The 576,716-nt window shown below is 45.1% G+C and overlaps 2 protein-coding genes across 3 annotated transcripts; one reads left to right on the forward strand and one right to left on the reverse strand.

Moving 5' to 3' along the window:
- Nucleotides 1-20,526: 20,526 nt before the first annotated feature.
- Nucleotides 20,527-329,081, reverse strand: LOC138565871 (uncharacterized). Of its 2 annotated transcripts, XM_069643024.1 has the most exons (9): nt 328,926-329,081; nt 298,407-298,575; nt 250,912-250,948; nt 174,383-174,533; nt 119,514-120,553; nt 115,725-115,824; nt 103,720-104,444; nt 97,421-97,529; nt 20,527-20,863 (listed from the first exon to the last, which is right to left on the reverse strand). In XM_069643024.1, exons 1-9 carry the CDS (start codon nt 328,945-328,947, stop codon nt 20,826-20,828), a joined length of 2,391 nt encoding a protein of 796 aa, XP_069499125.1. In that variant the 5' UTR covers nt 328,948-329,081; the 3' UTR covers nt 20,527-20,825. The 2 variants fall into 2 exon arrangements, with proteins under 2 accessions (XP_069499125.1, XP_069499126.1); XM_069643025.1 differs by lacking the exon at nt 97,421-97,529 and having other exon boundaries at nt 328,926-329,028.
- A 145,621-nt stretch (nt 329,082-474,702) lies between these two features.
- LOC138565873 (large ribosomal subunit protein eL21-like) lies at nt 474,703-475,219 on the forward strand. Its single transcript, XM_069643026.1, has one exon. It carries the CDS (start codon nt 474,737-474,739, stop codon nt 475,217-475,219), a length of 483 nt encoding a protein of 160 aa, XP_069499127.1. The 5' UTR covers nt 474,703-474,736.
- Nucleotides 475,220-576,716: the final 101,497 nt, after the last annotated feature.

Genomic DNA, 576,716 nt, shown 5'->3' on the forward strand with positions numbered 1-576,716 from the left:
AATGAGTAATATTAATGAAGATCGGCTGGCGAGACCAATTATAATTTTTTTGTTTTCATAACAGGTATTTGCTCCCCTCTGCTACTTTCATCAGTTTGAGACACCAGCAGATGGCTTTTACAGTAGACACCTGCAGCTTCGTGTGAACAACTGGAGCACACTGACAATTTTATGGGACGATCGCCAAGGGCCCACATGCCCTTACGTTGTACTAGTGGCTAGAAGCAACATATCAACCTTTACGATGGACTAGTGCCTAGTTGATGGAACAGCCTTTTTAACGAAAAGCAACACCCTGTGTACCATGGCGGATACAGATAAAAGAAAATAAATGGTTTTTGGAGTTCATATGGCAATTGCTGAATATTCTCTAAACATTTAATGTCAAATAAATGTACTTTCCCAAATGTACCATTTTGCTGTTTGATTTTAAAGTACAGTTTCATATTCCGAATTGTGGCGAGCTGTGTTGTGAGATGGTCTGTGTTGGTTTCCGGGTTCTGTGTGGAGTCGCGTAGAAGACGACCGGGCGCGTTTGCCTACGCAGCACAGTAACGTCACAGAGAGAGGCGGGGAATATGAATGTTTGGATAATGTCAGGCTCAGGGGCGATGGGAATTGATTTAGTGCCGCAGAAGCAGGTCAGCCAGGGCGATGTGGCAAGTGATAGGATTATCACAAAATGGCGGCTCCCTGGTGCCTGTTTTCGCGTGCGTTTAATGGACGAAAACTCGGGTAAGGTCCATAGGAAACTTTTCTAAAATCGAGACACTTAGGCTTAAAAAAACATGGCCGACCCGTGGGGACAATAACTTTTTTTACTAGACCATGCCTTTAAAATTACAAATCTATAGGTTTTCAGGCCTCAAACTGTGCACTGGCTCATTACCATTTTTGCGTCGAATTATTTTATGCCAGGCTGGTAGCTTCTGGAGCAAAATACCCAAGGCGAGAATCCATTAGCCAAGTCCTTTCGTTTTAGCTTTCTGTTATGCCACAGCCTTCTTTATGATGTTGAGGCTTAAGTCCAAACAATTCCCTGTAAATCCCAGGAAGATCCAGAGCCATAATCAAATGAGGCTAAAAAGAATGCCTAAGTACAAGGTGAATTGGCAGTTTCAGATTGCAGAATCGTGCATAGACGAAATCTCGATACAAATGGTAGAAGCTTTTTTGTAGAAATATTATAACCACAAAATAACGGCAGTGTGCCTTGCCAAAACACCCCAAAAAGCAGTAAAACAAGTAAGGAACAGGGCAGAGTTACACCGCCATCTATCTCTGCTTGTCCAATACATAAATGTAAAGCAGGCAATCTCATGACTCTAACATCTCCAACCTGCTCATAAAGCTTGGAATCTGAACCAATAAAACATAGCATGAACTTAGAATCTAATGTCATAGAAGACAGGGACGTCACTTCGCCAAAATGGCAGGGGTAGCAGAAGTGACATCCCTTGACCTTTGATGACATCGCAGGCAGTGAAGTCATTTGACCTGCGCCCCCCCCCTCCAGATAGGGGTCAGGAATCATTGTCTCAGTCCTGTTTGGTGACTCTCACGCACTGGTAGAGACATCTCGGATGTCTTTAAGTGACTGCAGTTTAACAATGGTCAGCATTGCAGTCAGTTGCCGCTGGAGGAACTACTGGTTTGAAAATGTCCTTTAAAGGCGGACATCACTAGATGCTCATCGAGGCATTTCTCCCAGCTTCTTCAATGGGCTTGTGTCATCCTTTAAGGGGGTAGGCCCAAAGTTGAGGAGTGTTGCAGGTAGCTGCCTTGTCCTTGGTTTTAGTTTCAGAGATCTATCCCGGGAGCTTGCTGCAGAGCCTAGCAGGACACCCTTTGTGCTCGCTGGGTACCAGCTCTGTAGCAGCTGGAGGGTCCTCAGTTCTTTATCTACCTCTGTTCCCTGGGTGATGTTTAGAGGAGGGATCTTGCTTCCCTCTTTGGAAATCCTGGGTTTTCTTGACTGGCGGAAGATGTAAGGCAGACTGTACCCTTAGCCAGGGTCCAAGGTGGAGTTCTTTACTACTGGTGAAGTTGTCAGATGGCCTACCAAAAGAGGGCTGGGGTCGACCTTGGCTGAATGTATACCGTATAAAGAGAACAGGCATTGTGTGAGAGAAATGAAAAGAAGGGCATTTTATGCTCAAGACTCAGTCAAGTATTCTGTGGCACTGTACCCTCTGGGCAAGTATGCAAAGTAAATGTGGACAGGCACTATGCACATACAAACCGCAGTACAGGTATTATGGCACAATAACTACTAGGTATGCATTGTGTTGCACAGGAAACAGTAAACTGTAGCACAACAACTGAATGGCCGGACAGGTGCATGTACAGTAGATAGTGGCTTAAATAACGACCTAAGCCATAACTTAATATGCATCAGTTTACTTGCAAAATATCTAATGAGGCCATAGGAGAAAGCCTCAAGCCCCGACAGACAACTTATCCTGTGGTCCTTCCGAGGTTGATACATTGAGTATGGTTACATTTGGCGAGAATAGCTATGAAAGCACCTAGACGCGAGAGTGTGCTACATAAAACAGTGATAATAAAAGGCACATTAAATGATCAGTAATGTATTCACACAGTAACCAACTAGGTTTCTCTAGCCCATGAACTGGTTGGCATGCAGGCATGTTAAAACAAAATGATGGTCCCATATTAGGGAGTAAAGCAGCACATAGCCTTAAGCCTACTTCTGCAGCCACCCTTACCCACAGGGACTTTAAACATCTTTATTTTGGGGTTTTGCCCTCTTTAGCCTTCTCCCAAGCCCCATTCCTGAACCTCATCTCCCCCACCTCCCATCACACCCACTCCCCTGCCGGATTGGTTGGTGTCTGCTGCACATGTCTGGAAGGACTTCAGTCAACCTCCCTGGGCAGCCAACTAAGGGCCAGAGGCAAAGGGCAGCTACCCACCAAGCAGCCCCAACCCGTGTCTGCCCGTGCTCATCCAGGACGCCCGATAGACAACCCACAGGGACTGATGAGGCAAGCGTGGTGTGTGTGCGTGAGGAGCACATTCACCATTGCACTCCAGCAAAATCCCACCACCTAATATCTCACATATACCTACACCTAGCCTAAACATGTAACCGGCTTTCATTACACTGTCAAGGCGGATTCCAAGTGTTTCTTCTCTACATTTCCAAAGCTGAATCTAGGTGGATTTTCATTACAGTTGATAACACTTTTATAACAGTTGATTTTCTGCATCACCCCTTTGGACGGTCAGTTAGATGCATTGAGAGTTCGGTGTACTGCACTTGGTGGTATTCTGGGAATGGGAAACGTGTTGCGCTTGGATAGATTTGGGGGTCAGAATGCAGTTGCTCTTGGAGGGGTGGTTCAGGTAGGAAATATGTTGCACTTGGAGGGATTGGTGGGGGTACTTGGCTAACCATATGCTTAGGTTAGCCATTGTAACAGTAGTTCTAGGCAGGTATCCATGAAATCACACTTTGTAGACTCCTTTGGTTAGCGTTTGCAGAATTTGGAAGATATGTAGCAAGACTATGAAGGTAACCAGTCTAGTGCACTTAGGCTACTGTAGAAACTAGGCTTCTGGGATTCTCTGTCTGTCCCACCTAGAAGATGTTCTAGGACAGCCAGTCTATTGCACTTGGTAGACTTGAGGGCAGCCTGTCCATGGTGCCTACAAGAGTCTATGAAGGTAGCTTGCTGCCCCCCCCCCCCCCCCAGAAGATTGGACACATTGACAAAGATGACCTCCACCTGTGCTGAAGGTATGTATAAACGCACCACTTTGGCGGGCATCTGCCGCCTGCACGGCTACCCATCCACATACTTTAGAATGCAGCCAAGACGACGACGCTGCAGGAGGGCGAGAGGCCTCCATAAATACATAACAGATACTGCTTAGGGTCACTGCCGTCTACTTCACCTCCCCCTCTCTTGCCAATTCTTTCCACTTCATCCTCTTCTCATGTTTCACCCACCTCCCTTGCGCTCCTATGGTCCCTTTCTCCATCCATTCACCCTTCCTGCGCCTACCTTCTCCTCGATACCTGTGTAAGCGCTTATGCGCATGTACGCAAATAATTGTGCCTGTACAAAAGCCCATGCTATTGGCTTTGTCCAAGTTTGCTCTTCGATAGATTGACTTCCTGGGTCGGTTTGCTAAACCCGAGGCTTAAATAGCATGGGAGATTTGCAATTGCTTTAAGCATTGCGATTTCTCGGCATCATATCCCATTTATATTATTGTAGGGTCAGTATAACAACAGTGCCACCTGCCGTCTTTTGATTGTAAATGTCGGCCGTCAATGTTAAACGTGACAGAAAATAAAATCTCGGTGCTTCTAACCCAGTCAACAAAAACGCAGTCCTCAGTCTGAAGGCGGTGGTGCGCAGGGGTCAAGTCCTAGAAATGTAATTGAGGGGACACATTAACACAATGGGATGTTACGTCGCCAGAAATTGGCATAACAATGTGAAATAGTCGTATTTCATTATAACCACCCAAATTGCACACGGCAAATGGCATTTGACTTTCATAAAATCAATACAAACAAAAGCAAGAGAGGATATTTTCTTTTAATAGTGTTTGTTTTTGAAATGGTTAAAAGGTGTGCACATTTCAAGAACCAATACAAAATGTTTTCCCTGGAACTTGGCAGTACCGAAATGGGACATTTCGCCCTTGGGTGTTTATTTAGCATCAGGTTATATAGTGCAGTGGTGAAGTGTCCAGCCTGTAAATATGAATAACTTTCAAAGTTTCAAAATTTATCTTGGGGGAGGGGGGGGGTTGGACGAGTCCACCCTCTGAAAAAAGTGGGTGTACTCCGTCCACCCGCGTGCGCCCCAGACTTGAGTCCTGGGTGCGTATTGTGGGACTCCTTTTCCCTGCACCAAAACGTGACTTTCTACATATGTTCGAGGTATATACATGCTATTTTGTCTAAACGTCAGATGTGGCTGATCCCCATTACAGGCCTCTTAACGCAACGTTAGCCAGTGCAGCCTCACTAGTGTAAGGATACTGGAAATTTCGAGAACATTTCCATCATACTGGCTATTTCCTGGAAGCTGCGGCACAGATAAGCCGTCATGAAATGCTAGCACCGAAGTGAAGGACTGTATGCTGTCCACACCACAGTGCTTAATTTGTAACAAAATAAAGGGCCAGTTGGTGGGGCTTTGGCCCCTGTTCATTCTTCTGGGTGGCCCGACCACCCCAGGGCTTACGCTGTTTCCAATGTTTTTGGGAGGCACCCCCTGCCCATGTGGGGTACCGTCCTTCACTGCCCTTCAGAATTTGAGGGTGGGCGTTCAAATCACTGTTGCACCACCATGTCTACCACAGCCACGTCCCCATTAGCGGGGGGGGGGGGGGTGCGAAGTCACTCACTGCTGCACACTGGTGTCATTTTAGGGTCAGGCAGCGTCCCCATAGCAATGGGAACACTGCTGTGTTCACCGCTGTGCCTGCTGCTGGATGCTCTTCCTGGCTGACCCCCTAAGCATTACGTTGCTGCGATCCACGGAGGAGGAGGGGGGGGGGGGGGGGGGGTCGCCATTGGCACCTCACCTGGGTTGCCTCCTCGCGGCAGCCAGGGGTTTTTCTTCACCCGATTATTCTTGGAGTCCTGGGTTTAGGATTTTTCTCTTCCCTCCATCCGCTGATAGGGGCAGAATCTAGCTAGATAACAGTTCTTCTGGGCAATGCTGCAGGGCCTTCCAAAGCGAGGCAGGGTAACTGCTGTTACCATTAGCAGCCTGGGAGAGGGGCACCCCCAACCTTTTCTCAGCCATGCTCCTCTCCTCCCCCCAGCTTGAGAGACACGCAGTCTCGGCAGCACAAAGCCAAGAAAGGGTGAGGTGTGAACAGTCACCTCACCCTTCCTCCAAACAGCAAGGTGCTAAGCACCAAAAGGAAACCAACAGTCAGGCAGGGCCCAGGTTCAAAGACCTGCCCCCATCACGGGGCCAGACAGTCAGCTATCCAGCCAGGTGCTGTGACAACAGCAGCCCCCACTACTTGCATAACAGACTCAGGGCCTCCCCGGGTCTTATAAAAAAGAGCAGCATGCTCTGAGTAAACACAATCTGTTTGTGGACCCTGAACGGGGACCCAAACAAACAGGAGATTCACTGTTTACTCAGTGTCTTCCAACCTTTTAGCATCTTTAGCAAACCTTTAAAAGTTTGTTGTATACCGCAGCGTTTTTTTCCCATTGAACATTGTTACTGTTCAAATCATTCAAGCCGGGTAAGCGAGTGGCGAACGCTGGAGAAACAAGATGATAAATCTCCAGGGACGCGTGCCGTGCGGAAGCAGTTTCCAGCCCAGCACGAACGTAGGGGGGAAGAGGACAACTGAACAGCTCGGCTGGAGGGTGTCAATTACAGCTACAGCTTTCAGGTGAGCCGCCACGCCGAGACTACAAGAGGGGGGAAAAGACAACTGCTACTGTTATTTCAACAAGTGCAATAACATCGCAATTGTTAGGAGCCAGAGGCAGCCTCTGATAAATTACGCACGGGTCATTTCAAGGAAAATGTTGCGAGCTGAGCCTCTGGGCCATGAAGCAGAGGTCGCTTGATAAACCACGCTTTTTGTTTTTTTCAGTCAATGACAGAAAGGAACTTTGCATGTTAGTAACCAGGCCGCGAGGACGCCTTGCTTGAAACTGGCGCAACAACAATATACAAAAATAAGCTTAGGGCCAAGCCAATCCCAGCAAGAACTAGTTCTTGGCCCATAACCAGTTTGTTTACAGGCTAGTAGCACACAGACACGAAGATTTTTTTTATCAGCAAATCAGGGACAACAACAGAAAGACAGAGCCAAGCCAATGCCGGGGGGTAAAGGCAGTTGGCTAAGCATAAGCCGGAAAATTGTGGGGCACCAGTTACCAGTTGCCCAGCATGGGCAAGAAATTTAGGAAGCCAATTACAATAGCCAGCCAAAATCGCTGTTAAAACTTTCTTTCCTTTTCACACCAGCACAAAAACCCAAATCACTGCACCCGTCAGCAGCCATCGAAGCAGCTGAGCACTACGGATGGGCATGGGTTAGGGAGAACATGTACAGCCTGCCCAAGGAAGGAATACCCAGGCCACCCAGCCAAGAGGAGGGCACAGTACCATCAAAAAGGAGAAAATTAACAGAAGGCGCCAAAAAAGGTAACAAGAAAATTGACAAAACTATGCCAAAATATAACTGAATTACAGCAATTAATGCTCGAAATAAAGGGGAAACTACCCCCCCGCCCCCACAAGGGAACCTGGGGTCCTGAATCCTCCCATACCGCTAGAACCTGCGGCAACGGTAGTTGACACCCCAGCAACACCGGTCCCGGCAACAGCACCTCCACAGGTGCCAGTAACATCCGCAGCAGCCACCGCAATGGCACCAACAGCAACAGACCCAGCAGGTGCTCTAAAGGCGTGGGCAACCCCCACCACTGACACCATGGGCCAGACAGGGACAATCAGCAAAACCGCAACAGACATAGTAATGATCTGCAATGCCCAGTTAGACTTAAAAATGAAATCCTCCTTGACTGAAATATTAAATATACACAAAATATGCCTAGCATGGAACATTGACATCACAATCAAAGAAGCCATATGGGCTAAAGAATTCATAGAAATCTTTTCACTGATAGAAGCCCAACGCAAAGGGAAAGATGCTTTCAGGGAACCCAAAAAGATTGAGAAAGCCATAGCCAGAAATGCCCAGGTAGAACTACAAGCTTTTGCCATCTTGGCAACAATATACGAAGAACAACTCCCCAATGATTGTAGAAAACTATGGGCGTATATGGATAAAATAAGAAGTGAAAGTCAACCAGAGAGGGAAGACATGGCTAGCATATGATATTAGATTCAGGAGAAGCATGTCAGAGGCCAGCCATTGAGTGGGACGAGGTCCAGAATGACGTACACTCTCAACGCCGAGCCTCCATCGGAGGAAGAGGCCCCGCAAACATCCTGCAAAAATAACAAAAATGTGCAGGGTACCAGACTCAATGATAAACTCAAAAAAGGGGGGGCAGCCCTTTCGGAGGAACCAGCCATGGGCGGCTAAAACTAATACCCACAGGCAGAACAAAAGCCACTCTGCTAAATCCAACATTCCATGTAGGAATTTTGGGAGAAACCAGTGCACATGGGGCAAAGAATTTTGGTACAAACACCTGCACAAACTGCAACAGTGACCATGCAGCAAGCAACTGCACCAGACTGCCAGCCAAAAAAAGAATAGCACCCCGATTTTAGCACCAGTAAGAACTCCCATCAACCCAGGCAATTTTAGAGAAGCACTCAACTACCCAGACAAGGAAACCAGCAAGGCAATATGGCAGGGTTTCACCGAAGGTTTCATCATCCCTTTCAAGGGCACAGGGTCACAAAACGTCTCAATGAACCTGAAGACAGCAGGGACAACCCCCCCGATGGTGGAGAGCAAAATCAAGAAAGAACTGCTACTAGGCAGGATAGCAGGTCCCTGGGATCACATGCCTCTAAATAACTACATAATATCTCCACTAGGCTTGGTCCCCAAAAAAGAACCTGGGAAAATGAGGCTAATCCATCACCTTTACTACCCCAAAGGCCAATCACTAAACAACGACATCCCACACACGGATTCCGCCGTATCCTACACACACTTCCAAGAGGCGGTAAGACTCATACAGGAATGTGGCAGGAACGCCCTGATGGCCAAGCTGGACATCGAATCCGCTTTCAGACTCTTGGCAGTCCACCCAGATTCACAGCAATGGCTAGGGTTCACTTTTAATAACAAATTCTATGTCGACAGATGCCTCCCAATGGGGTGCGCAGTATCCTGTGCACTATTCTAGCAATTCAGCTCGTTTTTCCAATGGGCTTTTCAAAAACAGAGACCAGGGACCAAAATAGTACATTACCTTGATGATTTCATGGTAATGGGACCACCGAATTCTGGAGAATGCGGCATGGCCCTAACAAAACTAGAACAGATAGCCACACAGTGGGGAATCCCCCTGGCAAGAGAAAAAACCACCAAACCAGACACCACCATAATTTTCCTGGGGATTGAAATAGACTCGGCAAGGGGCCTTTGCAGAATCCCTAAAACAAAAATAACCGAACCCTTGGAAAAAATACAAGGCCTGACAACAAAAGACAAGGGGACAGTAAAGGAAATACAGTCTTTACTCAACTTCGCATCCAGAAGAATACCCCAAGGGAGGATATTCTCTAGAAGCCTGGAGCTAAAAATCAAATCCTTCACCAAACCCCACCTACATATCCGGCTAGGCGCAGAGGTGAAACAGGACCTGGAAACATGGGTGAATTTCCTTAGAAATTTCAACGGGACCTCACTTTGGTGAACACCTTTGACCACTTGGACAAACAGGGTCATATTCACTGATGCAGCCGGGAGCAAGGGTTTTGGAGCCATACTAGACTCAGAATGGGTGGCAGGCCACTGGCCCAACTCATGGCAAACGGCAGGGTGGACAAAAAACTTCGCCCTCCTAGAAATATTTCCCATCTGGCTAACCTTACACATCTGGGGCAGGCAGCTAGCTAACACAGAACTATTGGTCTGGTGCGATAATATGGCAGTAGTTGGCTCCATAAACAGAAGGTCTACCAAATGCTCTTTAGTACTGAAAGTCCTACAAGCCATTACAGCAGTCACACTACAAGAAAACATTGTGGTCAAAGCAAAGCACATTTCGGGGGCTGATGATAACATTGCCGATGCTTTATCTCGCTTTCAGTGGCCAAGATTCCGAGAGATAGCGCCACACGGCCAAGAACAGATGACGCCGATACCAGCAGAATGCTGGGCAATAATGGGAAACCAAGAAGAACGGCATCAACGCCAGCAAGCCCAGGCCATTATGCCCTACATGAACCAGGCACCTCTAAAACAGGTGCAACACCACATCGGCATCAACGTCAGCGCCAGAGAGCCCAGGCCGGGATGCCCAACAAGAACCAGGCACATCAAAAACGGGTGCCAACAACCTTTCAGGGTTCCTAACGGAGATGGCAGAGAGCATTGGCAAGCACTACCGCAGCACAGTAAGTGCTTACAAACAGCATTTAGAATCACAGGTTTAAAGCATGTAGAATTAATAACGATTAAAGACATAGAAGTATTTTTAAAATGGGCATGGGAGCAGGGCTTTAATAGAGTTTGGGCTAAAAGACACCTAATAGCAATCTCATAATTTTCAAAAATACGGGGCGATTCAGACCCTACCCAGAACGCCCTCATCTCCTACACAATGAAAGGATGGGGCAGAATAGAGGGCCCCAAGTGGACACCCGATGACTGCCATGATGCCTACCCCCAGGCATCCGGACCAAGCCCATCAGCCCTGGGAGCAGGCATCTAGACATTTAGTAAAGCCTCAGCAGCCCCGGCTAGGGGCTATCTGAGTTCAGTCCTGGCGCCTCAGGCGCCAGGCTCATAGTAGGAATCAGTCCTGTCGCCTCAGGCGCCAGGCTCAGTGATTACTTACCTCAGGCAGACCATGCTGCAAATGACTCCAATCCAACATGAAGCCTGAAAGGGACTATTTTTCTGCAGGGACTATTTTTTACTTCGGTGTGGTTCTAGGGACTTCTTACCTGGGACTACTTTTGAGGCTATTTAAACCACACCTGACCAGCAACACATGCTTCGTCTTATTCTGCATCCAGCAGCGTAACACTCACCGTGCCTGCATCCAGTCTTCTTCTACACCCGCCTTGAATCCGGAGCTCCTAAAACAAAGAGGAAAGAAAGGGACAGGGTTAGAAAACAAACTTATTTCTATTCCACACCCGATTCTGGATCCATCTTGTCTCCGGACCTGTAAAGAACATCATTTCTGCATGCGCCACACCTCCAGCTGCAGCGCCGCGCCATACTCACCAGTCTTCACAGCATCCTTGTGGTCAGCGCTGCCTCCATCATTTCGTCGCCGAACTTCAGCAGCTAGGAGACGAAAGAAAACCACAAGGTGAGCCGAGGGAACCAACAAATATAATTCTTACCACCATAGACTTACCTGATTTATCACCGGAGGCATCCTTTTATGACTCCATATTTTCACATGCCGCATCTGTAAAGAGACAAAACAGGTTTTCCTCGTGCAACATTTACCGGACAGCGCCGGGTAATACAGACTCTTACCCGAGCGCCACCAGCTGCCACAAGAGCATCTTTTCACGAGCCAGCTGCAAGACAAGAAAGGAAGTGGGGGAACAAGAGTGAACATCGGACACATTGAACTCTATGAACTTAATACTTACTGGTCCTCACCAGGAACCTCAGTTAATACTCTCCGGAACTCTACCGAGCCTTCAAACCAGTGCAGTAACTGGAATGGACGTGCCCTGCAAATCCACGCAGGATGGAGAGCTCATCTTTCAAGAATATAAGGTGAGATTGCTGTGGGGTGCATTTCGGAGGTGATTAGTTGGGGAGGACTGTGGGTGTTCCATCACTTGAATCCACAAGTGGCTAAATCCATCTCTCCACTTGCAGGAGAATATTTCTACGGGTTAAGCAGACAAGATTAGGAGGGCAGATCCACTCAGTCATCGCTGCACTACACATTACGTGGGTGGATACCGCAGCTATCCGGGTCCGACCGACGCCCCTGTGGGAGCCAGGTGAGCGCAACACTGACCCCTTGATTTCAACAAGCTAGCCCAGATAGCAAGCCAGCTGAAAGCCATATGCTGGCATCCATACGAGATATTGTTCAAAACAGCATTTTTTTCTAGCCTACTTTAGGGCTTTCCGGGTAGAACGGATCGCTTCCAGCACCAAGGCGGCAAACGGCTTGGGTGTCATGGAGGTCAGGGTAAGACAAGAGCGCTTTAGCATAGAAATTCAACAGTCAAAAACGGGGGCCAAAAGAACCATCAACATTTGCTGCATTGATGAAGCAACAAACTGTCCGGTTTGTATCACCAACCTCTATTACACAAAGACCCGCGGTGGGGGGAGGTTCCTAATCCACAAGGACTCATCGGCGCTAAGCCGCTACCAATTTAAAGGGGTGCTGATGAAAGCAATCAGCAAAGCAGGGTGGGACCCCAAGGGTTTCGGCACTCACTCTTTCAGGATAGGTGCCGCCACCTCAGCATGGCAAGGAGGCCTAGCACCTCAACAGCTAAAAAACATTGGGGGATGGAAGTCGGATTGCTACAAAAGATATATCAGACCACAGCTGATGTAGCCACCTCCCTTATTTTCTCTTTCTCCTCCCACCCCCCTGCAGAAACAACAGGTGAAGGGAGGACCACATTCCGATCAGCGTGGATAGTTGGCCACTCCTTTTTCTTCAGTTCTTCAGGACAGGCAGATGGGCAGAAGAGACCAAAGAAGGGCCACCCTTCAGAAAAACCATTGCTTCATGGTGGGGATACAGAGGCCTACAGTGGGCCGACATCCACGAAACGCTAGCTGAGCTGGTCGCATACAGAGACCCGCCAGAATTTCTGATCATCCATCTATGGGGAAACGACCTGGTCTCCATTGGTAAGAGAATTTCATTCGAGGATATCTGCTCCTCCCTCGCGGGAATTTCACACAATTGGAGGGGTACAGAAATATAGATCTCGGCCATCATACCCAGAAAGAAATGGCTAGGGGCCAACTGCTACAAATCTGTAGACATTTCTAGAAGAAAACTCAACAGGGGACTTGAGAAATTCTGTACAGCAAGAGGGCTGGGCTTCATAAAGCACCCAGCGGTTACCAGTCAAATGGTCGAAAACATTTGGTCGACAATTTGGTCGACACCATTTGGTCGAATGCCAAATGGTCGAATTTCTTTTTTTTTTACCCATTTTTTGGTTTTTTTTGGGGGGGTCCCCCCCCCCAACCCCCTTTTTTCCTTTTTTATTTTTTTTCCCCCACACGAAAACCCACAAAGCACATATATTAAAAAAAAAATTCGACCATTTGGCATTCGACCAAATGGTGTCGACCAAATTGCAGTCGACCAGTTGACTGGACACCGCACCCAGCCATTACACTAGGCAACCCAGATCTTTTTCTCCATGACGGCACCCATTTATCTAACCAGGGCATGGAGCATTTCTTTCGAGAAATCACAGCCACAATCTCCTCCAGGGGTTGTCTTTAGGGGATACTTCTGGGGGAACCCGGCCAGCCGCCAACCTGCCTGCGTGTGGCGGCATGGGCCAGAGGGGGTATCCTCAGGACCCGGTGCCCAAAAGTATGATACTATAAGGATATGTGATTGTTATTGCCATAACCACAACTGTACAATAAAATCCTACAGCCTTTTATTGCCAACACTTGACATAAGTTATGAGCCTATTATTACGGGGAGGGTTTGGGGGGTCGGCCAATACTAATACATGCATATGGGTTCAGCAGTTATGGGCAATGCTGCAGGGCCTCCCAAAGCAAGGCAGGGTAACTGCTGTTACCATTAGCAGCCTGGGAGAGGGGCACCCCAACCTTCTCAGCCATACTCCTCTCCTCCCCCCAGCTGCAGAGACACGCAGTCTCGGCAGCACAAAGCCAAGGAAGGGTGAGGTATGAACAGTCACCTCACTCTTCCTCCAAACAGCAAGGTGCTAAGCACCAAAAGGAAACCAACAGACAGGGCCCAGGTTCAAAGACCTGCCCCCATCAGGGGGCCAGACAGTCGGCTCTCCGCCGGGGGCTGTGACAGAAGCAGCCCCCACTACTTACATAAAAAAGACTCAGGGCCTCCCTGGGTCTTATATTTAAGAGCAGCATGCTCCGAGTAAACACAATCTGTTTGTGGACCCTGAACGGGGACCCAAACAAACAGGAGGTTCACTGTTTACTCAGTGTCTTCCAACCTTTTTGCTACTTTACCACAGAACCGTCCCACCCTACAAAAGAAGGGAATAGAACAAATGGGGAAGTAGTAAAAGGCACTGTACGGTGCCCACAAACAAGTCGTGGGACTCAAGGCGGGCACGGGCCAGAGGGGGTAACCTCAGGACCCGGTGCCCAAAAGTAGGATACTATTATATGCGATTATTGTTATTGCCATAATCACAACTGTACAATAAAATCATATGGCCTTTTATTACCAACACTTGACATGAGTTGTGAGCCTATTATTACGGGTGAGGGTTTGGGGTCAGCCAATACTAATGCATGCATATGGGTTCAGCAGTTATGTCAGGAATAGGATTATACTAGCTCCGGAAATGGGCTGGATCATAGCTCACCTCGATCCTCTTGGAGGGGAGGTCCTACCCCCACCCCCCAAAGGACTGATCATAAGCCATCTCCAAACAATAATTACAAAACTATGAAAGTGTTGCAGATTGCTGGAAAGGCCTAGCCTTGAAGCAAGATGAAAACAGCCCACTTTCTGGAAAGATTTAAAGCTATTCATCTTGTAACATTTACCTTAAAAGAGTTAACTAAAGAGAACTGCAGAATATCCACTATAGTGGGATCACAAGAATCTAACCAGTGGGACCGTTTGGCTTGCTTGTTGATTTTTGGTTCATATTCGTTATGATATTTGATAAATGGGTAAAAGTACTGTGATCTTTGTTACAGGTGAAAGGTTATTGACCTGTAATAGTCTTAGATTCTGAATTGGGAACACAAGCAGAGAATCTGCTGCCTCAAGAGGGCTCTAATCCAGCAGGCGAGTGATACGATATGTTATTTACAGGGGTTTCAAAGCGCAGACCCGGGGATCGAACCTGTGTTACTCTGTCTTGCTTCCAAGGCGAGCATGTTGCTCCTGAGCGATCCTCCTGAGACGAGTGGAAAGCAGTGGCACATCTACCAAAGTGGGGCAGAAGAACATAGGCGGCAGAGCATCAACTAAGCATGAAAAGTGGGCCACATACTTTAAAGTGAGCTAGAGGAAGTCCCGCCCCCACCTCTTGCTATATTGTGCCAGTAACCATTTAGCGGTGCCATTAGGGTCAGAGGCTGAAATGGTAAACAGTATGTGCATCATGTGTTTAATTGCAATCCTCATCACAAGTATTAATATGCTAAGGATTTCAAAAGCTTGAATCATCATTGCCTCACCAACACCTCAGTATCATTGTTCCTTCAGCACCAAAGCTATTAGTATCCGTGTAACACCACAGGCTAAACCCCTCTGCCCCCCACTAAGAATCCAATGAGTTTTAATATACCCTAGACTGAACATCTGCCCCAATAGAGTGAGTAATGCCACAGCCATTTTATGATTATATACAAATCCTATGGCAGACTGAACTAGTATTATAGGCGTTAATGTTAGAATGTGTGCTGGGAAAAAATGAAGTGAACACTCATGCCCAGTTTGCATTATGTACTTTGTGATTCAAGCATAAAGGTCTTATCCCAAACGTTTATCAAAAAATAGGTCATTTAGATTTCCCATAAAACGGTGATTTTATGCAAAACAAGCTAGAACCCTCACTGGTGCCATTTGTCCACACCCGCTTTCTGAGTCATTTCTAAATGTCCAATATGTGTAACAGATTGCCGTTCTTGGAATGACAACTTGGTTGTATGTCAGAAGTGAATTGTCATGATCTCTGCTTCCAAAAGGTCAGGGTTTTCCCAACTCCCTTGGAAGCAGATCCATAACCCAGGTTCCGAGTGCCAACCAATCCCAATTGGGACCTTTTGGACCCAGTCGTGGCACCAGGCTCCTAAATATGCCCAGTCCCAGCGCTGGAAGCGCCGGGCTCATAATGCTTGGGTGGACTTACCTGCAGCAGACCATGCTGCTTACTTGCCTGCCAGTTGAGCCTCTGATCCTCTTCTGTTTGGAACTACTTTTCCTGTTGGGTGGGGCAGGAGCCACTCCCTAGATTCAGAACACTGGAACTCTTCTGGAAAGCAGGAACTCTTTTCTTACCTAGGTGTGGCTGTGGAAGGAGACACCTAAGCACTAGAGCTTTGCATTATTCTGCAACCTCTGCAGCAGAACGCTCATCGTGTCTTCTGCATCTGATCCTGGGCCTAAGGAAAAAAGGCTTACCATCCTGAATCCAGTCTTCAGCAACACCTATAAAGACAAGAAAGAACAGGTTAGCATTACGGTCTTCAGTGACAGCTCTTCACTTACCTGGTCCATCGGCTGTCACCAACGCTTCACACTGCATTCCGGCATCTGAAAGACAAAAGCTTACCAACTCTTCGCACGATCCGGAGGCCTTCGCCGCTGCATCCCGCATCTGAAAGACAAAACAAGGTGCGTTTAAAGACATTGGGGAACTTTAATACTCACGTGTCATTACTCCTTTCCACATCTAACCCAGTGGGTATTCCGGCACCCTGCAGCCGCTCCGAACTTGTACCTGCAAAATAAAAAGACAGTTAGAGCGCATCGTGAAGCAGGCAACAAGCGCTTACTTACGTGCTTCCAGGCGCTTCTATTCATCACACGGGCTCCATCTTCAACTCACTTCAGCCCGTCATCCGCCATCGCCGGAACCCTGCAAAACAAGAAACATCATTACTAAAGACTTTAAAGACATTAGAATTACTCGAAACTTACCGTTCGTGCAGTAAACGACGGACAGCAGTCCTCTGAAGTCAAGAGGCCTGCTCCCCTTATCCAGTGAAGAAACTGGTTACAGCACCCTGCCCTGAGGCAGATGGAGAGCACGGCGTTCACTTACCTAAGGTGAGAGCGTTAACCTTTGGGGTTCTACAGGAGAAGAGAAAGGGAAGAAGAGAGAGACATTCAATAACCCAGTTCCTTAATCCCATATTTTCTATCTGCAGACATCTTACCCTTCGAGTCAGACATACAGTGCACAGAGGTCCAGCCCAAAGAGCCAGCCGTGTGTTACACATCACCTTTGAAGATACGGTATACGCCCAGTCAAGACCGGCGCCTCTACGGGAATCAGGTGAGCGTTACATGAATATCTTACTAATATTTTAGGACGTCATCAATAAGTGCAATGTGGTCTTTTCTCTGCATTCGATTGATTATTGATGGCGACAATGTGCACCTCACTTCTTTCACACTTCAGTGAGTGCGGTCCGGTGATTTGGATTCACACATTTTATTTTGATTTTCTGACTGCAAGCCAGATAACCTATAGTGAAATACTTAAATGGTTATGTTAGGTTCTGATAATGTACATTACTCATGGACTAATGTTCTTATTTCTAAAATATATAATGGAAGCAGTGCACAATAAATGTAACATTTTATAATGTGGTTTACGTCAGTATAATAGCAGTTTTTTGTTTTAAGGAAAACCATATAGTCCCTCTCACTCAGATCTATTGGTTACTCTGGAAGAGCAACTGTCAAAGGCTGTGGTGGCTCAAGCAAAGGCGCACTCGACTGCATGACTACCACAGAGAAAGCTAGAATGCTGTAGGATATGCTGGGTACATATAGTGTCTAGATTAGGGCTTCAACCTGTGGCAGTATTACAAATAAATACCAGACTTACTTCTGGTAATGAATGACAGTGCACGATAGTTTCCCAGTATTTCACAGTGATTTTGCAGCCCTAAACTGTGTTTCACACTTGTTAGCAAAGAACGAAGTGGATTGTATTGCCGAACGAAGGAGGAGCTAAACTGTAAACCCTGCCCGCCCGTGAAAATGTGCGACATCAAAGCGCACTTGAGTGGAGCAGTTGCGCGAGGCAAGGGTGCAGGCTGTAGGTCCCCAGAAATACCACCAGAGACTTTGCCTGCCAGCGAGGGAATTCTAAGATTTTCGGCTGCAGGAAGAACAGTGAGTGATTTCCTCCCCATTTCCTACTGTTAACATGAATCTGCGAAGCCACGGAAAAGGAGGTTTTGTTGACATTGCGAGTTCACTGCCGCCTACGGATTCCGGATTATGAGCTAATTTAAAGGGAGTGAAAATATGATACAAATGTCACAAATTTGGAATGAGAGCATCATTTCACTTTAACAAAGCTCCTCAAACGGCTAGCACAATCTCTTTGGAACTCTGAGGGAGTGAGGTCCCGGTAGAGATTCACAGCACTCGAGACTCATTGTCCAACACCCTTGATCTACTTAATAGCCCTGCCTTTGAAGATGCACCTGATCCAAATAAGTAATTTATTTGATCAACTTTGACAGAATATTCAAATCCCATGCGGGCAGACCTCGCACCTCAAACATTGGAGGCCCAGGGCGAATATTCTACAAATACTGGAACCGAGAATCCCATATTGATTTTATTATCACTTCAGAAAATGTATGATTAAACCACAAAAATGTTAAAATAGTTCCCAGTGATATGAGATTAGAAGTGACGCTACCCCTTCCAGAACTATTCCCACAGAAGGACAATATGGGAATTGTCTCCTCAGCTAAAAGCTTGATTTGGGATCCAAGAGATATATTAAAATATAATCATATTAAGGGAGAACTATTTGAGGATTACGGGAAGGCGGACTGGTGGATCTGTACATTATCTGGTGGATCTGTACATTATCTCATCTACCGAGCTTTCTAGCCCTTAGGAAATTACCTCACATTTGTGCCATATAATAGACATACAACACTGCAAGCGTACGTACAGGAGTGATGTTAAGACTCCAGCATCAAGGAAGAGGTAATTCAAACATGGGTTGAGATAAAACATTAAACATTTTGAGCACCTTCTATTTTGGGGACAAAGATACACTGGCTGACTTATGCGGACAACGGATCGCAACATTTAATCAACAGATTTAATGAAAGTTGTGAAAACAATACCGGTTCATAAACACATGCAAAACTCAGATGTTAGTACTGTCAACTGGACGGAACCTAAATAAGAAGAAACTGGTGACTTGAAGGTAGAAAAATTGAGGGCGGATAGTTTTAAATATTTAGGTTTTAAACTATTATCTAACCCCAGAAACAAGCAGTTTTAGCAGGTTTTTATGTGAAGGCTCATTCATTTGACAACCAAATGAAGAATTGTAATTTTAGATATGGCAAACTATTACGCCGCTTTTGAGATTTTAGAAAGCCATTCCGTTACTGACATATGGAGTGCACTTCTAGGCCACAAAAGTGGTAAAGCACCAAGGCCAAACACTTGCTCATCAAATTCTTGGAGATAACCATATGGCCCCCCCATTATTAACAACAATGTTTATTTGCATTAACATGGAAGGTGAGCCCCCCCATTCTCCTGGAGGTATGCAATAATCATACCATCTTTAAAAAGGGTTATCGCAGCGATCCCTCAAACTATAGACCGGTTTCCCCCATTGATACACTGTGCAAGCTAATAGCAAAATCCTATGAACTGCTGAAAACCTGGGTTCAGGATGATATCTTGACTCACGCCCAAGTGGGCTTCATAAAAGGACTAGGGACCACTGACCAGGCATTCAGACTAGCTCTGTTACTTGGGAAATATATCGCTTACGGTGAATCCCTTTATATCCTTTCCGTGGACCTTACGTCAGCCATCAACAAGATCATCCATAGTAAATGCCGCCAACCATGGGTGAATTAAGGATGTGTCCTGAGATTTTAAGAGCCATTGCACACTATAAAAGCGAACACCGCAGCCATTAGTTGGGGCCTAAATTGTGAATGCACCAAATTATACAAGCTTGATCAATGGGTGCAACAAGGGTGTGTTCTCGTCCCACTAATATTAGCCCAGTCTCAATGATCTGGCATTAAAATGGAGTACTGCTTTGGTAGATGCTCCACAACTTAATGGTGAGAAGTTACCCTTACTATGCTACACAGAATGCGCCCATCTCGAAGACACCCATAGACCTAAAAAAGGCATTTGCAATTTTCTCAGCCAGTTGTGAGGAGAAAGGCCTCACCCATCAGAATATTAAAACCAAAGTCATGCCCTAAGAGTTAAAGGAATGAAATGATGGTGCGGAAGTCTGGTCATGCTAATGTCAAAACTAACCACTGGCGAAAATATATTTTTGAAACAGCTTCTGACATTGCCCAACAGCGCTTATCCATGAAACTGCACCTAGGCATACTCCCTGTAGCAAACTAAACTAAGAACTGGAGAGCAAACTAACACAGAATGCAAATTATGCCAATATTCAATCGAAGACATGAGGCGCATTTCAGTTGTGTCCCGAGCATCGGCAAATCCATGAAGAAGCTTGCTGTCGCCCATAATCAACATCAACACCACGAAAGAGGAATAGGAGCTGTGAAAAGATAAAAATGGATGTAGCCCACCATCTTGATATAACATTAACATTAGATTAGTATACAATTAACTAGGTTTCTCATACCAACTTCCTAAAGGGAAAAAAGAGCTCTATAATTAAGAATTTCCAATTATCACACTTACGAGATGAGATGCATAAATCTAAGTAACGTAGGGCTTTGCATATAGACCTTATAGTTAATGAAATTTACGTTTGGACTGCAGTTTAAGCTTTTATGTCCTACGTATGCTGCATTCGATTTACAATTTGCATCACTGAATGTTATTTTTACCTTGTCGCATTTATGGATTTTTATCAAAACGTGTTAAAATAAACAATTAAATCACAAATTGTCAATATGCAACTTTATCATAACAAATTCAATGAACATAGGCCAAAACGTTATATATTTTATTAAATTAATTTCAAACAATCAAAATTCATTGATCTGTACACACAAATATCCAAGTGCAGAAATAGCAAATGGACCATGGTCGATATATACATCGACAAGTTAGCAACATAAACACCAGTGTCTTCAAATTGTGGACTTTTGCACATAAATTACTCCATCAATAAATTATGTAATTCATGGTCTCTTGAATAAGTGCTTAAATACTAAAGACGGTCAGCCATCACCCACATTCCTTTCCCGGTTTAACATTACATGCAGGAAAGCAATACATAATTTAGACGTTAATCTTCCCAGTCTCGGCCATCTTCATGCTCGTCACCTGGGAGAAGAAATTGAGAATTACTGGAAGTGGTCATTTACTGTGCCAAGTGATTTGAAGCTAGTTTAAAAATAAAAAAGGCTAAAGCATGGTAATCACATCATTTAATTATCAGACTACAGTCTACAAGGATCATGACCAACATACCCCCAATTCCATGGATCTTACCCCAAGAACAAAATAAATAGCAACAAGCATTTGCAGTGCAAAGTTGAAGTGGACTACCACTGCTATGCGTCAATTTCAGGACATCAAAGTGATTCTGTGTATATCAAATACATGAACAGAGTTGCAAGACCTACTGAACTTGGTGGCCAATGTGCTGCCCTAAACCTAGACAAGCCAACCTCAGTGAAAGACATTTCTTTAGGGGATCACACAGAGTAAAACATTGATTTTAGTGAATTAAATTGACCGCTTCACTGGTTTGGTCATAAACGACTTTGCATTTAGGTTCCTACTCTGACAAACCTCACTTATGATTCAATACATTGTTACATTGAGTTCTCCACTACTTAGATTTTTTAAGACCTGGGTGGAAGACTTGAAGACCAATATTAGAGGCTGTGGTAAAAAAGGAGTGCATGGAGGTGAAAAGGTATGTTCTAGTAGTGTGAAAACAAAGAAATTGATATGAGGCTGGGAAGCCCAAAGGAAACACACCAACACAGGTTACAAAGAACAAAGTGCTTTATTTAAAAGCTACAACAGTTACCAAAAAGTCAATTGACAAACGGATAGCTATTCGGCTCTCAGAGTAACGTAACGAACTTCAACAAAGGTTCGATGCATTAGTAGAGAGAGCGTACATTGGAATACTTGGGCTTTTATATTCTTTATCCAGCCCTGGCCAGCCCCCTCGCGGGTTAACCATTCTTGGGACCAGGCCTAGGGTCGCTTGCCAGGTCAATCCCATAATGTATGCATTTTGATCAGTTCCGCTGATACAGTTGTTCATTTACACATAGGTCAGGGATAGGACAAGGTCTCAGTTTGCGACCCCAACAAGTGGCCTGCAGGCATATTACTTATTCATGTGTGCGGAGGTCACAACGGCCAGAGTCTCACTCAGAATGTCATTCGGCCTCCATTTTGATGTTCTGGGTGACTTCCACATTACAAGAGAACCTAAAATGGCGGCTAAATCCAAGATGGCGACTTACACAATTTTTCGTTAAGGTCAAGACCTTACCGCGGAGTCTATTTACATGATATTTTAGACAACTTGGCGTAGGCCAACACACATTCAAATACTGCGATAGGAGGCATAATATTTCAATTCCAACAGACCCTCCTTTTGGCCTATGCCAAGTGCTAACATCATTTCTAATACTTTTGCAAATAACTCCATGTGTTGTCATCCATACATCCCGAATCATTGTAATATCTATAGCCATTAGGTCGTTCATCAGAACCTCTTGTAACACGAACTCTTTAGATGCTGTATCTGGGGCATATATTCTATGCCCTATTGTGCTCACTGCTTGGGCACAACATCCCCCTAGCATTCCACATATACTCGGAAGACATTGAAAACAGCAACAAAGGAATAGCAGGATCCCCAAAATAACCAGAACAGAAAGCACCTTCCAACCCCAAGATTGTAAAGAATCCCAGAACCAGGTGCTAAGATTCCAATCTCCTACAGGGATATGTACTTCAGAACTAAGAGTATGCAAGTTCTGTATTGCTTTAAAAATTGTCGGCGAGGAATCTGGTACGAAAACACAGCAAGCGGACCCCACTAATTTGCATACTCCACACGTTCTGCCAAAATGACATCTAATGCCATCCGATTTTGGAGTGCTACCAATCTTATTGCTTTTTGTTCTAAGGTCATATTGTAGAGTATGTCCGTGATCCGGTTGATCGTTCTCTCCAGTACCCTTGCTAATCCCCTAATGTTCTCAGTTTGTTATTTGTCCCCAAAAGGGCACAACTGATTGCTATATCTCCCAATACTTGCCCAGGGGTATCTCCGTTCTTGTCCCGCCGTGGGCAATCCTTAGAAACCTCCAATGTACTGGCTACAATACCCCGGGTAACAGTATTCCTAAATAACAGGTTCCCTGCCAATCCTTGGGCAACCAGGGAAATGCTAAACTACCACATACAAAATAAACCGGCCCCCCTACATACAGAGGCCTGTTTTCTCCAGTCAAATTTACAATGTTCTTACAACCTTCGAAATCTCCCATTGGCCGAATGCCATTTCTTTGTACACAAAAGGGGACTGAGTTAGGGCTATGATTTATAGAATAAGGAGGTACAGCGTCCTTATTGCCCATCGGAGCCATTTTAAAGGAAATTAGAGTTTGAAAAGGAAGAGATAGTTTATCAGACGGCCTAATAGAAGCAACATTGGGTTTACTTCTATTTGCAAAAAGCGAGCATCCCAGGGGCGTTAATTCACGTTTCCCGAAATCATTTAAATTAGTTCCATCAAAGTTCCCTGAGATGCTATCATTCCAACGGCCAAAGAATAGTGCTCTAAGAGAGGCATAGCAAGCAGTCGTTAAAGGTAAGGGATGAATATACCATCCCAGTCCCTTGTTCCCATGTTGCGGTAAATGAGTACAAATCCAACAACTGCTCTTATTAAAAATGGCATGAGTTGCAATTCATTACTATCATTAGAGTGTTATTATGATACTTTGGTCTATGTTGGGAGTCTCTAGGGGACAGAGTGTGAAGGTGTACAGAGGGAGTCAAAGCAGTTGGTACAATCTCGGTCGGTAGTAAAGGTTTTGGAGGATAGATTTCTTCAAAGTACCAAAGTCCTACAGCAGTAGTTGCAAAAATAACAATTATCAAAACTCAGCAGTACGTTTTCGGGGCCCAGGCACATTGTTCATTGTCCAAGTTGGTCACCCCCTTATTTACAAGTCCAGTGCGGGAGCAGCAGTGGAGGTGGCAGGCATTGTATTTCCTCAATCAACGACCCCAATGTTTGTTGCTGGCGACGCTACGGTCGCACGATTTCCTAGTCCTTCCCAACCCTAGCCAGCAGAATCTTTTTGTTCAACAGTACTTTCTTATACACAAGAAAACTTCCAATCACTTCCTTTTTCCAGATGCACGAAAAACCCGTGCCGTAGTTCCATTTTCTTCGCCGAAGGTTGTACCTGGTGGTACCCAAGATTGTTTGGTCCGAAAATAAAGTGTTGTCACTTCCTGAGGGAAGCGACGTATCGGAGGCGACGGAAGCCGCAGAGCTTGAAACAGTATTTTCCGGAAGTGATTTTTTAAGAGAGTGCGGAGACGAAATGGACTGTTCCCCAAGCTCCTCGGGCTCAGAGAAATTCTCCGACGCACTCGCAGCGCTGTTTGCTACTCCAAGATCAGAGATTGTAGCATCAGCAAGGGGTTCTGCTTCTTCTGGAACGTGTGGTGACGGGTGAGGAAGTTTCTTGACATGCGTCGCGTGGATCCAGTGCTTCTTTCCAGCCACCCGCACTGCTGTCCGGGTGACCAACAGCACCTGGTAGGGTCCCCGCCAGCGAGGCGCGAGACAGGAAGACCTTTCGTAGGCCTTCACGAGGACCCAACTTCCATGCTGTATATCATGTCCTGGGCCCGTGAACCGTACAGGTAAAGCTGAGTGCACCTGGTGATAAATGAAATACAGGTTTTTAGTTAACTGGTTACAGTAGTCTACAAGCAATACATTTTCCACCTCTCAGAGCTTTAGGTTTTCGGAGACCCCAAATGTTAGCAGGTCTCCCCATCACTACCTCAAATGGAGAAAGCCCAGTCTTGGTTTGAGGTGTAGTACGCATAGCCAATAATACAATAGGCAAGGCATCCGGCCATTTCAGTTTGGTATCGGCACATGTTTTCGCAAGCTTATTCTTTAAGATACCATTGTGTCTTTCCACCAACCCAGCATTTTGAGGATGTCTAGCTGAGTGAAATCGTTTCTCAATACGCAAGGCTGTGCATATCTGCAAAATTACTGCTGCAACAAAATGAGGACCATTATCCGACCAAATTACCCTCGGAGGAGCCCAAATCGAGGAAAAAAATTCTTTTACCATAATCTTTGCAGTGGTCATGGCGGTAGCATCTTTAACGGGGAAAGCCTCGACCCATTTACTGAAGGCACAAATAATTACAAGAACATATTTCAAATTGTTACACCGTTCCATCTCAATAAAATCAAAGTGAATGACCTCGAAGGGAACAGATGGGGGCCCAAAGCTTCCCCTTGGAGTGACTGTCCCCTTACCCACATTGTGCTGTAAGCAGATCATACAATTTCGGACATGATATCTGGCAGTCTCCGGAATCTTGTTATTCACCCAAACTTGTAACATTCTCGTGATCTGCTGAGCACACACATGTGTAGGACCATGTGCCATCGTAACCATTGCCAGTACGTATGAATCAGGGAGCAGCCATTTTCCTTCAGATGTATCCACTCAACACCCATCATCATCTAGTTTCCCCATTCCTTCAGCCCACTTTTTAGTTTCTTCTACTGTGGCATCAGTTTGAATATCTCGCACAGACCCAATACCTTCATCCATTATATAAGCATCTCTCATTTCCCTCAAAGCATACATGTCCGTGCTAAGGTCTGTGGCCGTTAGTCTGGCTATCAGGTCCGCAAAAGCATTCCCTTTGCCCACATCATCTATGACCTTACGATGTGCTGCACATTTCATGAACGCTAACTGTTTAGGGAGTGAGAGTGCCGAGAGTAATTGCACTATCAAGGGGCTATGCTGGATCTTGGTCCCATGTGAGGTCAGGAACCCTCTTTCCGACCAAAGCCTCGCAAAGTTGTGAGCCACCCCAAATGCGTACTGGCTATCAGTATATATATTTACTATACGCCCTTGGGAGAGTTCACAAGCTCGGGTCAACGCTATAATCTCTGCGGCCTGCGCGGAGTTATGCGAAATTCTCTTGGTTTCAACAACTTTACTCAATGTGGTAATTGCATAAGCAGCTGTAGATGTACCATCTGAAAGTTTGAAGCAGGAGCCATCACAAAACAGCTCCCCTTCTGCATTGTCCAAAGGAGTATCTGAGATCTATCCTGCCCTTCGTTTCTTGTTCAGTGGTATATAGGCAATCATGCAATTCTTAGTCACCGCAAACAGTGTTTTGCGGGAAAGGTAAGAGTTCAGCCGGATTAAGAACACAACACCTCTTGATTTGAATGTGAGGGGCAAACAATTAATTCATACCTTGTTAACCGCGCAGAGGTGGTGTTGCGTTTGGGTTTTGTTCAATAGGATATCAACAGAGTGAGGTACCATCAAAATCAAATCGTGGCCTAGGAACATTCCCTCACTCTGTTTTACAGACGCGGCAGCAGCAGCGACAGCTCGCAAACATCTTGGCAAAGCGCATGCGACAGGATCAAGGGCGGAGGAGTAGTAGCCGCACGGCCTATTCTTCCCTCCGTGTTCCTGTGCTAACACAGCCAAAGCACATCCATCACATTCATGCACAAACACCACAAAGGCCTTGTCATAATTTGGAGTACCCAGAACCGGTGCAGAGCATAACACGGTTTTGAGAAGCTCAAATGATCGTTGATGTTCCGAGTTCCATGGCAGTGGCAGAGAAATGCCCTTCTTCGTCAAAGCCAACATCGGTTTTATCACTAGCGAAAAGTTCGGGATCCACAACCTACAGTAAGAAGCCATACCTATTAAGGCTCTGACTTCCTTCTGTGTATTTGGAACAGACATGCCAGAAATGTGTTTTATTCTTTCAGGTGTCAATCTTCTCCCCTCCTTTGACAGGAGGTAGCCTAAATAGGCGGCGACCTGACAATATTGAAATTTTTTGAGCGAAGCTTTATGACCATTTTTAGCTAAATGAACAAGCAACAGTACAGTGCCTTCTTTACAAGCACTCTCAGTCTGCAGCCAAAAGCAAATCATCAACATATTGAAGCAGCGTACAAGTAGGTGGCAATTCAAGGGTGTCGAGCTGCTCTTTCAAAGCTCTACTATAAATGCTTGGACTTTCAGTATACCCTTGAGGTGCCCTGGTAAATGTAAATGAGCGTCCCCCCAAGGTGAACGCAAACAAATATCTACTTTCCTTATGTATAGGAATACTAAAGAAAGCGTTTAAATCCACAACGCTGAAGTGCGTAGCCGTAGCAGGGATCATTGTCAATATCTTCGTCACATCAGGCACAATTGGAAATTGTGGGGCGACAACTCTGTTAATAGCACGAAGATCAATTATGAACCGGTATGGAATTGCATTGTCGCCTTTCTTATATACAGGCAAGAGCGGACTGTTACACAGACTACCTGTAATTTCCTCGATCACCCCACGATGCACAAAATCGGAGACAATGCATTTCAAAGCACGCTCGCCCTCAACTGATATTTTACACTGCGGAATGCGTGGTAGTTTCACTCCATGTTTCAAAACTATTTTAACGGGCTCAATCTGTAATACCCCGACATCATTGTCGTCAACCGCCCATAAACATTCCGGGACAATGCTAAACTCAGGAGGTAAAGGTCGAATCAGGAACTGAGAATTAGGAAGTTGCTGTGGTGAAACCGTCAGCCGTACTCCATCAGAAGAACAATGAATTACTGCGTTCAATTTCTTTAACAAATTCAACCCCAGCAAATTCTCTCCACAGTTCGAAGTGAGAAGAAAAGGGCAATGGTCTGTAAAGGGACCCCAAAGAAACAGACACCGGTGAAGAAACCGGACAGACAATTGGTATACCAGAAAACCCTATGGAAACATTTGTTTGCCCTGACAGTGGAATGTTTGAAACCCGGGAATGATCAATGGAGCACTTCTGTGCTCCAGTGTATCAAAAACTGGTGTTTCCTATTCCCTACTAATAATTCAACGTAGGGGCCTTTCTGATTAACGGGAATAGGTGAAGGTTCCAAACCCTGCTTCGGGCAGTCCTAATGAAATAGAGTATCTTCAGAAGGAAGCTCTTCAGAAAGGTAGGCAGCAGAAGGGTGATCAAATATGTTCCTCGAGTCCACACTCGAGGTCTGATTTTCCAGTGAAAAAGGTTGCTGAGGATCTTGTAAAAACTGACCTCTACCAGGGCCCCCTGCTCCAGGGCAGCCCCTGGGTCATCTACCCATACTCCCAAACGCACTGTTTGACCTTTGTCGAAGGACGGGGCACTGTGCTCGCCAATGACCTTCCTGGCGGCAATAAGCACATTGATTAATATTCACAGGACCCAAAGGAGAATTTCCCTTTGGGATATACCGACCTCTGGTCTGTGTTGTGCCTCCTCTGGGGTTTCTAACAATTTTTTGTAATAATACTTTGGTTTTCAAATCTCCTTTTTAATTTTTTCCTTCCCATTATTAACACGTTTCTCATAATACTGAGCCATGTGCAAAACCTCAGATTGAGATTTTGCCTGCCAAGCGCTCTCAGAGGACATAATCTGTGACTGGATGTCAGGCAACAATCCACGTACAAATTTGTCCACAAACAACCTTTTCCCAGACTCTGTACCCAAATCCTGTCCACTGAAGTCAGAAAATACCTGCTCGAATCTGTTAAAGAATTCGGTGGCGCCTTCAGTTTTCCCTTGAACACAGGCCGTAAGCTTGTCCCAAATAATTCTTTTCTCTGGAATTATAGTTTTTAATTTTGCGACAATTCTATCAGGCAAAGTAAGTATTACCTGTGGTGGTTTCTCACCTGCTGGTCTTTCCCCATCATTCCTAATCATATTAGCTCACGTATCTCCCAACCCTGGCACATCGTCTATTGTCCGAACCTGTTTCCATACATCTACGGGTAGGAGTACAGGAAATAGCAAGTCAATATCACTTAAGGTGAACACAGAGGACTGCAAAACGGACTCCATTTCTTTGTAAAACCCCGTCAGGTTTTTCCTGATATCGGGAACTGATTTTCTAATAGTGTTCACTTCCTGTCGTGAAAACGGGACGTGAACGAATTGTGATACATAATGTGCAGGGATATCCACAGCGGGGGCACCAGTCCCAACGTCGGCGGGGATCTCAACTTTTGGGACAAAGGTCGGAGGAACCTCTCTCATAGGCAACTGAGATATAGGTACCTCCGGCCGCTTACTAAGCAACAGAGCCAGGTCGAGCGCTAAGGCAGCTGAAGAAGTGTCGGGCGTAAAAGCCCTTTTACAAATCCCCAACAATTCTATGGGGCAACTAACCTTTCTGACACATTCTTCTTGCAGGTACTGTACCATTACCTGAATTACCTCTTTGCATTTCTACTGTATACTGACTATACGTGTCATACTTCATCTGGCGGAATCGATGAATCCGAGATCCATCGAATCGCATCTTTGGTACAAATTCGTATTTCCTCAGGTGCCGATCTTCGACACGGAAGGAACCGTTTCTGTACATATATTCTATCGTCTTCGTCATCTTCATCTCGTGACTTTTCAAAGTCTTTCCTATACTCAAACAATTTTTCAACATGCCCATATACTTTCTGCTCTGTGTCCCTCGAAAGTGCCAAAGCATTTAGATCTCTTACCCCTTGCGGAAGATCCGAATTTTGTAATCTACCCCACATCACACATAAATGAGTCCCCAAACATTCGATAAAAATATTTTTCTCGGGAAAACTATTCAAATTAGATAATGTGGAAAAAACATTAACTTGATCACCTTTCTCCATACAGTGCTTAGCCCATGCAAACAATTCCTGTTTCTTACCTGCAGAAACAGTATTACGAGTGACGATCTTTGATCCTGCACCTGGATCAACTTCAGTCAATACGGGACCACTCGGGAGCAGAGGTGCAGGTAAATTTAATAAAGGTGCAACTATCGGTGCAGAAGGAAGGGGCGGTGCAATAGGTGGAGGAACAACAACTAGAGGATAGGAACAATAGGTTGTACAGGGGGAACAGGAATAACAGCAGGAACAGCAGGAATGGGCAGAGCGCCCAAAATAGGAACATACGGAGGTGGCGCAGAGGCACCAGGCCTGGGTTCGTTTAACAATTTCTCAATAAATTCTTCGGAAACATGGAAATCTTTAGAGGGGTAAATCTTCTGGATGCCAAGTGAAAAAGCCCTATCCATATTTTTAACTGATTCTGAATGTTTTTCTTTATCATAACAAAGCTTTTTCGGCGTTTGTTTTATGACGGCGTGCATAAAACAAAGTCCCTACTTTTAAGCTGCTGTAACGCTTCTTTTTTCCAATTCTGTAGAACATCAAAGTCTGCAGGTCTAGCCTTTTTTAGCAAGACTGATTCTAGGTATTCAATACGGGGGATCTCAAAACTGCCATTGATTGGCCACTGAAATTCGGAGGCATGTCTGGTCTGTCTGTGCCAAATATCATTAAATACTATACTACCAATGCCATACTTACAGTACATAGTACATGCCGGCGACCCCTCCTGTGGTGCCGGACGGCTAAATTTCAAAGATTGTCGATCGCTGCGGAACAGAGCCCTAAAGCAGCTAGACAATTTCCCAGGCATTTCACAAAAAATTGGTGTTACCTGGTCAATAATTGTGTCTGCAGATACAATACGCCAAATTCAAATTGTCAGGGTTAAATTAAGAGCTGGGTCACGACTGCACCTGACCAAACCTAAGGAGGACCGTACGGTTTATCAAAGAACTTACCCAACAAATTTTACCTTGTGTTTGGTGGTTTCGACAAATCTGCCCGCCTCAAAAATGGACCCTCGTCAAAATGCCGTGTCAGACCACACGACTATCGTCCAAGGATCGGATCGTGCAGTGCTGCCGAGGTATCGCGTCTCGTTCGGTCGGGCCCGCAGAATCACACCGTCCGATCCCGGTTCGATAGTCTGCGTCAACCTTCAATGATCTGGCATCAATCTTGAGGGTCCCTATTCGGGCGCCAACTGTGAAAACAAAGAAATTGATATGAGGCTGGGAAGCCCAAAGGAAACACACCAACACAGGTTACAAAGGACATACAAAGTGCTTTATTTAAAAGCTACAACAGTTACCAAAAAGTCAATTGACAAACTGATAGCTATTCGGCTCTCAGAGTAACGTAACAAACTTCAACGAAGGTTCGATGCATTAGTAGAGAGCATACATTGGAATACTTGGGCTTTTATATTCTTTATCCAGCCCTGGCCAACCCCTTCGCGGGTTAACCATTCTTGGGACCAGGCCTAGGGTCCCTTGCCAGGTCAATCCCATAATGTATGCATTTTGATCAGTTCCGCTGATACAGTTGTTCATTTACACATAGGTCAGGGATAGGACAAGGTCTCAGTTTGCGACCCCACCAAGTGGCCTGCAGGCATATTACTTATTCATGTGTGCGGAGATCACAACGGCCAGAGTCTCACTCAGAATGTCATTCGGCCTCCATTTTGATGTTCAGGGTGACTTCCACATTACAAGAAAACCTAAAATGGCGGCTAAATCCAAGATGGCGACTTACACAATTTTTCGTTAAGGTGAAGACCTTACCGCGGAGTCTATTTACATGATATTCTAGACAACTTGGCGTAGGACAACACACATTCAAATACTGTGATAGGAGGCATAATATTTCAATTCCAACAGTAGTATCCAATTTGCAGATAAAGTCAACCAGTTACACTTAAAAGCTTGTGTTTGTTCTGCCTAATGCAATGTGTTCTCCAGCTGATTCTGTTCATCTTTGTTGTGATTGTTAGTAAGGTCTATGGTTGCCACTCTGTAGTTAAAGTATGTGGCCATGAATGATTAGGAGCCTCCCACAAACCTTTCTGAACCCCAATCCATCATGTGCACCACACAAGCACGAACAAATGTTACCTTGGTACATGGTGGCAACACATTCCAGCCACATGTGCATCAGACAATCAGGCATATGTATTGCAGTAGTGTGGCTGTAAGTAGCTCTTGTAGCATGACTTGCTCGTTTTGTACTCAGCAAGAACACCTGTACAGTATGCAATTCAAAGTTAATGCAACAAGGCCAGGACCCTGGTCTTGTCAGGATTGGATGGTAACTCCTTCAGCCAGGGGTTGGAGGTCTACCGGGGAGAAATCACAAGCCATTCCTACCACCAAGGACAGAGGAGGCCATTGAGGGGGGCCTAAATTGCAGTCTCCCAACCTTGGTGCCAGCATGCATTTGAGCAGTGCCCATGTGTCTCACACCATGCCTCCAAAACAAAAACACTTGCCTTTTTTGATTTGTTCCAGAGAACAGTGAAGACCTGGGTGACAACTGGCAGAGGGTAGCTCACCAGCGTCCCTACACAATCAGCAGTGACAGATCAGAGACCCGAACCCGACTGCAGGGAATCAATGCTCCAGTGTGCCACGCTGCACGATGAGAACCAGCAGAACGGTAGGGACCATTTCACACCCTAAAACAGCTGCAGGAGAAACTGCACCGTGCTGCCAGACACAGCAAAACATATTTTGAAAAAGAATCACTGAGGACACCTTGAGTAGTCGTGGTGTGAGAGGAAAAGGGCCATGCAAGCACCATTTTCAATGCAGCTCACGAGCAATAACCTTCATTTATGTCCCTTTTGTTAAAATGCCCTGAACGCAGACTTTGGGACTCCTGGACACATCGTTTTTATTTTAAAAGCACTTGGTTGTGAAGTAAAAGTGCCTTGCTTAAAGTTTACAACATCAGAGATATTACTCTGCCAATGACGTTCTCTGGACGAATGTGTGCATTACTGCATGCATGGCTGCAAGGAAACGTTACCTTTTTTGTAAAGCCTGCAAAATGTGGAGGCCATCCTGCCTTGCGTCTTGCCAATGTTCATGGCCTCATTGCTTGATGAAGGAGCAATATCTGACCAGTCTACCCCAGCCCCAGCCTGGCTGGGAGTGCCCTACGGTTGGTGCTTTGCATTAAACACGTAAAGACAAAGAGCTCCTGGAAGACCAGACTAAGCTCTGCCCTCCTCAAGCTCATGCGGGGATTGACAACGTATCAGCAAGTTGGAAATTCAGTGCCCTGTGTGAGGCCATATTCTGGTTACGCACTCTAATGTGTTGGCTCCACGTTGACAGAAACCAGAGAATGACACGTGCAACTTTGCCGACCAACTGCAGAGTTTACAAATATGCCATTCAGTAGTCTTGAGGTGTCTAGGGTGGGGTCCGCCACACAGGCATTGTCGAACCCATCAACACAAAATATCCACTAGAGCTCTGAACCTCTTGGTGCAAACCAATAGGGAATGTGCTTGCTTACAAAGATACTATGGCCCAATGGGGATGGCCAACATTGGAATATTCTTTTAGGGTTGGTTCCCCACCACATGATTCTCAAAGTGCGTTGGGTGTGGCACAGTCCAAAAACCTGCACCACAGGTCAGCAATTCCATTCCTCTTCTGGATACAGCTCTAAAGGATAACTTTTTCAGGAGCGTGTTACCTTTTTTCCTTCAGCCAGCCGGCTCATTGTGTTTGGGCAGAATTACCGAGCAACATTTTAGGTGGACTAGGCGGTGTGAGAGACAAGTATGTAGCTTCCTAGTTCCAGGATTTACCGTCTAGTAGTATTGACCATTGCCTTGTTCGGAGTAGGACTAGTGTTGTGGATTCCCTTGATTGTAAAGTGATCCACTGATTACTGCTACTTTATTGGCTCAGTATTTTCCACATGTTTGTTACCAAGATAGAGGGCATAGATCATATGCTTTTGAGATAGTGTGAAGTGGCGTGTCAGTCATTTAGAGTTCATGTGCTCGTTAACATCTTAACCCGGAAAGTGGTCATGGATGTCTACATTCCTCTCACAGGCAAAGATTGACCATACTACCATGCTTAGCCCCTGGGTGCGAAGGTTCAATATCCATTTGCAAGGATCACTTACTGTAAGAGCTAATATCCAATAGTGTCACCATGCCCATTTTGTAGTAGTAGTGATGGTCCAGCGCATTTACAACAGTGACCCTCCAAAGAACTGCTTAGAAGATTGGGTTTCTGGAGCACACCTTGGAAATATGGCAACTGGTGCAGGTCTTTGATGAATACCATAAGTAGTATTTACGGTCATTTAAGCTTTTGTAAGATCCACAATGTGATTCAATAGAGCACTTTGTTTTTGATGCAATATACATGTTCCTGATCAGTATCCAGGCTCAGATGTGGAGAGTACTGCTGGGCTAGGTTTAGCCTAGGCGTGTGTGAGAGGTGTTGCATGTATGCCCGTGGGTATTACCAGTGTGCGCTTCCCATCATGCCTGGGTGCATGTGTTCTGCCACCGGTGGCAGATGGTTTGAAGGGCCACAGTAAAAGGAACGTGTTGGCTTCTGGGATACTCCTAGGGTGACACTATGGGAGTTTAGGTTTCTGCTTGCTTGGAGGCGGGTGCTCCGGTCTTGTGGAAAGTGACAGTGTGCAGCCCAGGGCAACCACAGTTGGTGTGTCAACAGTTGTGGAGGCCCAACATGGGTGCCAATGGTTGGTGGTTCATGCCAATGTAATGATGAGTGATGAATGAGGTTGCTCCTTTGCCGTGGCAGCCCTAATCCCCTTGTGTTAGGAGCAGAACCCAGAAATAGGTTGTTGTGAAAGTGAGGAGTTCTAGGAGGTTCCTCACCTGCTGTACCTCTCTGTGGATGGTGGGGAGGAGAGGCTGCACATGTCCCTTCATTCTCCTCCCTCCTTTTGCAGAGATAGTCCCTGTAGGTCTTGTTAGTGAATGTTACAGGTCACATTCATGGAGGTGCCTTTGGCATAGTTCTCGGGTTGTGGACTCATGTCTCATCTTGTGTTCCTTGGAAGTTTGTGACCGTTGATGGGAAGCAGCCCATCTGGTTTGGTTGTGTGTGAAGACTGAATATGCAACTGGCAGCTGCTGTGACTGCATGCATGCGCGCAAGAGCACTGTCGAAAATGCAAATATGCAAGTTCCTGCTTGTACAATGCAGATCGTAAATTGTAAGGAATTTTTAAATCAAGCGCAAAGTGTATGTGGATTCAAGAAAGACTAGACTATTACTGTTTGTTTGAAATGTGATGTCGTTGAGACGTATTAAAAGTTTTATTAACTGTTTAATATTTTTATAAGAAAAGAAAGACTAGGCCTATATATTCAATATGAGGCCTAATGTTGCTGTGGAACGGAATCCAGTTTTAAATTGGTCAAAAAAGAAAAGCGTCTAACAGGCATAAGGAGAAAAGAAACTTCACAACTCATTTGTATCCTGCGGTCTTCAAATTCAGAAACCTGCTTACAGCGCCAAAAGTTATAGTCCACTGATGGTTACTTCTAATGAATGAAGACTTTACTGTAACAGTCCTACACATGCGCATTGGTTATCCGGAATTATCCTCGATTGGCATCGCCAGAAATCTGGATAATGACCTTGGCTGGCTGGTGTATTTGGCTCCACAGTCAGTTGTGGTGTTAATAGGGGAGAGCGATATCCTCAGTGAGGTCACCACATCTTCCACTCCTATTGAAGTCACTATTGAAAAGTCCCACCATCCTAGAGTTCCAGGTCTGCTTACTGCAGCAGTGTGATTGGGGAAGGAGTCTGGGGTGAATGGCTGCGTTATGCAGCAGCCCGTGTTCTGGTTGGGCAGTTCTGCAACACTTGTAATGTTGGTGCGATGCATGCACAGCTCAGCGAACGTTGGGCGAGTGCCAAATGAATGTTCCCTGTTCTTGGTTTGCTCTCAGATTCACGCTTCTCTGTGCCTGCTCCCCACTCCCTGTGCAATCTCAAGTGCTTGTACATGCATCACCCACAAGCAGTCTCTGCTTTTGATTCCATACCCCTCCCCCCTCTTTCAATTAGCATGCTTGGAGGTCCACAATCTCCTTAACCCTCAAAACCCCTCAACCTTTGTGTCCCCCGTCTGGACCGTGCAGTTCCGTACGTTTTTTCCAATTCAGAAGTAGAGCCCTCACCCTCCCTCAGGTCTCCTTGTTCAACTATTTCGCATCTCCTTTGTACTCGACACTGGTTCTGGTTTGGGCCGACACTTCCATACCATCCATGTGAATAACCTGCTTTACGCTTTCCTTTCGCCCCTCACCTGCTTAGCGTCCATCCCTCAATTGCCGCTCTTTTGTAAGGTGCAACTTTTTACCATCATTTCATAATGCAATGAGAGCAATTACCTTTTGGAATCCAAGTGCAACGTCTACTTCCTGATGTAGACTTTGAAGAAAAGGATAGATTCCCAGGCACAGCACTGCCATCCTTTTGCTAAAGGGCTTCACTTCCATCCATTAACTTTGGCAGTGGGTCATTATTACCCAGTAAACCACACCATTCCCATTACGGCCGAATTACGAACTGGCAGAGGATATGAAATCGGGTAGCATGGATTGCAGGCATGACCTGCAGGTACACATGCCTGGCTGGCTGATTAGCATTAGACTCTGACCACGCCTTCCCTCTCACACCCCCAACTCTAGCCCTCTTTGTGCCCCTCACCTAGCCCCCTCCATTCACAGCACCTGCCATGGCCGTGCCCTACAATTACCTTTCAGCTCTGCTGTCATCAGCTAACCTTCACACCCAAAGTCTGAATAATGATGGATGACCAGGCTCACCAGGGGTGGGGGGGGGGGCAATTCCATTATTGGAGCAATAAAGGATAAGTGGTTTACTAATCACCTCACACATGGGCAGTTAACTCACACAAATAGGCTTTACCATCCTGCATATCGTACCATCCTGCATATCGTTCTGGCCTGCTAATCACCATAATGGAGTTGAGGCCTGCGCCATGTGGTAGGATGCCACCAGACTCAAAGGGCCTTATGCACTCCGGCCGATTATCCTGTGTAACATGCCATTACCAGCCATTACAGCACTCCAAATTCCCCCATTATGGCTCAATTGGAACATGTAGTGTTGATTGGTCATTGACTAAGACTGAAAAGTATGCAAGAGTCACACGGAGCGCTGCCCAATCCCTCCCAACATTGATATGATATGGCATTTATAACGCACCTATACACAAGTGTTTCAAGGCGCAATGCAACAAGGCAAGGGAGGGGAAACGGAGGGAAGACAGACAACGATCTTACTAGGCCAAGTGACATTGAGATCGTGCAAGTGCAGGGGAAGAGGGAAGGAGAGAAGTGCAGGGGAGGGGGGCAGGGCAGTACACAAGATAACAGTAAATAAATAAAGACAATAAATAAGAGTGCGGCCAGGTCAAGTGCAAGGGTAAGTGCAGACTTCAGGTGTCAATTGCAAGTAGGGACTGTAGGGCTACAGAAACAGTCCCGGAGTGCAAGGGTTGCCGGGTGGGGGGCTAGTGCGGGTGTGCAACTGGAGGAGAGGAGACCTGGGCCTGAGATCAGAGCATAGCCAGGTAACCAGTGCAGTTTGATTCAGCAAGGAGATCCGCAGGGGAGAGGAGGAGAGAAAGCAGATGCAAAGATGGTCTTGAGGTGCTTCCGGAACCGGAGATGGTTCTCCTCCAGTTTCAGAGAGGCAGGGAGGCCGTTCCAGAGGGAGGCCCTAGCAGAAGAAAGATCTACCACCAACTCACTGCTTGGAGAAGCGACTAACCCTGAGGGAGTTAGAGGCAGATGAGCTAAGAGCTCGCAAAGAAAGATAATTAGGAAGAGAGAGTTGAAGGTATTGAGGCCCCAGGGCCCAAAAGGCCCTGTGGACACTGCAAAGGGTTTGGAACATAATCCTCGCTGTCACTGGAAGCCAGTCCAGCGATTGCAGTCCTGGAGAGATACAATGCCTGGGCTTGAGGCCAAGGACAAGTCTCGCAGACCTGTTTTGGATGAGTTGCAGACAGGGGGTGTGGGGGGGAGAAGAGTAGAGGCAGCAGATTTAGAAAGAGGCTGATGCAGTAGTCGAGCCTAGAGAGAACCAGAGCTCTGGAGACAGTGAGCTTCTGGGGGGGAAGGGAAGGAAAGGAAGAATAGCTCGGAGGAGGTGCAGCTGCTAGTGTGACTTCTTAGAGACGTCCAAGATATGAGGAGAGAAGGAAAGTGTGGAGTCGAAGATGACCCTCAGGCTTTTAGCCTCACAGGTGGGAGCAGGAAGAGGACCAAGAGAGGCCGGCCAGAGTGACAGGAAAGGAGGGAGCAGGTCTCCCTTAAACATGCCACCTTCATAGCCAATTTCAACTTCCCAAGCATCTTCCCCAACTGGCACTACTCTGCCGACCTGGGTCAACCTTTGTGATCCTGCAATATTATAATGGTGTTGAAGTCCAGGGGGAGGGCTGTAAAATGGGTTCATTTCTTAAGAGCGGTTATTTCGTCTGCGGCCTAGATCACTACAGGGAATTACATCTTTTCATGCTTCATAGGTTTTAAAAGGCTTGTAGTAGCACGGAGTTTGGGTAACACCACAGTGGAGCAGTGCTCAGTGGGAGTAATGCGGAGTGCCACACCAACCGTGATAAACGAGAGCCAACAGGCAAACCCAATGTTGAGCATTCTCAAACCCACAAGTAAACCTGCAATGCCCATCATCCCTCCTCACTGAAAACCTATTAGTTAATTTCCAAATATCAGCAGCAAGGTTGCATTTCATGGGTCAGAACCACAGGGGGCAAAATACGGCCCATAATTGGGTTAAAGTTACCGATTCTGTGCCTATGGAGTCGCACATCCGCCCACCGAAAAGCCATAGGCAAGGTCAGTAGGAGAAAGGCTTGATGACACTCGAGGTTTTCAAGCCCAACAGGAGATCTTAAAATCCATACTGTGGCATAATGATGTAGGATGTTGATCCCATTGCAGTACGACGATGCCATGCCTGGGTGAATGTCACCATAACACATGCCAAGTCTGGTTATTGTAATCTCAGATCATATTAATGCATACATGGGTCCACCCACATCATGTACTGAAAGGGTCCAGTGAAATATAAAGCACAGGAGAAATTGCAAGGTTTTTAAAGGGTTGCCTAAATGAAGCCACAATGGATATTCTGGGCTGGAGCCATAGTGGGGATTGATGTTCCCCACCTGGCATGAAATTCATGTTTTAGAGTGCGGCAGTATCATTGTTGCGCTTCCTTACATTCTTGAGAGGGACATTACGGATAAAGGCGTGTGGCGCATGCAAACACTTAGTGAAACTGGATTCCTCCCGTGAAATATCTAAAAACACCCGCCATTTATCCCATCCAGACCACAACTCTTCGGCAAGCTTAACACAATAACCTCTTAGTGTGTCATTTCGTGGAATTAACTGGGAGACAGCGACGCCTTTACTACCCGCACCAGGCAGTGAAAAGATAAACTACAGACGTTTTTTCACAAGCGCCATCTTGGAACAGAAGCACAATCCTGACAAGATTCCATTCAGTGTGTAGGCTCGTGTGTGCGGCACCTTTCAGTAGAAGCACGTAATGACACATTGACAAACTGTGCATTACAAAACATTTTCTCTTTGAATAGTTTCGCAAGATTTTTAAATAGTGCGTTTCAAGTGCAATCCGGTGGTGCATAACATTTGGCTGCGTGCTATTCAAGCCTTACGAGTTTCTCAATGAGGTGTGTTCTGCTCCTTGGCTTGGTGTCCAAACAGGTTTGTCTCCCCAGGCCGACAGAGCATTAACTCTCCACGACCCAGGCCGCCTCCTCCACCAAAGGGATGCAAACACTGTACGCCAGCCCAGGAACTTCTCGCTTTCTAAAATGCTGTGCACTCCAAACTCGGTTGCAGCCAGTCTATGCAATGGTGAATGCCAGTCACCCAAAGATAAAAATCATACCACTCAACTTGTACTTTAAGCAGAGTGGGGGGTCTTGGAATTAATGTGCTCACCTGCCAAGCAACCTACCCATCCATTAATTTCAATGGGCTCTCACACCCGGCCAAGACAACCTACTTTTTCACACACCCGCGGGAATTAAAAGGTGGAGAGGTATGTTAAAAGACATGTTTATGGGCCAACACAGGCAGAAATCGATACTCGAATGCCGGAATCCAAATTATAGATCCAGTGGCTTTTTCAGAAGACAATTTGGTAACCATCAACCTGTATATTTCCAAATACATTGGCAGCATACTGGATCAAAACACCCCCTTGAATAGTATTCCGTCCGCAATGAATTGTAATGTGGCATACCTTTTCATTGGAGCCCAGATAGATTTTATGCCCCAGTCTGCCATGTGTGCCCATAATCTGGGTCAAATTCCCTAATTTTATAAAGTGTGGTGTGATGAATCCTGTGACGACATCACTGAACCCCTGCCTAAAGTCTCCTCCCATCTGGCCAGGGGACAGCAGACGCTACCTGATCCCGACCCCGACGAGATTATGAGGGAGGATCACATGGGAGGAGATGGCCGTCGGGGAGATGCAATGACCCCCATTGGGAGGGACGCAGTATTCCTTCATTCATTTTGAAGATGGCCCAATACTACCTACATTCCTGATGGTATTTTGTCATACCAATCCTTCCAGAGGTAAAATCCCCAAATAACTCTCATTAAACACCCTAGGCAGGATAGCACTCACTTCATATGTTCATAAGGCTCACTTAACATCTCCTGTTAATGTTAGTTTTCATGTGAACGAAAACCTAAAGCAAAAGCTTTAAAAAAGGTCCAAAACTCTGGATTCCAACTCCCATAAAACCTTCAGTAATGGGACAAAGGAGAAAAGGGAATTAATGTGGAGCTGAAGAAACCTCAATGTATAGACTAGTTGTTGTAACCCCCCCCCCCCACATCATCGGGCCGGGATATTTAAAAATGGAGTGCCTTTTCATGAGGGCAGTGAAGGAGGTGACAAGAGCTGCAAAGCGGGGCAGCAGGTAGCAGACACACGTGAACTGGTTTTCCCAGTCCTTTAAGATGAGTAGCAATACCCTGGAGATGCAGATTTTATTCATACATCAATAACCAAAACGACTCAGGTAGTTTGGCAAAAGGGGAGTCTGTTTCATTAACACGCATATAAAACGGGGAATACTATATCAGCATTCGTTCAGTCCTCTTACTCGACTCATTATAGTAGAAACTGAGGTTATATTGCATAAAATCGTCATCAGTGACGTATTGACCTGTGTCACTAACTACATGGAAATCTTCAAAGTCTATTGGAGGGAGTGATTGCCTCCAAGTGAATATCTAGTAGAACTTCTATCAGTATAGAACCATGAAGAGTGATAAAGTACTTATCAGGTAGGTCAACTAAGCCCTCCCCTCAAAATGGCCACTATGAACATCACTAAATACACAACGTTCCATTGGCTACACAAACTATAGGATCATAGATTACACGGTCCTCTACAATTGGTTGGCTTCTAACCCCCGTCAGTACTTTGCCACCTACTTCTAGCAGCACGCAGACGGAACATCCAGGTGCTAGTGGGCATTTCTAAACACTAGCTCCCCACCAATTAATATATTAATCCATCATCACCTCAATGGTTCAGTGTCAATTGGTGCTTTGAAGTTTGGCCTGGAGTTTGTACTGTGCTCTGAGAATTTTTAAGGGTTGTAGGCACAGCCTGCCCTTGTGCGTAGGTGTGACCGCCTCAAATCTTCCAATTTCTTCCTTCCGCGTGACTGGACACCATAAAATCGAGCCTGTATTTCATATTTTTTTAATAGTCCTCCGTTTTGCTCAAGCCTGCTTAACTGGAGCCTCTTGTTCCTTCACACAATTTGTATCCAATTTCAGCCAATTCCTGTTTCATAAGACTTTGGCTTCTTGGCTCATCCAACTCCTGCTGAGATTCATTTGTAATTAAAATTGCTTTCAATTGCGACACACTAAAGTGAGGCCTTCTTGTTAATGTTCAGCACTGCTTTATAATGCGTAGTGCAAACATCCATCTTTCATTTGTGGATATATATTTGCCACAATCTATTTACTATAAAGCTTGAAGCTAGCTTTCAAGATGACTTTACTGCTTGTGTTTGTGACATCTGTACACGTATAAACTAGCTTAATGTCTTAATCTGTGTCATAAGTTTCTTCACCTTGATCCCAAGATGTCACTTATCTTTGGTACTTTGATGCCTTTATAGAATAGCTGCATTCTCTGGTCTCTGCATCTCTTCTGTGCGTCATCTCATTCTGTGTGACGTCACCATTCATCCTTGCCTTTCATCTGCTCTGCTTCTTCAGAAATCTCATTCAAACGGCCATCATATTGTCTGGCATGCAGGTACTGTTTTCTCAATGGGTACCTTGCCTCCAAGATTCTCTTAGGTACTGGTACTCTTATGGGTACTGCACAGAGTCCACGCTCTGCTCTTTGCTGGTTCAACTGTTCCGTATACGTCGCATACTTTGGTTCCCACGCTATAGGTAATAAGGGCGGGGCAGTAGGGGGTGTACTTGGATCCTCCACTACACTCCCCATTCTGGGCGATTCATCGACCACTTTCTCATCCTCCTTCACCTCTAGACACCTTGGTATGAAGAAATGTTTCTTGGGGATCTATATCTTTATGACTCCATTCAGCCAACCTGCTGATTTCACATGTTCCTCCTTGTTCCATGTTATGAACATGCACTGTCCACTTGGACTGCAATAGATCCCTCTTCCCACATATTTTATGGTTCTTTGGGTACAGGAGCTTTGTTCCCTCAGGTGCATGGATAATGGCCTTCAAAATGTCTGATATCTTAATCCGTCAGATATTTGGAATTCCATCCTGATTCAACATCATAATCTTCATCCCTATAGCTTTCTTTGCTGTCTTCTTGCACTGCGAGATTATCATCCTGATCACAAGAAATCCAAGCAATATCAACACGATCAGGGCTCCAAGAAACATGATCATATTTGCCTCCCATTGTGGAACCCATGAGAAGAGCGATCCAAACCAGCTGTCATCAGCAATGTCTTCTACTTAGTCTATCATCTGGCCATGGAGTTTCGTCAGCATGTCTGTGGTCTCTGTCAAGGTTCCTTTCTCGTCATCATGAGAAGGTATGAATGTACATCATGGTTCTCCAATTTTTGCACAAACACCTCCATCCATAGCTGTGATCATGCCCAAGACGTATCTGTTCTGGAGGGTCATCAGTCTTATGGCTCTCATCTCTCTGATTGCATTGAATCCCTTTATAGTACTGTTAATCGTTTGCAGCAAATCCCATCTGATTATCTGAAGCCACTTGGTATTTGCTCCAACTTGGATTCTTGGTATAAAGAAACGTGAACACTGAAGAAGTTTGGGTGAACAGTCTGTTCATATAGGATGAGTCAAAAGCTTTATTGACTTGGCTGAGAAATAGTTCTCTATCCTCCTTATCAGCGCCACTCTTCTTCCTCAGGTGAGCATCTGCTTTTGGGAAACTCAAGATTCAGGTCACTCTTTGGAATCACTAATGCTGGAACATGGACATTCACCAATGTGCATATTCCTCCTCAGTCTTTAGGTAGCCTTATATAGGTCTTGGATCCACAAGTCCAATAATGGTCCACGATTAATGCTGTTCCATGCACCATCTCTGATGTATCAAAGATACGATCGCACTTCTGATATTCTCCAACATTTCTTGTACCATTCCAGCTGAAATACAGCTTTGCACTCTCCAAAGGCACTATTTGCAGGGGTCCTCCTCCGTCTTCCACCCATGTCAGTAGTTTAGAATGTCTTGGCCACAATGGTTTGCACACTGCTTGCACATTCAAAATAGTGGATTCAGGATGATTAGTTACAATCCAGTCTCTGCAGATCACCACTCCTTTTCCGCATCCATCTGGTGATAACACCGATTCCCAGGATCTGCATCTGACCTCTGTTTTTCCAAATTCGAATATTGTCTGCAGATTTTCCTGCTGTCCTTTTTTTATTCACCTCGGATTTCAGCTCCTTTTACTCCAGGTTTTTCATATCTAATCACAATACTCCTTGTCTTTGCATTGTTTCTTGAATGTAATAGTTTTCATCTGGCTCTGTCCCTTCAGTTGCCCATTTGAGAGAAGCATCACTACCCATGAACTGGCCTCTGGTCATGCAAAGTGCTATGTGTGAAAGACAATGTGCTGTGTGAACATCTATTTCAACAGCTATGAAGATCTTCGACTTCCCCATGCTGTATGGCAGGAGTGCATATACGAAGCATTCCTCCTTTGAAGTTCTTCTCCCAAGTTCCTTCATGTGTTGGTACCATATGTTATTTCCCAAGTGTGCCGTGCTGTCCAGGTAATAATTTAATTCATAATTCTTTTCCTGTGTGCTTCTTTTAGGTCTCATTCTTTTCATATGAGCTTACATAATCATATCATGAAGTGTACCAACATAGCTTCTTCTGACTGAATTATTCACAGGAACATCCGTCAGAGTTCCCTGTGTAGGAGAAAGTTCAGCAATACTTATTCTCTCAAGTTCTTTAGGTATGAAAATGTCTCACATAATCTCTATTTGGGATCTTTTTGAAACTGTTTTTGGGTCTATTGTCACTGGACCAGGTGTATTTGCATGTATTACTTGTGTAGGCTCACCTTTAAATCAACCCTTTGCCTTCCCTGCTTCGCCGAGCCGGTCTCTGGCGTCCAGAAACAGTCCAAGACACATTTTGCATGCGTTTTATTTCCAATAACATCGATCTCAAGCTCAGGCAATTTGCCATCCTTTGGAACAGGAATGACTACATAGGGTCTAGGCTGCCTAGTATGCCACACATACAGTTTCCGTCTGCTCAGAAACATGCACAGGAGTGTTAGCTCCATGTGCACCAATATAGAACGCGGTTCGCATAGTCAATGAAAGCAGTATGATTATGAACACAATGCAAGTGTAGATGATAGTGATATGTTAGCCTACAACATTTAATTCTTGGACAACTTGAGCGTCTGTCTTCATGCGGTAATAACATTACTGCTTAAATTTCCCATCTTGACTACCCAAGGAAGGAAAAACTTAAAACTTTAAAACATCAGCATTGTGAACTGCTTCTTGAAGCCGATATCTTGACTCAGCAACTTATCCTTGATCAATTGTCTGCTTACTGGATGACAAAAACAACTTTGTGTCTCTGGAATCAGTCTTTCACAAGTCGAAATGTAGACGCCTCTTTAGTATGAAGAAAAACAACCTCAGTATTTCTAAACAAGCTAAATGACAGATTATCTCCCAATCTATGCCTCGAATATGCCTCAGCCCAGACTACATGTCGAATTTAATTATAGCTCCCATATCGGACGTGTCCAGATACAGTACTCCAAGCGCTTTCCAGACTGCCGCTCTACAGTTATTGAACGATGCTCCATAATGAGCAGTGCTGACTAGTCACACCAAGGTACCCTGCCCTTGTCCACACGTCATCAGCTCCAAGTATGGTGATTAAAAGACCTTTAATGTCCCCTATAGCCAACGTGTTTCCTCCTGTCATTTTCTCCAATTCATGTATCCATTTGCCAGTGCCAGAAGTTAAAAATCAGGAGTTTACACCTTAAATGATCCTTGTCCATCTGGGGCGAAGGTATATACTGTGGTCTGAGACTTCCTTTTTCTAACAAAGGAAACTGATACGTCCCAAACTCATTCTCATCATTTGTCCACTGCAGGGACAATATGTTTAAATCCAACCATCTTATTTCCTTCTCCATAGAAAGACATCCTTCAGAACCACATGCGTGATCTCTTTCTTCCCCATTGAAGGCTTCCCTTTCTTCGTCTGACATTTCTTGTCCCCAACTCGTGCAACTTCTCTCGTCATCTCTATTCAGAGTCCGTCTAAAGAGAGCTCCTCATGTCTCGCACTACATGAGGCTTCCCCCTTGTCATACAACTGAGTGCACTCGAGACATTAATTTTTTCCCTTCCCCCTTGGCTCTTTCTGAGCTCTCATTTCATGGTTTATTTTATTGATCGCTTCCCCAATGCTCTGAGTCAAACTCGTCTCTAGATTTGCTCTGGACAGGCCTGGTAATGAATCGTATTCTGGGAAGAATTCCTCTATGTTCCCATGCTACTTTTGGATCAGGATTTCTTATTTCCTTTTCTATGTAATCGAGATTGCGTGCTGTCTTTTACGTTCCATATAATCGTCCAATTCTCTTTGCTTTCTAGCTTCTGCTCCCATTCTGTTTTACACTCTTTTTCATATACCTCGTTATGGAGAATTCTCATAAATGTGCTACCTCCCTTCACCTTAGAGACCTCCAGCAACTTTGCTGGATTTTGAGGATTTGATTTTTTACCTGGAAAAAGTGAGCCTTTTTTCCCCACACATGTATTTTGTATGCGTTTCTCGTGTTCTTCAATTGTGGAGTTTTAGAAAACTCCATAGGCCTCATCTTTTCATTTGTGTCACACAGCACCCTTAGTGCAGTGACACAGGGGAGGCCTTTTAGGCTGTCCCAAGGTTTAAATATATTCTCTGGGATAAACTACTGTTTCTCAAAGAAAGTAAAGTGAAATTGACTTTACTAGTCTTTTCAAATTCCTAGACCCAGCACACCCTGTCTTACAATAGAGTGCTGGAGGGGTTACTTAGTAGCCCCTATGTCTAGATACTCATGTAGCAGTTAAATACTACCCTTCCCTCTCACTCTCAAAATGGCTGGTGGCAGTGGTTTTACCACAAACTACCATGATTTTTACTGACCGCGAACACCGGTAGAGTTAAATCACGGGAGCCATGTTTTTCAAGATGGCGTCTGAGCCCCCTTTGTTTAAACAGGGCCCAGTCTTTTTTCACCATTTCTTTTTGGAACAGTCCTAGAGTTTGTCTCTGAGCACCAAACCATGTTTGGTCCCTTTGTTTCTGTACCTTTGACAGGCTTCATGACTGAAAACTGCCTCTGGCGCCCGAGTGTCTGGGGTGAGCAGTAAGTGAGGTAGGTGCCTGAAACTCCCTGTGCTCCTAGGAGACCCAAATGCACTCTGGCAGGACTAGCTGACTGTCCAGCAAAGACAGCCACCCTGCTGGTTGAGTAGCAGCTAGGCTGGAATGAATGGGAGAAAACTGTATAAAAGGCAAGTCTCTTGGCTTGGAAGGCAGAGTCGACCACTGGAACGAAAGAACCGAAGACTAGTTTGGAGAGGACGGCTGCTGCAACTCCTGGACTGTTGGTTTTCCGGGTGAAGCCCTGCTGCAGGTCCGAATCACCAGTTCACCTCGACAGAGAAGCCCTTCAAGGACAACTTCTCGCTTTGAGTTGGTGGGACCAATCAACTCGAACCTTAAGCCACCTGGATACTATTCTTGGAGCTGGTTGTATTTTCCTCAGAGTGCTGCAGGAAACCGAATAACCAGGGAGAGAGCCACCAGTTTGTGTGCTTGTCTACAACTATCGGAATTGAACATTTGCTGTTGCCAGCTTTTTGACCAGTCCCAGTGCAGGAGACCCTCGACGTCCTCCCTCTTGTCCCCACGACTGAGGATCAGCGAGATCTGCAGGAACTGCCAGGAACAGACGTTTTCAGCTGCATCTTTTTCTTCATTGTAAGGTACTGTGAAAACCCGACCGAGAGAACTTGCCTCTCACTGTGAAAGTGCTTGAAACTTTGGCAACTTGCAGGTCTAGTCAGCTTGTGACCCAACATATGAATCTCTTTTTTACAAACTACTTCTAAGTACTTTGGCAAAAATAATTCTGTTTGTCTACCAGAACTGCCTATCCTATACAAGACATTAGCCCATTGACTTTGGCCTAACCTATTGCATTGAAGTGACTCCTCTGGTGGACTCAAACTATTGGCACTGTCTAAGAGTAGCTGCACTATTCTTTTTATTAACTTATGCCTTTTTGCTCCTACTTAAAATACTCAATGCCACTTTGCTCCGCCTTCAAAGTAGTTTAAATGCCTCAGAAACTGATAGTGTGAAGTCCTGAAGCATATTTTTGTGCGATATAAAACATTCACTTGAAGGAGGCAATCTATAACTGACTGATAAATTAATAAGTGTTTTACCAAGAAACCTTGAGGAAAAAGTCGATTTGAATTCTTGGTTTTACTAATTGATGTCTAATTAACTTCCTTGATTGATCTAGTTCTTTGTGCCGTGCGACCCACCACTTCCTCCTTGCTTACTAGACCTCCATGTAATATTACAGCTCAAATTCCACTCTTGAGATAAGCCTGGCTGCTCAGCTCTGCTACCAGAAACTGTGTAATACAGACTCGTACCAAAGATTGGTTTTGATTACACCTGTAGTCCTAGTTGTGTGTAGTGGTCCCAAAGGGTACCGCATACCAACATCCCTTCTTTCATTTGCCCTTTGTATATCCTCATCCCTTCATCTTTACATTCTTTTTTCTCGTAACTACTGCCCTTCCTCTTCCGTTCTTTTTCTTTCTAGCCTCTCTTGCTCATCAGCTGTTTTGTCTATTGTAACGTTTTCTTTGCTCTTCTGCTGTTTTTTAGCCTGCTCGTCTTGATAGAACTGCTCTAGTCACCATCTCTCTTTTCTTTTCGCTCCTTCATCTTTCAATTGTTCTTCCTTTTTGTCTTTATCTTGATTTTACCATAACATTTAAGCAAAATCTGACCTCCCATCCATTAGTTCTGTAAGAGCGCTATCAGTTTTATCTTTTTCTCCCTTCGATCTCTAGGTCTCTTACTATATCTAGAGATGTACTTGGTCGATCGCTCCTTTCATTATCGGTCTCTCCTTGTCCCATGGGACTTATGAGATAACATCTCAATATTCTTCTCTGGGCCTTTGTCACTAATTTGCGTCGGCGACTCAAACCGGGTTGCTATAACCTGCCACTGCTTTAAATTCCCTTAATGGGTATAACCCATCGTCTTTCTTACTCTCGTCTTCCATTTCACACAGGGCGGGTAGAGCAGCGGGCTCTTCACACCCCTCCTTGCATACATTAAGTATCCAATCTAAAAGGAGGCTCCTCATCTCTCTGGTTGGTACATTTTCCAAAGCTCTAAGTTCACTAGGCGCTTGTCTAGCTTCTTCCCAGTATTTGCTGCATGCAAATATGTGTTCATATGCTGCAAGACTTCCTTCGATACTGATTCGCCTTGTGGCCACGGCATAAACATTTCGTCTGCGGTTCCTTTAACCCATTCAGCACTGTACTGTCTAAGTTTAGGTGCAGGTTTTTGGCAACTGCTTGCAGAGATCCACTAATGGAGTAACATCCTCCATTCTCAATTTGTCTATTAAATTATTTAACGCTCGTTTGCTTTTGATCATAGGTTTAAAGCACGTCAAGGGAATAATACTATATGAGCGAGCACCAATCGTCGCAAGCTCCAATCCAGTTTAATCAGTTTTATTTAAATCTTGCTAAAAACCAAATACAATTAAAATAATCACTTTCTTTTCTTCAACTTCACACTTCTCCTATGTATCATTTTTTTCTTTAGCTAGGACATCATGCTTTCCAAACCACATAAAACAGACAAACTTGACCGGGCACATCAAATTTCCTACTATTCTTTTCTTTAAGACTCGTCTTACCCTCTAAAATATGCTCCTCACGGAACTTCAATCTCTCTTTAGGTCGGTCTTAAATCGGACCCGTTTTCCGAGTCATCCACAAATGGATTTATAGATTAAGATTTCTTATAACGTTCTTTAAAACGTAGGTATAGGGCGTATCCTCTTTATCGTGGCCTCTCACATGGTGTTACTTATATTGCTCGGTGACACTCCAATATATTTTTTTTAACACTTACATTATGTTTATTTCACCTCCCTCCGTTACTCTTATTTTACTACGCATTCATCAATTTGCCACACTACTCGGTTTCTACTCGCCATGCGCATATTTTCTTCTTCCGACCCTCGGGATCGCCTCCTCCATTACCACCTCTTCAAACTGTTTTCCGTTCAGCTCTTCATAGAAGTGAGAGGGGATTTTTATACAAGCTAAGGAGACCCATCACACCCTCCTTGCATAGGAGTTGTCATTTATACTAACCACTCTCTACGGGGAGCTTCACATCCTGTCAGCCAAATGGCAAAGTTCATGCTATATTACTGAGACTCTAAAGTTTACTTATGTCGATGGACTTTTTAAAGTACCATCCTCTGCTAACAGGTGAACTGGGTTTCCCAGCCCTTCAAGATTAGTAGCAATACCCTGGAGATGAATGGGGATGCAGATTTTATTCATACATCAATCAAAACAAATCAGGTAGTTTGGCAAAAGGGGAGTCCATTTTATTAACAAGTATATAAAACAAAATTCAGCATTCGTTCCGTCCTCTTACTTGACCAATTTTAGTAAAAACTGAGGTTATACTGCATAAAATCGTCAGTGACTTATTGTCCTGCGTCAATACCTACGTGACAAACTACTAAACCTATTGGAGTTATTGGCTCTAAGTGAATATCTAGTACAAGTTCCATATCAGTATAGAACCATGAAGGAGAGTGATGAAGTACTTATCAGGTGGGGCACTAAGCCCTCCCCTCAAAATGGCCACAATGAACATCACTAAATACACAACGTTCCATTAGCTACACAAACTATAGGACCCTAGATTACACGGTCCTCGGTCATGATTCCTGCCCCTCATGTCCCCAGCCCTCCAAGATGTCAGGCTGAAGCCAGGCCACGATCACCTACATCGCCCTCAACGGCCTCTCCATCCCTCCAAAGACCCACTTGGAGTCAGACTTGGCGCTTGTGGCACCAGACTCACTCACATAGGATAACATTGGGGATTGGACTTGTAGTGCATTGATGGGGACAAGATGGATGCCCCCACATATTTCGGTTCCCTGAACTGCATGTGCAGTCCACTCTTTTGGGTGTGGTTCAGCCCAGACACCTGGGATACCCAGAGACTATTTAAGCCATGCCCAGGCTGAGAAACACGCTTTGTGTTTTCTGCACTTGCAGCGTGACACTCGCAGTGTTCGGCTCGGTCTCCAGTAGGCCTGCATCTTTCATCTGCGCTCAGCTCCTGCAAGAACAAGACACCATTAGGAACAACCTTACCTTGCGGCGCTTCTGCCCATCATTCATCGCTCCTTCTGTTCTGCGGGCATCTTCGGCGGTGTAATTCCCATCCCGGCACGCCGTTTCCTAAGGAAAAGGAACAGAAAAAAGGCACTAGTAAGCATTCAGCAAATCTTTGCTTATTTTTAAATACTGTACAAGCTTCAAACGCTTATCTGAATCCCAGCCGCTCTGAGGGAACTCTGTCTCCGGAACTTCTCATCCATCTGCAAGAGGGAAAAGACACTCCAGGTTAGCGTGTAAACATCTAGAGGCGCCGCTGCATACCGCGCTTACTCACTGCATTTCTTCTTCATAACCAGCATCCACGCTGAAAACGTTGCAGCACCTAAGACACAGAAAAAGAACTCAGTTCAATACAAATATGAAAGAGTCGCATCGCGCTTTCACTCCCCTTCAGCGCTACTCATCTCAGCAGCACGTCGCCATCCCCGGACGCCGGCCATCATCTAAGGAAGGAAAGGAACGAAGTTAGAGAACTGTTCAAAAGACTCATTATACTTACCTGTCGGATTCTTGCCAGTGAAGTAACTAGGCAGCAATGAGCCCACAGCAATCAACGCGCCCCTGCGCTGAAAGCAGGATGGAGAGCACACTTTCCAAGAAAACCAGGTGAGCTGTGGATCAAAGGGAAGGGTTAGAACCCGGGAAAGAAGGGGTTCAAGCACACAGACAATAGGGAGTTAAACTCTACCAATCCTGTGTTTCAGGCCCAGTCTCCAGTCGAGTAGACTCCAGGGAAGGGTTCGAGGTCGTAAGTGGTCAGAACAGGCTGAGTGACGTCCCCATGGATACCAGGTGAGCGTTACACCTCTACAATTGGTTGGATTCTAACTCCAGTCAGTACTTTTCCACCTACGTCTAGCAGCACGCAGACTGAACATCCAGGTGCTAGTGGGCATATCTAAACACTAGCTTCCCACCAATTAATATATCAATCATCACCTCAATGGTCAGTGTCAATTAGTGCTTTGAAGTTCGGCCTTCAATTTGTACGGTGCTCTGAGAATTTTTATGGAGTGAAGGCACAGCCTGCCCTCATGCGTGGGTGTGACCATCTCGATCGTCCATTTTCTTCCTTTCACGTAACTGGACACCATGGAATCGAGCCTTTTTGTGTATTTAATATTTAATAGTCCAACGTCTTGTTTTCTCAAGACTTCTGAACAGGAGCCTCTTGTTCCTTAACACAAATTGTATCCCCATGTCAGCCAATTCCTGTTTGATAAGACTTTGGCTTCTTGGCTCATCCAACTCATTCTGCTGAAATACATTAGTAATTAAAATTGCTTTCAACTTTGACACACTGAAGTGAGGCCTTCTTGTTCATGTTCAGTACTGCTTTATAAAGAATAGTGAAAACTATATATGTTAACGTTCCCTACGTGCACAATATTCTTTGCACTTTATTTTGATGGCTTTTTAACTTGTTTGTGCTGTTTGCAAGGCACTAATAAAAACTTTATTTTAACTCGAGTGAAGTGTGCCATTCATCCTGCCTGATTCAGTGTGAAAAAAAATATATATATAGCCCTTTAATCCAAAGCGCTTTACAGAGCACATATTTACATACAATATCATCCAACCGAAGTTGGTACTCATTTATCATTGACTTCGGAAGGATGAAAGTCTGAGTTGGCCTTTCCGGGATTCGAACCTGGTACCTATAATCACACTCGTATCGCAGTAATGAGCGCTCAACCCACTGAACTCTTTTACCGGATAGATCGAATATGAATATATATATTACATTCAGTAAAAAAAAAAAAACTTTGTTAAAGGGACGTTATGGTTCAAAGTAAAACCGAAAAACCCCTGAAATTCGGCAGTTATGGTAAGATAAGCAACCATAACTCGCGTCACCGTGCACTGCTAACACTAACACCCAGGACATCAAAGATGACATCACAAATGTCATTGATGACATCACTGACAACATCACATGTGCATTTACTTTTCATGAAAACGTAGGAGGGATTCTTATAATGTTGACCAAAAAGTGTCAAGGATCATTTGAATAAATATCATGAGCTAATTAGTGCATTAAGCAATGCATTGATATAAATAGCATTTTATTATGAAGTTCTATCCAGTATACTAAGCAATTCATGCAGAAACTTAGGCAGTGTGTGCTGTATACATGATGAAGGTGCAATATTCATAATCTTGCCATTTAGAATAATGAAACAACCGCTTTAGAGTTTTGCGTACTGTGAAACATGTAATAAGTAGCTAATAAAACCCACTTAATACATAATTACACTTAATACAGACAAAACACAAAGAGACAACACATACACAGGGACAGAGAAGTAAGCAAAAAAGCAGAAGTAGTAGCAGAACGAGTTCATAACCTAACTGATTATCTTTATGCAGAGAAATGATTGCTCTGTTTCAAAGCTGCTCCTTGCTGTATGTATGTGTATCAAATGATGTCAGTGAACCCTAAGGAAAGGAGTGAGAGTACAATGTATACAAATAGGAGCATATACAGGGAAGGTATAGTAATAAAAATAAAACTGAGAAAATGCTGATAACTCTAATGATTATCTTCATGCACAGAAAGGATTGCTCTCTTTCAAGCCTGTGTCTTCCGCTCTATATATGTTTCATATGATATGACTTGAACCCAAGTCTACAAATATAGTACCTTTTCAATTTTTACTTCGACTGTTACTGAAGAAAACTATGTGGCTTAGATATGTCAGTAAAGGAAAAAAAGGGAGAGCCAGCCATGTGATGTCAGTGATGTCATCAATGACATTTGTGATGTCATCTTTGATGTCCTGGGTGTTAGTGTCAGCAGTGCACGGTGGCGCGAGTTATGGTCGCTTATCTTACCACAACTGCCGAATTTCAGGGGTTTTTCGGTTTTACTTTGAACCATAACGTCCCTTTAACAAAGTTATTTTACTGAATTGGCACAGACAGTCCTATTTAGGGACTGCATTACGCGTAGACAATGGAAAATGCCAATATAATGTAAGTAACCCTTTAAATTATTTTATACCGGAATATAACAACAATAGCGTGGCGTTAAAGCCCGGTTAAGTTGTACTTGTTCGTTCAATGTGGCATATTGTTTTGTACCGCCCACTATCACTGCCGAAGTGGTCCGCTGGGGCGCTCAGACGGCTCTGAAAAAGGCAGAGGAGAGAGGGTGGGTTAGTGGGAATAAGTTAACATACTCCGTTGCACTATCCTCGCTAGCAAATAGTTTCACGCCATAATAAATAAAATGAATATTTTTAATGAAGATCAGCTCGTGAGACTAATTTATGTTTTTAAAACAGGTACATCCTTCCCTACTGTCAATGCCACGATTTTCAGACCCTGGCCGACGCATTTTTAAACTGCCAGGTGCAGCTCCTAGTAAACAACTTCATGACCCTCACCATTTTATGGGACAATCGCCAAGGACCAATATGCCCTTACGCGGTACTAGCGACTAGAAGCAACATACCAACCGTTATGGTGGTCTAATGCCTCGTTGGTGGAACAGCCTTCTGATTATCAGTGCGACCACAGTCCTTTTATCATAAACCAACACCCTGTGTAACGCAAAGGAACAGTGCGTGACTCAAGATGAACTTTTGCAGATCGACAGCAAAGACAAATGCAAATCGCTGAATATTCTCTAAACATTTGATGTCAAATAAATGTACTTTACGAAATGTACAATCTTGCTGTTTGCTTTTAAATCACAGTTTCATATTCCGAATTGTGGCGCGCTGTGTTGAGAGGTGTGTTTTCCGGGTTCTGTGTAAAGTCGTGTAGGACTGGAGACGACTGGGCACGTTTGGCTACGCAGACTAAGGTCACGGAGAGAGACGGGGAATATGAATGCTTTGATAATGTCAGGCTTAGGGGCGGGAGATGTGATTTAGTGTCGCAAAAACAGGTCAGCCAGGTCGATGGGGCAAGTGATAGGATTATCACATAATGTCGGCGCACAGCAGCCTGATTTATCGTTTGTTTAGTGGACAAAAAGTCGGGTAAGGTCCATAGGAAATTGTAATGTCAGCGGACATAAGGAGGGTTCTTAGAACACTTTCAACCTGACAACGAACAATACAAACAGCGTTCTCAGAACACCCCCATTTTGTTTAATTGCTAACATTTCAGCACCGCGAGTGTTCTTAGAACACACATTCAACTTGCCAGAGTACAATACAGACAGCGTCCTAAGGACACCCCCATTTTGTTTATGTACCAACATTTAAGGACAGCGCAAGTCTTCTTAGCTCAATTTTAGCTTGCTTACGACAAAATGGACATACTCAGTCCTCGGAACACCCCACCATTTAGTTTCTATAGAAAATTTCAGAACAGCCGTGTTGTCCACAGACAAATCGAACACAACAAAAGCATCTAGCACATAAAAAAAAACAGAACACTGAACCTATCTCATACTCCCCCACCCTCCCCAAACACTCTTACACACCAACACACTCCACTAAATACAATTTTTAATCCAAGTACCACCTCGCTGTCCGCGGTCGTCGGCGAATGCAAGATGGCGGGCGCCACAAAAAAAATCTGACGCGCTTCACGCACCACGCCGTCCAATCAGGGAACACGTCGCATGTCTGCGGACATCACGCAAGCCGCTTGGCCAATCAGGGCGCTGTCCGCGGAGCGAACAGGGAAGTCCGTCCACAGAGCGAACGGAGATATCACAAATTTTTTTGCCTTACATTTTGGTCATCTTAAAAAAAAAAAAAAAACTACTGGATGGATTTACACCAAATTTGCAAAAGCACGTTCTGGACCAAGCCCCCGCTCCTGCCGCAAATTTGGTGTAAATCCGTCCAGCGGTTTGGGCTGTAGGCGTGCGCAAAGTTTTTTCCCATTATGTCTATGGGAAAAAACAAATGTTTTGGGACCCCCCCTATAACTTTGCCCCCCCTGGACCAAAGCTCTCCAGTCTTTGCAAATAAATTCAGAGTGGGCCATATAATTATTTTGCAAAGTTTGTTGATGATTCGTCCAGAGAGAGCGAAGTTATAAGCCACCCAAAAAATGTTCTTCCTATGGAAACACCAACTTAACCATAACTACATGGACGCTACTGCATCCATGTAATTAATATATATAATTAATTTTTTTTAAAGAAAGGGAAAGTAATTGCACTTCTCCACACGGGGCCAGCACTCCATGCGGTCAAGACGCCTGTATAAAACTCCAAAAAAGTAAGTCAATCCACCATTCGCCAGAGTTCTTATGCCATATCCAGTTTTATTCAAGGCATTACAACCTATGACGCATTTTGCAACTCTCCCGTTGCTTGCTGACATAAAACATAATGAGACTGTAAAGTGTTTTTAAGTACAGAAGGGCTCGATCTCTATGATTCTGCCCTACACATTTTGTCCTTCTCTTTCAGCTCTTGCAATACCCCATAAGCATTCTTTGTTGAATGCATGCGGCCATTTTAAGATGTATTGATTCTCATGCTTAGTGCATTTTTTAGAGATATCACAATCATTTTTTTGTGCCGTTCAGTGTGCAGTGACAGGTTTTCACTTTCGTTTATGCGACAATTTTAAAAATATGTTGTCACTCTAATAGTTATATATATAGAAATCTGAAAATGGTGGGAAGAACACTCCCTCAAAAATTATATCAATGTGGGCAAAATACAACAAGGTTTTAGAATCCTCACTATTCCTTCGTTGGAAGAACAAGACCCATTTATGCTAAAGGAATGGAGTGATGCAACAAGAGGGTGCTCTAAAATCTTTATGCAATTGCTGATTAAATATGCTGAGAGTGATCGCACAAAAATATTGGAAAAGATAAACGAGGTGGAAGACCAATTCAAACTAATTTCGGAAACCGAAGATAGAAAGAAACTCTAGCAAAGCATTGAAAAAAATATGTCTGATGAGGAAGAGATCAAACAGAGGAGGCAATGAAAATTCCTACGAGATAAGGACTATGAAAGAGGAATGGTATATACCTTTGCTCGCAGATTTGACCAACCCAGACAAGTGGCATAGAGTAACTAACTCCAACTACAGAATAGAAGCAAGTACTGGTGAAAGGTCATCACTTTCAGAGTCAAATGCAACAGGGAGTGATACAGAATAAAATCATGTTTGCTTACATTTTTTTTTTTTTTAGACGAAATGCGTTTGCTGTGCCAAGATGCAGAAAAAACAAACAGGCAAGAGGTGGAAATCAAAGTCAAGGCAGAGGTGGCCAAAAAAAATGAGGTGGGTGCAGAGGAGCAGGAAATGCAGCGAGCAGTACCCCAGGCACATCTCTGCACTCTGGCAAGTAAATAGGACAGGTGAAGAAGAGGATGGCAGTTTCAAGCTTATAAATCTATCCAAACACATACTGGCTGCCAATCAACACAAAATTCTGAGCCTGGGGCTCAATTTTTGTCCCAATGCGAGCAGCGACTGTCCAAACAAGAAGAGACTTTGATCAATTCATCCACAAGACATGTCTGAGGAAATTCTTTGTGACCAATATTCAAGGAAAATGCAGAAGAGAAGAAAAACAGGAAAAACTGAAAACATAATAAAAGATTTGAGCGTCCTATCTGATTTGAGGGAACTTGAGAAAGGCACCAATGGGGGTATGGAAGACGAATTTGACCTGGCAGAACTTGGCATTAGAACAGATTGGATGGCTACAAGTAAATTAAAACAAAAATCTAAGTTCAATCCCATTACTCATGTAGGGCGTAATCTTGAGGCATTTCAAAGCCTAGTGACCGAGGATTTAAAAGAATATGCGGAGATGTGGTAAAAAACATTTAAGGATAATAGGACAGTTAAGGACAGGCAATCACTGAAGGAGCTTCATGAGTTGAAGAATTGTATCAAGCCCTCCGACAAGGGACGTAATATAGTATTACAAAACAGAACAGATTACACAAAGGAGGCATACAACTCAATGACCAGAAATGCTATAAAAGAATAAGCACCAACCCTGTCAAACAACTAGAAAGTACAGTAAAATTATTTCTGATGAAATGGGAAGAAAAAGGCACATTAACGGAAGAGACTTGCAAATTTCTGCTAACAACTAACTCGATCACACCGACAATTTATTTTCTTCCGAAAGTGCACAAGAATACAAAAAGGCCACCAGGGAGACCCATTGTATGCCCAATAGGCTCAGCGCTGGAAAACATGTCCAAATACATCTATGAAGTGCTCTTCCCTTTTGTCTCCATACTTCTATAATATGTCAGAGATACCAGATTTTTTATCTCACATACAAAACATACCATGAGAAAAGGAGTACTTAATGGCAACCATGGATGTGGTATCGTTATACACTTCAATCCAACATGAGCATGGAAAACAGGCATGTCAGCACCATCTTAATTCAAAATCTTTGAATTATTTGGAACACAAAAATTGTGTTTGACATGGATCTCTGCCCGACTAATGTTTTTTCTATTCAATGGTGAGTATTTCAAACAGGCGCAGGGCACCGCTATGTGGACGACTTTCGGCCCTTCATATGCAAATCTCATGATGGGTGCCTGGGAGGAATGGGAGGTATGGACTGACAGTAATTTAGAACAAACGCAAAATGTGGTGCTGTGGCTAAGATATATTGATGACTTGTTCATTATATGAAAGGGTAGTGAAAAAGGTTGGCAGGACTTTGTCAAATATTTGAACCTGAATACAAAGAATTTGAAATTCACTGAGACACATAGCCGGACTTTGATTACCTTTTTGGACGTTAACATAAGAATCGTAAATTCAAACACACCGCTACACGCGACCAGCGGCAACCGCAGAAACTTAATTTGGAGTGTTCCATATGGAAAATTCATAAGATTACAACGCAATAACACAACAGTAGGGACCTATGATGTGGAGAGTAAAAGAACGGCAATGGGTTTTAAGAAAGATGTGCCCAAAAAGAGTAATTGAAAGAGCGTATATCAAGGCAGGACAACTGGATAGACAGTCTCTTGGCAGAATCCCGCAAAAAAGAAAAATCAGATGGTGAAAAGGAAAGTACACGCTTGATTCTCACCTTCAATAGCCAAGCAACTAAAATCAGACACATTTTGCAAACACACTGGAAAATCTTATTGGCAGACTCGGATTTATCCACCAACCTAAAGCCCAACCCTGAGATAAGTTTTAGAAGGAACAGATCTCTGAAGGACACCTTAGTCCAAAGTTTTATGGTTAAAGAAGAGGATAATAACACAACAGGTTGGGCCTCACAACTCAAAAGGAGGGCTTTTACAAGTGCACAAGATGCAATATCTGCAAATATGCTGTAAACTGTGGAACATTCCGAGATCCCATAACAGGACAGACTATTCCCATAATGGACAAAAAATCACTTGCGAGATAGAGTATGTGAAATACATCCTTACATGTGCCTGTCACAAATGGTACATAGGCAGCACTAAGTGCAAACTGAAAATCTGCATCCAACACATGAAAGCCATCTTACACAGTGACGTCAACTACCCCATGGCCAAACACTTTGCTGAATACCATAATAATGACATGAAAAGTTTTGGTTTCTTTGGGATTCACAGAAGTGAAACTGGTCCTACGGGAGGGAACATTGAACGCATGTTGCGGCAAAGAGACTAGATGCATCCTTGATTTTGATAGTAAGCAGCCGAATGGCCAATATAGACAGAGAGCTCTATACATGTTTGAGTTACTAAGAATCATTTTCTGGCTGGAACACAGACGTACCCCAATTTATGTAAACCACCACAAGGGCCACTATCCCCTGGATTTAGAGTACAGGTTTTTTTGTTTTTGAATGCTTCTTTCAGTGATCAATGCCCCTTTCCATGTGACAAGTTTTTAACCTTCAGCGTATGTTTTCATCACCAATACTATTACTGAGCTGATGTGGAGTGTCCATTTTATCCCTTAATTTTATCAGTAGAAGATTTTATGTACATTTTAAAAAAACTGGGTTGTTTCTTCTGCACCTTGGACAATGATGCAAATTGCACAAGTTCTCTATGAAATATTTAGCCTGGTCAAGGGTGGAACAATGGTCCGAAGTGTGTAAAAGCTATTATGGATATACCAAGTAATGTTCAAATCATATGATTATTAATGACCAACCATGTGGTGACAGTAAAGAATGCAGTAGGTATTTTATGGTAAACCATACAGTTTAACACTTATGATGAGCACAGCAAACCAAAGATAAGACTTGTCATCTAATTTTGAAAACCAGATTAATGGACCATGGACAGGATCTATTATAGACACAAGGTATTAGTCAAGAGGGATTAAGCACATTAGAGCAAATGAGGAGATCAAATATTTAGATTAAACATATGCTGCTATGCACTAAGCACTTTAGACAAAGGTCAGCATGCTGCTTTTTGCACATTGGTATAGTCAATACCGGTCTTTGAAAACACTATGCACTTTATAGTCAACCTCATAATAGGATGATGCTATTGCATGTGGCACTTTGACAACCTGAATATATGTGGTTACATATGACCAGTTGCACTAAGCACTTTACAGCCAGCCAACCCAACAGCCGCCAAGATGCTGCTATAGCACCTTGCATTTAGCAGCTGAAACGGTTACTTTGGACACCGATAACAGTGCCATGTTTCCAATGGATGCTGCTATACTGACAGCAATCCGTTGTTTTGCGAGCGAGTATATCGCACGCAGATGCAGTGAAAAGGGAAACCATGTTGTCCGTTTTTGTACCTTTAAATTCATCTTCCCGAGTCAGAGTTTCTGTATTAACACAAAAACACTAGCACAGAGTAATTATGGCATTGAACATTGGTGGTAGAACCAAGTAACAGTACATTGTGCATCAATTGTAAACAAAACCGTACAAAGAAGCAACTGCATAAATGAGCACAGTTCATTATGAATGGATATCATTGAGGTTCGAACAAAATGATCCATTGTTTGGAAATGTGAATAATCAGGTGAAGATGTCTGACGGAATACAGATGCACCACTATGTTTTGTACGCAAGTCCTTTGTTCATGTCCATTCTGACCAGAGACTAATTGCTTTTAAATGTGCACGGGTGATAGAGGCATTTTGTTGTGAACAAGCGGCGAGTAAAGCCGCGAAACGCGTAGACGCCTGAAGCAAGCTTTTTTACTGTATTATGGGAGGCTCCAAATCTGATGATCTTTTTATGAAATATAATAAAAGGAAGAAATGTTTTGCTAAATGGACCAAGTATCCGGGTTTCTTATTAAGGACCGTTATGGAGAGTGCTGCTCAATCCGTGTGATGTAAGAAATCACCCAACTTTGAACTAATATATATATACATACATATACACACACACACTTGCTTCCATCTATTTACTATAAAGCTTGAAGCTAGCTTTCAAGATTACTTTACTGCTTGCGTTTGTGGCATCTGTACATGTATAAACTAGCTTAATGTCTTTGTCTGTGGCATACGTTTCTTCACCTTGATCCCGTCACTTATCCTTGGTATTTTCTTGATGCCTTTATAGAGTATCTGCATTCTCTGGTCTCTGCATTTCTTCTGTGTGCGTCATCTCTTTCAGTGTGACATCACCATTCATCCTTGCCTTTCATCTGCTCTGCTTCTTCAGGAATCTCACTCAAATGGCCATCATACTGTCTGGCATGCAGGTATGGTTTTCTCAATGGGTACCTTGCCTCCCAGATTCTCTTAGGTACTGGTACTCTTATGGGTACTGCACAGAGTCCACACTCTGCTCTTTGCTGGTTCAACTGTTCTGCATAAATCACATACTTTGGTTCCCACTCTGTAGGCAATAAGGGAGGGGCAGTTGGAGGGGGAATACTTGGCTCCTCTACACACGCAAGCATACTGTGGAGGAAAGCTGTGGAGGAAAGCATGCGCTTCACACCGGGGCCGGGAAAAGTACAGCAAGTGCCACAGAAGAACCATTCACATGCCAGCAGCAGTGGTGCGGATGTCAAGGATGCAGTCACAGTGAAAGACAGCATTTCCACTGGCAGATAACAGAATCAAACGAAGAACTGCAAGAGGGTCTGCAAATTATGGAATGCTTCCGAGGGACAAAGATCGCTGCAGCCGCACACTACAGGTCAGACAAGCCAGCAGATACTGGTGAGTCTACAAGACCATTTGGAGCACCGGGGCATGCCGATAGGCTTGCAGACCATGGGGCAATTACTTTAAATATCAGATGATTGAAATAGAAAGACTGAATTCACACTAATCTCCATAAATGAGAGGTTGATTTGGAGAAAGTTAGAGTAAATGTCATGAACAAATTAACTACAATGAAGCAATTGAAAGGCAAGATCTATAGCAATCTTCACATATGAAAGGTCAATACAGGGACGATTGGAACAAGTATCGTCACACCAATGAGTGCCATCAATGAAGATAATCAAAGCTTGAACAAGTCCCCATATAAGGGATGCCAATATGGGGAAGTTGGAAAAAGTGAGACCTGGAGCCAATAGAGTAAACACAGTGAAGGGATAGACTGTTATACTCCTGGCAGGAGAGTGTACCAGGGGGATCTACAAAGCCAAAAGGGGGATATATGGCAGGGGAGTATACCAGAAAATCCAACTAGAGTTTGTGAAGAGAAAAGACATAGTGAAAAGGGTGCCTGCCAGGAGAGTATACCGGGAGACCTTTATTAAAGTGCTGAGCAGAAGAGACATTTGCCATTCTTATAAAAGTCATCAATACTTTGAAAAGATACTCTTATTCTTAAGTTGTTGTGCAAAGGAGACTACTCTTGGGGAGCCATTGTTTGGAAAAGAAGGTTCGCCTCATCCTCAAGAAAATGCCAAAAACATGATTTCCTAAATTACCAAGAGATACTTTGCCATCCTTAAAACACCATTGTCTGGAAAAAGACACTTCATCTTAAGGAAGTGTTATGTGAAGGACATTTCTACCTCTCCTAAAGAACCATTGTTTGAACTGAACACTCAATATGCTTTTTTGAAACAGTTCAGGGGATGGTTTTGTTGGATTTACATATTTGGTTGTTGCACACTTTACTGAATTTAAGGCAGAGACATTTACCTTGCATATTTTGTTCATTTTTAGTGGGAGGGTCATATTGGACACAAGGACAGTTTGCCTACTTTTTATGAGACACAGCCTGATCTTTAGTTTTGGTTAGATTCATTTATTTTTGTATTTATTCACAGCGCACATAACCTGTAGGTATCTAGGTGCTAGTTTCATTGTGGAAGGCAGGTTATTTATAACACTCGTTTCTTCCCCCCACCCCCAATTTTTTTAAGTGTGGGTCCAGGATTCATACCCGGGTTTGCTCAGCGTTTTCTTGCAGCCAAGGCCCGCACGTTGCCACAGAGCTATCCTCCCATCCCATGATTGGTAGGGAAATTCTTTAGGAAAGGGACAAAGGCCTTTATCCAAAACTTTATTTTATTAAAATGTCTAATGTTGAAAACATTACAACCTTGTGTCCGTCTCTCATTTCTGACCCCCTCACAGTAGGAAGTAGCTAGATGTGGCTCAGTGTATTGGTAATCATCTGCATTTTAAGAAATAAAAACCATCCTCTGAAGCCCAGGTCCTCTGAATTGTTTGTGAGGTTTAGTCTATGGGATAGCACCGACCCAACTGACAGACTAAAGATCCTGTACTAGGGGCCTTCAGTTGAGCACTTGGTTCTTGGATTGGGGCATTCGCTCCTTAAATGGCTGTGTTGGCTTGGACTGTCCAGGGGAACTCGCATATCATGGCACCCAGGGGACCTCTATAATAGATTACTTTTGTATCTAGGCAAAGGACTGGTCACACGTTGTGGAGTTTCAGATCCTAGAAAATCTGCATAGTGACCATTACCCCTTGAGGCTGGTATTAAAGGTTGGTCATCCTGTGGTGTCACACCCAAGATTACTGTATCTGGACCACTGAAATTAACCCCCTCTGCAAGCGCAGAGTGAAGCGCGTCAAAATGGAACCAATGGACACTCAGACCAAGGTGGTCAACGCAAACATGGAATCAATCGCCTCCATACTCTCCCAGGAAGTGGATCCTAGGGTCGTCATCATCCCAGCCTCCCAAAAAATCTGGAATCTCGAGAGACCTCTTCCATATAGACTTTAGAACAGGGAGAAATAACATCCAAAGCTGGCTTGATGAATCCTGCCGTGAAGCCCAGCATAATCTAAAGGAGCTTTTACGGGCAAGGGATAGCACCAGGGGAGAGATAATCGGTGCCTGTGCACGTTCTAAAACTACTCTCGCAAAAAGGAAAACTTATCTAGAAGAATGTGCATGGGAAGAGCTCCTCCAGGCGGTATCGAACGGGGACACCAAAACATTTTGGGAGTTCATGGCAGATGGGCCTACCTACAAAAGAGCCATGACACAGACTAATGGGAGTGAGAAAGCCTGGTCTGACCACTTCAGCGCTCCATATAAAACAGGCATTTATGGGGCTTAATAGGGTCCGTGGTAGCACCTCACGTCTAACCGTGAAGGAGGTCCAGGTGGCTGTGAATAAACAATCATGCACTGGTCCGGATGCAATTCCAGCTGACCTCTTCAGGGGTGAACCAGACATGTGGGCCCCTTTGCTGACCAGATGTTTCAACGCCTTCCTTGAACTTGGTGAATTTCCACCTTCTTGGCGTCAGGCAATAGTTTACCCCTTTTTTAAAAAAGGGGACTCAGGAAGCCCACTTTCATACAGGCTGATCTAATTGTAAGACACCTCATTTAAAGTGTTTGGCCGGGCGGTTCTGGATCTCAGATAGTAAGGTGCTTGCGGATATACAGTATGGTTTCCGCTCAGGACTGGGGACTCTGGGCCAGGCCTTAAATCTGTATTTGGTGGGTGCAACAACCAGGTTTTTTGTTAGGGGCGAACCACTCTACCTGGCGTTCATGGACCGGAGCACAGAATTCAACAAGGGGGACAGGGTGCTGCTCTGGGGTGTGCTCAGGTCCATGGGATGCCCGGAGGAGTTCGTGAAGGTGTTGCAGATTATACATGAAAACACTCGGCCTGTGTTAGATTTGGGGGAACAAGGTCAGTGCACAGACTATTTTGGAGTTGCCCTGGGTGTCCGACAAGGGTGCGTGGTTGCACCGGTGCTATTTGCTCTTTATAGCAATGGAGTCTATCGGGCGCTGGTGGAAAGTCATGCCGACTACATCATCGAGGGTGGTCTAGCGCTCCCTGTATTGGGTTACGCGGATGATATGGTTTTAATTACCCAGACCCCTATAGCCTTACAACAATTGCTGAACACTTATACTCGGTTCATGTCAAGTCTTAAGCCATCAGTGAACTCCAAGAAATCTGCAGTAAAGGCTTGCTCGGGTAGAGGTAGTACATTTCTAAAGATGCATACAATTTGGAGTGGTGGCGAACCAATACCCAGGGCTGAAAGCTTTGATTATCAAGGAGTGACCTTTAGTGAAAATTGTCAGGTGTCCAGCCACAGAGAAATAGTGCCTGAGAATGAGGAAGGCTCTCAGGGCCTGTTGCGATTCCAGAATGTGCTCAGGAGAACCAATAAAGATGGTCTTGGAAGTGTCCAGAGCCCAAACAAAGGCATCCACCAACTATGAGGCTGCCCTGTGGGGCATGGAGGTGGTCACCCAAATTTAATCTGTTGTAAACACCCTTCTTAAAAAAATGGTTAGGCTTACAGAGTTCCGTACAAATTTTTTCCACACACATGGAACTTGGCAGCCATCCCATTGGTGATGAGTGACAGATGGCCCCCATGTCTCATTGTTTGGCAGTGTGGGCGAACCCAAAAGTAGCCCTAACACAATCATAAAAGCTGATGTCCAGTCCCTTTAAATTCAAATTGCTGTGGTTATTGTACATATCCAAATCTTCTCTGTTGAATGCCCAACATTTGCCATGTCCTCTTACTTTGTTGTCACCAAGCGCAGAGAAACCATGCTGCTCAAGGTCAAGCCAAATAGAAAGCACATGCTCATCTCAGCTGCAGAAGGTGTTCAGTTATATGTGTTGCACAGTCAGACCCTCTGACCGCTGGGCATGGATGCGAGCACACTAGTTATGGCTGAGGTCTCACACGCAGAGCTGCTTAAGAACGTATCAGTGCCCAGCCTGCCCGCTTTGTATCTGTAATGTTTTGTCCGGCTTACCATATCATCAGAAAAAGGACTATTGCACCTCTGCTCAGAACCGCAGGCTTCATTCAGGTAAGACCTGCCCTGATATACTTGCTCCGAGGTGAGACCACTCCTATGGCTTGGCACTGTATAGAGTTTCTAAGAAAAGCCTGGCGCCAGGCAGAACAAACTGACTTCAATTTGATTTGAACACATACATTTTTTAGTCTGTTTTTAATGTTCTTTTATTGTATTGCATGAATTTAGATTTATGAGGAATTGTCTTTAGCATTATTAAGTGTTATGTTTTTTATGCAATGTCTGTAATATGCTTATGGATTTACTTCTGAATAAACTTTGATGATGAATTGTATGTGACAACTTTGGTCTAAAGTAGATGGACGATAAATGAAGATGTTAGCTTGCAAATAAGGAAGACATTGTGAAACTCATCAATTTGTGATTCAATGGGCAAAAGCACCATCAGGACAGCAGTGACTTCTAGTACACATAGGTAAAGTGTGAGATTTAGGATTAGCAATTATGTATGAGTGGAGATTGAAGAGTAGGATAACCTATGACTAATACTTAAATCACATTAATGTTTAGGTTCTTTTCATATATGTTGCTCAAACAAGCATGCTGTTAACTATAGAAAATACATTTATTGTAGATTTTACAAAAAGGTTCTTTGGTTGAGAATTACATTTCACTTAATTCTCCGATACTGTACTTTAACAAACTCTTGGGAATAGTGTTCGGATATGGTGTTCTGGCTTTAGTGTCTGCTAGCATTTTTAGCAAAAGTCGATCTATCTCCATTGACTGCAACAAAATGCATCAGCAGGCATGCTGCAGTATCTTGGCCGCAGGCATTATCCAAGGCTTGCATTCAGTGGACTAATTAACGGTGAATCAGCGTGTAATTTTCAAATACCTTTCGAAGAATGCATCCTACATTTGTTTAGATAAAAACGTTCAGTTAAACAGACTTATTAATTTCCTTCTGAGGCTCAAGAGGTTCGTAGTCCAAGCTTTCAGTCCAGTCCCAAACTCTGTAGCACACCTGACCACCTAAAATGCAAGCCAGCCACAATTGCTTAGCTTTTCAAGGTGCAGTTCAAGGCTCATCTGTACCAGAGAATCCACAATACACCAATGTGTTCGGATTCTGTGCTCTTTAGCACCATGAAGCCTTCCTAACAATACAGTTTATCACTTTGAGGATCACACCCAAATCATTTTTTGAACTCGATAATTGGGAAACAAAAGGCGACAATGCAACCGATTCATAAAAGTGCACAACTGGATGGAACAAAAACTGAAATTCACTGCAAAAAACACGGTAATCTGCTGTACCAAGGCATCAATCTGGAACTATCCCATGGGCAGGGAAAATAGAATAGGGGTATCAGGGAATAATGTTGCCATGAAAAAAGTCATCAGGTTAGCGACTTAAAAAAAATACATTAATGATGCACCCCTCCAGGCTATCAAGCACTTTCCTCAAATGTTCTAGGACTGGAGGCAATATATAATTATACCCCTCCTAGATTATTTGGGGAAAGAATTTTGGTAGCCAGGAAAACGTCACCAGAACCCAACGACTTTCACATTTCACAGCAACACTGTACGTGTTGACATAAAGAGTACAATCTGAGGTTACGACCTTGCAAAAGAACTGAAAAACCATAAGTACGTTCTTCTACTTGAAATTATTCAGGTGTAGAATAGCCTTCCTGAGCTCAAAGGGGACAAGCTATCTCCATGGTCTGAATGCTGTCTGGACTTGGCAAACTAAAGACATCAGAAATTCAGGAGTGCTAGGTAGATGCACAGTGCAAAATACCATTGCAAGAATACTGGTTTGACTGGATAAGAACACACAGATCCAGCACTGAGCACTACACTCATTACAAGAGAATGCCTTTCAATGAAGAAAAAAAATATAAATAAAATTAAAAAAACACCAAGCAGTACAAATCTTGGGTGACACTACAGTCTGTCACCTTGCAAAACTGAAAGTAAGTTCATCTGTAAGTAAGTTTACAGCGGCTAAACTACCTCTGCAACCATATTTCCCACCTTAAAGTGTTCCATCACCTTATTCAGAGTAGCCACATCTGTCCAAACTATTTTTGTTAGTTGTTCTTTCTTTAGTTATGCATCTAGTTCCTGGAGCGAGCTTTTCTTTAATTTGATCTCTCCGGTCTTTCTTCATTGCGACTTCAGCAAGTCTTCCAACCCGCTCCCCCACCTCTCCAATCTAATCCCATTTGTGCTTGCTTATCCGAATGCTATAGTAGAGATGCACTTCCCTCGCCAGATTTCATGCTCCATCACTACCTGATGACCTCCGATTATTGCAGCGCCCTGCCTCTGCTGGTGACCTTCGATTACACATTTTGTGCTCTCCATGAGGGAGCACAGACAGCTTACATCTCTTCCTGACTCTAGAATTTCCAAAATGGGTCCTTCCCTGTGTGCACAATGGGATCAGGGAATTCCAAGCAAAGATTTGCACTGGTAAATAGCACATGTGGAAAATGAATGGCACCAAGTCGAGCACATTTATAGATTAATAACACTATTGCAAGCCCGATAACTATGCACTGGTTACTTGCTCCCGTGGTTCCTTGGCTAGTACACGAGAGTGGCGAGGGAATGACAAGTGTAGGCTTTAACATAATCACAATTGGGGTTTGTTGTAATACAATGAAAGCAAATCTTTCGCCTTTATAAAAGTAAACTCCCTTTGTTAAACATGTGCAACTGTAACAAATGTGTGGTTCCACTCAAAAAACAAAAATTGCCAATTTTACAATAAAAGGCAATGTCTGGCCTTTTAATAAATATTTTACTCGTTTTTCTTTTTCAGCTTTTTCCATGCTGGTTTTACAGCTGAAATGAAAGGAAAACCTTCCACGAAAAAGTAACAAAAAGGAAAAGAATAGAAAACATTAGCAAACAGCAAGTTGAAAAAATAATTTCTTCTCAACACAATATTACAACTGTACCAACTATTGGTAATGTTACAGAGAACTAGTGGAAGTATATAAATAGAACATCTTGTTAATACAGAAAAACTGCTCATTGAACCAATTTGCCTTTCCTTCAGTAGCCACAAGTCCTTTGAAAAGATTTAAAGCAAACTGAAAACACCAATACACTTCAATACTCTAAATCACCATGCCAAACACCTAAAATTAACAAATTAATATTTAATAAAAAGCCAAAATCTGATTTTTTTTCTTTACAGTACAAACTTCTATTGAACGTGAACAACCTTCCATTGCCCATTACCAGTTCCACGATGGTTTCCATAATCGAAAGTGCTGGTACACCAAATAAAAAAAAATTAAAATCAACTAAAGCTAGTAGAATTCCAACGATCAATACATTCCCTAGTGCCATTCAAAAGTGCAAACTTCTATTATATGGAGGCTCCAAAAACGTTTTAATGTACTACCAACAGTACCATTTTAAATGTGCAACGTATTTTCATTTAGCCCCCACAAAAAAATGCATCCTTCAACTACTTTTATTTCAAATGTTAATATTTCTTTAAAGTATTAAAGATGCTGTGGTCCATAAGAGACATTTCTTGTACTGCTGCTTCTTCAAATTCACATCTGAAAGTTCACCAACTGAGGAAACATTAGAATGACAAGTCCCTACTCTTGACATTCATACAATCATTTCAAGTGGTGTTAGTGGCAAAACAAAGGCAATATAAGTAGCTCTGGAAGAATTCCATTTAGCAACTTAAGATTTTGGGCTTGGGACTACTTTCAAACTACTCACAAAGATGTGCAAAACAATACTCAAGTAATATGCATCATCTGGAAATCAAATTTAAAAAAGGGGTAACCCTCAAAAATAGGATGAGGCAATTCTGCCATGTCCTCACATGTGAAATAAACATGAGCAAATATATTTTTAAAAGGTTTATAGAAATAGAACAAACAGTTGCACAATAGCACAAGTAAAAAATATAGTACCAACAGAAAAACATGAAAACATGAGAAACTGGCTTCAAACTGGACTGCTAACAGAAGTTTAAAACCATTTCCTGCAAAAACCATAGCCAATAATGGCAACAATATATATAATTCCAGAAATTCAAAGGAAATTGCACTCCTTCCCACCATGCAGACCCATCATCAACGGTATTGGCTTATTGGCAATTTCTCAATACAGTGACCTTCACCTACAACCTTTAGCATCAGGCCTAGCATCGTACATCCAGGATACGAAACATGCATTTCAACAATTGCAACACATCACCTGGGAACAGAACTACAGACTAGTAACTCTGGATTTACAGTCTTTGTATACAAGTATCCTACACGATAAAGGAATTGAAACAATTTCCTGAAATCCAGATCAGTGTCATACCACTCCCAAAATATGATGCCACTCAACATTCACTTACAATTAAATCTATAGCCAAAAACAGGCGACCGCTATGGGAGCAACATTTTCTCAAAATCTATTCAAATTTATACATGGGCCATTTTGAGTTCGAATTTGCATGGCAACACTCTGCCTTCACGACCAATAATCAAATAGCACAAATTGGAATCCAGATTTTCATTAATATAACCCACTTGAAAAGTACATTAACCTTTACCTTCAAAATGCCCAGAAAAATATCAAATTGTTGATGGTCACTGCCAACTTTACCAAATATTGATAGAGTATGCCCATTCTTTTTTGGGCTGCTTACAATTTGGAATAATAATTGCAGTAGCAAAAAACAAAATGCTACTAGCCTGCAAAAATTAAGTATCAATAAAGACATTCTTTAAACAGCAAATATATAAAATACTATATGCATATAAATATTTTAAAAAAGTTGGACATAGCTTAACTAGTGCATTACAATATTTTATCACTTACAAAATAAATTATACATTTAAATGTAGCGATAAAATATATTACCAAAATGTCAAACGTGTGTTTTATAGTAACTTCTAATAGATAATTCAAAAGATGTTAATTTATACAATTATATACGTAATGTACATTTAAATACAATACATACAAGTAAAACCTTTTTCAATAAATTTTAACAGGATACAAGTAAAAAACAATTGTTTGTACAGATTTATTTATTTTCGCATTTTGCGCAACTCACTGAACCCTTGGGTATCCAGGCGTTAGTTCCATTGTAAGACAAAAAGAACATACACTAAATGCATAGAGTGGAGACGAAAGATACAGAGTAGAGAAAACAGGAAACAAAATGCAGAACACAACAGGGTAAGAGGGGTGTCATGGTGTGAGTATTGGTTTGAGGCGCAGGGGGATGGGGAGGAGTGGTATCCAAAAGTCTTAATCTGTTAGCTCAGAGTGCTTTTAGGCAAAAAGCCAAGTTTAAGTCCAATATGAGGTTTTCTTTCTCGGGACGATGGGGAGCTTGAGAGTTTGGGGGCCATGAGAAGGAAAGCTGTCCTGTGGTCTTTCTAGAGAAGGTGGGTAACTCTGAGGTGGTGGCTATTCATGGATCTTGGTGGGTGTGGGGAGGGTGTATATTACTCCACTCGGCGTGAAAGGTAAGCCGGGACAGTGCTCCTGGTGCACGGGTGTGTTATGAGGAGTCTTGAATTGAATCTATTCCCGGATCGGGAGCCAGTTGACGCCTTTCCTGGCTTTTGTGATGTGGTCGTGTTTGGACAAAACTAGGGCTGATCGGAGAGCATAGTTTTAGATGCTTGGTGGGGTGACAAGCCCTGGTTTGGGGTGGGCGCTGGCAGGATCAGTGTGTCCAAATACAGCAGTAGGGCTATCTTTTGTCATCTAATAATGGTCCAGTCTTTAGGTTTGTAGACAGTGTTTATTGGTGTATACTAACAAAACCATTTGTTTACTAGTTCAAATGTTGCAGACTGACCTAGCATTAGGAGCAGGGCGGGTTTGCCCGAGTCTTTGATGTCTAACAGTTTTTTTTTATGATTTATCATTTGTTAATGTACAGTAGGGTGGTTTCATTTCTGTACCTTGGTCAGAAGCCCGATTGGCGGATGCCAAGGATGTGGTTGTTCTAGGAGGTATTGTTGGACCTGGATATAGGATGTATGGTCGAGGATTTTTAGGATGAAGGGTACGGTGGTGATGGGGCAGTAGTTGGTGGGTTCAAGGGAGGGTTTCTTTAGAAGCAGGAGGATTCAGGCTTCTTTCAGGGCAATTGGCACAGAGGAGTTGATGAGCGTAGTCTTTGATAATGGGGTCCGGACAAGCATCTCCTTTGCATCAGGCGGCGTTCAGGTCATCTTTGATTATTTGTGACCGAGTTCCGATAACGGGAAGATGTCAACTTTGGAGATGGTCGGAGGATGGGCGAGTGAGGGGTGTGGAGGTGGCTGGTGGTGTTTTGGTGAGAATGGCTAGTTGCTTGGTGCAGACTTTCGTCTGGAGGGAGGCAATTTACCCTGTGAAGGCTTCTTGTATCGAAGAGCACCAGGTGTCATCTATGATGAGGTCTGAAGGAGGAAAGACTGGTGACTGGAGTTCATGTAAGCTCATGAAGAGTTTGCGGGTGTTGGATTGTGCGTTCTTTATTCTGGCATTGTAGCTGCTGGGTTTGGTGGCGTGAATTGCTCTTTTGTAGTCTTTGGCTAGTGAGGTGTACTGTGCTTTGGAAGCTGTGGATGGGCCTTTTCTCCATGCCGTTTCAGCAGCACTCTTGGTGACAAGGAGGTACTCTGGAGGCAAGGAGCTCAGGGGTGAACCAGGCATTCTTTTTCAAATCCTGCTCGGCACTTTTTAAGCAGGCTAGAGTGTCGACAGCTAGGACAATGGTAACATTGTAAAGTTGGACAAAGGACTCAGAATTTGTGTTGGGTGGGATAGTGAGAGCTAAGGGGTGTGGGTGGTCCTTGTTCAGGTTTTTGATGCAGCAGGCTAAAGCTTCAGGTTTCATTGAATGACAGGGGCTGGGACTCCTGTTGTTGGGGAGGTCGAATGTGATGGTGTGGTGGTCAGACTACAGGCCAGTTGTGGTGGTGAGGCTGGCCAGGTTGTAGTTAAGACCGGCAATCCAATTGAGGGTGCGCCCTGGATGTGGGTAGGTTCAGTGACTCGCTAAACAAAACTGGTGTGGTGGAGGGCTGTGGCTAGGCTTTTTGCGGGTGGATCTGTGGGGTCATTGAGGCCAAGGTGGAGGTCTCCCAGGATTAGGATTTTTGAGATGGGTTTAGTGGTGGGCTTGATGAGCAAGGTCATCCTCGAAGGATGAGTTAGGGCTGAGTTTGTTGGACAGCATTTCGCAGTTTGAGATAGGACTGGAGTTGGTGGCCCTGATGGTTAAGGTGTTTTTGTAGAGAAGAGTGACTGTTGCCTCTGCTGTGGGATCTACTGTTGCACATGATGAGTATCCTGGGGGGAAAACAATGGATAAGGTGGAGCCATGTTTTGGATATGGTAAGCAGATAAAGACCATTGGAAGTGATGAGGTTGTGAAATGCGGAGATGTGCACAGGGACTGATCTGGCGCTCATCAGGGTGCATTTGAGGGGTTTGTTGGGAGAGGTCGCTGTGGGGAGGTGTGGGTGTGCGCAGATGCAATATTGTGGGTTCTGAGGGGGTAGAGGGCCGGGGAATTGGTTTCTGGCTTGGATGGGGGGTGGAGCTGGGTGGGGGTGGCGTGGGCGGATTGTGGGGTCTTCTGATGCAGAGCTGGAGGTGCTGATTCCTGATAGATATTGGCAGAGGTAGGCAGGTGGGGCACATGGCATCTGCAGATTTAGAGGGGTGTTTTGTAGTGCGTAGTGGGCTTGGGTGGGGCACATCTCGGGGATGTGGGGGGAGTAGGGGCACAGCTCGGGGTATAAGATGCAATGCGTATATGCAAGTGGCGCGATTACACTTGCCTAGCGCAGTGGGTAACGGGCCTGGACGGGAATTGGGGCACAGTTTGGGGTACAAGATGCAGGGCCTAGATGCATGCGCCGCAATTGCGCTTGCCTAGTGCAGTTGCTAACTCACATTTACTAAAAATAAAAACTTCACAGTAAATAAAAAATATGGTCCAAACAATCCAAAATGCGCACCTCCAATAGAAGAGTAAAATTTTCATTTATAGATTCAAAATTAGATATGTAATCTAAATATACCCAAATATGTTCATTTACTTTTTATGCTGTAGAAAAGAACACTAACTTCATATGAATCAAAAAAATAAATCCATTAAAAATGCGTACACGGTATGTTTTATGTAACAAAACTATACTAAACAGGTTTGAATTAATAAAAATAAACACCAACATAACAAATGCTTACATTCATTAAAATGTATGGCTCTCTTAAAATCAAAAAGCAATATTCAAAATGCATACATAAATGCACCCTGTATATGTATATGCACAATTTAAGTACTAAAGAAGGCATACAAAAATATAACCATACTACAACAATTTAACAAATCAAGACAAGTACAAGAAAAAATATGACCTTCAAAATAAATTTAAAAGTAATACATAATTATAGGTTTTCGGAAAATTAAACAAATCTTAATCCATCCAATACAAAAAAAATAATGTTATATATAATATTAACATGCACGTCATTTACATACTTCCTCAATTTCTGGTGATTTTGGTAATGCTACCCAGAAGAAATTGAACCAAGGGATGATGTGGAGGCAGTCAAAATTAAAATGTAACAAATCTTTATATTTCACAGAAATACATAAAAAAATCTATTCAACAATATAGTTACATGAAATAAATTACATTACAAATGTAATATTACTAAAATAGTGTACGTTCAAAATGTTTACTAAAGAGCTCAGGTTAAACAAACAAAAACATCTACAAACATTAACATACAATGTATAAAAATATTAAAACAAAACATCATGGTAACCTTAACTCACCCAAACAAAATCATTACAATGATTCCATACGAATGAATGATTTTCTAAAATGTAAAAGTATTAAAAGTTAAATTACCACTAATGGATCTTAAACAAACCATAGCTTATTTTTATAATTAAAAAATACTAATTATAAAGACAGTTTGAACACATTAAAAATCAAACACATTTCAAATAAAAATAAAACCTCCAACTAAAAATTAAAAAACATTTCAATTTGATGATTTATATAAAAAATAAATCAATTACATTTTAAATTTAAAAATATAGTAAACTACACAAAATACAACAGAGTACACAAACACATTATGCACTAAATGAAAATGACAATATAAACACGTATTAACATTGAAATTACAATAAAACATACATCCATACAAATAGTTTCACTTTCAGGAAACCTTCATAAACCAAATTACATCATCTTCACTGTAAAACATTTTACAACAAGTTAAATGTTACAAAAAAAACCGGATGGGTTAAGGTTGCAATATTGGATTTTAATATAATATTTTTATAAATATATTTATAATTTTTTAGGTCACCTTAATGTTATTATGTCTAATGTTTATAGACTAAAGTTTTGTTTGTTTAACCTGAACATGTGTAAAAAGAAAAGTCTTCAAAAATGTATTTTATATACATATCTTAATTGGACATTCCTTTATTTTGGCCTGTTGTGTTTTGTTTGGGTTACTAAAATACTGCAAACCATTTGGAAACTGAATAAATTAACATCCTGTCCGTGCTCCTTGCCCTCAAAGATTCCAGCCACAATTTCACCAGGTGCTTCCTACACCACATCAGTTACCTTCCAATTCTCAACCAGCACCTCCTCCGTCCTCTGTTGGGCAGCCAGAGGGTCCAACATTTCTCTTTGAACTCCTCTAGAACCATCTGTTCCATTTGTTCTATTGCTCTGGAGAAACGTTCCATGTCCTGCAGATACTGGTGCATCATGCTCTTCACAAAAACTCAGAATTATTCTATGCTCCAAACACCTTAGCATTGCTAATCCTGTGGTCATCTCTAGTAATCCCAACCACCACAATGTTTCTATAACTCTTACGCCTAGGTCTCTCACTGATCCACATTAATTTAATTTGAGTCTTAAAACTGCCCGTTATCTACTTGGCATTGACCAGCTTCTCAAATTGAACCGCATATTCTCCTGTTCAAAGACAAGCGTCTCTACTGAGGTGCTAGCTGACCACTCCAGAAATTCTCTGTCTCCAAGACAAAGCTCTCACCACCTCTCATTTGTTGACTTCCTTGCGAAAGTGCCCCCACATTTATGGTCAACTCATGTCAAAGTGCTCGAGGTCTTTTCAACAAGGCCTGCATGCCTCAAGAGTTGCCCAATATCCATTGCTAGGAAAAGTGTGTAATGCACTAAACTAATAATTTGGTGCCTCCTACAGCAGGGTATTATTGTCCACGCTAAGACCACATACATTTTCCTGCTTAAGAAACCTGGCAAAGATACCTACAACTTTGTGCAACTTTTAAATGTAGCCAATACCAATTTTCTAAGTGCCCCCCAACCCCACCACCATTCCCAATCTGCGATGCATTCCAGTGTTGTCAATGTGCATTCTGCTTTTAGTAGGACCATTCAACCAGACTGCCAGTTTCGATTAAACCTTTTCTATTGCAGTCAACAAATGACATGTACTAGAACTGCCATCGGATACATAAATCCCCACCCTTTCTCCCTAATTCTTAAGGCTCTGGACACCATTACCTTAAAGCAGATTTAACACTCAATACTTGGATATTTTCTCTTGAAAACTGCAAAAAACTCTTTGCCACAAATTTAATAAAGACTGATTGCAACACTGCCAAAAATGTGCATTATGTTTGACACACACTATTCAACACCACCTCGCCTCATTTCCATATCCTCTATCCTACAGATGCCTAAAATTCACACCAAGAAAAAAAATGCATGGTTTTCCCAGAATGGATGGTTACTGCATTCGATGGATACTAGGTTACTCCACCATTACCAGTCCACTGCGAGACCTTATTGATACCTCCCTGGATCCCCCCTCCTATGGACCAGATGTTGAATCTGCATTTTGAAATTAGCTTCTGCACCAGTTATTTAGTCTTCCAAATTAGAAGCCCTTCACGCTCCACTGTAATGTACCTCTTGCACTTTAGGTATGGTCTCAATTACATTGCGAGCTCCATATACCCGAGAATTTAGGTTCCTAACTTGATCCAGTGTCAGTCTTCCCTCCCGGTTTACATCCCGTGGCTGGCGCTATATTGGTTGAAAGAGCGAAATAACCCAAGTCTTGGGCAACTCATTTTGTTGCTGCTCTACTGTTGAAGGGCAAAAACGCGGCAGGTCAAAAGATTCTCATCCAGTAAAAAAGCCTTTTGGCTACACCGAATAAATGTATTGCTCACTGCTTGGTGGTTAATCCTGCATCCCTTCTCCGATTTGCCAAAGGCGGCTGATCTCCAAGCTAAACTTCATATGATCTGGAAAACAATGCCACTCTAAGACCTTGATTCTGTTCATTGGGTTGCTCCTTGGAGGTTACGTTTGCATACTACTCTGTTGTGGAGGCCTATCACTTGCCGCACGTTCACTCAGCACAAGTAGCCAGATTAGTTGCCCTTACCCATGAATGCATTTTATCAGAAGGCATATGTGTAAGAATCTATACCAATTCCAGATAGGTCTTTGGGGCCGACCTTACAGGAGATTGCCATTTTTAAATGGTCCTTATGTAAAGGCCTTCGACTAAATGCACCATTACTTCTTTCTGCCATGTGTTGTCAAATGTAAAGCCCACCAGAAAGATTTTGAGCAGGGCACTGTCTGGCAGATCCTTTCCCCCAGACAAGCAGCTCCAACTGCACCCTCAGCTTCTGACGGTTCCGATTTCGATGATCGCTTTAGTTTTTCCCCCCTCCAACTGGTGCATGCCAAAGATGTTGCTGCAGAAAAAAAAAAACAAGGACTGTAAAATGGTCCGATCATTTGTGGTGTGGTGGTCGGTGGCTAAATTGTTGTGCCTCAAAGGATCCTAATCTACGATAGTCTCTTTCTCAGCTCCAAAAGAGGGATGCCCTCTGAAAAGAATTTGCTCCGAATTTTGTCAATTGCCCAACAGTACCGTTCCATCTGTTTTACTGGCTTCCAACACAACATTTAAAAAGAGAAAGGGGAACCCACAAAAAAACCATGGGCCCTCAATTCCAGATGTACTTTTTTTTATGCATTCTTGTATGGATGGCGGTTTATGTTGGTGCTGAGGCCTACATTTGCCAACATGCAGATTCTGCAACTGCTTATGTAAGGAATCAGAGGGCGTCATCACTTTTCCCCAATCTATCCTCCTCCCAGGTAGCCAGGGAAAGCCGTCTCTTTCGGATCCTGACTCTGGCAGTGGATATGCGTGGGAGGATCACCTGGGTGGAGGAGACTTTGGGAGTGAGGATGAGGCACCCTTGGGTGAGACCGTCTCGCCCCCTCTAAAAGCCCCCCACCTGCCCCCATTTCCATTTTATAAGGAGTCATGTCCCCCAGGCTTTTATAGGGTATTACTAAGCTCTTCCCATTTCTCCAGAAAACACTTTCCCAATACACACCGGTCAGGTACTGAGACGAGGAAGAGAACCCAGAGTCAAAATAATAATAAAAATAATAATTTGGCATTTATATAGCGCTACGAACCCTCGGGTATCCGAGCGCTGCTTATTATTACCCACGGTGTGTGGTGCTCATTTATCGACCTCGGAAGGGCTGAGTTTGGCCCTGCCGGGATTCGAACCTGTGTTAGCAAGCTCTGCACGGATGTCAAAGCGAGTGCTCTACTCGCTGTGCCACTTGACCGATTTAATACATCCTCTTTATTAAATCAGACATTCACAAACACCACTCTGCATCCCTCGTCCTCTTCCCAGTACCAGAGTACCAAGACTTATGCAGTAAAGGACCATTGCCTGCACCCGAGGCCCAGGAGGTGGTATAAATGGCCCGTTCAGGTGAGGCTAATGAGGACGACTCTGCAACGCTTGCAGGAGAAGCCGGAGGTGAGACCAGGGAGATGCATGCCAGAAACACCTAGGAGAGAAGAGTCATTGCAGCTGAAGCAGATTGTGGTGGCAGCATTCGAAAAGGCCTTTGGTAGCAGAGCTGGTCTGCGCACCTCCTGGAGTAAGGGAGACTCCCTCTCCGTATAACCCAAGTGGCAGAGATCCTGGATAAGAGGCGCGCCAAGCTGGTAGCAGTGAGCCACAGAGAAATTGCCGACGTGGAGAAGAGTACCTGGAGACAGCGTACCCTGTGAGTCAAAGGAGCCTGAATGACTCTGGGATGCTGTGGGGTGAACCGCGTGGTTGCTGAAGGTCAGATCACTCGTAAGTGAGGTAGGGACCATTTAGGCAATCTGAATGCCACTCCGGTTTGAAATAAAGACCTGCCTGTACGATAACTGGAGGCTGAGAAAACAGTGTTTTGTGAATACAGACTGAATAAGATGAAATTGATAAGGGGCAGGGAAACAAGTGTTTTTGTACTTGTGAAAACGCCAATGAAGAGGGTGCAAGTGCCCAGCCGGAGAGTAAACTGGGAATTTGATGCTGCTTTATTCAATCTGGCGGAATGGAAGGAAATGAAAACTTTTGTTTTCAATACTGAACCGAAAGAAAGCAAGTGTGATTGAAAACCAATTGGATTGAAAGCAGTTGGTGAACTTTCCTGTTGTAACGAACAGTGAATTGTGTAAACTGAAGACAACAAGGGTTGGCTTTAAGAATAGAAGGAACTGTGTAAATAAAGGATAAGCAGTGGCAAAATCTGAGAATATTTGAAAGTATAACAAGTGGATGGTGGCAAAACAAGTATTGCGAAAGCTCCAAGAGGATAAGTCCAATACCACTGTTAGGCTCAAGCAGTAACAGTAACTAAGGAAGAAGCAAGTAAGGTGGTCTGTTGAGTGACCTGTAATGGGTGGATCGTGTGGTCTGACAACTGCGCCTAGACCGATTACACCCAACTAAAGGAAAAGCCACTTAACTCATAAGCTTGTGATTGAAGATCAAGAAAATGTGTGTGCGATTTAATATTATACTGAACTCTGATATCGATTTAATTGGTGAAAGGGAACACCGCCATAAAATCTGGTAAGTATCCCAAGGAACTGTGTGTTTGGAACATTCAGAGCCTTGAAAGCTTGGGGAAGGGAACCGCTCTTTGACAAAGTGAACTATCCTGCATCTTGAGGAAGGGAAAACCCTTTTTCCAACCATCAGCTGGAAGAAGCTCTGAACTTTTATTTAACACTTCTCATTTTGATGCGGTCATCCCTACACAATATTCAAGTAGATGCGAGGGCAAGTATAGGTTTTGGACGCAGCCAGACATTTGCATTGAACTTCCTGGCACAGACTATTAGTTTCAGTTAGGTAGGGAAATCCCACCTTAGCATACGGCAAGTTAGGCTTTTTCCAACCTTTTTTATTATAAATAAAAGTTAGTAACCCAAGGTTTACTCAGTTGTTTGGGTCTACTTCCTGATGCCTTCACACTACCAAGAAAAAGCTCCAGGAAATGATCCCCAAATCTGGACTACCTCGAACCTGGCAGTGATAGGGACCCATTTTGTGGCTAAGATTGCTGAATTTTTGCAGGTCATTGAACCTTCAAGAAATTGCATTGCAAGAATTCAGATTTCAAGAGAAAAATATTTAAAATAAGTCTGGAAACAGGATGGCAGGTGCCTTTCCCATCACTCTCCTTCACGTTGGGGATACTGCCAACCATAAACCTGTACTTTCCCCAGAACCCTTAATGGGAGACGTACAAGAACACCCTCTCCATTTTCCATTGCTCCCACCATACTAGACTTGCACCTGAATGAGGACAGTTCTGAAATATTGCAAGCAACTAACGGATGCCACATCTCTCCATGCACAAGCCTTAGGAAGTGTTCGAAGAACCATCACCAAACACTGATTCTTTTGTAAAAAGTAACAGACATACATTCAACATAGAATTATTTGTAAAACTACAAATTTGATTCTTTGGCACCTGGGATAAAAACACAAAGAAAAAGGGGAGAGCATTGCTCAAAGCCTCAGAACATGTCCTCACTGTCAGGCATCAGACCTTAAAACATTGCTTAAAGGATACAATACATAAGTATGTAGCGTTAGGCACATGAAATTAAGGTTAAAACAGCAGGGAAAAATCAAACACTAGGCAGAGGAGAGCTTTGCTCGCAACCTTTTTCTTACAATTCATCATAAATGTGTTACAAAACATGGGAACATAGAATAAAGCACTCAAATTCCAAGTCTATTTCAGAGCCCTAATTGTCTGCAGCCAGGCCGTGTGTAGATAACGCACTGTCGCAAAAAAACACAGGTAGACTGTCTGAGGAACCATACTGTTTCCACTTCGGCGCAAACTCCTGCAGCCCCCAGATTCCTTAGAAAGTTTGTACGATGGCAAAATAATATAAAGTTGGTCAGCGTTTCAGAGGTTGTCCCACACATGGGACATTCTGCCCCCCCACACCTCCAACCCTCTGCATTCTTCCATTATTTTGTAAATTTGGCTATTGGATGTATTCCCAGCCTCATCCAGAAATACAAAGATCTCAAATGCTGGGATGACAAACCTAAATAGCTCCGGAATCCCTGCTCCAGGCCCAATTCAATGCATTATCTACCAGTCTTAAGAATCTGGGCTTTCGCTACTAAGTTGGGCCCTTGATCTGAATTTCTCAGGTTTCTCTCAAATCCCTAACAGATCGATTGGAACAGACTGCGATTTTCCCAAAGCTCGCCCACATCACGTGCATACAATGTGTTCTTAACAAAGAAAGCCCAACCCAGCTTTTTTCCTCCCTCCAGTGCCATTTAATATATCAGCACTTCACGGTAGCTCCCCAGGCCCTTAATTTTGGCATAGTTTTAGCCAATAGAGGACAGATATGAGAGCCAACAGGGTCGATACTGGTTTAACAGTTCTAAATATAGCAACACCGCTGGGACTCGAGAAACGGGAGCCATTTTTCAGAAATTTGCATTCGCAAATATCCAGTTTGCCTAGATGGAGACTCGGGACTAATAATGCTGTTGTATCCATCATCTACGTTTGATACCCCAGGTCATCTCACCTTACTTAATTGCATTAAGGGAGCTGTGCTTGCATCTGATCAAGCTACAAAAGGACTATCCTCCATTACCAATAAACATTGGCCAAAATCAATCACAGGTTGAAATAGAATGTGGTGGCCCACCGGGGTCACGTCCTAATGCAGGCACTGGGATAGATGGACAGAACTTCATTTGAGATCTGAATATAAAAGTATAAATAGAATACAGAAAAGAGAAACTGTTCAGGACCAATTGAGCGCCCTTTATAATGCCCTTGAGAGCGGGGATAATATAAAATTTATGAGGCTGGTTACTGACAGGGAGTTGAAGGGGGAGAGCACCCCAGCCAGCTGCGAGTCTGCAGCACAAGTGGGACGAGTGCCTCCAAAGCTCTTCCAAACAGCAACCGCTTGGCACTTTCTCAGAGGCTGGGGAAGAAGTGCCAACGCACTTGTGTTGATTCACCTGGAGTAGCCCCACCTGTCTACATTGCATTTTTTCAGGGGGCCCATAATGCCAATATTATGCCCATGTTAATGCCACAGAAGGAGCCAAGGAGTGAAAAGCCAAAGACTCAAAGGCCCACTTGTTATGCAACAGATGCCATAAACACACACATACACCATACCAGCAAAGACGCGCTACACCTTACAGTAAACCCTTAATATTTCCCTGCTTCTCCGGAGCACTCTGTTCCTGACTGGAGTGGAACCAATGGCACCTACAGTCCCTTGCACACAGGGACAATTCAAGGCATAATCATTGGTTGAACAGTTCCAGTGTTAATGTTTCCAACTGTTGGGTCTGCGATTGCGCAGCACATCATCTGGGCTACAATTTAGAGTTGCTCAAAACCAAAATCTTCCTGTACACTTGGTACTGCTGCTTTGAGGTACAGGCCCTCATGGTGTGCCATTGTGACATGGTTCTCAATTACACCCTGGATTGAGATCAAATAAGCGCACCTTACAGTGAGTGTAGGCCAATGACAAGAAAGGGCGTTTCTGGACACGGCCTAAAGAATGAGCGCCCCTTTAAACCTGCTGTCGTACTCGTGTCACTTTAACAAAGTACATTCCAGTCCCCCACATTACAGAGTGTCACTTTGTGGTATACCTTGGCTTGACCTGCCTAGAACGTCAATGTTAGAGGCAGGTTTCTGCAATTTAGTAACGAGCCGAGATATTCACTATTTTTTTTCCCCAAAAACCGCATTTTTCAATTTCTCATTCATTTAGAAAAGAAAAAGAAATAACTGCCAGTACAAGGACATGGGCACATCGTGCGACTTTCCGGTATGTGTGCCGCCACGCTGGCAATGAAGAGGCGGCTAGGTTGCCTGGTCCCCTCTCAGCCCCTGTACAGGAACTGGGCTAAAAAGGAAACCGGCCTGTGTGTGGTTAAAGAATGTTTCTTGAAACTAAGAAGCTTCTATTAGCATACTGAAATGCTAATGACAAAATATTCTAAAAGTTGAATAGATACAAATTTATGATTTTAATGGCTGCAGCACTAACGACAGGACCTTACCCGAGTTGCAAAAAAAAATGTGGGGGAGGGAGGGTTGAAAGCAAATTATTCAAGAGTCAATAGAATTGCAATAAAGCAAACAATTCATCCAGTTGGTCATTGGTATTGCAGCTCTGATTACAATTTGTCACAGCAAATACATGCCAGTTTAGTATTTTAAGATGGTAGGTGAAAAAATGCATTCAGCACCACAGGCCCGAGTGGCAAAGACAGAACTCTTAAAATGGCAACTTTTAGTCTAAGCCCTATACTTTCTACACAGCTAGCAGTTTATGGCCTCCATTTTGAATGTGATCACTGAGATTGTAGTGCCGAGTTATATGTGTGGTGACAGCACGTGAGAATGTAACATTCTGCACGTGCTGCAAACCCAAATGCAGTGTCTTTATTTCTAGTAAAATCCATGACCTGAGGATTTAAGTAACCCCCTCCCCTCCAGCACCCAATGTTCTGCTAATTTTGTAGGCTCTGTCCAACAGTGAAAGCAAGACCGTGAGTGCCATAAAAACGAGAGGTAAATCTTCGCTCTATTGTATAATTTGCTTTTTATCCACAGCACCCCCTCCCCCAAAACGTTGTCTCTAACTCAGGTGGACGGAGCACCCTCATTTTGTGCTGTTTAGCCACGGGCATGGTTTGGCGTGGCTAGTTCGCCTCCGCGGCCGTTTTGGCGCGCCAATCTTGGCGCAGGAGCCTTTCTAGCAAGGGCGATTTGGCGCAAGGGACGCTTGGACGTGGCTGACATTGCAGCCACGTCTAAACATTCTCAGGCCAAATTCAAAATCAATTCTTTTCAAATGCAGCACCATGACAGGTACTGTTCTTCTTAATTATCGGAGGCGTGGGCGGACCCACGCATGCGCTTCCCCATCCTATAGGATGTGCACCGTACCCACTAATTATTTGGCTCCATTTAAGCTCACAACTCCTCCCACCTCCCCATCTGCCTCACAAAATCCAACATCACACTACTCCTCCTGCCTCTCTCCCCATCACCTCCCAGTATAGTCCTCCCACTCAGCTCAGCCACACCCAACACAGTCAACCGAACCCTCATCAATTCTCTCTCTGCAACATGTCTTTCACACCTAATCAAAAAATGTCCCACCGTTTCAGGCACCCCACACACCGCACAGTCTCTTGATTCACGCTTCCCTATTCGAAATAGACAGTCATTCAGCCCCACATGACCTATCCCCAACCGATTCAGCATCACCTCCTCCCCCCTCCTCCATTCTGAACTCCCTGCATCCACCTTCACCGACACTTTCCCACGAACACCGAACATCCACCTGCCCTTCACCCCATTCACCGACCTCTCCTGCCACTCATCCAGGACCCGTCTCACCATCACAGCCTTCACCTCATCCACACTCAAAGGCAACCTCACATCAATTGCTCCCCTCCTCATACCCTCACCCGCCGCCAGATCCACCAACTCATTTCCCAAAATGCCACTGTGACTGGGAACCCACGCCAACTCCAAATCCATACCCCCGGGCACACACCGATCAATCTTCATCCTAATGTCCAAAATCACATCCTTCCCATCACCATCCCCATCCCCTGCCACAATCGCCTGTAACCCACTCAATGAATCTGAGATCACCACTTTCAACAGGTACTGTTAACGTGTTGGATTTGATAAGAATTGTGGGTGTGGTATGGTTTAAACGGCGGCGCCAAAAGAGGCTGTACCGTTCTTTCTCCCCTTTATCACCAATGCGTCCAGCTCCGCATACTATCATGCACCTATGCTGAAAATGCGGTAATGCAAGGTTGCCACCTTGTGCCACATTCTGAAATAACGTTGTTTGCCCATTTCTCTGCTGTAATACTAATTACGCACGTATATGCAACAAACACATTGACTCCAATTAAACCCAATAGCCCTAAATGTAATGCCAGTTTCGATGACTGTCCTGCCTTTAAATAGCCAATACTTCGGCGGAAGCGGCATTTTCTTTAAGTGGGACCCATTTGGGAGCTGGTGGCAGGTACACACAGCGCTCCCATGCCATGGTGAGCCCCACAATGCGTAGATTCATATAGCCGCTGTCTGCTTTGTATAATAAGCTATGTGGCCCTCTATATACGTATGTGTCACAGGCGGAGAGAGCAACAGATTGGAAGACAGATTTCAAGTTCTAGGAGCCTTTATTATAACAGAAATCGAAGGGCGGAGATTTGGCTAAGATTAAAGGGAACGAAGCAGGATAAATCGAACCCCCTTTCTCGGACCGTCATGCTCAGTCCTCCCCTCGCCCTAATGGCAGTGAACAAAAAGTCACTCGCATTATTTTTGGGTTTTAATAATGCCATGGCCCAAGACGATACTGAAAAGTATCTTAAAATATCAGACTGCTGGCCCCCTGTATTGGCACGAAAGCCCCCGCGCCAGCTATCAGGTGGTTTCATCAGCTCCTGGAGCACCGTTCTGTGGCAACACCATCGGCGAGTAGTCTATTTCTTTGTGCACTACCTCGCATTTCAGTTAACCAACTTGCATTTTTATTTAGTTTTTTGTTTCAAACACCCTATTCGTTGGTATTCTTTTCATTATTCGTTATCCCACTTTCCTTGGAAAAGGCATTTGGATTAGGGGACCAAGTGTCCCGCTTCAACAAAGTAACTGATAATGTTTTGCATCATCCAGCCAGCATGATACGATATCTGCTAAGCGTGTAATAAATAACCTAATACCCACAGATTTCTAAGCGCGGTCGCGGGAATCGAACCTGTGTTGCTCTGTGTCGCTGAGCTAGACTCCCGAGAGACTCCCTCGCGCCAAAAGATCCCTGCGGCGAAACGTCCCACGCCGATCTGGCCACGCCGCTACGTCCTGCTCAGCACAGGCGGAAGCATCGACACTGGCGTTGCATCCCACAAATCATACACATTGTGTGCAAATACAACCTTAATACCTTCTTTTTTATTAGAACATGGACTGTTGCGGTCTTGCTCAAGTTATCTTTTAATTCAGGCTCTAAAAAGGACAGAGCAACACGTTTGGTGTGAATAACGTGTGTGAACAACGAATAAAAAACGTCCAACATTTTTTGATTGGGTTGTTGTAACTTGTATCGCTGAAAACTAACCAAAAAAAAATCACTAGAAAAGCGCATTTAAAACTTCCCTCATTAAACCAATCAAAATAAAACCCACTTACTGCCTGATTGAATACATGGTTCTGTCATATCGACAGGCATTTTTACATGTGTTTTTACATGTGTTTTTACAAACACATTGCCGAACAAAGTAATCAACCCCCCCCACCTAACCCTTTTTGTCCACCTATTTTTAACTGTTCCCGACCCCCAAACCCTTATCTGCCCTTTCCCACCCCTGCCCAAAATATCGATGATTTTTTTCAGCAAAGTGTTTTCGTAAAGACACCGTCGAAAAAACAACGTTGCACCGAATTAATGCACCTATTTGGATATTTCAAGCCATGCACACCGATCCCATCCTACATCAAAGAGGAAAAGGAACACTAAGAATTCGGTTTCAACCCAGCATGGGGTTCCAGCGGCTCTTTTTGGTACTTAATGGAAACTTTGCATCAAAGGTAACCAAGGCGATCGCGATTGGGAATAAGGGCCCTATTGGAAGTGCCAAAATACAACTAATTAATATGCACCAACCTGGAGAAACAGGCGCAGGCACTGTGTCCTTTCTTTAATGGCAAACACTGCCTCACCGCTAAACAATGCGAACTCCATTAGTTTTGTTTGATATCCCACACAAGATGCATCAATGAACCAAAACTAAGGCTAGTGGCAGAAGGCGTGTTGTCCCCAGGGCATTTTTAAGACGTTCAAGTGGCCAACAACTGCCACGAGCAAAGAAACATCCAAGATGAAAAAGCACATTACACCAGCACACGTGTTCAGTGGTGCGCTGGCCACCTGCACATGTGTTCGGTGGTGCGCCGGCCACCTGCAGATGAGTTCAGTGGTGCGCCAGCCATCTAAAAGAAGTACATTCCACCTGTAGATGTGTTCAGTGGTGCGCCGGCCATCTAAAAGAAGTACATTCCACCTGCAGATGTGTTCAGTGGTGCGCCGGCCATCTAAAAGAAGTACATTCCACCTGCAGATGTGTTCAGTGGTGCGCTGGCCACCAGCACATGTGTTCAGTGGTGCGCCGGCCACCTGCAGATGGGTTCAGTGGTGCGCCGGCCATCTAAAAGAAGTACATTCCACCTGCAGATGTGTTCAGTGGTGCGGCGGCCATCTAAAAGAAGTACATTCCACCTGCAGATGTGTTCAGTGGTGTGCCAGCCATCTAAAAGAAGCACATTCCACCTGCACATGCGTTCAGTGGTGTGCCGGCCATCTCAAAGAAGCACATTCCACCTGGAGTCACGTGACCCTTCTTTGACCACACCTACAGGAAGAACTATAAGAGCTGCACGCAGCGGCCCTTGCGGCGTGAAGCCCGCAGTGGAGTAAAGGGCGCGGCTGTTGTTGGCTGTGCGGCTGTGTGCGGTAAGTACTCGCTCCTAATAATATATCTGGCTAAGACACTATCCTACTGTTATCCTCCCCATCGAGTGATATAACCCTTCAAATGGAGCCCATCAAACCACGAACTCGCCTCCAAGGCAAATTGGATGAAACGCTATCCTTGGCAAATAATGGTCCTACTAAAATAAATACAAAAGGACAACGAACCCTGAAATGATCTTCCCCTCCGCATGTAGATTTGGCGTTTGATTCACAGCAAGCAGATCACCAGGCCTCGCATTTAACAGCAATTCATCACTCTTCTGGAAATGCAATGCCAGTAATACAGTTAATCCAGAATACCGAGCCGGATCCTGTCTTGCCGCCACTTCCGCTCTTCCAACCTGCGCAAGTGGAAAGTAATTCTATATTTGACGACCCCAGCTATTCACAAACCCTTAGGGATCGAGCGAAACTTGCAAAACAACAATGGCAATCTTCTTATTTATTAAACAAAACGACTGTCAATGACAATCCAGAACCACTCCCAGCTCGTACTGCACGGTTATCGCTTGATATGACTGAAATCAATGCAATCATGGATTCCCAACAAAAAAGAGAAGACATTATCGGAGCTAATCAGAATTTAACAATAGCTCCAAAAATAAACACATCGACCCCAATTGTCTCTAAGGGTCTCTATGCACATATCAAAACCTCTCCAAAGACTATTCAAGATAATATAGAGCATGACTCGTTCTTACCTCCTAAGATGTCTGAAGTAACAGACGACTTTCAAGACCAACCAAACAGACTACCTACGACGATGTTGGAGCTACAAAACTCGCTAGTCGCTGTACTTTCTGTAGCTATGATTCCTTTTTTAAAATTACAAGAAGCAATGGTAGATTCTACCAAAGATCAAGCCACTCTACTGGCAATGATTATGACTAAGCAAACGTATTTAGAAAGTTTTATTGGAACTATCCATGAACGTTTAAATCATGAGGCGGAAACATCGAGGATATGGCAAAGCCGACTCGCCGAAGTCGCAAGATCAGATCGTGCCGAGAAACAAAATTTAATGGAGACTGTTTCCTCCATCACAAAAAGAATGCTAGATGAAAAAATAAAGAAACAATCGCTAGTGCTGCCCTCTCCTGCAAGTCTAGCAAAACAATCTCAAACTATTGACAGCACTGTACAAACTGACGTTCCAAAAACAGAACAACGACACGATTTTGAAGTACAACCAATCAATAGCGGTACACTAGATCCAAATCATATGATGCCTACTCCTAACTCTGAACCGCCGGCATGTATTCCTTTTGACATCTTTGATTTGACTAAACGAGGCTCAGTGGGAATATCACCTCTTCCAAAAACAAACAAAAAGAAACCCACAAAAAAAATACAAACGGGGTCACGGGCCTTTTTAAGAAAAATGCAAATTGTACAAAAGTCCGTGCAAGAAAACACAATCAATACCGGAAGGGAAAAACAAAAAAAGTTTAAATCTAGCAGCCTGTCAGCTGTTGCTGCCTCTACGTCAAGTGATACTGGACCAACCTCATCCAATAAAGATGTGGACAAATTGCAATCGGAACCACTAGATGCACTACTGGCCGTTATAAATCAAGACGCCCCTAATAAAATCATTGCATCAGTAATCGATGGCGAGAATAACTCTGATGACGTTACAACTCTTGAAGTTGTGACACATAAGACGTTCAGCTCTATAGATCCACAAGATGAGATCTTTCTTGTGCTGGACGAATGTAAAGAATCTTCCTTTGATTCTGTGGACTCGAGTTACACCTCTAGGCACTCCTCTATTATTTCTTTAGAATACTCAGAAGTGTCCGAGGATGACTCAGGGTCACAGTCAGAAGTGAACCAGAAATCAAGTGACAACATGTCTCGTTCAGCTCAACCGGACCCTCCACTGATTAGACCGACCTTTCTTAATTGGAAAACAAGGTCTCTTGCTTTCAGAATTTCTCTAGCTTCCTGCGCAGCAAGTAATGATGAGGCTGTAATATTGAATAGAGCAAATGTATTACGCCTCCTAAATGCTATTCCACAAACGGCGGATATTAAATCCCGAGATATAGAAGTAATTCTATTTCCTAATAAAAACAAAATGGATTCTGTACAGATAGATTTTTATTCCGAAAAACTTATGAATCGTGTATTGTCTACTACAAAACAATTGGAAATCCTGGGATTTGAAGTTAAAAAAATTACTGTATCAAGCCTTTTGGCTTTGAACAAATACACTCACAAACTTGCGATAATGGACTCCTATCGTCATAATAAAACAATTGTGTACAACAAAACCACAAAATATAATGAGGAAAATTCATTATTTGATCGAAATGAATTTACAAAGAAACGCGGGATAGGGAGAGATCTAGAACGGTCCCTCGACACAAATGTACTATATAACGATCATCGGTCCACGACCAAGAAAACATACTTATAACAATCAACAAGAAATCCAACACAACTGAGCGTGATTTCACTATGCTCGTGGAACACTCGAGGCCATAAACATCTTTTTAATGAAGGATCATCTGTGCTTTCTGAAACTGAGATAATATGTTTACAAGAAACCTGGCTGAAAGAGGAGGTAGTCTGCGAAGGGTTCATTACATTATCAAACCTTGCAATCTCCTCTCAACTTGGACGTCCAGCCTCAGGTATGATGATCCTAGTGAAAATCAATCCATTTTGGAAAATTATAATGAGAAAGAACATCCATCCTTGGGCTCAGTTTGTGACCATTCTTATTTCAACTTTATTTACAGACCAAGATCAATGTAAGGATAATAACTATATCACTATATTTAACATATACTGGAATCCGTCAGCAATGAACGACCATAAATTCCTGGAATCCATACTGGACGAAATTGATAATATTGTCTTACTCAATCATAGAACGGTCTTTTTAATTGTAGGGGATTTCAATTTCCACTTATTTGACAAACAAGGCCAAAAACTGGACAGAAATGCATTATCAGAGAGAGCAAAAAAATGGGTAAAAGAATTATCGATCCGTAACATCACATTAATCGACCCTGCTGTGGACAACAAAGGAATCCCGATTCCAACATGGTCCCGTAACAACACAAATTCTATTATTGACTACATTTTTTCATCAGAAGGTTTGAAAACTCTAATAACTTCGATTGAAAATCTTCCTCAACCTTCCAGCGATCACCAACAAATAAGAATCACTTGGGATTCAGCAACATTAAAATATCCACGAATAATTTTGCCACCTCTCGAGATTAATAATGCTCTTAATAGAATTCGTATTAAAAATCATCAAATACCTGAGTTACTGTCAACTTTTAAAGATTCTACACTTCATGATCATGCAAAACTTAACTATAGTTGGATTCTCGAGAAATACCATCATCCATCACACTAAAAAAACCATCCTATTGTCTGTCATAAGCATCAATTCAATCTTGAAATTGCCCAGAAGAAAAAGAAGCTTCAAAAACAAATTAGACAATTAAAAAAATTGAAAGAACCTGACTTTGAGACCAAAATAAAAAAAGAAAAACAAAAATATTCTAATTCAATTAAAACAATTAAAGCTCTAACTAAACAGAATGACGCTGAAGCAATTTTAGCGGCTCTAAAAGACAAAAACTCAAGGAACTTTTGGACTCTGCTGAATCCTGCTTCTAAAGTAACCGCTATGACCCAAGAAGTCGAAGCTCAAGAATGGATAAAGCATTTTACATCCTTGTATAACACCTATCCAAATGCGTCTCTAATTAATGAAATGCAAAACAAAGAACCTTGGAATCTCAACTGGGATGTGGAGGATATAAGAATTACCATCATGGAGTTGAATCCTTCCAGAGCACCGGGACCCGACGGTCTATCTAATGCTACCCTTAAAGCAAACCCGCATGAATGGGCATCCTTCTTTTTTCTTCTCCTCCAACTGATAGAAAAAACGAAACAAATTCCGCAAAGTTGGACGTTTGCCGTTTTGATTCCCATCTACAAAAATGGAGACCGCAAATCCCCTGCAAATTATAGACCCATAGCCCTGTTAGATCCCTTGGGCAAATTATTCGCAGGATACCTTGTTAATAAACTCACCAATTGGGCAATGGAAAATGACAAACGAGACCAAAGACAAACTGGCTTTATCAAGAAAGTTGGAACAAATGTGAACTTATTACTCCTGAACCTGATTAAACATGAGGCGATACAAAAAAAACATCAAATATATGTAATCTTCATAGATTTAAAAATGGCCTTTGATTCGGTGAACAGGTCAAAGCTATGGTCCAAACTGACAGCCTGGGGTTGCCCAGACTCTATCTTGCACCCCATCATGCAACTCTATTCAAATACTTCTGTTAGAGTTCGCTTAACGAACGACGGTACAGTTACTTCTCCTATTCAAACCTCCAATGGCCTGAAACAAGGATGCCCTTTGGCTGCCTGCTTGTATAATTTGTATACATTTGACTTTAGCAAACAAATCCAAAACTCGGTAGCAAATCCTCCTAAAATCAACAACGAAACTGTTCAGACTTTAATTTATGCTGATGACATCATCATTCTGGATAAGACTATAGCGGGCTTACAAAAATCTCTAGATAAAACCCAAGAATTCATGCAGGAGAACGATCTAGTGATTAATTGCAACAAAACAAGGACGATGAGACTCGCCCCGCAGAAAACCGATAAACCCAGCCTAAAAATATTCTTAGATGGGAATGAGATCGCCATGACAACCTCGATGAAATACTTGGGCGCGATGATCAACTCCTCTGCAAATGAACAGGAATGGAAAAATTACTTAGAGGACAAAGCCAGATCTCTGGCCAGACAAGGCTGCTTCTTCCATAGGAAGTACGGCACATATTCTTTTAAACCAATAATAGCCTTCTACAAACAAAAAGTAATTCCTGTTCTATCGTATGCTTCTGAATCCCTCATCAACTATGAATCCATTAATTGGACTAGATATGAAGCACTGTTTTGGAGAAAAACCTTATCCCTTCCAAGATCTTTTCCTATGGCTAGAATACGATTCGAACTAGCTCTCCAATCCATTAAATCCATCGTTCTATGGAAGCAAATGGACCTTCTTAGAAAAATAATCACAAAAGATAAGATCCCGTCATTGGAAATATTGAGAGAAAAAAAAAACCGCTTTCCACATCACAGCACTTACAAAATGGAGCTCTAAAATTAAAATGGAAATGCAAGCTGGCGATATATCTGAGGAAATGTTAATTAATAGACCTCAATATGCCAAACGCAAAATTCAGACGAACGACTGGATCCAAACCATCGGTGATCAAGACCAATACAAAAGACATCTAAAATGCCAAATAGAATCAAGAGCCTTACACGAATTACCTGCTTATCTAAACATCTTTCCGGATTGCTATATCCGTGACCTGTTCTTCCGATTTAGGCTGAATATCCTACCAACACAAGAGTATCAAGCTATGATTGATAAAACAAACAGAATAACACCATACTGCCGTTTTTGCAAAATTGCAACCAACAAAGAAACTTTATTTCATTTGGTTATGGTCTGCACGGCCTTGATAGACCAAAGATCACTACACAGAGACTATTTTGGTATATCAAATAAACAACTAACAACCAGTGAAAGATGGGACAATCTGCTAAGAGGTCAAGATCAAAAGTTAATTTTAACAATTATTAAATTCTGGATAGCTATTAACAAATGACATTTGAAACGCACGAAGGAAGCAGAAACAAGGATTATATGAGATTCCTATTTTATAATGTCACTTTGTCTAGTTTCTTTTGTTGTATTTTATTTTTTATGAAGAAATGAAAAGTTTGTAAAATCAAACAAAACATTTTAATAAAAAAAAAAAAAAAAAAAAAAAAAACATTCCACCTGCACATGCGTTCAGTGGTGTGCCAGCCATCTCAAAGAAGCACATTCCACCTGCACATGCGTTCAGTGGTGCGCCAGCCATCTCAAAGAAGTACATTCCACCTGCAGATGTGTTCAGTGGTGCGCCGGCCATCTAAAAGAAGTACATTCCACCTGCAGATGTGTTCAGTGGTGCGCCGGCCACCTACACATTTTCAGTGGTGTGCCAGCCATCTAAAAGAAGCACATTCCACCTGCACATGCGTTCAGCGGTGCGCTGGCCATCTAAAAAAAGATCATTCCACCTGCAGATGTGTTCAGGGTTGCGCCGGCCACCTGCACGTGTTCAGTGGTGCGCCAGCCACCTAAAAGCACATTCTGCAGATGTGTTCAGTGGTGCGCCGGCCACCTGCACATGCGTTCAGTGGTGCGCCGGCCATCTAAAAGAAGCACATTCCATCTGCATACGTGTTCAGTGGTGCGCCGGCCATCTAAAAGAAGCACATTCCATCTGCATACGTGTTCAGTGGTGCGCCGGCCACTTGCACATGCGTTCAGTGGTGCGCTGGCCATCTTAAAGAAGCACATTCCACCTGCACATGCGTTCAGTGGTGTGCCAGCCATCTAAAAGAAGCACATTCCACCTGCACATGCGTTCAGTGGTGCGCTGGCCATCTAAAAGAAGCACATTCCACCTGCACATGCGTTCAGTGGTGTGCCAGCCATCTAAAAGAAGCACATTCCACCTGCACATGCGTTCAGTGGTGCGCTGGCCATCTAAAAAAAGATCATTCCACCTGCAGATGTGTTCAGGGTTGCGCCGGCCACCTGCACGTGTTCAGTGGTGCGCCGGCCACCTGCACATGCGTTCAGTGGTGCGCTGGCCATCTAAAAGAAGCACCTTCCACCTGCAGATGTGTTCAGTGGTGCGGCGGCCACCTACACATTTTCAGTGGTGTGCCAGCCATCTAAAAGAAGCACATTCCACCTGCACATGCGTTCAGTGGTGCGCCGGCCACCTACAAGGGTTCAGTGGTGCGCCAGCCATCAAAAAGCACATTCCACCTGCAGATGCGTTCAGTGGTGCGCCGGCCATCTAAGAAACATTGACAACAACCCCAATAGGCCTGGGTTCACAAACGGGCTTTGCCAATGTTAGTTTTGATAAATGGGCACGACATTGGGCAACGCACCACACCACTCAGCTAAAGGCTGCTCGTCAACAGATCAGCCATCGGTATCCCACTTTGGAAACTTAATACAGCACTTTTTGTTCCAGGAAACCCCGCTATTAGAAGTTCACACATTTTCTTCCTGTCTATCTTAAATGTAATCGACGTAGGGCTTATGCAGGGGTTCAGCCAGGATAACTCCTCCCCACACTTTCCGGTGTGTGTGGGTGGGTGGGGGGGGGGGGTTGGGGGGACTACACTTGCCAGTTTGTGTCCCAGTGGGTGTGCGTCTCCTAGGCCCTTGCGATGCGGATATCATTTCTTCAGTCCATTGAACACGTGTGTATAGAAACACGTGTTGAATGAGTCACATTTTCTGATTTAAGACCCAAGTGTGTAGTAACCATTTACGTGCAGAAATGGTACCACGATAGATGTGTGATGTAACGAGGACAAACGGCATATGCTGCACCCAACATATAGTATAGTACATATACATTGAACACATCTTCTGTTTAAATTGCAACCAAGCAAAGAGTTATCACACAACACTCCACAATAAAGTGTCAATTTAATATGTTATGAGAAAAACAAAAAACATTCCAACCGCTACATACGCGATCTCAATGTCACTAGGCCTACTAAGATCGTTGTCTTGTCCTCCCTTTGTTGTCCCCCCCCCCTTGCCTCGTCGCGCCTTGAAACACTTGTGTATAGGCGCGTCATAAATGTAATGGCATGGTAACAAATAGAATAATTGTGCATGCATTGGCAAACACACATGCGTGTGCTTTCCAAACCTTAAACAGCAACACAAAAATGCCAGCAATTCCACAACTGGTCAAGTAATAACATTGCAACCAAGCTGCTGCACAAGCCTGTGACAAAAACTGAAGCACAGAGTCACAGCCAGAGGGTTCCTTGAGTCAAACAGACCAGGGGCAGCCGTTTCCTCTGGATGCACGCCTCAATCTGCAGAGTGCCCACCTATTAACAGCTTCTGGCAGTGCTCGCTCACACAGCCAATGATGGACCCACAGTACACAATGCTGCCCATTAGCCGCGGCCTACCAGCGGTTAACTGCTGGTGCAAAACCCTTTTACATTTGAAGTAACACATTTACAGCCCTATCTTTCAGGTGAGCAAACGTGGCAATGGGAGCTTGTCTGCTGGTACACTTGCATGGGACTGAACAATGCCCCCGTTTAACCACTTGCAGTAATCTGATGGAGTAGGCATGTGTCATTGTCAGATTGCACAGCACCACCAATCACCGGCCTATCGTTACACAACCATACCTGTGGTTTGGCGCCCAACACTGCATATTAAAACCTTTGATAGAGGACGCCTGCAAACCGATTGCTGGTGCTGGTCTCCACAGAGCTGCACAATGCCATGGTACATAGATTAAAATGGCGTCTTCCCCGCATGCATTCCCTAGGCCCGCCTCACCAAATGTTTGTCAGTGTTTAGCCAAGCACTATGGAGCAGCCTGCTCCCTTTACAGAACCGGAAGAATAAATAGGAGTGCAGCACCCTGGTAGAATAAAATAGCACGGCACTGAAAACGCTGGTGAAAAATAAAGCACAGCTTCATAGCCATGTTTTCCTCCTTGACCAAAGTGACACGAGGGAAGTGTGGCTACAGTTACTTGTGGCAGACTACTCTTCACCGCCTAGTAACCATGTGTGATGGCCCTTACAAAATGGCCACAGCAATAACAATGCGATTGGGGAAGCCATGACACCACAGCCCTTCACTTGGAGTCAGGCAGCCAGCATAAGTTGCGCCAAGCAGACAAAAAGGAGAAGGAACTGCATTTAATAAAGAACACTGCTGCAATTTTCCCAAATCCGTTCCATGGAAGAAAATTGCAGCAATGCCAAAGCTCCATTGAACAGAAGTCAGTCTCCAAAATACCAACAGCCAAATCTCTCATTTTAGCAGAGCTTTAAACTTTTAAAGATGGAACATGAATAAGCCACATTCACAAGACTGGAACATCATGCCAGTAGCCTGACTTTAACCTTATGTCAAGGCTGGCTGCTAATTTTTTTTAAGTTCCCACGACTAGGTGCAATACATCAGATACAAGTACCAGCTAGACTAGGGCCAGGCTGTTAGGCCAATACAAGCCAACAGAACAAACCGCATTCAGTAGCGTTAAGCAGCTTATTACAGCCTCCGTTTCAATTTAATGTAACAGCATAATTACGTTACCTACTCAGTTTTCCCAGTTCGGGATAATTATAACCTCCCCTCCCTGCAGTGCTCTTTTAATACCCACTTAGCCAGGTCAAATAACTTGTGGGAAAGTGTCATTTGTGTGCCTTCTGCCACACAAATTGCCACGAGCCAATAGAAAGGAGTCCCCACAAAGATTGGTCGTGGGTCAAATCACATGAAATGTGACACTAGGAAAATATGTAAATAAGCCGCTCTGGGGTGCATTGTGGGTGAGGGGACTCACAAGCTAACCAAGCATTCAAAAGGCTCATCTCTTGAGAGCAAACTGCCATTGTTCTAGTTCTGTTTTATCCTGCAAACAAGACGTTGCATAGTGATTTGAACGATATAAAACAAACACCACCAAAAGATGTACGTAATCAGTGTGGACTGTGCATGCTTTGAGAAAAAAAAAAACGTATGATTACATACACGAGGACTGTAATGCTTTATGCCTCTTCTGGAGCGCATCCCTAAGCACTGTACCAAGTGCTTTATCTTCAGATGTGGGATTGGGCCCTGGAACAGCAACTTCCGGGACCTGTGGGGAAAAAGTCACTGGAGTTTAGACTTCAGCACCACACTGCAGAACATGAACATGCAGACAGCACATCTAACGAGCCTGGCTAATGAGTCAAGACGTTGGAAAACCCGACGGGTACGCTTCAATGCCATTTGGCACCCTTCTACAAATGGAGCCTTGAAAATGGACAGGGCCAGTCTTTAATAATCAGTTTGAATCTAGGCTGGGCAGAATCTGCTCTTAACCCATCCCAGGCTTGAAAATGGAGCCAAGAAATGCCAAAAAAAAACCCTTGTTTCACCTCTCAGAGCCAGCATGGAGGGAGTACCAGGTGTAGGATTAGCTCTTAGCTCCTTGCTGCAAGTAGGTATTCTAGCAGGGTCATTGAAAGCAGATGGTAGGAGGAGAAGCTTGGCTGGATAGTCTTGCAAAAGAGGCACTAGGTTAAAAGCTCTGAGCAGTTATCCTCCTCCTGGCAAGCAATGCCACTAAAGCATCTATACCAAGACCAACCAAAGGCGTGCGGCAGGAAAGGGACCCACAGGCAAGTCTACATTATTTGTGATATAGCCTATCCATGGCATTTTGATGAAATTGCTGAATTCAGTTAGGAGACAGCACATACCTTTGAAATATTGAGATTGATGATAAAGGAAGTGACGCGGTGCAAAGACTACAGACAAGTAACATTGAAGTGAAAAGGACACCGTGCAAGATGAACCCAAGCGAGTAAAGCAGTTTAGTTGACATCTATATATTGACCAGGGTGAAACACTACAACATGACAAGGAAATGTAGCATGGAAAGGATGCAGGACTACTATGATGCAAGTTATCAATCAGTAGTAATATGTCTCCTGGCACTCATGGTAAAGGTTATGGCCGTGAACTAGAAAGACTAACAGACGGCTATTTTAGACTTGGAAATTTGAAGTCCTATAAAAACAATGCAGACTAAAAGGTTATTGCTGTCAGATGAACACACTGCACAATATCTCATGGAGGGAGTGCCGATCGGCCTCAAATAAGATGCTAGACCCAGAAAAATAGAAGACCAATCAAAACCATTCGATCAATTTCTCTGTACCAAGGAAATCGATGCCAAGCGCACAAATTCCTCAATCTAAAGAGACAATTAAGGGAAATGTTAAGGTAGAAAGGTGGAGAGGGGTGAAGGGCGGGAGGGTGCAGCACCTTGAAATGCTGTAAGCTTATCCGCAGTGCCTGGAAGGTTGCAGTTTCATCTGGAAGAGGTCTCCATTGGACTCATTTTTGATGGTTTACTGATTGTAAAGTGTGCAAGACAATTCCCCAACATCAGCTGTTCCAAGTCGGCAAGATCAAAAACTCAACTACCATGAAATTGCATCACTTCCTCTCACTAAAAACCCTCAGACTTTACACAAAACTGGAGGGGAAAAAAGGGAAAACACCTAAAAAAAAAAATCTGAGCACACATTCTGGGGCAAAGAAAAAGGGAATAGTGGGTGAACTGCACCTATGACTTACTATCCGGAGTAGTTCCTAAATGCACGGTTAGAGTAGTTTGGGAAAGTAAACCACATTACCCTTCCATCTATACACGCACTGTCTTTTTCCAGGCTCTCAAGTTAGACAACTAGTCTAGGCAGCTGCTCGCCCGTCCATTGTGTTAAGACTTACTCTTGCATAAATAATCACTAGCTGGAGCCACAGAACCTATCGGCCACTTAAGTGCTTTGCATTTAAACAGCACCTTTCGAACTGTCAAGGGACAGCTATCAACTGACTTTCAGGATCTCCATTTTATTCCTAACCTTGTTCTAGACGCCCTTTACTTTGACATAACCAGTGGCCCGGGTCTCCAAGACTGCCGCCACAAGACCAGCAGCTGTCAAATAGGCAAGCTTTTGTTTTCGCTCAAAGGTACAGTACGATGTAACCTCTGTTGAAACCATCATACTTTCAAGTCTCCAGATCTTCATTCGTAACAGCACATTGTCTTTCACTGTCAACTAGCTCAGCTCCCAGCTGTTGGAGCCATGAGAACCTTTATGGGGTCTAGAGGGGATTCTTTTTTAATGAGGTTCAGGTCATACAACCATCCAACTGAAGTTCAACTCACAGATGCTTTTCATCCTGTGTCTGGTAGTGTGGCCCGAGCCTCTTGGAGCAAAACTACCATTGTGGCCCATTGCACAAGGTCTTGACATGAACGCTCAGGAGAGGAGACATTACCAGCAATGTCCTCAGAACTTCAAAGTTAAATGGAGGTTCCAACACCCGAAGATGTATTATAAACAGAACGGCCTACTAACCTAGCAACCACTTTATTTTTGTTCTCCTCAGTTTGAATTGAGGGTTAACCAGCAACAGACATTTGACCCTAGTCAGAGGTTCATTCAGTGACAGCCACAGTACAAGTTTTGGCATTTGTTTATTGAATATCATCCAAGGCCATCTCATTGTTTAGCCTCTCCAATCAGGGACGTCATTTCATCAAAATGACAGTGGTAGCGGAAGTGACACCACATGACCCTTGACCTATGACATCACAGGAAGTGAGGTCATTTGACTCCACCCTAAAGTGACATCACAGGAAGTGATGGAACACGACCTTTCACCCCTTGACAAAACAGGAAGTGGCATCACATAGCATTCTTTCTTAGAACACTTTAAAAATATATGGTTACAATATCACTGTTTAGTGATATACATTTATATAAGGATGGATCACCAAATGTATCATTAATATCAGCGCATCATTACCAAATTACAGTCAATGCAAGCAGACGTCCAAGGCCAAATGATGTTTTATTATGTAGCACTTACGCTTAAGCGCTTCATATAGAACAAATATACATAATATCACCACACCTGTGTTGGCACTAATTTATCAACCTCAGCAGGATAAAATGCTGAGTTGACCTTGCTGGGAGTCGAACCTGCAACCTGCAGATCACACACATTGCAACAGCGAGCACTCAACCCACAGCCATTTTACCAGCTATAGCTATCTGAAATCCAGCCACTCTAGAAACAAAAAAACACATGCTGCTGGCCACAGCCCAGGAGCCTCAGATTAACCCTTTTTTCCTTTTCTTTAAAAAAAGATTACTTTTCTTAAATAAATGTTTTCATTTATTTGTATGGGGTAGCAGGGGAGACCACAGGGGTAGCATTGGAGACCTCGGGGACCCCTAAATGACGTCCCTGTCTCCAATGAGCTCCAATTTGGTACTTCCCCATCATTCTGCTCTCAATTGGCTGCCTGTATTTCCTCACAGTTGTCGTACAGCTTTCATTAAGGTAACTTCAATTCACCCTCCTTTAGCATGTGCATCCTCTGCTATGACCTTGTCGAGCACCTGCCTGTACCCCAGACAAACATGTCACGCAGGTCATTTCAGGCTTTTCCAGTAGTGGCCAGTGATGACACACAATGAGCAGTCTGTTCAGAGTTGGATTATCCGAATTCTCAGCAAGTCAATCCCCAAGACCTTGAAGTTCACCAATGACCACTTCATTGACCAACTCGCCAGGTTGACTTGTAAACCACCATTTAAAAGTGGCAATACTTTTGACTCTGGTTAACTTTGAGGCTGGACTGGTGACAGTAATCAAAGTAGACATTCATTTTGTGATGTCTCTAGATGGGAGGCTAGTAACAAAGTTAACTGCATAATGTATTTACTGTTTTCCACCAAGGAGGATTCTCCCCCCTCCCCAGCCCCAAATCATCTCCCTAAAGATACTTTGGCCAGGTGCTCGAGAAAATAAAAACAGGGGCAATAGTTGGTATCGTTGTTGGGTGGCCAGTTCCATTAAGAAAGGTCATTACACCCAGTTAGCCATCAAAGGCTTCTGCCATCTTGCACAGTGGTTTAACCAAACTGGGTCAGAATGATGCAAAAGCTTCCCAGCTCATGTGGTCAAACCCTTTCTAAGCAGAGATGGAAAAACGAATGAGTGCCACTAACACGGATGGTGACCTTAGAGGAGTGGAAGGAGGCGAGGCCGGCATCCCAATGGGTGCGAACATTAATGGGAGAAGAGGAGAGAGCACAGAGACCATATGTAGTGTCCATAGGTCTGGGAAGGGGACGACAAAGAGGATGTCCGTTAAAGTCTGCCTGTAGGAGGCACTGGTATAGGTGTCAGCGATAGGGAGGCCCGAGTTGGAGACCAGGCTGTCCTTTATAAACTTCTTCCTTCCAGATTTAGTGAGGAGAGCAGGATTGTTGATGGAGAAGCAGTTGAAAAAAGTAGGAGAGAGCACCCTAGAGTAGACGAGGAGAGTGGAAAGAGGGCAGGGGAGAGCACTATTTGGGGGGTGGGACACAGGGCAAGGTGCAAGCAGGCAAGACAGTGAGAAGGGAGACGGTTGAGCAGTTGGACAAGACGATAACGCTCACCTAAGTTTGAGAATCCTGAATAGTGGGAGAAAGGCCTAGGTTTCAGAATGCAATGTTAAATGCTGAACAATGCAAATGTTTAAAACAGGAGGAGAAACACACCCAAGTTTGAGAGTCTTCTAGTAGGACAGGGGTATGCAGGGGAGCCTGCGGGACTAACCAGGATGTTGACTGGCAACTGGCGTCCCCTTCGGAGACGTCTAGACACAAACAGGAGCCGCCAATGAGGGAGCCATCAATGAGGGAGCCATTCTTTGCCTAGGGGCCCTTAGCCACAGGGCTGCCGGACAGGGGGCTGGCCAGGGAAGGTCGGTGATAAAGAAGGAAAAGCCAATCAGGGGGGTTGGGAGGAGGGCGGGAGAGAAGTGGAGAGAGCGGAAGGAGGGCCAGAACAGTGGACATGGGCCGCGACAGGGAGAAGAGGGACATCACTATGCAGCTGATAAATTTCAAATTGCCCAGAGGGCACTCACCAGTGGATTCAACGGCGCTGCAATCACCCGCTCAGCCTAGAAGGAGCAGCCATTGTTCAAGTACCAAATAATTCAGTTTGTGGCGTACTTGGGAAATTTCAAATCTAATTCTGTAAGGCTATTTGTGCGTTGAGAACTGCGCATGTGCAAATTCATCCTTGCCCAGATGCAGCTGGAAATGCGCCCAGGGACAGTCTTTGTACATCAATGGAGTGATACCACCTCACAGCTATCCTTGCATAGAAGCCCTAGAGCCGTCTGTAACAGACCATCATTTGCTGCTTCAAACATTTTAATGTTCTGGTGAGTGTTGCAAAAAAAAGGAACTTGGCACCAAACCCAGTGTGCATTATGTACTTCGTGATTCACATATACACAAGCCTTTGACATTTGTGAAATGTGAATATCTGTGGTCACCTCTGGTGCAAACATGCTCTTTGCTTTAATGAAAAGCAGGCTGGAAAATTCACTGGTAGGCTTGCTCCCTTCTCCCTCAGAGGTATTTGGAAAGTACAAAGCACGTGTAGCATAGAGTCCATTTGACATAACATTATCAGAATGTAATGTGTATGTATATGGTTATTCTAGGTTTTGATAATGACCAGTGCAACATTCTTATTAGGACTACAATGTATACTAGCCGTGATCATTCGAAGAGAGCATTGTAAAAAACTACTGAACAGTGCTAGTACAATCACATTTACTTTAATACCTTCATGTGTCCTTCCTACTCTGCAAGGGTCATGTCAGATTAAAAGCTAGATCCCATTTCTTGCATAAACACCAATGCAATGTTTAATTGTGTGATCCCCATTCAACCGTGTGCTACAGTGTGCGCAAACACGAACTAAACAGAAATGAAAAGCTGTAGACCCTGATAGTTGGGAGAGATGACGTTCCTCAAAGTACACGAGTATGTAAACGTTGGTACACAGTATTAATATATACATTATGCAATTCATGTTTCGATGGCCCCAGCGACACAAAACAAGCTTTGGCAGATTGATTTTGATTTGCATTAAAACCAGTATGAAAAATATTTGGTATTCTAGTCACTTATGACCATTAGGATACACAAAGGTGTAATGTTATGGTACTTGACGTGTATACAGGAAATTGTTTTTCGTTGTTCGCTTTATAGATGCCCTAGCCTAGAAGATGGACATGACCATGTGGTAAAACTAAACTAATCCATAGCGGCAGAAAGCCATCCATCTGAAAAAGTATTTTATTTTTAGGATCCAACATTATCCACCTTGCATCTCAACAATGAAAAACTGCAGTGCCCCCTGCACCACAACCCCCCCCGACCCACCCCCCCCAGACACACACAAATATGTACCTTCAATTTCATAACCGTAGATTTTAGATGAATTCCTTTTCTGATTTCGTCCATCAGGTTGGGTTGCTCCTTGGGCGGCGTCTGCTTTTCAATGTTCGTTTCTCTGGAATTCATTAAGCTTCCAACCGAGCGAGGTTTATTTGGTCTTGCCGGTTTGGTTGGGATTGGTGCTGCAGGAGGTAGCATGGAATTAGGTGCAAGGGAATTAGGGATAGGCAGTGCTGACGGAACTAGAACGGGAGGGTGAGTTGGCAGAGTGGATTGCGACGCGTTTACATTGCAAGGAAGTTGCGGTGGCACAAGCATACCGGTATTCGAACTATTGTTACATTTTGGTAAAGGGGGGACTGCATTTGAATCAGTCAAAAGATTACAGTCATACATGGGGGGAGGAACAAGTGAACGGTTGGTTTTGAAAGATGGCGGCAGTGGTGGTGCAGGAGGTGGCAGCGGCAAAGCAACAGAATTTACTGACCTACAATTGAGAGGCGGTGGGAGAGTTACAGGGGCAGAAACAATTGCAGTCTTTAGGAACGACGGCAGTGGTGGTGGAGGAGGGATAGGAACAGAAACTGCGGCACAACCATCAGAAGGAAGTAATGGTGGGGGCACAGAGGAGCAATTATTTGAAGGGGGAGCTTGGTGAATGGGCGTCCCTATTGGGTGGTCCAAAATAGAATTGTTTTCCAGCGTAGAACCGTTCGGATTTAACCCAGCTGATGCATCTGTACAAAAAAAGAAAATCCATCAGAAATGTGGAATAGCTCATAAGCAACTCAAATGAAAGATTTACTTTAAAATCCTTATATTAAAACAATGAATTTGGTCGTAATGGTGACGACATGTTCTCCTTGAGTTTCTAAAACCAATCTGTGCTACTTGAAAAACACGCCGACCGCCTCTCACTTTATCTCTAAAACCCAGGACATCTTGTCCACCCTCTCCTCCACTCACCTTCATCTCCCCTCTTCTTGCTGACCCACCTTCAGCTATCCCCCTCACTCTTTCTCCTGCTTTCCTCTTTTCTCCCCTGATGAGGTTGCTAGACAAGTGTGATCTATGAAAGCCTCATCAAAACGGGTCTGTCCCAGTTCCTCAAAAACCATTAAGGACCACATCGATGCCCTCACACCGGCCCTTGCAGATTTCTGCAACCTCTCCTTTGCCTCTGGATCTTTCCCCTCCCCTCTTGTGCATACTCCCCTCAAGAAAGCCACAGCTGATCCTTCTTGTCCGGATAACTATCGCCCAATCTCCATTACACTTTTGGATAAGCTCCTGGAAAAGCTTGCCATCTTTTAGCTTAACCTTCATTCCGATTCTGTTGGCTCCATCCATGACCATCAATCTGGCTTCAGAGCTGCCAGAAGCACAGAAACTGCTCTCCTGAATATCCGTGAAGACCTGCTCTCCAACCTTGACGAACATTCCCTCTGTCCTTATCCTACTCTCTCGACTCTGCTTTCGACATGGTCAACCATAGCATCCTGCTCAACAACCTGGGTGTCACCTATCAGGCTCTGGCCTGGCTGACCCCTTTCCTCTCTGATCGACACTACCAGGTAGAACTTCTCTTCCATCTCCCTCTCTACCTTTGGTGTTCCTAAGAGGTCAAACCTCTCGCCCTGGTTTTTCAACCAATACCTGGCAACTCTGGACTATTGCATTTCCTTTTTCTGCTCAAATTTCCAATGCTATGCTGATGGCACCCAACTTATTTTCAGGCTTCCTTCAGCCACCTCCTCTCCTTCTCCCATTTCTGACTGCCTAATTGCCATTCAAAATTGGTGTCCCGCCAATTACCTTTGTTTAAATGCCAACAAGACTGAGATCCTCCTCATTGGTACACCTTCACCATCCTTTCCTCACTCACTGGCCGGCCTCTTGGCCCTCCTCCTGCTCCTACCTGCGAGGCCAAGAACCTTGGGGTCATCTTTGACTCCGCACACATCTCGGACATCTCTAAAAAGTCAAACTTCTTACTTTGACTCCTTAGAGGTCTTCTGCCTTTCCTTCCCTCAGAAGTTTAGTGTTTCCCAAGCTCCGATTACCTCTAGGTTGGACTACTGTAACCGCCTCTTTCTAAATCTACCTGCCTCCACTCTTTACAACTAATCCAGAACAGAACTGCAAGATTTGTCCTTGGCTTAAAGCCCTGGGATTGTATCTCTCCAGCTCTGAAATCCCTTAATTGGCTCCCAATGGACGCAAGCATTACATTTAAAACCCTCTGCATTGTCCATAAGGTTTTGTGGGGCCTGGGCCCAAAATACCTTTAACTAGCCCTACCGTAAATACCTCCCCTCTCGGGCCTTTCGCTCCTCTACTGCCAACTCCCTCAGGGTCAGTCGTTTTTCAAAGAAAAGAGCTGGCGGTAGATCTCCATCTTCGGCTGGGGCCTCCCTTTGGAACAGCCTCCCTGTCACCTTGAAACTGGAGAACCATCTACAGTTCCGAATGCACCTCAGGACCTTCCTCTTTGCTTCTGCCTTTGCTCCTCTTCTCCCATGCTGACTTGCTTTCTCTCTCGGCACTGTGCACCTGGTCACACTTTGTCCTTCAGGTCAAGGTACCCGTCACCCTGCCACCCCCCTGCACTGCCTCCTGGCCACCCCATGCACTGGGGCCTGTACCTGTACCCATACAGCCCCCCACCTATGCTTTTTCTGCACTTATCAGATACACCCTTTCTGACTTACCTAGCAGTTTGCCACTTTCCGGCTTCACTACTGTGCATCACCTTTCTTTTTTATTGGACTTATTTTTTTTCCTCTATCCTATGTTCCACACAATCCATTTTCTCCCACCTTCAATGCACTTCCCCTTTTTTCCCTTCCCCATGCACTTGCGCGTTCTCAATGTCACTGGGCCTAGTAAGATCGTTCTTTGCTTCTCCCCTGTCCCCCTCCCTTCGCCTGGTCGCGCTCTGAAACACTGGTGTACAAGCGCGATATAAATAAAAAATGATATCATATCACTGCAGATCTGATTTCATAGTGATTTCTGAACCCAGTACAGCCCCGACCTGCTACCACACGCCATAGCTTTCTAACACTTGTGCAACAGACAGCAGGGTAGTACCATCCAGTCTGAAAAAAAGCATTATTGAAAGCATGGCATGTTACCACCCCGTTACAAATAGTCCCCAGTCATCATTGAAGTGAATCATGACCTAACAGATGAAGGAATACATAAAGTAAGTTTCCCCATCTTCTATATGTGCACAAAGTACCATGTGCTTTTGAGGCCATACATGGCCCAGTATGAGGTCAGGCAAAACGATCATACAAGTCGCTACAAGTCGCTGAATATTGTGCAAATAATGGCACATTTCAATCCTAAAAACTAGATCAAAAACACCAGAGCATAGTTTGGCCCTTCCTTACATATTCATTGATAAGTGCACAATCACAAATCTTGCCTATACAACATATTTAGCACAGACCTTTGGGACTTACTTTTCCAGCATCCAGTGTTATGTGGGCTGTTACATCTCTCACTGCCCACAGAACAGATATGCAGCGCCAGTTGGGGATGTCCATCCATGCGAACTCCCATACCGCCATATAACCGGCTACTCGCATGAGGTGTTTAAGTAAACAGGATAGTTTTAGAAATATTGACTTGTTATCGGTGGAACTATGTTGCCAGGTTTCTGAGGCAAATGGCAACCAACACAGCAAGGTGGACTCCTAGCTCCAACAGAACCTAACTGACAAGACTGCACAATTACATTAGACTACACCGAGTAACACAAAGTTGAATGCAGTCGGGAGACTGCTTCATAGAGATGAGGCAAACAGACTAACCCACTGCCCATACCTTTGAGGTATTATGGGAAGAGTGAAAATAGATTGGAGTAGAATCAACATTGCACAAACCCGAGTCTGGAGCTTTACCGGCAGGGAGTTAAGGGGCATAGTGGTCTCCACAAAGGGCTCCCGAGCCGGTTCCCTGCCAGGGTTCTCACAATGCCCTGCCCCCTCAGAGTTGCAGTGGGGGAAATGAAGTGACCAGCACCCCAGCCCTTAAAGGCTATAGGGAGAATGGGCAAGGGCCCAACGTTCACCAGTCAAGTTGTGAGGAAATTGGCTGCCAAGAAATTGAAGCAATGCACAGAAGCGGATAAAGGAGGGGTTCAGGGCATGATGTGACAGAAATTGAAGGGGCGAGTAGCAGAGATTGGAGGGGACCTTAGGAGATCAGGTGGTTGCATGGCAGGTTCAGGAGCCGCCACGGGGATACCAGAATACTGCACCATGGCAAGCTAATACCAAACCTGTAAGTGAACCAGGAGGACAGCATAGGAGAGGCAGTGTAAAGTCTGAATGAAAGGGGGGTGGCATGGTCACGTTGTAGAACTTTGGGGAATGCCAACTGGAAGAGGGGCTGCATGAGAGAAGCTAGCATTCCATGAGATGGAAAAGTAATGAGCAATAACAGGAAGCTTATACAGTAGCAGTTTCCTGGAATCCAGAGTCAACAAGGGTCTGAAGGAGGAAGTCATTCAAATTATCAAAGGCAGAAGATAGGTCCAGTATGGTTACAATGACTGATAGTTTGCATATTTGAGCAGGGGTTACAAAATGCGGGCGAGTGATGACCGCTTCGAAATAAAGATTAAAAGTATCTCCTCCTACCTGGACTTCGCTCCAGAACCACCTTTAACGAAATGATTCATGGGTTTTTGAAAAGTGACAGAGGAGAGAAACAGGATAGTTGGCAGCAATGTGAATAAGCAGAGGGATTTCTAGGACAGTTCAACTTTGAAGCAGGCTGGAAGACTGAAAAGTTTGAGGGAGGCGATTAGAACAGGCGTGGGGTTCTAGCTCAATGACCACTAGTAGGGCGCACTTGTCCATGAGAACTCACGAGATGTTGGCTGTTTCTAGGTTGGGTGCCACCTCATCAGAAATTGAGTAATGGGCATAAAGCTAGGTGGAAGGGGAAAGAAGCTGGGATGAGGACAAAGGATTTTTTAATCAATTTTATTAGTGCGAAAAGTCATTAGCAAAGATGGCACTTTGGTGAGCAAGAGCCAACATACCTGTAGTGTGTGGGTGGGAGCAGAGGAGCAAGTAGATTGAAGTAGGCGGGTTTGGGATGGCCAGAGTGAAGGAGTGGGTGTTCATCATGAGAAGAGGGCGTTGTATTTACACCACCTATGGATGCTGCGCTCAACCATTTTCAGGATGCAGACCTGGAATGACCTATGGCTAGTGCAAGGAGTAAAATGGCTCAAGATAGAAGAGTGATAAAAGTCAAAGGGTGAACATAAAGGAAAGCTATATCTAGAGATGCCCTGAACAGAGGCCTGGGGAGGAGCGAGATAGCAGGGAAAATCCGATGTCTGTCTGATGAAGGGGCCAGGTAGTCTGGCGTGAATGTGCTTGGTGATCCCAGGGATGGAGCGAACAAACGAGGGCAACCATGCTTAAGTGGGGACTAGTGGTCTGAAGGGGAGTGATAGTTAACATTGAAGTGGGGAGAGAATAGAAAGCCGAGCATCAAGGTAGTTGCCTATGGAACAAGGGACGATTGTGAAGGGAAGTGAGTGTTCATATAGGAGAGAGTACAAGTTATTGGGTTCGAGAGATTCAGGGAAAGTTGAAGAATTTTGCAATTACAGTGGAAAGTTACCTGAAGAGTGCTAGACTAGAAAAGCAGTTGATGGCCCGGGGGTCAACAGCTTAGGCTGGCAACATGGTTGGTGGCAGTGAATGCAAAGGAGTAGTTTAAAGTCACAGGGTGCACCTTGTTGACGGCTATGGCAAACAAAACGCTTCTTTTGGACGAGCAGTACGAGTGAGAAAAGTTAGATTCAGATTGTAGGGCTACATGGAAGCAGAGTGAAGGAGTGAGGAGTCAGATCCCCTAAAGCGGGACAGGATGGTTTATGAGAGGGATTTACAATTCTGAATCAAAAACTTAATCAAATACCTTATACAAGAGTATTGGGTGAAGGTGGATGGCAGAGGCATTATTCGAGAGTAGGGTAGCAGTGATTTGAGAACGTGGGTTAAGATTTGAGAACGTTGATTGGCCAGGTCGCCTTTTGTGAGTGGAGCAGAGGACAGAACACAGTAGAACGAGATGGAGAATATGGAGAGATACATGGGCTAGGTAAGGTGTCAAGATGCCATAGGGATCGGAAAAAATAGAAGGCAGAGCAGCAGTAAGGGTGTGAGGAATGCATTTTAGGGCAAATGGTAAAGAGCATTACGACAGGAAGTGGATTGCGTCAGGAGTAGTAACTGGATGTGGAGTGGTGAGTATTACTAGCTCTTGTTAAGAGGAACCAAAGAAAAGCATCTGGATACATTAAGGATCCAAAGAAAATACATCAGAAACAGTATTTCCAATAGCTGTAAAAGCTACAACCACAAAGGGAGGTAATCCAAGGGTCCTGAGGAGCATCAAAGATGGAAAGGGAGATCAGAATTTGGGGAACTCAAAGCGCAAAATCTTCCAAATAAGAGAAAATTATTTGAAATGTTGCTATCCAGATGGAAACAAGCAAAGAAGAGCTTCCTAAATTAAAACCCCTTTGTAAGAAATACAGTACTTCAAATGCTAGAAGTTTTCCTTCAGTCAAAAAGGTTCAACCACTGGAGTGGGAGTGACATGATCCGACATTTGTCTACATTTGAAGCCCTTCAGCCTTCGTTCAATAATAAGTGCTGTTTATTGATAATCTTTCAATCTTCTACAGGAGAGACTGAATGTTGAGGGTCAAAAAAGCTATATTCTGGAATATCAATAGGGAAAACCAGGATTCCTTCTAAAGCAAAATCCACAAATTGTCTCCGGAGGATAGCTCAGGGGCAACGTGCTCACCTTGGAAGCAGGACAACACGGAGCAACACAGGTTCGAACCCCGGGTCTGCGCTTAGAAACCACTGGGTGTTAAGTGTGTCATAAATAACCTATCATATCATATATACCATGGAATTTCAAACTTTCAGAATTTAGGCCATTACCCTGGTTATCAAGGAGAAAACAAGGGCATGGAAAACAGATAACCCTGCATCCTGAATAGGATATTCTGATGGCGGTGAAGGGTAGTGATCTAGAGGGACAAATGTCCATGAGATATGACCCAAGCACATTGCATATGTATTGAGAAACGTGTGTCAATGACAGGTCAGCGGATGATCAGCCTCTAAATTGCACACCCGAGGACAGAAGTCGGTAAGGACAGAAGCTTGTTCCCCGCCTACAGAAACTAGTGTAATATGATAGTTTTTTTATATAGCGCCTATGCACAATGTGTTTCAAAGCACTTCAAGGCAAGGGAGGGAACAAGGGAAAATACAATTACATTCTTACAGGCCATGAACAGCAAGGATGTGAAATTAACTATCCTACTCGGCCTGACGACATTTCAGTGCAAGAGCTAAGACATAGATAAGGAAGGGAGGGGGAGAGTGGGAAGGAAATGGAAACCGGCGACTACCATATTAGGCCTGAAGTAGGCTGAGGGGCGGGGGGAGCAGGGTAGAAAAATCAAGCAAAACGGGCAAAAACTGTGCGAGAAGACGGGGGCACAAGGGAACATCACGGGGGGAATAGAGGGGGTGGTGATGACCTCTGGGAAGAGAGGGAGTAAACACATGTTGGTGCATGCTTACCTGCTGTCTGAGCAGGGGGGTCGGGCCCTGGGCCCTCCTGGTCCGAACACGTGCAAACAGGAATAGCCCTTCTCTTGGTCTGCCCTACAGGTCCAAACAGGATTCTTTTTCACTGACAATTTACTTAAATCTTGGCAACCAGATGGCCCCTTCGGATGAGAAGAGTTTACGATTGGCGTGACTGGCCAGTGCTGCATTCTTTACAAATGGACAACTCCCTCCAACTCCGAATTTGGCCAACTGATGTTACCAAATCACCTGGGTTCATGGCATGGACCAGGACTACAATAGAAATGGGAGGACCAGCTCTAGTCCCTCTTGAAAGGGGACCCTGCACCAACCAGAAGGGTGACACTGTTACTCGAGAGGTCAGATGAGACTAGGGACCAATAATCGAGAAGGGTTTCAGTGATTTTGGATGCATTCTGACGCAGGACCACATCCAAAACCTCAAAACCTGAAGGCTCCTGAGGCAAGTCCAAAGTTAACTGCCAATTTTATTTATTTATTGGGCATTTGTATGACGCCTATACACAAGTGTTTCCAGGTGCCACAAAACAAAATAGTGGGTCAGGGGGGGGGGGGGGGGACACATAGGAAAAAGAAACAACAATGACTGTTATATTGGCCTTGTGCCAATCCTACCGTGCAAGTGCAAAGACAAAGGTAATAAGTGCAGGGGAGAGATGAGTAGGGAGCAGGAGGGCAGGGGGTGAAGTAGTAGTGGGGGGCCTAAAGTGGGGTGAGCAAGTACTGAGGGTGGCAGCGAGGGAAAGTGCCAGGGGATGGTGCGATTTACAAGGTGGACCAGATTTGGGAAGGGTGCCCGAGGGCAAGTGCTGGTATGGGACGCTGGGGGAGGCTGGTCAGGGGAGGTCTGGCCCCTCTATGACTCAGAAGGGACCAGGCACTAGTCGTAGTGGCAGAGGGGCATTTTAGCACAGGAGGGGGGAGAGGGAAGGACGAGGAGAAAAGGAAAGTCTTGAGAAGTTTCCAGAATTTAAGAAGCTCCGGCTCAAGTCTGAGGGGGGCAGGGAGGCTGTTCCAGAGCGAGGAAGGGAGCTACCTCCCTCTCTGCTTGGAGAAATGTCTTGACCTGCAGAGAGTCGGAGCTAGAGGACCAAAGAACTCCAGCAGGGAGATATTTAGGGAGAGAAAGCTGAATGTAGAGATGTCCCAGCCCCCAGACAGCCTTGTGGATGATGCAGAGGGTCTTGAATTTGATCCTTGCGGTCAGCAGGAGCCAGCAGAGATTTTAGGGCTGGAGAGAGGTGGGGCCTGAGGCCAATGATAAGTCTCACAGCCCTATTCTAGATTAGTTGAAGGGGGCGAAGGGAGAAAAGAGGCAGATTGAGGAAGAGACTGTTGCAGTAGTCCAGCCTCTGGAGATGTTGAGATTCTGGGGGAAGTGAGGAAAGGGATACCAAGGCAAACCATTTCACTTTATTTGGTCTAGTAACAACCTACTTGCCAGAGCAGTGTCGAAACCAATACCTAGGAAACCAGAAGTATTTCCGGACTTTGACCAGGGCTTCCAAAATTCCTCAAGTTTCCTGGGGGCCCCTTCAATGCTCAAGATAGAGCAGCGAATTAAGCAATCATTCAGATAGGAGCAATCTTTATAGCACAAAGGAGACCCTTTAAAGGATGCCATAAGCTAACCTGTGGGTAGACACTGGTCACCTATTTTAAGCAGAAAGGCAGGCCTCTTAAATTAAACAGATTTGCATGCATGGGAAGGCACCAGCTCAAGACCGTGATTTGTAATTGCGTCATATGAATGAGAAGAATTCTGATTTAGCAAAGGGAACAACATCCCAAAGGACTAATGGAAGAGAGATCTTTAATTGAATAGATCTCATAGGAAGGTTTACTCTTTCCCTAATAGAGTGAATTGTCCAAATGTTTCTGTGGCAAGGGGAAATAAGAAAATAAACATGTCCTCGCCTAATTTTTCCTTGGAAAAATAAATTGCATTCAGTAATTGATGAATCCCAAGGGACTGCCTTTGATCTTGATTGGATTCATTTTTATGAAAAATACCCAACAGCATCTTAGAACCAATGATGAATTAGGATCCAGATATTCAGGAAAGGACAGTTTACTGTATCCTAACCCAACACCAAGGTTTTTAAATGTTTTGTAAAGCTCGAAAGACTATATTTCCCTCAAGGTTAAAGGCAATATGTTCTAAAGGCGAGGAACTGACGGTGAGCATGCCGTCAATTATTTCCAACAAAAGGTGGGAGTATGCAGCAAAAAAAATGAGCACAATTTTCCAGCTTTTCTTGCATAAATATGGCACTCTTCCCAGAGAACACTATACATAATACATACAACCTTAACGAGGTTCATTAAGTAGAAGCCATTTCAACCAACAACCAATACAGGTGAATTGATGCCTGTAACCTCTCCCAAAGTACCCTTGATTGATTTTGTACGATCTGGAGCCACTTAATATATGCAGAAAGTCTCACGTAGAGAAACTTATAGTCCAATATGGAGGATAGCCCAGTAGACACCACGGCTGTCAGGCCAGCTGCAGGATAAAAAGGGAGGATTTCCCGCACCGTAGGAGCGAAGAAACGGCTAATACGATGTATAGGATGTGCAATGGGCAAACAACTGCAAGTAGAACTCTAGAAATTTCACAACAGTTGAAAGTGGGGGGGATACCCACATGCAGGCATGCAGGATGCTGGATTGCAAACTCTCACCATCAACAATTTGTCATTCATTGCTCTACCACGAAAATACATTTTCCAACGCACAGGGTAATTGTTGCTAATCTCCTCCCAGCAGTAACAGTCAGCATGTCATCCGCATAAGAGGAACCTATAAACCCATGCTGTGTGCAAGAAACAGACAAACATTAAAAAGGTGAAGATTAAAACCATGTGGTACTCCACAAGAACTATAGCACTGATCAGACAACGGCCCATGGCAATGCTCAGATCGGTGGGTAATAATGGGTGGCAACCAACTAAAGACCCAGTCTTCAATGGCAGCTTAGTTCGGCCAGGAGGATGTTATGAGCTACAGTATTGAATGCAGTTAATCCTAGTGCTGCAACTTTGCCCGCATTGACCACTATCACAATAATCCAATACTGAAAAGAAAAAGTTGTGCAATTTGAGCAGGTTGGAAACGAGTGCTGATCACTCAGTAGATTCAATGAACATCACATTCCATAGAGAAATCTGTCTAACAATGTCCGCTATACAAGCACATGAAAGAACCCCACTTCCCTGGGGCAAAGGAGTGGATTTTGCTACCCATCAGAGAACTTGTGTTATCCAGGACATAAGTGTGCAATCAGGACTGCTGCTGGGGAGAGCAGAGTGGCTCCTGGTATGCTTAGAGTATCAGATACCAGGATATGTGAGAGAAGGAGCTCGGTGCATGGGTAGAATACTCAGTGACCTAGACCAAGACTGAGAACTCTTGTAAGGTTGCACAGTCACCAAGCTTGGAATACTCAGCCGCTTTACAAGTTCCCGCACGTCCCCCAGCAATACCCAAGACATGTGTTCTGTAAGACTTCAAAGATTTCCAGTACACGAGCCATTAACGTCTCCTGGTAGCCAGTGTTAACCATAGCAGTACCTGGGACATAAGATATCAGATGCAGTTTTTCACAGGATGATGCATTCAGGGCCCTAATCTAGTGCTACCATTGGGCCCATGACTGCCTAATGGCTACCTCAGCATGCAGAACAAACGATTTGGCAGAAGGATCCTTTTTTTTTAGGGAAGTTTCACCGTGTATAATGATCGAAGGAACAACGCTTCAGAGGACACAGCTAGGTGAGGGCAGTGAAACTGAGGAAGCCACCAACAGCAGTAGGAATTAATCCTAAAAATCTATGGCCGGATATTTACAGAATAGAACGAAAAAAGGTTCCTTCAAAAGGCAGCTTTGAATATTTTATTAGAGTGGAAGATCGGCTACAGGGCAAGGCAGCCATCTGCTCTAGGTGCAGGTTTGGCCATAACCATCAGGATGGCAAAACTGCAGAATTGCTTACCTACTGATTTGGTGTTAATACTCCTTTCCATTCCATCTAGCCGAACAACTTCTACGGTATGGATTTAGAACTTCACACACCCCGCCACCTTCAAATCTGGTCTGTTCTTCCCATAGTACACTGGCAAGACATTTTCTTGATACTGAAATGAAACCTGAACTCTTAAGCCTATATATTTAAAATGGCAGCGACCATTTCTTCAGAATAAAACAATGGACTGGTCTACAAGTCTTACTTTCTGCAACTAAAAACAAACCGTGTTTTTTTGTAATTCATGGGAGATAAAATCTACAAGCAACCCGTTAATATGCGTATAGTACATTGTATAACTCTTTGCAATACATACATGAGTTCCTTAAAGCTTTAGGTCCATGTCGAACTGCCTCCTCCAGAGCTGCACCAAATCCTTTATTTTTAGATATAGGTTCCGACACTGAATCAGCTACCTGTGAAAAGAAATAGGCAAGCAACTTTATAGTTCAGCGACGAACACAGCATTGCGTAGAAATCTAACAGAATGAGCGGGACTAGTGAATGATCAAAATGGGCCACTTGATAGGGTGTGGCTACTGTTCCCATAGCAGAGCTCTCAATATTTCCATGTTCATGCGTGAAAAGGCTATCCATCCTGGGCTTTACCCCCTTTCGATTTTGGAACTTTATTTCCCCATTTAAATTTAGGAAACCCTAGAAGTCTCAGAATTAGAAGCAAAAACAGGACTGGATTGCATTCTCACTCATGGGTAAGGGGAAACTGGTAGCCCCGATAGTTAAGTAAATTAAGTTCTTCTTAGACACGTGCAAGCCTGCAGTTATAGGTTAAAACCCTGTAAGGGCATGGCAGTGTTCTTTAATCTTCTGAGGTTGCAAAAATAATCACTGTTATATTAGTTACCAAAATAGGATATCTTGCAGGGGCAGCCAGTAAATCATTCAGACCCTCCTCTTCGCCACGCAAACCAAGCTGTTCACACCACAATCAAAGGCATATGGCATCACGGGAAGGCACAGGTAAACGCAACTATGTTGGGACACAGCCCTGGCCATATCAGCAACAATCCAGTAATAGTGGCACGGCCACACAGATTACTTCACAAGCAACACTACATGACCTCTGAAAATAGACAGCTTTGCAGGGGATCCTGTGTAAATCTTGCATGGTTGACATTTCAAGAATCCAAATCAGTATCTAGAGCTTCAGTAGGTGGTCCCCTACTTCATCTGCTCCAAGACTCAAGGGAAAACAAAATATCCTAATCGATAAACACAGGTTGCAGGAAACTCCATTGGGTGCGTTAGCACAAGGAGTCTATACTTCATGTGGAAGAAGAGCAGCTCTTATTTGTATCAGGTATTTAGACTAACTGGTTTTATTTTCTCCCATAAACATGCGTTAAGTGGAGGCAATATTATGCCCGTCCACAAACTAAACTTTGCACGAACATAGACCAACACTGACCTGCAAGCGATTCCTTCTCCTTTCCCCACAGAAAGTCAGAAAATTGAGCAGACTGCTCCCCCCCCCAAATACATTGCGCCCACTGTGCTGAAGACTCCGCCCACGGAACACTCACAATATTTCCCTTTCAAATGTAAGGCCAAATCTTTCTACTTGGGGCATCCGCCAAACTTTGGGCAGTGTCTCGTATTTTACCATTACCCCAAACCTGAACACTCACGCCTCCTGACTGGGTTTTTGTCTGCTTCCCCCTAGGGTCTGGTTCTTATTGCCCTGAATAATTCTATACTACCTGCCAAGCAGTTGGCACGATGCCAAAACATGTACAAGTGCCCTACGAATATGTAGGGGCACCTCAGTGGAGTCATGGTGTACATACACGTAGGCCGACCTACACATGGATATCTACTTACCATGTTACTGTTTAGAGGCACTTCAAATAGTTAAAAGCATTAATGACTTAAATTGGGATTTGTTTACTTCCTATTTCGATCCGTTTCCCGTCTTCCCCTCTTCCACCAACTATACCTTTTTCAAATGATTTAGGTTTTGTCTTATTAAATCATCATCATTTTACGCCTTTAACACTTTCACTATTAGTGTTTTTTTCAAACAATTTAAGAAAAACGATCTGAATTGGCGTGACTGTATTCAGGGGATACCACAATGTGATATCATGATGGATTCACGTATCTGATGTAAATAACCATTAACTTAATGAGGAATCACTCTAGTTGCAGCATATAACCACTTTTGAATTACTCTCCACCTAAACATTAAACTGTATACAGATGTGGGAATGGATGCTACTGGGTTCCATTGGGCACATTACCCTGCTTTAAGCCTTTAAAGGACCTGGTCCCATTGTGTACTGCCACCTTTCCTGGAATCTAGTAAACTTCCTGCAAGCTCTGAAATAGTCGCTCAAACCCCTAGCACCTGCTGATATTCTTATATGTACAGATGCTAGTTATCTAAACCGATAACACTACAGCTAGAGCTATAGTATGGACTGTAACGTAAAGTCAAACCTAAAAGGGTGAATACTCTAAATTGAGGAAACAAAATACACAAAGGATTCCTCAACTATTATTTTGGGGTTACAGCCCATCTCAAACATTCCCATTAAAATTCCCAACCCATACAATGGCCATCGTTAAAGGCTTCAAGAGCCTCTTAAGAGCCATGCATCGAGGAGTGGGACTTTTCCCCTCCATTGTTCAGTAGGATCAAACACTACTCTCTAAAGAACCTGCCCACAGGAGATGCAAGAGCTAGAGGTTTCTGCCTTTCTGGGGTCGATGCATGCTGTATACTACAGAGATGTGGCCATTAGGTGGACTAGCTTGTTTTAATTTCAGACTCCATGCGTAAAAAGGGCATTTTTGAAAATGGACCCATCACAGAACCTACTACATAGTCCGTCATGGTGACCACATTTATTCAGTGCAGAGATGTAGTCTTCTGCTTAATTTCGTCAACTCTGCAATCCTTCAGTTGGAGGTGCATGGGCGGTGCCACACAAAGAAAGACGATGCACTTGGTTCAGCACAGACTAATACAATGTGGGAATGACATGCCTAACCCCAACATGAGAAGTTTGACTGATCTTGTGAAGATGCAATCACCCAAATGTATAGCCTGACTCAGACATCATTGTTATACAGCTGATTTCTCAAAGGTCTTTACGGAGCAGTCAGGATTTGATAATTAAACTAGTGGAGCACAAAGAGGTAATGGATGACTGTAGAGGCCAATACGCTGCCAATGATTCCACAGGAACTGTAGGCACATGGGTCGGAGGGAGTGCCAAGGGTGACCAGTAATCAGCAGAACTCTGGCAAGCTCAGCTAGCTCCCTACCAAGCTTGCCAGGACCAGACACTAGTTCTGCAAATTAATAGCATGACCCAGGTCTAATTTTCTGGTGCACATACATGCTGCTGTAGCACAATAGGTGTTACTACCTCCAAAGTATAGATCTTGACGTTCATCACCCCGAGAATGGAAATGCTAAGCATGCAATATGAAGGCAGATTTCTGTAATACGTGCTTGACATACCCATCTACCTCCAAAACCATCTGCATCCATTCCAAATTTGACCCGATCAAAGATTTCCCAAAGATAGATTAAACAGCGAAATACGTTGTACTATGGTGAACACAACTGTATCTACTAAATTATGCAGCATGCATTAGAGTATTAACTGCCCTTACCTACCTCTGTGGCCTCTGATGCAGTGTTTCAATGGGAACTATATGTAGTAGGTCTTCCCTAAAAATCTACCCTTTGTTCTACATGCTGAATAGCTACTATGCAGGTGTGGACCTAATGATAACTTTTCAACACTGCTTATGACTGACATTTTCCTACCTCCACTATGATCTGGGGGACCTCAGGGTAGAGGCACAATACACCAAATTGCAGACCGGCCTCTGCAACTCAATCTGCTTGAACTACAATGTTATGTTGGCACTATACCAAATGAGCACCATAGGGGTTTCAATACACTATGGTCCAGGGCTACACTCCAGTGGCAGACATTTCTAGGTCTAGATCTCAAAATGACTGAAGATAACACTTTGCAGTGTTTCCAGGTCTCTCCTCACTCAACGCACATACATTGATCCTTCCATACTTAACCAAGAATTTAAATATAACAGGCAATATATTTACCATTAAATCCACATGTGCAGATTTTAGCCGAATGCCTTTTCTGATTTCATCTAGTAAGCTCGGCTGCTCCATAAATGCTATTCGCTTTCCATTGCCCATTTCGCTCGAACTATCCAGGTTTCCAACCTGTTGATGCTTAGTGAGTCTTTCTTGTTTGGGTGGGTGTAATGGTCCAGGTGGCACTTTGGAGTCATGCGCAAGGACATTGCCAGTAGGTAGTGGGGATGAAATAAGTGGAACAGGACTTTTAGTTGGCAGTGGGGATTGTAAGGTGTTAAAATTGGATGGAGGATGCAGTTGAACAGTCTGAAAACTGGAATTGGAAGGTGGGACTGCACAAGGATCAATTTGTACAACACTCTGGACCTGAGAAGCTTGTAGAGGAACAGATGCAACTGCCATATGGCTATTAAAAGGCAGGAGTAGTGGGGAGGGCAGTATAGATACAGCATCCATTCCAAAACAATTAGGAGGTTGTTCTGGTACAGGGACGGAAATAATTGATTTTTTAAGGAATGGCGGCAACGGTGGTGGAGGTGGACTAATGACAGAATCAACAGACATACAATTACTCAAAGGAGGTGGCATGCATGTTTGAGCAGAAAGACCTGAAGTCTGAATTCTTGAAAACTGCACTCTTGGTGGCGGACGGGGGAGATGATCAGTAGAATCATACGCACTGTATTTCAGATGAGATGGCAATGGTACAGGGGCAGCAACAACTGATGTGTGTAGAAAAGCAGGAAGTGGAGGGGGAGGAGGAATATGGAGTGAATCGACTAAAGTGCAATGAATCAAAGGAGGTGGGAGACCTTTAGTAGTATTTCGTGAAAATGGCCGCAGTCGCCTTTGAGGCCGAATAGGACCAAAACCAGCTTCAGCAAAATTACCAGGAGGCGGCAGTGATGGGAGCACAGTGTCATTGGAAGTGCCTTTATTTGAAATCAGGGTGGATACCGATGTTTCCATGGGTTGCTCTGAAATTTCAGCAGACAGTTTTTGTAGAGCAGAACAAATTGAACTTGATTCAGCGGGTACATCTGTGAAAAAAGGTGACAAAAAGTATTGAACATTTGGATTAACATAAGCCACTCAAATCTAGTATTTACTGTAAGCCTTTAGAAGATCAAGGTGTACTGGGTCAAAAAGGACAACCACTCACTCCTGAGCTGCTAAATAAACTCATGCTGCAGAAGAACAAGTTACTTACCCTGTAACGTTCTTTCGACTGGATGTTCCTCCAACGTATTCCTCATCTTTGACTTGTAGTGTCCACAGCTCGGCTGATTCAAAACATTTTCGGCAGAGGGCGCTCTGCGTCGATGGCGTCTGGTTAATGTCCCGCGGAGGCCTCCGTCTAGGGTGACGTCATCGGATGTTATAAGTAGCACGCACGGCACCCGTAGCCCCAGTTCTTGTTTTTTCCCCCTCTCCTCGTGTAACAGCAGTGTCCACAAATCGGGCCTGACCGTACTCTGCCTTGTTGGAAAAAAAACTAATAGCATGGAAAATTCTACAGAGGGTTAGGATGGGAGGGCGATGAGGACTACGTTGGAGGAACATCCAGCCGAAAGAACGTTACCAGGGACAAGTAACTTGTTCTTTGAATGGATTGTGTCCTTGAACGTTTTCATCTTTGACGGACTCCCAAAGCAGCATCTGTTATTGGAGGAGGGTGAATAATTTAGCAAGATTGGAAATTAAAGGGCAGAATAAAGGATTGACCTACCAAACGACACATCCTGAGCATGGGAAGTATCCAGGAAATAATGCCTGGTAAACATGTGTATGGAAAACCACGTTGCAGCATAACAAATTTTGCAGGGCTGTTGACGTAGCCACGCCTCTGGTGGAATTAGCACGCAAGTACTGAGGAGGGACCTTGCCCGCCAAAGTACAGCATTCAGAAATAGCAAGGATGCTACACCTAGACAAGGTCTGTTTGGACACAGCCTGGCCTAGTTTGTGCCCGGAATACCCTACAAAGAGCTGGTCATCCACTCTCACCTTGGTCATTCTGGAAATATAAAAGCTCAAAGCTCTCCTAGGGTCCACCTATGAAGCCCTTCCTCTTCCTTACTAGGATGCGGAGGAGGATAGAAGGCAGGTAGTACAATTTTCTGACTCAAATGAAAGTCCGAAACTACCTTAGGCAGAAAGGAGGGTCTGACTCAAACCACCCAGTCCATATCAAATACAGTAAAGGGTGGCTTGGAAGAAAGTGCCTGCAACTCACTCACTCTGCGGGCAGACTTAAGAGCAACCAACAGAACAGTCTTAAAGGTTGTTAACCCCAACGGGCATGAGTGCAATGGTTCAAATCGAGCACCCATCAGAAATATTTTGACCAAGTTAAGGTCCCAAGCCGGAACCTGAAACAGTGACAGCAGGAACACATTTGTGAGCCCTTTCAGAAATGAGTAACCAAAGGATTCTTAAAATAAGAGCATTCCTTGGACGGGCGCTTAAAGATAGAGAGCGCTGCTAGATAACCTTTAATGGTCCCCACCTGAAGCCTCTTATGAGCTAAAGAAAGCAAAAAAAAAAGGCTAGAACATTTGGGGTTGAACACTCAACAGGATCAACATTTTTCCCCGCAGCAGTCGCAGAGCTTATTCCAACGACAGACTTAGTTGCCTGCCACCTGGCTGAAAGAAAGCCATCCATTACGTCATCCGGAAGGTCCCAATCCTTGTATCTCAACCTTTCAGAAACCAAGTGTGAAGGTTGAGACACTCAACCTCTGGATAGTGAACCCGACCTTCCTCTTGCGAGAGAAGATCCTCTCTTTGGGGAAGACGCATCGGCGAACAGATGGACATTTCCAGAAGATCCGGGTACCACGTTCTCCTGGCCCAATCCGGGGCAACTATGATTGTGCAGGACCCGAATCGTCTTAACCTCCTGAGAACTGAGGAATGACAGGGACTGAATGAAGCATGTACAGTAGCAGGAATTCCCAACCCACCACGAACATGTCTCCTATAGCTCCTCAGGAAATTCCCTTGAGCAGTACTGCTCACACTTCAGGTTGGTCCCGGTCACAAACAAATCCACCTGATGGGTTTCCCAAGGGCAAAGATCTCTTTAAGGACTTCCTGAGACATTTCCCACTCGACAGACTGCCCTCTTCCTGCTCAGAGCATCCGCCACCGTGTTCTACTCTCCGGCCAGATGAACTGCCGCTAGGGAGATTCCCTCTTGAATTGCCCAGAACCAGAGCTGCATTGCCTCTCTGCACAGAGACTGTGACCCTGTGCCTACTCTCGTGTGGAGGTAATGCATGGCCAGTGCGTTGTCCATCATTATCGGGACATTCTTCCCTCAAACAGGCAGCAGGCAAGACTTCAGTGCTGGCCTGATTGCTCTCGGCTCCAAAAGATTGATGTGCAGTTTGGACTCGGATTGAGAACCAACGACTGCTGATGGTCAGATCATTGGCATGAGATCCCCACCCTGTGAGGGAAGCGTCCGTCACTACAGTGACCTCCGGCAATGCCTGCCAAAAAGGTTCTCCGTTCGTGAAGTTTTCCTCGCAGGCCCACCACAGAAGATCATACGAGACCCTGACCGGAACCTGAAGGCGATCCGACATCCTGCCTGAGAATTGAGACCATTGAGAATGAGGTCCCTTCAATAGGCGCTCAGGACTCAGACAGGCCTCTGGCACCAGAAAAATGCTGTATGCCATGAGGCCGAGCAACCTTAAGAAGTCAAGGGCCAGAAGACACTAGGCATTCCAACATTTTTTACCATATGGAGAATGTTCTGAGTCCTCACCTTGGACGGATTCACACATTGCTTCCTTGCAGTCCTTAATAGCTAGGAATCCCTCCCCTTCATCCCCTTTGGGAATATGCTCAGCTGCCATGGAGATGCAATCCCACAGAGTATGCAAAAATCTTGCCAAGGCACAAGAGGAGTTGGCCGCCTTCAGTGTCATAAACCCAGGCAAAAATACCTTGCGTGCCCATCCTTCCACGTGCTTATCATCCCTATACTAAGGGAAGGTAGGGTACACTACCTGCTTCACGGTAGCCATGGCTGCCTGGACCAACAGAATCTCTGGAGTGGGGTGAGAGGACAGATGCCGGGGGCACTACTGGAGGGGTGGTATTTTTGTGTCAAAGAGTTCACCACAGGATTAGTCTTCGGGGTTCCCCAATTCTTAGACACCCGGATCTGCAGAGCCACATTAAATGGCAATATGGGATCTGTATGAGGACCCTGATCCAAAATGTCCATAAGATCATCCTGATCATAGTGGGTAGTAGGCCTGGCCCAGCCCATACTCCACCACTCTAGACATAAGGTGTCGGTAAGAGGAGTTGGCATGCTCACCAGGGTCAGGCCTGCTGAACTCCAGCTCAGGAGAAGTGTCAATACCACTAGCATGATGCAAGGTATCACAAAGATCCTGCATACGACTCTCCTCCTCCGAGGAGGAGGCATTCTGACACATTAGCGGTCCCAAATGGGGACCAAAAGGAGCCTTCCCCTCATCAGATTGTTCCTCCTCCTCAAAAATGGAGGTGAGTGACTTAGTCTTTCTTCGGCAGTGGGATACACCTCTTCTCGGCAACCACAGCCAGAGGCTTTAGAGTCGACTTGGCCTTAACCAGCGCATTAGGGGGTTCCACCAGTGCCAGGGGCTGAACTGGTAACGTTGGCAACGGCTCCGAAGGCATCGAGGGCCTGATCGGGGTGGAGGACCCCGACAGGCAGTATAGGCTGCTGTGGCGCCAAAGCCATTGACAGCTTTGAAGGAATTGATTTTGACGGTTTCGATGGCGACAAAGACTGACCTTGTATCACGTCTTGAGTGATCCTTATGCACCTTAAGGCTTTGAAGGCTCCCGATGAGGATCGTGCCGTTTACCCGGGCTCGAGGGCGAGTGAGTATCTGGCCGAGAATGTTCACTGCAGGCTTCACCAAAAGGCCCAGACGGGGTTTTGCCCAGTTTGTCAAAAATGTTAGTATTTTCACCCGGAAAGGTTCCCACTCTGAGGGCGTTGAATGTTTGGACAGGTAACTCACCCTCTCGGGGTGCCACCCGAAGAGGACGAGGACGACAACTGGCTGGGCCTTCTCCTAGAGCACTTCGATGTGGAAGACTAGTGGCGGGAACCACTCCTGGACCTTGGCCTCTCGACTCATCGGTCGAAGGCCCAGCAGGTCAGGACTTATGGTGCTTGGACACCTAGCATTTCCCCTTTCGTTCTCACAAGGCCTTTCCAGACACGATGCAGATCTGTGATGGACATCTTGTACCAGAAGTCCTGGCATTTCTTGAACTCGGACCGAGGTGTCATCGGAGTTGAAGACATAGAAGAAAGTTTTCATAGCAACAGAAGTACGAGGCGCTCCAAGTTTCACAAAGCAAACAAGTTTGTGGAAAAAACAGAACTGAGGCTACGAGTGCCTTGCGTGCTACTTATAACATCTGATGACAGGGGCCTCCGAGGGACATTGACCTGACACCATTGACGCAAGGTGCCCTCTGATAAATTTCCGAAGCAGCGGAGCTTTGGACACTAAATATCACAGATGAGGAATACGTTGGAGGACAATCCATTAGAAACAAAATTTTATAGATCCCCTTTGCACACATTTATGGATAATTTATAACCACCCTGCCCCCTCCAAAAGCACCTGCCAGAGATGTCGCACTGAAATTCTTATTCTATGAACAGGTGCACCAGACAGTAGTGCAATAAAAAGGTTACCGCCATGACCCACATTTATTCAGTCATATTTAGAAGGCATTAAGCATGCTGAATTCCTTGAATATTTGTCTTCATTTTGTGCGTTTTATTAACATATAACCCTTTCACAATACTTAAAATTGCATCGACAATGCATCGGAGCAAGTTGTGAGGTGAAATTTGTAATCCATGCAACACTAGACCAAAATTCCTTATTAGGAAAAAATAATTCTATACAAACTTGAGAGTAGAAAATACTCCTCCATTGAGTTCTCGTAAATGCTTTTATTTCATTCTGGGCTGAATCATAAATGGAATTCAGGATGTTGCATTTATTCAAAAAACGAATATAAAAAGTCCGTCTTCAAGCACATTTTTATTAAGATGCCACTCCAGATACTTTGTGAATAGTTTTTCCTGGTCACTACATCTGTGCACAACATCCCCATTTGGGTTTGCAACTACACATGTGCTAATGTAGTTCATATCTAAAGATTGCCATGCACATTTACAGCCATTTAGTACCAATCCCTGAAGAGATCAGGAATAGAGAAGACATCAGGAATCGAATCCCAAAATGTGTGATGCAGATTAGTTCAGTATGGCACTCAAAAAGGTTGCATACTTCAGATGTACTTCACCTAATTTGTTTTGTGCTTTTGCATTTTACGAGGTAAAACCAATGTTATCGGTTGCAAACTTTACATGTTCCATGTGCCAGATTCTGCTATTTTCCAACCAATATTACATTGGTTAAGTCAATACTTGATGTCAGCTCATTCTACTAATCTGTCCCTTGCACATATTAACACGGTTTGAATTTGGTTATTTATTTATAGACCACTTAAGCCTGGGCAAACTATGTAGTCAAAGAAACTCTTCTGGAGCATGTTTGTACACCCAAAGGTGGAACCTAGCTTTCCTACCACCAACTCTGGGGAGACGCGACAATTACTTAAAGTGAAATTGTTAGAGCGATTTGCCACTCCGAAAAACTAAGGGACTCGAGTCGCCAGCAGTAGACCGGTCTAAGGGAAAGCAATCTAATGTTTTCCTTATGTAGTCAAAGAAACACACATTTGTTGATGAGATTCAGATCAACAGTGGTGCAGGAAAATGGGAGGTTTGCAAACAAAGTATTTTATGAAAAGACACGCATGACTTAATTTGGGTCAGTATTGTTAAGCAAAAGCAGGTTTTTGCTGGTGCAGTTTAGGAATAGGCTTTAGTAATGAGGTGAAAAATTGATATAGTCTAGGCATTTGTACTATTTTTACTACATCTTAGTAACCACCTTGCATGGCTAACGCACAGGACATTAGTCAATGACACCACCACCACTGTGGTTGTTGGAACCAGGAGATTTAAATAGCAGTAAATCTATCAGTGCCCAGCCAATAGACGTGCAACAAGCGGGGAATGAAATCTCCAAACTTGTGGCATTGGAGAAGCGCATTTTGAGTGGCAAGTGGTCTATAGTACCTAAGTGCTTTGAGGCGTACATGTACAGAAGTATGAGCCCACGGTCTGTCACTTTTGCAGGAGGGGCAGGAGGAGTTAGATGCCATCTCCAGATGCACTTGAACTGCCACCAGATGTGGGATGTGCCAGATCTCCCATCACCCACGACCCTTACTTTGAGTCAGCGAATGATTATGCCAAAAGTAAAAGGTGATGAACCCAAAAGAGTGAATGCCCCCGCATGGGAAAAATGGGAAACCTGTGAAAGGATGACACAGTTAGAGCTAGGAGGGAAATAAAGCGGCACTTCCACCTTTGTACAGTGTCTTTCAAAAACAGCCCGTCCGATCAAAAAAGGGCACAATATCAGCATGTGGCAGCCACATTGCCATATTCATCCCAACCTCTGTGGCAGAATTTATGACACGTCCTCTTGCCCCAACAAGAAAGTCCAAATGTGTGGCTGGTGATACTAAACAAGTGGAAGCATCTTTTCACCTGCGGACAGTTCAATGAAGCGGTGGAGGAACAGTAGATCCAGTTGGAGGGGTCCTGTAGTGACCGAGCCCCAAGGGGACCCTCGCGTATGGAAACAAGGCACAATCACCACACACAAACTGATACGCCAGACACGAGGTTCAATTCCCAAAATCTAGGGTTCATTGCAAAGCAAATAGTCTCAGTCAGCCGACTGGGTCTCACGTTCCGCAACGTGTGTCACACAGACCTCGTGGGATGCAAGAGAGCGAGCATTCTACATCAGTTAAGAATATACAAAATGATCATCTTATTATCAGTAGTGACACATTCAAAACCGCCCATAAGGTAACTTTCTTTGCAATGGTTTCGATGATTGACAATTATGATGAATATGACACCCTTCAGACATTTATTCAGCAACAATTTGCGAAGTCGCAGACACCATTCTTTGTTTTAGGGAACATATGCTCTTGTTCTTACAAGCAAGCTGCGTGCAGGGGAGAGACACATTCCAGGCCTCACTATCTTCTAGTTTCTATTTGTGTGCTAGAGGCCAGCTCCATCTAAAGGGACTCAGTCAAGGGGGGCCGTAAAAGAGCATAATTCAAGCCATTAATTGTTCATTTCTACCATTTCTGCTGCACCAGCGAGACTAGCTGGCACCTGCGCAGTGATTAAATGCCTTGTTGCTTACTTCCAAGGACTTGTGAGGGAGGACACTGGGGCATTGCCGTCTGGGTTGCCTGGGCTGCGTTTCAACATGTACTTTGTGGCCTTGCTCTATGCATGAGCAACAGCAAAGCAGTTTGAACAGAAAGCAAAAAGTGAAAATTAGTCAAAATGGCAAATTCTATTCCTACAAAATGGACGCTCTCTGGTTATGCTCATAAGTCTGTACTAATAATGCTGAACATATGATGCAGTTGGTTTTCGGCCAACAAAATATATCGCCTATGCTATGGGAAGGTAATTGCTAGACTCATAGTAGTGATAGATTAGGAGACCACCCTTAACATGGGGACTCCCTCCCCCCCCCCCCAATTAAGGTGACGCACAACACATCTTTCTTATTAATACATTTGTCAAACAAATCTATTTTGATTTTGTTCAAGCCAGCCCTGTCTAACTCAGAGCCATGTAGATCCCTTCTCCTGTGCCACCAATGAACCAAGAACCGGGGTACAGAAAGAATATATATTAAATAGGTTCCTTAAGTATTTGCACAAAAGAGGATTACACACCCCCTTCTCTGTGGCACTAAACAAAACTTCAATACAAAACTCAATGTTTCCTTTGAATTTTACTGCGGTCTCAGAAACACTGAACACAAGCCAAATAAACAGTTCAAACCTCAACTTTATTTCCATTCAGCACCCTCCTGCTTAAAGGCTAGGTCTCATGAATAGTGACAATTAGGAATTTCGTTTTTGGACAAAGACACCCCTTTCCTTTAGGGAAGTTTGGTTTGACAAGAAAAATAGGTGTACACAATTACTTTAAAGAACTATAACTTGAATTAGTGCAAGGAAAAAGGGCAGAGGTTTTAAGCTCCCCTTTGTCAATCTATACGAGAGTTAATTCAATTATTATTCAGTAATATATGCCAAGGGTCTACTCAGTTTGCCCATCTCCACTATTAAGGGGAAGATATTAGGTCAAGCAGATACCCCACATGGTGGGCTCTATTGGACAAGATAGTTGGATTGGAAATCTGTTTTTGGTGACCAGGGACAGGACAGGGACTTCAGAATCCACCATCACTCTGGGATATTCTCCAGTCTCAATCACTCTATTCAGCCTCTGTCCCCCCCCTCTCCTGGTGTGGGTCCTTCAGTATTTCCCAATTGTTGTCTTCCCAGCAAAGTTAATCCAGCAATTTGTAGCCCTTCCACCCGGATAGTATTTAGGCAGTTCTCAGGATGGACCCAGATGTTTTTTTTACGCAAGTCTTCTTGAAGATATTTAGGCAGCTCACCCTGTTCCATGTGTGGCCTTTTTAAGCCACACCTCCAAAATATTAAGAAATTCAAGGTGCCAGTCTATTGGTTCTGAATTTTCCTTGGAGATTTATCTTCCTTCTCCCCCTCTCAACTTTGTAAAACGCATATCTTATGTAGGACTTTTTCAGTGTAAAACAAATCGACATACCAGGTTTGTGTGTTATGCCGGTCTTAAGATGACTGGTCTTGGAAGGATGTTGCACGTGCATCTATCATTTTTTCACACTTTACTCAAATGATAAAAGTTAGCATCACCAGATTTTACAGTTAAACGATTCCCTAAATGAGCACCTCCCTAAATTTCAGTCTTAGGACATTCTGAGATGCTACCATCACACATTTGATTGTAACAAGTTACGAAATTCTGATTTTGATGAAATATGTGGCAATAGAACCCGCTTGGAATTAGCTTTAGAATGAACCCCGAATGGCCTCTGTGTGATTTATTGTTGCTGAGAAAAGTCCCTAAAGTATGATTCAGCATACACTCATATTGGCCTCAATTATATGCATATTTTTCCAGTTCCTTTGTCCTCTAGGTTTAATTTCTCTTGAAACATGTGTCCCAGGCGCCTCTGCTCTCTGCTCATTTTATACCAGTGTAATGTCAACAATCATTCTTGTGAAGTCAAAAGCCGTGCTAATGAACACTGAAGACATTTTATCAAATCCCTCTGCATCAAGCATAAGGCTGTCTGGGGAGAGGGCGCTAGAGAGCCGTCCACGATAGCGGCCTCCCTGTGAGCTCGGTGAAGCTCCCACGAAAGACTCGCTGTGGCGTGTGAATCACTTGCTGATGCCTCTCAATCGTAGCTCAGGCGATTCCACGCAGAACGCCGTACTTCATACATCTGTACCGAGACAACTTGTCGCGGTTTCCCTGCGGCACGGTGCCGCCCTCCCTCCCCCTGCTGAAGCGAGGTGCGGCCTCCGGGAGAAGCGTGGAAGATCCCGTTCGGGAGGAGTGGCCGGCGAAGAGGTAGGACAGTGCCTGCAGAGATCGCCCAGGGAGTGCCAGCTACATCGCGCCAGAGCCCAGAACCGCAGAGAGACCAGCTGCCGCGAGGCTGTGACGATGGCGTGGGAAATGCAGAGCCTCGGCGAACCAGCGCAGGAGGGCGAGACAGCACCAGACGCCTTAGCCGGGGGCTCTGGCTAGACAGGTACGAGCACCCTGCGCACCCCCTCAAATCCTGCAGACACCGCGGGTCCCGCCCGAGTCCCCGGTGCTCCCGAGTGACATTAAATTAATCAGTGGCCGCCAGAGCTCTGGGTGATCCCATGCTCGAGGCTGCTCACGCGGTGGGGGCAGAGACGGACCCGCATTGCTCAAAGAGCACCCCCGAGGAATTGCAAACAGCGAGGCTGGGGGCCGAAAAGAGCAGGGCTCACCTACAGTTAACCAGGGTCGGCACATACAGCAACAGAGTGATCTGATGCCCACCTCATCACGCCAGGCAGGGTGCCCGCGAGGTAGCCGGGGAAAAGAAGCAGTGTAACACCAGGCCGGCGCAGAAATAAAAAAAAAAAATGGCAGTCAGACCAGACGACCTCGGGGCATCGGATTGAAGCAGAGCCACACCACTTCACTAAATCCAAAGGAAGCATTCCGAACCTCCTCACAAGGCCCAGTAACTGACGCATAACCTGGGAGGGATCGTGCCACCATTCTACCCGGGAAGCAAGCAGCAGATGCACACCTCCTGAGAATCACTCCACCAGCAGCCGATCAATCAGCCCCCCACGCTGCAAAGACACCCAAGCAAAATGCCGGCACCTTCAACAGTGCTCCCGCTCTCACCTAACGCAAAGCAGTGTTTGGACCAAGACTTTCCCGATCATCCAGTCGAGGGTCCCTGACCTGCCCCACGTAACCTCTCTGGTGCATCAGCGTCTATATCTGCGTCAATCATGGGGAAAACTGACAGGTTGCAACAAAAGCTTAACTTTGAAAGCAGCTCCTCGGCAAAATCGCCCGCCACTAACAGCAGATCTCAGTCCCCCAATCAAGGAGTAAACCAAGATGAGGATGAGGTACAAGACTTTGACAGAGAAATTCTGCTCGACCTGAAAGCTGGTATAGGCAGCCTTGGGAGTAAACTCTACACCCTCTCCTCCAAAGTTGACCAGCTCCAACACAGGCTGGACAAACACGCAGACAGGCTGGACACGGTTGAACAAAGGGTATCTGACCTCGACGACAGTGCAGCAACCCTAACTTCCAAAGTATCCTCACTGGAAGCACAAATGAAAGCAGTGTGCACCAAGAACGAGGACTTGGCCGGTCGCTCTCGGTGAAACAATATCAGGATAGTCGGCGTCAGAGAGCATCAACTTGCCACCAAAATGGAAGAGCACTTAGAAAAGATATGCTTAGACCTATTCGGAACTGAGATCCTCTCCAAGCTGTTTGTCGTCGAGAGAGCCCACAGAGTTCCCAACACGAGACCAATTCCAGGGGCGAACCCTTGCCAATCATAGCAAAATTGCTGAACTACAAGGATCGGGATGCAATTCTAAGAGTCGCCAGGGAAAAAGGAGATATCCAGTATGAAGGGGACAAGATCCAATTCTTCCCAGACTTCTCCCAAGCAGTTCAAGCTGTTAAGTGACTTCAATTCAGTACTCCAACTAAGTCAGTGCCTAGTCTGGGATGCCCAAGGGAAGCCCTTATTTATATATTTCTATGACAAGTTCATAGATCTGGATGATAAACCCTTATACAACGCCCCTCTTTGAATCCCCCTGACCTCACTGAGCCAAGAAGTAGGTTTGTTTTGCAAATTAAAATATTTATTGAAAAATTAAACAAGATATATATCACTTTTATAAATTAATATTTGATAGCACACTTATGAACATGACAGTGATCAACAATGGATAATATTACACTAGCACACTTTTTAAAAATTACTTAGGAGTTGGTATAGAGAGGATAAAGTAGCTGAGAATGCTTTTATGGGTTCAAGGAAATGCAATGATGGAAAAGAATGCAGCACAGAAATAACTGAGATGGTCTCCACAAGAGATATGATCACTTTTTCTTTTGACAATTCACCCCCCCCCCCTATGCAATATAAGGAGATGGAAGGAGCGCATACAATTTTCAGGAATACAATCAAATGCAATACCAATTCAGTTCCCCCATATCAAGCTTAGAGCAACAGGGATGATTTTAAAACACAGGCAAAAATACTTTAAATCTGATTTGCAAAGAAGTGAAAATATGCTAAAAATGATTTGAATTCCCTATAGGAGATTCAGGTTAGATGACAGCTACTTTGAATTAGTTCAGGTCAACACTAGAAATGATTCATGAGGGATCAGGTTGAACAAGAATTTCAGCAATGGAAGCAAAACACAGCTATTTGACAGGTGGAAGAGAGTCAAATTGCAATTCGCGGCACTTTTTCTGAGTGCGTAAAGCACGATTACAGAAAAACTATAAGGAGTAGTCGGTTTTAGGCTTATTGGAAAGCTGAGGATTTTAGCTTTAAAATGAAAGTTAAATCTCTTTCCTAGCACACGCGGTTCAAAAGATACGGACGATTTTGTGGAGGTAGATTTTCAGAAATAAAGTAAGATTCAAATGGCAAATGACACTTTCCCAGGTTTGAAATCATAGAATGGACACAATTTCCATGCAGTTCTAAATAGGCTGAAATGGTTTGAATTAGATTTTAAACTAAGAGATTGGTTTGCACATCTCTGGCTGGATACACACTCCTAATTTTGGAAGGAATGGGCCTCGCCACAGATCTGGTCAACAGGTTTAGCTGCGGTTCTCTCTGCTCTGCTGGTCTAGATCTGTTTCTGGCAAAAGTTCTTGCACTGCACAGCGGTCTGGTCTGGGTCTGGTCTTCTATCGGCACTGCCCGGCGGTCTGGATACAGCTCTGCTTTCTGGGTGCTGGCACAGGGTTCTAGCCAAAATCAAACAGCTCGCCCGCTTGTTGAATAGTTTGGTTAGGTGTCTGGATTCTGAGGCCTGCTGAGAAGGATTCAGCTTTTGGTTCAGGCGCCTCTGCTTCATGTTCTGGAGTCTATGGTTCTTCCGGATATTGTCTGGTCCGGCAAAATGCTTCGCAAGAAAGTGGAAAGAGCAGTCCCTACCAGGGTTTCAGTGGGTCTTATGTCTTTTGAAAGTGGGTGGGAAGGCTGACTTTCTATGCCCAACCCTCTGAGGATCCTGATAGGCTATAGGATTCTCTGTCGCCTGACTGGGGAACTGAATTGTGAGTCATCTAGCATCCTTTTTATGGCATACAGAAAGAACACTCCCCTTGTCACTTTGCACACAAATCTAAGTGTGATCCAAATGCATATTTATCTATGTACAATATTTCTAATATTATATGTCCAGTTAACATTTTTTCTGTAGCGCCAAACCATCCGATCCCAGTCTTTGTAAGATGTCGTGTCCACTTCTGACAGAATCCTGCCCTTTTCATCCAGAACACAACCTCTAAACTTTAGAATTTACACAAATGTGCGCAAAAATATGGGCATCAGATGATGAAGTTTCAGATTTTTAACATGCATACATTTGGAGTAATACCCTATTTTCTGCTACTACCCACCAGAACATACCATAGAGTCCTAACACCTCTTAAAATGTGCACAGAAAAATCACCGGAATCATATTGATATATTGACAATTATGTACTATGAATTAACCATCTTTTTTAAAATTATGCTCTGGCCCAGATGGGTGCACTTTAGGTCCCAAAGCACATGGGGAATTCCTTGTTTGTCCCCGCCTCCAAGCTCAGCTGGCTCACAGAGGCAGTGCCCCTCCCATTTCCTTCCAAGAGGAAGCCATTTACGACCCCCTGATTTAACATTCACCTGAGCCAAGGAAAGTTCATTGTTCTGTTTCCTGCAGTCCCAGGCACCCCTCCCCTGATTCAGAGAGGTGTGATCTCCTTTTGGTGGGGCAGCAGAAGGGAGGCAAGGCCTGTGAATACAGTTGCTGGGCAAGTTTCAACTCCTGTCGGGGGTAGTTGCCGGGCAGACTTCAGTCCCTTTAAGCCAGGCTTCATCCAAATGTCACTTTTGTTCCCATTTTTCTTCATTCAAATCAAACTTACCATTTTGACAATGCAGCTAGAACGCTTATTCTAAGTTCAAAACTATGACATTTAAACAGTTGCAACCTATGTGACACTCCAAAGTAAATCACTCATTTTAAACATTTCAATTTTAGTGGCTTTAAATCCAATTTCACTTAAATTGCTGACATCCACAGCTCAGCCAGTTTTGTTATGAACATTATTTTAGGCTCTTAATCTTTCCAGATTTGGTATGCGCACAAGACTTCATTCTAACAGACGTCTGCTGGTGTACAATAAGATTTTTGAATATCTTGCAATGTTTGAAATAGGCATTTTGAGCTTGCATTCCGAGAAACAAAGGTGATTTTTAAAGCGCTTTTTGAGCTAACAGGCACTGCTGTTTTTCCTTTGGCACCACATTTCACTCATGGTGCTTCTGGCCCATCATGCTCGCACTGGTGGGTGGCAGGTCAGGCGACCATTTTGGTGTGCGCAAAACTGTGCGGTTTTCCTGGATTCTGGCGCAAATATGGGCTTTTCAGCCATCTTGGATTTTCTAAGCCCACAGCACCAAATGTTGTAGCATAATTCAAATGTGGGTCAAGACACCTAACAAAGCGCAAAGATCGTTCACAACAGTGAAACGCAGACTACAAGAAAACCAAATCCAATACTCAATGCTCTTCCCGGCCAAGCTGCGCATCCAACACAATGGCAGGACCCAATTCTTTAACACACCAGAACAAACAAGCGACTACCTGGATCGCTCTGGATGCAGACCCACCGCAAACAACGGCAGGCCACAGAGGGGCGACAGACCAAGGAGAGATCCGCCGTAAAACTCACCCGACAGGTAATCTAAACAGAGGCAGAAAGACATCCTCGACGACTCTGAACCACCACCACAGAACAACTGTACCAGAGGTGGGGAGCCAGCCCCCTCTTGGAGGGCCACCAGTGGCCCAAGCACAACAACGTTGGCTGTATTGTTAACAAGGGACTGTTTAATATGGGCTAGTTGGGGGTTGCCCATGCAAGGGAGGGTTTTCAGTTCTATAAAGCCACCTCACATCCTCATTCCTCGACGACCATACAACAATTCGCCAATCAGGTAGAAGCCAACACCTCCGATCTCCTTCACATCTCAAGACTCCAGTATGACCCACGTGTCTCAGCCCGACACTATCGTAACATTCCTCCTAAATGACAACGATAATGTTTAAGACCGCCAACTGGAACATTCGTGGTGGTAATCAACCTGCGAAAACAAGAAGGATCCTCCAATATCTTCGGAGACACAAAATCAACATTGCCATTTTACAAGAAACTCATCTTCTACCTTCATCTGAACCCCACTGGGCCAAATCATGGGGCTATCACCGATCTTTCTCATCCTACTCGTCGTACGCCAGGGGAGTCGCAATCCTAATTGATAGAACTAATTTCAGCCTTATCGACTGAAAAAAGTACTCTGAGGGGAGAGCCCTACTGGTGAGAGGGATAATCGCAGAAAAGGTGGTGATAGTAAACTCATATGCTCCAAACACTGATGGACCAGACAACTTTAACTGGGTGATGACCCATCTAGGAGATCTATGCGACGACCATTATATGGGGAGCGGACCTTAACACCCCACTTGACCCTATGCTCGACAAATCACATAACACGTCGGGACCTCCCTCCAAAGCTAGCGCCCAAGTTCGAGATTTGTCACACATTCCACCTATCCGATACGTGGAGAAGACATAACCGAGACACCAGAGACTATACATTTTATTCAGCTGTTCACAACTCCAGCTCCCGGATTGACTACATTCTGGCATCAACTCACAGTCCGTTCAACTGGGGCATAAGTCAAATTATGCTAAGATCCCTTTCAGATCACTCTATGGTCACACTAGAGGCCACCCTAGCGGGCTCCGCATTACCTGGACTCTATTGGAGATTTAAACCTGGTTCACTCACAGACGCCATATTCGCAGCAGAACTGCGTCAAGGAATAACCTCTTTCTTAGAAAAAAAATCAGGACTCAGTCGACTCAGCCAGTACCGTCTGGGAATCGCTCAAGTGCTACGTGAGGAATATGCCTAGCAAAAGAAAACCGCATATTAAAACTGATCCGTGGACAACTAACCAACAGCGAGCTCCGCCTGAATGACCTAGAGCTCAAATCCTCCACATCCCCAGACCCGCACATCCAAGCAGAACTAAAAGTGGAACTCATGAACTTCAGAGAAACAGCCGAACGAGAATTAAGATTTCTGGGCTGCAGACACCAGATCAGACAATGTGGATGGGGACAAAAACCGGGAGCACTGCCGCCCCGTATCGAGTACAAAGATGCACAAGGACAACTGGTATATACAGAAGAATAAGTCTCCAACTTGTTCTGTGAATTCTACCGGAACTTGTACAGCTCCAAAGGCGCCTCGGACCCCGAATCAATACAAGAGTTCCTCAACGACACCGAACTATACTCAGTCAGCTCGTATCTACGCGAACCTCTGAACGCTCCGATTACACTGGAAGAGATTCAGCAAGCAATAAAAACCCTGCTAAACACCAAAGCAACGGGGCCCGACGGGCTGAACGGAGACTTCTACAAAGCGCACGTAACAATTGTAGCACCTCTTCTACTTCAGGTCTACGAGGAATCGGTGGAGCGAGGAACACTCCCGCCCACAATGCGTGAAGCCAACGTAATGGTGTTGCACAAAGCCGGCAAACCCGCAGAAAACTGCATCGTACAGGCCGATCTCCTTAATCAATTTGGACAACAAAATCCTAGCCAAAATTCTGGCAGCAAGGTTGCTCCCCCTGATGCCGGCTCTGGTGCTCGGTGACCAGGCCGGTTTCATTCTGGGGCGCAGTACAACCTACGGCATCAGGAGGTTATTCAGAGTTATTGAGGCCCTAGACCCGACACAGCAGGCAATAGCAGTCCTGCTAGACGCTGCGAAAGCGTTCGATTCAGTAGAATGGCCCTTCATGTTCACAACACTCAGGCACATGGGTCTGGGCAGTTAGTGTCCTTGTTGTACAACGAGCCACGCTCATACATTACGCTGGGAAACACCAGATCCTCATGCATCAGACTAGAGCGCGGGACAAGTCAAGGATGCCCACTCTCAGCCCTCATTTTCGCCCTGGTGATGGAACCCCTGGCCTCGAGACTACGAGCTGACCAACGACACCGAGGGTTGAAACTGGGACCCCATAGATGAACTGTCTCCCTCTATGCCGACGATGTCATGCTGTTTGTCGGAGACCCCTAAGAAAATCTTAACCCTCTAATGAGGGAAGTAATAAAATTTGGTCAAATGTCAGGCCTCAAAATCAATCACTCGAAATCTATGGTGTTCCCCTTGACCCCTGACACGGTTGAATTCAAAGATGACCATGGGTTTAAATGGGAAAACTCCAAAGTGCGTTATCTGGGTATCTACATGTCCCGTAATCATCATGAGGTATTCAGAGATAACTATCAAACTACACTCCATTCCCTGCAGGAACGGATCCAGAGATGGAAGTGTCTGCCATTGACGCTCTGGGGCAGAACCTCCCCGACAAAGATGGTTATCCTTCCTAAACTGCTCTACCTCTTCACAAATATTCCGATACTCGTCCCCAAATCGTTTCTCCAAAAAGTCAAGAGTCTGATTCTAGAGCTGCTATGGGCAGGGAAACCGGCACGAGTGGCTTACAGTACTCTAACACTACCGATGACAAACGGCAGCCTGGCACTCCCAGACAATGAAAAATACTATTGGGCGGCCCATGCACAATTTCTGCGCCACTGGTACTCAACCCACTATATCCGACCACATGTACAAGTGGAGAGAGCCTTAGTCTCCCACAAACTGTTGAGCGCTGTCATCAGTCATAGCCCAGTCCAGCACAAAATGCTAAATAGTCCTATCCACATATGCAATATGGAAAAAGATTGCCAAAGCATATGGAGTGACTCTACGATTCTCCCCCGTTACCTATTAAATGTATACCCGGAATATCCCTTACGAATGAAAAAGTGTTCCTTATCTGGGTAGACAAAATAGGAATCCAGTCCCTTGGGGACCTCTTTCCGGATGGTACCTTCCTGACCCCACAAATGGCCAAAGACAGGAGGAAACACTTCCATAGACATATTCCTTTATTTTAGATTAAGCCACACCCTTCAAGGGATGTTCCCCACATTCCCTAAGCAACCTCCTACGTGGGCTCCATTACACAACATTATCCTGGCGCAGGGAGAAGGCAGATTGGTGTCAATTCTGTACAAATCTCTCATAAGGGACACTCGAAAACTCAACCCCAAAGTACAGCAAGTGTGGGAATCGGCTATCCAGGAAACTATACCCGCAGACGACTGGTCTTATATTCTTCGTCAAACTCAAAAAGTCGCATTAAACACTAGGTATAAATTAATTCACTTTAATTTTGTTCATCAAGCTTACTATACCCCAGTCAAGAAAAACAAACCACCCAGAAACATCGGCCCAGTGTGAACGATGTGCATCGGATAATGCAGGCTTTCTCCACCTAGCCTGGAGTTGTCCGGGTGTTCACCACTTATGGTCCTCCGTTATACAAATAACCGAGATCATAGGTGAACAAGTGACCCCTCTCCCATTGGCAGCTCTCCTTGGCCTCACCAAATACCTGGAGGCCGCGTCACGCAAATTGGCAGCGCTTCTCATGGTCCTGGCCTGGAGAAGAATAGCAATGTCATGGGGCCGTGGTCCACTCCCAAAGATTGAGGACTGGAAAAAAGATATCACATACTGTCAAGACATGGACACCGGGTTCATTAGAACGCTACCATTACATGCGCGTCGCCCCCCGATATCTGGGGACCATACATAACATTTATCTTCTGATTCGGAAGCTCCCGATTCTTAAATGGAATGGACCAAAGAGACAATGTTACGTGGCAGGAACTCAGGAGTCTGTCCACCAAACTCCGTCAAATTGAGGTGTATGAATGCATTATAGGGGATACGAGGGGTGGAGGGCGGCGGGGCAAAGGGGGTTTGTGCTTGGTATTGCTAAATGTGCACCCTGTTGGTGCAATGTTTTTCGATGTATGAAAATTCAAAAATAAAGTTTAAAAAAAAAAAAAGGCCGTCTGTGGCCGGGACCCACTCTATCTACAACTTGCTATCACTAAATACTCCCGCTCCAGATCTTTATGTTCCTTATGCGCTTCGCTAAACAGCGAGCTGGTGGCTTATCTCTCTCAGCAGCTACCTCCTATGGACTGGCCTCCTCCTTCCTCTTCATCTAGAGGCGGAACTCCTAAATTTCCAGAAGCTCCTCATGACCCTCCTTTTCACATCCATACCTTCCACCCACCTCTGCTAAATCCCACAGTTGCGGAGATTGGTGGCCAGGGCCCTATGTGTCCTCCCGGATCCTGGCCTCCAACACCTACATGCTCTAGGCCCCCCAGCACTTTGCCCTGGCATCTACTGATCCATATCATCACAGGCCTGCACTAATTTGTGGCTGACCACGCCACCTAGGCAATTACAGCTGCTCACTCCCTAGCTCTTGATACACCAAGCACTTACCCCCCCCACTCACTCATCCCCTTCTCTCTCTGCACTTTCACGTTCCAAACACTCACAAGGCCTAGTAGGTCCGCCTCCATCTTCACTGTTGTATTTGTTCTTCATCCCCATGTCCCTTCCCTGTTGCCCATGGGCACTGCGAAACAATTTACTTTCCGTATAAGCACCTTACAAATGCACAAATAAAAATTAATATCTCTGGCTAGATGGTCTCTGGCCTCACCCGACAAGCTTGATTTGGCCCCACATCAGTCCAGGGATGGTCCACAAAATATCCTGAATTATGGGGACTTTGAGTTCAACCCATTTCATAGCAGTCTATTTATCCACCACACCAATAAATGGCTTTGTCACGCATGAACGCAGCTCCTCTCAGGCCCTGAAACTTCAGTAATTGTCTTTCAGATGGAGAGGCTAAATAGATCGTGATGGGGGCAAGGGCGGCGGTGCCAATGTCCTATGAGCTGACCACCTTCCTTTCCCATGCACAGAAGACATGCACTTTGACTTACATTTATTTTTACAAATGAGGCCCATTTACTTTTAATAAATTGCATCCCGCCATCACTGTTCAAGGCCCTTCTCATGATTTGCTCATTTTGGCAAGTCAAAATGTTTCCATGTATTTATTTCCAGCGTCAAAATGCACACACTTTTAGACAGAGTTCGTCTTGGCCAATTTCCATGTAGAAACAGCCTTTACTTTTTTTGCCCTTGAATTTCGTGTGCAACGCCCATTTTGTGATTTATTTTGCAAGTCCACTAGGCACCTTAACAGTGTAGAAGTTGAGGTAGGATTTTCCATCTGCCAGAGTGCCATTTCATGAAAAGAATGTATTGCACCACATTTAGGCCTAACATGGCCTTTTTATGTTAATTTGATCCTGGGGCTGCCATCAAACCCCACAGTTCATTAGTCTAGAATCTGGGAATGTAGATTTTATTTTTAAACGCTTCAGTTTCCACGCTAGAGTGAGCTTCTATGAGACCTTGGAACTCAAATACTCAATCTTGTACCAGCTCAGAGTCTTATTTAATGGTCATTTGCCAGTTAGTGATCCAGATCACAGTGGTACAACTATTTAGGGAAAGCACTTGCAAGATGGATTTTCTAATCTGGCATCTTTTGTTCAATGTTTGATCAAGTTTGATAACTTGGAGAAACCGATAACTAAAATTGAGATCAGGAATTAGGATAGGATTTTCAAGGTTGGATTGCATGGAGAAATCCGAGTTGCCATGAGGACTGGCCACTACGTGCATCAATGCCTCCATTCTTGTTCAAGGTCCATTTACCGATGCCAATACAGAGAGCAGAGGCAGTGACAAATGGTTATGGGCACATTAAAATTGTCTCCAGCATGTACTCCGTATTAGGTAATAAATGTTCCTAGCCTCAGTAATAGTACAGACATTGAAGCAAACGTATCTTTTGCAAAATAGCCTATATTAGATGACTTGTAATGGGCCGGCTGGCCATTAACCAATGCTACATTTTATGGCAAGATTCTGACTTGGGTAGGACCAACAAAAAAATCCCAGGTGGTGCTCATCTTCAGAGCACCTCATACTGTGGCAAAAAAATAAAGGAACATTCAATCTGCATTTTTCCTTTAGGCTATTTTAATCCCTTTGTGGAGACCATTATATGAAAATTATTGCGGGGGGGCCAGGTGGTCTATAGTGTATCAAAAGTCTTAAATGTGTGATACAACTGGCCTACTGTATGAATAGGTGTATGCCATTGGAGAGGGACTATGGATGAGATTGTGCCCCTATGTCAGAGATAAAGAGGGGCCACATTGCCGTACTTTGTTCCTGGGCTTTCCAACATGGCCACTGGGATACTTCCTCCCAACAAACCACAACAGGCCCGGGGAGCTGGCAAAACCCCTGCAAGGGCCTCCATCGAAGGGCAGTGTCTTACCCGGTCTGGCCCTGCCTGGGCTTGGGAGTGCTCCCCTCTCCATCCTCATCGGCCGGGGCTTCAATCTACTTATCGCCTGCCGACATCTGGCCAAGCCCTATGCTCTTCCATGTTACTGTGATGCCAGACCACCCCCGTGGCCATGTGACTTTCCTCCCATGAGGCAGTACCACCCCTCCCAAACCTACCTGGGGCAACCACAGTAGCCGATTCCCCACGGCACTGCCACCTGAACACTACTTTGTATTGATGAGACTTCGTTTATGCTCCCCAAATGTGACCCAGTCCCATCACCTGGGTGAATTACCATTGTTTTCACACTTTGATCAAAGCACCCGGGTACTTGAAATGTTTTCCAACCCATGCAGCCCTTTGCCCTCTCGACTTTGCTGCATCGTGTCCTTGCCTACCTAAAGTGCACCTACAGACGGTCATGAACGTCCCCCTTGGCATGCCGATTAGCTGCATCAAACTCTGCCTTATGGTACTTAAACCTACCATATGTAATCTGCCTGCAAACTTCTGCTGCCTCTCACCTCTATTGAATACTTTCCTGCTTGCTCCAAAGTTTATCTTTAAAGTTGCATTTCAAATCTGGGTGTTTTCAATAATCTGTTGCCTGCATCCGATTTTCTGCATTTTGCCTGGCTTGGAACGCCATCTCCTGTCTATTCTAACTGCTACTCTATTACCTATCCTCCCTCTCTCTCTCAAAACCTGGAAGGAAAAGGTTTAAGAAGGATCTCCTGGTGTCAAACCCAGGTCAGCCTATTGCCGGCACCTACGACAATGCTCTTTCCAAGCAGACTATTACCGACATTCTCTTGGCCGTTCCCTCTCTGGACCTTTGGGACCACCCATATGGTTTCAATCCTCTGCCCTGTCCCTTCTTTACCCATTAAGGGTGGCACTGGATGGGAAGTGCTCTTGGCACACTACCCTTCATCCATCAATATCTACTTAAATGGCACCATCATGGCCCAGGGCTCTCATACCAACCTCCTTAACAGATGCCTTCCATCTCTCATTAGCTTCCTCCCTCCCTCCCCCTATACAACCCCTCCTTCCTCTTCACCCCCTCCAGCAGTGGTAACTCATCCCTGCACCTCCCCCCCTCAGAAAACCTTTAAAAGGTGGCAACCAGCTTCACTTAGCTACTCTCAATTCTCGCTCTGCTGTCAAACACTCCTGACATCTGTCGACTCATTGAAAACATTGATCTAGATGTCCTCGCTCTCTCAGAGACGTGGTTCAATGCTGGCTCTGTCACGGCTTTTGACACTGAGGGCTATAAGATCCTTGCCAACTGCAGGCCTAACCAGTCTGGAGGCGGAGTGGCCCTTGTCTTCCCTGAATGTATCCCTGCCTCCATCATACCCATCCAAACATACTCCTCCTTTGAATATCTTGCCTGCAAACTGTGCATCTGTTTTACCCTTTCATTCACTCTCGCTACTATGTACATGACCCCTGGGCCAGTCTCCCGCTTCCTATTGGAGTGGGCCGACCTCACCTCTTCACTACTGACTTCTACCTCCAAGTTTCTCCTAAGATTTCAATATTATTCTGGACTTTCCCCGATGCGGCCTTACCCTTCGGCAACCTTTGCGACTCACTCAGACGGTCACACTCTGGATGCACTCATCTCAGTGGACCTCTGTACACCTCCCTTTGTATGACCATTCTCTCCTCTGAAGTTCCTGGGCATCCCACCTAAGCCTCTGCCCACACTGCTCCTTCTGTCATACGACTAAGTAAGTGAGTGTCAGTAGCCGCCTGTCACCTGCGCCAAAGGCATTATAGACACTCAATCCAGCCCAAGAAGCAGACCTATATTGAAGCCTGCATCTATGACAACCACACCCGAACTAGTCCTCTAGGAATGTCTCCTCCAAATAGGTGCTTCCCTGGACCAATCAAGGACAATATTGACACCTTCGCTACCTCCCTGGCTGAGGCCTGCAATCACTCCTTTGCAACTGGCTCCTTCACATTATCTCAAACACTCCCTTGTGCACCACCTCTTTTAAAATAAAAAAAAAAAAACAGGTTGCAGACCCTTCCTGTCGAGCTAGCTACCACCCCGATCTCCAGCACCCACTTCCTGGGCAAACCTTTGGAGAAGCTGGCCATTGCCCAACTAATCTAGCACACTGAATCTGTTGGCTGTCTCCACGACCACCAATCTGGCTTCAGAGCGGCCAGAGGCAAGGAAACTGCTCTACTGAATACCTGTGAAGAGCCACTTTCGAACCTCGAGGTCAACTCGACTCCTGTTCTCATACTCCTTGATCTTTCCTCTGCCTTGGAAACGGTCAGTCATGCCATCCGCATATTCTGGGCTTCATGGACCAGGCACTGGCTTGGCTAACCTCTTTCCTTTCAAATCATCCCATCCAGGTTCAAATGGGCTCTTCTCTGCTCTAACTCTCCCTCGACTTGTGGCATCCCTCAGGGCTCTATCCTCTCACTGTGGCGTTTTAACATTTACCTTGTGCCACTTGCACACCCAATTTCAACCTTCTATCCTCACCTCCAGTGTCATGCAGATGACACTCCACTCTCCTTTAAGCTTCCCTCTTTTGCCTCATTCCAGATTGTCTGACTATTATTCAGGCATGGTGCGCTGCCAACCATCTTGGTCTTGCTGCCAGTAAGACAGAGATCCTGCTCATTTTAACTCTGCCCCTTCCCCACCCCCACCCTCACCCCCACTGCTTGGAGAAAAGTCAGACCTGCAGAGAGTTTGAGATAGAGGAACGACTGATTCTTGCAGGGAGGCTTTTACGGAGTGAAAGTTGGTTGTAGAGCGGTCCCAGGCCCCAGAAAGCCTTGTGGATGATGCAGAGGGTCTTGGATTTGATCCTTCAAGCCACTGGGAGGAGCCTCATTCTGGAATCGCCTCTCAGATTTGAGCCGGATCTCCTTAAGGACCGGAAGCTTCTCAAGACTTTCCTTTTCTCCTCCTCCTTCCTTGCTAACTCCCCCTGCTGCTGCAACATGCTGCCTGGTCCCTTCCGAGGGATACAGAGGCAAGCCCCCCCCCCCACCCCCCCCAACAGGCTGCCCCAGCAACCCCTTACCAGCACTTGCCACAAGGAACCATCCCGGACTAGACAACAGATTCTGGTCCACCCCCACTCTTTGCACTTGTCCCAACTCCCTCCACAGTGTATTTGCCCTCTGGGCTCCCCTTAGTACTCTCCTCATCCAACTCCTTCCTTCTCCCCCCCCTCCCCCCAGGACCCCTCCGTCCTTATCCCTTGGTCTCCAAGGACTATCCCACTCCTCGCGTGGACTTCCCGTTTGCTGCCCTTGCGCAATACAACCGTCATAAGGGACAGTAGGACAGTTCATTGTTTTCTCTTTTGTTCTCCCCTCCCCCTTAGTCTTGTGGCGCCTGGAAACACTTTCTGCTGTATAGGCGCCTTATAAATCTGCAATAAATAAAATGAAGAAAATAGGATTTGGGCCAGCATTGTGTTTTTGGTAATATGCAGTCTTGAGTAAAAGTGGGAAGTATAATTACAAGTGAATAGCTAAGCGAAGTGATCGTGGTGAAAGCAAACAAGGTGAAGGACTGTAGGGGGAGCTTTAGGAAATTGGGAATGGGAAAAAGGGGGCTCCTTTGGTTTTAAATGTTGTGCTCAGGTACTTCCTAGGTATAAGGTGAAGATTTTGAAATACCATCGAGAATGGCTGCAGGAAACTAAGTAAAATGCTTAATTCTTGGCCTAATGAGGGGAACAATGATCAGGGCAATGTTGGAAACCCTGTATACCTTCTTAGTCACTAGACAAAGGATCAAAGTAAGCGTTTACATATTTTAGAATTGTGGGGAATGTACAAGAAGGGCGGAAAAGGCCCACAATATTAAAATTGCAGAGGAAGGTCTGAGAAAAGTGTGCAGAGATTCCTTCAGCACCACCCCCATATGGGTGCTACCCTTTATCGCCCGCAGGATATACCAACCTTGAGTTTGAACCTCAATTTTCTCCAGCGGCCACTGCAGTGGTTTTGAGACGGACACGAGTAATACCTCAGTCAGCTATGATTTCTAAAAGATGGGATGCAGAGGAAAGTGGAACAGTAACTCTTTCAATGGTCAGGACCATAGAAAGATTGAGAACTGAGGGCAGAAAAGGAATAACTCAGACAGCTAGGAAAACAGAGAAGGGTGGAGGAGCATGTGAGACCGGTAACTGAAAAATTAGATGAATGGCCGAGTATGGGTGGAAAAGAGAAAACCATGCCTCCTACCGTCAGAAGAGGATAGGTTGCAGATGGCAGTGGAAAAGCAAGTGTGGAAAAAAACGGAAGCATTGAGGCTAGCGGAGGAAGAGGTAGAGTTACGACAGCAGAGAAGTGAAGAGCAGGAAGAAGAGCATAGGCAGGTAAAGGATTAAGAAGGAAGGTGGAGGCATGGACAAATCCTCGTTAGTCCTCAGAGGTCAATGTAGACCTTGAAGGAGAAAGTGTTATGGGTACAGCACTTGAGCAAGGCGAATGGGAACCAGCATACTATGCTAGTGCAGAGTATGCTTCCGTACACATAAGGCCAGAGGATGGGGTGGCAGGAGGAATGGATATCAGATGTTGATCAGTGTGTAGCACCCCACCTCCTGCTCCAACAGCAATTATAGAGATCACACTATGGGGTCTTAGGACATGCCGTGGTGCTCATATGGTTAATGTGAGAAGCAAGGGAAAGACTGGGAGAGCCCCAGTTAAAGCGACAGACTAATTTCTGTTGCTCCAGAAGGGGCAGGGAAAGGCGCATTATGCCCTATGGTCACACATGGACTGGAAATAATGAAGACACTCCCTTTGCTCTCTTCGGGGGCAGGGAATTGGATTAATGCATTGGAAAAACAGACTGCTGATGTCATGTTGGTCATAGGGGACATGAAAAGCCTTTTCACAGGGGAACGGTCCAGCGAGCTTTGGAGACAATCAGGGCATCTGGGAGTTAATTTGAATACCAACACCCACGATGGAGCAACCTTCAATAATTACAGGGTACAGTTATGGGGGCACTGAGGGTTCTGTATCCAGCCCCTCCTGCAAAGGACGTCGCCCGCCGTAGCAGAAAGGAGGATTTAGTTTAGTTTTCCACCCACCCATCCTACAGGAAGGACAGCTACGGCAAGGCCTGGTCGTTGATGTTGCAGGACGGCAAGGCAGTGTGGCAGTGTTTTGGCAACCAGTGACAAGACAGACTCCAAATGAGCCATGGGAAAGCCGGAAGGGTCTTCGCTCTTCTCTGACCAGTGCCTCTTGGGAGCCTAACCAGCAGGGGTGTCTGGTGGAAACAATGAGAGGCTCAGCTTCCCCCCAACAAACGGCGCTCTCCCAGCCGAGGAACACCTGCAGGGACAGGCGGTTCTCAGGCATGAAGGGTTGAGGGAGTTGTGCCTACTATGGACTGTGTTGGGAAAAGGGGGAAGCAAGTTTTTGGACAGCAGTCGCTGAAACTTCGGAGCTATGGTCACAAATGTTGGCTGTGTTTTATTATCTCGGGAGGATAGCTCAGTGGCAACCTGCTTGCCTTGGAAGCAAGCCCACACGAAGCAACAAGGTTCAATCCCCGGGTCCGCGCTTAGAAACCTCTGGGTATTTAAGCACATTATAAATAAGCAACTAAGACAACAACAAAAAAAGAAATCCAACAGCGCCTCGATGCCCCCAGACTGAGCGCTTTAAAAATTCAAATAAATATCCTGATACACCAGACAAATTAGATACTGGCCAAGACAAGAAATCGGATGATTGACCTGCCACACATACCCAATTAATTCAGGTGATGTGGACGGCAGAGACGGGCAAGACAAGGGATAAGAATGTGTATTTTCTATCATATGCTAAAAAGGGGACTCTCAAAGATGTCCGGCATGATCTGGATAGGGTAGTGGGAATGGAGGCAAAGGATTGGCTAGAAATTCAGGCGCACACATTTTTGTAAGAGGTGGTCAGAGAGGGTAAGAGGGAAAAGGAGAGCACGGAGCAGGCACAGGCCAAGCTTGTTCAGAAAAAAACTAGGAAAGATTTGTTTAGAAGGAGTGGTGATTACCAGCAGGGGCATATTGAATCAGGTATGGCAAAAGGTTGGACGGGTATGCTCCCAGTCAAATACAAATGGGGGTTTCGGAGGGAGGATTTACACGAGGAAGGGGGTCCTTTGGCAGGTTAGGAGGAATGGACCCCTGGTTTAATGGGCCGATGGGAGGATTGTATGGATTGTATGGGGCTGCAGCAATGGTTGTGTGGAAGAATGGGACACTTGGCCTGAAATTGTCGAAGCAGGCCACAGTATTTCAACGTAGGTGCCCAGCAAATGCAGACCCCCAGACTCTGGCATATGCACCAGGCTCTGTGCAATCAAAGCAGGTACGGGTTGAACAAAACATGAGTCTGCACAGAACTATAGGTTTCAGCCAACCAAGCCAGCAAAGTCACTGGTACAGGTAGTCATGGGAAAAAATCCTTTGCCCCAAGGCACAATCACTGGTGCAAGTGTTTTTTGGAGGAAATATTTTCCCACTCCCAGGTGCTAGCATGTAACCGGATTAGAGCAGCCCACAGGGATCTCTGATGTGTCCAGTCCTGTGTTACTGCCAATCTGAAAGAGGGACCCCCAGATAGGTGTAAAGGTATGCGTGTTAGGCGGAAACCTGTGCAGTTCCCTCTGGGACCACTGCAAAAGATTTAGGACTACAGGCGTTGGCGGTGAACCCACTTGGTAGCACTCTGCACCACACAGATTCACGTGGTAGCTGTGGCTGAGCAGTCAGACTTCTCTCAAGAAAAGTTGAGCAGTATGTGGAGTATACAAAATAGGGCAATTCTTCACAGCAAGAAAAGCAAACACGCAACGAGGCTTAGTGTAAAGATATTAAGGTATTTATTTATAACAAAACGTCTATGAAAAACACTAAGGCAAATCACGGCAAACAAATCAAACACAATTACTCTACGAGTAGACGATCAATCCCTCTAGCAATATCGACAACTCTAGGTTCTACTGGTACCACTTATTTTCAGACAGAGGTGTATACCTCAACCCAGATGACTCGAATATTAGTTAGGACGGGAGAGAAAAAGGTTACGAAATCAACACAGTTCGATCCTATCGGATAAAATGCAAGGCAGGAAGGCAAGAATCACAATAGATCGTAAAGTTCAGAGGCCAGGCCCACTCGGAGAGAGGAAAGGCGCGATGTCCCAAAGAGTCTCTAGTGGAGATGCATTCAAGTCTGTATTGCAAATTGTTATCGGTGGATTGAACAAGTTCAGAACAAAGAATTAGAAAAGCTTGGAGGCGACCCAACGGAACGGAGAGGATTAAGACACCTCACTCGAACCGATCGAAAGGGAAGCCAGGCGGACACGGTACCTTGTTGTGGAGGGCAGCTCCGGCAGGGGCAGTTCGTGGTGGTGGATGCACGTTGGTTCTTTGCCAAGAGTAGAGATGATCTCGTCGAAGAAAATGAAGTTCGGTGGACCACCAGGGAAGAGACCAGCCGCGGAGTACTCCGTCACAAGGCACCACCTTTTGGTCGCGGGTGAGGGGTAGTGGCTATCCGGTTGCCGCGGTGCTTCTGCATGGGCAATTCGACCACCGCGTCCTGAGGCGAATAAAAAGCAAAGGGGACTGGTTGTTCCCACCAGTCAGGGGAAGAGACTCTCCGGCAGGGAGATCTCCTCTGTCGTCGGGAAGTGGTGAGTCGGTTCCGCAGGGCTCCACCGGAGGTGTCGTCGTGCAGGTCGGCTCAGCGTTACCCTCGTCGGATTCTTAGGTCCTGTGGCGACTTGTGAAGATCCAGTCCCAAAAGTCCTGCTTTTATGCAGAAGACCCCCATTCATTCAGCCTAGCTGTCAATCAACACATGCTAAGTGGTGAGCGGGAACGCTCACCACTTGGGCCAATAACTCCAGAGAGCGACCCGAGTTGGCAAGGCAACTCGGTCCAGGGTGCCTAAACCCCCTCCCACACACCTGTGGTAACCCAGACAGAATGGCACCACTTTGGAGGGTCTCTGTACAGAGCCCGCCAAAAGTGGAACAAAGGGCTCGACCTTTGGTTTAGGAGTCACAGAGACGAACACAGACGCCATTTTACAAACCGAGTTCTGGCAGAAAATACCACTCGATAAACCTATTTAAGATAAGTAGATCGGTGGTACGTCAGAGATTAATGAGAAAAAGTATCAATCTCCAACAATGGGACGAGTCCCATACGGTTATGTTCGGGGACGAACATAACAAGTAGTTTCCACTGCCACCAGCCAAAACTCGACGAGGGGGGATGGGACAGTGCCCCCTTGAGTAACAGATCTAGGAGTAATCAAATTACCCCCACTAGTACGTCCACAATAAGGTGGTTTGTACTAGTCCCGTTAATAAATTTAGATAGACTACCTTACTCTGTCCAATTTGGCATTTGCTTGCCTTTATGGTCAGATTGGCTCGTCCAAGAGCCTGCAAAACATCTCAGGTGGGTTACATGTTGTTCCCAGGAATTGCTGAACACTGCGATGTCATCCAAGTATGCCATGCAGAAGTCCTCCATCCATTTAGAACCTGGTTTACCATCCGTTGAAACGTAGCAGGTGCATTCTTCAGTCGAAAGGCATTACCTTAAACTGGTATAAGCCAACGGGGTAGAAAATGCAGTTTTCTCCTTGGCATGGTCTGTCAGGGCTATTTGCCAATAGCCTGACGTCAAGTCAAATGTGCTGAGGAACTTGGCGGCGCCAAGTTTATCCACCAACTCATCTGTTCTTGGCAAAGGGTGGGCATCAGTCTTGGTGACTGCATTAAGAGCTTTATAGTCCACGCAGAATCTAAGCTCTTTAGATCCGGCCTTTGGTACTAACACAACTGGGCTAGACCATGGACTAGTAGAGGGCTCCATTACCCCGAGATCGAGCATCTTGCTGACCTCACCTTTGATGTGGGTTTGTACGTTTTCTGACATGCGGTATCCTCTGCTTTTGACTGGCAGACAGTCACCAGTGAGTATGTCGTGCTGGCCCCAAGGGGTCAAGCCTGGTGAAAGCGAGAACAGGGAGGCAAACTGATTCAACATAGACTTGCACTCTTCTTGTTGCTCTGGTGTCAGATTGGAGGAGAGATTCACTCCTTCAATTTTTTCATCTAAAGGTAAGCCTCTGAGGAGATCCGGAAGAGCTTCACTCTTCTTCCTCGGATGACGCTAGAAGCAACGCTCCTACATCAGGTCGCAAGACATACGCTTTAAGTCGGTTGGTGTGAAAGACTGTCGGAGCCTCCTTGGGATTGCCCAAGTCCACCAGATAGTTAACCTCTCCGAGTTTACCCACTACTCGGAAGGGTCCCATCCACTTATCCTGCAAGGCCCTCTGCCTTGTTGGGATCATAACGAGAACAAGCTGGTCTTGAGCGAACTCAACCATGTTAGCCTTTTGATCGTGCCAGTGCTTGACCAATGCTTGTCCAGCTTTCAAGTTATCGCTTGCTTCCGTCATCATGTGCGACATTCTCCTCCGGAGACCTATCACGTAGTCAGTCACTCTGACTGGCTTGGGGGAAGGAGCACTCTCCAACCTCTCCTTAATCAGGGCCAATGGACCTCTGACGGGATGACCATAGAGTAGTTTGAAGGGAGAGTTACCTACTCCCTCCTGAGGGACTTCCCTATAAGCAAAGAGAAGGCATGGCAGTAGAAGGTCCCATTTACGCTTAAGGGGTTCCTCTAAAGCACCCATCATGCTCTTCATGGTTCGGTTGAACCGTTCTACCAACCCATTGGTTTGTGGGTGGTAAGCTGTTGAGAACTTGTAAGTAACTCCACAGGTTTTCCACATGGCTTTCATGTAGTGGGACATAAAGTTTGACCCCCTGTCAGAGAGATTACTTCCTTAGGAAACCCGACCCTAGTAAAAATACCAAGGAGGGCCTTAGCCACAGCCAGAGCTGTAACAGTCCTCATAGGAATTGCCTCAGGATACCTAGTAGCATGGTCTACTACAACAAGTATAAACCTGTTGCCTGAGGAGGTTGGAGGATCAAGGGGACCAACAATGTCAATCCCTACTCTCTCCAATGGGACTCCCACAACTGGGAGAGGCACTAACGGTGCCACATTCTTGGATCCAACCTTACCAGAGATCTGGCAGGTGTGGCAGCTCCTGCAGTGTTTTTCTACTTCGGCCCCCATCTTTGGCCAATAGAAGTAGAGCGAGAGCCTTTCCTTAGTCTTCTTGAAACTCAAGTGACCAGCCAAAGGAATCTCGTGGGCTAACTGCAAGAACTGTGGTCTGTTCTCTTGGGGTACTACAAGTCGTTTGTAGTCTCCAGGTGCAGACTTGGTCGGTTCACTGTAGAAGAGGCCATCTTCCCAGTGCAACCTGTATTTCCCAGGCTCTTGCCCTTCAGCCTGAGCTTCTGCCTGGTGGCGAAGACCTTCCAGAGTTGGACATTCTCTCTGTCCCTTACTGAAGTCTGCCCTGTTGGGTCCACCTTCTGCCAGTAAAGACTGCAGCTCAGGATGGTCAACAGGATCCAGATCTCCAATGAGTTCCTGGCCTTCCATTAGCTCTTCCTCAGAGTCTAATTCTACCACACAGGATTGTACCTCCCTCTCAGCCTCGGCTGGAGGTGGAGTTAAGGGTGTAACTTTGGACAACCGAGGGGAAGTCCGTGTTGGCTGCACTGGAATGCTGGCTGCTGGTTTTGGGATAGAAGTCTTAGGTTTCCCTTTCGCTTCTGATTTCTTGGAGACAGCGGTCGACAATTCCAGTGGAGCAGGAGTGATATCTTTCTTCATCATCTCCTGGAGAGTTCCGCACATGGTCCTCTCTTGCGGGTCTGGTTAGCTCCTGTAACCGTTTACTAGGAGGTCTGGGAGTATGCGATACAACTCCGAGAGTTTTCAAATCGTTACCCAACAGTACGCGTCCTGGTACCTCACTCTGTATGCTGACAGGTATCTTCACAGTCATGTCGTTACACTGGATGAGAACTGGTAATTGGGGAAGCATCTGCACAGGCCCTCCAGCTAACTTGGTGAGGCGTTTGGGTGCCTTAGCAACATCCTCGGCCTGAAAAAACGATTTATCCACCACAGTTATGCTGGCCCCAGTGTCCCTAATGGCAGGAGTCTCCTGACCATTCACCTGGACACTTTCCTTATAATACTCTTTAGTATTATCGGGGATAGAATTATAGACATCTAAATTCTGTTGTTCCCACAACCCCAGAGATACTAAAGAAACGCTGGCTGAGACTCCAATGGGTTCGTCAGCTAGCAGTAGAAAGTTTCCACTTGCCATTTGGACTTCCTCCTCTGGAGCGAAGGCTAAGGAGACAAGCTGGACCCCTGAAGGTTTACCCTTACATCTGGGATCTCCTTTCACGTGATCAGTCGAGCCACAAACAAAGCATTTACCGAATGCTTTCTGGAATGATGGCTTGTTCTGACCTCCTTCCGGTTTGGCACCAGAAGACACTATTCTGCTGTGGTTTTCCCGGTGGCTTACCCTTCTGGTTTTGTTTGGGGCCCTCTTTGGAATGTGAGTTATTCGAATTCTCTTTTGAGTCTTTTTTAGGCTGCTTTCCCTCATCCTTTTTCTGAGTTGCCCCAGAATCCTTATGAGTAGCCCTGTTGGCAACCCATAAATCAGCGGCCTTAGCTAGCTCCCTGGAATCCAATTCCTTCGAATCAGCCAAGTGCTGTCTGAGCTCAGGAGAACAGGCATCATAAATAGACTCCAACATAAAAAGATTTCTCATACCCTCATAAGTGTTCACTTTGTAACCCTTAATCCATCCCTCTAAGTTTTTCAACCCTTCACTCACCCAGGTAGCCCAAGGGGTACCATCATGCTTTTTGAGGGTTCTAAACCTCTTAAGATACTGGGAAGGGGTCTTCCCAAATCTAGCTATTAAAGCTAGTTTCACACTTTCGTAATCCGTCTTATCCGCCTCCCCAAACTCCATTACCACATCAGTCGCAACAGGAGGGAGCCTAGAGAACAACCAGGGGAGCAACACATTCCCCGTGATGTCCTGGAGCCCATGATTGTACTCAAACAGTTTCAACCAATCCAACACATCCAATCTCGGTTCATACATACCCACTAATTCCTTCAGCATCCGTGGTCTTTTGGGACTGGAGCTCCTAGAGGAACCAGAGGAGAAAGAAGCATTTTCCATAGACAACTTTTTCATCTCTAACTCGTGATTAAGTTCTATTTCTCTGAGTCTTAACTCAGCTTGCTTCTGCTCAGCCTGGGCATTCATCCGTCTGAACTCGAGCTCTTGGTTTCGTTCAGATTGAGCCAAGAACCGTTTATATTCTAGTTCGAGCTTCATTTTTTCAAGTTCAAAATAAGCAGGGTTACTTGTGGGACCTGGTATGGGCCCCGTAGGCACAGCTGGTAAGGCAGGTAGAGGAGCAGGGGAGACAGTTTTGTTAGCCTCTCCATCCTCGTCAGCCTCTTCATCGCTATCATCAGAATCACGATTCAGATCAACACCATTACTGTTTTCTACAGTTGCTGGAGAGATTGGTTCCTCTGAACCAGTACCCAGACTTTGGTTCGCCAGCAACCTCTCGATTAGTTCTAACCTCTTGCCTCTTACAGGAAGATTTTCTTGCCTACAGAGAGCTCGCAGACTCTCAGTATTTTCACTTTACAAAGACTCTTGACTGTAAGTTTCCATCGTAGACATGTTTTTTGAAAGTTGCTTTTTGTGCAAAGTTTTGTGGTTAGTTATCCTACAGTGTCGAAAAGCACTCTAAACTGTATACTCGATACAAATCCCACCGCTGTACACCAGTGTTAGGCGGAAACCTGTGCAGTTCCCTCTGGGACCACTGCAAAAGATTTAGGACTACAGGCGTTGGCGGTGAACCCACTTGGTAGCAGTCTGCACCACACAGATTCACGTGGTATCTGTGGCTGAGCAGTCAGACTTCTCTCAAGAAAAGTTGAGCAGTATGTGGAGTATACAAAATAGGGCAATTCTTCACAGCAAGACAAGCAAACACGCAACGAGGCTTAGTGTAAAGATATTAAGGTATTTATTTATAACAAAACGTCTATGAAAAACACTAAGGCAAATCACGGCAAACAAATCAAACACAATTACTCTACGGAGTAGACGATCAATCCCTCTAGCAATATCGACAACTCTAGGTTCTACTGGTACCACTTATTTTCAGACAGAGGTGTATACCTCAACCCAGATGACACTCGAGTATTAGTTAGGACGGGAGAGAAAGAGATAGGATCGAACTGTGTTGATTTCGTAACCTGCCTATCGGATAAAATGCAAGGCAGGAAGGCAAGAATCACAAAAGATCGTAAAGTTCAGAGGCCAGGCCCACTCGGAGAGAGGCAAGGCGCGATGTCCAAAAAAGTCTCTAGTGGAGATGCATTCAAGTCTGTATTGCAAATTGTTATCGGTGGATTGAACCAGTTCAGAACAAAGAATGAGAAAAGCTTGGAGGCGACCCAACGGAACGGAGAGGATTAAGACACCTCACTCGAACCAATCGAAAGGGAAGCCAGGCGGACATGGTACCTTGTTGTGGAGGGCAGCTCCGGCGGGGGCAGTTGTTCCTGGTGGTGGATGTATGTTGGTTCTTTGCCAAGAGTAGAGATGATCTCGAAGAAAATGAAGTCCAGTGCACCACCAGGGAAGAGACCAGCCGCGGAGTACTCCGTCACAAGGCACCACCTTTTGGTCGCGGTTCAGGGGTAGTGGCTATCTGGTTGCCGAGGTGCTTCTGCACGGGCAATTCGACCACCGCGTCCTGAGGCGAATAAGAAGCAAAGGGGACTGGTTGTTCCCACCAGTCAGGGGAAGAGACTCTCCGGCAGGGAGATCTCCTCTGTCGTCGGGAAGTGGTGAGTCGGTTCCGCAGGGCTCCACCGGAGGTGTCGTCGTGCAGGTCGGCTCAGCGTTACCCTCGTCGGATTCTTAGGTCCTGTGGCGACTTCTGAAGATCCAGTCCTAAAAGTCCTGCTTTTATGCAGAAGACCCCCATTCATTCAGCCTAGCTGTCAATCAACACATGCTAAGTGGTGAGCGGGAACGCTCACCACTTGGGCCAATCACTCCAGAGTGCGACCTGAGTTGGCAAGGCAACTCGGTCCAGGGTGCCTAAACCCCCTCCCACACCCCTGTGGTAACCCAGACAGAATGGCACCACTTTGGAGGGTCTCTGTACAGAGCCCGCCAAAAGTGGAACAAAGGGCTCGACCTTTGGTTTAGGAGTCACAGAGACGAACACAGACGCCATTTTACAAACCGAGTTCTGGCAGAAAATACCACTCGATAAACCTATTTAAGATAAGTAGATCGGTGGTACGTCAGAGATTAATGAGAAAAAGTATCAATCTCCAACAATGGGACGAGTCCCATACGGTTATGTTCGGGGACGAACATAACAAGTAGTTTCCACTGCCACCAGCCAAAACTCGACGAGGGGGGACGGGACAGTGCCCCCTCGAGTAACAGATCTAGGAGTAATCGAATTACCCCTACTAGTACGTCCACAATAAGGTGTTTGTACTAGTCCTGTTAATCAATTTAGGTCTAGTAAAGCCAATAGTGACTTTACATGCCCGGGGAGACAGTAGTCAGTCCCCGGGTATGGAGTCTATGGTGGGGGACCCGCTAGGGCACCCCCGTGTTACAGCACGTAGGGTGCGATGTAACACACATAGAAAAACATATGAGACCCTATGGAGTAAAAGACCCCATAGCCCATCGAACACATTGACATTTCAAAAGGAATTACACATACATGTCCAAGAGTGGGAGAAAAGAGTCTCACTCTTGGCAGGATGGAAAAAAAACAAACTCCAGAAATCCAGCAAAGCTGCTGGGGGACTCACTAGGTTAGGAAATTCAGCCTAAACAGAGAATTCTCCCTAACAATGCGATTGATCATTCATGATTGATCCAGGTGTGACACAATCTTGCATCAAGGAAGGAGCGTTCCCCTTGACAGGCAAATCGATCATTCTCTACAGCTATCCTGTTGGTCCCTTACACAGAGGAACCAAGTATTAAGGCAGGTACCCAAAATTATCTGCTCACTTGTTGTATTGCACAGATACTTCGGCGAATCACATGGGCAGCAATCTCTTCAGTAACTCTACATGACGATCACCTTCACAGAGGAAGGTGTAGTATATTGAACTCCAGGTTTGCATCAGGGTCAAAGAAGCAGCACTTTTGCATGCATGTTACAATGACAGCATAAGTGGTGTGCCTGTACAGCTTTTTCCTTTATGGAGTAATGGGTGTGTCCTGGGAATCAGATTAGACATGGAGGATACTGATAGAATTTTTCTTTCGGCCTGCTGAGTCACAACACCAGGCAACATGGTCATGTTTCTCATAGAAGCAGTGGTCATCAAGGAAAGGGTGGTTCTCTAGGGCACCAACGAGGACGCCTCAGAGTGGTGCACTGTCTTTTGTGTCGATCCGCCCTGACTGTTAAGGGAGGTGTCAGATGGACAATTGTTCGAGGATGCCGAAGACAGAGTTTTTTATTTTAGATTGGGGTCCCTTGCCAGATAACGATAGAACGAAAAGGGAAGTTCCACAGACCATGGTCATCATTAAAAATACATCGCCATATTTGAAAGGATTTTGAGACGGTGCCAGACCATTTATGGACCAGCAACCCTCATGTGGGGATGTTAAAGCACGTTTGAGCCGTCCAGGTACAATGGAAACCTGGTGGGATATTGCCACGTGTCATGCTGTACCCCATGTATAGAGATGCTGATGAAGGGATTTATAAGACCATTATGGCACAGTTGAAGCAAGGCTTAATATAACCTTCCATGTCTCCATGCAACACAACCACCTTCCCTGTGAAGAAATCAAAGGGGTCCAGTTTGAGAATGATGCAGGATTTGTGCCCTCTGGATGACATTGTTGAGGCAGAGTTTCCGGTGGTACCAAATCCTGCTACCATTCTCCAACATCCTTACTTCACAGAGTTCGATTTAAAAAATGCATTCTCGATTTCCTCACACAGATTCCCAGTACCTCACAGCATTTATGTATCGTGATCAGATTCAAGCACACAAGGTTGCCCCGGGGGCTCTGTGAATCAGTGTTTTCAATAGGGTGGTTCAAATGGAATTCGGGAATTTACATGTGTCCAGTACAGTAATCCAGAATGTCAATTTACTAGTCTCTAGCACTTCAGAAGAGCAGTGTCGAGGAGATTCAATAACCATCCTTCCCCAGCTTGAGGACAAAGCATACAAAGAAGACAAAGAAAAATTGCAATACTGCCAGATGGAAGTAATAGATTTGTGGCAAGTGTTATTGCCCACAAAAAGAAAAGTAATGCTTGAGAGCCATCACAGTTCAGAATACCCCCCAGCCAGTTACTGCAAAACAAATGTAGATCATGGATCTTTGACTAATCTAGTTACACAATGCCTTTGCTGAAAGGATTTAAGAGTGTAGAAGGAGAAGGGTCTGATTGAATGGTACAATTAGATGGTGTCTTGCTTTCGGAGCTCAAAGGGGCGATCTGCAATGCTCATCTTGGCGACCCTGGATATTTAAAAGCCATTTTATCTATTGTCACATTCAGACGGCAAAGTGATGAGTGGCCCTGGCTCAAAAAACAACTATGCCATAAGCCCTTGGCTTATTACAGCAGACTCCTAGACCTAGTTATGAAAGGCTAGTTCCCGTGTGACCAAGCTCTAGCATCAGTGGCTTTTGCAATTCAAAAAAGTCTTTGACCAGGACTATGTGCTGCCCGGTGAGATGGTATTTGGAGAATGGGGTTTTGCAATTTGAGAGTGTTTCTGGGTATCAAGTGATTCTATGAAAATGCTACCATACATCCTGTAGAATCTCACCTAATCAATCCTGTGACATTTGTAGCAGAATCATTGAAGACTGGTGACATCGTCCATGACTGTGCGATAGAGAGAAGAGGAAGAGGGGGAATTTTAAGGAGGGAGGGAATGTACTCTGTTGATGGTTCCTTGACAATCAGGAAACCGGTGAGAGGCATATGGTGCAGCCATTGTGGGCCTTGTGGATTGGAAAAGGATGAACAAACAGTGACTTTCACATTACTCTGTGCAAGCGGTGGAACTAGTGGCACTCCGAGGTGCTCAAATTGAGTAAAGGGAAGTCAGTCACCATTTATTCTGACTCTGCATATGTAATCTCCACTGTACATTGAGGCTTGTCACGATCGGAGAGGGTTTAGGAGATCCGACAGGACCCCTTGTCCAGAATGCTGTGCTGGCATCAAAGCATTAATATGGTACACAGTGGTAGGATTAGTTAAGGGTGCTGCATATACCAACTGTACGGACCCAATAGGTCTTAGAAACTATCCTGTGGACAGAGCAAAAGTCGTTGCATATTTGCCATTTACAGATTCCAAGAAAATGGAAACCATGTCCGAGCAGGTACAGTTGCCAGCCATGTACACTCTTGTCCCATTGCTTCAGATTGTGAAAATAAAGGAAAGAGCACAACGATGAAAAGGCGCTCTGGGCAAAGAGTGATGTTCCCTCTCGTCCACAGATTTGCTGTAGAGATAGAAGTTTACGGGAATGGTAGTGTCTATAGAGCAAGTACAGTACAAGTCACACTTCTTGGCCAAACCTCCATGAACAGGCGAGTACATTTGTAGGGAACTGTAGTTGGTTGGCAACGAAATCCTGGAAATACCATGAAGACGTTAAGAGTTTTGCCCCGGCCTTCAGTGCCTTTTTTCGGGGGCTCCATATTGATTTGTCAGATATGATACAGGGATATCATTTGATACCTCATTGTAGTTTGTCCATTTTCCTGATGGCTTAAGGTTGGTCGCCCATGTGGCTTGAGGTTGGTCGCCATGTACACCATGATGCTAAGTCTGCAGCAATCCTTTTGGCGAGGGAGGCATTTCCACAGTAGAGAATTTGTGAGGTCCTAAAGTCTGACAATGGGACCCACTTCCTTAATGCCTTGTTTTCAGAAATCACTTCACTCATGGGGATAAAGCACAAGTTGTGTTGAAGGCATCGTTGGTTGGGGCGAGTCTCTCTCGCTGGCTCTGAGGCATCTGGCTTATTTGTTATTGTAAAGCGCATTTATCGGCACCCGCTCCCCCTCTTTCCCTGTGCACACCTCCTTGTTCCTCTCCCCTCCTCCCTCCACACTCCCATTGGATAACAGGGCTCGGTCATCCTTCCTAGTCAGCCCTTGCAGTGAAGGACCCAGAGGCAAAGGACAGGTCCACAGGTTTCTGCCTGTGTCGGCAGAGGAAGAAATACACTTGCAGCCGTCAACCTGCTGCGACTGCTAAATTAAGTGCGGTGGGTCAGGGGGGCAGAAATCCCTGCACCTCACTAAACTGCCCACCCCTCTGACTACAAAGTCTTTTTAGCTTCACTCAAGCATTTCAGTGCACTGTATTGCCTGGCCATCACTCGCATCTCTCTAGGAAAGTCGTTTTAGTTTGCATTACTTTGTGTTGAAACTAGGCCTTTTCCTGCTCATTAGGAAAGTCAAAACTAGGTGTATTTCAGTGTGCTGTGCCCCAGTCTTCCGTCCACACTGCTGCCTGCTTGTTGCCTGTTTGAACCCTCCCCCTATGGTGCGTCCTGTGTTGCTCAGCTGTGGGCGGTGCTTCTTGCCTCCCTCACTCTACTTTCTTGCCTCCTCACACCATCTATGGTGCTCTCAATTGCTCCCATCTTCTCAAATTGCTACTTTATCTCCTCTCCTATCCCTCTGACTAAGTCTGAAAGGAGAAAGTGCAAGCAGGATATCCTGGTCTCCAATCCAGGCGTCCCCATCACTGAAACCCACATCAGCACTTCGCCAGACTAACCAACATCTTTTGTCGTTCCTTCTCCAGACCTATGGACCCCCCATATGGTCTGTTCACTACCCCCACCCTTCACTCCCCCCACCTCACCTGCCCCCCCCCCTCAAGTTCTCCATCTCTCCTGTCCTATGACTGGTCACCATCTACAGGCCACCTAGCCACGTCTCCCTTTTTCTCTTAGAATGGGCTGACCACCAGACATTCCCTCCTTGCCTTGAGCTCAACTTCTCCTCAGAGACCTCAACATCCACCTGGATGCTTCCAATCCCTCTGGGCACTTCTGCAACCTATGCGACTCTCACTTTCCATTTTTCCCCGTGGTCCGACACTCTGCCAGACACCTTGTATGCTCTCATCTCCTTAGACATCCCCCTCTCTACCTCCCCTCATTTGGTCTGACACTTTCTGCTCCCTTACCTGAAACTACTTGCCACTCAAGCAAAGCTTACCCCGGCACTGCCACATTCATTCTCGTGAAATTTACCCATAAAGCAAGAGTCAGCGGATGCCTTTGCCTCCACTTTCTCTACTTCTACTACTCCTGCTGCTGACTTGCACTCGGACAGAGCCCTCTCTAACCTGCATGTTTCTGTTTCCAACACTCTGGACATCCTTGCCCCTGCCATGAGAATCCATCTGAAGCCTAACTCCAAGTGCAACTTTTGGTGCAACTCCTGGTACAACTGACCTTGCCACCCGGAAATGGGTGGCTGAGAGGAAGTGGAGGGCTTCAGGTGCTCCAAAGGCAATACAGACTGTCCTCGCCAAGAGGGTCCATATCCAGGCCTGTGTCTCTGCAGCCAACACGGCTTAACTATTTAAAATCTACCAGGTGGCTGGCCAATCCTACTGCTGTCTCCACCTCTCCCGTTCCCTCCCAGGTCCTCTGTATGGCTCTGGCTTCTCATTTCACCACTAAAAATCAGGACATTCTGCCCTCACTTTCCTCTCCTTCTCCCAGGCCCCCTTTGGCTGCCTCTCCCTCTTGTCTTCCTTTGCTCAGACTACATCGGACAATGTCTCTAGACAAGTCTGATCTATGAAGGTTTCGTCCAAACAGGTGCTCCCTTGCTCCTCCAGAACCATCAAGGACCACATTGCCACCCTCGCTCCAGCCTTGGCCAGTTTCTGCAGTAACTCTTTCACCACTGGATCTTTCCCCTCAAGCTCTCCCTTGTGCACCCCCTCCTAAAACAAAAAAAAGTCTTTTGCTGATTTTATATGTCTGGCAAACTATCGCCCGATCTCTATCACTCCTTTCCTGGGCAAACTCCAGGTAAAGCTGCCATTCTCCCAGCTTACCATCCGCACCAAATCAGTTGGCTGCCTCCATGACCATCAGTCAGGCTTCAGAGCAGCGAGAGGCACTGGAACTGTTCTCCCGAACACCTGTGAAGATCTGCTCTCCAACCTAGACTCCAGCTCTCCCTCAGTCTTCATCCTCCCGGATCTTCAATCACACCACCCTGATCAACAGGTTCAATGTCAAAATGGGCATTTTGGATCAGGCCCTGTTGTGGCTGGCCATCCCGCCGAGGTCCACCTTGGGTCCTTTCTATCCACCAACTCTCTCCACATGTGGTGTCCCCCAGGGCTCCATCCTCTCACCCTGGCTCTTCAATTTCTATCTGGTCCCTTTGGCCCACTTGGTCTCCACCTTCTCTTCTAACTGTTATGCTGATGACCCTTCCCCCTCTTTGAGGCTTCCCTCAGCCTCCTCTCCTCCCTCGCTCGGGCCTGTATCTGCAATTCCAGATTGGTGCACCTCCAACAATCTCTGCCTTAATGCCAGTAAGACTGAGATCCTTCTCATTGGGACCCCTGATCCTGCTGTACCCCTTTGGTCGCCTGCTTGGGCCCTCTACCCTCACTTTCCTGCGTGGCAAAAAACCTTGGAGTCCTCTTCTATTCCACCCTTTCCTCATCACAGACCTTGCCAAAAAGGCGCACTTCCAGCTGTACCTCCTCAAAGGTATTCTACCATTCCTCAACTTCCCCCAGAAGCTCAGTCGCTTCTTTCTCAATTTGCCTACCTCTACTCTTTGTCCCCCTGCAAATAATCCAGTACAGGACTGCAAGACTTCTCCTTGGAGTCAAGCACAGGGCCCACATCTCTTCAGCCCTGAAATCCACCCACTGGCGCCCAGTGGCTCCAAGGATACAAGTTCAAGACCCTCTGCATCGTGCACAGGGCTTTCTGGGACCGGAGCCACACTACATCCAACTATCTCTTCTGAAATACCTTCCTTCGAGAGCCCTTCGCTCAGCTACCGCCAACTCTGAGGGACAGACGCTTCTCCAGACAGTAAGTGGGGGGGGGGGGTTAGAACTCTCCTCTGCAGGTGCCTCCCCCTGCAATGGCCTTCCTGCCCCTCTCAGACTTGAGCCAGACCACCTGGAGTTCCAGGAGCAGCTCAAGACCCTCCTTTTCCCCCATTGACTTCTCTCTTGCTCTCTTGTTAACTTACCAGTCTGCTGCACCGACTTGTTACTTGGTTCCCTCCGAGTCCCACTGGGTACCAGGCTCCTCCACGTCCAGTCTTCCTTGCACTGCCTCCTGGCCTACCATGCGCTTATGGCTGCAACTGTAACCCCTACAGTCCACCCGACTTCTGCACTGCCTAGAGATGCACTGCGTAGAGATGCGCTGCCCTGGCTGCACTTCGAGCCATGCTGCTCTATCCTCACATCGCCTTTTCCTCTCCCTTTTACTTCCTCCTCCCCTCCACCTTACACTTCTGTTATCGCACTTGCAAGATCTGAATGACCAGGCCTAGCAAGATCGTTTGGCTTGTCCTCTCTATGCTTCCCCCCCGTCTTGTGGCACCAAGAACCACTTGGTACAGGCGGGCTATAAATGCCATAGCATATCACCCCAAGCCAACAGATTGTGGAGCATTAGAATGGAGCTCTTAAAGTTAGTTAATATTGTGTAGGGATTTAAATTAGAACTGGCTTCACTGCTTGCCGTTGGCCCCATTTTATTTGAGGAATCAGCCACGAAAGGAGCGCCACCTAAGTCTTGATAAGAAAACAGGGTGCAGATTACACATGCTATAACATGCACGCACAGCATCAGATGCACACAAGTCAGCCGAGATTCTCGGTGAGGTTTGTTAGGAAAGATTTCCCATAGGTGCAATTTTCCCTCCAGTTATGGACCCCCACCCCAAACATTTTGCTTTGGTTAGGCCAACCTAAGCCGACTTTACTTTTTCCAGTGGCGCACAGTCTTCAGCTACACTCCTCTGGGCTTTTGCTCATCAGTTATGGGGAAACTTATACGTCCTTCAGGCTGTCAATACTAGGAAACTATGTTTCGCTTAGTCCTTGACTATGTTGCCATATCTTGGTAACTTTTTATCTATGTGCCAAGTACCTTACGGTACTGCACATATGGTCCTTGCGTTTTATGGCCCTAGCAACCCTCTAAGGATTTTTTGGTGGTTGTACAAGTGTGCCTAGGATGAAATGGTGGCAGCAGTATACTTTTAAAGTATTTTTACTTCATTGTAATGACTCAAAATGCATTTACCGCGTTTGGCTGAAGACTGGCCAGTGCCGAAAAGGGCCTCTCAACAAGGTCTTTTGTTCTGTCCTTTGGGCATTTTGTCCCTTTGACTCCCCCCCCGCCCCCTAGGTCGAGTGACCCAGGTATTGTTCATTTGGGCATGCAGCCTCCTGTGAAAACTGCATCTTACGCAGGCTCCTGCAGGTTACTTGTGCTAGTGCCCAGGAAGAGGGTTGGGACTGTCTGGTCCCAATCCACACTACTCGTGCCAGTATGTCTGGTATGCCTGGATAACTAACCACTGTGGGCTGCGATTGGCCCACGCCTGGTGTGAATGCAAGAGCAGATCTTCCATTGGCTTTCCCAGATTAGAGCACAAAACGAATCTTGGATAAGAGAAGGGGCTCTGCATCCATTCCAGGTCAATCAACTGAAGTTTACTCCAAACTACAGAAGGAGCTAAGTATCCTGAAACTAAAGCAGACGCGTGAAACTGCCAGAGGCGTGCTGGAAGGTTTGGCACCCTGACCCCGCTGTTGTCCCATCTGACCCCTGCTTTTGTATCGATCCTTTGGAGTAGTGGAACAAACTACTCAGCACCTCCTGCTTACACTCGAAAAGAGCATCTTCGGATAGGTTCCTGAACCATCCAGCAAACTGAACTCCTCGAACATGGGGTATTGTCTAGGAGTGCCGCCATCCTTAGTTAACACTTGAGACTTTGGGAATCACTAACCTGTGGTCCTGGGCCCTCTGCCGGCAAAACTCATTCTCCTAGCTCCTCTGGGTCACGATGTATGAGTGCCACGCTGCAAGCATTTGCAGTCCCTGTGTTGCCCCTCTGTGATGACGATCATTGTAGGAGCCTTGCATACCTGCCCCCGTGCCATGAGAGGTGCTACACAGGAACGGTCTTCCTATCAAGAGCTGAGACAAGGCTACTGTCCCGCCATGGACGATCGTCCCAACCCGCTGCCGCTGAGATCCAGAGTGACTTGCAACTGCAGGGGTAAACCAACAAGCAACCTGGACTAGACTGGAGCCAGACTGGCTAAGTTTGGCCCAGACTGTTGATAGTCGGTGAGTACTTGCATCACTTACCAGTGGTCCCCTGGCACCGCTATTCTTTGCGCACAAGAATCCCTGAAAAGATACTCATCTTAGCAACGATAGCCTGCACTCCCTAGCTATTCCCAAAACTCAAAAGTTGCTCTACCTGCAAGGGTAGACCCTCCTCGAATAGGACACTGTTCTTCATCCCCTCAAGCCCCTTCGTGAACTGCTACAGCTGCCTGAAGAGGACTCGCTTTCACTTTTATGCACAACCATGTGTTAACACACTGCTGTACTTTTGAGCACAAGTCACCCCACTTTTTAAGGCTGGACTGCATAAGTTAGGGATCGAGACTGGAGAACTGCCTGATGCGTTTACTTACCTCTTCTGTTGTGGTTGTGTTCTCCTGCTTATCCGCATTAGGCAAATAACATTTGTATGCATGTTAAATAGTTTAAGGCATGTGTGTTAACTGTTTGATTATTACTGGGGTTTATTTGTTTCTAGTTAGGCCTAAAATGAATTTCTTTTTTGATATACACTTGTCTAAGTATTCTGCTGAGTTTCTGTGTATGCTCATTGTGGGATTCCAATCACACTCGCCCCTCCTGAGACTTAATGTCGACTGCCTGCAAATCTACTGTAGATTGGTCTGTTTTGTCCAGAAGGTTACCCTGTTCCACTAAACTAGGGTGGTCTCCTTAACTTCTGCCCACCAGGTCGGAATTTAGAAATACATCTTACACCAGCCACAGTTCTTCCCCCCCCTCTCTCCCCCAATAGGACCTGGTTTATGTCAGTTCCTTCATACGACACTGGACCGAGCAGCGTTTCCATGGGCTACACCCAGTGACTGCTGTGGAGAGCTGGATTCACATCAGTGACATGTGAAGGGATATTGGCGCCCCTCCAATGGCACAGGATTATGAGCAGGCTCAAAGTATGCCCCAAGGATTCACAGTACATTCCAGTACAAAAGGGGTGAGCGAACAGAAACCAGAGACTGTAGGTGTAAATACAAAGAAACTTGGATTTAAAACAAGTACTAGGATGTTTGCTTATAAGTTTATTCCTCGGGTTGGTCATTTGGTTCAGGGGTGCCAGACAATATGAAAGCAAATATTTTGTATTTAGGATTTCATTAACTGTTATTTAGGAGACAAAAGTATTGATTGACACATCATGAGTGATTATGACCATGTAAATTCAGATCCAATAGTGGATGCAAATAGCTATGCAGCAGATCATGTCTGGTACAAACATAGGAGGAGGGTGGGGAGAGAGATCTGCAAGATCTTGCTACTTTTGTCTTCTCTCCCATGCTTCTGGTGTCCCTAGACAGTTTATTTCCAGATGAGATGGTAATGTAAAAACAGAAACAACTTCAAAAATATACTGTCAGGGGAGAGCAGCAATGGGGATTATCAGATATACCTGGCCTTGCCTGGGATAAAGAGTAGCCAAATTTGGCACATGGTTTTCCACTGGTAAAGAAATACTTAAGACGTGGCTAAATTATTCTGTATTATTCAATACATAGGCATAAATGTACACACTTATGCATCATTAGAACAGTCACTGAAAACCTCAGTATACAAAATGTTGTGGGTCTCTCCTGTAGTTCCTAAACAAAAAGATTACCTCAGCTTGCCTGGCCCTTGTCTTGATTGACATTGATCTTGTGTGTCCTGCTGTCATTTTGTAGCATGCCTAATCAAGCAGTTGTCTGGCTTGCCTTTGTTTTAGGGTCTCCTCCCGTCTTCCTGCAGCATGCCTGGCTGCATCAGCCCGTTGCCGGCTTGTTTCATGGGTGGCGTGATCAAGTACAGGTTTCGTATCAGTCGGGATGCGTAATTCTTGAGTGTCTATGAGCCCATTTTCTTGTAACAATGTCTCAAATGATATGTACTGTGGCACATTATTAACTTTTAGGATGGTTGTTGAACATAAGCAGTAGTTCCATCACCACTTTAGAAACTTTAAACCACACAATTATATTCCTTGTAAAAAAGGTACCCCGGTGAGATCCCCTTCAGAGCCCCTAGATAAACCCCTTTTCATAGCGAAGAGACAGACACTAAAAAATATATAGATTTACATTTCTGCCAGCAATCATAAAAGGGCTCCTATTTTTACTATTGAAAAGAGGAAACCCTTCAAGATAAGGGAATAACTTCTGATTTGATGGCCAAACACAAGATTGGAAGGAACATGCAGTTGTGTGATTGATTAGAGTGGGCAAGTGTTTGAAAATAAGTGCTGTAATTCAACATGTGTCAGTTCATCAATTTATAAAACTGAATAGATCAATACATTTCCCCAACAATAACAGATTGAACCCGGATGCCACATGTGGTTTATAGCACGGATTAACTTAACACCCTCCCCACCCCCAACTCCCCTCCTCCAATGTGACCCTTTGAATTCTGTGGCACACTAACCCAACTGTTATGACCTGTGAAATTCCACAGGTCACTTTGTGGGGTGGGGGGCATATAACCCATCCCCTAGACCACCACACTAACCATGGCCTCCCTTCTGACTCCATATCAGCCCAAATATATTTGCACCATTTTTCTATTTCTTGCTCTACAAAGGTTTATCAATGTCAAAATCAATCCATGGAGCAGTCAGGCCCCATCAGGCCAATGGTCCAGGATGGAGCTCTTTGGGGTAGGGTTCTAGCCTGCCCTGTGACGAAATTACTACCAGCCTGCAGGAGTACATCTATAAGTGACAAAATCACCTGCTCAACTGAGCTACTAAACCAGCAGCGATCCAATCAAAGGTGGGACGAGGCAAAGAAAATGGTGTACTTTGACCCTTAGGCTACAGGGGGCTATACTTTCCAGTAGTGATGCAAGCAGGCAACAAAACATCCACTGTCGTACAAAAGCAAAGAGTGTCTTTTAAAAAAAGCAAACTAAAAAGGCACAACTAATATAAATCACCAATAATCATACCTGTAAAGGAAAACCACATTTATACATAAAAAGTAAGTGGCATGCCGAGGTTGAAGACTGCACAGTCAGCAAGAATTTTAGCAGTAAACGCAAGTCCATTCAAAATGTCATATGAAAGGTAGAGCAATGGGTCTTACAATCACAAGGGCCCTTTAATACAGTCCTAAGGGAGAGGGCAGGGGTGGACTGGGCACCTTCACCTACTTTTAGGGTTTGCTCTGGGGGCTCATAGAGCCAAGGGTCTAGGAGCTTTCCGAAGCAGTGATTTGAAGTCTGGTTGAGACCTGGTTGACTGGCTACACATCTTGATGCAGTCAAGTAGCAACTGCACGTTCCATGAAGATGCTTGGGACAAGGAGACAGTGTCCAGGTCTGTAGCTCCTAAGTGGTTCAAGGTAGGAAACAGAGGCCCGGATGGCAGACTTCTGAGTTACTTGGAGACCCAGGCCAGTGGCAAGAGGAGTCCAGTGATAACTACCTCCAGTCCAGAGAGCAGCTGCAGGAATCTGTCACTTCCACCAAGCAGGCTTTGTTCCAGTGTTCAAGCTACAGAGGGTCTTGCCCACACTGCACCCATCCCAAATATGCTCCAATGGTTGTGGACAAGAACTTACCTCTTTGAAGTCTCTGGTCTTTATGGCAATGGACTTTGTAGAACTGTACCGGGTGATTTCATTTATGTTGCAGTCCAAAGATTAATCCCCCAAGGCTACTCTATTTGTATTTATTTGAAGAACAGGAATGTTGATTAAGAAATTACGAAATAAAATGTTTACAGATGGAGGTATTCCAAAGAAGGGTGGGTGGACAATAGAGCAAGATGAGAAGTGGTGAACCAGTTTGGGTGCAATAAATTGGGACATACCTGAAAAACTGAAAAAACAGAATATAACATAAAAGATGCGATTTACAAATGACCTTTGACCCAGAGTACCTTGGAAGCAGGGAGGAGGGACAGACGTTTGGGAGCCTAAGAAAACAGGATGCGAGACCCTCTGTAGTCCGAGCCTTTCTCCTCAGGACTAGAACCCTGCCACCATACCGAGTCTGCCTACGGGGGGGAAATCGGGAATGAAACAGATGTATTATTTTGACCATAAACCTTTATTAACAAAAGAAAGGGAGTTGGGAAATACTTTCTCAAACAAAACTAAGGGTCTATCAATATCAGAATGTCCAAAGCAAAAACGTCCTGTGTACAAAGTACTATTTTGGCCATCATATTCTAAAAATCAACTCTAAGGTGAAAAGGGAAAATGCCTTCAGTAGTGTACAAATGTAAAAAAAACAAATGCATAATTCCAACAATTTCCTGAACGACAGTTCCTTGTTCCAGAGGGTAGTTATCTTCCCCTGGATTTCTCTTCACCATCAGTTGCTTAAGTTTCTCTTGATCAACAACACAGCTGGTATACAAAATATCGGCCGTTAGTCTGCCTGGTTAGGATACCTTGTGTGCTCTCCGGCCGGGTTTTCTCTCCTCTAAAAGGTCTCCACAGCCTTTTGCTATTCCTGATGTATCCTCATCAGGACTTCCTTGGGTACTATTACACACTGTTCAACATGACAATGCCTGGTGTGCTTTCCTGCCAGGGCCCTCTCACATTTACTTTGCCAGGATGGGAGGATCTGCCTTTTCAACCTTAGCCCCTACTCTGTGGAACTCTCCCTGCTCATATGCAACACACCGACAACTACATGGCTTTTCGCAATGTTCTAAAAACCTGGCTCTTTCCATAATGCCAAGTATGACCATCTAAGACTGCTGAAACCTTACTACCTGATGACAAATGTTCAGAAATCTTGAGCAATAATGCCACTGAAGACCGCTAATAAATTACGAATATGTTAACTCTGAACATGGCAAACGCGGACCTTAATTCTGGAACAGCCAGACCGCTAGATCAAACCCTCCTCCCATACACTCACCTCTTATATCGCTGCACACTCTTCTCTAGCAGCTACACCCTCGATCAATTTCAGCCTAGCTGCTCACATATGAACATTACCTCCTGAACACCTCAACATTCTGATAAAATGCAGCTATACCCCTGGAATTCGACCTAGCAGCACACAACACAAGATTCCTAAACAGGCCTAACGCAGCCAGAACACAGTCCTGGTGACCATTGGCCCTGACTGCACACATTCTACTGATATCAAATACCACCACACCTAATTCTAGTATGCAGCCACCATCGCGCAGTTGCTTCAGCTGTACACATAATCTGTGCACCCATGCACCCTATGCCACCTTACTCTCTCAACTGACCTGGACCATGGTCCCTGAGGGTGTTCAACCTAACAGTGCTTTGAGGTCATACCAATGATATATAGAGCACTATATAAATTCCAAATAACATAACATGAACATACTTACAACTTGCATTTGTCTGGTATACTCTCCTGCCAGGACTTCTCTTACAGGTGTACCGTATAATCAAACTTGACAGTGAAGAAACATTCACTGGTTTGTTGATTCACGTTACTTTGGTGTTGGCAGGAGTGCCCATACGCCCCGTGTCTCCTGTTCCCTCAGGCAGACTCACCAGCTCTTGCTGGCTTAGGTTGGTCCTCCTGTGCAAGCCTGTGGCAGTCGGTGTTCTGCTCCCTATTGCTTCTCTTTACCTCTTGCGGTTCCCAATCAGCTGTTCTGTGTCTGTGGCATGGAGGTCACTTTCCCGTACCTGCGAATGCCCAGAAGCCTCCCATTTGCTACTACTTAGCACTACTTAGCTAAAGTACTTAGTTCTGGTGTCTTAACATAATGCAGTCTAGAACCAATCGTTTCAAGGTTTCACGAATGGACAGGATGTCACACAATCTGCACTGAGTCTCCACCTCAGATTTCCAGGTTCCTATCTGCTTCAAGGTAGGGAGTTGTTTAAGACTAAAGTGTATGAAGGTCAGTATTTTGTTACTGGGAAACAAGAAATTTTGAAAGATTCTCCCTTTTTCTGTGGAATTTTGAATATTCTGTTTAAGTAAGTCTTTTAATGAGAAACCGTAGCAGACTGCCTAGACGTGAATTCCTCCCGAGGAGTTAATAACCTCCAGAATGTCCCTACAGATGGCTTTAAACCCATTTATTGATTGTATGGACTGGTTTATTAGCAGTTCACCCAGATCCTCATATAAAGAATGGTCAGGTGGAGAAATTGTTTTTTTAGGTAGTTATTGAATAATGGCTCAAAGGGAAATCAGACCCAGCTCATGCTAGATTATTCCGTTTCGGACAAAACTAGGAGCAGAAGATCTCTTACCATACCACTCCCTGAATGGTATTTAGTTAGAATCCCAGATCGAGGGTGGTCAAGTCTAGCCCATACAGAATTGATGGCTCCACGTAATAATTAAAGACTGGAAGGAAGGAGGGAGAACTTCCAAAGATGTAAAATCAATATTCTCATCTGGCAGATCAGGGGCCTAGATTTTTCGCGGGCCAGTGAATGAGTGTTGGTAAATTCATAGCCTAGATAGCGGATCAAAGCTACCCTCTCCATGATCAGGGGTGGACTGGGCTATAAGGAACTCTGGAGATTTCCCGGTGGGCCTCTGCACCCTGGGCCTCTTGTGTGGCATTTCCAAATTCTCATAGGAAAATCATTGGACTTGCTGAAAATGTGTCATATGTGGCCACTTTGAACATTATTTCCAGGGCCTCTTTTGGTCCCCAGTAATTATTTCCAGGGCCTCTTTTAGTTCCCAGTCCACCCCTGTCCATGATATGTTCTCCCACCTTCCACATTGTCGGTCTTTGATGGAAAAAAAATGACTGATTGCTCTTCATTAATCATAAGGTTATTTCTAATGGAAGAGGTGAAAAGTAAATGTAGTTTTCTTTGAAGGCCTCAAGGAGTTTTATCAAAGAAAACCAGATTGTCAGCAAACGTTAAACTGTTTAACTTCACATGCCCCAGATTAACTGGGAATGTAATTGCCTCTGTCCAAAAGGTTTTCTAAGTCACTAATGTAAGTGTTAAAGAGGATAGGTGCCAAGACACAACCTTGTCTGAGGCCCACAAGGTCTCAACTGGGCCCCGACACTGCACCCTCTTTTGTCAACCTTAGCCTAACAGATGCATTTCTGTGATGACTAGCCATTAGTTGCACTTACTTCAACCAGACCGATCATTCCAGCAATTTATTCCACAGACGAGATTGGTGTAATCTGTCAATTGCACTGCTCATATCCAGGGAGGCCCTATATATGGTACCCATGGCCCCCTTTTTCGCCGATTCCAACAGGTGTCTCATAACAGTAGCGTTAAGTGTGGTGACCATACCTGGTCTGAAACCCACCTGGAAATGGGTTTAGCACACCCAGATAAGACAGCGAACCATTCAGATCTTGTAAAAAAGAGAAAAGAATGTGGCTGGCTGCATCAAGGAATGCAATTGGCCTGTAATTGTTTGGATCACTGGCCAAACTTTTTTTGACAATGGATATAATCTATTCGTGTCAGGAGTGAGGAAAACATAGTTAGTAAATCTGGAGGAAAATACACCTAAAGGACCCACGCAGGGCTGTGGGTCGCTCTTGAGTAAAACAGGTTGCAGACCGTCAGGACCAGGAGCCCTAGAAGCCTTAGCCTTTGCAATTACCAATAAGCCCCCCCCCCCCACCCTCCCAAATCTCCAATGATAAACTCTAGGTTCCAAAGAACCCCTCCATTCCGAATCTTCCAAAACCTCATTCGATGCAGTGAACTTGGCAGAATAGTCGTTGATCCAGGTGGATTCAGTAATAAAGCATATCAAGGTAGATTTAGCTTGGCCGAACCTGGACCCCACTGTCGCCCAGAATTCAGCAGTATTGCAATGTGTCAGCTGTTCAAGAATGGTTTGGTTGTCTTTAATATTAACATCATTCTTGTACCTCTGTAGTATGCAGGCTTTCCCAGTGTATAAGCTTCAGTCGACCCATCTTAGTTACAGTGCTTTCATTTTTAGGGCAATAGTAGTCCATTTGATAACTTCTATGCAGAGTCTGAAAAAGTGTTTTCAGGAGTCTTGAAAGGCAAGTCAGATTTTAAGGCAGGGAGGTATGACAATATGCCATTATGGCATGCAGAATGGTGTGTGTATCCTCATAAGGAAAAGGGAAATGCCATGACTCGGCCGATAAGGTCATGACGCCGTCCCGAGGGCTGACCCCCCCACCCCTCCCATGTGATCCTCCCTCATATAGCCACACACCCAGGATCAGGTAGTGGTTGCTGTCCCCTGGCCACATGGGGAGAGATCATTACCGGGAAAGAAGTGATGACACAAATCGGATTCATCACACATGTAATTTTCTGGCAGGGGCCCCAGTTCCACGCTAATGCCCGAGTGCAGACTTCCTGTACATTACAGAAGATGCCAAACCTTAAGGGGAAGCAAAATGAAGGCTTCTGGCCACACACCAAATCGTAATGTTTGGAACTGGTCCTGACAAACTGGATACACACTGACAGTAATGAAGTCTGTAAAGCTGACAATGCAACATCCAATTGCTTGTGGCTGTATAATTGTACAAGCCCAGCAGTCAATGTCAAAAACTAAAACCTGGCCTATTTTGTTTAATTATAAACTACCACCAGATGGCTGGGGTCTTACAAGTATGTCACTTTAAGCTGCTTGTTCTCTTTCAAAGATATTACAATTTTAATGCAAATAAAGGCAATCTGAACATTATGACTGGAATTCTATACATGCCAGCTAGCACTCCTTAGGCGGGCATTTTGCAGAGACATTTATGATCGATACCCCAAATTGTAGACTTCCACCACTTGTAGCAGATTCAGCAAAGAAATTAAGATAAAATCACTGAACAAAATTAACTCGACACTCTAAATGCAGAGCCCCATTGCAGCTACATATTCTGCTGGCACGCCAACTATACACGCAACGCCCACTGGCCAGCAAGCCCATGGAGTATAGAACACCAACACCAGTTAGAAAAATAGCGCAGTGCGAAAGGGATATGGTTTGGCAGATCTGACTCATTGTAGAATCCATTTTTTAGAGCTCCTGAATTTGCCAAAATCAGATCAGATTCCCATTGGCAGATTGAATCAGTCACAGGTCCTTTCACGCAAGGCACTTTAACCCTTAGTTGAAATCAAACTGCTCGGTACGATCCTCAAGAAGTTCTAAAAGATGTAGGTCTTAATAATCACACCACCATTTTGGAGTAGCAATTTACACAATCTCATCCATCCCCAACAACTACAGATTGAGCAATTGAAATAAACTGCCCAACATACAACCATAGGTTGCAAAATAAAAGGCTTACCTATACCAATGGCCTCCTCTCGCACAGCTTTCATTCCTCCTTTTCTTTCTATTATTTCAAATATCTTTTTGGAGGTTCTTCGATCTTTCAAATGCTCCTCTCCAATACCAGCTTTCCTGAATATGAGTTGCAGATCTGAATTTACAGTACACTGTTAGAAAAGAAAAACCCATCACTGAGGAATTCTGGGTCGCTTGATAACCTGCTCCGAGTGAGCAAAATTTCCAGTAAGGTATAACTTTATTTTATTAAAGGTTGTTTTTAGTTTATACAAGATTAAAACAAAAAAAAGTTACACTTTAACATAAAAATCACATTTTTACCATTGACACTTTTTTAAACCATACATATACAAACGTTTTTTCTCTTCATTTTGTTCGTAGTTTGAAGTAGACATTTACAAAATGCCATCATAAATTTAATAAATTTAACAAAATTTCTTTAGATCCCATAATCAACCATAATACCATACAGTAATCCTTTTTTGGTCTATTAGCAAGACTTATGTATTCCAAGGGAAACAAGGTTTTATAGGTGCATCATGATCCCACCACATACCCTGTCACTTTTCATATAACTTCATCAAGGTATTACTACCGATTTATGCTATAGTATACAGATCATTTTTCACACAAATGGGCAAACCAGGCACAAGTCGGGAGTGGGGTAAGGACCCATCAAGCAGGGACGTTTGCTTCATTCTTTGCACAGTTTTCATACATGATCGGGTACTGTTTTTTAACTTCAAGTCTTTTAGGGGGTTGTTCATAACCTCCAAGAATCATGTTGAGTGTATTTGAAAAGGCAGACATGACAGTGTTTATTCTGGGTCTCGACTTGGCGGTAGTGAAATGTCCATAGGAGGTTACGACTGTTCTGAGACGGTCAGTCAGGAGTTGCCTGGCTAAGGGATGGGTGCTCTGTTCTTTCGTCAGAGTAAATTATAACATGGTAATTTACTTCGACAACATTACTTCAATGGGGGATATATAGGTGTACAAGGGAAAAGGGTATATTGTCGGCGGGCAACAACCCCATTAATACATTTCATTAGCACCAAAAAAGCGAGGTACATTTTCTAAGTAAATGACCATGCTGTAATTTATTGCAGTAAAAAACATGAACAAGGGACATTTGGTTTGACAACCATTCTGCCTCAGGGCCTACAGGTTATGTACCACAGGCTCACGATTAATTTACACTGTCTCGAACGGATATATATATCCATCACACTTGGTACACGTGATACTTTACTGAATCTTGCTCCACCAGACACGGTGTTACCTATGGGTATTTCCCATTCTTCCATGGTAAATTCTACTACCTCTCCGGCCCGTTATTTTAAACGGTTTTCTTATCAATGCTCATTCCTTAGTTGCACATTTGGCACCATACCAGGATTTGATTGACAATTTTTTTACCAGATATTCCATGTATATCAGAAACCTGGTTTACTGATTCAACTGGTCCAGAGATGGTATATGTGTTACCTGATAATTATTAAAATTGTCCATCTTAATTTAGCCGCTTCCTCATACTGTTGAAGCTCAAATTTAGACGTTTTCTCCCAATCTTCCGGTATCACAAATTCAGGCGTTTCATCACATTAAGACGTTCTCCATCACTGCTCAGGTATCACAAAGTCAGGCACGTCTGCATGTACTGTTGATTTTCTAGGCGTTACATGTACTGTGCAATCTCAAATGTAGATGTTTTTCCCACTGCTCAAGTGTATCAGATCTGGATTGTTCGCCATTTGCTGCAGTGAATCATGTTGCGGTGTGCTGCCATTGACTGCTTTGTCTCGGCTTGGGCATTTCTCCTGCTGCTCCAATTTCTTCGTCCTGGGGATGGGGGAGATGTATGGGGTATCCATTGGCTAGGTCTTGTACTTGGGTGTTCTTCCACTTGCAGCTGTGCCTCAGACTTGGGAGTCTCTCCCACAGCTTAGGTTCTCAAATCTAGGGAGTTCTTAGTTTGCAAGACCGGCCAATCACCTTGGACCTAGGAAAGCGACACTGAAGATTTACTCCATGAGAGTCCAAGATATGTATACATCTTGCCACCTATGTGGACAAATGCCCCAGGCTCCCTATCCATGCACTCTAAAATGCAGCTATGACAAATCCAGTCTAGCAGCAGGCATAGCTATCTGCACTGAAACCCCCTACATGCCTCAACACCTTTGCCATCAGTATGAAGTAACAACCTACGATACATTTCGGTCTAGCTGGGCACAAATCGAGTCTCCTGCACCAGTACTCCACCAACAGCACCCATTCATGTGCCTGACCTTACTGGAGCATAGGCAGCACTCCTAAATCCTAATCCTGGCAGACTGCACACACGCATCTTAAAAAATTTCCCATACTTGGACTTCGGTTCCTGAGGGGGATTGCAATCACAAAGTGCAATGAGGCCATACAAATGGGGAAATGGCACTATATAAATGACAATACAATTAATCTGATATCTTTCCAACATGGTGGATGAATTGCAGTGATCTAGAACTTCCAATTTAAGCTTTCATCTCTTCCACTTGCAATCAAAATGGAAGCTTTATTGGTTTGTTCATGTTTTACTTCAATGGTGCTAGGCAACTAGAATTTGTATCGCCTGCAACATTGATTCTTTTACTGGGCCTTTATTTACGGCTCTGGTGGCGGACCTTCATGTCAAGTTCATGACTATGGTAATTGTTCCTGATTTTAGTTTTAGATTCAACTCACAGCTGATGTGGCTTTGGCCCCATTTTCAGCATGGGGGATGTTTGTGTTTTAATCGGCTCACGAGTTGGGTAATACCCTTGATCTGATTCTCAGAGTTTGTGGTGGTTTTTCCTGCTTTTCACGTCATGTTCAGATCAGTTTGAAGTTTTTTTCTATTAGTTCTCAGGCAGTTCGGCCAATTGACGTTCCTGTGGAGGTTCTTAAACTTAATTGGTATTAGGTGAACGAGAAAGATTATATCTCGCCGATCAAGAACTGGCAGTGTCCAAACAACTGATCCATCTACTTTAATCTACTTTAATGGAGGCATTGACCACACATGCAGATACTCTTAATCCCTTCATCTGGTCAGAACCCACAAATGCCCAACTCAACCCTGGTTTTCTGATGTTCTCAAAGCCCTGTGCTTAGTTTAAAGTGTAGGCAAGCAGAGTGTAAATGGCATGTTACCATCAGACTTACAGGTTGGCCTTTCAACAAGCTACCGGCCTTTACCATAGTTCCACCCGCAATGCTAAATGCACCTTTTTCCAGGGGAAAGTTGTTAACGCATTAAAATCAACCCAAGGAATTATTTTCCCTGGTACGTTCACTTTCATCCAATACCAAGCTCCCAGTCAGCACAGATTCCTCACAACCTCTATGCGATTCCCTCTACTTTTTCTATACAAAAATATGGAGATCTCACACAAATGTCTGCTTCTGGGTTAGCAGCAGGGGTTTCTCTTTTGGAATCCCCGACGTTGTGCCCTCCTCACTCTTTCAACTCTTTCATCTTTCTCGGTTGAAGACATTTTGAATGCCACTGCTAAATGAAAATTTGCTTCTCCTTTAGACCCGGTCTCAGTGTTTTGAAGAAAGCTGTTCCCGAGACTGCCCCATGGATTACCCAGGAATTTAACTGCTCTTGTACATCTGGAATGATTCCTGTGCAATTAAAGCAGGCTTTGGTTATGTTAGTTAATTTCTAAAGCGCAGCGTTCACCCGAAGGTATCTTGGCGCTAACGTAGACAGGGAGGTACAGCAGCAAGAACTAGAACAGATAGGTCTTAAGTCACGTCGGAAGAACAAATGGTTTTTGTTGGCACTGATCTGAAAGGGGAGGCTGTTCCACTCTTAAAAACCTTCACTCGATCCTGTTCTTGCAAATGTCCACCCCATCTCTCTTCTCATGAAAAGGTCACCTTTGCGGTGTCATTTTCTGAAGGATTCTTTTTTTATGCCTTTGTCTGATTTTCATCCTGGTCATGGGACAGAGTGTCCTTGTGTCAGCTATGGAGTTTCTGGTGCAGCTGTCTGATGAGGGTGGGGTGGGGGTTGCTGATTTTGTTACATCCTTCAGCTGCCTTTCATACGGTAGGCCACTCCATGTTGGCCCACCTCACCTTAGCTGGTCCCAGTACCATCTTTGTTTTCTTTACTTTCGGACAGGCCCCTCCCACCCCATTTCATTTCGTTATGATACTGTTATTTCTTGTGGTGTTCCCCATGGTTCTGCCCGGTTGCCAATTCCGTTTATTGTATATATGCAATGGCTGGTGAGCCTCATCCACTCCGTTTTTGTTGCTACTCCTATGCAGATTACATCTTAGAGGTTTATTTAGGCTTTCTGCTGCCCTAGGGCCAATTAAATGCATGCACCACTCTACTTTACACAACCCTTCTCCCCAGACTCCATCCCCCTTGCTGCTGCCAACACAAACAATGAATCCCTTTCCATTTTTGGTTTTCGCCACTGTCTTTTGAACGTTTTGCTGTTTAATTCAGATTACTCTAAATTATGATCTCCTAAATTGGACAGTCGACCAAGATAGAATTGCAGGCACACAAATCTGTTGCATTAGCATATGGTGATATCCCATGCGAGTAGGAATGCCACATAAAAGCTTCATCCCCATGTTAGTTGGCATTTACATATATTTTAAATCTCTTCACCCAGAGTCCCCCACCATTTGCACTGCCCTCTATCTGTCCCAATTCTTCTTGACCTCGCCTCTGTCTGACACGGTAAACCACAACATCCTGATCGTACATGTCCGTGACACCCTGTGAATCACAGGTCAGGCTCTGGCATGGCCATCTTCCTTCCTTTTCAACCGCCCATCCCAGGTTCTATCCCCTGGTTCTTCAATGTCTACATGGCTGCCCTCGCACGTGTGAATGCCACTTATCTAACTTCATACAACTCTGCTTCAGGCTACCCTCAGCGACCTCTACCTCGCTCATAACTGACTGTCCGCAATTCAGTCATGATGTGCTGTAAACGACCTCTGCCTCAACGCCAGCAAGACTGAGACCGTTCACATTGGAACTCCCGCTTTCCCACTCTCTGGCCGTCCTCCCTTGGCACTGTGCCCACACCCACCTGTGAGGCAAAAACCTTGGGGTCATCTTAGACTCCACTCACATTTCAGACATCTCTAAAAAGTCGAGCTGCTCCTCCGAGATACTTTTTTTCCTCACCTTCCCCCAGTGGCTCACTGGCTCCAGAGCCCTGGTTCTCTCAATGCTGGACTACTGCAACAGCCTCTTTCTCAACCTCCCCGCCTCCGCTTTGTGCCCTCTGCAATTCATTCAGAACAGAACCGCAAGACTTATCCTTGGCCTCAAGCCCAGGGACTGCATCTCTGCAGCGCTGAAATCCCTCCATTGCCTACCTATGGCTGCAAGGATCAAGTTGAAGACCATCTGCATAGTCCACAAGGCTTTCTGGGGCCTTGGACCTTCCCATCTAATGCCTACCTAAATACTGTCCTTTCCGAGCCCTCTAATCATCTGCCTCCAACCTTCTGTGTGTGAACCAGTTCTCCTAACAGATTTGGAAGGGAGATCTTTATTCTCAGCAGGGGCCTCCCTCTGGAATAGCCTCCCTGCCGTCCCCCATCTTGAGCCTGTTAAGTCCCTCTCCCCGTCCGTCCATCCGTCCGTCCCTCCCTCCCTCTCGCCGTCCGTCCCCCCCGTCCGTTCATCTGTCCCTCTCCCCCCCGTTCCCCTCCCCCATCCGTCCCCCTCCCGTCCCCCTCTCTCGTTGGCAGCATTGCACCATTAACATGTAACATATTTCTATGTTTAGAAAAGATGGCTAGCAAAGTACACAAACCATAGTAAGGTACGCACACAGATCCAACATGTATATATTTGTTTGCATACCGTACGGTTTGCTTAGTTTTCAGGCCATCTTTTTAAACATGGCTTTGAAAGTACACAATTCAAGCCATCTATTATAAACCTCGAAAAATGTCGAGAAATCTCCAGGTTCGCCGAGTGTTAAACACCTCGGTGACCAGGGGAAACAAAGGGACAGTAACTGCCTCTGGTGATCCCGCCCCCTCCCCCCTCACCACCCTCCCCTTCACGAGAGGGGTCACCAGAGGCAGTTACTATGACTGATGAAGTGGCATCCAGGCACAGCATCGCTGTGGTTGGCTGCCACTTCTGTCAGCTAGCCTGACTTCATGGCAGGGGCATCTGTCATGGCTGCAATGGGATAATGCATCCCTGCAATGTTGCAGTGGGACCGGGGCCCCCAGCTAAGCCCAACCTCAGACTCCCGGGGCCCAGCCGCGGCAGGCCCCAGCCCACTTAAAGCACCGATAGTATTGATAGCAAGTTGAAAGAATTACTTTCTTCATAGAATCTCGTTGGGCTCATGTCCCAGGGCACACCCGACATGAGATTACAAATGCAAAGATAAGCCGGCACGTAAATCATGCTATGTTGTTTCAGGGCAATTGCCCAAACGGTTGCAAGTGCAATGATGTTCAGTTATTGGGCAAAGGAATACACTGAAGCTGTGTTTCACACGAACCAAAAGGGTGTAACAAACGCAATTGCGGCCAGTGGCATATAAACTGCAACATCCTGCAGTTCCAATTGCATTTTTGTAAAATTCTGTAATTGAAATGCCTCATCTGCTTTTCATTTTTGGCGAGTATAGATGAATTTGTGGTTTGTTGTGGTCACCCGTCAGGATTGCAGGGGACCGAAACAAAAGGCAGGCAGGATGCCCGGGAACAGTTGCAGCACAGGGGGTAATACTGCGCTCCGCTCTCCGTGCATGCGCTTTCTTTCACCAACCCCAGTCTCTGCTGCAAGTGCTTCTTCTACCTGCCGATCGCTTTTCTGCGCCACATGGCGACCAAAGGGAGTGTGCAATTAGCACGTGCAGGCTGGAGGTTCCTCACGAAATAGTACGACGTCACACGCGTTAACGCCACTGGTCACGTGGCACATGCATTACCACACATTAGATTGACATCGGCATTTTCACAGCAAGCAGCCGCCTTACAATAGGATCATCGTTCAAAGAATGAAATGCATCAATCAAAAAGGAGTTCAGAAATAGCTAGGAAAATGTGCCCGCTGCTTTGGATTTTGCCAAGGCCAGGGCCTACTCGGCCTTCTTGAGAATACGTCACCAATCTTAGTCCAACTTAATCTTCTGCAAACAGATACTTCGTCTCAGTTTAGAAGTTGCGCGCAGGCCTGTGGGGCAGTGGAAGACCATCTGGCTTAGTTTAAACGAGGACAAGACGGAGGTTCTTGTGGCTGGTCCTCTTTCTGCTACGGCCATGTGGACCCCTTCCTTCTAGCCTTACACTTTAGACCCTTGTCGGATTTGGGTCTGAAGCCGTCCTCTTTGGTCTGAATGGAGGCCCAATTTGGTGTGTATTGCAAAGTAGGGCATCTTCAGTTGAATGTTCTGTAAGTGACTTCAATTCAGCACTCCAACTACGTCAATGCCTAGTCTGGGATGCCCAATGGAAGCCCTTATTTATATATTTTTATGACAAGTTCATAAATCTGGATGATGAACCCTTATATAACGCCCGTCTTTGAATCCCCCTGACCTCACTGAGCCAAGAAGTAGGTTTGTTTTGCAAATTAAAAGATTTATTTGAAAAATTAAATATATATCACACTTATGAATTAATATTTGATAGCACACTTATGAAGATAAGTGATCAACAATGGATAATATTACACTAGCACAATTCTTTAATTACTTAGGAGTTGGTTTAGAAAGGATAAAGTATCAGAATACTTTTATGGTTTCAAGTAGAAGCAATGATGGAAGAATGCAGCACAGAAATAAACCAATATGGTTTCAACAATAGATAAGATCACTTTTCTTTATGACAACTCACTCCCCCCCACCCTATGAAATATGAAGAGATGGAAATGAGGGCACGCACGTTTTCAGGAATACAATCAAAAGCAGTTCAGTTCCCCCCCTAGCAAGCTCAGAGCAACCGGTATGCTTTTAAACAGTCAAAAATACTTTTACATGTGATTTACAATGAAGTGAAAAATATGCTAAAAATGATTTTAATTTCCTGTAGGAGATTCAGGGTAGGTGATAGCTACTTTGAATTAGTTCAGGTCAACACTAGCAATGATTCAGGAATGATTATCAGAGTGAAAATGAATTTCAGCAGTGGAAAGCAAGAAGCAGCTATTTTTACAAGTGGTGAAATTTAGCCAGTTTGCAATTCGCTGCACTTTTTCCGAGCGAGTCGATCCCGATTACGGAAAAACTATAATGAAAGTTAAATCTTGCTTCTAGGACATACGGTTCAGAAGATAGACGTTTTTGTGGAGGTAGATTTTCAGAAATGAATTAAAGATTCAGAATGACAAATGACACTTTTATAGCTTTGAAATCACAGAATGGACACACGATTTCTATGCAGTTCTGGACAAGTGGATATTCACTCCTAATTTTGGACTGGAACAGGCCGCCACTGGTTCTGCTCAAAGCATGGCCTCTGGTCTGGGTCTGGCACTGCACAGCGGTCTGGTCTTGGTCTCTGATTCCGGCAAAGGTTCTTGGCAAAGAAGCAGAAACAGCACAGCCCAGCTGTTTTATTCTGGTGTGCCCCTTGGAAGTCTGGGGTAAAATCAGTTTGCAAGATTGGAAGGCCAGCTGAGAAGAGTTCAGCTTGCAGTAGGCCCTCTGCTTCAAAGTTCTGGAATCTGGTTTTCTTGTGCAGAGCGTCACACCAATGTTCAGGTGATGAGTGAATCTGGAAGTCCCCCCCCCCACTAAGGCTTGCCATCCTTACTTATAGCAGAAATTGCATCACCAAAATGGGTGTGCGTGGGCATAACTAAGCCTGCCCCTCACAACTGATCATTGGTCAAATTATCCCCTCTCCCTTGATTGGGGGAGGGAAATTGAGTGTCATCGTGATTAGGTATGTTTATGGGTCAGAGAATCCTCCCCATGTCACTTTGCACACATCTATTTTTGATTCAAATGCATATTTATCCATGTACAATTTTTTATTATATGTCCAGTTAACATATTTTCTGTAGCGCCAAACCATCCGATCCCTGTCTTTGTAAGATGTTGTGTCCACTTCTGACAGAATTCTGCCCTTTTTATCCAGAACACAATATCTACATTTTTCCATAATTTACACAAATGTGCACAAGGAATATGGGCATCAGATGACGAAGAGTCAGATTTCTAAAATAGACATTTGGAGTAATACCCTATTTTCCACTACTAACCCCCAAGAACATACCACAGAGTGCTAGCACCTCTTAAAATGTGCACAGAAAAATCACAGGAATAATGATATTTATATAATTTTGACAATTTTGTACTATGAATTATCCATCTTTTTAAAATGTATGCTCTGGCCCAGGTGGGTGTGGTTAAGTCCCAAAGCATATGGGGGAATTTCTGGTTTGTCCACTTCCTACAAGCTCAGCTGGCTCACAGAGGCAGTGCCCCTCCCAGTTCCTTCCAAGAGGAAGCTATTTACGACCTCCTGATTTAGCAATTGCTCTGAGCCAAGGGAAGTTCATGGTTCTGTTTCTCTGCAGTCCCAGGTACCCCTCCCCTGATTCAGAGAGGTGTATTCTCCTTTTGGTGGAGGCAGCAGAAGGCAGGCCAGGCCTGTGAATGCAGTTGCTGGGCAAGTTTCAACTCCTGTCTGGGGTAGTTGCCGGACAGAACTCAATCCCTTTAAGCCAGGCTTCAGCCAAATGTCACTTTTGTTCCAATTTTTCTTCATTCAACTCAAACTTACAATTTTTACACATGCAGCTAGAACCCTGATGCTAAGTTCAAAACTATGACATTTAAACAGTTGCAACCTATGTGACACTCAAAAGTAGGTCACTCATTTATTTTAAACCTTTCGATTTTAGTGGCTTTAAATCCAATTTCACTTAAGCTGCTGACATCCACAGCTCAGCCAGTTTTGTTATGAACATTATTTTAGGCTCTTCATCTTTCCAGATTTTGTATGCACACAAGAATTCATTCTACCAGACGTCTGCTGGTGTTAAGTAAGATTTTTTATTATCTTGCAATGTTTGAAATAGGCATTTTGAGCTCGCATTCAGAGAAACAAAGGTGATTTCAAAGCGCTTTTTGAGCTAACAGGCATGCTGTTTTTCCTTTGGCACCACGTTTCACTCATGGCGCTTCTGGCCCATCACGCTCGCACTGGTGGGTGGCAGGTCAGGCGAGCATTTTGGTGTGCACAAAAACTGTGCGGTTTTCCTGGATTCTGGTGCAAATGTGGGCTTTTCGGCCATCTTGGATTTTCTAAACCCACAGCACCAAATGTTGCAGCATAATAACTCGAACAGGGGTCAATACACCTGACAGTTCTTCGGAAGGTTTTACCTCTCCTCCCAGCGTTAATTGTATGCTCTCATTGTGGCGTCATGAGCCGCATGGATTGTAATGCTCTTTACTTGGCACAGCCTATATCTCAGCGACCACTTACAAATTCTGGCTGCCAGAGTGGTCACTGGTACGCCCTTGTGGCTCATGTTCGCCCACCTTATTTAATCTCCACTGTCTCCTTTTCACTGGCTGCCACTAAACTCTGGAATTGCCTGCAGCGGTCATTTCTAGAGACTGAAAATCATCTTGTTTTCAGGCGCTCTCTGAATACACTTTTAGTTACGGGTTGCTTAGTCAGTTGCTGTTGGTTTCAAGCGCCATGATGCCTTTGTATGTTATGTTAGCACATTTATAAAGCGCTCATTCACCAAAGTCTATCCAACAAAGGGAGCATACAAGACTTTGCAGAAGGCGAGGCCGATATTTAAATACCTTTGGTTGTGCTGGCTTTAAAAATACTGGCTGGCTTTCCAGATCATCCCTTAGTTAACCAGTATGTGGAATTTCAAATCCTCAATTGGAAAATATTTTGAAAAACAGAAATTACTTTATCACTTAAATGGATTTTAATGTATTTTCTTGATCAAAACGGGCAAATTACAGACGCACACGAGGAGGTAAACTCGCTATCCAGTACCAATATCAAGAACCATAGTGATGTGGAAAGTTTATGGTACGTTTCAAAAGGAAGTTATCTTTTCCTCCAGCCAGTTGCCGTTCAGCTCAGCTCAAAACGATTTTGCACTGTAAAGATGTAAGAAAGGCTTCACTGTGTATAGCGAGGTTGCCAGGTAGACCATGCCAGCTGGGGCAATTGCACTACAAATAAAAGAACATAGTTCTTGCCAACTCTAATGTGACGCCATTCGAGGATAAAAGCCCACATGGTAAAATACAAACGCCCTACAGACAGGACTCTGCGCCGAACCCAAGGCCGTTACATCGACAGCCATCAGCATACACCAACATCAGGCATTGAATTGTGAATCTGTTTTCGGACTCATTAAGATGTCCTTGTAAATCCTCAGCAGATTTACTCATCTTGGGTCAATTGTTTCCAGATAGGGAATACGGAGACGGGATATCTACAGATCCTCAATAGACGTGCATGAAGACATGCAAGGGATGTGTCCCATTAAGGGTCAACCAACAAATGTCCAAAATTTAATGAATTGACAAAGAAATCCGTTTAACACACCCCTTTGTAACTATACCACATATATGTCTATGTTTAGGTCAGTTTTAAAGACCACAGAACCCTCCAAGAGGGACCTCAAGTGACCCATCAGTCCTGATGAAGGCTACCCAAAGCAGAGCACGTTACATCTGATCCCAATACCGAAACACCAGTTTGTCGACAGACTAAGAAGAAGACTAGTGTTACAAATACTACCACGCTAATCCATGCAAGAGTATAGATTTAGCCAACCCAATCCGAAAAGATGGGAGGGGGGGCGCAGTTGAGCAGACTAAAATGGGCGCTTAGCTTTGAGCTCTGTGTATGCTCAACAAGAATCTGATAAACGGCAGTTGCTTCTTACATCCCACCACAAATCCTGGTGTAGTGTGTAGCTGATATTTTCAGGAGTACCTGCCTTCAAACCCGAAGGAAATCAGAGCTTGGGTGCCCGGATACAGACGCCCGCCACCCTGCTTGAGGGTTGTCCTTGTCGGCAGCTAATTCGGGCCGTGAGGTGGAGGACGGTGGGCAGCCTGTGTGGAGTCTGGGCCTGACCCGCTGTCTGCAGCTGCTCTGCGCCGCATGTGATACGGTGCACTCCTAGCACCCAGTGACTGCTACCAGCGGTGGCCGCTGGTGCAATCACTGGTTGTCTCCCCAGACCAGAGCCACAGTCGTGCTGGGCCCCACCCGAGCCCTGACCGCTGTGAGGCTGCACTGTGCTGCGCTTCTACTGCCCTCCTAACTGGGAATGAATTCCGGACCAGATCCCCACCGGCGCACGCTGCGCCACCGGGCCCAGTGCCTGGTGTTGAGTGAGGTGGTGCTCTGCAGCGTTGGCCCCAAAGATCCCCCCCTGACCCCCTGTCCCTGCACACATCCGCAGCCTGCACCGCTCTTCCGGCACCAGCTTGTGGTAGTGGACCGCTGACATTTCTTGGATCCCAGATTCGAACGGGGCGCCCCCTGATGCAGGTGAGGAGCGGGTGGTGGTCTGCACATGGGGGCATTAGACGCCGGGTGGTGCCGGGCTTCAGGCGACTGCTCTCCATCCCCACCGCTTTCTGGACCCCCCCCGGACACTCTTACCCACCGTACCATGTGGGACTTGTTCCAGGCGCCTGAACTTGGTGTGCGCCATTGCCAACTGCTACCATTCTCATACCTCAGCAAATACCTGTGAGGTCGCCTGGCACAAGCGTATGATCCTCCCCTTAGACTGGGGCTTCGCGTCATAGCCGGCATCTCCGCTCCATCACAACATTTGCACTGAAGTGCCTGTGCCTTACAATTTCGCTGCACGTCACACTTCATGCCCTCATCAAGGCCCAGTCTGGTGCCCATCTGCCTCAGTGATTAGCACCGTGAGTTGACAGTACTTACAGCATGAAAACACACCCTCCGTTTGCCACCACAATCTGCTCTACTTGCACCAGGTGTGCTGCTCCATTCCCATCTCCACTGCTTTACATTTGCTCACTGTCTTAGCCACACCACCACATCGAAGCTCTTGTGGGCACATTGACTGCCTCAAGAATCCACGGAACCCTTGTCCTGCTGGGCCTCTACCCCTGCCCTCCCGATCCTCTACGGTGATACCTAGCAGCCAGGCCCCAACTACTAAACTGAGCCCCATGACCAGGCACCATATATTCAGACAACAGTGACCCATTGGCTATATAGTGATGTCGAACAGATCTCGTGGTGCCAACAAAGTGGGAACCAGGGACAAATTTGCCAAGGTTGCACCTCGTCCAGAGGTGGGACACATCCTCTAACAAGGAAGAACCTGATCCATGCCCCGACACGCCGCCCTCGCTGCAATGATGGAATCCTGGTTAAAAACCTCTTTCCATGAAAAGCTAGATGATATCAATGTCCGGTCACTCGTCTCAAATTGACCAGGCTGGCACCAGGATTACCAACGCGGAGTCCAGGATTGGCGTCAATGAAGATGGCCTGTGTACCCTCCAGCACACGGTTGCATCACTTACTCGCGACATGAAGACCGTCAGGGCAAAATGTGATGACTTAGAATCAAGATCACGTAGAAACAACGTTCGGATCATCGGGGTCCCCGAAAATGCCCTCAAAGGCTGCATGAAACTGGCAGTTTAAAATCTGCTTCGAGAGCTGCTGGATGGCCCAGATTGCTTTCCCTTCTTCACTGTCGAACGTGCCCATTGCGCCCTTTCACCATTTCCTAAACCTGGAAACTTCCCCAGGCCAGTCATAGCCAGGATTCTCAACTACAGGGACAGGGATCTCATCCTTCACCTGTCACAAGAAAAGGGTGAGCTACGCTTCATCTCCCAAGGCATCAGGGTCTTCCCTGACTTCTCTGTTGGGATACAGCAGGAGGCGCGTCAATTTCTGGGAGTTAAAAAAATTGTTGACCGTAACATTCCCTACACCATACTGTTTCCAGCTCAACTCAAGTTCACCTTCCGGCAGACACTACTTTTTACTGTCCCAGATGAAGCAGAGAAGTTCATTGAGTCCCAGATACCTCTTCTTAACCCAGCTGAAGACCTCATGGACAATGACTGAACCATGGCCTCATTGTCCCCACATTGCCTATGTTTTAGTAATGTTATCCGTCAGCCCTTGGGTCAATAGAAGCCTGCCACACTAGCCCCCCACTGCTGGTCTGTTTTGCCCAGCATGTCGTGGGGCACTTCACTACCTTGAGTTGTGGTCGACCGCCTTTTGACTAGTGTCCATCTGCTTTGCTGTATCGCCAATTGTAGATTCTATTTGCGACTACACATGGGCTATTGATGGTATCCGTTATTGTGGGCCCCGGTTTTTCTAATACATTAAGGCCGCTCTCTACTATCACCTACACCAGTGAAATGACCCATGTAATAGTTATGCACACTGCCGAGCCACGCAGCAGCCTTGGCACTTCACTGCTCCCGTTTAGTTGAATGCATGGCAACAGCACACCCCACTGCAGATGCAATGGTCGTTTGAGAGTTCGCTGGGTGCTGGCCCCTGTTGGGCCAACAGTGGGCCTAGTGCATGTTGGGACTGGCCCACTGTCACCCGTTCTGGTAGTTTTGTTGGGTACTGGGGGAAGTTGAAGGGGGAGGAGGGGACACTAAACCGTAAGGGGGCAGGGTCTTTGTGGAAGTTACATTGAAAATGGCTGGGGTGTTGCAGCATTTTACGACATGTCGGAGGGCCACCATAGTAAGGCTCCTCCTCATGGACACACTCTGGGTTACACTAGTTGGGATGTGCCCTAAGGTGATGGAATGTCCATAAAAATGTATGTCCTGGAATGTCTGGGGCCTGAGCAATTATACCAAAGCCCGCAAAGTCACGGCCTACGCCCAGAGAGATGGGGTGAAGGTATTACTGTTACAGGAAATGCACTCCCTGTGGCCACCTGGTAACGAGCATCACGCCCACCTGGGGCCCTCACAGATTCTATACCACTTACTCCACACAAGCCAGAGGCGTGCTTACACTAATTCATAAATCCATCAAATTCACACTCCACAAAAGCCATATATATCCCGAAGGTAGATACATCGTCTTGCATTGTACGATGGTTAATAGGGAACACCTACTCGTGAACACTTACAGCCCAAATGTCAATACCGCAGATTTTGTTGATACCGTTGCCTCTATACCACTGGGTTAGGTAGGGATCCAAATCATCTGGGGAGGTGATATGAATTTGATACTCGTGCCAGCTTAGACAGAACTGGGACTGCCCCCCAGGGCACCATCACACATGGCATGTAGACTACATATGCAATGCACAGCACTCGGCATTCATGATGCTTGGAGGACTCTCCATCCCCCAGCTGTGAGAGTATACTTATTACTCATCCGTTCATGACAGCTCCTCCAGAATTGATCTATTCCTAGTATCTAGCAACTTAATGGGGAAGGTAGACTGGGCCCAGATACTCACCCGCACATTCTCCAACCATGCCAGAGTACTATCAGTGGATCTCAGAATGCCTATACCCACATGCAGCACGTGGCGGTTCAAATCCGCTGCCCTACTCGACATCTTATTCAAAGCCGACATACTGGTGGATATCGAGACCTTCTTTGTATGTAACCTCTTACTGGACACCACAGTTGATGTTCACTGGGACGCCATTTAAAGTGTACATTAGAGGGATGTCATCTCGAGGGAGGCGGGAGTGCTGAGAAGCGTAAGAAACGACCTCAGTTGGTCCGAATCTAAGCTAAAGGAGCTGGAACGCGACTGCACGTCAGCAGCCGATCCAGCCAAACTTGCACAGATCAGCAAAGAACTTAAGGTCTTCGAGATGCATGCTGTGAGGGAGGTTCGATTCTTTATTCGTCCACAAGCTGCATGGAAATATGGGAGGGTGAGAGACCAGGCAGGACACTGGCAAAATTAACCAGAGCAGAATGGGGCCAGGCCCAGATCACGTCCATCAAAGATCTACAAGGGATCCCACAATGGTCGGACTAGGAAATACTGAAAATCTTTAGAGTTTTACACAGATCTGTACGCTTTGCCCCCAGAACATAGTGAACATCATATGAGAGACCTCCCAAATCAAATCCCCACAACAGGCATCGTCTCCTCCTCGACCAGCGACCAATTGGATTGATTCGCCTAGACAAAATTGTTGGAGCCATATCGGATCTTCCGAAGGGTAGGGCACCCAGCCCCGATGGTCTCACCCCTGAATTCTACTAGGAGCAGGTCGCCATCCTCGCTCCCAAACTACTGGAGCTCGGGGATACTCTCAGCCTCGCACAGGGACCGAGGGAGGACAGAGTTACTGTTATCACAGTGCTGCTTAAGCCCGACAAACCTGGTGATGAATGCGGCTGGTACAGGCCCCTCTCCCTCATGAATAACGACACCAAGATTTTTGCCAAGGTGATCTCCTACAGATTCCTTCCATTTATGACACCTAGTTCATGAGGACCAAGGGGGATTTGTACCCGGGAGATCCACGTCTCGCAATATCTGGCGCTGTGATGGCTAGAATTGACCAGGATGCGAGCGCGGTTGCAGTCACACTGGACACTCAAAAAGCGTTTGATGTGGTCTCCTGGAAGTACATGTGGCTAGTTTTAGAAACAATGGGGATAGGTCCGAATATGATTGGGTACATTAAATTGCTATACACTGGCCCAGTTGCGAGGGTTCGGGTCAACTCCCCAACATCTACACTATATGCTTTTTAGAGGTACTCGACAAGGTTGCTTGTTCTCACCAATACTGTGCACTGGTAATAGAGCCCATGCCTGAGTATGTCAGAGCGCACCATACCCATAGAGGGATACACCTAAAGACACCCCGATAGTATCCCTTTACGCTGATGTACTATTATACATCAGGGACCCCGCCACCCATCTCAACCATATTTTGCGGGACATCATAGGTGGGCACCTCCTCAGGGTTCACGATCAACTACTCCAAGTCTGAGAGTTGTCCACTCACCAATGCCACTCCACAACCAACCTCAGAGTATCCGTCCGCTGGTCCCCTTGCGGTATTAGTTACTTGGGAGCCCATGTGTCCCTGTCCAAGCACATCCTGCTAGCTGATAACTACATGGCGGTAGCTCAACTTGCCGAGTCGAAGATGACATGGTGGCCACTTGCTGGGAAGCTCCCTCATCAAGATGGTTCTGGTTCCCAAATTGATCTACGTCTTTAGTAATGTGCCCATCTGGCCTGGGAAGCAATACTTTGCGACACTACATAAAGCATGCACGCAGTTCTTATGGCATTCTGGGGCAGTTTGCAATAAATGGTCAGACATGACGCTTCCATATGAAAGGGGGGGGGGGTTCACGGCTCCAGACCTTATGCTGTACTGGATGGCCGCTCAGGCTCAATACGCTACACATTGGTACCCGAGTTCTCTCAATCGCCCTCATGTCAAGCTGGAAACCTTGGCGGCGATAGTTATGACCCCGATTTTCCATCGTCACTATGTGCCAGACTCCCTCTCAACCCCTCCCCCCCCCCGATCCTGTAGCTACCACCCTGCTTGCTTAGGGCCACCTCCTGCGCATAGCTCTGGAATCATGCCCCTACTATAAATGGCTCCCCAGACTGGAGCCTACACATGATATAGCCTTGGCCAGACACTGGGGCGCTCTGGATTATCAGGCATTGACCGATTTCTTTCCCAATGGGAAGCTCATTGATCCACAGACATGGAAGCCTGGACACTGGGTCTGCACTTGAGATGCTGCAGTATTATAGGCTTGGTGATGCCTTCCGCGCCAGGTGGCGCACGTTCCCCGAGGAACCCTCCGATACCCCAGAAGTCGCTTACATTGCTAACTCGAGTGGCTATTAGCAGGGACCCCCTTCCCTGCCTTCCAAAGCATGTACCGAATGGGCAGATGAGCTGGGCCTCGAGCTCCCCGATCACCTAAGGGGGATAATGTGCTCCCACACCAACACGGTATCCTTCGACTCCCGCCATAGAGTCATACAGTTCAAATTACTGAATAGATTATACTAAAGCCCCTTAAAATATCTACGTTTGCTCACACATACCTGCGCTCGCTGTAAGGCTGAAGGTGCAGATCACCTGCACATGCTCTGGACGTGCCATGTGCTTGGGCGGGGGGTTCTGGGAGAGGATTTTGAGGGCCCTCACCGATATCACTGGTACAGCAATTGACCATGACCCGCTGGTATTCTTGTTCGGGGTGTGGAAAACTGACAAAACTAGGCGGATTGCTAAATTCCTAAATATTAGCTTCATGATAGCCAAGAAATGTGTGCTCCGGGCTTGGAAGAGTCCCTCCCCTCCAACTCACCAGAAATGGCTCGCTTACTCGCCTGGTCCCGGGCTTGTGAAGAAGAATCTTACTATGCTCCCTTCCTGCTCTCGTCCCAAGAACATCTGGTCTGCCTTTAATAGTTACCTATCAATTTGACGATGCATCTGGAAGTGACTCTCCCCATGTCCCACAGAATTAGTTTCTAATGCTGTATTACTATGCTATCGATTGCTTTTCCTCATCGTTGGTGTCTCCACCCTCTTGTCTATGTGGCCCATGAGTGTATTGGTTGTATACTATGCTCTGACATGTATGTATGTTGTAAACTTCTGCCAACAAAAATACAATTTTTAAACAAAACAAGAAAAGTTAGGTTAGGCTGGAGAAATTATATATTGCACTCCTGTTTTTTTAATTCACAAATATACATGTAATGCATGTTATACGCGCCTGCGTTAGTAGGTCTATGCATTTTGCACTGTATATGACAACTGTTGGACAAATATGAATGTGTAGTATAAACAGTATGGTTGAAAAATAAATGGAATACAAATCTAGAAAGGATGTGCTGTATCCACGGAATCGCCCTGTCCACTTGTGTTATTATCTTGAATCCTGGAATGGACGAGGACTAGTCAGGTGCCCCTCTTTTTGACATATCAAGGTTAATCACCAAAAGTCCCTGCAAGTAGTTTGGGAGCAAACAGGGACCTTCATTGTACCGATCCATTGGAACAAAGCTAAACCATGGGCAACGCTTGGCAGCAAACTACGACCTAAAATGGAATGCTGGTTTACATCCGAAGAGACCATGTTTTACAAATTATGCTAGAGATACCAATTCATTCCAAAGTATATAGTTTATTAAGCTGAATTCACATTTCCTTAGCAACTGAAGAGTCCTGCAAACTTAACTTAAGCTTTTAAAATGCTAACTGTTCGTCAATTGGCTGGCAGAAGGACCTACATCATGTCAAGGCACTGGAAAGATCTGGGTCCTTCTGGATTCCATCAATAAACGTCACTTTAAATATGTGAACATACACTGGATGTGTGGTTTTAGCACAGTTAATCTCGTTTCTGGGTGCTGTGCAGTGAAGTAATGCTGAATGTTATCTAATTATTAAGGCCTGCGGCAGTATTAAGTAGATTGGCAACATTTAAGATCAGAAAGCTGGCATCTACTTGGCATCTGAAAGCCATTAAGACATTAGCTTTCGGTGAAGATAACTTTTACATGCCAAAAACTCATTCAACCTGCCATTAAACATTCAAACTACTGGCAAGCTGTACAATCATCTGAACTTCGGATCACCCAGCTTGTGCCCACCGTGACGAAATATCCAAGGGTGTTCATTTCAAAATGGTAAGAAGTGGCTCCAAGGGATCCCCCTCCCATCCCATCCCCCCCCCACGTCTACATCTCCTGTGGGTTACTAACTCCCCAACCCACGGCTACCTAGATCGAGGCATCTACCATCTAGTTCGAACTGTGAGGAAGTCCTACAAGCAAAGGCTGCATCCAGCTACTCTGGACATCTTCTGGAGGTGCTGTGACCCGGCATTTCCCCAGGTTTCTTCATGGGAGTGGATTCATGTGTCAGACACCCTGGTGTACTCCGTTCTCGTGCCTTCTCTTCTGTCCCCTCTCGAGGTTCCCAGCATCACCCAGTCTATGCTCTGCTAAACCCCATTTCCTACCTAGGGATATGGTGGCCTGCCAATCCCGGCTATGTCCCAACCTTTCTGCCCAGCTCTTTCAAATAACTCCACCACCCCCTTCCTTCTGCGGTACTACACGATCATTGCTCCTACTACCCCTTTGCACTCTCACACTACATCACATACAAGTGCAATCAATACCTCACATATACTCTGCTCCAACATTGCAAAGAGCTCTGTACTCTGCTCCAACATTGCAAAGAGCTCTTCAGCACCACTCCGTGTCCTCCCCCTGGTGATCTCGGCACAGCTCCCGACCTCCCCCTTGTAACTATTTTGGACTCATTAGGACACAGTTTGTACTGAGAAACAGCTGGTGCAGGCCCGCCTTTTCTATTGGTTCCAAAGCTCAGCTAATTACCAATCTGCACCTAGCTTTTCTTCCAGGGCAGATTCACAACTGAGGCTTTAAAAAAAAATAAAAAATAAATAAAAACCACCTTACTAGCACCCTCTTTTCTGTGTTAAAAAGGTACCAACCAGGTTTTCAGGCTGGCTTTTCTCGTGTGCCGAGATTTGTTTTCAATGCGGTTTGGGGTGCGTTTATGAGTCTACAGCTCACCTGCAGCCCCTACTCAGTTCGTTTTTTGTTGCCCCACCATTAGCTTTGGGTTGGTCTAGATTTGGGTATCGAGTTTCAGCTCTGTTGGGGCCAAGAGAAATGAAATTCCATTCCATTCTAGTTTCACTCTACTACATTACCAAGGTTCTGGTCTGGGTTTTCATAGTGGCACCCATGTGTACGTTGTAATTGGTTATTTATCATGCGCTTAATACCGACAGTTTCTAAGCGCGGACCCGGGATTCGAACCTGTGTTGCTCTGCATCATCTTGCTTCCCAGCGAGCACATTGCCCTCGAGCTATCTTCCCAGCCCTGGAGTTGTTGCCTCAAAGACAAGCAGACAATGTCCAGAAAGAGAACTGGGAACTATGTGATAGTGGCCGGTACCAACAGTCATGGCAGTTGTGGGTTTCAGGGACTGTCGCACCCTCCCCCACCCCAATTCCCTCACTATGCTTCCTGGGACCGGTAAGGATGAGGCTCAGTCTTCTAGGTCCCTGTTCCAGGTAGGATGGGTTCTTGGAAAATCTGGTAGTTTGAGAAACAAATAAGGTAAGACATGCAGCGGGTAACATGCATTTCTAAAGGGTAACTAATCCCCAGTTGACGCTAGAAAATGTTTTTTGGAATGGTAAGATTTACATGTACATGGGTCCAACCAACTATACATACATACAAAGTAAAGTTTAAAATCTTTGCTTTTTTGGAACTCCAGAGTTACTATTTTCAACAGTTTACATCTCAAATATAATTTTGCAAATGGTAGGAGGTTTGCAAATCACACTTATTGAATACATATACTATGGCAAAAATGTCATTTTAGGAAGTCACTGGAAGTTCGTTTTCAAACGGGAGTAAAGAAATGAGCAAGCAACCTTAATTAGCGACGGAGGGTCTTAAATACCTACCATAGGAATGCTCTATGCCACGGGTTCGGGTGAAGGATTGTCTAAATGGGCCAATCAATGTTTTACCAATGGAATTATCTCGCATCAGATGTCATAGGAGTGAGCAGGAAGAAATCATTAAAAACCACTTCCTCACCCCCCCTCAAACAAAAGATGTCGGGCAAGGTATGCCACACCAACTTACAATGTATATTTCAGTCAGTGAAAAGTAGGAGCTATGGATACGAGAAACCACTTCCTTTAATGAAGACTCAACCAAGTTGGACAGCAGATGGGAACAGAGTGTAGGCCTCAATTTCCAAGACTGGGACTGGATATTGATCCTGGTTTCCAGCTGATTTGAAACCTTGCTGAGTTCCAGACAAAGCAAGAAAGTCAAACTGAGGAAGTCTCGCCAACCTGGACTGCCAGCTCTTTACCTAAAAGCTTTACAAAAGTATGCAAAATGCAGTGTTCTATTGAACTAGTGCACTTTATCAGTGTTTACAGTGAAACAGGTGGACAATTCTCTCAGTATCTTTGATTGCCACTACCAGTGGGGTTTAACCAGACGCCAAATACTGTTTAGCCGATAGTATTGCAGTTAGGTAAAATCAATATAATGTCTTGCAATACTACAGGTTTACAGAACAACATCCCAGATAGCGAATGAGCCCACAGAGATCTGGACCGGTTTCTACAAGAAACCGGAGCTGTGAAGGCGATCCTCATGAAGGTGCATTTTCACTTTTGTACCAGCTGATAAAGGCATGAAAATGCGACATACTAGCTGTTAAATCTGGATAAATGTTTTCATTACAGACAGGAGAGGAGGGTTGTCTGCCAATGTACCATCCAAGTGGATCTTTCTTTAAATACACGAGTAACATCTATAATGCACCCGGAATGCCTGAATACGGTGCACTAACTGGAAGGCATACTGTAAGAATTGGTCACACGGCCCAACGGAATTCACCAATTCAAAATTGTTGACGGTTTTTAACTTCAATTTGAGCTCATATCAATTTTGTCTTTAGGCATAAACTGGCAAGCTGGTGAATTCCAGTGACCAGTGCAATTAAGCTCTGTAAACAATTTGTATTTGAATTTCAGTTACTAAAAAAAGTACATGTAATGGCAGATTGTCGTTTTTTCTGCCAGAGAATAATGTACAATTGAGAAAATTGAGGTACAATACATTCTATATTTTTTTGGTTTGTGAACAAACCCTACAACGTACGTTTCATAAAAAGCAATTATGAACAAAACAAAACATTTACATTGTTTAAAAACATCAGTGTAACACTCCATATAAAGAAATGAGAAAACAAATAAGCAATCATGTCAAAACATTCCCAACCAAACAATTTGAATCATAACTCACAAATACAGGATAATTCTTAAGCTCTTCACATTCATAAGCGGCAAACACTTTCCAAATAAGTGGATAGTCCTACAATCATACAAAATATACTCAAAATGTCCATCTTTTCCTTTACGAGATTAATAAGATACCCTCTTTTCCCAGCTCACCAATACAGAGTCTTTTACCGTTTAGCACAAAGATCCAAAGACCTTTCCCCAGGCCCCTACTCTTCAGGAATAAGGACATTATTACATTTATTTAGCGCGCAGGCAGCCCAGGGGCATTGTGGCACTGTTACTTGTAGGGTAACTTAGGTACAGGTACAGGTTGTGCCATGGGTTACACTAAGGCAAGATCCTGTGTTAAGCGAGAAGGAGTATCACCCACCATAATACATCATGCACCATAGTACATCATACATGTTAGTCATGAAGGTTTAAACATGTGGGGTTGATTAGGTGAACAAGGTAGTTTTCATGGCTTTACGGAAGGCAATTAATGAGGGTTCAGCTCGCAGAGAGGTGGGAAGGGTGTTCCAATGTAAAGCAGCGAGATAGGGGAAGCTGGCGCCACCTGCTCTAGCTTTTTACCCTGGGTACGGAGAGCATATTGGCATAGGGTGTCCTGGTAGGTCTTGTGGAGCGGCCGGGTGGATTCTCTGGGATAGGTACGCTGGGGCTGAGAGGTGGATGCATTTGTGGGTGATGCTTAACGCTTTGAATAAAATCCTTTCCTTTGGGACGCTTTTCTGGCAGCAGTGATGTGCTCTCTTGGCAATGCCTTGTGCAGCACGCAGGGCGCTGTTCTGGATTAATTGCAGCTTCGAGGTTTTTGTTAGAGGTCCCTAGAAAGAGAACATTACAGTAGTCTAGCCGGGAACCAGTTATGGCTCTGGCTATGTTGGTGCAAGTGTCTTTGGACAGAAACGGCCTGATTGCGTTGAGGAGTTTTGCATGGTAAGCCGCAGAGGAGGCGATTGCATTTACTTGTCTGGTCATGGACAAGTTGGAGTCAAGATAGACCCGTAGTGTTTTTACTGTGTCCAGTACTGGAATTCTGATTGAGTCAATGGTAAAGTGACTAAACTGGGCGTCAAGTTTCTTGAGGGTGTCAGGGGAACCTACGAGTAGGAGCTCAGTTTTGTCGGAGTTAAGGCAAAGGCCGTTGATGGCCATCCACATTTGGATTGTGTTATATATGTTGTTGAGAGTTGCGCAGTCAGTGTCATAGTCACCTGTTAATGTGAGAAGGATCTGAGTGTCGTCGGCGTAGTTGGTGTATGAGATGCCCATGGTGTCGAGGATAAGGAAGAGGGGGCGGGTAAAGATGTTGTGTAGGGTAGGGGAAAGGCAGGAGCCTTGGGGCACACCACATAGCATGATGGTGGGTGACGCAGTGGCTAGGTCACAGAAGACCTGCATGGTCCTGCCTTGGAGGAAGGAGGTGATCCATGTGGTAGCTTCTTGGGAGAAGTTGGCTGTGGAGGTGAGGTGATGGCAAAGGATGTCGTGATGTACAAGATCGAAAGCTGAAGAGAGGTCGAGGAGGAGCAGGACAGGTTTGCTTTGGTCCCTTGCGTCATCCATTTGGTTTTTGAGGTCGAGTAGGGCGGTTTCTGTCCCGTGCCTAGGACTAAAGCCAGATTGTCTTAGTCCTAGGAGATTATGCTCTTCGAGGAAGTGCTGGACCTGCAGGTAGGCTGCCTTGTCTAGAATCTTGAGGAGGAATGGGACTGGTTATGGGGCGGTAGTTGTTAGGGGAGGTGGGGTCAAGTGTCGGTTTTTTTTATGAGAGGTCGGACCCATGCTTCCTTCAGGCATGAGGGGACTTTCCCCGTGGTGAAGGAGGCATTGACGAAGGCTGTTAGGAAAGGGGCAAGGGTGTCTGCGCAGTCTTTGAAGATGGAGGCGGGGCAGGGGTCTCCTTTGCAATTGGATGGTTTGATATTTTTCATGATGTTGATCATGTCTTTCTCCTGAATGGTTTGAATGAGAAGGTAGGGGGGCCTCTGTGGCTGAGGAGAGGGGTGGTTGGTGGGGGGGGTAAGGGGGTAGGGAGCGCTAGTTTGGTGTTCAGAATTTTGGTTTGGAGAGAGCTGATCTTGTTTTGCATGGCTGTTTGGATGTCATCGCACCATGCTTGATCTTTGTTGAAGTTTTGGGGGGTGGGTGTAGGGGTCTCAAGTTCCCTGAATATGGCGAACATTTCCTTGGAGTTTGATTTGGCCTCAGAGATTCTATCTTCAAATGATCTGGCTTTGGCTTTGATGATGGCTTTCTTATAATCATTTGCAAGGGATTTGAAGTTGAGTTTGTCTTTATCATCACGGGATGATTGCCATTGGGCTAATGCTGCTCATTTGTCAGTGCGCAATTTGAGAAGATCTTGGGTGAACCAAGCATTGGTGTGGCTGGTAGGTTTGGTTTTGCGCGGTTTAAGTGGGGCGATAGCATTGATTGCTGCCGAGATAGCAGAGTCGTAATTCTTGGCAAGAGTTTCTGGGTCGTTGGAGAAGGGGGGTCTAAAGGCAGGTCCCTGTAGGAAGGGTAAGAGTCTTTCTTTGGTTAGTTGGCGGCCACTTCTTGTGAGGGCTGGTGGTAAGGGTGGGGGGGATGGGGTGGCGGTGGGGATGTTGAAGGTGATGGTCGGACCACAGGTGGGGGTATTGCCTGTGACTGAGGGGGCAGTTGTGATGGGCTATCCGGTCTAATGATCTGCCTAGGGCACGAGTGGGGTCTGTGATGGTGTTGGCGAATCCTGTTGGAGTGATGGAGTGGCTAGAGCTGCGTCAAGTGATTTGGCAGCAGGGTCTTTGGTGTCATTTAAGCCTAGGTTGATGTCACCGAGGAGAATGGCTTTGGATGACTTTTTTAGTTTGTCAGCCAGGAGGTGGGTGAGGGAGGCCTGAAAGTCTCCCAAGGGGCCTGGTGGCCGATAGATGAGGTGTAAGGTGATGGTGCAGTGGTGTGATATAGTGAGTTTCAATTGAAGGTAGTCGCTGTTATTGTTGATAGTTTTGTCTACTTTTCTGATGGTGTTCGAGTCTTTGGCTATGACAGTGACACCGCCTCCTGTGGTCAGGCGATCTTGTCTCGTGATGGCATAGCCTTGTGGGAGAGCGAGGGATAGAGCGGGGCCTGAGGCTTCATGTTGTCCAGGTCTCAGTGACCATTAGAAGATCTAGGGTGGTGATGAGGTCGTGGTTGTCTAAGGCATGAGCATTGATGGATCGGGCGTTGATGAGGGCACATTTGAGGTGGGGTTCAGGGGTGGCATTGGTGGTAGTGGATCGCATGGTTGTGGTAGAGGAATTGCACATTGCGGTATTCACATTCAAAGTAGTGGGGGGAACATTTTCTGGGGTCCTAGACACAGGTAAAGTAGCATTTGCATCAGTGGGTAGCATGGTTGTGGTAGAAGAATTGCACATTGCGGTATTCACATTCAGTAGTGGGGGGCACATTTTCTGGGGTCCTAGACACAGGTAAAGTAGCATTTGCATCAGTGGGTAGCATGGTTGTGGTAGAAGAATTGCACATTGCGGTATTTACATTCAAATTAGTGGGGGGCACATTTTACGATAGTCTTAGCCATTGTTCCAGTTGCATTATGGTCAGGACCTTGCATACTGTGTGGGCACGGGGTCATGGTGTGGCGCAGCCTATGGGATTTATGAGTTGCTGAGGGAGGAACATTGTCCTTTTCAGGCGGCAAAATACCACATACTCGTGACAAGAAAGGCCAACTGCCAATTTAAGGGATATCCCTATTCCGTGCATCATTTCCCACCACTATATCGACACATTCAAGATTCTGGACAGATTTTCCAAAGATCTCAATACGTTCTGCCAATAGAGGCTTACAATTTAACAGGAGATGTCTCAACGATTCCTTTTCTGTGGGATGATAAAATCTACACAAAAAGGACCTTCTAAGGTCTGCCAATTAAATTTTCGAAGCTCTTATTTTCAATATTTCTCCAGTTTAACAAACGTTTAAACAAAATCTCATGTTTACACATCTTTTTATTTGGAAATTGTTAGCTATGGCTCAGGTTGACCCAAATGTTTGTTGTAGGTCACCAATTGAGTAAAAAGCTTAGTTGACACTAATTTGTCCATGGTAGACAACCAATCCACATATTCTAACAGTTTAACACGAAGCAGTTGCTTACCAAATCAGTAGCTGCCAAACCTAGATTTTCTAGAGTCTCCAGACATAACTTCTGCAACTTCAGTAGTACTTCAATTTCAGATTTCTCCTCTTTTATACCACTCCCCAAAACCTGTCTCCAGTATACTGATAACTTACGCCACATAACCCAGTAATTCAAAGATAGTAAACCCAATTCATAGCGAATGGCTCCAAAAAGGAACCAATTTAGGGAGCCAATACATTATGGTTTTCCACAGTTTCACTTCCAGATTTGGAAGTTCTGCTATTATGGCATCTGAAAAGATTTCCAGACCATACACTATTTTAGGAAATACTTTCGTAATGTAATAGCGAAGTAATGGCTGAATAAAAAATGTACCAAACTTATTGGCAACCTTTCTCATTTGTTCACTCTGAAGAATTATCTTTTCTGCATGCACTCCCGATAGTGTTGTTTTGTATGTTGATCAAAGATTGGGAAGCCCAAATATTTGATCATGGTTTTCACTTCAAGCTTTACCTTATTGATGAAACACATTTCCCTTTCTAGTTTGTGTGGGAGAGCATCATGATGACTGTTTTAGAGGCATTGATACATAGACAATTAAGTTCAATATAATAATTGAAGGCAGTTCTCATGTGCTGGAGTCCCTTTGATGACTGGTCAATTAATAAGAAATCATCGGCGTATGCACACCAGGCTACCCTATGGCCTTCTATTTTAGGGGTAATTAATGCATTCTCATCCAAGCACTGCCCTTCATCAGAAACGTAGATAAGTGGGGGCAAATATGCACCCCTGCCTTAGCCCAGTCGTATTAATAGGCGAGGACAATAAGCCGTCCATATTTAACCTCACCTGCAAATTCTGATGGAGCTGGACAAGAAATAAGATTCCCAGGCATTTCAATTTGCCCCAAAAAATGTGTCTATCCACCAAGTCAAAGGCCATCGTTAAATCAATAGCTGCTAAATAGATGGGGGGGGGGGGTTGCACCAGCCTTCCAGGCCCCTTGTTGAAGTATTGTTAATAGTAAGCGGCTCACTTCAGTGCCCAAAGATTTTCTAGAGCCATACTGTTGTGGTGACAAAATTGAATTCAATTCTACCCAGTTATTTATTTTTGTTAGTATTAGAGACCAGCAATGATTTTTGAATCTGTATCGAAGATGGGATTTTTAGGTAGTTTTCCGTCACCTTTTTTATAAATGGGTACGATATATGATAAATGCCAAGATATTGGGATAGGTTTTGTTCTAAAGAGGTTTTCAAATAGAAAGAATAGTATCTTTGTACAAAGCCCAGGATCTCCCTTAAGGCGAGCATTAGATAGAGAATTAGGACCAGCGGCTCGAGAATAGCTAGAATGTTTTATTTGATTCTCAATACCCTATATAGGAAAGGTCATATCCCATGCTGCTGACGTGATGTTCGATCGTGGTCTTCTAGATCAGTCCAAAGTGACCACCCCATACACCCTCACTGATAAGATTTATCTGGGCAGTGTTTTGCTTGGACTCTAATCGAATAGTTGCCAGAAGCAGTCATTAATTGCAAGCAGCATGGCTTCATTGTCAGGTTGATTGATTGATATTCTATGGCTATTTAACCAATTGTTCCGTTTCACTTTCTTTATACTTATCTTGAGTCTTTCAGGGCTTAAGTAAGAGTTCTTCAAACGCCTGATCTCTATACAACATGCATTTTTCTTTTGTCTAACTAAGTTGTCGTACACATGTTTATGTCTGGCTTCCTTATGTACGAGTTCTATTAAATAGGTCTAACTTTTCGCCTGTATGTTGGGCAAAGATTTCATGACTATACAGGATGCGTTTTTCATGTACAGTTGTTTCTGTAACCTCCTTTAGAAATAAGATTTACTTTACAGATATTTCCTGCATGCCATTTAAGTCAAGTTTGAGAGATTTACATCCAGATGTTTTAACCACCTGGGTTGTGCTAGTTTGAGTCGCCAGGTCCCAGGTTACTTCCAACATACAATGATCACTATACTTAGTCTTGGGGACTTTAAATGTTAATACAGTCTGAAACAGATATTGGGACGCGAATATATAATCAATAGTGGATGCATTCATTCCATCCTTCATGTTGGTACAGACCCCTACCCCACCCCCATATCAATATTCCTTGCTGAGATCAAGCCCCAGTTCTGAAACAAGAATGGCCATTGGTTTCCTTGTTTTAGGGAGAATTCTCTAGAATGGCTAATGTCCCTTACCTACCGAGTCCCTCAGCAGCTTTGCTGGATTTCTAGGATTTATTTTTTTCATCTGGTAAGAGTGAGCTTTTTCCCATCCTTACATGTGTTTTACATTTGTGTGTTCATAAACTGTGGAGTCTCACCTACTTCATGGGCATCTTTTTACTGTGCGTCACACAGCACCTTTAGTGCAGTGACACATGGTTGTCTTTTTCAGACTTACTATTTTAAACTCCATTTTCTGGGACTGACTATTGTCTCCCAGAACATTCAAAGTTGCCATTGAATATTAGTTTTTACTGGGTCTGTGAATTTAAAAAGACTATCTTCCATGGAGTACTGGAAAGGGTTAATATTTCTCCCTTTTTGTCCGTCTCTCATGGAACATTATTTCGTTCCCCTTTCTTTAAGATTTGGCTGGTGGCAGTGGTATCTACCATTTCTTTCCTACCACAGACTATGAAAATAGCCTGCACAGAAGCCCTTAGGCGCCTGAGTGTTTGGCTGGACAGGATGTGAGGGATGGGTTTTAGGCCCCCTGCACAGGGTCTCCTTGGAGACCCAAGTGGCACTCTTGTTTGATTGGCTAGGTGGCTGTCCTGCCAGGACAGACATCCTGCCAGGACAGCCACCCTGCTGTGTGATTGACAGCCAGGCTGTGGGAATGGGGGAAAACTGCATAAAAGCAGGTCTCTCAGACTTGGAAGGCAGAGACGCCACTGGATCAAGAGAACCAAAGAGAAGCTGTAGGAAGAGGACTACTGCAACTACTGAACCTCCCAGTGAAACCCAGCTGCGGGTCCGAATCTCCTGAAGATCGATGACAGAAGATCTGCAAGGAATCTTCTTCACTTGAGCTGGTGGGACCAACCAGTTCGCCACACACCAAGCAAGGCCTCCCTCCCCTGGTCGAATTTGCTGTGCATCATTGCAGTGAACCGGATAGCCAGGAGGATTAGACCCCGTTTGGGTTTTAAGGAGCGCACCTTTTATTCGTCGCTTTGCTCTGCTGCTGGTTTCTTCCCTGGGCAGTGCAGGACCCTCCAGTCTTCCTCCTCGTCAGTCTGACAGTCGCTTCAGGAACCGTGAGCCTGCAGGACCTGCCAGGAACTCTGCCTCAGCTACAGCATTCTTCTTCTACTAAGGTACCTTTCAAATCCAGTCGTTCATTCCGTCCGACCGCAGTGAAAGTGTTTGAAATCTTTCGCTAATCCTCTTTCAAATAACCTTTCTTCCGACCAACTTCTTTTCAAACTTTTGGCAAAGACTTAACCGCGAACTATTCAGAACTGTGTGATCCTCTGCAAACACTCTGAACCATTAACATTGGCCCAGGCCTATTGATTTGAATCCTAGTTGTAGTAAGCCTTTTCTAGATTGCCCTGCCTACCTACTTGTTGGTGCTGCTCGATTTTGAATAACCTTGTCTTTCGCTCCCTTTTTAAATTGCTGGAGTGCCATTTTGCTCACACTTCATTTTGAGCTTAACTTGTCCAGAATTCATTGGGTGTGTGTAGTGCATTACGATTGTGATTTTCTGCTGCTTTATATTAGTGAACTGTTTAATAACTGATGGTGTAAATAAATGTACATTCTTTTAACTCCAAATCCTTGAGTCAATGTTCGTTTGAACCATAGCAATTGCTGTGCAACTTCTGATACTGCTCACTTTACTCTTGATATAAGTCTGGCTGCTCAGCCATCGCTACCACTTTACTGTGTAGTACAGGCTTGTACCAAAGGTGAATTTGTCCTTGCACGTCTTAATTGTATGTCCCAAAGGGTGCCACATATGATGCTGCCCAACACCTTGCAACCTCTTTCTAGACCCCTCTATAGGCATTACCAAGAGGTATATCATAACCGCTGTGCTGCATCTAAAGTAGAGCCATTTGCTTTAAAGAGGGGGTAAATTACTTCGACATCCTGTAAAATCTCTGCATTTAGATCTCCCACAACAAAAACTTGTAGACTGGAGAACTTCTCATTTCATCAGATGTGAGATCATTGATTCTCAAATGCATCATCCAGATTATTTTTGGGCAACCAATACACATTTATCAATAAAAGATTGATTCCAGCAGCATAAGAAAATTCTAGCAATAGTGATAAGATACTTTGCGTCATTACCCTAGAATTCGTAACATTGAAGATCCCATTCATTACCCTAGAATTCGTAACATTGAAGACCCCATTCGTCTCAACGCCTATAGGAAGACCCCACGACAGGTGACTTAAGTTGCAAGTTCCTGGTAACAATCAGCCATCTAATACACATCCGTCAGTCATCCAGGTTTCTTTTGGTGAGTTAAAAAGATGGAAATGACCCCTAAAGTTCCAAGATACTATCGAAAAAGTACCTAGTATTAAAGCCTTCATGTCTTTGAGCTGAGATATTGAGTCCCTAAGGGTCATTGCTAACCACATTTCTAACCACATCCAACTGGTTTCATCTTCAGCGACACCTGAGCTCTTGATAGGCGGCTGGTTTAAGCCTGCATTTTTTGCTCCAAGTTGTCCAGATTAGTGTTTACTGCCGACAAACCAGGTGAAAAAAGGACAAAAACATACCCCATTTTATTAAACATTTCAGCTTGCTGTAGAATAGCTTCAATGTTGATCTTCAATGCAATACCAAACAGACGTGGTCTAAATGTTCTTGGTGGATGAAGTAGACTAATTTAATGTCTGCCGATAACAGCACCCTCAAGGCTGGAATTTCATTCAACAGGGCCAAAATATGCTCTGTCGTGACTCCAGACCCCCCCATGGTCGAATAGGTAGTAAAGCAATATGCTAGGATTAACTGGGTGTCATGGTTTCCTCCATGGAAACTGATTTAGGTAACTTTGTTGTACAGGTTTGGTGGAATCTAATCGATGCCCAGGCAATATTTTTATCCGCCTGCTGCAGATCATGATGACTGGAGCTACCCATGGTTTCTGCTGCAAGCAATTCTAATTCAGAGTATTCGTATTCCATACTTTTTGGAGGCACTGCTGTATTCGGCTTTGCTCGTATTTGTGTTGTGTTATATCCCCAGGGCCCACCAATGGTTGTGAAGGTAACTCTTCGGCGCAGAAACAGTATATGAATTAGATTGTTCTTCCGTCATTAGTTTCATTACCCTCCTTACAATATGTCCGGTCTCGCAATCCTTGCCCTCTTATTTCCTAACCCCAATTCCATTTGTCATTCACAAAAGTAATTGGGGGATGGGTCTTTAGAAGTTTTTCGACCCCTGGTCCATTGTATTGTATCATAGTTCTGTCCCTCTGTGGCCGAGACCATCACTGGGGGAAAGCCTCCAAAGTCGAAGTACTTCGTTTGAGGGGTGACCTTAATCCCTCCCAATTCATTCTTCACTGTGTCCCCTGATTAATAAGGCAATCTGATTTTTCCTTCATCTTTGCAGTATGTCACCATGCTGTTTATATTAAGCCATAACTAAGGTACTATAGACACAGAAGGGTTTACTAATAAATCAGACACCCCCTTTTCTTTATCCAAAAAAAGACATCCATTCCAGTCATCACAGTATCATTAACGATATTAGTAGAAGAATCAACCTTCAGAAGTTTTTTTGCGTCTGGTCCATTAGATCGAATACAGTTTGTCTCCAGATTTCCAGGAGTGCCACTCTGGGGAAGAGCTACTGTAATCTGCCCGATTCTTGATCCCTTCCATTTTGATGTCCAAGGAGTGACCTAATACAGTGGTTGATGCAACATTTCCCAGTTCTTTGTACTGTGTCTCGTTGCAGTCTTTTTTTATTTGTCCCCAACAGCAATACATTTGAACCTATAGGGTTCACCGTTCGGTCGGTCAGTTTTTTTTAAAAAGAGAAATTAAGGAGACTACCTTTTATAGAATTAGGAGTCTGAACCAACTGTATTACTTTCGATGTCACCATTTGATTTTTTGCTTTACCCTTTGTCTTTTTTTAATTTGATTTAATTTTAATACCATTTTTTACAAAGCCAACTTGACTACATATCCATTTTCAATTTGTCCAATGTCTTAGTGCTGCGCAGTGTCCAATGGGCTGTAGTCGTAATCCGGTGCAACTTACTACCTTCTTGGTCTCTAATACGAGGCCTATTTGTTTGAAGAGTAGAACCACTGCCACAGCCCAGGTAGATTTTACCACTCAAACGTCTCCACCACTCCTCTTCGTCCACTGTGCTTGATTTGCTCAGAAATGTCATTAAGTATTTTTCCCGAGCTCCTTGTGTACCACTACAAACAAACAGCAGATGTCGGATTGATTCGACATGTTTAGAGTTGCAGAATCGACATTCGACAGCGATTCTCCTCCCATAGCCAAAATCTCATTGGTCCTTAGTAAATTAATCTCATTGGTCCTTAGTAAATTCAATCCGATTCTCAAAACGGAAGACCCAGTTGCTTGTCCGGAACTTTTTTCGGATAACTTCTCACCTCGTGGATTTTCATTGGCTGGCTAGAAGCATTGTTAGATAGTTTGGATTAGAACGCAAGAAAAAGCAGCGTCTCTCAATCAAGTTCCATCAGCTTTTTCACCACTTTCACAGGGCTTCGTATTAGTGTTTCCCTCGTCAACGCTAATTCGTCGAGGAGGTTTACACAGCCTTCAGCCCAAGTTGCCAGTATTTTTTTTGCCACTGGACATTTCATTGTTTAGGAAAGATTTTTGCTATGGGTTCCATGATGATTTTTCTAAAAAGAATCATGGTGTTCCTTGTCACGATCCCCTTCAAGGCAGTGAGGCATAGTTCTTGCCCAATTAAGCAGATCAGAGTTGATTGTCGGAGCCCAAGCACTTTCCTTCAAAATGCTCCTTCAAGTTTGCCCCAAAGCAGGCTCAGGATTTGTGACATAGCTTCAGTTCCATATGTTATACATGGGACCACCTTAGCCTTGAAGCAAGGCAGCACCGGGATCAGCGAATACCTTCCAAACTTCTTGTCAACCACCTTAGCTTGACACGCCAAGATCTTTATTATGGCTGTTAGGGACTTCTGCATTGGGAGTTCAACGCTGCCGTTACTGAACATAAACCCCCCCCAGTATTTAAAGCTCTTCACGTTTTCCATTTGATCGTCCTCCACATACCATTTCCCTTTATTGGCAGTCCTAGTTGTTGTTTCAAGCACCATGATCTTGGTTTTGTTTTTATTTAGTTCAAGGTTATTCTTCTCCAGATATTCTAGCTGGCTGTTCAGTTGTCGCTGGTTAGATCTAACAAAATGATGTCATCCGCATACATAATTCTCTGTACCTTGGCCCCGCCTAGAGTGGGTGGGAAGCATCTGATGTTGTCGGTCTCCTCTTAAAGATCTGCTATGTATGCGTTATATAGGGCTGGGGCTAGAGGACAGCCTTGCATCACTCCTCAAGTGGTGCAAATTTGCTTTGATAGAACTCCATCCCCAATCAAACTCTCATTGAGGTATCCTCAGTACAATGCCCCGATTGGCACCAATCTTTTGTCTGGGCATCCTTTGCGTATTAATTATCTGGCATTTTTTATATATATTGTAATGAGTTGATAAATTGTTAAATAGATGTTATCGTGTAATTTTGTAAGGGTTCTTTGAACTATATACAAATAAAAATAAAAAAAGAATTGGTAATTTGGTCCACAATCGGTCCTACGCTTTTAAGGAGGTCTACAAATGGCATAAATATTCTGGGGCTGCCTTGTTGAACTTTGGCCTTAATGGAACATAAAAGGATATTTGCTGTTGTGCCGATGTTTGACAAAGCCTATCTGTAACTGGTCCATGTATACCGCTTTCAACCAGCGCTGCAGGCCGTCCAAAGCGCATGAACCAAAAAACCTTTCCAATGACGTCCAGGAGCGCTATTGGTCGGTAGTGCCTCGCATCTTTACCTCCTTTTTAAAAAATGGGGACCACATTTGCCGTCTTCCATGATGGGACGATTTTATTTGAATTACAATTCTAGAAGATCTGCCCGATAAAGGGAGCCCAAATATCCACAATGGTCTTAAGGTCGATATTGGTAATTCCGTCAGGGCCCGGAGCCCTAGAATTTAGCTATTTAATTTTAAATTCAATGGACTCCGTGTCACATGATATTTCCCATACTGTAGCTCTTTTCAGTGGGGCGACGACAGTTGAACCTTCATGGCATTTGTACAGGTTCTCAAAGAAATCCACCCACGTCTCTTCGCTCACATTATTCTGTAAGTCGTTATTGGCCTTTGAAGACGTTTAATTAATTTGTGACCAAAAGCCTTTACTGCTCTTAGTACCAATCATACGCAACCTCTGTTCCGCATCTTGCTGAAGCATTCTTGCACAATGTCTTACCCAATTTTTATACTGTGGTTGTGCTAGATGTAAGCTTGTTTTCAAGGCAGTTGAGTTTGAATATTTCGCCATTCATTGGAGTTTGCTCAGGGTCGCTCTCCGGACAACCAACTCCCTGTTTTAACAGGATTATGCAGTTGGGACTAGACACCCCTTGTGGCCTCGCTGCCCAATATGCTTCTAAGAGTGGCACACAATCAACAGTCATGAGGTCACTTGCTTTTCCTATGGGCTTCTTGTCGTTGTACGCCCATGCGATATCACGTATACTTTGGGCCGTTAATTTTAAGCGGTTCCCTCTGGGTCCTGCTTCCAAACCGTTTATTACGCGCTTTTGCAAATGTCGTGGGTACCATGTTGTGACCAATAAGCTGTGGTCACTGTTTTTCTTCCACTTTGAAAGTTAAACTTAGGAGGTCCCTGGAAACAAGGCTGTGGTCGATGTTCCCTTTTTCATAGTCTCTTTGCCATGTAGGTATCGACTTGTTCCTCATTCTCAGCCAGTGGAGATTGTGCATGTCCCATATTTCCATGAGGTTTAAGCCCCCACCCCCCTCGCCCCCATCTCTGCCCTCTCTCCCAGGCAGCCGATGTGCTAGAATTCGTTGGTTTCTCACTATCCGTACATATGCAGTTTAAATCACCATTTATTATGATGTAGTTTGTTTGGTGTGTAACACGCTCTTCTTCCAGCAGGTTGTCGAGGTCATTTAGATATTGATCTGTTGCAATCTTAGCTGGGTTCCAATCCATGTTCATCAGAATGTTCTGCTGGGTTTCTTTATCCTGCATTCCTCTATCGATAAGCCACCTAATTTGTGTGGCGTGGACGAGGGATGACAAGTGGATTTCTGCTTGGAGTTCTAAGCCACTTCCTGATCTCATAGTTGTTAAGAGGTCAGCCCTCGGCCGCCCTACACTTCCCTTCTGTGCTGGAGTCAAGGTCATTACGTAGCCATCTAGGTACGGTTTCAACACAAACCACGTCTCCTGTAAACACAGGATATCAAATTTTCCCAGGTTCACGTCTCTTCTTTCCTTCAAGTGGATAAACCCTTGGGTATTCCATGATCAGGTGATCAGGTGAATTTGCTCCTGCATCTGGCTCAACAGGGTACTCCTGACCACTGGTTTCTAGAACTTTCTTGGGTTAGTTAAAGCTTTGGAAATCCAAGTCCACTTTTGCTGTATAGCTTGACTTCCTACCCTTTGTCTTCAGATGAGGTAATGGAGTCAGTAGCAAGGACAACCCCATCCCGTGTACATATGGTCTCTTCCTCTCCTAAGATGTTTTGATTAGGCACAGTTTTACTCTTAAGTAAATCAGCTTTAGTTACTGTAGTAAGTGGGTTCACTTAACTCGAGTGCCATTTTACTGTCCTCATCCAACTGATGCAAGTCAAAAGCCCCATCTTCCTGCAGTAAAACAACTGTCCTTTGAATGGAAGATTGTTTAATATTTTTTTGCCCCCCCCCCTTGGTGAGTTGGGGACAGTCTTCGATTTCTTTTCTTTAGAGCTGTGAAGTACATCCTTTTCTCCCGACAGGATAAAAAATGTCTGGATGTAATTTCTACCGATTTTTAATGGTCATCTTGTTCTTTAGTGCAATCGTCGACATCTTCGGTCTCTTGATCTGTAATGTCAGTTAGAGCTGAGGGACTGTCTGGGTTTTCTCCAGATTGCAGTACCCCTACCTCCACTGAAGGTTTCTATTAATTGGTCTAAATTCAAGTTCATTTGAATAGAGTAAACTATGGATTCTAGTTGATTGGGCAGAATTTTGGCTAATCAACTTCCTCATTTGTACTATTTCGTATCATTTTCATCCAGACTTTTAAAGGGAGAATTTGATGTAGTGCATAGGTTCTTTCCAAAGAATTTGGAATATTACTAGATGTTATTGTTTGCGAGTATCCGTCTTTAGTATTATTAGGAGTTGGAGTAGTTTTCGTGGCATCTTTACCAACATTAGGGACATCTGCCTTTAGATTTTTGAACATTTCCTGCGCTCATACAAACCCTTCCAGCTCATTTACTTTTAATATGTCCACTAATCGATTTAGTTCTTTCATTTCATAATGTGTTTGCTCATGCCTTTATCTAGGAGGTTCAGACTGCGTGATAGCACTGGGAATGTCCCCTCTGCTAATTGCAAGTCCTGCATGGAAGTGTACAGCTGGGGTTCTTCTTGAGAGGGAGGGGAAAATGTGGTTGCAACGGGCTAGATGAATGAGGAACATTGGGAAGTACAGGACTGTTAGAAGTGTCTGTGCCTAGTGAGACGATCCCAGGCTTCCCCTTTGGGTCATCAGATTGCTGAATAGGGAGATCCATTTTGGAGATCATGGCAGTATTTCCATATTTAAACTTCTATACCCCCTCTTGTTGAAATTGGAGTTGAAGGGCCTAATGAAAGGCAACCTCGTTTATCCAGTTTGGCCATGATTGCCGGAGCCAGCATAGACATATCAGAAAGTGGTTTAAATATCGTGTCTCGATCAGAAACTATTGGGCTGGAGGAATGATCTTTTGTTGAACACTCAAAAAGCTCTGCTGTATCGACCGATCAGGATCGTAAGCCTCTTTAAGGGGAAAAGAAAACCTATCCCCCAGCCCTTTTTGGGAGGCGTACACCTGCACATACATAAGGGCAAACACAGCATAGTCTATCATTTTCAAGATGATTATCCAAGTCGATCTCACAGGGGAAACATTTTAGTAGAGCATTCCTACCCACATTTACATGCGTCACAAAAGAGCTGTTCAATGCAAAAGTGTGATTGAAACCAGCTGTACTTTTATTGTTGAGTGGTTATAATGCAATTCAGTTGGCCCTCTATGAGAACATGTGTTTTGGCATAAACTTTGCCTTTGTCAAATCACGACAAGTCTAACAACAAAAATATTCCAAATTCTGTCACGTATTGTCCTCTATTCTTAATATTGGAATTGCTGCATCATGGGTTAAATCCCTCCTACAAAGTTCTGTGCCCCTCACGTCCTTTTCTTCATGTGTGACGAAACGGACGTGAGGGGCACAGAACTTAGTCTCCTGCGCTCCCCACTTCTGTGGGATATCATCGCTTTATATACTGCTCACTATCTACCAAACACCCGACACTAGCTTCCACCTAACTACCAAGAGAGTCCTACATAACTTGATCTCCGCATTTACAACTATCCCCTCCACCATGGATCGACCATACCCCAACCGAACTAGCGGACCTTCAAGCATTCCATGCAGCATACCCACTAGGCATTCCAGACTTGGAGCGAGACTCACGACACTCCATGAGCCTCTAACAAGATGCCTCCCTGCCACCAACAAAAGAACCAATAGCCAAAAAGTATATGCCGCCAACTGCAAAATACAGAAACCACAACCCTCTGTCACCAAAACTAAACCCACGATAGCTCCCCCCCTCAAAGGCAGACTAATAAACGCCAGATCCTTGACTGCACATGCCACAGACATCTGAACTCATACTGACCAATATGCTGGACTTCCTCACCATCACAGAGTCCTGGCTGCACGATGCAGCAGGACATCTATTGTCTCTAGCAATCCCAGATGGTTATACCATTCTGAGACAAGCTTATTAGTAACACGCGAGGTGGCGGCGGCATTGGCATCATGGCCAAAATCAGCCTAGAAGTGCTGGCAATCAAACTTCCTCTCCACAACTCCCAGAAATTGACTATCTACCTCATCTACAGACCCCATGGCCCTGTGGGGACATTCGAGGAAGATTTTAGTCTATCCAATCTCAAAATAACAACACAACTGCTCATTCTGGGGGATTTTAATCTGGGTTATAATGACCCATTAGACAAATACGCCAACTCTGTGGCCAACACCCTAACTGAACTAGGTCTAACTAAAACAATTCTAGACCCTACCCATAGCAAAGGGAGAATCCTTGACTGGTTAGCGGATTACAACTGTACCACCACCATTACTTCCATCTCCCCGCAATTGTGGACAGACCACTACCTTGTGACCTTTGAACTATCCACCACCAGACCACTCCTGCCAGTCTCTAATATGGCCCCACCATGTCCAACTAGGAACAAAAAGAGCATCAAAGGATAAAGGCTATTCCTGCCAGCCTACCCACTCTAAATCAACTTGAGGAATACCTAGACCCGGAATTGCTTATGGAAGAGTACAACAAAATCATGCTAACCACTCCAGACAGCATTGCCCCTTTAAAACAGACCAAGTAAACCTAAATCCCACCTCAATAAATGGTTCACTCCTGAACTAAAGGATCAGTTGCAAATCCATTTGGAGGCTAACCCCATCCAAAGACCATAAAAACAAACTTACAGAAATCTCCTCGTGCTACAAAAAGGAAATCCTCCTTGCCAAACTCAATTCCTATAACAAGCGCATCTCTATGGCTAACTCGAGTATGAGGGGAACTGTTTTCCATCCTTAAGGAATTAGGGTTGCCTACTCCCATTCCAGATACGTGCACAAAAGACAAAATGTGATGTACAGAGATACAACAAGCGCTAGCCAACAAAGTAGCCATGCTCCAAAAGAAAATAGCTACTGAGAAAGCATCACTAATCACCCCAAGCCAATACTAACCCACTTCCCAAGGATCAAAACGAAGCTATTCAATTCAGATTCGCCAAAACATCCATCTTGGAGGTTGAGAAAGTCATCGTATCTCTTAAGCCCTCCAACTGTCAAGGCGACTTGTGCCCTGCACAACTCAAAAAATGCTTCTAGAGAACTCTTCCCCTTTCATATTCAAACTCGTCAATGCCTCATTCGCCTCAGGCTCTGTGCCGGCCAACTTGAAACAATCATGGGTACTGCCACTGCTGAAAAACAAACCTTAGACCCCCTCATCCCTATCAACTACTGACCCATAACGACAGTCCCATGTCTGTTAAAAATCCTTGATAAGATTGCATACACCCAAATCCAAAAATGTTTGGACCACCATAAGCTTTGGGAGTACGGCAATCGGGCTTCCACCCCCAACACGGCACTGAGACCGCCCTCATCGATTTGAAGGTTCAAATAGATGAGCTACGGGACAAAGGTCAAACAGCCCTCCTCCTACTATTGGATCTTTCGGCCGCATTCAACCTCGATCACAAAATCCTTTGCAGCCACCTCAATTCCGTTGTACACTTCCCAAAGACGCTATAACATGGGTCGAATCCTTCCTCAGTGACAGGACTATGAGGGTCTTTTCCCCGTCAGATGCAGCAGACCCGATCCCCATTTAGTGCAGTGTTCTCTGGGGCTCCTGCGTATCCCCCACCCTATACAACATATTAACTAAACCTCTTTTTGATGATTTGGACCTTCTTGGTATCACCTACACTAATTATGCAGATACCCAGCTTCTCCTCCCACTTTCAGGGAATTAAAACAAGGATTTGGCCTTTGTAAATAGGGCGCATCTCATCATCCAGGCATGGATAGCAACTCATGGTCTATGCCTGAATGATAAAATGGAATTAATCATTCGGGGCACAAAGTCCAATCTCAGAAAACTAGGCCAGGACTACTCTTCTTTCGAGATCGATGGGAACACTATCAAAGTAGCCAAGGAGGTGAAGACACTTGGCTTTTATTTGGATGCCACCCTCTCCTTCAACAAACAGGTGAACTCATTAGCATCAGCCACAGCTTACACATGTAAGTTCAGAGCTGGTAAACACTATCTCAGACGTCAATTGCATTATCTTAGCTAGAGCCCTTATTTTATCTAGGCTCAATTATTGCAATGCTTTATATATTGGTATATTAAATCTATCACACATAGAATCCAAATTTTACAAAATGATGCCTTGAGAGCAGCTCTCGGTATATCTAAAAGATCACATATCAAAGATAAGGCGTAATAACTGGTTGTCGACCCAAGACAAAAACCAGTTGCATCCCTCCCGCATAAAGCTTTGAATAATGCTGCACCTCAATATCTTACAGATTTGTAGAGAAAAGCTCCTCCAGAATCTCCAATGTTAATAGCCTCATCATTCCAAGATTTAAATTGACCACTGCCAGGGGTGCCAGCTTCCCCGTCCGAGCGGCTCAAGTATGGAACTCTTTGCCCCATCCTTTATGCATCGAGCAATCCCATCATAAATTTAGATTCAGCTATATCAACCAGCTGAAGTCTACCAACTAGCCTTTGCTTCCCACCTCCTCCCACCACCTGTATATACTCCCGACCTTTATCTGGATATTTCCACTCCTGTTTATCTGTGTTATTGCACTGCCTGTATATTATAACCTTTATTTTATTATCTGTATTACTGCCTGTATATTCTATCTGTATATTATTATCTGTATTATTGCTACCGCCTGTATATTATTATCTGAAATCATGTAACCTAAGCTACGCATATTCAATACTGCTGCGCACTATTACCCTCAGGTCTGGTGTGCATTATAAATGAATAAAACAAACTATGCCCTCAGGCTGTACTGGGAGTTATGGGCCCCGAACACCTCAAACACCATTGATGTGCTCGAGTCATTATCTTGGTTTTAAGGGCCCATAACTCCAGATACGGCCTTTGGGCTAGGTCTAGAAAGCTTAGAGACACCATATGGATAAAAAACTAGTACCATCTAGCTTGCTGCAGTATTTCTTTTCCCTATTTTATTGGCAATTGTACAAGCTCAGTTGTGAAAGTTTATAAAAAGCAAGCACGCCCTGCTGCACTTCACTAAAATCTGGAGATTTATTCCAAAAATCTAGATAGTGCAAACTATGTATTTTAAAGATTTTGAGTAAGCCAACGAATAACCAATCTTTAGGTCCCATGTATTGAATTAAAATTGCATTTAAGCCCTTCACATTGGATCCTCTGGGCTACCAAGAGGATTTCACTTTAGGGGCACTAAAGGCATGTTCGTTTGTGTTAATTGGAATGGGCAGTCCTGTACTCCATTTCCCTGAACTCTTCCTTTTAAAAAGATGCTTTTACTTTTTTGCTATACTCCGTTCATTGCCACATCGCACAATTTGTCCACATTTTGTAGTACCTTTGATTCGTTTCTGCATACATTTTATTTTGTGCACGTGCCAAGCTGGGTATACTTCAATGTTCAGTTGAAGTGAAAATCCAGATGTAGTTCAATGCAATTTTCCAAAGGATTGAGAAATTATACAAATTGTAATTATTTATACAATACACAGTTTTTCGCCGTCCCATTCCCTGCCCCTAGACATGCTATCCATATGGCTAATACCACCCATTCCTACCCATCTCGGAACTCTCCTTTTGTCTGAGCTCTTCCATGGAGGCAGCCATCTTGGATGACTGTCTGCAAGGAAGCTCTCTCGAAACAAGCCAAACCTAGTGGCCATCTTTGAATGGGAAAGATACCATACACCTTCCAAATCAAATTGCATTTTGGGAGCTCGTTTTGATTTGCAATGAAATTAGGGCTAGATTAGGGCAAGGCCAGTAAAAAAGCTGAAAAGAAATAAATTTGCATTTACATTCAAGAGGATCTCACAATACAGTTGCTTGTTTTAGATGCAGCCCGGTGAAGTGTCCATAGAGTCAAACATAGGCTGGGGAATGTGCTGCGCTCGGGGATAGATGAGCATAGAGACGTCATTCAGTGTTGCATGCGCTGGGTTCCCCAGCTATCTTTGTGCCATGCCAATTCGCATGTCATTGTCAGGCATTTTGAGACAGGATTTCCTATGGTGACGTGTACGCCGTTTCACTTTAAGAAGGATGCATTTTACATTCTAAATTAGCAGTGCTGTGGGTGGGCAGAGAAGCTAGCAGTGACTTTCACATACTGCTTTCCCATGTGCTTGCACCTTCATTGCTGTGGTTCACGCATGTGGGTGGGCTGCCGCTCTTTAAAATGGTATATGGTACATATTTGGTGGTGGTGGCACACATGCTGTATTCCGTGGGTAGTATCAGGGTTACTTTTGCATAATTATTGGCACTTGTGTAGTGAGCGCTTGTCTCTTGTTGCTGGTGCATGGATTTAACCCTTCGTTATCAGCATGCAGCAATAATTCCTTCATCTAAACCCTGTGGTAATCCAACACTTTAACATATAAATGAGGTAAACTATATTCAATAGATTAAAACAATAAAGGTCACATAAGAACAGAAGCACCCACTCCGTCATGGGGGTACAACCCAATGTCAGATGCAAGATCAATGTAACTGTTGCAGCAGGTCTCTTTTAGGGTCAGACTGGGACAAGAAATAGGCCCAGTCACCCAAAAAAAGTGGCCCACCCCTCGCCTCATGACTCTTGACCTCTGATGACATCCCCGGAAGTGATGTCATTTGACCCTACCCCAAAGTGACATCCTGGGAAGCGATGAAACACGACTTTTCACCCCTTGACAAAACAGGAAGTGTCATCAAATAGCATTGTTCCAAAGTACACTAAATTACTATGAATCCAAGTAGACGTCCAAGGTCAAATGATATGTTTTTGTATAGCACTTCCGCTTAAGCTCTTTTATAGAACAAATATGCATACAATATCACCCAACCTGTGTTGCTACTCATTTATTGACCTAAGAAGGATAAAGGGCTTTTTGAACAGGACGATTTCGGCCAGGCCACGGGCCGAAAGGCAGAGGGGCCAATCCGACCCTGATAATTTTCCCTTCTTGATTGATGTTGCCCTTTAGTTTCCATCACACGCTGACATACGTGCAAATAGGTAATGACAGTTGCTGGGAGAGCACGCAAGCAGAGCCAGAGTGCATACAATACGAAGAGTCACTTTATCCTTCAATTGACATGGAAAGATGGCTTGTCCAGGAGTGCTGGTGCGTCATCGCCTATTTTGTCCGAGTAATAACTCGCCAGGAAGCGGAACAAACGTTTTTGACATGTTCTACAAGGATTGAATACAGAGCAGGGCACACACCCTTATCAGCATTGAGAAAAAACACCTGGATACTGAACCCCCTAGTGCAGCTCAGGCCTTGATCTCCCAGAAAGACGGCCAAATGCAAGCAGTATTTAGCTAAGTACCATTCAAGTACTGCTTTGCCGCTGGACTCCTTGCCTCTTCAAAGGAATTACTAATTTCGTGAGCTTTTGTGAACTACCATATCCAGGAGGCATTGCTTCTCAAAGTTCGCCTTGTAAGGACCTCCCCTTCTAAAGGCGTTACTATATATAGAGAGCGCACGCACCAAGCCAAGTACCATTCAAGTACTGCTTTGCTTTCGACGAGGTGATACTATACTCGTTTGTCTAGTAGCTAGTCTTGTAATTAGCTTTACTGTAAAGAGGAGCATTAATCCCCATATTCCATTATTTTTACATTTATTTGCCCTTGTTCCCCTTTAATATGCAACAAGGTATATGCCTCCCCAGGTTTTATTGGACACTAAGGTGGATGCAAATCACGTAGCAGGAACGGATCAAACCAAAAAATGGACATGTTCCATGCTGCTAAATAGGAACAAATGCAAGATGGAGGACAGTTCAACTTCGTCCGTGCATGGGGATATTTGGACGTTTTGTAAAGGAATCAACAATGCAGGCATGCCAGTGGCTGGCGTTAGAACACCCGTTGTATGTATGCCCCTTCAAAAATCCAGATTCTTACTTACCGTTCCGGTCACACACAGACTCTGCTGTACTGGGCATTCCCTCAGCGAATGAGAATATGAGTAAAGAACCGTCATCACAGGTAGCTGGTAAGACGGCTGTAAATGTGACTGTTGAAAAATCAATTAATTGTACATGATGTCTCCTTATCTGACAGTGTTTCGTTATTGAGCGCCAGGGGACCACTCCGGTGGTGATAGTGCACGGTACAAATGTCTTATAACATTAACATGTAATGCCCCTAGGGGTTCTACAGCTCCTGATCACCCTAAGCCTGATAATAGATTGGCAGAAGCTGTGGTTGATATAAATTTAAATAACTCATGTTTTTCTACACACGATTTGTCAGAAAATGTATCACGCTCCCCGGACCTTTTTTTAAAATCATGGTCGAGCATTTAAAAAACACTTCCAATGACATAGAACCAGCCAATAAGTTATTAGAAATTGCTTTGACCTCGATGAATCCAACTATGCAAACTATGGCTAGGCTTTTTGGAACATTGGATGACTAATTGAATGCACAAACATGCCAAATTGAACAAATACTAAAATGGCAGAATAGCTTCATTGAAACCCTTTGCCAACAGGAAAGGGAACAGGGTAAACACATTTAAATAATTGTAAAACCCCAGAGATATGCAGAACGAATATGATCTCGTGTGTAACTCAAATGGTGTCAGAAACAAAATATGGAAAGAATGCATATAGATATGGCAACTCAAATCAACATGGAGGGCGCTCCATCAATACCTTTCGGTGATATGTGAGCAGGATCCAAGGATTGATGTGATGAGTGTGGGAGAGCATGTAATTTTTGATCAAATAAATCCAGTCAAAGATATGGTCAACCCAATATATATTTACCATTTTCACCAACACTGGGATTGATAATAAAATGAAAGATTTTTAAAAAAGTGAAAAATGCTAAACGAGTACCCTTTTTACAAAGCAATTTATTAAAACTGCAACGAACAAATACAACAATACAGGCCTAAAGGGCAATTTCAAAAAAATATCTTCCGCAGTCGTCGAATAAAAAAAACCCTATGGATCAGATCTATAAGCGCCTAGATGGTCTAGTAGAAGTACCAACCGCAGTAGGGAATCAAGAAAGTATTGATAAAACCCCTATAGAGAATTTCCCTAAAGGGACTGTCAAATTGGGATGTCGCAGAACAAACACCGAGATGCCCATCGGAAGGAAATCAGATGTGTTGTTGAGTATATGGCCGCACAACTGGTTCAAACCACTTTAAAATACCAACCATTGATTCAATATACCCAGAAAAGACAATCTGGCACTGTACCAACGGATGGGGAACGTTCTAATTTGACATCAACCCATCAAGTGTCATCTAAGATCTCACAAATAGAAGTGGTCAAAAAATACCATCACCTTCAAAAATACCTTCTGTAACTGGGAATAGATGGTCTAATGCCAATAGCTCTAATATAAAGACACCTCATGTTGATATCATGCAAATAATAAATACGGCTGTGAGTCAAGCCATACAGGTCCGACAACAGGAATTGGGTTTGTTGAATAAATTAAAATCGCAAACCCCCAAGGTGAAAAACACAGACCAATGCAAAAAGCAAGAGACTAGCTGTCCGTTCTTTAATGATAGCATGTAGTCCATTACCAGCAACACAATATAATTTGAACCATAAGTGTGTTGATAATTTTTTCTGATATCCCTGCTCTGGATGATATTTCCTCTGTGGACATAGAATTAGTTGAACTTTACTGTAATAGCAGGAAGCAAACATCAGCAAATCTATGGATTAACTCACAAGTGGTCCTAATACAATATGTGCAGCAAAGTCCCAACTGTATGACTTGGGCTTCAATATTTTCACAGAATCAACAACTGAGGATATAGTGCGAGATGTTTGAACCATCCAAAGTATGAACCAGCAATGGGACTTAATATCAATGGCGGTCAATGTAACCCAAATTATAAACAAAATTAACTAGAGAGTAGAATATTTACAACTTACTCTTTGGTAATCTGGGACACAAGGGGCCATGCACAACTATTTAATAATATATCCTTGGGTATTGAACATTTTGATGTTGTAGTTTCACAGGAACAATGGTTAACTGCTATACACATGTGGGACAATGATGATGTACACTTGGTCCCAGCAATTAAGCCAACTCGTGGACGACCCTTGTCAGGTTTACTACTAGCGATCAAACAAAGCTCTGCATTACCGTCAGAAAGTTGGATCTCTCCTAATTCGTATATGCAATTAATCAAGATATATGATGCAAAAAAACTATGCTTTGATTAACCTATACTGAAGGGTTAACTAATGAAGAATTTATAAGCAGCATGGGTAGTCTATTAGATGCAATTGCTGGAGATCAAAAAGTACAATACACAATTATAGCTCTCTGAACAAGAACGTTTGGCCAGCTGGTTACATATGGCCAAACCTCGGAATTTGAATGTATTGAATGGTTCTTTTGCCTCGGATATTCCACCAGTTTACACTTGGCATAGGCAAAATAATGTGTGTCATCATTGATTATATCTATGTTGATGTATCATTACTGTCACAAGTGTCTACCTTTTATGTACAACAGACTACACCAAGTGGTCATAACTTGTTAATAATGCAATGGGAAACAGAGAAACCTATAGTTGAACAGGAGATAATTCATACAGTTGGTATAATCACAGTTAATCCAGGCTGTAATAAGGTGCAATGGTCCAAGAAAAAGGTTTAAAGAGCAATTTCTAAGAGAAAGTGATGGAAGGATCGCTGGTATACCCTGAAATAATGCAGCGGTTTCAAGCAACTTCCAACATCCATAGGAAAAAACAAACATCAAAACTGCATTGTTATGATCAGGATGTACATTTAATGAAAACTATGGTACAAACTTTAAAGAGACAAGCAATGAAATTACCCCTGTTACAGAGTGTCCCCATTTTAGTTAGGATCAAGACCAAGTATGAAAATTGGATTCAACACCAAAAATCAACATTATATCATAATGGTGTATAAATGTTGAAGAACTATACAACATGAATACCTCCCAAATATGGCAAGTAATAAATCAAACAGCTGGCCAGCAGGTTGCTCTACAATTTAATCCTATAAAAGAGAAAGTGGATTGAATACTATTCAAAGATATATTCTGTGGATAACGATCACAATAACCAACAAACTAAGGAAACCATTGACTACTTCCATTAAAAAAAATTGATAAGGAAGATATACTGTATTATATTAACAAAATCAGTAGGTCAAGAGCAGCCAGTCCAGACTGATTATCAAATTTAATACTTAATAAGCATCCCAAAGTCTGGACCAAAATTTTATGGAATAGGTTTGAAAACATTAATAAAACTCAAACCCTACCGCAATCATGGAAAAAATCCATAGTAATAACAGTATATAAAAAGGTGATCGCTGTAATCCATCAGGCTACAGACTAACACTACTCTTGGATGCCTCAGGCAAAATATTGAAAGAACGGAATGATTGGTCTCAAACAATGCATAAGAGACCCGTTTCAATCTGGATTAGTAGTAGGGATAGGTACAAATCCAAATATCATCATCTTGAATATGCTGAAGTGACAAAGTGCCATCCAGAAACAGCCATTATATATGGCATTTGTGGATTTCTGGATGGCCTTTGATTCCATTGACCGAAGAGTATTGTATGATAAACTCCTACGATATGGATGTCGGGGGGGGGGGGGGGAATTCTGCCGGGGTCGGCCGGGCCGTCCGCAGACCTTCGGGCAGGGAGGCCCCAACCCCTCCCGTATATCCCAGATGAGATAGAGTATGAGACACATGCAAGAAGCAAGGTGACTATTAAACAAAAACGGCAGGGATGGGTCAAGGAGCGTACGCGTCCGTCCTGACACACACAATCATGGGCTCGCAGGCCCTTTTTACCTTAGTATGACGCGCTACTTGCGTCACCGTAGAAAGTTTAACAAAAAACCTATTGCCACTCTTAATTGGTTGCTCGAGTGGTAGGGTTAGTATAGCATACGTATAGAGAACAATATTAGTGGACAAGGGTGAGTCAGGTGATATATCTGGGTTGTCCCTACAATTAGATACATGAGAATTGTTACATGAAGACTACTGATGATTGGTCAATGTTAATGGCGTCAGTGATAGGAGCCCCATGTTCTGATTGGTGCGCCCGTGAGCTTCTCAGCTTGGGACCATCGCTGTTCCCAGCTCTCGGTGTACTTGTCATTTGCAACAATGTTTCACTATGAGTACGTGCAGACAATGTGAGGACTCATTCATGAGCTGGAAGGCCGACTACTCCCACTGTCGCAGATGTCCATTGAGCCTTTTAAGTGTGTCTGCCTGTGTCTTGTACCGAGGGATCCAGACGCCTTCTTTCTCCTGGACTTGGCATCCTGTCAGGTTCGGCTTGGTCACCTGAGGTGGGACCGTGTTTGAGGCAGACTTTGCACAATTAATATTGTTTTTCTACTGTGCGCCTGGTTTAATTTTGCAGGTGGGACTTTAACATTGGTGCGCGGCGTGCGAGGTTGCAACATCGTGCCCTTGATGGTCTGCTTTCGGAATGTGGGTTTGCAACATTACGACCTTGGCTGTCTGCTCTCGCCGGGCTCATTCTGCAGGATCAGAAACCTGACTTGTTCTTTTAACGTCCATGGGAGCTCTTGCTTGCGGCCTACTTAGGCCTGGTGTATAGGTGGAACCGTTTGGTGCACAGGCGCTTTAGGTTATAGTAACATATTGTCTTATGACCAGTATCATGTCTTCGTTATATTTCTCATTATGGCACCTGGGTTTAGGAGAAGTGTAAGCAAGCTCTTTAGATGAGTTCATGATGCGTCTTGCGTTTCTGCATTTTGAGAGCCTATGTGGAAAATAATAAAGATGCACGTCCGTGAGTATGTCTGTCGCCTACGTCATAGCACTGAGTATATTCTTCGTGTAGATTGGTGCAGGAGTGTCCAGTGTGTATATTTGCACATGTGTGCTGACCGTTGGCTAGGTCGTCATGGCATCTCTAATGACGTGTTGGTTTTAGTCTAGTTGATCCATGCCGCAGGTGTCAGCATGGGCAGGGCGTGCTGTTGGGCAGGCAGATGGACACATCCGTATGTTCCTGTACCAGGGTATTTGGTCGTCTGGTAGATGGGCAAACTCTTCTCGTGGCGGGTGCCTGGGCCGTGATCCTTTAGGCCAGGCGCGAGAGGGTAAGGACGGGAGCCTGTTTTTCCATTCTCCCACTTCTGTCCCCCCCTCTGGTCGACTTGTCGACCACAAACATATCTTTTTCGTTATCACCTCTTACTCTCCATATTTTAGTTATTCCTCCTAGATGTCCATAGTGGTTAACATGATCTTCAAATGACCAATACATATATTCACAGGTTCCTCCAGGAGTACAGTATACCCATTTCCCTATGTAACTCCTGGGGTTTCTCGGGTTCTCGATCTTCACTGAGGGTGGGTCCAGATGGTTGGTGATGATCTGGTTTCGCAGCTTCTCCCTCTCTTGTATTATTATGCCTGCGTGTTGGCCGTCATCTGCTGGCATCAAGGGGTGCATACCGACCATTTCAAGCAACTCGTCGGTGGTGCGTGCCTTCCGGGCCTTCCAAAATCTTATTATGATCAGTGTAGCTCCAGCCAAAATAGTACAACCAACTATAATTTTTAGTCCATCTGACAGCCAAGATGGCATCCATGACCATAATAGTGAAAACCAGCTCTCATCCTTTTTTACACCTTTGCTTCCATCCATCATTTTGGAGTGCATCTGGGCCAATTGTGAAACTGCTTCTGTCAGTGTACCGTTGTCAGCATCGTTGGCAGGAATGAACGTGCAGCATGATTGTCCTATCTTTGCGCATACTCCTCCTTCCATGGCTGTGAGGAGGTCCAATACATATCTGTTCTGGAGTGCTACCATCCTTACAGCTCGCAGCTCCTCTTTTATTGCATTGAATCCATTTACTGTAGAATTGATGGTCATCATTAGTTCCCATCTAGTTATGTGGAGCCACTTTGCGTTTGCGTAAGCCTGCAGTCCTGGATGGATTATTGAAGAGAAGAACATTGCTGCTCTGCTGAATAGTCTGTGTTCTGGCGGAATTGAAGTGAGGGCCGTTTCCGACCTTCCCCATAGGTAATTTCCAGTCAGAGGTTCTCCTTGTCTTTTCCTTCTATTTAGGACGGTCTTAGTACCGTTGGTCCTGTTCCCTCGCTCCTCCTGAGGTGGTGCAGATCTCTTCTTTCTCTTGTCCCCTTCATCCATTTTGGGAAAGCTTGCCACATTCACATGCTTCTTGGGTACCACTAGTGACGGTACATTGACGTGCACCATCGTGCATACACCATTCCACAGAGGGGGCAGGGTGTGGTATGCCTTTTCTCCACAGGCCCAGTAATGGTCCATTATTACTGCTGTTCCTGCTCCCCCCTCAGGTAACTCCATCACGCTGGCACAATTGGTGTTGTATCCTACGTCCACTTCTCCTTTATGTTGGTAGCATACCTTAGGCGCAGTCAGCAGCAGTATTGTTATTGGGTCTTCATCCGTCTCTATCCATGTGAGCATTGGTACGTACTTGATCCAAGTCGTCCAATATCTGTGGTTGTGTGCCTCGATAGTTGAGATAGTTTCCTTCGTCACCATGTTGCTTCCAATCACTCCTATCTCCCAATTGTTATCCAAGTACACCTTCCCTGTTATCGTCACCAGTGGCCTCTCCCAGCATCCTAGTTTACCAGGAACTTCAGTGGCATACCAATCACATGGCAAATACTGCAATGTTACTTTCTTTGTTTCCCCTTTTGCAGGACCACTTGTTATGTATCTGAATGCTTCAGCATGTAAACTGCTCTTGTGGTAACTCAAATAGGTCTTGAGGAAGTTGTTTTCGTATGGGTATGAATCTCGTGTTTTCCACACCATATGCACCACTGTCCCTTGAAACCTTCCTTTCGTTTGGAACAGTGCCAAGTATATTATGCATCGTGCTGTCTTTTCATCTATTTCTGTGGCAACAAATATTCGGGAAGCGCTCATGGCGTATGGTATTAATGAGCAAACGTAGCAGCTGTCTTCTGTTGTCTGCTTACCAATGCGGGTCATGTGTTGATACCATATGTTGTTTGTTTGAGACGTGTGCTGAATCTTGGATATAATTATCAATACCTTTATTATCTGAGTATGTGCTGCGTTGAACTCTATTTTGCTTGTGTATAATTTTACTAGTATCACCTGACGTAACACCTGTTGCAGCTGGGGATGGGGATGGGGGTGTATTAGGTTTGGGTACAGCAGTAATATTGATAGCACAGCTGTACTGCCATACAGAGGCAGCCAAGAACCCGGTGATCATCAAAATCCCTATTTTTATTACATATGCTAATTTCACCGGCATTTTTGCTCTTACCTTGCTGCGGTCCGGCAGCCTATTCTTGCGACGTTAAAGTTGCCCGCCTGAAAATTCTCAATATGCTGGTTATTAAATGTTAGTTGTTGTTGTTTAAGCTCTCCCTATCAGGTAGTCACTCAGTGCCCAGGCGAAGAGCTGTTCCCACGCCAATCTAAGCGACCGCTCTCTTAGGGCAGGCAAGTATGGGTGGAGGTGGGGCATTGAGTGTTCTATGGCCAAGAGGAATGCTGTGTAGTACACGTACCCTTCTCTTTTTCAGGTACGTTGGCCTTTTTATTTCATATACAAATTGGTGCGACAATTCTTCTGGGTAGCAATCGTCTGGGGGTACCATCTACTCCTGGGCAATGAATTTGTTAGTTCTCTATTTTCTTAGCAGTACAATAATACGCAGTTCCTGCATGTGCGAGAGAAAAGAAAGCATTCACGCGTTTACATGTGTACTCGTGCAATACAATGTCCTTTAGTACAGTTATTACTCGTAGTGGGGGTAGGGGTCAATGGGCAGGGGGTTTGGGCTCAACTGGCGGAAGTATTTTTACTCTTTGAGCGTGTGACCATGGGGTGGGCAGTATGGGGATCACCCTTTTCTTCTTTAGTTACTGTCTCTGGGGAATCTGGGGAGTGACAGGGTATGGGAACACTTGGGTCGTTGGCTGTGATAGAACTCTCTTCCTCCGTCGGCGATGTTGTTGTGGTTCTTCCAACGGACCTGTCGGTGGCGCTGGGGCGGGTCTGGAGTTTGTAGATCTTTACATCGTGTAGGTGATTCCAGGCGCGCTTATCCTGTAGCTTTACTGCTCTCGTTGATACCTCCTCTACTAGATGGGGGCCAGTAAATCGCGGACTGTTCCACTTCCTATTGAAATTGCGAAGTAGTACGTGGTCACCTTTAGCAACTTTACACAGTCTTTCTTTTTCCAATTCTTTATCCGCGTCTTCTTGTTGATTGCTGTTAGACCCGCCCCGTGCGCGCTCGAGCTGTTGAGACACAAACACTACACTAGTAATCAAAGAAAAGACATATTGGTACATTTCATCACCAAAAACACTCGCTGTGCTTTCGTTGTCGGTAAATGCTCTTGATGTTGGCATTAGGGGAAGGCGCATTTGACGTCCGGTAACCACCTCGTGTGGGGTGAGGTGGTGGTCGGACCCTGGTCTATTCCTTAGCTCGAATAGGGCTAATGGAAGGCAATATAACCAACTCTTCTTTGTTGCTTGCTGTATCTTTGCAATTGCCTCCTTTAATAGGCCATTCAGGCGTTCACATACACCGTTGGCCTGTGGGTGGTATGCACATGCAAATTTATGCTTTATGTTCAGCAAGGATGTAATGTGCTGGAACATTTAGTTTGCGAAATGTGGGCCATTGTCTGACCTTAACACCTCGCACACTCCCCATCTTGGGAAGACCTCCCTCACTAGGAATTTAGCTGCTCTAAATGCATCTGGGTGTGAACAGGGCCCTGCTTCAATCCACCTAGAGAATGGACATACTACTACGATCATATACCTATTTCCTTGAGATATATTGATCATATCAACATAATCAATATGGAGATGCCGGAAAGGTCCCTCTGGCCGGGGTATAGTACCTCTTACCACCTTTAGAGTATGGCCGGCCGTAAACTGTTGACATGTGAGACAATTACTGATAAAGTTTGACACATGAGAATTTAGCTCGGGGCAGAACCAGTCTTCCCTAATTCGTGCTGCAATTACTTCCTTGCCTGTGTGGGCTGGATGATGTAGTTGGCTCAGAGCAGTGTCCAAAAGTGCCAATGGTATTACAACTTTTCCAGTGCCACCCTGGCGCCATAGTGCGTCAGTTGGTGACATTGTGCATCCTCTTTTTACCCATATTTCTTTTTTTTTGTAGCTCCATAATCTGCGTGGCTGGGAGATGGGTGTACCCTTCTCTTATCAACATCTCCTTAGCTATTCCCCTCCCTCTGACTCTGGGGGGTTCCATATCTCACCAAAGTATGCAGCATACTTCGCATGTGCGTCTGCTGCTGCATTCCCCTTCGAGACGTGGTCTTCACCATTGGTGTGTGCGGTGCATTTTACTAAAGCTAATTCTTGGGGGTCATTTATTACTTCAATTAGTTCAGCCAATAAGAGAGAATGTTGTACTGGAGTGCCATCAGCTCTCCTAAACCCTCTTCTCCATTTCGACAGCCCTGAGTGGACAGTGGATGTAACATATGCGCTGTCTGAGTATATGGTCACTCGTTTGTCAAAGCTTTCCTTCAACGCCAAGATCAGTGCAACTAGCTCCGCTGCTTGAGCGGAGAAATGCTGTGGTAATCGTACACATTTTATTGCCACACACACCGGTACCTCCATCATTTTTACCACTGCTGCCCCAGTTCTCCTTATACCATCCCCTTGATCGATAGTTGATGACCCATCAATAAATAAGAGCTCACCACCCTCCAGTGCGTTTTCTTCAACCTTTCTAGTACATGAGTACATTTCAGCTATTTCCGTACAGTCATGGGCATAATCTCCCTCCTCAATTACTTCTGCTATGAACCTTGCAGGGTTGACCGTGCTACATCTAACAATTGATAGTTCAGCTCTTGATAAAATGATCTCATAACCTGATGCTCTTTGCGTGGATAGGGTGGACTTAGGTTTATTCAATATCGCAAATAGTGCATGCTCGACAAACAGGGTAGTTGGGCACCCCATGGTGATTGCTGATGCCTTTTCCACTGCAAAAGCAGCTGCGGCGAGACCTTGTTCGCAAGGGAAGTGACCTAACATCACAGGATCTAAGTGGCCGCTGTAAAATGCTACTGGTTTGTAGCCCATGCTTGTTTTTTGAGCCAACACTGCTTTCATTACTGCTGAGTCGCAGTGTGAGAATATAAAAAAATTGTCTCTCATAGTCTGGGGATGCCAGCACTGAAGAAGTTTATATCGCATCTTTCAATTCACCAAAAGCCTCTTTCATTTCCATCGTCCACCCCAGCTTTTTCTCCCCTTTATTAGCTTCCCTCAATGCCTCAAGCAGGGGTCCTATGTACGAGCTGTAATCAAACACCCATGCTCTACAGTAGTTGCACAGCCCCAGGAACTGCTGCAGTTACCTCACAGTTTGTGGCATTGGAGTGTTTAAAATGGCCTGTGCTCTTTGTGGTGCAATCTTTCTACCATGTTGGGATATAAATTGACCAATGTAAAGTACCTGTTCTTGACAGTACTGTATCTTTTCCATGTCTACCTTGTAACCTTTTTCAGCCAATATTGTCAACATCTTTAAGGAGTCCTCTCTGCATGTTCTTTCGTTCGTGCTGCAAATTATTATGTCATCCACATACTGCAACACTGTGCTTTCCACTTCAATGTTACCCAAATCCATCTGTATCACTCTATTGAAAATTGAGGGCGATTCGCAATACCCTTGTGGCAATCTAGTGTGTTTCCACTTTGTGTTTCCTTAAGTAAAGCTCGTCAGATCTTGTGAGTCTGGGTGTAATGGTATTGAGAAAAAAGCATTTTTAAGGTCGATCACTGTAAATCGTGATGCCTCTGCTGGAATGCCACACAATATCGTGGCCGGGTTTGCTGCTACGGGATATTCCGCTTCTACTATGTTGTTCAAGGGCCTGAGGTCCTGTATGAAGCGCCAAGACTCCCCCCTTTAGCCTTGCGCACTGGGTACACAGCCGTGTTGCAAGGTGATTCCGAGGGGACCAATATGCCATTATTTATAAGGGCCGTTATGGTTTCATATATACCCTCAGCTGCCTCTTTTGATAGTGGGTACTGTTTTACTCTGGGGAGTATTGCACCTTTTTTCAATTTTATCCTTACTCCCCCTATACTTTTTATGCACCCCACGTCACAGGGGCCAGTAGTCCACAATGATTTGGGTACCTTTGACATATCCTCCTTAAAGAAGGGGACTGGGGTGCATGCGGGTGCCTCAAGTGCCATTGCAATTTTCTGTGCTACTTGTTTGTACGCCACTCTTAGCCATATTTCCACACTCATCAAACACCATTTCACCTTCTTCCTTTTCATCTGAGAACAGCTCCTCATCTGACACCTGGGTGAGCCTACATCCTTCTGCTAATGCTATCACGGCCCTCCATGCTCTTCCTTCTTTGTCTTGGGCATGTACAGCAATGTAGTCAGCTGTTGCAATAATGCTCTCAATGTCCATTAAGATCACCTTTCCTTCTAGTTCATTAACAGGTGTTTCTGGTCTGAACAGATAGGTTGCTGGCCTCCTCCATATTTTCCCTTCTATCCCTGGCATCCATGACAATTGCCATATCTGTTCCATACTGGAATAGTTCGCCATCTACTGGCTCCGCCCTAATCGCTGTCTGTCCGCAGTATGCTTGCATAATCTGTCGTGCTGCGAGCATGCTAATCCCTGGAGTATAGCAATTTATGCCGTCCTCAGTAAAGGAGATCGTCATATTCAACCTGTTCATTATGTCTCTCCCCAGTATATTTACTGGTGAGGCACTACAATATAAAAGTGGAACTGACAGATCATAATCTCCAATAGATAAGGGAATGTTAGCAGTAAAGGGAACCAACCCTCTAGCCCCAGAGAATCCTTAGGTGTTCATGGCTTCGCCTGACATCTTAAATTTACCTTCCCTTATGCAAGACCGGGTTGCCCCGGTATCAACAAGGAATGATAATTTTTTGTCACCTATCGTTACCTCTATGCGTGGCTCCTCCGCACTATTAGGTGTTACTGACAGGATGGGACACACCAAGGCCGTCTGTGGGCTGTCCTATTGAGGGTACAATGATTGGCCATTTCCTGTGTAAGGGTTGTGTCCCAAGACCGTCACCCTACCCAGTTGTGTTTGTTGTGCTTGGGGTTGCTGTGTCATCGCTACCTGTTGTGGCAGCGAATAAGTCTGTGGCTGTTGTGTTAATTGTTGTTGTTCATTTCCCTGTTGCAACGTCTGCTGTTGCTGTAGGCCCTGTTGTTCCTGTGAGGGCCTTGGTTGTCCCCGTTCACTCCATGATGGTATACCTGGTCTAACTCTACACGTGCGTGACATGTGTCCTAATAGTCCACAACTCCAACACACCGGCGGTTCCCTACTTTGCCATGGAAAGCTCCCTGTGTTGTCCTGGTATACTGGTTGCCCTGTGGGGTAGGGGTTTCTAAATCCTCCCACCTGTTGGGTGTTATATCCGTATCCTCTCCCTCTCATAAATCCTCCTCTCCCCCTGTTATAATTATAATACCCAGCTCCTGCCATCGTATGTCCACCTCCCATGTTGGTCATGTATGGTTGTATTGGCGGCGCCTGTTGTGTTACAGTCTGTGAAGGTGGTATTTGGGCAGAATCTTGTGCAGCCACTACTTGTGTGGGGCTTTGGGTCATTGTTGTGGGCGTAGTTATTAGTGCCCCTTCCATTGTGTATTTAGTAAGTTTTTTCTGTACTAGTTTAGCCTCTTCCGTTTTCCTGTCCTCTTCCTTTTGTTTCATTTTACCTTGCCATGTCCTACAATGATGCACTATAGTAAGTTGTATTTCTGGCCATGGTTTTGCTTCCATTCCCACTACCTTCTTTAGTTGTTTCTGAACTCCTTCTGGGAGCCCTTGTACTAGTATATGATAGAATATTGCTGGTGTTTTATCCCATTGCCCTCTCGTTTCCATGCGCCACTTCTCTTGCCTCTCCTGGATATAATCAACAGGATCTTCATTCTCACGCATCTTGCGAGAGGTAATTGCTCCTATGTCTGATGTGTCTGGGTACTGTACCCTCAGTGCCTGCCATAGTGCATGTCTGCAGTTTGCGAATGGTGCCCCATCGTGCGATGTGTTTGTTATTGTTACCCCATGGAATCCCGCTCTCTTCCAAATGTCATCCGCTCTATCCCCTAATATTGATATTAACAGGCCCTTTACATCTCCTACTGCTAGTTTCTGTCCTGCGGTGTGTTTTTCCATTTCATATATCCACTTACCCGCACCTCCACTCAATGATGGGAGCCTGCATTTTATATTTTCTTTATCGGTATGCTTCCAAGGGACATACTGCGGTCTAACCCCTCCTCTCTCTAAAAGTGGCATCAAGTTATGTCTCGTTTCACCCATTGTGTTCCATAATACCGAGTCCTCACACCCTTCCTCCTCTTCCCTTTCTTTTACATCTTCAATTTCGTCCGTATTTCCCCTGCTCGTAACTTTTTCTTCTTCATCTTTTCCTGTGTTTAATGTGGGCATGTTTATTCGTCTTTCCTGCCTGCGACTAGGGAGGTTTCTAAGCCGATATGCATAGGGTGTCAATTCTTCTGTGAAGGGCGCGAGTTTTATTTTGCGTAACGAGCGTGAGGTGGTTGAGCATGTAGGGTGCAATGGGGGAGGGCGGGATGGGGATGGTGCGGCTTCATGTGTTTGTCTTTCCACTATTCCTCGCTCTCCCTCCTCACTTCTCTCCAGTTCATCCATTCTCCTACTGATCCATGGTGAGTCTGTGTTGGTTCGGGTGATGTATAGTTTATCTAGACTTTCCCTTTCACTGTTACTTCCTTCTTTCTCCACTCCTTCCTCACTGCAAAAGTCAGTCATAAACGGCAACCCCCACTCGGTCTTTTTCCCCTTGATCGTTACTGTTTGTAAATCTATTAGGTCCAGTTCTCTTGTTTCTCCTTTATCAACCACTCCCCTTTGTGCTGATGTTGTGGCTACTTCTGTGTTTCTATATACATTCCCCCATTCTCCACTCTACCTACTCCTATCTTCTCTTTCTCCTTCATTTCTCTCCTCCATCTCCCTACTATTTTCCTCCCTTTTCTATTTTAATTCCTCCATCACTTCACTTCTCATCTTTTCTAATATTCTTTCATCCTCCTTCCTTTCCCATGTCACCCTTTCTCTTTCTACTATACTCTCTATCACCCTCCCTTCTTCGTATTTCTTAGTTGTTTCTGATAGTAATCTCCTCTTCCACATTGCCATTGCCATTTCTTTTTCTTCTTCCCTTTTCTTTTCTCACAGTACTACTCTTGATACCCTTTCTGCTGCTGCTTTTACCCTTTCGGCTTCTCTCCTTTGCTCCTCCGTTCGTTCCCGTATTTTTTCCAATTCGTTCTTACCTTCTTTCCTTTTCCTCGCTCTCTCTTTCTCCTCCCTTTCAAGCTGCTTGATCAATTCATTCTGCTCATCCCTTAATTTTGCTAGTCGTTCCTCCAAAATCTCTTCCTGTTGTCGTAACAGCTCTTCTCCCCTCATTTCACTATCCCTGGCATTATCCTCATCTGTTTTCTTTACTACCTTCTTCTCTTCTCCTGTTAATGAACCCCGTAATTTTAATAATATCTGTGCAGCTACCCACTCATCGTTTCCTATTTCCACAGTCTGGTTTTCTCCAGTCCTCCCCTCCCCTGCTGGCATCTTCCTATGAGCCACATATGGTGGAGGGCTGTATGCCGGGTTCGAGTATCCCTCAGCCGCCCTTAACTGTCCTCTTTCTATTTCTCCTAGTTCTCTTAAAGGGTACAACCCCCCTCCCTCTGTTTTCACCCCCTTTGCTATGGGTATCTCGTTGCTCTGTTCCTTTTTATCTCATCTGTTTTATTATTCTTTTCTCCTCCCTCTCCTCGGTTCCCCGTGTTCTTTGGGTCCTCACTCCCCTTTTTCCCATCCTCTCCTCCTTCCTTAATCTCTTTCTTCCGGTATTTCCCCCATAGTGAACATTCCATTTCGTCCTGGTCGGGACCCCTGGAACATCCTCCATAAGTTAAACACCTCCACATGGTTTGCCAACTTCTTCCCTTTATATGTATTGTGCAGATGGTTTAATAATGAATGTTGGACATATGGATCGAAGCTACCATTAGGCGGCCACGGTGTTAGCATCTTGTTATCCGTCCCCTGGGTCCATTCTATGCTATATTTAATCAGTTTCTCCCTATGGGGTGGCAGTGTTGTGCAGATGTGTTGTATTGGGGTAGTGAGTGTGTTCCCCCACCCTCCTGATCCTGCCCCGTATGACATAGTAGCGCTCCACTTGTTACCCTTCCCCTATCTGGTAGCAGTTTATCTCACTAGCAGTTTACAATGTACAGCCTTATATCGTTTACCTGGCCCCGTAAGTTTGGGGACTTACGATAGTCCGCTAAGAAAAATTATAGAAAATATGGTATGTTACATTTGTATATTTCCTTCTGTCTTTCTTTTTTTTTATACAACACCCTTACGGCCCCCTGCGGCCGAGGCGCACGTAGCCCCCTGCGGCTGCGTACCCCTTATGACGTTCTTATACAGTCGTCCTATTTTCACGTGCTCCTCCCCCTTCTACACTGGCCGTGGCCGGCGTTCTTCATGCGCAGCCACGTTCCCCGTTTTCGCCTTTCCCCGATCAACTCATTGCCGTTTATCTCCGTTTCCACTTCCTTACCACAGTTCTCTTCCCCACCAATCTCAGGATGGCGGATGCCTTGTGCTCGGGATATCCTATGAAAGCCCTACTGGTGACGTCACTGATCTCTTCGAGCTACTGATAAGTTCTTCATATATTCTTTAAGTTCAAAATGCACTTTCAATCTACCCCCGTTAACCCTACAGCTGTCTTCCTGTCACTCCTGGAACAAGGTAATCAAATCAATAATATAATCGGACTGCGCACGCTGTGTCGCCTCGCGTGTGATACGCCCTTCGACAGGAGGGCTTAACCAGCCAATTATCTTCCGTATTGGGCAACTACCTAGCTACCGCCTACAGGGAAACGTCATCTACCCATCGAGTTTCTTGCTCGAACAATAGGGATCCTCATCTACTCATTGATCAATAAATGCCAAATCGTAGGAAACCATGTACACCCACACACCCTTACACGTAGTCGCGACCTAGGCCAATCAGTGTCTACGAGCGGCCGCATGTGATGTTTTCGTGCTCCGCCTCCTCCCTTCGCGTAACGTAGCCGACTGCCCTCGCACTTGTTCGGCTACCATTCATTCCATTTCCAACACTAAATTATCAAACCTTCGCTGCGCACCTGTGTAACACCTCCCGCCTCCCTTATTTAACTCCTCCCCCTCCCTCACAATTTCACATTGCTTGTTGTGCGTGGCATGCTCACCAAGTTCTCTTGATGCGGGGCCGCTCGACTGCGTGCACCCCTCCAAGCGGCTCGTCACCTCCCCTCGTCTGGACCACATCTGGACACTCGCCAACCGCGGGCGGGATACTTCTCAACCGGCTCCCGAGAGCCAATATCCGGATTGCGCTGTCCGGTCTTCTCGCAGCTCCGCGATGGTCCTGTAGTCCTCAGAAGGGGGCGACGGCAGAGGGGGCCGCGCCGCCGGGCCTCCTCGCAACCGGAGTGCCTGGAAAAAGTAAAAAAATTAAAAAAGGCGGATCTTAAACAGATCTCAGCAGTGCCTCCAACTTGTCGGGGGGAATTCAGCCGGGCCGTCCGCAGACCTCCAGGCAGGGAGGCCCCAACCCCTCCCGTATATCCCAGATGAGAGAGTATGAGACACACGCAAGAAGCAAGGTGACTCTGCTGTTTATTAAACAAAAACGGCAGGGATGGGTCAAGGAGCGTACGCGTCCGTCCTGACACACACAATCATGGGCTCGCAGGCCCTTTTTACCTTAGTATGACGCGCTACTTGCGTCACCGTAGAAAGTTTAAAAAAAAAACCTATTGCCACTCTTAATTGGTTGCTCGAGTGGTAGGGTTAGTATAGCATACGTATAGAGAACAATATTAGTGGACAAGGGTGAGTCAGGTGATATATCTGGGTTGTCCCTACAATTAGATACATGAGAATTGTTACATGAAGACTACTGATGATTGGTCAATGTTAATGGCGTCAGTGATAAGAGCCCCATGTTCTGATTGGTGCGCCCGTGAGCTTCCCAGCTTGGGACCATCGCTGTTCCCAGCTCTCAGTGAAACATTTTTGCAAATGACAGGTACACCATGAGTACGTGCAGACAATGTGAGGACTCATTCATGAGCTGGAAGGCCGACTACTCCCACTGTCGCAGATGTCCATTGAGCCTTTTAAGTGTGTCTGCCTGTGTCTTGTACCGAGGGATCCAGACGCCTTCTTTCTCCTGGACTTGGCATCCTGTCAGGTTCGGCTTGGTCACGTGAGGTGGAACCGTGTTTGAGGCAGACTTTGCACAATTAATATTGTTTTTCTACTGTGCGCCTGGTTTAATTTTGCAGGTGTGACTAACATTGGTGCGCGGCGTGCGAGGTTGCAACATCGTGCCCTTGATGGTCTGCTTTCGGAATGTAGGTTTGCAACATTACGACCTTGGCTGTCTGCTCTCGCCGGGCTCATTCTGCAGGATCTGCAACCTGACTCTTGTTCTTTTAACATCCATGGGACCTCTTGCTTGCGGCCTACTTAGGCCTGGTGTATAGGTGGAACCGTTTGGTGCACAGGCGCTTTAGGTTATAGTAACATATTGTCTTATGACCAGTATCATGTCTTCGTTATATTTCTCATTATGGCACCTGGGTTTAGGAGAAGTGTAAGCAAGCTCTTTAGATGAGTTCATGATGGGTCTTGCGTTTCTGCATTTTGAGAGCCTATGTGGAAAATAATAAAGATGCACGTCCGTGAGTATGTCTGTCGCCTACGTCATAGCACTGAGTATATTCTTCGTGTAGATTGGTGCGGGAGTGTCCAGTGGGTATATTTGCACAGGTGTGCTGACCGTTGGCTAGGTCGTCATGGCATCTCTAACGACGTGTTGGTTTTAGTCTAGTTGATCCGTGCCGCAGGTGTCAGCATGGGCAGGGCGTGCTGTTGGGCAGGCAGATGGACACATCCGTTTGTTCCTGTACCAGGGTATTTGGTAGTCTGGTAGATGGGCAAACTCTTCTCGTGGCGGGTGCCTGGGCCGTGATCCTTTAGGCCAGGCGCGAGAGGGTAAGGACGGGAGCCTGTTTTTCCATTCTCCCACTTAATGGACGTCCAGCTTCATTAATAGCCCTTATACAAGATTTGCATACGAGTACATCTATGCAAGTAAGACTTACAATGAAGTGCTTACTTTCTGCCTCAATTTCTATGAGGAGAGGTTTGAAACAAGGCTGCATACTAGCCTCTATTCTATTTATTTTGGATATGGGCGTATCATTCATGTTGGATCTGAATGATGCCCCCAAGTTGAATGGTCAGCGTATAGCTTGGTTACTATACTGGTTACTATACGCTGACAATCTTATTCTTTTTTCTAACACCGTAGGTTTGCAGACCTGTTGAATGGTCTAGAAAAATATGTGAAAGATAAACCTATTGTCAACACTGAAAAAAAACCTCAAATACTCAGATGTATGGGTCCAGGTAGAACCCAACCTAAAAAAATGTAAATGACTGCAAAACACAGAACTGCTCATTACACCCGAGTATAAATATTAGGTATGTATGTGCATAACACTGTCAGATACTGTGTATGAACAGAATCTAAATCTACATAATAAAATAACTTTAATATCACAAGCCAAGATATTGCTTTATAGATATGGGAAATTTTGTTGTAAACATGTGTTATCAACAAAATGTTATACCAATCTTAACATATGGTGTTGAAGCAACATTGTATAACTCAGCATATGAGTGGGATATACTGGAAGGACGATTTTGGAAAGGCATTTTCAATCTGCCAAAATGGACTCCTTTGACCATCCTCTGCTTCAAACTTGGCTTGTCGTCATTGACAGACCATATAATGTGGAAGATGTGTAATCTCTTCTGAAAATGCCTGCTTAGTTTAAATCAACCAAATGTGCTCAGTATAATGGCTCATTACTTAGTTTCATCTGAGCATGAATTTCCAAGGAAATGGCAAAACCATACATTGAATAACTTGGCAGATGCAAACATAACTATAGACTTGCTATTGGAAAATCCCAATAGAGCAAAATTGAAATTGGATCCAAAATAGACGTAAATGTGTGGTGCTCAAAGATTTTGACAGCAATCTCTTTGGCCACAAGAAAATTAGATGTATGTCAGTTTATTTAGAAAAGTGTCCATCTCCTAAAATAAGGTGGTCATATTTACGTTTTAGATTAAACTTGTGGCATACTAGAGACATTCTTGGCAGAAGAGGTTTAATAACTAAAGAATCCAATGTCTGGCGCACCAGAAAGAAACCTTGAAACACATGATTGTCGACTGTCCCAGCTTAATACAACAAAGGAACACATACTTTCGGTGGAACACTTAATTTAAATTGGTCAACCAAATTTGGCAAAAACTGTTCTCCAGCAGGCAATTAGCAGTGAGGATTGTCATAGTACATTTTCTTGAATGCGTAATTCTAAAAGAGGGTAAAGAAAAAAAAAAATAAGTCGCAGTCCATATAGGACAATGTTGACTTCTGGTAAACATTTGAAAAGATATGATGAAGAATATACTATAATCGAACAATGTTTTAATGTTGGTTTTTATTGTATGTAAAATGTTTATGTTTGGTTTAATGTTGAAATTTGCACGTAAATATGAAAGGTTAATTAGCCAACCAAATTTTTTTTTTCAAAGGGCATTATTTACTCCAAAACTCGGCCTCAAGTGGAACAATGTGCATTCGAAATTGGGTGTTAAGGTAGCTAAGCTCGTCTGGCGCATTGATTACGTGCCAGTGATCACCTGCTCGCACTTTGAGGTGGGGAGACAACCATAATCACTCAGAAAGATGTACCAGGTCAAAGTAAATCAGAATTAGCCTAGTACAAGACTGTTCACAGAGTTAAAATGGTAACGGACAATCCAAAATGCACTGTATAGTAATTTGCAGGGCATACAGCGTAACACATGCAAAGTTATAAACTGGTAACTTTCACAACTTGAGAGCCCTTCTAGACCCCAATTCCCCTCGCCCCAGCACACCCCCCCACTTTTTCGTTTGAGGAGTAAAGCATCCGTTCTGTATTATTTAAACCCATTGGCGGCTCGGCCCCCCTCTACAGGCTAATTCATTATCGGTTTTATGCTGCTCTGAGATCATATTAATTAGATATGCACCAGTAAGGAAGATCTGCGGATCAAGTGATTTCTCCCAAAATAATAGACCGTTGGTGGGGGTACCCAAGACTCATGTCCCATCAGGTTTCCCCAAATTAAGGATTACAAGGACTGGACAAAACATGTACAACCATAATACGGGTGCCGTTTAGAGTATCTGCCAAAGGCTAACAGTTTCAAAGCGCTTTCTCATACCAACACAATAGTATCCATTTCATCGTCCTCGCATGGATGAAATGCTGAGCAGGCCCTGCTAGCTCTGAAAAGGGGAGCATAGATTGTTGTGTTTTGTGTATAGTCAGAGTGTTAAGGGGTTTAAGAAACTTTGCAAATATATGGTTACAGAGAACCCGGCGGGATGACTCCACATTACATCCTTTTCAAGCGCTTATTACATTAGTACATTGGGTGCTGATAACGTCTTCACTTGTACTGCTACGAAACGGCAAACGTCTATGGGTCAGCCTAATAGAAAAGGCACCAAATCGGGATTCCTTTCTGCAGCTCATACCGAAACCCACCAAGCGATCTTACTTTCTATTTAGCGATCTGGCCAAGGAGAGCGGATTCAACGAGGCTGGGACTTGTGCCAACAGATCGCTACGATGGTCGCTTCAACAGGAGGCCGTCAAAGGGTGTTTAAATGCTGCCTTATTGCGCATGGCAGGTGGCTCAAGTAATGTAATGTTAACCCTAGGCTATTTGTACAGCACTTGTCCGGACTGGTTTTCAGCCTCATGTACCAGAGTGCAAGGGTTGCGAGAGGTGGAACTTGTGCACAAGAACTGCAAAGATGCGGATTTATTTAAATAAGAGGCGCTTTTGTCCGCAGTGCGTGTGTAGAGCCATACCACAACAAGTGCTTATTCCTCAGAGGAAAGCATCAGCGATTTACAATGAAGTATTTCAGAAATCTCAAGACTCACGCTGTGGGATTGAGGGGCACGGTTTGGCCATAACAGCGACCTTTTTGAGCTTGCTTCAAATTAAAAACGTACCATTAAACTTTGCACTCTAAGTGCCCGTAGCTTTTTTCTTAAACCAATCTTTTGAGAGTTAATGAATTAATTGGAGTTGTAAATGCTCCATTGGTCCAATAAAATTCTCTTAACCAGGCAGGTGCCTATCCACTCGATTTATAAGAACTGTCTCCTTCACTGAAGTCCTGGTAAAAATAAGCATTGGCGAAACCAGCTGTTTTTGGCTTGTGTACAAGTATTAGGAATTCGCCAGGCACTGCGGCTAGATGCCCCGGTACTCCCCTTTGCAGACAAAAGCCAAAACTGTTGGCATTACCAATGCTCGTCAATCATAGGATTCTTATTTTGTTTTAGTGCACATTTGGACGAGAAGAAACTTTGAAATGAGCAAAGTCTATGTAGTTTCTTTTATATGTGTGGCATGCCTTTATACCTGAATTTCAAATGACCCTAGGCTTTGGGCCTAAACCGATACATTTCAACACTAGCAGGCTACAGAACAGGGCCATGTGTAAAAGCCAAGGGAAAGTCATACTATCACTGTGCCTAGAAGTGGGAGAAAAGACAATGTTCAGACCAGGGAAGGTCTCGCCAATGCCTGAACCCCCAAGGTTCAGCACCTCAAGAAAGGCTGGGGAGCACAGAGAAAAGCATCAAAGACGGCAGGCAAAAACCTCAGGCTGGGAAAGTGCAGTACAGAGGTCTTAAATGAGGAAATGCTAAAAATGACAAACCTTAAAAACCAGTTTGGTGCAGAGCACTCCCTGCTCCAACAGGGGGACCAGGCCACCCTAAGGCCACTGCCTGGCCCTCTAGAACGAAGTCCTTCACAGTGGTGTTAAACCAGTGGTGTAGGGAGGGGGGGGGGCAAGGGGAATTTCACTCTAAACATGCTGCAGAAATTTCAGAGCAATTGGCCATGGTTTGATTATTTGACCTGGGTAGTGATGTATGCTCCACAGCCATGATAGCACAAATTACCATGGAGCTGAAGGACCATTTACCTGTAAGTGAAGTAGCATACTTGCTCAAGTAGGCTTCCTACAACTATCTAGCAAGATCCGGTGTTGCGTTTGTTTTTATTATTTGGAATGCGCATCTAACCTGTAGGTAACAGGGCGCGGGAGCAACAAGAGGATTGTATAGCTTAGGTTACATATAACACTGTGGAGTCCAACTATGGTTACAGTGCAAGACAACAGCAGAGTTGAGAATAAGTACAATTGGTCGATAATTACATGAAGAATACAATATTCATAGTTTACAAATGTATTACATGGAAGGACAATAAGTGCCAATACATTAGATATCATGTTCCTTGATCCAATGAATGGGGTTCGCTCTGAATTGCAAGTATGGCAAATCTTCCCTTAGAGATGGAGGTAGCGAGTTCCACTGTTAAGCTGCTTTGACAGAAGCTGCTTCCCCGAGTGGTAGTACGTTCAAATCTGGGCACCAGTAGGAGGTTGGAGTTCGCCTTTCTGGAAGGGCGGCAAGATACTGGGTCTAGTGAATCTTGTTATTAGGTATTGGGGGGGCAGAGTGGTGGAGACATTTGTGGGTCAGTGAGAAAGATTTGAGGAGGATCTTGTTTTTCGTGGAGAGCCAGTTGACGGATCTTCTGGTCTCAGAAATATGGGCTTTCTTCGGGAGGCATAGGGCTGCTCTTAGTGCATTGTTTTGCAAGATTTGAAACTTATCCGTGATGTACTTCATGCTACCTACATAAAGAGCATTGCAATAGTCCAGTATGGACATGATCAAGGCTCTTGCTAAGGAGATGCAGTTTTTGGAGGAAAGGAAAGGTTTGGTTTGCAGGTGTATGAAGTGGCGGAAGCCATGGCATTTACCTGTTTTTTAAATGTTAGTGTGGAATCTAGATAAAAGCCCAGGGTTTTGACCTCCTTGGCAACAGCAATAGTGTTATTGTCGATTATAAACGAAGAGTAGGTATGGCCAAGTTTGTTGAGATTAGCTGAAGTGCCCAGGATGAGGAGTTCAGTTTTGTCATCATTCAGGCATAAACCGTGGGAGGCCATCCATGCCTGGATGATGAGGTACACTCTGTTCACAAAGGCCAAATCCTTGTCATAACCCCCAGTCAGCGGGATGAGGATCCGAGTATCATCGTCATAATTCGTGTAGGCGATACCCAGACCATCAAGATCATCGAAAAGGGGCTTTGTGAAAATGTTGTACAGAGTGGGAGAGACACACGAGCCCTGTGGCACACCACAGGTAATAGGCATTGGTTCTATTAGCGGCTGCTAACGGGGAAGCATTGATCTCTTATTGAGAAAAGACTGAATCCAGTCGATAGCCTCTTGGGAGAAGTGGGCTGCCGATTTGAGATGGTTGCAGAGGATCTCATGGTCAACCAGATCAAATGCAGCTGAGAGATCGAGGAGCAGCAGTAGTGCGGTCTTGCCCTCGTCTCTCACCTCATCTATTTGAGCCTTAAGGTCTACAAGTGCAGTCTCGGTGCCGTTTGGGGTCTGAAGCCTGACTGACTCTCGAGGAAGTGTTGGATTTGTAAATATGCTACTTTATCGAGGATTTTAAGTAAGAAAGGGGCAGTGGTAATGGGGCGATAGTGGGGATGGATGGGTCAAGGTTCTGTTTTTTTGAGAAGAGGGAGTACCCAGGATTGTTTTAAGTTATTGAGTATGGTACTGGTCGAGAAGGATGTATTTATGAGTTTTGTAATAGGGGAACTTTCACAAGCTGCATCTTTTATAAGTTGTGCAGGGCATAGGTCACCATGGCAATTCGAGGGTTTGAGTGTAAGGATGACTTTCAACCTTTAGTGGATACTTTGCGAAAGTTAAAGTGGGGGGTGGCTACAGGTGGTAGTGTAAAGCTAGATCGTGGCGCTGTCACGTTAGGAATGCTAGGTTTAGAGAAAGTAAGAAGCATATTTTTTTTTGTTGCTAATTTTAGTTTGCAGAGTTGTAATTTTGTTAGCCAGAGCATTTTGTATGCCGGAGCATTTTAACCTTGAGGCAGGACTCTGGATATGGATAGGGGATTCCATCTCTTAGTATAGCGAAAAGCTCTTTCATATTAGATTTAGCTTGGGAGATTCGGAGGTAGGAGGTTTGTTAGCAAGGATGATATTTTTGTAGAGGGATGCTAGTTTGTTCAGGTTGTTAATCTGAGGGGTCTAGTCGCCATATTATTTTCATATCGGCATTTCTCCTGTCTAATTGCTTTTAAGTGAGGAGAGAACCAGATATTCACATGTTTACGTGGTTTGCTCTTTTGCATTTTCAATGAGGCTATGACGTCAAGGGATGAAAGCATCACTTTGTTATATATTTCTACCATATTGAAGGTGTCTGTATGGTCTGGGATGGAGTTGAGGGTAGGTAGTTTCAGGGGCATAAGGTTTTTGGGAGTAATGTTTCTTTTGTTCCTGGTGGGGCAGCTGGGGCTATACTGTCAGTATGCGCAGGAGGTGGGGCCTCTATTGAGAACATGATCAGATGGTGGTCGGACCAAGACTGAGGTATTATGTACGTGACTAATTGGGCAGTTATGCTCAGCAATCCAGTCAAGGGTTCTACCTTTAGTGTGGGTAGGACCTGAGATCTTTTGGGTAAAGCTTAGTTCCTCTAAGGAATTGTTGATTTGAGTGCCGTTAGCATCTAGGGGGTCATTGAAGCCAAGGTTAAAGTCTCCTAGTACGATACTCTAGGAAGAGTTTTTAAGATTGTTGGACAGGATGTTTGTTAAGTCTTCTTCAAAGGAGCCTAGGGGGCCTGGCGGTCGGTATATCAGGTGGATAGAAATGGACTGCATGTTAGATATAGTTAACTTGGCCATTAAGGATACACATGACTTTGAATTATGAGGTGATGAGTCTCAGTAGAAGGTTATTTTTTGCGATTATGGCAAGACCTCCACCTCGGGAGGAGGTGCAATCTAAGGAGAGTATAATCTTCTGGGATGGCTAGCATAATTGCTGGTCCAGCTGCAGGGTGGAGCCAGGATTCAGTAATTGCTAAGAGATCTAGGTTTTCATTTAATAGAAGGTCTGCAATATCGGTTGCGTGGGCAATCATAGATCAGGCGTTTATGAGGGCACCCTTTATCCCAGACTGAGCTGGTTGGGGCGGTGATGGCAATGTCTTAACATTGCATTTCAAGGTAAGGGTAGGCTCTCAGAAGAGTCTGGTATTCAGTTGGAGAGGGTATAGATGGATACTAATTTTGCAAGGACCATAGGTGACGTTGCTTGACTTTTTTTAATTAGAGGGTCGTGCAGTCGAGAGTCTCGCTCGTAATTTGAGGTTCCTCTGTGCTAATGGGTAGGGTCCGGTGATCATGTCACCCTGCCTAGGGGGAGGTGGCATACTAAAATCTTGTAGGGAAGTTGTAAAGAGGATTGACCTTAATAGGACCGTGTAGATTATTGGGAGATACATATCGTAGGCCTAGAACTAGTTGTAGGGCGGACCGTAGATTGGGATAGAGTAGAGGTTGCTATCGGGCTTGTGTCAGAGCGGATCATAAGTCTATAATTTGGTAGCTAAACATATGGCACCCATTGGTGTAATGAAGGATAAAGCTACCATCTAATTGCAGGCAGGCAGAGTGAGTAACAATATAGCATGGCAAGTGGCTCTGTCAATCTAACATTGCAAATGACTAACAATCTAGCATGGCAACTAACAGGTTAGTATGGCAAATGACTAGCAAACTAGCATGGCATAAGGTTCTATCAATCTAGCATGGTAAATGCCTAACAAGCTAGCATGGCCAATGGCTCTGTCAATCTAGCATGGCAGATGAAACTAATAGTCCAGCATGACAACGATAGTTTGATAAACACATGAGGATCAAGTAACTAACTGTACTATTCCTCTTACCTACATTCCCAACATTTCAGTTACACGGTAGCTATATTCTCAAACCTAAAAATCACAAGTGGATTCCTGTAATTTAAAGGTTTTTTTGTGGGTATATAAACAGTTATTCCCATCATGCTTAATACAATGACTAACTAACAAACAATACATGGCAGGTGATGTTTCTTCCAGGTGATGTTTCCTGCACACAGGAGAGAATGGTAAAATCAAAGTAAGAGATGCAAAGCTTTGAATTAAACATTACCATTGTCATTGCTCTGGGAGGCCTTCCATGCATAAGTCTCTACCATTATAAAAGGGGACAAGCTATTCGCAAATGAGCCTTGGTCCCGCCACCAAAAGGTACAATTCAACCTCAACTGCTAGAGCAGGTCTCAGCTGCCCTGGAACACAAGAAAAAGCAGGCATTTTTAGGCCTTGTGGTTTAGCAGTTTGGGCAGAGCTGTTCCCATTACTGGCGAGGCAAAGGCTGATTTGCAAACGATGTCCTGGAAGACTGACCAAAGCAAACCCAGTGGTTAGGATTGATTGAGACTTTCATCCATACTTTTCTTTAGTTTTGGCTGTTGGGTTCAAGCCAGAGCTCTTGCATTGGAACAAAGATGGGAGAGAGATAGGATTTGAGGTGGAACAAGCATCCTATGGGTGGGGTTGGTCATTTACAAACTCATTGAATAACCATTGCCATGTTAATCCCTATGGCATTCCCACTAACTACCTGCCCCTCCCTGGTGAAACATAATACCCTAATAATACCCTGGGAATTCTTGAGTAAAATCTATCAAAGTAACACCAATGCGTCTACGGGATTTTGAGCTCCTGGTGTAATAAAAATCTCCTAGAAAATGTTTCTGTAACATGTTCATTTATAAGCAATACCTGTGTCGTGCATCTGTTGCTTGCACTGGAGTACAAGCAATCACAAAGCCAAATGTTTTGGCTTGTATAAAAGTATTGGACAGATAATTTGCCAGGCAATATCATATGCCCAGGTACTTGCACCAGCCGTTCCCATCTCATGGCCAGGTGGTACCCTAGTGGCAGTGCCTGGCAAAGACACTATCCCATGCCTACTGAAAAGCCCAAGCTGTTGACTTTGCCAATGTGTGTTTTCAGGAAGTGAATGTGTATATGGCCAGATCTGGGTGTTTATTTTAATTAGAGCAAGTCTTGAAACCAGCCATGTCAGGAGAAGGGGTTTTCATTCAATGCATCGAGATTTTATGTCCAAGAGTAATAAGAAAAGGACAGGTTAATTTGGTATTCAATTCCGTATCAAAGAGCCCTAACGTATCCAATCAGTGAGGGTGGCAGCAAGAAGTTTAATAAAATCAATTAACTATTGCATTCTAAAAAGGCATACACCCGAGCACAATGCCATTACATACATCTGGAATCTGCAGGCTTCCATGACGTACAACCTGTGCCCATACATATTGAATCCTACTTTATAACCCGGCCATGTGTTTCAGATTAAAGCACATCCGACCATTGTTCTTTTTCATCCTATGGTAAGAGTTCCATTTATGCAGAGCTTACTCTCCATGTTGCAGTGCAGTCTTGGAAGCAAGATCACAGAGAAGCAGATTTGAATCCCAGTCCAGCGCTTTGAGGCTGGTGTCCTATTTAGTGCTTTATATAAGATTAAGATAGTACTGCAATAGAAGATACGTAGGCATCTTGTGAAAGAAAGGTCTCCAGGGCTGTAAACTCTTGCCAATAAATGTCACCACAACTATCCCTTCCTCCGAATTCTACAAAGACCACAGCACACCGTAAAAGAAATATTTGGAGATTGCAATATACTAGGGAATTACCAATTATTTCTCCACACACGGTCAGTGACCGGCAGAGTATACAATGATATAGCTGTATCTGGAACATTATTGATCCAAGAGAAGGAGAAAATCAATGTTTCACAGCATTTACATGTGGGAGGCCTGTGCAACTAAATACACCGACATCCAGCACAGCAAAATCCCCCTGCACATAATCTCTAGCACGGCTCCCACCCCCCGACACATCTGCCCCAGGACAGATAGACATTCTCTTACTTACTCCTAAATAAAATGTTTTTGATCGTAAGATGATCACCACCTGAAATAAGATTTACCTGCCAACATTTACCTACAGCGGAGTAGCTTTCCAACAATAAGGTATGGCGTTCCATTGTATCTACTCAAGTCGCTCTATGCACATGGAAAAGGGTGCAGGGTAAGGCACATACTTCACTGAAAGCCATCTCCACGGTAATTTATTTTCTGGTTGGAGGCTCTTGGGATCTCATTTTCCATGGTTTATGCCCTGCTCCAACGCCATGAGCAACTATTCAGACTTACTCCAGTTAATAGTTACACCTGCATGTGCACACAATGTAGTGGTCACGCCTAATTGTAGACGTTTGGGTTCAGTAACATAACACCATCGTCTGTGCATAGAGATTAGGCTAACATAATCTGGTCAGTACAAATAAAGCCTCTCGCGATTGCTCCATCACTATATCAAATAGGGGCATTAAAGGGCACGCTGGACTGGGGCAGAATGAGACCAATTAAGGGGATACATCAACATTAGTCTATACTCCTATAGGTTGGATAGGTCTGCTATATCACACTACTATAAATACCTTACCGAAGGCCAATCACTAAAATTTCACAAATAAGGCCCCGCTGATGCTTTTTAGTATGTGAAAGGGGCGCAGTGTTGGCGATCGCAATGCCACGGTAGCAAACAGTAACTGTGGAATTAGTGGAGTAGATGGTCCAGGAAAAATGCTGATTGGTCCAGATAGATTAAATGTGCAATACAGGTCTGTAAGAGATGCACATTAATTTAGGCGAATATTTGCCTTCACCCTTAACAGACAGTTGCCTGTATGAACTGCAGACACTTCTATGACTCTGGTTTTAAAATAACAATCGTAGCCTCACAGGTAATGCCTCCTACCCCAAAGGTAATGGGCAACAAAATACCTACATAAGCCATTTAAAAATCTGTGGTAAGGTCAGCTCACACCCAGGCGATTTTCCACATGCTAATCCAGCATTGGCCTTCTGTAACCCTCCCAAATCTACAAAGGCCTCGAGTGTAGCAACAATGTGCTGTGTTAGACAAAGAAACTGAAGGAGACCCCAAAGGTTACTTCAGGATTGTAGGAGGTATGAAGAGTTCAGAGCAAGTTTACAGAAAGCACATTTATTCACAAGCAATATAATATTCCTGTGCAAAATTCATGTAGGGGTTCCTGAATTCTAGTATTGAAAGATTCTAGATTCAAACCCCAGCTCCTCAGATCTACGCCTAGCAAACAGTCAGAGTAGTGGATTGAGCAATGTGATATTACTTCACTAGATCTGCAATGCTAGCCCATAACCCTCCCCTTCAAGGGTGGAGTCCATATAGTTTCTAGTCTGAGCAACTCTTCCTCCAGCATATTTAATCAACCACAGATCTTGCCAAGAATCCCGCTTCCCATTGAAAGGCACCAACGTCAAATGCACACATTAATACAATGTCAGAGCATTGACAAGCTGGATACTGAATCATCACGGACTAAAACATTCTAGAATACCTCGACCTTTTGAACAGAATCAAGTAAAGCTTCGCCAACTGATATATGTGAAATCTATAAAAGAACAAAGGACCAATCTGTTAGGACAGAGATCCGACGAGGTGGAGCAAAAAACATCCATCCACTTAACAAGCTGGAATCAGGAGACTGACAAGGAGGCATGATGGGAGGACTGATCCTTTCCTAATACTAGAAATCAAGCTCTACTCCTAGTAAAAGGGGTACTTGTCAGGATGTCTAAACATAAATGAAGCCCTCAGACCGGAATCCTAACCTAGTGCTTCCCTGCCTCTCAAAAGAAAGACAAAAGATCCAGTTGTGGGAACTAGGCACTAAGGGGAAAGCTGCCTTCCGACCTTCCCTCCTCCCCCTAACCCTATGCTTCCATCAGAAGCCCGGACCCATGCATACAGTTTGTATAGTGCTGAAGTGCAATTCCAGGAGTCCAGTCTCCAGTCTAGGTTGCTCAGTCGTTGTCCCCCCTCTAGGAGATTTTCATCTTTCTTGTCCCCCACTACCTGGTCCAAGTCTCTTACCCACTCAGCACTCTAGTGTTCTTTCCCCCTTTCCCCACTTTTCAGGCATTCCTGCTCAGCCCCCACTCTGGGGTTGTCCTCATTCTCCACTGTGGGGTTTGCTCCTCTCTGGGGCTGCTCCGCCCACTCATATGCTGTGCCTCACTGCACTCCAACCAATTAGACCCCCCCCCCAAAAACGTTGAGGGACGTGCAGATTTTTCTACCGATTGCTTCTTCTAGGGACATACCTCTAGCAGGTTGGTTTACTAATCTCCAGAGCCTGGGCATAGGACGCGTCAGAAGCAGAGCAACATCATTAAAAAGGGCTATACAGTTATACAACCTAGCCCCTACAGATCCCATAAAGGAATTTCTGTCTGGGGAAGGGAATAGTTTCTTACCTGTAACTCCATTTGTCCAGCATTGGCATCTTTCATTGATTCACATGCTTAGAATATTCCCAGTCTGACGATGGGGAATATTCTAAGCATGTGAATCCATGAAAAATCCAATGCTGGAGAGAGATGAACGCTCTAGGGTTTTCCTGTTACTTAAGGGGGTGGAGAGGTGGGGGGGGGGGGGAAGAGTCCCCTGTAAAGGATTCCTGATAAAACTGCTCCCTAAGGTGCATAGTGGGCTCACCTCTTTAGTCCAAAGGGGGATGGATGGCTCCCCCTTGGGTACGAGGAGACTAGCTCCTTGGATTCTCCACAGACAATGACAAAAATGCTCGAAAAGTTCATGAATGCAGATCGTGCGGTCAAAACATTGCAGCAAGGGGAGTGTACGTCACGATAAGAATATAAGATTTAATGGAGCTCCATTTCAGTGGCTGAATCCAATGACAACTAGCCAGCTTCCATGCATCACAAATCCGATTCATATTTAGAGTGCGCTGCGCTGCTGCAGTTTTTCAATCCATCTGGAGAAAAGCCCACCCCGGCACCATGACCCATATTTACCACTTTCCAGCTTCCTGATTTTTAAGAAGTGGGAGAAAAAGTATTAATAAATATCTTTGAAAGTACTTACATTAAAACGAGAGTTCCACCCAATGTGAGCCACATGCCTGAAAGAAAAAATAAACAATCAGGTACAGCAAGCTGGAATATCAACAGCTTATCTTTCATAGGTACATACTAACAAAATACAAGTGCATAGATTATAGCGGTGCCCATTCAGGATGGTTGCCAGTACCTAAGATTCTCCAGCTAGGTACAGAGGAAGCACAGCAATGACGGATCTGGTTTCCTATGCTACTCCAGATGAATGCATCACAGTTAAAGCAGTTGGCTCGGAGGAGGCAGCCAGCCTGCTCTTCACAGCAGGAACCAGGGCAATAAGAGTACCACCACCAAAGGGGGGTAATTACAGTACTTTACGTGTTAAATAGTAAACAAGCCAGACCTATCGCCAGTGCCCAAGTGTGCTAGGTGTACGGTATAAAAAGGGTGTATTGGTGGAGATTGGATGGATAAGGGTGACGAGTACGATGCGTACTGTGACAAATCTAGTGATTGTGTCACTGCTTCCCTGGAGGGAACCATGCCTTATGTGGCCAGGGAAAGGCAGAAGCTACCCGACAGACCCTAGTGGTGGCTATATGAGCGAAGACCACATGAGGCCAGTGAACTCTTGGGTGGGCCACAGGAGATGGGGTGGAGGCTTAGTCTCTGGTAGCACCCACATTCTCCCCCCCCTTCATTTCTGTATGGCATACTGTAGTGTGGGTGTAGAATCTCCAGTCATGACCAATCACCATTGTATTTACATTCCCTTTGCTTGGTAACACCGAGAGGAGGAAGAGGGCTGGAGTAATGAAGATTAAGATCACTAGAACTGGAACGCAAACGCCTTCTAGTTCTTGGAAAAGGTTAACAAGTGGCGGGAAATTAAATGCACAACACCTGGAGAGAAGGATAGACTCACATTGGTCGGGACACTGGAGGAGAGCAGGTTGCAGTGTGGAGCCGAGAAGCTGCTGAAGTGCCGTCCATGGATGTCTGAAAGCGGATGTTGTGCTGCGCTTGTGCCACAGACAGCAGGAGCTGTCAGGTAAAGGAGGCAAAGTGGGAACCGGGGAGCAGAAGGTACACTCCCAACCGGCAAGCAAGCAGCAGCAATGGTAAGACCCAAAGGATGCTGAAGCCACCGTTTGAGACCGGTGAGCACAGAGTGAGGGTGGGACCCCGGGGCACTTCATGCCAGATGCCCCCTACCATTGATGTACTTCATAAGTCCAAATGGGGAAGCTGGGAAACCGTGGCGATTGAGAAAGACCAGGACAACTGAAGAGAGGTCAGTGACAATATATGAAATGTATAATTAAACTATCTTGGAACTATATCTAAAAGAAGTCTATTACTGATGAGAAGTGAGTCTGGTATCCACACTCAAATAGTGAACCAAATAAAGTCATGGCAAGAGAGTGAACCAGGCATACAGCTAGTCTGGAACGCACACCCAATCAAATCTGTTGTACTTGGGGCGCGGGAAGGGGAAAGCAGTACCCCAAATATGTGGAATCTAGCGCAAGGTAGTCTCCCTTTCCATTTGCTGTGAAGTCAGTAAATTGTGAAAAGGTCAGGAGAAGCATATCCCTTAGCATGTTAATTGTGACATCTAAACATTGTCGAGGAGCTAAGAAAATTGTGAGTTGTAAAATGTGGAGAAGCCAAGGAAATTCAGGGTAGGAAGCATAACTTTGGACACTGCATTGTGGCAGTGTGAAATCTGTGAATTGTGAAAAAGCTAAGAAAGCTCAGGGGCAGAGGCATACAGCTTGAGCCTGTGAATTGTGGAACTGTGAAAACCGCAAAGGGAAGACTCATACCCATTTAGATTGTAAAAAGGTAACTCAAAAGGCGGTCAAGAGAGATCATACATATTGAGTTAACTGTAAAACAGGGGAAGAGTATTCCCCTTGAGATTGTGGAGTATGTTCATGTGAAAGTGAGGAACATAGTAAAGATGGAGCAATCCAGGGGAAGGGAAGACCCCCTTGTACAGGTGGAATTTGTATTTATTTTTCTTTCACACTTTAGAACTTTATTTGGAGAGAAGCTGTAGGTGAACAGCTATAATATTTTCCCCTTCACCTTATATTGAGTTTACTGTGTGAGGGACAGGTTAGGAATTTGGACACAGGCCAGATAACCTTTTGTTTTGGACTCTGACAGACATTCGTTAGTTTTGTTGAAACCCCTCCTACAGTTTTGCTTGGATGCATGAAGTTACTGAATGTTTGAAGGTTCCGAGTGATTGTTAAATCCTTCCGGCAGTGTTGAGGGGAATCCCTTGGGCTCAGACGACTCGCTAGTCCTCTTTCTTTGCCCTTGGGCTCAGCCTCCGCCTCCCGCCTCGCTTTCATCCCGCATCAGGCACTTCTGTGCTGGATCGGCGGCCCGCGCAGCGGGCGGGCGCAGCGGGTGCGCCGCCGGCGTGCTTAAGGCAAGCCCGTCTGTGCCCGGACGTGCTGGAAGGGATACTTAGATAGAAATCTCTTAACTTCTTTGGCGCATCCCAACACCAGGTGGCCAATTGGCTGGAACCACAACACAGCCTCACCCACCTCCTCCCCCACTAGAAGTACTCATAGCATTGAGCCCACGCTGGATACCCCCACTCTGTGCCTGCTCAACACAAGGTCCCTTCCAGCTCACACGGGTGAGATCTGGGACCTGTTAACAAATAGGCAACCAGCCCTCTTATGCTTAACCGAAACTTGGCCGACACCGAGCTCGGCGCCTACGGTAGTGCAAGCCCTCCCCCCCAATTACCGCATCACCCACTATGATCGCCTGCCCCCCAAGCGCGGTGGAGGCATTGCAGTTATTTTTAGAGACAAGTACACGGTTAGCCAGATACCTTGCTCACATACACTTAATATGGAAGCCCTCCTCTGTCGATGCGAGTTGTCAACATCTTGTGTCACCCACCTCCTGCTTGTCTACCGCCCCCCGGGCCCTATAGGAACTTTTGGGAAGGGCTTAGCTGACCTTATTGCTGCCCTAAACCTGCAGTATACCAATCTCGTGGTATTAGGTGATTTAAATCTGCATTTTAACCCTCCAAGATCAGTTGAACTCAACTTGCTTTTGGATAGCCTCTCTGATCTTGATTTCTGTCCTTTGATCCAAGCACCCACTCACCTGCATGGAAATACTCTGGACATGGTATTTGCCAATGATATTCTACTCGGCCCAGGCCTTATTGAGCCAGTGACCTGGTCTGATCACTATCTGATTTCATGCCCGTTCATTCTAGCCACTCCTGTTTGTAAAGTTCTCCCCCCAAGACGCTACTTCGCTCCTGGCGATCAGTTGATCCCAAGGCACTTGGTGCCTGTGTCATCTCCAAGTGCACCTCTTTGGGACCTGTATCTTTATCTACGCTCTCAATATTGCTGCTGTCCGCCGCCAATGTTTTTGCTCCACCTAAACTTAACCAGAGTCAGAGATTACTCTCTCAGCCCTGGTTTACTGATCAGCTTAAAAGCGCCCGCCTACTACTCAGACAAGCTGAACGCAAATGGCGGACTAGTTATGACCCTTTACTTAAAGACTTGTACAAGCTTAGTCTTTCTACCTACTTAGCCAATGTCAAACTGGCCAAAGCCACTTTTTTTGCTCAAAAAATTGAAAGTGCTCTATGTAAACCTAAAACACTATTCTCTATTGTCCAATCACTCTCCTCCTCTGAACCCCTTACTTCTACGGTTAAACCATCGCAAAAGCTATGCAATGACCTGGCATTGTTTTTTATCACGAAAATCGATGTGATACGATCTAACATCGCCAAATCTCCCGCTATGCATTCTTCCGGCACTACCAGCTTTGTGCCACTCACCCTCACTGACCCCCCCCTGCCAGCTGGTCTACCTTTCCTCTATTCACTGAGGCAGAGGTTCTAGCAGCGATCCTTAAAATTAAATCCTCCTCTCCAGAGGATGCTATTCCGGCAAGTATGATGAAGACAATTGCCCCAGACATTCTGTTAGACGTCACAGTGGCTATAAATAACTCCTGCCAGTGTGGTTTGGTTCCGCCGGAACTCAAATCTGCTAGGGTTATTCCCCTGCTTAAGAAGCCGTCTCTTGATCCCACTATCCCTTCTAATTTTCGCCCCATATCCCTGCTCCCGTTCTTGTCTAAACTCTTGGAATCTTTGGTCACGCCCCTTCTGTCCTCCTTTCTGGAATCTTCTAAGATCTTCAACCCTGCCCAGGCAGGCTTTAGGCCAGGAAGAGGGACGAAGAGTGTGCTTGTCTCAGTGCAAGACGATATGTCCAGACTTGCGGACGCAGGTGGAGTTGGAGCTTTGATCTTGCTGGATCTGTCCGCCACATTTGATACGGTGGACCATCCTATCCTCCTCTCACGTCTAGCACAGATCGGGATTTCTGGATCAGTCCTGGCTTGGTTTACCTCTTTTCTTGCAGACCGCACTCAGACCCTTGCTATGCCCCCTTTCCTCTCTGTCCCTTGTGCCCTCACCTGTGGTGTCCCCCAGGGATCCTCTCTTTCCCCCATCTTATTCAATATTTATATATGGGCACTGGTCTGCCTTATCCGCTTGTATGGACTTAATTGTTATTCCTACGCGGATGATACTCAAATCCTGATCCGAAAGCCTGATCCGTTTGGATCAGGATCATACCAAGGTCTCAGCTTCTCTTCATGACTGTCTGACATCAGTCGGTGTCTGGATGGACCAAAATTGGCTCAAGCTCAATGGCGATAAAACTGAGGTGATGCTGGTGGGTTGTCCTCCCAGCCCATCATTATGGACCCCTGCTTTTTGGCCTACTTCACTAGGCCCCCTGCCCTGCCCAGTGGACAAAGTAAAGAACTTAGGGGTCATTCTTTCCACCTCCCTGTCCATGACAAATCAGGTCTCAACGGTCTGCCAATCCGCCCACCAACAGATTAGGGTACTTAAGAGGGTCCCCCCTATGATCCCAGAGGCTATGCACCCTCCTGTGGTGGCTGCATTAGTCCTCTCACGGTTGGACTATTGTAACTCCCTATACCTCGCTCAGCCGGCAGGCCTTCTCCAACGTCTCCAACGCATGCAGAACCTGGCAGCCAGACTGGCCACAGGTTCTCCCTATGGAGCACATATCTCGCCAGTGCTTCGCCAACTCCACTGGCTCCCAGTGGCCCAGCGAGTTAAGTTCAAGTCACTGTGTATGGTCCACCGAGCAATCCAGGGCCTAGGTGCCGAGTTTCTTCAAACCAAATTTGTCCGTTATATCCCGGAACGCAATCTTCGTTCCCTGAACACCAACCTCTTGGTGGTTCCTAGGTATAACCGGGAAAGACTCGGTGGCAGAGCCTTTTCCATTGCTGCGGCCAGGCTGTGGAACACTCTCCCACTACCACTCAAGTCTACCTCTAACCATTTGGCTTTCAGGAAAGCTCTGAAAACTACTTTATTTTAGCTTTTTGACTATTACTGTTCTTCCTGTTTGGTAGCTTCCTCAACCAGCGCCATGATGCCCTTGGGCGACCGTGCGCTCTACAAGTTCAGGTAACATAACAGTTAAGGATACGTAGGCTTTCCCCAAACCTCCCTTTTATTTGATTAATGAAAGTAACTATCACCATAAGTGCCACTGTGAGTCTTACTCTTGATCCCTCGTAGTACACATGTGGTTGTACAAGTGGATGTATGCATTATTGTAGTGATGTACACAGGGAAGAAACAGTCATCAATACTTGAACTGCAAGCTTCAATCTCTTATCCTTGTGCGCACATTTCCCTCTTTTCACATCAGCTGTCAGAGATAAACTGTACAACATGAGGTTTGAGAATACAAGTCAATGTAACCGTATCCTTTGGGCTCAAATTGTATCCATTATGAGAACATCCGTTGGTTGCCAGATTCAATTTAGCCTCCAATCTCCATTTTGCCTGAACCTTTTCGCTCCTCTGCAAGAAACACCCTAATTAAAGCTTTTTGGGCATTACACTACAATAAACGTCCTATTCTACAAATAAAGACACTTCCAATGACAGCCGTTATATGGGGAGCGAACATGGGAAAACTCTGCAGAGGAGAGTTTTTTTGCGCATCCTCATTCAATGGCCTTTCCTGCTAAACAGAATACAGGGGAATACAAGTCAATGTACCTGTATCCCTTGGGCTCAAATCATACCCATTGGAAGGACATTGGTTTTCTAGATTAACTCTAGCCTCATATTGTATTTAATATGAACGTTTAAACTCCTCTTCTAGAGTCACTGCAGTGAATAATTTTGGGCATTTAACTACTGTTATCTGGGGGGTTGAGGGCATACTGTTGATTGTTCTGCCCCCCTACCATGGCTGAGGAAGTAAGGAGACACTGGATGCGTAGGACTATGGACGGTACACCTATGAGCTGCACCGCATCTGCTCAGGCACCGCTTCAACTCCACCACCCTGCCACTCGCCCCAACTGCCAAGGAATTGGATTTGAACCCCACACTGCTTGGTATGACGCAGTGAGGCGGACAGCCAGCAGGTGAGGAGGAGACGCTCTAGATACGGCTTGATCCCGCTACACACCTTCCCCCTTACTCGAACTAAGCACAAAATCTGAAATTTGTTAGAGCTCAATGCAGGCATATTTCTAGTCCATCCTTCCCTCCAATTGTTCCTCCCGTCATTAGACGGACCTCCCATCACTTCACTATCCAATACCCTCAGTTCAACATTCATTACACGTGACTACCTGAATCCTCCTTTTCACCTAAATTGCCTCGTGTAGACAATGCTACTCCAGAACTCCATCTCTTGACATGTCTCTAGTTGCTTCAATAGTCACATCGCCCAACAATCCATCACAATCCATCTCAACCATCCTATTCCCTTCATTTGTATTCCATTCTGCTTCATGACATTTTACGAATTGCCTCAGACTTGATTTAGTTCCCTTGCTTAATTGCAAACGTTATAATTATTTTCTAACTCTTTTGGGGGTGGAGGTGACAAATAAGGCACCCTTTTCCTCTCCCATGCATTTCTTATGCAATCTGTGTTGGCTCCACACAAACATGCATCTTCTATTCGAACCATCTTGTGTTACTTTTGACATACCCCCCTATTGATCAATTCATCCCCATTTAATCTAATGGGTGCAGACGTTCCTATCCATTCTGGTGCCATTTAACTCACTGGCCTCCGTTTCAAGGCTATAAATGCAGTGACTCCTGTGGCAGTGTGTGGAATCGCAGTCCGTTTGGACTAGCATGCCCAAAAGCCTGAAGAGGAAACCCCTCTGGGCATTGAACAGTCCACAAGATCTAGCTGGCTTCCACCCAATTTGCCTCTGAGAAACGTAGGGTGCTCTACCAGTCCCTTAATGAGGGCTAAGACAGGGCTAGATGAAAATGTTATTCTGTAGTTCTGAATTGTGATTGTAGGATGTTTAAGGCCCATAAAAATAAATGTTTAGCTTTTCTCCTGTAATCCAATGCCCTCCATTAGCAAGGATTCCAGAAGACCAACTCAGCCAGTAAGTATGGTACACAGTTTCGTTTTACCACGGTTTAGTCTTACCACGAACATACCTAGTGCCTTTTTATTGCCTTCACACCAACTTGCCAAATGATGATCGCCATACATGGAACCTACTGAATATTACGTCTGTGCGAAATCACAAGCGGACACCAATTGGTTTCAGTTACACCGGTATCAGAGGCCACATTAGCTGGACAGCCTATATTAATTGGGAGCACCCATGATCATTTCCCAGACTAGGGATTCCAAACGTGCTCCATTACATCTGCAGCGGTTGCAAAAAGGGAGCCTAGTCACCCTACAAGAACTTCTCTTCCGACCCTCTAGTATTATCCTGGGATGTTAATTGGGTATTAATCATGTGCACTGTTTTTGATCAAAGGACCATTTTGCTAGAAATCTTTCAGAGAGCCCTATATTAAGACTGACAAAACCAGACACGTAGCCTATATTTTCCCCAATAGACTGTCTGCACACAGTGCCAAAGGTTTCCATTTCCGGCATAGACTCTGAAGGGTTCTGATCCAGGAAATCAGGTTATCAGCTAACTTTGGTGTTGCATATTCAAAGCCTTTGCATTTGATGTTCGCTAGGCTATCATTAGATTAGCAGGCATTCAGGAGTAGCACCTACATAGAGCTTCCAGGACAAGCCTGAATCTTCTACTGAACCCAAATGGCTCTAGAACAGTAAAAAAAATAGCCATTCTAGATTGTCAAAGGTTTCCAATGAAGCACTGTAGTACGATATCTCGTATGGGCATGCCTGATCTGTACTTCATGAACTCTGTTGTCTTTTGAAACCAGAAAGTTGTTGGCCATCTTAAAAATGGCATTGGTCAGGATTTTGTTAAATATGGAGGAGAGAAATAAGAGCTGGTTGAGCACTGAGGGGGATATTTCCATGGCTTGTGAACAACTTAAAATGTGTTGCCCATCTGAATCTTATGGGACAATCTCTGGGCAAAAGGACTGGTAAAGTAATTTTCGGAGCCGGTGCTCAGAATGTTTGCTTTTGGGAGACTGCCTATTCTGTAACCCAGGCCTGCAGGGAACATACCCAAATTATCAGCAACTCCCAAACAGGCTTTCCATTAAGGGATGCCAATCACAGTTGCAGACACGTGAGGTCTGACCTCCAACAACCAGCTGATATGATCCCTAAGAGCCAGAGAGCTGTGTTAACATTTGGCCCCGAGCAGCCTAGTTCAAAGCTTGTTCCGACAATGCATGTCATGATAACCTGTTCTGTGTTTTATTCCCCCACTTTGAGAGTCCAGAGCCATCGCTTTTGGCTCCCTGCACCTTTCACAAAGGAGGAATATCAAAACTAAAACCAGTGTCTGGGGTTGCTGTTGGTACTCTTAATCAAAAAGGAGGTTGGTCTGTCATTTTGGTGCTGGACTGCCCTTCTGGGCGGGACAAATACTGATGTGCAAATGGATATTCTTCCTTTGTGAAAAGTACAGTGAGCTAAAGATGAAGGCTGCAGACTCTCAAAGTGGAATAAAGCCACAGAACAGGTTATCATGCCATGTTCTTTCTAGAGAGGGGCACCTGCTACCTTTTTTGTAATTAGTAACTGGAACAATGTTTTAGAAAGTCACAATTGCTTTACATAACATGCCCAACATTACATCACATCAAATGGTAGGGGAACTAGGTTAGAATATTGGAACTGCCCTGTCCAATGTTTACAAAGTGGATGGTTTAGTGTGATGTCACTTTTGGAACACAGTGCAATTACGGACTCAAATAGAGATACGATATGAACCCCTAAAGGGAAGACAAACTATAAAAGTCCAAATACCAGATTTCAGGGAATTTACAGACTGAAGGGGATAGAAAGAAGAATTGACAAAAGGAGAACATAATAGCTGACTGTCCTTTTAAATCATTTTGGATTGCTGCCAGACCACTGTGAGATCCCTATATGCTGTTCAACCTTGGATCTTCCTCAGTGGAAAAGGAAGCAGACAGGCCAAATACATAAGGAGAGAAACGGGTGGCCGCTCACATCTTGCTGACCGATGGCCACCCAAGGGGGAGAAATCGTCCCGTCCTGGAAAGGGTACCCACCTATCTGAGACAGTCAAAGAAAATACATTAAGCACGTACGAAGGGAAGAGATAATTCTGAGGGGCAGGGCATGCTTTCAAAGGGAAAGTGACTCCTAGCCCTTGGTGGGTAGTTAGATTAACTGTACATTTGGGAAATCTGTAATTATTTATTAGTTTAAAAGCTTCTGGAAACATTGGACAGAATTCACCCAAATGGTGAATATGTTGGGAGATCCAATGACAGAGTACGGACTGAGCCAAATTGCTCACTTTGCACATGCCTAGAAAAATATATTTAAATCATTTCCTGGTTATTTCACCCAGCATTTGAAATGGTCCATTGGAAAATGACAATGTGCCCTTCCTAAACATTCATGCAATAGAAACCCCATTGAAGGGAACCTAGCAAATATACATGTTAAAGTGCACATTTGCATGCAGGAATTTCAAGCAGCCAGTCTTTGAATTGAATTTCCAAAACGGTTTGAAAATACATCCCTTTTTTACTCTGTCAGCATTTAAATCAAATAAAATTAGATTTAGATAGGTAGGGATGTGGATTTAATTTAGGTGCAGATGCAGATTTAATTTTCTCATCCATAAAATAAAAGCTGTCCTGAACCATGATTCACACTACAATCCATGTTGAATGTGCGCAGAGGGTAAACCAAAAGTACATTTGGTGACATGTATGCTTTAAAAAAAAAAAAAAAAAAAAAAAAATCGGTCTATATCCAAGTTAAATGCAGCTTTGGCAATTGAAGCAGTGCATTGATCATTCATCATTGTAGTACTTCGGGACATCTGGTTTTCCTAGAGAATGATAAAGATGTACAATTGGTTTATATTTTAAGGTGATTTGCTTTTTTCTTTTAAATAAACCTGAGCAGACCTGTGCGTTTCTTGTCCCAAAAGGGGAGGGTGGCTGGGGAACAGCAATGCTAACCTTAAGTGCCAAGGACAAGCTCTCTCGTCCTTGGCATTACGTTCAATAGCTTATTCTTTTTGGCACTTCATTTCGCAAAAAAAAAAAAATCCTCACTTCCCAGGGGTTGGAATTCTTTCAATTTCACGTTGGCACACTTAATGCGTGCCGACATGAAACAAAGTAATTTTCACTGCAGCAGACGAACCAAAGGAGAGTGTCCACCTTTCTCTCCCATCGTCCTGCAGCACTATTGTGCCGTTCAGATCGAGGTAGGCCTTGTTGGAAAGGGGACACTCTTCCCTTTCCAATACCTTTTTTTTTAAGCTTTGCTGGCCGTGGATTGGGCGCAGAGTGCTCGATCTGCACCCAGCAATGCCACTAGATCACCAGGGATCTGTTTGTAAAGTGCGGGAAAGGGAGCTGCTTACTATGTAAGCGGCCCTCTCCTCCCCCCACCCCCCGCCCCCGTCCCCGTCCCCCAAAGCATGGGGCCACATGTATTGGCCATTCTGGGGGCAGATGGGTGACCTGGGGGGGAATAAATTCTGATTTGGATGGGGGGCCACTAGACCAGGACTTTTCTATAATGAAAGGGGGGTGGCTCTATCACCCCCACCCTAAGTGTATGGGGGCACCTCATGTATACCTCCCTGGGGCAGATATCTGCCCCCATGGAGGGCTACATGAGATGCCCCCCACCCATTTGGGGTGTGGGTGGCAGAAGAGGGCCACCAGAAATCATTGCACAGGGGCCTCCTCTCCCTCCCCCCTCCCCCAAGCATGGGGCAGTATGTTTTGCCTACCCTGAGGGCAGATTGGCACAGTAATGTGGCCATCTGCCTCTATGGTAAGGGCAAAAAAAGAATCTACGGTGTTGGGGGTGGGAGGGCACTCTAAACCACATGCAACTTGTATAATGAAAAGGGAGGTGGCCCTCTCCCCCTCCACCCCAAATGGATGGGGGGGCCCTTGTGTAGCCCTCTCTGAGTGCAGATTGCTAGTTCAATCTTGCAATCTGCCCTTAGGAAGGGGCACATGTGTTAGACCACCAGGGATGGCATGAAAGGGGGGCCGTGATCAGAGTAGTAATTTGTTTTTGCTGGGGGTGACCATAGGTAAATGTTTTTTTCGTTTACAGCTTTTCCTACGCAAGCAGCTGCAAAATTACGAATACTGTTTTTTTATTATTCTACGATTAGGGCCCATTGTTAGTGGGGTGGGTCGCACTGGGGTTGGATTGTTGGTGTGGGCAGAGGTGGGCTGCCTGGGGAGATATTTTGGTGGGTTGGACAAGTGCAACGTCAGGCCACAAATTGCCCCCCATGCAAGCATAACATTGGTGTTTCCCTGGGAGCGGCCGTCTCCCATGTGGGTTAACCGTCTGCAAGCCTAGGCTGCACCTCTGGCTGTACGCATTACAGATGTCACCTCCCGGAAGGAATGGGGATCCTGCCGGGGCTCCTCGGATCAGCTGCTGGACTTGGGGACGGTCGACCCCACATGGGAGACAAGGCACCCAAGGCTGGAGGCATCACCTCCGACCATCCTAGCATAAAATAAAGCATGGCAATCTGGCAAAGAACAAGTAGTTCACACCCCCAAATTGGATTATACCAAGGTTTTATACCTCATCTATGACATCATCCTACGTGGCAAACTGTAAAACCTATTGGAGGGAGGGATTGGTTAAACATACATATGACTACCTATAGCAGGTAGAAGTGTTAATAACATCATTGGCTGCACGCCTCGGGTTGGTCTTTGCAACATTGTATAGCATGCTGCTACATAGACCCTCTGGTTGGCATGCTTTCCCAACCATGGACTTTTGGCTTGTTCACAGCACATAGCAAAATAAAACTCAGGTGCCAAGGGGAACGTCCGACTACTCCCCACTTTCCCAATTAGCCCATGGCTCATCGGTCAGGCCCAAAGCCAAGGCTTCCCCTTTGTAGTGTACTCCAAAGCCTATTTTCTGTTCTGGGACATTCAAGGGAGTGTAGGCACTTGCACGTTCCAAATGTTCACAAGGCCTAGTAGGACAGCCTCAGGATTTTGCTCATTGTTAATTCAGCCCATGGTCTTATTTTGTACCCTCCCCTTTCACATGCGGGTGCTTTGAAACAATTCCTTGATGTATAAGCGCCTTACAAATGCCTGAACTGCAGTCTGAATTCCTGGCATAAATATAAATGCCATTATCATTGCAGTCTTGCTGAATAATGCATGCTCATTGGTATGTCATTAGAGGCTTCTTTTGACTTTGATGAGAAATAGTTCTCCCTCATCAATCGGCGGAGGCTGAGCAACCTCTTCCTTCTCTGGCATTTATTCATTTTTGGAGATGTGTCTATGTTGAAATCACTTTGAGGAATCACTAATGCAGGAACGTATATGACCACAAGGGAGCATACTGCTCCCCAACTTCTAGGCAGCGGCATGTAAGCTCTAGATTCACAGGCCCAATATCGATCCATCAGCACAGCAGTTCCTCCATTCATTCCTGGTACTTCAAGCACCAGCTTACATCCTTTATTTTCTCCACCCAGAAACCCAGAACCAACCCTTCATTCTTGAAACAGGTCACATTTCTGGTGGTATTATAGAGACTGTTCCTGCTTCATTGTCAACCCATGTTAGTAACTTGGAGTACTTGGCCCAAGAGTCTCACACATTTACTCACCATTTGCACCATGCTTACTGGTTCGTTCTTCAGTAAGCGTGCAGGGCAAGATAACATTCCTTCTTCCCATCCTGTGCTGGTAGCAACACGTCCATACACCAATAGCTGAGCTCTCTCCCAGCATCATGGTACGCCTGATCTTTCCATTAGGTCTGAACGATTCATCCTCTTCATGTCAACAACCCTTACGTAATGGTGTAAATCCTCCATCCAGTCAGTCCATCTCGGTCCCTTCGTGGATTGTGGGGTCATGGTGAAAGGCGGGGGTAGCTGTAGTTGAATTGGCTGCGTCGCGCGTCCTTGTTGAGGCGAGCTGGGCCCGGACCCAGAAGGGGAACCCCCTTCTGCTCATGATGGCTGGTGATGGTAGCTCATGGAGGCGTGGGCGGGATCACCAACACGCGGATGCGGGAAAAACCAAGCGGGCTGTCAGGGCCCAACTGCACACTGCCTCGTGCTTCTGCTCTCGCTGGGGCAGGCGGCCTTCTCCAGGTGGAGCGGAGGGAGGACAGTGGTGGCGCGTGAATGCGCGTGACGGCGGCGTGCAACCGTCGCCAGGACAGGAGGAGGCCCGGATGTGGGTGGACGTGCGTGCGGACTGCCGAGCACGAGTGTGGCGGACTGCCAAGGAAGGAGTTCGGAGGCACGGAGGTGGCGGAGTGCCAAGGAGGAGGAGGACTCTGTCGTGCGCACGGGATGGCCTCGTCGCCAGTGTTATCCACTTGGGCGGGCCAATAAGGAGGACGCGCACACGGAGTGGAAACAAACAATTCTTTATTCATCCCGCGTCTAACAGGAACTGGCGCTCTCGCGCCTTACTCAGAACTCCCCTCTTTTCTTCCCGCTCCCCGCTCCCCGCTACAATAACTCCGCCTTCCCAACGGCGGGGGCCTTGCTCATTAAATCTCGAGTGCCTGGCAACAGATTGGAGGATGGATAAATAGGTTTGCTTGTCCAACCTCATCCTTTCTCCAGCCTGTATGTATTCACATTCGTGTCTTTATATGGAAATGTTCCCCTTGATCGCCATCGTATAGTTGCCCATTTTCTTTCAAATTGTCCTCTGGTTATGCACACTGCTAGATGAAGACACTTTGCATCATGGACAGATCCCTTTCCAATAAATGTTCTGCCTGAATTCATGGCATAGGGGATGAGAGAACACATGTAGCAGCTTTCATCGGACATTCTCTCTCCCACCCCCTTCATGTGTTGGTACCATAGGTCATTTTTATGTGGGCTGAATTATCCATACTTGATCCTGCCCAGCATCTGAAAGACGAACAATTTGTTTAGTAAAATTAGGAAGATGCTGCTCCTGCTTTTTTTTTCTTTTTTTAGGGATCATAAAGGATGTTTCATTGTCCCCCACACTATCTGCATTTGTAATCGTGTCTGAATGCCATAACAACAAGAAAGAAAAGACATAAGACAAAATGAATCACAATTATTTCAGAAAAACTACTTAGAGTAGCGAGTCTCATTTTGGAACCTTCCCATTTTGTTTAAATTCAATATGTAATTGTGCCTCTGTAACTCACTTTTATATCAAGAACTGTAAAACAATTGCCACAATTCTAAAAATAGCATTTCTTGGCAATCCAAAAAACCATCCTATGTCCACGTCATCTTTTCAGAGCTGGGCAAGATTGTAATATGCAAGTGAAAACCGCATACAAGAATATTATGATGGTTAGAATAAAAGACAGTGGGTCAGATTCATAGAATTAAGTGCAGGGTAGGCGCACGTGCCGTGCGCAGAGAAGGAGCATGCACCACGCGTGTGCCATCCGTGGTGCAAAAACAATTGCGTGGCACGCGTATTCATGGATTAACCGAGGCAGTGCAAGGAACATCAAGCTGTGCCAGTAATGCCCCCACGTGCAGCAAAAAGCCCAACATGGTGCAAGCCCCTGCGTCATCTCTGGTCCAGCATACAGCCCCCTCCCAGGCAAATTGCATGAAAATCTGTTGCAGACGGGGCACGTGCCTAGTTTCCACGTGACTTGGCTGGCGTGCATCCGGGCTATGCAATGGTCTCCACGCAATTTGGCTGGGCTGCGTCCAGGCGACGCAATGAGTTCCCACGTGATTTGGCTGGGGTGCCGACATGGGACCCAACCACCAATCACCCGTAACCACCCCTGCAGGCAGCTGCCGCCTCAAGTTTCCCCCCCACTAGTGACGGCAACCTGCAGGCAGGCCCTGTCCCATGTACCACCCCCTCACCCGTGACCGCACACCGGCAGGCCCCACCTCATGTCCCCCACCAACACCTGTGACGGCAACTTGCAAGCATGTCACGTCTCATGGGACACCCCCCACCCAACACTTTAGACCAATATACATTAGAACAGCAATACACATTAAAACAGCACATGTGAAATCAAATGCAACCACACACTGCACACTTCGGGTGCACCTCACCCATCCATCCATTCGTCATGCTCCCAGTACATGCCCCATGGAATCGGAATCCTAAAATTACACGTGCGCACACATGAACATTGGTCAACAGCAGGAACACGTAACTGAGTCAAGGAAGAGTGAAACTTGCACTAAACCATCAAGACCAGACACCACTTTGATTTCAACGGGTAAAAATAGATTTTAAAAAAATTCAGTATTAAAGTCATACTCAGTAAAAACATAAAACTAGCATGAATTAAAGAAACAAAAAGGATGTTAAAAACTCAAACATGTGGTCCATGTCCATTAATGCAAGTTCAAATAAAAACAGAAATGAAAAGAAAACCATTCCTCCATGGTGAACTAAAAATGGACCCCGGAAAAATACAACTATTTACAAACAACCAGGATCCATTTTCCCAAAACATGTCTTATAATCCTAAAAAAATACCATTAAAAAAGGAATTATATACAAAATGTGGAGCAAAGACCAGGAACTACAAAAAATGTGAAAAATAAATGAAACCTACACCCAAAGAACTATATACAATGGCAGCGGGCTAGTAGTCCTCACCATGCTCCCTCTCAGTCTCCGCCAGGGCATCATCGAGCACTGCGTCCACTTCCACTAGGCGGGCCTCTGCTTCCCCCGCTTGTAGGGACTCCACCATGCTCCGCTCGAACTCCCTGCAAGTCTCGAGGACCTCTGCCCGACGCAGGGAATTCTCTGCCCTGGCGATTCGTGCCTCCTGTGCCCGCTGCCCCAATCTGCTGGCCCAAACGCTCCAACATGGAAGACATCCTTGTTGCAAGGTCCACGTTTGCCTCCTGCCCGATGGCCGATACCTGCCCCCTCTGTTGTTGAAAGCCCAGAGTCCTGTCGCCTCCTATGAGCCTGCTGCTGCCAATATGCCTGGTGCCTGCACATCAAGGACAGCCTCTGGGATGACAAACCCCGGAGCTGTCGTGCACGTGTCCTACTCCTTGGTGCCTGCTCTTCCTCCATAGCTCCTGTTGCTGTGGTGACCACATCTGCTGACTCCACCTAGACTCCCGACTATGGCAAGGATGTGATCTCCACCAGACCGACCGCCGGGAGTGGGACAGATACACAGGCGGCCCTGGTGGTATCTGGGCCAGAAGACGGCAGGTAGGACGGCTGGCGCACAGAGGAGGGGGGGGGGGTCACATAAGTGGCCAGCCCATGGACCCATCGCAAGACCATGAACTGTGCTAACCAGTTCAAGAGACGACAGACTTCATCGTGATGACGTGCAAGCCCCTGATTGGAAGCCTGCACCTCATCACAGATGTTGCCTGTATGCCTCGTGATACCGGCTAGCAACGGTTCCACCTGGTACCAAATGGCTTCATCCGCAGGTATTGGTCTGTTTGCATGGATACATGCGCCACATCCGGATGGGTACGGCCTGAGGCATACCCGCAGGTGCATACAGATGCAGTTACAGTCCCAGGGACAGGCATTAGCACAGGTACTTCCTCAAGCGCAACAGACATTAACATCCAAGTACAAGGCACTGAGCACTTCAAGATCATGTACCTACCTCACATGCCTCTTTGGGACTTACACATCTCATTCACACACATCACCCAACAGTTATGCAACAGCCCATGCATCACGTCAGAGTGCACATGAGGCTAATTTGGCAGCAGGAGTCAATCACACATTCAAATGCCCATGTGTCAAATATCCATGAGTGTTGGCCAGTCACATTCCCTTCCCTGACACATGCACATGCACACCATGCATGCCCATGATGTTGATGAAAGCACATGCGTAACACCACTCACATGCCCCAGTACAGACACATGCATGCAAACATGTGCATATTGCTACATGATTGTGTGCATCACGCATTGCAACCCAAACACCATTGCTGTCACATGTTTGAATGGACGCACATGCAGCACTGCCTGGGACATGTACACAGACCTCTGTACAAGAGGCATGCCATATATGAGGCCAAGGTGCACACTCCAAACACACCAACATGGTGTATGAGTACACATGGCCACTTACCAGTCGATCCAGACGGAGCTTCAAATCCCAGACCTGGGTGTACAGCGTTGGATAGAACCTCTCCAGGACCCGATAGTTGTCGTTGGTCAACGGTTGTGGGTCCTGGCCTCGAAGTCCACGCAGCACTTGTGGACATGTGTGTAGTCGCGGGGTGCCACCCCCTCAGTGTTGATGGCACCCACGATGTCTGCTCAGATCCTCCTCAGACTTTCCTTGCCGACTTGAGATGGTCTGTGGAAGAGGGCATCATAATGCCCCAGGACTTGCTCCACCAGGATGCCAACTTCCCTGGCTGAGATGCTGACATCCCTCTGCCTCGCTGCTGGGGGGGTTCCCACTTGCCTCAGGTGATGTTGGGTCAGACATGGCAACCCCTGAGGCAGGTGTGGGTGGGCAAGGCGGTCCTGGGGCTGGGGCTGGGCTGTGTATGGCACATCGTCAGGAGTCTTCGGGATCAGCAGATGTGGTCAAAGTGACAGGTGCACTGCCAATGTCAGTACAGCAGGTACCAAATTGCAGGGCATGTGGACAGCAGGCACACAGTGGGCAAGCAGCAGATGGGCACTTTGAGGCCGGAGCGTGGGTCTTACGTGTTACTCATGTGGCCAGCTGGAAACATGACTCTGCACATGCGGAACCAGCACGTTAGTGTGGATTTAGAGGAAAGGACCTATGCGTGTAACTTACATGACACGCTGTACTTTGGGTGTCCGGGTTAAAGATGTGTGTAGGACAACATTGCACTGTACGTGCATTTTGTTGCGGATGGACGTGTGCACTGCTTAGTATTTTGGGGTCCCACACAAATTCTCCAATAGTATGACAGTGCGTAGTACTTGTTTTGGTGGGGAGCTTCCTCAGTGCACATGCACATGTGTTTTTTTTCTACAAGAAAAACGGGTAGTCGTATATGCAATTTTCATACTGTGCTTGCCCCTGTGTCGCGCATACCCCCATTTTTTAGGTCATAGTACCCTACGTGTACCTCAAGCACACATTGTGTGTGTTGCTGGGTGACAGTGTACTGCGTAACGCTTTTACTTCACACATGGGCTACCAAGGGGTTGTGTACACTTTGCTTTTTGGGTGCCTGTGCGTTACGTGACCAGTTATTTTTACCCCAGGGGTTACCTTGAGCACAGTGTTATGCATTGCATGACGTACACTGCCCCACTCACTGAAATTGCCCAGGACAATTAATATTTGTGCCTCCCATTGCATAATTACGTCAGTGCCATGAGTGGGAGGACCAGAAGTGAGAAGGGTGGCAGAGGTGGCGAGGGCCATGCGGGGAGAGCTGCACCCCCCACTCCGCTCCAACAGGGTCAGGGACATGGCGCTCAGGATCCTGGGGCAGCATCGTCATCTGGCCAGGTTGAGGGAGCTGCAGGTGCAGCTGCAGCACCTCGCTCACAGGCCCATGGGCCAACTGCCAGGCTTGTAGAGGTCCTGGCACAGGTCCACAGAGTCCCAAGTGCCATCGTCCCCATCTCCAAGGGGGAAGGACGTGTTGTGAAAGTTGCCAACACCAGCACCAGGGGTCACAGGGCAGCATAGTCATCTGCTGTCCAGACCAGCCACAGCCATGAGAGTGCAGTGGCAGCTGCAGCTACCACCACACAGGCTCAGGGTCAGGGTCAGCCAGCTAGGACTGTGGTGGTCCAGGCACAGGTCCACAGAGACCCATGTGCAAATGTCCTCATCAGTAAGGGGATGCGGTGCAGGTTACTGGCACCAGCAGAGAGGTACAGATACTTGCCAGGGCAGCTACGGTCATGCCATCAGTGGCTGATGCAAAGGCACATTCCACCAGTACTCCAACCCCTACTGACCCAAGTGGCCCCAGCCACTCGCGATCTGCACAACCTTGTAAGAAGCAAAAGCGTGCAGGAGCGGACAGGGCTCAAACCCCAAGCAAGGCACAGTAGACCAACATGTCGAGGAAGAGGAGCTTCTGTCATGAGGAACTAGACATCCTTGTGGAGTACATGTTGGAAAACATGATATGCTTGTGTAGGCAGGGAGCACACATACGCCTGCTCAGCGTATGGCCCACTGGAAGCGTGTCACGGATCGTATAAACGCCTTGTGCTATGAGAGGCACACACTGCATGAGGTGATGAAGCGTTGGAATGACATCCAATGCAGAGCCAATGACAAGCTGGGTTCCGCCTATGCCAATACTCTGGTGACTGGAGGTGGGCCAGCGCAAGAGGACGATCAACTCACTCCACATGAAGTGATCGTCAGTGATATGATCGATGTGGAGCAGTCCAAGGTGTGGGAGACCTACCAAATTATGAGGACATGTCCGGTGAGTGTTTATACATGCAGACAAGTGCATGTCTCTTGGATGTAGTGCGATGATCGTCTGCCAGATGTGCCTATATGTACACGAGTGGCAGGGGTGAGCCATGTGAATGTGGAGTGATCCATGCTTCTTGTTGTGCTGACTGCATACGAACGATGTGCTGCACAACATGACAATCCTCATCACCACACCGGGTCACTGATTGCATGTCACTCCGTGTCAAGCCGCTCTTGGGCCTCTTCCTGCTCCAACCTGTGATGGCAGATGGCCTGTAATGAGCATGCACTCCACAATCACCTTCTCACATCACTACTGTGACATCTCAGGGAGGTCACTCTGCCGGCTGCACTTCCTGAGGTTCACTCCCCTTTCTCGCCTTCCACCAGCAGATCACTGCCTGCAGAGTACAGTTAATTCCTATGGTGGACTACTGCAAAGGCTTCTAGCAGGTTTATGTGCCTCTACTATCTTCAAGTCACCCCAACTGCACTGTGGGGGTAGTCCTGGTCTCCTGGGACCAGGTATCTCACTAGGAATGTGATGTCACTGCATCACAGTGCCTACATAGGTGGATTTCAAATCCCTATGCATTGTCCACATGGCCATATTGTTCCTGGTGCAGCTGTTCGTTGATCTCCATCATCGATTTTTGCTTCCTTCTCATGGTATTTAATCATCCCTTTCCTACTCCCTCAGCACCAGTACCTACTCATTGGCAATTGTTTTGTGGTTCAAGCCCATCTTCATCTGGGTCCTCCCCCTGGTACAGACTCCCTAACTCGATGGAACATGTGGCGTGCCTTCTCCGGGGCTGTAGGCACTTTTGTTGCTTCCTCATATTTTGTGCTTTCTCTAGTCTTTCCTATGACCCACTACCAATGCTTGACCAATGCTTGACACCTGTGTGCACATATCGTTCCACTGGCATTATCCCGCAAAATTACAGTGCAGTTTACGTAGTTATGTCCTTATTTTCGCACGTCCGCATGTGATGCACAGCCCCCTCCCAAATCCAACTCAAAATGCCCACTTATGTAAGGCACTTCATTTGCGTGCCGTCAATGTGACCTGGAATCATAGTATCAGTGTGCCTGGCTTCACTCTATTCAGCCACCATAGCTTCATTGTACATTGTGACACATTTGCGTTTCTGACTAGTGAATTCCATGTCCGGTCAGGTCACAGCTATTGGACATGGGTCTTGGACAGTACTGGCGTTTGTTTCAGGCATGGCCGTGCTACGTGGCATCTGTGTATTTGCACCAGGGATGTTGGTGACTCTACTGTGCAGGTCAGGTGCTTGTGTGCGATGTAGGTGCTAGGCACCATGCACTACATGTGTTTGTGTGGCCTTTAACACTTCTGTGGCTGCTTTCAATATACACTCCCCTTCAATTGAGACTGCATACGTGCGGGAGCATGTGCACTGATTCTGCGTGCAGGTTAAGGTGTTGCGTGACAAAATGGAGATGCCCATGTGCGTGGCCTAGGGTATTTACAGGTGTCTTCATGTATTTTTCTGTCCATGTACAGGTGATGAGGCACTCGATGCAGAGGAGGTACAGGAGACTGAAACGCAACCTGGCACCAGTGGAGGACGTGCGGTGGTAGCCCATGAAAATCCTGTGGTGCTACAGGCCACGAGTCAGTCTGATTGTCTCTGAGGAAGCCTTTGGCTCAGGTGGTGAAACGACATGGATTCTACATTGCTGTCGCAGGTGAGCGAATGTGGGTGCTGTTCATTCCCAAACTTCTGCAGGGGGCGAGGGGAGGAGGGAACCCCTCACAGGGCCAGTTGGTGTTGGAACATTTGTCTGGTGGTTACAGATGCAGGGTCACACTCTACATTGACTCCTAGTCCTGGGGCAGGTGGTCAAGGGAGGGATGCAGTCCTGCAGCTACAGACAGCGGTAGCACCTCAAGGGCCATGTTTCCTTGATCCAAACAGACGTGTGTTCCGCCAACACGGTGACTGTGTGGCAGCAGGCAATACTGTGTGGGAGAAGGTCATGTATTCTGTTGAACAGGGGGCTTCCTATGAAGTGTTAGCTCAGGGCATGAAAGGGTGGCCAATTCCATTATCCCCCCAGACAGGTGCATCTACAGCAGCAGGCATTGCGGTCCACATGCTGCTGACAGAGGCTCCAAATGGTGGGAAGCGACAGGTGCCGATGGGCAGAACCGAGTGCTCTGCGTGCATCCATGGCTGCAGAGGGTTGGCCCACAGAGCTGCCCCGAGGGAGGAGAATAGGTCCCTCCGAACTATACTGGCTGCACTCGAGGCAGCCCACAGTAGACTGTCAAAAAAGCACATTGCGGTGTTGCATGCAGACCTTAGAGCCATCATGTTGGTGATGCGAACATCGGTCCCGCATGGCTGCTGCCATGGAGGATCAGGCCAGGGCCTTGCATGGTGACCCTCGCTTACCACTTGCACCTTCTAATGCTACACCAGAGGGTGGCAACAGCAGAGACAGCTCGCCCCCCCCCCCCATCCCCATGCTAGCCGTTCAGACCATGAACCCATGGAGGGCATTTCTTTTTCTCAACATCACACGTGGTAGTTGAGGTGCCCCCTGCCCATCCAGCCTCCTGGGTGGCCCTCAAACCCCCCCTCCCCGACCATGGCCATTTCTGAATTTTGTATTTTTTTGTTGTCTATTGTGCATTTATGTAGCAGTGTGTTGCTTTGTGGGCATCGGAGGGCATCCACTGTAGGTTCCAGCTGGCCCCATACATGCTTGTCTTGTGCAGTTTTGTGGCTTGAGGTCCATCCAACTCCTGCTTCCCTCTTACATGGGCTTGCAAGGAGTGTAGCATATAAAAGCAACTTACATAGGGGCATTGGGCTTCTACGATATATGTGGCAGTCTGAAGTCCAAGCGGTGTACGTTTAGTCTGTGCATGGTTGACATGCCTTTTTTTTTAACATTGCGGACCATTCTGTTTTTATTGCGATTTCTCTGGTAGTCGCTTGCCTGTTGGTGGCCTTCATGCTGTTTGCACTTGCATGACCACAGTCGGCAGTGTACCATGGGACACGTTGAGGCAACTGTCCTATTCTGATTGCTCGCTATCAGACAGGATCACCGTTACCAGCATTTGTGGCATGTTCTTCGGGGAAATTGATGTTCCAGGGTACATTGTTCTTTTGATTTGTGACAGTGAGATGTTTCAGGAGTAGTTTCGTTTGTCGTTCTATACTTTGTGACAGTAGTGCTATGTGGTGGCCATTTATATTTTTCCATTTTCACATTGCATGATCTGGCAGAGTGCAGGCAAGGAGGTGACAAGGGGATTGAGGGTTTATCTGACATACCGGCATATGGATGTGTACTTTTGCATTGGGTTCGTGGCAAACTATCTTCCATGTGTGCCTTTTGTGCACGCCGGTTTGAGTTGTAAGGGATGCACACAATTCAGCACTTCCAAGGACACATTTTCAGGGTTTTAAGGTTGGGACAGATTGTCCCTTTGTCATCGACTGACCTGGAATGTGCCAGGCCTATGTTAGATTTTAGGTGAAACATTGTGCCACAAGCTGGGTACGGGCAGCCTTGCCATGTGCATTTTCCCCTCACATGCGCAGCCACCGTGTATGTGGTTCGGGATGTGGGTGTACCACCATGTCCACCGGTACGTCACGCCGTGTTGCAATGTTGTGCAGGACACATGCTGCCACAATGATCCTGCACACTACTGGTGGTGCATATAGTAGCTCACCACCAGAGTGGTTGAAGGATCGGAAGCGTGACTTGAGCACTCAAATGTGAGCTTCACTATGGCCCGAGTTGCAATGTGGGCTGCGTTATATCTTACCTGGGGTGGTGGGGTTCCGTATTGGTGTCACGTAGGTGCTCGGAGGGTAGGCACTGTCCCCTGAGGAGGTGACAAGATTTGTCAGTGGTGTGTTTTGGTCTGTGTGAGACATGCATGCATTTGCAGGGCCATTTGTACTCACCAATGATTGGACCCGGGATAATTGGCATACACAGAGGTTACAATTCCCTTGCATCACATACGACCTGCACGTTGATGGAATGCCAGTGCTTGTGATAGATGTGCTCAGTGGTCCTAGCTGGACATAGGGCCACATGTGTGCAATCAATGGCACCAAGCACTTTTGGGAATTGCGCCACGCAATAAAAATCCTGGACCACGGCCTGCTTTTTGGCGAGTGTTCTGGGCATGTATATGTACCTGCGGACTGAGGGGCGAGCAGTCATGATGGCCAACACCTGGTGTAGGCAGCGTGAGTGCGTGGCCTGTGAGATGCCCCCGACAATGGCAGTTGTCTGCTGAAATGACCCAGTGGCCAAAAAAAAGCAGAACATTGAGCACCTTTTCCAAGGAGTGCTGTCATCTTCCCACTCTGACCAGGTCCAATATGAGATGGAAACCTATAACTGGCATAGACCTGGTCATCGGACATTGCAAAAAGTCTGGTCCTGGGCAAAAAGAAAATGCATGCTCTGGCTATCCTCCTCCGGTGTCCCACGATCACTGCTGCGAAAAATGGCACAATAATAGCTGTATATGTGTGTTCGTTTTCACGCTGTCTTTTTATGCATTGTTTTTGGTGCACAGTGACGCTTATGCCTGCCTTCGCATGGCGAACGTGTTTCCGGATTAGCGCGTCTTTTTCTGCACACCGGTGAGCCATGTTCAATTCCATGAATACGTGTTAGCGCATGTGGGCGTTGCGAGCATTTTACTGCGGTACTTCACACAACACCCACATTTTTGCTTGTTCCCCATGCCACATGTGCCACCCCCTTTTTGGGTGACTGCGTAAGACCGTATGCGCCTTCGCTGGGCGTCTCACGCAAGGCGTTTGTGCCATCGCAGTGACGAGCGCGGATCCAGCCCATGTCTCAGGTAAGCCACATACAATGAAATCGGCAAACTGGCACCTTTGTGCGATTTGCAGGCAAGCGCCTGTTTTTCCACGCAATTTTATTCCATGATTCGGGCTCAGTGTCTTTTGGCTCTGGCGCATCAGCGTTTGTTGTACCCCCATCTAAAAAAAGTTCCAGGATAGCTGCAAGTCCATTCATTCCTCATTAGATTTAAGAAATTAATTTTTATTTCAAGGGTGTTTCATGCTGATCTTGTCTGCATGAGTGACCAACTTCTTTTGCTTCATCGTCTGTAGATGCAGGAGGGGGCAAGGTTTCTCCCTTGTATGGTGTGATGTTGTGCGGATGCAGCCAGGCTTGCCGTCCTTGTAGCTTAACAGCTGTGGGAGTAACGGCTTGCACCTCATAGGGTCCCTCGAAACGGGGTTTATTCCAAGTGTGGACACATTTTCCTATTGTTGCATGGTCCCCTGGATATAGGCTTGTTTGCTTTAAAAGGCTATCTGGATCAGTGGGCTGGCTTTCTTATGTAATCCTCTTTGACCCGCCCCTCCCTCCGGCACTTGATCTGTTGAGAAACTATAGCGGTCATAGTTGCCAAATAATGATGCATCTCGTCTTTGCTACACTGTGGGCATCAGTTTCTACTCTAGTTGGAGTATCAACAGGTGCTTTAATTTGGCATCCAGTCACGAACCCATGAGGAGTTAGATGGTGATTTGAGCCAGGCTGATTTTGCAGCACATAGGTCTTAAGCGGTAGGCAGTGTAACCACACCTTTCTTTAAGGGGATTTTAATGTTCTCTATTTAAGTAATCATTTAACTGTTCACAAATTCCACACGCCTGTGGCCGATAGGCAGAAGAGAACCTCTTTTATTGGGATAAAACAGTGACCTGCTCTAATTATTAATTTACAAAATGTGGTCCATTTCAGATCGCAGGACCTAGCACACCCCCCATCTTGGAAATACATCACGCTCGAGAAACTTTAAGCGCATGCATCATCAGGGTGAATATATGACCTGCCTCATTCTGTCTGAAAAAGGGACATACCATGACCAGCATGTACCTATAACCACTGCAGGTCTGCAACATATCCACATAATCTATATGTAGATGCTAAAATTAGCCATTGGGTCTAGGGATTGCTCAGTTCACTGTTAACAATGTGTGACCTGTGGTACATTTCTGGCACACGATGCAATTCACAAACTGCCATATTTTTGGTGAAAACCAATCTTCTTCAATTGTGGCAGCAAGACTCGAGTCGTATGCGAGCGGTAGTGAAGCTGCTCCAGCGCTACCCTCCATGCTAGAGGCATAAGTGCCTTTTCAGTGCTATCCTGCCTCCGGATTGCTTCAGTGGGGGACAAAGGACGCCCCTGCTTTCTCCATAAATCTTGCATTTCAAATAACTGAACAGACAGCACGTTAAAGCCCTCCTTTACCAACTGTTATGCTCACCTGGTCTCTGCGGAGGCGTTGGGGCACGGTTGCAGACCTCCCGGGGGTGAGGTCGCTCTGGTCTGACTTAACCCTCTGCGCTTATGTGGTGACTGGTGGTAATAGGTGATGCTGCTGGGGACTGCTCCTGTGTGGAAAATAGGGGGTGCGAGTATGCCAGCTTGTGCACCTGATCCCCTTCCATACCCCTTCTCCCAAACCGTGGTACTCGGGGGAGGGGGAGGGGCTAGATGCGCTGTCCCTGGAAAGCCCACCTGTTGATTAGTTTTGGCAAGCTCAGTCCTGCTGCTTCTGGCAGGGGCATTTGTATGATCTGGACAGAGTTCCTTCACTGGTCCCTTGCAGGTGGTAGACCAGTCCTGCTGCGACTAAGCCACTATACTTCAAGTAAGTGTTCCTGTTTGCCTTTACCTTTCCTTGTCCGTTTATGTTGTACTGTAAAGTTTGTTGTCTTGCATTTCGGTCCGTTCCGATTTTTGCTCATTTGCTTTCTTCCCTTGCAGGTGATGTTGCCGGCCAGGCAGAAGCTGTGGAGCTCGTGGCGGCAGCCGGAGGGAATGAGGAACGAAGCTGCAGCGGTACAGTAGATGGAAATTGTTAACTAGGGGGCGCACGGGGTTCAAATGCGGTGCGGCCCTAGGACGGATGTTCTAACCTGGTCTTTTTCTTCTTCGCAGTGTCTGAGTTCGTGGATGCGGAGTGCGGTGGTGCTGCTGCTTCGGGTCAAGATCACTGGATGTCAGGAGAGGAGTCTGCAGATGAAATAAAGAACCAGTTTCCTGGAGGTGAGTATGCAGGAGAACGCCTGGTTTCAAAGGTAAGTAAACTGGTCCAAGCGGCGGTGAGCGTCATGTTGTACGCGAGTGCACAGTAACGCGAATCACCGGCCTTAAGGATGGAGCAGCTAATATAGCGGAGCTTCTGAAGCCACGCCCACCAGGTTCAGCCTGCCTGCCACACCCGATGAGTCAGCACATGAGTATGTTCTCTAGAATAAAGGCTTTCAGCTACTGGAAAGTTCTTGTAAAATAAAAGCACTCCTGCACTGAAATAAGTGTTCCTGTTCACATCTCTATATTAGCCTGGCACCAAAGGCGCCAGGACGGAGTCCAGCCAGGGCTCATGTGTTTATGGGTCCCAAAGGGACACAAGTTAGTCAAGTGACCCATCACTAGATATTTGGGAAATGCGCTGCCTTTTTGGCTTCCAAGTCTGCGGCTTCATTTCCATGAGAAATTACATCTCTTCTTTTAGTAAGGGCTACACATTTCATCACTGCGATAGTCAATGGGAGTCTTCATGCCTCAATAAGCATATCCAATAGGGCTGCTGAGTAAGCCCATCCTTTTCCAATGTGACAATCCCACATGTACAGTTGATGTCACATAGGCGGAGTCAGTACACTGTCACTTTCTCATCCTTGTATCTTTGGAGTGTGGCAATAAACGCCACCAATTCTGCAGACTTGAGCAATGCAAAGGCAATCTCACGCTTGCAACTACTTCAAATTCACCCTCTTATTTCAGCTTTACAACTGCTGACCCAGTATGCCTTGCAGTCCTTTGAGCAATTTGTGAAGAACCGTCAATAAAGAGAGTTATGCCCCCCTCCCCCTCCAAGAACATTTTGTCTAACTTGAGGAAGTTATCATAAAATTCAGTATGTGTTGTGCAGTCATGTACATAATCATTGGTCCGATATGAATGTTGCTGGATTCACTGATTTGCATCTAACAATTTTTGCAGGGTTGTCGATAAGTACCTCGTATCTTGATGCCCTTTGTGTGGCCAATGTACTTTTGGGTTTCTTTAGAATGGCAAATGTGCTCAATAAATAATGTTACTGAACTCACCATTGTAATACTTGTAGCTTTTTCAATTGCAAATAGCAGCTAAAGCTTGTTCCGAAGGGTAATGCCCTTTCATAACTGGATCTAAAATCCCACTGTAATAAGCCAATGGTTTATGCCCAGGTCTGAATGTCATTTTCTGTCTGAGAACTGCAGTCATAACGTCATGTGATTGTTGAAGCTTTATTACCGCGCACAGGTGCCACTTGCGTGGTATCTCAGGGCTCTGGCGGTTCTGTGAAATTAAGAAGGGCAGGGGAAGGTTAGTGGGTGGAGTGGGAGAAAGAGCAAGGGAATGTGTTGGCAGCCTCAGTTTATATGTACATTCACTGAGCTTTGGTGTGAGATTTGGGAGGCGGGCGTCATGTGATTTTGTGCAAGGTTGTGCATGCTAGGTCTTGGTGCGGTGCTGTGAAATGTGTGCTGTATGCTCGGCTGAGTTTTGGTTGTTTTCATGCAGTATGTGAGGTGTATGCAAAGAGTAGATTTTCCTAATGAGTGTTAGAAGCCATTCCCCATTCATTAGTGACCAGTGGATCAAGTGTCTGGGACTACAAACTGCCAGAGGGGAAGCCTTTCGGAAGGTTGGAATGGATCGAATATGCCGGATAGCCATCAACTGGGGTGACCAAAATAAGTTGTGCTTGGGCACCACAGCAATACGGAGATTTGGTAAAAGGGACAAAAAAAAAAAAAAAAAAAAAAAAAAAAAAAAAAGATTCATGTGAAGAGGGCAGATCGCCTGCCTCTACAAATGCAGCACCCTCCAGCAGCAATGCTGCAGTGTCAGATAATTCTAAAGTTTGTCACCAGATATCCTCCCAAGTTACCTATGCACCTCTGGGCCAGTCATAACATTCCAACCCGGTCTCCGTCCATTCTCAGCCAGAACCAGCGCTTCCAAACCCTAGTGGTGGTCCTTTATACAATCAGCATAGCCATAGGCCTTTTGTGGCAAGTTGTGGATATGGTACCATCAAGGCATGCAAGGAGAGCCGGAATGAAAAGGCATGCAGGTAAATTTCACCCTTGGGTGAGCTTGATCTGCATGGTACTGGTGGGTGCCATGGAGAGTCGCAAGATCCAGTAACATCCTACCCTTGTGTTGGTGTCTGGGTAGGGCTGTACAATAATTGAAGTGGCTCAGATCCATTATTTAGCCATATAAAAATGGAGGCAGGATAGCTTGAGCGAGTACAGTACTAGCAGTACATGAGTGGCTTCACTTTATATGCATTCAACCACCATTCGGACAACCTCTTTTTCACCACTTAGCAAGCCACGCCCACCTGGTGCCTTCCTGCTTGCTGCTCTGTTTCCCTAGTTAAGAAGCCCTCCAGCTTTTCCTTTTCAGATGGTGAGCAGGTGCAAGTGGATCTAGGTCACCTGGCCTAAGCCCCGTCCACCTGGTGCCTTCCTTCACCATCACCGTCTTGTGGCCAATGCTGGATATGACCTTTATGGACTTCATTCATTCACGGTGTGTCACTCTTTCTCAACTCTCATGCTGGACTTCCTTTGCATCTTGTACTCATGGTGGCCCTGAATCATGCTGTTCCCATCTTCATCTTGTATCCTGGCTTGCAACATTATGTGTTACTACGGACTTCTGAAATTGTATTCACTCTCCACTCTTGCTTCTCCACTCATTTTGACTGCTTACTCTTCTCTCCTCCTTTCCCTTCTCCCTTTTCCTATCTCCTCCCCTTACTTTCTTCTATGCACTTACTCTATCAGAATTGTCCCTGGACCTAAGACGCTAGCAACCTCGTCCGTTTCCTCCATCCTCCCATTACTATTTTTTTCCTCCCCACCATCCCTCCAGCACTATCTGAAATGTCGTCAGGCCTAGTATGATAGTCGCTTGTTTTGTTCCTCCCCTCCCTTTCTGCACCCCTCACCCTCACTGTTTGGTTTTCTCTGTCTCTACCGGAAATGTTGTCAGGCCTAGTACGGTAGTCGCCTGTGTTTCCATTTCCTTCCCACTCTCCCCCTCCCTTCCTTATCTATGTCTTGGCCTGACGACATTTCAGATAGTGCAAGAGCCGAGTACGATAGTTAATTTCACATCCTTACTGTTCTTGGCCTGTAAGAATGTGGTTGTATTTTCCCTTGTTCCCTCCCTTGCCTTGAAGCTCTTTGAAACACTGTATAGGCGCTATATAAATAAACGATCATATCGTATGATAACCCGTTTCTGCCACCTATCCGAACAAATAGCTTGCCTCCACACAGATTCTGGATTTTTAGACTTTCAAGTGATAGGTGGCGTTTTCTCCCACCGCAGTTCTCAGCACGGTGGTCATACATGTTAATGAAAATAAGCTCCTGCGCAAGACATCACCAGTGGCCAAAGACAAGATCGGCAGAAGCACTAAACCCTTCACAGTAACAGTACATGAATTCCACAGCTAAATGAACACGTCCAGATGGACAGTGTGCTTGCTTAGCCAGAATTGCCACGCCTATCCAACAGTCCCAGTTGGCACAGCGACAAGCTAGCCAGCCACTACCCAATATTGAATGGGTCCTCTGGGGGAACCCAATGCATACACCAAGCCAGACAGCTGCTTTATGCCCCACAGATGTATGCCTTCCATTGTGCAAAAGCTTGTGCTGTTCATCCCTGAACTAATGTTACAAGTATGAGAGTAATTGCACTTCTGAAAGATCGCACTGTACTGATTATTCCAACTTTGGCCAATTATATTTAGACTTGGTGTACATGGCAAGCTACTCTTATTGATTAAATATTTCATTGCTTCAATATGTCACAGATCTGTGTCCATTTTCACTAATCTGTGTCCATTATCATTTACACTGATCTATCAGCAAGGGACGTTACTTTGCAATGGATGTCTGCGATTTGCATCTACTACAATATCAAGCTCAATTCTTATCAATTGGTAACAACCTTTCCATCTTAATCTCTAAGACAAATGTAGCTCTTGACTTATCGCCCCACTTGTACGAAGGACTATTCTCGGGAGGTTAGCTCAGGGGCAACGGGCGTGTCTTGGAAACAGGACAACAGGAAGCAACACAGGTATGATCGCTGGGTCCACGTTTAGAAACCTCTGGATATTCAGTGCATTCTAAATAACCAATTATAATAATTCTGTCAGACCACAGGGTGGTGTCTGCTGAATGGCAGCCAATCTGGTCTCCCAACATGAGAGCAGTGCTGTTCTATGCTCCGATCTCTTCTTTCAAGATCTCTGCACACAAGGCAGTCAACCATTTCCAAAATCAAATACATAATGAGGTTATCATGATTTGGCTCTCGATTGTTGAGTTTGGGAGGATTTACAGTGAGATTAATCCCATGCAGTATGGGTGGGGTATTTTGAGAAATTATGGATACAATTGAATGGCAAGGCTGTAGACCAGTGGTCTTCAAACCTTTTTGGCCGGGGCCCCCCGTGCGCAAAATTTGGGCAGGTCGGGAGCCCCCAGAAATGCCAAATGGACAGTATATATTGCATGCCGTCACCTGCTCCCATCAGTCACTGGGCTCCCTCATCCCACTCCTACCCAGTCCCTGGTCTCGCCCCACCCCATCACACACCCTGGGCTCTCCCCACTCTGCTCCCACCACTATCCCATGGTTGCCGCACATTGTGCTCCCACCATAGTTCCTGGGTTCCCCCCATCCCGTTCCCAACACAGTCTGAGGGCCAGTGGTGGCTGGTGATTTTTTTTTTTAAGTTGAAGGGCATCATTTCCCCCAAAAATGCCATAGCGACCGAGCATAGTGAGGGAGCCCGAACCAATAAAAGGAGGTTGGGGAAGGTTCCCCCCTGTGAAGTTTTTTAAAATAATGGGTTAGAATGTTGCATTGCAGAACATACTTTCAACAAAGACCAAACAGTTTTCAATTGGTGCTGGGGGGCCCAGGGATGACATTTTTTACTGGACATCTATGATAGATGTTTCACTGGGCTGGCTGCTTAGCTCCTCCATAATGGGTGAGGGGCCACTGGGTGGGCGCCCCCTCACCATTATGGATGAGCCGCCAGGCTCGGACTGGCCTATTGGGCAATGCATGTACCAAAAGTGTTAAATGCTAGTGTGGGCCAGTCAAAATGGGCCACCATTTTGGCCAATGTGGACCAATTTGATTTTTTTATGCAGTTAGTAATTTTGACCATTGTTGCTGAATATATCACAATTTACTTACATTTTAACACAAAGCATCCCCTTGGGTACTATTGAAACAGTGCCTCATTACAACCCTTGCGTTAGCTGTGCCGGTAAAACCGGCACGGCCGACGCCAGAGTTGCATCCAGGTCCGGCACCCGCGAATGGGCAATTACCGGGTCATGCCGAGTTAAGGCAATTATCAGGTCTTCCTTTCACGGGTGCCGGTAGAGCCCCATTCCCATTTGAGCCCCATAGGGCTCAGTGGGATTGGGTGGCTCGGATGCACCAGCACCATTAATAACGGTGCCGGTGCATCCGACGAGCTGTGCTCGCGGGTGCCGCACGGCCTGCCAGGTCAGACCAGGCAGGCTGTCAGGCACCTGCGAGACAACGCTTACTATGGCGGTACGGTAGCAACGGTGCTGGTAGCTTACCGCCATAGTTGTAATGAGGCCCGTCTGTGACTAAAGGAATGAATATCCATTTACAACTGCGGGCCACTTTTTCATTGTTGCCCGAGACAGTTTCATGCTTCAGCCCGGCCATGTGAGTACCACCCCTGCCCATTTCTTCCAATCTAAAAAAATAAATAAAAAGAAATATATTTTTTTTTTTATATTTCATGCTGAGCTCTCAGGGCACCCCCAGGGGTGCACCCGCAGACCCCTGCGGGGTCAGGCCCCACAGTTTAAATACCGCTGCTGCAGACTGTGTGGGACTTGTTAACCACGAGCACTTCCACTGACTAAATGTTACAAAAAAAATAAAAAGCTCAAGAACCTTAAATGATATACAAGAGACTGGCCAAGGACATCTCTCTTTGGTTACTTAAAACGCAGTGCATCCTCAGTGAACTTTTATACTGCTGTTCGGCATCGAGGTGGTCGGAAACAGAGCGTCAATGCTATTAGACTGATCTAGGCAAAATCATTTTCATTCCTCCTGTTTTCCCTTGCTAATCCACACCACTGTAGCAGCAACTGGCAGCCTGGTCCCTCCTGCATCCAACAGGGTCTAGGCCAGTTGCCACCAGCACCCACATGTGACTGCTGGGCAGCAGACATCCCATCTGCCCCCTTGGATGATCCTTCTGCTGTTGCACTAACCGGTTGCCTCCCTCACAGGCATCTCCAGCACTTCTCCACTTCCCGTTTTTTTCCCAATGCACTTGCACGTTCTTAATGTCACAAGGTCTAGTAGGACCGGTTCTAGTTTGTATTATTTATTCACTGTCATCGTTCTGGTTTTATTTTCTCCCGTGTTGCCTTGTGACGCCTTGCAACATTTTGTTGTATAGGCTCCTTATACATATCCAATAAATTATTACTCTCTAGTTCATAATTATGAGTCCGTTCTAGCAACTTCCAATTTAGTGTCACATCACTGACCGTGTGACCTGTGGAAATACAGCTGCGGTTTGTTCCATATGCTGGGTAGGTTTAGAGACCCAAGAGCATCAGGCTAATGAGAGAAGAATTACCCCACTAGTAGAGAAGCCTTCCATTTCAGACTCGCTTACTGACCAACAACCAGAACTCAGTGATTTGAAAGAAGCATCGGCCTAAGGGAAGCTCGGGAGCTTCCCCCTCTCCCCCACGCCCATTCTGTTCTAGCACAGGCAGGGGTATCCAAACCACGTTCTAATCTGCACTGGGATGGTAACCAGGAAATGCAAGAAACTCAAGTGAGGTTGATGTATAAACATTCAAGTTCAAAGAACAGGTAGTGTGACTGTTCATTAAAACAAGCTAGCAAATTGAGATACTGCAGAGATCAGTCATGCCACCCAGGTTGTGGCACTGTGCAACGCAGGTTCCACAGGTCATTAAACACCTTAAGATGCATTTAAGCACAATCAACATGCAGTGAAGGTCAAAGGTCCCAACTTCTTGCTTATGCCGTCTCCATTAAATGAAATTTGGCTACTAGTACCAAAAACACCGTAGAGCCACTGCAGCAGTATTGCATGCTGTCCTTATTGTAATAAGGATGCACTACTGGGCTAGACATGCACAACCCCTGGGTTTGGCTGGGATGACCAGGCAGTCACCACCGCACAGCAGCCCCATATGTAGATCGGCAAACATCCAAGTCAGCACACACATGCTCATGACCTTAGCCCACACTGATGTGCGGAGCAGGTGAAGAGGCACAAGTCAAAGCAAATGTCTCCAAGTGCTGCTGAAATGGTGTGAACCCCATTTCCCCAACATATATACATAGTAATAGCACTACCATTGTAATCTTCCAACAAGTTATTCCATTTGCTCTGTCTCCAGAACCAATTGCTCTGGTAGTAATTAAGGCCAAGGGCCTACTTGATGGACCCTAAATGGTACTTCAATGTGCCATTGCCTCTAAATACAGGATTAACCTTTCTAGTTTGAGGACATATCTGCTAGGTTGTCAGAGTTAAATGGAGCATTGTGTTGTGAATCTTTAGGACTGATAAACGTTAATGTTCAGATTTACTCTTCAAATCCAGTGGTGGGCTCAGAAGGGGTTTTTGGACTCCGAAAAGAAACGTTATTTTAGCCATTCTGATGACTCTGCCAAGCAGTGAGCAAATAAGCAACAGTGAAGGGCTAAGTTGACATGGTGGATACAGCAGACAAATTGACATTTGGTGCTATCCATCAAATTTTCAATCCGATGCATATCCAAGCCCCTTCATTGTATCAGGCAGATCCAGTTGGGAGTAGGCACATCTGAAACATTCGGAATGTGTCCGAAATCCTTTGATGGTGTTTGGGCTTCTTCCCCAGCAACAGGATCTTATGCAATCTTGGTTTAATGGCTACACTGCTCTGAAATGATCATAACCATTGGCAGTGCCCTCGGAAGCCCTCCAAACTAATCAACCTGCCAATCATTTAAAGAAAGGGAATACCCATGTAAATTGGCACTATTTCCAAGCCAAACTGGGGCAGACCAGCCCAAACTGCTGGGGGGGTCATCTCGTTTGCACCAGAACCAAACAAACCTCCCAGGATGTGGCCTTGAGAAATCAGTGATGTGTAGCCTGTGTTTATAGGCATACTGGCCAAAGGGCACAAGAAGGGCATACCAGTTCAAATCGGGAAGACTGTAGCACAACTGCAGGACAGTTTTGGAATAAATAATTACGATGTCATGCCATTGCCGTCACGGGCCATGTGATGAGACGGCACAGGGAGTTCGAGAGTCAGGTTACCATTATAGATGGAGGGCGTAAACCATCAAAAGTTCGATATATGTGCCAAATGTAAGCTGTGTGGTTGTCTCTTGGTATCCTGTGTCAGCGAGTGAATGAGGCCTGCTGAGTGGGGATATTACACTGGTGGCAAGGGGAAGCCCGTTTGAGTCTTTGTGCTGCTCGAACCCACGCCCCACTGCATCCCAGCCTGCGCACGCCTGATGCTGTCCAGATCATGGCTCCCAAATAAGGCATGAGTCTCCTGCGTGGAGGCATACACCACTGCACTTGCCACGCCAAAACTGCTGTATCGTCAGCCCTGGGTTGCCGACATAGGCTCCTCCACAACTGGCGTGGGCCAGCAATTACCCAAAAGGGTGTACATACGTGAGGAAAACGCCTCCAGGCCCTCAATGATGCAAAAAAGGGTCTAAGTGAAGGAAACGTGCCACTGGAAAATAAAGTGATAAACAGCTAAATTAAATGCAAGGAGGAACGCATAAGTATTACATGGTGAAATTAATACACAGTTCCCCCCCATTGGCCCACACATTGCACTGAGGCGACATCTCAGCTGCAGGACACTGGAAGTGGCAGTCTGCCACTCACATCTATCACAGTGGGGTCCTGAGGAAACTGACAAGCACCGCCAACCGACCAGCACCCAAGAAACACCATCAGCATGGGAGACCAAGATCCGGCCCCAGAAACTATAGCACAACAAGTGAGTGACTCCTTCCCAGTGCCCACACTATTCCCTTTTGACACAACCAATACCATACACCTTGGCCCAACATGGTCCCGATGGAACGATTTAAAACTGGTCGCATTTGGCCCTCAATAAGACAAATGCATAACAGGCTTGCTCACCCTGACAGCAGGCCCCGAAGTCAGACATTACCTGAGCAAATACACATACGCCGACTTGAAACGCATTTTGGGCAAATCCTCGGCAATTCACAAAAATGTGGACTAGGAACGCCATTTGTTCCATACCACCAGGCAACTACCAGGAGAGACTATGGACACATCTGTGGCGTGGCTGAGAGTGAAAGTGAAGCACTGCAAATTCCACTATACTCCACCAAAGAAGCCATCAAGTCACAGGTGATTACAGGATGCAAGTCCATGACCCTCAAGAAATTTCTCCAAACACCACACACCCTAGCTGCAATACTGCCCTTGGCCCAGAGGACCACAGTTTAGAGCTTCAAGTCTCGGCCATGACCAATCTACACATTAGCCCATCAGGTGAGGGGAAGGGGGAGAATAGTTTATGGGAAATGCACTGGTCTTGGAAGCAAGACAATGCAGCACAACAGGTTCAAATCCTGATCCTGCACTTATAATCCAATCTAGTATTAACCGTGTTATAAAACAACAATTATAATGATCATAATGAAGGAAGAGACTGTACAAAAAGTCATAACTCAGCCCGCCACGCCCAAGGACGACTAGAGCCACTGCTTCCGATGGGGATATGAATTCCCAAACAATGGCACGTGCCGAGCTATAGGGCAAGAATGCTGTGTGCGCACAGGGGAAGACCACTTCGCACTCCGACACCCTGCTCAGGGCACAGAACACAAGGCACCACAATATAGGTCTCCCCTCCCATGCACAATGGCAGAAATTACCATACCAGAGAGGCGTGGCACAAGAACCTGCCACTCGCCATCACCAGAGGCAAGGTGCAAAGGAAGGAGGCGCATATACCACCTGCGCAAAGCCTCCCCCTCAACGAGAGAGACAGTCACCATCCAGCTCAGAACGGAGGAGGAGTAACTCTATGCCCTAAGCAATCCCACTACATAAGAACACAGCCTAACGCTGCCACTCACAGTAAGAGGGAACTTCCTAATAGACTCTGGTGTGACCACAAACGTGATGCATGAAGGTGAATTCCAAAGGCTAGCACAGCCACCCCATCTAAAGAAGGCTCAAATAGACCTATACGCATACAGTGCAAAACCACCACTACCCTGTATTGGAGAATTCACAGCCACTTGCACTCAAAGAGAAACAAGACTTCATTACCATCCATGTCATTGAGGCCAAAGCTGCCTGAGGCTGTATCCTCACGTTCCAGGCAGCAATCCAGATGGTGCTCATCCATACCCTCTACAACCTTGTGGCTACCAAATAAAGCTCAGTGGGCCAAAATCGAAGCAGCGTTTACAGGGCTATTAGAAGATGGACCTTCATATTGACACTTCTGTAAATCCGATCGCACAACCCTTCAATATTCAGCTCCAAGTAGAGAAACATCCCCAATCAGGCCATACAATGAGAACGCCACCAATCCCCATGCATCACGGGCATGATGGACCTATTGAATGGAGCCAGAGTCTTTTCCAGACCAGACCTAAAAAATACATTTAAAAAAAAAGGATACCATGAGGTCGAGATCAGCGAGGAGTATCGCTACATCACCACATTCACTACCCACCTCAGACTATTTCGTTATATAAACGACTAAACTTTGGCATATCGTGAGCAGCTGAAATCTTTCAAGAGATCATCCAGAAAGTCATTTACCACATACCACACTGCATCAACTACAATGATATCCGTATCCTCATATTTGGAAGATTACAAGAGTCATGATGCCACACTACTAAAAGTATGCATGGCGCTCAAAGCGAACCTCACGCTCAATAAAGAGAAGTGTGTTAAAACAAATTCTTTGGACGCATCTTTTCAGATAAAAAGCATTGAACCGGATCCAGACACCATTAAAGCCCCGACACAAGCACCACATCCTAACATTGCACATGTCAATTCATTTCTAGGGCTGGCAAGTTATTGTACACACTACCTCCTAGACTTTGCATCTAATAGTTTCCCGCTGTGGACCCTTACCAAGACAGTTCAGATGGAAACAGTCTCATCAAGAGTCATTCGACCGGATCAGGAGAAAAATAGTGTCGGTATGCAGTTCAAGCTTTGACCCCAACTTACAGATGCAAATGGACGCCAGCCCGGTAAGCCTCAGTGACCATGCTCCCAGGAATATCTTATATGCCAGTAAGATTTTAACGACACAGAACAAAGTTATTTGCAAGCAGAAAAGGCGAGTCTTGCCATTGTGTGGGCGTGCAAGCACTTCCACCTGTCGATACGGAACACCATTCACTGTTCTTACAGAACATCAAGCGCTTGTCATATATGGCTGGCCGACCGCCCATAAAACACCTGCATTGCCCGGGGGTGGGGCGGCCTACTTCTACAAGCGTACCAATTCAACATTGTCCAAAAACCAGGGAAGGCGGCCAACCCAGCAGACTTCCTATCCAGAAACCCTCCAACATGCACCCGGCCATCAGTTGACCAAGCAGACTGCTATGCCAACTATGTAGTTACACTACGTAATACCACCAATGATCTCTCTGGCTGAACTGCAGTGTATGACGGCCAAAGACCCAGCACTGGAGCTAGCAGCATCATTTAAAAATAGCTTAGGAATAGAGAACAGCATATCAATTCCACATGCATCTACCAATGACATCAGTTCAAGACATCCCCTCCCCCCTCCACATTTCAATTTAGAGAAATCATCTTTTAAAAGTATTGCCGTGGGTGTGCCTGGCTACAACAGAAATAAGGAATTGACTCCCAACAAAATCCCTTACAGGGACAACATTAATTGCATGTATAGGTTAGGTGGTCCCATTCATGCTAATGACATTTACTGTCTAATGGGTTAGGAATAACGCGATTTTCCACACTCCCTGTCCAGACCCATTTCTACGATTGTTCGTTATAAACAAACTGGAGCAAAGCAGTATTCCCTCAACCATATCAGTTCTGTGAATCATGTCCTTTCACTGCAGTCTGTGCCATGTTACTGGGATGATTTCCTACAATAGAACTACCCTTCCTTATGGAGCATGTTTGCCAATATGACAAAATGAATTTGCAGACAACGTGTATGCAGTAGTTCATTCTGGCTTCCCCTGGACCTCAGCTCAGGGTACATGCCAGTTTGCAAATGTTAATCTCGTGTTTGCAATAGTCTATGTATGATGCCGCTTCAACTAAAGCAGACATTTTAAACCTGCACACTTCAGCTGTCAGCAGCAACATCATCCCTCTTTAAAGAGTTGAATTTATGAAGGTGTGTGCATAGAATGTTTACTCTTCTTTTGTATAAAGATCTTTGCAGCAAGAGTTGATTTTTTTCAGTGCTAGAAATCCAAATTAGTAGGAGCTGCACATTAAGACACCCAAACACAAATTCCTTACTCACTCCCAGCCATTCAATGACAACCTAATCCATCCTCTGCTGGGGGTCTATTGGATCCTTGACTGTATACGGTCAACGTCTGGCATACACAGATGTCTCGCGTTACAGTGTACAAATCGTTCCTCACCAACCAAACTAGGTAAAAAAATAAATAAACAAAAAAAAAAAAACACACCTTTTGCCATTTACAAACTCATCACCTTCGTGTACCACAAAGATCAAGCCTCACTCCGCTTCTCTTCAACATCTACATGACCCCCGGATTCCAACCCGTGAACCGACAGCTTACAACTATGCAGACTACACCGAACTCATCTTCAAAATTACGTCCGACCAAGACCCCAACAAATGACACCCGACATCAATCTCAAGCTAAATCCAAAACAGAACTAGATCACCCCCACTGGTGGACAATGCAACACAGGCATACCTGACCTAGTCATGGAGCATGGGAACCCAACCGGAGACAGAAGGGATGAAACATCTGGGAATTCTCATGGACAACGGCCTCTCTTCGGAACCACGAACCAACACTAATAAAAACAAAATTCTACCTCCTGCGCAAGAGAAATCCTCCCATACCTCAAATTCCCATTGAAAAGCTGCGATCATCTCCCTGGGATTGGCAAGAATAGACTATGCAAATAGTCTCTAGAACGCCTCAAAAAACTACAATGTATCCAAAATTCTACAGCTAGACTACTCCTGAGAATAAACAGAGGAGACCACACCACACTGTCCCTTAGAGGTCTACACTGGCTACCAGTAAAGAAACAACTTCAAAGCACTCTGCATTCCCCCAAAACAAAAAGAATAAATCACTGCATGGACAAGGAGCAGAATTCCTGTAAAGAAAGAAATTAAAACACACCACACATTAACAACCAGGAAGAGACTTCTGGCATTAACCTGCAGGAAATTTGGAGGAACTGCGTTCTCCGATCTGATCGCCAAGCTATGGAACTGACCACCAGTGAAGGAACGAGGGGAGACCACTTAACATTCAAGAGAAGACTAAAAATCTGGCTATTCAACACAAACGATACACCTAGGCCAAAGCAAACACGGGACATTACAGAAAGAACCAGCAATAAAACTACCCCACCCAGAGATCACCGGAAGCCAACAAAGCATGCTACACACCCAGAGGGCTAGTGAAAAAACCCACCAAACACCATACAAACCACGACCCCTCTCTAATCATACCACAAACCGAATACCGACAGACAACAAAACCCAGACACTGGATGCCACCCTTCCGGACACAAGCCCAGTGTACATAAAGCACACCTAGAAACCTCACTCGGACTCTGGTTTGTCCTGGTTCTCCATACATCAAAAGATCACACCCTCTATGCTATCCCTCACTTACAGAGCCACGTGAGCGACTGGGGACCATGCAAAGGGCAGCAGTGCATTGTATAAATACACATAGCATTTAGTAGTCCATCATTTGGCCATTGGCCTATAAACCCAGGCTAGAGTTCAAAGGATTGTTTCAAGAATGGTCAAGGTCTAAATCTGCATAGCCATTGAATTAGCAAATGCAATGTCAAAAAAATGGAATGACTTGTTTAAGTGGGGATTACTTCATACCTTCAGGTTTTCAGTACCAGAGCACAGCATAATGGCGTGCCCGAGCCCCCTCTCCACCAATCCCAGACCAACGAATTCCCAGTTAGTGCCATAACAGAACTCACTGTGGCATCTACAAATCAAAACCAAGTACATTAATTTTAACCAAATATTTTAAGTTGTCCTGCAACTCGTGGTTTTCCAAATGCTTTGGACAGCAACTCTTCGCTTTAGGCAAGACAGTCAATGGTGAGAAATAATGTTGAGTTGTAGTCCAAAACATACGAGGAGCCACATTTTGTGGACCTCTGACCAGTCTAAATCTTTACAGTGCGAGACATCAAACGTCACAATTCGAGTGGGAAAACTCAACCCTTTCAGAAAGCAACTGTACACATTTTTAAAAACAAATGAGTTATTGCTAGAAAACGAAAAATGGTTCCCTAAAATCTACTATACCTTCAATGTTGCTATCCTCATCCGAAGTGGCATTTGAGCTTGATCCAAAGGTTCAGTTTTATGCCACAAGTTCATTATGCCATTAAAAAGTGTATTTGTTAAGTACATTTCTTTTAGGCAGGGACACATCCACATTTCACCCACTAGAGTGCATCAGCGGCCTACAGTTGTTTCCACAAAGTAAATTACAATTTACTTCGTGGAAATTACTTTGAAAAATACTGACATTTATAGGTGTTTGTGGGTTAATGGGGGTGGGGAGAAGTTAAAGGTACTTTGTGGAAATGCATCAGCATCCTGCAAACTAATTTAAAGTCACATCTTTATGCTTGCGCTGTTGACCAGCCTAATCTTAGATGTTGCCAAGGCAGTGTCCCCAGAGACTGCAAGGAAAAGGTATATTATAAGGCGATGGTCACCACCCTATAGTTAAGGTGACTGACTTGAACCATAGGAAATGCGAACAACTTTTAACTTGCAGGATTTATTTACCGTACAAAAAGATTGTCATGGGCACCCCCAGACTGGATATTTGGGAGAATTTGTTAAGAAATTCAAAAGTTATTCAGAAAGCAATAAAATGCCATTTTTCAGCCTACTTCCCTTAAGAGAAAAAGCCCCAATTTTGTCAAGCCAAAGCACAAAAACTGCTGGATGGAATTGGACCAAATGAGAAACAACTTGGGCACGAGGAGTCGAATCAATATCTGGGACAGGTTTGGGGTAAATCCATCTAGGAGTTTGGGGAAGGAGGTGCCCCACTCCCATAAAACAGCCATCTCTTCCAAGGTCTTATTTGCAAATGAGAGCCTTTTCAGAAATGAAAAAAAAAAACAATTTGCCTCAAAAATTCTATTGAATAACCTTTGGCTTGGCTGGATGGATTTTGATACATTTTAAAAACAAACGTTTGTCAAGGACACCCCACTAACTGCAAACTTTATGAACAAAATGTTTATAAAATTAATTAAAGTAAAAATAAAAAACCCACCACAGTTCAGCCTATTAATTTCCCCCATGGAGGAAAAAATGCAGTTTTTGAACAGCGGTAGCATGAAAAGGACTGGTCAGATTTGGACCAAATAAGAACCTTTTATGCACAAAGCATCGACTTGACTGGCTTGTGGTAAATCCATCCAGTAGTTTTAAAAATATTCAGACATGTGGCTGCTCTCCCCGTTGCATATCTGCCGGGTTGGACTTATATGTTGTACTCGTGCACTCACAAACCTCATGCCAACGCACAAAGCAAGTCTTAAATATGCAACATATAAAATTGCTTTCCTTCTGGCCATTATGTCAATAAGGAGAGTGAGCAAATTACAAACCCTTTGAGTGCAATATCCTTTTGTCATTCACAACGGCAAAGTAGTAATACGCACACATGCATGCTTTTCTCCAAAATTCATCTAACTTCATGTAAACCAGTCCATAGACCTTCCCGCTTTCTTCCAAAATCCAAAGAGCACAGCAGAGAAAAGCCTACATAGCTTAGATGTCAGTAGGGCTGTATATGCATTACCTTAAAAATATTAAGGCACTCAGACAAATAGAACTTTTTGGTGCCTCTAGCCGCAGGAAGAGAAGGGTATCTGGTCTCCAAATTGGATTGTCAGATGCATCCAATTTTGTTATTCTCCTGCCAAAAAAACTTTAACTTTCAAGCCCAGAGCACATTCAACTCGCGGCACTGGGGCTACTCTAGCTTTCATTACGAATGTGCACTTCAATGCAATTTGCAAAGCTGCCCCCCCCCCCCCTTAGCTTAGCTTTAGGGAAAGGCAGGAGTTCCCCCAATCCCCCACCCTTTTACTTTCAATAAAAGTATGTGTCAATCAGCATGAGCCCACAGTGTTAGAGTCCTATTTCTACATTCTTACAGGTCACTAATGGTTTTTTAAGTCTTATCTAATGGTGATACGCAGACCTCTCAGCAACTGTACAGTATACAAGATTGTGAAGTTGTACATTGTTTTCCAACACCAATAAAGGTGACAAGCAGGGATGTCAGTAGGTCCCAATGTATTCTTTTGGATGTTGATTCCGATACTTAGGAAAGTTAATACACCCTCCACCTTAAGGGTTAATTTTATAGCATGCTTCCTTATGCAGAAGAGACAGCTATTTTGGACATTCCCCCGCAGGTCTCCAACAGGGCCTGCTAAACCCAATTTACTATTTTGGGAATTACAGTTTGAAAATAAATATAATAAAAACAAAAATGGTGTTCAGGCAAAGGGGGAAACCTTGTAGCTAGTTTTCCAATGAATGGAGAGATGAGGGGGCAGTCTCATTTTAGTTTGAGCAATGCTTGGCACGAGTTACTGGTTGCATAGCTTAACATGACCGGCAAATCTGGTTTTTCGATTTCACCTTGCAACCCCCATGATGTCCATTTCACTAAGTTTTTCAGTGAATAATATATGCACACAATATATACACACACACAATAAACCTAGCCATGCTTGCATCTGCTCTCCCTCTATGGACTGTCGAATGTCATGGGCAACATTGGTGATATTAAAAAGACTCCATGTCGCACCCCTTAAGACGTAACCAATTAATTCATCTTATTTTTTGCTTTGCCTTAATCCATTTCTTGTTTTCCCACAATATACCCACAAGTCCCAATTTGTGTGCAAGTTTCAATGACCTGAATCATCCCTAAATCACGTAGAATCATCTTAAAAAGCTTGTAAAACGTTTCCAGCACAGACCTTGAAATCCCCACACAACGGAAAGGGGACTGACATTCGGATGATGGGAGCATCTTTAGTACCGTAAATGTCCATTCAAGTGAAGAAATTAACTCAAATCTAGTGATCACCCATTTGTATTGAATAAACCCTTTCATTATATTGTATTCATCTCAAGTAAATGTTGCTCCAACAGCTATGTATAGGATTGTAATTTGCTGTAAAAGTTGAACCACTTGTCATCTGCAAAGTAACAGCGCATTGGGAACCCCAAACCCCCTCCCTCCCCTCAAGTGCATGTCTTAGAGAAGAAGGCAGGTCAGTAGTGGCTGATTGCAGAGCTTCAAATTTCAAAACTATTGGCAAAGCCAACCGTTTGGGGTTTTAGATGGGTATGCAGAGATTTTTCTGGCCCTACCATAGTCATACCATCTTGCCATAGGACAGCAACAGCTGGCAAATGTTAGCACCTCAGTATATTATGACAGAGCCTGGCAAATGCCTATACAAGAACCACAATTACTGGCTTTGCCAATGTTGATTAACAGGAATGGAGCGCAGGGAATATTAAATGACAGATTATAAATCAAGTGTCTGTAGACACCCTTGGTTGAGACATTACACCCGGAGCTAATGATTAGCAAATCTGCCACTATTGTGCAGAAGACGGCTTACAAATAACAGACTTGCCCTTAAAAGCAGTGCTCGCTCAAAGAGATCCTGGAGGCAGGGTGTTTTAGATGGGGAGGGACAGGTAGTGGGTGAGAATGGCCAAAAGGTGGTCAATTGGGGGCGGGGGGCAGGGATAGAAATTCAAAAACCCACAAGGTGTGCCCTCACATCCCATTGCTCTCTGCTTCTCTTCCCATGATAATATCTGTGAGCAGGTATGCACATCTATCGGCCAAAACTAAAGCATTTGGAAAACTGGCCGTCCATAGAGGGCCATCGAATCTTGTTTAATCCTTTTGGATTCTGGGGCATGTTCCCCGCCCAGCTCCATTTGAAATTTAGGAAAATTACATGTTAAAGCATTCCAACCCAAAAAAATAAATAAAATAAATTAATATAGTACTTGATGGCCTGGTTAGGCTTGAAAGCTCTGCGATTCAACATTTGAACGTGGGCAGCAATGGTTCCAGCGAGCTCAAACATACTTCAAGGAAGCATTTGGCCATGCCTCATTCTCAAACCAATGGATGGGGTGGAATATTGTGATTCACCCCTACCCACTCTTTCCCTCCACCCTCCTTGCAGTCTCTAAAACAGGTCCAACTGCACAGAAAACAAGGGGCTGTAAACAAATTAGAAAAGGTTATGAAAAATGCAAGGATATGACATGTGGCTACTCAAAAACAAAACCCAAAGAGAAAGGCAAGCCTAGGCTTAGACAAACTAGAAATAGAGCACACAGAAAATAATGAAGGACGTGCAGGTAGGCATTTACCTTTTGGAAGATGCCTCTTTGCAATGTCCCAGTCAGCACAGTAACACTGGTTACTAATGCAAAAGTCAATATCGTGGCTGGTCTTCCAGATTAGTACCAAAGATTCTCATGTAACCAAGGTCATGCATGAATAAGAAAATGTGATATTTCATTGGATACAGCTCGTTTATTGACAGTGATGTCCTCCGAATACATGGTTATGGTTGGCTATAAAGAATACATTCACTCCAAATGTATTGGTGTGAAATGGGCACAGCTATTTAAAAGCTGCTCATAAGCAGCCACAGCATCTTCTTGTACCAGGATGATATGTCTGGATCAGCACATGTTTGGGGAATGTGCCTTATGTAATAGTCAAGTGCAATCCCATTACATACAGCTCTCATATTGACCTGTGTCAGGTGTGTAGTCCAAGAAAGATATTATGCATGTTTTAACTGGACTTCAGTGAAAGGAACAGATACTAATCAAGGTGCTGAAGGTAGACTTAGGAAAGACATTTTAAATGATGCCAAATGCATTTTACAGCTGCAATTAAGTCATTAACTCTTAGCAGAGAGCTAAGAAAGAAAATTGGCAGGCCAAAGTATATTACTGCTCGGAAAAGATAGCTCAGGAGGATGTGCTTTGGGGAGGGAAGGTACTGAGCGGATATGGCCACGGGCAGTATAAGTAGCGCAGAATCGGCACCAACAGCCAAAACTAAAAAGGCTGTAATCAATACAATGTGCACTTACACTACTTTTGGCTTGGGACATGGCAGTTGAATTGCCATTCCAGTAGCATGAATGATTTTATGCACCTTGCAGATTTTCAAACCCACCATTTGAGCCCTTCCCTTCTAGTGGCTGCAGGTATATAGGATATGATATGCATGCGTATTGAGCGCGTTATAAATAGCCTGAGGTTTCTAAGCGCGGACCCAGGGAATCGAACCTGTGTTGCTCCGTGTCGTTTTGCTTCCAAGGCGAGCACGTTGCCCCTGAGCTATCCTCGCGAGACAATATAACACAAAACCTCTTTACACGTCAGGCTCCGAATATTTATTGCTAGTACTTGGTCCAGAGAAGGGAAATTCAATATTTATAGATTGAATTGAACAATGGGCCAACAGAAGCATTCACCTCCGATACAGAAAAGCGTAGACCAGTTTACCTTTTTAAGGGATTGCAGTAAATCTCTGCCACTGTTTGAGATCCTTGTGGTGCACATCAGATCATTCACACCTGCAGTGCAGATTCAAAGATCCTGGGTTGAAAGGATTTAGTAGAGCACCCACACAATAAGAAGAGAAGATGGTCAGGATTGAGTAGAGAGTGAACCCAAGTCACTAAATGTATATGAAGGCAGTTCTGCAGCTAATGTAATGTTTCATCAAACCTAGTCAAAGACCAAGATTAGTCACTACACGTGCTTTAGAATCCAGTTAAGGCTCTGCAGGATTGTATTGGAAGATTAGAAATGAACATAAAAGATTTGACAAAGTAAAACTAGAAATATTTTAAGAATACATCTGTAGAAACTATTTCAATTTAGAGAGAGAACTTCCACTTGATGTGTGCTACACTATTGCATAAAAAGTACCTGCAGACAGTTATGGAGGTGTAACAGATATTGGAAGAAACATCAATAGTAAACTATAAACTAGAGAAATAGTGCAGTAAGATCACTTACTTGAAGTTGCAAGGGGATCCAATATTATCCTTACTGAGTTTAGAGTCACAAGATCGCCCATCAACAGTGAACATTCCAGACAAGAAGCCTTCTTCAGGCTTGGATCCAGGTACTGAGGCACCTTTGCCCCCAGCCATTGGCAGGGGCGAAGGAGTTTGGAAAATGGACCCTAGAACAGAAAAACAAAAAGTTGTAAAAAATGCAGCAAATGACAGTTCTGACACGTTTGTGATGAAACCGGTCTTTGTTAGCCTGCAAATGACATGGCTGCTAATTGGCATAGTGTTCAATTCCTAGCTATTTAGCCAAACCCTCTTCTCATGAAGACTCAAAATATTTGAAGGAAAAAAAAAAACTAACTCCAACAAAGATTTTGCATGCATCGCCATAGCTGAAGGTCTGCACAAAGCCTCAGAAGAATAAACAGGACACTGCTCACCCACGTAGGTGCGGGTTGGTGAGAATGCATGTCGAGCATACAGGAAGAGGGGGGGGGGATACAAATGGGTGGGCACGTGATAGCATACTATCTGCAGGCTATGTGTTCCAACTTACAGATCACCTCGTGCCAATAATTTGCTTCACGAGGGGCACTTCAGCTCCACCTTGTGCCAAGATGCAAGATTTTGACAGTTATCACCAGTGGGGTGGGATACGTGCAGAGTAGGTAGTAGCAGTGGGGTGGGATACGTGGAGAGTAGGCAGTAGCAGTGGGGTGGGATACGTGGAGAGTAGGCAGTAGCAGTGGGGTGGGATACGTGCAGAGTAGGCAGCAGCAGTGGGGTGGGATACGTGCAGAGTAGGCAGCAGCAGTGGGGTGGGATACGTGCAGAGTAGGCAGCAGCAGTGGGGAGGGATACGTGCAGAGTAGGCAGCAGCAGTGGGGAGGGATACGTGCAGAGTAGGCAGCAGCAGTGGGGAGGGATACGTGCAGAGTAGGCAGCAGCAGTGGGGAGGGATACGTGCAGAGTAGGCAGCAGCAGTGGGGTGGGATACGTGCAGAGTAGGCAGCAGCAGTGGGGTGGGATACGTGCAGAGTAGGCAGCAGCAGTGGGGTGGGATACGTGCAGAGTAGGCAGCAGCAGTGGGGTGGGATACGTGCAGAGTAGGCAGCAGCAGTGGGGTGGGATACGTGCAGAGTAGGCAGCAGCAGTGGGGTGGGATACGTGCAGAGTAGGCAGCAACAGTGGGGTGGGATACGTGCAGAGTAGGCAGGAGCAGTGGGGTGGGATACGTGCAGAGTAGGCAGGAGCAGTGGTGTGGGATACGTGCAGAGTAGGCAGGAGCAGTGGTGTGGGATACGTGCAGAGTAGGCAGGAGCAGTGGTGTGGGATACATGCAGAGTAGGTAGTAGCAGTGGGGTGGGATATGTGCAGAGAAGGTAGTAGCAGTGGGGTGGGATCTGTGTATGGGCAAATCAAAGGTTTGGTCTCCCGATTTGTTGGAGCACAGTGGCATACAAGTTTGTGTACTACCATACTTGCCAACATGACCCATTCCAATCTGTGGGTGCTTTTCCAGTCCCACTTTCCCTTTGCATTCTGGGACTTGCAGTTCCACTTTTCCCAATAACTCTGACAACAAGTCCCAGAATACAAAGAAAAAAAAACTGGACTGGATAAGCACCTACCGATTGGAATGGGTCATGCTGGCAAGTATGTACTACGGATATATTCTGCATTTGGTTTAAATTCTGGGATAACTCACGTGTTTGTAGAATTACCACGCGAAGGAGGGAGGCAACTGTATGTAACCGCATACCCACTAGTGCAACCAATAGTACTTTGCATAATGTAATAACTTTCAATTGAGTCGGACAATTCAGGGAAACTGCAAAAACCCTTTCTAAACAATTCATACATTTATAAGTGCTTTACAGACAGAAGAATCTCTTGCAACCACACCACAATTTCACTCCTACCCTTTACAACAAGGAATAATCTATGTGGATTAATTTCAAATAAAAGTAATTACTACAAGGTAGCGCTTGCAGACCAGCAAAATGAACCTTAAACCAATAGGGTCTGCCGCATTTCTATCTTTCTACAAAATAATGTGGGATTCAGTCGGTTACTTAAAACAAAAGGAAACGTTGTAATCAATAGGTCAACATTTATGTGTAATGCCCGATTAACCCTACACTGAAAACATTATTTTACATCAGTTTTTCTAAAATCACTTTCACAAACGGCGAACAATCATGACATTTTACATCTAAAATAGTCAAGGAGTCTACAAGTCACTCCCTTATTGTTATCAGGGCTAAGTCATGAGAACCAATAGCCATGCTGCTACCAATTTCAGTGCAGCTGAAAGGTGTAATTTAAAGTGTTGCATTTCCTATGGAAAAATAATCCAACCCACCTACAGCCTCTCCTTATTGCATCCATACGCAGCCACCCAACCCCACCCACGACCCCCCCCAAACTACCACAAAAGTTATCATGCACCCTCCTCCAGCTCCCCTTCTCTCCTTTCCCACTTAACTGCTGTACCCAGTGGCGTTGCCAGGAATCAAATTTAGGAGGGGCACAGAGGGGGCCAAAGACAAAAGTAGGGGGGCACAGACAAATGTAAGGGGAGAACATGGTCACTGCTGGTCTTAGGTAGGAGGGCACATGGGGGGGCACACGGTTTCACAGGCCCCCCCCCCAGCGACTCCACTGGCTGTACCGAAGCTTAGTGCTCCAGTCCCAACATGCCTTCCAAAACTGAATATAATGGGCCCTTTTTACGAACATCTACAGCCATTTTTACTCAACAGAAATGTAGTTTAAAGTGAATTTTATTTTTAAATAGTGGCTTTTAATGGAATGCGTTTTTGGTAATGAAAATCGAACGAATCAATATTTCAGGGTGAAATGCACCAATTCGCGTGAACACTCAAATGCGATTGCGACATACAACGGTGAGTACAACAAAAAAAGTGGGATTTATTAGTGGAACAGGAAGCATGGCATCAGGTTACATGGCCAAGAAGTCTGCTTAGCTGCAGTCATTCCCGGATCGTGATCCTGAGTTGCGTTATATCGAATGGTTGGTGCTTGCAGGTTACTCCTGTTACGACAAAACAAGCAAACATAGCAACACGTCAGATAACCTATCGGGTAAAAGCTAAACGGGGCTGTGGAGTGGCAGTGCTAGTCATCAAGGTGTAAATGCGATGCAGTCATGTATAGGAGTCATGGGGAGAGACGAGGTGGTAAGGTAATGTGGTTAATGACTCCTGGCATATTAGAGGTATATTATCTTTGAGGAGTTATATTTTTCAGCTCTACGTCATATTTCTGCATTTTAACAAAAAAAGACAGATTTTCTTTTGCCAGTTTGTGTTGACTTTAAAAAGCGGAAATATCAAATACTGCCACCCCCTCAGACCCCAACTCCACCTTATCTCGTTCCCCCATTTCCCCTCCCATCCCCCCATACCCATCTTACACACACCTTCCTCCGGTGACTATGCCGCAGGGCTCACAGAGCCGGTCAGCCTCTGATGTGGACCCGTGAGCAGCAGGGTCCTGACAGTTCAATTTAGAAAGACTGCTCCTTGAGGTCATGTCCTAAACTGGTCTCTCTCCTTTTGGAAAGAAAAAGGTCACTTGACCCAATAACATTTTCATATACCTTCTGATCCTCAGTCATTGCCTGTTTTCAGGGTTGTGTGGAGGCTATTTTCTCAAAACATATTCACATAATACCTTCTCATTATGAACATTGGCCTAAGCACATTCACATTGTACATAAAACCACGTTTAAAATGCCCTGATTCAAATTGACCTTGCGGCCATCTTAGAATCATCTGCCATTTTGATTTTGACTCTTGCTTTGTGTCTTAAAACGGTGGACTGTGTTTTCGGCTACAGCTGAGCCGAATTAACTTTGTGCTATGTCAATATTAAGGCTGCTGAGAGCAGAATGTTTGCTCTGTGCAAAGAAACCTTGTGACTAGTATGAAGTGTAACCTAAGTGTTATCTCCGCCCACAGCCTCATCCAAACAACGAAAACAATTAGAACAAACTCAAACCGTGCGCTTTGGCTGAAACGTATTGTGTCAATTCTTGAAATTTGACTTACCTAGCTGGAGAACCAACATCGCCATTGAATTTTCATGGACAAGCAAATATGTCAAATGTGTTAAATAATATTGTCAGATGAACAGGGCACGGACCCTTGTATGTAAATTAGTTTGGAGAAGGGCTGGACAATGACCGGGCTGGGGTATAAAAGAACGTGTATTGGGATGTCCAGCTCTCCCTCCCCTCACAATGTTTGCTGGTCCACACTGAGGTGTTGGGAGCCAGATAGCCATCTGATTTTGCTTTGAAACTGTACAGAAATAAAGATACTATCTTTCGACCTGTGATTAGTGCATTTCGTTTTGTGGCACTAAGCCTCGATATTTCTTTGGGCCTTCAGATGGCGCCCGAATAGGGACCCTCAAGATTGGTGTCACCTCGCTGAAAAGAAGACACAGGAATCGGACCTGGATCAGAGAGTGAAAGGTGGCCCCTTTTTTGTATGAGACGCAACACTGATGGTAGTGCATGATCCGAACCCTGAACGGTGAGCAAGCAGTTCGAGAGGGCCTCTTGATGAGGGTCCCCATATCGAGGCGGGCTCTTTGCGAAATCGCCAACCACGAGGATCCTTTGTAATCCAATCAGACCTCCTTAGACTTTTGAAATCAGGCGAGTCGTGCCCATATTCCTAAGAATCCTGATATTGGTTGCAGTTTTGTACTCGCGAGTACAAACACCAGGTAACACCAGTAATCTGACATGCCTGGGAAATTGACGGCCTGTTTCAGGGGTTTATTCCACAGAGACAGACAATCTTTGGGATGAGGCCAACCGGCGCCACCCGTTGCGTCACCGGCTTGATTAATGTACTGCAAGTACGGCCTAAACAGTATTGTATTTAACGATATTTGGCATAGACAAACTAGAGATGCTTCTGAATGCAAGTGGCTAGTTCATGGTAGTTTTGAAATTGCCCGTAGAGTATTTAGAGTCTATATTGTTGAAGAAAAAGGCTAGGCCTGCAGCATTTGATGTAATTAAAGATTGGAGAAAGGAAGCTATGCAGCAATTTAAGAGAAAAGAAAAACATGCACGTCGACATGTCCATTACTGAAAAAGCATTGTATGATCAACAGAAACAGTCAGAATCAATTAGAAGTATGGATAGGGCTTTTCAAAGGGCTTTTCAATTACAGAAAATATATATGTCTTGGGATTTGATTTTCATACCTCAGACCAACTGATTAATAAACTATTGAATGAACAACTATCCCCATTGTTTTACCCCCTCCTGCTGTTGCACCTCCTCCCGTTCCCTTTCCTTCAGTTGCTGTTGCTCCTGTTGCTCCTCCTCCTGCTGTTGCTCCTCCTCCTGTCGTTTCCCCTTCGGCATCCTCACCCTTTGACAGTTGCCGTTACCTTAATTCCGTCTCCACTGCCGATTGAGCATGATTTGTCTGAACTCTTTTCCAAGTGGTTCTGCTCCACATAGAGATCGAAGGGGCGGGAGGAGATTTCAAGAATAGTAACTCGTAGCACAGTATCCAAAGCTAGAAAAAGAGATTTGTATACTTGGGCTAAATAATATAGGAGAGGGTGATAAATCAGCTGTTTTAGTTGCGATTTCTGTCCAAGAAAGTATTCCCGAACAGAATATTTTGATAGAGGGGATGGGGCGCAATTGGCTGATATTTGGAGTAATTTGACGGACATGAATGTCCCACAGGGGTTGAGGGATTTGAATGTCTTAGCTCGCTCAAGGGACACTGCAGAGAAAGTACATGAGCATGTTGAGAAGGTATTCAAGTTTGAGGGAGCTAAATCGGTTACAGAATGATGAAATAGATGGTAACAGACTGGAAGCCTCGTATGTGCAGAAACTATTTTTTTCCTTCATTTAAACAAATGAGTGAAGAAACGATTATTTGCACAAAAGGATTTCGGAGGTTTCAATTTCTCCCTTTGAATTGCATGGCGCGTTTAGTCAGTATGCTCCAGCAAAGGAAAGTGTTGCAGGTAATGGTAGAGTATCTACATGATACTAAGAAAAAGGTTTGTTGTCCCGCAGATTCAATGGTCATTTATAAGAGCATTTCCGCCCGATACTGCTTTGACTACTTGTCACTTGATTTAGCTTTGTTGCTTAATGAACGTCCAAAATTGCCTACTTTACAATTGCCAATGAGGGAAGTTCCTCTGACATTTGTTCCTAAAGTAGAAATTCCAGCTAATGCCGCAACAGGTGCAGCAGCCACTACTATTGAAGCACATTATGTCACAGTTTGTGCATGTCTCATTTTCTAGACAGGAAGTGAATACCTTTAAACAATTCCAGATATTAGGAAGAATCCAACAGGATTTTATAAAGAAATTGAATCAGTCTTGCATTTGTCAGTTTTCACGCTGGGTGATCTAGATTTGAAGCTCCCTGTGATCCTACCTGCTGATTTATGGAAACAGATTAGAACTGTAGATGATTAGGCAGGACTGGGTGACACATGGGTAAACCTGATACGGATACATGGAGAAAGAAATGCTGGTGAGAAACTGCCACAGGTGATTGACGTTGCCAGACAGAATAGTAACTAAATTGAAAACTCTGGTTCCAGAGAGAATAATAATTTGGGACAAGTTTACAGTTTGCATCCAGGGGAAGGTTACCAAATGTTTTAATCTGTTCGAACAATTGTTTTCAGTGGTCAGGACAGTACAGAGTCAGGAAAAAGGCAGTTTGTGAACAAATCTTGGATTGTTGCCTGAAATCCAAAAACAAATTATGACTTCCGAAAGCGCTTGGCAAGCAAAATCGCAGTCTGAAGTATTGCATATGGCGAAGTATTATGACAATAGAGTTAATACTGAAAAAGAGAAGGTAGAAAAGAAGGGAGACTTGAAAACAAAAGTATTGTTGCAGCAAATAGTAAGAGGAGCCACAGATGGAAATACAGTTTAGAGGGCAATTTACACCACAGAGTAATGCGCAACTGGGTCCTGTACACATGAATTGTGCCTATTGCAGACAGGAAGTCATTGGCGAGCACAATGCCCGATCTTTCAGCAGTGATCGAAAAGGTATGGTACCATGGGTAGACGATCCAGAGGCTGTCCTGGGATAGGGGGTCCTCGTAGAAGTCAGTTTGCTCAGAATCAACAATCATCTTCACAGGATAGTCAGCAGCATAGCGTTAATAATGGGAACATTTTTGATAATCCCTAGTCTATTTTTCTGAGGATCTTGAATTTGATAATTTACTGTTCTGTTAGGACAGCACAAAGCAGAGTCTGGAACCAGTATCTATTCTTGATCAGAAAGAGATAAAGGTGGTGAATAGGAAGCAGCTATTTTTGATAGATACAAGAGCACAAAAGTGTTTCGTTGATCATTCGCGGGTTCCAGATATTCCACTGTCAGGGCAGAAGAACACTTATGTAGGGTTTTCTGGCACGCCAGTGGTTAGTCCGGTCCTTCAGTCGGTACTGATTTCACTGGGGCCATTTACTGATTCATGTCCATTTCTTTTGATGAATTGTGGTGAGAATTTTTTGGGATTGAATTTGTTGAAAGACTTGAATGCTGTAATTTACTGTTCTCCGGCTGCAGTGCATTTAACGATTTCACCTCAATGATCTTCTGTTTCACAATTCTTGACTAGGCCCTTAGCGACTGAATTGGATAGGATAAGGTTCCGGCATGTTTATGGGCAGTTGGTAACGACGTTGATATTTTACAAATTGAGCCAGTTACAATTGTGTTGAAACCAGGTGTTAAACTACCACGTATTCCACAGTAGAAGATTTCGGTTGATGGTGAACAAGCTTTGAAGAGTATGGTTTCTGATTTTGTACATCGTGGAGTGACTGAGGAAATTGCAGGGAGTATGTGTAATAGTCCGATCCTACTAGTATATAAGGGGATAATGCAATTCCTTTCCATTATTGATTGGCACACCATTAATGAGATTGTCGCTCCACAATTTCCGATTGTGCCTGATGGGACTACAATATTGGCAATGATTCCAGCTTCAGCTACTCATTTTAGTGTTGTGGATTTAAAGAACGCCTTCTTCAGTATTCCTGTACATGTTGAGAGTAGATATTTGTTTGCGTTCACCCTAGGGGGACGCTCATTTACATTTACTCGTGTGCCACAAGGGGCCACTGAGAGTCCAAGCATTTATAGTAGAGTTTTTGATTGATATTTTATTTCTATCACGCTCGTACACAAGTGTTTCGGAGCGCGACAAGGCAAGGGAGGGAAACAGGGGAGAACAAAACAGCGATCTTACTAGGCCCAGTGACATTGAGAACGCTCAAGTGCATGGGAGAGGGGGAGAAGTGGAAAGTGCAAAGCAGAAGAGAAACAGATAAATAATAGAAGCAACAAACAGTTTTAGTGCAGCCAGCAATTTGGAAGTGCTAGGTTTAAGGCAGCAGACAGGAAAAGCTTCTGAATGCTGTGCATTGAAGGAACAGCTTGACACGCTTGAGTTGCCTTCCACCTGTACCTTGTTGCAGTATATCGACGATCTTCTTGTAGCTGCAGATTCTGAAGTTGCTTGCAAGGAGGGCACCATGTTGCTGCTTATCCATCTAGCAGAATAAGTCTTCATTAAAAAAAGTTTCAATATTGTCGACAGGAGGTCGCCTATTTAGGCGATCTCCCGTCAAAGGGGGAGAAGACTGACACCTGAATGGATACAAAGCATCTCTAGCAGGTCTGTCCCAAATACACAGAAAGGAGGTCGGGGCCTTGATAGGTATGGCTTCATACTTTAGACAGTGGATCCCTAACTTTTCATTAATGATAAAACCTATGTTGGCATTGACAAAGAAGGGCATTTCTTTACCATGGAACATTGATTGCCAGAAAGCGTTTGATCTGCTCAAGGCTGCGTTGTGTTCAGTGCCGGTTTTGGGCATACCAAATTATGAAAAGGCCTTCGTACAGTATGTGCATGAATGTGATGATGCGCTTTCTGTGTTGCCACAGGAACATGGGGGAAGAATAGACTGCGGTTATTTTTCCTCCACGCTTGACCCTGTTGCATGCACTTTTACAAAAATGTTTGAGAGCTGTTGCTGCTGCATCTGTAAAACAAACTGAGGGTATGGTTCTGGTTCACTACTTAACCGTGATGGTACCTCACTCTGTAGATGTTCTGAACGCAGAATCTAACATCAGCATGACTAACAAGTTATGAGCTGATCCTATTTGCACCGCATATCCAAATTAAGAGATGTTGCTCATTAAATCCAGCTGAACTATAGCCTCTTCCGCAAGAAATTGATTGCAGTGACCAAATGTCACATGACTGCCTCTATACCGCAGAGCAAGAGACTAAGGGCAGAATTGATCTAAGCGATAGACCCTTAGTTAGGGGAGCTGTTTGGAGATGGCTCCTGCTTTACGCAATCACTACATTAAGCACTATTGTGGAAACAAAGAATTCTGCATAATTCTGCGCAGGCCGCAGAGATTACTGCATTGACCTGAGCTTGTGAACTTTCCGAAGGGCTTAGTGTGAATATTTTCATGAACAGTCAGTATGTCTTTGGGGTGGTTCACAACTTCGGTCAATTATGGACAGAGGTTTCTTGACCTCGCACGGAAGATGCAGCATAGTTCGGCTACTTTCAGCACTTGCGCTTGCGCTTCCTACTCAGTTAGCAATAATGAAGTGCGCAGCACACCACAAAGTAACAGATTATGTGGGAAAAGGAAACGCTTTTGCTGACAGAATAGCCAAACAGACTGCCACCAATTTGCATTCCAAAATGTATGTAACAAAAGAGGTCACTAACACTTGTGTGATAGACGTAGGAATTGGTTGCATAAAAGAAATTCAGGCTGATGCCACTCCAGACGAACAAACAGTGGGCTGAGGGTTCAGAAAGTTTAGATAATGAAGGTTGTTGGGTGGTTAATGAAAAACAAATGGATGCTGCCCAATGCTTATGTCAGCGCTTTGGTTACGATGGCTCATGGTCCAACTCATATGTGCCAAAAAGATTTGTAAATTGTTAGAACCTGTCTGGGTTAATGTAAATATGTCAAACTGCTGAGCGTTTTGTCCAAAATTGAATGGTATGCTTACAGCATAATGTTGGAAAAGGTACATAGACACCGATAGGTAGTTTTGCTGCCCCCTCCCCCTATGCCTTTTTCGGGGTCATACATTAACTATTGAAATTTAGCATTGCCAGAATTATAAATATGTACTGGTAGTCATCTACGCTTTCAGTAAATGGGTTGAAGCTTTTCCTCTAAGATGCCATAGCAATGGCCACGGTGAAAACCATGCTGAAGGAATATTTTCCTAGGTTTGGTTTGCCAAGAGTCATTTGGTCGGACAATAGTCCACATGTTATCGCTGATGTTGTCCTGCAAGTATGCGCAGGATTGCAGATCGATGAACTGTTCCATTCGGCCAGACACACTCAGAGTGCCGGACTTGTAACACCATAACGTTATACTAAAAAATAAGATTGCGAAATTATGTGCAAACAGTTTGAAATGGCCAGATGCCTTACCGAGAGCTTTATAGTCGATGCGGACGACCGCACAAAGACAGGGCTCTCTCCTTATGAAATAATCATGGGGAGACCAGCCAATGTTTGGAATGTACCGAAACCCAAGTTGTGAAAAGCTGTAGAGCATTTGCTTCTTTCCGAGTACTGTGACCAGTTAACTCAAAACTTGTATTTGTTTGATCAACAGGTGTGAGAAGCCCTCCCAGTAACTTACGAGGGCCAGGTCATCGACTCCAACCTGGAGATTGGGTGCTCATAAAGTCATTTGAAAGAGCCTCCTGTCTCACACCTTGCTGGAGAGGACCGCACCAAGACCTCTTGGCCACAGAGACCGCTGTACGAGTGGAAGGGAAGAGACTGGATTCACGCAACACACCAAGAAGATTCCTTTTTCTCTGCCTCACGACAAAGGGGAGGAGAAGGATATTGTTTACTTTGATGCTCACAACAAGCTTGTTTTGTCTACTGAAATCCTTCCTGAGCCCATGGGGCCTGGGGAGACTGCTGCTTTGTCTTCAAGTTCTTCTTTGAATTTTTCTTCACCGTTGAGCAACCTTGCTTCTGCTTCATCACTTCCTTCAGGAAACACTGTTCGCAGATCACACCGTACCTTGAGTCTTGAGGTACGATCTACGACCAAGACAGACTTACAGCGCAGCATTGGCTGAGTCTACAAAAAAACATTGTTGAGCCAGTCGCTTGTCACTCTTCCGTGAGAAATAAATAAGGAGGTGGGGACCAGCAAAGTTACCTTCAAGCAAGATAGGAAACGTGGTCAGGAGTCAGGAGCCACCGACGGATGAACTAAAAGAGCCCAACAGTGAGGCTTCTAAACTGACTGAGAAACAATGTCCATTCCTAAACCCACTCATACCGAGCAAGCTATTGTTATGTTATCTGAATTTATAGAGTGCACGGTCGCCCAGGGGCATCATTGTGCTTGAGGGGGAGACTGCTCATGTAGGAGAGGAAGCCATGGGGAGGAGAGCTAGAAGAGAGCAGTCTTAAGTGTTCTTCTCAAACCAAGGTGGTTGGGCATTGTCCTCAGTCCTGGAAGAAGGCTATTCCAGAGTTTAGCAGCTGCTACGGAAAAAGCCCTACCACCGTCCCTTATGTGATTGAATCTTGGAATGGCAAGAAGATTTGTGGTGGAGGAGAGTAGGTCACGCTGGGGGAAGCTAGCGGGAGATTATATTCTGCAAAAACTCGGTCCCTTGACCATGAATAGCCCGATGGACAATACATGGGGACTTAAGTGAACGCGTTGGCCAATCGGGAGCCAATGAAGTTGGTGAAGCACAGGGGAGATGTGAGCTCCATACAGGGTGCCCGTGGCTAACCTGGCCGCCAGATTTTGAATGCATTGAATCCGCTGTATTAAGCCAATCAGCTGCGACAGGGAGAGAGAGTTACAGTAATCCAAGCGAGAGAGAACGCTGCATGGATTCAGGGATCATGGGTAAAACCCTGATCTGACAGCCGTCACTTTGTTGGACATGGAGAGGGAAGCAGAAAGACCACCACCTAGGTTTTTTACTTTGCTTACTGGGCTGGGCAGAGGACCCATGGAGGCGGGCCAAAAAGCGGCGGTCCAAAGTACCACCACAACCCACCACCAGAACCTCGGTCTTGTCACCGTTAAGCTTGAGCCAGTTATGATCCATCCAATCCCCCACAGCCCTCAAACAATCACAAAGACACAATGACACCTCAGCTCGGTCTTGATCCAACCGAATCAAGATTTGAGTGTTGTCGGCATAAGATTAACAGTTGAGGCCGTGGGCACAGATGAGGCAGACTAGCACCCACATATAGATTTTAAACAGGATCGGGGAATGTGAGGAACCCTGTGGGACACCACAAGTGAGAGGGCAGGACGAAGAGAGAAAAGGGGGCATGATGAGAGTTTGTGTGCGATCTGAAAGGAAAGAGGTGAACCATGCAAGGACTGTGCCGGATATTCCAATCTGAGCCAGGCGTGACGGGAGGATGGGGTGGTCAACCGTGTCAAATGCGTCTGACAGATCTAACAGGACCAAGGACCCAATCCCACCCGAGTCAACTGGCCTGTCCTGCATGGACATGTCCTGCATGGAAACTAGCACACTTTCAGTGCCTCTCCCTGGCCTAAAGCCTGCCTGAACAGGATTAAAGATATTAGAGGATTCCAGGAAAGAGGATGGGAGGCGAGGGGAGTGATAAGGGTTTCCAAGAGTTTGGACAAAAAAAGGGAGCAGAGAAATGGGACGAAAATTAGCCAGGACCGTAGGGTCGAGTGAAGGCTTCTTGAGAAAGGGGATAACCCTAGCTGATTTCAACTCCAAGGGGACCAGTCCCGATTGACAAGAATGGTTTATTGCCAATGTGATTTCCACCAGTAAATCTGGGGCGATCTTCATTGGTCACTTATCCAATGATGAATCTGTTTACTGAGGGTCATGGTCCTTTAGGACCCACTGTTTTCTAGTCACAGTAACAATCTGTTTTATAGTTATATTTACATTTGGGTTCTGGTACATGGAAAAAGTGCATCCGCTTGATATTCTGTTACGCACTGAAATAATCCCCACAGTGTCTCCAATCGTGCATCTGCACACTCTTCCTCCTCAAAACTCCCAACATAGAAAAGGTTACCATAATAACACTCTTAATGATTATGAATGCAACCCATGCGATTCTAACCAAGAATTGCTGGGTCTGTTTTGCCACAACATGGGGAAAAGGGTCTGGGCTGGTATATACAGCATTCTATGCCTCGCTCAGGGCACTATTCTTTGGTCGTTGGAATGATTGTATTTCTGGGAACTTTGACGGGACCAATTTAAATGAATTTGAAAAGCGATTGAACACCTCTGGGATGTTCGCTCTTTGCAAATAGAAGCAAGCTTAATGTTGCTTCTATTAGGCCTTCTGATACACTCTCTAGACCTTTTCAATCATTGATTTTTCAAAATGGCTCCCGTAGGCAACCGGGATGCCATGCCTCCTCCTTATACTATCAATCATAGCCCCAACTCTGTCCCTTTCTGTATACAAAGGGAAGGTTCTCAGCCAATGGGTACATTTTAGGGTTGTACTAACATTGCGAATCTAATCAGTGAGGACAGACCTTTGTACGTAGGAGACCCGGTTTACTTTGTTTGCAGAAATGAGGCCCATCCTTGGTTACCCAGAGATTGGCAGGGTACTTGGGTATCCTGTTGCCAGGAGTATATGTTGCCACCACCATTGAAGTTTCTAGCGCTCATCCAAGGCGGGATGAGAATGGTGATACACCTTTACAAGTTATGGGTGATGTTGCAAAATCCTTTGTGCCATTCTGGGGACAGATAATGAATTTGAGGATATTAGAAGACTAGTAAGGGTACTGGAAAGGACCATCAATCGGACCACCGATATTTTGTACAACATGACTCTGGAGCAAAAGGCAACTAGATTAGTAGCCCTCCAAAATAGGATGGTGTTAGATATCATCCTAGCTGAGCATGGTGGGGTATGCAAATTGGTGGAATCTGCATGTTGTGTTTTTATACCCGACTCCTCCCCTACCATATTGTGAGGCAATTCAAAATCTACATATCTTGAGTACTGAAGTACATGTCCCAGAGGGAAACTGGAATCTTAGTGCTTGGTTCTGGGACTTGTTGCGATCATGGGTTGGAAAATCTTTTCAGTCCTAATGTTTTCGGTATTCTGCCGTTTTGTTGTTGCTGTGTACAATGTCTCCCTGTCATATGTTTGGAGGATATTGTAAGGTACAGATGCCTGAGAAAGCTACTAATGCCTTAGTAATACATATTACCATCAAAAAGCTCATGGCGATTGATATCTCTGAAGAATGTGATTCAGGATGTACGGACATTGATGCGTGGGTTTTTGGATAATATGAATTTATGAGTAATGCTCTTGGTTTAGGCCAAAAGGACGGTTTGTCAAACCATATTACCATTGATACCGTCTGGTTATGAACATTGGCCTAAGCACATTTGCATTGCACAAAAAAAATGCATATAAAATTCCCCGATTCAAATTGAATCTTAGAACCATCCGCCATTTTGATTTTCACTCTTGCTTTGTGTCCTAGAACGGTGACCGTTTTCGGCTACAGCTGAGCCGAATGAACTGAGCTATGTCAATATTAAAGCTGCCAAGCATAATGTTTGCTCTGTGAAAAGAAACCTTGTGACTTGTATTGTCTCCGCCCACAGCCTCATCCTCCTTCAAACAACGAAAACAATGTAGAACCAACTCAAACCGTGTGCTTTCGCTGAAACGTATTGTGTTAATTCTTGAAATTGGACTTCCCTTTAGCTGGAGAACCAACATCGCCATTGAATTTTCATGGACAAGCAAATATGTTAAATGTGTTAAATTATATTGTCATAAACTGGGCACGAACCCTTGTATGTAACTTATTAGTGTGGAGAAGGGCTGGACAATGACCGGTCTGGGGTGTGTATTGGGATGTCCAGCTCTCCCCCTCACAGCGTTTGCTGGTACACACTGCGAGGTGTTGAGCCAGATAGCTGCTATCTGATTTTGCTTTGAAACTGTACAGAACTAAAGATCCTTGTATCTTTCGACCCGTGATTGGCTCATTTCATTTTGTGGTACTAAGCCTCGATATTTCTTTGGTCTTTCAATTGCAGATCCTCAGTTTCAACTTTTGAACCTGGGTGTAGATAAGTTTACCTGTGATGCGCTTAGTCTTGCAGGTACATAGATTTGTTTATGCAAGAGCAATTATAGGGATGATATTGGAGAGTAGCAGTAGATAGTGCTTTATTTTCTTGGACGTGTGGGGCAAGTGTTTTCGAAGCCTAGTGAGATATGGTTCTAGGTCCAAAATACAAGTGTGGTTTGTTTATTTTGGTTAAGTTGCAGTTTTGTGGAGTCCTAGATGGAGGCTGACAATAGTCTAGGCTAAAGGACAACGGTTTGGGTCACCTTAAGTGTGCACCATTTCCAAGAAGGAAACCATATTCATGTGGGGATAAAAAGGCGATTTCAGGGCTAGGAAGTCGACTTGCAGTCGTGTGTTGTGGACAGCTACGTTTCATGTTTTACCAGGGCAATCGGGCGGATGGCATAACCACCCATGAGGGGTGGACATTTGAAACAGTGTTACCAGGGTTTGCATCACAAAGATCATCTGTGTTAGAGGTTTATCATCAATCTAGTGGGTGAGCCATTACATGGAGGTGCCATATGAACGTTAAATCTGGTTATGATGCTTGACGGAGTTGTAGGCAGCTGATAGATCAAAGGGCCGTTGCTGTATTGAATACAGTGTTTGCAGAGTTTCCTTTTTCATGAAAGAGAGACTGGCTTCCAAGTCTCCAGTTACCCTAGGTCACAGAAGAGGCAGACATGTTCTGCTTTAGGAGGAAAGTGAACACGTTTAAGGTTGCTTCAGTGACAAATGTTTGAGGCAAATTTAAATCTGGTTTAAAAGCAGAAATAAGTAAAATGTTGCATTTCAGCATCCTAAGGTACCATTACAAAAGAATGCATGTATACCTTCTGCGACATCATACATTATTAAGATTGGTATTAAATAAGGTGTTTGCAAATGAAATATGAAAAATCAGCAATTTGCAACTGCCAGAGATGGGATACATTGGTAATCAATGGGACTATAAAATAAAAATAAAAAACGTAATTTTATAAAGGTGCAAGAAACACAACCTATATTAAAAAAACGTGACACCCTCAATGTCAAGTGGTGCATTTATAATGTAAAGTTGTGCATTACTCACTCACAACGGAGGCGCCAGACCTTTAACATGCCTCACGGCCGCGTAAACCGTCTCCAGTTACCAGTGCACGGAGGCACTAATCAATGCAAGCATCTACTACTGGCAACATGCCATACCAATTCAATGTACAGGAATAACCACATTTGCTGCCCACTCGTATGTATGTGCCTGAACCTTGCACCCAGCTGCCCCCCCTTGTATGTATGCACCTGTGTGCCTGAACCCAGCTGCCCCCGCCATATGTATGTGCCTGTGTGCCCCCTATGCCCATTTGTCTTCACAGCATCTTTGTGTCGCAGCTGCACTGCAACATGGGGTGAGGCTCCTCGAATGTGCCCACGATTTGACTTTCTGCATCTTTGTGTAGTAGCCGCCATGCAACATGTGGTGAGGCTCCTCGAATGTGCCACCTGTAACTTCTTGTTCATTTTGTCTTGTAACCCGAAGCACTGTAACCAACTCTAAGCCCCTAGATACCTCTGGGTTTGGTGCACTATATAAAAAAAGTTGTACATTCCATTTTTCAGACTGGAGTAAATTCGCAAATGCAATTCAAAAGGGGGTGGAGATTTACAATTTGATGTCATTTTATTTAATAAAATAAATTGAGAACCAATTTGTCTCGTCTCAGCGCGAAGGTGGGATCGCTACTCATTAAACTATTAGACTAGGGTTACCAGATATCAGAAAGTGGAGCGCAAAAGGATTAAAATGTAATTGTGCGCATCTTGTTTGTGGGTACATGGTTGGTTTCTTTTCAAAGGGTGTTTCCAATTTATATAAGTAATTGGACAAGGAACAAGTTCAAGAAGCAGGTGACATCCACACATCCGCATGGTAGGCAAGAGGAGACAAATTCAAGCAAGGTGTGGCAGGTGACGAGCAGAAAGCATAGGCAAACATCCAAAACTCATTTGAAATTTGGTACTCTACAAACACACCACAAACTGTATAACTGGGAAACATCAGCTTGTCTCGGTTTATTATACTGTCACATGCAATTCAGGCATATCCTTCCCCTACAATGAATGTGGCGCACAATAAAAGCACTTTTATATTAGGTCCTTTTTGATAAGGTCTCCAACCAGTCTCACACAACCCCAACAAATACCTGGTGCCACAATGGCCTATGAAACAGGCTGGTGTGTATTAATAAGATATTTTATTAATTTAAGTCAAAATAGAACAAACAGATTACATCAGTCACCACAGCCGTATCAACACAAAAACAAACCGACTTTGGTAAAGTATCCACACAGAACACTAGAAGATGCACTTCCAATGGTTTCTTTTTACATCACCCCCTATACAAGCAAATAACAGTTTAAAGCGCACAATGACAATGAACAGCGTTAACCTTTCTCCCAGCAACTCTCACACTCTCTCCCCCCCCCCCTCACAAACATGCACTAGGCTTGAATCTTGAATGTAAGGCAGTGGCAGGGAGTGGGAACACAAGGGTGAAAAAAAATTGTATACATCGGTTTTTGGGTAGTGCTCACAGAAACAATATGGGAGACAGAAAGGTTAAGGGAAGATCCGCTTTGCAGAGCAGAAAAGTAAAATCAGTTTTGAATCGTTTAGCACAACTGCTATGGGAAAGAATAGAAAAATGGGGATCCTGACCGGAACAAATGGAGCTTTAGGATTATGGTCAGAAACTAATTTTGGGATGTTCACAAATTCAATGTGAGAAAGAAAATGCAAATGGAAATTCGTTTTTTAGCTCACAATGGGAACACAGACAATTTGGTGTTGCGCAGCACAACGGAACACATGGATAACCTTGTTTTGCACTGCAAGATTTGAACACTGGGACAATTTTTTTTTGCCCAGCACATTGGGACCACGTATAAACAGGGCTTTTTTTAAATTAATTCTTTTGGCGAATCTTTATGACCATACCGGCTAACACAACACACTGGGAAAAGATTGTTGGTTTTGAATGCCACCAATACAGATCCCATGAATTCAATGGGGGAATTAATTGATTTACTTTGATAAATATGCTAAGGATCTCCACAGGCAAACAGGGGACAATACTAAAACAATACTTGAAAAATATAGGGCATAAACAATATACGGATTGGGATATTTCTACTTACAGGAGAGGTCTGGACTGGGCATCAGGGAGCGTTGGGGTACACCGCTGGGATATCCAATGGTCCAAATCAGTCCGTCTCCTGGCTGCACTGCAAGGTTAGGCCTCTGTTAGGATGGTCATGCCACATTTCGGCAGCAGTCACCTCTTGGAATTAGTGGGAAAAGTCCAGCTCTGAGGCAAGCTGGCTTAGTTATAGAGCAGAGGACATTACTAACTTCTCATAATTCTCACAAAAGGGATTGGTGGAGTGTCACTACTCCACTCCCACTTGTGTGCTGAAAGGACAAGGGAATAGGGGAGTGCTTTGGGACAACTAAGGGAGGAGAGAACTTATTTCACTAGGACAGGTGGGCTCGGTCTGTTTCGGGGACACATCTCACTACATGACAAGTGACCTTAATCTCCACAATTTGATGAATACATTTTTGAGCACTACATTTTAAGATGCATCAAATGAGACTAGTTTGAGGTCTTCACGTAATTGCTGTGCATTTACTCATGAACTAGTGAAAAATATGGCACTTTACGGGCATCATACTACTCATAATTGGCATGCTTTATCAACTTTTTGCATCAATGGTAAACACAAGGAGGCCCACATCACATTTTCATTAATAACTTTAGTTAGGTTTATCCCACCAAAATAGGTTCAGCATGGTCAGATGGGGTTAACTTTCATCTTTACTAAAATCCGAGCATGACTGCTGTGCGATGTAGGTTGTCAATTTTACACAATAAAAAGCATTTTTTTCTCATTTTAAAAAGCAATAGGCCGCTTCCCTTCTCTGTCCTCTGACTCCCGCCTTCTCTTAAGTTTGTTTCCCTGTTCATGCTTGTGATGTCAAGAGAGGTTTTTGTGTTTAGATTGGCCTGCCCCTTCAAGCGCTAATGACTAAGCTAATGCACTTTATGAGACTTGTGACCTGCAGGTCACAATGGCTGCAGAACAGACCCAAACTTATCTGGTATGCAGTGGAGTAACTTTGCTGAAAATGTTGGGGGAGGACATGACAATTGAAAGAGAGGGGCGGGGTGAAGTGAGGGCGGATGGTGACTGAGGGATCGTTTCGGCCAAATAACCGAATTCGGTCACTACCATTAGATCGAAGCCCAAGATACCGAACAGGAAGAGCAGTGGTTGCAGGGGTGGCCCACTCAGCCCATGTTCGGTATTTTTGGCTTCGGCGGTAATCCCCGCTTCCTCGGTATTGGTGACAGCGTCAGATCTGATCTGCGTTAAAGGGATGGATCTGATGCTGCAGGTTACAGGAGAGGCAGCGGATGGAGAAAAGTTAAGATGGGTTTATGGGTGTACTGGCGGTTTGAGGGGACATGGGTTCGGTACAAAAAACCAAGGTAAAAATGTATTCGCAGCGAAAATGACTACGGTTAATTCTGCCGTGACTTTGTACGTCGGTAAAACAACCCAAATCCCTGAGGGATAACACAAAACTACTACACCACAAGAGTCCCTTGCTGATGCTCTGTTATACCTTTTTGTGGCGTCTCTTTAAAATTCAATTGGGCCCCCACACCTTCAGCTGGCCTGCTATGCACCCAGTGACACAATAACATTCACAAACTTAATTCCACTAGAACATAGAAACAATGCATTATTTATCATTCAATTCAAACACAAATGTCAACACACATGCTTGCACACACTCACACACAAATGCACCCAGCACCTCCACTGACACACACTGTGTGCACACAACATTTATATGTACATGGAAACAGTGGCACAACATCCATTGAGCAGACCAGACTTTATCACCCTATGTTACCTGAAGTTTTGGGCTATGTTGACTTGACCTAGCTGAAGTATAAAGACATGGACGAAAGGACCAGATTCCTGATTTTTCCTTTCATTCATAGGCAGATACCATCGATTAATGCATCGCAGGACCAAGTATAATTGGTATAGATTTTTAAATGCCCATACCTCCAAACTTGGGTTCTGCACAGCACCTTGTATGTGTACATGCGGATGAGATTTTTTTCTACAAGATTATGACTGATTAAAATTAAGGTATGTTTTCCTGTGTTCAAATGGCTCCAAGTAGTGGAGTACCAAGTGGGAGAGTCGCAATGGGGTGGTCAAGCTGACCCCCTGTAGCTCTTTTAAGAGGCAGACTGGGACATTTGTCATTGGAACACCTCTCCCATTCAGCACCTCAAAGAGGGCGCCCAATAGCAAAAGTGTCCCACTGGCAGGAAAATGTGTGCTGAGCAATGGTGTTAGAGTAGCAGGATACAATTTTTGCAAACATGTTGGGCACACGTGATGTCCTATGTAAGCCATACACAACATTTCTAGTTATTTTAGTTGTGCTTCTTTTTTTCTGTATCACACAGATACATTTAACTGTCCAAGCTTGTATAAGTGCACAATGCCAGAGACTAGCCTCTAAGTGCAGTACAGGGATTTGAGACATGTTGCTTTCAAGACAAATATGTTGCCCTGGGCTACCAACCCAAACAAAGCCATTGCCAAACTAGAGGAAATCACTTGTCTACTGTGACCATCATTTAGCTTAAGACTATTATATGTAAATGCTGCCCATTATTTAACTAGGGTCTATCACCTAAATGAAGAAGATACCATAAAATTAGAGAACAGTGCACAATTAATGTGTGCACTGCTGCAATTCTCTAACTTCAGACTATAAACAATCAGTTGTGGTCACCATTTGTATTATGGAGCACCATTAAAGTAGAGACATCTAAACATATACAGTGACAACTGTCTAACTAGACACCATTGTCTATTAACAATGGTCACATTCTAGCAGGTGTGCACTGTAAGAGGATTCAATTCAACACTACAGCTAAGTCAATGCCTAGTCTGGGATACTGAATGGAAACCCTTATTGATATATCTTTATGTCCAGTTCATGCGTTCTGGATGACTACCCCTATATAACACCCCTCTATTGGAATCCCCTGACCCCACTGAGCCAAGAAGTAGTTCTGTTTTGCAAGTTAAAAGTTTATTTGAGAATTTAAACAATGTATATATATATATATATATATATATCACGCTTTATAATAAATTAATAATTGAATATCACACTTAATCTGATCAGTAATCAATAATGGATAGTCTGGCACTAGCACACTTCTTTATAATCAATGATGAGTGGTTATAGGATGGATAAGATCGCAACAATACTTTTATGGTTTCAAATGGATGCAATGTGGAATGAAATGGAGTACAGAAAATAACTTGATATAATTTCAACAAAGCAATGTAATCACTTTTCTCTGGCAATCCCCTCCCCCCCTTTATGCAATGCAAGGAAATGGAAGGAAGGCACACAGTTCTCAGTAATGCAATCAAATGTGATTCAGTTCACCCCAGCAAGCTTACACTACCGAAGTTTGAAACACAGGCCCAAAATGCTTTTATATGTGCTGGCAATGAAGTGAAAAATATGCTAAAATGCTTTTAATTTCCTCTAGGAGGTTCAGGGTGAGTGGTATCAAGTTAATATTAGCCCAGGCTCACTTTAGCAAGGATCTAGGAGTAACTAGCAGGTTAAACGAATTTCTGGCAAATGGAAGGCAAGCAGCAGCAGATTTTTACACGTGAAGAAATTTGCAAATCGCGGTAAAATTCGCGGGTGCGTCGGGCGCGATTACAGAGGAACTACAAGGACTATCACTATCGTTTTGGGGTCCTAGGACAGCCTAGGATCTCAGCTTCCAGATGAAAGTTACTGCAAGTCTCTAGCACAAACGGTTACGGAGATATGAGCGATTAAATAAAGGTCGTTTTTCGGATTTGGAATGTTAAAGTTCAAAAAGACAAGTGCAGCTTGCAACTAGAAAATGACAGGTGACAGCTTTACAAATGACAGGTGACAGTTCTACTTAGATTAAAATAGATTGAATTATATTATTTTAATTAAGAGATTGGTTCTGCACAGTTCTACTAGGTACTCACACTATATTCTTGAATTAAATGGGCTTTGCCACGGATCTGGTCAGGTTTTAGACTGAACTCTGGTCTCTGCACTTCACAGTGATCTGGGTCAGCTCTGCTCTCGCTCTGGTTCTGGAAATTTGATAGATTTGAAGTCTCTATGTCTGCTCTCTGAAGGTTGAGGGAGGTAAAGTATGGATTTTCCCGGCAGAGCTTCCAGCTGCAAATGGATTTGAAGGTCTCTATCTGTCCTGTCTGTCTGCTTTTATCTGTTTTTAAAATGGGTGTGTGTGCAGCATCACTAGGCTCTACCCCTCTCCACTTGTCATTGGCCACTTCATCCGCTTCCACTTGATTGGGGGAATGAAATGAAGTGCCATCATGATGAGGTCTGTTTATGATACAGAGAACCCACCCCTGTCAACTTTACACACAATCTATATTTGCTCAAAAAACATATTTGCACAGGTACACATTTTTTTAAAATTACATGCACCCCTTACATATCACAGGAGGTATCCCCTGTTCAAACCCTGCTCTTCCTGGGGGCTTGCATTCAGAAATGGCACATATTTCACTTTCTCTGATTTTGCAATTTCGGACATTAACCCAAATTTACACACATGTGCGCAAGGAGTATGGACATTAGTTGATGAAGTGTCAGATTTTTCACATGCACACATTTTGAGTAATATCCTCTTTTCCGCTAAAACCCCCCTGAACATACCACTGGGTCCTAACACGTCTTAAAATGTGGGCAGAAAAATCACAAGAATTATGGTATCATTTAAATAATTTTCACAAGTCCGCTCTATGAATGATCCATCTTTTTAGAGTTAGGTTCTGGCCCCAAAGAGGTGTGGTTTCCCCCCAGCACAAGGTTGAATTTCTGGTTTTTCCAGTTCTGCCATGCCAGCTTGCTCTGACAGGCAGTGCTCCTCCCCTGTCCTTCCAGGAGGAAGCTCCATTTACGACTCCCGCCAATAAAACATTTGCCTGAGTCAGGACAGGGCTTTGTTCAGAGCTCCTGTATTCTGTGGGGGCTCCCCTTAATTCAATTATCAGAGAGATGGCATATCCTTAGTGTGGCCAGCAAAAGGCAGATAGGCCTGGGAACACAGCTGTGACTCAAGTTTCACTCCTGATGGGGGTAGTTGGTGGGCAGAATTCAGTTCGTTAAGCCAGGTTTCAGATAAACTGGGTAAATAAAAGTGACATTTTAAGTCAAGACAATGTTTACATATGCAGCTAGAATGCTGATTCTAAGTTTAAAACTATGACATTTAAACAATTGCAACCTATGTGACACTCAAAGTAGGTCACTCATTTCTTTTAAACATTTAGATTTTTAGTGTCTTTCAGTCCAAATTTACTTAAACTGCTGAAATCCACAGCTCAGCCAGTCTTGTTATAAACCTTCAAGTCACTTCAGAATATAACTTTACATTGGATCCACCTCTCAGTAAGTCTTTCTTTGGCTTGCCTTGGGTTCATTTATTCAGTTTTACACAAAAAAAGTAAAATCTGGTGTTTTAAAACGCCGGCTTTTTGATAGTGGTGAGTACTGGTACTGCACCCCTTTTTGGGATTTAAGAAAATGAATTCCCAACAGTTATGGGTTTGCTTTTGGCAATCAGCATTGCCATTCCCAATGGTTTCAGACTACTGTGTGGGTAGTCCAATGGTGGTTTTAGGCAGTGTCCTTCTGTGCCCATAACATCGGCAAAAATGAGTGGCAGCCTATTCTTCATGCGTTTCCCTGTGCATTTTCTGGGAAGCTCTGGCCATCATGATGTTTTCCATGTCAGTACTGCACAGTTCTGAGGTAGGGCTTGGATGCGTGGATAAAAACATCCCACAGCACTGTGGACTGCTGTTTCATGGAAATATCAGTACAGCTCTCCATGGATTTGACATGTTATTTCCACATGTCTTTTGCTTTCTTCATAAAAGGCAATTCCCATCTCTCCACCTTTTGCACATTGAGTTCACAAGGCTTTATGTCGAACTTCATGTTTGTGTATGCCTGTGTAAGTGATTTCAATCCGGCACACACTCAAGTGAACGCCTAGCGTGTAATGCACAACTGAAAACCTTATTTTTGTCTAAAAGTTCTTTATTCTGAACGATAACCCCCCCCCTCCCCTGGTCACACTGAACCAGGAATCAGGCTGGTTTGCGAAGGTAAAATATTTATGTATTTACAATTTAATCACACTTTTAATGGGTATACAATAATCACCAATGGGGTGATAATGTATTTAATATAGTCTTTAATACACAAGGAGTACTAGTGAGAAAAATCAATTAATTCAGCACAGCCATAATACGTGTGTGTGTGCAGATCAGATAGCACTGTGGTTAAGTTTCCCCCTGTACACCCCTCAACCCCCCAATAAGCAATGTAAAGAGATAGGAGGAGAGAGCAGGTATTCAGGAATGGCAGAATTCAAACAAAATAAAAATCCCCTTTTCCCCGCCAAACAAGAGAAATCAGAATATTTACTGTCAAGCTGTCTGAATGGCTTTTAAGTTACCTTGAAAATGGATTGGGCAAACACTAAATATGGTTTAAATTGCTGAAATTGCCATAAATTCTTATGGGAGCCGCTTTGCATGATTGCACACAAACACAAGCAATGATTTAATACCAAGAAACAATTTGAAATGTTAAAATTAAAGTCGGGAGCAATCAACACGTGTCAGAATTTCCCTAAATGAAAATTTGCGGCAAACTTTTCACTGCGCGATAACGGGAGAACCGTATGGATTTGGGATGCGGTTTTAGATGCGATTTAAAGCTGTGGATGTTAGCTACAAGAAGTTGAAGTTTTGTTTCTAGCACGAAAACTGAGGAAGTTATGGACGTTCTAGTGGAGGTCGTTTTTTCGATATACGTGCAAGAATGGAAAACAGGGATGCACTTTTAAAATGACAAATGGGATTTCTAACACTAGAGGATGACTATGAATAAACGAACACCACACAGGAACACAGCCACTTGATCAGGGTGACTGCCTGCCGAGGAGCTTGCCTTCTTCAGTTGAAAAATATCAGCGCAAAGATAGTTTTAGCAATACTAGTAAAGGAGGAAGATAGGAGGGATAGGATAGAGAGTTTAGACAATTCAAAAATACTGCTAACAATGCAGGTTCTGAAGACAAGATAGGATGGATTTAAGATAGGGATTGACTATGGACAGTACATATACTAGTGAAACAGTCCCATCGATAGAAACTCACTAGATATGTTTTTAAACAGAACCGTCAGGATTCTGGTCAGGGAACCGGAGCTGGTTTTAGGACAGTCTGCTGGGCACATCGGATTGGGCAGCGTCAAGGCACTCTGGACACCGCACAGCACTGGACTGGATTGGATCTGCCCTTTTTGGTTCCGATAATTCTTTTAGCAGGCAAGCAGTACAGCGCAGCCTGGCTGTAGTATGCTACTTCCCCGTAGGTTTGTAGGGTTGGTTCTGGAAATTGAGGCCTAGCTGAAAATGGTTCAGCTATGCAATGGGTTCTGCTTTGCCAAGTTTCTGGAGTCTAGCGCAAGGAAGATGGAACGTTCCGCAGCAGAGTGCTCCACCAGCATTCGGATAGGGAGTGAAACTGTGTCTTTTTATGCTATGATAAAGGGTGTGTGTGTGTGTGTGTGTGTGTGTGTGTGTGCTGGTTTAGCCTAAGCTCTCCCCTTTGACAGGGATTGGTCAGAATCTTCCCTCTGCCTTGATAGGAGGAGAAAAACAGTGTCACCTTTATGGTGTGGGTTTATGAGGCTTAGAGTCCACCCCTAGGCTCTTGAACACAATCTACTTTTGTCACAATCCATATTTACACAGGTGTGACCTCTATAAAAACCACTTATCCAGGTTACATATTTTGATATTTTGTGTAGCAGCTACTCCTTGAAACTCTGTCGTTGTGGGATCTTGTGTCTGCTTTTCACAGATTTTTGCCCTTTTCTTCCGGAGCACAATGTCCAATTTACTTCTACGAGTGTACGCGTAGAACATGGGCATAAGTGTATAAAGTTTCATACTTCTAGCAGAAATACATTTGGTGTAAAAACACATTTTCTGCCGTTTCCTTCCAAAATATGTCACACGATTTTGCCACCTCTTGAAACGTGCAGCCAAAATCTAGATTAACAATTCTGTTATTTTTGACATTTTTAAGTGGCAAGTTATATGTATTTAAACAAAATTTTCTTTGTGAATGTTCAGCCACAGATGGTTGTTTGGGTCTGCCTCTTTCTATCTCCCTACAGTTCAGGAGCAGTCTCCTCCCTGTTCTCTTGGCAGAGGCCATTTTACGGCTGTCCTCTCACCTAGCATGTCCTGCTTTGCAGCTGTTCATGGTTTCCTTCCCCACTGCAGACCAGGTTCTTCCCAAACCCTATAATTATCGTTTTGGTGCGATTTACAGGTGGAGGGAGCTGGAGGGGGAGGCCTCCCCCTGTTTTGTAGGGTACAACAAACTTGTGGGCTCAAATCACAGCTAAATACTTCAAGATTTTAAACCATGGAATCAAAACAATTACAAGATGGGTTACTCTCAATAACAGGCCTCTTAGATTTCAAACATTTGATTTTAGTTTATACATATTTAAAGTTTTAATCCAGCAGGCCCCTGACAGCTGTTAGCCGTCATTTAGGCGGCCCAGGTTACTGTACCCAGATCTTTACAGATTCCACAGGCAGGCTACTTTTGCTGTGGAAATCCCTTTACGCTTTCAGCTTTTCAGGACCTTGCATGTTCACAATGATTTCTTATACTAAGTGAATTGTAGCACCCAGCAAAAAATGTTGGATTTTTGAGGGTGTTTTGTACCAGCATTCTGTCAGCAAGAAAAAAGGATTTACAGCAAGATTTTGGGGTTTCTTTTAGCAAAGCACTGCTTTTCCTTCTGTACTCCATCGTCACATGTTGTGAAGCCCAGTGACATGTTTCAGGAGTCAGATCTCTGTTCCAACACCGACAATATGCATGGCAGATTGGGCAGCCATCTTTTTGTGCTTTGCAAAGCGCAATTTGCAGAGGTTTTGGCGTGCACCAGGGTTTCGCGGCCATTTTGATGTTTCTGGCCCCATCAGAACACAGTGATGCCGCATGGCAGAGCAGAAGTGGGTTAAGACATCCCACACCTGGTATTTCGGTGCGTCCTCATAACTGACTTTGGCCTCTATTTCTCGCATCCAGGAGCTATTTCACCCCACAAGCTGTACCACCAAGGCCATTTGACAGATTAAGCGGTGACAAATAGTAATGGAAAGTGCTAGTGCCATTACCCAACAAAACTATTGTAATAAGTAATTTTAGTTGGGAGAGAACCATGGCACCCTAGTGGCCATGCCTTGATCAACAAGCAAAATAAGGGACAGTTTGCCCTGTTGTATGCACTCCGTAAAGGACCGTTATGTTTCATAAGGAGCAGACACTATATTAAAATGTGTACGAGAGGATTTTAAGTAGCAGCAGTTGATAGAATATCACTTACGTAGAACAATGTATAGCTGTCAGTCAGTTTTTGTCCCCACGTTCAGGTGTGAACTTAATGCCGAGCCATACCCCAGGTCATGAGAATAAAGGAATAAACCAGTTAAAAAAAAGTGTTGAATATTTACACAAAAATTATACAGATAAAAAGTTCTCAAACTCTGAGGATGGGTCAATATATTCTGCAGGCTCTGGATAGTTTGTTCACATTCAGTGCGTTTGTTTTATTGTCCCCACTATAACCAACAATGTGATGCAAGATTAAAAACAGGGATAGTTATCAAATCACAGGTTTGATGTCTACATTTCTCTTGGGTGCACTTGCACCAACAAGGTGCCTGTAGTAATTATTGATGGAAACATGGCATTTGCTTTATATTTGTAGCTTTCTTGCATAAAATACTACAAAAGCGGCACGTTCACGGAGCTCGATGCAAGTGTTTAACAAGAATTCTGCATTCAACAACCTGTACTTGGGGAGTGGGGGAGGGCGGACAGGGAGAGTAAAAGCAAGCCATAGAACACACCTATTCCAACATTACGACTATGCTGGAGGTATTCAGTCACCTTTGCTTGCCACCTTTTCAGTTGCATTAATCATCCACGATCTTCTCCTTAACTCATGCAATTAAAAGCGTCCGGATTTTATTTTTGGTGAATTTGTGTGGCACTTCTGCCACAAAATTGACAAAATCATGGCTACAGAAGCAAGAGGGAATCAGGCGGGTTCTGAACTGAGAATAACTGGTTGGCAATTCACTAAAATCTTTCTCCGAAGTCCTCTGCCGTACTACCCAATGAAAACGTCCCCAACAATATGCTCTGGAATCAGCTTTGCAAGATGCAACTCTGGTGCGGTGCTTTCCATCTCCCAACTGTGCAGCTTCATATGGGGCCATTTGTCACAGACAATTGAGCTACTTTTGACGGCAGATCTGAGTTTTGTCCTCCTGAGGCTGCCTTTCTACAATGCCCACCCACCACCCCTACATTGTGTGCTGGTTGGGTTTTGTTTGCGCTACTTTAAACAAGTACTCATGAGGGCTCTGTTCTTAATGTTTTTTGCCAGCACCAACTACCATCACCCACCCACACTCCACACCCTATCCCCACCCCCGTTACGCCTACTCCATCTACCCCGACCCACCGAATTCCCACTCCCTCTATCCTGACCCATCCAACGACCACCCTGTCTACAACAACCCACCTGACCGCCCCCAACCTCACTCTCTACCTACCGCCCAACATATCCCAACTCTACCAAGACTCACTCACCCCACCTCCACTTTATCCAAACCCACCCTACTCTTCCCCCCCACTCACCCAGCCTGCCCCCACTCTACCCCAACCAACGGTGGCCTAACCTACACTACTACCCCCACCTACCACCCTCACTCCCACTCTACCCCATGTGACACGCACACTAGCTTTATTTCAACTCTCTCGCTCACATTATCTCTTGCTCATCCTCAATGGCGCACAATTTCCTGCCCTTCTCTATCTTTCCTTACCTTGCACTCCCACACCCCTTATTGCATCATCCTTTGCACTCTCCTACTTGCACCCTGATGCCAATAAATGCAGTCAACGCCTAAACTATTGGCTTTGCCAATACCTTAAATGTGGGTGACCACAAGCTGCACTCGCACAAAATCACTTCTACAGGTAGGGAAATAAATTGGTAGTTTTCCTTTATACTGAAAATGGTTTTCAATTCTGAGGTTGGAATATGTATCGAATGAACACAAGAGAATCTACACAATCATACTTTGTCTCCATCTATATAGAGGTGAGACAAGGCTGTTGCAATAGTAGGACCCAGGGGGCACTTGACTTTCCTAACCAGTTAAATTAGGGTACCAGCCACCTCCGGATACAGGCTGTTCTGCAACAGAAACATTGACAACAGCTCCTTGTGAAAGGTATTCTTTCCTACTCATGCCAAGCCATTTGACGGATTTAAATAATCAGTCCAGGTGGTTAGCAGCCGTTTGTATTAACAGGTCGCATTTGGTAGGCTGACCAGTGGCCCATGCTTTCAGGGTACGGTCTTCCAGTCCCAGCTCATCTTCCAACACGATGTAGGCCCGTGCTTCCGATCCTGCTAGCCAACGCGGCGCAGCACGTCAGGCGCAGCCGGCTGAAAAAGTGTGGGCTGCGAGGGGAAGGATCGCAGCATTTGCCCAGTTTGCACATGGCTGCTCTTGACTAATCCGAGGCCTATGAAGGCAGTCACTCGGATCAATACCATGTTTCCAAGATAGCTAGAATCGTATTAATTGCATTATATCCATCTTAAAACAAAAACAAATCCATCTTCCGACTCTTTAAATACACGCCATGTCACAAAAAAGCTCCCAAACAGCAGATTCAACCATCTAGCAAGCAGCTGGCGCTCCTTAACGTTAGCGTGCCCATCTCGCCGTTACCGCCACCCTCCCCTTCCAAAATCACAGCAAACTTCCAATCTGAACGCCTGCTTCCAAGAATGCATATTACACGCCCCAAGGAAAAATGGGCCCACCCAAACACACCGTAAACCCTCCAACTATCATATTTTAAACCTAGCATAAACAGCTTTGTTGATTAAACAGCTGTGAACTGAACCCAAATAAACACGAACAGTCGAATACCCACATTAACGGGTCTTTGGTAAGGCCAACTTATACAGAAACCTACCGATAATTTGAAAAAACTCCATCTCCGCAGCAAACACACAACTCCAAACAAAGGAAAGGAGCCAGGACCCAAGCAGTAGCTTTTGAACCCTCTCTTACGGCACATCAGCTGCTCGTAGACCACCTGAATCTAATTATAACAAGGAGGCCCGGCCGTGAGCAAGGTGCAAACAGAAAATGCTAAATGTAAGCCTTCTCCTGATTGGCTAATTGGTTTCTTGGAGAAAAAGAAAAAAAGGCCAAGTTTAATCCTTGTCTGGGAGTTGTATCAGTCTTCAATTCTACTCGTGCTCGTGGTGTACTTACGTAAGAAACAACTTACCACACACAAATCTACTTACACATTATTCCGATTAGTAAAGGTTAGACGTCTTTCCATTTGTGAATTATCCTTCTCAAACACATCTGAAACTCTGCAGCCCCTTAAATTGGTTAATGCCTGGAACAAGTAGCACCTCTTTTACCCTGCATTTGCACTATGGAGAAAATAGACAGGTGTGGCTATATGTGAATATGACTTATGGTACTTGTAGTCCAAATGAGCATTTGCTGCTGATGTGCGTGTGTTTGTAAAGTAGCAACTCGGGCAGACTACTTCCACACAATGTTAATATTCTCATTGCTTTGATTTGAAGAAATGAATGCCATTCATTCTGTTTCAGCACAATCCCGTGTTAGAGACCAACACAACCAGGTGCCTAGCGCCCTTCTCTTTGGTAGCCATCAAGGGGGCTTCGAAGTGAGGAACCCTGAGAACAGCCAGCATGTTTAATGCTAAACCGGTGACGTGGAAGCGCAGTCTTCTGATCAGCAGGTGCTGATGTCATGCTGGCTGCTGGTCTCTGTGCAATTCTTGGTACAGCAGCTCCGGTGCATCTTGTGTTCACTTGCGCTGTGCTGGGTTTCCACTGAGAATCTTCATAGACTGCTGTGAGCAAGGCCTTGACTAACTGGGGTCCGCGGATGGTCCGCAGCCTTACTTTGGGGGCAGAACGTTCTCACATGAATATTGGACGGAGCCCTTGTAAACTTGGAACTGGTGAATACTCCCCAATAATGGCATATAGTAGACGTGCCAGACCGCCATGGAAAGAATCTAGGTCAGAATCTGGAATGCCAGCAGCCGAAACTGTAATTTCTCTGACCAATGGCCAGCCCACTCCTGGTGACAGGAGCCTCAGGCCTGGGTTTCTTCCACTGCCCCAGTGCTCCTTTCATCCTGCAATAATCCTTACCATCACAGCGCACCCCTTTGCCCCCTGTAACAAATCAACTTCCGGGGTAGCACTGGTACACGGGGGGAATATCGGCTATTGGTTTATAAACCATCAATCAGCCCCATGCCTCTAACACACCAGAAGGCATTCGAAAAGATTGGACTAACAAGCAAATTATAAACCTCCTGCTCCAATTTTGGTAACATGGACAGATTGGCAGGCTTATCTAAGAAAGGATAGTTGGTTAGTTGCAACACAGCGAAAAACAATTACCCAATGATAACAGTCGTGTTCAGTCAAGGTTCTATTAAAAATATCTACTTTATTAATCACAAAAGACAGCCTAACAACACTTCGAAATACAACCCACTCTGTAAAGGAATGCAGAGAACAGACAGTTTCAAAGAAGGAAAAGGGATGTACTCTTGATACTGACAGGAGGGTAGTCGGTATGGATAATAACCAACACAGTTTGTTAACGTTTCTTGGATTTTGCAGCAAAGGTCCTTAAAATGTCTCTAGGACCTTCTGGGAAGGACCACAGGGACAGAACCACAATATATCTAGTGCAGCAGGTATTCTTGGTGCTCGATAGGGTCGAGTCTGCTTCAGGACCCTTTGCAGCCTTCTCTGACAGAGTTCGAGACAGGAGTCAGCTGCAGGTATCAGGCGACAAGACGGTTCGGCGAGTGAAGCTGGACGAACAGCTGCAGGCTGACCTACACAGCGGCTCAGGAATGGTTGTCTCAGTGCTGATCAGTGGTTCTGAAGCACCGGTCGAGACATCTCGAATGTCTTTAGGCAACGGCGGCTTGACAATGGTCAGAGTTGCTGTCAGTTGCGCTCGACTGGCTCGAAAATGTCCTTTAAGGCAGACAGTGGTAGATGCTCGTCAAGGCACTTCTCCCAGCTTCAATGGGCTTGTATCGTCCTTGGCAGCTGCCTTGTCCTTGGTTTTTGGTTTTTGGTTGAGAGACCTTGTGGCACTCCCTATCCAGGGAGCTTGCTGCAGAGTCTAGCAGGGCATGCTGTGTGCTGCCTGGGTAACGGTTCTGGATCTTAGGGGAGGGACCTTGCTTCTCTGTTTGGATATCCTGGCATTCCTTCACTGGCAGAAGATACAAGACAGACTGTACCTTCAGCCAGGGTCCGAGGTTGAGTTCTTCTTTCTTACTTCTTGTGAAGTCTTCAGATGATCTGCCTAAAGAGACACTCCAGCTCTCTTTTAAAACCAAGCAGACCACAGTGATTTGTGTAGGCTAAGCCTACCTTAATGAACCAATCCTGGGGTCCCTACCAACAATCTTCTAAATGTGTGAGGTCATAACTAGAGTGCTTTGCAACATGAGAAGGTGAAGGGGTGTAACAGGAAGCATGAGTATCCCAGAACCAAGATGGCAGAAACCTCGTCCCAACAGAAAGAGCTCTGGGCTCACTCCCTTGTGCTACTAAGTCCCACCCATCTGCCTGTCGGCTGTGGTTAAAGAGTCTCTCTGGTTAATGGATCTCCCTGTGTGATCCTAATTAAAGTGGCAGGTCTCTGGCTTCTGCAAACCACATTCTAGTATCTTATGAATGGCTCCCCCTAGCAGGGGTGACCTACTGCAACAAAGACCCAGACACGTCAGTTCACTTGTCGTTGATACTGAGGGTAGGAGCTGGCTTCATATTGACACAGTTACATATGAAAGGTTGTTGGGTGTAGTGGGAATAGGAAAGTGAGAGCTTTGATGTCTTGTTGAAAGCTTCAATTCGGTTTGCACCGTTCGCTGAGCTTAAGTGCGGTTTTCGGGACAGTGCAACTTCCCAGTGTGCTTTTGTGCCGGGTTATGTCTTGTTTGTCTGTTGTTGCAATGTGGTGAAGTATGTGCGGATTGCAGTGCAGAGAAGTGGTTGTGTGAGTTTCTGTATGAGAAGTGTATGCAGAAATGTGAGGTTTTAGAGATGGGTTAGCAGGTTTTCCTTACCTCTTTAACTTTGCGTTTCTGCGCTCAACATCTATGATTATCCTGTGTGTTTGGTATTGTAGTTTGTCTGCCTAGTTGGTGGGAATGTTGAGGAGTGGCAGTTTTCCTCTGGATTACTCTAGTGGTATGTGTATCTGGCTGATGCAGGCGTGTTCCCCCATCCTGGGTTTGGCGATGTTTGTGTTACAGGATTCTGGTTCCTTCCAGTCCATCCCGTGTGGGGTCGTAACCTACCTAGGTTTCCTCTGTGGAATAGCTGTATGTGGTCATGGGTGGTTGGGGTGTCCTCCCCCGCCCTCTGGTTAGGGAAGATTAAGTTAGGGGTCATGGGTTCTTCCCTGGGATTCTTGTTTCCCGCTGGGTCTATGCTTCCTAGTCGTTTCCTTCTGGAGCAAAGACCCACGTTTTGAGTATGTTTTTTGGTAGGTCATTCCAGGTTATTGCTGCCAGATGAGAGAAAGATGATCCTCCGAATGTTCTTTTATTGTATGGTTTTGGTTCTAGGCGAATGTCGTTGCTTGATCTGAATGGTCTTGTCAGATGGTAGACAATTATTTTCTCATGTAGGAACTCCGCTGAGAGTTATCCCATTCTTCTTGTGTTATGGATTCTCCACATACCCAGAAAACATCTTGTAAAGGATTTATAGAATTTCTGGAAAGATAATCTCCTATTCCAATATATTTTCCTGGAACATGCTTTATTTCAAAATCATGTCCCTGTATGGATGTTACCCAATTGATTATGCGCCTGGAAACGCCACCTAACCTGTTTCATTTAAAAACTGCCAGTAAGGGTTTATGATCAGAAATAATGCCAAACCTTTTGCCCCATAAGAAGGTTTTGAATTTCTTAACTGCTCAAGTCACTGACAATGCCTTTTTTAAATATCAGAATACCTGCGTTCGGCATCTTTCAGTGACCTGGAGGCAAAAGCAATTATCTTGTTTGTCTGATTGAACGAGGACTGCCCCCAGTCCTGTGCCACAAGCATCAGTCATTATGAACGTGTTTTTATCTCTGTAAAATGGTGAAAGTATTGGGGCATTGGAAATTGCACTCTTGATAGCACAGAATTCTGTGTCACAATCTTTCGACCATTCAACTGTTTCTTACAAAGGTTTCATATGTTTATGCATTTGTCTGAAAAATTCTTGACAAATCTTGAATAATATTCAACCACTCTCAGAAATGACATGACCTCATGTTTATCTTTGGGGGGTGATGTCTGTAATATGGAAGATACCAATCCTTCCCTGGGCAATATACCTTTACCTGACAAACAGTGTCCCAGATAATCAATGTGGGGAATCCTAAAACAACATTCAGATGTTTGAAGGCTTAGTCCCGCCACACTAAGTTTGTCTAGGACCACTTTCAATTTATCATCATGGTCTTTGGTAGAGAAACCAATTATCAGAATGTCATCCTGATAATAGAACACTCGAGGGACTTTACACACAACCTCCTTCATCGTCTCTAAAAAAATGAAGCGTATAATATTAATCCGAAAGGCATCCTTTTGAATATAAACGTGCCATCTTGTGTAATGAAAGTGGTGAGGTCTCTGGAATCAGGATGCAATCTGATTTGGTGATATGCTGATGCTAGATCAAGAGTGGAGAAAACTCTGGGACCAGCCGCAAGAGTTATCATCTCCCCAATATTTGGAAAGGGAAATCGATCAACCACAACACATTTATTCAAGGCTCTTTAGTCATACATAGGTAGGCACTACCATTCGGCTTCCTGACTACTACCACCGGGGAACACCACTCAGAAGCCTCTACAGTTTCTATAATGTCTTAATTTATCAACCAAGTAATCTCCCTGGTTACTTTTTCTCTAAGAGCAAGGGAAACACACCTCAATTTGGCTGCTACGGGAACGGATCCCTTTTTCAATTTCATTTTGTGACATTTCCCTTGTAGGCATAGTCACTTTTCTCTGAATACACCCAGAGTGTTATTTTCAGTTGCTGATGTGATGGCAAAAATTACAATCAGGGACTATTGGGTTGATAGTTAAACCCATGTCGCGCTGTTGATACCGTCCCAACAGACACCCACCCTTGTCAGAAACATAGATTTTGTCTTTGGTCATTTTATTTTTGCATTCCTGTGTTGCCAGAAACCACCCCAGGATTGTTATTCTAGAGCCACCGTAGGCACTGGCCTTCGGATGAGATGGTCTAAGACTAACATTGGGGAATTTGGATTGCCACATATCCCTATTAATGATGGTGTAGTCGGACCCAGAGTCAATAAACACCCTTACCCCTATAACATTGGTTAAGTACGACAGAGTGGGGTTTCTCATCACATTATTTTGAGGGTCCCACCTCACATACTGACCAACTGATACCAGGGGATTCATCATGTGATAGGGATTCTTCTGGGCATTCGTTTTTAACATTTTCATGAATTTCATTCACAACCATTTGTGACAAATTTTGACAGCACCTGGTGAAATTACCCTTTTTCCACATTTGGCACATTGGGCTTTGTGAGCTGGACATGCAGGGATATTAGCTAGGTGAGAGTAACTACCACATTGTTAGCATTTTCTGGGACCAGAAGATGCTGCCGGTTTGTTATAGGATGGTTGTTGATCACTCTTTGCCTCCCGTTCATCTCTTTTAATAGGGGTTTCTTTCTCAGCGACTTTTTTTTATTTTTGAGATATCACCACACTAATGGTGTCTTTTGAGTCCAATTCTTTGACACATTCCATCATATGTTTAATCCTTTTTGCAGTTTCTAAAACATCATCTTCTCTTATTTTGAGATCTTTAACCTTTAACATAAACTGATCATGTAGGCGCTCATCATAGGATGTGCCAAAATTGCGAGTGTTCGCAAGTTTTCCTTGCAGCAGCAATGAAGGCTTCAATAGATTTGTCATTGGCATGTTCCCTTGTACTGAAATGATAGTGTTGCAAGATAATGCTGACCTTCTTTTCATAATGCTTGTCTAACTTCTTCAAGATAACATCATATGCAGTTGGTTGATCTTTGCTTTCACCAGCTGACTGGGGAGTATTAGCCAGGCCAGGAAGGATTTTTAAAATTCTCCTGCCCTCATAGCCCAAACAGTGAATCAAGAGAGTTACTTGCCTCTCCATATTGAGTTTTGGCCATATATGGCAGTTAAATAATCAATGAAATAGTCCCTCCAAGTGTCCCATGGAACTGGTGGTTCACCAGGGGTCTGGAAAAAATGTGGAGTAAGGTTAAACATGCTATTGAGACAAACAGCAGCTAGGTAATGTAATGTTATAGGGAGACGCTGTAAAGCTATGCAAACCTACACAATATGTAGTGCAGACTGTAAAGCTATAGACAATGCATAGTATGAATTGCAGACCTATGACAAATATGCATGAACATTTACGAGGAAACATAGTAGGAAAAGTGGAAATACATTACTCATGTCCATGCCCTAGCAATGTCACTGAAGTAGTAACAGCAGGGATCTCCGAGAAATGGTATCCCAGAATGATAAATGTACTGTAGTATCACGTTTAGGTTGTACTTGTATGAAGTTCAGTTCTGTCAGATAGCAAGGTAATTCTCACAGGGAGAGCAAGGACAACTACATGTCCTTCTTTTTAAAGCGAGGCGTACCTCAGCGAAAGCAGCAGTAATGGCAGGATACATATGATGTGTAGTTGTGAAGAAAGGGCTGACTAAGCAGCACCCAGCAGCACTGGCAGATAAACGAAGTAAAAGTATCACCATCAGTTGAGGACACTCAGTGAACATACACCACTGCGGAAAGAGGAAGGCATCAAGCGGAACAGCGTGGTCAGCACAAAGGTAATGGTGAGGTCTGAAGCACCGTAGGATGGGTGCCAGAAACACAGCTGTGCAAAGGCGTGCCAGTGTCAGATGAAAGGGCATGCAGGATCAGTGTCAAAGCAACAGGGAGGCTTACGCAGGGAGTGCACCAATGGCAGAAGAGATTGTGGTACTGAGTGTCTTACACAGTGAGCGTAATGTTTCCAGAGGATCCAAGAACTGGCATACAGATAGAGCAGCCAGTGGGGAAGGCAGAAAATGGAACGGGTGTCCGCAAGGAGTGGAAGGTCCGTTCCTCAGTACTGTCAGGGATCAGTAATTTGCGACGGACAGCTGCTTGTGGATTTATCCAAATATGCTATTTTATTAAACACAAATATAGGGAAATAAATGCCTCACTTGACCTACTCTACTACGGAATTCACTGCCTAATCTACAGGCTAAGGGAACATTCTTTAGCATATGGTAATTGGCTCTCACACTAAAAAGCAAACATAAAACCGAAATATATGGCAATACAGTATAGCAAGTAATATCAACACAATATCTGAATGACATTCTCCTGTGTAAGGTCCATTCCCAGGATTCAAAATCAGCTCACGAAAAGAAAGGTTTTTGAACCAGTTCAAAGTCCAAAGTAAAAGTTCATCAAACAAAGTTCCACTGGTAGCAATTCTTTGTTCCTGGATGAAAGATCCGCTTCCAGATTTCAGAAAAGAAACAGCACCAATGGTAATCCTGCTCAAGATAAATTGTCTCTCCTTCCAAACAGTTTGCCACAGTTCAAAAGAAAGGGTAATGTTCCAACTGCCATCAACATTCAGCTCTCAATGAACAGTTAGGACTTTGTTTGTTATAGTCTTAGCATATCTTGGTATATTTGTCAGGATGATTTTTCTAGTGTTTCTGCTTCCACCTCAACAACCGCACTTCTTCTGTTGTTACTATGAGAACAGTCTCCTTTGTTCCATAGTACTTTACTTGCTTCAGACCACTGCAAGGTTACATCCGCTGGAAGCTTAACAGACCACCACAGTTTCAGTACTACTACCGCAGTTCAGTATTTTGAATGTTAGACAGGCGTCAACAAGATACACTTCAACCTCTTCAGGTCGGCAAGGCCCTCTTCCTTTAAATGACTTTCTTCAAAAGGGGCAGCCTCTTTGCCTTTCTTGTCTGTTTGCCACAATAATAACCTGGTTCTGCCCTTAAGACTTACTTCTCTATGGCTTCCGCAGTCTTTGCCATTATAGGTTATGTCTACTTCAGAATATTCTTTACAAGCTGACAATTCACCTTCCTCTACTTTTGCTCACACCTTTCTGCCAGTTATCAGCCCAACTAATTACCCAAACGTGTTGATGCCACTCTCACGGCTTCAAGGAATACTTGCACATTTGTATCTTATGCCACTTGGTTGTTATTAACTTCACAGTGGAGCTGGATGTCTCTTAAACACTTAGAAAGGTTGGTTTCACTATTAACAGGGGTTGCCTATTGGCTTGGGTGTTGCTTGTTCATTCTTCTCTTCAACAGTTTATACTCTTTACTTTGTAGAAATGAAAGATATATCACTTCTAGATACCGTATAAGATTTAGTCTTTTAGTTGAAGCATAATTAGTTAGGCAAATGCAACCTCTCTTTAAAGTAGATTTCAAGGTTTAAAGATGAATAGAGAATTGTATTCCCATATAAAGGCAAAGGATAGAGTTTTGACTTCCTTTTGGAATCACAATTAGATACATGCAATCTCTTTTTGATGTAGTTTTCACACTTTATAAATTGTAACTCGTATACTGTTGGGGTTAGGTCTTCAGGAATGGTTTGAACAGCGTCCCCTTCCTTTATTAGGGACACAGGACAACTCTGTTAGTCAGCAACAGTCTTTAATGAATGGAGCAATGGATTTTGGTAGCTTTAACTTCTCACACGAGCAATAGCTTTTTTACAGGGTATGCAACTGCTACATTTACATTGTTAACAAGACTTTGGATGTACCAAACAACTTTTAGTCGCATAAAGCCATACACAAGTTAATAACGAGCTGGATACAGTTACTGGCAAGGCTTGCGCAATGTGTTAGAACGCTTTTAGCACGGGACTTTGGAGCACAGCACATTCTTGAGCCTTACCAGCATGAGCTAACAGTTCCGTATCAGCTATCAGGTTCTTCAATGTTTAAGTCTCTTTGTAATGAAAAGTCTCTTGCCTTCAAGGCCTGATGCATTCAACAAACAAACACAAAGTTCTGTTCTACAAACACTTTGAGTGATGGCTTCAGCCCTGGGTCCCACTCTTCTGGGCGCTGACCCCTCAGACATATTCAACAAATTAACAAGACAGTTCCTTTCTCAGCAAACTTTGGGTGGTAGCTTTCCACCCCTGGATCTCCCTTGGCCGGGCTTGGACCCCAGAAAACAAGGGGGGCACTTCCTTTCACCTTGTCTTACAATGCTCACACTTTCACAAATCTTAATGTCCTTTTAAACACATTTTTGGCCTTTGCCCCTGGTTGTCGGCTTCCCTCTGCCAGGTTCACTCTCGCAGGTTTTTGGTTGTCGGCTTCCCTCTGCCGGGTTCACTCACGTCGACTTTTGTAACACACTGTTCATGTACACACCTTTGTCCGGTGCACTTCGTTCTACAAATTATATTTTGGATTGTCGGCTTCCCTCTGCCGGGCTCACTCTTGCCAGCCTTTACCTCTTGGGACTTTTAGACTCTGCCCCTTTTCATTAGCATCCCTCGTCCGGGTTCACTCTTGCTAATTTCCACAAAACACAGTTCATGTGCTAATTTTCAACATGCGGGAGCCCCTGTCTGACCACTTTGACTGATCTATGCCTCTTCCCAAGGCCTTCTTGATATTGTAGTGTTTTAGCATTGGGTAATCACCCAGAGTTTAATGTGTGAGCACCCACGTGGTGCCGAATGCCTCTGTTGCAGATTACCCCCTCTTTACCAATCATTCCTTTCACTATTTGAAAGATCAAATTTAGCTGTTTGCTTCTTTTCATTTAACACAGTTCAGTTTATTATAAACAATCCCCTCGACTCACCGGCTGTGATGAACTGCTTGGCTTTCTGATGTCTTGGATTCAAGGTTTATACCACTGAGACCAGTGTCTCTCCCCAGCTTGGTAATCAGCGGAGGAGGGTCTTGCGTACTGGGCACATGTGTTGCAATACACGTTGTCGAATGTTTGCTAATTTATCTTTCCCTCTGCAGAGGTTCTACTGGCCTTAGATGGAAAGGGCAAGGTCGACTCTCTCCTTGTCTCCCTCTCGGTCTGCGCCATCTTTCTCCTCCTCTTGAACTGCTGTGTTCAGTTAGCTCTTACGTCGTGCGGTCTGCCTTGCTCGTCCTGTGCTCTTGTGCTCCAACTTTTATCCCTGTGGGGAAGGGAAAGGGCCGTCAGGTGCGTGTGATTCTGGTCAATTGTCTGACTTTGCCTGACCCTGGTATTGGGACACATCAGGTAAACAGCTCTGGAATAAGTCTGTTGCTTTCCATGGTGTTATGCACAGGTGTTCGTGTTGGAAAGGGCGGAGTTCGAGTGTTTGAGTATCCTACAAGATATAGAGATGAAGAGATGTTGTGAAGAAAATGGCTGTGATCGGGATTATGATCACAAAATAAACAAGGGGGTTTGTGGGAATAGTAGTTTGTTTGTTTGTTTGTATATTTATTTATTGTGCGCGCCGGACCCTGGGATAGAAGGGCGTATGAGACAAGGAGGTTTACAGCTTAGATACAGAAAGGTTACAGGTTACAGCACATGAAAGAAAACAGGAAATTTGTGGTTCAACAGGGTGAGACATGTGCAAATACAGATGATACGCAGCCAAAGCATTCAATTTATAGCTAGCGTTTACTTAGCAGCAGGTCAGTCTATAACAGGTGCAATACATGTAAGTGGGAGAGTGCCAGTTATATAGCATTTTCGGTGAGCCATTTTATAGTGTTTGTTCTGAATTTGTTGAACGTTAGGTCAGATCTAAGTGCCTGAGGTAGGGAGTTCCATAATAGAGCTGCCTTGACAGGGAAGCTGGAGCCACCGATTGTGGTTAGTTTAAATCTGGGCACTAAAAGGGAGTTGGGGCTGACTGTTCTTGTGAGTCTAGTAGGGTTTTTTTTCTAGTAAAACGTTCTATAAGGTAGTGGGGGGCTTTGTTGTTTAAACATTTATGGATGAGGGGTGCAGTTTTAAGGTTGATTTTTTCTTGGGTGGAGAGCCATTTGTGTTTACGTCTTATTTCAGAAATATGTGCTCTTCTAGGGATGCTTAGGGCCACTCTGAGTGCATTATTTTGGAGCACTTGTATTCTGTTGATTATTTGTTTGGATGCCCCTATAAAGAGGGAGTTGCAATAGTCTAATTTTGATAAGATGAGGGCTCTAGCTAGGATAGGACAGCTGTCTTCTGATAAAAATTGTTTCCCGGCTCGTATTAATTTGCATGTATAGGCCGTGGATGAGGCCAGTGAATTCACCTGTTTGGTAAAGGAGAGAGTTGAGTCAAGGTGAAAACCTATAGTTTTTACTTCTTTAGCAACCTTAATAGTGTTCCCATCGATGATAATTGCAGAATAGATTTGGTTGAGTTTAGAGATGCGGGCTGCAGTGCCCAGGGTGATAAGCTCTGTTTTGTCATCGTTCAAGCAGAGGCCGTGGTTGGCCATCCATGCTTGAACGATGCTGTAGACTCTGTTCACCAAAGCCAGATCTTCCCCATAATCCCCAGTAAGTGGTAGAAGAATCTGGGTATCATCCGCATAGTTAGTGTAGGTGATACCCAGATTGTCTAGATCGTCAAAGAGTGGCTTAGTGAAGATGTTGTAAAGTGTAGGTGAGACGCAGGATCCCTGGGGCACTCTGCAGGTGATGGGTATCGGGTCTGCTGCCGCTGAAGGGGAGAACACCTTCATGGTCCTGTCACTGAGGAATGATTGTATCCAGACTATGGCTTCCCCTGAGAAGTGGGCTGCGAGTCCAGGTGATTACATAGGACTATATGGTCCACCAGGTCGAAGGCGGCTGAGCGGTCTAGTAGGAGGAGGAGAGCTACTTTACCCTCGTCTCTAAGTGAGTCTATTTGGGCCTTCAAATCAATAAGGGCAGTCTCTGTGCCATGTAAGGGTCGGAAGCCGGATTGGCGGACGCCAAGGAGCTGGTTCACCTCAAGGAAATTCTGGATTTGGGTGTAAGCTACCTTGTCTAGTATTTTTAGTAAGAAGGGCACCGTGGTGATGGGCCTGTAGTTTGTGGGAATGTTAGGGTCCAGTGTTTGTTTTTTCAATAGGGGGAGTACCCAGGATTCCTTTAGGTTGCGTGGAATGGTGCCTGTGGTAAAGGAGGCATTGATGAGTTTTGTGATAAAGGGAGCTAGATCTCTAGCAGCGTCCTTAATCAATTGTGCTGGGCATTGGTCACCTTTGCAATTAGATGGTTTAAGAGCCAGAATGGTTTTCTTTACTTCAGTTACTGAGACCTTAGAGAAGCTGAATTGGGTGCATTCATTAGGTTTGGGTATACAGATTTTGTCCACAGGAGTTTGGGTTTGGGCTGGTAATGAGGCTTTCTTTAGGGCAATTTTATTTTGAAGGTTGGACACTTTATTGGTGAGAGCCAGCTGTATGTCTGTGAACCAGGTTTTATCTTTGATAGAGTCATCCTGTACAACGATAGGCATTTCCAGTTATTTTAGGATGGAGAAGAGCTCCTTCATACTGGAATTGGCTTGGGTAATCCTGTTGTTATATATTTCTTGTTTGGCCAAGATGATGTCCTTTTTATATTGCTTAGAGATGTTTATTAGATTGGATCTGTTTTCAGCAGTAGGATGTAAGTTCCATATTGTTTGGCATTTACTTTTCTGTAGTCTTAGGCTTTTTAGGTGGGGTGTAAACCAAACGTTTAGGTGCTTTTTTGGTTTACTATTCCTGAGTTTAAGCGGAGCAACGCTGTCAAGAGCGATGGTCATGGCATTATTGAATTCCTCCACTAGAAGGTCTGGATCAGTGTATTCTGGTAGAGAGTTAAGTTTAGGTAGGATATGGGGTAAGATATTATCTGCTGTGATATTTTTCATGTTTCTAGTAAAAGTGGGTATGGCTGGGGGGTGTTAGAGCTATGGGTCTTTTAGTATTGATAGTGAATGAGATTAGATGATGGTCCGTCCATATTTTGGGGGCAACGGCTATTATGGAGGGGTTACAATTGTGGCTAACAATCCAGCCGAGAGTTCTCCCTTTGGTATGGGTGGGAGTATTCACCTTCTGCATGAAACCTAGTTCTGCTAAGGTATTGGCTAGGCAGTGGCCTGGAGATCATTAATATCATTGTAACCTAGGTTAAAGTCTCCTAGCACTAAAGTTTGTGAGGAGTTTTGTAGCTTCTCAGAGATAGCAGTCGTGATATCTTCGTTGAAGGAGCTAATAGGGCCTGGGGGTCTGTAGAGGAGATGGATGTTTAATGTTTGAGAGTTGGCGGTGGGTAGTTTGATGGAAAGAAACTCACAGGATTTAAGGTTGGGTGTGGAGGTGATTCGCATGGATAGATTAGTTTTGGCGATAATCGCTATTCCTCCACCACGTGCATCTGGTCTGTCAGCTCTGAGGCTTGTATAGTTGTCTGGGACTGCTAGTGTAAGTGCAGGACCTGCTGCATCGTGGAGCCACGATTCCGTAATGGCGATGAAGTCAAGGTCATTTTCCCGGATAACATCTGCTATGTCTGTCGCATGAGCGACTAATGATCTAGCATTAATTAAAGCAGCTTTTAGTTCAGGTTCTGGTGGTACTATAGGAGGCAGGTTGGCAGTAGGCTTATTTCTTTTCAGAAGGGGTTTACGGCTGGGAGGGCCGGTAGTTTCTAGAGGTGGAGGTAGTTTCGGACGAAGGTGGTCCAGGTTAATGTTGTATTTATTGATAGGTTTGAATATTTTAGGAAGTCGAGCCCGGAGTCTATGGTTTCTGTTTACTGAGTTGCAAGGGGTTGTGGGTATTAATTGTGTGTGAGCTCCTGGGTCCTCGAGATGCTGGAGGGTTAGCAAGGTGATGTAGGCAGTAGTAATGAGTATAACTATCAGATTAGAGAATGATACTCAGCTGGCTAGGTTTGGCATGGAAGAGTACATAGTGTTACTCCTAGTTAAGCTAGGGTCTGTTATTCCCTGCATTGATCGAATATTAGCATAGGAAGGGTAGGCTATGTGTAGGGAAAATGGACTAGATGCAGCAATTAGATACTAGGCAGAGTAGTCTAAGAGCAGCCATCAAATCGTAAGCTCAGATATTAGGCTAAGTGCAGCAATCAAATACTGGGCTAATGCAGCAACAAATATTAGGCTAAATGCAGCAATCAAATACTGGGCTAATGCAGCAACAAATATTAGGCTAAATGCAGCAATCAAATACTGGGCTAACGCAGCGACAAATACTGGGCTAAATGCAGCAATCAAATACTGGGCTAAATGCAGCAATCAAATACTGGGCTAAATGCAGCTATCAAATACTGGGCTAATGCAGCGACAAATACTGGGCTGAGTGCAGTGATCGGGAGTATGGCTGTGTTAGTAGAGTACTAGTGGGAAGTGACTAGGCCCCTTCAGTGGGAGAGGAGTATCAGCGTGGGAAGTTGGTAGAAGGTCGGCAGATATACTGGGCTAGCATCCAGTGTAGACTGGGCGCATAGGGAGTGGGCGTCCTGAGTAAGGCACAGTACATGAATGTTGGAAGCCACAGGATGCAAGTTACAAAGCGCGTATGGTCATGCAATTGCTGAGTGACATACAACCATTAAGCACAATTGTGCATTTAAGGTCAGGCTGTAGTGACAGCAAGGCTGAGAACAAGAACAGGAAGAGGTCAGGCAGAAACTGGACACAGTTGGGGATAAGTTGCATTGCAGGAGTATCAGGCGCATAAAATAAATCGAGACAAGGAGAGGCCGTGCAAGGCCAGATTAATACATTTAGTGCAGATGATACAAGTCTGCTTGCGACACGACATCAGTAGTCGGAGCAGGAGCTCCTCTGGCCCACTTCAGGAGCAGTGCCTGGCCAGAAGACAGCCCTACTCACAAAGGTAGGCAATTCTGCATAGCGTCGATCCGCCTGGAAGGCCACTGCATTTTTGTACCGAAAATCGGCCGGACTCATCTGAGCACCTCTATAATTCGCCAGCATCACTTTTGTGCATCCAATGCCACCCGTTTTCCACTGTGCCTGTCTGCTGCACCCTGGAAAGTATCCCCGCCATTGAGGACCACAAGGAGATTTGCCATTCGAAAATGGCCACCCGCAACTTCATCTCTGAGTTTCCACATGAGGAAACACTGTGAGGTCAGACCGCACACCAATTGGGCGACAGTCCCTATTTCTGCCCAATGACTAGCCGGCAGGCGATTTAGCCGGCCCACCTCCAAAGGCACACTGCCTAAGGCTTCCCCTGTCGAGAGCCTGTCAGGAGCCCAAAGGAGCCATGGGCCAGGAACGCTGCTCTCTTGAACTTTGGCTATTGCCTTCAGCGCTGTGAGATTTGTCGGGGTAAGTGCCCTCAACTCGCCCAGCTGTTCCAGTAACTCACGTTGTTGCTTGCTACATCACAGACCTGTGCAAGTATCTGCCTTACATGCAACTTGCTCTGCCGTGTCTCCCGCACCCAATGCAACCTCTGTACATTAATTTTCTCCTTCACATCGTAGCCCAATACGAGCTGTAACCTTGCTCTTCCATTGAATATCTCCGCCTGTTTTCTGCCTGATATACATGATCTCCTAATCACTGTGTTCTACTAACACTACTACACTACACTACTACTAACACTAACACGCTCAGTTTATGTATTATTCTGAACTTAGATGCGGCCCCACTGCATTAAGTGTTGTGCCTTATGGTCGCTAACAGACCACATTTGACTTGTGTTGTGCCTTATGGTCGCTACCAGACCACATTTGATTTGTGTTGTGCCTTATGGTCGCTACAGACCACATTTGACTTGTGTTGTGCCTTATGGTCGCTAACAGACCACATTTGATTTGTGTTGTGTCTTATGGTCGCTAGCTAGCTACTACCTTAAACTTGCCTGTTAGTCGTGCCATTTACAAGCCATTTTGCAAGTGTGTTTCAATTTCGAATCCAGCGCTACCTTAACTAGCCTGTCTGCCCCAGGGCGTACAAGCACCAGCGCAGCCAACTACATCCACCATCCCTCTAGTATCCCGCCCCAAATCCGTATCTGAACTACACCAGCCTGGCTAGTATTCATCATGTTCCCTGTCTGCATTATGCCCGATTGCACGCCATGTAGCAGAAATAGTTATATCACATTCAGTAATGGACTTGCCAAGCTTGGATGTCCTAGACACCACCCCATTCCCTGCCCCACACCCTTCCTGCCCTCCCTGCTTCCTTTCTCCTACAGTGCACCTACAGACCATAAAACTAATATTAGTGTTACTTTAGGTAACCCTCCACCTAACCTCGCCACAGATGTCCATTCTGACAACATTCAGAACTCGCACAAATTGCTAGAACATCGCCCTACAGCCTACCCTAACCTCATGACCCTTAATGACAGACTAGGTTGTAGACTCCCCACTTTACCTAGCAAAATGACCAACAATTCTACAACTAAAATCACTAATAAATACACCACTGCAAACTCTGTGCCACTCAAAGGAGACTTACTCAATGTTAGATCCCTTGTGGCCCACCCTACAGAAATTGCCGATATCATCCGTTCAGCAGACCTGGATTTCCTCACCACCACAGAAACCTGGCTCCATGCCGCAGCAGGACCCTCTCTAACCCTCATGGTTCCAGATAACTACTCCATCCTCAGGGCCGACAGACCGAATGCCCGTGGAGGAGATGTAGCACTTATATTCAAATCCTCGCTTGACATTAGATCTGTGACTTCCCTTCCTCTAAATTCCTGTGAACACCTATCCAGCAAAATTCAAACCACCCCTAAGAACACTATCACCCTGGAACTAATATACAGACTCCCTGGTCCCACAGGTTCCTTCGAGGAAGATATAACTTCCCTCATAGCTGAAAAATCTAAACCTCTATCACAGAATATTTTTCTAGGTGACTTTAACTTGGGATACAATGATCCCCACGACACTCCAGCATCCTCCCTTGCTAATGCGCTTTGCGAACACAACTACATTCAACTTAACACCTTACCTACACATCAGAAAGGCAGAACCTTAGACTGGCTCGCTGCCCACAACTGTAACAATATTTGCAAGGACCCCCAACCACTTATATGGACCGACCACTTCCTACTTTCATTTGACATTAGCACTAATAACCCACACCACATACAGTGCCCACCTGCACCAGCATGTCTGATGAGAAATAAGCGGAACATCACAGCTGAAGCCCTCATCCCACTGGTTCTACCCACCCTAAACATGATCCCCAACACATCGGACCTCAATTTACTAGTAGACACTTACAATAACGCCATGACCAAAGCTATTGACCTTGTTGCCCCTCTAAAACTACGCAAAGGTAAACCCAAAACACATCTGAACTCCTGGTACACACCAGAACTTAAACTACTAAGAAATAAAAAGAAATAAAAAGTCCAAAATGGAAACCCTTTGGAAATTGAATCCATCTGAGGAACACAAAATCAATCTCACAAATGCATCCTCCCTTTATAAAAAAGAAATAATTTGCACTAAAAAGGAAGCCTACAATATAAGAATAAGCAATGCTAGTTCCAGTACAAAAGAATTATTCACCATCCTGAAGGAGTTAGAAAACCCCAATCCACGCTTTACGGACATGTCCGTGAAGGACCAACTCTGGTGCACTAGTATCCAAGATGCCCTTGCGAACAAAATCACTGGCCTACAAACAAAAATTGAAAATAAAAGACTACAACTTTCCAATCGTAGCCCCACTCCTAGCCCCCCTATCCCTAGCCCACCCACCACCCCAACACTAACCATGGCTTCACCTTCAAAAAGGTAACCGTTCTAGAAGTGCAAAAAAACCCTCAAACCATCAAACTGCAAAGGGGACAGTTGCCCCGCACAGATCATAAAAGATGCAGCAAGAGACCTTGCCCCCTTCATTTCTAAGCTGATAAACGTGTCATTCTCCACTAATTCGGTACGCAATAATTTGAAACAGCCATGGGTCCTCCCGTTACTAAAAACACAGACCTTGGACCCAGCCATCCCCACAAATTACAGGCCTATCACAACCGTTCCCTTACTGTTAAAAATCCTTGACAGAGTTGCTTACTTGCAAATTCAGCATTACCTAGAGTCCAACCAATTACTCGGATTGCGTCAGTCTGGCTTACGGCCTCAACATGGAACAGAAACTGCCCTTGCTGATCTTAAAAGTCAGATTGACGAAATTAAAGATAAGGGCAAGGCTGCCATCCTACTCCTCTTAGATCTCTCAGCAGCCTTCGACTTGGTTGACCATAAAATACTCTGCAACCACCTCTCCTCTGCCACCCACTTTTCCCCCTCTGCTGTCACATGGATACAGTCCTTCCTGGCTAATAGAACCATGAGAGTCTTCTCTCCGGTGGCAGCAGCAGACCCTATCCCCATCACTTGTGGTGTCTCACAAGGCTCATGTGTTTCACCCACCCTATACAATATCTTTACAAAGCCCCTCTTTGATAAACTGGATCGTCTGGGTGTCACCTACACAAACTACGTGGATGACACCCAGATACTCCTCACCATCTCGGGCAATTACAATACTGATGTAGCCAGGATCAATGAAATCTTCTCTGTCATTCAGGCATGGATGGCCACACACAGAGTCCCAACTACTCCAACATCATAATTGATGGCAATACCATCCCGGTCGCCAAAAACGTGAAAACACTTGGCTTCTATCTTGATGCCAATATTAACCTCACTAAGCAAGTCAACTCGACCGCCTCTGCCACTGCATATACTGGAAAACGAATCAGAGCCTGTAGACCATTTCTTTCCCCTAATAGTTGCCTCACGCTAGCCAGAGCACTTATACAATCTAAGTTAGACTACTGCAACAGCCTCTACTTAGGTGCCAACCAAGCGATAATTAGTAAACTCCAAGTCCTTCAAAATAATGCGCTACGGGCAGCGCTAAACATTCCCAGGCGTGAGCATATCTCTGCCACTAGAACCACATGCAAATGGCTCACCATCCAACATAAAATCGATCTAAAAGCACTCTGCCTCACTTACAAAGCTCTTAACCATCTAGCCCCCCCCTACCTGACTAACAAATTCACCATGAAATCTTCCATCAGAACCACAAGATCTTCCAATACCTTATGTCTCACAGTACCTAGATTTACCTCTAAAAGAGCCGGAGGCTCAAGCTTCACTGTCCTCGCCTCCCAACTCTGGAACGCCCTGCCTCTGAATATTAAGTCATCCAAATCCTTCCAGTCGTTCAGGAAACTTGCCATCGGGTGGCTTCTGACAAAAAGTCAACCTTGAAGTTATTGCTCATGCCTCACTCATGTCATTATTGGTTGCTATGACCTCCACTGTCTGTATATTCTGTATATAACCGTTGTTCAAGCTATCCTAGTACCACTGCCTATTACCATGTACTGTGCCTTGTAACTTGTACTTAGCGACCTTTTACTCCCGGGTCCGGAGCGCTATAGAAATAAAATAAACAATCAAAACAAACAAAGAAGTTAGTGGTACCATGGGCCCTACGTTGCCAATGCAGTGGTAGGGTAATGGTTAATTGTTTGATCTAAGTTGCAGAGACTAAGGGGATATCTGAAGCGGTGCTTCCTTATCCAGGAGTGCCTCAAGTCTGCTTGAAAGGAGACGCGTGGGGCGCTCAGTTACCCTGGAGTGGGGAGAGTCGTGGGCAACTATAGTGAGATCGTAAAGGTACGGAATGCTGGTGAGTTACTTTGGTGAGGAGACTGTGCTGGGCCAGGGGGACTGGCAGACGGCAGCCTCAGCAGAAACAGGCTGCAAACAGGCGTTGTCCTTATTTAGGCGGGCCTTGATGAGGGCAGGCCGGCTCTCGCCATCCAGCGAAGACAGGTTACGGAAGTAGGCAAGCAGGCCAATCACGGGCCGTACTGGTAGAGGGAAGTTGCTAGGCAACAAAAGCAACAATGCGGGCGGCCATTTCAAATCAGCTGTGGCTGGCTGGGACTCGTGCGTTGTGATGGCGAACACTCACCATCGGTGTCAGAGCCTCAGAGAGGATTATGCTTTCTTGTTACAGACGTCTCATTTCTGGGTTGTGGTGCTGCTGGCCTCGGTGTGGCAGCAGTGCAAGTGGGATCACACGGCGGATTCAATGTGGGCAGCGGTCAGAGCTACTGGATGGTGGGGGCTCCTGCCCTCCACGCGCAGCGTCGCGACGAAAAGTGCCTTGGGGAGCGGCGCTGGCCTATTTAGGCAGACCCTGATGAGGGCGTGCCGGCTCTCGCCATCCAGCGAAGACAGGTTATGGAAGTAGGCAAGCAGGCCAATCACGGGCCGTACTGGTAGAGGGAAGTTGCTAGGCAACGAAAGCAACAATGCGGGCGGCCATTTCAAATCAGCTGTGGCTGGCTGGGACTCGTGCGTCATGATGGCGAACACTCACCATCGGTGTCAGAGCCTCAGAGAGGATTATGCTTTCTTGTTACAGACGTCTCATTGCTGGGTTGTGGTGCTGCTGGCATCGGTGTGGCAGCAGTGCAAGTGGGATCACACGGCGGATCCAATGTGGGCAGCGGTCGGAGCTACTGGATGGTGAGGGCTCCTGCCCTCCACGCGCAGCGTCGCGAAGAAAAGTGTTTTATCTGTGCTGGTTAGAAATGAAGGAAATGGTAATCAGTGGAGGGACGAGAAGGAGAATGATTGGTGATATCCAGATAGAAGACAGGATAGCAGGGATTATGGGAGTTGTGGTTTCTGATGGGTTTATCAGATGCAGAGGGTTATTGGATTCTAGTAGGGGAGATATATTGGGCGGAAGTAAGGTAGATGTAGAACAGCCTATAAAAGCTATAGGGACTTCATCTTCCTTACCTTCTTCCCCAGTACAATACCACGCCTCACCTGGGGTATTTCGCCCAACATACCCCTGGGTTCCCAAACCCAGCCTGTCCTCCCTCGCTCGTCCACCCCCAGGGTTTTGATCTGAAAGCGCAAGCCCTTCCCTGGCCACCTGAATAAGGGATTCCCGAGGTCTACCTAGGAGAATACCCTCAGGATCCTCACAGTATCTAGTGGCAAAATCCAAAATCACGAGCATGTATTTGTTGCCTAACCTGGATGTTTCCAGAGGTCCAATAATGTCTATTCCGATTCTTGAAAAAGGGGCTTCTATGATTAGTAAAGGATTTAAAAGGGTTGTCAATGGGACTTGGGTGCTAGTTTTCTTAACATATTTCACACGTCTGGATAAAGGTGTTTATATCGGCATGGATAACTGGCCAGTAAAACTTCCCACTGTTGTGTGCTTGGGTTTTGAATTGTCCTAAGTGGCCCCCGGTAACGTGGGAATGTGCGATCTCCAGTACAAACTTTTGGTGGGTCCTGAGGATCACCAATTGTGTTTTCATTAACCTTTCGGTCGATGTTTCCCTTCTGTACAACAAATTTAAGAAGAAAAAGGGGCTCTCTTTTCCTATACCTTTTCCTTCCGGAATAGCCTGTAAAAAGGCTTCAGCGAGAGCAGTGTCGTTTCGCTTTAACAGCTTCCCCAAAGCCCAATTTTCTTTCTCTTTCTCTTTCTGTTTGGTCAGGTTCGCTTTATTTAAACTGAGGGAATAGTGCCCTTCCAAAATTCCTTGAGCAATTTGATCCCCACGATGTACTTTAAATGGGATTTCACCATGATTATGTAAGAGAAACTATACGTCTCCTCAGTAGTCGGGGTCGATGACGCCTGCTAAAATGTCTATACTGAACTTCCATGCTAGGCCCGATTTTGGGACTGACCTGATGTAACACCCTGGGGGTATCAAAACCAAATCGGTAGGAATCATTCCTCTTTACCCAGGGGGAAAGACAGCTTGCATACTGCTACAAATTTCAAAACCTGTCAATTCATTTGTGGAAACAAAAGGGTTAGAAGCTCAATGACTACATTTTTGAAATTGTAGAGTTCCCCAATTTGTTTCAGTTGAGTCACAGGAACTCATGGTGGCAACAGTAAAGACAGACACAAGTTATCACAGTTCAAGAGTGTTTATTGAACTTTATAATGGGTGAGATAAACATCTAATCTAAACCTAAATCTAAGATGGGATCAAGCAACAACCATCAAATAATAATAAGGCAGTCCTAGTGGTGTTTTATCAAAGAAAAAGGGCCTTTATTAAAAAACCTATTCCCAATCCTTACCACTAAGTTACAAAAAGAGTATGGGATAATGTTCACCAGAAAAGAAAGAAGTGTTCACAAAATGATAAGTCAGGATGGTATGGCTGGGTCTCCCTTCCCCAGGTTTTTAGCACAGAGCAAGGCTGGACTTCTGAGCACAGCACACTCCTAGGCTACTCCAGTACGAGGCTCACAATTCCAGTTCAACGGTATTAGAACCTTCAAAAGCCAAGTCTCTTCTCTGCAAAGTCTCTTGCCTTAAAAGGCCTGATGAATCAAAACATTAAACAAACAAACGTTCCTTTGATAATCTTGTACCTTGGGCGATTGCTCTCCACCCCTTGGATCTCCCTCTGCCGGGCTCAGATCCCTCTTGCAACTTGAGTCTCTGTCTGTCAGGTTCACTACAGCCTTTCAAATGCAGCTTGCAACCTCCCACTGAGGACAACCCTCAGCCGGGTTCACTCTTGTCTACACAGTGTTCACGGTTGTATTACTTTTCACCCCAACTCACAGGCATCCCTCAAATCGGGTTTCATGTTTGCCGAATACACAGTTCACTTTACGCTGTCACGATGCAGGATTCACTTCTGCTAGCTTTCTCTTGGCAATGGGTCAGAGACTTTCGAGTGCACAAGGGATTTTACGTGACCCTTGTAGGACTACTCTGACACCTCACGTCTCCCTTTCCAAGGGCCTTCTGGTACTTGCAGTTTCAACGAAAAAGGGACCAGCGAGAGTCCTCCTAATGAGCACTCCTGTGGCGTCGCCAACTCTGCAGCTGGCCCTTCTCAAGTTCTTGGGTTCATCTAATGTTGCTGCTTGCAACCTTGCGCTCAATATTATTCGGTTTGCTATCAGCTTCCTTCGACTCACCAATTGTGTCGGGTCGGCTGGCTTAGCTTGCTTCCCCGCCTGTTATCAATGCGGTAGGCCCCTGTGCACCATTGACATTGGTCACCCCACACGTCAGCTGTAATTCCCGGTCTTGTAATTCCCTTTTCGGAGGCTTCGCAGGTCTGAGTTGAAAAGGGTAAGGGCAGTTCCCCCTTGGTCATCCTTCCAGATGTCGCCGTCTTTCTCCTCCATTTGATCTGCCGGTTTGTTCTAGCTGTTTCTTTGTGCGTTCAGCCTTGCTCATCGTGTGCTCTCGTGCTGTGTTGGGACATGTCATGTAAATGGCTCTAGTGTTAGTCCATTGTCTGTTACGGTGTAAGAAATTGCCTGTGTCAGAAAAGGGGGTAGAGCTGCAAAATATCCTAGAGGGTAGGATGGGGAAAAGGTGTTAGAAGGAAAGGTGTACCACGCCTCACCCATCGGTGTCCCACTTCAACTCCCCGAGGACCCCTCATCCAGGTGATCCTCCCACACTTGTCAACCTCCAGGAACTGGATCCAATAGCGATGGATGTGTCCTGGCCACCTGGGTGACAGATCCCTGGGGACTAGTCAGGGAGACACCTTCAGGATTCTCAGACATTCCATAAGACATAGAGAATACACTAGATTAAAGATAGCCAGTAGCCTGCCATACATGCTAATATCTGAGTGAGTGCATGAAGAATTGCTGGAGAGTCTGAGGATGTTTCCAGAACCAGAGGGTACCAAGCCTGGTTTATCCCCAAGGGTGCCAAAAGCAACATCAACACCTTCTGTAGTATGCCAAAGTACTGGTGGAATGAGTGAAAAAAGAGTAGAGAGAGTCTGTGCCCCAATGATGAAAAACACTAATGTTGCTAAGGCACCCGGTTCTGGTCATTTTTTGGAGCAGAGTATTATCAGTGCTGGCTCATCCGTAATGGGCGACAGGGCACTGACCACCTATTATTGAGGAGCCACCAAGCCAGCCAAACCAAATGCAGAAAAACATTGTTGCTCTTTACATAGTTCCCCAGTTTTCACGCCTAATTGGGAATTCAAGCCCAGGTGCATCTTCCATCCCCTGCCATAAAAGACCCATTGAGCAACTGGACTTCCAACAACAAAACCGGGACACATGCCGAATTTTCCCTAAAATAAGAGACATAGGGCTCATTCTGGGTTTTGCAATCCTGGGAAAGTGCTGGTAAAAGTGGGGGTGATTCCAGTACCACCACTTTTCCTGTACCGCCAAACTACAGGTCTGCTGGTGGGGGTTGCCAGATTTTCCTCCAGCCAAGGGCAGGATGTAAATCGGGCCCCTACCAGCAATAAAACAGCTGGTATTACCGGCACCGGCGTAACAGTGCCTTTAATACCGGCAATTCCCCTCATGAACTCCGATGTGATTCCATGGAATGGGAAATGATCGCCATTGCCAGCAACTGTAATAGCCTGGTAATACCGGGATATCAGGCACCAGTAATGGTAGGTCCGTTTGCCGGCATCCAACCAGAATTACTGGCGGGTTACCGGCAAACCCATAATGACCCCATAAAGATGACAGTCTTCCTGGAAGATATAAAAAGGAGTAAGCCGCATTTCAATTGCCATTGCGGTGAAGGCGAGGAACCATAGACGGAGGCTAGGGCAGGAGATGGTGAAGGTAACTTTGGGAGACCAGCAAGTAAAGACGGTGGTGGGGAACATGGTCAGCTGCTTGTTTCCAGAATGAAAGGGGCGAGGCGAGAAAAAAGAATATAGTGACTGGTGAGGGTAAAAATGGCTTGGGGGAAATGTTCTGCAGGCCAGAAAATAACATGGGTGGTGATCATTGAATCATATCCATAACCTATCCATGACCTTCCGAATGGTCAGTGCAACCTCCGTGGGTTTCGAAATACAATGACTCCTGGCATATAGCTCTAAAGTTTACCATAGAAGTCCCAGTAATCACCTCAGGTTGCAGGACAACAACTAATAGATGTTCAGAGTTCTAAGGTTTGCCCTATAAATAGGTCTAATATATTTACAGACCTAATGTTTATGTTAGGTTTGTGTCCTTTAGGACTTTCCACAGATAGACAAACTAAAAATGATACCATTATCCCATTTGAATTTCCCACTTTGCAGTTTATGGCAAATTATAAATCTAACTCCACACGGGGACTCTGAAATAAGGCTAAGGGCTCTAGACATTTCTAATCCTATATCCATTCTTTAAATTCTCAAATACCTTCTTCAGACCTAATAAGATTAGAATCCCTAATTTCTTATTAAAGTGTTTTAAAATATATTATATATCAATACGTTATGTGCCTTATGTGTGCCTTTTGAAGAATTCCCACAAACATGCCTAGAGCAGGCAACATTCCAGTTGTAAGGTGATATTGACACACCAGTCAAAGAACATGAAGAAAGAGTAAAAGGACTGTCACAGGAAGACATCCTTTGTAGCAAATGAGAGGAATATTTGTGTGCCCCAAATGTTGTAATGTTTGAATTTGGTGAATAGAATAAACACAGGCATATCATAATTACCAAATTCATGGTGTAGTGCATACACATCTATATTTGTTTGGGAGTTTAGATATATGCAATATTGTAAATAAAAGGCTATGGGCCTCATTACACGGTAGGCGGTAAACCATGGCGCTATTAGCGCCATGGTTCATGCCGGTAATTTACCGGTACCGCCTTGGAGGAAAGGGGAATTACCGCCCTATTCCAATGGTTGGGAAGGCGGTAATTCCTCCTTCCTCCATTGCCCTTCCCCATTCCCATTTTTGCCCCATAGGGCATAATGGGAATGGGGAAGGCGCTAATTACGGTACCGCAAATTGTGGTACTGTAATTAGCACCCCGGTCCCTTTGCGGGTTCGTTTTTTAACACCTGCAAAAATCAGGCGTTAAATTCCCCAACCCGCAAAGGGACCTCGTAGTAAGGCGGTAAGGGTTTACCGGTACCGGTAAAATACCGGTACCGGTAAACCCTTACCGCCTACCGTGTAATGAGGCCCTATGTTTGGTAAATGATAAAAGCCAGTATTTATTTGTGAAAGTCTATATATAGAGTTTAGGATTGGTGTGAGAGTTATGCAGTCATTGGAAGCAAAAAGTGGGTGTATTTCTCTTTTTCCATATTCAATAAATAGGTAGACTTCCTCCAACTATTGTGTCAGTGGTAGAGCTCCCAGCTAATTTCTATTCTTCTCCTGTCAGCGAGTACTTCTCTGCCCTTGCTATATAGTACCTGTCGGGCTTAGTTATTATCACTCTATTGCTTCATGTCCTTCCAATTGGCTTATCAGGATGCTATTGAGATGCTACTACCAGCAAGTATTTCCCACCCCCTTTGTCAGGTGGCAGATTTCTCCTCAATGATCACCCTCTAGTTACAGTTCTTACACCTGGGCCAGTAGCAATCCCTTGGAACACAAGCAACTATTTACTCCCGCTTGCTTAGAGTTGACATACCTTTTACACTCTTCTACCACCAAATCTTTCTTCACCCATGCTTAGGGTTTCTGTCATGCTGTATTTTTATAACCCAAATTCCATAGGTCGACCTCTTGGGCCTCTATGTTTCTGTTCTTTCTCTGGGCCTGCCCAAGTCATAGGCTTTGGAAGATAACCTATGTGACAAATCGAGGTAATTAGTCACCATTCCTCAAGCAGGGGCCACCCCCTTTTAGAGCTAGCGAGATGGGCCCGCTAAGCTACAGACCTCCTAGGGGACAGGGCCATCCCACTGTGGCTGACCCCGCCCCACTGAGAGGACAGACTGTCCCTTAGTTGGGATATGTACCACTCTTATTTATCTCAGGAAGCCAATGTATTTGTTGGTTATTTGGGGACTGACAGAAATCATTAAGAGAATGTTGTACCAGGATTGGTTTCTGAGCCGATGCTGTTGTCCTCACAAAAACAATGGTTTGCTTCATCCCGTTTCTGATACGAATATAAAAGAAGAGACGTACCACTGACATGAAGTAAAATGAGAGAGCGAGCTGGAGTGCAACCTGCAGAGCATAGACACAGAGCAGGGCCGGAATTTGGGGCGATAGACAACACCCCCCAAGCCGGGGTGGGAGTCTGGAATGTCCAGGAGAGACTAGGAGGGGCCAAGCCACAATACAGCCTGAGACGGGGCGAGAATCTATATGTCCTAAGCTGTGGTGAAACGGCGACAGACCCAAAAGGGGCCAGGGCTCCTGAAGAGCAATATGGAGCGAGGATCCGTATGCCCCAGAGAATGTGAGGCCCATCAGGGACTGAACTGTCATACTACCCAAGACAAAGTGAGAGTTTGAATACCACAAGCAGGGGTGTGAGAACAAAATGTCTAAGCGGGCTGAACCACTACACATGCCAAGGGGGGCGAGAAGCTGAATACCCAATGCAGGGGTGAGGAAGTAGAGAGTTTGAAGAACCCAAAGATGAAAGGCCTAAGCTGGGCTGAACCACTACATAGTCTGAGGTGTGGCGGGTGAATATGAACACCACGTGCAGGGGTGAGAAAGTAGAGACAGTGAAAGGGTCTATGAGCCCGAAGAGTCTGCGAGATGGTAAACGAGTGAACAGCACAATTGATGCTCAGAGAGGAAATACTCTCCGACGGGTAGAATACACAAGACCCCAGAGAGTGGTAGGAACTGAAGGGGTGATGGACAAGCTGGGAAAGACCCATACACTCAGACACATGAGAAGGCTTTGTGGGTGTAGAACGGAACCACAAGCCCAGAGGCCTAAACACATACTTTTGTTTTTCCATACACTGGGGCAGGAGGCCCTCAGAAAATATGTGTGCAAGAACTATAAGCCAGGCAAAAGCCCATGCACATTGGTCTATGAAGGCTGGGACAATACAGTGTGGGTCAGAAGCCAACCAAGCCAGGGAGAAGGCATTAACCTGTTTCTCTACAGTTTTATTTCTTTATAGTGGTAGTTTAGGATCAGGTTTCTGGACAGAGGACAACTTTATTTTGTACGACCTCCTGACGTGCACTCTTTATTTATTTGTTGGGCTTTTGTAAGGCACCTATACACAAGTGTTTCAAGGTGCCACAAGACAATGTTGTGGGGAGGGGGGGCACCACTGGAGAAAGAACAATGACAATAAAATATAAAATATAAAATATATATAAAATTTGAAAACGGTCCTACTAGGCCTTGTGACATTTGGACCATGCAAGTGCAGTGTAGTAAGTGCAGGGGGCAGGGGGCAGGTCAGGGGGAAGGGCAGGGATGAGGGAAAGTGGGGGAGGGAGAAATGCAGGTAGGCAGGGGTCCCAGGGGATGAACAAGTGCTAAAGGGAGCCCTGAGGGCAAGTAGCAAGGGGAATCCAAGGGTAAGGGTCAGCTAGTGCAAGGAAGGGGTGGACCTAGTGCAAGGAAGGGGTGGACCAGATTCAGGCCAGTCAGCGAAGTGTGCCCGAGGGCAAGTGCTGGTTAAGGGCTGCTGGAGTAGACTGGACAGGAAGGACCTGGCCCCAGTAGGGCACATAAGCGACCATGCACCATTCGCAATGGGAGGGGGACATTAGCAAGGGAAGGAGGAGGAGAAAAGGAAAGTCTTGAGAAGTTTCCGGAACTTAAGACGATCCGGCTCAAGTCTGAGAGGGGCCGGAAGGCCATTCCAGAAGGTAGGCTCCTGCTAGAGAAAGTGATCTACCCCCCCACTCTCTGCTTGGAGAAACATCTGATCTGCAGAGAGTTGGAGCTAGAAGACCGAACAACTCTAGCAGGGCGGTATTTAGGGAGAGGAAGTTGCATGTAGGGGGATCCAAGGCCCCATAAAGCCTTGTGGATGATGCAGAGGATTGTGAATTTGATCCTTGCAGCTGCTGGGAGCCAGTGGAGAGATGTTAGGGCTGGAGAGATACGGTCCATGGGCTTGAGGCTAAGGATACGTCTTGCAAGCCTATTAAGGATTAGTTGAAGAGGGTGAAGGGAGGAAAGAGGAAGATTGAGGAAGAGGCTGTTGAAGTAGTCAAGCCTAAATAGAAATAGAGTTCTGGTGACATTGAGCTTCTGGGGAAAGGTGAGCGGAAAATGTGACTTCTTGGAAAGGGCTGTGATGTGAGGGAAGAAGGAGAAAGAGGAGTCTAGGATGACCCCAACGTTTTTTACCTCACAAGAGGGTGAGGGAGGGGGCCCAAGGAGGGCAGCCAGAGAGTGGGAGGGAACTAGGGAGCAGGCGTCCCAATGAGAAGGATCTCAGTCTTACTGGAATTGAGGCAGAGATCATTTGCAGAGCACCATGCCTGAATAGCAGTCAGGCAGTCAGGTATGAGGGAGGAAGGGGAGGTAGAGGATGGAAGCTTAAAGGAGAGCTGTGCGTCATCAGCATAAGACTGGACGTGAGGAGAGAAGCTGGAAATCATTTAGGCCAGAGGGGCAAGGTAAATATTGAAAAGCCACAGTGATAGGATAGAGCCCTGATGAATGCCAAATGTAGAGAGTGAGGTGAGGGGAGGATAGGCCCCAATTGCACTTGGAAGGTTGGTTAGAGAGGAAGGAGGTATGCCAGGCCAGTGCCTGGTCCATGATGCCTAGGCTATCACAGAGACCATTTATGAGGATAGAATGATTGACTGTGTCAAAGGTAGAGGAGAGATTGAGAAGGATAAGAACAGAGGGAGAGCTGGAATCAAGATTTGAGAGTACAGGGAACAGAGGGGCAGGGTTAGAGTAGGATTTTTGTTACCAAGTAAAAGTTTACATGCAAAAGTAAAATTAGTTGATTTTCTCTTGATTCTGATTTGCCACACCTGCCAATAATTGTTTTGTTTTTCCCATCCTAAATTTCCTGATCTCTGTGGGGGTTTGAGCCTTATCCTTCTGAATCAGGTTTTTGGATTTCTCTTCTCTTTCTTTGATTTGATGTACCGATTTCTGTAATGTAGTCCTCCACAGATGTTTGGGTTTACTCTCTGCCAGTGTGTGAGGTGTAGCTATCAGCAGGCTCTTGCTCCATGTGGCTTGTCTTTTCCCTCCTCAGCTAGTTTAACTAGTGCATCACGCTCCTAGTGGACCCCAAGTGCCATTGTCCCTCCTCGTTGTTCCGATCCCCTTCCTGCTTGACTTCCGTATTCTAGTCTCCTCCTGCCTCCCAGCCCACCCTCGCAATGCGATTGGACCATTTAACTTCAGTGCTGAAGGTCTATAGCCTGCTCTGCAGCCTGCTTCCCTTCTTATTTTTGTTGCAAAGCACGTGAGTGTTTGAATTTTACTGACCCTCCTGAGCCTGTTTAACTAGTGCATCACGCTCCTGGTGTACAGCAAGCGTCATTGTCCCTTCTCATTGTTCTGATCCCCTTCCCGCTTGACTTCCGTATTCCACCCTCCTTCCACCTCCTAGCCCGCCCTCCCAACCCGATTGGCCCATTTAACTTCAATGCTGTAGGCCTGTAGCCCGCTCTGCATCCTGCTTCCCTTCTTATTTTTGTTGCAAAACAGGTGAGTGTTTGAATTTTACTGACCCTCCTGAGCCAGTATATATATAGCGCATTGCGCTCCTGCTGTGCCCCATGCACCATTGTCCCTCCTCATTGTTCCGATCCCCTTCCCGCTTGACTTCTGTATTCCACCCTCCTCCCGCCTCCCAGACCGCCCTCGCAATGCGATTGGCCAGACCGGTCCTCTTACCTGACCTTCCCAGGGCATCCCTCTGCCCATGCAGCCCCTGTGGCTAAGGGCCCCAAGACAAAGGGCGGATCCCACATAGGCGGATCCATATCGTGTCTGCAGGTGTCAGCAGGGGAGGCCAGCGGCCAGCCATCAACCAGCCGCTACAAAAAAGGTAGGTGTGGCTGGGGTGAGAGTAGAGCAACCACTTTACCTGGAAGCCCGCCACTATACAAACTTTACCAGCACTGTGAATATTTGCTTGCCCCACACCTTAGTAAACTGTTCAGTTAGTCTTGAATCACTTCTAAAACTACCAACTAAGTTAGTAGTGTAACTTGTCTGTGCCACTCCCCTAGAATTCATCCATTTTTCATTAACTCACATCCACAAGCGCCCTCCCAGATAGTAGTGTAACTTATTCTGCCTGTCCCACACTCTTAGAATTTGTTCTCGCTCCACTGTTTTGCATATAGAGGGTGCCCTCTGAGATTTGTACTGTGAATTATACTTTACCTGTCCTACACACTAGGAAATTGCATGCTGATATAAGACTGATTTACTAGTGCCACACACCTAGGAAATTGTTCTTGCTGCACTGTCTCACATCTAGAAGGTACCTCAGAGATAGCACTTTTTCCACTATTGCACATCTAGATGGTGCCCACTGAGATTTGTATGCAAGAAACTTGGTTACTTGAAATATTGTCATGCGCCCTTGTCGTTAGAGAGAAAAAGCAGACAAATGACACTTTTTCTCCAATTTGTAAGTATTTGACTTTTCATTGAACATAGTTTCTGAGGTGCCCTTTGTGATAACACGTGTTTCGACGTCTACATCGTTTTTTTCAAATCAGGGCTGATCATGTCCCATTTTCAAAATTAGCATTACATTTGCAAAAACAAAAAGACCCCAATAGTTGAATACAAATTACATTGAAAAACACATATACGTAACATAAATGCATATAAACAGATGGCCATTGAGGGAGGGGAAAAGGTAGGAGTGTTAGGGATGGTTGAAAAAAGAAAATGCAATAAATAAGGCATCGAAAAAAATCATAAAGAAAAGAAAAGAAATCACATAATTAGTGATTAGTATCCGATTTCACCTTTCAAATTTTCGATGTGCAGGGAGTCATAAGTGGGCTGATAAATTTGGTAAAAGGTTTGTTTGGCTCTTATCTAATATTGTTGATTCAGTATTCATGGTTAGTGGTTTAAGCTTATTGGTCATGGGTTAAATCCCTGAAATAAAAACATTATGCGGCCCATTAATGAGCTTCCTTAATGTCACTAAACAATGTTCACTTTAAAATAATTAATGCGACGAATTTGCTGTTCTGAAAGTTTAAACTTAATGATGTTTACTTTGGAAAATTAGATGCAACCATTCTGCTGTTCTGAAAGGTAAAATGGTAACTTTCCATTTGTGTTATTGGGCTGTTAAGTTAAAGATTTTTTGAAAAACGGTCTGAGTGTTAGACCCAGTGTTTGTATATGCCAACCACAGTCTAGTTTTGAAGATACGCTCTGAGATTTGTACTTGAATTTTACTTTTCCTGACCTACACACTCAAAAATTGCACGCTGATATAAGACTGTGATTTATTAGTGCCACACACTTAGGAAATTGCACTGTGTCGCCTCCAAGATAGTATTTGGCCCACTGTTTCACATCTATGTTAAGGTTTTCAATATGGCAACACACACCATGGTCTCAGCCTAAGGACCTAGTATGTAGCTCACAACTGAGATGCCTTTCTCTTTATTTTATGCAGATTCAATTTGAGATGGTACACACCTCGTCCCACACCCCCTTTTTAAAATATCCTGGGTCACAATAGACCATGAACCAGGCTGGTTGATGAAAATGCAATATTTTATTTTCTTTAAGATTCAAGATTCAAAGGAATTCATACAATTTTAATATGGGGCAGCAATCACCAATGGGGTGATAATTACAATGAAAATGGAAGCAATGCACTTGGTTAACCTTCTCCTAGAACATATACAAAGCACAAGTGAATAGGAGTACTTTTTGAATTAGGATAGAGAGAACCCAAGGTAAGGTTCCCCCTGCAATGTCCCCTTAACCCCAATTAGATTCTGAGTGGATAGAGAGAAGCAGCAGGTAATCAGGAATAAGGGGCAGAAAACAGAATTAAAATCCTACCTTCCCTCACAGAATGAGAGGCAAAAACCCTTTGCAAAGGCATGAAATGACACTTGGAAATTGACAAATAAATAATTAATGTGCGGTTAAATGTGTGAGGCAAATATGATTTCTTCCAACAAAAGGAATGCAGAAATACGAGCAATCGCAATGCAATGGATCAACAAGAAGCATACAACTCGAAAATGAGTGGAAAGTTAGTGCATGGTGCAGCCGAATGACACGTTGGAAAGTTGCAATTTTCTCAATTCCCGTTTAAAATGACCCAAACGTTTTTTTATAAAAACGGGTGAAATACTGAAAATCGCAATGCGGTTTTTGGACTGGGGGACAGATGTATATCACAGGGACAATATCAAAGTGAAAGAATGGTGGTAGCTGAAGATTTGGATGAGATTTTCGGAGTGGGATGGTGTTCAGTTTTAGGAAAAATAGAGCAGTTAAAATGAAAACTTTGGTTTTGAAAGTAAGGCAAATGTTACTTAAACTAAATTATCTAGACTATATTGTTAAAGAGGAACACAGTAAGCTCCAAGGTTGATTCACGAGGTCAACCTTATCACCCCAGTGCTCAACTTTAACTGGAAATTAGTTTGATTACTCAAAATATAACTAAGGGCTTAGGATTTACACCAGACAGAAATGAAAAGAGAGATGGCCCTAGTACTTAGAAATCAAGGATAGGGTGCACAGAGGGTTGCAGTGGGGATGCAGGTAGTGGGCAGCAAGCTGGTCTGATTTCAGGATGCAAAAGGTACCAGAGCTTTTCCCTTTTTTTAATGGGATTTTAGTGTTTTCTTTTGGATTTTTGGATCAATGGCCTTGCTGGGACAGGATCAGCAATGCTTGGGCCTTGCTGGAGTAGGGTCAGCAATGCTTTGGCCTTGTAGTGAAATCTGGAATCAGCTAGATGAATGGAGCAGACCAGGAACGCAGCCGCTGGAAATTCAGGAGAGAGTGTGCCTAGAGTCTTGTCAGGGACTACTATTTATAATGCATAGTGACATCATAGAAGTATATGGTAGGGCAGGCTTAGCTAAGCAAGCCTCTAAACCACTGGATTGGTCAGGGATGATAGTTCCCGCCTCGCTCTCAGTTGGTTGTATTTCAAGGGCAGGATGTCAGATTTATGATGTGAGTTTTACAATGTTCAAAACCTCCCACAGTTACTTTAGCTAAAATCCAATTTTGCCACAAATGGTACATTTATACAGTTGAAGTATCTTTACAAATCACATAAGCAGGTTACATATTTTATACAGAACATACCAGTCCAACTCTGCAACCTGTAAGACATTGTTTCGCCCTTCTAATACATTTTTGTCATTTTGAGTATGAAATATTCGGCCAAAAATTCTGTAACTTTACACGCGTTTCTGGATTATCATCAAGCATGTAAGTATTAAAATTTGTAATTTCATCATGGATACTTCCCTTATAATACCCAATTCTCTGCCATTTCTATTCCCCATGTGTCAGAGAAGTCTATGACATCTTAAATTAAAGCCCATAAAATCACATTTAAACAGTTAACTTTTCACATTTTTGCAAAGTCCTGCTGCAGAGAGAAAAGTCTTTAACATTTTTATTAATAAATAGTCCTTGGAGGCAAATGTCAGTATTGTTCCCCATATATGGGCATTCCTTTCCAAGGCTACCCCCTCAACCCAGGTTTGTCACTGAGATTTCCTTTGAAGCTTCTGGTAAAAGTCACAAGGAAGTGTGATTTTTCACTTTGCACATCCGTGTCCTAGAAGTTCCATTTTAAGATGGCTCAGCCCAGACCCAAGTCTGATTAGTATGTGAAGTTTCTTTGTCTTGGTCAATCAAAGTTTTCCAATTTAGCATTTATCATACAGGTGTCTTGGAAGTTTATGGTGGTTCCCTTTTGAGGGAAGCCTTAGCTCTGACCAACTGGAATAACCTGTTTTGGGAGCTTGCAAAATCCAGCCCATGCAGTTTAACAGTTTTATTTTTATTTTAGTTTTTCCTGAATCAAAACAAGCCTGTTGAATAAAACAGCCCATATATGTTTCCCCAGCAACAAACCCCTTTACATTGCTAGGCACGGGCAAGCTTTCATTGAACATTGTACTTTTTAAAACAGGCATTTTTTTTCTATGGTTTGTAACAGCCCATTCTGACACATGTGGTGAAAGCTGGCATATTCCTTTCAAATTCGGTTTTGCTCTTCCATCTGGATTCCCACATGGTTTTGTAGCTGTAGTCAGCTTGTTTTACACAACAGTCTGTACAAGGAAAAAGTCTACATGAAATTGACATGTGCACAGAAAGCTATGATTTTCTTTTCAAGGAGTGATTTTTTGACATTTTGTAGCAGCATTTAAGCATTTCCCGTGTAGCATAAGGAAAGCATTTGTTGATTTTCTCAGGTTTGGATGAAACAGCCTGTCATTCAGGAATAAGGCTCTTTTCTGATGGAGCACAATGTGAATATGGCTGGGTATGAGAGGGTCTTTTTGATAAAAGCCGTTTGATGGAAACAGGGAGAAATAGCATCACAGCGGCATAATTTTAAAGGTGAAATATTCCCCTTTTCAATGGGAATTTTGGGCTTGCAGAAAAACAGCGCTGCTTTTTCGCTCCATTTCATTAAGACAAACAAGAACACACCCTAGTAACATTTCTCGGTGTGTTCCCTGTTCCATCTTGCTCAATGGCGCTTTGGAAATACAGTTCAGCCATCCTTTTGTCGCCGCAAATGCAGTTTGGGTGCAATGGTGCTCACAGGAGCCAGCACAGCCATTTTGCTGGTTCTGCTGAAGTGCAGCTTGGTGATGTGGGGAAGTACTGCTGAGTGGATAAATATATCCCGCATCTAGAGGGTGCCCACTGAGATTTGTACTGGGAATTTTACTTTGCCTGTCTTACACATTTAGAAATTGCACGCTGATATAAGACTGTGACTTATTAGTACTACACACCTAGGAAATTGTTCTTGCTGCACTGTCTTGCATCTAAAGGGTACCTGTCATGATGCCTACCCTGGGGACTCAGACCAAGTCCAGCAACCCCGGAAGCAGGCATCAAGTTATACTAAGCAAACCCAACAACCCCTGCAAGGGGCTATTTGGGTGCAGTCCTGGCGCCTATGGCGCCAGGCTCATATGGAGAGTCAGTCCTGATGCCATAGGCACCAGGCTCATAGATTAAAACATACCTGATGCAGACCATGCTGCAAACTCACCTGATGCAGACCATGCTGCAAGAGCTCCAAGCCAAAGGAGGCTTGGAAGGGACTACTTTACCTAAGGGACCATTTTTTTTACTCGGGTGGGGCTGGGGAGGAATACTTACCTGGGACTACTTTGGAGGCTATTTAAACCACGCCCGAAGAGCAGCACACGCTTCACGTTATTCTGCATCCAGCAGCGTAACGCTCACCGTGCCTGCAAGTCTGCATCCAGTCTTCTGCCACGCCTGCCTCAAGTCTGGAGCTCCTAGAAAAAGGGGAGAGAAGGAGAAACGGTTAGAACAAGAGCAATACCTTTTATCCTTACCTGAATTCCCGATCCATGGCGCCTTCGAGCTGGAAGAAAGAAGTCATTTTAAGCGCGTCGCCTCGCCTGCAGCAGCGCCGCGCTGAACTCACCGGCCTTCGCAGCATCTTCACATTCCACCGCATCCTTCTGCAGGCTCCCGCCGCACTCCGGCACCTAAGGGGAAGACAAGAACAGCAAGGTGAGCCAAGGGAATACACAGAGGCAATATTAGTTACCCGCCATAGACTTACCTGATTTTACCACCGGGGGTACTATTCCTCTTCACGGGTCGTCGCAGCTTCCACTGCATCCTCGCCGAACCCTGACCTCTAAGGGGAAACAAAAGGACAGCAAGGTGAAACAAAGGGACAAACAAGGGGAAACCTCCTCACCACAATAGACTTACCTGATTTTACCGCCAGAGGCATTATTCCCCGAGACTTCATATTTTCTCTCAGCACCTGAATAAGGGAGAAAGCAACAGGTTACATATTGACATTATTTTATCGAACTGTGTTGGATAATACAAATCCTTACCTGAATATTACCGGTTGCCACGAAGAACTCTTCGCTAGGGTCAAGATCACAGACTTCAGAACAGAAAGGCTGATCGAGCCAAGTTTGAGAATCGGGTGTTGGTCATGACCCACGCTAACCCCAAAGGAGAAGATGCTTCAGAACCCATGCAAATCGGAGGGGTTAAAGGACCCTTAACCCAGAAGGAAAGAGAAAGGAGACAGCAAATGCAATTGTGTCTATATTGTGGAACTTCTGGGCATTTTCTACGGGATTGCCCTGTAAAACCACCCAAGAAGGTGGTAGCTGATAAAAGCCATATGGAGTCAGACTCGGGAAACGATCACGCCCGATAAGCGTAGAGGTCTGCTTGCCGAGCTTGAAGAAGGATACTCAGACCTCGCATTTCACCATACCAATGGTCCTCGTAGATCCAAGACAGCCATCGCGTATGCACGCAGTAAGGGCATACATTGATAGCGGGGCCATAGGAAACTATGTAGACTATGAATTGGCTTCAGGATGAATCTACCTCTCTGCCGAAAAACCACCTCAGATGTCATCACCACAGTCGATGGAACTGAAATTGCCTCTGGGCCTGTAACTCATTCCACAGCAGAGATGACACTATTAGGTCAGGATGGGCATCGAGAGACTATTGTGCTTGATCTAATCAAAGCCCCACAGTTCCAAATAATACTGGGGATACCCTGGTTGGAAACACATAATCCTTGTATTGATTGGCGAGAGAAGAGAATAACCTTCCTGGATTGTGCACAAACCTGTTACCAAAAGAAAAATCTGAACGCAGGCCTGGCCCCAGTAACCACAGCAGTCGTGCAACTACCTCCAGAATACCAAGTATTCCAGGATTTCTTCCAAAAAGAACAGGCAAACACCTTACCACCTCACAGATGGTACGATTGTCAAATCGATCTCATACCCGGTGCACAATCCCCTTGTAGCAGGATCTACGCCCTTACGGAACCTGAGAACCTTCACCTACGACAATACTTAGACCAGTACCTTGCTAATGGCTTCATTCGCCCATCCAAGTCCCCTGAATCTTCAGCTTTGTTCTTCGTGCCCAAAAAGGAAGGTGACCTCAGAACGTGCATAGACTACCACACATTGAACCAGATAACTGTTAAGAACCGATACCCATTGCCTCTGATCCCTGAACTACTAGACCAAGTGAAGGACACTTGCATATACACTAAGCTAGATCTCCGTGGGGCATACCATCTGGTACGTGAAAAAGAGGGCGATGAATGGAAGACTGCTTTTCGCACTAAGTATGGGTTATTCGAATACCAGGTGATGCCTTTCGGGTTGTGCAATGCACCAGCAGCCTTCCAATACTTCATGAATGATGTCCTTCGTGAACTCATTGACCTTTGTGTTGTCGTATATATCGATGATATTCTAGTATACTCCTCTTCAGAATCTGACCATGTGAAGCATGTCCGAGCAGTCCTTGAGAAATTGCGCCAGCACAAACTATATGCAAAACTGGAAAAATGCGTTTTTCATGCCACAGAAGTTGAATTCCCTGGGTTTATCCTGACCCAAGAGGAGTCCGAATGGACTCACGAAAGGTGGAAGCAATTCTCAAGTGGTCATCAATAAGTTCAGTTAAAGGAGTACAAAGCATGCTTGGCTTTGCCAATTTCTACCGCAGATTTATCCCGGATTTTTCACATGTTGTACATCCCATCACAGCACTCTTGCGAAAAAATTAACGCTTTATGTGGACTGAAGAAGCTGAAAATGCCTTCCAAGAGCTGAAAGCGAAATTCACTTCTGCACCTGTATTAAAGCACCCGTGCCCTGAACTTCCATACATAATGAAAACTGATGCATCCAGTCTAGCCATGGGAGCTGTCCTGTCTCAAAAGGACCCTGAAAGTGGCCAGCTTCACCCAGTAGCATTTTGGTCCAGAAAGTTCTCGGCACCCGAGTTAAACTATGCAGTTACCGACAAGGAGTTATTAGCCATTAAATCCGCCTTCAAGGCTTGGCGGCACTATCTTCGCGGTGCCAGGCATACCATTACTGTGATCACCGATCACCGGAACTTACAGTATTTAAAGACAGCCAAGGCACAATCGTCACGCCAACTCTGATGGGCATTGTTCTTTGCGAGTTCGATTTCGTGATAACCTATCGACCAGGTTGTAAGAATGGTAAAGCAGACGCCTTATCCCGAATAGGGATGGGAGAGGCAGAAGTGAACCCAGAACCAGCACCTATAATTTCCGAACAGAGGATTCTTGGAATGACAACTCTACAGACACTAGAGGACATTCAGGTAAAGATCCAACAACTCTTTGATCCTACAGCCCTGCAGGACTGGGTAAAGAAAGGCCCGAATACTCTGTCACCAATGACCTGCCTTATTACCAAGGGCGGCTATTTCTGCCACATAAGGAACTACAAGAGCTAGTAATTTCCCGTTATCATGATACCCTAATGGAGGGGCACCCAGGTATTGCAAAAACTGAAGCTAAGATTAAGAGACAATTCTGGTGGCCCACCTGGTGAAAGGATATTAAATCATTTGTGATGTCTTGTGGCATTTGCGCCCAAAACAAAAGTCAAAAGAAAAAAACAGCTGGACTCTTAAAACCTTTAGACATTTCGCCTACACCATGGCACACCTTATTGTTAGACTTTATTACTGATCTACCCCTATGCAATGGATTTAACACCATTCTAGTCATTGTGGATCTTTTTTCCAAGATGGCCCACTTTATTCCTTTAAAGGGATTACCTTCAGCTTCAATCCTGGCCAAAGAGTTCCTCGAAAACATTGTTCGCATACACGGATTTCCGTCCGTATTGGTCTCTGACTGGGGCAGTCAATTCATTTCACATTTTTGGAAAAAATGTTGTCAATTCGCGCAAATCGATGTGAGGTTATTGACCAGTCACCACCCCCAAACCGATGGTCAAACGGAGAAGACCAACCAGACTCTAGAACAATACCTGCGTTGTATGTTACATCAGACTGAAAGTAATTGGAAAGACATTCTTTGGATCGCCAAATATGCATACAATAATTCAGTACATTCTGGAACTGGACAAAGCCCCTTTTATACCTTATATGGGCAGCATCCTCGAACCTCAGACCTTGACTCACCCCAACACTTAGAAATGCCCGCAGTGGACCATCTGCACGCTACGATTACACAAGCCTTTAAGGAAGAAACTGAACATTTAAAAAAGGCGAAAGAAAAATACAAGAAAGATGCTGATCGGCATAGAAGTGATACTCCACAATACCAGATAGGGGACCAAGTATGGTTAGCCACAAAACATATACCTCTAAAGGGAACACAGACCTTTAACCCCAGATATTTGGTACCTTACTCTATTAAGGCCATTATCAAGCCAGTGGCTGTCAAGTTGGATTTACCTGCTAATATGCGAATTCACCCCGTCTTTCATGTGTCACTTTTGAAGCCAATGCAACCAGGGACAAGACTAACCAAGCCACCAGACCCCATCCTTGTAGACGGGGAACCCGAATTTGAAGTTAAGAACATCCTGGACTCCAAGCTGATAAAGTCAAAACTTTTTTATTTAATCGACTGGAAAGGTTACAGACCACAGGAAAGATCATGGGAACCTAGTGACCACATTCATGCACCCCGACTGGTGAAATAATTCCACCGAAATTTCCCAGACAAACCGAAACCACAGGGAAGAACGACTTTAGGAGGGGCCTTGGGGGGGAGTGATGTCATGATGCCTACCTCCGGGGACCCAGACCAAGTCCAGCAACCCCGGAAGCAGGCATCAAGTTATACTAAGCAAACCCAACAACCCCTGCTAGGGGCTATTTGGGTGCAGTCCTGGCGCCTATGGCGCCATGCTCATATGGAGAGTCAGTCCTGGTGCCATAGGCGCCAGGCTCATAGATTAAAACTTACCTGATGCAGACCATGCTGCAAACTCACCTGATGCAGACCATGCTGCAAGAGCTCCAAGCCAAAGGAGGTTTGGCAGGGACTACTTTACCTAAGGGACTATTTTTTTACTCGGGTGGGGCTGGGGAGAAATACTTACCTGGGACTACTTTGGAGGCTCTTTAAACCATGCCCGAAGAGCAGCACACGCTCTGCGTTATTCTGAATCTAGCAGCGTAATGCTCACCGTGCCTGCAAGTCTGCATCCAGTCTTCTGCCACGCCCGCCACGAGTCCAGAGCTCCTAGAAAAAGGGGAGAGAAGGAGATAAGGTTAGAACAAGAGCAATACCTCTGATCCTTACCTGAATTCCCGATCCATTGCGCCTTCGAGCTGGAAGAAAGAAGTTATTTTATGCGCGTCGTCTCACCTGCAGCGGCGCCGCGCTGAACTCACCGGCCTTCGCAGCATCTTCACATTCCACCACATCCTTCTGCATGCTCCCGCCACACTCCAGCACCTAAGGGGAAGACAAGAACAGCAAGGTGAGCCAAGGGAATACACAGAGGCAATATTAGTTGGCCCCCATAGAATTACCTGATTTTACCACTGGGGGTACTATTCCTCTTCACGGGTCGTCGCAGCTTCCACTGCATCCTCGCCGAACCCCAGCCCCTAAGGGGAAACAAAAGGACAGCAAGGTTAAACAAAGGGACAAACAAGGGGAAACCTCCTCACCACAATAGACCTACCTGATTTTACCGCCGGAGCCATTATTCCCAGAGACTTCATATTTTCTCTCAGTGCCTGAATAAGGGAGAAAGCAACAGGTTACATATTGACATTATTTTATCGAACTGTGTTGGATAATACAAATCCATACCTGAATATTACCGGTTGCCATGAGGAACTCTTTGCTAGGGTCAAGCTGCAACCTGCAAGGAATCGGACAAGAGTGAAAGTCAGACATTTGAACTCTTACAAACTACATACTTAAGGCGTCTTGCCGGGAATCTCAGAGTCAATATTGTTCTGGAACTCACCCATTCCTTTGAGCCAGTGAAGCAACTGGTAATCAACGCGCCCCTGCGCTCAATGCAGGATGGAGAGCTCATCTTTCCAAACCATCAGGTGAAACTATAAGAGGGAACATCAAAGGTGATCAGTGGGGAGAACAGCGGGAGTGGGGGAGGGTTAACGCTCAACTCCACGGGTGGTTAGTTCCCTTTCTCCATTTGCAGAAGAATATTCCTACGGGCCAAGCAAACGAAGCTAGGTGGGCCAGTCCAGTCCGTCATCTCGGCACTATGCGTCACATTGGTGGAGGCCGCAGCTGTCCAGTTCAGATCGACGCCCCTGTGGGAGCCAGGTGAGCGTAACAGTACCTCCCAGATAGTACTTTTTGCACTATTGCACATCTAGAGGGTGCCCACTGAGATTTGTACTTGCATTTTACTTTGCCTGTCATACACACTCATAAATTGCACGCTGATATAAGACTGTGATTTATTAGTGCCACACACTTAGGAAATTGCACAGTGTCGCTTCCAAGATAGTACTTGGTGCACTGTTTCACATCTAGAGGGTTCCCACTGAGATTTGGACTGTGAATTCTACTTTGCCTGTCCTACACACTTAGAAATTGCACGCTGATATAAGACTGTGACTTATTAGTACTACACACCTAGGAAATTGTTCTTGCTGCACTTTCTCGCATTTAAAAGGCACCTGCCAGATAGTACTTGTTCACTATTCCGCCTCTTGAGGGTGCCCACTGAGATTTGTACTGTGAATTTTACTTTGCCTGTCCTACACACTTAGAAGTGCATGCTGAAATGACTGTGATTTATTAGTGCCAGTGTAAAGACTGGAGGGAGGGTTATCTGTACTCCTGCTCTCTATATGGCAGAGACAAAGCACAGAGCACCCCAGCCAAGATTCTCTATTGTTGGTAGCAATGGACGAGCAATCAAGGCTTAGCTCTCAGGAGGTGATGCGCTCTGGTTCTTAAGTACAGTATAGTCCCAAAGCACCCACAAAGGAATGTCCACACACTATGTTAGTGAAAACACAGTTCTTTATATAAATAAGGCTTCAATTATATACACAATCACAATAACACACTTTTTTTCGCTGGCAATTCTAAAATGGTAAATATACACAGTCTCAATGTGGTTCCACAATTACTTCTTAGATTCCATTAAAATGCATCAATTGTACTCAGTTCAAATGACATACAAATCAGTTAATAAAGTGAACCAACAATAGACTTAGGAGGAAAAGCAGCTGGTTAAAGAATAGGCAGAATACTGGCCCCGTTACCTTGACACAGTTCTGCGTGAGGATCCCCCCACCTGGGCAACCTGTAAATAAAGATATAATACATGCCCAGTCCATGTATTGTTTATGCGAGTCTTATTTCCCTCTAAAAAGGTTCTACTACCCCAATGTACCTGGTTAAGCAAAGTTCGATGTCGGGTCATCGACAGATCCTTCTTGAGCGGCTCCATTTAAGGCAGGAGCAACGGATCATCGAGATCCCATGATGAAATGGTGAGCAAAGGCATCGAGGCAACAGCTTAGGTCCTGGTGGTGCTCGTCGACGATCGGTCGTGGACGTCCTATGAAGATGAGGCATGCGGGGCACCTCGACAACGATAGTTCGTTGTCACAAAGAGTTACTGAAGAACTTTGGCCCAGCAAGGGCGTCAGGTCATTGGCGTCTTTGTGGTCTTCGGGTGGCGGGAAACCTACCAGCGCATTCTCCTCAGCGCGTCGGCGGCCTTGACTTTCTCCGGCGGCACAAAGCTTCGATGGTGATGAGCGAGGGAGTCCTTCGTTCAAAGTGTTCTTAATCAGTGGAGTGTTGCGGCTCCGGTCGATGATGGTCATCGTCGATGGTGATGGACTTCAATGTCCGGTGGCTTCGCTTTGTGATTCCACGGCGGTTCCCATCTCTGGTCGGCAGCCTTTTGGGGACTGACTTCCAGGGCACCTCAGCGAAGGTTAGCTGGTGCACGATGGTCCCTTGTAGCTCAGGGAGAGGTCTCCTAGCCAGGTCCTCTCTTGGATTAGTTCCTTGAAGGCAGAGCAGCTTTCAGATAGGAGAAGGGCAGCAGCAGCGATTCTTCTTCTTCCAGTGTGTTTCAAGGTTAAGCATCAAGTATCAACTTCAGCTTCTGAACGATTTCCATCAGTGAGAGGTCCCCAGATATACTGTTTGGTCTCTCATTCACTCTGCTGGGTCACTTTCAGGCAACCAATAATCCAGAAGGGTATTCATGCAGGCAGGCAGCCAATCAGGCTCACAGTTCATTCAGGCCATTCTCCTGCCTCCAGACAGTCACAACAAGGAATGTGTTTTGGGACAAGTACCCAGCCATTCAGCACTCCACACTGCATTCATACCAGTTTCGGGCACGGCTGTCTCATTCATGGGCCCTCATTCCGAGATTGGAGGCAGCCATGGCGCTAATAACGCCTTGGCTGCCTCCAATAATGGTACCGAGTCCGCCCTCATTCAATTGGGACTTACGGGTCTATTCAGACCTTTAATGGACAGGGAAGTCCCCATTGAAAATACCATTCCCCATTCCCATTTGATCCCCCATGGGAATGGGGAAGGTGCAAATAACGGTACCGCAATTTGCGGTACTGTTATTTGCTCCCTGGGCCCTTTGCGGGTCCTGCTAAGGCCGCCTGGTAAAACCAGGCGGCCTTAGCAGGACCCGCAAAGGGACCTCGGAATAGGGCGCAAAGGGATTACCGGCACCAGTGTCCTTACCAGTGCACGTAATCCCTTTGCGCCAACCTCGGAATGAGGCCCATTGTGTCAAAGGAGAAAGATAGGTCAACTACCTCTTCTTATAGCCCCTAAATTGCAACAGATCAGAACAACCACAATCTGAGTAATTCACAAATTGTTAAGACCACCACTCTATTATTGAAAAATAACATCTTCATTTATTTTACTGCATCTTGTGCAACATTAAAAAACCTTAAAAAAGAGCTATACATATTCACCTAGTAACATATATTACTAAACCTGTGCACAAGCACTTAAACTGTAACTGGTGTCAGTGCACCATAGTATTGGCAAAAAGTGCTGCAGGAAGAAAAAGGAAAAATCCAGCTACAGTTATAAAAGTTTAATCGGAAAAAGGGAATACAGTCTCAAAATGCTGTTCATTTGTGATGTTACTACACTAATTCAGGGTAAGGTTCGCCTCCAAGGCGAAAAATACACCTTTTGCAAGTAATTTTGACCGTTTCCATTTATAGAGACAGCTGTTTCTTCTTTGGTGTTTTAATCCAGTCTCTCTTTGTCACTGTACCATATTCTTTCAGTGTGTACCTGATGTTACCAATTAGAAATAGGGACAAACTTATGATGTTTAAAGTAGGTTAAAAAAGCAAGGAAACACAAGCTGGTAACAGTTCCACAATTCTAGTCGACATATGTTTCGGCCAACAATACTTCTACAGTTCACCCTCACAGTGCTGTTGGTCTGGTTGATTAAGGCCGTCTTCAGGACAAAGGAATTATTTCATGTGTAGTATATACTTCCCAAATTCACAGTTGGTTGCAAGAAACTCTAAAGAAATGAAAAGACATACTTTGAAAATGTTCATGGGTGGTTTCTATAAAGAAAAGGCATTGATACTATACTGCCTCCGACTATTGACTGACCTGTATTATACTTGAATTTCTTTGGGACGTTTAGAAAAACTGGGCACCATCTGGCTGCTCTCTTGATATTCATTTACGCTGAAATCATCATTCATCGTGCCTATGGGTCAATGTATACCCGTATTAATATTCATTACATAGCATTCATTTACTTTTAATGCAGAAAAAAGCCCTAATTCTGACCGGCAGAGAGATTGTACCTTGGAGTTGGCAGACCAGGACAAATATTGTTGAAGTTATATTGTCATACTGGCCTCAGTGTTGACAGCCGTGATTATTTTCTGTCTGATTGTTCACAATAATTTGCGGTGGCATCCACCATCTACAAATTAAGGAAAGTGGCCACCTGGGGGTTAGTGTTAGTCCAATCTACATGAAGTGAAAGCTTATCAAAAACTTAATCTGCCCCAGAGCTTTTTACAAAGGACTGAATATTATTTTCATTGCCCATTGGGTTTCCTACATGTTTAGTGCCCCTTCTAAATGCCAAAAGGTGGCGTTCTACCTGAGTCTTATTAAAGACTAATTTTCCTTTTACAAGAGAAATGTTTTTATATTTTATTGATTTTCTTGTGGCCCGCCCAAATAATGGTGAAATTTCGCCAAGCCAAGTACAAAGGAAAAAATATAGGAAATGATTCAAATTCACGGGTAGTCAGTGGTGACCCATATTGTTATTCAATCTATTCCCCGCGGCAAAACTAGTTAAAACCAGAGTATCGCCAGAGGAAGAATGATTTGTGAGCAGATACTCGGAGCCGCTTACCTCCGGATGATTTTAACATGTCCTCTCGTGTGCTCGTAGCTGCAGTCGGAACAACCGTTTGAACACCGCAGAATGATTAAATCTGCTTGGTTTAGGGTCGCGCGGTCATGTGAGAAGTCACGTGATCTTGACAAACCAAAAGACATGATTTTGCATATTAAACAGTGTGCCTAGAATGTAGAGACATACGCGTTCAATGTTTAGCTGAGTACAAAACAGCTGTCATCTGAACAAATCCATGGTCGAAACCAATTTCACATATGTGGAACAACCAAGTCCTCAATGATTGGAACACTGCCCCTGTGCTCCCCACGTTCTGTGCTACCTATGAATTGTGGGAGTTGTAGTTACTCCTGCATAGCATAGAATCAAGGCATATGGCAAAACAGAACACGTGTCTAAAAACATTTAGTGTCATGTCAGAAATACGAATTTGATCTTAACATTGCATTGCTGTAAATGCCAGCACTGATGTATTCATCGTTATATTTTGCGCATTCTTTTGGAGGATTACATCACTGTGCCATACATATATTTAAACAAATACACTTGGAAAACTAGATCAACATTTTTCCTTCATTAATGTGCAGACACTAACTATCGAAGATCAGCAGGAAAATAACTCACGTTTAGACATTAACTACAAAGGCTACCACTGATGAATTTATCCTTAAATTTGCGCTCTCATTAATGGGAGTATATAGCATTATAGAACACATATCTGTAATACGTAGTAAGTCAGACTTTATTCTTATTTGTGCATAAGCGCATTCCATCAAAAACAGAGACGTTAATCAGATTTAACCATTGAACAGGTATTTGAGATGAGCCCAACTGGATGGACTATTAATCAATTCAAGACTCCCGATCAAAGCTTTATACGTGGAGGACAGATGAAGCAATGTTTTACAAAAATACATTCCATTCTACGGCCACGTTGAGGCCCTGTTTCACTGAGTTTGTGTCATAAATCCATCCATCTTTGTTCATTGCGTGTTAAAGTCAGATCTCGGTTGCCACCCCTTGGGGCCTGTTTTACCACTTGTAACAGCCACCAGAGAATTTCACTGGGTTTGTGCTGTTTTTTCATATAATGTGCTACCAAAGGTTTGTTCTCTATTTGGTTTCTTATGCACGATTTGTGCTCACATATACGCTGCCTCACTTGTCGTTTGGTTTTTCCAATGTAAATGAGATTACAGGGGCATATTATGACATACACTATCCAAATTGTTAGACAGTTTGTAAACTCAGTGAGTGGAATCACACGTGTGCCTAGAGTAATGCTCTTCATGTCCCTAGTTTGTGGACAAACCGAACATTTGCCACACCTATGGTGGCCGGTGACTGGAGGAAGACCCCATAGTGTGCTTTGGGTTTGCATAGGTGTTTGTTGTATAGGGTATGTGTGTACCAGGCTGTCTTTTAAATTCCTTTGCCGTTTAAAGGCAAAACAGGGTTTGGAGGGGTGGAAATCTTCAGTTGTAATCATATCCCAATGTCTGAGAATGATTTTCCGTAAGGAACTGCTGATGGGGCTGGAGGTGCTGACACACGTCATCTTGTCAAGGGCAGTTTTTGGCATAGTATGTAAACATGTGTCCCTATTCATATGAATACAAGTATACCTCAACAGGACTGTCTAACAGTGATAGCTAAATTTCTAGACTCATGCACCACAACCTTACTTAAGGTACCAACAGCATTCATTTTGGAGTGTATACCCCTGGCATTGAGAGAAAACATTTTTCTATATGGCACCACCTATTACAATCAACTACAAGGAACGAGCATGGGTGTGACCTTCGCCCCTGACCTGGCTAACCTCTATATGGATAATTTTGAGGAAAACACCATCTATCACCCAACCAATCCATTCAGCCAAAATATTCAAACATGGCTTATACCACATGCCAAGAGTTTCCTTTCTTGATCTGGAAATAGTGAAAACGAATCATGGCACATTAGAAACTGTACTTTACAAAAAGCCTACAGACAAAAACATGTTGTTAGACTATGCCAGTTTCCACCCGAAGAGTTTGAAGGAAGGTCTGCCCTTCGGCCAGTTCCTGCGAATTCGCAGACACTGCTTACTGCTAGCCGACTATAAACTTTCTCAGAGAGGCTGTTGGGCGCAGCTTCTAAATGTAATTGGGTACACTTCTAAATGCAAGTGGGAGCAATTCTAAATTCAACTTTCACAGTTAGGCTATTGGGCGCAGCTTCTAAATGCAATTGGGAACACTTCTAAATGCAAGTGGGAGCAATTCTAAATTCAACTTTCACAGAGAGGCTATTGGGCGCAGCTTCTAAATGCAGTTGGGTACACTTCTAAATTCAGCTTTCACAGAGAGGCTATTGGGCGCAGCTTCTAAATGCAATTGGGTACACTTCTAAATGCCATTGGGTACACTTCTAAATGCAATTGGGTACACTTCTATATTCAATTTTCACAGAGAGGCTATTGGGCGCAACTTCTAAATGCAGTTGGGTCCACTTCTAAATTCAACCTTCTCAGAGAGGCGGTTGGGCGCAGCTTCTAAATGCAATTGGGTACACTTCTAAATGCCATTGGGTACACTTCTAAATGCCATTGGGTACACTTCTAAATGCAATTGGGTACACTTCTATATTCAATTTTCACAGAGAGGCTATTGGGCGCATCTTCTAAATGCAGTTGGGTCCACTTCTAAATTCAACCTTCTCAGAGAGGCGGTTGGGCGCAGCTTCTAAATGCAATTGGGTACACTTCTAAATGCCATTGGGTACACTTCAAATGCAAGTGGGAACAATTCTAAGAGTTTCAGTTCTAACAATTCAATTCTAACAATTCAACTTTCTCAGAGAGGCTGTTGGGCGCAGCTTCTAAATGCCATTGGGTACACTTCTAAATGCAAGTGGGAACAATTCTATATTCAACTTTCACAGAGAGGCTATTGGGCGCAGCTTCTAAATGCAATTGGGTACACTTCTAAATGCAATTTGGTCCACTTCTAAATTCAACTTACACAGAGAGGCTATTGGGCGCAGCTTCTAAATGCAATTGGGTACACTTCTATATTCAATTTTCACAGAGAGGCTATTGGGCGCAGCTTCTAAATGCAATTGGGTTCACTTCTAAATTCAATTTTCTCAGAGAGGCTGTTGGGCGCAGCTTCTAAATGCAATTGGGTACACTTCTAAATGCCATTGGGTACACTTCAAATGCAAGTGGGAACAATTCTAAGAGTTTCAGTTCTAACAATTCAATTCTAACAATTCAACTTTCTCAGAGAGGCTGTTGGGCGCAGCTTCTAAATGCAATTGGGTACACTTCTAAATGCAAGTGGGAGCAATTCTAAATTCAACTTTCACAGAGAGGCTATTGGGCGCAGCTTCTAAATGCAATTGGGTACACTTCTAAATGCAAGTGGGAGCAATTCTAAATTCAACTTTCACAGAGAGGCTATTGGGCGCCGCTTCTAAATGCAATTGGGTACACTTCTAAATTCAGCTTTCACAGAGAGGCTATTGGGCGCAGCTTCTAAATGCAATTGGGTACACTTCTAAATGCCATTGGGTACACTTCTAAATGCCATTGGGTACACTTCTAAATGCAAGTGGGAACAGTTCTAAATTCAACTTTCACAGAGACGCTGTTGGGCGCAACTTCTAAATGCAGTTGGGTACACTTCTAAATTCAACTTTCTCAGAGAGGCTGTTGGGCACAGCTTCTAAATGCAATTGGGTACACTTCTAAATGCCATTGGGTACACTTCAATATGCAAGTGGGAACAATTCTAAGAGTTTCAGTTCTAACAATTCAATTCTAACAATTAAACTTTCTCAGAGAGGCTGTTGGGTGCAGCTTCTAAATGCAATTGGGTACACTTCTAAATGCAAGTGGGAACAATTCTATATTCAACTTTCACAGAGAGGCTATTGGGCGCAGCTTCTAAATGCAATTGGGTACACTTCTAAATGCAATTGGGTCCACTTCTAAATTCAACTTACACAGAGAGGCTATTGGGCGCAGCTTCTAAATGCAATTGGGTTCACTTCTAAATGCCATTGGGTACACCTCTAAATGCCATTGGGTACACTTCTAAATGCCATTGGAAGGGGAGGCAGGGAAGCACGGGGCACGCGGGGCTGGGGGGGGCACACAAGCAAGCAAAAAACACCAATGGGGTCGCGGATGGGGGCACGCTCACCTACTCCTCAGCTGGAAAGAGGAGTGGGTGCGCCGAACGGGTCGCTAGACCCAGGCGAGCACCACAAGCAGCCAATCAGGGGTGGGGGGTGGGCTGGGAGGCGGGCAGGCAACGGGGATACCTGGAAGGGAAGGCAGTGAAGCACGTGGCAACAAACACCTATGCAAACCCAAAGCACACTATGGGGTCTCCCTCCAGTCACCGGCCACCATAGGTGTGGCAAATGTTCGGTTTGTCCACAAACTAGGGACATGAAGAACATTAATCTAGGCACCCGTGTGGTTCCACTCACCGAGTTTACAAACTGTTTAACAACTTGGGTAGTTTATGTTATAATATGCCCCTGTAATCTCATTTACATTGGAAAAACCAAACGACAAGTGAGGCAGCATGTATGTGAGCACAAATCGTGCATGATGAAATGATATGATAAGTATTTATAACGTGCTTAATACCCAGAGGTTTCTAAGCGCAGACCCGGGGATTGAACCTGTATTGCTCCGTGTTGTCTTGCGAGCACGTTGCCAGTGAGATATCCTTCCGAGACCATAAGAAACCAAATAGAGAACAAACCTTTGGTAGCACATTATATGAAAAAAACAGCACAAACTCACTGAAATGTTCTGGTGTGTGTTACAAGTAGTAAAACAGGCCCCAATGGGTGGCAACCGAGATCTGACTTTGACACGCAATGAACAAAGATGGATTTATGACACAAACTCAGTGAAATAGGGCCTCAACGTGGCCGTAGAATGGAGTGTATTTTTGTAAAACATTGCATCATCTGTCCTCCATGTGTAAATCTTTTATCGGGAGCCTTGAATTGATTAATATTCCATCCAGTTGGGCTCATCTCAAATACCTGTTCAATGGTTAAATCTGATTAACTTCTCTGTTTTTGATGGAATGCACTCATGCACAAATAAGAATAAAGTCCGACTTACTACGTATTACATATATGTGTGCTATAATGCTATATAATCCCATTAATGAGAGCACAAACTTAAGGATAAGTTCATCAGTAGTAGCCTTTGTAGTTAATGTCTAAACAAGAGTTATTTTCCTGCTGATCTTCGACAGTAAGTGTCTGCACATTAATGAAGGAAACATTTTGATCTAGTTTTCCAAGTGTATTTATTTAAATATATGTATGGTACAGTGATATAATCCGCCAAAGGAATGCGCAAAATATAAGGATGAATACATCAGCGCTGGCATTTACACGAATGCAATGTTAAGATCAAATTCGTATTTCTGACATGACACTAAATGTTTTTAGACACGTGTTCTGTTTTGCCATATGCCTTGATTCTATGCTATGCAGGAGTAACTACAACTCACACAATTCATAGGTAGCACACAATGTGGGGAGTACAGGGCCAGTGTACCAATCATTGAGGACTTGGTTGTTCCACATATGTTAAATTGGTTTCGACCATGGAGTTGTTCAGATGACAGCTGTTTTGTACACAGCTCAACATTGAACGTGTATGTCTCTACATTCTAGGCACACTGTTTAATATGCAAAATCACGTCTTTTCGTTTGTCAAGATCATGTGATGTCTCACGTGACCGCGAAACCGTAAACCAAGCAGATTTAATCATTCTGTGGCGTTCGGAACCGTTGTTCCGACTGCAGCTACGAGCACATGAGAGGACCTGTGAAAATCATCCGGAGGTAAGCGGCTCCGAGTATCTGCTCACAAATCATTCTTCCTCCAGCGATACTCTAGTTTTGACTAGTTTTGCCGCGAGGAATAGATTGAATAACAATATGGGTTCCCACTGACTACCCGTGAATCTGAATCATTTCCTATATTTTTTCCTTTGTACTTGGCTTGGCGAAATTTCACCATTATTTGGGTGGGCCACAAGAAAATCAATAAAATATAAAAACATTTCTCTTGTAAAAGGAAAATTAGTCTTTAATAAGACTCAGGTAGAACGCCACCTTTTGGCATTTAGAAGGGGCACTAAACATGTAGGAAACCGAAAGGGCAATGAAAATAATATTCGGTCCTTTGTAAAAAGCTCTGAGGCAGATGAAGTTTTTGGTAAGCTTTCACTTCGTGTAGATTGGACTAGCACTAACCCCCAGGTGGTTACTTTCCTTAATTTGTAGTTAGTGGATGCCACCGCGAATTATTGTGAACAATCAGGCAGAAAATAATCACGGCTGTCAACACTGAGGGCGGTACGACAATATAACTTCAACAATATTTGTCCTAATCTGTGAACTCCAAGGTACAATCTCTCTGCCGGTCAGAATGACAGCTTTTTTTCACATTAAAAGTAAATGAATGCTATGTAATGAATATTAATATGGGTATACATTGACCCATAGGCACGATGAATGATGATTTCAGCCTAAACAAATGACAAGAGAGCAGCCAGACGGTGCCCAGTTTTCCTAAACATCCCGAAGAAATTCAAGTATAATACAGACCATTCAATAGTCAGAGGCAGTATAATATCAATGCATTTTCTTTATAGAAACCACCCATGAACATTTTCAAAGTATGTCTTTTAATTTTTTTAGAGTTTCTTGCAATCAACTGTGAATTTGGGAAATATATATTCTATACATTAAATGATTCCTTTGTCCTGAAGGCGGCCTTAATTAACCAGACCAACAACACTGTGAGGATGAACTGTAGGAGTATTGTTGGCCGAAACATATGTCAACTAGAATTGTGGAAACTGTTATCAGCTTGTGATTCCTTGCTTTTTGAACCTACTTTAAACATCATAAGTGTGTCCCTGTTTCTAATTGGTAACATCAGGTGCACACTGAAAGAATATGGTACAGTGACATAGAGAGGCTGGATTAAAACACCAAAGAAGAAACAGCTGTCTCTATAGATAAAAACGGTTGAAATTACTTGCAAAAGGTGTATTTTTCACCTTGCAAGCGAACCTTTCCCCGAATTAGTGTATTAACATCACAGATGAACAGCATTTTGAGACTGTATTCCATTTTTTCCGATTATCCTTTTATAACTGTGGCTGGATTTTTCCTTTTTCTTCCTGCTGCACTTTTTGCCAATACTATGGTGCACTGACACCAGTTAGAGTGCAAGTGCTTGTGCACAGGTTTAGTAATATATGTTACTAGGTGAATATGTATATATCCTTTTCTTAATGTTTTTTAATGTTGCACAAGATGCAGTAAAATAAATGAAGATGTTATTTTTCAATAATAGAGTGGTTGACTTAACAATTTGTGAATTACTCAGATTGTGGTTGTTCTGATCTGTTGCGATTTAGGGACTATACGAAGAGGTAGTTGACCTATCTTTCTACTTTGATATCCAAGTCTCCCATTTGATAGTGTCACCCCCGATATAAAAAATATCTGTGAGTACCCAATTGTAAGCATCATTCATTGTGTTACATATCAGAAACCAGAAACCCATAACATGAAATGCATATTGGTCACACACTCCATTCACCCAGGTCCCACCCCAAGAGTGTACCCACAACATACAGTCACTGGCAAGGCTCCAGCCAGTCTGGCCTGGACCTCCCCACAATACCATATATGGAACTTCCACCCAACAGCCAGTGAAGGGAAGGGACAGAGTTAGGGCTTCCCAGGACTTTGGGAAAACAAGGTAACAGGCAATAGAAAGCAAGAGGCCAACGGGACCATCTTGTCTTCTATCAGGAATCAACTGATTCAATGGCAGGGCCTGGGTATCCCAAAATGGAGGCTACTCAGAGCACCTGTCAAATTCAGCATGGAGCTGCCACTAGCCACTCCCTGCACTGTGGGCCATACACAGGTGCACAAAAACATACAGTAGGGGTACAGGGTTGTACCCCCACCCATGGATGCCATAAGGGTATCCCAAGGGTCTGTACACCAAACCAAAAAGAGGAAGAGCAGCCCTGCCAGGAGTCCCACATGGACTCCTGGCCAGAAAACAATATAGAACACACTGTGGGATGTTTTGACCCACTTTTGCTCTGCTATGCTGCATCACTCTGCTATGATGGTGCTAGAAATAGCAAAATGGCTGCGACACCCTTGTGCGCTGCAAAATTCCTGAAAATCGCGATTCTCAAGACACAAAAAGATGGCTGCCAATCTGCCACGCATATTGTCAGTGGTGGAACAGAGCTCTCACTACCGGAATGTGTCACTGGGCCCCAAAACAATTGAAAGTGGAGTTCAGAAGGAAAAAGCAGTGCTTTGCTAAATGAAACCCCAAATCTTGCTTAAATCACCTTTTTCTTTGTTGCTGAAATGTCAGAATGCCGGTACCCAACACTTTCAAATATTCAAAATTCTTGCTGGGTGCTACAATTCACTTAGATTAAGAAACCATAATGCACTTACAAGGTCCTGAAAAGACAAAGGCATAAAGAGAGTTTCACAGCAAAACGGTCTGTATGTGGATCCGTCAAAAATCTCTGTGCAGCAGAGGGCTGCTGGGATGAAAGCTGTCAGGGGCCTGCCTGATTAAACTTTAACACGTATAATCTGAAATTAAATGTTTGCAATCCAAGAGGCCCGATACTGATAGTGACCCATGCTGTAATTGTTTTGATCCCATGGTTTAAAATCCTGAATGAGAATTCTAGCTGTGATTTGATACAACAAGTTTGTTTTGTGCTAAGGAAAAAGGCCACAGAATTTACCAATTAAAGTAAACCTGGCTGAAGCTGCCAAACTGGAATAGCAGGTTGCTCACATAAGGAAGGTCTTTCCCCTCAGCAGGAAATCAAGGACAGGTGTGAATTACAGAGCAGGAAAGAACCTGGCCTACAGAGGCAAAAGGGAACAATGGCAGCTCCATCTCAGGAAATGCGAAGTGCGAAGACAGTCGTAAATGGCCTCTGCCAGGAACAAACATGGGGGATGGCTCCTTGGCTCACAGGGAGAGACCAAAGGGGGGAGCTAAACAGCCATTTGTTGCTTAACAAGGACAAAGGACACATTTTAAAAAGACTGATAACTTACTATGTAAAATTGTGAAAAATATAAAAATAACAGCATTGTTAATGTCATTTCCGGCTGCACGGGTGAAGAGGCGCCAGAACTGTGTGACATGTTCTGGGCAGAAATGGCAAGAAATATGATTTTACGCAAAATGCATTTCCACTAGAACTGTGAAACTTTATACACTTATGCCCACGTTCAACATGCACACTTGCAGAAATTTGCTTAAAAATTGGACATTGTGTTCTGAGTGAAAAGGGCAAAATTCTGTGAAAAGCGGAGACAAGATCCCACAGCTACAGGGTTTTGAAGAGTGGCTGCTAGGTAAAATATGTAATCTGTATATGTGATTTTTAGAGAGGTTGCACATGTGGAAATACGTATTTTGCCAAAAGTAGATTTTGTGTTCCAGGGGCTAAGGGTGGATTCTCAGCCTCATAAAATCACAGCATAAAGATGACTCTCTGTTTCTCTCCTCCTATCACGGCAGAGAGGAGACTCTGACCCAATCACATTTCAAAGGGGCAAGCTTAGGCTAAACCGGCCCACACTCCCCCTTTATCATAGCATAAATAGAGGCAGCTCACCACACATAAAGACAGACAGATTCACTCACTATCCTGACGCTGGCGGAGCACCCTCCTGCAGAACTCTACATCTTCCTAGCTCCAGACTCCAGAAACTTGGCAAAGCAAAAGGCCTATTGCATAGCTGAACCATTATCAGCTAGGCCTCAAATTTCAGATCAGAAACCCCACAAGCCTAAAGGGGAAGCATCATAATACAGCCAGGCTGTGCTGTACTGCTTGCCTGCGAGAAAACAAATATCCTCAGAACCAAGAAGGGCAGATCCAATCTAGTCCTGTGCCGTGCTGTGACCAGAGTGCATTGCAGATCCAGTCCAGTCCTGTGCCGTGCTGTGACCAGAGCGCCTTGCTAACGTTGCCTGTCGATGTGCCTAGCCACCTTTCCTAAGCCAGATCCCATCCCCTGTCCAGAATTGACAGTTCCATTTAAAAATTATCCAGTGAGTATAAATAGGAAGAATTGTGTCACTAGCACTTGTACTTTGCATAGTCTCAGCCCTATCTTAGACTCATCCTATCTAGTATTCAGAACCTGTATTGTTGGAGTATCTTTGCATTATCTGAAACTCTCTCCAAACCATCCTATCTCTCCTCCATAACTAATATTGTTAAAACTATCTCTGCGCTGATCTTTTTCTCATCTGAAGAGGGCGAGTTCCTTAGCAGGCAGTCACACTGATCAAGTGACTGTGTCCCTGTGGGGGTATTCGTTTTGTTCATAGTCATCCTTTAGTGTAAGAAACCCATTTGTCATTTTAAAAGCGCATTCCTGTTTTCCCTTCTCAAACCTATCTCGAGAAAACAACCTCCACTAAAACGTCTGTAACTCCCTCAGTTTTCGTGCTAGAAACAAAATTACAACTTCTGCTTGTAGCTAATATTCATATCTATCCATCACACCTAAAATGCTTTCTTCGGATTAAATCCTTGCTTGTGTTTGTGTGCAACTATCCAAAGCGGCTCCCATTAGAATTTGTAACAATTTTAGCAATTTTTATCATATTTGGTATTTTTGCCCAATCCATTCTAAAGATAACTTTAAAAGCCATCTGACAGCTTCACAGTCAATTCCATTTTTCTCTTGTGTTTGCTGGGGGAAAGTGGGATTGATATTCTGTTTGAATTCTGCCATTCCTGAATACCTGCTCTCTCCTCCTATCTCTTTACATTGTCTATTGGGGGATGAGGTGTATGCAGGGGAACCTCTAACCACAGTGCTATCAGATCTGAACCCACACAAAAGTATTATTTTCTGTGCTGAATTGTTTTGCCCACTACCTACTCTTTTTGTGTAAAGCGATTATTCAGTGTTAAATCACCCCATTGGTGATTTTTGTGTACCTATTAACATATTGTGATTAATTTTTAAATACATAAATAAATATTTACCTTTGCAAACCAGCCTGATTCCTGGTTCAGTGTGACCGTGGGGGTTCCAGGAGAAGGGCATGATATGAGTGGGATATCGTTCAGAATAAAGATATTTTAGACAAAAATAAATAAGGATTTCAGTTGTGCACTACATGCTAGGCGTTGACTTGGGTGTGTGCTGGATTGAAATCACTTACAGCTTGGGGGCTCATCCTGGGATGTGTGAACAACTGTAAGAGCTTCATCAGCGAGGCCATGTTCCGCAAACTCCCAAAAGATCCAGCTATTCCCACATTTAAACATATGCAGTTGAAATTCAGATTGGAGAGGAAGTCACCATCCTAGAACAGACCTGACAATTCTCACTGGAAGTAAAAATTAAAAGAGGAAAGAAATGGAAAAATCCTGATGCCTATGTCCATCTCAATGCTCATTTCCAACAGCAAGGGTTGCGGGTTAGCCCAACACCACTAGTCAACATAGAACACAACACCATTCCAATAGAGGTGGATAACAGCGACCTAAAGAGTATCACTCTGGGCGCAGGCACCATTATTGGAATGGCAGTTGATGACCGACATTTTTCCATAGATTTAGGTAATGAACTGTTAGGACCAATCGCCAAGGACTGTTTTGACAGTGATAGCAACGATGACACAACACCAGACAGGATCGTCACCTGGCAGGGATGAGGTGATCTTTCAAGTCCACAAGGACTGCCTTCCCTACCTGAAGCCATTAGTCCAAATCAGCACTGTGACCAGGGACTTCTCCACCCAGCTGGAGGAGGCCGCTGAGATGGCAAAACCAGAAGTCTTTCCAGGCTTCGGGCAGATGGTTGAAGAGAGAGTCAACCCAGCTGATGCCTGTGAGACTATGGAGCAAAAGCAAAAATTGAAACAAGTTTTCTTAGATTTTCAAGATCTCTTTGCGGTGGACTCATATGACTGTGGTCACACCGACATCCATACAACAACAATTCCCACGGACCCTGGCATGACTCCAGTGTTTGTGAAGCAATATCGCTTGCCTCTCTCATCAATGGAGTCCCTTACTGAAATAATTAAGAACATTGAGTCCCGTGGGATAATTTGTCCAGTCCACAGCACCTTCAATAATCCGGTGCTGGGATTTTGAAACCAAACGGCCAGTGGTGACTCTGTGCTGACCTGAGGGAGCTCAACAAACGGGTCCACACTTCCTGATGGCCTCTTCCCAACATTGACCAACGGCTGGCCCAGATCCAAGGGTCACAGGTATTCACTGCATTTGACCTGACCAATGGGTACTGGACTGTGCCTGTCAGTAGGGAGGACCAATACAAGCTGGCCTTTACCTTCGGGGGCAGCAATACACTTGACCCGGACTCCCTTCGGATGCATCAACTGCAGCAATGAATTTAACATCTTTCTACATAAGGCCATGCCCGACCTGGGTGAAAGGAGTAACCTGGCCTATGTAGACGATGTTCTAGTTAAAAGCTCAACCGTGGAGGAACACATAGCGGAGATCCGTTATGTCCTGACACAGTTGAGGGCTGCCGGAGCAAAACTCTCTTTCCAAAAGGCACAGTGGTGCATAACCCGAGTCAATTTCTTGGGGCATGAGATAACTCCTCAGGGTCTGTGTCCCCAGGAAAAGAAAGTAGAGGCCCTCCAGAAAATAAAAGACCCCACAACTCTGCGGGAACTAAGGAGCCTCCTGGGACTAACTAATTACAGCAGAAAGTTCATTGAGGATTACGCAGAGATCACAAGACCCCTGATCCATCTTTTGAAGGGGGGGTCAAGTGGGAGTGGGGTCCAGAACAAGCCGAGGCAGTAAGACAACTCAAAAGAAGCCTCTCACAAGCGCCTTTCCTAGCTTACTCTGTCAAAAACAAGGAGTTTTTCTTGGAGACAGGGTTCTCAAATACATGCTTGACTGCAGTATTATATCAAAAGCATGACAAGATCAATAAAGTAATCTCCTAAGCGAGTAAAACTTTATCCTCTGTGGAGGAAAAATTCAACGATTGTGAGAAGGCACTCCTGGCACTCCACACCAACCTTTGCAATATCTTCAAAGTGACAGAATCGGGGCCAGAAACGTGAGTAATTCCCGAATTACTTCCTGGATTCTGTCAATGCAAGGCTTTCCTGTGGAGGTCAGATATGGCCAAAACAAGAAGAGTCCTCTCGCGCAAGGTCTGGCTGACTTGCATGATTGTGCCAGAGAGAACTGTCTTGAGGACGAAATTCTTAAAATCAAGGACAACATGGAGGCCTACCTTAATTCCCCACACAAAGTCTATGAAGAAGACCAGTGTGAGGGAATGCCCACTGTCGATGTGGATGGGTGCTCCTACCATGTTGACAACAACGGGGAAAAGGAACTTGTGGCCGGCATAGGGAATGCATGGGTGAATGATGCCCCAGAACCCTCCACTGGGCACAAAATCGGTCGCAAAGTAGTCAACTGGCAGAGCTGATGGCTGTGCATCAAGCCATCCTCACTGCTGTCCAACACCAACTCCACAAACTGGTCATAATCACAGATTCAGATTATATACGGAATGGTTTCGTGGAACATCTTGTTAACTGGATAACCAGAGGCATCCTATGTGCTAATAATAAACCTTTGAAACATGGGAAATGAATACAAAATATTGATGATCTGGTCACCTCGAATGGGATGACCATCTACTGGAAAAAGATCAAGGGTCATTCTAAAGTAGAGGGACCAGACAAAACTGGAAATGACCTAGCTGATCAGCTGGCCAAAACCAGAGCCATCCAAGGGGATCTACTTGAGATCGAGTCTCTGTTGGGGGAAATCCAGGTCACTGCTATCACTAGGTCCCAGACAAATTCTCACAATGAGCTCTCAACTGCACAATGGAATAAGGAGACCCCAGATGCTGATTTGATTACGGCTCAAGAAGGGAATCCAATAATTGGTAAGTTTTATCAACACATTGAGGACCCTGAGACCTTTCCCCTGACGGATACTGATAACATTGGGAAAGAGGACCTCAGAGTGTTGATGAAATGTCCAAAAATGTTCCAAATCCAAGGCGGTTTGTTGGTGAGGAGATCCATAGCTTGCCATGACTACTGGGTGGTCCCTACCTCATTCCGAAGCCTGATGTTAAGTCACTCCTATGATGCGGCCACAGCCGGTCATAGGGGGTTTCATACGATACTAGAAATCTTGTGAGAGGTTGCATACTGGCCACACATGGGGCAGGACCAAGACCAATTCTTGAAGGGGTGTCTTGTGTGTGCACAATTTCAGCCAACATCACTCACACACCATGCTCCCCTCCAAAAGAGGGGGATGACACTGCCAAGGTCAGATTTACAAGTCCATTTTATCGGGCCCGTGATTCGCTCTTCTAGGGGGAACAAGTACATGTTGACCATAACATGCTTGTTCACTAAATGGGTGGAATGTCTCCCAGCCCTAAATTTCAAGGCAGAAACAGCAGCTGCCCTGATTATCAAGCACATCTTCTCGTGTTTTGGACTACCCCAAAGGATTGAGTCAGACCGAGGTAGTCACTTCACTAGCGAAGTGATGACAAAGATGGGGGAGATACTTGGGGTCAAAAGGAAACTACACATTGCGTACGGCTAGCCTCTAGTGTTGGAGTTGAGAGATACAACAAAACAATTTTGAGCATATTAAAAAAATGTGTGGCAGATTCTGGGCCAAGTTGGAAGATTCAATTACCCCTTGTCCTGATGGCCATCAGATCTACCCCTTCTTCTGCAACAAAAATGTCTCTGTTTGAGCTGATGACTGGACGAAGGATGGTGCTACCCCATCATCTGCCCTACAGAACACAAGAGCAGACCTTGATAAATGCCTCCACAACTCATGAGTATGTTGAGAATCTGAGAAAACACCTTCAACATGCTTTTGCCTATGCTCAGCGGAATCTAGAAAGATCTACAGACAGTATGAAGACCCACTACGATCTTAAGACAACTAAAAAAGAATATCAAGTAGGAGACCGGGTCTACTGGTACAATTTCCAAAGGAATCAAGCCAAAGAGCGCAAATTCCTCCCAACTTGGCGCAGTCCTTTCGAAATTGTGGACAGAATCTCATCAGTCACCTACAGAATCTGCATCCCCAAGGGCAGTTTGGCAGAAGTGGAAGACAAGTGGGTCCACATCAACCAGCTGAAGAGTTACCATCCCAGGCATACTTTGCGGCAAATAGAAGAGCCAATCAGAAACCCAGAGGGGGAAATTCCTGATCTTTAAAAGAATCCACAGTTAAAATCATAAGTAAATATAGGCGGGGAATATTGTAAATTGTCTTCAATGTATGCATCTGCCCCACTACACCCTTAGGGAGTAGTAGTGGGGAAATGTCCATAACCATGCTCTGTTATGTCTCCTAGCATTGGAACTAAGAAATTCTCATTACCAAGGAGGACCACTCGGGGACCGGGAGAAAAGACCCAAGGAGCCTGGAGTATCGCTCCATACTACCAACCAGAACCGGCGAGGAGAGCGTGTCTATCCAGCACTGATGGGAGAGGCAGCTGAATTTCTCCACCTGGACCAAAGAAAAAAGAACATCCCAATCTCCCGACTTCCCATTGATGGGCGGTCAACCTCATATCGGGAGGGGGGTCTCTGTGGGATGTCTTGACCCACTTTTGCTCTGCTATGCCGCATCACTCTGCTATGTTGGTGCCAGACATAGCAAAATGTCGCAAAACCCTTGTGAGTGCTAAAATCCCTGAAAATCGCGCTTCTCAACACACAAAAAGATGGCTGCCAATCTGCCACGCATATTGTCAGTGATGGAACAGAGCTCTCACTACCAGAATGTGTCACTGGGCCGCAAAACAAATGAAAGTGGAGTGCAGAAGGAAAAAGCAGTGCTTTACTAAATGAAACTCCAAATCTTGCTTAAATCACCTTTTTCTTTGTTGCTGAAATGTCAGAATGCCGGTACCTAACACTTTCAAATATTCAAAATTCTTGCTGGGTTCTACAATTCACTTAGATTAAGAAACTATAATGAATTTACAAGGTCCTGAAAAAACAAAAGCATATAGAGAATTTCACAGCAAAAGCAGTCTGTCTGTGGATCTGTCAAAAATATCGGTGTCAAAAATATCTTGTTTGCAATCCAAGAGGCCTGATACTGATAGTAACCCATATTGTAATTGTTTTGATCCCATGGTTTAAAAGCTGTCCAGTCATTTGGCCGACAGACAAATGGTCGACAGACAAATGGTCGACGCAATTTGGTCGAAAGACAAATGGTCGAATTGTTTTTATTCATATATATATTTTTTAGGTTTTTGTTTAGGAAAAAAAAGGGTTTTTTAGCAAAAAAAGGGGGTTGGGGTGGAACCCCCCAAATAAAAAAATGTGAAAATACAAAAAAAACGAAATTCGACCATTTGTCTTTCGACCAAATTGCGTCGACCATTTGTCCTGTCGACCATTTATTTTCGACCAAATGACCTGTAACCGGTTTAAAATCCTGAATGAGAATTCTAGCTGTGATTTGATACAACAAGTTTGTTTTGTGCTAAGGAAAAAGGCACAGAATTTAACAATTAAAGTAAGCCTGGCTGAAGCTGCCAAACTGGAATAGCAGGTTGCTCACATAAGGAAGGTCTTTCCCCCCAGCAGGAAATCACGGACAAGTGTGAATTACAGAGCAGGAAAGAACCTGGCCTAAAGAGGCAAAAGGGAACAATGGCAGCTCCAGCTCAGGAAATGCGAAGTGCGAAGACAGTCGTACATGGCCTCTGTCAGGAGCAAACATGGGGGATGGTTCCTAGGCTCACAGGGAGAGACCAAAGGGGTGGAGCTAAACAACCATTTGTTGCTTAACAAGGACAAAGGACACATTTTAAAAAGACTGATAACTTACTATGTAAAATTGTGAAAAATATAAAAATAACAGCATTGTTATTGTAATTTCCGGCTGCATGGGTGAAGAGGCGCCAGAACTACGTGACACGTTCTGGGCAGAAATGGCAAGAAATATGATTTTACGCAAAATGCATTTCCACTAGAACTGTGAAACTTTATACACTTATGCCCACGTTCAACACGCACACTTGCAGAAATTTGCTTAAAAATTGGACATTGTGTTTCGAGTGAAAAGGTCAAAATTCTGTGAAAAGCGGAGACAAGATCCCACAGCTACAGGGTTTTGAGGAGTGGCTGCTAGGTAAAATATGTAATCTGTATATGGTATTTTTAGAGAGGTTGCACATGTGGAAATATGTATTTTGCCAAAAGTAGATTTTGTGTTCCAGAGGTTAGGGGTGGATTCTCAGCCTCATAAAATCACAGCATAAAGATGACTCTCTGTTTCTCTCCTCCTATCAAGGCAGAGAGCAGACTCTGAACGAAACATGTTTCAAAGGGGCAAGCTTAGGCTAAACCAGCCCACACTCCCCCTTTATCATAGCATAAATAGAGACAGCTCACCACACATAAAGACAGACAGATTCACTCACTATCCTGATGCTGCCGGAGCACCCTACTGCAGAACTCTACATCTTCCTTGCTCCAGACTCCAGAAACTTGGCAAAGCAAAAGACCTATTGCATAGCTGAACCATTATCAGCTAGGCCTCAAATTCCAGATCAGAAACCCCACAAGCCTAAAGGGGAAACATCATAATACAGCCGGGCTCTGCTGTACTATTTGCCTGCGAGAAAACAAATATCCTCAGAACCAAGAAGGGCAGATCCAATCCAGTCCTGTGCCATGTTGTGACCAAAGTGCATTGCAGATCCAGTCCAGTCCTGTGCTGTGCTGTGACCAGAGCGCCTTGCTGACGTTGCCCGTCCGATGTGCCTAGCCGCCTTTCCTAAACCAGATCCCATCCCCTGACCAAAATTGACGGTTCCATTTAAAAATTATCCAGTGAGTATAAATAGGAAGAATTGTGTCACTAGCACTTGTACTTTGCATAGTCTCAGCCCTATCTTAGACTCATCCTATCTAGTTTTCCGAACCTGTATTGTAGGAATATCTTTGCATTGTCTGAAACTCTCTCTAAACCATCCTATCTCTCCTCCATAACTAATATTGTTAAAACTATCTCTGCGCCGATCTTTGTCTCATCTGAAGAGGGAGAGTTCCTTAGCAGGCAGTCACCTTGATCAAGTGATTGTGTTCCTGTGGGGTATTCGTTTTGTTCATAGTCATCCTTTAGTATAAAAAACCCATTTGTCATTTTAAAAGCGCATTTCTGTTTTCCCTGCTCACACCTATCTCGAGAAAACAACCTCCACTAAAAAGTCTGTAACTCCCTCAGTGTTCGTGCTAGAAACAAAATCTCAACTTCTGCGTGTAGCTAACATTCATATCTATCCATCGCACCTAAAACCATTCCAAATGATTCTCCCCTTATCATGATTATCGCGCAGTGAAAGTTTTGCAGTGAAATTTCGTTTTGGGAATCTTTTACAAGTGTAAAACAGCTTTTGGTTGCCTCTGATGTGAATTTTAAGTTTTCAAATGTTTTCTTGGGATTACATCATTGCTTGTGTTTGCGTGCAACTATCCAAAGCAGCTCCCATTAGAATGTATAACAATTTTAGCAAATTTGATCATATTTGGTGTTTTTGCCCCATCCATTCTAAATATAACTTTAAAAGCCATTGTGACAGCTTGACAGTCAATTCCATTTTTCTCTTGTGTTTGCTGGGGGAAAGTGGGATTGATATTCTGTGTGAATTCTGCCATTCCTGAATACCTGCTCTCTCATCCTATCTCTTTACATTGTCTATTGGGGGATGAGGGGTATGCAGGGGAACCTCTAACCACAGTGCTATCAGATCTGAACCCACACAAAAGTATTATTTTCTGTGCTGAATTGTTTTGCTCACTACCTACTCTACTATGAGTGTTGTATCGTTCAGAATAAAGAACTTTTAGACAAAAATAAATAAGGATTTCAGTTGTGCACTACATGCTAGGCGTTGACTTGGGTGTGGGCCGGATTGAAATCACTTACAACACATGAAAAGGGACTACAGAACAAGGACAGGGGGGCCCTGTCCCTTCAATTCATTTCCAGCATCACAGCCACACACTTAGGAAATTGCACTGTGTCGTCTCCAAGATAGTACTTGGTCCACTGATTTACATCTAGAGGGTGTCCACTGAGATTTGTACTGTGAATTTTACTTTGCCTGTCCTACACACTTAGGAAATTGCACTGTGTCGCATCTAGAGGATGCCCACTGAGATTTCTACAGATAAAAAACTGTTATTTATTAGTGCCGCACAATTAGGAAATTGGTCTGTTCGCCTCCAAAATAATACTTGGTCCACTGTTTCGCCTCTTGAGGGTGCCCAATGAAATTTGTATTGTGAATTTTACTTTGCATGTCCTACACACTTAGAAATTACACGCTGATATAAGACTGTGATTTTTTTTTTAAACATGTTTTTATTTCGTTTCTGTTAACATAACAACATATCGAAAACAAATAGCAAGAAAAGAAACCTGCCCCCCACCCCACGAGCTTCATATCTCAGTCTGTATTCATTGTTCAACGGAAGATCATTTCTCATTCATGTAAATAAGTCCAATATCCTTATATTGTGAGGGCACCATTGTTCTTTATATTCCTTTTGAAGAAATTCCAGTACCTTTCCCCAGTCTTCTCTGAATTTCCCATGATCCCCTTGGATGTTATAAGTTATTAGCTCAAGAGCCAGATGTGACCACACCCTTTGTGACCAATCTATCGCCAATGGTGGGGAATTGTGCTTCCAGTTTTCTGCGATTTCCAGCCATGCTCCTATTAGGAGGCCCATAACATTTCTTTTCAGGGGGGTGTTTAACGTTTTGTCTTGCGGTTCCCAGAAGCCCCCTAGCCATATTTCCTCTCCCAAATGCTCTGTTCCCAGGAACATTCCAATCATTTGAGTTTTAATCTCCCCCCAGTATGGGCGTATTTTAGGGCAATCCCACCAGATATTTTTCCAATCTCCCCACCCACCACATTTTCTCCAACAGATGTTCGGGGAGGCCGCAAACATTGTGTTCAGTCTCTCCGGTGTGTAGTGCCATTGCACCATCATCTTCACCCACATTTCTCTCATTTGGATGGCTCTTGTCAGTTTTGGTATCATGCCCCATAGGTGTTCCCACCTCTCTTTGGAGAGTGCGTAGCCTAGAGTTTTCTCCCATTTTTTCATGTATTGCCAAGTGGTAGGTTCCTTTAGGGTATTAATAAATTTGTACGTGGTGGAAACAAATTTTTTAGATCCCGAATGCATCATGATGTAGTTCTCAAAGGGGGGCAAGTCCCTGGTCATCGCTTCTTTCATGCGTGGAGTGCTGAGCCAGTGATAATCTGTTCGTACTTGTATCAATCTTTCGGTGTTAAGTTCAGAAGTGTTTTGCAGTCTTCGAATGATCTAATCTGTTGGTTCTGTTGCATATCCCCCACCATCTTGCACCCCCCCCCTTCCTCCCATTTGCTGAACGCACCCTTGTCCAATCCTGGGGGGAATTCGGGATTTCCAAACATTGGCATGAACGGGGCGGGGTCCTTGGTTAATGTTTCATTTGTCGTGGCTGCGTCCCATATCTCCAATGCCGACTTCATTATTACGCTAATGTTGGTGTTTGCATGTCAGAATCATTTGTTGAGCCATAACATGTGCCTGGTGGAAGTAGTCGCCACCGCCCTGTCATATTTTTCCCAAATTCTCTCCCCCTGTTCCGATATCCAATCCCTCATGACCCGGAGTTGGGCCGCTTCGTAGTATTTTTTGAAATGTGGCATGGCACATCCACCCGCTGTTCTCTCAGCTGTTAATACCACATTTGAAATTCTTGGAGCCTTGTTTTGCCAGACGTACTTGGAGACCGCCTTCCTTAGTGCTTTGAAGAAGGCCTGCGGGGGTCTTAGCGGGAGCGCCTGAAATAGGTACATTAACTTGGGGAGAATTGTCATTTTCACAGCCGTGATTCTGCCCCACCAGGAGATCGTTAGAGGGTTCCATTTTAACAGGTCCTTCCTGACCCTTTCTAGAGTTTGCGGATAATTGTGGGAATATAATTTATGTACATGGTCTGTGAGGGTAATTCCTAAATAACTGACGCCCCCGGAGGCAATTTTCAATTGACAGTCTGTAGCCACTGAGCCGATTCTTTCTCCATTCCCGGCCAGTATCAGCACCTCCGATTTTTGCCTATTTATTTTTAACCCTGAAATCTCTCCAAATCGTTCAATTATTCCCATTAGATGTGGGAGGGACTTTCTCTGGGTCTCCTAAGGCTACTAACATGTCATCAGCATAGGCCATCGCCTTATGGGCCTGCCCCTCCATCTCTATTCCCTGCACCGCCGATGAGTTCCTTATTCTTGCTAAAAGAGGTTCCAGGTGTATGGCATATAGAAGGGGGGAAAGCGGGCACCCTTGCTTCGTCCCTCTCCGTAGGTACACTACCTCCGATATCCCACCGTTCACCGCTATTCTCATAGACGGGGAGTTATAATTGGCTCTAACCTTATCTATAAAACTTCTGCCCATCCCCATCTTCTGGAGAACCCGGAATAGAAAAGACCACTCAACTCGGTCAAATGCCTTTTTGGCGTCTAGAGCTACCAATGTAGCGGGGGTTTGTTTGATGCCTATCTTTTCAACGAGATGTAGGACTCTTCTAATATTATCGTGAGTCTGGCGGTTTGGTACGAATCCTGACTGGTATCCTGGGAAGTACTGGGCCCAATCTAGTCGCCAAGATCTTCGTTCACAATTTAGTGTCCAGATTGATTAAGGCTATCGGGCGATACGAGGCGGGGAGTTGCTCATCCTTTCCCTTTTTATGGAAGACCAGGAGTTTGACCTCGTTCATAGACCGTGTCAGATCCCCCTTCTCCCCAAATGTATTAAACAGAGATGTAAGTATATCCTTATATGTCTTATAATAAATGGCGGTGTATCCGTCCGGGCCCGGGGCTTTATTATTCGGGAGGGATTGTATTGCTGCATAGACTTCTTCTATGGTGATGTCCCTATCTAGGGCCTGTCTATCTACTTCCGTCAATCCGGGTAGGTGAGTCCCAGCTAAGAAGGCATCTTGCTGGTCCTCCCTCGGAGAGTCAGAGGAGTATAGCGTCTGGAAGTATCTACCCAGAATTCGTCCTATCTCTTCCGTTTGTGTTCTAAGTTGGCCTGATTCCTCTTTAAGGGCTAGTATTGTCTTTGCCTGCTGTTTTCCTCTCAGTTGTCTTGCCAGGAGTGTATCTGCTTTGTTGGCCTTAACATAGTACCAATGTTTCGTGTAGTGTAATGCCCTTGCTGCTCTTTTCGTTCTGAGTGTTTCCAGTTGCCCCTGGGCATGTCTCATCGTTCGCATGAGTTTCCTGGTGGGCGTCTGAATCAGCTCAGTCTGAATCGCCCCGATTTGCCTTTCTAGTTCTTTTTCCCATTGGCGGTGCGCCTTCTCTTTCTGAGATTTAAGTGCGATGAGGTGTCCCCTAATGACCGCCTTATGGGCGTCCCACAATGTGTTCATATTCGTTCCGGGGAGATTATTAGTGGCCATGTATTTTAGTATGTGTTCTCTTAACGTCTGGCTCATCACCGGATCTCTAATGATGTCCTCTGGGAGGCACCAGTTCCATAACCGGTGGCCCTGTCTTGACCAGTCAATATCTGCCCACAGCAGACCGTGGTCCGAGAGTGTGATGGGTTCCATCTCGATTCGTTTTATCCTACCCAGAAGCCCGGCCGAGACCCATAGGTAATCTATTCTAGAAGCGGTGCCGTGTACATGTGAGTAATAAGAGAAGGTTTTCTGTGTGGGGTTGCCGTTCCTCCATGCGTCTGTCAGCCCTATACATGTAAATTTCTGCTTCAAATTTTTGGATGGGTTGCCTTGATCTCGCTGTCGGGGTCCCGATCTATCTAAGGATGGGTCCCACGCCATGTTGAAATCCCCGCCCACAATGATGTCCCCTTCCGCTAGCTGTTCTATCCTATTCAAGATGTCCCTCAGGTAACCCTCCTGCCCTGTGTTTGGTACGTATACTGTGGCCAAAGTGAGGGGTCTGCCTTCGATCGTTAGGGTTAATATTAGGCATCTTCCCAGTTTGTCTCTCCATGAAGACTTAACCTGGGCTTGTAGGGATTTTTTGATCGCTATATGGACTCCTGCTTTCTTATCCTGTGCGTTCGCCTGAAATATTTGATTGAAGCCCCTGAGACGCACCTTCTGCTTGTCCCGCGCTCTAATATGTGTTTCCTGGAGCATTACTACATCATATGCGCCTTCCCTAATGGAGTGTTCCACTTTTTTTCGCTTAACTGGGTAATTGAGGCCTCTGACGTTGTGTGTCAAGATCTTCATCCCCATTGATATGTGCGTGATATCAGGCTTATCCTATGCTTCCTTCTCCCGCTCATCATATTTGAGTTATGCTCGGTTTTCCCCCAGTCCTCAGCGCCCCTCCTTCCCCCAAAACTTGCGCAAACCCCAACTGGCGCGTTTCCCTCCTCCCTCCTCCTACAGCCCTGAGGATGGCATGATTTCCTATTAGTGCTCAGGCGTGGCGCCTTGTGCTTCATACCCTCTAACATTCTCAGGGAAAACTTTGAAGGGAATCCTAAACCCTTCCACGTGACTTCAGTGACTCCAAGTCTTCACTCCCCTCCCCTCCCGACACCTTTTGTATCTGACTCACATTTCTTGCCTCCATATTCTGGACTTCTTGTGTACCTCCTACTCATGCTTCCTGCTCAACCAATTCTGCCCTTCGTCGGCTTTATTTCCTTTTACTAGGGCGCCGCACCCTTTTGTTCATCGTCTTCTACTCCCCCCTGATCTTCCTCGGGAGTGGGGACGATCCGTTTGCCTGTGGGGAGTCGTCATCCTGCTCCTGTAAATTTAGGATAGTCAGACCTTCTTCTTTCGTTGTTATCCTCTTTTGCACGCCATCCCATGAGAATAGTAGACCAAATGGGAACGTCCACTTGTACCTAATTTGACGCGTGGTGAGTTCTTTAGTGATTTGGGCCATGTCCCTTCTTTTCTGGAGCGTTGATAATGCAATATCCTGATAAAATTGTACCTTCTCTCCATTCATCCGGATATGGTCCATTGCCCTGGTCTTTTGTAGTATCTGCTCCTTCTGTGTGTACCGAGTGAGAGCCACCAGTACGTCCAGGGGGCGGTTGCCTTGAGTTTTTGTTCTCCTTGGGCCCACTCTATGAATTCGATTGATCGGTATTTCTTCTTCCCCCTGCAGGTCAAGGATGTCAAGGAAGACTTGTTGCACCGCCGATTTGAGATCTTTGTCCTCGACCGACTCTGGCATGTTTTTGATCCTGATGTTGGACCTGCGCGATCTATTTTCTAAATCTTCGCATTGAATCTCAAGATTATGCGTCAGACGGGTCATTTGTTCCTGCAATTCTGCCACTTGTTGGGATTCTTCCTCCATGTTCTGCACCACCCTCTCCAGGGTATCCGTCCTCTCACCCAGTCCATCAACCTCTATTCTTAATTCCTGGAGGGCTGATTTGAATTCGTTCTTCATGGTATCCAGATGCGCGTTCATGGAATCCATAAATTGCAGCTGAAATTCCCCAAACCACGCTTTCAAGTCCTCCTTCATGGCCATCCCGCCTTGGGGAACGTCTGTTTCCTGGGCGCCCCTCGATGTCTTGTGCAGTGCGGCCTTGTCCGGGTTCGTCTTGTCCCCCCCCCAAAGGTGGACCAGATTCTGGTCCTGCTTCTGCGTATGGGACGAGGGGGCCGTCTGTTTGAGCTTCCCTCTTGTCTGTGACATCTGGGACGTTGCGATTTTACGCTGTCGGGTTGCCTCGAGTTAGATTAAGTCGCTTGCCGTGTGGGCTTAGATTATGTGTGGAAGGCTCTCTCCCCGCTTCCTTTCGGCAGTATCCTAGGCTGTTGAGTCGGCCTACCCCTGTAGTGGGGGGGGAGAAAACAGTGCAGGCCCGACCGCGGGCACAAGAGCAGTGCGGGGCCGGCGATCCTTCACACTGTTGGCTGGCCCTCGCCCCTGACCAGCTGCTTCTAGCGGCGAGAGGTGTCCTCTGTCCCGATCCCCCGCCTCTGCTCCAATCGCGGTGTATAGGCCGCGCGGGTGCGCAACACGGCCCGAGCCGATGGTGCTCCAGAGCCCTTGATTGCGCCTCCGCCCCGAGGAGGGCGTCGCTGCTATGTTTTTCCCGGTCGGCTCGAGCGGATCGCGCCCCCCGAGTCCCGGGTCCGCTCTTCCGTGGCGGGGGGGCGCCACGTCTCTGCCTCCACCCGGCTCGAGCTTACGATGCTCCCCGAGCCACAGTTCCTCCACCCGGGCGAGTAGATCCTCCCCCGGGTCTTGCTTGCGGGATGCGTCGCTGATTCCGCCGGCGCCCCGGGTCCGTAAACCGTCGCCGACGGCAAATGTGTCGGTGGGGGTGGTTCGGGCGGCGCCTTCCGAGGATGTGCCGGGTGGAGTTCTCAGCGATAGGCGTCCCGCGTCTTGTTGTGTTCGCCCTCGATGTGATGCGCCCGGTGGGGCCTGGCAGGGGGGCCGCTCGGCTCCTGCGTTGATGAGGGCCTGCGAGTTCAGTAGGGGGCCCAAATTCGGCCCTCATGTGAGTCGGATGCTTCTTGCTGCTACTGTGGTGCGGGAGGGGAGACGGAGCTCAGCTCACGCACGTCCTCCCTCCACGGCGGCCATCTTGAAGTCCCATAAGACTGAGATTTAATAGTGCCACACACTTAGGAAATTGCACTGTGTCACCTCAAAGATAGTACTTGGTCCACTGTCTCACATCTAGAGGGTGCCCACTGAGATTTGTACTGTGAATTTTACTTTGCCTGTCCTACACTCTTAGAAGTGCATGCTGAAATGACTGATTTATTAGTGCCAGTGTAAAGAGTGGAAGGGGCTTATCTGTACTCCTGCTCTCTATATGGCAGAGTCGAAGCACAGAACACCCCAGCCAAGATTCTCTATTGATGGTAGCAATGGACGAGCAAAAAAGGCTTTGCTCTCAGGAGGTGTTGCGCTCTGGTTCTTAAGTACAGAGTAGTCCCCAAGCACCCACAAAGGAATGTCCACACACTATGTTAGTGAAAACACAGTTCTTTATATAAATACGGCTTCAATTATGTACACCATCACAATAACACACTTTGAGCTCTGGCAATTCTAAAATGGTAAATATACACAGTATCAATGCGGGTCCACAATTACTTCTTAGATTCCATTAAAATGCATCAACTGTACTCAGTTCAAATGATATACAAATCAGTTAATAAAGTGAACCAACAATAGATTTAGGAGGAAAAGTAGTTGGTTAAACAATAGGCAGAATACAGGCCCGTTACCTTAACACCGTTCTGTGGGAGGATCCCCCCACCTGGGAAACCTGTAAATGAAGATATAATACAAGCCCAGTCCATGTATTGTTTATGTGAGTCTTATTTCTCTCTAAAAAGGTTCTACTACCCCAATGTACCTGGTTAAGCAGAGTTCGACGTCGGGTCATCGACATATCCTTCTTGAGCGGCTCCCTTTAAGGCAGGAGCAATGCATCATCGAGATCCCACGAGGAAATGGTGAACAAAGGTATTGAGGCAACAGCTTAGGTCCTGGCGGTGCTTGTCGCCGATCGGTCGTGGACATCCTGTGAAGATGAGGCATGCGGAGCACCTCGACGACGATAGTTTGTTGCCGCAAAGAGTTACTGAAGAACTGTGTCTCAGCAAGGGCGTTGGGTCATTGGCGTCTTTGTTGTCTTCGGGTGGCGGGAAACCCACCGGCGCATGCTCCTAGATGCGTCGGCGGCCTTGACTTTCTCCGGCGGGACAAAGAGGTTGTCGGTGATGAGCGAGGGAGTCCTTCGTTCAAAGTGTTCTTAATCAATGGAGCATTGCAGCTCCGGTCGACGATGATCGTCATCGATGGTGATGGACTTCAATGTCCGGGCGTTTCACTCCGTGATTCCGCGGCGGTCCCCATCTCCGGTCGGCAGCCTTATGACGACTTTCTTCCAGGGCACTTCGGCGAAGGTTAGCTGGTGCACGATGGTCCCTCGTAGCTCGGGGAGAGGTCTCCTAGCCAGGTTTTCTCTTGGATCAGTTCCTTGAAGGCACAGCAGCTTTCAGATTGGTGAAGGGCAGCAGCAGCAATTATTCTTCTTCCAGTGTGCTTCATGGTTAAGCATCAAGTATTAACTTGAGCTTCTAAATGATTTCCATCAGTGAGAGGTCCCCAGATATACTGTTTGGTCTCTCATTCACTCTGCTGGGTCACTCTCAGGCAACCAATCATCCAGAAGGGCATTCATGCAGGCAGGAAGCCAATCAGGCTCACAGTTCATTCAGGCCATTCTCCTCCCTCCAGACACTCACAACAAGGAATGTGCATTGGGGCAAGTACCCAGTCATTCAGCACTCCACACTGCATTCAAACCAGTTTTGGGCAGGGCTGTCTCATTCATTGTGTTACATACCAGAAACCAGACACCCATAACATGAAGTGCATATTGGTCAAACACTCCATTCACCCAGGTCCCACCCCTAGAGTGTACCCACAACATACAGTCACTGGGAAGGCTCCAGCCAGTCTGGCCTGGACTTCCCCACAATAGCATAAATGGAACTTCCACTTGACAGCCAGTCAGGGGAAGGGACAGAGTAAGGGCTTCCCAGGACTTTGGGGAAACAAGGTAACAGGCAATAGAAATCAAAAGGCCACAGCGGCCATCTTGTCTTCTATCAGGAATCAACTGATTCAATGTCAGGGCATGGGTATCCTTAAATGGAGGATACTCAGAGCACCTGTCAAATTCAGCATGGAGCTGCCGCTAGCCCATACCCTACTCTGTGTGCCACACACAAGTGCCCGGAAAAATACACTTGGGGTACATGGTTGTAACCCCACCCATGGGTGCCATAAGGGTATTCCAAGGGTCTGTACACCAAACCAAAAAGAGGAAGAACTGCACTGCCAGGAGTCCCACTGGACTCCTGCGCAGAAAACAATACAGAACACACATGAAAAAGGACTACAGAACAAGGACAGGGAGGCCCTGTCCCTCCAATGCATTTCCAGTATCACAGCCACACACGTATGAAATTGCACTGTGTCGTCTCCAAGATAGTACTTGGTCCACTGATTTACATCTAGAAGGTGCCCACTGAGATTTGTACTGTGAATTTTACTTTGCCTGTCCTGCACACTTAGGAAATTGCACTGTGTCGCATCTAGAGGATGTCCACTGAGATTTCTACAGATAAAAAACTGTTATTTATTAGTGCCGCACAATTAGGAAATTGGTCTGTGTCGCCTCCAAGATAATACTTGGTCCACTGTTTCGCCTCTTGAGGGTTCCCACTGAAATTTGTATTGTGAATTTTACTTTGCATGTCCTACACACTTAGAAATTGCACGCTGATATAAGACTGTGGGCCTCATTACAACTCAGGCGGTAAGGGTTTTACGGCACCGTAAACAGCGCTGACCCTTACCGCCTGAGTACGAGGTCCCTTAGCGCCATGGCGGACTTAACACCTGCTTTTAGCAGGTGTTAAAATCCATGGCGCTAAGGGACCATGGAGTTAATTACGCCACCGTAATTTACGGTGGCGTAATTAACGCCTTCCCCACTCCCATTATGCCCTATGGGGCAAAAATGGGAATGGGGAAGGGTAAATGGGGATTGGGGACTTACCGCCCCGCCAAGGTCGGAATGGGGCGGTAAGTCCGCCAACCACCATGGCGTAAACGTAGTTTACGCCATGGTGGTAAAGTCACGGCCCAGGCGGTAACTTACCGCCTGGGTCGTAATGAGGCCCTGTGACTTATTAGTACTACCCACCTAGGAAATTGTTCTTGCTGCACTGTCTCGCAAATAAAATGCACCTCCCATATAATACTTGTTCCGCTATTTGGCATCTAGGGGGTGCCCACTTAGATTTCTACTTGAATTTTACTTTGCCTGTCCTACACACTTAGAAATTGCATGCCGACTGTGATTATTAGTACCACACATGAAATTGTTCTCACTGCACTGTCTCGCATCTAGAGGTTGCCTCCAAGATAGTACTTGTTCCAATGTTTCGCATCTAGAGGGTGCCCACTGATATTTGTACTTCCATTTTACTTTGCCTGTCCTACACACTTAGAAATTACACGCTGATATTCGACTGTGATTTTTTAGTGCCCCACACTTAGGAAATTGCACTGTGTCGCCTCCAAGATGGTACTTGGTCCACTGTTTTACATCTAGAGGGTGCCCACTGAGAATTGTACTGTGAATTTTACTTTACCTATCCTTCACTTAGAAATAGCACGCTGATATAAGACTGTGATTTATTAGTGCCACACACTTAGGAAATTGCACTGTGTGTCGCATCTGGAGGGTGCCCTCTGAGATTTCAACTGTGAATTTACTATGCCTGTCACACACAATTAGAATTGCACGCTGAGATGAAACTATGATATATTAGTACCAAACAATTAGGAAATTGTTCTTGCTGCACTGTCTTGCATCTAGAGGGTGTCTTGTTGCACTGTTTCACATCTGAAGGGTGCCCACTGAGATTTGTATTGTGAATTTTACTCTGCCTGTCCCACACACTTAGAAATTGCACGCTGAGATGAAACTGTGATTTATTAGTACCACACACTTAGGAAATTGCTCTACTAGAAATTGTACTTGTTAGCTTCTAATCACATCCATAAAACTAGTAGAAAGCTGCTTTATCTCTCATCTCCAAAGTGCCTCATGAGATAGCACTGTGATTGCTCGCTCTCACTCACTCTGATGATGCTGTGATTTTCTTTTGCCTGTTACACACTCTTAGGACTTGCTCCTGCTCGTGTTAGATTGAATCACACCTAGAAAGCCAATAGAAAGATACTCTGACTCTCATCTTGAACGTACCCCCTGAGATGGCACTGTGATTTACTTGCCTATGCTACAGATTTAAACTGGTCTCACTCGTTCGCCTTACAACTAGTAAGCGCCTCCTGAGATAGTACAGTAATTTACTTACTTATGTTCTAGGCGCCATTTCTTCATCTAGACCTCCACCCTACCGCTACCCTCTTTGGCCCTCCCCACTGCCCTGGTGTCCAGATCCTAGACACAGGCTGTACATCTAGGGCCCCCACATCTACTACTACTTGTTCTTCAATCCTAGCTACCACACGACCCCCGGATGGAGAATCCCCCTCTCCAACTCGTCCTGATCCCCAGCCTCCCACCCACCCCCCCACATCGCTCACCCCTTGCGGCCCATGGCACGTGCTCTAGCGCCCATCTTCATGACCCCCCTTCATCGCCCCCTGAACACAACCCACAACCCCTCCCCTCGTACTTAAATACAACCAGACGCCGCCGCCCACTCTCCTACCATCACCCTGCATCCAACTCTAATATCAGAGGTGCACTCTGGCGTGCCTAACACCTGCCTCCTCAAATGCCTATTCCCCATCCCCCTCCCTCTGACATCTATTGAGAACACCCTGTTACCCCCGCCCATACACCACGCCCCCTATCAAAGTCCCAAACCAGGGGAGCCCTCTGGTGCTCCAAACAATGCAAATCCACCTCTTCTTCAACTCTTTCCTTGCACCATCCAAGAAACACCCCTCCCTACCCTCTGATCGCCCTTGCCGCTCAGTCCCTCCCCTTTAGCCCACCGGAGAACTCACCTCCTTCTCGCCCACCCTCCCTTGCCACCCTCTCCCCACCCCTTAACATTTTCTTGTCCCCCGGCAACAAACCACCCCCTTTCCCCTCTCTGAAAGCAGCGCGTCTTGCCCTAGCAGGATCGGTAGCTTCATCTTGCTCCCCCTCTAACCTACCACCCTCGCTCACACCCCTATAGCACCAAAACCCATGAAATGCAGAAAACGTGACTGGTCCTCTCCCTCAAACCTCTACTCCTCACCACTTCTCCCTCAACTCATCCTCCCAGTCTCTCCCTCCCCTACCCCTTACACTCCCCTCTCCCCTTGCCCAGTTTCCACCCCCTCTCTCTTAACTTCTCACCCTGTACACCAGAACCCCATCACCCTCCATACTCACTCCATATTCTTGCTGCCTAAACCCCCTCACAGCAACTGATCCTCTCACCACTCTCCCATCCCCCCTCGAGCCTTCCCGCACCTATGACATATTTACTTCGGCCTGCCTACTCTTCCCAGCCCCCATCGACGTAACCCCCTCACCCATCACAAAAAATCCATACTGCCCCTCCCATAACCCACTTCATCCTGTCTGAACCCTGAATGTTCCACCCTCACCCACCTCCCCACCAAGCACCCACGCTCCTCATGCTCCCACTCTGATGACCTCCAGGAAGACCACATCCTCTCACAAAGTCACCTGCATGCTTTTTAATGCCCGCTCTGTAGCTCGTCTTTATCACCGAAACCTGGTTCTCCAACGACTTTTCCCCAGTTGCACATGAAGCCCCCCCCCCACTACTCGCTCATCCCCTGCAATAGACCCTCCACAGGTGGCGGAGTGGCAGTCCTCTTCAATTCTGATTCCTCCGTCTCACTTGTCGAATCGCAGACATGCATTCCCTCCTGTGAATCCCTTCTAGTTAAACTCTCGCTACCACCAACTTTCTCCCTCAGCTTCCTACTCATTTACAGACCTCCTAGTTATGGCCGACATTTCGCCAGCAACCTCTGTGATTCTATAGCACCTATTCGAGATAAATCAACCTTCTCTTACACTCTTAGGAAACTTCAATATCTGGTTCGATATTCCCAACAACCCCATGACTCATCCGCTGGTTGACAGTCTTGATACGCTCAACCTCTCCCATCATATGACTGGTCGAACCCACTCAAGGGGCACACCATTGATGCAATTTTCAGCTCCCATGACCTGGTTTATATATCCTACCCAAAACCACTCATCTGGACCAACCACTATGTCATCCCCTTCTGTATCCACTCCCTTACCCCTCCTCCCACAGCTCCCCCGGCCGCCCCCTGGAAACTCAAATGCTTGTGCAAAGTGAAGATCCTTCCCGACCTTGCTGAAGCCCTACTTCTTCGTTCCCCTACAACTCCCACCCCAGACAGAGCTTTAATCATTGACTCTTTCGACTCTTGGCTCAATGACTCACTAATTCCTCTCACGCCCTCGTGCCCCGCTTTCTCACGGAATGGACCATCCCCCAAATGGTTCACATCCCACCTGAGGAATGTAAAAAAACAAAATAACTCTCTGGAACACAAATGGCGAGCATCTAAAACCGATCTCAGCAGATCTGTGTTCGCCTTGCACTACCGTAACTACAAGTCTGAAATCTGAAAGGCCCAAAAAGCCTATTACAATAAACAAATTCTCAACTATGGCAACCGCGGCAAAGAACTCCACATGATTATGACAGAATTCATCAAACCCACTTGCACCCCATCTCAATCACTCTGCGATTCCCTCTCCCTACACTTCTATACCACTGCTCTTGACAGGACGACCTCCCTTAACACCACATTGTCCCTACTCTCCCCCCTACCACCACCGACCCCCTTCACCCCATTGCCTCGACACTCAATCCCCCTACCTTCGACTCCTTCAAACCCATCTCTAGTGACGAGTTCCTTGACCTACTATCTGCCAGCAAACTGTCTGGGTCGCCCCTCGATCCCTGACCCGCTTCTGTCCTGAAAGAAATATTCTCATCTACATGCGCAGGTGAACATGCAAGAGCCATACTAAATGACTCCCTCACCTCTGGCATCTTCCCTGATGCCTTCAGAATAGCACACGTGAAGCCCCTTCTTAAAAAGGCATCCCTCGACCCCCTTGACCCCAAAAGCTACAGACCAATCTCCAACACCAGATTCCTTGCTAAACTCATCGACCAAACAGCATACTCCCAGCTCAACATCTTGTAGAATCCAACGGTCTCCTCGACCCCGCACAATCTGGCTTCAGACCGCAATATGGAATTAAAACCAGTCTGACCTCGATATGGGATGATCTCAAGGTCACTGCACACTCAGAAGGATGAGCTGCACTAATTCTCCTCGATTTCCCTGCAGCCTTTGACACGGTCAACCACTGAATCCTCCTTGACCACCTCCACTCCCTTGGAATCCGTGGCACTGCTCTCAAGTGGATCGCCTTCTTCCTAAGCAACAGGAAACAAATAACCCCCCTCTCCCCTTTTGTCTCAGCTGCTCACTCGGTGAACACTGGAGTACCTCAAGGCGCATGCCTATCTGCTCTCCTGTTCAACCTCTGTATGACCACCCTTCCTGGAATCATCCGCATGCACAAGATCCCATGCTACAACTACGCTGATGATACCCAAATCATCCTCAGAATCCCCAAATCGGGCACCAACCCCCACCCAGACCTCAAAGCCTGTCTTCGAGATATTGATGACAATAAACCACCTCCTCTTAAACCCCACTAAAACTGAAATTATGGTGTGCTGCAACAATGCCCTTCTACCTCATCCGCTCCCATGGCCCCCATCCCTCGGTCCACCTTCTCACCTGTCCGACACAGTAAAAAACCTAGGCTGCACTATGGACTCAGGCCTAACGCTCTCCCGTCAGATCAACGTGTCAAAATTCTGTCACTACCACCTCAAACTTCTCAGACGCATCTTTCCCTACCTCTCCTTTCCGAACAGACTTCCCGCTGTTATGTCTATTGTGATGTCGAGACTGCACTATACTAACTCCCTATACTTAGGAGCGCTGGCATACCAACTCAACAAACTCAAAAGAGCCCAAAATGCTGCCACAAAAATGCTCCTTGCTCTGGGTCCTAGAGACCATATCTAACCAGCTCTCTGAACCCTCCACTGGCTTCCTGTCGGACGAAGGCCACCTTCAAGACCACCTTCAAGACCCTATGCATCACTCACTGAGCAGTGCACAAGACTGGCCCACTATACCTACAACAGAAAATAAAACCATACCTCCCATCTCGGACCCTAAGATCAAGCACTGCCCTCCATCTAGTAATTCCAGCCGCTAACTCTGTCAGGATTGGAGGGTCCGCCTTCTCAACCTTGGCCCAATCTCTGTTTGCCCTCATATTCGACACACCCAAGGTTATATGATGTTCGGCAAAGCTCTAAAGAAGTGGCTCTTTCCGTAAATAACAACCACGATCTTCCTGAAGCGACTAAACCTACCACCGATGACTAAATGATCAATATGATCCTGTGCAATGTCGCCACTGAATACGCCTATTGACTCGCTACAAGGGACCCACTCCTGAAATCTGGAATACCGATCACCTTAGATCATAACTCCACCCAAACACTCCCCTCTGCATACCACTATGCTTACTCTCTGCTCTACACCATCTCACAATTAGAGTGCAGCTACACCCCTCGATCAATTCGGCCTAGCTGCTCACATACGAACGCTACCCCATGGACACCTCATCACTCTAATAAAACGCAGCTATATCCCATGACAATCCGGCCGAGCTGCTCACATAAGCGTCCTTCAGGCCTAACGCAGCCAGAACCAGTCTGAATGCCCAACCGCCAGACTACACACATCCAACTGATATCAAAACCACCACACCTAACGCTAGGATGCAGCTACCATCAGGCAATTACATCAGCTGCACACATAAATGGTGCACCCATTCACCCTACTACACCTTCCTCTCTCAACTGACCTGAACTACGGTCCTCGAGGGCGTTCAACCTACCAGCGATTTGAGGTCATACCAATGATATATAGAGCGCTATATAAAGGCCAAATAACATAAAGTAACAGTGTCTCAGATGTAGCTATCAGCAGGCACTTGCTCCCTGTGGCTCGTCTTTGCCAGTGTCTGAAGTGTAGCTATCAGCAGGCACTTGCTCCCTGTGGCTCGTCTCTACCAGGGTCTGAGGTGTTGCCATCAGCAGGCTCTTGCCCCCTGTGGTTCGTCTTTGACAGTGTCTGAGGTGTAGCCAGCAGCAGGCACTTGATCCCTGTGGCTCGCCCTTGCCAGTGTCTGAGGTGTTGCCATCAGCAGGCTCTTGCCCCCTGTGGCTCGTCTTTGCCAGTGTCTGAGGTGTAGCCATCAGCAGGCTCTTGCTCCCTTTGGCTCGTCTTTGCCAGTGTCTGAGGTGTAGCCATGCTCGTCTCTGCCAGTGTCTGAGGTGTAGCTATCAGCAGGCACTTGCTCCCTGTTGCTCGTCCTTGTCAGCGTCTGAGGTGTTGCCATCAGCAGGCTCTTGCCCCCTGTGGCTCGTCTTTGCCAGTGTCTGAAGTGTAGCTATCAGCAGGCACTTGCTCCCTGTGGCTCGTCTTTGCCAGTGTCTGAAGTGTAGCTATCAGCAGGCACTTGCTTCCTGTGGCTCGTCTCTACCAGTGTCTGAGGTGTAGCCATCAGCAAGCTCTTGCCCCCTGTGGTTCGTCTTTGACAGTGTCTGAGGTGTAGCCAGCAGCAGGCACTTGATCCCTGTGGCTCGCCCTTGCCAGTGTCTGAGGTGTTGCCATCAGCAGGCTCTTGCCCCCTGTGGCTCGTCTTTGCCAGTCTCTGAGGTGTAGCCATGCTCGTCTCTGCCAGTGTCTGAGGTGTAGCTATCAGCAGGCACTTGCTCCCTGTTGCTCTTCCTTGTCAGCGTCTGAGGTGTTGCCATCAGCAGGCTCTTGCTCCCTGTTGCTCCTCTTTATCAGTATCTAAGGTGTAGCCATCGGTAACCAGTTAATAAGTCGAAGAAAAAAAAATGTGAATCACAAAAATGTCGAAAACATTTTACTTAAAAAAATGTTTTCGAATGTATTATTTTTTAATTTACATGTTTTATTTTGTTTCACGAGTAACAAAAAAGGGTTAAATAAAGGGGGGATTGGGAGGAACCCCCCCATTTCAAACAAAAAATAACAAAAAAAGACATTCACATTTTTTTTCTTAGGTAACATGTTTTCGACATTTTGGTATTCGAAATTATGTAATTCGAAATAGTCACTATAAACCGTAGCCATCAGCAGCCTCTTGATCCCTGTGGCTCGTCCTTGCCAGTGTCTAAGGTGATGCCATCAGCAGGCTCTTGCCCCCTGTGGCTCGTCTTTGCCAGTGTCTGAGGTGTAGCCGTCAGCAGGCTCTTGCCCCCTGTGGCTCGTCTTTGCCAGTGTCTGAGGTGTAGCCGTCAGCAGCCTCTTTCTCCATCTCCTTCTCTAGTTCGGGTCTCTTCCAGTGTTAGATCTCGGCGAGCTTTCAACCTTCTTCAGGTTTTATTTCTGTCTGTGTCTGAGATATAACCCTCAGCAAGCAACATCAACAAATACATATGCACACTACACACCACATACTTCAAAAGCTGGAACCCACCTAATTTGCTAATACATGTGTACACGTTTCACCATAGAAAACAGAGAAAAGCTTACGGTGAGATATTGTCATATAAGGCTTTTATTTTACATCCAAGCTGGTGCCACTAAATAAACTCATAGCATTAGTACATATACTTATAGAAGATAAGGGGCACTATCTAGCTGATCTACACTGTACAAATGGGCCGGCTCTTATGGTTTAGTGTGATTTAAATAGCTGGCTGCAGGGCATGCGATTAGCAAAATTGTGATTTTAATGACTGCTCTAGTAATTCATATAGAAAGAATTATCTACAAGTAAACATATATTATTTTAAAAAAGTTCTGTTAATTTTATTAATTCCGTTTCTTTTCTCCTACTGCCATCTAGTGGCTTTTTGGAGAAACACTAGTAGATTGTTGCTAGTGAACTTGTTGTTGCGTCCTCTCTCCAACGTAAGGAAAATATCTGGGGAAGAACATGCAACAATTCCATGAGCATTCAAAAGCTAAAGTGCACAGTATTCCAAACAATTAAAATGGTAAAGTCATTGGTTTTATTTTGAATGTTGGCAGATTGCTTTGCACACTCGACTGTCAGTTTAAGGTTGAGGTGCAGTTGGTCTAGCTATGAGGTAGCAGGCTTGAAATCATTTGCTTCTTCTGGGCTCAACGTTTGCTCATTTCAGCAGCTATCTTTGCAGTGTAATGATGCACTCATTTTAGACCTCACTGAGGCATTATGTGCCATCCTGCCACAGAACGTAGCCAGACTATGCACTGCAATGGAAGCAATTGATGCACTCCATTTAATGAGTCAAGGATCAGCTCGAGCCCCTCTTTCAATATATTTAACCAAGAAACAATCCTCCACACCTCCAATCCAAAACCTATACAGACACCATCCTCCTCTCCTCTGTTGTGATGGTCATTACTGTAACTCTTAGGCAGCATTACATGCAGTACCCTTTGGGAACACTACACACAATTAAGACTAGAGGTGTAAGCACGATCTCACCTTTGTTATAAGTCTGTACTACACAGTTTTGTGGTAGCAGGGCTGAGCAGCCAGGCTTATCTCAAGAGGGATGTGAACAGTACAAGGTGTTAAACAAAGGACTTGCAATCACAATGGTTCAAACAAACACTTGCTCAAGGTTTCTTGGTAAAACAATATTAATTTATTTACACAGTTAGAAAACATTCCACTAGTAATAAGCAGCTCAATATCACACTATAATACACTACAGTACCAAACCAACAAGTTTCTGAACAAGTTAGGCTCCCCTGAAGTGGGAGAAAAATGGCACTTGAGTAACTTTCAAAAGGGGTAAAAAGACAACGGTTATAAAAATCAAACACAATTACTTTCATAGGCAGGACAAATAGGTTCAGTTCACTACAAGAGCCAGTTCAATTCAATAGGCCTGGCCCAAAGTCAATGGATCAGTGTCTTGGATAGTATAGCACAGTTCTGGTAGTAAACGGTTAAGTCTTTGCCAATGTTCTTAGAAGTATTTTGCAAGAAAAAGAGTTATATGTCGGATTAGGAGCGAACAAGACTCCAAAGTTGGGAAAGTTTCAAAAACTTTCACTGCAGCAAATAAGATTTCTCTACCGCATTTGCACAGTAGCTTTTGAATGAAGAAAAGCTGTAGCTGAGGCAGTTGTTCCTGGCAGTTCTTGCAGATCTCGGTGTTCCTGAGCCTCAGTCGTGGGGACAAGAGAGAGGACGTTGGGAGTTTTCTGCACGGGGACGCATCCACGAGCTTGGCAAAACGTTGGTTTAAGGTGTGAGTGCCTTAAAGTCCACAAACTGGTATCCTTCTCCCTGGCTATCCGGTTTTCAACAGCACTCTGAAGAAAATTCGACCAGTATGGTGAGGGTTTCCAGGTGGCTTGCGAGTTGGTTGTTCTAACCAGCTCAAGGGAAGAAGTTGTCCTTGAAGGGGCTTCTCTGTCAAGGGAGTTTCAAGCTATTCGGACCTGCAGAAGGGCTTCACCGGGTAAACCAACGGTCCAGGAGTTGCAGCAGACGTCTTCCTTCAGCTCTTTCATTCCAGAGGTCGACCCTGCCTTCCAAGTCCCAGATACCTGCTTTTAAACAGTTTTCTCCTATTCATTTCAGCCTAGCTGTCACTCACCCTGATGGGTGGATGTCCTTGCCAGACAGTCAGCCAGCCAATCATACCAGAGTGCATTCAGGTCTCCTAGGAGACTAAGCACAGGGAGTTTCGGGCACCTCCCTCACATCCTGTCCACCGTAGACACTCAGGCGCCAGAGGGGGGCTTCAGTACAGAAGCCCACCAAAGGCAAACAAACAAAGGGAACAAACCTGGTTTGGCGTGCAGAGACAAACACTAGAAGGACCTTTCCAAAAAGAAATGGTGAAAAAAGTCCATCAGAACCTGTTTTTACAGAGGGGGCTCAGACGTCATCTTGAAAAACATGGCTCCGGTGGATTTCAGCTACCGGAGCGTTTAAACGGGTCGCGCTCGAGGAAATCATGGTAATACCACTGCCACCAGCCGTTCTGAGAGGGTAGCTTTTAGGGCTACATGGGTTTTCTAGGCATAGGGAACACTAGGTATTCCCTTTGGCACTCTTCTGTAAGGCATTGTGTGCTGGGTCTAGCAATTTAAAAAGACTAGCAAAGTCAATTTAACTTTACATTCACTGGGAGATAGTAGTCAATTCCAGAGAAGGTATTTAAATCTTGGGAAGTCTCAAATACATCCCTGTGCCACTGCACTGAGGGTGATGTGTGACACACAAGATAAAGATGATGCCTATGGAGTTGTCTAAAACTCCATATCCAAAGAACAAAAAAGTAAAACACACATCAAAATACAGGAAAGAGTGGGAAAAAAAGTCTCATACTCTTTCCAGGTAAAAATTAAAGTCCTAGAAATCCAGCAAAGTTGCTGGGGGTCTCAAAAGGTAAGGGAAATTAGCACATTTATGAGAATTCTCCCTAACAGTAACAATGGTAGCGAGCACTGACCTGCAGATGCAATTTCTTCCTACGCTGAGTGGTTGACATCGAATGTTGCCTTGTCGAAGCCTGACCCACTGGATGATACCGTAGGGTCATGTAACTGAAAGGAAGCACTCAACGGAAACCCTCGTGGGGCAGAACACCCTTGCTAGGTTGGACTCAATCACAGTAGAGGAAGCAACAAAGAATCTTGCCACCGTGGAAAGCAGATATGAAGAACAATGATAAAGCAAAAGGCATTGAGATGAATGGAGAAGACAAGGAACGAGAGAGAGCCGGGTACCAGGAATAAACGGAGTAGTCAAGACGGAAGATAGGTAGGACAAAAAGAAGCATCAGTGCACATTGAAACCATAGCGATGCGCTGTTCTTACCTAGACGGCTCCATATATCCTTTTCTAGGTGACAGCGTTCAGTGTCTGAATGCCATGGAAGGAACGGCGGCCATCTTCCGAAAGACTGCATCGTAGAAAATGGTTCATTGTGAGGAGAATCACAGATGCCATCTTGGAAGTAGTAAGGTGAGCAAAGCAGCGTTTTCGCCAGCGTTGCCACAATGACCAAGGGTGGTTTCTTTTACTGACAGCCCCCCCCCCCCCTTGTGGAGAAAGGGGTCCTGGCTTCCAAGGAATGGACCCGATGAAAACAGCGTACCAAGGAAGGTGCATGAACCACAGAGGCCGGTTCCCATGAATGTTGAGGTCCATATCCTTTCCAATAGATGAGATATTGTAACCGTTGTCGAAAGTAACAGGAATCACAGATTTGGGCAACTTCATATTCTGGAACACAGGATTCATTTGAAACCAAGTTGTACTCAGGATACCCCCGGCCGGCCCATATAGCTGAGGTTTGCTCTGAGAGTACTTGAAGACAGGATATAGCTGCACCTTGAGATGGATGGGGGTGCAGGTTGATTACTCCAACACCAATCAATAAGGACAACTCAATGGTTTGGCAAAGGCAGTCCGTTTAATGACAAGTACAAAAAACAGAGAGTCATGGCAATCAACAGTGGTGCGAAAGTCTGTCTCACTTCAACTACAATGAACTTCATAAAAAACACATCATTTATACTGAAAATTCACTATAAGTGACGTGTAACACTCAAAAGTTTATAAGCATTTCTATTGGTTCGGAAAAGGTAACTTTAATATAGCTGCTATATCTGTATATGATAACGGAGTGGGGGGATTGGGTAAATATTGTTAGGTGGGCGTCTAAGCCCTTCCTTCAAAATGACCACTGTAGACATCACTAAAAGTACGATGTCCCATTGGTTCTACTAACTTTAGGACTCTAGAATATTTGGTCCATTGTGATTGGGTTGGCACCAACCCCATGCATAAATTTCCCCTTTACTTAGCAGCACGCAGAATGGTCAGCCAGGTGCAGGGTGCCCCCTCAGCTACCCGGCCTTCCTCCAATTAAGGTTACAATCAATCATCACTTCAACAACAATGTGTCAATTATGTTACTGTGGTTGGCCTCGAAACTGCATCTTCTGTCTGGGAAAGTTCCGATATCTCTTCCTGGGTGGATGCCACGCGTAGGTGTGAACTCGTGCTTCTCCTCGCTCTGATGGTCACGTGATGCAGACACCGTGAATTTGCCTAGTTTCTCTCGATTTGTGCATTTAATTCTTATTCGGCTTGCCACCTGCCTACGCTTCCTTATCTTGAACTTTCAGAGACAGTATATTCTGTTCTTAAGTTTCAATTAGATGTAGCTACTGTTTGTTCCTTCTATTGGTATGACCTTTGCTCTCTTGGCATGAGTTGCATCTGCTGAGTTTCGATTCAGCAGTCTCTTCTCATTTTGCTAGAATATGAATCTCGTCTTGTTTGGCCTCTAGTAACCTGAGTTGATTCTACTTTTCGTGTAAAGTGGAATCGCACTTATAATAATGTGCTTCCTTTTGAGGTAGATTATGTACAATGGGGCTTGCCGCGCTATTCTTCTGCTAAGCATAGCAAGCCGCACTGTTTTCTTAGCTTTCTTGCAGTTTCAAGCATATGCACAGGCGTTCGCTGGTTGTATATCTTCATCCTGCTTACAGCTTAATTCTCTTATGCTTTGATAGTTTTCTATCACTTTAAGGTCATGATCTCTTTCCTCTTTGCCTCTGCCTTTGCCCCCCTTCTCCCCTGTTGATCTGTTTCTTCTCATGGCATCGTGCACCTGGCCACCCTCTATTCTTTCGGGCCTAGGTATCTGCTCACCCTGCCACCCTCCTGCACTGCCTCCAGGCCACCATCTGCACTTGGGTTCTGTATCTGTACTCATACAGTCCCCCTCCTACGTTTCCTCTGCACTTATCAGATATATCTTTCTGGCTAACTTTCACCTGCCACTTGCTGGCTGGACTACCATGGTTTAAAGCCCTTATTTATTATTTATTCTATTTTAATATTTATTTATGTTTTCTCTTCTCTGCATTGCACTTTCCACTCCCCCTCCACCCCTTCCTTGAACTTTTCCCCCATTTTCCTTTCCCATGCACTTGCGCTTTCTTAAATGTCACTGGGCCTAGTAAGATCACGTTTTTTTCTGTTTTTTTTCTCTCCCTTATTCCCCTCATTTTTGCCTGGTTGCGCTCTGAAACACTTGTGTACGAGCGCGATATAAATCAAATATCATTTAATTTCATTTCATTTCATGGCGTTTCGTCTCCTTGTGTCATTCTTGGTTCGTCATTGTTCTATCTGTGAGTCCGTCCGGGCTCTTGTGACGTCACCATTCATCTTCCATTAAGACCTTTTTGGTTTCTTCCGGGGCGGTACTTAGGCAATCTTCATTTCATCCCATTTGTTGGTAGGGTTTTCTCAATGGATACCTTACTGTTCATGGTTGTCTGGGTATTGGTACTTCAATATGTGTTGCTCTTCCGATGGGTACTGGGCAGAGCCCTACTGCGGCTCTCTGCTGATTTATTTGCTCATCATACGTCACATATTATGGTGTGAACGTTCCTGGTACTTCAAAATGGGTGATGGGAGTGCAGGCATTATTTGGACCTCCTCTACAAAGTAGTCAGAAGTTGTAGATGTTAAGCCACAAGTCCCACATCCTGAACAACTTTAAAAGAACCAAAAAAACAAGGCAATAATTTAGAAGTAACCAAATACTGTGGTAAAAAATGAGAGGAAAGCCAAACCAAATCACCAGGATGAAATACAGGTTTTTTAACATGTTTATTGTCTGTGTATATTTTCATATTGGCACAAGAATTTCTTAGTGCTGTCAGGGCAGTGGCATGACCAGCTTGGATGTCAGGGGCATCAACCAAAGGTACTTTGGTATCACAGGGACAGATGGTAGGGAGGCTAGCTGGGTGGTACCCATAAGTACAGAAAAAAGGACTCATTCCAATGGTTGTATGTAGGATGTTGTAATAGGCAAAGTGTGCCAAAGGAAGTCATTCACTCCAATTGCTATGAGTTGCTGAAATAAAACAATGGAGATACTGTTCAAGGGTTTGAATAGTTCTTTCTGTTTGGCCGTGGTTTGTGGGTGATGACCTCAACTTAAGGCATGCTGAATCCCCAATGTTTTACAAATTACATCCCAAAACTTTGAGGTGTACTGTGGACCTCGGTCGGAAATGATGGGAGCAGGGAAACTGTGTAAGCAAAAAGTAGACTGTAGAAAATATCTCGCCATTTGAGGGGCTAAGGTTACCTTCAGCATGGCAAGAAAATGAGCCATCTTGGTCAGAGAGTCCAAAGTTAACATGATTATGGTTTACCCAGAGGAAGATGGTGGATCTACAATTAAGTCTGTAGCTCTACGTTGACATGGTTTAGTTGGTACGTTGGTACGGGAGGTTGAATCAAATGACCATATGAATGGCGTCTTGGAATCTTAGTTTGAAGACAAATGAAACATGCTGATACGCAGTTTTGCACACATCTTAATCAAATGAGGCCACCAAAAATGTCTGCAGATCATTTCTCTGGTAGATCTGATTCCTTTTGGTTCAGATGTGATGGAATCATGACACACATGTACGACTTCCTTTTTAAGATCTCCCAATGGAATAAACAATCTTTTCTCGTAAAACCAAAGGCCATCTTCTTTATGGAGATTGCATTCTAGGACCACTTTTTCAATTTCATCAGAAGCATCAACACAATCATTGTACTTGATGAAGGAAATCTGTGACAGAAAACAGAAATGTTGCTTCAGGAAAAAAGTTTCTCAGGTTTGAAAAGGTTCCTTTGGTCATTTCTCTTTAGAGAAAGTCCATCTGCTAAGGTGTTATATTTCCCTGGAATGAATGTGAAACAAAGATCATATTAGGAAAAAGAAATAAGCGCATCGTGTTTGGTGGCTATTTTGACATTAAGTCTGTTGTAGGATGCACACATTAAGGTAATCCGTCCTGACTTCTACAGGAAACTGAGAACCCAAAAGTAGATGCTGCCAGTCCTTACAGTTGCCAACAGTTCCCTTTCTACAATGGCATACTTTTTTGCAGAGGATAATGATCTGGAAAGATAATCAATTGGATGTTCCAAAACGTCTTTGGCTTGCTGTTTCAGAACTGCTCCTATGGTGCTGTTCGAAGCTTTGGTTTCTAGTATAAAAGGTTTATAGAATAGAGGCGGTCGTAAAGGCCTCTTTCAGGTCTTGAACTGCTCTCTCTTCCTTCTCTCCCCATATAAATCAAACACCCTTTTTCAATAAAGAAGTCCAGGGTTGAATTACGTGTGAAAAGCTAGAAATAAACTTTAAATTTTAATTTTCAAAACCCAAGAATTTCAGGATCTCGTGAGCCATAGTGGGAGTTTTCCATTCCATCAATGCTTGGACTTTGATGGGATCCATGGCCATCCCCTTAGCTGATAGAACAAATACCAAGTAGGTAATCTTCTTTTGGTGAAAGGAAAACATTTACGGTTTGGCAAAAAGATGGTTTTATTTCATTTGTCAGAGGACTTCAAAGACATGGTGTTCATGGTCTAACTGATTCTTGGAAAAGACAAGTATGTCATCCAAATAAACGATTACTGAGTGTAAAAGTAAATCTGAGGATGTGAGAGAGACATGGGAGCATCAAACCTGCCCTGCGGGGGGGCCCTACCCGGAGAGGCGACAACACGCTGCGCGCAGACCACTAGCGCGGCGACCCAAACTCATAACCCTGCGAGGAGAGAACAACCCTGTCGGGGCAGCACAACGAAACAGCAGCAGAGAGGGCCAAGACCAGGGGAGGAAGCCACCCCATACAGAATCTTGGTGAAATCCTGGCGTGACCTGCAGCCGGGGGGTGGCTGGCAGGCTGAGGACCCACTGAGGTCAAGAAGCAACCCCCGAAAGCAGCTTAATCACAAGGCACCACAGGAGTAGGCGAGGGGGCCCTCCCCCAGATGGCACTCACAACTGATGTGAGATAAAGGAGCCGCAAGGCACCCAGAATCCCGCTTGGGTAAAACACTGCTACGGGCATATGGCAAATAATCACCTTGCGAAGGGGGGCTAATAACTTGGACTGCAATGGAGGACGGAGGCAAAACCGGGCACTACTGCCAAAAAGTCACCCGCCCCTCCCCCTCGCCCTCGAGTTTACGGACGCACAGGGGTAGGCGTTCGCTAGCGGCATGGGTGGCGGGCCAACCGTGGGGAAACCCGCCCCTTGGGGGCAGTAGACAGACCTGCAGGAGCGGAACAAACTGAAGGGTAACACAAGATACTAACTGATCTCCCCTTAACACCCGGAGGTGAGAATATAAACGGAACCGGCAAGCCCACGGTGGGGGCGACCAGTGGGAGAGAGGCTGCCCGGTACCGGCCTAGTAGTTGAGCACTGCGTCTTAAGGGTGACCTGCAGCAAAATAAGTTGCACAAAGTGACAGGGTGAACCCCCAACTGGACTAAAGAGAAGCAACAGCTGAGCCCGGGTGAGAGTGCACAGTCGGGGAGGGGTGGAGGAGCCCCACTCAGGGAAACCCTGCAAACGCATGGCGCTCTGGGGGTGAGCGACAGCACATCGTCACGCGCCGAAAGATCAGGAGCGTTCCCACCCCATCCTCCTCACACAAACACTGGGGGGGTGGCAAACAACCCCGATTCCAGGAGCAAGAGCGAAAATCACCCCACCAAGACCTACGGCCTCCACTGGACGCCAAGAAGGCCTTTTGGAAAAGTGTTGGAAACAAAGACAGCAATCGGATGACATTCCACCTACACCAACACAGGACACAACACTTGCAGAGGACAAAACAACCTCAAGCACAATGGCCACAGACAAGGAGGAACTTTTGAACTGCCTGAAAATAATGGAGGCCAGACTCACGAGCACCTTTCAGACTCAAATGGGACAAATGAAGGAAGAGCTAAAATCCACTCTGCAGGAGATGCGAAAAGAGGTAACCGAGCTGGGGGATTGAGTGTATACAGTAGAAAATGGTTTGTCACAAATGGCAGAAGACGCAAAAAAAAACAGCATTCTGCTGGACCAGGTTGCCAGAGCAACAAACAACTTAGAACTCCAGGCCAAAGACCTCGAAAACAGATCTTGCAGGGCCAACATTAGAATTAAAGTCCTGGCTGAATCAGTAGTGGATGGCGACCTAAAATCTACTGTGCAACAATGTTTTAGCAGCCTATTAAATGACACCCCACCCGAAAAGATTGAGTTCGACAGGATCCACAGAGTGGGGCCCAAAAGAAGCGATCCGGGTGCGAGACCCAGAGATGTGCTGATAATTGTGACATCTTACGGCCTGAAAGAAGACATCCTGAGAGCGGCAAAGAGTCAGACTGCCCTGACGATCAACGGAAGCCACATACACCTTTATCAGGACCTGGCCCTCATAACGCTCTACAAGTGAAGGCGTACAGATGGACCTACCCATTTGGGTTAACCTTCACTTGGGAAGGCAAGGCAAGGAAAATCGGCACCTGTGAAGAGGGCTTGACATTGTTGCATTTGGAGGAGGATCAGAACCAGGCTGAGGCCAGGTCAGGACAAAACACTCCGATCAGCCAGGACAACCCATGGGAGTGGTCGACCCAAAGAAGAAAGAGAGCGGACCGAGAAACAAAATTGTTGGGCCTCAATAAACACAAAGAATAAACAGGTGCGGGGAGTAAGGAACTCTGCAAAAACCAGGAGTTTGCGGAAACACTAAATCTTGACACTTTATCTGGCTCACGAGCAGCAGCGGGACACATCGCCAACACTGAGGTGAACCCGCACGGAGGTGGAGGTCCTGCCATCGGGAAATCCAACTCAGGATATGGAAATATCCTGGCTCAAGAAGAACATCGAGGTAAAGGTGACCCAACGCCCGGGGAGTCTCCGGAGGAGACCACTACGTTCCCCGTCCACACAATACCTCGGGAGGAGGGAGGAAGGGGGATGGGAAGGGGAGGGAGCGAAAGGGGGGAAGGGAGGGAGGCGACAATGGTAAGGCTTTGGGTGCCGAGGCTGAGAACAGTGGGAAGGGGAGGACACAAGGTAACGAGATACCCCAGAGGGAAACAAAACATGGGCAAACGCAAGACTAAAAGGGCCAAACCGCAATGGCAGAAGCAACAATAACATCCATTAATGTACAGGGGCTAAATTCACTGGCAAAATGCAGAGCCATCCTGAGTAGAATGGTAGCGAAGCTAACGGCAGTAAGGATCCTGCAGGAGACGCATCTCCTTTCGGATGATGAGAAAAGGATGAGACACAGGTCATTGCCCCACCAATTCTTCGCCTCGAGTGGTAAAAAGTGAAAAGGGTGGCCATTCTGTTGGGCCGCAACTTGGACTTTAAAAAATACTCATGTAATCAGAGATCCCGAAGCGAGATACCTGGGATTCAAGGTTAGAATCAGGGGACAGCTCTTTTCAATTGTGGCCTTATACATTCCCAACGAAGAGCAGGATATATACATCCGGGGATTCTACGGATACTAGGGGAGTGGTGCAAAGGACAGGTCATCATAGGTGGGGACTTCAACTGTGTGATGGACCCGTCACTGGACAAGACGCTTCCATCCACAACTGCAGACCTGAGAAACAGGCAGGCACTTGGGAAACTATTTAGAGACCTGGGGGTAATCAAATTCTGGCGGTTCTTCCAGAAAGATGCCAGGGAATACACACATTACTCAGCAGTACACAGAGGGTATTTCAGGATTGATATGGTTTTGGTTTCGGCCTCTTTGGTCCCCATGGTTACGAAAGTCGAGATAGGCCCGCAATATCTGTCCGACCATGCGCCAGTGCTGGTTACCATTGAATTGTCTGGGGTGGAGGTTAGGCAACACCCACACTGGAGAATGAGGGAAATTATTTTAAGGGATGTAGCGCTTATAGCACATATCGAAGGGCCTGTAAACAACTTTTTCAAAGAAAATGATGACGGAGAAACAGACTGGAGGGTGATCTGGGACGCATCAAAAGCAGTGATACGGGGTCAAATTATCTTGCAAGCTGCGGCATGTAACAGGGAGAGGGCACTTGTAACACAGAAGTTAGAGGGGTGTCTTAAGGAGGCAGAAATACAGCATAAAGCCCGCCAAACACAAAAGACACTACGGGAGGTGAGGAAAATTAGAGCTGAGCTTGAAAACCACACTTCCGATAGGGTGGCACAGACACTCCTGAATACTAAACAATCATTTTACATCCATGGGGGGATGGCGAACAAATTCCTTGCGGCCAAACTGAGGAAGCAAAAAACTTGCAACTACAGCACACGCCTCAGGGACCAGCAGGAGGGAGCCCATACGTCAGAAAGGGAGAAATTAGATACAATGGTACAATTCCATAAGGACCTGATAGCACCAGAACTCCTGGAACAGGCAAGACAGAAGGCTTATCTGGTAGCAAATAAAGTACCCCAGATCACAGAAAAAGATAGAGAGATACTGGGGGAGAAATAACGGCACAAGAAAATAGCAATGCGATACGGGTTCTCCCAACAAACAAAACTCCCGGCCCGGACGGTTTAGGCAGCGGTTACTATAAAACGTTCAGCATACAGCTTGTAACACCTCTCACACGCCTTTTCAACACTATCAGAGAGAAGGGAGCGATCTCGGCTGAGATGGAGTTATCATTAACCATAACATTGTTAAAACTGGGCAAAGACCTCGCTAGCTACCGCCCTATAGCGCTCTTAAACACAGATGCAAAATTGTATGCCAAAGTAATGGCAACCAGGCTGATGAAGGTCTTACTGGATATCATACACGAAGACCAGGCGGGATTCATTAGAGGCAGGCACACGTAAGATAACATAAGGCGGGCGGTTGATGTCATCGAAATGGGGAGGAGAACAAATCAGCAGTTCTCAATAGCGGCGCTAGAGGCCAGAAGGGCTTTCGACAGCTTAGACTTTGGATATATAAAATTAGTCCTGCAGGGGTTCGGATGTGGGACAACCTTTATTAGTATGGTGCTAGCAAATTTTCATCTTTCCTCCACAAGCTTCACAGTAAATGGGCACACGACAGGGATGCCCTTTCTTTCCTCTTATTTTCGCAATGGCAATTGAACCCTTCGCAGTACAGGTCAGAAGGGACCCAGAGATAAAAGGAGTGGAAGGAGGGGATACTTCACATAAAATCGCTTTATATGCGGATTACATCATGCACTTCATGAGGGACACCACAACATCAATGCCCAGAGCAATCTGGAGACTCCAGGAGTTTGCCAGTATTTGGCATAAATTACACCAAGTTTAAGGCGTTAAATATAACAGAGGAGCGAGGGGGAATCACAGTTCTGAAGGAAACATATCCCCTACTCCGGGGAACAAATACTCTGGAATACTTGGGAATAAATCTGACAAGGGAACCAGGAAGCCTGTATCATGAGAACATTACCCCCTCTGCAAACAATTACAAGAGGACCTGCAGAGATGGGAAGCCCATGAATTATCATGGTTTGCGAGAACCGCAGCAGTGAAGATGTCCCTCCTCCTCCGATTATTGTATGTGGCAGGAGCGATCCCAACAGACATCCCGCCCAAGGTAATCCAAATGCAAAAAGCGATAAACTCCTTCATTTGGCAGAAGAGACCCAGGATTCAAAAACAGATCCTGACGCACTCACCTCTTCTGGGGGGGTTGGGAGTTCCGGATATTGAGAGATACACGCTGGCGGCACAACTAGCCCCGATGCTTAAATGGGGGGGGGACAAGACATGTTTAAGGGGTGGGGCAAGCTGGAACAAGCAGCCACAGCAATCCCACTGCAGTTCCTCCCCAGGAAGGCTTGGGAAACCCAGGGTAACCTATTGGAGGCCACCAGAGTGGCGCTACGCAGCTGGGATAGCGTGCTTGGCATGAAAAACATACGCAGAGGATTGGGCCGTTCTCAAGATTGGCACATAATGCAGATTTCACTCTGGGCCTGCAGCAGAAATTCTGCGAGGGATGGACCTGGGGAGAGTCACTTATGCTGAAAGACATGTATCAAGAGGGGGTCTCTCTATCCTTCACGTATGTATGCGAAAATTTGGGCTAAAGGAAAAAGATAGACATAAGTATACGCAAGTTAGGCACTGGATTGTCCACCCATCAGTGTTACTATTGTTACTAGTGTTACTATTACTCAATAGTTACTATTGAGTTATGGTAATGGAAACATTGTAAGATTTATGATAAGATGATGTAACCTGTGTGAGTGAAATAATAAAAATAATGTGTGCCTTCCCAAAGGCTCAATAAAATGCGATATATTGCAAAAAATGAGAAAAAAAAACAAAAAACCTTAAGCCCTCTAATTGCAGAGCAGATGCCTGTTCTGCCACAATCATCAAGGACTGCTCTGACTTATTGACACCTCTCAACACGGTCTTCATCAATGCCTCGTTCGCATCGGGACAAGACCCCGTAGGCCTTAAGGTAGTGTGGGTGTGTGCGCTCCTAAAAAAAAAAACAGGCTTGACCCCACAGCCCCTAACAACTATAGGCCCATAACTACTTCTGTTACTACTAAAAATTGGGAACAAAGCCGCATACTTGCAGGTACAACAATTCCTTGAAACTAACCACATATTAGATCTTCGTCTATTTGGCTTCCGCCATGGTCATGGCTAGACCTAAAAAATCAGATGGACAACATCAGGGATGTCGGCAAGCGCAGCCAGCTCCTATTGCTGGACTTATCAGCCACATTTGATTCAGTAAATCACAAATTTCTGTACCACCATCTCACAACCACAGCCCACTTCTCACAAGGCATAGTAGGTTCGTACCTTCTATCTTTCCCATCCCCTGCACTTAAATATTATGTTTTCAATGTATTTCCACCCTTGCTCCCTCCCTGCAATGTGGGCGCTTTGAAACAATATTTTCTAATTGTATAAGCGCCTAACAAGCAAACAATAAATAAATAAATACATAAATAGATAAATAAATAAAGAAGCTAAAGCCTGGATCCACTCTTTTTTAGAAGGTAGAATCATGAGAGTGTTTGCAGAGCATGCAAGTGTGGAACCCTCCCCATTCGTTGCGGAGTCCCGCAGGGCTCCTGCATCTCACCCACACTCTACAATATCTTCACCAGGCCTATGTTTGACATCCTGGATACCATTGGCGTAGAACACACCAATTACAGTGATGACACTCACTCAAGTACTCCTCCCCCTCACAGGCATTTACGAAGCAGACTCTAAAGCCCTTAATGCAGTGTACTCTACCATTCAAAACTGGATGGCGGCAAACTGCCTTTGCCTCAACGGGATCAAGACTGAAATCTTATTGGTATGGCCACTGGTGACACTAAAACAATTTAACAAACAATACACCTCTTTTGACATAGATGAATTACAGATCCCTGTCTCTCCAACAGTAAAACCTTAGGAGTCTACCGAGATGCCACTCTTTCTATGTCACGCCAAAGTCGGCACAATAGCCTCCTCTGCAGCCTTCTCCACCAAATTACTCAATGCGGCCAAAACAAGAGCTGCCTAACCATCGCCAGAGCTGTCATAGGCTCTAGGCTAGATTATTGTAATGTCCTCTTCACTGGCACCATGGCAAAAAATCAAAAAAGAAACTACAAGTCATCCAAACTAATGCACTTCGAGTAGCCCTTAGCATCCCAAGAAGGGAACATATCACAGCAGCTTGGAGGGAAGTCGACTGGCTAGCTGGCTACCCATCAGGGAACGGGACCTATTAGAAACCTTAGCCATCACTCACAAATGCCTGGCCAACACATCCCGATCTATCTGTCACAGAAGATAGTCAGAGCCAATTTACCTAGACCTACAAGATCACCTAATGCCACCGTCTCCTAGTTCCCAAAGTAAGGAGAGCTAAAGCAGGAGGTGCTAGATTCCCCTTCATTGCGGCCCAGCAATGGTAGCCCATGCCCCCTGCACTAAGAGTGGAACCATCATACAAGGCTTTCCGCAAAGCCCTCAAAATGTGGATGTTCATCTAACACCAACTGACGATCTAAGACCAAGTAGCAGCATCCTGACATCAACTGTAACTGCGCTGTATATGTCCTCCACCTGTAACTGATGCACACGATCTATGTAACAGCACCACAATGCTCCCAGGCTGCTGCGTGCTTTATAAATTAATGCAATAAAAAATAAATAAAAAATAAGATGAATTTTGCCCATATAACTTATGGATTAGTCTAGTATTTGAAATGGATTTGGACATCTTTAATAAGCTGACCAGTTCTAATGCTTTTTAAAATGTTAGTATGGGTGAGATCTGCAGGCTGATGCTTGTTAGTTCTCTGTGGCAAAAATGTTGCAGAGATTTATATTTCCAGTGCTGCAGAGTGTGTTACTGCATTGTTTGTCCCTCAATACGAGGCTTGCCCTTCCGTAATGAAGGGTGCCGGTACTGGACCCGCACCGTTCATTACGGGATACGAAATTATGAGGTTCCCTCGCGGGACCCAGAACAGACGTCTGGTCAAACCAGACGTCCTTTCTGAGTCTTGCGAAGGGACCAAGGCGCTAATAACAGGCCCGTTATTCATGGGCCCTTTATTAGCTCCATCCCCATTCCCATTGAGCCCTATTGGGGCTCAAATGGGAATGGGGAATGGTTCTGTGCATGAGGAATTACCGGTCCTCCAGGGTCGGAATGAACCGGTAATTCCTCATTCACAGAACCCGGTATTGGAGCCCGGTATGGAGGCAGCCATGGCGCTAATAGCACCATGGCTACCTCCATTCTCGTAATGAGGCCCTTTGTGTCCTAATGTTTTGAAAATAGGTTGACATTTTACTGGTGTTAACTGTAGGAGGTCTCGAAAAACTATAACGTGTTTTCCTCCAAACAGTTCTTACTAGTTGGCTTTTAGGACTTGTTGCATTCTGAGATGAATTAAAGCCAACATGAGGTTGGAAATCATGCTTACTTCATCTGTCACAAGCACTTTCATTTGCTTGAGAATTCTGCGTACTTCAGTAGCAGCTTCTGCTGATAATGTGTAGTATTCTAATTTGTTTTGGTTTTCTACTGGGAGGAGCAGCAGTCAGTGTAAAGTTACGCCTCCTATGTTGTAGGCAGCTAAACCTGTGGGGGCAGTTGCAATATCTGTAAGGTTGTTGTTTATTAAGTCTTGTAGAAATGTACTGATTATTTTAATTAAGCACGTTTACCAGAAACAGCTTCACCACTTACATAAAGGAGAAGAGGTTTATAATATTTACAACTACACATTTTAGTTTCATGTTTAAAACCATGTTCAATTTCTTCAGTGACCGCTAGATAAATGGTGAGTTGTTAATTATTAAGCTGTGATTCGAGCACTGACAAGTCTTCTTCAGATTGCTTAAATTGATACATGGCATTTTCTACCTCAGACATGTCTATTTCTGCTTCATTTGCAATGAATGGTTCTCCAAGTGGTTCTTGGCTTCCTGTAAGGAAAGGTTGACTACCCTTAGAAGTGTCTCTATCTAGTAGAGCTTCAATTTCTTCTTCTTGTTGGTGTTCATTGTCCAACATTTCTTTGTATTGTTTGTAATTGACATTTGTTATACTGCTTTCATTTGCTTTGAATGCAGCTTCAAATGAGTCATATGACCTAATTACATGTTTGCCGGTCCGGAAACAATGGTGCGAGTAAGCTTACCTGGCAGACCTGACGGGTGGAACGGCACCCGCCCACAGACTTTGACGGAAGCACTGGGACTGTTGCGCACATTGCCAGTGCTTCCGTCCTCCCCATTCCCATGGAGTCCTATGGGACTCCACGAGAATGGAGATTAACAGAATTGCTGGCACCGGATTTACCGGACCAACGTGGCCATAATGCCCCAGTTAGTCCGGCAACGGTAAATCACTACGGGTCCACTGGCAGCCTGCCGGTTTTACTGACACGGCTACCGCCAGACTTGTAATGAGGGCCATAGTCACCTAATAATTCTTCTTTTCTCCAAGGTTTAAAAGGTTGCAGTAGGACCATGTATTAAAGTTCTCTATGTTGTGTAGATTTAAATGATAACTTTATATGATTAATTAGGCTGGGTTTGCTAGGTTTCACTAGGCTTCTTTCACAAGTCGAGACAGAATATTTGCCGCTTGTCTCATCTGGTGTGACATTGTTTTTATAGGAGTAGTTATGGGCTATGTCGTACAGGCACATGTTTTCCAAAGCAGTACTACTGTTTGGGAAGTATGTGTCAATTAAATTGTTTTTTAAAATGTCCTGGCTGTTGAGATCATTTTTGATTATTGTTTCTTTCTCTTGGTAGGATTTTAGTACTGTTTTTTTAGATGAAACTGGACCAAGGTTTATCTAGACAATGTGTTCAGATTTGCCATATAAGGCTGTACCTATTAAATGGTCTGCAGCTTCATAGCACCCGCATTCTCTATGGTAGAGCATTTTTATAACGAAGCTGTACACTTTTGGTGACAGTGTTTTGTCAGATGATGTCATCCCAGAGGTATTTTAGCTCTGTTTTCTCAGCTTTGGTGGGATAGGCTGTGACATATCTTGCAACTGCAATGGAGTTGTCTACAATGTATTCTATGGGCCTCATTACAAGTTTGGCACTAACCCTGCCGGTGCTGCCAGAGGGTTACCACCGGACTTGCATTATTTACGGGCGCCTGGCTTGCCGGAATCACTGGGGGATTACGACCCCAGCATTCCGGGAAGTCAGGCGCCGGTAAATGTTAATCCCTATTCCCATTTGAGTCCCATAGTACTCAATGGGAATGGGGAAAACCGAAGCACCAGCACCGTTAATAACAGTGCCTGTGCTTCTGTGAAACTCTGCGGGCAGGTGCCGTTCCACCCACCAGGTCTGACCTATCATGCTATGCCGGTCCAGTAACAACGGCATGGTCGCAATGAGTCCCTATGTCTATATTTGCAGTCCACAAGAGGGCAATTTTTGCTTTGTAATCATTGATGTACTTGGATGCTTTGTCCCTTTTAATGTTGTATGTGTTTTTAGGGGATTTGCCTTTTACACTGTGTCTAACAGAAGACATCAAGCTATTTACCTATCCTTTTTTGCAAACTGGTTTAGGGAAGCCAAAGCTACATTTGGTATAGTATTTACCTTTGTTTTTATATCTACGTCAGCCGTATCTGCCACACTTATGTTTTCGGAAGCATCCAAATTGTACGTAGGTCACTATGTGTGTTATCTGAAGGGATGTCGCAGGTAATGTGTTTTTCAATAAACTGTAAAACAGTGGCATCACTGTCATGGACACATTTGGGAGCATCTGGATGTGTGGTGTTCCTCTGGATTTATATTATTTTCTCCAAAAGAAGTGTTCCACTTCTCTGAGCGGAGGGGTAGTTTTATTGCAGATGAAGTGCAGCATGGCAACGACACAATGGTGAAAGTACTTTGATACATTAACAGGTACATGAGAACAAAATTCTCCTTGTGTTTTTATATCTCTTCCCTCTTTATTTTGGTTTGCAGTGCGTAAGAAGTCGTGTAAATCATCTCAAGCATATTCTGCACAACAAGTATATAACAATGTGGGTGAGCCTAGGTTCCTTAGAAAAAATGCACATCAGTGTAACGTCAGAACCAGTATTCTTTTGTACCACACATGTTTGCAAAGAGATTTGTGATACTTGACTGCAAAACTTCATCTTTGTCTTTCATCTTTTGAAGCATTTGGGTAGCGGACATTTTTAAAGAAATAGAGCCTGTTTTCAATGTGCGTGCAACTTCATAACATAGAGTTGCTACTCTTTCTCACAGGAGGTGGAAAAAGAATTCGACATTTTGTCTGAATCTGGGATCTTCAGAATACATTTGTAAAGAGTGATATTCTGATGCAGTAATTTGTGTGGATCTTTCATCATACCTTCCTCCTTTTCCTGTAGGAAAGAGTAGAGGAAAAGAACGTGCTTCTACACTTTTTTCCGATATGCTCATTGGGGATCCTTTGGCTTGATGCATTTGATATGTTTCTAATGCATCTTCAATGGTGTCTTTGGAGTGTAGTGGGTAAAATGTATACTGGTTTAAAATGATGGCTCCAGTAACATGATCTACACGGTCAAATTGGCCAGTTGCTGACGAATCTTGAATTATTTAGGCAGTTTCTCTTAAGCTTTCCTCTATGTTTATATCTTTGGAGTATTCATTGTTTTCTTTCAGATATTGTAGTGCTTGTCTAACTTTGTTTATATCAATTAGTTGTTGACAAATTCTTTTGTCTTTTGTTGGTACACGATTAACTTGTTTAATCAAAGATTGATCTAGTGGCCGTTGTACTCCAACAGTTTCTACATTTTCTTTAGGATCTAATGGCAAATATACTACCTTGCCACAGATGCCTTTAGTAACTCAGATGGAGGCAATTTGGCGGTTTTCGGTTGAAGGCGTTTTATAGCTTGAAATGGGTGTACTGTTTGGATTATAAGGCTCTCATATAAGTTAAATTGTTAGAGAGCCTTTGGAAGTGAGAATATTTCTAAGTTATTAGTAACAGCAAGTGATGGCATTTGGTTATTGTCAAGATTTGTATTGTAGTACATGCAAACTATTGAGGGCTCAGTTATTTTGTATTTATTTTCTGCTGCTAGATATAAAGCTAATTGGAACTATTGTGATTCCTCATTGTCCTCTATTTTGTAGGCCAGAGCTACTTGTTATGTGTTCTTTTTATACAAAGTTCTGTGACCATAGATTAATATTTGGTCTGGTATTTCAGCAGTCGTGTTTTAAAAATTAGCTATTTCTTTTTTGTGTGGGCTTTTTAGTAGGTTAGTGTGTGTGTGGCTTTCACTAATGTTTTCTGAAGTTACTGAATTTTCCAATTGAACTTCAGTTGTAAAACATTTACTTTGGATGTGCTCTATTTCTCGAAGGAGTTCTTTGGCTGTTCCATGTAAGAGAATGTTATTTAAATTTTGCAGTTCTAGAGCAGGACGTTTTGCATAGTATAGTCTATGCACAAGATTCCATTTAGTGGAATGGTGTGTTGCTAAAATGTTGATGTGGTGGAAGGTGCTTTTACAGCTATCCTGAAATGCAGGCTAATGAATGTCCTCCCAGTCCAGTGTGGCTGCCTACTTGACAGGAGTTGATGGTTTGTAAAGTTTTCATTCTACTTTTGTCTTTTAGTTTGACATAGTGATTGAGGAATTGTCGTAAAGATTTGAAGGATTGTTGGCGTACGCTACACAGCTGCATGTGCATTTTTACACTGGACGGTTTGCTTGGGAGAAAGGAACATTTGTTTGAAAGTTTGTTGGGGAGGTTTTTTCTATAAGGGTTTCTTTTGCCATAATGGTGTCGCCTACTATGTAATGCCCTCGGCCTTTACTATCTATCGCAATTGGGTTTTTTGATCTTGTTTATCAGCCTCTTCATTGAAATATGGTTCTGTGCTGCTTGTGTGAATCCATTCACCTTCACAGAAGTTTGAAAAGGTTGCAATATAATGAGTAAGAGTGAAATAAATGTTGTTCATTCGAAAAGAACACTCTAGGCTAATATATAGTGAAAATACATTGTTGCAATTAGAGAGATGTACATGGTATATTAATGTACTTACTTTGTAGGATGTAAAGAGTGTTCTTTTTCCGGTAGCTGTCTTCAGCAATTTGTTTTCCTGTAATTGTAAAAGAAAGTTAGTGGTTATAGGTGTTAATGGTCACATACTTTCACCCAGACCTCCCAACCCCCAATCCCAATAGCGTCCGCGGATAAAGAAATTAACATCAGACATGGCAGTACCTGCACAGCTTTTTCCACCTATAAAAAGAGCTCTATAACAACTTTTTCAGGCCTTCCTTCATCCACAAAATAACCCCAAATATATTTTTCAGACTTGTTTTATTAACCGTGCTGTCGACAAACAAAGGCCATGATCCACCCATCCAATATGGCGACGATTTCTAAAATGATGGCACACCCCATATTTGTAAACATCCAATCAGCATGCACCTCTCTGCAAACTTTGGTGGCCATTCGACAAACAACGCCAATGTTATAAGCTGCCAAAAAAGTAATTTTTCTGTAAATTGAGTGACTTAACCAAAGTTATTATTACCATTCATTGTATAAACATTTCTCATAAACAAATATCACCATTTTTTATTTGAACAGAAATGGCAAACACACTTCCGTGGGTAGAAGAAAACTTTCCCAAAGAAGAAATTAGTGAAGATAAAATCTCTAATGGTAAACAATACATCTTTCAATATTAACACATATTATAATTTATAGCCAGCTTATTTACATGATAATGTATTCTTTTCTTATAGTACATAGTTAACATAAAAGAGTACACCACAGATTAATTATACAGAATCCCAAAAATCAGAAATACAATCCCAAACCCCAACTGTACAGAATGAAATAATGATCTTGTCTTTAAAATTGAATAAACGTAGCATTAACTTTAAAGAACTAGTACAATATGTTAAACATCATTTTATTACAAAATGTCGATTACCAATCTCCTACTTGTACCTTTCGCCCTTACCCCCAGCAACCTCCCCAATCAAATTCACAAATCATAAATCAAACACGGTTTGATCAAATCTTTCTACCTCCCTCTCCATATGATTAATTTATTGAAATTCCAAACTTTCCCATTCTGATACCCCATCCCTTTCATACATACATTTATTTTTTCTACTAGAAATATCTTGCATACTATTGTGTGATAAATTCTTCTTCCTTTTTTTAAAAATCCCAATCAATAGTCGACCATTTGGAGGATCCGTTTGCATAATGGGCCCTCCGCAGACATTGCGCCCTGTCCGTGCATGTCCGGTCTAGCATGATGCATTTTAAATCAGTCCACAGACAACGTGCCCATTTGCAAACATCTGAATACATGCAGCCAGCGTCTCCCACCTACTGATGTCCGCAGACACCCGCCGTCACCACGGACAATATGTTATCATGTCACTTTTTTGAAATTCTGATTAACTAACACAGTGTTCATCTTCAATGGAGAATATTACAAGCAGACAAAGGGAATAGCAATGGGAGCTAGCTATGCGCCAGCCTTGGCTAACTGCTTCATGCACTCATATGAAAGGAATCATGCTATGAAAAACCAGAGATTCACAGAACTAATTGTCCAGTGTTTCCGCTACATTGACGACGTGATCCTAATATGGAAAGGGACACCGGAAGAACTCAGTGAATATGTAGGCTTAACACTTTTGGAATAGAACTAACCAGGGGTGTTGCTAGGTCTGGAAAAGACCCGGGGCTACGCTAATGTCCGAACTGTCGAGACTCGGGGCTAGCTAGCCTTTTGGTTGTAGCTCCTGAGATTCTATCCGGGGCTGCAACCAAAAGACCAGGGGCTATAGCCCCTTTAGCCCCCCCCCCCCCCCCTAGCAACGCCTCTGGAACTAACAAGCCATGTCAGTGCAACCAAAATGTACTTCCTGGACCTGACAATAATGGTCCACAAGAACAACTACCAAAACATACCGGAAGCCCACGGAAGTGAACTCTGTGCTTCATACAAACAGCTGCCACAGGAAAAGTGTGATTAAAAACAGTCCACAAGGTGAATACATCAGAGCCAAATGCAACTGTAATAATTAAGAACACAATCTCCTAGACCAAAGGTTTAAGAACAGAGGATACTCCCCTACGATCCTTGCAGAGACAAAGCACAAAACAATCTCCATGCCAACACTCCTAATACCAAAAAGAAAATCAACAATCAGAGACACCTCCATAAGATTTGTGACCCGATACAACATGGACAGTTACAAAATACAGAAGATCCTAGCAAAAAATTGGGATCTGCTTATGATGGACAAACATATCAGACCCTGCCTCAAGCCATACCCAAGCCTATCCTTCAGCAGAGCGCCAACACTGCGCAACATATTGAGCCTGTAATTTCTAGCACAGAAAAATATAACTGTGAAAGATTGGCTCAGTGAACAAGCACCAATTGGCTTTACAAAATGTGGCACTTGCTCAATGTGCAGATATGCCACACAAACACAGATTGCAACTTTCAAAGGCTGTTCACCGTTTAAAATCACTAAACATTTGAATTGCAGAACGAAATATGTGATCTATGCACTTATATGTATATATGAGAAAATATATATAGGAAGCACCATCCGGGAGGTCTGTGTCAGAATAAGGGAGCACCTGAAAAGTATCCATTCACAGGACCCAAACCTAACCGTGGCCAGCCATTGGCAACAACTCCACCAAATGGAGCCAGATACAGTTTATTGGACTAAGATCAGTTAAGATGGGAGCAAGAGGAGGAAACAGGATGCAGAAACTACAGCAGGAAGAAGCAAGACTAATTTGCCGTTACAGATGTGTTAAAAAACAGCTTGAATACTGATCATGACTATACTGTCTTCCTGTAGTACCCAGCCTATTACCAAACAAACCCCACCCCCTCCCAGTCCCTGCAAGGACCAACTCCATGGTCATACCCTAAACCCATACCAGCCAGTCTCAGCGACGCTTGCCAAAACACTGCAGCAGAACTAACCAGACACACATCCAATTCGCCCCACATTAACTTGTTAGACATAACAAACAGGGTGCACCCCCACCAGGCCAAAATACCCCTTGCCAAACTAGCCAACCAGCAAGGCATCTTATCACTCCTCTCCCTATCCTACAGCCCGAGTCCACAAACTTTAACTACACAAGTGGCATTGCAGCCTCTGACAAAGACAAAATACCAACCAGCCGTAGTGTCACCAGACATCCTTCTGCATTTTGCCCCTGGGCAAAGAATGACTTGCACCAATTACACATGGTCATCGGACCATCAAACGACTTTATAATATCACAATGTATTTTATCTTAAAAATACATATCCTATCAGGAAACTTCATCTGGATAACACGCGGACCATTGCTCGCAGCCCGTGGGTGGCTCAACTTCATTACAAACGTCTCACCATCCCAGGGATATTGTTTCGTCACACTAATTAAGGGACCACACCCCCCACAATGCAACATACCCAACCAATTTAGCTGTAACGCTCTTGCAATAATGCAATAATGCGCATGCGCCAAACAAAAATCTGTCTCTCCCCTGCGCACGCGCACAAGCACGTCATGACTCAATAAATCACCCATGGCACAGAAACGGCCAATGGGACCGAGGACGTATCGACGCCACCATATTCCACAATCCAGGTAAGCCACGCTACCCCTGGCACCATGCAGCGCACTGCACCAGTAGGCCCCTGCACAGGACCCCACTTTTTCACAACACATTTCACATGTCCCAATTAGGACGTGGCCACACCGCTCCTCAGTCCAAGACACCACTTGTCCCAATAGACACGCTAACTTGGCAATACGCAGAACTCCAAATTTTGCTTGCTACCTGCCCCAAAGCTACGGCCCACATCGTGTCCACTAGGACACGGCACAACCCACACCAATAGCCCAAGGCACAGGATCACCGGCACCAAGATGCACAGAAAATGTACCGCATATCGTAGTAACCAAAAGAAACAGCAGCTTGCATCTCCCCAAGAATGCTGCAGTGCACAACATTATGCACAAGAGTTCGCCGCCCAGGCACATCGCAGCTTACAACCCTCACGTGCAACGTGCACACACCGAAACGCGGCACAATCACTAACAGCTAAGCACTATTAAAGGCAAACTCACTGCATATCGTAACAACCTCAATAGACCTCACACCCCCCGGGAACTCACAAAAGGGGACCTAAACATGGAGCAGGAGATATGCCCAACAATTCATACCCGGCTCACAACCCAGGGTCTTGAGAATATCTCTAATTTGCCTCTCAACCAAGGAGGACTCCCTTAAGGTAAACTTGAATGCACCTCTAAATTACAGGGCCTATGAAGAGCCCAGCTGTCACACACAGAACAGACCGTAAATTATAATGCAGGACCCCACATGGGGCAAGAAACCACCATCCCTAGGTAAGAGGACACCCCACCACCCCAAGTAGCATGCCTGATCCAACTGTACTCAAACCAACCTATAATTGCCACTTCTTCCACTCTCTCCTTTTTCCTCCCACTATGTATCAATACAATGTGTTACCTGTACATAATCATGTGTATCAAAATGTGTCATGCTTATGCAAATGTATATTATGAATTTCCTTAAACCAAACAACATTATTATGTCACTGCACCACGCACCTTGCACCGGCACACATATATCATGTCTCAAATGTCACCCCCACAACCAACTGTGATTATATGTGTTTAATTTTAAACATGTATCAGCCTTGAAAAAGACTCACGGGTTGAAACACGTGTGAGCTGACCTTAACTGGGACCATGGACCCACACCAAAAACAATCTGATAAATAAAATCCTGCACTTATCATACAACACAAAAATAGCGTGGAAAATCTTTTCTTTCTAAAAACACTCAACTGTGAGGTATCCAGGAAAACCCCCTTTTTATCATGTCACTGCGCTCATGCTGCATGCCAACGTGTCAACGGACAGTGTCCTTGACCACAGAAGGTTTTAAACTGCATTTTTGTCCAATCTAGAATGTTTCAAGTTGAACGTGTACCATTCCAGAGCTCCTAGACCTATTATTAGTTGATCTGACAACTTTTTTCAAGGTCTATTTTCAACTCCGGTAGTCCGCGGAGAGTCACGAGGTCCGCAACGGTTCCTCTGAATGACCCACCCATTACTTTTAGTCATTCTCAATTTGGCAGACCAGGAGAGAGCATCTTTTCAGAGCTACTTCCAGGAGACTTCCAGGAGTTCAAAAATTGCATCTGTCATGACCATCCCACCTTCCCAGCGGCCACCATCACCACCATCACCACATGGAGGACCTGGACAGGGGAACATGCATGATGATGCGAAGGAGGATAACAAGAAACAAGAAGATGAGGTAGAGGAAGTTCCTACCTCCAGCACCCAGAGAAAATCATGGGGCAGTGGTTCTTTTAAACCGTTGAGGGTGTGCCAAAAGCTTGGGCTGCCAAGGTTCAATGCATTGAGTCCAGGGTCCTACTCAGTCGTGGAAACCTGGAAAGTACTCTTTTGTGACCACCTCCATGCAACACCACAGGTTCACTAAGAAAGGCTATTCCTTTCTCGGGGAAAAGTAGGTTATCTTCCGCTACCCCATCTTCCTTAACCGCTCCTGCCACCACACAGGCTACTCCCGTGGGGAAGAGGATCCCACTTGCTTCCTCAAATGCCTTACAGAACACTGTTGACCCGTACCTTTCGAAAGTCGCAATACTCTGTTTGTCTAGTGACACACCACTCTGCAGGGGTGAGCAGTTTGAGAGTGCTTTCGAGGCCAGGGTCAAAGAGCACGTCAAACACTGCCACTTACCTTACATTTAAGGCATGCCCAACATCTTCCCCTGTCAACCTGCCCCTCCATATCTGTGGTTAGTGCCCCTTCCCTACCTTCCCTCCCCCACCGTACCTCCTCGCCTCTCCTACAAAAAAAGGAAATTAAAAAACACAATAAACAAACCAGGAATACAAAAGAAATGTTTCCTTTAAGACCCACCTTTCACAGTTAAAAAATCAAACTAAGGTGGCATGGCCAAGGTGGCAGTGAGGTTAAATGTGAGCCTCCAACCCTCTCCATCCACCAGACCGAAGTGCATTGAGGCGGTTGAACATCCCTCCAGGCGGCACTGGAAGCGCTCCCAGAACAAGGGCGTCTACAGTAAATGTCTGGCCCCTCCATGACCCACACATGAGAAGGAGGGGTGGTGGGTGAGGTGGCCTTGGGCAGTAGACAGGGTGGCTCATGGCAGGCTCTAAGGTAGCCAGTGATTCTGTGCCCACGGAAGGGCACCCACGGAGTGCAGTCAGTGGTGAGCCATCAGAAGATTGTGTGGCGGCCCAGCATAACAGTAAAAGGCTGGGGAGCGTGTGCTGAGAGTTCGATCACTGTAGTCCCTGCCGACCCACAATCATGCTGTGAGCCCTGCAGGAGGGGACCGGTGGGGACCTCCGGTAACGGGGGGAGTCCCCAGCAGGTGGTAGCAGTTGGTGGCGTGTTTCACGGCCGGCCAGAGAGACTGGTTCGAGGGCCTGGCGCGAAGAGCACCTTTGAAGAGAGACAGCAGTTCTGATACTGGAGTGCCCTGCCAGCAGTGCACAGACTTCCCCGCCTCTTCATATGCAGCCCTGTGCCATACTAGCATACCTCACCATGCACTGCAGTCCACCAATGAAACCAACACACCATGCAGAACTGGGCAAATCGGCACAAAATGAGTAGTAGGAAAGAAGCTGCAGCCTGGCATTTGGGAAAAAGGCGTCTGTTGAGTGCTGAGCTTTCCCTTCCTTGATAATCCGGCTGAGTGGCTGCAGGACATACGAGGAGCTCCCAGAGTGGTGGATCCTGACAGCTAACTGCAAGTAGGAAAAAGAGTGTGTATCTTGCCGCTTGGGGGAAGATAGTGCCCGCTGGAATCTGCGAGCCCTGTTACTGCTGGGTGGGTGCTCCCCACAGAGGGCACCAAGGACGTTGCTGAAGCAGGATCTGTTTCTCAAAAGTTCATGCAGTCTGACATCATTGACGGGGATAGCGGGGAGGCGCAGCTGCGACAACAGCTGCACCGCAACTCACACCAGACTTTCTGACTCGCTCACTGGAAGCCCTGAAAAGAGACATTAAATGGTTCATGCATTCCGAGATCCAGGACCTCTGTAAGGAAATGGCTGGCTCGCGAACTAAGGAGGGAGCTCGCAGCACTCAGGGAAAGGATAGGCCATACTGAACGTTCAATGGCAGTGGTACTATACGAGGTCCATGGGGCTGTCCCTACCCTTAAAGAAGATACAGAGGTACTGAGGGTCAAATGTGATGACCTGGAGCCAGGGCCGGTGCAAGGAATTTTGCAACCCTAGGCAAACTGTCAGATTGGTGATTTTGTTACTGATTGCCGCAAACCCATTACCTCCACCTAACACATTGCTCACGTCTTCTGCTTTGGATCAATTCCATTGCACTTTCCTCACCCTTACATCCACTCACAGTGTTAGGTTTCAGAGATGAGATTGAGGAGTTTGGGATCAACATCTACCAGTTCCCAGATTGTGACTCCGACGAGGATGGATAAAGAGATCAAGCAGCAGGATATGCAGCTGAAGGTGAGGTGTATGAGTTGCAGTGCAAGGGTTAATGGTCATCATCACGATTTGGGGGAAGGAATTCCCACACCGATACTACTTCCCTCACAATACCATATGCCCACCTTTTGATTAACCCTTTGGTTAGATTTGCACTGCGTGATACGCTCCTGGACTAGCTCCTGGAGGCCTCAGCTGATAGTCTTGTACAACGTCATCTGATTTTCCTCAATCTTTATTTGGTAGATCTGTAGTGTGATTGTGAATAGCATTTCTGACCCCATTATTGTACATTTGTTGCCCTTTTAAATAGGAATATTTTGGGAGCTTGCTTATTCTATAGAACCTCAGTGGGTCGTGTGAATGTTGAGGGGTGAAGAAGTATTCTTTCTGCCTCAGATATCATGATTGTGCATTTATAAGCATTTCTAAAGCTCTGATGGACTGTATGTAACGCCTGACATGGCACTAACAAGACACAGCGATGGGTACCAAACAAAGAGGCGCAAGAGACAATAGGGGGCGGTCAAGGGTGCCGCCCAAGCGCACACTGATCGACTACTTGTGCAAAAAGCCACGGTGGGCTGGCACAGAAGAAGTGTTGGACATCACGTGGCTCCCCAGGAGAGACAAGTGGAGGGGCAGAAGCAAGCTGTTCAATGTTCATGGCTTCTGCTGCAAATGAAAGAGTGACGGGAGACTGGGTGGCACAGGCTAGTTCAAAACAGAGGTAACAAGCATGGGCAGCTTGAGAGGCAGAGATAAGACACAATGCACTTTTCATGGAATAAAGGGGGCTGCTGTTGACCTGTGTGTGATAGGGCATTATGGCTTTGCTGATTTCAGAACACATTCCCGAAAAATGAATTTAACATTAACAAAAAAATTAAACAAAAGGGGTCGAGAAAGGCGCAGAAGCTGTATAGGAAGTGTGGGGAAGGTCAAACACCAAGCCAGGGTGCATGGGGGAAAGGAATCAGGAAAAATCAAAGGGGCAGACGCGCAAAGGTCACGTTGTTGGCTTCATCTCCCTGAATGTGCAATTCAGCAGAAACACGGGACAGGACACTGCAGGGAGCTTGAAAGGCTATCAGGCTGCACTTTCCTACAAACAGGCTCATGGCTGCTCAGAGTGGGGGACTCCGTAGTGTCGACTAAGAACAACAAAAAAACACTTGACACACAAATGGGTAACCATTTCGAGTCGAAAGGCATTAATGTATTCACTACACTGCCAGACACTGTACAGTAAAGTTGCCTGTGCCCAGAGTGGGCTAATAAACACTAACAGTATTGTACTGGTCGTCCATTCAATGAGCTGACGTAACCCGCAGATAGCAGCAGGCCGAGAGCCGGCTAATGGGCATATAACTTCTTTACGCATTCTAATGAGACTAGTCTAGTGCAGCTTCAATGATACAAGCAGTTAACTCTCTTTAAGTCTGCAAGCACCCACTTAAGGACTGCTCTGAGAAGAGCTGTCTTCTGTCCCCTCTCTGTGCTTCCAATCACTCCTCTGGCATAAAAGTACTAACCCCATACCACGATTTCAATTGCCTAAACACATATGCATATAAATGCAGCTGTGAACAGGGAAACGCTTTACATTAGTAATTGCAGCACATTTGTTAATGGGCACTGTTTAACATCGGTGCCCTGTTCTGTCCAGCCACAGCTCTGGAGGTCAACCAGGTCGAGTCAACATAGCCCAAAATGTTAGGAAGTGGGTGGGGAGGCTCAATGGTGTTTCACCACTGGTGGCGGTCATGCCTAGCGTGAGTGCAGCTCCTCTGCCCTGAAACAAGGACCTTTGACAAACAAGCTCTGCGCACATCTTTGTTAATCAGACAAGAGCGTTTTGGGGCTAGCAGGCTAAAATCAAGCATAGGACACTGCTTGCGTTTGGAAGATATTAAGGCCTATACTATTTCCCATTTAAAGGAAGTTGTCAAACACCCTCACTGCATTTGTGACGCAGGAACAACGGGAAGATGCGGGAATTAACCAGAAGGAGGTGTGCCTCTACCACGATTAGGCCCACTTTCCCTGGGCTGTGTTGGCTAGGCCATTTGCTGTGAAGGAAATGCATACAATGCAGTTGTACTAAGTTTCCCTGAGCTTGATTAAAGAATAGAAACAGGCGACATTCCCTAGTTGTGGCGTTGCCCCGTAAGGGCTGCGCACGCGGTGGCGTGACGTTGCACGTCGCCGCGTGCAGCTTAAATAAACGGGGCGTTCCCGGAAGCTCAGAGCGACCGGGGAGCCCGAACCTAACGGACGTGTGTGTCTGAGCTCTGTTGGGTTGGGGGCTCACGGGCACGCCTGGGGGGCCAAGGACAGACCCCCAACAGTGGCGACGAGTGATGTCGGATGCCCGGGCCCGGCGGTGAAAGGCGTCCAGAATTTTTGAAACGATCGGAACGTTCATGGACGTTTCGTTTCATGCCGTGGCTGCGGACCGCACACGCGGCTGGCGGCCATTTTGCAGACGAGGCCGCGGAACTTCTCGGAGCTCCGGTTCGGACCGAGAAGGTGATCCGGGTCTAATTTTTGGATCTTGTGGGTGCTGAGTGCACGATCTGCACGCCCATGCCCTTTTTGTGAGTTTTCATTAAATTTTGGGATTGCTACGTCGAGTGTTAGCCAGGATAAGGGCTAAGATGGCAGGGCCTGCTTAGCCTAGTCCATCCACGTGGCTCAATTTTTGGGACCTCTACACAGCAGTGCTTTGCTGCAAGGTGGCAACAAGGCACTTCCTCGCCCACTTCATCATCAGGACACTCTTTTGATCCTCTTCATCATCACAAGGTGGTGGCAGTTTTCAGAGGTCTTCTGCATCCTTCAGCATCTGCATCCGTCCGCATGGTGATGGTGGGAGTTGCGGCCTCAGGTCTGGTAGTAGGGTGCCTGTGCGCTCAGTCCCATGTCCGACAGTGACCAGGACGGTGACACCGCGGATCCTGGGGAAGAATCTCAGGACGAAGGTCAGGCGGCCCGGCCTGCAGCTCTGCAACCGCTGCCACCGGGGAATCGGGAGCCTGCACCACAGGCACCACTAGGGGCACAGCCTGTCGCCCCACAAGGGCCCCCCATCATGGCTCAAGCTAGAGCCCAGGCGGCCATGCAACCGATACCAGAATTCGATCCTACGGGCCCGCCATCCAGTTTGGGGAACCGATGGAGGAGGTGGGTGGCCCGCCTGGACATGTACTTCAGGGCTGCTCGAGTGGATGATGATGACAGCATGGTAGCCACCATGCTGTACTCGGCGGGAGCCGCGGTTCAGGAGATCTTCGAGTCGCTGACTCCGGTGGACCAGACCTATGGTGCGGCGAAAGCGGCTCTCCTTGCACACTTCCTTCCACTTGCCAACGTGGACTTTGAGAGATTCGTGATGCTGTCGGCCAAGCAGAAGGATGATGAGACCTTGGACACATTTTACGGCCGCCTACGCCGCCTCTCCCAAGGGTGCGCGTGGGGGGACGCGGAGGACATGATACGGACAATGCTGATCCAAGCATGCTCCTCCGGCAAACTGAGGAGACAGGTCCTCAGGGAGCCGGGAATCACTCTGCACCGTATACTAGAACTGGGTCGATGTCACGAAGTGGCTGAGGCACGGGCGAGCAAGATGGAAGCGGGCTCACGCTCGATCAAAGCCGAAGAGGTGTGCGCTGTGTGGCGGGGCGGCAGAGGAACGAGAAGGCCTGGCGGAGCCCCCCGAGACAGGGCAGGAAGGTCGGGGGAGTCATGCCAGAAATGTGGCTATGACCTCCCCCACTCCACAGAGTGCCCAGCCGCAGGAAGAACGTGTGGCCGATGTGGCCTGCCGGATCACTTCTCGAGAGTGTGTAAGTCGGCGCTACCTGTCATGGTACCCAGAGGTCCTGCCCGAATCTGGACTCCGCGTCAAACCCGGCCATCCAACGTGGCCCAGGTGGATCAAGCGGAAGAGGAGGCTCAGGCAGAGGAGGCTGAAGCAGAGGAGGAGGAAAACATCTTCCATCTTCTTCGTCGCAAGCATGGGGGTCCTGAAAGGCAAAAGCAGGAGGCAGCCAAGATGCGTAGTGGAGGTGAACCGCTCGCCTGTCCCCGTGCTGGTGGACACAGGGGCATCGGTCAATGTCATGGCTAGGGGACATTATGACGCTCTTGACCCTTTGCCGAACTTGGCTGCGCCAAGAGCTCGTATCTTCGCCTTCGGTGGACTCGAGCCCATACCGCTGGATGGAGCGTTCGTGGCGAAGGTGGAGCATGAAGGATCGAAGATCAGAGCCCGATTCTACGTCACCCCCATAAGCAACAACACCCTGCTAAGCTGCGCGGCTGCGGAGGCACTCGGGATAGTGAGTTTTGCGTACTCAGTATACCTGGAAGATATCAACGATCTACTGGACAAGTACGCAGCCCTGTTCGATGGCATTGGGAGAATGACCGGTGATCCAGTCCGGCTACACATTGACGACTCAGTACAACCTATCGCCCTGAAACACCGGAGAGTTCCTTTTCATCTGAGAGAGCAAGTCGATAAAGAACTGGACAACCTGGTGGCCTTGGACATCATCGAGAAGGTGGAAGGCCCAACACCATGGGTGTCCCCCATTGTCGTGGCCAGGAAACCAAAACAGCCGGACTCCGTTCGCATCTGCGTGGATATGAGGCTGCCCAACAAGGCCATAAAAAGGGAGCGACACCTGACCCCGACCATCGATGACATAATTGCTGAGGTACAGGGGGCCAGATTCTTCTCCAAACTCGACCTCAGAGCAGGGTACCATCAAGTTGTCCTCCATCCGGAGTCCTGGTACATAACGACATTCACCACCCACCGGGGACTCTACAGGTACAAGAGGTTGAGTTTTGGGGTTTCGTCGGCTGCCGAAGTGTTTCAGAACATTATCCGGGGTGCACTTGCTGATCTTGAAGGGGTACTCAACATCAGTGATGACATTTTGGTGTTTGCCAACACGGAGGTGATTCACCTGAAGCGCCTGGCCAAAACCTTCGAGAGACTACAGTCATTGGGCCTCACCCTCCATAGGGACAAATGCGAATTCCTGCGCCCATCCATAGAATTCTTTGGATTCGTGTTCAAGGAGGGTGGGGTGTCACCCGACCCACGGAAGGTTCAGGACATTAAGAGTGCACAGCCCCCGGAATCCGTGTCGGAAGTGAGAAGTTTTCTGGGCATGGTGACCTACTGTGGTCGGTTTATTCACAACCTGGCCTCGAGGTCTGAGCCGCTCAGAGCTCTTACCAAGAAAGATACTGCCTGGCACTGGGGTCCACTGGAACAGTCGGCGTTCGAGGACATCAAAGGCGCCCTAACAACGGAAGACACCATGGCGTTCTTCGACCCGGCGCTACCCTCGGAGATCGTGGTCGACGCCAGCCCGTTTGGCCTGGGGGCGGTCCTGATCCAGGTGGACCGCGAAGGAAACCTCCGGCCCGTTGCATACGCCAGTAAGGCGCTCTCGGAAGCGGAGCAGCGGTACTCCCAGATCGAGAGGGAGGCCCTGGCGGTCTTGTGGGGATGCCGACATTTTCGCCTCTATGTGCTGGGGCGTCCGGTGACTGTGGTGACTGATCATAAACCCCTGCTCCCGATTCTGGCGGGCTCGTCATCAAAGCCCCCGGCCAGAATTGAGAGATGGATGCTCGCATTGCTTGAGTACGGGGTCACGCTGGTATACCGGCCAGGTGCCAACAATGCAGCGGACTTCCTTTCCCGGCATCCCGGAGTGCGTGGGGGAGTGGCAGGGGACACCTGTGCAGAAGAAGCGGACGACCATGTCCGGATGGTGGTGGAGGGAGCAACACCAAATGCACTGCCCCTGTCGGAGCTGGAGGCCGCGGCGGCCGAGGATGGGTGCTTCCAGATACTGAAGCAGTCGATGCAGAGCGGGTCCTGGAAGCTCGTCTTGGAAGCTCTCGCAGGGCGGACCCAGGAGGCGAAGACCGCCCTTGAACAGCTGTGGAAGGTGAAAGATGAGCTGTCCTTCTCTGAGTCGGGGCTCCTGCTCCGGGGGGATCGCATCGTGGTCCCCCACTCCAAAGTGGGCGAGGTGATCGCTTTGGCCCATCACGGACATCAGGGTGCTGCCAAGACGAAGGCGAGGCTGCGGATGAAGGTCTGGTTCCCGGAGCTAGAGAAAAGGGTCGATGACTTTGTGGCAGCCTGTGTATGGTGCCAGGCAGCCTCCCCGGTGCAGAGGGAACCGGCTATCGAAGCAATGCCTCGGGGGACCAGGCCCTGGGAGGTCGTACATGCAGACTTTGGGTCCACGTCCGTGGGCACCCATTTTCTGGCCATAGTCGATGAGTACTCCCGGTACCCCGAGGTGGAGTTCGTGGAATCGGTGGCATTCGAGCATGTGGTGGTCAGCGTGGAAAAGATCTTTGCAACCCATGGGTTTCCCCTGACGCTGTGCTCGGACAATGGGTCGCCATTTCAAAGCGAGCGCTTCTCAGAGTTCCTGGCCAGCTGTGGAGTTCAACATCGAAAGATATCCCCGCTGTGGCCGAGGACCAACGGCGATGCAGAAAGGCTGATGCGAACACTAAACAAGACATTTCGGATTGCGCAAGGACAAGGCCAGCCCCTCCAACGGGCATTGTATCAATTCCTGAGAGTGTATCGCACCACCCCACATGCCTCCACTGGTGTCGCCCCGGCGGAAGTGCTGTTCCGGCGATGGCCCCAGGGTCTACTGCTGGAGGTACAGGAGAGAGAACCTGGGGTTTTCAACGACCAGCAGGTGGAGGCCGACCGACTGGCCAGGATCAGCCAAGAGAACGTGCGCCGGGGCCTGTGGCCCCAGCGGCTGGAACCCGGGGATGAGGTGCTCATCCGGAACCGCCATCCTCACGGGAAGTTGTCACTGCCTTATGAACCGGCGCCCCTCGATGTGGTCGCTGTGAAGGGGTCAATGGTGACGGCCTCCGATGGGCGGACGGCTGTCACCCGCAAAGTCAGCTTCTTCAAGAAGCTGGGGGACTCGAGAACTGAACCCCCTCTGGACCCTGGTGTCGCCGAGATCCCTGAGGAAGATAGCCCCCCTTTCGGTGCCCCGGTCTCTCCGTGCCGGGAGGCTACTGTTGACGGACTGCCGGTGCCGGAGGTGAGCGGGAGGTACCCCCAGAGGACTGGGCGAGGGAAACCCGCTTACCTCAGTGAGTATGTGTTGGGACAGGTGGAGAGTCATCCGGGGTGAGGGTGGCTGACATTAAAGAGGCCTGGGTCCAGGATGGGCAAGTTGTTTGCTGTGTGATATGTTGTGTTTAACTAATAAAGTAATTGTGTGTCCTCCTGAAAAAGGAGGAGTAAGTTCATGTTTATTATGTGAATGAGCAGCACGAAAACGTACATTATACATTCTGAATCACGCAGTGCTTAATGATTAATTAATCGGAGTGCAGCGCTGGATGCCCAGGGCACTGCGCGCAATTAGTTTCGGTTTGCTCGCATAGATCGTGCCTTTAAAAGCGAGCACTCTGCGGGTCAAGATTTATGACGGCGCCGCTCAGCTGGACATCTTCTCTTTGGGTGGGCGTGGGCCGGCCGGGCAGGCTTCAAGGCCTCCCCCGGCAGCTGTGGGACAGGGACCACCGGCTCCGCTATGTTATCCATTAATTTCCAGCATATTTATTTCTATTTCCCCACACAGGCAACAGCAAAGAAATGTGCCTTGAGTCTTGGGGGTACCATACCTCCGCCGCCAGGGTGTGTGGCCTGCTCGGCTGGCAGAACACGCACAGCAGAAGGCTGTTGCAGGCTTGCAGTTAGTGCAGGGCCGGCCCAGGACAGGTGCAGCCAGGTCAGCTCACAGGCTCAGCCAGGCGGAAGCTGTGAGGCAGGCCGCATCGGACGGACAATCGGGCCTGGGTGGGCTGGGGGTAATTTAATTCCAAAGAAGAAGTTAACTCTGTCTGCAGCAGCAGACTGCAGCATTAATCACAGTCTACGGCGGGCAATGGCAAGTGCATGCTCCGTTCGTGTTACGCCTAATTCGTAGGTGCCAGCACTTGAGCAAGCGCTGCCACACCCATGCCCACACTCATGAGTGACCTTAGCCGACCTGACCCTAGTCATTTCATATGCCTGGTGCCGCGGCCGCACTGCCGGGACTGCTACTGCTACAGCCAGCCTCCGCCTACATGCTGCAGACCGTGTGAACAGGGCCGGTGCTATGACAGGCAGAGTACCGTTTTGCCGTTCTAACATTTGCAAATATAAGCACACGCCTAACCTTGCCTAATGATAGCACCAGCCCTGCCTGGAGCACATGGCACGGAGGGATAACTTGTGCATCAAATACCTTAAGAAAGGGGCGGAAGGTAATGACATAGATGGGTGTGTCAAGCAACTGTTTCAGCAACTCCTGTCAGACAGTGTCCAGGCCCCGGTCAAGATAAACAGGGCTCACAGAGTTGGCCCAATGAGGAAATCACCAGATCGCCCCCCCAGGGACATAGTTGTTAAGTTCCAGGACTATAAAATCAAAGAGTCAGTACCGGGGGAAGTGAGGAAGGCTAACCAGATCCAGTTCTGTGACTCTATGGTACAGGTCTTCCAAGACGAGTCCCAGTCTAAGCTACAGAAGAGGAGGAAGATGAAGCCGGTCACAGAGGAATTGAGATGCTGGGAGGTGAGGTACCGCTGGACCGATCACTTCAGCCTACAATTCGATCTGGGGGACAAGATTCACAGGATCAATTCCACTAAAGAAGGGACAAGGTCACTGGACTCCAGATCCTGTGCGATGCCTGTCCTGGGGCAGCACCTCCGAGAGAGGTGGAAGCCAACAGGGGGCGTGGAGCACGACACATTGAGGCAAAAAGTGACCTCGCTCCTTTGTGTTCTTTCCTTTCGGGGGCGCGGTGGGCTCGAGGTGGAGAGGGCGATTCTATACCTGCATTTAATGTTCAGGATACCTCTGTGTAGGAGGTCTTGTTAGCGGCTCGGAGAGCCTCATTGCAGATTTCCACCAAGGTTTTACGTTGCTTGAATATACTATGTGCATGCATTTGTCTGGGAGGACAGGGAATGGGCTATTTCTCCACTGCAATTACTAGGATGGGTGGAGGCTATAATGGGGAAACTAGGGGAGTACAGGGATTCAAATGTATTGAGAATGTTATTTGTTTGAATAAGTTGCAGGGGATAATGAGTGCACTTGTTGAAACAATAGGGTGGGATGAGAGGGGGCTCAAAAGGTGTACCTGGGTAGAAATTCCTGTAAACATCCTGGAAATAAAAGGCACCCAAAATTGCCAAGATGGTGATTAATGTAGCCTCATTGAATACCAGGGGTCGTAATACCCCTAATAAGCACACTCAACTCTTTAGGGAATTGCAGCGGCTAAACTTGCACCTAGTTGCCCCCAGGATACGCATTTGCTGGCTGGGCATCAAGATAGACTGCGGAATAGATTATACCTGCACCAATTTCATGCATCAGCAGATGGAAAACATGCTGGGGTGGCCATCTTGATTCATAGAGACAAGGAATTTACGCATATTAGAACTGACAAGGGGAGTGATTGGAGGTATGTCATGGTTATTGGGTCCCTGCAAGGGAAGCTGATGACTATAGGTGCATTCTACACCCCATACACCTTGCAGGAACCATTTATGTTGCAAATTTTGAAAGCGGTAGGTGAGTATGGCCAAGGGGACCTACTTCTTCTAAGAGACAAGAACTTGGTTATGGACGTGGCCCCGGATAGTACGACCAAGACCACTTACTCAGCGATAGGGGCTGTTTCTCAGAAACTAAGGTCCTGACTTCAGGACCTTAACATGGTTTGCATATGATGCAAACATCATCCCACAGAACAAACCTACACCTATGCACATGCCCGTGCGTCGGCCTCGAGGATAGACTACATTTTCATGTCCTCTGAACTGACCGGACTAGTCCTGTCCACATAGATAGAGCCAATGACCCTGACGGACCATAGCGCGGTCACGGTAACTTTTGGGGACTGGGTGGGACACCACACACAATGACAATGGAAAATGCCCCTGGGGTTCCTACAGGATCCAACATGCCTACATCAACTAAAGGATGGGACCAGGGACTATTTAAAAAATAACGACCCGGGTGGCACTTCATATGGAACTCATTGGGATGCCCTTAAAGTGGCAGCTTGTGTCAATAGAATTTGAAATGCAGTCGCAATGAAGCATTTGCCGTGCCTCGAAGAACAGCAGCTCTTACAAGAATTAAAAAAAGCAGACAAGAGATATAGCGAAACCCTGACTAGACAAAACTTCAAAATACTTACTACGACAATGAGTCAACTGTTCGCAATGGGCGGAGTGCGCTCTGCATGCCTGAGGCACAGGTACTATGAGCAAGGCAATGTACCAGGAAGGATGGTCGATCACCTTCTTAGGCAGCAGGCCAATCGCTCATTTATATAAGCCCTGTCGGAAGCTCAGGGCAAAGAATGAAGCGATGAAGCCAAGAAGAGGGAGTTGTTTCACGACTTCTATAGCTCACTGTATAACTCGAGCGGGCCTAACTACCCTGACAAAGTCGTTTACCTCAACGGGATCGAATTGAAACAATCACGCAACAGGATAGGGATCTTCTATACTCCCCTAGAGGTGATCCAAGCCATAAAAACTTTGAAGTCAAATTAATCCCTGACCCAGATGACTTCACTGCCGTCTGTTATAAAAACACTCACCCAACTGTTGGCAAAGCCATTGTTGGATGTTTTTGAAGGATATCCATGAATGGGGAGGTCTCCCAGAATCCATGCAGGAGGCCCAGATGGTTCTCATACCCAGTAAGGACTCCAAGCAGTGCTCCTCCTACAGACCGATAGCCCTCTTAAATCTAGATGATTTCAAAATGTAGACATGAAAAGTTGATGCCAGCAATTATAGACCCAGACCAGTCAGGGTCCATATGGGGAAGGGGCACCACGGACAACATCAGAAGGGTTCTACATTTAGTAGACAAGTCGGTCAGAAATCAGGTGGACTCACTCTTGCTGGAGCTGGATGCCGAAGAAGCCTTTGATAGGGTTGAGTGGGGATTTTTGAGGGAGGCCCTGGTAAAATTTAACATAGGTCCTAAAATGTGACACATGATTCTAGCCCATTATATTAAGCCGTCAGCTCGTCTGATGGTGCTTGGAACCCACACACAGACAATTGGGTTGGGTAGGGGCACGCGATAACGGTGCCTCTTGTCACCTTTACTCTTCGCAATGGTTATGGAATCCCTTGCAGTGTGTATAAGGGCTAACACTCATAAATCGGGTGTAAAATATGGTGGGGCCTAGCACAAAATAAACCTCTTTGCGGATGACGTTATCCTGTCTTTTACCGATCCACTTCAATTCCTGGTCCATGTTGAGAAGGAACTACATATGTACGGGGCGGTCTCAGGGTTTAAAGTCAACGGCTCCAAGTCTGAAATACTAGGGCTTAACATCCCCCTCACTGAAGTCCGAACTGCAGCAGAAATTCCGCTAATCTTGGGCAACTAAAACACTGCGTTACCTGGGAATAAATATACCAGGAAATGTGTCCCTCATGTATAAAACTAACTACCCCAGTTTGGTGCACACTATTAAAGTTTTGGAACGGTGGGACTCCCTACACTTTTGCAGGTTTGGCAAAATGGTTGTAATAAAGATGAATATACTCCCAAGAAGTTTGTACCTTTTTCAATCAGTCCATATCCCTGCACACTGACACCCCTTTGCAAACAGGATTGCCATCTCTCCCACACTATACCATTAACATGTTTGGTATAGCCTCTCAATTAGATAATTGTGCTACAACTGTAACTTTACCTATGTTACCCTTGTTGTTGTTTGGTAATGCCTTTCAATCATGTAATTGCGCTACAGCTGCAACTGGGACCTAGGCTACCTCATGTTTTCATGCCCAAAAACTACAATCGTATGACAAAGTTTGTTCTCGACATGTACTTGCAAGAGCACCTCAATGCCTCCGGGTGGTATGTGCGCTTTACAAATTAAATGAATAAATACATAAATAAAACCCTGATGCCAAACATACCCTGGGGAGCTGGGAAGCCATGCTACTGAGGTTCCTATGGATGGGGTGGCTCACCCAGAGTAAATAAACATACGCTGTATGCCCCCAAAAACCGGGATGTCCTATCCTTCCCCAGGATTTGGCACTACTACCAGGCCATGCAAATCAGGCCATTGGTTGACTGTGTGCAGAGGGACTCGGGGGGGAAAGTACGGGTGTCTATGGAGCAGGCGATGGTGGGTTGCCATCTGTGGACCCAATCGTAGCTACCAAAACATAGGAGAGCGTCAGGGCTGTATGTAAACCTGATAACGAGGGCTGCACTGGAAGTATTGGACAACTTGAGTAAGTCAGCTGAAGCATGTTCTTTCCTATCACCGTTCACTCCACTGATTCACAATGACAACTTTACACCTTGCAGAAATGAAAAAGGATTCACGTGCTAGTTAGAAAAGGGCCTGGGTAAGGTGGGAGACTTCTTTGTTAAATGGAAGATCAGATCATTTGAAGAATGCAAAGCGGAGAAGGGACTCTCAGAGGTAGACCTCTGCCCCAATCTTCAAGCTAGGCACTGGGTCCTTCACCCTACCATTCAGGGACCGGCAGTTAGGCAGCTCACCCCTTTGGAGCTGGTCTTCCTTGAAACTGCCGAATCCAATGGGCTGATCTACAAAATATATAAGGTTGCCAACATTCTGGCAGTCCCCGTCCAAAGGTCTTATTGTGACGGATGGGAGAAGGAGCTGGGAGAGGTGATTCCCCCAGAGAAATGGGAAAGGGACATAGGGGGTCCTCCTCTACATTATCTCCACGGCTGGCGGAAACACAAGCAAAAATATTGACAAGGTGCTATAGAACCTCGTCCGGCCTGCACTGGTCTCATCCAACCACCTCTAAGATGTGCTGGAGGAATTGTGGGATGGAGTGAACCCGGCTCTATACTATATGGGAATACAAGACCTTTGGCTAGAGGTTAGGTCAAAGCTGAAGGAAGTCCTAGGGGTGGAGATACCAAGGGACCCCAAGCTCTGTATCTTGGGTTTTGATGCCTCGCTAGAGCAGCAATGTATGAGAGCAGAGCGTAAATTGCTCATGCACCTACTGTTAGCAGCCAAGTTGTCAATTCTCTATCTCTGAAGGAAGACAGTGCTCCCCTCTGTTACGCTATGGTTGGACAAAGTGTGGTCCATTGTTGCAATGAAGAAACTCACTGCTAACATGAGAAACTCTCTTCTTCTCTTCACGGCTACTTAAACACCTTTCCTGCAATATGTCCAAGAGGGCTTTAATGCCTTCCTATGCCCAACTCGATTGAGGGCCCTTAACCTGGTGGAGCAGCCCTAAAGTATGCTCTGTATTGTTATTGTCACTGTTGCCAGTCTATGAGCCTACTCGGTACCCTGTTGAAATACGTTTGTTTAAAGTGATCCATACTCTCACAGAATGGTAAAAAAGTCACCCACTTTAATCCACAATCTGCCTACCACAAAACTTCCACTTCTTTTAATCCAATAGTAGCAGAGATGCCACGAGATTCAGTATTAACCTTCAGTGAATGGATCCAAGAATCTCCCATCATCCACAGACTCTGCTTCTTCATAGCTATAGCCACAGCCATCTTCACTACACACACCAAATAAAAGACTTGCTATGCTGTACTCCTGTCACTTGAACTCCTCCTCCACAACCACAAAACCTGATTAGCTATTCCCTCAATGTCTTCTTTCCATGCTAGGCATCCTTAAAACTCCTGGATGGCACACGTGAGTTTGTGCACTACCGCCATGTCCATGGACACTGTCACACAGGGCAGCCCTTCTGCATACACTGGTCACAACCACCACAATAGAGTTAAACTATATAACAAGTATGTACAATGCACCTCCCTACTCCCAATGACATCTGCGGAGTTGGTGGCACCTGCAACGCTTTTATTCACCTATATAAACAGCTACATATCATTTTTATTCCATCCCCCCACCGTTTCCAAGCCACCAAATAACCCAAAATCGTTTTCCAGACTTTTTCCTCACTGCGCTCTACATGGTCAGCTGTTTGTATATGTGAAAGAATGGTTTGCAGTTGCCGCCGATGGACTCGGCGGCAACTGCAAACCATTCTTTCACATATACAAACAGCTGCATATCAGCTTTATTCCACTCTCCCACCCTTTCTGGCCATCCTTCAGCCACCAAATAACTGCAAATGTGTTTTCCACACTTTCTACTCACTGCGCTATCTGCGCACACAGGCGGCTGTCCGTGGCTCCATTATGGCGACCGTTCCCAAAAATATGAAGCAGCTCACATTTTTAAATATCCAATCAGCAGGCATGTACAATGTCCGCGGTGAGGTGTCCGCGGACCCCCAATCAGGAAATGAGTCCGGATTCAGCTGCATGTAATATTACAGGGCCTGCAACAGCGTCGCTGTAGTTATGGTTACATTTTTCAACTCATAGAATGAGCACTTTTTGGGGGGCTTATAACTTTGCAACCCCCGCCCCCTGATGAATTCTCACCAAACTATGCTGAAAAGGTATATGGCCACCTCCAAATGAGTATGCAAAGTTTGGTGTGGTTTTGTCAAGGGGGGCAAAGTTATAAGGGGGACCCAAAACCTTTGAAATCCTCATTGACATAATGGAAAAAAAATTGCTTGTGCCTACAGCCCAAACCGCTGTACGAATTTGCACTAAACTTGCACGAGGAGCAGCAGCTTGGTCCTAAAAGAATGGCAAAATCCGTCCAGTAGCTTTTCTTTAAATGGGCTATAACTATTTTTTTCTTTTTTCTTTTTATTAGTATTAGGTTAAAAAATAACCTTTTACCGAATAGATTTAAATCAACATCAATGAATCATTCTCCTAAAACATTTAAAAATGAACATTTAGTACAGTTGATAACTTAATTTTAACATTCCATTCTCAAGTTATCATGAAAAGCCAAGAAACAACAGCTACAACCAGCAGAGGGCAAAATAAGTAACAGAAACATTTGCTCCAACAAACAGGTCCTTCGCAAATGGTACACAATCGTTATGCAGTGCTACCAGGGCCATCGTTCCTAATAGGGAAAAGATTTCCTTTAAAAAGTTTAGTAGTGCCAAAATCAGTGATAAACTTTCCCCCACAATCAATTTGTCCCACCATTGGTCCCTAGACAGGGATGGAAGATCATTCATAAAGAGGCCATCCATTTTGTTCTTATTTCGGTTAATGCTGGACATGTTAGGACCCAATGTTGTAGAGTTTAAGTTGTTAGTTTGGAAGAACACAGTCTACAAGACAGGTCTGCCTCGCTTCCATCCCTAGTCCTCCAAGCACTCATGATTTCTCTCGTTGGGAGGGCATTCAACCTAAAGTGCATGAACTGGGTACGGTGGTGGCAGCTCGGGAATTCGACCAGGTACTTGGGCAGTGAATTCAGCATGCGTGCCTCCAGAAGTGATTTTCCATAGCACTTGTACACTGCTCTTTCATCCTGGGTGGAATCCAGTCCAGTGCCCACAGTTTCCGTTTTGCTTGACTACACGGATTGTTAATAGATCTTCAGTAAAATCAAGACTCTTTAGTATTTCCCTACATATGTTTACCCATTCCCATACCACACCTTCCGGTCCATCCATAACTGCCTCCTGCAATATCTCAAAACTTCTTGGCGGAGAAGGGGTTATGCAGTTATGAAACAATGACAACATTTTTCAAAGAACCATTGAATAGAGGGAATTTAATCCTAGCTCCCTTTTCACCCGCTGGAGCAGCATTCATCGAGGCAAGTTAAGGACACTTTTTCAAAATAGGCCCTCCAGTTGCGACCAGGTAACTGCTGGAAGGGCACCATATGTAATGATCGGGACCACCTTCATTCAATAGGATTGTATCAAGGGGCTCAAGGCGAATTTACAATATTTTTTCATAATGGTCCTGGCCTGGCAAGCTAGCAACTTCATTTTGCTCCTTAAGATTGCCATTCTAGGAGCAACCGTCTGACTATTGTTACTACACATCCCCAAGTAAGTCATTAAACTCACCTGCAAGAGTTTTTCTCAGTTCAGGTACCATACCATGAACCAATTTTCTTTGTTGTGGGCTCCTGCGATTGAAAAACTAGAATGCAGGATTTTCCAGTGTTTATCTTCAGCCCGTTTTCATTTACATAAGCCTGCAGAGCATCTAATTGTCTTTGGAGTCCGACTTGAGTCTGCTCCATAAGGACTAGGTTGTCTGCATAAAGAAGCCTATCCACCGAGAGACCAGCTATTTTTGGAGAAAAGCTTCTTATGTTGTTTAATGCCTTCTTGTTGTCAGATGTAAACAGGTTAAAGAGTGCTGGTGCTAAAGCGCAACCTTGTTTAAGGCCCTTCATGTTTGGGATTGGGTTAGAAAGCAGCCCTTTTCCATCCAGCTTTACTTTCAAAGAGCTTCCGGAGTACAGGTCTTTCATGGCTTCCAACAGATCTTCTGGACAGTTCCATTTCTCCAGTTTCGACCATAATTTATTATGGTCTTTTGTATTGAAGCAAATAACAAGGGGGGTCCTGGGAGACTCTCTGCCAGACATGAGTCCTGGTTACAAGAGACTTACCCAGAGTCTTTAGCTCACTATCTTACACAGAGAAGAAATATCCCAAACATATCAGTCTTTGTCCTGCCTTGGGGCAGTCCAGCACCGAAATGATAGGCAATTCTCCTCTGAACAGGAGTACCAACAGCAACCCCAGACACGTATTTCGGTCTGGTTGAACCTCATCAATAGGGTGTAGCTGTGCCTCTCTAAGAATAGTGAGCAAGGGGTCCACTTCTGGATTCCCCTAGTAACTTAGGGTGAGACCCAAAGTTACTTGAAATATGCAAATAACAAGGGGGGTCCTGGGAGACTCTCTGCCAGACATGAGTACTGGTTACAAGAGCCTTACCCAGAGTCTTTAGCTCACTATCTTACACAGAGAAGAAATGTCCCAAACATATCAGTCTTTGTCCTGCCGTGGGGCAGTCCAGCACCAAAATGATAGGCAATTTTGTATTGAAGGCCTGGCCAAGATCTATAAAGGCTGGGTAGATCTTAGTGCCTTTCTTTTCCTTGATATGATTTTTTAAGCTGTTTAACAGAAAAGTATTATGATCCATTCCCACACCTTTTACGAAGCCAGATTGTCTGATGTCATAGTGTCCCCCTTCTATACTCCATTTCCTTAGGACTTGTAGTATTAAGGATGAAAAAATCTTCCCGCCACATCTAGCAGGGCAATCGGCATATAGTTTGAAGCAACAGTATCGTCCCCCTTTTTAAAAATGGGGACAATAATTGAGGTCTTCCATGAGGCTGGCACTTTCTTTACTTTTTTGATTTGCTCAAAGAGGACCCACAAGAATGATGCCCACTGCTCAGGGTTCTTTTTTAACATAGCATTTGACATCCCGTCAAGGCCAGCTACCCTGGAATTGCTAGGTTTGATGATTTTTGCAGAGAATCTCCTCTCTTGTTGTATCAAAGGTCCACCCCCTCTTCGGGGACATCCATCAACCATTGGAGGGTCGATCGTCTGGAACAGTATCTTAAAGTGTTCTTCCCAGCTGCTGGCCGACACAGGGAGTTTACAGCATTCATCCACTGCCAAATCTGAGATCAATTCCTGCAGCTTTGATAGCTAGTCAATTTCTCCACATAGTTGCATTCATGGGGGTAGAATAGTACTCAGCGCTTCCTAAAACCTGGGCCAAACATACCAGTTTCAGCATCCTGTGATCGCTCTGATTTGTGGTTATGACCATTAAGTGTTGTAGATGTCCCAGTAAATTCTCAGAAGCGAAAACATTATCTAGCCTTTTCCCATCTTGACACTTACCCCACATGGCTCCTGGTCGGATGTCACCTTCCATGTTTCCATTGAGCATGAGGATATTCCTTTCTAGAAGTTCTTCCCGCCACCTGAGGCCTCTAAATTCAGCTTCCGTTGTTAGTGGAGTGGGATCCTTTATCACATGTTTCTGTTTGTCAAAACAATGTAGATTTCAGTCTCCACAAATCAAAATATAGGGGTCTAGCCCAGTCTCCAATGACTCATCCACCTGCTCCATCATAACGTCTGCAAACTGAGCACATTCTTGTGGTAAGGGGTTCCAGTATAAGTTGAACAAAATCAACATTTTTGAAAACACGAGCCGACAACCCCTCATCCTCATCGTGAGAACCTGGATATAGGCATTACTGTTTATGGCCGACACAACTTCGCAATTCAGATTCTGCTTCACAACAACAAGTAGGCCAGCCATTGGTCTCCCTTTCTCTCCCTTCACTGCAGGCTTAAAATACACAGTCAAGCCTTCGAAGATCGGCATTCTCCTCATCAATGTCTCCTGGAGGCATATAATATCATACCCACCAAGATCGATGTCTCTGTAGCCAAGCAGATGTTTAAAGCCCCTTGTGTTGCAGCTTCCTATCACGATCCTTTTGAATTCTGTTCTCTTGTGCTGTTATGCTCTTTTAGTCTTGGAAGCCAGTGCCCTCGCCAACCAGCTCCAATTTTCTTCTTTAGGACTGTCCGCTCCCAATGTATCCAAGGAGGCTCCATCGTTATCCAGCGTAATCATGTGGAGCATCTCTCCCTTCATAATCTCATCTTCCAAATGGTTTGTCTCGTCAGACTCTACATCTGGCCAATTTGAAATCATCTTATAAGATGTTTTAGTGATATCCTTGCCCCATCTAAAATGTTCTTCATCCCCTCAGGGGCTATCGATTTTCTTCCCCTCCTTGATGGGTAATTCCCTCAGATCAAAACCCATCCTCAAAAGTCGAGGTGCTTCATCCAGCAATTGGATTTTGACCAATCTCGAAGGTAAATGCAAAGTCACCCGATCCAAACGATCTTCTTCAGGGAAGTCAATAGTATTCATTAATAGGTGGTAATCTCTTTTCAATGTGGCCTCAATACATTTGCTCTATTCAGTATTAATCCATAACTTATATGGAGCAACCTTTACAGGAGAACAGTAAACCCCTCACGATTTTTTGAAGTAGAATTACTGCTTTTTCCTTGTGGGTGTGCTTCCAAATGGTCGCTTTAATTTGGTGTTCATTTTCTCAGATTCTCTTCTACCTGAATTAGGGATCTTTTTCTTTCCTCCAGAGTTTTAAAAGTCGGAGATTCGCTTATAAAGTGTTCCAAGTTTCTCTTTTGAACTTGCTCCTTAAAGTACACACAGCGGTGTGTGGTTATTTTGACTGGTATTGATTCCATCGGTACCGGTTGTATAGGGTGGCCAGTCTTCTGTTGTGAGGTTTCCAAGAAATATATTTTCTTTTGCTCTGTTGCCTTTTATTTTATTTATTTGCATTTGTAAAGCGCACATCGGCCCTTGGGCATCGTGGCGCTGTTAAGGATATTTGCTTAGAACAACAACAAGACTTGTAAACTTACTTACATAGGCATACAGCAGAGTATAGGTGAGTCTGGGTCTGTTAGTGGAATAGTTGCGTTTTCAACATCTTGCGGGAGACTGCGCATGAGGTCTCTTTCCTTAGAGTCGGTGGTAGTGCATTCCAGTTTCTTGGTGCTAGGACTGCAAAGCTAGTGCCTCCAGCTTTAGCTCTTTTGAAGGTTGGGATGGCGAGCAGGTTGCAGTGTTAGTTGCGTTTAGGTCTGTCTGAAGTGGCACAGTGAATGGTTTCTGAAAGGTAGGGGGGTGCTGTGTTTGCTAGGCAGGCGTGTGTAATGGAAAGGGATTTGAATAGGATGCGCTCTTTGATTGGGAGCCAATAGGCATCTTTCCTGGCTTGGGAGATGGGTTCCCTTTTGGGTATGCTGAGGGCTGCCCTAAGGGCATTGTTTTGGATGGTTTGGAGTTTCTTTAAGTTCTTGGCTGAAGTGCCTATCAAGAGGGCGTTGTAGTAGTCCAATCAAGCCCCTACTGTGGTTCTGGCTGTGGACAGGCAGTTCTCTACTGAGAGGTACGGTTTTTGGCATTTATGATTTTGGTGGTTAGAGCTGCCGTGGAGGCAATGGCGCTAACTTGTCTTGCCATGGATAGAGTGGAGTCTATGTGGACTCCCAGTGTTTTGGCTGTTTCAGCTGTGGTGATGGGAGTGTTGTCTATGATGAAGGAGGAGTATTTGCTGTCCAATTTGTTGAGTGTTTGTTTGGTGCCTACTATGAACAGGGCCGGTCTTACACCAGATTGCACCACAGGCGGGAAGCATTGTTGTTGGCGGCCCCCCACCCCCGACCTTTAAAAATGACAACCAAAGAATGTCCCAGAACGTTTGATCTAAGCCGCCCTATGATTGGGGCCCCAGTTTCCCAAAGATGCAAAGGCTTTGTCCACTACTTATCTTGCTGCCGCCATGCAATATGTGCCCAGCACCTTGTACTTACCCACCCACTTTTGTATTAATGTCGTAAATGTAAGCACTGTTGTTTTCTATCAATGTAAGCTTTCAAGTTAAAGCACCTTGGCACCTCAGGGTTTGGGCGCTATATAAGAACAATAAATAAATCAAATTTGCTTCAATGACGTTTAAGAAGTTTTCAAGAATAATAAAGCAATATAGCAGGAAGACAAAATGAACTGGTGACTAGACATGGCAAGAATTACTGTTGGTGACCTTTGAGGGAACCACAAACTTTTCTGGACAACCCTCTATAAAAGTTTGAAAGCCAGCACCCGAAATTCCACTGGTTTAAATTCTGTCGAGCTGGTTCATGCTGCTCTTTTTGACACCATAAATGCACTGACCCCCAACTGTAATGGGTTGGGGGGTCACATGCACAAAGAACATGTAGTTGACTGATTCTGGGGGCTGTAGGTGCAAACCTGGATCCATCACCCGCCCTTACACACAAACATGTGCCACACATTGCGCGGTCACTGTCATGCTTGAACATGTAACCTGTAACGGCCAGTGCCACAAGTAACCTTCCCTCCGTCATGCCACTGCAAGGACCTAAACTCGTGCTTAGTGTGGAAAAACCCACATCACTTCAGGAGCTTCTGTGCACAGACACTGCTTTGCTATGTAAACGTTTTCTGTGCCACAAAGTATTTAAACAGTACCTCTTTGTGGCGAACTATGTTATTCACAGTGATAAGCCTATACCCTTGTGTCTGTGTATGAAGGTTTCGTTGACACAAACTTGAAAGTGGTAAATTTGGTCGACGTATACACTACATATAATACTAACAGAGAGGGGAGGTTGGAGTATGTGGGAAAGGACAGGAAGGAAGTTGACAGGGTGGAGGGGGTGCATGGGAACCCCCATTAAAAGTAAATAAAAACAAGAATAAAATGCAACCAAATTAAGGTCGACCAAATTCACCACTTTCAAATTTGTGCTGATGAGGCAAGACAGAACCCCACTCCGCTCGCTCCGTACTGCAAACGTAGGACTTGATCCCTCAACCACTGCTTCCAGTTCGCGGGCACCAGGGAAACCCTTTACCTAAGGTTTGATCTTCATTGGAAGATCCGGAAAATGAGCGATAGGTTGGAGGTATGCAGGGCTTTAAGTGGGGCAGGGCCTGCCGGGGCTGGGCCCCAGCAGTCTCCAAAATCTTGTTTTGAGGCAGGGCCCACTAATCTCCTGTGGCAGCCCTGGCCACTACACAAAAAGGCTTTTTTTCTATAGGCTGAAGCTCTCGCTCGTGTGCGACAGCTTCAGGCTTCAGCCTTTCAGCCATAATGGTGGCGCTGCTCCTGCGAGGCATCCATTTAAGCAATAGATGCCCGTGGGCCGGCGCCACCATTATGGAGAAAACGTGAGGCTGCTGGAAGCAGAGGCCTTGTTTCCTAAATCCTGAAGCTCCCGCAGATTTCAGCAGCCTCACCCTTAATGGTGACGCTGCCCCTCCCCAACTGGCGAGGACCAGGGCCACCATTAAGGCGGAATAGGCGAGGCGCTATCCCCTGCCAGGGTGCTGATCTCTACAAAAGGCTGCCTGGCGGGGGTGCCAGTAGCCTATTGAGCCGGGGCTGGTTAAGGGGGCGTGGCCTAACAGTCCAGAAGGTGACCCCGACCATTAAGCCACGCACCCCTTGAAGAGTCCCGGCTCATTTTATAGTGCCACTTAAGGCACTGAAGGTATGGGATGGGGTGAGGCAGACAGACTGTTCTTATATGTATTGTCTCGGGAAGGCCTGGTCTTGAAAGCAGGCAAAATATGTGATTTGCATTTATGTAACATATTTTATTGTTTTTTTAAACAAATTGCAAAGAACACAAACAGTTATGATGTGGGAATGAACACTGTTGAAGGGGCAGCAGGTTGTGGTACACACACACTGTTTTAAATGGAAGTTGTTTTGAGTTGGGGTGGAAAGGAAGAACACCATAACTGAAAATAAGCAGCCATGTCGGCCATCATGTACGTGTATGGCAGCTGGCATTACAAGGAAGCTCAATGGATCCCGCTTGGTGTTTTCTGGAGGGAGTAAGAGAAGAATGAACTTTACACATTCTGTCACCAAAATCCTTGCAGAAAATGCCATTAAAATATTAGAGAACCTCATTTAGAGAAGAAACGGTAGTTTCCACCTGTAAAATAGGTTTCAGGCATTTTAACACGCAAAACAAAATGAGCCCCACAGAATCAAAGCCAGAGTACAAAACTCTTTCAGACCAATAACTTTTGAGAACTGTCACTTAAAGATCAAAGGCATACTAGATACGATATGTGAACGGGGTAACTTGTCTCCGGGAATATTCTGCCTCCAGCTTTTGCTGCACAAATGCAGAAAGCAGAGCACAAGAACATGCACACACGTACATGCTAGTAATTCTATCTGTGCAGAAGTTATTTACATCTCAAGTGAAAGCCGGAGCAACTGTTCTGCTTGGAACCACGCAGAGCCATTTGCAGCTCTGGGCCATTGGGCCATTAGAATGCACTGAGGAGACCGAGAGATGTCTGAGACATTACAAGAACAAGGGGCGAGGGGGTCTCCGGGCTCCGTCGCCCCTTCTCAGCACATCATTCAAACTTGATCCGGTGACCAATTACCTTTGTTGCCGAAGTCATCAATCATGACTATCTCGGCCAGGTACCTCCTCGGTGTCCGGCAACGTGTTCGCCTTGGAAGCAAGACGACACAGAGCAACACAGGCCTCGCCTCCACGCCCCCCCGCCCCCGGCCCCCGCCCCAAACACTTACCTGTGCGCACGGTTGCACGAGCCACTCGTGGGGCTCGTTTTTCAGCTGCAACCCTGTCACCAATGCCAGCCGCCCCCAATCCGTGTCAGAGACGTGTAGCAGTGCTGCAGTGCACATCTGTATGCGCGTGCATGGCCTGGAGGAGGGCACGTGTGCCCATGGGCCTGGCTGCTGCCAACGGCACCGGCACCGGCGCCACCCGGGAAGTCAAAGCAACAAATTCTGCAAATTGGCCTACCAATTGCTGCACTGCCTGAGGGACGAGGCTGCCACTCGCTGCAGTGTGGCTACGATTGTAAGTTAACAACACATTAAAATGATGCAATTGGCAGTTTTAGGCTGCCTAATGATGCATCATTTTAATGTGTTGTTAACTTATGTTTGTATTCCTTTGGCTGGTGCGTGCGACCTGGCCCATTGGCTTTGCAATGTCTTTGCACTGGCTTGAGGCTCAGGCGAGCACCCCCTAGCGGCTGACCGACGTCAGGCAGCCGCCTGAGTTGCCTGATGCAAAGACCGGCCCTGACTATGATTATTTCAGTCTTGTCTCCATTGAGACAAAGGCTATTGGCTGTCATCCCTGCTTGGATGATTGCATAGATCTCACTGAGTTTGGCAGAGTCCTGTTCGTAAGAGCCGGTGAGTGGGATTAATACTTGCATATCATCGGCATAGTTGGTGTAGGTTATGCCGTGTTCGTCAAGGTCGTTAAAGAGAGGGAGCGTAAAAATGTTGTTGAGAGTCAGAGATGGGCTGGATCCCTGCGGGGCTCCGTAATGGATGGGTGTGGGGGTGGCGCATGCTTGGTCTGAAAATAACCTCAGTCTTCCTTCAAGGAAGTATGTGATCCATGTGGTAGCTTGCTGTGAGAAGTGAGCTGCCTTCTTGAGATGTCTGCATAAGGTCATGTGATCTACCAGATCAAACACTGCAGACAGGTCAAGTAGCAAGAGTAGCACTGGTTTGCCTTTGTCTGTTGTTTGTTCAATTTGCATTTTTTAGGTCGAGAAGGGCGGTCTCAGTTCCATGTCGTGGAACATGTTGCCGGAGGCCTGATTGCCTCTTACCCAAGATGTTGTCTTCTTTCAGAAATTGTTGTATCTGAAGGTATGCTGCCTTGTCCAGTATCTTGATCAGGTATGGGACGGTTGTTATAGGTCTGTAGTTGTTGGGCATGTCTGGATCGAGCGCACCCAGGCTTCTTTGAGAGCAGGGGGGACTATGCCCGAAGAAAGAGAGGCATTAATGATGGCTGTAATCAGTGGTGCTAGTGGCTCTCTGCACTCTTTGATGAGAGCTGCAGGGCAAATGTCGCTCTTGCATGAGGAGGGTTTAATGCGTTCCATGATGGCTGTAACGTCAGATTCCGTGACTGGTCTGAAGGAGAAGGCTTTAGAATCTTTATTGTCATAGGCGGGTGTTAGGCTAGAGAGGGGCTTGGTTTTAGGCAAGGCATTTAGGTGTTTTTTTTTATTTTCTCTTTGAGTGTGTCTATTTTGTGCAACATGGCTGTTTGTATATTATTACACCATGTTCTTGGGTATTGGTGGGTGGGTGGGCGAGCTCTTTGTAGATGGCGAATAATTCCTTTGCCTCAGAGTGAGCATTAGTAATTCTGGAGTTGTATGATGCAGCTTTGGCTAATGTGATTTCTTTTTTTGTAATGGGAGGCAAGGGATTTGTAGTCCTCTAGCGTGGTTTGGGACGGGCATGCCTTCCATGTGGAGAGTGCCGTACTTTTTAGGGATCTTAGGCCTGATAACTCTTGGGTGAACCAGGAGTTGGTGTTTCCTCATTTTGGCTTTTTTTTTGGTTAGAGGTGCAATGGTTTCTGTGGCTGTTTTGATGACTAAGTTGTAAGTGTCAACCAGAGCAGTCGGTCTGTGGAGAAGGGAGGCCTCAGGGCAGTAGCAGCCTCTAGGAGGGGGAGTATTCTTTCTTTAATGAGGAGTCTGGCTGATCTGGTGGTAGCTGGTGGTATAGGTGCCATGGGTTTAGGTAAAGGTTTGGTTGGGATAAAGAAGTGTATGAGGAAGTGGTCAGTCCAAGGGCATGGCGTGATGGAACTGATGTCTATGTCACAGTTGTGGTCTGTTATCCAGTCTAGTACTCGCCCTTTGGTATGTGTAGGGTCAGTGACTCTTTGGGTGAAGTTTAGGTCATGAAGAGCTTTGTCAAGGGCTTTGCTTTGTTTGTCTTTGGGGTCTCTGAGGCCAAGATTTAGGTCACCTAGTATGATGGTTTTGCTATTGTTTTGCAGGTTATGTCCTATGTGGTGGAGCAGGTTGGCTTGGAATTCTAGTAGTGGGCCTGGCGGGCGGTATATGGCATGTATGGTGATCGTCTCGTTAACAGAGATGGCATGCTTGAATGAAAAAGCATCTGTGTGTTCTTCTAATGTAGTGCTGATCTGTCTTATTGACAGTATAATTCTGGTGATGATCGCCACCCCCCCTCCTTTGTTGCTAGTTCTGTCTTTGTGGAAAATGGTGTAGCCTGTTAGGAGTGTGGGGCAAATTGAGGGGCCAGAACTTTGTGAAGCTATGTTTCGGTGAGGGTAATGATGTGTAAGTCAAGGTCGGTGATTAAGTCATGAATCTCTGTGGCGTGAGGCGGGATGGACCTGAAGTTGATGAGGGCGCAATTGAGGGGTGTGTGTGCAGAGGCTATGGGTGCGTCTATGTGTTTTCTGGGTTTGGCTGCGTTAGCTGTAGTGTCTGGGGCAGGTGTGGAAGTAGAATTGGTTGAGGTGGGCACCTTGAGCTTGTGTGTGGTAGGTATGATGGCGTGCGGAATGTGATTAGGAACTATTAATCTGTTGCGGGAGCGGGTTCCTAGGATCGGTTTCTCATGGATGTGGGTCTGGGGTGGGAGCCAGAAGTCTGGGTGGAGTTGGAATAGCAGTTGGTCTTGGTGTGTGGTCTGTTGTGTGGGTTGGGAGGCAGTAATTGTGGAGGGGGTGTTTGAGTGAGCGAGTCCGGTGGAGTTCTACTAATGAGGGGCAGAAAGGGTGTAGGTGGTATGTTCTCTGAGTGTGGTGGTGCCTGCGGTACCATATTGGCGATGGGGGTTTGACCCAGTCTGTGTGGCAGGTGAGCAGGCGTAGGGCAGGAGTGTCACAGATTGTTAGAGCCCTAACAGTGAGTGTGGCGTGTAAGCATAGATCATATCACAGCAGCAAGGTCTAGATGCACAGGGTGCAGATGGACATGAACACAGTAGCACTTTCTATCATATCACAGGTGCAGATGGGCATGAACACAGTATCACTTTCTATCATATCACAGGTGCAGAGGCGCATGAACACAGTAGCACTTTCTATCATATCACAGGGTGCAGATGGGCATGAACACAGTGTCTCTTGCTAGCTTGGAGGCACTAAGGTGCATAAAGGGCATAGTCGTAGCATCTGGTTCTGGGTGCACAGGGTGCACATGTAGTATAATTACAGTCGGCACATTGTAACAGTTCGTGCTGGCTAAAGACACGATGGGGCGAACGGCATGTTGCCTTGGGTGACCGGTTTTTGGGACGGATCTGATCTGCCGTGGGTATTGGGATGGTGCGTGGCGGGAGTGCAGTATGGGCGGGTGTATGCTAAATGCAGCAATCGGGGGTAGACTGCATCGCGGTCCGTGTAAGCCGTGGCTTTATTAATGGGCAAAGTTAACGGGATGCATGCTGTGTGTAGTGGCTGGTGCTGGGCAATTTAGGGGCAGAGGGACCGGTTGTAGTGGAGTCAATGGGCTGCCATGAATGGATAATGTTTGTTATGGGGCAGAGGAGGAAGGGGCGGCTGTTAAAGGTGAGCGTAGCGGGGTGCGCTGGTTAGTAGAGAACTGGGCACGATCACGTGTAGACATGTATCTATGGTTCATGGGGAGGAAGGGTTCATGTGGATCAAACTGTATGAGCGCATGGCGTAGGTGAACACAGTTAGTCCATAGTCACAGAGTCCGATCAGCGCATTTGTGTTGGGAGTCCCATCAACGTTGGTGAGTTCCGATGATCAGGAGAAATAAGAGAATCGCGTGCCGCTCTCTCACAGCTCGGTCAGGCTCAGTCAGGGGAGAGCCTTTTTCGGTTGCCTTCGTCGGGGGCCGGCTTCCGTCTGTCGGATCCCCACGATTGGCTTTCAGGAGGAGGTTAGCCAATCAGCTGGCCCGGGCTTCCTTCAGTGTAGCTGTAGATGTTGATTCAGATTTCAGGGTCGGCCATCTTGAGACGGCAAACCTCATGGTTTGTGGATGCCGGGGATAAGAATTAAAGTCTGCAGAGTTGCCTACACGGATTTAGCCCTGGAGTAAATCTGCACAGGCTATTGTGGCATTGTGTAAATAAACATGTAGCAGTTGCGCTCTGGACGGCCTGATTTTCTTGCAAGCAGGTCTAAAAAAGCCCAAAAAGCCCTTTTCTTGGTTGTTCACTGAAGAAAGTTGTCCCTCTTTTGGTTTATAAGATTTTTAATATTTTTAGGGACTGTACTTGCCCATATATCTTATCTGGGGTCCTTATTGCACCTTTCAGTACATAGCCAGTACCCTCTGTTAACCCATTGTTTATCCTCTTTCAAAGACAAGCCAGCGAGAATGGTTCTCCTAGTTGACAACCTGCCATTATGCACTGTCTTAACAGATAATTTCAAATTCTTAACAAAGGACTTGCTAATATTAGCTCTTGATTTCGGCAGAGGTTTAGTATTCTTCGATTTCTTCCTCAATTTGGCCTTTGTTTTAGGAATATTCTTGGGCTCTCCTGACTTTATTACTGTCCAATCCGCAATCTGTACTAGCATCCCCGTTGTTTTTGCTTCTGGTGCTCTTGCAAACAAGTCATACCCAGTTGCAAGGATGGTTCAAGCTTAATTGCACCTTCTCATTCTAGTGTGTTATTGGTGTAGTTTCATCCTTCAGCCTGCCATCACAAAGTTGTGGTTACCTCAGTTGACTTTTCCGATGATGGTTGATCCTCTACCACCTCCATCTCGTTCTGGCATAACCTCCTTGGATTACACCCAAGAGGTGCCAAAATATTAACACTACGGTTGCTACAATGTCCTGGTTTGTTTTCAAAGTTCGCAGTGACTACTTTTATTAATGGTTGTCCAAGACTATGCCCTTAGTACCTTCTTCAATCCTGCTCCCCTGAGGATCGTGCAGTGGAGCATTGGACAATGATAATCTTTCCATTCGCCTTTTGTCTTTGGATTGGATAATATGATCCAGAATGCTGTGGAGGATATTGGCCGTCTGTGCTGAGTGATTGTCCAAATTATTTTCAATAGCCGTAATAAACCCCCTCAACAAAAATGATCTTAGAATGGAGCATAGCTAAAATCGTAGTGTTATCTTTCATTTGTCCACTCAACGTCTCATATTGCTTCACAAAAGGGGCCATGGGGCTAGATAAGGCCACTATCAAGTTGGCATCGAAACCTGGCTGAGGGTTATATATAACATTGGCAGTTACATCTTTCTTGAGTTCACATATCTTTGCCGGCCCAGGGCCGGATCCAGTGGACTGATACCATTTCTCTTCCCTGCACAGGACCATCTTCTCACCCCCCATAACAGAGTTCAAGGGATGGCGCTTATTGCTTTTCTGCAGAGACGTTTTACCCAGTGTAGAGATATTGTTTACATCTTGCCCAGTTGCAAAGCAGCCATCATTTACTTCCAGGTCACCTTTCCCTCTAGAGTCTCTTCTGGAAGTCGAAGCTCTTTGGTATTTGTTGTTCCCTTTCTAGTCACCCGTGTTTCACTCTCCACATACAAGAACTCAGAGACATTGGCATTATGTTTGAAGTTTCTCAGCGGAGGTTGTAACTCAAACTCTCCACCTCCATGTTTACAATACTCTCCAATAATGCCCAATCCAATACCTCACACATTTCCTTAGCGATATGACTGAGGTGAACGTTCTTGGAGTTTGTGCTCTGGTAAAAGTTCCGATAAGGAAGCTGCTGATTAGCTAAGGAATAATTAAGAATAAGTGCCGAGGGCTGCCATGTTGGCTTACTAAGAGCACACAATCTTCTGGTTTGCAAAGTTCCTTTGATCAAGATCGTTTTTCTATAGGGCTCAGTGCCATTGGAATTTTTACTTCCTGTTCCGCTATTATCCAATGTACCCATTTGGGGGAACGTCCCATTCGAGGTAAGATTCCTTTCCCCAATTGAAGCAGTACGCTGCTGTGCCTTTCTGGCATCAGGTGAATTAGGCAATCACATGTTAGTTACCTTCTTTGCTGCTGTTGTTGAATCAAAAACTTTCACAGAGTCAAACTTAGAATTTGGTTCATTGGGGCCGTTTGCACCCTGCTCAGACTTTCGACACTGGCCAATCCCATCCTCTCCAGGGCTCAGCACCACATCAGCTCGGATTGGCACTTCCTCTGTCATGCTGGTGTTTGAGGTTTTAGCATGGCTGGTTTCTGCTTCAACATTCTTCATTTGGTACACTTAATTTACTTTATTTACTTCATATTGTTCCTCCACCACACCGACAGGTCCCTCTGCACCCCATTTACATAAGGATGAGACAACTTTCTTGGTCTCGACAATCATTGGTTCTTGAACAATTGGGGAAGAGCCCACCTGCAGAGGGATAGAATCCATCAACAAACAGTCTTTATCAGGTGTAATAACCAGAAATGTGTCTGCACTTAATGAATCACTTCCCAAATGAAGTACTTCCGCAATATTCTCATGGCGAGCCGTGAACGCAGTTATTTTTACTTCCACATTAAAAGGTCATAATGAATGGCCGGAGGCCTCCCCTTCCTCCTGACTCGCGGGCTGTAGCACAACCCTTTCCACCGTCGTGCAAAATGGTGCACAATCAAAGTTCGATTCAAACCCCAAATCAAGAGCCATAGCCGGGGCCAGGGCTATGCCCCCCTCTGTTGATGGGGCGCACTCACCTCAGTTGCTCACTTCATTCCCACGTGGATCCGCGATAGCTGAGGAGGCATGGCTTGCAAATGTACAGCTTCTTTCTACAAGCCTGCTTCCAACATTCCCTCAGTTCACGAGGCTGCAGCTCACAAACCTATCGAACTTCAAAACGGGAGACGCCACAAGTAGGTTCTGCCGACAGGCAGCTGTTACGCCTGTTCCACGCCTGAACCATGCTGAACACAGTGGAACACTTTGCCTCTGCATATTCATGATGTCTGGGTCCGGTCCGTGGACTCACTTACTGATTCAGAGTCCGCGGGCACTACAGGACCAATCAGAGAGCAACGTGACATTTGCAGACATCATACTCACCCAGTGATTGGTCAATTTAAAACTTGAGGTGCATCAAAACTTTTGAACGCCATGTTGGTTTCGCGAGCTGTGCCCGTAGTCCGTGGACATTGCACTAAAAACATAGTAAAAAACACAACATTACACTTGTCAAACAAATGAAACAATCTCTGGGGAGGTGAGGGGTGATGAGGATGGAATGGGATATGGCCAGAAAAAGCCAGAAATCGGGTATTTTTCATCTCTGATGTCCGCAAACATCTCAGATGTCAGGGATATTCCTGTGGTGTTCAAGAACATCTGAGATGTTCGGGCTCATCCATGCATTTTTCTGCATTATGGGGTTGGTGAAAAGCAGTTTTCGGATGACTTATAACTTTGGCGCCACTCAATGTAACTGCATTCATCATTGTAATATAATTTCAGACCCTATCCTGAATGGTTCTGCAAACTCTGGTGCTGTTTACCAAGAAGGGGCAAAAGAGAGGGCGTTCCAAAATATTTGAAAGGCTTATAAATGTGGTGCCTTTCGACAAATCTGCACAGTTGCAATGTTTGCAGAAAGATTCTAGACTTGAATATTAATGTTTCTGCAAAGGTTGGTGGTATTTTGTCAAGAGGAGGCAAAATTAGAGAGGGTTCTTAACATTTTTAGATGTTCACAATTTTGGTGCCATTTGTTGAATATGCACAGAAGTTTGCAGAAATATCACAGACCCAACCTTGAATGTTTGTGCACAGTATACATGGATTTTGTCAAGAGGCGGCTAAGTTCTATGACAATTTTGTGTACGTGCATTTTGACACTTTTCAAAAAAAAAAACATGGATGGATTTGCAGCAAACTCATGCAAGGAACATTGGCAAGGACACGAAAGCATGGTTTTTCAAATGTGTCTGTGTTTTATTTTTTGAAAAGTGTTCTGATGTAGTGTGAGAAACCAGAAGGTGTCTCACCCACTAGTCCCCAGGGTTCTGTCATCCAGGTGGCCAGGACACGGCCCTCACTTTTAGATCCAGTTCCTGGGGGTGGACCAGTTAGGTGTCATCACACACACACCTGACTTCCATTAAGCGTCCCCACATGGAAAAAAGGTGGAGCACAAGAGCACACTCTGTGCGAGGCAAAGCACACAAGGATATAGCACTTTCAGGTTGGCAGCTGAACTCGAGAAGAAAGACGGCAAAACAAAAGGGAATGACAAGGAGGGAAATTCCCTTAACCTTTCCAGAACCCTTGAAAATTGAAAGCGTAAGACCAGGAAACCAGGCTGAAGAATCCTGCATTGTGTGTTGGAGATACCCAGGGCCCTCCCGCGTCAATGATCAAGGCAAGGAGAATCATGAGACGCTGTGGTACCGACCTTGGCTCCAAGAACAAAGCAGCGTCAATGAAATCCACACAACCAGTTAGTTAGGGAGGCCGATACAAGATCGGTCTGTGTTGAAGTCAAGGTTGCAAGGGGTAACATTGTATGGCGAGTGATGCAACAATCATTGTTTGAAATGCGTGTGATAACAGATGCAAGTAAAGTTGAACTGCTGATGAGTGATTGAACTTTGAAACCAAGATACAATACCTTTGACAGAGTGGTCCGGCACTGCATGTGTACTCAATCGAAGGTATCTGTAAGGTATCCAGCTGAGAAGTGGCATACATGAAAAAGAATTGTGAATCGAAGTGGTCCTGCGACGGGTCAAGTAAAATCCTGCGCACAGTTGAAAGTCTTCGATGTTGATACAGTAAAGAAAGTTTGTGTTGAAGTAGATAAATTTGTCCGAGGCCATTGGAGGGAGACTGATTGAAGATTATGTGGTAAAGTGGGACTGAGTCCAGAGGAGGGGGACCCAGGGTGAACAATGAAACACCCGAGAAATTGGATATGTGAAAGTCCTGAGGACATTGCGTTAAAGTGGATCTGAGCCCGGCAGCCAGGGACCCGGTGTGAGCAGAAAATCACCCGAGAATGTATACATGTGAAATCCTAAGAAGAGAGGAACCTTTGAATGGCAAAGAGACTTTGGCACAGAAGGCCATGATGTTGAAGTTTTGAACTGCATCCTTGTTCTAGAGAAGCCAGAGATTGTGCTAAGCTCGAGAGTGCCGCCTTGTCCTGTGCTGAAAACATGGGGAAGGGAAGCCAATGGCTTGACTATCCTGACATCATTAATTGAACACTTTCTTTTGCATAATATTGTTTTCCTCACTATTTGTATTTAGAAGTAAGGATATTGCAATACGTTTTTTAGTATAGGCCCTTTTATTTTGACAGACTCGACTAGGACTGCGTTATTATTATTTGATGGTCGTAGCTTGCTCCCATCTTTAGATTTACGATTACATAGTGTTTTACAAACCCCATTGAAGTTCAATAAACACCCTTGAACTGTGATCACTTGTGTCTGTCTTACTGTTTGATACCATGCCTTCCTTACAGTAGGTACATAAATAGTGATATACCTTTGGTTACTGAGGTATAGCCTGTGGCCATGGCCAGTGGCCAGTGGCCTGATTGTCGGGTCATGGCCAACAGGGACCGGCTATGTGATAAAGGTTTTCGGAATCGGGATAGGTTTGAATGGTGTAAAGAATTTCTGCTCGTGGCTACAGCCCGAAGGGCTGGACGGGATTGCCGCAAACATGAGCAAGGAGCATGAGCAAGGACCTCAAATCATGATTTTGAAAATCTGTCCTGTGTTTTATTTTTTCCAAAGTGTCAAAATGTAAGTACAGTTAATAGTCATATAACTTTGGTGCCTGGGCAGTGGGTCTGGCCCTAAACAAGGACAAATATGTACTCTGATTTACTTATTGGGGCATGCGGTATGGCCGAAGCCCTAGGTTTCAATGGGAACAAATATTCTTCTTGCGGCTACAGCCTGAAGTGCTGGACTGGATTACAACAAACCTGCGTGAGGCCCATCAGCAAGGACTTGAAAGCATGCCTTTGCAAATCTGTCCTGCATTTTATTTTTGTGAAAGTGTCACAATGTAAGTACACAAAATAGTGATATAACTTTCCCCCATAGATTGTGGAGACTGGCCATAGCTGCAAGCCATGAGCACTGGCCATTGGTCACATTATGAGGGTATAGTGGACACTGAACTAGGATGTCGGGTAGGTGCAGTGGATACAAGGGGTGGTTTGGTGGGGCTGGAGTCATGGTCTAGCCTCATGCCCTAAACAATTCAACCATGACTTGCATCCCCAGCCTGCGCTGCTGATAACGACACACATCAGTCTGCTTTGCAAAAAGATGTTTGTTAAAGGAACTTTATAGCTCTTTCATATCTGTTAAAAGAGGAATTAATAACTTATATACAGTGATGTAACATCATGAAACATTTTCACTCATAAAAACCTATGAAATTCACTGAAAGAATTTTTTTTAAAGGGATGTTATGGTTAAGATGCTCTAATAAAAATCGATGAAATTCAGTGACAAAAACTTTGTTAAAGGGACGTTATGATTAATATGCATTCACAAACACTATACAATTCAGTGAGAAAACTTTGTGAAAGGGGCTTATGGTTAAGTTGCATTAATAAAAACCTATCAAATTCAGGAAAAAAACGATTGTTAAAGGGACGTTATGGTTGCAAGTAAGATCGAAAAACCCAACAAATTCGCCAGTTATGGTAAGCTAAGCAACCATAACTCGAGCCACAGCCATGCACTGCTAACACTAACACACACTTTTTGAATTATTTGTTGTTTATTGCTTTCCTACGCATTTCATTAGTCTTTCTGTCTATTGGATATTCTGCGTTTTTCTTACTGGAGTGTGTTGTTATAGTGTTTTTAATAGTTATTTGTACATTGATGTGTTGAATTAAAGTATGTATATTTTCATATAACCTTGATTGGACAATTCTTTATTTGAGACTGTTAGACTTTTCTGTTTTGGTGACGACTGGAGTCCATTCAAACCCCTTCTAAGGGAATAGCCTTCCGTTGGCCTACGTTACCACAAAAGGCAGAGGAGGCATATGTCTAGGCTGAGCCTTTGTTACCTTTATGATTGCGATCACTGTTGGTGTATGGAAGTGCAGGGTCTGAGCAGGTGGTTTAGCCACTACTCATCCTTGCACTCCAGCATATCAGAAGTAATTTTGTCACAATGGCCGTCTAGCTTTCCGCCAGGCCTGCCATCTTCCAGTGAGCCGTCAAAATGACAAACACAAGGGGAAAAAGGCGAGGAACCCGTTACATGTTCGCTAGACCATTCAGGAAACATGGAGTTGTGCCTCTTTCAACCTACATACGCATCTACAAGAAGGGTGATATTGTAGACATCAAGGGATTGGGTACAATCCAAAAGGGTATGCCACACAAATGTTACCATGGCAAGACTGGAAGAATATTTAATGTTACCCAGCACGCAGTGGGCATTATTGTTAACAAACAAGTCAAGGGCAAAATTGTATCCAAAGGAATTAATGTGCGTATTGAGCATATTAAACACTCAAAGAGCAGAGACAGCTTCCTACAGCGTGTGAAAGAGAATGAAAGGAGGAAAACTGAGGCCAAGGTGCAAGGCTCGTGGGTGGAACTGAAACGCCAGCCTGATGCACCCAGAGGAGCACATTTTGTCAGTACCCAAGGCAAAGATCCTAAACTGTTGGAGCCAATTCCTAACGAGTTCATTGCATAATTTATATAAAAAAATAAAGTCCATTGTTTGGGGGGAAAAAAAACACACAATGGCCTTCTAACGCATGACCAATTGAAACTTGAGGACTTTGGAATTTGAAATTGGTAATTAAGTGGCTCTTTAAGTGCTTTCTATAAGCCACAACTATTGGCATGGGAACTGCAGCTTGGAAGGAGATGGGATGTGAGAGGGGGGGGGGGACACAAAGCGGTATCTGTACTTTCCATCAAAAAAGAATTCATCGAATTAATTTCCATCGAATTGTATTCATTGAAAATACTTTCCATCGAAATGCATTTTCATTGAATTAAATGTGATGGATTCCGATGGATTTTAGGCTTAGGGTTAAGGTTAGGGCAAGGGTTAGAATAAGGGTTATGGTTGGGTTAGGATTAGGGTTTGCATTAGGGTTAGGGTTTGGATTAGGGTTAGGGTAGGGTTTGGGTTAGGGTTAGGGTTAGGGTTATGGTTAAGGTTAGTGTTAGGGGGAACCCCCCCATTAAATAATACACACTAAAACGTTACATTAAGCTGGCCAGTGCCGAAATACTTTGACGTTTTCAGCACTGGACAGCTCCATGTTACGTTTTAACGGGTAAAATTAATGCATTAAAATGCTATCTTTTACATTTAAAAGTACATATCCATCAAAACCTGTCCATTCCTATATTCGATGGAAAAGTTTCGATGGATATGTATTTTTACATGTAAAAGACAGCAATTCAATGCATTTATGTTCGATGCATTTCCTTCGATGGATTTCCCTTTCGATTAAATATTTTCGTTGAAAAGACCACAAACCACACAAAGCTGTGGGTATTGTTTGGATATTTAGCCACCAATTGACCACTCATGGCTATGATAGTCCCTAAAACCATTCCCAACTCCTACCTGTCCCTCACCATCTAAAACATCCTTCCCCCAGGCTCTCTTTGAGCTGGCTGTTTGCTTTTAAGGGGAAGCATGTTATCTCTAAGCAGTCTTCTGTAATGTAATGGCATATGTGCAACTATAGAGTAATACAAATGTCTCCACCGAGTCTGCCTTCAGGTTCTTGATTTATAATCATGCTGTATGTCCTTGCATCTTTTCCTTGCACTGAATTCCTGTTCATAATAAGCATTTGCAATGCCATTGGTTTTAGCTCATGTAGAGGCATTAGCCAGGCACCGTCGTAATATACCCAGGAGCAAACACCATTTGCCAGCTGTTGCCATTTTATGGTCAGACAGGACCTTCATGGCAGTGCCTGGAATATGCCTACAGAAAAGCCAAAATTGTAGGTTTTACCAATGCTAGTTTATTTTACGTTTTCAATATTGAACTTCATCTGGTTTAATTGTATGCATGATACTGTTTTCCATGTCAGAATTGTTTTCACCACACCATCTAGCTTGCACAGTCTTTACTGGTAAGCCACTCACAGGCAATCTTGTCTGCTGGAGAACTGGAGAGTAAATAGTTGGTCTGTGAAATGAGGGGCAGCCTGCGCGTTGCAAGTTTGATATCGATTAACATAAATAATGGATAATGACACCTTTTATTAGAGCTCTTGAAATTATTATAATCTGAGGTTCCACACCTTCATGATGGAGATCATGCAATGTCTATAATTGGAAAATGGGGAATTTTCAGGGTTTCAAAAGCAATATCTGCATACTTGGTAGCAGTGGGTATCAGGGCATGTAGAAGTACATGTGTACGTGTCAAAAGACCCTGGCACCTGAGCCAAAGTAATGGTCTAATTACTCGGGCATTTGATTGCATTATCTGGAAATGTTTTGAGTACCTGAGCATTTGATGGCAATACCTGACAAAGGATATGAGTGCCTGTGAATATTCTGTAATTACCTGCAAATGGGGCGAGTACCTGGTCAAATGATGGCACACTTGGAACATGACGCAAATACCTTGGAATATAATCTGAAGCCTTAACATGTGGTACTAGGCATATTGTGGTAGCAGCTGTCAAATGGCGACCTAGACACAAGAGTGCCTAAGAATGTTCAACACTTCCAGGGCACACGAGACAAGCTCTGCCAAATTGTAGCAATACTTAGTACATGGAAGCATTACTTGGCATAAGTTGTGGGTACCTGGGTGTGTGATGTATAACCTGGAAAACAACAATACCAGAACATACAATGTTAATAACTGCTGTCTGATGCAATAACTGCCACGTGGCCTGAGTAACAGAACATATTATGGCAACACTTAGGTAGGATGATACCACTCATCAATCCTTGGGAGGGATGATACCACTTGCCCACCCTTGGGAGGGATGATACCACTCGTCCATCCTTGGTAGGATGATACCACTCGTCCTTCCTTGGCAGGATGATACCACACACCCATCCCCGGGAGGAATGATACTACTTGTCCACCCTTGGGAGGGTTGATTCCACTTTCCCAACCTTGGGAGGGATAATACCACTTGTCCACCCTTGGGAGAGATGACACCACTTGTCCACAAATGGTAGGGTGATACCACTTGTCCACCCGTGGTTGGATGATAACACGTGTCCACCCTTGGCAGGATGATACCGCATGTGCACCCTTGGGAGGGATGATACCACTCGTCCATCCTTGGTAGGATGATACCACTTGTGCATCCTTGGCAGGATGATACCACTTGCCCATACTTGGGAGGAATGATACCACTTATCCACCCTTGGGAGGGATGATACGACTTGCCCTCCCTTGGGAGGGATGATACCACTTGTGCAATACCCTTGGGAGGGATGATTGCACTTGTCCACCCTTGGAAGGGATGATACCACTTGTCCACCCATGGTAGGATGATACCACTTGTCCACCCTTGGTAGGATGATACCACCTGTCCACCCTTGGGAGGGATGTTACCACTTTCACCCATGGTAGGATGATACCATTTGTCCCCTCGTGGTACGATGATACCACTTGGCCACGATTGGGAGGAATGATACCACTTGTCCACCCATGGTAGGATGATACCACTTGTCCACCCTTGGTAGGATGATACCACCTGTCCACCCTTGGGAGGGATGTTACCACTTGTCCACCCATGGTAGGATGATACCATTTGTCCCCTCGTGGTACGATGATACCACTTGGCCCCGATTGGGAGGAATGATACCACTTGTCCACCCATGGTAGGATGATACCACTTGGCCATATAGTGGCAGCAGCTGCACCTTTTGTGATTACCTGAATGCATGATGCCATTAATTGTCAAATGGTGTGAGTACCTGGCCATCTGAAGCCAATATTTTGCAAAACAGGTGACATGTTCACTATACAAAAGCCACCCAAACTATTGGATTCGTAAAAGTTGTTTCAGATGATCTGTCGTCTTCAGTTACATTGCTCTTGTGCTATTTTCTAAATATAAGGCAGTATCAGGAGTGTTTGCCAGTGTTTCCTTGCCTCTAACACTCTCACATCCGTTCTACTGTTGCTCTTGTGAAAAGAGGAGCCATCTATTTCAAGAACCTAAGCCTGGGCGTATGCAAAGTGTATTGGGAGTGTTTACGAGTGTTGCCTTGCCTCTAAGACTCTCATGGTCTTTCTACTGTTGCTCTCGTGAAAGGAGGAGCCATCTGTTTCAAGAACCTAAGCCTTAGTGTATGCAGAGCGTATCGGGAGTGTTTGCGAGTGTTTGCATGTTGTCTTGGGGTTGGCTCCCTGTGCTGCTCCCATTCTCCAGCTGAAATCTCCAGAACAGCCGAGGCTGTAGCGGTAAGCACACTCCTGCTTACTTTGGGTTACCACATTCACTACCTACAGGGCCGTGCCAGGCACAGTGGTATTAACCTGTGAGTAGGAATTAAATATCTTGGGTAAAAGCTAGGATCCCTGGGAAATTGGCGCGCGGGCCGTGAACCATAATCTGAGGAAAAATATTCAACTCACAAGCTCTCCGCGAAAGCCCATAACAGAAGCCACTGGGGCTGGCTCCATTAAGTAATTTTTTCAAGTGGAACCCGCAAACAGGACGAGTATCCTGGTCGAGTATGAAGTGCACTAAAGGGCCCAGGAATCTGTGCAAATTGACGCAACAAACACCACAGATCCTACTCTAGCGTCAAAAGACAACAATAACTCTTAGCTACACCTGACGCGACACGCTGGGGCCGGAAAAAACCCTGCACTTGAAATACAACCAGGGGACAGGAGCATAATGGAAGAAGCTGGGAGTACAGACTTTTTTGATGCAGAAAAGGATCCATTACTGGGAACTAATACCAAAGGGAGGTTATGTGCATCCCCTAACCTGTTCCCCCTGAGTGAGGATAATAAACCCTCAAACTCTGCCCCCAACATGCTTATTTTGCTAAATGAAATGCAAGCACAATTCTCTGCCCTCCAGTTTACCATGAAAGTGCTTCTGCAGCTCAGTGGAAAACTCCTGGAAGAGGTGCAACAAATAACCACCAGAAAACAGAGAATAGAGATGGCAGTGCAGATTTGGACAACCTCATAGAAGCTGCTAATCAGCAGACAGCTAACGATGACCAACTGCGGGACAATGGTGCCCCATCCCCTAATATCAGCAGAGAGGAAAGCGGGATAATTGAGGTAAACGAGGACGGAGCAAACAGTGAGACATCCACTATTTACCACACACGGAAGCAATGCAGACTCCGGAAGTGGCACATATGTGTCCGCGGGGCAAATATGTGTTTACAATCCCAGGCGTACCAGCTGGCTAGCAAATGACATGATAATGCTGAGCTAAGTGCAATGATGAAGAAATCTCTGAAGAGAAGATACATGAGAAATGCAAATACTGAGCAATCTGGTGTCTTAACAAGTTGGCTCATAAATGATCATGGCCTAAATATGGCAGATGACACTGCAACTGCTAACAAGGTTTTGGAGGCTTCAGAAATTGAGGAAACCTGGGCACGACTGACCACTGGGCAAAGTGACGAGGCAATGTTAGGTGGCTAGGTAGTGGGACCTAGTGCTAATAATATTCTCCCCCAACGTCTTTGGACACCAAAATATTCACAATAAGCCGAGCTCCTCTGGTCTTCACTGGAAATCGCACAAATAGATCTGACCTGCTGAAAGTATACAGTAGTATCTTGGTGCTCAGAGTTATAACGTCCAGTAACTTTGCTTTTATGGAACCAATGGAGTCTGTCAACTGAAACTGTGCTCGTGTGCACTGCCACACCCCCGAAGTAGCCTCTCTCATGCGCAGTCATCAAGCGCCAGTATTGTCAATGGGCTATGTTATCGAATGTCCTAGCCATTCCTCTTCGCCACCACCTGTGGCCCGTGCCGCTATTTCTGAAGCCATGAGTGGATGAGTAAGCCATGGAAGCGAGGGGGTTGCCCCCGCTCCCAAAACTTTGACTGAGGTTGCACAGGTGTGGGAAAGGTTCCGAAAGTTCCTTATAAAGTCAATAACAGAAAATAAGTAAACCTGGAAGATTGCAAGCTGGAACACCAGGGGGCACCAGCAAGGCGTCATTGACCCTGCTGCTTGATTTTGATATATTTCTCCTCCAGGAGAGATGGTGAACCTCCCCGGTAGTTTTTGATGGGTATATTGTGCATCAGGAACTAGCAGAAAAGGGGCTAAGGGACCGCCCCCTTGGGGCACTGATTGTAGCCATAAAGCAAACATTGACAATCCACTCTACCAAATTACCATCTAATTGCTGCAACGTTCTGGCGGTAACATTGAATAAGGGGAGCGGGGCCCAGGATATCTTAATCCTGAATGTGTATACTCCCCGGATGGTAACAATATCGACACAATTTGTGCAGACTGGATAACGGCAAAGGGACATGACAATATGTTCCTTGGGGGGGACCTTAACGCAGGATGTGTAGATATGGACAGATTTACAAACTAGCATTTTGTTAAAGCTAAAAGTGTAATGAAGCTCCAAAAGGGAAACCGAAAGCGAAAGCAGTGGCTTAATTTTATGAAGGAATGGGAGATGAGCATGTTAAACAGTAGAACAGACAAAGATATTCCGGGCCAGAGTACATGTAGGCCCGGGTAACTAATAAGGTGGCTACCGTCGGCTACTTTTTCTGCAGTAACAGTGGTGCTGAAAAAGTAGAATCAATGAAGGTTACAAATACGGAATATAGTGGCCATTTTATAATTGAGTTGGTTGCAAATCTGAATGCCGGAGGAAAAGAAAAGAACATCAGCTGCATGGGGGATAGAAGTAAATCGGCAACCGGATCAAATGGTTCGACAAGAACGTAGATAAGACATGTAACTTAGCGGGTGCTCTGATATATTTGCAACTGAGGGAACTGGCCCTAGTAAATGCAAACAATTTCGAAGAGCGCATAAAACAACTGCACTCTAATGCTGTGAAAGTTGCTGCACGGGGGCTGGCTTTTACGACCAGGCAACATCAAAACTCCTTTGATAAAGCAATCAGAGACGCAAAACAAGAAAAGTGTCTGGGTACCCCAGTGACGAGACCCACACAAACATCAAATACATTATGGTAAAATATGGGGCTTGGCTCAAGAGATGGAGATATTCTGCCAACAACATAAGGGGGCAGCAGATGCTTGAAACAATACGAAATAATTCCACTCATACTATATGGCATATCTTCTCCCTGGCCAAAGGGGTAAACCACATATTTGAGGAAAAGTGGTTAGACCACATAGTTGGTAAGTCCAAGCCCCCTTGCCCGCAAACTCATGATAAGAAAGGGACGACCCATGACATTTATCGATAGGCTGGGAAGAAATATATACAGCCATTCGGGGGTTGAAAGTTTCCCGGGATCCTGGCCCTAATGGGTTATCAAATGTGGCACTAAAAAGAGACCCTGGCAAGTGGGCCACAATATTGAAAGTCCTTTCTGATAGGGTCTGTAAAGATAGGGAAATCCCGGTATCATGGCAGCAAGCAATACTCTTACCAGTGTACAACATCCCTGAAAACTACAGACTCCACTCACTACTGGACGTGACTGTTAAATTGTTTGGCACCTTTGTGCGGGCAGTATTGGAAAATTGGGTTACCACATTTAATGTATTGCACCGAATGCAGACCGATTTTAGACCAGGGTAGGATAACACCCATAACATCAGTTTGCTAGACAAATTGATTCAGGAAGCCAGTAGGCGCGGGAACCCAGGGCTGTATTTGATGTTGTAGATTTCTACGCAGCTTTTGATTCTATTAATAGAACAACTCTTTGGCAGAAGCTGCGAGATTTGGACTGCCCGGAATGGCTTGGAACAATCATTATTATGCTGCATACTAATACAGCTATTCAGGTGAGACTGGGTGGAATGGGTTCTCTCTCAGGTCCTATGGGAAGCAGTAGGGGTTGAAACACGGTTGTGCGCTGACTCTCATGTTGTTTAATTTGTACCTAACTGATCTTTAGGTACACCTGTTCAAAATCGTAGGCTGCCCTGTCAAGCTTGGCGACACCCCACTGGGTGGCATGTTATATGCCAACGATCTTGTATTAATGGATCGTACAATCGGTGGGTCAAAGCTAAGTTCGCCGAATTGAGAAGATATGCGCCTGAACATGATTTGACAATTAATATGGCCAGGACAAAGGGAATGGTGGTGTCAAACCGAAAATAAAGCCGCACAGCAGTGGGATAAGATTTGGGGCTCATTTAGTATATGGAACACTATCCTTACCTGGGCCTAGAATTTGATAAGCGTGGAGATTATTATAACATCAAAGATGCTATAAAAAGAAAAGTGAACAGTATGACTGCTGTTATTAGTAAGTTTGCAAAGAGAATGGCAGGATACTCGATTAAAGGCATTATTATGCTGTACAAGCAGAGTTTCTGCCCAGCCATACTGTACGGACTAGAAGCACTAGCCATGAAAGATCTGAAATGGCTCGACATACTTGAAGGGCACTGTTAGGGAGAATTCTCATTTCATGGCTAATTTCCCTTACCTAGTGAGTCCCTCAGCAGCTTTGCTGGATCTCTGGAGTTGTTTCTTTCCACTTGGTAAGAGTGTAAGCTTTCCCCCCACTCTTACTTGTATTTTGCTATGTGTTTTGACCTGTTTTTGTGATTGTGGGATCTGGAGTACACCACTTCAGTAGCCCCCTTCTTTGTGTGTGTCAAACAGCACCTTCTGTGCAGTGGCACAGGGTTTTTGTTCAGACTCCCCCGACTCCATTTCTGAGGCGACTATCGTCACCCAGAAAAAGGTAAAGTTAACATTAACTTTACTTAGTCAAATTTAACCACAGATCCAGTACACACCATCTTACATAGAGTGCTGGAAGGGTTAACTCCTAACTCTTTTTATCTGTACCTCCTAGAACATTGCTTCGCTCTTTTAACATTTATACATGGCTGGTGGCAGTGGTATCTACCCTAAATGTCTACCGCGGTTATCTTATATAACCGTGGTAATATTGTAGGCTATTGTGTTAGCCTCAGACTTAAACCCGCTTGACCAAATCCTTTTTCGTTTGGCTCCGGTGCGGTTCATTCACCATTTCTTTTTGTTAAACTCCTTCTTGTGTTTTACTTTGCATGGCAAACCAGGTTTGCCTTCTTTGTTCACTGTCTTTTGGCGGGCTTTTACCTAGAAGCCCTCCTCAGGGCGCCTGGGTGTCTAGGTGGGCTGAATGTGAGGGAAGGTTGTAGACACCCCATGCACAGATATCCTAGGAAACCAAAGTTGCACTTTGACATGATTGGACAAGGTGGTTGTCTGGGCTGGTCAACCCCCCTGCTAGGTGATTGACAGCCAAGCTGTGTGAATGGGGGTTTTGCGCATAAAAGGCATGTCTCTAGGGCTGGAAGTCAGAGAGTCGCCACTGGAACTACAAGGAACCGACTAGAAGTGGAGGAGAGGTCGACTGCTGCAACTACCCCATACCGGTGAAGCCCTGCTGCAGTCCTGAGCTATCTACCCTTCAACGACTAGGAGGAGATCCAGTCCGGAGTCTTCTTCCATTGAACCTGGTGGCGATAACCAGCTCATCTTCTTCAGCCAGAGGTCACCTTCGTGGTCGAAATCGCTGCACACTGCTGTAGTGGTCGGATAGCCAAAACACAAGAGTAACAAGGGATACCAGGGATATCTGAGTACTGTGACCTGACCTGGATAGAACATGCACAAAATAAACATAAAAGGTCAGAGTACTGAAGTGTTCGGGTGACAACTGCTGGTGTAATAACAAAACCTACATAATCATACTCATCTCTGAGTACACAGAACAGTCATGAAGCCCTTGCGTATATCAAAAAACAAAGACAACACTCTGAGGTGAAACAATTAAATTCAACCCAGTATACGCTCAAATGATTACGTGTTTTTTTATTTATTAACATTTATTAAATAAATCACTAGAAAAAGTCATTTCTTAATAGTAAAAACATACAATAACATTAGTATCAAAAATATTTTGTGTTGATCAATCCCTTCAATTCATTATTGGACTGATCTGATACATCATCCCCATCTAAAAACCCATCCGACCACACTTCAACCATACCACATACATACACAAACCATTCAAAAATTCATTCACAATCCATACAATGATAAAACAATATATCATCAATAAAACTCAAACAATCTAAAACCTCATTATACATTGTCTAATCCATTGTTAATATGATCCATAAGTTTAACACCATTGAGCCTATTCCATGTTATTATGAACTTTTATGGCTCGGGTGGATATAACTTCTAACTTGTTCATAAATAACAAAACATTCCCCGACCCGACATGTTTCTTTCTGTGTAAAATCCAGTAAACAGAAATTCTTCAGGGGCACTATGGTCCGGTGAAGTCAGATGGAATGTAGATGGAAACAAGGAATATGTAGAATACACCAACAGAGCTCACCTAAATATAAACATAAGAACACAACATCAATCAGGCTAAATGCTTAAATTTCAAGATTGATCATTACTGCCACCGTATTATCAGTAAACAGGGCGTAGACAAGGTGATTGATACCTTGCAACTTTCTTCAACTTAGGGGAACAATAAGAGGACCGTAATCCACACACCAATAGAAGACACCATAAGAATTGGTGCCTCTAAAATCTATCCGCCATCACCAACACCTCGTGACACCTCTAAGCCATCCAAAATTGACCAAGTTAAACCTCACCAACACTAGAAATCTCCTGTGACCCGAAAGTTAGCATAGTCAGGGCCCCAAGGAAAGGAAGCATGCTCGAAACGAGAATGGTTTCCAGGAGAAAACTCACATTACGTCTCCTGTGGTTCTGTAGGGAGAGGACCCAAATGTGGGTTACCCCCATGGACACACCGTTAGGGGCACTCCGTCACCAGAAAATCACCCGACGTTCAGTCCCTGACTTAATAGGAAGAGTCTCAACCTGGGCTCAGTACATGAGTAGTAGCAGCTTATCGCCTGTCTGTAAACACAGAGGCGAAACACATAAAAAAAGTCATACACTATGGAACTCCATAGAGAACAAAACAAATATCATTCCATAATGGTGCGGTGTGTTGAGGACAAATATTTTCAATAAATCGCCACAAAATGTCATCATACACCATACTCATCCATTATGCAAGAGATTCCCAGCAGGCAACAAGCTTACCTATATCGAAAAATCAAACGTTTTTCAGTCTCTGTCTAAGGCTCGACCATGTCGCAAAACGACTCTTCCTGTCGAATAGCGTTAACCGCGACAATAAAGTTAGTCGTGACCGTGAAGGTACTTAATCCTGAAACAGAAAGAGGAAAACCACAATATAAAGTCGGTCAACACACCGTAGTGGATCTACACAATGCTCCATTCATTTTAATGGAACAAGTAGGGTATATGCATCGGGCACCTCATACCTGAGGATTATCAAAATTGTATGCACTCATGGACATTAGCATCTACCCATGTACACATGAACCGCCTGATAGTGTGGACCAAGAAACTAACATCACATGTAGGGACCGCAACATTTTCCCGAGTGCTCTCTGTGTACAAATGTCAGCAAATATGGAACCAAAACGAATAATATAATGACCGCACTCAGGCGGAAATGTCTGCACAGGGAAAGGCATCTCATATAGTAACCGCCCCGGTAATCCTTCTTACCTCTGTAACTCTTTCAACAAACAATGTGGGTGGCCGCGAAAATCCGATCTGCCGGCATATCCAACTATCCGACTCAGAGGATCCGGTTAATAAACATCCTCACGTTGTCATGTGACTCACGCGTGACTCGCACGTAACGTGAGTTCAGCTGGTGATACGTGCCCCCAGAAGCTCAATGCGGGCTCGGCAAGCCCATCAATCAGGAAAATCCCGTCATGTGAACCACCGGACGCAAAAAGAGACAAGGTAATTACTAACCGGGGTTATATAGATGAAAAACCACCCGCGGGTCAGAAAAAACAACATGACTTGAAAACGGATATATATACATGAAAACTCATGTCAAAAAGCAAATGGATACGGACATACTCGATCCCACACGTGCTGGGAGGCTGAAATATATATCAGTAAAACCTTTCCGATCATACATAAGGGGAGAACAAACTCATAAAACTCAGTGAGGCTGAACAGGCCATCAATCTGAATGTCAGAATGAAATTCAGTCAGTGAGGATATTTAAGATTAGAAATTCCAATCTATCGCCTCATTTGGGCCAACCACATGGCTTTTGCTAAAAAAAATGAGTTTAGTCTCCTCCCTTGATAAAGTATGTTTGTCCACAGAAGCGTTGTTAGTAATCGCAATCTTTTTCAATACTGTCCATCTTAGATCCTCACAGTTATGATTCCGCATTATAAAATGCCCTACCATCGGAGCTGTTAGGTCCCTTAGTCTAATACAGCTTTTATGTTCGCTGATACGGACTTTAATTCTTCGTTCGGATAGCCACCTGAAGAACCTCTCCTGTTTTTAAGGAGCGCACCTTGTATTGTCGCTGCTGCCGGCCTCATCCCTGTGTGGTGCGGACCCCCTCATCGTCCTTCTTCGTGCTGAAGCTGTCTGAAGGGTCTGTGGGAAACCAACAGGAACACCTGCCGTGGCACCAGCTTCGTTCTTTGAGAAAGGTACTGTGTCCTGTTTGAGGAATTTTGGGTGAAATCCCTATTCCTCTACTTTAAGGTCTGTCCTTACTTTTCCCTCCTTCTTATAACTTTTGCTTCCGAACATTGACAATATCAAAGTATTCTTGGCAACGTTGAATCTCGAACTGTCCGACTGTGTGATCCACGACAACAGGCACCCGGTGTTACTTGACTTTGGCTCCGGCCCCTTGACACTTGAATTCCTGTCTATGTGTGTTCTTCGATTCTGTCTGCCTAACCAACATATTGCCTGTGATTTTTGCCCCCAACTCTCTCTGGGTATTTCGGGTGCTAAGTGTGTTTTTACCCCGGTAGCATTTCTTGCCGCGGATACGCGTTTATCTAGTAGACCGAACTGTCAAAAAGTGATTGCAATTGTATTCACGGTAACGTGTTCTGTTTCATAACACCGGTCCATTCAAACACAGGGTACTTACCTCGAATAATACTGTGCAAAGTGAATTGGTTAGATGTAGTATATTTTATGTGTGGATTTTGAATTAATAGAAGTGTCGTGTTAATAACAAATGGTTTAAAAATAAATGTACTTATATTTTTTACCTGAAACCTTGAGTCGGTGTTTGCGTGAGTCACAGTAATTGTGGTCCCTTTATGTAATCTCTGCTACTGCTCATATACTCTTGCGATAAGCCTGGCTGCTCTGCAACTGCTACCACTATAACCTAGTAGTACAGGCTTGTACCAAAGGTAAACTTGTATTGCCACCTGTAGTCTTAATTGTGTGTAGTGGTCCCTAAGGGCACTGCACGAAATTCTGCCTAACAGGCACTTTTGGCAAAAGATGCTAAATCTCCAGTCCTCCACCCCCATGGACCTCTTATGTCTTGAGTTGGGCCTTGTTTCACTCAGTAGTCTGGTGTTGCTGCGAAGAGGAACTCTGTATATTAATTCCAAAACCAGCCCACTTTGCCCCATCCTTAAGATACTAGGGGCCTTGCAGGAGCCCCCCTCGTGTAGCAAAAGGAAAAGTAACTTTTGCAATGTAAATGAGGCTTGCTTCGCACTAATAAATTGGCAACCTGATTTTGCAAAGGGCACAGGATTCTCGATGTTCAAATACATCTGGAAAAAGAAAATTGAATAATGGGATTAGATAATCAATTACGACCATCTAAGCACCCTGAACAGCTACAAATATATCACAAAGTGACCCATGACTACCTTAAACCAAAGGTGTACCTGCTACAGTCCCTGAGCCTAGCCGTCCGCAACCTAATCCTACGATTAAGAATTAACCAACTACCTTTGCGGGCGGTGCAGGGGGCTACCCAGCATTTCTGTTGCCTGTGTAAAAAGCAGGATATTCCAGAAACGCTAGACACGTACTTACGAAATACTGTAGGATTGTCCATGTTTACTTGTGCCTATTGGGCCAGTCTGTTTGTTAGCCATTACGATTCGATTAAATCGGATGAATTCTGGAACTATTGCACTAATTCTGATTCGGTTACCTTGCACATTGCGCTCTGTAACTTATGGCGTCGTATAACTATGTTACTGAAGAATGAACCAATGAATTAACAGCCCTTTTAAAATGTTAAGTGTTAAGGTATACGACATTTTTAACTACATTTTCCTTTTTTTTCTTATGATTCCATTTTATGATGAAATATGGAAATTTTATTAGTATCACATGAGCCGTGATGTATTTTAGTGTTTGTAAATATGATTGTACAAACTGTTTGTAAAAGTTCGTGTGAGGTAACAAACAAATAAATAAATAAATACACACATACATACATACAAACATACATAAATATATAAGGCAGCGTGTAGCCACTCAAATAACCTAGAAGCCAGGAGGGTGTTGCTGTCCGTCCCTTTCCACAGTCGGTATGAAGCTGTGTCCCTTCCGTGCAGAGATAGCCAACTGTCCTCTCTAAGCAAGGCCAAGCTTGACAAATCACTTGCTTCCTCCGCTGGTTTTATCTGAAAAGCTGAGCTAGTATGGCAACTTTCCAAACAGTTTACAAGACACTCAGCACCTTAGGAAATGAACTAAACGCTTCCTGCCTGTGAACTATGTGAAAGTCCTTGAACGAACCCTCTGCGGGATCGCATGCTCAACCAAATTCTTATACATGAGCAGTTTTCTGTGGATTATTTTAACATTGAAACATTGAAAAACAAAGTGTTCAAGTGTTTGATTTTATGTGGGCCTAGCAGTGAGAATCCTGGCAGATTCCCCTTACTGGAGCAGGACAGACATCCTGAGCAAAAGACGTCCTGAACGTTTGAATCTAGTGTCCCATCCTTGAGCCGCCATCTTGATTATCCGCCACTGACTCTAGCAAGAGACATTGCTTGAGCACTGCTCTCACCAGAACCTGGCAGAGCTGGGTGCCTCAACATGTAAAACAAATTACTAAAGCCGATTGACACATCTGTTTCAATGCACCAATATGTAAACAATCATGAGGGAACAATAGGCGCGTTATAAATACCACATACATCATACCATATCATATCAACATCAAATGCAGCTTGATTCCAGATTCCTCCAGATTGGACGCACTGCAATTTAACGACGTGTCAGTCCAGACCAGATTGGCACTTATGAAGTGCAGGCTGCCTGGTCCCAAGTCAAAGACCAGGGCAGAGCTTCAGAAGAAACCTTACAAATCTATCCCCAAAACGTCAGTCCAGTTTTTAGAGAATCAAATACTTTCATGCTTAACATTTTGGCAATAAATGACCACAGTAATTTGCAAAGGAAGCCAGAAAGGTAGATTTTTACGGGCTGATTCATCGAATTTGTGCGCCGAAAAACGGGGATTTGTGCGCCATTCTGCCTGCAATTCCCTGTTTAACGAATCGGGATTTGTGGGCAGAATGGCGCACAAATACCCGTTTCTTAGCGCACAAAGTCCATGAATCAGCATGTTAATGTCTTGCCTGCTGTGTTTACATGTTTGAAAAGAACATGAAAGACAAAAAGTAGGAATTGGATTTGTAAATGACCAAATCTGGCAACAGGAAGTGGAAGGAGAGATTTCAGGAGACCTTCAAGGACAATATAAATGCCACCGGTGTTTGATTCCCAGCCTCCTATATTCTGATTTTTCTATATCACTTAAATGTCTCCATGGGTTTAGCGCTGGGGAAAATGCTTTCCGACCTTGCCTGCTGCTGTTTTTCTTTTATTATGAAAGTTATCGAGTCAGATGTAAAACCTTACCAGGTCGAAATGCGCTAATGTGCTGCAAGAAGTTCATGCATTTCACATCCATGGGATGCACAAGTCCTATGGATGGCAATAGAGCTATTGAAAAGGAGGCACACATTGGCTGCTACATGAATATTAATAAGGCAGCTTTTGCAGCCAAAAAGGCATGGGTACCAGGTTGACACGAGGCTCCAGGTCATGAAGGTGGGAGCTGCAAAGCTGGGCTTTAGAAATATGGTGGTTATTATGTGTGTCCCTCCCAAGTGTATGGCCCTTTTAAGGTGTGTGTCCCTCCCAAGTGTTATTGCCCTTTTAAGATGGGCCACTTTTGTATCATGCCCGACATTATAAAAGAAGCAACGTGTGACAGAATGGCTGCACAGTCCAGCAATGGAAGTGCTGTTGTCTCCATCTCCCACTTTGGGCCTGCAGGCCTACACCGTGTGATCACGCTCAGGTGCCGGCTGGTCTTGGCGCCCCAGACCAGCCTGGTGCCCTGGGTCCACTCCGGGAACCCTCCACCTGGATGCTCCCGGCATCCATGGTGCCCCTGGCACCAAGGCTCGTGTCCTCATGGCCTATTAGGGTCCTGCCAGGCAACCACTTGTAAGTCTGGGTGATCCTGGCAAACCAACATGGCTCTTGGCCCCCCAGCACCTGTGAGGCCGGTCGCGTGACCTCTGCCAGCCCCACCATAATGGCAAGGCAGGTGGGTGAAACACCATCCGCCACCGAGAAGGAGAACGGAAGTAGCACGGCTGTCCGTGCATCATCGATTGTGCCCATCATAAATGCACACATTCAGGTGCCCTGTTTGACACCACTTGTGCAAATAAGGGGATGTTTCTGCAAATTTTAAATCCCATCTCGAGTTCATAGATGGGTTGATCTTATAAATGCACTTAAAACCAAGACATTTCTGTGAATCTGTTTGGTACTGGCGCAGGAGTTGCACAATGCATGGCCGAGTAATTTCTGGGCCTGTTATGCATATGAACCGGTGCTGTCCCACGTACGTTATAATCCCACAAATACACTTCATTTTATTTTAACATATTCCACAATGACAGGCACTTAAAGGGCCAATAATTGAGGAATGCAATCCAAGCACCAAGACCAACAGTGCTGGGGCTTCCGTCAAAGTCTGCTGGCGGGTGCTGTTCCGCCCGCCAGGGTCAGACCTGCCGGGCGAAATAGCACCCGCCAGCAGACTCTTAGTTTGTCGGTCCGGAAACAACAGTGCCAGTAAGCCTACCGGCACCATTGTTTCCGGACCGGCAAACTTGTAATGAGGCTTCACTCTTGCTCCCAGTTCTATTTTACCTGTGTTGTGGTACAAGGGAGCATTTCTCCATAATTTCCCTTTGGGCAAAAAGTGCAATTGTCTTGGTCTTCACTCCTGGCCTGTTTTTTGCACACAATGAAACCTTGAAAACATTAATTTTCCATAGATCGGTCCTGGTCGTCTTAATATTTAGGCTGTATGTTGTTTAATATTCTGGACCGTTACAAATCCAGTACATACATAGATTGACTTTATATATTTATTTTTATATCAGTCACAGCTCTGCTTAGCTTGTGTTGTGCTAAAAAGATAACAAAGGTATCACTCAGGAGGATCCTGGCCGGGCTGCTGGAAGGATGCTTCTGCTTGGAGCTACGGCAATGGCTTCATTTTGGGTACTGTAGTTCCACCAAGGATTTGAAAGCGGCTAGCCAAGCCACACTGTAGAGCTAAAGATAAGGCAAAGAGGCCCAAGCAATACATGGTTTGGACATGGTCTGTGCAGGGAGGGCACTTGGAAAGACAATTAGTGCGAGAAACTTCTTGTCCCCAGATAGCCAGGTATCAGGAAAGGCCAGTGCTCACTCCTCCTGAGGAGCTGGAGCCCAACATTAACACCTCACTTTCTAAATGTGCAGGCATTCACCTGACTGTGCCCGCAACAGTGCCCACTGTTGACAATGAAGGTTTCCATTGGCTAGCCCATTTATGTGACCAAACTACCGAAGCTCCAGCTTCCTGCATCTAGAGGAGACCAGATACCAAACTTGCCTTTTCGTCCTGGACATGTTTGGCCTCAAGAGAAGCCAGCGCTTTCTCCTGCTAGGAGCTGGAGAACAAAGTAAGCCCATCAGCCTCTGAATCTAAAGACATCCACATGACTGTGTTCTCAATGGAAGCCCTCGTTGACCAGTCAAACTTCAATTGGCAAGCCTATTCAGGCTATTTACCTTTTCCCCTACTCTAGGTGACCCACCACCTGTCATAACAGTTAAGGGCATGACTGGCAAGGGTCTGGCTTGCTTGGCCCTGTACAGGCTGGGTTATGTAATGGACCCTTCCACTGCCCTATTTCCCCTCCTTCATGTCAGCTTCTCATACTTCTCTTCCTTCATCGTGCACTGACTATTGGAATCTGCAATTATTGCCTCAGCCTAAGTACTGAGAATGTATATCTCTGTACTTTGCACAACATTGTGATCACCTAGGACCCAGCTTTACATTGCATTACTGCTTTGTTTCAACTAGGACCCTTTTAATTCACTGCTCCATATCATTTATATCACCTAGGACCCTATTCTAATTTTCCTCACTGCATTTCTAAATTGCATTACTTTTTATCCTACGACCATTGTTTTATTGTATTGTGGTCAACTAGAAACCTCTGACTGGACCATTTTGTTACATTCAACTCACCTTTACCTGTATTCTAATATACCCACTGTTCTGCTCAAACTACTGTTATTCCGCTCTGTGCCCTGACAAACCTCTTCCCTGCTCCTACAAATCTCTGTATCGCCAAACTCTTTCTTACCCCTAAACCCCACCCCTTTCCACAATGCATGCTTCACTTCCTTAACTACTACCACTCACTGTGAGGGGTCAGAATTGTGAGGCAGATAACGTTGTGAAGATTTTTCAAAAGATGCCATTTTATTAACTCAAAAGGTTGGATAAACCCCTCACTATCCCTACACTGATGAGGATTTACCTGCCCAGCATAAACTAAAGGAAACACTCTAACAAAGGATCTCTGTCCCGCACACTAATACATACAGTAAATCAACAGGGAAATGCATAGCAGTTCAAAAGCAACAAAAATATAACAGTTAAGTTCACAATATGACAACAGTCTCTCCTTCTAATCTGGGGGAATTCCCCTTCCCCAGATTCAAGCAGGATTCTGTTCTACAGTTCCAAAAAGAAATAAGAAAATCCTGGTTTATAACAACATTTGAATGCAGTTTTTTGTGACTCCAACTTGACAAAGCAAAAGTTCCAACACTCCAGTTGTTCAACAAAAATGATGGGACTCATTACAATGCTGGTAGTCGCTGTTACCGTGTCATTACGGCCTTGCCAGACTCAGTAATTGCCCATTCGCGGGCGCCGGAAAAAAATGCTCCCCATTCCCATTTGAGCCCCATAAGGCTCAATGGGAATGGGAAGGTCAGAAGCACCAGCACCATTCCAGAATGGTGCCGGTGCAGCTGACATGCTCTGCTCGCGGGTGTGGTAGGCCTGCCAGGTCAGACCTGGTGGGCGGGAAGGCCCCCGCAAGCAGAACTTGTAGTTCGCTGGTCTGGTAAAAATGGTACAGGTGGCTTACCGGTACCGTTGTTACCTGACCGGCAAATTTATAATGAGGCCCTATTTCTTTTCCTCTTGTAATAGTGAGACTCAAAGTAATCTTCTTCACATAATCACAGAATAGTTCCTTAGTTCATCAATATCAACATACATGGGGCCTCATTACAAGTCCGGCGGTAACCCTGCCGGTGCTACCGGCGGGCTGCCGCCAGACTTTACCGCGAGATTTACCGGCACCTGACTTGCCAGTAATACTGGGGGATTACAACTCTGGCGTTCTGGGAAGTCAGACGCCAGTAAATTATAAATCTCCATTCCCATTTGAGTCACATGGACTCAAATGGGAATGGGGACCACGGAAGCACTGGCACCATTAATAACAGTGCCGGTGCTTCCGAGAAATGAGGCCCATTGTCTTTGTCAGGATGCTTCTTAAAACAACCTATTATTTCTGAAGATATAGGACACTTCTGCAGCCGTTTCATTCAGTTCTTGCTTCAGCACTGAAGGTGTCAGGATAATTTTGTTAACACCACATCAAAGCACTTCATCAACTTCTACCTAGTTTACTTCCATGCCAGGCATACTACTTCAAAGTTCGCCATTCGGGTATACCCCTCTTCCCGAACCCTTATTTACAAACAACAAGTGCTTCTGTGGTTAAGATCAGCTTACAACAGCTTTGCAGTGTTCATTACTTTACAAAATCTGGCTCAAAGGAATTCTTTGGGAAAGGTTCACATTGGTGCTCTTAGTACTCTTTTGTGCTTTCCAAAACCTTTGCACATTATGCTCCTCTGGTTCTGAACAACATTTCCAGAAAGCAGCCTTTTTGCTACTCTTGTTTCCCCACTGGGTTATAAACCACATATTGACAAGGATATGATTGTATTCTCCTTTTTAATTTTGAATTGAATTGAATTGATATTTTATTTATATGGTGCTCATACACAGGTGTTTCAGAGCGTGACAAGGCAAGGGAGGGGAACCAGGGGAGAACTTAAAAAATAAATAAGTAAAAACAACAATCTTACTAGGCCCAGTGACATTGAGAACGTGCAAGTGCATGGGAGAGAGGGAGCGGAAAAGTGCATGGAAGGGGGAGAAGTGGAAAGTGCGGAGCAAAGAAGAAATAACAGAATAAATAATAATAAAATAAATAAATAAGAGGCAACAGTGGTAGTGCAGTCAGCAAGTGGCAAGCACTAGGTTTAAGGCAGCAGACAGGGTAAGTCTGATAAGTGCAGGAAGAAAAAGGGGGCAATGTATGGGTACAGATACAGACCCCAGTGCAAGGGGTGGCCCAGGGGCAGTGCGGGAGGGTGGCAGCGTGAGCAGGTACCTGGGCCCGGAGGACAGAAGGTGGCCAGCTGCGCAGTGCCAGGAGAGAACAAATCAGCAAGGGAGAGTGGGAGCGAAGGCAGAAGCAAAGAGGATGGTCTTGAGGTGCTTCCGGAACCGCAGATGGTTCTCCTCGAGTTTTAGAGTGGCAGGGAGGCTGTTCCAGAGAGAGGCCCCAGCCGCAGACAGTGATCTACCCCCAGCTAATTTCTTTGAAAAACGTCTGACCCTGAGGGAGTTAGAGGTAGAGGAGTGAAGGGCTCGAGAGGGGAGATATTTGCACAGGGATAGCTTAAGGTATTTTGGACCCAGGCCCCAGAAAGCCTTGTGGACAATGCAGAGGGTTTTGAATTTAATTCTTGCATCCACTGGGAGCCAATGGAGTGAATTTAGGGCTAGAGAGATACAATCCCAGGGTTTGAGGCCAAGGACAAGTCTCACAGTCCTGTTCTGGATTAGTTGCAGAGGGCCCAAGAGTAGAGTCAGGTTGATTTAAAAAAGAGGCTGTTACAATAGTCCAACCTAGAGAGAACCAGAGCTTGGGAGACAGAGAGCTTCTGGGGGAATGTGAGGAAGGGCAGAGTACCTCTGAGGAGGTGTAGCAAGAAGTTTGACTTTTGAGAGACCTCATAGATGTGGGCAGAGAAGGAAAGTGTGGTGTCAAAGATGACCCCCAAGGTTCTTAGCCTCGCAGGTGGGGGTAGCAGGAGGGCCAAGGGTGGATGGCCAGAGAGTGAGGGGAATGGATGGTGAAGTTGTACTGATGAGAAGGATCTCTGTCTTACTGGCATTCAGACAAAGATCATTGGTGGCACACCAATCATGAATGGCAGTTAGGCAATCAGAGATGAGAGAGGGAGAGGAGGTGGCTGAAGGCAGCTGAAAATGTGGTTTCATACCAGCTTTTGTTGTGTCCTTCTTCAAATATGAGCAATAGGCTTTCCAACCGTTAGAACTTTTTTCTTTTGAATTTTTTTATTATTGTTGCTTTGGTAAAATAAGATCGACCTTTCAACAATCATTAATACAACGTACAATACCAGATGCAAAGTTTTTTCACAAAAATAAAATACAATTATTCTTTGTAATTAAAACGTAACATATATCCAAGGATGACCAAATAAAAGTATTAAATTAATATATAAATCATTCAACTATGATCTATTTCTTTATATCAATGGGGCTAATACTTTGAATTCATATTTATTTTACCATTCTATCTATTAGTTGTCACATCAACCTCCTTGATTTTTATACAATTTAGATAATTTGTGATTGGATATCTGACGCATCTTCTATTGGTCTTCAAAATTACATTTGAAGTGTTTTATTCTTATGGGTGATAATTTATCACATTCTACCACTTGATGGTTTCAGGCGTCTTATTGCAAAAACGACAATTCACTTCATTTACAGATATCATTTTCCATTTATGCAAAATTTCCCTAGTGGGCCAAATGTTCAGCCTAAATCTTTAAAAGTCTGCATGATGGCTGGGAAAGGGAGAGCGTATTAAATACATTTCTGCTTTGCCATGCAATTTTAAACAGAACGGATTTTGATTAAATGTTTGCAATTTCATGCAACTACTTCGCGTTTTAATCCAATCATATGTCCATAATTTATATTTGGCTTTGTTTGGATTCTCGATCAGTAATGTTTCTGATATGCCAGCCTTGTGCAAGGCTTTTTGAGCTGAATTACACCATGTTTTCACAAAATCATCATCTGCCGTTCGAAGATACTTTGATATTATCTTCAGTATCTTCAGTAATCCATTATCAATTTCATCCATTATACATTTCCTATACAGCTGGCACACTTTCCATTTATACATTGCGTATAAGGATATGAGACCTAGCTCGTGTCAAATGATGACCAATGATTCTGACATAGGTAGAATGAGAGCTTTTTTCCAGTATGAGCTTTCCAGTTTAGACCAGTAAGGATAGGTTTGACATTTCTTCGTCTCTGAACCATAGAGTACAGTTGGAACAAGCTTTTGTTTATAGTACACAATTAACGGTTCAATTATAAACTTGCAGTATTTTGTTCTTATAATGCTCATTTGTGATAATGCCATTAGTTGTTTAGTTTTAATATGATCCTCATAGGGCTTGTCACGTGGATGATTATTCACACAGACACCCAGGTATTTGTAGGAACCCACTGATTGTAAGTTGACATTCTCTAACTGCACTGATAATATTTCTGATTTGCGTTGCCAAATTGCATTACTTGTGTCTTGGTGGTATTTATACTAATGCAATTTTTTAGAGAATATTTATCTAGTGCATTCAGCAATGTCCTTAACCCGGCCTATGTCTTGGATATGAGAACCATATCACCTGTGTAGAGAAGACAATTAATAGCTATCCCTTGCAATCTGCGTGCTTCAGTAATCAGTCCCTTGGAACATCTCCCTACATCCGATATAAACATTTTTAAAAGAGCAGAGGCTAGTAAACAGCCTTGCTTTAGCCCCTGTTCTGTTTGTATTGGTTCCGACAACCGGCCATCATTCCTTAGCCAAATCTGTATGGTTGTGTCTTTGTGCAACTCTACAATCCATGTCATTATGTACCAAGGGCAGTCTAGGTCTAATAGTTTTTTGTATAGTAATTCTCTTGGTACAAGATCAAATGCAGACCGGAAATCCACAAATGCCACATATATGGCTTGTTTACGTTGTTTGTCATGCTGTATGATAGCCCTCAAAGATAATAAATTAATAGATGTGCCTAAGCCTGGGATAAACCCAGTTTGAAAGGCATCTCTCAAGTTCTTAGTATTTATCCATCCGATAAACTAAGCAAAAAAAAATCCCGGACAGTCCAGTATAGCAATCGGTCTATATAATTTTGGATCTGCTCGGTCTCCCTTCTTAAATATTGGCAAGGTGATAGATGTTATCCAGGATGACGGAATTATTCCGGTTTCCATATTATTTTTGAAGATCAAATACAGAATGTAGGCCCAGGCATCGGGTTACTCTTTAACATATAGTTATGTAATCCATCCGGGCCGGCAGCTCGAGAAGTACTCAGCTTTGATGTGCAATATTGTATATCGGCTATGTCAAAATCCAACTTATGTTCATGTTTTAAAGTGTTCATTTTAATATGAACGCCGGGGAAGAGTGTCCAGTAAACATTGCCATAGTGGGATCTCCATAGGCCTTCTGCTATTGGATTAATTTGTCTTACTGATTGATTTTGTCGAGAACTTCTATTTAGAAGGGCCCAAATTCCTCCGGAGGATTTCAGAATAATCTGCTTCATCATAGACTCGCTGTCCTTTTGATATTGGATGGCTCGTCTCCCTGTTTGCCAGTTTTTATAGGCTTTTTAAAGTTGTTTTATCTGAGCTTATCTACTTTTGGGTGAGACATATTTCAAATTCTGTATGTTTTTTCCTTAAGCCATTCTTTTTAGCCTTTAGCTCCTGATTGAAGGCATGGAGTTGACCACCATGGCGCCGTTGCACAGGCAACCCTCCTAATTTAAAGATTTACATTGCCTGTACATAGCATATGCGATCTTGATCTTCAGACCTCTCATATGCATTTCTTAATATTTGCCCATATTGCATTAGTTTTGCTTCTGTCCATCTCAGTGGATTACCTGCATTATTAACCACTATGTTTGCCATATGGTGATTAATCGTTACCTTTTGTTCGGAGAATGCCCATTTCCATGTTAGGCATAACTGACTATGGTCACTCATTAATGATGCTTTTATATTTAGAGATACTACCTTATTCAGAAAATGAGTATCAACGTGAACGTAATCTAGTATAGCCTGTTGGTGATTTCTCTGCCACGGTACAGGATTGGAGGATTGTCGACTTGAACTGTGCCATTCAGCATGGCATAATTCCCCTCTGCCATTACTGTGGTCCATTGATGTTCTTCAGCAGTTTTCACGGTGCTTCCATTTGCTAACAGATTTAAGTCCCCTGTTACCAATGTGTGGTTTATTGAACCATCCATCAGCAGGGTATCTAAAAAGGTGTTTAAATGGTGAAAAAAATCATCTGAGTTCAAATGTTTTTTACTCCAATAAATATTAACAATAGCTATAACGAGTACTCCTCTTTGTATTTTTGATACTTGAAAGCACCGGGAGGGTGTCATATGTATTTGAAATTGTTTATCCTTTCTAAACGCCATGAATAGACCTACCATCAGCCGGCCCTGTGGCGCACTTATGGATGGGACTGTAAGAATGTTGTACAGGTCCCATATTGGGCTTGTACATAGCCAAGTCTCCTGGAACACTATTATGTCATATCTAAAAAGATCTTCGCAATTAGTATTGATAAAATGTTTATGCCCTGTCGTGTTCCATGAGACTAGGCTAATCAAATCACATGAGATGTGTTGCTATAATCTTCCCTCATAATTATGCTCTTTCCACTTTTCCTGTCTTTGGTTTAGTGTTATTCTTTGCTGTTCATTTTTACTGCTTTCATATATTCCTACTCTTGCCGGTTCCTGCATTGATTCCGTCTCGTTGTTTAATGTGACATCCTGGCTTAGTATGAATCCCAGATTATAGAATGAAGATCGTGCTAGCCAAAGTGTGTTCAATATTACACCATACAGAATATACAGTCTAGCTTCCCCTAGATCTCTTTGATCTATGAATTCAACTTAACCAATATCTGATGTTATCAAATCTTCTAATGCTGGAATTTCAGAGCAAATATTCAAGATGCTTCTACTATTTAGATCATACCTTTTAAATGGATGATTTCTGCATTTTATCAGCAGATGATGGTGATTTTTATATTGAGCCCATTTTTTATCCAATGGGGGACTTGTTCGTTGGTTGTTGAGGAAACTACACCACTTATATGGGCATTACACCCATCTCTTTGGGCACGTCATCCTGTTTAGTGACATTCCCTGATTTGCATTAGGCCCATTTCAAGAGAAGATTCATATTTGGTATTGAGGCCTGAATAGAGTGCCTTTTATTTGTATTCGGCATACCTTGTCCACAGTCGTGTTCTGTATGGATTCCTGAGTCTCCTTTTTATATGATGCTATGGATGATCGTATCTCCTCACGTAGTTCTTGTATAGAGGCATAAAAGGGCCTTAAAGTCTCAGATTGACTTGATTCTGGGCTAAGTATAGTCTTGGTTTGTGATTCAGTAACCATAGATGATATCTGGGTTGCTATTTGAGCTACTCCAACATCCTTGGTTTGTAAAGCAACGGGCATATTCAACATAGGTGCGGCTCGATTTGCCGCTCCAGATGATTCTATACCCATCATTTGTGCCGATGACAATGTCAGAGCTACTAGGTCGTCTAACGGTTTATATGTTATTGGATGAGATTTTGATTGATTTGTCTTTACTATATTTTTATGTTGTCCTCTTTTCTTTTGCAACTGTAGCAATTTTTATAAACTTCCTTGTTTTGTTTGATGCTTTTGCTTGCAACCCTTTAGTTTGTGCAATTGTTTTCTTCGGAGGAACTATTTCTGCAAATGCTTCTTTCCGATGTTTATTAGCATCATTAAAAAGCATGTTGAAAGGATTGCAGGACTTCCTTATAGACAAATCATTGACCGGCCTATTTTTGCTCTCAATATCAACTATGCTTGAATTCTGTGAGACTTCAATTGTGATGTCCTCTTTTCTAGGAGCAGGTTTCCTCAATTTCCCCTATCTGCGTCCAACTGTAGTGCTGCATTTAGTTCAGCTACATGAGTTGGTGCACATTGGTTCCTTTCTTCTACCTGGGCAATTTCACAGTCAACATCTTTATCTTGATGTCTTAATATATCAATCTGACCAATCAACTGTGTATTCGCATCTTTTGCTGGTTCAGCAGTTATATCTTGTGTGCATACCGAGTTGTAGTGCAATTGCCGCTTTTTTAGTTCTGCAGCTATTTCTCTTATAACTTTGTATGGTCAGAAGGGATGTATTCATGGCACTTAATGTATTATTTAAAGCAGGTGCTTCTGGGAATGAGAATCGATTCGGCATTGTACTTGGTTGATGTTCGTGTATGAAATACGGTTGCTCTTCATTTGGGTTGTTAGATCTTGTCCGCCTAGGAGTGTGCTACAAAAGATAGGGACCTATTTGTACAGCTGGAGAATGACTTGTCCAACATAACTGGAGATTTTGACAACTCATGCTCCCTATGTGTCTCACTACTCTTTGTCACGGCTGTTGCGGACTCACTAATGGGAGCTCCCATGTCTGTCCCCTCATCAAAGGCTATTAGATCCCTGAATTGGAACAGACATACTTGACCTCCTGTGAGTCACTTCCGTGATTATTAGGAGTATTCATAAAATCCATAATATCATCATCAATCTCCCCCGCGATCGTTAACTTATCATATTCTTCTCTTAATTTGTGTTGTGCTTGCACAGTACAAATTACTGGAACTTTTGGAGAAGAATTACATGCACCTACACCTGGACCAGGATTTATCAAGGTTAATTGTGTTGGACATAAATCACCAGTATTACACGCTGATTCAAGTGTCATGTCGGTGACTTCCCCCAGAGGCTGAATTACTAAATCCCTGGGACATGCCGTTGTTACATCATCACCAATCTCTTCCTCAGTATTGGGATTGATGATGTTGTTCGTATTCACACTTGACTCAGATGTAACTAATTAAACCATCATTCCTATTGATTGTATGGGATCAACTTTATAAAATGCACGAATGTTCGCTGTTAATGAGACAGACTGCTGCATTTTATGAAGTTGTCTCTCTTTCGCCCTTGCGGCCAAAAACATTTTTCTACTTTGTAAGTCTATAATGTTTTATTCATCCGTGCCGTGAGTCGGCATTCATGTTTTTAGTGTATACTTTAGTGTATACTTGTTGGTAGACATGCTAGCATGATATGATAACCAATCTTTTTATGAAAATCAAGAGAGAATGCTGTAATCAAAATCGATTCTTACCACTTTGAAGGCGCCTCCGCCCACCGCTTTCCCGTGAGACAGCGAGACAGCCAACACACTTGAGCCAATGCACTTCTGTTCAACACGCATGCGCTAACGTGGGGCCACCGTATTTTTGAGTGGATTCTAGGTATGGAGGCAGGCGCGAGGGCGGGGCAACACTTGCAGTAATAAATAAAAAACAGGAAAAGTGGATTATTATGGGGAGATTTTTGCAATGGTTATAACAGAAAGAATTTGCAATAAGTTCGTAGATTATCCAAATCTTGCGAGGCATCTTGCACTGAGTAGCTCGCCGACAGCAGAATAGCGAGACAGCCCACACACTTGAACAAACACACTTCTGCTCAACGCACTTCTGCTAAACGCGCACATACTAACACACGGCCACAGTATTTTTGAGTGGATTCTGGGTATGGAGGCGAGAGCAAGGGTGGGACAACACTCTGGGTAAAAATAAAAATAGGAAAAGTAGATTATTGTGGGTAGATTTTCGCAATGGTTATAACAGTGGCAGTGGCTTCCACTCCTCAATTCCACAATATGGCCAACCGTCACAACCAATCCAATCCACAGAAAGATTTGTCAGGGTCCAATAAGTTCGTTGAATATCCAAACCTCGTGAGTCGTCTTGCACTGAGTAGCTCGCCGACCGCAGAACAGCGAGACAACTAACACACTTGAGCCAACGCACTTCTGCTCAACGCGCGCGTGCTAATGCGCAGCCACAGTATTTTTGAGTGGATTCTGTGTATGGAGGCGGGAGCGAGGGCGGAGCAACACTCGGCACAACCAATCCAATCCACAGAAAGGTTTTGCAGGGTCCAATAATTTCATAGAGTATCCAAATCTCACGAGTCGTCTTGCACTGAGTAGCTCGCCAACAGCAGAACAGCGAGACAGCCAAACATACTTGAGCCAATGCACTTCTGCTCACCTTTCATTTGTCGCCTCCTGACTTTGGCAATATCTGTTGGTTTTAAGTTGGTTTTAAATTGTCTTACTTTTACTTTCTTCTGACTTTCTTCTGGCTTGGGTAATGGTTGACTGCATTAGGTTTTAAGAGTATTGCCCCATTTTGTTGCTGAGTTTCAAATACACATTTGGTTTTGCATGATAGTGTTTTCTCTGTTTTCCGATAGTTTGGTATTCAAAATGCCCTTCTGCATTAACTTCACACATTTTTAAGTGTTTTCTAATGTGAAAACACCTGTATCGAGCATGCGAGCGGTCACAGAGTGCTCCGGTTTCAATATCAGCTTGTGAACTCACTAGGTAAGGCATGCAGGTAAGATTCCCTAGCTGTTCACATGTACTCTACTTCTGTGGCTTCTTGCAATCCGGCAATCTGCTGGTTTTGGTGTGCCTTTGTCCATTCCATTTGCACACAGAGCTTTGTTTGCTTTGGAGGTTCGCCGGTGCTCACCTTCCACCCGAGACAGCCTTGTGGGGAAGAAAGCTTTCCACACTTTTGCTTCCCGCTGCCCAGCCTCTGCTGAACAGGTATTCAGAGTGCAGGCTTCCCTCTTTCATGCTTCTGAACCTCTGCAATTAGGTTTCTGGAGGTAAAAACCCTCTAAGGATTGGCTACTGCTCTGGGCTTTACAGTGGTCCCGGCGTCTTCTCCCTCCTTCAGTCTCTGCCACTGCTGATCACTCTATCCCACTGCTCACTAATGGCCTGCATCTGAGGGGGGCCTTTAAGCAACATAGTCTCCTTCAAGTGTGGTTCATTCCCATTAATAAGTTGCACTTTGCAGTTATGTTCCTCTTTTGCCCTCCTCTTCGTCAAAGTACTTTAGGGATTATGGGACTTGAAGCCCCTAATGCAAAAATTTGTTTTTCTAACTTCTTCTGTTTTGATTGATGCTTTTAGTGGCATGGTTTGTTCCCATGTTATTTGTAGACAGATGTTTTTCACTTCTCTTCTGCTTCATAATGTATCATAAAAATAACATCGCCAGGCTACTAATCTGTAACATTTAAGTATACCTTGTTTGTCATGGGTCCTATTTTGGAATGGTTGCACATGGCTTTCAACTGTTATCTTCAGCAGCGGACTCGTGCAGAGCAGGTAAAACATGAGCACACATGCATATTGAAGTTTCACTTCACCAAACGGATGTCCTCACAATGGATAGGAAAGAGTATAAGGGATATGGTTAAATTGACTTCACTATATGTTTAGCTCACTTTATACCGGGAAGGAAGCCAACAAGCACTGTTCATATGGATGCTGATTGAGAACCCCTTTCAATAAACAGATCAAACATCACATATGTGCAAAGATTAGTGTGAACATAGTCTTGCAGAGAGCGGGATAGTGTGAGCTAAACAATGCTTTGTGTGCCCAAAGCAAGAAAGAAAGGGGTCTTAGAACTAAAAGACACACAGCTGAGTGTGAGTAAAGATGTTTTCGTTACATGCCAAAGGCCATTGGAGAACACAGATACAATCACTTAACTGGGATTTTTTTCAACAAGTGTAGTCCAGCTGTTCTAAACTCAGTCTCCAGCTGAATTGGATCAAATTGCATGAGTTTTGCTGTCCAGTCTTTTCAGACCACAGTACAAGACCACACATAGACTTGTAAATTAGTGAGACGGCCAGTATTTGATAGAGTTGCTTGAAGCGTACACATAGCTCAGTTTTGAAAAACAGTCCCCATTTCCTGTCTAATGTCCCCTGGTTTAAGAATGGTACACTACCAAATATGATTACTTCTCCTGTGCAGGGTTCAGTCCACTATATTTTTGCAATAATATTTTTCAAATTTTAAAACAGTACAGACAAAACAAGCTAACAAAGCAGTATGTTACAAAGTAAACACAAGAGGAAAAAAACAGCAATATTACGAGGTATAGTAGCAACTGATGAATGCATGACTTTGGATCCCCATACGAACTGGTCAAGAAAAACTGATCACCAGTAGAACATTGTCGACACTTAAAAATATATGCAAATTGATGCACAGTTTAACAAAAACTAGTCGACATGGTTAAAGTGGTTGTCAAACAATACAGGGGAATTCATTCATCAACAATGATGCCAAGAGTAACAACTCAATAGAATGATGGTTAAACTCATCTGAACATAGTATTGGACTACTCCAGCCTAGCCTTCGGAAATTCATCAGTGCATTGAAGTAAATATCCTATTGGAACTCAAGTGAAAAGAGCAACTAAGAAAACTTCCGAAACAAAAACGATACAAATTCTGGATCCCAAGGAGTAGTGAAGTCTAAAAAGAAAGTAAAAATAATTATATCAATAATTATGAAGAACACAAATACATGCAAAACCAAAATAAAATCGTAAAGAATTCTTCTCCTGCTGCCCGCTCACATAGACTGGAACTTTATCAAGCTGGTTTGGATTGTAAGAAAACATAAAAAGCACTATGAAAAGACATTGGCCCTCATTACAAGGTTGCCGGTCGTGTAAAATCGATGCCGGTACAGTAATAGTGGCATCGTTTACCGGATCAGAGTAATACGAACCGCAAAGCTGCTGTCACCGGTATCGGCAGGGACCCGCCATGACCGGCCTCACCCTTGCTGGTATGAGCGTCGACCCCCAGCAGCGGTGCCAGTGACACCGTCATGCCGCAGTGAAGTGCACATCAGGAGGTGCACGGACATGTAATTACCAGCATGGGCATGCCGGTAATAAGGGATTCAATGATGCTGATGCACACAATGAGCACAGGTAGAAGCAATGGAGTCTGGCACAGCACAAAAGGAGCACTTCCACACACTGCACCCCTCCCAAATCCACAATGCTACCATTAGCACTTGCAGTACTGGAGCTGGAGGACATGCCTGCACTGCTACTCATTGTGGAGTCAGAGAGGCAGAGAATGCAGTGGAGGTGCAGGAGGAGAAGGAGGGTAAGAATGGGCCAGCACATACCCATTGTGCAGGCAGTTGTACCCCACTGGCAGCCACCAATCCCTTGCATAAGGGCCAGCCCATTCAACCCAACCCCTGCTCAAATCCACACCCTGTACCGGCTGGACAGGGACAACCATCACCACAATAGTGGACCTCATTCATGATGACCTGGTGAGCCTGATCAATATCCGGACAGCCACCCCCCCCTTGCTGAAGGTAGTCTCTGTGCTACACTTCTTTGCCACAAGCACATATCATAGTGGGGCAGCTGCATGGAATCTCACAACCCTGTTTCTCCCGTGTGCTGATGCAGGTAACAGATGCACTCCTGAAACACACAAGCAACCACATCAAGTTACCAGGGACTGTGGAGGAGGTGAATGCAACCAAAATAGCATTCTATGCGCTGGCAGGCATGCCAAATGTAATCTGTGCACTCAACTGCACACATGTGGAGCTGCTTGTTCGACATGCTGTGGAGTGATTGTACCGCAACAGGAAGCTGTACCATTCCCTCAATGTACAGATAATGTGCGATGCATGCAAAATCATCACTCACTGCTGTGCAAGATTCTCTGGCTCAACACATGACGCCATTGTGCTGCGCAACTCCCCGCTAAATGGCACGACATGCTGCAGAACATACCTGGCTGCTGGGTGAGTGTAACCACATGGCCATGCGGGGTGTTGAGTCGGAGGTGGGATTCCCAAGCATAGTGAACGTGTCTGCTGGCTGGGACATAAGGGGTGTTGATTGGGGGGAGGGATTCCCAAGCATAGTGAACTTGTCTGCTGGCTGGGACATGAAGGGTGTTGGAACATAGCATAGGATTGCATGCATGAGGAGCACAAGTGCACAAAACCTTAGAAAATTAAACAGAATGTGCATCACAGCCAATGCTTGCAGATGTGCAATGCCCACACAGCTGTGTGCACATGCAATGAACAGACACATTTCACACACCTGCATATGTATCAGGAACATCAGAAAACATGACTCACATGTACCACAAAGCATCATCCTGTAGTGACAATGCATGAATTACATGATCTCAGCAGAAGAATCACGAGTCATGCTGCCCTGCCTGAGAGGAACACATCTGCCACACTGGATAATATCAGTCACTGCACTCAGTCCACAGGCACACCGCAGATCTATATGCCGTCACATCACCTTAAGGGATAACTCCAAGTACAATTGGTCAAGTATGACGAAGTTTACAACCAGCTATCATTGACTACCACCAGTATATGTTTAACAGGAGCAGGATTCATCCAAAGTACCTTTGTTCCACCATTCCAAACACCACCCAGCCGTATCACAGAAATGTAACCCTTCACCCGTGGGTCATACCAGCAATGTTAAAGTAACCTATTCATATGGGGGAGGGTGTCGATAGACATGAAAATGGAGACATGCATGAGTAGAATGCATACTGGGGAGACCACTTTGTGACATGAAGCCAATGCATGATTATCCACTGTATATGCACAGTCCATTTCCATCGGTAACACATCAATTAAATCTGAGCCAACCTTGGAAATTTGGAATAGATATGTGAGAGTGCAGGTTCACATTGAAAGGTCCTTGGAACCCCAACTGCATCCACCCCCCCACCCATGGTTCGCCACTAAACTCACTTACCTGGCTCATTGAAAAACGGACATGTCATGTAGAGTAATGCATTCTTAGTAGCTCTTGATGATTAACCCTGTACAGGCAGTGCCAACATGAGATTAGCAAAATAACCACAAGTATCCATACTCTTCCTCCCTTGCAGGTGATGCCGGGTATCCCCTGAAAGGCCGGCTCATGATCCCCATCAGGCAACCAGTGAACAGGCACGAAGAGGACTACATCCGTGCACGCGTACGCACTTGTGTCACCATTGAGCACACATTTGGCATGTTGAAGACCCGGTTCCGCTGCCTCAGCAGGTCGAGGGAGCCCTCATGTAAGGGCTTGAGAAGGTGGGAAGAATTGTCTTGGTATGTGCCATGCTACACAACATGTGCATCCGGCACAACATCCCCCTTCCCCCTGACATTTGACATGGACATGATGCCAACTGAGGATGATGATGTGGAATTCCCCAGCGGCACAATGTAAATGAAGGACGTGCGATATGGCAAGATTTAATTGCCCACTACTTCTGATGGACCGGAAAAGAGAAGGCCCTAGACATGGGTCACACTGGGCACTGTACACAATTAAATAGACACACACTCAAGAAGCAATGTTCACTCATGTGTTTTTCTTTTTCACACCAGCTGTATTGAAGAATGTATAACTATTTACAAATGTGCATTACTACCTAGCACTACTTGACCCCACAAACCCTCCCCCACTACCCACACACCCAATACCTCAAAACCCCCTCTCCCTCTACCCCCACACTCAATACCCCAACACCCCTTCCCCCACCACTCCCCCACCCAATACCCCAACACCCCAACACCCCCTCCCGCACCGCCTACACACTCAATACCCCAACACCCCTCCCCCACTACCACCACAAAACCTCCACAACTATTCCATCCCCACGTGCACTGGTGACTAGTCCTATTCACGTCCCCTTTTTGGAGGAGGGAGTTCAGCGTCTGTGTGGCGAACAAGTCGATGTGAGCGTCGCACAGGGCTCGTTTGGGTCGAGCTGGCTGGTGTTGTGCTGGTGGATGGTCTAGGTTGTGGGGTTGTGGTGGTGTTGCTCTATTCAGCAGTGACGGTAGCCAACTGTGTGATGGCCTGGGCCATGTTAGACATCACAGCATTGCCCTCCTGCACACGTGGTAGACGTCTCTGCTGTCCATCCTTGCTGTGTCTTGCAGGGCTTCCTGCATTGCCTGGCGTGTCTGTTCAGCGTCTGACACATACTCTGTCACCAGGGCCTGCATTGCCTGCTGGCACCCTTCCATGTGTGAAAGTCGCCCCTCGAGGTCCCTGATGTCCTCTAGACCAGGAACTGGCAGGGGAGGTGGGCTGTGAGGGCTTGCGGGGCTGAACCTGGCATCTTCGTTGTGTGTGTCAGGCCCACTGGCCTCCACTGTGCTGTGTGCACCAGAGCCTTCTTCAGGTGTGGCACCTGTGCTTGCCTCCCTGAGTGACGTTGAGTCGGCCTCCTCATGCTGACTGTGGCCTTGGGACACTGCCTCTTCCTCACTGTGCATTGCTGATTGAGCAGCCTTACCCTACTCATTCTGCACTGCAGATAGTGCCTCCTCCTGCTCACAGGCCATGGGGGATTCTGGCTCTTCCACTGGAAAAGACTCCTGTGGCCCAGGTGTAGATGTTTGCCGGGGCAATGCCGGCAGCAGTGGATGTGTGCCAGGGGGCCTTGCTGGAAGCTGATGGTGGCTGATGGCCAGCTTGTGTTTCCTGTTGGCAGGGGGGGGGGCTGTGCTCTGGATGTAGTGCCACGCTTCTGTTTTCCCGTGGAGGTTGACGGCTCCTGGCTGGAAGCAGTGTCTTGTCTGCAGCAGTGACATGCAGCGGCTCTCAGTGGAGTTGAGGCATGTTCGCCCTCACGGTCTGTTCCTGTGCCTGTGGGGGACAGTGAGGTGGGGCATTAGTTATGGGTTTGCATCCATCTGACATACATCGATGCTAGTACATTCCAAGTCATGCGCATTCTCATGAACATGTTTGAGGGACTGGCATAATCCACACAGGAATGGGGGGTGGTCGCGGTGTGGGTGCATCCTTCTGGTGCGGCCATGTTGTGCAGAGTGTCCGTTGAGTGGGGTACAGGTGTGTAGTGGTTTGCGTGTTGTGGCCATGCTACAGGGGCTGTATGGCATGTGCTATTTCATTATGGGACTGATGTGCTTCCATTCAGTACATTGATGCAATCATGTTTACTCTGCATGTATGCACATGATGGGTGTGACAGGTGTGCAACAGGTGGTGGTGATGTGTGCACCTTGCCATGAGGTGACACGGTGGTGACGCCTGCTGTTGTACATTGATGTGTGTGTGCATGCAGATGGTACTTGTGTTGGCAATCCAGGGGTCATGTGGGGTGTGTCAGTGGGGTTTGTTTGATGTGTTCGTGGCAGGGACATTGCAGTTGTGTGGGAGGTGGCATTCGGTGGGTGTGAATGCTGCAGGAATCTGGTGCCACCTACTTGGCTATTGCACTTCGCCATTGCCATTGGGTATGATGGTGTGTGGTGTACATTTGGGATTATGGTAAGGGACACTCACCATCATCATCTGTTGTTGGAGCTCCCATCTCCGCATTTCCGACACCCTTGATTCCTTCCATATGGATCACAGTGCTACAGGTCTCCTCCTATGATGTCAATTTGAGGGGTGATGGCGGTCCGCCTCCTGTGGCCATGCTCTGGCTGCACTCTGCAGCAAGGAGGTATCTGACACACAGGCAAAGGCAATCACAGACAGTCCGCAGTGTCGTCCCCACTGTCGACACCTTGCGGGCCACCTCCTCCCATATGGCTTTCTTTCGAAGTTGTGCTGGCCGCCGCAGGTTAGCACAGAAGACCACGTCTGCATGTTCGACCAGTGTGTCGGCCAACATGTTGAGCTCTACGTTGCTAAAATCCTGATTTCTGGCGGTGGACGGTGCCTTGCCTGAATGCCATGTTCCTCAGGATACTTGCTGCCGGTTTATAGTCATAAAATCGAATGACATTATGTCGAAAGTCATAATGTCTAAAAAACAAAGTAAAAAAAAAAAAAATCTATTTTTTTTTAAAATTGATTTTTGTTCGAAATGGGGGGGTTCCCCCCAACCCCCCTTTTTTATGTGTTTTACCCTTTTTTTTAACTCCCGGAACCCAAAATAAACATACAATTAAAATAATAAAACATTCGATTTTTTTTTCGACTTGTTTTTTCGACATTATGGGCCTCATTACGAGTTGCCCGGTAAAACCGGGTTCATTACCGGCATGCCGGAATGAGCGGGTCCGTGCTCCTATGAACCCGCTAATAGCGGGTGATTAAGAGTGCGCGAGCACACGCGTTCCCCCATGCCGGTAGTGACAAAACCGCCATGCCGCTAAAGGGCCTCCAACTCCCCTATACCGGCATCGCGGGACCCGCCCATAGCGGCACCGCCTCATACCAACCCCTAAATACTGGCACGGTATTACCGTGTTTGCAAAAAACGGACCCGGAAATTATGTCATCGCGCAGGAACGGGAAATGGGCCGGCGGCCATCTTTAAAAACACAATCCATTGCCATTCCCCATAACCACCACTTCTCTCGTGTTGTTGTGTGCCACAACAGAAGCAGGATGTCAAAGGCCACCAAGAAGTCCTCGCAAAGGAAGAGAAAGCAGCGTTTTTCAGACGCAGAAGTCACCATGCTTGCCAACACCCTTGCACAGCATGCAGATACGATCAGGAGCACCGACCTCAAGCATGCGGCCCAAACCAAAAAAAAAGAGGTCTGGCAGGAGGTTGCACAGAGGGTGCCGGCAGTGTGGAGCACCCCAAGGAGTGTGCGTGACTGCCGGAAGCGGTGGGATGACCTCTGCCTCCGGGTGAGGAAGATCCTGGCGGAGAACAGGAGGGCCGGAATGGCGACAGGCGGAGGCCCACACTCCCCTGTGAAGTTGACGGCATGGGAGGAGACCGCAATTTCCTTCATCGACCCAGAATCAATTGAGGGAATTGGAGACCAGGAGGTTGGCGCTGCAACTACCACAGAGGAAGGTGAGTGAACCATCACATACATGTAGACTAAACCATGATGTGGCACAAGTGATGTGGAAGTGAGACTAGGCAAGGTAATGCATGTCCCAAGGCTACATCAACATATCCATTGAAGAATGAGTGCCACACCCTGCACCACACGCATGCTGAGTGCCAATCCCAATCCCAACAGAGGTGCAACATGACCCAACCATGCCCATGGAACTCACCACGCAGACACCAAACCAATGCCACGCCACCAGCCATGCATTGATTGCCCACATGCCCCCTCAGAACTCCAAATGCCACACCCCAGAAATGAAATGATGCCTGAATGTATGAACATATCACACCGCAATACATCATAGCTGCCATTTGACAGCATCACTGATGACCTGCATCTCTTCTATCCCCCAGGCACCGATGAGGAAGATGGCACGCAAGACAGGGGTGCAAGTACATCCACTGCACGCAAAGGGACCAGTGCCACCGCCACCCCCCAGCCCAAGAAAATGCCTACAGCAACAGCCAGTGTGCCACGCAAGGCAGTAACCCTGCAGGGGACACCTGCAGCCACAGAACAGCAGCAAGCACCCACAACAGTGGGAGCCGTTTCCATTGCTACTCTGCCAGCCACCACGGACGTTGTGTCTACAGAGGTGGATAATGAGGCAGATTTCATGGCCGGCAAACCCACCCCAACCCCCATCACCAGACCCCCCCCCCTACAGAGTCTGAGGACATGGACGATCCGTGCCTCCATGACTCGGACCTAGGGGAATCTGACATTGGCATCTTTGAGGAGGACAGTGCCCTGGACGAGGGCCCCACGCAGGTGCCTTCCACCACCCTGCCAGCCACCACCCTGCCAGCCACCACCCTGGCCACCGGTACTCCTGCAGCCGACAACTCTTTCGAGGCTCGCCTGGCAAGGGTTGAGGCCCGACAAGATTCCATGCTGGAACTCATGCGGTAACAGGTGAACACTGGGAATGAGGCCATGAGGGCCATTGCCACGGCCATTGCAGCCAATACTGCTGCTGTGGAGGCATTGACGTGTGCCTTTAGGGAGTGTATGGGGTCACTCACACAGGCCCTTCTTGCAAATCTCCCACAAATGCAGCGCCCACACCTTGGGCAAGCCATGGGACTGACAATTGACACCTCCGCTGCAACAACCCCTTCCACCTCGGCCCAATCGAGCCCTGTGCGGTTAACACGGAGCAGTGCACGGCGCTTGACCATGGCACCCCCAAACCCAAAAATTGCCAAGAAATAACAGGACAGGCAATGACATTTAGAAAAAGTACATTGGTGAAGGGACCACTGTTTGTTGGACATATGTGGACATTTGGGATCTGTGGGGTGGGTGAGGGAGTTTACTGGGGGTTGTGAGGGGATTATGTTCACCATATTACGTCTGCTGAAAATACAACGTTGTGTACAAGCAAATCATTGGCTGGACATCGTTCTTTTTGTACATGTACAATTTTTGTGTGATGGTGTACAGTGGGGCAATTCAAACAAAAAAAGTGTGCATGTCCAGATTCAGTGTGTCGCAGACACATTACTTACATTGTCCATGCGTTTCAAAAGTATTTATCAATTAGTGCTTGGTGTACAGCATGGCCATCCCGTGCATCACGTACTGGCAGGGGGGCTCCTTCGCCTCCGTCTCCATCCCCTTCATCCTCACCCAGCCCATGCATGTCAATGTCAGGTGGCAGTGGTACATTCCTTTGGACGCACATGTTGTGCAGCATGACACAGGCCATGGTGATCTTTGTCACCTTCTCGGGCCTATATAGGAGTGCCCCACCAGACCTGCTTAGGCAGCGGAACCGCGCCTTCAGCAGGCCAAAGGTCTGCTCAATCACAACATGGGTACGAGTGTGCACACGATTGTACTCCTCTTCATGGCTGTTCTCCGGGTTCCGCACAGGGGTAAGTAGCCACGGCCTCAAGGGATATCCCCCATCACCTGCAAGCAGATACAAATAGGTGTGTGTCACACAGAACTGCCACCTTCAGGGAGCACAGTCATGGCAGCAGCTACTTGGTGTGGGCATGCACATGTCCCTGTACGTGTACAAAATAGTCACCTAGATGCAATGTATACTGTAATGAGGTGTAGTACACTGGATGGGGTTTAATAGATGATGCTGGGTGTAATCATGCATGCACTGGCAGATGTGCTTTGGTAGTGCACAGATGTTTGGCTTCCAAATCATGCTGTATATTCTTTAATATGCATGGTCACACTCGCTGCATTGCCACAGTTGCCATCCTATTCATTCATGCATTGCTTGCAATAACGATGGTGCCCTGGTTCTGTTTCTTACTTGTTGACATCCATCTGCAATATTTGTGATAAGTGGCCCAGTGATGTGTTGTGTTCTGTTTTGCTGGTATAGGGGAGGAGTGTTTAGCTCTGCATGAATTCTCCATTCACTGGCTAGTGCAACCCAGGTGCACTATTCCCCCCTTTCCCACCCAGGTGCACTATTCCCCCCCTTTTCCCACCCAGGTGCAGTAGCCCCCCACCCTTCTGCATCCGCACACGTCAGTACCCCACAGCATGGCCATGGGCCTGTTGTGCAACTCACCGAGCAGCCAGGCACATGGTCCAGCATGTCGCTCCATGTGACGGGGTAGCGTTGAGTTGCGCAGTACCATGGCATCATGTGTGGATCCAGGAAATCGGGCGCAGCAATGGGTGATGATCTTGCTGGAGTCACATACCATTTGCACATTGATGGAGTGGTATTGCTTGCGATCGCGGTACACCGCCTCTATGGCATGGGGGACTACCAATTCCACATGGGTGCAGTCGATGGCACCAACACAATTGGGCATGCCTGCCAGTGCATGGAGACCTACTTTGGTTTCGGCTATCTCCTGGGAAGTCCTTGGTAGGGATATATGGGTACTTGCGTGCTTCAGGAGGGCATCCAGCACTTGGTTCAGCATGCGTGAGAATAGTGGTTGTGAAATGCCATGCAGCTCTCCCACTGTGTGTTGGTAGGCGCCTGTGGCCAGGAAGTGTAGCACAGACACCACCTTTAGTAGTGGGGGATGGCAGTGCGTATTTCTATTTGGCTGGCAATGTCGTTCTGTATCATGTCCACTATTGTGGTGATGGTGTCACGGTCCAACCGGTACAGGGTCTGGATCTGCTCGGGGGTTAGGTTGAATGGGCTGGGTCTGTTGCGAGGGATTGGTGGCTGCCTACGAGGCACAGCTGCCTGTACTGGTGGTAATTGCGGGGCCTGTCTCACCCTCCTTCTCCTCCTGCGTCTCCTCTGTGCTGCCTGTTCTTGATGCTGTAGTTGTTGTTGTTGTTGCTGTTGTTGCTGTAGTTGTAGCAGTATAGGCGTGTCCTCCAGCGCTATGATTGCAACTGCTAGTGGTAGCATTTTGGTGTAGGAAGGGGTGTGGTGTGTAGGTGTGCTCCTTTTGTACTGGGCCACTCTGAATTGCATACACCTGTGGGGGGGGGTTGTGGTGTGTGGGTGTGCTCAGTTTATACTGGCACATCCTCCATTGGCTCCACCTGTGGGATTGTGTGCACCTGTGGCAGCTGCCTTGTATCCTGCTTGCTGTTTGCGGGTGGTCCGCGATGCCTGTATGGCCGGCATTGTGCAGACTGTAATTACCGGCTTCACGATGCCGGTATTTGCATGTATGCGTGGGTTGGAATTACCCCCTATTACCGGCATGCCGGTATTTTCTCCCTGAAGGGGCACGTGTACGCGCCTATGCCGCTATTAGCAGCACCGTTGTTTAGTATGCCGCTAATACCGGGTTTTCAGGTTGGAATGCTACAGAACGGTAAACGATGCCGGAATTACCATACCAGCATTGTTTTTCCCTTACCGGCATACCTCGTAATGAGGGCCTATGTCTTTCGACATAATGTTTTCGACTTTTTGACTGCATACCCTTGCTGCCAACTCAGTTCTCCAGTTGTACTGCTGTAGACTGCAATGGATTCCGTTTTTAAAGATGGCCGCCAGTGCATTTCCCATTCCGGCGCGATGACATTGCTTCCAGTGCCTGTATTATTGGCATTGGCATACCGGTAATACCCGCATCGTAGGTGCCGGTGCCAGTGCCAGCGGAACAACCATACTCTAGTTTCAGACGGAACCTACAGAATTGGATGCGAACCAACGACATCTAAGCAACGATTTACCATCTGGACCTCCAATCTTTGTATAAACCTTGTGCATGTATATATATCTTCACCCATTCGCCACATCAATGTAACTACCAGGCACTATGCACACCAGACCTAATCTGTATGTAACTTTGAACGTTTTATGGTTTATGTATGTATCTGTATTCTGTAACTAAGCTTCAAGTATCCTTGTAACTGCTGCACCCAGCTACTTAAGGGTTTTGTGTCCATTACCAAATAAACAAACAAACAAACAAACATTGAGGATGTGGTGGCCGTTAGCGGCATGCCAGTGCTTCCGTTAGCGGAATGCCAGAAAGCGTGTGCATGTTGACTCGGAATCTACCATACATTCTGGCAGCAGTGCTACACGGACATGGTAGCACCGGCATGCCGGTAATTTCCTTTTTTTACCGGCTAACTCGTAATGAGGCCCATTGCCTCAAAGGCATATGGGACAGATTAGAAAGGTTTGTCACACAAATAAATGGAACATTTGGAATGATAGTGAAGTCTGGTTAGACCTACCAGAAGAAGCTTGCATTGGGATTTGATTTGAGCCACTTGTGTTGAGCTATTTATTGAATTAGAAAATAAATACTTAAGAACATATTTATTTAGGATATGGGTACAGATTGTTTAATTCTAAAGATAAATTACAAGTTACACATTCCTTTGATAATCAGAAAGATGAGAAGACACATGAAGATTTGAGTGTTCTTGGAGTGACTCCAAGAGCCATGCCTGCTCCTGCTCATCTAACCTTAGCTTTATCACAGCACATCAACATATATACTACTGCCCTTTCATGAAGAGTAGGAGAGCCGGTAGCCAGTTTTGAAAAGTTAAGACAAGACAAGCGACCACTAACAAATAACATTCACGCCAAAAATGGAGTAAACTAAGAAATACCTTCTAATAAAGACATGCTTGAAATGGTTCAACGAAGGAACATCATCAATCACTCTCTGTATCCTAGGTTCATTGCTCAAGCAGAAAGGGCATTAAATGACACTCATATATTAAGGGGGAGTCTTGTGTGCATCACTATTAAATATTTGGATAGGATCTGTAGCTCCAGGACCAGTTTGTATGCGGTGTGGCCACTGACTTCTTCCTGGTCTTCCAGAACAGTATTTGGATTTTATCCACTATCAGAGCTCTGTAAACCAGCAGCCTTCTCACTCAGTCAGCAGAGGACCACCTTTCACCATATGTATACATACTAGTGCTGCACTTCTTGATACTTGACTACCAGAGACCAGGCAATCCAATGTTACTGCACGGAGGTCCTTGCCCCTCTCTCATAGCGTATGCTTCAAATCTCCTGCTCCTTCTGAGGCTTCAAGAGAATATCTGGTCCTGTATCCTGATGGGGTCCAATAGAGGCAGATACACAGATTGTACAGGGCTAGTCTCGGGTTTACATCCTGTTTCCCACAGAACAGGACTAAATGACAGCGATCCCATTTATCTGTTCGGATGTCCTTACTTAGGGCAGCTGCAGGTTTCAGTGAATTCCTTTCTTTAGGGCGTTAACCCCAGGATTGTTACAATTGTTCCAGGAAGTAACCTAAATAGCTTACACGGCTCCAGCTCCCTGTCCAGACAGCAAGCTAATATTTACAGCCTACCGTTTAAGACGTCCTTCAAGGTATTGTATCTTGTCGCTTCTAGACTTCCATAGCTTGCAATGCCACAAATGGTACAAGCATACCATTCATTACTATATCCCCAAATCTCATTACCCACTTATCAATCCTGTTTGCCAAATACAAAATTCTATTGGCCCTCTTCCTGCTCCCATCTGTGAGGCTAAAACCCTTGGGGTCATCTTCGACTCTACACTCTCCTTCTTTCCTCACATCTCTGACGTCTCTAAGAAGTCACACTACCAACTGCACCTCCTCACAGGTATTCTTCCTTTCTTCGCTTTCCCCCAGAAGCTCACTGTCTCCAGAGCTCTGGTTCTCTCTGGGATGAACTATTGCAACAGCCTCTTTTTAAATCTGCCTGCTTCTACTCTGCGCCCCCTGCAACTTATCCAGAACAGGACTGCAAGACTTGTCCTCGCACGGCCTCAGCCCAGGTATTGTATCTCTAAAGGACTGAAATCTCTGCACTGTCTCCCAGTGGCTGCGAGGATTAAGTTCAAAACCCTCTGCATCGTCCACCAGGGCTTCTGGGGCCTCGGGCCTCAATACCTCTCTCTTCCTAAATACCTTCCTTTTCGAGCTCTTCACTCATCTGCCTCAAACTCCTACAGGGTCAGTCGCTTCTCCAAGCAACAAGTTGGTGGCAGATCTCTTTCTCCAGCCCTGCCTCCCTTAAACTTGAGGAGAATCATCTTTGGTTCCGGAAGCACCTCAACACCTTTCTCTTTGCTTCTGCTTTTTCTCCTCCTCTCCCTTGCTGACTTCCTGGCTGACACTGATATAGCACTGGTTTCCTGACCGCCCTGTGATCTCGGGCCCAGGTCCCCTCCCCCTACCAGTCGTACTACTGCACTGCCCCCCTGGCAACCCTGCACTGGGGACTGTTTCTGTATCCCTACAGTCCCACTACCAGCACTTGACACCTGATGTCTGCACTTTCCCTTGCACTTGCCACCTGCTGGCCGTACTTTTACTTATTGTTTATTTATTTTCTTATCCCATGTACTGAAGTGCCCTCCTTACCTTCCCCCCGCACTCTCCCCCTCCCCTTCCCAGGCACTTGCGCTATCTGCATGACACTTGGCCTAGTAGGATCATTGTCTGTCTTCCCTCTGTTCCCCTTCCTTGCCTCGCCACGCCTTGAAACACTTGTGTATAGGTGCGTTATAAATGTCACATTATATCATTTCATATCATATTATTTACCTGTAGGGCAGGGTTGTACTGCAGGGGTGCCCTTTTATGAGGCTAAGCATTTTGCTTGCTATACTGTAGCCACGATAGAGGCACTTTTTCCATAACTTTGACTAAGCGAAATACATGCCCTACAGAACCAGGGTGAAACTCCTTTCGAAATACATTGTAGTGACAACATTGCACAGGGAATTCCTGAGAGGGCTCTATTTCCCTGTTTTAAGGAAGAAACTTAACAAGAAGAAAGTGAGAGAGGTAGCTTAGGTTTTGGAGAGGCTGATGAACCACACATGACTGAGGCACAGAGGGAAGAAGAACCTTCCATCCTTCCTGATCTAGCCTTCGCCCAGCAAAATGATCCAGCACTCCAGAAGCTTTCTTGCAATTGATTCCTGAGTGAGAAGGACTGGAAAAGGGGAGCCTCTTTTTCTTCTTGTAACAGGGATTGCTAGATAGAAATCCCTTCGATGGGTCCCTTTGATCCAGGGACACAGCCGCTAGTCCTCCATCACCGGCGAGATGAGAGAAGCCACAGAAAGCATGGCACACAGAATCTTGCAGAGGTAAGCCCCCTGGGACTCCTAGCATATTTACTGAAGCGAAAAGGGAGAAATCATGAAAAATCTTTATTGACGACCATATTGGGTCACCTTTAGCAGCACTGGCCTTGTTGTAGGTGTAGTTCATGACATTATACTGATCGTAAGGTACCTAACAATGGCGGCCGTACCACACGGCACCAGAGTGCCTGCCTGATTCCCTGTTTATTGTGGCTGCTGTTTACATTGGTCTTACCCACCTTTAGAAGGGCCTATAGGGAGCCGGCAGGCGAACGCCGGCCTCCCACCAAAGGCCCACACTCAAGGACCTGTTTTTTCCTGTGTGTTCTTTTTTGCAACGGTGTGGAGTTGCAACTGCCACTTCCGAGGTAAGCCAGCTACCTGACTCCTTACAGCTAAACACCTCCAATTTGCCTGCAGGTGTTTTTGTCAGCCCCTACCTATTTCCTTGCAAGCCCCCGCCGTAATCAAATAAGTACTTTGTTCTGAGCACCATGTGATGTTCTCCGCTATTCTAGCCCACAATCCCCCTGAAAATATCAGTTCAATGCCACTTTGAAACCAAGTGAACTAACTTAATGACCTTTGTGGACCAACTCCCTTTCATTACGTATTTGCTCCCTGCTGCATGCATCTTACTACCCTGCAGAGCACTGCGGCTACCGTTGACGGTTGTCCTACTGCTTTACTCCCTCATATATCATACATCCCTTTGCATGTTGCATCTAAGCTAATACGGTGTAAGATCGCTGAGCCACATAACCACGCCTGTTATTACACGTCGCACCTAGGCTACTATGATTTTTAAAAGTATTACCGCATTTAGCCTAATTCCCAGTACCATTGTTAGCCATCTACTGTGAGTAGCTCTAATGTTGCATTTATCCTACCACTGTTACCCTTCTACTGCGAGTAGCTCTAATGTTGCGTTTAGCCTAATAGTGCTAGCCATCTACTGTGAGTAGCCTTTTGTTGCATTTAGCCTTCCACTGTTAGCCTTCTACTGCGAGGAGTATTATTGTCGCACTTAGCTTAAGTCCCAGTACCGTTGTTAGCCATCTACTGCGAGTAGATGTATTATTTCATCTAGCCTACCACTGTTAGCCATCTACTGCGAGTAGCTCTAATGTTGCATTTAGCCTACTAGTGCTAGCCATCTACTGTGAGCAGCCTTTTGTTGCATTTAGCCTACCACTGTTAGCCATCTACTGTGAGTAGCTCTATTGCTGCATTCAGCCTACCACAGTCTAGCACTTCCAGACCTAGCCTAGTTGCGTCATGCCAACCTGCAGCCTAAAACTAGTACTCTCAGCTCTTTTCATTGCCTACCTAGTCATGGCTTTAGCATTGTCCACCTCCAGGACCACCCAGTTGTAAATACCTTCTTGTCAAACACTATATACGACGAACTGCAATTCCTGCCCACTGAATAACAACTCAGCCACCTTTGTCCACACTAGCAATCAGAGAAATAATAGACATAGAGATAGGACAAAAAACTGCTTGCTAAATCAAAATTATAAGCCAGCATCCTATCTTGCCAACAACGTAAACCCAATCAGCACCACTGCCACTAACACAGCTGACGAAATCAGTAATACTTATGAGACCCAAATTAAAAGAAATTATTTGCGTAGACTCAAATACAACTAAGCCTAAACCATCTACAGACAAAGCTAGCATCCTCTCTCCACAAATTAAAGGTGCTCTAATTAAAGCCAGGTCTATTTCGGCACATGCCCTAGAGATTTCTGATGTCAGCACAAAAAACGACCTGGACTTTATTGCTATTACAGAAACCTGGTTGCATCCTGCAGCAGGCCCAGCACTAGCCTTGGCCTTACTGGACGGCTATGCTATCATTAGAAAAGACAGGACTACTACAAAGGGAGGAGGCATCGCCTTCATCATCAAATCCAACCTCAATATTAGAGAAATTCCCAACATCCCTTTCTCCTCAGGAGAACTCCTGTCCACCAAAATCACTATCTCGGCCACCTTCTCACTAAACGTACACCTCATCTATAGGCCGCCAGATCCCATCTTCTTATTTGAATGGGACATTGCCACCGTATTAACCACAGATACAAAACCCACCTCTAAAGTGATCGTCCTCGGAAACTTTAATCTAGGTCTTCACGACAGCTGAGATTCTCAAACCTCCACACTTGCTAATACCATTGAAATACATGGTTTTACCCTACAATCTTTTGGCCCAACCCATGACGAAGGTCGAACGATTGACTGGCTCGCTGACTATAAATTGCACTACTCATATCTCCAATAATGATCCCTGCCTTTGGTCAGACCACAATATTATACTATTCTAAATCAATACCACCACATCCACCAATTTGCCTAAACTGATAGCACCTGCCACTCAAGCTCAAAACATGCACAACATTACACCAGAACCTTTTCTCCCACACATCTTGCAGCTCACTACACATGCGGTAGAGCCTTCAGACCCGCCTCCCTGGTTTCTACCTATAATAAAGTGATGGAAACAGCTTTAGATCCAGTGGCCCCATTGGGTAATTGCAAAGCTAACCCTAACGCTCATCAAAACCAGTGGTTCACTCCCGAACTTAAAGACCTTTGTAGTAAAAAAACAAATGCAGAAAATAACTGGAGGAAAAACCCATCTATCACTAACAAACAACAATTCACCTCTACAGCATCCGACTACAGAAAGGCCCCCCATCATGCCAAAAGCAATGCATATAACCTGAGCATAGAAAATGCTAACTCTAGCTCTAAAGAGCTCTTCTCAGTCCTAAGAGAACTGGAAGCTCCTTCTGGGACCCCTGACCTGTGCATCAAAGACCAAGCATGGTGTGAAAATATTCAAAAGGCACTTTTGGACGAAATCACGACACTCCGGCTCAAAATTAATAATAAAAATCCAAAACTCAACTCATCTCAACAGCCTACCATCAAACCTACCCCGCCTAAACTGTTCCCTAAGGTTGAGTTCTCCACTATCACAACAGAGGAGACCATCAAAATCATAAAAGGGCTCAAAGCCTCATGTTGCCAAGGTGACAAATGTCCTGCAACATTAATCAAAGATTGTGCGCATAACTTGGCACCTTTCATCACCTCACTCATAAATGATTAATTTACTACTAACAAAGTGCCGGATAACCTTAAGGAAACTTGGGTGATGCCATTATTTAAAAAAGCTACGCTAGACCCAAATGTACCCGCAAATGCCGACCCATCACAACGGTAATATTTTTGCTAAATATTCTGGACAGGGTAGCCTATGTACAGATTAAAAAAATACTTAGAATCACATCATCTTATGGGCCTTGGGCAATCTGGCTTCCGCCTGGGCCATGGCACGGAAACGGCTCTAGTAAACCTTAGTGCACAAATGGACCAGATCAGGGATAGAGGTGGCGTAGCCATCCTCCTCCTCCTCCTAGACCTTTCGGCAGCATTTGACCTTGTAAATCACGACATCCTATGCTGCCACTTAGCCAGCGATGCCCATTTCTCTAATGACGCAATAGCATGGATCAAATCTTTCTTGTCAAACCGTACGATGAGAGTCTTCTCCGCGGCCGCAGCAGCTAAACCTATCACAGTCACCCGAGGAGTGCCTCAGGGCTCATGCGTGTCAGCGACCATGTACAACGCATTTACTAACCCTCTCTTCGACAAACTGGACAATTTGGGTGTCACATACACAAACTACGCTGAAGCCACCCATATAGTAATCCCTACAACAGGGCATTACACCACTGACACAAATGCCTTAAATGCCATTTATCTCACGATCCAAGCTTGGATGGCCCAAAATGAGCTTTGTTTCAATGACGATAAGACTGAGATCCTTATCATGGGTAGCCAAGCTAAACTCAAAAATCTGTCCCCACTATACCAATCCTTCAACATTGATGGAAACATCATCACCACAGCCAAAGAGGTAAAGACCCTAGGAGTCCCAACGACATCACCTCGGCATCTTCTTACACAGCTAAACTCATCACAGCCTGTAGACCATATCTTACAGAAGAGAACTGCATCACTCTGGCTAAAGCTCTAATCCTCTCTAGGATCGATTACTGTAATGCCATCTTTGCCGGCTCTTCAACAAAAAATATCACAAAACTGCAAATCGTGCAGAGCAACGCCATAAGAGCAGCTCTAAATATTCCGAAATCAGACCATATCTCCACTGTCAGAAGAACCATTCACTGGTTACCAGTGAAGGACAGGATAAAATTCAAAGTACTAACGCTAGCTCACAAATGTCTTTCTAACACTGCCTCACACTACCTCTCTTGTCTAATAACAAAAAAAAAAGAACTGCCAGACCCACACATGCTGCTTATCTCGGGCAATTAACTAAGCCTAGATTCAAAAGACAAAAAGCAGGGGGCTCAAGCTTCCCCGTCATGACAGCTAACTATTGGAACGCCTTGCCACTAGCTATAAGGTTGGATCCTGCCTTACTATCCTTCCGAAAAAAACTAAAAACGTGGCTCTTCAAACAGGACATCTAGCAACACTCACCTCACCGGCAAGTAACCGACAGGATCCACACCCTTACATGTAAGTCACTACTAGCCAAGTAACCACACTCTTAAGTCGACTTTATTTGTAACAAAATCCAGCAGTTGTATCACTCGGACCCCACAGCCACTGTAACTAAATTCTTAAGTATGCATTATATGTGATCTGCATAACCTGTAACCAAATTCTTAAGCCTGCTGAATATTTAACCAAGATCTTAAGACTGCTAAATGTGTAACCATTTTCTTAAGCTTGCAATTCCTGTAACCATACTCTTAAGCATGCTCTATTTGTGATCTGCATTACCTGTAACCAAATTGTTAAGTTTATTAGCATGAAACCACACAATATGCCATGTACCTTGTAACCATTCTGCTTAAGCATGCATTACCTGTAACCATAGTCTTAAGTCTATTTTAGGGCATTCCTAGGATTGATTGGTTATTACCGTCGGTTTATCCCAAATTTCTCAGCTAGAACAGCTAGATTGACAGACAAATTAAAGAACGCTGAACCCCAGAAGATTCATTGGACTGAGGAGGATGACTTGTGTTACAACAACTTAAAAAAAATCTTGTGTCATAACCCAATCCAAAAAGTAGTAGTCTTCGTGAAAGAATTAGTATTGATGCCTCTCTCACAGGATTAGGAGCAGATTTATTGTGAATTAGTGATGGATTAGAACACCCTATACTGTTCACTAGTGAAAAACTCATCCCACTTGAGAAGAACTACTCTGTGTTGGAATTAGAGGCCCTTGCCATCAAGTGCGCAATCACCCATCTAAGAGACTATCTTCTAGGAAGTAGGTTCATACTTGTCACTGACCATTCTCCTTTGATATGGATGGATAAGTCAAAGAAAAGACTCTAAACCTCGTGTCATGCGATGGTTCACAGACCTGCAACCCTACTGTTTCACTGTGGAACACAAAAAAGGTAAAGACCAAGGGAACATCAATTTCCTTTCTCAGTTTTCCACTGAAACCGATGCGGCTATATCGCATAGGGGAAGGGTATGTGAGAAACCAGAAGGTGTCTCACCCGCTAGTCCCCGGGGTCTCTCTCTCAGGTGGCCAGGGCACAGCCATCACCTTTGGATCCAGACCCTGTGGTTGGATAATTGCGGGAGGATCAACTGGGTGAGGGGTCTTCGGTTAGTGGAAGTGGAACACCTGATGGCAAGACGCAGTATCCCTCTCTCACCTGCAACACCTTTACCCCATCCTACCCAGAAGGACATATGGAAATTCTACCCCCTCCCCTTTTCCTGCATGAACACTTTCACAGAAACAGCCCGCTCTGGGAGAAAACAGACTCACAACCGAGCTGTGTACCTGACATGTCCTACTACAATGGTCAGGTAAGGTCAGGCAAATAATGGTAATCATTCACATCTGACTTCTATTAAACTTCCCCATATGGATAAAAGGTAGAGCACAAGACCACACTCTGAGAGAGGCAAAGCACACGAAGGAACAGCCGTTTCAAGACGGCAGCTGAATGAGGGAAGAAAGACAGCAAACCATGAAGGGTGCACAAGGTTGGGAGATATCCTTGAGCTTTCCAGTGGAAAACCATTACTTTCCAGACACCTTCGGATTTCGGAGTATAAGACCAAGAAAACAGATTGAAGAATCCTGTATTGTGTGTCGCAGATATCCGGGTCCCTCCTGCATGGCTGATTGAGTAGGAGAGAAGCAGCAGCTGCCGTGGTACAGTCCTTGGCTCCAAGATCAAAGAAAGATCAACACAGCCGGTGAGTTGGTGAAACCGATGAAAGACCGGTCTGTGTTGAATTCAAGGTTGCAAGCAGCAACATTGTATATAAAGAGCAAGGATAAAGATTGCTGAACTCCTGTGATGAAAGACGCGAGGACAGTGTAACGGCTGATTGATATTGAACTGTAACAAAGAACATACGATATTCGATGCAGAGTGGTCGTGCACCGGAAGTGTGCTCAATCGAAGGTCTCTGTAAGATATTCAGCCAAGAAGTGGCAGAAGCAAAAGTAAAAGATAAAGAATAAGAATTGGTGTTAATCAAAGAGGTACTGCAGCGGTTTAAGCAAAACCCATTGCACAATCAAAAGTCTTCCGTTTTTGATACAAAGGGGTCTGAGCCCGAACGAGGGGGATATGTGGTCTGAACCTGAATGAGGTAGACCAATTGTACACATTATGCTAAAGAGATCTGAGCCTGAACGAGCAGTATCCGTGGTACGAGCCCGAATGAGGGTGACCAATTGCGAATCTGTGAATGTGAAAATCCTGCTAAGAAAGGAACTTTAGTGTTTGTTTGTTACGTCATGCCCTCTGCAATAAGAGACTACTATTGGGAGAGAGACTTTGGCAGAAGGCACTGAAACCTATGCTTTGAACTGTTTCCTCGTGGCGAAAATGCCAGAGTTTTTGCGAAGCTTCAACGTTTCGCCCGAAAACATGGGGAATGGAGGCCAATTGCTCAACAATCCTGACATGATATGAGATGATGATATGATAGGCTATTTATAACTCTTTTAATACCCACAGGTTTCTAAGCGTGAACCCGAGGATCGAACCTGTGGTGCTCCGTGTCGTCTTGCTTCCAAGGCGAGCACATTGCCCCTGAGCTATCCTCCAGAGACTACTTGGAACGATGGATGTCCCGTGCTATGATATTATAGGCATATTATTTCTGGAACACTTTTCTTTTGCCCACGTTGTTGTCCCACACATTTTGCATTTAGAAGTAAGGATTGGCAATAGATTTATAAGTATAGGCCCTTTTATTTTGACAGAGACCCCATTAGGACTGCGTTATTATTATTTGATGGTCGTAGCTTGCTCCCATCCTTAGATTTAGGATTAGGTAAGTGTTTAACCAACCCATTGAAGTTCAATAAACACCCTTGAACTGTGATCACTTTTCTTTATCATGAATGGCCATTAAAATGACATTTTAGCACACCCTCCTGCCCCATCTTCCCTCCACACATCACCTCTCCCTTCGACCCCACCTCTAAAATCAGTTCCTCAGCCCAGCATTAAACACAAGCACACGAAAGGAAACCTCCAGAGAAGGCCACATTAAGACTCCATTAGTAATCTCCAAAACCCATCTTAAAATCGTACTAGAGATTGCACATTCTTATTTGACAGGGGACATTTAGGACAGTCTAAACCCCAAGCTCACATCACTAGGAAATTCTACTGGCCAGATATCTATGCTGACATAAAGAACTCTATTCAGACAAGTGACATATTCCAGAAAACCAGTGCATATTCCCGCACCAGACCCTCTAAACCCCTTACCGATCATAGAAATCCCTTTCTCCCAAATAGGGATGGATATCATTGGCCCATTGGAAACCTCTAGACTGGGTAATAAATATATAAATATATTCTCGTGATCGTTGATTAAGCTACCCGATACCCAGAGGCATTCCCCATGCAGAACAATACAACCCGGCAAATCTTAAAACACCTACAACCATTCTTTTCTAAGGTTGGTTTCCCCAAGGAAATTCTAACGGATGAGGGATCCAATTTTATACGCCAACTCATGGGTGAAGTCAAGGAATTACTACATATTTCCAAATTAAGAACCTCAGTTTACCACTCCCAAATGGACGGATTGATAGACAGATTAACAAAAATCTTAAAATGATTTTGAGAAAACAGGTGGATGAGGATGGTAAGGATTGGGATAGCTTCATCCTCTGGGCCTTATTTGCAGTGAGAAAGACCCCTCAAGCATCCACTGGCTTCTCTCCCTTTAAGCTACTTTACGGTAGAGAAGCAAGAGATGTCTTAGACATGATCCGGGAGACCTCGGAAGAGAGGGAGGAGGCACCTATTCCCCTCTCACAAACAGCTACCTGATTACAAAGCCATATAAAACTCGATCGAAGTCTAGTCTACACTCACATGGATAAAGCTCAAGCCCAACAGAAATCCACCTATGACAAAAAGGTAAATTTAAGATCCTTTTCAGTAGAACAAAAGGTATTAGTCCTCTTACCTACGTCTGAAAATAAACTTGTCCCAAATAGCATGGGCTATATGAGATACTAGAGTAAACAGGCACCTGTACCTATAAAATAGCCCAACCTGACAGGAAGCAAAAGACCCACCTTTACCACATAAATCTCTTAAAGGAGTGGAAAGAAAATCCTTCCGCTGCCTCCACCTCAATATTGCCTTGTCTGGCACCGGACGAGATAGACCATTCTGAGCTTATTCCCCAAGATCTATCTAGACAGAAGCAAGAAGATTTAAACAACCTAGTTATGGCATTCCCCGATGTATTCTGGGAGAAACCAGGGAGAGTATATGGCACTTATCATTATATCAGAACCAAAGGGAAAATTGGTCCATTAAAAACCATATGGACTCCATGAAGCCAGAAAACAAATAGTGGTTGAGGAAGTGAAATAAATGATGAAGTCAAACATTATGGCGCCCTATTCAAGCCCATGGTCTTCCCCTATTGTGTTGGTAACTACACCTGAGAATTCTTGGAGGTTTTGCATACACTTCGGAAATGTCAATGCCTATACTATGTCACGCATCAATGAGTAAAAGATAAACTTAGAAGTTCCACATTCCTATGAACCCTATATTTAACCAAGGGATAGTGGCAGGTCCCAGTACACCGACCTGATAAGGAAAAGACAGACTTCTCGACACCTCTAGGACTATTCCCGTTCAAAGTCCTCCCTTTTGGCCTACATGGGGATCCAGCCACTTTCCAACGGCTTATGGACAGGATATTACAGCCCGACTCTGATTACTGTGGGGCCTATATTGACAACATAGTCATTTATAGTTAGACTTGGGAAGACCAACGTTATTATCTTTATACTATTATAAGAACCCCCAGAGAAGCCAGCGTGATTGCCAATACATCAAAATGTAAGCTGGCTCAATCGGCCCCTACGAGAAAAAGTGAAAGAGAGATCTTGGGGCATTCCTAGGATTGATTGGTTATTGCTGTCGGTTTATCCCAAATTTCTCAGCTAGAACAGCTAGATTGACAGACAAATTAAAGAACGCTGAACCCCAGAAGATTCATTGGACTGAGGAGGATGATGTGTGTTACAACAACTTAAAACAAACCTCGTGTCAGAACCCAATCCAAAAAGTAGTTGTCTTTGCGAAAGAATTTGTGTTGCAAACGTATGCCTCTCTCATAGGGTAGGAGCAGATGTATTGTGGATTAGTGATGGATTAGAACACCCTATTCTATTCACTAGTCAAAAACTCTTCCCACTTGAGAAGAACTACTCTGTGTTGGAATTAGAGGCCCTTGCCATCAAGTGGGCAATCACCCATCTAAGATACTATCTTCTAGGAAGGAAGTTCATAGTTGTCACTGACCATTCTCCTTTAATATGGATGGATAAGTCAAAGAAAAGACTCTAACCCTTGTGTCATGCGATGGTTCTCAGACCTGCAACCCTACCGTTTCACTGTGGAAAACAGAAAAGGTAAAGACCAAGGGAACATCAATTTCCTTTCTCAGTTTTCTAGTGAAACCGATGCGGCTATATTGCATAGGGGAAGGGTATGTGAGAAACGAGAAGGTGTCTCACCCGCTAGTCCCCGGGGTTCTCTCTCTCAAGTGGCCAGAGCATGGCCATTACCTTTGGATCCAGACCCTGTGGTTGGGTAAGTGCGGGAGCATCACCTGGGTGAGGGGTCTTCGGTTAGTGGAAGTGGGACACCTGATGGCAAGACGCAGTATCCCTCTCTCCCCTGCAACAACTTTACTGCATCCTACCCAGTAGGACATATGGAAACTCTACTTCCTCCCCTTTTCCTGCATGAACACTTTCACACAAACAGCTCGCTCTGGGAGAAAACAGAGTCACAACCGAGCCGTGTATCTGACATGTCCTACTACAATGGTCAGGTAAGGTCAGGCAAATAATGGTAATCATTCACACCTGACTTCTATTAAACTTCCCTATATGGATAAAAGGTGGAGCACAAGACCACACTCTGAGAGGGGCAAAGCACACAAAGGAACAGCAGTTTCGAGACGGCAGCTGAATGAGGGAAGAAAGACAGCAAACCATGAAGGGTGCACAAGGTTGGGAGAAATCCTTGAGCTTTCCAGTGGAAAACCATTACTTTCTAGACAACTTCAGATTTTGGAGTATAAGACCAAGAAACCAGATTGAAGAATCCTGTATTGTGTGTCGCAGATACCCGTTGCCCTCCTGCATGGCTGATTGAGTAGGAGAGAAGCAGCAGCTGCCATGGTACAGTTCTTGGCTCCAAGATCAAAGAAAGATCAACAAAGCCGGTGAGTTGGTGAAACCGATGCAAGACCGGTCTGTGTTGAATTCAAGGTTGCAAGCAGCAACATTGTATATAAAGAGCAAGGATAAAGATTGCTGAACTCCTGTGAAGAAAGAAGCGAGGACAGTCTAACGGCTGATTGATATTGAACTGTAGCGAAGAACATACAATATTCGTGACAGAGTGGTCGTGCACCGCAAGTGTGCTCAATCGAAGGTCTCTGTAAGATATTCAGTCCTAGAAGTGGCAGAAGCAAAAGTAGAAGATAAAGAATAAGAATTGGTGTTAATCGAAGAGGTACTGCAGCGGTTTAAGCAAAACCCATTGCACAATCAAAAGTCTTTGGTTTTTGATACAAAGGGGTCTGAGCCCGAACGAGGGGGATATGTGGTCTGAACCTGAATGAGGTAGACCAATCGTACACATTATGCTAAAGAGATCTGAGCCTGAACGAGGCGGATCCGTGGTACGAGCCCGAATGAGGGTGACCAATTGCGAACCGGTGAATGTGAAAATCCAGATAAGAAAAGAACTTTGGTGTTTGATTGTGACGTCATGCACTTTGCAATGAGAGACTACTATTGGGAGAGAGACTTTGGCATGAAGGCACTGAAACCTATGCTTTGAACTGTTTCCTCGTGGCCAAAATGTCAGAGTGTTTGCGAAGCTCCAACGTGTCGCCTGAAAACATGGGGAATGGAGGCCAATTGCTCAACAATCCTGACATGATATGATAGGCTATTTATAAAGCATTTAATACCCACAGGTTTCTAAGCGTGAACCCGGGGATCGAACCTGTGGTGCTCCATGTCGTCTTGCTTCCAAGACGAGCACTTTGACCCTGAGCTATCCTCCCCAGACTAATTGGAACAAAGGATCTCCTGTGCTATGATATTATAGGCATATTATTTCTTGAAGACTTTTCTTTTGCCCACGTTGTTGTCCCACACATTTTGTATTTAGAAGTAAGGATTGGCAATAAATGTATTCTTATAGGCCCTTTTATTTTGACAGAGACTCCACTAGGACACTAGGACTGTGTTATTATTATTTGATGGTCATAGCTTGCTCCCATCCTTAGATTTAGGATTAGGTAAGTTTTTAACCAACCCATTGAAGTTCAATAAACACCCTTGAACTGTGATCACTTTACTTTATCATGAATGGCCATTAAAATGACATTTTAGCACACCCTCCTGCCCCATCTTCCCTCCACACATCCCCTCTCCCTTCAACCCCACCTCTAAAATCAGTTACTCAGCCCACCATTAAACCCAAGCACATGCACATACACACACCATTCTCTCGCTCATTCACATGTGCACCCAGTCATTATTTACACACACACGTGCACACCCAGCCACCCATATCATATGCTAACTCATTCATACACACATTACATAATATACATTCACGAATGGTGCCGGTGCACCGTCTTCCCCATTCCCATTGAGTCCTATAGGGCTCAATGGGAATGGGGAAGAATATTTTCCGGCGCCTGGGAATGGGCAATTACCGGGTCGGTCAAGGCCATAATGACCCGGTAATTGCCCATTCCTGGGCGCCAAAATAATTCACGCAAGTTTGGTGGCAGCCTGCCAGTTTTACCGGCAAGGCTACCGCCAAACTTGTAATGAGGCCGATTCTTCTTCTTTGCAGGTAGGCTTCTGGCTCCCATGCTCCACGCAGATGCTTTGAAGTCACTTTAACATCAGAAAGAAATTATTTCTGTTACTATAAAGGAAGTAATTTCTTCGTGAGGTCAGAGTGATTTCAAAACGAAAGTCTGGGGTTGCCTCCTTAATATGTGGGGTGGTGCTCTACCCCGCACTGTCTTTGTGTCATGCTAGTAACACTGAAGATCCATGAGCAAGCCTCCAATACAGCTCCTCTTGTTTTACATTTGATCTCCACCACGTGAAGGGACAAACCTCTCAGGAATGTACATGTGTCTCCTCCAGATCTCTCCAGGCGTGCGCCACTGCGGTGTGAGCTTGTATGTCTCTGTTGTCTTACTTTATTATTTTTGTCCTACCAGTGATCTTTGCTGCTTCTGATGTTAAGTTTTCTGCTACTGTTATGTTGAGCAAATTCTTGTTGTTTCTCACGCCCCAGAGACCCTGCAAAAGACCTGGTATGGGAGTCAGTTGTGGCCTTGTTTTTTCCTTCTTGCTGATTATGTTACTCCTCATTTCCACCTATGTTTGTCTCTGTGCCCCCACACCATTGTTCTGCATTAGATTGCCATGTGAATACTGCGCTGATAAGAAGGTTGTGTGTTCCATGGGTACAGCCTAGTGTGTATCACCTCCCTATTTTGAGTGTTCCAAACAGGTGTGTATCTCCAGTCTGTCTCCTGGAGATATCAGAACCCTGGTACAGAGCATTTGGGTGCTGATTAATTCCTCCATGACGCCACTCTGAGTCAGTTCATCATTATGGGTATTGAATTCCCATTTCATCCTCCACCTTTGATCACATCAGCAGACCTCTTACAGTTTTCCACAATGCCTGATGCCACTAAACTATGGGTAAGGTGTGAATATTGACAGTGCATTCGTTTGTCAATTTCTCAAGTTGGGGCAACTATCAAGCAATGACTCCCAGTTTTTCATTGGTCAGTTTATTTATTGGGAGCTCTAGAAATCAACCTCTCTGGGCACATCCAGGAGTGGTGTGCCGCCAATGATCTCTCCCTTAATGCCAGTATGAGTGAGATTCTCCTCATCGGCACACCCGCTCCCTCCTTTCCTGTCACGCTATGGACGGCCTCTCTTGGCCCTCTTCCTGCTCCCACCTGCAAGTCTAAAAACCCTTGGGTCATCTTCGACTCCACACTCTCCTTCTCTCCTCACATCTCTGACGTCTCTAAGAAGTCACACTACCAGCTGCACCTCCTCAGAAGTATTCTTCCTTTCCTCTCCTTCCCCCAGAAGCTCACTGTCTCCAGAGCTCTGGTTCTCTCTAGGCTGGACTTTTGCAACAGCCTCTTTCTAAATGTGCCTGCGTCTACTCTCTGCCCTCTGCAACTCATCCAGAAAAGGACTGAGAGACTTGTCCTTGGCCTCAAGCACAGGAATCGTTTCTCTCCAGGACTGAAATCTCTGCACTGGCTCCCTGTGGCTGTCAGGATTAAGTTCAAAACCCTCTGCATTGTCCACAAGGCCTTCTGGGGCTTGGGGCCTCAATACCTTCAACTGTCTCTTCCTAAATATCTTCCTTCTCAAGCTCTTCACTCATCTGTCTCCAACTCCCTCAGGGTCAGTCACTTCTCCAAGCAACGAGTTGGGGTAGGTCTCTTTCTTCGGCTGGGGCTTCCCTCTGGAACAGCCTCCCTGCCTCCTTGAAACTTGAGGAGAACCATCTCCGGTTCCGGAAGCACCTTAAAACATTCCTCTTTGCTTCTGCTCTCTCTCCCCTGCAGAATTCCTGGTTGAAACTGAAACTGCACTGGTTACCTGGCCACCCTTCTGATCTCAGGCCCAGGCCCCGCCAGTTGCACACCTGCACTGCCTCCCTGGCAACCCCACACCTGGGGACTGTTTTCTGTATCCTTACAGTCCCCCTACCAGCACTTATGTCTACACTTACCTTGCACTTGCCACCAGCTGGCCGTATTTTGTATTTATCTTATTTATTCTATCATCCCATGTACTGCACTTTCCCTCCACCTTCCCCCACGCACTTTTCCCCTTCCCATGCACTTGCGCGATCTGAATGACACCTGGCCTTGTAAGATCGTTGTCTGTCTTCCCTCTGTTCCCCCTCCCTTGCCTCGTTGCGTCTTGAAACACTTGTGTATAGGCACGTTATAAATGCCATATCATATCATATCATATCACATTCATGCATCATGGATGATTCTTCTGTTCATGGGGCATAGTGAGTGGTGGCTTGTTCCCAGTGGAGCTAATTTTCTGCGAAATTAGCCATTTTAGCACCCCTCTGAGAACCTCAATGGCCCAATGACATTAAAGCATATCTAGGTGTGATCAGCATAGGATTTGGCTGGCACTTAATAGTAAGTGAGGATATGAAACAAGGGCCGAGGTATGTACTAAAAACCTCAGGGGTAGAGTCAAAATCTTTGTGGGCCCCCAGAGGCTGGGGCATTAGAAAAAACAAGTTTAACAGCATGAGTGCCATCTTTCAAGAAGGACAATCACTTAACTGTACCAAGGGTTACATGAATTACAGAGGTCAGTCTGTGAAGGAGAACAAACGGAGAAAACACAAAGCACGGGTGCATCACCCCAAAGTGATCCTGGTCATAAATTTAAAATCTTAATAACAAGGTTCAGCCGAATTTGTTGGGTTGCATACGAAGTTGAGCAGTAATGGTCAGTTTAAAATAAGAAGGCTTGCAGTTGGCACATGACTGCTGCTTACGTTATTGGGGATAAAACAGGAAGTTGGCATTGTGAATTAAGATAGCTAAACTGACAGCAAGCAGAATGGGCTTTTAGTAAAAGAGCGACAGTTTACTGACCTGAGTGGCAGAGTATGTTTCCTGTAAATAGACCAGTTTTAATATCGTTGCAATTGTATCGCACATTATGTAGTGTCGTAAGACACGCCGCACGTGACGCAAAATTAAGACATAAGGTAATGTGACCAAAAGCAGTTCGGTGAATGGGGAGGTTTGAGGAATTCGACCATGCAATTGATTTTTTGGTAATAAAAATCAATGATGGGAGATCAACCTCTGACAAATGTGTGAGGCCATTCTGCACACATTTTCCCTGCTCACCGAACGAAATGCATAGTCACATGTTTTCCAGGAGGACACAGCCTACAGGCGCCATCCTCCCCTGTCATGTTTATCTGGAATGTGACATCAAGCATCTCAAGAAGGGGGAAGCCACATCTTCCTCCGGCCATGGGTAGCCTAATTAAAATATCAAAAGCCCCATGGATCTGCCTTCCTGTTGTCTAGTTCTACTGGTGGCAGTGCATAATAATGAGAAATAATTAAGGCCAACCTGTGAAGGGGCATGGTCGCAGGAGGGACAAGAGGAAGGCAGAACTAACACCTCTTTGGAATGAAATGTGTCAACTTGAGACTGGTTTCCACTTGTATGAAGTACAGTGAATGGCCTGTCTGGGTCCATTATTTACTGTATACAACTCCTGCAGAGTGGCCCCATTTCAGAGGGGAGAAGTATGTGACTTAAGGAAGACAGGAAGTCTGCTCTCATCACAGACTTCAAGGGAGACCTGATTAAGAACCACAGAGGGCTCAGTTAACTAGAGAGACACTTTGATCTACAACAGACAGGAAGATGGATGGGATTTAGGAGTATATGTTGTCACCCCTCACCTTTCCTGTTGCAAAGCAATCTGGTCCCGACATCAAGCCTAACAGAAGATTGTTGGTGGGGACTCCGGATTGGTTCATTAAAGTAGGCTTAGCCTGCACCAATCATTGGGGCTCATTTGGCTTTAAAAGAGGGCTGAATCCCTCACTTTGCAGATCACCAGAAGACTTCGAAAGGAGCAAGAAGAAGGACGAATTTGGACCCTGGCTAAAGGTACAGTCTGCCTTACATCTTCCGCCAGTGAACGAAGGCTAGGATTTCTAAGTGGGAAGTAAGATCCCTACCCAAAACATCTCCCAGGGAACAGAGGGAGATACCGGACTCAGAGGACCCATCCAGCAACTCCAGATCCGGTACTCAGCCAGCACAGAGCATGCCCTGCTAGGTTCTGCCAGCAAACTTCCTAGGTGGGAAGTGCCTGCAAACACTCTCCTTAGCTTTGGGCCGTTCACCTTAAAAGATGACACAAGCCCTATAATGAAGCTAGGAGGAGTGTCACAATAAGCATCAACCAGCGTCCATCTTTTCAGGAAATTTTTGAGGCAGTCAAGCTCTTGTACCGCGACCGGCTGTGCCACTGACTGTTGTCATGCTGCAGTAACCAACGCCGTCCGAGATGCCTCGACCAGCATTCCAGATCTGCCAACCAGCACCAAGACAATGATTTTTGACCCGAGTCGGTGTGTATGTCAGGCCTGCAGCCGTCCATCCAGCCTTGCTTGCCGAACTGCCTGCCGCCTGACACCCGCAGCTGTCTCCCGTCTTGAACTCTGTCACAGGAGCTGCAAAGCATCCTGGAACTGACTCAATGCTGTCGAGCATATAGATAATCTCAAGCACCAGGTACACTGTAGTTCTGTCCCCCTGGTACTTTTCTGAAGGCCCCTAGTGACATTTACGATCCCTTGCTGTCTTGGTGCCATATCCAAATAACCTTCAAAAGCTAAGACTGATTGCTTTACTGACTACCGTCCTATCAGTATCCAGAGTGCATCCCTTTCCTTCGTGGAACTGTCTGTCCTCTGTGTTCCTTTACAGGGTGGGTTATATTTTGTAGTGTGCTAGAACTTGTTGTTGCAATAATACAAAATTAGATATTTGTGTACAACCTTGATTGGACAGTCTCTTTTATCATTGGGTAATAATAGCATTTTCACTGTGTTGCAACTAACCAATGATTCACAACCCTGCAGAGGTAAGCCTGCCGTTCTTTCCGCCTACCAAAATTGGACAAGGAGGTTTATAATTTACTTGTGTTTCCAATCTGTTCAGATCCCTTCTGGTGTATTAGAGTTGTGGGGCTGATATTCATCCCTGGACCACTGGTGCCCTGTCAGTTGATTCGTCACAGGAGGCGCCAATAAAATTAATTGATACTTGCGCCTCCATGCATGTGATCGTCTTTGTGTCCTGTCCATTATTCGGTGTCTGGCCAGAAGGCAGACACCACAACTGGCGATGAAGTCATAGACCCAGCTGCTGTTGAGCCGGCGGATGAGTGCGCTGCACAAGCATCAGTTGGACACCCGCACCTGCAGCCGTATCCTGCCACGAGCGGCAAAGGGGCAGTCAAATCACCCAGCACGAGGTAGAGCAGATCTGCAATGCAACGCCAGTGAGGGCCACGATCGGCAACGCAACACCGCCACATGGGAAGAGACAACAAAGTTACGAAAAAAGAGAATGTCACGTTCAGGTAATGCAGCTACTGGCTGTCCACCATCATCACACCAGGGGAGGGCAGGCATGGAAAGGGGAGCTAAGCAGTTTACAGCCCAGGCAGGTCCCGCTGCTCCCAGCATCTGGATCAGGGAAAAGGACAAAAACAAAACATACATGAATAATAAACATGAGGCGAGTCACACAAGCCTGTTAGACTCCTCACTGTGAAGAGTCACAGGGTGTCTGAAGCACCTGAACACGCATTCATAGATGATGAAGTGGCTGTAATTGGGCCTCAACACGAGTTGGGCGGTAGCCTTAAATGCAGCAGTAAAGGTATTACCACCGTATTCAAGGGCTGGCCCTATCACAAGTCTGGCTTATTTACTCCAGCTCTGAGCTCTGAGCTGGGGGTAAATTTGCAGAGAAAATGCAAATTTTCAGGCCCAATTACTGCTGGTGGTATTACTGCATGATAATTGCGCCAAAGAATCCCCATTGGGTCCAATGGAGCAAATGGGGAATGGGGATTAACAGCATCCAACTCGTGATCTGGCAGTAATACCACCAGACCGGTGGGTGCTAAAGGTAATATAGTTGGGCAGTATACCAGCCGGGATACCGCCAAACTCGTGATCAGGCCCATTGAGTCTAAACTTACAAAGATACCACCAGGTGAAACAGGGCAAGTGCCATTTTGGATATTCAGAGGGGTAATCCGCACAAGAACATTGTTAAAGAGGGGCAAGCTGGAATGTCAAGATCAGGGCCAGGCAAACCCGGGCCTAGTGCTGGGAGAGCTGGCATAGCAACTTGAACAACATGTAGGGAACAAAGCTCCCATACCCTCGCTGCTCCCGTTTGACATGACTGATTTGATGAACCTGGGGCCAAGATGGTCCAGATGAATCAGAGAATTGGATGTTTACTTGGACGCCCTAGGTTCTCAAGATGACAAGTGGATAAAAGGACTCCTCACGCTCACTGCAGGCCTGAAGTATGAGACATTATTTTTGAGCTGCCTGAATACGTTGACTATATGTATGTAGCGCTCATGCGCATTCTGAATGAACATTTCGCAAAGCACAAAAATGTTGACTATGAGCATCACATCTTCCACACTACCATGCAGCTGCAGGGTGACACCATGGACACATTTGTGACAAGGTTAAGAGACAAAGTCAGAAACTCTTCGAACAAAGCAAAAGACACTGCTGCAAAAGACACTCACTTTGGCAGAGATACTGCTGCTAGCAAGGACCACTTCTGTGCTGGAGCAGCAAGTGTCAACATTGAGCAAGTTACAACTAACACCGACAGTGGCCGTAAATGAAGACCGGTGAACAAGCTTGCAGTACATGCTACAACGACGAGAGAAGAGAAGAAACACAAGTAACAGTGTTTCCGCTGTGGGTATGAGTTTCCTCATGAAGGCTCATGTCTGGCGTTGGGACAAGAATGCTCTGTGTGTGGGAGCAATGACCATTTCAAATCTATGTGTTGATCCACTTAGGCATCAGAATCAGATCATAAAGAGCGCAGTCTGCATTGATACTGATCCCCTGCCCGCTATACAAGAGAGGAAAGGCAGAAATGCTCAAAAAAGAGACTTTCAGGGGAAGGCGCATCATCAAAGTCAGTTACTCCCGTTCACCTGAAGCATGCAGTAGAGAAAAGAGGCAGATTCAACACCTGTGCACAACAATGCCATCAACGAGTGAGTCTGCTACGCAGTGGAGCACAGAAAGACGTAAGGGATATCCACACGCCCTGTGCAACCCAACAGCAACGATACACAGCCCGACGCTGCAGTTGGTGGTACAAGGGGAGGAATACAATTTCTGCATAGACTCAGTAGCGACTGTCAATGTGATACGGGAGGAGGAGTTCATGAAACTAAAACAACCACCACGGCCGAAGAAAGCTGTGAGACAGGCATGGTATCAGGAGAGACACAGACTCAAAAGTAACAGTTTGAAAACCTTTACTATCCAAATTTGTGGGGTTGGTGTAATGCCTACCTGGCCTTAACTCTAATGGGATTGTTTCATCAACTGATGCCACTAAGAGCCGTAGATGTCCGTAAGTCCAAAACCAAAGTTCGCCTGTATCCAAAACTATGCTTGCCCTCACTCTTAAACCAAATGTGTTTTTAAGGACAAATGGTGGTTACAAAGGAAATGTAAATGACAGCTGGTTTCAGGGAGTCTTATCAATAGCTGCAGTTCTGCAACTTCAAAAACTCAAAAGGGTTGTCCTCGGAACTTTCCACTTAGGGCTCTTGCAACAAGTCAATAAAGTTCACAATGTCGCGGGACTCTTGGGCTTCCCTTCCCCAAGCGTTGATCCTTCCAATACTAAATAAAAAGGACACCGTTCCTGTTAGGCCTCTCAGGGTTCCCTTCCCCAAGTCCAGGCCTCTCCTGTAAAGTTCAACAATGTCTCTTGTACAGTTCTTGTTGGAACTCTCAGGGTTCCCCCCCCCCAAGTTTAGGCCTCTCTTCACAAAGTTTAACAATGTCTCTTGTGGGTCCCTTCCCCAATCCTAGGCCCCTCCAGTTTCATACAAAAGTTCACCTTGTAAGGATGCACCGTTTTAACACACAGTTCTTTCCATGGGATAGTGTCAGAGACTTTCAAAAATGCTTGGCGTTGGCTCCTCCCCTGCGCAACCACTGTGACTTCTAACCCCTCTCTTTGTACTTTGTATCTTTCTTCTGGCACCTTTTCCTCCTGTGCCCTTTCCCCTCTGGTTTTTCTTCTTTTTCCCCTTTCTTTCCTATTGCTGTGCACTCCTACACCCTCTTCTCACTTTACTGTGCCTCTTGCACACTCCTCTTGTCTTTATCATGCCCCTGGCACACTCTGTTTATTTAATTATTTGTTTGTTTATAATGCACTGGAGCCCGCAGGCATCAGGGTGCAGGAGAAGAGGGAGAGAGCTACAGGGAGCCAAAAGAAAAGAGTAAGAACTAATAACAGTTATTGAAACAGAAAGATTTGTTGTCGCTTCCTAAATGTAGATAAATTACTGTCAGTGTGCAAATCCCTAGGGAGCTTGTTCTATGCCAGGGCTGCCTGTACCCGAAATGATCTACCATTTCCTCTTGCACAATTACTCCTTGTGCAGGCTAGGCACAGACATTGATTCGCTGGACCGAGTAGTTCTAGCAAGATGTTGAAGGGTAATACAATCCTGTAGATACAGAGGTGCTTGTCCATTTATGGACAATAGAGTTTACTATATTAGTGGGACAATTCAGTAGTAGTTGGTAGTAGTCTCTCCCCTGTTTCTCAATGGTTTTTCTATAGGTAATCCTCACTACTCTCAGTTGCCTCTTCTTTGTCCGAGTATTAGTTGAAAATGGGGAGGGGGAGATGGGGTGTGATTGGAAAAAACCCATTAAGGCTGAGGGTGAGTAGGTTGGTGTATAATTGGCAAAGGGGGAATACCATGTCTCACCCTTTGGAATTCTCTCAATCCTCCATTGGTTGGATTCTAACTCCAGGTAATTCATCCCAACATCACCGCTCCCAGGTACTGGGTCAGGATGCATCTGTTGTGTCCTGGCCACGGGAGAGGGGTCTTTCACCCGGATTTGGGAAGTATCAAGGCTGATTCTTCACAAAGCCCAGATAGATATATCTGCATATTGTGCCAAGGAGCCATTTCCATGTAAATGAACATTCACCACAACCTGTCACTACAAACACAAATCGGATTGCATCACATTCCATGTCATTGACGCAGAGGCCACGAGTGGTTGCATACTGAGATTCCAGTCGGCTATCCAAATGGGACTGATTCACATCTTATACCACTTAATGGCTGGCAAGTGCATCATGCCGATGGTGAAGATAGAGGCGGCTTTTCCATCCTTGTTCAAAAGCATAGGGAAGCTCAAAGGATGATAAATACAGTCTCACATTGAAGGAAAAGTAGCGACAAGCACTCATGAGGGAGGACATCATTGAACCTGTCACTTGGCCCACTCCCTGGATATCACCAATGGTTCCCGTACCCAAGAAAGGGCAGGAAGGACATATCTGATTGTACATCGACATACTGGTGCCCAAACCAGCAACCTTATGAGACCGGCACCAGACAACACGCATCACAGATATGATGCAGAACTGGGGAAACTGTCTTCTCCTGGCTGGACCTAAATAAGGGATATCACCACATTGAAATCAGTGAGGAATACTACTATATAACGACCTTCACCACTCACCTCGGGCTGTTCCATTGTAAAAGACAGAATTTCAGGGTATCCTCAGCGACAGAGATCTTCCAAGAGGAAATATGTAGAGTGACATGTCACAGCACAAACTGTATAAACTATAGTGATGACATACTGATATTCGGCAAGTCACAGAAATCTCCTGATGCCACAGTACTGAGAGCATGCAGAGCACAGGAAGACACCAACCTGACCCTCAACAAGTCAATGCTGAAGTTTTTAAGGCCCATATTGTCAGCAAAAGGAATAGACCCCAACAAGATAAAGGCGCTCACGGATGCCCCACGCCCAACAAATGTTGCTCAGGTGCGCTCTTTTTTGGGTCTTTTGACCTACTGCACACAATATCTCCCTGAATTCACATCCATCAGCACCCTTCTCTGCGCACTCAAGAAAAAGGACCAGAGGTTCATCTGGGACGTGCCTTGTCAAATGGCATTTGACAGTATCAGACAAGATAACGCAAAGGCCATGTCCACATCATACTTTGACCCAAACCTGCTGACCGAGCTCACAGTGGATGCTAGCCCCATGGGGCTGGGAGCCATCCTCGCACAGCTTTCTGGACGTGATCACGCACTGAGGCGGATTATAACCTAAGCCAGCAATAATTTATCGGAGGACGAACAACACTACACGCAGGCCTAGATAGAGAGCCTTGCTGTCATGTCGGCGTGTGTCATGATGCCTGCCCCCGGAAGACCAGACCAGGCCCAGCAGCCCTGGAAGCAGGCATCATGCCACTTGGAGCATGCCCAAAAGCCCCAGTTAGGGGCTGTTTGGGTACAGTCCTGGCGCCTATGGCGCCAGGCTCATAAAGATAAAGTCAGTCCTGGCGCCATGGGTGCCAGGCTCATTATTGACAACTTACCTGAAGCAGACCATGCTGCATACTCACCTGAAGCAGACCATGCTGCATGAAGACTCAAGCCAAATGAGGCTTAGGAGGGACTATTTTACTGAAGGGACTATTTTGTTACTTGGGTGGGGCTGTGGAAGAATACTTACCTGGATCTTCTTCCAAGGCTATTTAAACCACGCCTGGACAGCCACACGTGCTTCGCGTTATTTTGCTTGCTGCAGCGTAACGCTCACCGTGTTTTCAGCAGCTCCAGTCTTCAGCCACGCCCGCTTCAGTCCAGGGACTCCTGAAACAAGAAGACAAAAAGGATAGAGGTTAGAACAGGAGTTTTAACTTTAATCCTTACCTGAATCCTGATCCATTTCGCCACGGAACTGAAAGACAGAAGTCTTTGAAGCATCGCTTTGCATTCCTACGGCGCCGCGCTGAACTCACCTGCTTGGCGGTACTTCAGCATTCCATCACGCTCTCTCCATCTCGCGGCCGCCCTCCGACACCTAAGGAGACAAAGACAGCAAGGTGAGCAAGGGGACTCTCTAAGGCCATACAAGCTACCCCCAAGGACTTACCTGATTACCACGGGAGGTACTCACCTCATTTCGGGTCGGCGCAGTCAAGTCTGCTTCATCGCCGTACCCCGGCCCCTAAGGGGAGAAAGCAAGGACAATACCAGTTACCCCCCACAAAACTTACCTGATTTACCACGGGGGTCTCACCTCATCTCGGGTCGGCACAGTCAACTCTGCTTCATCGCCGTACCCCGGCCCCTAAGGGGAAAAACACAATAGACTTACCTGAATCTTACCGAGCGCCATTTGGAAATCTTCGAGTGGATTAATCGGCAACTTGCAAGGAATCGGACAGAGTGAAGAGCAGACATTTGAACTCTTATGAACAATTGGACTTTAGAGTCAATACTGGAACTCACCAATTACTCTACGCCAGTGAAGTAACTGGTCATCAACGCGCCCCTGCGGTCGACGCAGGATGGAGAGCTCATCCTTCCAAACCATCAGGTGAGACTAAGGAGGGTACATCAAGATTGATCAGTGGGAAGACAACGGGAGTGGGGAAGGTGGGTTGACACTCAATTCCACGGGTGGTTAATTCCTCTTCTCCTTTGCAGAAGAATATTCTTGCGAGCCAGACATACTAGGCTGAGCGGGCCAGTCCAGTCAGTCATCTCGGCGCTACACGTCACGCTGGTGGAAATAACAGCGGCCCAGTTCCGGTCGACGCCCCCGTGGGAACCAGGTGAGCGTAACAGAACGCGAAGACTACCCACAAATACCCACCTGGGCGTCATGGAGACCTCGGAAACTGATCAGTTGGCCCAATTATTAGGGGAATTAAGGGCCGAAGTGCATTCCGCCCGCCAAGAAACCAATGCCCTCAGGAGGGAACTGATAGTGTCAAAAGAACGAACTGATGAGTTGGCCAGACAACTATTACAGAGCCAGGCTGGACAAACACCTCTACCAGGACTTGGGGCAAGTCCAGCTCCTGTACCATCGAGTAACCCGGTGCAGATAAATTTACCCGGAGCCGTTCCTTTGGCTCCGCCTGAACGCTTGCCGGGGACCCAAATGGGTTTGCAACATTCATGAATCAATGCCGCTTGCACTTTTTATGTAGACCTGGAGCTTTCCCAAACGATCAGGCCAAGGTAGCCTTTGTACTTTCATATCTCAGCGGCAGTGCAGCGGATTGGTCCATTCCACTAGTTAACCAGGATGACCCGATTCTTCGAGATTTCCAGGGTTTTCAAACAAGCATGGAAAGACTATTCGCCCGACACTCCCGAGGACAGGCTTTGGGCAACAAACTTTTATCCCTACGTCAAGGTAACCAGGATCTTTTATCTTACATTGCAACTTTCAATAGATTAGTAGTGGAAACCGAATGGCCTGAAGCCAAGTGAATCACATTATTCCATCGAGGACTTTGAGGAGAACTCAAAGATGTTTTGGCCCAAATCGTGAACCCGCCTCAAGACTGTGCTGAATATATAGATCTAGTGGTCCAGCTCGATCACAGACTTCAAACCAGGAAGGCTGACCGAACCAAGTTTGATAACAGGGTGTTGGTTAAAACCCACGTAAGCTCCAAGGGAGTAGATGTCTCAGAACCAATGAAAATCGGGGGGGGTTAAAGAACCCCTAACCCAAAAGGAGAGAGATAGAAGACGGCAACTGCAATTATGTTTATATTGCGGAACTGCTGGTCATTTTCTTCGGAACTGCCCTGTAAAACCACCCAAGAAAGTTATAGGAGCAGCAGACGAAAACCATGTGAAATCTGACTCGGGAAACGACCACGCCCGGCAAGCGTAGAGGTCCGCTTGCCGAGCTTAAAGAAGGACACTCTGACCTCGCATTTCACCATACCCATGGTCCTTGTAGATCCAGAGCAGCCATCACGCATGCACGCGGTAAAGGCGTACATAGACAGTGGAGCCATAGGAAATTACTTGGACTGGGAATTGGCTACCAGGATGAATCTATCTCTCACCCGCAAGACCACGGCCGATGTTGTCACCACTGTAGATGGAATGGAAATCTCCTTGGACCCGTAACTCATTCCACTGCAGAGATGACATTGCTGAATCAAGATGGGCATCGAGAGGCTATGATGTTTGACTTAATCAAGGCCCCACAGTTTCAGCTGATACTGGGGATACCTTGGTTGGAAAAACATAATCCCTGTATTGATTGGCGAGAGAAGAGACTAACCTTCCCAGAATGTGCTCACACCTGCTACCCAAGGAAAACTCAAAACTCAGTCCTGGCCCCAGTAATTCCAGTAGCCATGCAATTACCTGTTGAATACCAAGACTTTCAGGATGTCTTCTAAAAGGAACAGGCAAACACCTTACCACCTCACAGATCGTATGATTGTGAAATAGATCTTGTACCTGGAGCACAACCACCTTACAGCAGAATCTATGCCCTTACGGAACCCGAAAATCTTCATTTGCGCCAGTACCTAGACCAGTACCTTGCTAATGGCTTCATTCGCCCGTCCAAATCCTGTGCATCTTCAGCTTTGTTCTTCGTACCGAAAAAGGAAGGCGACCTTAGAACATGTATAGACTACCGCGCACTGAATCAGATAACCATCAAGAATCGATACCCACTGCCTTTGATCCCAGAACTATTAGACCAGGTGAAGGACGCTTGTATATACACAAAACTAGACCTTCGGGGGGCATATCATCTGGTACGTGTCAAAGAGGGTGACGAGTGGAAGACTGCTTTTCGCACCAAGTACGGACTATTTGAGTACCAGGTGATGCCCTTCGGACTATGCAATGCACCAGCAGCCTTCCAGTTCTTCATGAACGATGTCCTCCGAGAGCTTATCGACGTTTGTGTGGTCGTTTACATCGACGACATCTTAGTATACTCTTTATCAGAATCTGAACATGTAAAACACGTCCGAGCAGTCCTAGAGAAGTTACGCCAGCATTAATTATATGCTACACTGGAAAAATGCATCTTCCACACTACGGAAGTGGAATTCCTTGGATTTATTCTGACCCCGAGAGGAATCCGGATGGATACACGAAAAGTGGATGCCATTCTTAATTGGCCTTCGCCAAGTTCAATCAAAGGAGTTCAAAGCATGCTTGGCTTTGCCAATTTCTACCGCAGGTTTATCCCGGACTTCTCGCACATTGTACATCCCATCACAACACTATTGCGAAAAAACAAACGCTTTGCGTGGACAGAGGAAGCCGAGAACGCCTTCCAAGAGTTAAAAGCTAAATTCACATCTGCTCCCATATTAAGACACCCGCGCCCCAAGCTTCCCTACATAGTGGAAACAGATGCATCCAATTCAGCCATGAGAGCAGTCCTTTCCCGAAAGGATCCCGAAACTAACCAGCTTCACCCAGTGGCGTTTTGGTCAAGAACATTTTCAGCCCCCGAATTAAACTATGCCATAACCGACAAGGAGCTGCTGGTCATCAAGTCCGCCTTCAAGGCTTGGCGGCACTATCTACTGGGTGCCAGACATACCATCACGGTCATTACCGATCACCGCAACTTACAATACCTAAAGACAGCCAAAGCCCAATCTTCGCGCCAACTCCGTTAGGCATTGTTCTTCGCGGAGTTTGATTTTGTAATAACCTATCGACCAGGTTGTAAGAATGGTAAAGCAGACGCCTTGTCCCGGATTGGAGTGGGAGAAGCAGAAATAACTTTAGAACCCGTACCCATAATTCCGGAACAGAGAATCCTTGGCCTGACTTCCATACAGACACTGGAGAACATTCAAAACAAGATCCACCAACTCTTTGATTCCGTTGCCCTACAGGACTGGGCAAAGAAAGGTCCAGAGTACTCTGTCATCGATGATTTACCTTATTACCAAGGCCGGCTATTTTTACCGCAAAAGGAACTACAGGAACTTGTCATTTCCCATTACCATGACACCTTAATAGAAGGGCATCCGGGTATTGCAAAAACCGAAGCTAAAATTAGGAAGCAATTTTGGTGGCCTACCTGGCGAAAGGATGTCAAGTCATTTGTCATGTCTTGTGGCATTTGCGCACAAAATAAAGGGCAAAAGAAAAAACCTGCTGGATTATTGCAACCATTAGACATACCACCTACCCCTTGGCATACCTTGTCATTAGACTTCATCACGGATTTACCCCCGTACCAAGGTTACAATACCATTCTAGTTATTGTAGATCTTTTTTCTAAAATGGCCCACTTCATTCCTTTAAAAGGGATACCTTCAGCTTCAATCCTGGCCAAGGAATTCCTTGAAAATGTTGTCCGCCTGTATGGCTTTCCTTCAGTGTTAATTTCAGATCGGGGCAGTCAATTCATTTCACATTTTTGGAGGAAATGCTGCCAACTGGCACAAATTGATGTTAGGCTTTCGACCAGTCACCACCCTCAGACCGACGGTCAAACGGAGAGGACCAACCAGACTCTTGAACAGTACCTCCGTTGTATGCTACATCAGTCTGAGGGGAATTGGAAAGACATTCTGTGGATCGCAGAGCATGCGTACAATAATTCCGTACACTCAGGAACTGGACAAAGTCCTTTTTTTACCAATTATGGGCACCATCCTTGAACCTCGGATTTGGACTCACCCCAGCATTTAGAGATGCCCGCAGTGGACCATCTCCACGCTGTTATTACACAAGCCTTTAAAGAAGCAACCATCCATTTGCAAAAGGCTAAGGAAAAATACAAAAAGGATGCGGATCAGCACAGAAGTGAAGCTCCTCAATACCAAATAGGGGACCAAGTATGGTTAGCCACTAAGCACTTACCACTCAAGGGGACTCGGACCTTTAACCCCAGGTATTTGGGACCTTTTTCTGTCAAGGCAATTATTAACCCAGTGGCCGTCAAGTTGGACCTACCTGCTCATTTGCGAATCCATCCCGTTTTCCACGTGTCTCTTTTGAAGCCAGTGCAACCAGGAACAAGGCTAACCACTCCACCTGAACCTATCCTCATAGACGGGGAGCCCGAGTTCGAAGTCAAAATATTTTGGACTCAAAAAGAGTGAGATCAAAACTCTTTTACCTAATTGACTGGAAAGGTTATGGTCCACAGGAAAGGTCTTGGGAACCTAGTGACCACGTGCATGCACCTCGTTTAGTGAAGAGGTTCCATCGGGAATTTCCAGACAAACCACGGCCAAGGGGGAGAACGACTTTAGGAGGGGCCTTGAGGGGGAGTGCTGTCATGATGCCTGCCCCCGGAAGACCAGACCAGGCCCAGCAGCCCCGGAAGCAGGTATCATGCCACTTGGAGCATGCCCAAAAGCCCCGGTTAGGGGCTGTTTGGGTACAGTCCTGGCGCCTATGGCGCCAGGCTCATGAAGATAAAGTCAGTCCTGGCGCCATGGGCGCCAGGCTCATTATTGATAACTTACCTGAAGCAGACCATGCTGCATACTCACCTGAGGCAGACCATGCTGCATGAAGACTCAAGCCAAATGAGGCTTAGGAGGGACTATTTTACTGAAGGGACTATTTTGTTACTTGGGTGGGGCTGTGGAAGAATACTTACCTGGATCTTCTTCCAAGGCTATTTAAACCACGCCCGGACGGCCACACGTGCTTCGCGTTATTCTGCTTGCTGCAGCATAACGCTCACCGTGTTTTCAGCAGCTCCAGTCTTCAGCCAAGCCCGCTTCAGTCCAGGGACTCCTGAAACAAGAAGACAAAAAGGATAGAGGTTAGAACAGGAGTTTTGACTTTAATCCTTACCTGAATCCTGATCCATTTCGCCACGGAACACAGAAGTCTTTGAAGCATTAATTCGCATTCCTACGGCGCCGCGCTGAACTCACCTGCTTGGCGGTACTTCAGCATTCCATCACGCTGTCTCCATCTCGCGGCCGCCCTCCGACACCTAAGGAGACAAAGACAGCAAGGTGAGCAAGGGGACTCTCTAAGGCCATACAAGCTTCCCCCAAGGACTTACCTGATTACCACGGGAGGTACTCACCTCATTTCGGGTCGGCGCAGTCAAGTCTGCTTCATCGCCGTACCCCGGCCCCTAAGGGGAGAAAGCAAGGACAATACCAGCTACCCCCCACAAAACTTACCTGATTTACCACGGGGGTCTCACCTCATCTCGGGTCGGCACAGTCAACTCTGCTTCATCGCCGTACCCTGGCCCCTAAGGGGAAAAACACAATAGACTTACCTGAATCTTACCGAGTGCCATTTGGAAATCTTCGAGTGGATTAATCGGCAACTTGCAAGGAATCGGACAGAGTTAAGAGCAGACATTTGAACTCTTATGAACAATTGGACTTTAGAGTCAATACTGGAACTCACCAATTCCTCTACGCCAGTGAAGTAACTGGTCATCAACGCGCCCCTGCGGTCGACGCAGGATGGAGAGCTCATCCTTCCAAACCATCAGGTGAGACTAAGGAGGGGACATCAAGAGTGATCAGTGGGAAGACAACGGGAGTGGGGAAGGTGGGTTGACACTCAATTCCATGGGTGGTTAATTCCTCTTCTCCTTTGCAGAAGAATATTCTTGCGAGCCAGACAAACTAGGCTGAGCGGGCCAGTCCAGTCAGTCATCTCGGCGCTACACGTCACGCTGGTGGAAATAACAGCGGCCCAGTTCCGGTCGATGCCCCTGTGGGAACCAGGTGAGCGTAACATCGTGTGAACACTTCCATTTATTCCTGTATGGTAAACCTTTTACAGTCATCACAGACCACCGGGCCCTGGTTACCATATACAGCAAACCATTGGTGCAAATGCCCCGTCCTGCATCGCCGGGTGAGGTTTGAGGTTATAAGAATACAATTTCAACATAGTTCACAAACCCGGAAAAGAGGCCAACCTGGTGGATTTAATTTCCTGTCACCTATGGCAGAGCCAGGTGCGCTCAAGTGACCACGCAGATGGGTACATCAATGATGTCATTCATCATGCCCACCCCCACACAATCACACTGGAAGAGCTCTTCAAGGGCACAGGGGAGGACCCAACCCAATCCCTAGCATTGGTGTACATCAAGAATGGACAGTGGCACGCGAGAGAAAATGGTGCGGTACTGAGCCCGTCCATAGACACATGACTGTGGAGAACCTTGATTTGACTGAGAGACAAACTCTGTCGCTCCCTTGACATCATACTGAAAGGCAAGAGGATTGTAATTCCATCCCAGCTGCATCAACGGGCCATTGATATGGCACATGAAGGGCACCAGGGGAATGTGTCTACTAAGGCTACTCAGGCAAAAAGTGTGGTTTCCTTGGATGGACAGTCTACTAGAAAACACTCTCAATTCATGCCATATATGCATCAGCCTGCAGCCGCACACATTTCCAGAACCGTTACAAACGTTGCAGCTTCCAGAACATGAGTAGGAGGAAGTGGCGATTCACTTCTTTGGTACTCTCCAATCTGGCACATACATATTGGTGGCTCTGAATGAACATTTGCACTACCTGGATGTAAAAACTGCTGAAATTGACAGCCGCCACAGCGGTCATACCACGGTTGGACCGCATCTTTTCCATATACAGTATCCCAAAAGTCGTAAAGTCAGATAATGGGTCCCTGTTCAGTGGAAATGACTTCAAGGAATTTGGTAACTACATGGGGCTCACACACCATAGAGTAATGCCGCTATGGCCGCAGGCTGATGGGGCTGTGTGGCGAATCATGGCCAACTTGAAGCATGCAGTGCACATATCTAACATTACCTGCAAGCCTCTGGAACAAACTCTTTATAAGCTCCTGCACGATTACAGAAACATGCTGCATACTTCCATGGGGGCGTATACAGGAGAGCTAATGTTTAGATGCACAGTGCTCACAAGACTACCACACACCCTATGTCAGAAAGAGTCAGATGAAAGTGAGAAGGACGTGAGAGACAATGACACAAAGGAAAATAATAGAATGAAAGATTATGTGGACTGTCGCAGGGTCTGCCCCTCTGACATTTATGAAGGTGAAAGAGTCCTTGTGCAACTGCCTACCTTGTTTAAAGAAGTTCCACCGTTTGACCAGCAGCCACTAATAGTGACATGAAGAAAGGAGTCAATGGTCACGACTGCCTACCCAGACAATCCAGTGACAAGGAACATCTCACTGTTCAGGAAGTTTGACCCTGGTTCTGACAGAGAGGATGTCCGGCTGATGGAGATGAGTCAACAGATGAAGGTTCCGATCATGACAATGGACAAGGAATCAAGCCAGCTCCAACAGACAGGGAGAGGCCATGCAGAATCATAAAATGCCCCAAGAGGTGGATTGAAGAGGTGGGGTGAGGCATTACTTCATTTTGCAGGGAGGTTGTAGTGTCGTAAAACACACCACACGTGAAGCAGGATGGACCCCTCAGGTCATGTCACCAAAAGCGTTTTTGTTGAATAGGGAGGTGCCAATAAAGTTAATTAATACTTGCACCTCCACACATGTGGTCGTATTTGTGTCCTGTCCTCACTATAGACATGCAAGGCTACTATCAATTTTCAGATGCTCCCAGATGTCCAAGTAAAGCTGCTGATGCTAGTAGATGTGTTTTCTCTATTATAAGACATTTTGCATTAGCCCCTGGAGCATGCCGTTCAGTATGGCTGATATTCGACTTCCTTCACGGACACAGTGCAAGCTCCTATGTGCTTGCAGAGTCTCCTTTTGTGGGTTCACCAGACACGTCTGATACTAATTATTCTACCTAACCTGCTGGCAACATGTTGGATGAGGAAATTCCTGCCATAGTGCCCATGTCCTCGCCCAGGATGTCCCTGCCAATGCCACATGAATCCTTATTTTTGCGACTACCTTGAGCTTTTGATTTAACAGATACCAGCAACCTGGGTACGTGGTGGGTGAGATAGCTGCATGTTTTTAATATATTTATCGATGCTCTCGGTCTACTTGATGATCACAGGAAGAACATTTTACTCACTTTGGCAGTTGTCTCATCTGCGCGTGACATTCTGTATGATGGTTCCAGAAGATGTGACGAGCACTTTTGATGACATGAAAACAGCTTTGTAGGAATACTTTACTCTGCACACAAATGTGGACTATCAGTGATTGCAGGATGTGACAACTCTACATTTTGAAAGAAATTATTGGAAAAAACACGCTCATTAGAAGACATCCTAACATTGGTACGCACTGAGATTGCAAATGAATTGCTAAATTGATCTATGGATAAGCTGTTATTACAACCTACTCCATAGGCAACAGTACATAAAATAGCTACAACTCAATGTTTGCAAATGTGCCACATTCGGCGTATTGAAGGAAAATCATTTTAAGGCTGTATGCCTCTGCACCTCTCATGCCCAGGTCACACTACAGAGAACAGCATCCTGGGTGACCTGCGGAGGGCGCCAGACTGCCAGAGGGTACCAGACATTATACCACACCTTCCAAGAATTGTAGAAAGCCCAGTAGACACTCTCAACAAAAGTCAGATCACAAATACAGAAGAAGGTTAAAACATCATACAGAGAGATATTTAGAAGCAAGATCATGGTCGGATAGCGAATTGATGGGAGAGTTATGTGTTCACACTGGGGAATGAGACAGCACTAGAACCTAGTCACCAATGTAGGGAAATATATTCTGAATTTCAACAAGGGTAGCTCCACATTTCACCATCCACATTTTGAAAAATGTCTGAATTTTAACTAGGGCTAAGGGTGTGAGACTCATGTGTGTGACTCATGTGTGAGACTCAGGCTGAATCCAATAGATGCCAATATTGGGAATGCATAGAACACATGCAGAGTTCTTCTGTCAGACAACTATATTGGGGTTGCTAGCAGTTCAGGACACATTTAAAGAAGTTGTCCTTGGTGAGTTCAGTTAATGTCAGCCGCAAGCTAATATGTGAACAAATTGTGATCAGATAGTGTAGAATGGGTAAATCATTTCATTTTTAAGTGCTGCATGGTGACAAGTTTAACTGTATTTATGTTTCTCCATTAATGCGATAAAACTCAGAAGTGACAGAGGCCGTGCTCTGCCAAGTTTTGTTGCGAAGTTCAAGGCCAATGTTGGCAGAATTCTGGGCATTATCGCAAATAGAATGTTTTGAAACCCATTGCAGGAAAGGCTTAGTTTATGTTTGAAATACAAGTGGATGTCGTGTATTGTACAAGTCATTCTCTGTCACTTGCATATTTCTAACTTCTGATAAAGAATAACAATTCGAGAAAGTTGAATTAGCCTCAGTGTAATTATTCTGTGCTGAGCCTTGTTGGGTTGGCATACAGAGAGATGCAGAACGTGTGGTAAAACATAAAAGCAACATTAGTCACTGTAAATTGTGTTACTCTGAGAGGCTCTGAATTAATGTTCATGTTTCATTTACATGATACATGTATTTTGAGATGCAAGCCAAAAAGGCATAATGTGGTATTGTAAATACGATACTGCAAAGGGGATAAGTTAATTGTTTAGGGTGTACTAAGTCCAGTATTTGCATACCATTAGTGATCCCGGTATAAGAACAATTAGGCTCACCATAAATACCACAAAATGCAAGCAATATCACCAAACAAAAATACAGCCAAAAATATCTCTTACAGCTGGTGCGTTGGCTATGAACCGGTAAAGTAATTACTTGCTGTGGCCTTGCATCATAAGGCATAACCATATTGTCCACTCATTCTCTGAATTAGAGCTGTGATGTAGTGCAGTACTGTGTGCTCACTTGACTCATGTTATAGTGTTATTGGCATTAATACCGCAATGTCCCAGATTCAGGCTGAATTTCCTGAATTATATGATTACCTCAAGGCAAAGCTCTATGCTCACGCAAACTGGCCATCCGAAAATCTGACAACATGGAAAAATAGGGTTAGCACAGAAGTGGAAAAATAGGCTTTTGAAGGTATTTTTGATGAAGGAAGTATTGTGCAGGTGTGCCTCCTAAGACTGTTTTGAGGGCCAGGACTCATAGAGGAGAAGAATTGCATCATCAGGCAGTGCACATGTGCAAAACTTTGGTTTCTGCTACACCGATCCATAAAGATGCAAGGGAAAGACAGTGAGGTCATTTGCAAATTACAGTGCAGTCTGTACAATGAATGTGATCAGGTGCAGCAATTGAAAGCAGAATTAAAGCACAGAGAGCTAGACATGGAATGCAAGCCAAATGTAGCAAGTTTGCTGCTCAATCGGCTCAGAGAGAGAAACAACTTAATGCGAGTGAGCAAGAGTTAACCCATTTAAAAACAATATTGGATGATATAAGGCGAGATAAAGATGGTGCCGTTTCAGAAATTGAAATCCTTAGAAATAATAGATAATAGATAATAGTGAGAAAGATAAGGAATTCCAATGCCATGGAACAGGAGATATTTAAATCACTGGATGAAAATGAAAGAAAAGCTTAAGCAATTGATCATTGTCACAGATCAAAGAATTGCAAGAAATAATCAATAAGGTCAGGGATGAGAATACTGCTCTCTGTCATGAAGCAGAAGAGTTACATGGAAAGTGCAAAAACCTGGAACAGCAAATATTTAATTTCAAGTCTCAGGAAAAGTGACAGTTTACCACCTTCACTAGAGCTGAACTTAATCACAGCCCTAGCCAGGGAAGTGTACCAGCAGCTGTCCACATGGCCAGACCTGGTTATTACCCAATGTTAGGGTCTGAATCACCGGCAAATACTCACACACATTCTTTCCCACAAGAGAACAGGAATGAGCGACAAAATGGTATATACGAGAATGCACCATGTAGTCCTTTACGAACTATGAAATCTATCAAGACTTTGATTAAACCATTCAAAAAAGGAGGAGATTGTTGCATAGAAGATCATTTGGAGGTGGTCCATGATATATTCAAGACTCTTCATTTTCCTAGGGAACAATATGGACGGGATATTCACCTCACACTAGATGCAGCTTCTGCTAGTATCATTTGTGGTCTCAATGAACAGGAAAATTGTCATGGGAAGACTATGAGAAAGCGATTAGATATAATTTCTCGCACTATGATTCTATACAGCAAGCCACGAAAGTTGCTTATTGCATGGATGCCTATAAAATGAATCCCATCACCAGTTCTTTCAAAACTTAAAAACTCAGAAGAATTTAAAACTGTATATTTTTATGGGCTCCAAAAAGAAATTGTCTCCCAATTAATCTGTGAATTTGACAGGGAAAAACCAGTAGAATGGATAATACAACATGGGACCAAACTGTATGAAGTGATATTTGATCAGAAAGAGGAGGGGTCTAGGAATAAAGAGACAAAAGAAAAGTCTAAGGAGTCCACACCAGCAATTTTAGAGGTAACATCTGTAAAGATGCCTTTGGAATTAGCCCAAACTCAGGCAAAGAACGACATGACACCTAATCAAAGGGGCGTGGCTCCACAGAGGACATCACACCAGACTCCTATGTTCCATCCCAGTGACAGAAGTTCTTACATCAGTCCTAGATACCTTGCTAGTTCTCCCATAGTGGGGTTTTGCCATGATATGCCAGGCCTAAATAACAATCAATATTAAATGTACAACGGCCCATTACAGACATTAGGGGCCCAGAGTAAGTTTTACCCTAACCCAATGGTGTATGGCCACCAAGAAAGACCAATATATGTGGATAGATTAATTGAAAAATGGAAATCAGCATATGGAACAGTTCCCACCAAATGAAAGACAACATATGAATTATGTACCTCGCCAATATAATCAGTCCGGACCACAAGTTGACCATGGTCAAAGGATGGTCACGCCACGTTCTTCACCTCCTGTGTCGTGTGAGTTCAAGGGTAACACAAACAGAAATCAATCTCCTAAAACATACCAGAACAGGCCTAATCAGGGTTTAATCATTAACAGCCCAGACCACAAAGAGAGGAATTCAGAGACATGGACAGGTTTCAATGCTTAGAGGCCCAAGTCAAAATGTTGTCTGAGCAAATAGCAAAATTATGTGCAGTTCAAAAGCAACAGCTAAGTGAAGGTGCAGAAGGTCATAGGTGTGATCTTGTATGTAGTGACAACAAGTGACTAGCTAATCACCTCTGCCCTGATAAAAACACAGATGCCCATAAATCGCCTATGAATAAAAATACTGAATTGCTTGCTGATTAAAAAGCAAGAAAACAAACAAATGAAAGTGATACAGGGAATTATAACACACACATAAAAAGGGAGTGTGTTTTAACTTGGAGTTAAACCAGACCATGCAGGTGTGTGAAGATGAAGAGCAACACAGGGAAAATTAACAAGGAAAACCCAAAGAACAGAGAAGCAGATTTAAAAAGTATATTGAATGTGAAAAAAAATCACAAAATGAAGATTTAGGTTCAACAGATCGGTTATCCTTACTTATAATCAAAATACTGTTTATACCCCCACAGAGAAAACAATTGCCCAAAAGGCAGGTGCAGGTCAGTCACCTGAGAAGTATTTTGAGCAACCAATGTTCCAAGGGACAGAAATAACAGGCTCTGAACAAAATGCAGATAAGTGTCACACACCAGAAACTGACATGCTGTCATGTGACACTTGTGAAAATACGCAGCCAATAGGTTGCAGTGTGGAAGTAAGTAGAGAGGACCCAGACAATGGGGCAGGTGCAATGAGAAATTGGGGTGAACGTTAGTGGTCCTAAATCATAGGAGTAGTCCGTGGCAACACTCCAAACGGGTTCTGATCTCAGAGAATAGACAAAGAAATTCAAAATGAAGTGGGCAAAAAGGATGGTAAAATGTCATTTCATATGCCTATTTGTTTAGCAAAAAGTAATAATGATCTAAGAAATGTAAGTACTGAAATTGGTAAAGATTCACATTTTCTATGCGCACTAGAAGAGTTTGAGGACAGGTACTGTGCTCCTATCACTCTTGAAAAAAAATGTAATGCATTTGCAATGATTAACACAGGTGCCCAAGCAACAATAATGTCAAAGGAACTGGTGAAAAGTATCAATGAAGGGAGATCCACGCAAAACCATGTAAAGGTGAGACAAAGTGAAGGCTCTGTGCACAATTTCAATGGGGAAGAAATACCTATTGAACATGTCACTGAGGTTGATATAAAGATAGGGAAGCATAGGATGAGACAGGACGTGTTGGTCACACCCATTAATGAAAAAGCCTTCCTCATAAGGATACATTTCCTGAGGAGATTATCACCCCTCATTGGTGGAGTAAATGGGGTATTGTGATCCTTAGCCAAGAAGCCATTGAAACCTAAGAAAATAATGACCCAAAGCAGTGGTGTCAAAGAATACTACGCCGTTTCTAAATCAGAAAGTGCAGTGGAAGTATATCTTCAGAATGACTGTGTGCCTAGTGTTACTGTCATTCTCATGTGTCAGGATGAAATGCGAGGAGAAAAAGAGAAGGAGTCTTTGGAGATTTATTTGGACCCTAAGAAAAACTGACAAAGAGAAATAGATGAAAAAACTTTGCATTTTTATCTAAATGAAGGAACATACAAACCAAAAATTACTCCAGAGTCAGATCAGCAGAAACACATTTCAACAGTGGCAGAAATACACATGGGAGAAGGGCAGCCATAGATCCCTATCTATGTTAATGGGCATTCTGAGATGATTGAGGCCACTTTGGCTCTTGAGCATGAAAGGAGTTTCTTTAGTGAAAAGGTACTCAGGCAAATACTTGACAGAGGGGAGATCCCAATGTTTGAAATAAAAAACAACACATCTTTGGCCTAGACGACCCTGAATTGGGACAAAGAATTGAAGGAAGATGCAAGCTAAAGATTACAATTGGCTTTAAAAGCATTCACCACAATGTATCAATCATGAGCGAACACAAAACAGATTCTATGTGGGAAATGACATCATGAACAGAATGTGTATGGTGTTAGACTTTCTAAATCAAAAGATCTGGTCTAGATTGGGTGGAGCTACACCTGATTTTGAAGACAAGAGACATGTTTATTATTGTGCCTAAATGATGCATATGCAATTGAACTTCAAGTGAAAAGGGATGTTACCATTTTCGCATTTACCAGACAATTTACAGTAGCATTAAAATACAGGAAGGGACAAAAGATAAAAGATTATGATGTATTTGTGTGCCTTCATTAACATATTTATTTATTTAGCATTTGTAGAGCGCACCTAACCTGTGGGTATGTGGGCTCTAGAGATACAGGGTAGGAAACATTTACAGTTACAGTAGTTAGCAAGGCAATCTGCGATACAGTCATTAAGTCATACAGTACATCTTTACAGTGTTTACAGTATATACAATTTAAATATACAATTCACTATCTGAGGGTTCTCAGTGCTCAGTCTCGGTACAGTTTTAGCTAGAATAGATATATATTTAGCACTGAGGTGGTTCCAGCAGATGTGGGATTACAGATTCGGTGAGAAGAGCCAGGTTTTGAGTTTTCTACAGAAGGAGGAATGGAATGGATCGGTTCTGATGGCTATAGGGAGAGTGTTCCAGCTTTTTGCAGCTACTGCCAGGAAGCTGCAACCCTCAGCTCTAGTTCTTTTGAATTTCAGCACAGTGAGAAGGTGAGCTTATGTAGCTTGTGTACGCATAGTAGTTTGTGTGGGGATGAGCTGGTTGGTGAGATATTTGGGTGGGGTATTGGTTAGGCATTTGTGGGTAATCACCAGGGTTTTAAATCTGATTCTAACCTGGGCCGGCAGCCAGCGTGCATTGCGTTTTGTTTCTGAGATATGCTCTCTTCTGGGGATGTTTAAGGCAGACCGGAGGGCATTGTTTTGTGTGACTTTAAGTTTTTTGATACTGTTGGTGGAGGCGCCAGCCAGCAGAACATTGCAATAGTTGAGTTTCGACAGGACGAGGGCTTGGTCAAGGTTAGGCAGCTGTCAGGTGAGAGGTAAGTTCTACATACGTTAATGTGTTTAGCCGTGTAGGCTGCTTATGAGACTGTTGCGTTGACTTGTCTAGTTAAGTTAATGAGGAGTCCAGGTACACGGCCAAGGTTTTGACTTCTTTTGAGACAGGGATAATGTTCCCATCTATTGTGAACAGTTTGTATGTAGGGTCGAGTTTTTTTAGGCTTGTTTCAGTCCCACCAGCAGTAACTCGGTTTTGTCCTGATTTAGACAGAGTTCATGCTGGGACATCCAAGATTGGATCATTTGATGAGGTTTTTAAGTATGAGAGAGTCTTTGTAACAGTCTCCCAAGAGGTGAATCAGGATCTGCGTGTCACCCGCGTAATTGACGTACGACACTCCAAGTTCATCTAGGCGGTCGAACAGGGGCTTGGTAAAAATGTTGTACAATGTGGGTGACACGCAGGATGCTTGTGCCACACCACAGAGGACTGGGGCAGGGGAAGTGTTTGCAGTGTTAGAGAACACTCTCATTGTCCGCTCTGAGTGGAAAGACTTTATCCATGAGATAGCTTTTGGAGAGAATTGGGCAGTGCTGGCTAGGTGACGACACAGTATTTTGTGATTCACTGCATCAAAGGCCGCAGAGAGGTCTAGGAGCAGTAGGATAGCTAGGTTACCGTTGTCAATTATTGCATCCATTTGGTTTTTAATATCAAGGAGCACCGTTTCCGTGCCTTCTAGGTTGGAAGCCTGATTGGCGGAGACCTAGGAGATTATTTGTTTCTAGATGTTCTTGAATTTGGATGTAGGCGGTACAGTCTAGAATTTTCAGGAGGAAGGGGACCTTTGTAACAGGATGGTAATTGGTAGGGGTGTTCGGGTCGAGTGATGGTTTTTTCGAAGTTGGAGGACCCACGTTTCTGTTAGGTTCTTTGGGACAGTGCTTTGAATGAATCCATAAAGCAGCAAGGATTAGAATGAGAGAATACGCCATTAGTAGAGATTGGGGATGGACCCATTCAAATCCTGGTGGACAACAAAAGGTGTTGCAACTTCATTTGGAAGAAAATACAGCTTTAAGAATGGCAGCACAGAAATCATACTACACTTCTGATTTCAATAACCCAGGGATCGGCAATATCGCTGAAAGCTATGTGACTGCACAGGGTGAATTACCAGAATCATTGGAGATAAGCCAAAGGGAATCTTTAAAGTTCAGTTTGTGTACCGTTATGAGCCAAGTGAAATGGTATGCTGTCATCAGGATGATTGTGTCTTAGTCGAATTAGGTGAATATAAAAGAATAAAAGAGAAAAGCAGCATATTTAAGTCGAGGTGGATATTGCAAAATATTTGATGGTAGCGACTATCCAAAGAGACACTGCCACACGGTTAGAGGAAAGTACAGAGGTTCCTCCTTTGGAGGATTTCCCAGAGTTTTCTAAAATGGTAGATGAGCAGATTGAAGCTGCAGATGCTTACACAAATGAAGAAGAAAAAGATCAATTGCGGAAAATATGTATGGAGTTCAAACAGGTTTTTGGCAAAGATGCCTACGGATGTGGGCTGACCGATTTGCATGTTACCACACTACCAGAAGGACATGGTAGGGAGCCGGTATTTTTTGCAGCAATATAGTTTGCACCCGGAATGTCTGGAGGCACTTGCTGAAATAATCAAAAATCTAGAATCTAGAGGAATCATTAGGCCAATTCGTAGTACATCAAATACTACCATATTAGGTATGCCAAAACCCAATGGCCACTGGCACTTGTGTGCAGATTTGAGAGAATTAAACACAAAGGTACCTGTTTCAAGATTTCCCCTTCCATTTATTGGTCAGGGCCTTGCACATGTTCATGGGTGAAAGGTATTTACCACCTTAGATCTTACAGCTGGATATTGGTGTGTGCCACCAGCTGAAGACATTCAAAAGTTAGTTGCATTTTCATTTGACAAATCACAATATGCATGGTCCCGGACCCCTTTTGGGTATGTCAATAGTGGGAGTGAGTTTGGGTTATTCCTGAGCAAGGCACTATGCAATTGAAAAAGGAACAAGAGTTTATGTAGAGGATGCGCTAATCAAAAATGAAGATTTGAAAAGCCTTTTCAATGAGATTAGACATGTACTCAGTCAGCTACAGAAGGCTGGGGCAAAAGCATCTTTACAGACAGCACAGTGGTGCGGAACAAGGGTAAACTTCCTAGGCCATGAAGTGACAGAGCATGGATTAAACCCAGAAAAGAAAAAGGTGGAAGCGATTCAGAAACTAAAAGATCCCACTAACTTGAAAAGGTTAAAAAGCTTGTTATGAATGACAGCTACAACAGAAACTTTATTTAAATGTAAATGTATGCAGAGATTACACAACCTTTGACAAGATTACTAATGTTGAGTGTACCCTGGAAATGGGAATAGAAACAAAGTAAGGCAGTGGCCATTCTAAAAGGGTGTCTAATTAAAGTGCCATCTTTGGGATATCCAATGAAAAGTTAGGATTTCTTTGTGGAAATAGGATTTACAAATCAATGCATGTCAGCAGTGTTAAATCAAAAACATGATGCAAATAACAAAAACATTGCATATGCTAGCAAGGCATTGTCACAGGTAGAGACCAAATTTAGTGAATGTGAAAAAGCGCTTCTGACCACTGTCTGGGCATTACAACATTTCAGTCCCATAATTCAAACAAATCACCAGCCTCTGCAAATTGTGCAAAGTAAAAGGATCAGATCAGGGAATTCGGCCCAGTCAAGAAACACTTAATGGACATGAGCACTTCAGGGATTTTCAGTAGAAGTGAAATAAGGACAGAATAAAAAGAGCCCAGTTGCTCATGTGCTAGCTGAATTGCATGATTGTGCAGCTGCCTGAGCACCTGATGAGACAGATCTTGAGACAAATTGAAATTAATTTGAGCTATCCCCATACAAGGCTTTCAATGAAGAAACATTTATGGACATTTATGGACTTTCCAAATGTGTATGTAGATTTATGTGAAGGAAATGACAAGGCAGATCAATTAGCCAACATTTGAGCTGTAACAGGGAATTTCATTTCTATTGAACAACTGCTTGGGGAAATACAGGTGGATGCGATAACATGCTCCAAAACTCTGAAAACAGTTCAACATCCTGTGACACACTGGAGTTTTGATACTCCAGATCAAGACTTGATTAAGGCACAAAAGGAGGATCTTATTTTAGGCCCATTTTACAACCATTTGCTAGATGCTGAACAAAATCCTCTGACTGAAGAGGACTGCAAAGGGAAAGAGGAATTGAGGGTATTATTAAAAAAGAAAAAGAGAATTAGGTTACAAGATGGACTGATGATTAAATAATCCGTGACAGGCCAAATCCAATGGGTAGTGCCTTTGTAATTTTGGGGATTGATGTTACATCATGCCCACACTGCCACAACTGTAGGCCACAGAGGTTCATAGAAAACTTTGGACATTTTAAAAGATTATGCCTATTGGCCACACATATCTTAGGATGTTGAACTCTACACCAGAATGTGTTTAGTGTGTGCACAGTTTCGGCCTGCGTCACCAGTTCATAGAGCAGCCTTCATGAAAAACGGCTTGACACTCCCATGGTCCAATCTACACATGCATTTCATAGGGCCTGTGCGAAGATCAGCAAGGGGAAACAGGTACATATTAACAGTCTTTTGTTAAATGTCTAAATGGGTGGAGTGCATGCCATCTCCAGACTGGAGTGCACAAACGGCGGTCACTTTACTTGTGAATGCTATTATTTCAAGATTTGGTTTACCTCAAAGAATAGAATCAGACCGTGGAAGTCATTTCACTAGTGCAGTAATGACAGAAATGTGGCAAATCTTGGGTGTGAAGAGGAAGCTCTGTGTTTCCTACTGGCCTTCCTCTTCAGGGAGAGTGGAACAGTGTAACATATCAATAGTTGATTGACATGTTTAAAAAGTTTATAGCTGAAGTAGGATCTAGCTGGGATCTGTGGCTTCCTTTGATATAAATGGCTCTCAGGTCGACGCCATCTAATTCGACAAATATCAGCCCCCTTTATATTTTGACAAAAAGGAAAATGGTTTTGCAGCAACATCCACTTTACTGAACAAATTGACAGGTTCTTGTAAATGCATCCACAATCCATGAATATTTGGAAGAACTGAGAAAGCACTTGCAATATGTTTTTGCATTTGCGCAGCAAGGTTTGGAAAAGGCTACTGACAGTGAAACTTCATATTACCATAGGAAGACATCTGTGAGAGAATAGGTGATAGGAGACCAGGTCTACAAACTCAACTTTGGGAAAGGTAAATGTAAAAACTCTAGATTTCTTGCAGCATGGCATGGGCCATTAAAGTTGTAGATAAGGTTTGACCTGTGGTCTACAGAATTGGTAGAAGGAGGGAGAATTAACAGTGGAACAATCTGTCCATGTTAATCAGATTAAGCCCTTCCACCTGAAACATGTGGTGAAAAGGCTACAGCAAAGTGAGACTAGCAGAGAGTGAAACATCTGATGGTATGAGAATAAAGCACTTGCACATTAAATAGACTTACCATGAGAGGGAATATAGGTGTACATATTATGAAAATATCAAAATTGGGTTAAAAGGGATATATTTTTATAATGATCAGTGAGAAAAGGAATATGAGCCCAGAGTGTTCAGGAAGTTAACAAATATATAAATAGATAACTAAGAGAAAGGGGTATTGTAAATAGGTAAAGGCTTAGTTAATGTACATACTTTGTTTTCATTACCTGATGTGTCATATTGGTTGGGTTTGAAACATATGCCTGGAAAAGTGCTGTGTTATATTAGTGTGCTTAATTTATGGTATTTTCAAATGGTCCTGAAGAGATTTTCGCACTAGATTATATTGCATTTTGTGTATAATATGCATTTATATGTATCATTAATTTTTGATTTCAGATATCCAAATGAAAAGGGAAAAGTGAATTGATATTCTTGATTCTTAATTTGTCTTTTTCTCTTTGCCTTATAAATTAACTGATTATCCCATTAGCGCTCTGGGAGTTAGAGTGCGCCAGATCCCTGGAAGTCCTGGATCTCTGGAGGATGCCACTGGAATGGAGTCCCCTGGAAAAAAACCTAGACCAAACAAGGGGGTGAAGATGATGGCCACAGAAGGAAGTCCCACCTACTGAGTATGGAAGTTTACTTCACCAAAAACAATTTCCTGAACAATTTCTGACTTCTTTTTAAACATATTTTATTATTTTTACAAACATTGACTTTTTGGATCAGACTAAGGCCACTGCTACAGTTGTATAGACTTAAGGTTGTTCTGAAATTAATATTATTTTCTTGTAATGCTTTATAAGAAAAGATACATAAAATTCTAATAATAATAATTAAAAAAACAAAAAACAAATATGAGAGCACCAATTAAAAGAAGATAAAAGATAAAGGTGATCAGAAGATTATTAAAATATAAGATAAAAAAATTCTTAAATATCAACAGCTAAAATACATTTTTAAAACAATTCTACCCAAAAATATATTAAAATATGGGTATGTATTACATGGCCTCCAGTAGCGGCCATGTATTTATGGTTAAGTTGCTCAACTCTTAGGAAGAGCACTTTTTGGGCAGCTTATAACTTTGCTCCCCCTGGACGAAGGTTTACAAAACTTTGCAAAAAATGTATAGGGCCCACGCTGAATATTTTTGGTAAGTTTGTTGAGGTTTCGTCAAGGGGGGGCAAAGTTATAGGGGGTGTTCCAAAACATCTTTTTTTTCCATAGACTGAATGGAGAAAAACGTTGCTCATGTGTACAGCCCAAACTGCTGGATGGATTTTCACCAAATTTGCGGCAGCAGTGGTGGCTTGGTCCCGAAGGCGTGCTTTTGTAAATTTGGTGAACATCCATCCAGTTGTTTTTTTAAAAATGAGTGATATCTGGCTCCGCCCCAAGGAACCATTTTCCTGTTCACTCCTGCAGACTGGGCTCTGATTGGCCCAAGGGGTGATGTGTTGTCTGAGGAGGGTAGCGTGATGTGCGTCAGAAATTATTGAAACGCCTGCCATGTTGTATCTGCAGATATTTGCGGATAATAAAGCAGTGAAAGGGGCTCGGGAACATGTTTTGGGGCATATGGTGGTGGGAAGAGGGGCTGGAAAAGGTGGGGGAGTGAATGATGGTTCATATGATGTATTTGTTTAGGTGGAAGATGATGGTGTTGTGTTAATGGTGTCCGCGGACACTGCAGTAGTTCGTGGATAGATTCTCTGGCAAATAGCTTATGTGGTGACTGCAGGCAGGCTTCATTAGGGTTGGGCAGTGCATTGTAGATGATATGAGGATGTTTGTATAGACAGTATTGCGCTGTGGTGTTTTGGCTAGCTAGCATACTCTTGGGCGCATGTCCACTGGTTGAAGTATTGTAATAGTATGTCTACAAAAGTGTACAGGGCCTTAGGTGGCTGGTTTATTGGATTGAAGAGTGTGCTGACTTGTTTGTACATACTAGAATACTGTATGTATAGAAGTGGACATGGCGTCTGGTAGCTGGCTTATGTGTGTGGGTTGTGGCCAATGTACAGATTGTTGGGTGCATAGCTTTGTTATGCTGTGGTGATTGTGAGAAGCTACTAGAGTCTTGGGTACATGGCTGGAGGTGATACACTCAACAGTCCAGGGTGTGCCCACTGGTTGATGTACTGTAATTGTATGTGTAGAAAAGTGGACAGGGCCTCAGGCTGCTGGCTTATTGGATTCAAGAGTGTGGTGTTTGGTTGTACGTACTGGAATACTGTATGTAAAGAAGTCAATAGGCCCTCAGGTGGCTGGCTTATGTGTGTGGGTTGTGGCCAGTGTACAGATAGTTGTGTGCATGGCTGTGTTATGCCGAGCGTCTCTGTCTGCCGGAGTTTACTTCCAGACGCGGTACTGGCGGCCGCAAGTCGAATTAAATCTTCTGTTTGTTTCAGGTTCGAGTAGTTCTGGCGCTCAGCAATCCCGTGTGCAGGAACCTTCCCTGGGACGTTGTTAATCAGTTCACACAAGTGGACCCAGTTATAAATGAAAGGGAGTCATGAACAGCCTTCCCTTGTCTATGTGAAGAATGTAAACCTTTTACTCCTGATGAAGACGTTACTATAATAAAGTACATACGTCGAAACCGGGAATTTATTGAACATCGGGGTGCATTGAGGAAGAACTAACTGAAGAAGATCGGATATATGGAATAAATTCAAAAGACACTATCTGTACTATGTGGCCCTAGAAAGTTATTGTTTGTACTAGGTGGCCCCAGACGGTTCTTGATTATTCAAATGTAGAGAATCTGTATGTTTAGATTTTAGAATTTATCACCTAATCTGCCCTGTCCTGAGGAAGACGATTGTCAAGCCTTCTCTCTCCTGCTACGACGAGAGATAGACAGCTTAGACATTGTTATTTGATCGTCGAAACTACCTATGTTCAGATACCAGTACAGCCCACGATACGTTTGGGAGCTGTACTAGGTACCGGTTGTTGACTATTTTGGTCAGATTGGAGACAAGCACAGGTTGCTGTTTGTTCTCTATAAAGAAATGTTGGGCTGGACTAAGGTACAACCCTTTTCATCTCGCAGAAAATATTGTTTATTGTTGATCTGCGTGACTTTGGTGTCCTACATAACTCATTAAGCCTCACTAACTAACTCTTACATATATACAGAGATTAGTTATAATATATCCCCCTGGCTAAATACAATTTGGGGTTCAATTGAGGCTCTTTACTGTCTACGGAATTTATGCACTTTTGAACTAAGTTAGGCACATTGCACTTTTGCTTACATCCTAGGATGTTTAGTAAAATAATATGCACTTTAACTAGATATGTTTAGTATCAATTATATGTTTTTAAGCTGTTTTTAATTGTATGGCAATTGTATATGTGTTTATTAAAGATTGTTTGAATATATCTCTATGATTCCTTGACCTGATCTGTCCCCATAATTGGCTCCCTCACAGTGCGTAGCTTATTCCATTGATTGATTCTATGGTTCTATTCCCATGAACTTCCTTTTTCCCCTCTGGTGGGTCTGTCTTACTTTGGTTCTCCCCTGGGTTCATGGTGTTGGGGACACCTATTTTTGACTATATGTGGTGATTGTGACCAGCTACTAGAGTCTTGGGTGCATGGCTGGAGGTGATGCACTCAACAGTCTAGGAGTTTTCCCACTGGTTGAAGTACTGGAATACTATGTGTACAGAAGTGGACAGGGCCTCAAGTGGATGCCTTATGTGTTTGGGTTTTGGCCACTGGGCAGATTCTTGGGTAGTTTACTGTGTTATGATTTATTGGTTGCGGGCAGTTAGTAGAGTCTTGGGTGCAGAGACCATGCATCCAAGAGTCTGTCCATTGGCTAGAAGTACTATGATAGTATGTGAACTGAAGTGGATAGGGCTTTAGGTGGCTGTGTTATGTTTGTGGGTTGTGGCCAGGGCCTAGACTCTTGGGTGCATGGACAGAGGCCGTAGGCTGTAGACCATGCATCCAAGAGTCTAGGCTCTGGCCACAACCACTGCAACCTAATACAGCCATGCATTCAACATTGTGATTCTGGTATATGGATTGCACGAATATGTGTACAGAATGCAATGTACAGATTACTAGGAAGTATTAGGCCAATAATTATGTACTTATTGTTTGTATTGGTGAGGGTTTATGCAGTTTTGATGTAGTATACCTAGAAAAGTGTTCAAGGCCTTAGGTGGCTGGCTTATTGGATTGAAGAGGGTGCTGACTGGTTGTACGGACTGAAATACTATGTGTACAGAAGTGGACAGGGCCTCAGGTGGTTGGCTTATGTGTGTGGGTTATGGCAGTGTTGTTCGATTGTTGGGTGCATGGCTCTGTTATGCTGTGGTGATAGTGAACAGCTACTAGAGTCTTGGGTGCATGGCTGGAGGCAATGCACTCTAGAGTTCAAGAGTGTGCCCACAGATTGAAGTACTGTACTGGTATGTGTAGATAAGTGGACAGGGCCTCAGGTGGCTGGTTTATTGGACTCAATAATGTGCTGGCTGGTTGCATGTACTGGAATACTGAATGTATTGAAGTGGAAAGGGCGTCAGGTAGCTCAGAGTCAAGTAAAGTGTTCTTTATTGGCCACTGAAGGCAACTTTTTTACCATAGTCTCGGCTGTTTGCTTTGTGGAGCATAATGCTTTGAGGTTTGGGTCTACCAGGAGTTCTGGTGAGCTATTGGATTGGGTTTACGTTTGGTCATGGGGGCTACCTTGTCAATAGCAAGTAGGAGAGTTTGGTTTTAAAGATCTGCCATGGCATTAGGATCATTAGTAGAGTGTAGGTAGTCCGTTATTGTTTGAAGCAGCTGGAGCATATGCCCATAACATCACCTCCTAGCTGGGGTGATGTTATGGGCATTTATTGACCAGGAAGCTGGTTGAGGTGTAGCACAAGTTTGACTGTTCTTGGGGATAGTGAATTAAATAACATTGTAGTCGAACCAGGGACATGGGATGTTGCATATGATGCTGGTGTTGCAGTCAACATCTACCAACCAGTTTAACGTCCGTCCTTTGTCGTGAGCGGGACATGCGATACGTTGGATGAAGCCCAAGACTTCAAGGGAGTTGACTAGGGCAAGTGCACTGTCACTAGAGTCTTGGGTGCATGGCTGGAGGCAATGCACTCTAGAATTCAAGAGTGTGCCCACAGATTGAAGTACTGTACTGGTATGTGTAGATAAGTGGACAGGGCCTCAGGTGGCTGGCCTATTGGACTCAATAATGTGCTGGCTGGTTGCATGTACTGGATTACTGTATGTATTGAAGTGGAAAGGGCCTCAGGTAGCTGGCTTATTCGTGTGGGTTGTGGCCAGTGTACCGATTGTTGGGTGCATGGCTGTGTTATGATGTGGTGATTGTGACCAGGTACTAGAGTCTTGGATGCACGGCCGGAGGTGATGTACTGAAGAGTCCACAAGTGGGCCCACTGGTTGAAGTACTAAAATGGTATGTGTAGAAAAGTGGACCGGGCCTCAGCCGGCTGGATTATTGGACTCAGGAGTGTGCTGACTGGTTGCACGTACTTGAATACTATGTTCACAGAAGTGGACAGGGTCTGAAGTGGATGCCTTTTGTGTTTGGGTTGTGGCCACTGGGCAGATTCTTCAGTAGCTCAGTGTATTATGATGTATTGGTTGTGGGCAGTTAGTAGAGTCTTGGGTGCAGAGGCCATGCATCAAAGAATGTGTCCATTGGCTGGATGTACTGCAATACTATGTGAATTGAAGTGGATAGGGGCTCAGGTGGTTGTGTTATGTTTGTGGGTTGTGGTAAGTGGGTAGATATTTGTATGCATGGTTGTATTATGCTGTGGTGGTTGTGGCCAGGGTCTAGAGTATTGGGTGCATGGCTGGAGGCCATAGGCCGTAGGCTACGCACTCAAGAGTCTAGGCCCTGGGTACAAGCACCGCAGTATAATATAGCTATGCGTTCAACATTGTGATACTGGTATATGGATTGCACAAATATGTGTACAGATTGCAATATGCAGATATAAAGAAGCATGACACCAATAATTGTATACTTTCTGTTAGTATTGTTGAAGGCCTATGCAGTTTCTTTGCATGGTATGTGGAAATGTAGGCACAGTCGTTGTTTCATTCTCTGTGATAAAAGAAAACATAACATGTTAGGATAGGTACTTCGTAATTTTGTATTGCATTGCATTACAGACCTTTGTATACTTTGTGGACCCTCATAATTAGTACTTCATAAGTACTATGCTTCAAACAAGTGCACTGTGCAATGTGTTCAGTTCCTGTTTTTTTCTATGCATAATCATTTGGTCTGTGGGAAAAATAATTAATGCAGGATTTTTAAAAAATCATGTACGTTTATTTGTTGTTATGTTGCAAAGTGCGTTTTAGTGACATGTGCACTAGTTACAGCAATGTTTAAGGTGCACTGTTGCAGTAGGAGGAATTGAAATGGTGTAGGATTTTCCTTTTGGAAGTGGTGGTAGTAAGGTTGCAGTTAGATACCAGTGGGCGTATTTTAACTGTTTATCTGTTTCCTCTTTTTAGCAGTATTTCTTTATGCATTTGGTTTCTGTTGATGTTTTGTAAGTACTGTGGTATTGCACAGTAATATTGCAGAATTGTGGGGGGAGTTAGATACCTGTTGGCGTATTCTAACTGTTGATAGTTTGGAAGTTGTTGAGGGTATGTTTGTAGCACTGTGGTTGCTGAAGGTTGAGTTTGGCAGTTTGACTGCTGCAAGTAATATTGAAGTATTCAGTTCGATATCAGTTGGCGTATTCTGACTTTACAGTTTCTTATTTTCGCAGGGTATGCTTTGAAGCACGTTAATTTGCGTTGGTACATTTACATTTTTTACTATTGTGAAGTTCTTTTGTAGAACTATTGGTGTAGTTACTGATATTTGCGCATTTCTTGCATTGGTATGGGCATTGTTAGACAGCTGTTGCCTTTTTCTACTAGTTGGTGATTTCAGAGGTTACTGAGGACAGTTTGTAGACCCTTATACCCAGTACCCTTTTTTAAGTACTATGTAGGATACAATATTAGTGTGTCTTTTCTACACTTGTTGTTTCTTTGACTATAATCATTGGATCATTGGGGAAAAAATGGTATAGCAGGGTAACTGATGTCTTTGTTGGATAGTTGCTGAATGCTAAATTGTTCCACTTCCACAGAGTAGAAGGTTATTTTCTTTTTGCAATTATATATGTACTGGTGGGTGTTGTGCAGTAGGTTATTCTAATTTTGTAGATCAGTGAGTACATTTCGGTTTCAAGAATATTAAGTAGGCATTTGCAAGATTTGCTGGTAACCTCTGCTTTAGAGTAATGGAAGTATTGCATTCAAACCATGCCTGTTTCTTTTTAATGTATGCAGTATAGTGACCTGAACTGGTTGTGGCACCTGTGTGATAGATTATGCCTACTGCTGTAAAGGTTTTCTTGCCAAGTGATACTTGACATGCTTGCAGCTATTTTTGGTACCATCTGCAGTGTATCATAAAAGCATTACTATTACGCATTGGCTATGTGATTGTATCTGTAAAATGGAACGATTATCAGAATTGCAAGTAGTACATAATATGCTATGGTTTGCGTTTTATACGCGCTGCTGAAATGGAATGGATTCACAGTTAGGTATAGATACATAGAGAAAGTGCTCATTAGGAACTTGGTCCTGCATCACATGGTTGCAGAGAATGCATGTATGTTTCCACATGTATGAAATCTGAAAGATTTCATTCATAGGTATGTTTTGGCTTTCCAGTACTTTCAGTAAGGACATTCTCCAATTCATGCCTTATTCCTGAGACACTGTAAGTGTTCTCAGGATTGTTTGTTGCATTTCTGTGAAGGAGTAGCATTTGTATACAGAACTGGTCTGAGCCGTTTATGTAAATGTTTTCAACAATTGGTGGCAATTGGAATAGAACATTGATTGCTACATTTGTATAGCAATTTACACCAGTTGTCTTGGAAAAGTTGAATGGACCAGATAGTTCTGTGTCTGAATCATTTGATGGAAGTCTATGTGGTTTCTTTGAAGAGGTAATTCTTTTTGTTTGTGCAGTTCGGTATGCATTTGCCTTTTCAGTGGTTGTGGTAATTGATGGAGTATGAGCTGATTTCAATTTCTTTGGTGGTACTGTTGGGATATCATCTATTGTACTCTACGATGCAAGGAATGTCAGTGTTGACTTTACTTGCATCAAAATTGACTAGAAATAGTCCTTCAAGTGTAAGTAGGCGTGACAGTGCTATGTAACCCATGCCTTCTTTATAGACTGTGCTGCCAATATCAATCAATGCTTGATCTAAGGTTAGACCTTGTGATTTATTAATAATGTCTGCATATGCAAGAGACAGAGAAAACTGTTCCCTGCGTACATACATGTCTTTGAAAAAGAAGAATCGGGCTGTTGAGCGTCCTAATATTTTAACTTCTGAAAGTTTGTCAAAGTGAATATTGACAAACTGAATGCTATTGTCACGTGGGTATGTCTGAAGCCACCAACTGTACAAAGTGCTCCATTAACTAAACCTTGCTCCACGTCAAGGTTACACTTTAGCATTACTCTACAGTTTAAACACAATGTTAACATTTTTTCCAAACCAGCTGTGTTGGAGATAGAGTTTTCTAAGGTATTTAGTCATGCTGTGGCTTGTTCCCACATAGGTACTGTCATATGCATAGGTGCACGTCCAGTTTGTCTGTGGAGTAAATTTGCACTAGTGGTTGCATTTCTTTTTTCAGCATTGTTTCATTGAATTGTGCATAGCTTGCTAGAGTTGGCATTAAGGACACAAGGTTGACATATTTGTGTGCTAATTGTTCCATGATATCAGTAGCATATGTGTTATGCCCGTATAGCCCATGGATGTGTCTGGTATTTAAGATGGACTGTGCTTCCTTAGATAGTACACCAATCCGAATGTTTTTCAAAATGTTGGCATAGGTGAGGTCTACAGACTGACGTATGTTTTCATTTAGTTCTCTGTATTGGAAATGTTGCCAGAGATTTACATTTCCTATGCGGCCAAGAGTTTTATGGCACAGTTTGTGTCCTAAGGTTTTAAAAAATAGGTTCACCTTTCACTGGTTTTAATTAAAGGAGATCTCTGAAAACAATAATGTGTTTTCCTCCAAAGCGTTCTTCGTAGTCTGTTTTAAGGACCTCTTGCAATCTGAGGTGAATCAAAGCCAACATTAAGTTGGAGACCATGCTCACCTCATCTATTAGGAGCATTTCAATTTGTTTCAAAACTCTGCATAGCTCCATAGCAGCTTCTGTTGAAAGTCTGTAGTAGTCTAATTTGTTTTGGTGTTCTAGTGGAAGGAGTAGCAATCAGTGTAAAGTGACACCACCTATGTTGTAGGCAGCTAAATCTGTGAGGGCAGTTACAACAGCTGAAAGCTTGTTGTTTGTTAATTGTTGGAGGAACTTGCTGATGATTTTTATTAAGAATGTTTGGCTGAACCAGCTTAAACACTTACATACAGCAGTACAGATTTTAGTTTCGTGCTTCACACCATGTTCAATTTCCTTAGTTACTTCTAGGAAAATGCTGCACTGCTCATTGTTTAGTTGCGATTTCAGAAGAACACCATGTCTCAGATTGCTCATACTGAGACATGGTGTTTTCTACTTCAGTCATGGCTAATTCGGCATCATTTGCTATGAATGGCTGTCCAAGTGGTTCTTGGCTTCCTGTCAGAGAAGGTAGACTGCTCGAAGGAGTGTCTATATTTAGTTGTGCTTGAAGCTCTTCTTCTTGCTGGCGTTCATTGTACAACATGGTTTTGTACTGCGTAAAGTTTATATCTGTTATAGTGCTTTCACTTGCATTGAAAGCATCTTCATAGGAGGCATGGGTGTCTAATAAATCATCTTCTTTTCTCTGTGGTTTAAAAAGTTGCAGTAGGGCTCATATGATTAATCGGGTGCATTTACTACATTTAACCAAGCTGCCCTCACAACGTTCGACTATGTATTTATCTTTTTTCTCAGCTGGTTAAATATTATTTTTGTATGAGAAATTTTGGGCTACTCTGGTATAGGCACATGGTTTCCAAAGTAGTACTCTTGTTTGGGTAGTATGTGCCCAATAAGTTGTTTTTCAAAATGTCCTGGCTTTTGGGGTCGTTTTTGGCTATTGTTTCTATGTCTTGGTATGATTTGAGAACTCTTTTTCTGGATGCAGCAGGACCAAGGCTTAGCCAGACTATGGGCCTCATTACACGGTAGGCGGTGAACCATGGCGCTATTAGCGCCATGGTTCATGCCGGTAAAGTACCAGCACCGCCTTGGTGGAAAGGGGAATTACCGCCCCATTCCAAGGTTGGCGGGGCGATAATTCCCCCTTCCACCATTGCCCTTCCCCATTCCCATTTTTGCCCCATAGGGCTCTATGGGAATGGGGAAGGCGCTAATTATGGTACCGTAAATTGCGGTACCGTAATTAGCTCCACTGGTCCTATTGCGGGTTGGTTTTTAATGCCTGCAAAAAGCAGGCGTTAAATTCCCCAACCCGCAAAGGGACCTCGTAGTAAGGCGGTAAGGATTTACCGGTACCGGTAAAATACCGGTACCGGTAAACCCATACCGCCTACCGTGTAATGAGGCCCTATGTTTTCAGATTTCCTATATAAGGCAGTACCGGTTAAACGGTCTGCTGCTTCGTAGCAGCCACATTCTCTATGGGAGAGCATTTTTATGCCAAAGCTGAACAATTTCTGTGACAGTGTTTTGTCAGATGATATTTCATCCCAGAGGTCTTTCAGCTCTGTTGTCTCTGCTTTTATTAAGTAGGCTGTGACATATCGTGCAACTGCAGTGGAACTATCTGCAATGTACTGCACATCTATATTTGCATGCCATAGGAGGGCAATGATTGCATTGTAATCATTGATGTACTTTGATGCTTCAGTTCTTTTTATGCAGTATGTGTTCTTAGGTGATCTGACTTTCACACTGTGTCTCCTGGTGTTTTCATGTCTATACCTGCTTTGTTTTAATTCGCTATGCATAGGAAAGCAATCAAGTCTTCCCATGCATACTCCTCACAACTTAAAGCGACAAACCATGTGGGCGTGCTAAGGTTGTGTAGCATACACTGTAAATCTGCATGCTGCCAGAACCAGTATTCCTTCGTACCACGCATGTTTATGTTTGCCAAGATATTTGTAATACTTGACTGTAAAACTTAATCTTTCTCTTGCACCTTTTGAAGTAGATGCATAGCAGACATGTTTTGAAAATTGGAACCTGTTTTCAATGTGTGTGCAACTTCATAACATAGAGTTGGTAGTTCACTTTGAAAGAGGAGGTGGAATATGTATTCAACGCTTTGTCTGCATCTGGGGTCTTCAGAATACATTCGCAAAGAGCAGTATTCTTATGTTGTTATTTGTGTGCATCTTTCATCATACCTTCCACCTTTTCCAGTAGGAAACAGTAGATGAAAGGCTTGTGCTTCTACACTTTTTCCCATATGCTGATTGGAGATCCTTTGGCTTGCCACAATTGATATGTTTCCAGTGCATCGCCTATGGTGTCTTTGGAGTGCAGTGGGTGAATTGTATAGTGGTCTAAAATATTGGAGGCTGTAGTAGGATCTAGAAGTTCAAATTGGCCAGTTGCTGAGGAGTTCTGAATTATTCTGGTGGTTTCCCTCAGGTTTTCTTCAATGTTTATTTCTTTGTACTATTCATTGTTATCTTTAAGATATTGCAGGGCTTCTCTAACTTTGTTTAAGTCCACTAGTTGCTGCCAGATTTATTTGTCTTTTGTAGGTACACCATTCACCAGGATAATCAAAGATTGTTCGATTGGCCATTGCATTCCTAGAGTGTCTACATTTTCTTTGAGATCTAATGGCAAATAAACTACTTTGCCACAAATGCCTTTCAGTAATTCAAGGAGGCAACTTCGCTGTTTTTTGTTGAAGTTGTATAATTGCTTGAAATGGGTGTACTGTTTGGATTATAATGGTCTCATATAAATTAAGCTGTTGGAGTGATTTTGGCAGTGGGTATATTTCCAAGCTATTACTGATAGCCCGTGTAGGCATTTGGTTATTGTCAACTTCTGCAGTGCAGTATGTGCACAGTATTGAGGGGTTAGTCATTTTGGATACGTTTTCTGCTATAAAGTAGAGAGCTAATTGTCTTCTATTTTGTACATTATATCTACAATTTTCGTGCTCTTTGTATAAAAAGTTCTGCAACAACACACACATACTTGGTTTGGTACTTCAGCAGATGTGCTTTTGAACTTTGCTATTTCTTTTTTGTGTGTGTGTAATAGAAGGTTGACATATGCAAGGTTGTCACTACTCTTTTCTAAAGTTACTGTATTTTGTAAGTGCTCTTCACTTCCAAAATATTTTCTTTGGATGTGGTGTATTTCTTCGGGCAGTTCTTTGGCTGTACCATGTAAGAGAATGGGCCTCATTACGAGGTGGGCGGTAAGGGATTACCGGCACCGGTAAGGGCACCGGTGCTGGTAATCCCTTACCGCCCTACTACGAGTTTCCTTTGTGGGTCCTCCCTTAACACCTGGTTTTTCCAGGCGTTAAGGACGGGACCCGCAAAGGTACTCTGGATCTTATAACAGTACCGCAATTTGCGGTACCATTATTAGCGCCTTCCCCATTCCCATTTGAGCCCTATGGGGGCTCAAATGGGAATGGGGAATGGCCCTGGTGAATGGGGAATTACCGGTTCCGCCAACCTTGGAATGGACCGGTAATTGCTCCATTCACCAGGGCGGAGTCGGAACGAGTTTGGAGGGAGCCATGGCGCTAATAGCGCCATGGCTACCTCCAACCTCGTAATGAGGCCCAATGTCATTTAAATGCTCCAGTGCTAATGCAGGACTTTTTGCATTGTACATTTTGTGAACGAGATTTCTGGCAGCAGAATCGTGTGTTGCTAACATTTTTATATGGTGGAAGGTGCTTTTGCAACCAGGTCGAGAAATGCAGGCTAATGAATGTCCTTGGAGTTCTGTGTCCATAGTTTGTAGTGTTTTAATTTTTACTTTGTCTTTGTCGTATTGATTGAGGAACTGCTGGAAAGATTTTTGGCGCACATTACACATTGATGTGCACGGGCATTTGTAGATGGGCCGTATTGGTTGGGTGGAATGTAGAGTTGATGCTAAGTTTGCTGGTGATATTCTTGAAAGCAGTTTTTCTTTCCACAATGGTATTGTCTACTTTTTCGTACCATACCCTCGCCCACTGCTATGTATGGCAATTTGGGTTGTTTGCTCTTGTTTGTATGCTTCATCATTGAAATATGGCTCTGTGCTGGTGGTGTGACTGCAGTCACATGTCCTGACGTTTCCAAAGGTATCTATGCTGATATTACGTTTATTGCGAAGTACTGGTTGTAGTTTACTAATTAATTTTGTTAGTGGTTTCATTCTGTTTAAAATTAATATAAAGAATTTCCTTCTGAGGAGCATTGCACTGTCTACAAGAGCTTCCAGGATCAGTTTTCTGCTGTAAGTTTTAAGGGTTGACCGTGCACTCTCCCCTGTATTTA

The sequence above is a fragment of the Ambystoma mexicanum genome, chromosome 2p (genome assembly GCF_040938575.1).
Source record: "Ambystoma mexicanum isolate Mex_15411 chromosome 2p, UKY_AmexF1_1, whole genome shotgun sequence".
Classification (NCBI taxonomy): Eukaryota; Metazoa; Chordata; class Amphibia; order Caudata; family Ambystomatidae; genus Ambystoma; species Ambystoma mexicanum.

Coding starts and splice junctions, on each gene's coding strand:
- LOC138565873 (XM_069643026.1), top strand. CDS start 474,737: ATGACAAACACAAGGGGAAAAAGGCGAGGAACCCGTTACATGTTCGCT.
- LOC138565871 (XM_069643024.1), bottom strand. CDS start 328,947: ATGGAGTTTTTTCAAATTATCG. Junction 298,576..328,925: donor GGAGTTTTTTCAAATTATCG/GTAGGTTTCTGT, acceptor TTTCTGTTCTAG/GGTCCATTTTCCAAACTCCT. Junction 174,534..250,911: donor GGTGGAACTCTCGTTTTAAT/GTAAGTACTTTC, acceptor CTTTTCTAACAG/TGTACTGTAAATTCAGATCT.